Raw genomic sequence first — 576,716 nt, 5'->3', positions numbered from 1 at the left:
AGAAGAGAATTTCTAATAAATAAAGGGATAGTCAGGAACCCATTTAGGAATAGGTTGCACTTATCTGTTCTTTGTTTATGTTTCATTAGGCACCAGTTTCTACAGAAGTCAGAAAGGGCTGCAGATTTGTGCAGCACTTCAACAGTGGAAACGCAAGAACGGTGTTGTCTCTTTTTTTTATTTTATCCACTTCCCCCCTTCCCTTGAGCTTCTGTTCTTAGTGCACTGTTTTAAAAACTAGTGTGCTGGAACAAGCAGTTTCAGGGTGGGGTCGGATTGTCTTCAACCTCCATCAGAACTGAACAAGAACTCAGGTGAGCTGGGCTTTGACACTAAGGGGGTTATTCTAACTTTGGAGGAGTGTCAATCTGTCCCAAAAGTGACGGTAAAGTGACGGATATACCACCAGCCGTATTACGAGTTCCATAGGATATAATGGACTCATAATACGGCTGGTGGTAAATCCGTCACTTTTCCGTCACTTTTGGGACGGATTAACACCTCTTCCAAAGTTAGAATAACCCCCTAAGTCCATGCTTCCTCAGGAGTTTGAAAAGACGTCATTTATTTTGCTGTCCACCACCCTCAGTTTAGCTGGGAAAAGTAGGGCATACTTTAGGCCCAGAAGACGTGGTTATCTTGTCACAGCCATGTGGGAGTTGTGGCATTGTTGAACTTCCACAGTGTAGTGTGGATAAGATGTAAGGGCAGCAACCTTGTAAAACCACGGGCGTTCAGTTCTGAAGATCTGTACGACAGGATGCTGGTTTCTGTAGTTTAGTAATCTGGCAATCTGTGACTGGGGAATATATCTAGGTGGCCTCGGATGTCCTGGATGTGATGTGGCCTTTCAATGGAGAACAACTTAGGAAGGCGACCTTCAAGCACCACTTCCAACATCCTTTTTTCAAGGAACACCTACATGTTGGGACCCTCGGACTGTTCCGGTATACCCAGGAGGCACACTTTGTATTGCCACAAGTGGCCTTCTACGTCCTCTACTCGTGTTTGTAATTGACTCACTTTTGTTTTTCGATAGACAGAGCTGTGATTGCACTTGTTGCAGTGTGGGGCAATTCCTCCTCATCTACTTGTTCCACTAGTTTTTATGATCTGTCTGAAGGAAGTTCACCTCTATGTTGACTGCATCTATCTTGGATTCTAGTTAGGCCCTTGTGTCAAGGACTGCTTGCAGGATCATTTCACATTGTCCAACATTTTTTCAAGTGTGGATTTCAGAGTACACAGCTGACCACATGCTGACAGAGTTGGTGTCACAAAGCAGTTCTTGCTTGTGGTATTGGGCAATTTTCCCTGTTCAGGTTTCACTATTCTCATGGATGGATGTGTAGCACCTGAACAAGTTTCAGTTTAGCTCACAATACTTAACCAATCCTAACATATGGGCATATCCTTTGCAATGACAGGTCCCAAGGTTGCGCCACTTCTGGTAGCGATACAACAGTGTGTGCCCCATTGGGCCCTAGTGGGTGATCAACTGCTTCACTAACGCACGAGTAGCCAAGAACTGATGTGGCTGTCCTCTCCGCCAAGATGAAAGGATTAAGAATCAACATTCACACCTTTGCAGTGCACCTGCATAGCATACGGTACCTCCCACTGTGTGTAGCTACATTAAAGCCTCACAAAAAGCCCATTTCATTCCTGGATGAGAATGCCCCATGGCATGGGCAGCTCTGGAAACATCCATGTATCTTAAACAGTTCCAACCGTCAGTGCCCGGCACCATGCTGCGGTATGGAAAAAAAGATTGGCACCAGCCAGTTATGCTGTGAACAGGCCAAACGTCAGTGCTGCTGTATACGGTGGCATAGGTTGCCATCACGTCCTGGACTCTTAAGTTAGCTTTGTGGTATAGATCCTGTAGCGCAGGAGGTAAGAGAGCAGAGGATCCACAGCCGCAGCACCCCCACCCCACAACGTTCTACTCTTCAAGTTTTTAATTGTGGAGGGGCCACAGTCAAGCTCCTCGGGACTAGTCTGGGGGAGTGCAGGCCACGCCCATTCTAGCTGCTCTGCACTGACCCCAGGTAAATGAATGAATGAACTAATTATATTAAACTTATAACGTGCACAGCTACTCAAAAGAGTGTCCCGGCGCAAAAAGCCAACAGGTCAGGAGACCTCCTCGGGACTAGTCTGGGGGAGTGCAGGCCACGCCCATTCTAGCTGCTCTGCACTGACCCCAGGTAAATGAATGAATGAACTAATTATATTAAACTTATAACGTGCACAGCTACTCAACAGAATGTCCCGGCGCAAAAAGCCAACAGGTCAGGAGATAAGCACCCATCATTCAAATCTGATTTCATGTTTTTTTAAAGGCTAACTGACTGGAAACAGCGTGCAATTCTAGCAGGGGCTTATTTCAGGCACTGGCTCCTAGAAAAGCTACAGTCTGGCACCCATTCTAGTCTTCTGCACTCTGGGGATGACTGCCAATAATTCATTGTTCAATCTCAATTTTTGGGAGGGAGAGTTGAAGCTGAACCTGGCTCTAAGATATGCAGCCCCAAATTGATTTAAGGCCCCATGAGTCAGCACCAATTTCTTGAACAGAAATCTTTTCCTATTCAGAAGACAGCGCAGATTACGCCGGTGTGAGGAAATATGCATTTTTTAAGGCAATCTCTAAAGAAGATGGGCTGTTGTGTTTTGCATCACCTGTAACCTCTCCAGGAGATAATCTGGCAGGCCCAAATAGAGCGCGTTGCCAGTAATCTAATCTCAATGTAATAAGGGCTTTTTTTTAGCTGAAAAAGACAGCAAATGTAACATTGTTTTCACTCAACACAGAACCCTGAAACATGTGCCTACCACAAATTTTATTTGTGGCTTGAATGACAACTGGCCATCAAATTGCAATGCTAGGTTCTTCACAATGCCATCCTGAGGACCAGGAGGAGAGGCATTTTCCAGCCAGAAGACTTTTGGTGGGATATCACCAAAAAAGATACTTTTTGTCTTCTCATCGTTACACTTAAGCTGATGTATTGCCATCCAATTAACAATCGCCGTTAGACAGTTTTTAATCAGGTCCCAGGTGAGCTCTTTGCCTTTATCACAAGAAAACAGTAGCTGGGTTTCATTGTCGTAAGATATAACTTTGATACCCAGAGATTCAGCAAACTGAGCAAGAGGGGTGAGATATACATTAAATAAAGTAGGGCTCAGCGAGGAACCCTGCGGGACACGCGCTGACAACTCATGAGGTTCAGATGAGTAAGGTGGGATCCAGATCCATTGGCTATGTCCCTCTAAGAAAGAGGAAAGCCAGTTCAGGGCCTGCCCCACTATGCCCAGTGCCTGCAGACGCTTTAGGAGGCTAGAATGGGGAACCTATTAAAGGCTGCTGATCCGCCTAACATTATCAGCACCGCCTTTGCCCCACCATCTAATGTACCTTTGATGCATTCTCTGATCTCCAGGAGCGCAGTCTCCATACTATGGTTGGGTCTAAACCCTGACTGGCTAGGATGAAGCAAATTATTGGATTCAAGATATCTGGAGAGTTGAAGATTAACATGCTTCTCCAGTATCTCTGAAAAAATTAGTAGCAGAGATATTGGTCTATATTTTGACAAGGTTAGGATTTCTTTAATAGAGGCAGATTTTTTGGTTGCTTCCATGAGTTTGGGACCTTAGCTAACTCTAAGGAAGAGTTTAACCTTATTTACTAGGGGAATCATTACAGAAGCAACTAGTGCATACATTGGGTGTACAAGGATCAGCTGGGGAACCCAATTTTAGAGTACTTAACAGCATCAGGAAGCCTTCCAACAAGGTTGGATCGAAGCTGGGCAGGGACACCTTGGTAGGTGGTGTCCTAATGCTCTGTATTATGTCAAGAATGTCCTCCTTTGGTGGAAGAAAGGAGGAGAGACGAGCCTGAATTGACAGCATTTTAGACTGACAATAAGATGCAAGCTCTTCACACTAAGTGGTAGAAGGCTGGTGAGAATTAGTGGCCGCAGTGGGTGCAAGAAACTTTTTACCTATGGAAAAACATTCTCTTGGTTTGTTAACCGATACCAAGATCCTGAGATTTACCTCAAGCTTTGCGGTGTTAAAGTCAGTGTGATACCTTTTTTATTGCCAATTAATAATTTTCTTTATCTTTCAGGTCAGAGTCTATCTTACATAGCTTTTCTAGAACTCTGCATTTTTTCTTCTCAGCTGAAAGGCTACTCGAGAAACAAGGACTAGCAGGTTTGGTTTGTTTCAATCTGGAAGTATGGGATGGGGCTAATGTTTCTGTAACAGCCTTCATCCCATTATCTACCACTAGAACATCAGCATCCGCTAGGCCCACCAAAGAAGGGGCACCGTCTTCTAGAATATGGTTAAATTCCTTCCATTGGATTTTATGGAAGGTTCTCCTTGTTGTTAGATGGTTCAAAGGGAGAATAAGGACATTCACAGGGGCTCACGCAAATTTTTATAATCAAACAGAGATCAGACCAGTCTTGGACCAAAAGGTCCTTCAACCTCAAAGGCATGTTTGAAAATACCTGGTCAATCATGTGACACACATTATGAGTGGGACTGAAATACGTATTGAGTGAGATAAAGAGATGTCATCATTGCCTGCCTCCAATCTGGTGCAGGGCATGTGTTCAACCCAAGCCCGCACCTGCCTTATACTCTGTCACAGTCTTTGGTGCCACGTGCAGGCACCCACCCCTCGCCGGCCACATTCCCCATCTGTAAGGCACTGCAGCTCCCAGCTCAGCCCCTCTGGCAGTGCGGCCCAGATACAGCCCATATCAGGTGCCGCCTTAGTGGATGGTGATCCCTCGCTGGTTGTTGCCTGGTTTTCGGAAGCAGTGTTTCAGGTTTTATGTCCTCCACCACCTCTGCATCTGCGGGTATACGTTATACACAGATGGGCAAGGGCGATGCAAGGATCTTGCCGGATAATGTAGCAGGCATTGTGAAGGCCTCAGGAAGTTGTGTCCACTCTAGCTGCCATTTTAGCCATGCACCCCATGTCTGTGGAATAGTTTTGCTTTATTTCCTCTTTTGGTGCTGAGTATTAAGTTGTTTGCTTTTTATTTCAGCTCTTTTAACTCTCTCTGGGTTTTGGGGACAAATTGAAAAAAAACAGTCTCTAGAGTTACTTTGAACTCTGTTGGAGCTGTGTTAATGGTTCAGGACTGACCTTCCTAGGAGGAGAGGCTTTTGAAAAATATGCTGGGTTTTTGGTAGGTTGATCAGATGCAAGATGTTTCTTGTCCTCGCAGTCACTGTTCTGAAGTGAATAAATAATTAAAAGGTGGTCGGTTCAGGCAGTAGCAACATTATTGAATGTGAGGTGAAGAGGCCATGAGGGAAAACCAATTGTAGCATGTGGCCTGTAACATGAGTAGGGCCTTGACAATTTGCAGGAGACCAAATGTATGAAAGGAATGGAGAAAGTTTATTGTTTTTATCAGGCCAATTGTCAATGTGGAGACTGAACTCCCCCGTGCAATCACCTCCATGGTAGGAAGAGCGGATGTCTAATAGAATATCGAGGAAACAAATATCATGTTGCCAGAATATCATGCAATCATGCAATGAGGTAGGTATGGATTATATTTTTTTAATTCCGCATCTACATACCTTGAAAAAAAAAAAAATATATATATATATATATATATAGCCACTAGGTAGTTATAATTAGGACCTAGTTTCTCTAGAAAAAGTGTTTTTTGTTTTGCTAATAACTATGGCGCCGTTTGATGAATTTTCACAAAATTTTCAAAACCTATACTTTTCTAAGTTCAGCTTCTGTCTTGAAAGTTTCAGGGTAATTTGTCAATCGGGGGCTGAGAAAATGGTGGGTCCCAAAAAGCATTTTCCTATTCATTTTTTCATAGGACCTTCAGATACGTCTACAGACCGAACCACTGAATGGAATTACACCAAATTTGGCACAAAGCTAGATTCTATCCTTCATATTACGCTTTTTGTGATTTGGTGCAAATCCGTTCAGTATTTTCAGAGAAATTTAAGGCTAAAAAATATAGATATAGGGCTGATGATCCTCCACGGAGCCACCGCGTATCCTCGTGCCACAGGAAGACTCTGATTGGCTGCCCGCAACCTGAGAGAAATGTTGTGGCCACTATTTTCTTTTCTCTCTAAACGGTGTAAACGTGTTGATGGGGTCAGGGTACAGGTTCCCTGACCTCATGGGGGTGATATAGTTGTGAAGATGGGACAAATAATGCCTTTGCAATGTGGAAAATGATTTTTTGACGCTTTGCGAGATCTGCGGATCCACCCGCAGGGTTTAGCGCAGCCCCCGGTGTGAATCCGCTGGTGGTGCTGTCACACCCACTGTCACACCTACAGAGATGCTAATAAATCCACTTGAACATCTACGCAGACACCCTCACACTACCTCTCATACTCAGAGAGACACTCTCACACCCACCCTTGCATCCAGGCTGACACTGTCAAACTCACTCCGACACCCAGACACAGACTCTCACGCTCAGTCTCACACTAACATAGAGACTCTCACATGTAGTGTCAAACCCAGAAATGCACTCTGACACTCACCCTCACACCCAGACAGCTACTCTCATGCACAGTCAGACATCCAGGCATCCTGGGAAGGGTTAAATATAAAAACCATTGAGAAGTTGTAGAACATTGTATTAGCATGAAAGGTAGATTGTGATTGGTTTACTGACTCTGTAACCTTGAAAGGAGAGTTGAAGAGGTTGCCATTACTGGTTGCCTGCTACGAGAGTGGACTTCCATTCTTGTGGTTAGTTTTCTGAGCTTTGTTCAGTGATGAAACAGTCGAACTGATACTGAAAGAGAAACATAGAGCACAAGAAAGAGAATCATCAGGTATGTGTAGTGAAATGTACTTTATTTTACAAAGTGTTTGTATTTGAATAAATTATTATTAGACTAAAGAAAGTGAGGAGTCTGTTCACAAAATTCTATAAAACATAAATGCTAGGTTTGTGATTTATGTAAAGGGATTAGACAAGTAATACATTATATAAGAAAGGTATTTAACTGAACTTGGATAAGGGGTTTTATGGTTGTTTCCAGTTTCAATCAGTATATTAAGGTGATCCTTCATGTATGCTGAAGCTAGTATGGTTAAAAATGTTATATTGAGTTCTAAAAATGTAATGTGTTTGTCTATACAGAAATGGCTATGTATAAGAGCAATGTTGAATTCATGCAGAGAGTCACACATGTAGAGAGATGATAGAGGGTATTTCACTATGAGATAGACATTGATATGAGGGAAGTATACTACTGAAAAGGTAAGAAAAAGGGCTCGGTGAGAGCAGGTTGAACTGTTTTTCGCTGTAGAAGGTGAAAGGGTCAGATATACTGTGTGTAGGCTGAAGAGGAGGTTGCTGTGTCTATATAAGAGAAAACGTGTTGTTAATTTTTATTGTGTTAAAAGTGCACTTGCTATGTTAAGGTATATGTATACTCTCTAATGTATACTGTTAAGGAGATAGAAAATAAGACAAATATAACGGGACATATACACATTTTGAGACATTAACAACCACTTGTATGTTGATGTACACATAGAGAATTTGATGTACATAGGCTGCAGTAAGAGGTGTATTTAGGATGTAATATACGGAACGCAATATGTAGTTTTGTATATTGATAATATATATTCTCATTTATAAACATTGTGGTTTAAATATGGTTTAGGGTACTAATTGTGAGCATAGGTACACAGTTTTTATTTTTAAGTTCACTTGGCATTAGAAAATGTGTTTAAGTAGGTTTATACTGTGTGTTGTGAGGAAAGTCACCCTTTAAGTGAGATGCATGTAGACAATAGAAGGGAGTGTATTTTTATTAAAGATGAAACATGTTGTTCTGAATTTTAGTGACTGAGATGAAAGGTTGTAGAGGCCTATGCCCAGGTATATATGCACTCTACTAGAACATATGGTACTTATGTAGCTAATAATAAGTAAACAATACAGGCAGTCTCCTATCTAGTGAAATAGTGATAAAGTCACTTGTGTATTCACCAAGGCAGATACTAATATATCAACCATACACCAGGTATCACACTGATAGATTCAATAATACAAATCAGGGACGCACTGATGCATACACTGACACACCTAGGCACACACGTATCTGTCCACTGACACACCTATGCACACTGTAATGTATAGACTAGCATACCCAGGCACGTATTAATGAATTAATGAGTAGAGTGACACACGCCGGCATGCACTGTTGCATGCACTGACACAACCAGGTTGACACTGATGCATTGACTGAGACACCCAGGTGTACTTTAATGCATACACTATAATTCCTAGGTGACATTGATGCATTCTCTGACACATCCAGGGACACACTGACATATACACTGAGACACTTAGGTATGCAATAATGCATGTCGTGGGACACAGAAATACACTTGTATCTATAGACGGACAGAGCCAGGCACAAAGTGCTGAATACAGTGACACATCCAGACACACTCTTTACATATACTGATTCATCTAGGGATGCAATTATGTTTCTACTGACAGATCCAGGCACATATTGGTGCATGCAGTAACACAGCCAAGTGGACACTGATGTATTCAGAGAATCATCCAGATACACTTAGACACCCAGGCAGAGAGAGATGGATAGAGTGACACTCACACACCTGAGAGTACACTGATGTATACACTACCACACACAAGCACACACCAATGCATACACTGATTCTCTAAGGTTAATAGATAGACGTACTGAGACACTGATAAACCGAGGGACGTATTGATACGTACACTGAGACAGGTAGCTACACACAAATGGATAGAATGATACACTCAGGTATACAGCTATGCAGAGGCTGCTCTACCCATTCATATGGTGAGGTATATAGTGATGCACCCAGACCTGAATACTGTCAGACATCTTGAGAGAGATTAATACAAACAGTAAGAGAGTAAGTGAGACACATATTCATAGAGTGACATGAGGGAGGACATTAATCCCTGTAGAACAGCTGTGAAGAAAACAGTGATACATATAGTGGCATGAACAAGGTAACACTTATGAATATTGTGACACAGGTAGACATTCAGTGTTACATTGACTGGTAGATTTAGGAGAAAGTTTAGTGTTTAGTGATGCAGTAATACACAATCCAAGATATAGTTTCACAGATATAGGTAAACAGTGATGTAGTGTATGTTTGCAAATTTAGTATAAAGCAAACTTTGTATTAGAAAATGTTGTTGTTAACTTTTTTCTACATGTGTAAATGTATTATTTATTTGGTTTCCAGGCATTGGTTTAAAAAAAAAAAAAAAAAAAGAAGATTCAGAATGCCCGACAAAAGTGAAGTAAAGGAAAACAAGAAACAACTGTACTATTTGCCCTGGACTGACAGTAAAAAACAAAATAAAGTAAAAAATGTTCAGAAGAAGAAAAGAGATACTGGTAAGAATACTAATATCTGCAGCTAAAGATAGGTAATGATACTAGTAGAGGAATACATTAATGTAAATACAGGTGTATTTATATATCTGTATATAGTAAGACACTCACTGATGTTTAACCTTAATAACTTTGACAATGACTATTACATAGAGTGATATATTGAAGGATACACAGAAATAGACTCACAAACATCTAGTAACACATTGATGCATTCATTTAGACACCCAGGTGCACTTTCATGTATACCCTAAGACACTCTGGGACACTTTTATGCATAGAATGATACACACAGATCTGGGTACTCCTGGATGTGCCTGTGTATGTCATATGAGATGTCATCAGTGATGTCACTGATCATGTCATGAGTGATATAATATGTGAGGTCATAAGCAGTGCATTACGAGAGCACATGTGATAATTAGCTCAAGTAACTGCTGAATTCCCATGGTTTTGTACGTGCAAATTCAGAACCTATCTATAATGTCCATTTAATTCTGCTTCCTAACTGTAAAATACCTTTAACCTTTGTTTTTTCAGTGAATTTCTAAGTTTTCTTTAATTCTATTTCCTAACTATAACATCCCTGTAACCTTTGTTTTTTTCAGTGAAGTTCTAAGGTTTTTTAATTCTATTCTCTAATTATAACGTCCCTGCAACCTTTGTTTTTTTCTGTGAATATATATGTGTGTATATATAAATATATATATATTCCACAAGACTCCTTCGTATTTCACTCCAGAAAGGCACCCGCACTCCAGGAAACTGTTACAAAGTTTATTTAATGCTCACACATCAGCGTATTTCCAAAATAAACATCAAAAAGATGCTTCAATGTTTTAACATTGTTGCTTTGTTGCCCTCAAAACAATTATTACAACCCATCAGCAAATGTATGTAACAATGTATCACCACTCAGACATATTTTTAAAAATAAAGAAAGCCAGATGAAAGAAAATTGACATTTGGTAAGAAATATGATACAGCAGGACAGGAGTTCAGGCATATGGACTCTTTACATAAGCAAGAAGTGATAACTAGTGAGTCGAGTTTGGAAAACCTTTCTGAAATGGATGACGCAAGAGATATTAATGTATCACCTTTCACCACAGCTGAGGAATATAGTTTTTTACAGTTGAACAAAGCCCCCCCATCGCAAGCCTCCAAAAGGAAGAGGAGGAGGCAGTGAAGGAGAAAGAGAACTAGGAGGGGTAGATTCGTCGACAAGAGGAAATATGTCACATGGGAGGAACACTCGGCAAAACAGGAAAAACAAATAATGGATGAGGATACTCTGACTGTCATGAATTTTTCAGACTATGTACTTAGTGAAGATGAACGTTCTTTGTTACAACTAGGACTATCATTTTGTCCCACTGGTAGATTTGACTATCCCAGAACACGTATTGATCTATTTAGTTTTATAAGGAAACTTAAGTTGCTAAAGGTGTTTACCTCACAGAAGGAGAAACAAAAATGCTATGTGTCGTCTTACATTGTGACTGAATATGACCATACTTTTGATAACATATGCATGGGAGACATTGAGGGTTTGGCTTTGTTAAGAGAGTTGAAAGTTGGGGAAAAGGATTGGATATCAGAAAGGGAGTTACTCTTGAGTCTGGTAATAGAAACGAACAGGTCTAGCTCAAATCATTTCAAAGTGAAATCTAAGTGCAACCATGACTTCATTGATTGTTTCCAGGAGGTTGTCACCTCAGAGCTTATAAAACTTTGGTAAAATAGTAAGAATGAATATGCCTGTAATTTAAGCCTTCAGCAGAAAAAATCAATTGATTCCCTTACTAGCAAGACCTAATTTGTTATAAAACCTGCTGACAAAGGAGGTAATGTGGTTTTATGGAATGTGACTAAATATCAGGAAGAAGCTAGAAGACAATTAGATATGTCAGAGTGTTATGAAAAGTCATCCAGGGATGCCTACTGTGATACCATGATCCATTTCCATGCCCTTTTATCATAGTGGCATGATAGGGCGGGAACATTGTAATAATGAATACGTGTGATTATGAGAAATTTATGCGCAACTAGCGGATCAGGTTTGCTATGAAAAAATTACTCATAATCCTATGTCTGTTCTTACTAGTACCATCAATAAATCTCTTAAAAGTTGGTTTGAAAGGGGTTTATTGAATGAAGAAGAATACATGTACTTACAGGTATATCCATGCCTGTATACATTGCCTAAGGTTCATAAACATTTACTGTTTCCACCAGGTAGACCAATAGAATCAGGTATAGGGGGCCCAACTGAGAAATTGTCACAATTTGTGGACATTTTTTTACAACCATTTGTACGTAATTTACCTTCATTCATAAAAGACACAAAACATATTTTAAGCATTTTGACGTATGTTATTTGGGAGCCAGGGATGAGTATGGTCACGCTGGATGTGGTCTCATTATATACTAGTATTCAACATGATTTGGGTATTTTGTCTCTTAAATATTTTCTGAATAAGAGGTCTGCCAATCTATTAGAACATACGGAGATGTTAATTATTATGACAGAAATTATACTTGATAATATTTTCTTTCTTTTCAAGACTGACTGGTATAAGCAAAAACAGGCTGTAGCGATGGGTTTGAGGTTTTTTCCCTCCCATGCCAATTTGTTTATGGGCTACTTGGAACAAGAGCTAATTTGGGGCCCGGGGGGTGTGAAATGGAACAGCCATATCTTATACTGGGGTAGATACATTGATGTTTGCTTTAGGATCTGGACAGGGACGGTTTTGGAATTAAATCAGTTTTGTGACTATTTGAATTCTAATCAGGCTAATATTAGATTTACTTGTGAACATAGTAGTACACAAATTACATTTCTGGATGTGGAACTTTACATAGAAGATAATAAAATTCATAGTCGTTTATATAGAAAGAGTACAGCATGCAGTTCTCTATTACATGCAGCAACTGCACACCCCAAACATCAAATTAATTCAATCCCATATGGGGAACTAATACGTGCAAGACGCAAGTGTAGTAACAATGTACGGAGGAAATTAGTAGATGTTTTGTACAACGAGGTTATGAGATATCAACCATCAATAAGGCTCGCAAGAAGGTTATGCGGTTGGACAGAATGGATACCCTTAAATATATTGTGAAAGCCAATAATGATATGTTAAGGTGTATAATAGATTATACTCAGGCATCTGGTGATCTACTTAAATGTATGTACAAACACTGGCATTTACTACGTTCGGACAAAAGTCTAAACAAATATGTTTCTGACCGTCCGTGTCTTACTTACCGTAGGGGCAGGAGTTTGAAAAATTTACTTTGTCCAAGTTATCCCAAAATTGTGTCATCCAGTGATTGGTTAACAATGAGGAATAAAGGTTTCTTTAGATGTGGGCACTGCGGTTTGTGTAGGTGGGCAAAAAATGGAATTTGCTCATTTAGTAATAGCAGTGGGGAGAATTTTCAGATCCAATCAAATATTACTTGTAATAGTAAATATGTGGTGTATGTGATTGTTTGTAACTGTGATCACATGTATGTCGGGAGTACAATTAGAGCTTTACAATTAAGGATTAGTGAACACTATAGGGCTGTTAGACAAGATGATATTAGGTATCCTATTGCCTTACATATGAAACAATGTCCACCACAAGGTCAGATAAAACATGTTAACTTTTTTGGCTTGGAACAAATACCATTGGACCCTCGTGGGGGCAATAGGGAATTAAGCCTCAGAAAAAGGGAATGTGTCTGGATACTGAGACTCAGAACAGTTCAGGAAGGTTTAAATACTACTCATGAATTGGAGATCTATTTGGGAGAAATAAGATGTATATGGTATTGGTACATATGGAACATTTGGAACAGGGGCTAAAAGTATTTGTATTAAATGAATGTCATTTATTTTTTGTTATGTTATGAGAACTTACTTAATGTTAATATACTGTTACACATTCGGCATTATGTATCTATATAGGATTGTCGCACCTGCTGTTTAGATGTAGGATGGTACCTACCTCTATATTCATTATTGTAGCGTGTACATTATATTTACATATTCAATTCCCATCTTTTCCTGCTTTTCTATAGCTGTAGTTTGTATTTTTGATCAGGTTTAGACTTCTTGTGGGAGATAGTTTGTCTTATGGACTTCTATTTTCATAAATACTGTATGGGGTGCAAATAAATGATCTTAATATGCATGGATATTTAGTGGATGATTCACATTTATGTGTTTTATTGAATTATTTTGGGTTATTCTGTTTGGGAATACAAAGCATTTGGAACAGCAAGTTTTAAACTACAACAATGGCGGACATCATTTTTGGTTAATTAGTTTGCTTTCTATGCTTTTTGCCTCGACGCGTATAAGTCGATGCGTGAGGAAGGGGGCTTGCCGGTTACTACAGCGTACAGGCTGTGTTGTGAGACATGATTAGGTAGCACCATAATCGAGGTAAGCAGGGCTTTTTGCATATTTTTTTATTCGCACATATCGAGCTAATAAATATGTTATACGAGTTTTGGTTGCGTTAGTTGTGTAATGGTTTATGGCATATATTTGTGGACACGCGTGGTGGAATATTCAAAGGTCACCGTACATCTATCAATTGGATGTTTACTGAGGGCTTGGCTAAGGGGGTCATTACAACCCTGGCGGATGGATTTAAAGCGGCAGTAAGACCGCCAACAGGCCGGCGGTAAAAAAATGGGAATTATGGCCGTGTCGGAAACCGCCAACAAAGACAGCCACTTTAACACTCTGACCGCCACGGAGGTACAGACAAACAGCGCGGCGGTCACCGCCAACAGACAGGCGGGAGACAATGTACCGCCCACAGTATCACAACCTACCAATCCGCCACCTTTTCAGGGGCGGATTCACCGCGGATAAAAACACGGCAGAAACAGCCATTTCAAAGGGAAAACGCTCACCTCTACACACTCCACGAGGAAGGAGGGCACCATGGAGCCGGAACTCCATATACTTCCTGCACTAGTCTTCCTGCTCCTATACGACGATCATCAACGCCGGCGGCGAAGACAACGGTGAGTACTGCACCTACGACATAGGGGAGGGGGAGGCAAAAGACAGGGACACACACACGCAACACCCCCACCCCGACCCTCACCCACTACAGCACACACCAATGCATATCCAAACATTACAGTAACAACCCCCAACCACCCCAGAAGAATGCAAAGACAAAAGGAAATGAGTGGAACCATTGTAATATATCAAAATACAGTAACCAAATATATACAGATATATATATACACATTCAACAAAATATACATCACGATTAGTAGTGCAGGTAATGCACCATTCATTGTCCATGGACCACTGGGCCCAAAATGCATGGGCGAGGCCCACACCAGATACCTGATCAAAACGGAGAGGACACTGCAGGGGCATCAGATAGAAATACAACAGGCACCTCAGGGGGAAGGGAAGGGGGGGCACCTCAGCCGGATGAGTGCACCACGCCAGATCAACGAGGGGGCTCCATGGCCATTGATGTATCCTGGGGAGTGCAAAGCCACAGTCTCTCAAGTCTCTACAGTGGGTGGTTTGCCCACTGTTCACTCCTGGGGAGTGCAAAGCCACAGTCTCTCAAGTCTCTACAGTGGGTGGGTTGCCCACTGTACCATCCTGGGGAGTGCAAAGCCCCAGTCTCTCAAGTGGATAACAGTCTCCACTGGTTCTGGAGGGGGCCTGGTGCCCAGAGTGCTTCATCCAGTGAGGGGTACTGGTGCCCAGAGTGCTTCATCCTGTAAAGGACAGATGGAGTGGATGCATGTCTCCACTGGTTCTGGAGGGGGACTGGTGCCCAGAGTGCTTCATCCTGTGAAGGACAGATGGAGTGGATGCATGTCTCCACTGGTTCTGGAGGGGGACTGGTGCCCAGAGTGCAGCACTCACCCCGTGACTGTCCCAGTTGCGTCCCTGCCCCTGCCGCTCACGGGGTTGCGGTGCTTGCGTTGGCGGTCTTTGCCCTGTTCAGCGGTGCTTGCCCTGTTCAGCGGTGCTTGCCATGGCGGTCTTTGTCCTGTTCAGCGGTGCTTGAGTTTGCAGTTTCTGACCTGTTCAGCGGTGCTTGCCCTGTTCAGCGGTGCTTGCCATGGCGGTCTTTGCCCTGTTCAGCGGAGCTTGAGTTTGCAGTTTCTGACCTGTACAGCGGTGCTTGCCCTGTTCAGCGGTGCTTGCCATGGCGGTCCTTCATTGCCCAGCTGGTCTGGGGCTGGCGGTCCTTCATTGGGCAGCCGGGCTGTAGCTGCCAGGGCCCTCCAGGGCAGCTGGCCAGTGACGATCGGGCCGCCCTCCTGGGCACTGACTCTGGCGGTGGTCTCCTGGCCAGTGACGATCGGGCTGCCCTCCTGGGCACAGACTCTGGCGGTGGCCTCCTGGCCAGTGACGATCAGGCTGCCTTCCTGGGAACTGACTCTGGCGGTGGCCTCCTGGCCAGTGACGATTGGGCTGGCGGTGGCCTCCTGGGCAGCGGGGATGATGGCGGTCTTCTCCGCTGTGCTGCTCCTCCCAGACTTTGGAGATTTCTTCTGCCCCTTCCCCACCTTGGGAGGAGTCACAGCTGAGTCAACACTCCCCCCGGAACCCTTGTGAGCGGCTTTGCTGGCTGGAGTCTTCACCCTCTCCCGCCGGGCACTGTCCAACTTCTGGTGCTTCACAGGGGGGGACTGGCTGTGCTGTGGCTCCGTGTCACACTAGCTGTCCTGGTGGCCGGTGCACTCCACATACCTGTAACAACAGGCACCACTGGTCCCAGAGATTTTTTGGCTGAGGTGCTAGTACTGGACCAATGATTTGGAGGGGGGGTGGGAAAGAGGTCAAGCTTGGTCAGGAAAAGTTTCTTAGGAACACTGGAACAGGTAGCTGGAGGGGGGTTGGGAGTGGAGGAAGAGGTAGTGGTTGTAGGAGGTGTACGTTTGGTGACTTTGGATGAAGGAGCATGCGCTGGAGGCTGTCGTGAGGTGGATGGCTGTTGGGTGGGTGTGTGCCTGCGTTTGTGTATCTTGGGAGGGGGCGTCACAGACACACTGGGAGAGGACACAGGGGACGTGTAAATGGTAGTGCGGGTGGTGAGTGCACGTGAGCGTGGTGGTGGGTGTGCTGGTGCGGTAAGTAGTGGCTGTAGTGGTAGTGCATGCAGGTGAGAGTGTAGACGACACTGGGAGGGAGGAGGGAGATGACGAGGAGGGGGACACAGTGGAGGCAGTGGATGTTGTTGTGTCTGTATGTGTGTGATGCTTGCGTGAGTGCCTGTGGGATGTGTATTGCTTATGTTTGCCTGAGCTTCCCTTGTGTGTTGACGTGTGTGCATGCCGGTCTGATGGAGTGCTTGGGATAGGCTGGGGTACAGGGCATTGGGTCAGGGTGGAGGAAGTTGGAGGGGGGAAGCTAGAGACAGGGACAATGGCTGCCATCAGTGCTGAGGCCAGCATTTGCAGGGTTCGATGAAGGGCAGCCTGACCAGAATGAATGCCCTCCAGGAATGCACTTGTGTGTTGCAATTCCCTTTCTACACCCTGGATGGCATTCAAAATGGTAGACTGCCCAACAGTGAGTGACCTGAGGAGGTCAATGGCCTCCTCACTGAGGGCAGCAGAGGTGACAGGGGCAGGGGCTGAGGTGCCTGGGGCGAAGGTGATGCCGACCCTCCTGGGTGAGCGGGCACGAGGCGAAGGCTGAGAGGCTGCTGAGAGGGGGCTGCTGGGAGGGGGGGGTGGCAGCTGTACCTGTAGAAGTGGGGGACACAGATTTTGCCGCCACCACAAGGGAGCTCCCATCGGAGGACGAGTCCGTGTTGGTGGTTGCTGATCCTGTGACCACCGTGAAGCTCCCCTCGCCCTCCGCCACACTGGTGTATTCCGAGTCCGTGCTGTGGCCCTCCATGGCCATGTGGGATGCAGCTCCCTCGTGCTCTGGTGCCACTGTACCTCTCCGTCTGATGAAGCTGATGCACACAGGAACAGGGAGACCACAAAAAGGGGGGGGGACGACAGAAGAAAGACAGGTTGAGTGCATGGCTTACCGCTACCGTTAGAGGACAATACAGACACAGAAGCCCCCTGCACTACGCCGCGCTGTTGGGCTCTACAGATGCAATTCCTGGGATATATCCTACATGGCTATTGTTGACATCTGCACACCTATATGACACAGGGGCATGTATACCTGTACTTGGCACTCTACAGAGGTGGGGCGCCACATGGCCTGACTTACGGAGGGGCCTAGCCTACGGAACTCGCCCTGGCCTAGGGAAACCCACAGCCCTCCTCCCCCACCCAGACGCCTTCACTGTGCGCAAAGTCCACTGAGTGTTGTTGTACTCACCCCCTTGTGTCTGCTGTGATTCCCTCAAGCGCCCATCCAACTCAGGGTAGGCCACCGCCAGGATCTGGAACATCAGGGGGGTCATGGTTCGACGGGCACCCCTCCCACGTTGGGAGGCCATCCCCAGCTGAGCCTCTGCCGTCTTCTTGCTCCAGCTGCGAATGTCCTCCCATCTTTTCCGGCAGTGGGTGCTCCGTCTGTGTTGGACCCCCAGGGTCCGGACGTCCTTGCCGATGGCACGCCAAATATCCTTCTTCTGGTGGGCGCTGACCTAAGTGAAATGTACAGGGGAAGAAGAGAAGCCATTGCCAATTGCACCGTCGAACTGAGTGGCCCACATCCCTAGCCTTGCCATGTGGCACATGCATTCACAGTCCTTCATGCACGCAGAACTGCGCCCCCTTCCTTCTTACAACCAGCCCTCTCCACACAGGCATAGCCCATACAATGTGCTCCCTGTGTACTTACCTGTTGGTCTGGAGGACCGTAGAGTAGCGTGTACTGGGGGAGGACCCCATCCACGAGCTTCTCCAGCTCCTCTGCAGTGAAGGCAGGGGCCCTTTCCCCAGACGCACGAGCCATTGTCTCTTCCAGACCGAGGTCACAGCAGCACTTGCAGTGTAGGTCCTCTCCTGTTAAAGATCAGGTATCGAGTGATTGAACAGCTAGAAAATTGCGGTCGCGTCCGCAGCAGTCACGTCCGCGGCGGTGCGTACCATCACCGCCGGCATACATCGTCATTGGCTCCTGGGACCCATAGGGTCCAATGTTAACCAATGCAGCATTGTGCCGCGGTCTCCGACCGCCTACCGCGACGGTGTACAACGCCAACGCAGTTACCTCACATCCCATTGTCCCACTTTAGAGGTCAGGCAGCCGCCATTTCAGGGGCCCACATGGCCTGATTCACAGCTGCGTCACAGAGACCTAGGCCTTGTCGCACAACACAAATACAGGCCAGATTCTGTGTGTGAATGGTGTTCTATGTAGACTGTGGGTACATACCTCTGAGTTGTTTGACTTTGTGGTCGCTGTTGTCCTTCCTAGGCACCGTCCGCTGGGACATGTGAGGAGATGGCGGAATCCTCCGGTGTACCGACCAGTGGTGGACCTGTTGACAATGGAGGAGCGACATTTGATCATCACCTACAGGTTTGACCGTGCCACAATCCAGGAACTGTGTGCCCAGTTGGAGCGTGACCTGATGTCAGCAATCCGCCATCCCACAGGGATCCCCCCTCAAGTGCAGGTGCTATCAGTGCTCCATTTCCTTGCAAGTGGGTCATTTCAAACAACAGTGGCCATGGCATCAGGGATGTCCCAGCCTATGTTTTCCAACGTGTTGTTCAGAGTGTTGTCTGCCCTTCTGAAACACATGCGGAGCTACATCGTTTTCCCTCAGTTGGAGGATTTGGCTACAGTTAAAGGTGACTTCTATGCCCTTGGACATATCCCCAACATCATAGGTGCCATTGATGGGACCCATGTAGCTCTGGTTCCCCCCCACAGGAGTGAACAGGTGTGCAGGAACCAGAAGAGTTATCATTCGATGAATGTACAGATGGTATGTTTGGCAGACCAGTACATCTCCCAGGTAAATGCTATGTTCCCTGGCTCTGTGCATGACGCCTACATCCTGCGGAATAACAGCATCCCTTATGTGATGGGTCAACTCCAGAGGCACCGTGTGTGGCTATTAGGGGACTCTGGTTACCCCAACCTGTCATGGCTACTCACCCAAGTGAGGAATCCCAGGACCAGGGCAGAGGAACGCTACAATGAGGCCCATGGGCGGACTAGGAGGGTGATCGAACGCATCTTCGGCCTCTTGAAGGCCAGGTTCAGGTGCCTCCATATGACAGGTGGTTCCCTATTCTACTCACCAAGGAAGGTGTGCCAGATCATCGTGGCCTGCTGTAAGCTTCACAATCTGGCTTTGCGATGACAGGTGCCTTTTCTGCAGGAGGATGGTCCAGATGACGGTGTTGTGGCAGCTGTGGAGCCTGTGGACAGTGATGAGGAGGAAGCAGAGGAAGAAGACATTGACAACAGGGACTCAGTTATCCAGCAATATTTCCAGTGACACACAGGTGAGAACACATTCCTGCCTGCTACAAGTACTTTCACACTTCTACCTCTATCCTGTCTGTCGATTTCTACCAGTATATGGTAACTGAGTTGTACATTTCCATTACGGTTTCACAGGTGTGGTTACCAACGTGTGTCATCTGCTTAGATTCCTCATGGACTTGAGATGTGTGACATAGGTATGTTGACATTACATTTGAAAACTGATTTTGTCACTGTCATTGCTAATACACATTTTCAAAATCACAGACTGACTCCAGATTGTTTTGTGCTTCAAGGATGTTTATTGAAGTGCTAAATATTGGAGGGGGGTGGTAAAATGGTGAGGGGTGATGGTGGAAGAATGTCCATGGCAGAGTCCAGTCTATTAGTCTCACAGGTGCACTGCCCATATGGGCATAGGAAGTGAAGCTGGGGCAGTTCCAATATGGACAGGGTTACAAAGTGGGACAGTGGGATGACAATCAGGGTGGTCTCATTTCTTGGCGGGGGTCTTGGCGTCGTGCTCTGTCCTGTTCTTGGATCTCAGGGACCGCTTGCGGGATGGTTCTCCGTCTGCAGGGGGGGGGGTGCTGGTGTGGTGGTCCTGTGGCAGTGCCTCCTGTCGACTGGCACCGGCGGAAGTGGTGGGCAGTTTATCGTCCATGCTAGTGTTAGGGGCCCTTTGTAGTGCCACAGTGTCCCTACTGGTGTTAAGTATCTCCTTCAGCACCCCTACGATGGTGCCCAGGGCGGTGCTGATGGTTCTGAGTTCCTCCCTGAACCCCAAATACTGTTCCTCCTGCAGCCGCTGGGTCTCCTGAAACTTTGCCAGGACCGTTGCCATCGTCTCCTGGGAGTGGTGGTATGCTCCCATGATGGAGGAGAGGGCCTCGTGGAGAGTGGATTCCCTAGGCCTGTCCGCCCCCTGTCGCACAGCATCCCTCCCAGTTCCCCTGTGTTCCTGGGCCTAAATCCCCTGGACCGTGTGCCCACTACCACTGCCCCCAGGTCCCTGTTGTTGTTGGGGTGGTGGGTTATCCTGGGTTCCCTGTAGTGGTGGACACAGAGCTGATTGACGTGTCCTGGGTACGGATGTATGGGCCCACAGGGTGGGTGCTGTGCTGGTGTTACCAGAGGGTCGAGGTCTGTGGTGGTCTGTGACTGGGTGTGGGGAACCGACTGTCCCGAGGCCCACGATGATCCGAGCTGGTCATCTGGATCCAGTTGGACAGAGCTGCTGTCATCACTGTGGGCCTCTTCTGTGGGTGGGGTAGAGATGTCTGGACCCTCCTGTCTGGTGACGTTGGATAGTGGTCCAGCAGGGGTGGGAAAGCATAATTATTGCATCTGTGTGTGTCATGGTGTGCAATGGGTGGGTGACCATGAACCCCAGTGCTAGCATTCCTGTGTGGGGGCTTGTGTGATGATGGTTGAGGGGGGTTTTATGGTATTTGTGCAGTGGGCATGCTTTGGTGATATGTAGTGGTGTGTGGTGTTTTGTGCGTGGAAGTAGTGTGTGTGATGGTGTTGTGTGCCTGTGGATGCTGTTGGTCTTGCTGGTGCTGTCTCTCTCTGGCCTTCTTTCAGAATTTTTGGTCGTAGGGGTTTGTGGGTGATGTGGGTGTTTGTTTTATATAGTATTGATTGTGTGGGAGTGGTGTGTGCATATGTATCAGGTGTGTGTATTTCGAATTGTCCAATGTGGTGGTGTTTTGGAGATGTGTGTGTATTTTGAGCGCGGCGGTCTGTACCACCATTGGAATACCGCTGTTGAAAGACCGCTGCGTGGATTCGTGGGTCGTGATAGCATGGGCTTATTTCTGTTGGCGTGATGGTGGAGGTTTTGTTTTCACCAGTTTATCACTGACCTTTGGTGTGGCGGACTTGTGTGGGTGTCTGAATTTTTGTCGGATTCCGAGATGTGTGTCATAATAGCTGTGGCGGAATTCCGCGGCCGCGGTGGTGTGTTGGTGGTCTTCTGCACGGCGGTAAGCGGCTTTTACCGCCAATGTTGTAATGACCCCCTAAGTTTTTTGTTTCCTTTACATTACGTAGTTCGTTAATTTTCAGATACTACGTTTTGTTAAGTTGATGCGGGATTCCTTTTTCTTTGATAGCAGGTATCTTACTAATTTGGAGGAATCCAATTTTGTTGCCATTACTTAATCATAATAATATCGTTATTACGCTAATATTTTGGATTCCAACATAGCTTATATTTATCAATATTATTATCATTTCTTAAATAGGTAAGAATTTTGGGTGTCAGATTGATTTTTACTGGAAACGCACTACATGGTTTTCAATGAGACTTGTGAAGTGATTCATTAGGAAACTTCGGATACCAATGGTTTCTTTGATTCGTCTCTTAATCAGTGGAGGCAAGTTTACATGGTTTTCTAACACATATGCTTTTATAGCTTCGCATATGGGGGTATATTAGATTGATATAGTGGGTGCCATTTTTTCATGGATGCAGCATGTGGTTAACTATCATTATTTTGGGATTGCATGTGTCTTTTATCTGAACTATTATTGCAATATTTTTATCACCCACCATTTTTCATCACATGGATTTGGTTGTTGTTATATTGGTGGCACATAATATTGGAAAATGTTTCAAAAGGGTTATTGCTTGAGCACTGGGAAGCACTGTTATAAATGTCAATTATATTGGTTATTTATGTGGATATTATTTAGGAATTAATTTTACTGATTTCAGCCTTGATGAAGTCAATGTGAGGATTGGTCACGTGACGAAACACGTGTTGGCTAGTTTTAGATGTGGTTTAAGAAGTAATTCACAATAAATACAGGAGAACTTTTTGTCTATGGATCTGTGAACTTAAAACTCTTTATTGTACACGAGTGCCTTGGACAATTTTTTGCTGGGGTATTATGGGAGTTGAGGAATTTAAATTCTTAAAAGTAGATAAGACTACAGCCCCTACTTTTTTACATACTACCAAAAATACACCAGAATAGCATGGCCCCTCCAGGGAGACCAATTATAGTGGCAAATAATAACTTTTTGAAGAATGCTTCAGTCTATTTGGAATTATTTTTATTTCCTTGCGTAATGAGCCTGCCCTCGCATTGTAGGGCTAGTAGTGACTTCATCACCAAGATCCAACATATCCTGTGGATACCTAAATATATCCTAGTCACAATAGATGTGGTATCTTTATATACTTGTATTGATCATGGGCTAGGTATACAGGCATGCAGGCATTCTTGTCGGGACAAACCATTGTATTGTTATGATAATTTCATGATGTTATTGGAAATGCTTAAGTTCTGTCTAGAAAACAATGTTTTTCTGTTTGGTGAGCAGTGGTACAGGCAACTTATCGCGACTGAAATGGTAAGTTGCTTTGCATCGAGCTAAGCCTGCATTTTTATGGGTTGGTGGGAGTCACAGGTTGTTTGGACAGAACAGAATGAGGACTGGACTAGACATTTAGGGCATATTTATACTTTTTGGTGCAAAATTGCACTAACGCAGTTTTGCATCAAAAAGTTTTGCACTGGCTTGACTCTTCCTGAGCGTCAGCTGGGCACCATATTTATGGAATGGTGCAAGCCGGTGCAAAGGGTGGGCTAGCGTAAAAAAAGATGACGTTAGCCGAGTGGGGGGGGGGGGGGCGGTATGGGAGAAGGGTGTTTTGCATCAATCAATGACATTAAGCAGGTTAGAGTAAATACAAATGAATCTAACCAGCCTAGAGTCATTTTCTGACGCAAAACCATCCATACCACATGACTCCTGTCTTAGGATTCATGCCCACCACCCAATGGCCAGCACAGGTGACCAGTGTCCCCTGGGCATGGCCATTGCACCCAGTGCCATGTAGGGGGGCCCATTTCAGGGCCTCTAATGGCACTTTAAAAAATAAAATAAAATACCTACCTGTACTTACCTATACTTACCTGGGATGGGGTCCCCCACCCTCCGCTGTCCCTCTGGTGTGGGTGGGGGTGTCCCTGGGGCCTGGATGGAGCACATGTGGGCTTATTCCATGGTGTTCCACAATGGAAATAGGCCCACAGGTTCCCTAACGCCTGCCCTGACCCACGTGTTAAATAATGGTGCGAAGCCCTTCTCCCCGTGCACGATTTTAACACAGGGGATAAATATGGCGCTAAGGCCATTGAGTCATTTTTTTGCACAGGAACGCCTGCCTTGCATCTCATTGACACAAGGTAGGTAGGAGTTAGTTTTGCACCGAATTTGTGTAAAAAAATATGCCAATTTGGCGCAAAACTGTTGGAGGCTGGCCTGGTTTGTAGTGGGTACCTTGGGTACTTAGACCTTATACCAGGTTCAATGATGTCTTATTAGTGAAGTAGTAGTGTTCTAGCAGCTTAGGCTGATAGAGGTAGCTATGGCAGAGCAGCTTAGGCTGAACTAGGAGACATGTAAAGCTCCTGCAATACCACTTATAGTTACACCGTACTTATACACAAGTAAAGACAATACTCAGTGTTACCAAAAGTAAAGGTATTTATTTGGGTGACACAGTACTAAAAATAGTCATAGAACAATGCAAATATTAAGAAATGCTATATAATGCAATGGGAGAAAATAGGTCTAGGGGCAACACAAACCATATACTTAGAAAGTGGAATGCGAATCACGAGTTCCCCCTAGACAAGTTTAGTGTGTGCAGAATCACTGGGAGAGTAAAAATACAGTAAAGGTAAGTAAATTACCCCACCCCAGAGCCCAGAAAAGCAGAAGTAAAGTACTGCAAGTTTCCTTAGGACACACTACACCTCGTGATTGGAATTATGCAGCAACCAACCAAGTCTGCAAACAACAACTGCTGGATTCCTAGACCCGAAGACCTGCAAAGGAAGGGGACCAATTCCAGAAGTCGAAAGAAGTTCCAGGAAGGACAGGAGCCCCTGCCAACCCAGAAGAGGGTGCTAAAGAAGAGTCCCGGTTAGTCGAAGACTGCAGGAATGCACCCTAGGAAAATGCCAGTGGGTTCCTGCATGATGCAAAGGATGTCCGACGACGTGAAGATGTGATCTTGTGTTGGAAGTCACCAACAAGCCTTGGCTACGACAAAAGTGCATTTTGCATCAAATTGGCACTGGATGGACCCAGCAGGGACCTGGGGACCTCAACTCTGTGTGAGCAGGAAGAGGGGGCTTTCATCACTTTAGAGAGCACTCAGGATGACAACAAGCACCCCCGGAAGTCTCAGGATCTGAGGACAAAGGAGGTGCAAAATGCATTTGATGCAGCACAACAAAAGAAGGTCCCACACCGCCGGAGAACAGCTCTGTGAGTTGAGCATCACAGGAAGGAGTGCTTTGGACCTGGGCCAGGCTGTGTATGAAGGAATTTCATGGACAGTCTATGTTGATGATGTCCACTCTCTGTGTCCTTAGGAGCATGCTCGTTGCTGTGAGAGGAGTCCAAGGGTACTGCTCGTTATCTAAATGGTACCTGCTGGAGCAGGCTAGTGAATCCATCACTCCACAGGAGATTTCTTCGGCCCTTCTGGTGAAGGACAAAGACAGGGAGTCCCCAGAGTGTGCACATCGAGGAAACTGTTGCAGTTGCTGACTTGGAGCTGAGGTTGCAGAAGAAAAGTATCTCTTGTGGACACTTTGTTGCACTTACAGAGTTGCGGTTGTTCCAAGGTCAGAGGATTCTGGAGTAGTTGCAGAGGATTCCTGAAGGAAACCTGTAAGCAGAATCTGAAGAGAACCCACAGGAGAGACCCTAAATAGCCCTGAGAGGGGGATTGGCTACCTTATCAGGTATGGACCTATTAGGAGGGGTCTCTAACGTCATCTGTTGGCACTGTCCACTCAGAGCCCTCCAGAGTGCCCCCACACCTTGCAAAGCAAGATGGCTGATGTCTGGGACACACTGGAGGAGCTCTGGGCACCACCCCTGGGGTGGTGATGGACAGGGGAGTGGTAATTTCCCTTTCCTTTGTCCACTTTCGTGCCAGAGCAGGGGACAAGGGGGCCCTGAACTGGTGTAGACTGGTTTATGGAAGGAGGCCACCATCCGTGCTCTTGAAAGCATTTCCAAAGGTTGGGGGAGGCTACCCCTCCCCAGCCTGTAACACCTATTTCCAAAGGTAGAGGGTGTAACACCCTGCTCTCAGAAGAAATGCTTTGTTCTGTCTTCCTGGGACCGGGCTGCCCAGACCCCAGGAGGGCAGAACCCTGTCTGTGAGGTGGCAGCAGCTGTAGCTGTAGTGCAAGCCTCAGAGAGCTGGTTTGGCAGCACATGGGGTCCACAGTGGAGCCCCCAGGATGCATGGATTTGGCTCCCCAATACCAGATTTGGAATGGGGACAATTCCATGATCTTAGACATGTTACATAGCCATATTTGGAGTTACCATTGTGAAGCTACATATAGGTATTGACCTATATGTTGTGCACGCGTGTTATGGCGTCCCCGCACTCACAAAGTCCCGGGAAATGGCCCTGAACTATATGGGGGCACTTTTGCTAGTGCAAGGGTGCCCTCACACTTAGTAACTTTGCACCAAACCTTCAGCAAGTGAAGGTTAGACATATAGGTGACTTATAAGTTACTTAAGTGCAGTGAAAATGGCTGTGAAATAACGTGTCTGTGGCAGGCCTGTGTAAGGGTCTGTCTGAGCTCCCTGTGGGTGGCAAAAGAAATGCTGCAGCCCATATGGATCTCCTGGAACTCCAATGCCCTTGGTACCTAGGTACCATATACTAGGGACTTATAAGGGGGGTCCAGTGTGCCAATTGAAATTGGTAAATGAAGTCACTAACTTACAGTGACAAATTTAAAAGCAGAGAGACCATAAGCACTGAGGTTCTGATTAGCAGAGCCTCAGTGACACAGTCAAGCACTATACAGGCACACACATTAGGCCATAAAATATGAGCACTGGGGCCCTGACCAACAGGATCCCAGTGAGGTAGGCAAAAACATACTGACATACAGGTAAAAATGGCGTAACTTGCTAAGGAAGATGGTACTTTCTTACAAAAACAAGCATAAATATGCCCCTTAGTGTTATGGATACGCTATATAGATGACATATTTGTCATCTGGGAGGGTCCATTTGAGAAGCTGCATGCCTTTCTGCATTTCGTTTCCAATAATAATTTGAATTTGAAATGTACCTATATGATACATGATTCCATGGTTGACTTTTTGGACATTTTGATCAGAGTAGAAAATGGGGCAGTAAAAAGTAGTTTTTGCAGGAAGGAAACTGCAGGTAATAGAAGATAAATGCATAGAGCCATCACCCCATGAAACTCAAATGAAGTATCCCCTATGGGGAATTTCTCCGCGACAAATTGCAACACTGTAGCAGCGTATGAGCTGGAACGACCTGCTATGGATAAGAGATTTAGAGCTGGGGGTATCCCAGGAATGTTATTAAAAGGCCAATTCAGAGAGCAACAGCAATTTCTAGAGAGAGCCTTTTAACAATTGAGGCTAAAAAAACAGATGGTGAAGGAAGAGAATAGTAATGTGATCAGGCTGATTACTACTTTCAACAATGAATCAGAGAAAGTCAGAGACATTTTGAATAAATACTGGTATTTGGTGAGATCGGATCATGTAATTGGGAACTTAGTACCACCATGTCCTACTATCACATAAAGGAAGTGCATTTCAATAAAGGATATTTTGGTTCGTAGCCACTTTAGCAAAGAAAGCAACAGCACATGGCTACAGGAACAAAAAGGTTTTTTCAAATGCGGAAAGCGCAAAGTCTGTAGGCACAGCACTGATAAGAAAACATATACACTGCCCACTGGTAGGAATGTAAAAATAAACAAGTTCATTAACTGTAACAGTGACTATGTGATTTATGTTTTAGTTTGCCCATGTGGTTTGAATTATGTAGGAAGTACGATTTTTCCAGTTAAAAAGAGAATTTTGGACCACTATCGAGCTATCTCTCATCATGATCCTATGTACCTGGTGGCGAGACATTGGCATAAAATAAATGGACCGAGCACTGATTTTTTTTTTTTTCTGCATTGACAGGATCCCATTAAATATCAGAGAAGGAGACAGAGAAAGAAGTTTGAGGAGACTTGCATCTGCATATATAATCAAGCTTGGGAGTGTGTTCCCTGGAGGACTGAACCTGGACAAAGAACTTCATGCACATTTGGGATAAAACGGTTACAATACCTCTCCACGGATGTGTCATCTATTGCTATGTTTTCCCCCTTCTTTCCACCCCTTTTCAGCTCATTATTAGTATATAGGTTTTTCAAACACGGGACTTGCATGACTTGCCTCCAATGTGAGTTTACGTGTCGTTTTTGTTTTAGGGTTTGGAATAAGGGCAAATAGGTTTCTATTTTTGAGATAACTGTGGGTTGTTTGTTTGGTAAATAGACGCGCACTCTATTACCATTTAGGGTAAGGACAATTGATATCCAACCACTGGACTCAGTTTGACAAGCTTTGATAAGTGAAGCTGAACAGATAATGTCAATTTGACAGCTTTATGTAAAATGCTGTCTGACAAGACAGAATAGTAAGTTTTCTTTCACTGTTTTTTTCCTTGTTTAAAATATATTTTTGAACTGTGTTGAGATTTAAAATTTAAAAACCAGTGTGCTTGGTCACAGGAATGGAGAAGGTAATGCCGATTGGATAGCTGAAAGCAAAACTACGTATGACAGACGAGAAAGCTATTTTCTTTCATCTGGCTTTCTTTATTTTCAAAACCATATCTGTATGGTGATACATTGTTACATACATTTGCTGATGGGCTGTTATAATTGTTTTGCAAGGGAAACATCCTTTTTTACGACTTTTTTATTACGAAAGTCGTGGTTAACGAAAGCGTAACAACGCTTTTTTTAACCACGACTTCGTATTTTTGTGCCTTAACTACGTATGTTCTGAACAACGAACATGCGTGGTTAAGGTACAAAGAAGGGAGTTGGCGAAGGTAAGTGGTGGGTTTAGGTTTTGGGGTGGGGGGTCAGTGGGTTTTAGGTTTTGGGGTGGGGTTGGGGGGGTGGGGCGTTTTTGGTTTTGGGGAGGGGTTGGGGGTTAGGGGGTTTTAGGTTTTGGGGTGGGGTTGGGGGGGTGGGGCGTTTTTGGTTTTGGGGAGGGGTGGGGGGTCAGGGGTTTTTAGGTTTTGGGGTGGGGTTGGGGGGGTGGGGCGTTTTTGATTTTGGGGAGTGGGTGGGGGGTCAGGGGGTTTTAGGTTTTGGGGTGGGGTTGGGGGGTGGGGCGTTTTTGGTTTTGGGGAGTGGGCGGGTGGTCAGGGGGTTTTAGGTTTTAGGGTGGGGTGTTTTTGGTTTTGGGGAGTGGGTGGGGGGTCAGCGGGTTTTAGGTTTTGGGGTGGGGTTGGGGGGGTGGGGTGAGGGATGTAGGGTGAATGGTGCCTATTGCTAATGATTTTATCAGGAATGCCTTTACAACGAAATATCGTTGTTAAGGCATTTGTGGTAAAATCATTAGTAGTAAGGACGAGGTCGGTGTTCCGACCTCGTTGTTAAGGTTAGTAGTTGTTTTTAATTCAGTGTTCCGTCATATAATCGTTTTCCAACATTGAAATATTGAAGTAATGTTAAAAGATTGAAGTATCTTTTTTATGTTTACTTTGGAAATGCGCTGATGTGTTTTCAAATGTGATGACATCGTTTCCACTGTGTTTGCTCTGATGAAGACTATGTTGGTCCATATGCGTGAGAGCTAAATAAACTATGCAACAGTTTCCTGGAGTGCGGGTACCCTTCTGGAGGGAAATACAAAAGGGTTTTGTGGAATCTTTAGTGGGTCCTGAGCCGGCTTACCCGGCACCGGACCGGCCCGTAGGTGGAAGTAATCGGATTAATGCAGGAGCATTTCAACTACGATACATATATATATATATATATATATATATATATATTCAAGGTACACATAACTTACCTTCACAATATGTTTGCCCTCGACATTCTTGACACAATATTTTGTCAACGTAATTTTTCATCTAATGTTTTATGCAAACTCTGGGAGTGCATCTTAGCCTATTGCGTCAAAGAATCAAGGGTCAGTTCCATGGTTTCAGTACCAACTTAGTGGTATTTATAGAAGATCTTGGCAGTGTAAGACAATTCTGGTGAAGTGCAGCATTGTAGTGTCAGATGTGCCCTTTGAAAAATATCTACTTTCCCCCTCGTGTTTTTAAATGGTCTCTCTGCACAATTCTGTTGCTTTGTGGGTGGAATTAGATAGATCAGGATTTGTGTAATACCATAACCATAATTCTGTGCTAAGAAGTAAATCTCATTTGTGGAGATCGATATGGGTTAAACAAGAAACTTTGTTTACTCAGGCCCTAATCAATGACTGTAAGCCTTTAGACAAAACACAGAATCTCCCTTAGTTATCCTATGTAAAGAAGCAGTTGGCCCTTTTGGGGAGAAAAGACTGTTACTCCAATCCACCCTTAATAGCGACCAACTGAAAAAAGCAGTTCAAACACAATCTGCTTGCTTTATTTACGCAACAAAGGCTGGAGTGTGATTCCAAAAAGACGCGGGTAGCGGAATTTTTACCTCTTATTACCACTCTGTCCATGGAGCCATACCTGATGTTTCCATTTCCCATTCACAAAGTGTAGGAAAGTTCTCCTTTTTGCCCTGGTCATCCCCAAACTTTTTGGACAGATACTGGTGGTTACCAACTCTTGGCTGTGCTACTTACTAGTTCCAGGGCCAGTGCTCTGTGTAAAGTGGATATGCAAATTAGGCAAATTATAATTCGCAATATTAACCTACCTATAAGTCCCTAGTATATGGTAGGGCATGTAGGTTTAGGGACCCCAGCATAGGTAGTGCACCCATAGGTCCACTGCTGAGGTGCCCAGTGTCATTTTAAAGGTAGGCTTGCCTTGCTGGCTGCTTTTAAATTAAAGTTACATGCAAATTCGACTTAAGAATTAAAAGAACTTCCAAAGTCTTAAACTACCTTATTTTTACATGAAAGTCACCTCTAAGGTGAGCCCTATGTGCCCCTAGGGTTGGGTGCATTGTAACAATAAGCAGGGACCTTATAAAAATAGTTTTAGGATCTCTAGTGAGGTGAAACAGCCATATTAGTTTTTCCCTCATTGCAGTGAATGGCCTCCATAGGCTAGAATGGGGAGACTTTATTTTAATTAATAAAGTCCCCTTAAGTGACTGATACTTCAAGTTTGGTATCAAATTAATTGTTATAATACATCCCACAACTTACGATTGTTGGAGTTAATATAACTTGTTCTGGTAAAGAGTTTTAAACTTTACCTAAAATGTTGTCTGATTGGCCAGCCTCTGGCTGCCTGAACAGCCTAATTGATGTGAAGTAGCCTGGGCTAAACACAAAGCGATGTGCCTGGGGCAGGAGATCTTCCCTTAGCAGATGGAGAAGCAGGAAGGGGGGAGGGCTGCAAAACTGGTCTTCAAAGGCAGGGAAGGACATCTTGAGCAACCCAGCACCTCCCTCACATCTTGCAACCCAGACAATTAGGTGCCACCTTGATTAGATTAGGAGAAGGGTGTGTTGAGGATTTTTAGCCACACCAGTGGGTGGGCTCAGCCAGATGTAACCTCCAAAAATAATTTTCAGCCATGATGGATTTTTGAGGAATGTTGCTCCAACTCTAGCCGGCTTGCCTCAACCGCGACCAGGCCTGACTTGCAGAAAATCTCAGAAAAAGTGACAAAGTCCGAACATAGAAAGTTGGCTGGGACCTCCCAGGCAGTGTATCCGAAGAGGGCTCCAAAGATGTTGGGTCAAGATTCAGGTTTGCCCCTATCAAGGGATTTTCATCTAAAGAAATCATCCAAGTCCGAATGTAAAAATCTCCACCGAGGGCTCCCGCGACGCGTATCTGAGGAAGAGTTCCAGGAGGTCGGATTGGACTGGCGACTTGGTCCTGCTGAAGAAAATCCCCAGAAAAACGACTAAGTCCTAAGGTAAAAATTTGACCGAGGCCTCTCACGGGCTGTAGCCGAGCAGGGCTCCATTGCAGTCGGCTTTAAACTTTGACTTTGCCCCAGTCGAGGTGCGATCAGATGGCCAAATTGCCGCCAGTCATTTCTAACGGCTAAAAAGCATTAATTCTTTAAAAATGCATAACTCCTAGTCCCTTTATCCAATTCTATTTGTTTTAGTGTCATTTTAAAGCTAACAATATGTCCTAATTTTATAAATTGGTTTGCATTGTTAAACTGTTTCCTGTGTTTTATTTATTTACTGTTGTGTGATACTAGAATGCTTTACGCTTGTCTCCTAAGTTAAGCCTTGTCGCTCGTTGCCAAGCTACCAAGGGTTGACCTAGGTTAAATTTATTGAGACATAACTGGACCTAAGTGGGGGTTAGTGGCCTATTGATAAGTGTAGGTACTTATCTGCACTTATCAATGACCCAATTTCCAACACAAAGATTTTATTTGACCAGAATTAGATTTGTTATAGCTCATTTATTGGTTTTTTATCCTAGTTCTGCATTCCACAATGCACACAAGGACCTTTGTCCTTGTGATTCAGAATCGGTCCAGTTTCTTTTAAAATTTTTCTTTTTTGTAAATTATATACTGTCCCTTAGAAGCAGTTCCTGACTTCCTTATTGAGGCATCTGAATATTAGAAGTTGTAGGTCTGCATTGTGCCATCTACTGCGTCTCCAGTCGTAGTTCATTTGCCTGATTGTTTAAAAATTGCTATCAATTAATCGGCATTTATTAAGTGCGACTTGTCACCCGGGGGGTCTCAAGGCACTAGGTTGGGGATTTGGGTCAGTCGAAGAGCCAGGTCTTGAGGTCCTTCCTGAACTGAGCCAGCGAGGGGGACTGCCTGAGGTGGAGCGGTATCGTGTTCCAGGCCTGCACGGGGAGGTAGGAGAAGGATTTTTTCCCAGCCGTGTTCTTCCAGATCCTGGCGATGGTGGCGAGGGCCAGTTGAGCAGAGTGGAGTTGCCTGGAGGGTGTGTGGAAGGAGAGGCGGTGGTTGAGGTCAGAAGGCCTGATGTTATGAAGGGCCTTGCATGAGTGTGTCAGGAGCTTGAAATTGATGTATTTGTTGATGGGCAGCCAGTGTAGGTCTCTCAATTGGGCGGAGATGTGGCTCTGGTAGGAGATGTCCAGAATCAGTCTGGCCGCGGTGTTCCATATTCTCTGAAGTCTAGTTTGGAGTTTCTTGTTGATTCCGGCATAGAGTGTGTTGTGTGGATGAGCAGCAAAGGCCTAACTAGGAGACATGCAAAGCTTATGCAGTATCACTACAGTCACACAGTACTTACACACATGAAAAAAAATACTCAATAGTACAAAAATAAAGGTACTTTATTTTGGTGACACACTTGCCAAATATATCTTAGAGACTACTCCATTAGGAGGTAAGTAATATACACAATATATACACTAGTATCTAAAAACAGGTAAGTAGACACTCAGAAAACAGTGCAATTAGTGAAAATCACAATAGTTAAAAATGGGCCAAGGGGAACACAAACCATATACTAAAAAAATGGAATGCGAATGTTAGTTTCCCACTTAGGCAAATGTAGTGTGTAGAGGGGCACTGGGAGCGTTAGAAAACCCCAAAGGTCTGTAAGAGCCCAGGAAAGTAGGAGTAAATCACAGGAACTTTCCTCGAACACACAAGAAAACGAAAAAGAAGATAGTGCAAGAACCAGAAGAGACTGCAAGACACCAGCATTGGAGCTTCGGACGTGCAGACCTGTGGAAGAAGGGGACCAAGTCCATGAACCCCAGAAGAGGGGGGGTCCAGTGTGCCAAGCTGGGATGAAATGTACCAGTATGTAGTGACAAATTTGGGAAAAGAGAGAGCATAAGCACTGGGGTCCTGGTTAGCATGATCCCAGTGACACAGTCAAGCATACTGACAAACAGTCAAACATACTGACAAACAGGCCACAAAAAATAAGCACTGGGGTCCTGGCTAGCAGGATGTGGTGATGGTATCCACCGCCGCGGATGTGACCACCATTTTCTATCTGATTCCTCACTTGTTTCCTGACCTTCCATAGGAGAGGACCTAAACTGCATGTGCTGCTGTGGCCTGTGTCTGGAACCTACCAGGGCCCGTGTGACCGGGGAAAGGGCCCCAGCCTTCACTTCGGAGGAGTTGGAGAGACTGGTGGATGGGACCCTACCCCAGTACAGACTCCTGTATGGGTCTCCAAACCAACAGGTGAGTACACTGTGGGCACGTTGCATGTGGCAGGCATATATGGAGGTATGTGTGAAGGCATTGTGTAAGGGGGAGGGATGTCCTCCTGGCTGGGTACACATTGAGTGCTGGCCTATGTGTGTGCCAATAGTGCTGTAAACGGGTATGGTGGGCCATTCGTGTAACTGGCTGGACTGTTTGTCAAATGGTGTTCTCCTGTCTGTATTGCCTCTGCAGGTCAGCGCCCATCAACAAAAGGGTATATGGTGTGCCATTGTCAAGGAGGTGCGGATCTTGGGGGTCTATGGCAGGCAGAGCACCCACTGTCGCAAACAGTGGGAGAGCCTGAGACGCTGGGCATGGAAGACCACGGAGGCCCAGCTGGGGATGGCCTCCCAACAAGGAAGGGGTGCCCGTCAAACCCTGACCCACCTGATGGCCCACATACTGGAGGTGGCCTATCCAGAGAAAAATGGGCGCTTGAGGGCAACACAGCGGCCACAAAGGGGTGAGTACAGTGGCTATGATTACAACTTACACCTGGTGGGGTGGTATCCGGGTGGTGGTTGTACGTCAGTGGGTCCCCCTAGGCCAGGCCACACATAGCAGCATAGGTCCTCTGGTGGCTAAGGGTCTCAAATGAAAATACTGCCTACCTTGCTTGTTAGTATCTACTACTGGCCAGGGCTGCGTGGGTCCTATGTGTGCTGCAGTTGGCGGTGTGTTCTCCTCTAGCAATATCACTGATAGTGCAATGCATAGTGTGTAGGCCTGTACCCTGTGTGTGAGGGTGCTGTGTACGCCAACTGTGGTGTTGGTGCAGTCACTGACCCAGCGTATCCTTTGTCTCCCTCCCCTCCCTTTCTTGTTTTGTCATCCTGTCCTTTTGTGCATTAGCACCATCTGGGGGAGGAGCCGAGGCACTGGTGATGGAGGGTGCTGCATCCCACAGGACCCTGGAGGCAGAGTCCACCAACGCTGAGGGCACCAGTTGGATGGAGGGCGAGGGGAGCACCACAGCAGAGACTGGAGGGGACAATACAGACTCAGATACCTCCTCCGATGGAAGCACCCTGGTTGTTGCGGACACCTCTGTGATCACCCCAGCTACAGGAACAGCTGCCATCCCTGTCCCAGCACTGCCCTCCCAGCTGCCCCTCAGCGAGTTGCCCATGCCCGCTCACCCAGGAGGGTGGGCATCTCCTTTGCCCCAGGCACCTCAGGCCCTGCCCCAATGAGCCCTGCTGCCCTAAGTGAGGAGGCTATTGACCTCCTGAGATCCATCTCTGTAGGGCAATCAACCATTGTGAATGCCAAGAAGAACACACACCTCACTGGCATAAACCTACATAACATCCATGCACACGTCCCCTGTGTCCTCTCCCACTGTGTCTGTCCCCCGTTCCTAAGGTACACAAGTGCAAGCATGCAGACACCCAACAGCCATCCACCTCACAACAGCATATAAACCATGCACCTGCATCCAAATTAAGCAGACAAACATCTCTAACAACCACTGCCTCATCCTCCACTCCCATTACTCTCTTTCCGCCCCAATGTTCCTAAAAAGCTTTTCCTATCCACTATCGATCTCTTCCCTACCCCTACCCCCCGTCCTGCACGTATGGCCAGGGTATCAAGAACCTAGCCAAGCACCTCTTCCAAACAGTCCAGGGGCCCAGTTCCATCAGCACTATTTGTGGTGGAAAGGATTCCAGGCCACCAATACTGAAGGGGAAGGAGCCTGCACCAGCGAGCAAGAAGGGGAAGGAGCCTGCACCAGCCAGCAGAAAGGGGAAGGAGCCTGCACCAGTAAGCCGAAAGGGGAAGGAGCCTGCACCAGCAAGCAGAAAGGGGAAGGAGCATACCCCAGCAGCTGTCACAGAGCCCCCACTGCAGCCATCAGTGAGTGCAGGGGCTGAGCAGAAGCCTCCCACTGTCTCCGCCACCACAGTGCAGCCATCGCAGGGTGCAGGGGCTGAGCAGGAGCCTTTTACTGCCTCTTCCACCACAGTGCAGCCATCGCAGGGTGCAGGGGCTGAGCAGGAAACTCCCACTACCATCACCACCACAGTGCAGCCATTGCAGAATGCAGGGGTTGAGCAGGAGCCTGCCACTACCACCACCACAGTGCAGCCATTACAGGGTGCAGGGGCTGAGCAGGAGCCTCCCACTACCACCACCACCACAGTTCAGCCTTTGCAGGGAGCAGGGGCTGAGCAGGAGCCTCCCACTACCACCACCACCACAGTGCAGCTGTCACCGCCGGAGGACACCATGTGATCCAGCTTCCATGGGCTGCTGCGCGGCCTGACCCCTCCAGAACCAGTGGGCAAGTCACTGTAAGAAAGTACCATCTTGCCTGGCATGTTACCCCCATTTTCACTGTATGTATGTTTGTTTTTGCCCTTGTGTCACTGGGATCCTGCTAGGCAGGACCCCAGTGCTCATAGTGTATGCCCTGTATGTGTTCCCTGTGTGGTGCCTAACTGTATCACTGAGGCTCTGCTAACCAGAACTTCAGTGTTTATGCTCTCTCTGCTTTCTTAATTTGTCACTGCAGGCTAGTGACTAATTTTACCAATTCTCATTGGCACAATGGTACACCCATATAATTCCCTTGTATATGGTACCTAGGTACCCAGGGTTTTGGGGTTCCAGGAGATCCCTGTGTCTGAGCTCCCTATGGGTGGCAGCATTTCTTTTGCCACCCATAGGGAGCTAAGACAATTCTTACAAAGGCCTGCCACCGCAGCCTGGGTGAAATAACATCCATGTTATTTCACAGCCATTTTTCACTGCACATAAGTTACTTATAAGTCACCTATATGTCTAACCCTCAATTGGTGAAGGTAGGGTGCCAAGTTACTTAGTGTGTGGGAACCCTGGCACTAGCCAAGGTGCCCCCACATCGTTCAGGGCAATTTCCCCGAGCTTTGAGAGTGCGGGGATACCATTCCACGTGTGCACTGCAAATAGGTCACTACCTATGTGTAGCGTCACAATGGTAACTCCGAACATGGCCATGTAACATGTCTAAGATCATGGAATTGTCATCCCAATACCATTCTGGTATTGGGGTGACAATTGATCCCCCGGGTCTCTAGCACAGAACCCGGGTACTGCCAAACTGCCATTCCGGGGTTTCCACTGCAGCTGCTGCTGCTTCTGTCAACCCCTCAGACAGGATTCTGCCCTCCTGGGGTCTGGGCAGCCCTGGCCCAGGAAGGCAGAACAAAGGATTTCCTCTGAGAGAGGGTGTTACACCCTCTCCCTTTGGAAATAGGTGTGAAGGGCTGGGGAGGAGTAGTCTCCCCCAGCCTCTGGAAATGCTTTGAAGGGCCCAGATGGACAAAGGAAAGCGGAGTGACCAATCCCCTGACCAGTACTTCCCTGGGGAGCTGCCCAGAGCTCCTCCAGTGTGTCCCAGACCTTTGCCATCTTGGATTCAGAGGTGTTGGGGGCACACTGGACTGCTCTGAGTGGCCAGTGGCAGCAGGTGACGTCAGAGACCCCTCCAGATAGGTTCGTACCTCTCTTGGTAGCCAATCCTCCTTTCTTGGTAGCCAAACCTCCTTTTCTGGCTATTTAGGGTCTCTCCTCTGGGCTATTCCTCAGATAACGAATGCAAGAGCTCACCAGAGTTCCCCTGCACTTCCCTCTTCGACTTCTGCCAAGGATTCACCGCTGACTGCTCCAGCACACCTGCAAAACTGCAACAAAGTGGCAAGACGACTACCAGCAACATTGTAGCGCCTCATCCTGCCAGCTTTCTCGACTGTTTCCTGTTGGGGCATGCTCTGAGGGCTGTCTGCCTTCACCCTGCACTGGAAGCCAAGAAGAAATCTCTCGTGGGTTGACGGAATCTTCCCCATGCTAACCCAGGCACCAAAAGACTGTATCACCGGTCCTCTGGGTCCCCTCTCATCCTGACGAGCGTGGTCCCTAGAACACCGGAGCTGGGTCCAAGTGTCTCCCACAGTCCAGTGGCCCTTCTGTCCAAATTTGTTGGAGGTAAGTCCTTGCCTCCCCACACCAGACAGCAAACCTGTGTACTGCGTGAATTGCAGCTGCTCCGGCTTCTGTGCACTTCTCCAAGGATTTCTTTGTGCACTGCCTAGCCTGGGTCCCCAGCACTCTGTCCTGAAGTGCTCAACCCTCTGAGTTGGACTCTGACATCATGGGACCCTTCTTTTGTAACTCCATGTTCACAGAACTTCCAAGTGCCTGCTCTGGTACTTCTGCGGGTGCTGCCTGCTTCTGTGGGGGCTCTCTCAGTTGCTGAGCGCCCCCTCTGTCTCCTCCTCCAAGGGGTGACATCCTGGTCCTTCCTGGTCCCCAGCAGCACCCAAAAACCTCTACCGTGACCCTTGCAGCTACAGCAAGGCTTGTTTACAGGATTTCTGCGTTGAAACACTTCTGCAACCTCCAGCATGCCTTGGGACATCTTCCAGCCACAGGAGAAGTTCCTAGCCCTTTTTGTTGTTGCAGAATCTTTGACTTCTTCCACCCGGAGGCAGCCCTTTTGCACCTTCATCCGGGGTTTCCTGGGCTCCTGCCCCCCTGGACACTATTGTGACTCTTGGACTTGGTCCCCTTCCTTTTCAGGTCCTCAGGTCCAGGATTCTGTATTCAGTGCTTTGCTGGTGCTTGTGGTTCTTGCAGAATCCCCCTATCACAACTATTGTGTCTTTCTGGGGTAGTAAGATAACTTTACTCCTACTTTCTAGGGTCTTGGGGTGGGGTATTTTGGACACCCTTACTGTTTTTCTACAGTCCCAGCGACCCTCTACAAGCTCCCATAGGTCTGGGGTCCAATCGTGATTCGCATTCCACTTTTGGAGTATATAGTTTGTGTTGTCCCTCGACCTATGTTTACCTATTACATCCTATTGTGATTCTACATTGTTTGCACTACTTTTCTTACTGTTACTTACCTGTTTTGGGTTTGTGTACATATAACTTGTGTATATTACTTACCTCCTAGTGAGGGTATTCTCTGAGATACTTTTGGCATATTGTCACTAAAATAAAGTACCTTTATTTATAGTAACTCTGAGTATTGTGTTTTCTTATGATATTGTGCTATATGATATAAGTGGTATAGTAGGAGCTTTGCATGTCTCCTAGTTCAGCCTACGCTGCTTTGCCATAGCTACCTTCTATTTCCCTAAGCTGCTAGAAACACCTCTATTCTACTAAAAAGGGATAACTGGACCTGGCACAGGGTGTAGGTACCACAAGGTACCCACTATAAGCCAGGCCAGCCTCCTACATTGGTGGTGCAGCGGTGGGATAAGTACTTGCAACTGCTTTACCACTTTGTCATTTGGTGCTTTTCATAAGAAAAATATATACCAAATAGTTAAGTATATGTACACTTAACCAAACTGTTTACTTTGCTACTCTAAAACATTTAACAAAGTTTCTGAAAAGTTTTGAAAACTTTAAAAAGTTTTCCGAAAGTTTGAAAAAGTTTTTCTCTGTGCTTTCTAAAGTTCTAAAAGTTTTTCTCTCACTATCCTTAAACCTTTACTAGAGCCCACTCCCAAAACTGTTAATGCAACATATGAGAGTTTGAACTATAAAAGTTTGAGGGGTCTCTGCCTGGATAGAGGTTTGAGTATAGGTTAGAATCCTACAAAAGAGTTTCTCTTTAACATGTTCATTGAAGATGACCAGAACCAGTCTGGCCCATCTCAGGAGAGGTTAGAAAAAGGGGAAGCTTCCCAGTCAGACTCAGAGGAGTTCCCTGAAGAAGCTGGGGAGGGTTCTGACAAAGTCCTGACCCCTAGCAGGGCACCTAGTGACAACGGTAGTGTTAGAGCGTCACACGTCAGTAGGACATCATTCCCTCCTAGAGGCCAGGTTACTAGGGTCCAGACAGTTTGGGACAGGTCTCCCTCTGAAACATCCCACACTTCCTCTGTGTCTAAACATTCCCAACCCACCAACCCTGAGGATAACTTAATAGAAAGGGAACTCAGAAAGCTGAGGGTAGAAGAGACCAGACTGAAGCTTAAACAGCAGCAGCTGGCCTTAGATAGGGAATCCCTAGACATAGAGAGGGAAAGACAGAGATTGGGGTTAGTTCCCCATGGTGGCAGCAGCAGTATTTCTGATAGCATTCCTGTTAGAGAGCAAGATTCCAGGAATCTGCACAAGATAGTCCCCCTTTACAAGAAGGGTGGATGACATTAATAAGTGGTTTGCTGCACTTGAGAGGGCCTGTATGGTACAGTTGGTCCCTCAAAGTCAGTGGGCTGCTATCTTGGGGCTATCTTTAACAGGAAAGGGTAGGGATAGGCTCCTTACTGTCAGAGAAAGTGATGCCAATAATTACAAAGTTTTGAAAGATGCACTTTTGGATGAATTAGGCTTAACCACTGAACAATACAGGATTAAGTTCAGAGATACCAGAAAAGAGTCTTCTCAAGACTGGACAGATGTTGTGGTCTGTTCAGTGAAGGCCTTGGAAGGATGGTTGCATAGCAGTAAAGTTTCTGATTATGAAAGCATGTATAATCTTATTCTGAGAGAGCATATTCTTAACAATTGTGTGTCTGACTTGTTGCACCAATACCTAGTGGACTCTTATCTGACCTCTCCCCAAGAATTGGGAAAGAAGGCAGACAAATGGGTCGGAACAAGGGTGAACAGAAAAGTTCATACAGGGGGTGACAAGGATGGCAAGAAGAAGGATGGTAAGTCTTCTGAGAAGGGTGGGAACAAAAGTAAACATTCTGACTCTTCATCAGGCCCACAAAAATCCTCTGGGGTGGTGGGTCCAAATCCTCTTCTAACAATCAGAAAAAGCCTTGGTGTTATTTGTGTAAAGTCAAAGGTCATTGGGCAAGTGATTCCACTTGTCCAAAGAAAAACACCAAACCTCTCACCACCACAACCCCTGATACAACCTCTAGTGCCCCTAGTAATAGCAGTGGTGGTGGGAAATCTACTACAAATAGCCAATCCAAGGGTGTAGCTGGGCTCACTATTGGCAATGTAGTTGGGCTTGGTCTTGTTAGGGAGACCACAGAGGCTGTTTTAGTCTCTGATGGTGGTATTGATTTTGCCACCTTGGTAGCTTGTCCCCTTAATATGGGTAAGTACAAGCAACTTCCCCTAATCAATGGTGTTGAGCTTGAGGCCTACAGGGACACAGGAGCCAGTGTAACTATGGTGATAGAAAAACTGGTCCACCCTGATCAACACCTACTTGGTCAGCAGTACCAAGTGACTGATGCTCATAACAACACTCTTAGCCACCCAATGGCTGTTGTGAATCTCAACTGGGGGCGTTACTGGTCCGAAGAAAGTTGTGATAGCCACTGAATTACCTGTAGATTGCCTACTAGGGAATGATTTGGAAAAATCAGCTTGGCCAGAAGTGGAGTTGGAGGCTCATGCAGCAATGCTGGGCATCCCTGGGCATATTTTTGCTTTGACAAGGGCTCAGGACAAGAAGCAAAAAGGACAGGGAAACTTTGATCCTGGAATAATGGACCAAGTGCTCCCAAAAACTAGGGGTAGACAGGGTAAATCCCTGCACATTATCCCTCCCTCTACAGATGATTCCCCTTTTGAGGAAGAGGAATCCTCTCCCTGTGCAGAACCTGCACCAGAGGAGCTGGCAGCAGACACTGCTGAGCTTTTGGGTGCAGGGGGGCCTGTCAGGGAAGAGCTGAATGTGGCACAGCAGACCTGTCCCACATTAGATGGTTTGAGACAGCAAGCTGTCAAACAGCAGAATGGGGATGTCAGTGACAGTCATAGGGTGTACTGGGAAGACAACCTCTTGTACACAGAGTCAAGGGACCTTAAACCTGGAGCTGCCAGGAGATTGGTCATTCCCTTGCAGTACAGAGAGTTTCTTCTTACCGTAGCACATGACATTCCTTTGGCTGGGCATTTGGGCCATACAAAAACTTGGGAAAGAGTTGTCCCCTTGTTTCAATGGCCTCATATGTCCATGGACACAAAATACTTTTGTAAATCTTCTGTGACCTGCCAAGCCAGTGGCAAGACTGGTGGCACTCCAAAGGCCCCCCTAATTCCACTTCCAGTGGTCGGGGTGCCCTTTGAAAGGGTAGGGGTTGACATAGTTGGCCCCCTTGACTCTCCAACAGCTTCAGGCAATAGATTTATCTTGGTGGTAGTGGACCATGCCACAAGATACCCTGAAGCCATCCCCTTGAGGATCACTACAGCTCCTGCAGTGGGAAAGTTCCTCCTGGGAATCTTTTACAGGGTGGGTTTCCCTAAGGAATTGGTGTCAGACAGAGGTAGCAACTTCATGTCTGTATACCAAAAAGCAATGTGGAAGGAGTGTGGTGTTACCTACAAGGTCACCATCCCTTATCATCCACAAACAAATGGTCAGGTTGAGAGGTCTAATAAAACTCTCAAAGGTATGATAATGAGACTCCCTGAAAAACTCGGAAGGAGATGGGATGTCCTGTTACCTTGCTTCCTTTTTGCTTACAGGGAGGTAACCCAAAAAGGAGTGGGCTTCAACCCCTTTGAACTCCTCTTTGGGCACCCTGTAAGAGATCCACTTGCTCTTGTGAAGGAGGGTTGGGAACAACCTTTAAAAGCTCCTAAACAAGACATAGTAGACTATGTACTTGGCCTAATATCCAGAATGGTTGAGTATATGAAAAAGGCCAGTAAAAACCTTCAGGCCAGCCAAGAGCTGCAAGAACAATGGCATGACCAGAAGGCTGTCCTGACTCAGTACCACCCAGGACAGAAGGTGTGGGTATTGGAGCCTGTGTCCCCAAGAGCACTCCAGGACAAATGGAGTGGACCCCATCTAATTGTTTAAAAGAAGGGTGAGGTTACCTACTTGGTAGACCTGGCCACTGCCAGGAGTCCCCTCAGGGTGATTCATGTCAACCACCTAAAACCCTACTATGACAGGGCTGATCTCACCCTGCTCATGGCAACAGATGACGGACAGGAAAAAGATAGTGACTCTCTCCCTGATCTCTTCTCCACCACTGAAGCTGATGCCTTAGTGGAGGGAGTAGTCTTAGCAGATTGTCTGACTGCAGAACAGAAAGACAACTGCATCAATCTCTTAAGTCAGTTCTCAGACCACTTTTCACTTGTACCAGGTACAACATCCTGGTGTGAACATACAATTGACACTGGAGACAGCCTGCCTGTCAAAAGTAAAATTTATAGGCAACCTGACCATGTCAGAGACTGCATTAAACAAGAGGCGCAGAACATGTTGGACTTAGGGGCGATTGAACCTTCTGAAAGCCCCTGGGCTAGCCCAGTTGTGCTTGTACCAAAACCTCACACCAAAGATGGAAAGAGAGAGATTAGGTTTTGTGTAGATTACAGAGGGCTCAATCAGGTAACCAAAAATGATGCTCACCCTATACCAAAAGACTGCATCACCGGTCCTCTGGGTCCCCTCTCATCCTGACGATTGTGGTCCCTGGAACACAGGAGCTGGGACCAAGTGTCTCCCACAGTCCAGTGGCCCTTCTGTCCAAATTTGATGGAGGTAAGTCCTTGCCTCCCCACACTAGACAGCAAACCTGTGTACTGCGTGATTTGCAGCTGCTCCGGCTTCTGTGCACTTCTCCAAGGATTTCTTTGTGCACAGCCTAGCCTGGGTCTCCAGCACTCCGTCCTGCAGTACTCAGCCCTCTGAGTTGGACTCCGACGTCGTGGGACCCTCCTTTTGTGACTCTGAGTTCACAGAACTTCCAAGTGCCTTCTCTAGTACTTCTGCGGGTGCTGCCTGCTTCTGTGGGGGCTGTCTCAGTTGCTGACCGTCCCCTCTGTCTCCTCCTCCAAGGGGTGACATCCTGGTCCTTCCTGGTCCCCAGCAGCACCCAAAAACCTCTACCGCAATCCTTGCAGCTAGCAAGGCTTGTTCACGGTATTTCTGCGTGGAAACACTTCTGCAACCTCCAGCACGCAGTGGGACATCTTCCATCCAAAGGAGAAGTTCCTAGCCCTTTTCGTTGTTGCAGAATCTTCGGCTTCTTCCACCGAGGCAGCCCTTTTGCACCTTCATCCGGGGTTTCCTGGGCTCCTGCCCCCCCTGGACACTATTGCAACTCTTGGACTTGGTCCCCTTCCTTTTCAGGTCCTCAGGTCCAGGAATCCGTCTTCAGTGTTTTGCTGGTGCTTGTGGTTCTTGCAGAATCCCCCATCACGACTATCGTGTCTTTCTGGGGTAGTAGGGTAAATTTAGTCCTACTTTCTAGGGTCTTGGGGTGGGGTATTTTGGACACCCTTACTGTTTTCCTACAGTCCCAGTGACCCTCTACAAGCTCCCATAGGTCTGGAGTCCAGTCGTGATTCGCATTCCACTTTTGAAGTATATGGTTTGTGTTGCCACTAGACCTATGTTTACCTATTGCATCCTATTATGATTCTACATTGTTTGCACTACTTTTCTTACTGCTACTTACCTGTTTTGTGTTTGTGTACATATAACTTGTGTATATTACTTACCTCCTAGGGAGGGTATTCTCTGAGATACTTTTGGCATATTGTCACTAAAATAAAGTACCTTTTAGTAACTCTGAGCTTTGTGTACCCACTATAAGCCAGGCCAGCCTCCTACAGTCACCCACTCCAGAGACTGTAGCCTTGCACGCCACATGACCAAGGACAGGACACATGTTTCCCCCTCCAGAACCAGTGGGCAAGACACCCACTTGAGAGACTGTGGCCTTACAATCACCAGGACCAAGCACAGGGCATGTTGCCCCCTCCAGAACCAGTGGGGAAGACACCCACTTGAGAGACTGTGGCCTTGCACTCCCAGAACCAGGCACAGGGCATTTTGCCCCCTCCAGAACCAGTGGTCTTGTTCCTGCCTCCGGCTGAGGTGCCCCCCTCCCCCTGAGGTGCCTACCTAGTTTCCAAATGATGCCCCGGCAGTGTTCTCTCCATATTGGTGCAGGCAACAAGTGGGGCCTTGGACCTTGCCCTGTGGCAATGTGGCCCCTGTGAACTGAGGACTGGGCAGTGCCCTTTTTTGTACATTTGTACATATCTGTTGCATTGGCAACTCATATTATCAATTTTGTGTTGATCTTATTACAATCACTTTAGTCAATTCCTGTTGTCCTTGCATTATTCCACTGATTTACTGGGATAAATTGTTTTCTTGGGCAATTGGTTGTGTGTATGGTGTGTGTGTATGCAGTGTGTGTGGTGCGTATTTGTGTCACTCTCATTTTCCTCCCCATCCCTTGTGTGCTAGGGGGCTGTTCTCACCGTCATCGTCTTCACCAGCGTTGGTGTTTGTGGTGTTCGTGGTGGAGCATGACGTAGAAGATCATCGAGAAAACTTCTGGTTCCATGGCGGTGTGGTTCTTCCCTGTGTCTCCAATGGTGAGTCCTTTCACTTCTGTGATGTGCTTCCGGCAGGCTTTTGATGGCATTGGTACCGCCCCTGAAAAGTTGGCGGACTGTGTTGTTATACTATGGTGGGCGGAACTTTGTCTTCCACCTGGCTGTAGACGGCTACCACTGTGGTGGCTGTTGTTTTCGCCCTGGCGGTCGGTGTGGTACATTGGCTGTCTTTCAGAGATCTAACTGCCAGGGTCATAATTTGGCTGTAGTTACCGCCAGTCTGTTGGCAGTATTACTTCCACTTTATCACTGACCACCAGGCTCCTATTGAGGGCCTCTGTTTCTTGAGTAAAGTGCACTCTTTGTACCTGTTCCTTTACAGTTGGGATTCCTCTGATATACTTTTTTATGGTGTTTATTAACAGCAACTGTGTTTACTTTGTCTTTGTATAAAATTATACATTTCGAATATGATTTTTTTAAATGATTTTTATATCTATATATATGCTGTTATGGTTATACTAATATAGTATACAGAATAACAATTATCTGATCTGATCAGCTCAAAAGATGTTCAGTTTTTTTACAATGTATGTTGAGGATACCTAAAAGAAAATCAAAGGTTTGTAGAAGACATGCAAAGACACACTCCTGGACGTGGGTAGGGCTGGTCAATAAGATCTTTGAAATAGTTAATTTGACTAGGTTGATGGTCTCTACAGTGGACCCTGGAGTTCATCAGCAATGATGCAGAGGTCCTTTTACCTCTTGGAAAACATGCACTGCAGATAGTTCATTATGAGTTTTAGAGTAATCTTTTTTGTTAAAAAATATTTTTTATCAAAGCAGCACTCATACTGAAAGCTCAAAATATACGTAGACCATGCAACATCATCTTGATCGGGAAGATCCAGATAGCTTTCAGATACAATTTTTTTACTCTACTCTGCTCAAAACCTGTTGCCCCAAAATGCTGACATTTGCCACATTTCAAATTTCTGTGGTGGCCTAATGTCTGTATCCCTGTGGATTCAAGGACAAGGAGTATGATCATCCACTCTTCAGTGACGTTTACAAGTTCCAGAGTACCAGCTCCGGCTGACTGTCGAATTCAAATCACTTAGCACAACTGCAGATTTTGAAGCCACAGCAATCCTGCATTTGCTGAGAATTGTGGATAGGTCAACCCATCTAGTTAATTTGGGGAGTGTCAAAAAGCCTAGGGTTCACATCTATGAGTTAAGTGTCTTCTTCCAAGCAACACATTGAATTCATTCACGTCTTGCACCCAGAATGGCTGAGGCAGTAGGCATGGCCAGGTGAATTGAAAGGTGGCAGCTCCTTCTAGATAGAACCTACAGCAAATATCAGTTTACAGCACATATATGTTGTGGAGTTGCTGTGGCATTAAGTAGGGGTGCTAATAGATAATTTGTCTCTCTAGCTTTGCTCATCTGTGATGCTCAATCTCATGTTTTTAGGTGATCTAAATTGGGTCAGTGCAATGACGGATATACCTGTTATAAGTGAAAAATCACCCTTCTAACAGTACCGTTGTCTAGCATGGACTGTACTATGGCTTGGGTGACTGGGTCCTGTGTGTTGTGTCATGCAGGCAGCATTTTCCTTCTAAATCATAAATTGACCAGTGGGTACAACAAAGTTATTTCTTACCTATATGAAAACACTCGAAGTGCTTGAATTGTATTTATCACTCATACATACAAATGTTGCATAGTTCTATGTGGAGACATCCGTCCCACATGTGATTTTGCTGAAATCAGTGTTTTGCAACAGTTTCATCATTGTGAATCCTTGATTTGGTTCTTTTCAAGCTCATCATCTAGCAGCAACAGCCTACATTAAACATTTTGTGGCCAGGGAAACCACAATCACGAACATCATGCAGTTCTGCCTAGATTGGTTTTGGGCAAATGTTGTTTAACAGAAGCCTCATTTCAGGAGCCATGTCATTACTTAACCCTGTGGCCACAAAGTTAAGATGCATTGCCACACAATAATACGCCAGGTTCGGAACACCCAGGTCACCCACAGTTACCTAGCACCAGAGCTTGTCAAAAGCCCCTTCAACTCACACCGCCCCAAACATGTTGGAGAGAGAGTCATTCAGTTCCCTAAATAATGGTTGATCAATGGTGGCAGGATGGGTTTGGGAGGAGTACAGGAGGCAGGGAGAGGTCCCTGTTTTTCTGCTGGATACCCTAGGGTGTACTGATAGTTGAACCTTTTTCTAGAATAAAACTGAATTAAGTAAGGAGCCCAACACTCTGGGAATGTTCACGTTTGTGAGTTCCACATCAATGTAATGGATCCTCACCCCTTGTTATTTAAATGTGTATAGAACTGTGGCCAAATGAAATTATGTCATACATTCCAGTTTAATCTCAGTTGCCTGTCCCTTTGGAAACTGGCATGCTTTCTTGCATTAAACCGAAAATGGCAGAGATCAAGACAGTGTTCCCCATTGCCTCAATTAGCAATGAGAATGTAGTTTGTTTGGTTCCTGGCATAAAACAGAATTACATCCACATATAGGCACTTATACTCACCAAGTTCAAGCACTGACCACAGCCTCTCTACCTTACATAGCATGGAATGAGTCCCATTACTAGAACTAATGACAAGTGTGAAATAAAGCAGTCCTGTTTGCTACCTCTGACAATCTGACATTGACCCAATGTCATTCCTGCCATACAATGACAGTCACAAGGTCTGAATTATCATTTCAGGGCCAAAAGTTTATCAACTGAAGAACGATACACAGACACTGCCAATGCAGTTTGCAAAATACTTTCTCCCTGTCCAGCGAAGCAGCACAGATCTGGGATCTGCCAATTGATGGTTCTATCATGAAGTAGGAAAGGCACCTGAGTTGAAAGGATGTGTTGCAGTCTGGATTAAGATTGTTTTGGAAAGGGTGGAAGAGGGATGTTCCCCATAAGCATTGTCCTTTTGGCCAGTAGCTTTCAAAGAATCTTCTAACGAAGACTGAACATTAACATCAGGCAACACTAGGAACCTATCCAGCAACTTGATGATTGAGTATGTCAACTTCAATAACACTTTGTTGCAACAACTTAAATTTCTGATGTTCGCAGACAATGTCCAGCTCCACATATGGCAGGGCAATCCTGATGTACAGAACAACATCATCACCATTTGTCCAAAAGAAGTTCATCACTTAATGACAGAAAGCTGCCAAAGGGGGTCATTTAGAAATTGCAGGGCATAATGTGAAGGGTAGCAAAGCAGCTCATACTATCCCTATAGAGCCAAGAAGTATGGTTCAGCACAAATCTTTCTTTTGAGCACCAAATAACCATGGCACTTAGAAACATGATTTTCTACATCCTGCTGTTCTAGGTAACTCACACTGTTGAAATGACAATTGTTTATACTTGTCAACTGCAATATTACCCACGCCGGATTCCACAAGAAAGAGCTTGCAAAGCTACAAAGTCTACAAAACCAAACAAACAGACTTCTTCAATTTGAATCACATTTCACTGGCCCTCAAAAAACTTCATTGGCTTTCAGTAGCACAGAGAATACAATTCAAATGTCTTTGTACAGTCAGCAAAGTGCAGGTGGGTTGAGGACCCCAACCTACAATCTAAGGTCTAGCACTTCAAAGAAGATTGCATAAGCTAGACACAATTGTATGAAAATTGGAAGGAAATCAATATGTTTGCTGGATGCTGTTAGAAATGGGGTCTCTAGTTGGCAGTGGTTTGTACCCTGTCCATGTAGGGACCCTCACTCTAGTCAGGGTAAGAGAGTCACCCAGGTAAGATAACACCTGCTCTCCCCCTTGATAGCTTGGCACAAGCAGTCAGGCTTATCTCAGAGGCAATGTATAAAATATTTGTACACACACACAGTAACACAGTGAAAACTACACAAACGTACCCCACACCAGTGAAGGCAAATACAAAATATTCATCTGGGTAAACAAGACCAAAACAACAAAAATACAACATACACAAGTGAAAATAAAATTTTTCAAAGATTAAATCTTAGTGCAGTGATTAGAAACACAATCACTCCAACTGAGGTTATCATGGCGCCTTGATCGACTCCACTCGTGAGGTACTGCAGGCCGGTCATGGAGTCGCATGGACCCCAGGTACAGTGTCTCAGAAAACAATGAGGAAACAACGACAGCTGGTCAATACACGAGGCGTTGGCTGCGCAGTGTCGCAATCACACCACAGGACATAGGTGCTGCAGAGGGTCAGAGCAGGGTGCCACGGATGGCGGTGACATGGAGCTCTGGACTCATGCTGCAGGAGGACTTCAGAGGTGCTGCGGCGGCATCTGGCTTGCGGCATCGGCCGCAGTCGTTGCACTCAGTGGGGACCACGGCTCCGGTTCAGGCAGCGCGCTTCATAGTTTATTCTTGCTTGCACCAAAACTCACTCCCAAGGGCCCAGGCACTAGATTTGGCACCACTTGGTCTCAAAGCAAGAGAGCCCAGGTGCTGGCAGATGAAGTTTTGATGTCTTTGAGACTTCTTAACAGGAGACAAGCTCAGTCCAAGCCCTTAGAGAACCATTGGAAGCAGGATATAGAAAGCAAAGTCCAGTCATTTCACTCCCAAGACAGAAGCAACAGGCCATCTCAGCAAAACAACAGGCAGACTGGCAGTCCCTCCTACAGCACCCAGCATTTCTTCCTGGCAGAATGTCTTCAGTCCAGAAGGATTCTAACTACGTGGGGTTAGAAGACTAGTACATAAACCCATTTCTGTCTTTGAGGTAGGCAAACTGCAAAGAGAAGTCTTTATAGTGCACAACACCCTGCCTTTCCCCACCCTGGCCCCAGACACTCCCGGGGTTGTAGACTGCTTTGTGTGTGGACAGGCACAGTCCTATTCAGGTGCAAGTGTCATCTCCAACAACCACTCGAGATCAAGAAGACTCATCAGCCTGGTGATGGGCCATCAGGATATGCAAAGCACACCTCAGCTCCCTTTGTGTGACTGTCTAGAGTGAATGTACAAACAGCCCAACTGTCATTCTGACCTAGACGTGTATTCCACAGACAGGCAGAGGCACAGAATGGTTAAGCAACAAAATGTCCACTTTCTAAAAGTGCCATTTTCATACTTACAATGCAAAAACCAACTTCACCAAAAGACATATTTTTAAATTGTGAGTTCAGAGACCCCAAACTCCCCATCTCTATCTGCTCCCAATGGTAAACTGCACTTAAAAGATATTTAAAGGCAGCCCCCTTGTTAACCTATTAGAGAGATAGGTCTTAAAACAGTGATAACCAAATTTAGCAGTATTTCACTAATAGGACATGTAAAACACACCCGCACATGTCCTACCTTTTTAATACACTGCACCGTGCCCATGGGGCTGCCTTGGGCCTACTTTAGTGGTATCTTGCATGTAGTAAAAGGGAAGGTTTTGGCCTTGCAACTGGGTGCACTTGCCAGGTGAAAATGGCAGTTTAAAACTGAACAGACAGACCATGCAGTGGCATGTCTGAGACATGTTTACAGGGCTACTCATGTGGGTGGCACAATCAGGGCTGAAGGCCCACTAGTAGCATTTGATTTACAGGTCCTGGGCACATGTAGTACACTTTTCTAGGGACTTACTAGTAAACCAAATATGGCAGTTATGGAGAAACCAATCACCAATACATTTTAGACAGAGAGCATATGCACCTTAGCACTGATTAGCAGTGGTAAAGTACCCAGAGTCTTAAAGCCAACAAAAACAGGTCAGAAACAATAGGAGGAAGAAGGCAATAAGTTTGTGAATAACCCTGCAGAAAGGGCCAGGTACAACAGATGCCAAACTACATTTTGTCCAGAACTCAAGGTCCTTTTGACCAAACTGGCTTCTTAGCCAGAAAAAAAGTAAAAAGTTATTTTTAAAGAGGCTTTTGTATCCCTTCACAAATGTCTTGGGTCTTTCCTATCTACCTTTTAAAGGAACAAAGTCTGAACATTACAAAACAATAATTGAGCAAGACAGTAACTAATTACATTCCAGTGACCCAACCCACAACTGTCATCTTTTACCCTTTTCTGATAAATGGGATGGCTTTGCAGAATAACTTGTTAACTGTGGTCAACAGTGCTATGAAGTGGCTTCTGTCACAAGACAGTGGTAAACAAAACACTTAAAATAATAAATAAGTGAATAGTAAACTTTGTAAAAATTCCTTTTATGTACTGACTTGGAATTTACTCCTGACTTCTTGGATCTATACACTGCTGCCCCTCCCTGACCTCTTCCTTCTAGATTCTACCTTTTACCTAAGTTATTGTTGGGACTGGATTTAGGTCACCTCTTCCCTTTTAGTAGGTATGAACCTGACAGTTTAGCAAGGCCACACACTTACTCTCCGGAAACAAGCAGGATTCAGACTGCACCTCAGTGCCATTGATCACTAGGGGCCTGATTTAGAGTTTGGTAGATGGGTTAATCCATCACAAACATTACAGTTATCCCATCCGCCGTATCATAATTCCCATAGGATGTAATAGGATCGTAACGGCAGACTTGATATCAATCACATTTGTGACAGAGTAACCCCATCTACCAAACTAAATCAGGCCCTACGGCTTTAGAGCTGGTAACTAGTCAAATGACAATGGAAGCTAAAAGAGTAGAGGGAGAGGATAAAGTCCTGTTCAACACATGTCCTTGTTGTCCAATCTCAGATGTTGCAGCTAAACATTTCATTGAGCAGCATCCAAGGCTGTTCCTTTAGCTCCACCAGAGGGACAGAATGGGGTTCTCACACTATAATATTTTTATTACCTAACTCCACCTCAAAGTTTTCCGTTGTCCACTCAATTTTCAAACTGTGCAATCATGTGTAGCATTTGCAAAATTCCATTCGTTATCCAGTATGGGATATAGGTAAGACAGCTAAATCTGGTTTAATTGGGATAATTGTAGGAAACCTTTAGTCATAGTTTTAACCCAAGTACCATGGCCTATGTTTTAAAGATGACATGTTAGACCGCTGTTAATAATCTATTTTTCAAACTTTAACCTTTTTATGTGTGACAAATTGGGTTGTTGGTTGAGTGGAGTGTGAACCCTGCCCAAGCAGCAGCCACAATTGCTGTCAGGGTGAAGCACAAAAGTCACTAAATTAAACTGTGCTTAACACTCAGGTAGCTTTGCTCAAAAGCAGTCAGACTTAACTTAGGGGTAATGTATAAAGTATTTACGTAGCACTCAAACAGTAATAAAGTAAAAACACAACACAGGAAAAAGCCCACACCAATGTAGAAAAGTAGAGTACATTTTATTAATTTATTTCACACCAAAATGACAAAAAGCTAGTTAATAGAACCAGAGTTATAAATGTTTAAAGTTTAAGGTAAAAACTAACACCTAGAAGATGAAAGCACCAACTGCAGGCATCTAGTCACGCAAGACCAGGTCAAAGATGAAAAATATAGCTGGCCGTGGTGGAGTGCAAATCGAACACAAGAAGTGGATTGGACCCGGAGGGCGTTTAGGACTTAGAAGACGTTTCAACAAATATGTATGAGAAGGTAGAAGTTCAGCAAAGAACATTTTGGATTTTGGCTTTCTGGGCACCTTTTGCACCATTCACAAGGGTCTAGGTCTGAGGAGCCACTACTTGGATTCACTCAGGCTGGGTCCAGGTGCTGGTTCAAGTTGGTTGGAGCTTTTTCTGTCCCTGGGGCTCATTCTGGTAGTCCTGAGTCCAAGAAGTGGAACAGGGCTAATTTAGTAGGGCAGACCTCTGAGGGTTCAAGGCAGGCTTCAAGAAGCAGATCAGCTAATCCAGATGCAGCAAAGCAGTCTTCTAAAGAAGACAGCAGGCAGCCCTCGGAGGGTCTGTCCGCAGGTCCAGAAAGGGAACTGAAGAGTGGGTCTGAGGGTCCTACTTTTATGCCTGGTGCCTTCTTTGAAGTAGGAGAAGTTTCTAGAGAATTCCCTTTGAAATATCTGGAGGTTCTTGCCTCCCATACCCTTGAACTAGCCTGGTTGCATATGCAATGAAATGGCTCGAAATCCTTTGTGTGAATGTAGAGCACAGCCTATTGATTTGCAAGCTGGTTGTGCCCAGCAACTCCTCTCACCCCTTATCCTACCAGGCACAACTTATACCTCTCTTGTGTTGCTCTCTGAAAGAAATATACAAAGTCCAAATGTCAACTATACCCATGTGACCCACGAACAGGCTGCAGGCACCAAATAGGGCAGGAAAATTACAACTTTCTAAAAGTGTCATTTTCAAAATTGTAATTTAAAATCTGACTTTACCAATAATGAGGATTTTGAATAAAAAAAAATCAGAAACCAAAAAATAAATCCTTACCTACTTATTAAATGTAATAGGGCAACCCAATTTTATCCCACGGGAGAGGTAGGCCTCACATTAGTGAAAAAAGAATTTGTAAGTTTTTAACTACCAGGACATGTGAAAGTACATGCTCAACTTTTTAATTACAATGCACCCTGCCCTAAGGGCAACCGAGGGTCTATCTTAGGGATGACCTCTATGTAATAAAAGTGGAGTTTAAGGCTTAGCAAGGGGGTTATTTTGCCAAGTCAAACTGGCAGTATTAAACTGCATTCAGGCTGCAATGTCATGCCCGGGACATATTTTCAGGGAGTGCTTAAGTGGGTGGCCTAATCAGCGCTGCAGCCGAACTAGTAGCATTTAATCTACAGGCCATGGGTATATGGGATTCCAAGTAAATTAGGCCCATATTTATACTTTTTGACGCAAACCAGCACCGGCGCTGGTTAGCGTCAAAAAGTTTACCACCGACTAACGCCATTCCTATGCACCATGCGGGCGCCTTATTTAAGGAATCCGGCGGACTGGGCTGAGTAAAAAAAAATGACCCAAACCAGGCCGCACTGGCGTAGGGGAAAATGGGGGTTGTGCGTCAAAAAATGGTGCAAGTCAGGTTTGAGGCAAAAATCATGTCTCAAACCGGACTTGCGCCATTTTTTGACGCGCAAACCCCCTTGCCCAAGGCCATGCCCAGGGGACTCCTGTCCCCTGGGCATGGTCATTGGGCACAGTGGCATGTAGGGGGGCCCAAATTAGGCCCCCCTATGTCACTTAAATTTTTTAAAAAAAAATACTTACCTCAACTTACCTGTACTTACCTGGGATGTGTCCCCCCATCCATGGGTGTACTCCAGGGGTGGGCGAGGGTGGCAGGGGGTGTCCCTGGGGGCAGGGAAGGGCACCTCAGGACTCCTTCCATGGTCAGAGACGTCAGAGAAGTGAGCCCACAGGCCCCTTAACGCCTGCCCTGACCCAGGCGTTAAAAAACGGCACACATCAGGCTGTGCGCCATTTTTTAAGGCCTGCCCCCTCCTGTGCATCAAAATGACACTGGAGTATAAATAAGGTGCACAGGCCTTAAAGTAAATTTTTTGGGGGGAACCCCTACCTTGCAGGTCATTAACGCAAGGCAGTTTCCTGCATCCAACAAATGACGCACACGGAGGAATTTTGACGTCCGCGGGCTCTGGGTGTCAAAGTTTAAATATGGTGCACGCTTTGCGCCGAATGTGCGTCAAACATTTTGACGCACATTTAGCGCAAACAGAGTATAAATATGCCCCTAAATATGCCAATCTGGTGTAAGCCAACTTTAGCATTGTTAAGTGCACAAAATACCAAGGGCAACAAAAATGTATTCTGCAAAATAGGAGGGTGAAAGCAAAAACATTGGGGGAAGACCACCCTAAGGCTGACAGGTCTGACATTGTGGAAAAGGAATGGCAGGAAGAAAGGGCTATCTTGTTTTACTATTGAGTAAAAGATGATGTATAAGACACATTGGTCCAGCTATAAACATCGGTTTCAGATCCAATGATTTTTCAGCGATACATGGACTTCAGATATCTTCACTGAACCAATGAATGATGGTGAAGTAAGTAGTCTTTTGATCAATCAAAAAGGAAAAATGCTATCCTGTGTGACATGGGATGTTGACATCATTACTGATTCTTTCGTGCAATTCTATCTCTCTATGCAGAAACGTAATGTTATTCTAAAATTAGATTTTTTATAGGCATTTGTGGAGGGCACTTGTTCTGTAGGGAAAAGGTGGGTTGTACCCTGAAACCATCAGGGTTCAACTTAAGAGTGTCAGAACCATCAGACGAGCGACGGGCCTCATTTTATAGGGCGATCTCCATCTACATCGTCTCCACACATGCAGGATTTGCAATGGTTCATTATGCCCAATTAGAAGTACCCTCTGTTATTGCCAAAACCACTAATTCATATCACTGATATTTCATGTGGCCTTAACTCCTGCCAAATGTAACGCAATATGCAGAGGGATGTGAGAGAGCACCATAAATCACAATGACTTGCAGTGAATTTACCAACCCCGGTAAGCATTAAGGTAACGTCTCCTCTGCTCTAGTTGTGGATCTCCAAGAAAAGCAGACGGTTTTGAACAAATCGTGATTCTATATAGACAAATAATCCACATACAAATAGGTAAGTTTCCTTCCTTTAATTTAAACATTGAATAAATGCATGAAGCATAACTATAGCATACGCCTCATTCTTGGTTGTTCAAAAGATGCGCAGATAGCATTCAGCATTCAGTAATAGCAACATGTTGTTAACAACACAATCATAAATGCTCAGTGTCTTGACTATTTTAGAGGCCTGAACCTTTGTTGTGGTATTGAACAAAGGAGATAATGGGGTTACCAGTAGCAATAAAACCTTATGGGCTGGTTAATATTTGTTAAACCCTCCTCCTGCGACCTTCTCCATGATAGCAGTAACGGGAAGTATACCAAGAATGTGTGGTTGAAGGTTATGGGTGGAGAACAGCTCAGATAGTATTACTTGACTACAATGTACTATTGTTGACAGCACACGCACAATTTGCCTGTCAGACAGTTAAATGAACTCAGCACTTCCTGAGGACATTTGCGTGCAAGCTCAGCTGGTGACCTCTTTGATGTCAATGCATGGTTGAGGCCCCATTGTGCCACACTAATAAATTAGATGGAACATGTCTTCTTTTCTAGAAGATTGGAAGCTTTGTTTTTGGCCTTGGTCCTGTTCTAACTCCATTTGCAGTAATTATTCAATTTACCCAGGAGACTTTTGTTTGTTGAGGACTACGTAGGCTTCTGTTCTTTGATGATTTTGCCTTGTACAAATATGTTAGCGAAATCTAGTCTTGAGGAAGAATTTCACGTCAGATATTCACTGCTCAAACAGTTCGACCATAGCCCTTATGAACCTGAAAACAACCCATCCGATGCCGGTACCAGGTTGATGGTCCTCAGCGACACGCAGCTTGAATCCTAAGGCTCGATGAATTTGACATCAATGTCTGAGCACGCTCCTCCCATCTCCCACACATCTCTAAGATGTTCAGAGTTTTCAAACACATACCTTGAGAAAGAACAAGAGGAGACATGTCAGAACAAATATTATCTGTCATTGCACAACAACTTTTGCATTGGGTACAGAAGATGATGTCAATGCCTCTAAAGCCATAGCATGGCCCACCACCATCCATGACTAGTGACAGTGGCTAGAAAGGAAGATTTTCTGATCTCCAGGTCCCCAGATAACCAGAATGACACCAGAACTATTTTGAAGCCCGACCAAGAAAGCATCTAAAAACAGTGGTATGAAACTTTCAGACGGTAGAGTACTGTAAACAACAAAGCAAAGGGCCCAAGAGATATATTTAATAGAGCATAATGGTATTAATGATAGGAACGTGCTAGAAGTAATGCCCAGAGGGGAAACAAGGCAGGGGGACATGGAACTGAGGCTAACAAAATAATGGACTATTCAGAGACTTCCTAATGAGTACATGCTTTTTCTGTTTATAGAGTACAAAAGTCAGAAAGTTCAACTTTTTGGGTTCAGATTCTACAGTCAATGTCATCAAACTCGAGTTTTATTTCTTTTGGGAACCTGGAAGAGCAGTTGAGAGTTTCCACCAAATTTGACTATTTGTGAAATATTTATTTAATGATAGCTTTTTCTAAGTCATAGAAGAATTTATTTGTAATACATATCTGGGGATTGTCTTGGATACTCAGTTGTCTTCCATGGATCAAATAATAAATAAATAAAAATAATAATAAACGATTGTTGACTTGTTTCTACTTGCTAGAAGTGCTGAGGAAGATTCAACCTTTTAGTCCTACAAGCTTGCAGAATTCAAACTTTGTTTCCCTAATTTTATCTAGGATCGACTAATGTAGTGTGAGAAAGTAGCCTCTTTCTAGCCTTGTTACCCCCACTTTGGGCCTGTTTGTGAGTGTATGTCAGGGTGTTTTCACTGTCTCACTGGTATCCTGCTTGCCAGGGCCCAGTGCTCATAGTGAAAACCCTATGTTTTCAGTATGTTTGTTATGTGTCACTGGGACCCTGCTAGTCAGGACCCCAGGGCTCATAAGTTTGTGACCTATAGGTATGTGTTCCCTGTGTGATGCCTAACTGTCTCACTGAGGCTCTGCTAATCAGAACCTCAGTGGTTATGCTCTCTCATTTCTTTCAAATTGTCACTAACAGGCTAGTGACCAATTTTACCAATTTACATTGGCTTACTGGAACACCCTTATAATTCCCTAGCATATGTTACTGAGGTACCCAGGGTATTGGGGTTCCAGGAGATCCCTATGGGCTGCAGCATTTCTTTTGCCACCCATAGGGAGCTCTGACAATTCTTACGCAGGCCTGCCACTGCAGCCTGAGTGAAATAAGGTCCACGTTATTTCACAGCCATTTTACACTGCACTTAAGTAACTTATAAGTCACCTATATGTCTAACCTTTACCTGGTAAAGGTTGGGTGCTAAGTTACTTAGTGTGAGGGCACCCTGGCACTAGCCAAGGTGCCCACACATTGTTCAGGGCCAATTCCCTGAACTTTGTGAGTGCGGGGACACCATTACACGCGTACACTACATATAGGTCACTACCTATATGTAGCTTCACAATGGTAACTCCGAATATGGCCATGTAATATGTCTATGATCATGGAATTGCCCCCTCTATACCATCCTGGCATAGTTGGCACAATCCCATGATCCCAGTGGTCTATAGCACAGACCCTGGTACTGCCAAACTGCCTTTCCCGGGGTTTCACTGCAGCTGCTGCTGCTGCCAACCCCTCAGACAGGCATCTGCCCTCCTGGGGTCCAGCCAGGCCTGGCCCAGGATGGCAGAACAAAGGACTTCCTCTGAGAGAGGGTGTTACACCCTCTCCCTTTGGAAAATGGTGTGAAGGCAGAGGAGGAGTAGCCTCCCCCAGCCTCTGGAAATGCTTTCATGGGCACACATGGTGCCCATTTCTGCATAAGCCAGTCTACACCGGTTCAGGGACCCCTTAGCCCTGCTCTGGCGTGAAACTGGACAAAGGAAAGGGGAGTGACCACTCCCCTGACCTGCACCTCCCCTGGGAGGTGTCCAGAGCTCCTCCAGTGTGCTCCAGACCTCTGCCATCTTGGAAACAGAGGTGCTGCTGGCACACTGGACTGCTCTGAGTGGCCAGTGCCATCAGGTGATGTCAGAGACTCCTCCTGATAGGCTCCTTCAGGTGTTGCTAGCCTATCCTCTCTCCTAGGTAGCCAAACCCTCTTTTCTGGCTATTTAGGGTCTCTGTCTCTTGAGATTCCTTAGATAACGAATGCAAGAGCTCATCCGAGTTCCTCTGCATCTCTCTCTTCACCTTCTGCCAAGGAATTGACTGCTGACCGCGCTGGAAGCCTGCAAAACTGCAACATAGTAGCAAAGACGACTACGGCAACTCTGTAACGCTGATCCTGCCGCCTTCTCGACTGTTTTCCTGGTGGTGCATGCTGTGGGGGTAGTCTGCCTCCTCTCTGCACTAGAAGCTCCGAAGAAATCTCCTGTGGGTCGACGGAATCGTCCCCCTGCAACCGCAGGCACCAAAGAACTGCATCACCGGTACCTTGGGTCTCCTCTCAGCACGACGAGCGTGGTCCCTTGAATCCAGCAACTCTGTCCAAGTGACTCCCACAGTCCAGTGACTCTTCAGTCCAAGTTTGGTGGAGGTAAGTCCTTGCCTCCCCACGCCAGACTGCATTGTTGGAAACCGCGTCTTTTGCAGCTACTCCGGCCTTCGTGCACTTCCGGCGGAAATCCTTTGTGCACAGTCCAGCCTGGGTCCACGGCACTCTAACCTGCATTGCACGACCTCCTAAGTTGTTCTCCGGCGACGTGGGACTCCTTTGTGCGACTTCGGGTGAGCACCGTTTCACGCATCCTCGTAGTGCCTGTTTCTGGCACTTCTCTGGGTGCTGCCTGCTGCTGAGAGGGCTCCTTGTCTTGCTCGACATCCCCTCTGTCCCCTGACGCAATTTGCGACATCCTGGTCCCTCCTGGGCCACAGCAGCATCCAAAAACCTTTACCGCACGATTTGCAGCTAGCAAGGCTTGTTGGTGGTCTTTCGGCGGGAAAACACTTCTGCACGACTCTCCATGGCGTGAAGGATCCGTCCTCCAAATGGGAAGTCTCTAGCCCTTGTCGTTCTTGCAGAAACCTACGCTTATACTGTCCAGTAGCAGCATCTTTGCACCCACAGCTGGCATTTCCTGGGCATCTGCCCATCTCCGACTTGCTTGTGACTTTTGGACTTGGTCCCCTTGTTCCACAGGTACCCTCGACTGGAAATCCATCGTTGTTGCATTGTTGGTTTGTGTCTTTCCTGCAGAATTCCCCTATCACGACTTCTATGTCCTTTGGGGAACTTTAGTGCACTTTGCACTCACTTTTCAGGGTCTTGGGGTGGGCTATTTTTCTAACCCTTACTATTTTCTAATAGTCCCAGCGACCCTCTACAAGGTCACATAGGTTTGGGGTCCATTCGTGGTTCGCATTCCACTTTTGGAGTATATGGTTTGTGTTGCCCCTATCCCTATGTGTCTCCATTGCATCCTATTGTAACTATACATTGTTTGCACTGTTTTCTAATACTATTACTGCATCTTTTGGTATTGTGTACATATATCTTGTGTATATTTGCTATCCTCATACTGAGGGTACTCACTGAGATACTTTTGGCATATTGTCATAAAAATAAAGTACCTTTATTTTTAGTATATCTGTGTATTGTGTTTTCTTATGATATTGTGCATATGACACTAAGTGGTACTGTAGGAGCTTCACTCGTCTCCTAGTTCAGCCTAAGCTGCTCTGCTAAGCTACCATTATTTATCAGCCTATGCTGCTAGACACCCTATACACTAATAAGGGATAACTGGGCCTGGTGCAAGGTGCAAGTACCCCTAGGTACTCACTACAAGCCAGTCCAGCCTCCTACATGTAGTGCCCGCTGTATGGGCATCAAACAGAGACTTATGAACAAGCTTCTGATGCAGCAAAATGTGGCGTGCTGTTCAGTAAGGAAAATCCCCAAATGGAAGTTGGTATCAGGCTCTTTGGCTGAACTCCATTGGCTGCCCGTAAGAAAGGGAATTGTTTTCAAGGCTTTGTGTTTGGCACACAAATCCTTCCATGGAATCGATCCAGAGTACCTAAAAAACAAATTTAGAGGGTACATTCCGAAGAGAGCTTTATGCTCTGCGACTTCAAGATCGTGATCGTCCCCAGAACTAAGAAAGTGTCATAGGGTGGTTGCAGTTTTGTGTGCACAACTAGCCAACTTTGGAACAAAAAAAATTTGCAGCTCAAAAATCAGACAAACTTACTTCATTTTCACAAACTTTTAAAAACATGGCTGTTTCTTCATCCCTGCAAATTTGTATTTATGGTTGCTTTGAGGTTTCAGTCCAAGGGTAGAGTCAGCACCAAGATGCCTTCGGGTAATCCCAAGCTCTATAAAACTCAAATGAAATTAAATCATGCCCAGCTCCCCCACCGCAGCTGGAGCACAATATTGGAGACCCAGTAGACCAACTCTCTCAATACCTCCATCCCTCACTCCACCACAAACCTTGACCAGGGTGTCAGGATTCTCAACACCTTGATCATTAACAGCACCAACAGCATTACCCCCATCCACAACAGCAAACACAGGAGGTACAGCAAGCAGGCCAACTGGTTTACCGGAGAACTTAGAACAGCAAAATTCCACTTCAAACAACTAGAAAAAAGATGGCGCACAAGCAAAGGCACCTTTGAAGGGACCTATTTCAAGGCACTCAACCTCTATCACGGGATGCTGAAAGAGAAGAAAAGGAATTACTTTGCCTCTTGCATCAATCCCAGCCTCAACCACAGCAAAGAACTCTTCATCATTGTCATGGAATTTGACAACCCCACATCCAGAGGGAACAGCTACCCCCTTACACAGGAAATTCTTGAGAATCTCGCTACTTTCTTCCAGGACAAGATCACTACTTTGTACAAAATCTTCGAACCCCCGTCCAAGCCCACAAACATCCTAATCCTACAATATCTCTCTGCAACCATCACAGACTGTCGACTGACCACATGGAGCCATCTCACTCAGTGGGACAACACTGCCATGATGAACTCTGTTCACTCAGAAGCTCCCACAGACCCATGCCTACATTACATCTTCAACCCCGGAGGCCACAGGATCAGCCAAAACTCACCACTCTGCTCAACACCTCGATAACCACAGCCACATTCCCTGACGACTGGAACTATGCAGAGGTAAATCCTCTTCTCAAGAAGTAATCATCCGATCCTTGTGAACACAAGAACTACTGACACTAGTGCTTGCTTCATTTTCTGGCCAAAGTCCTAGAGGAAGCCATCAATAAACACCTAGAGCAGAACCTTCTTGTTGACACCTCCCAGTCCATATTCTGCAGCAATCAGATTACCATGACTGCCCTGATTGCAGTCACTGATGACATCGAAAGCCCTCCTCGACAGTGGAGAAATGGCAGCACTGATCCTTCTTGAACTCTCAGTGGCATTCAACACGTATCCCACCACACGCTGACCACTTGGCTGCACGACATCAGCATCCAAGGGGACGTTCTCACCTAAATCACCTCCTTTCTTACCAGAAGCACCCAGACGGTCAGCCTACCACCTTTCACCTCTGAGCCCAGGATAATCATCTGTGGTATCCCCCAGGGATCATCCCTCAGTCTCACACTCTTCAACACCCACATGGCCACCTTGGCCAACATCATCAGATCCCATGGACTCAACATCGTATCCTATGCAGACGGCACACAACTAATCCTCTCCAAAGACCTGCCACCACCAGGATCAATTTTCACAAGTGCATGACAAATGTTGCCAGATGGTTGAGGGACAACTACCTGAAGCTCACCACAGACAAAACAGAAGCACTGATAAGATGCACCATCACACAGGCCCTTGTCACCAGCCGAATGGACTACGGCAACGCTCATTACTCAGTGATCACTGCACACCACCTTCAATGACTACAGACCTTACAAAACACCGCAGTCAGACTAATTCTCGATCTTCCAGGATCAACCCACATCACCCACTGGCCCCCATTACAAGTGAGATGCCAATACAAGCTGCTAACCAACACATACAATGCCCTACACTACAAGGAACCACCTACATCAACCACCACCTGAACTTCCACCAACCAGCCAGACAACTATGCTCTGCATCTCTCTCTCGCTCGCTCATACTCAGTTTAGGAAGCAGTCAAGTGATTGACTACACATTTCCTTTTTGTTAATATAGGAGTATTCACACCAGCTTTGCGCAGATCATGGGTGTACCCAGAAGACCTTTTAAAATTGTGTTAAAAAATCTTGGTAGTACGACAACCAATATAGGATGCGAGACATCTGTACTACAATGGAATAAATATCAGCTCATTTTATGCTGGCAAGTTGTTTAGGAATTATGGGCCTGATTCAGATGTCGGCGGATCGGTCACTCTATCACAACGCTCACTGAAATATAAATCCCATAATATCCTATGAGATTTATATTTTGGCAGACGGGCTAACCATCACCGTTGCGAAGCAGTAACCCATCTGCTGAAATTTGAATGAGGCCCTATGTCCTGTGGGATAGGGTTAAAGTTGGACCATTGCCAAAGGGCAGGGGGTGATTGCACCAGTTACTGGCAAATGCTCATAGATTATTGAACTTGTTTGATACTTTGATAGCAAGTTTGCACTTGGGAGGTGAAAAAAGGGAAGTAGTAAGCTGGTGGAAGGAGCTATTGACTTGTCATGATGATACAAAAGTAAAATTCTGATTTGACTTCAGCCAGATTGTGTTTAAATATATTATATATGCAGAGCACCTCCAAGTTCCAAATAATTCCTACCACATTGGGAGTCCCCCAGAGATCCATACAGTTCTCTGTTTTCTTCAACTTCTCCATGGATCTGCTTTCTACTCCACTCACAGATAACATATCAGGATACTCAACTCTCTCCCTTGCTTCAGAAATCCAATGCCTCAAAGACTGCCTGCACATCATCCAGACCTGAATGTCCACCACATACTTGAAACTCACCCCAACCAAGACAGAATTCCTCTCATTAGCAAGAACAACAAAGAAGAAATAGTACAAACCTAGCTCAGTGACATGAAAACATTCTGGCTTCGAACTCCAGCTTTCACTAAATGCCAAGTAGCTTAGATTCTCCCTGGACTTCACCCTAAAAAACCACACTGCCAAAAATACCAAAGTCAGCCTGGCACCAGCTTTCTCTTCTAAAGAAAGTAAAACCATTTCTTCCAGAAAGTGAATTCAGAACTGCTGTTCAAGACCTGGTACTTTCACATCTGGAAGGTAGAAAAGCCCTCATCCATGGCCTCCCAGAAACAAATCTTCCCATCCTGATGGAACTACTGCATCCCCTTGCTGGCATGCACCATCCTCAAAACCAGCTACATCATGTAAGATGCCTCCAGAACCAGCACCTGTTCTTACTTTGCAAACAAGCTCAGTATCTTTGGGGTTTCTCACAACCATAACATGATTAGACTGAAATCTAAGACGAGAAAAAAGAACAAAAAAAAAGCAGCAGGCCTTTAACGTCAACTCACCCAGGATCAGGAAAAGATTCCCATAATGGAAGAAATTAGAAAGAAGTTGGCGAAATTCTAAACTGGCATCAGATAAAATAAACAACAAGATAGCCTTAAATAAATATAAAAATCTTACGTATGCCCGGAAAATGTACCTTATAAATTGTGTTGATAGTGTTGGCAATTCATCAAAGTAACTATTCAAAGTAGTAAATGAATTCCTGAATCCCCTTGCTTGCTCTCCACCTATTTCAGCATCTCAACATCTGTGTGACTCCCTGGCAAACTTTTTTTTAAATAAAGTTGATTTACAACAATGTAGCTCTTTGTCCAGCAATCAGTCAGATTTCTGATAACCTTTCTCCCTGCCTCCTGGATGGGTTCAAACCAATTACTTTGGAAATGGCCTCTAAGGCCATGATCAAAGTTAAATCAGGGTCTCCTCTTGACCTGGCGCCCCCTCCTATTATGACACTACTCACTGACTCTTTTCTTGCAGAGATCATAGCATCATGAAAGTGTTTTTATTGTTTTATCAGGCCAATTGTATCTGTGGAGATTTAAATCCCTCCCTCATACAATCACCAACCTACTAGGTATGAAGAGTAACTTGGCCTACTGCATCAAGGAATCAAGGATGAGTTCTGTAGCTTCAGTACAAATTGGGGGCTTTGTAGCAAATCAGTACAGCACAAAAGAATTCTTGAGAAGTCTAGCATTGTAGCATTAGAAGTTCTGAATACAGACGGCCCCTGCTGTTTACATGACAAACAATGTGCTCTTTGAAAAATAATTTCTACTTTCCCGTTTGTGTTCTTAAATGGCCTCTCTGCACAATGTTGTTGCTGTGTGGGTGGAATTGGATAGATCAGGAAAAGTATGCCATGATAACCATGATTTTGTGATAAAAAATAAATCACAATTGTGATTGAGAATCAAGCCATGTTTTTCCCAACAGCGGGTGGGAAGAAAACATACATTGAGGAGGAGACAAATCAAAAGATTATTGCCTCGCATTGGGTTTTGTCTTAGTGCCAAAACCACTTTGGTTCAGTGTTGATGGGTGTGTAGGTTGTGATCTAGAGAGAAATAATCCTACCTTCTCTATCATCTCTGGCCTGAAACTGACCTAGCCATGCTATGGTAGAGCGATAAGGAGTTTGGCCACATTCACAAAGCTTTAGTAGCTTAAAGGTAGAGTCTAACCCAGCAGATCTCCTTCCAATTGGGCTGATTCAGGTTGGATCGTGGCAGGTGGGCTTGCATAAGGTACTCTATGTGAGAGAAAAAGAATGTTGATATATTAAAAGACAATGTATGATGAGGATAGCCAAAACAAAATCAAAAGGTTGTAGAAGACAGGCAGAGACACACTCTTGGACTTGGGTGGGCTGGTCAATATTATCCTTGAGATGGTTAATTTAGTTAGGTTGATGCTCTGTACAGTGGACCCTTGAATTCATCAGCATTGATGCAGAGGACCTATTATTTCTTGGACAACATGCACTGCCAATAGTACATCAGGAGTTGTAGGGGAGCCTTCATTTTTATGAGAACAGTAAATACAGAAAGTGTACATAGTCTTTCCAACAACACCTTGATCAGGAAGATCCAGATAGCTTTCAAGTACAATGCCCTTTGTCTCCTCTGCTCGAAACCTGAAACTCTAGCCTGAATCTGAAAAGGGATTTGGGCCCTGGGAAACTTGTCAAGTAGTGCTACCAAGTGTAAATCACCCGAGTGTCTGAAATCTCACCAATATATCATTGTATTGGAAGTCACACTGCTACCCCAAAGAGTTGGGATTTGCCATGTTTCCCGTTTTTAATGTCCAGATTTCTGTAGAGTTCAAGGACAAGCAGTCTGGTCAACCACTCTTCAGTGATGTTTGCAGATTCCAGAGTACCAGCTTGTCAAATTCAAAGCACTGTGGACGATTGCAGATTTCCAAGCCATAACAATCTTGCATTTGGCAAGCAGTGTGGCTACGTAAACAAGCTTGCTTATCTGTCTAGTTCATTTTGGGAGTGTCTAAAAAAATATAAAATTCACATAATTTTGTAAGTTAAGACACCTTCTTCTAAGCAATGCAGGGAACGTATTTGTGTGCTGCATCCAGAAGGGCTGAAGTGGTAGGCATGAACAGATGAGGAGAAAGTGGGCAGCACCTTCTAGATCGCACCTGGGGCAAATATCAGTTTAGAGCACATATATATGTTGTGGAGGTGATGTGGCATTAAGTAGGGGCATTGTTAATAGCTAGACTGTCTCTCGACCATCTGTGGTGCTCAATCCCATGTTTATAGATCGGAGCTGTACAGTTCAATCTGGAGACATCTGTCCCACATGATTTTGCTAAAATCAGTAGTGTTTCACAACAGGTTCATCGTTGTTATTGCAGTCAATGGTTTGGTTGTTCTCAAGCTCATCATCTAGTATTAAAAATCTACATAAAAGAGTTTGTGGGTAGGGAAAAACACAATCACAGCCACCAAGCAGTCCTGCCAAGATTGGTTTTGGACAGTTGTTGCTCCTTTTAGGAGCCATTTCATAGGTTAACCATGTGGGCACAAATTTAAGGCTGATTGCTGCACAACAAAACTCCAGCACTGGAGCACCCAGGTCACCCACAGTTATCTGGTGCCAGAACTCCTTCAGCTGGAGATTGGCATTGAGTTCCATAAATAATGGTTGTTCAAAGGTGACAGGAAGTTCTGGAAGAAGTACAGGAGTCAGAGAAAGGTCACACATTTTCTGGTGGATATGCTACGGTGTACTGACAGGGCTAGCTTTTTGCAAGAACTACACTGAATTAAGTAAGGAGCCCAACACTCTGGTAATGTTCACGATTGTGAGTTTCATGCCACTGTGGTAGATCCTCACCCCTAGTTCTGTAAATGAGTATAGACTGAGACCAAATAAGATTGCGTTAGACATTCCAGTTCAATCTCAGTTGTCTGGCAGGTTGGAAACAAACATGCTTTTTGCAGTTAACCCTAAAGGCCATAAATCAATTGAATGTCCTCCATTGTCACATTAGCAGTTAGAATATTGATTTGTTTGATTCCTAGCATAAAGTAAAACTACTTCCGCATGTGGGATTCCAGCCTCTTCTCATCACCAAGTTCAAGTACTGGCCAAAGCCTCTCCACCACACATAGCAAGGAAGGTGTTCAGTTGTTAGAACTAAAAACAAGGATAAAAGCAAGCAGCCTTGCCTGCTACCTCTGGCAGTCTGCCACTGGTGCAATGTCACCCTTGCCATACAAACTTCAGTCACAGTGTATGTATGAAGCCATCATTTTTACAGGATCCTCTCTGGGCTAAAGTTGGACCATGTTAGATAGAACAAATAGTTAAGACTGCACCCATATCACTCACAAGAAATAGAACATCCAGGCTATGTGATTATTTTGTAAACAAGTATGGCTTTTATTACTATTAACCACTTAGTTTCTGGTCTTTTTTTCCCAGTGCAGAGCCCTTTTTAGGCTCTTTAGGGTAGTTCATGCTTAGGGATCCATAACCTTTTTTTCACATAAGGTATCCACACCAAAATTGCATTCTCTTTCTTCAACATCCTGGGGAATCCAAAGTAACCCAGGGTTTGGGAATTCCTTTTGAGGTGACTGAAAAACAATGCAAAATATAGCAAAAGTTTGCGTTTTTTTAGAAAAATAGGAAAAAAGTGTTCAGGATACAAGTGTCTGTTTTATTACTAAAAACGGCATGAACAAACGGTTTGCTATCCTGAAGTCAACATCTTCCCAACTTTCAGGAACATGCAGAGCTGAATCACAAAACCCAATTTTGTACCACTGTTATGGAATTTGTCGAAGAAGAAGTCAATGTTTCCTATTTCTTCCTATTTTTTGTGCTCTCCACCTACTTCCATATTCTAGTGGGAACCAGTGAAACCTATGGGTGATCCAGGAAAGCTATAGATTTCTGGAAAGTAGACAACATTTTTAATTCAGCAAGGGCTCATATGTGTAGACTCCTCAAGGTTCCCCAAGAAGATAACTCTTGAAATAAAGAAATATTGAAAATGAGTAGGAAAAAACTGACTTTTTTGACAACGTTTCACCTGTACTTTTTGTCACAATGGCCAATCTACAAAAGCAATAAACCATGATGTCTGCTAGATTTTTGTGGTCGTGGGGAAACTTAGGGTTTGTTGGTTCTCCAAGAACCCGAGACCTGAGCTGCACAATACAAAAGATTTTCATTTTGTACCACAATGAACCGATTCATGTGGTAACATATTGAGAGTGAAATATGGGTATTGTTAGAAATGGGATCTCTGGTTGGCAGTCAGTTTGCACTCTGTCCAAGCAGGGACCCTCATGCTAGTCAGGGAAAGAGAGTTACATTCCTCAGACAACCCCTTTTCACCGCCTTTGTAGCTTGGCACTAGCAGTCAGGCTAATCTCAGAAGCAATGTGTAAAGCATTTGCACATAACACCCAGTAATACAGTGAAAATACTGCAAAAGGACACCACACCAGTTTTAGGAAAATACCCAATGTTTATCTAAATCAAACAATAAAAGAACAACAAAAATCCAACATACCCAAGCAAATATAGGAATTTTTTAATTTAAAAAGAGTCTTCATTCATAGGAATCAATGGATGCATTGTTTTTACACAAGGTATCTGGTATGTGTCAAAAATAAAGCCACATGGGTGTGCGTGCATCAGAAAATTAAGCGATGCATTGATTCCTGCCTGGCAAGTGAGGCCGTGCGTCGATTCTTCTCCGGTCGGGTAGGCGATGAGTCGTTTCCCTCTCCTGCAGAGGAGCGACGCATTGATTTCTGGATGAGCAGCCTCAGGTCCGTGCAGGTTCACTGTGATTTTGACACCCAGTGGTGATGCATGTGACATCCTGTTGCACGATGGTGAAGAGCTGCGCTGCATGGGTGATGCATCGATTTTTGCAGCCGCAAGCGGGTGCTGCGTCGATTTTTCAGCCGCAAGCCAGGTGCTGCAATAATTTTTCTCCTGCTCATCTCAGATGTGTGGATTTCAGCCTTTGTTCCACCAGCTTCTCCTTTCAAGGGCCCAGGGACTGGATAGGGCACCACTTGGCAGGGTAGGAGTCTCAGCAAGAGAGTCCAGGTGCTGGCAGAGGAAGTCTTTGATGGCACGGAGACTTCAAAACAGGGGGAAAGCTCAGTCCAAGCCCATGGAGACACTTCACAAGCAGGAAAACACAGCAACGTCCAGTCTTTGTCCTTTCTAAAGTAGAAGCAGCAACTGCAGGACAATGCAGCAAAGCACACTCGCAGGCAAAGGGACAGTACTCCTCCTCCAGTTTTTCAGCTCTTCTCCTTGGCAGCGGTTCCTCCTGATCCACAAGAAATTTAAAAGTCTGGGGTTTTGGGTCCACCACTTATACCCATTTCTGCCTTTGAATTAAGCAAAATGCAAGATCCTGCCTTGCCCAGGCCTGGCCCTAGACACACTCCAGGGGGTTGGACACTGCATTGTGTGAGGACAGGCACAGCCCTTTCAGGTATAAGTTTCAGCTCTTCCGTCCTCACTGTAGCCCAGGAGACTTATCAGGATATGCGGGACACTCCTCAACTCCCTTTGTGTCACTGTCTAGAGGGAATTTATAAACAGCCCAACTCTCATTCAGACCCAGACGTGGATTCCACAGGCAAGCAGAGGCACAGAATGGTTAAGCAAGAAAATGCCCACTTTCTAAAAGTGCCATTTACAAACTGACAATCTAAAAATCAACTTTACCAAAATATGTACTTTTTTAAATTGTGAGTTCAGGGACTCCAAACTCCATTTCTCTATCTGTTCCCAATGGGAAGCTGCACTTAAAAGATAATTAAAGGCAGTCCCCATGTTAATCTGTGGGAGATATAGGCCTTGCAATAGTGAAAACTGAATTTGGCTATCAGGACATGTAAAACTCATCAGTACATATCCTACCCCTTACATACACTGTACCCTGGCCATGGGGCTACATAGGGCCTTCCTTATGGGTGACTTATTTGTAGTAAAATGGAAGGTTTGGGCCTGGCAAGTTGGTATACTTCCCAGGTCGAATTGGCAGTGCAAGACTGCGAACACTTACACTGCAGGGGCAGGTCTGAGACATGTTTACAGGGCTAATCATGTGGGTGGCACAATCAGTGCTGCAAGCCCACTAGTAGCATTTGATTTCCAGGCCCTGGGCAACATCAATGCACTTTACTTGGGACTTACTAGTAAACCAAATTTGCCAATCATGGAAAAGCCAATTGGAGTTACCATTTGCATAGAGAGCACTTGCACTTTAGTACTGGGCTGCAGTGGTAAAGTGCCCAGAGTACCAAAACCAGCAAAAACAAAGTCCATCACACAGTAAAAAACACAGGAAGCAGAGGCAAAAAGAAAGGGGAAACCCTGTCAAGGATGCCAGGTCTAACAAGTATGAAGGATACCTATGTATTTCTTAAATGGGCACAGGATGTTTAGACTAGGAGCCGTGGTTATTTGCACATCTCTGAATTTGTGGGTACCCATAGTAGCATATGATTTAGAGGATTTTTCAAAATGTATTCTTTCTCATACACTGGCATACATTTGGGAGCCATAAATTCAGTGAAATCCAATTGATAATAACAAATGTTCTTCCATTATATACTCCCACATGTCTTCTTAAAATAATGGTACCTAACTTGTGTGGGTAGGCCCAGTGCCAGGAACTGGTCAAAACACAACATGGGCGCATCACATTTTTCTACTGAAAACTGATCCTTTTTTCTCCAATGTGGGTTGGTGTGGACTTTGGACCCTAGCTCAACCGGCACCTAGGGAAATATAGCAAACTTGCAAATTTTTGAAAACTAGACTCCTGTAGGAATCTAATGTGGGATGACTTGCATTGATCTAACCTGGTACTTTTCACCCAGAATCCTTTGCAAACATCAAAGTTTGACTAAAAAACATATTTTCCTCAAATTTCTGTGATGGAAACTTCTGAAATCTGCAGGTATCCCCAAACTTCCTTCCAGCATTCCCTCAAGTCTCCCGACAAAAATGGTACCTCACTTGTGTGGTTACACATAAGCCTCATTAAAACATTGGCGGGAAATCCCGCTTACTGCCGTGCAGAAGACCTCCAACACACTGCTGCGGTGGCGGAATTCCACTACAGCTATTACGACCCACGGCCCGGCACCGCCAAAATCTAGACACCCCTACAAGTCCGCCACACCAAAGGTCAGTGATAAACTGGCGATAACAAAACCGACACCGTCACGCCAACAGGAATATGCCCACACTATTACGACCCACGAATCCATGCGGCGGTCTTTCAACGGCAGTATTCCATTGGCGGTACACACCGCTGCGCTCAAAATACACACACATTTACAAAACATAACCACATTGGACAATTCAAAATACACACACCTGATACGCATACACACACCACTCCCACACACTCAATACAATATAAAACACACACCCACATCACCCGGAAACCCCCATGACAAACATTGAGAAAGAAGCACAGAGAGAGACACCACCATCAACAATACTAGCCTCCACAGGCACACAACACCATCACTCACACAACATCCACGCACCTCAGACAACACACACAAACACATCCCCTCACACATCAAAACACACACCACCCCACACCTCACCCACACCACACCAGGTTCTCTAAGGAGGAGCTCAGGGTCATGGTGGAGGAAATCGTCCGGGTAGAGCCAAAGCTATTCGGATCACAGGTGCAGCACACCTCCACAGCTAGGGAGATGGAGCTATGGCGCAGAATCGTAGACTGAGTCAACGCAGTGGGACAGCATCCAAGAACATGGGATGACATCAGGAAGAGGTGGAACGACCTACGGGGGAAGGTGCGTTCCGTGGTCTCAAGACACCAGATTGCAGTTCAGAAGACTGGTGGCGGACCCCCACCTCCTCCACCACAACTAACAACATGGGAGGAGCAGGTCTTTGGCTATACTGCATTCTGAGGGCCTCGCAGAAGTAGCAGGAGGAATGGACTCTGGTAAGTCAAATCTTAACTATTAGATCCCCCACCCTACCTGCATGCTATCACATACCCCACCCTCACCCTCACCCCCATCACTCCAACACCTCACATATGCCTCACTATCACAACCCACACATCCCAATACCAAGCCCTGCATGGAACAACAAAGCATGGACACCCATCACCAAAGCATGTCCACTACCGATACCCACACAGATCCCCAAACCAACTATCACACAAGGTCCTACACAAGAATGCAAGCACTGGAGTACAGGGTCACCCACCCATTGCACACGAGGGCACACACAGATGCATTAATCATGCCTTTACACCCCTGCAGGACCCCTACCCAATGTCACAGGACACTCCCCCCACAGTGATGACAGCAGCTCTGTCCAACTGGATCAAGATGACGAGCCCGGCCCATCTGGGACCTCGGGACAGTCGGTTCCCCTCACACTGGCACATGCCACCACAGAGCCTCCCCCCTCAGGAAACACCAGCACAGCACCCACCCAGCGGGCCCATCCATCTGTCCCCAGGACACGTCAAGCAGCAGTGTGTCCACCACTACAGGGAACCCAGGCAAACCCACCGACCAAAGAAAATCAGGGACCTGGGGGCAGTGGCAGTGGGCACACAGTTCAGGGGACAGAGGAACAGGAAAACAGGGGAACTGGGAGGACTGCTGTGCGACAGGGGGAGGACAGGCCTAGGGAACCCACTCTCCACGAGGCCCTCTCCAACATCATGGGAGCGTACTATATTTCCCAGGAGACTATGGCAACGGTACTGGCCAAGTTTCAGGAGACCCAGCAGCAGCAGGAGGAACAGTATCTGGGGATCAGGGAGGAACCTTGTGAACACCAGGAGGGACACTGTGGCACAACAAGGGGCCCCTGAGACTAGTCTGGATGATGAACAGCCCCCACCTCCTCCGGCGCTAGTGAACAGGAGGCACCGCCACAGGACGACAACACCAGCACCCCACCCCCTGCAGATGGAGAACCACTCCACAAACTGTCCGTGGGATCCAGGACAAAGGCAGAGAACAATGCCAAGACCCCCGCCAGGAAATGAGACCACCCTGAATGTCATCCTTCTCTCCCACTTCCCCACCCTGTCCATCCATCAACTGCCCCATGCCCCTTTGGACAATGCACCTGTGAAACAAATAGACTGGACTCTGCCATGGACAATCCTCCACCATCACCCCTGCCCATTTTACAACCCCCTCCACTAATTTGCACTGAAATAAACACCCTTGAATCACAAAACAAGCTGGAGTCAGTCTGTGCTTTCACAAATGTGTATTTGCAATAACCAAGGAAAATTGCAATGACGATTGTATTGTCAACATACCTATGTCACAAAGCTCTAGTCCATGAGGTAATATAGCAGAGGTCACACAGTGGGGCCCACATCTGTTAAATGGAAAGGCAAAGTGACAAGTCAGGGTCCCTACACTGGGTGAAAGTGACAGACATATGATAGGTCTAACAATGGTATGAGATGTGTGAGCCAGTGACATCTTCTTACCTGTGTCTCACTGGAAGTATTGCTGGATAACGTTGTTTCTGTTGTCGATATCCTCTTCTTCCGCCTCCTCTTCTTCACTGTTCACAGGCTCCACAGCTGCCATAAGACCTCCTTCTGGACCATCCTCCTGCAGAAAAGGCACCTGTTGTCGCAAAGCCAGGTTGTGCAGCATACAGCAGGCCACGATGATCTGGCACACCTTCTTTGGTGTGTAGTAGAGAGAACCACCTGTCATATGGAGGCACAGGAACCTGGCCTTCAGGAGGCCGAAGTTCCTTTCGATCACTCTCCTAGTTCGCCCATGTGCCTCATTGTAGCGTTCCTCTGCCCTTGTCCTGGGATTTCGCACTGGGGTCAGTAGCCATGACAGGTTGGGGTAACCAGAGTCACCTGCAAAGGTCGAGGGACAACTGTTAGACACACACTAACCCTTAGGGACAACCCCAGTCCCAGACAACTATTCACACGGTGTAGGGTCCTTGTCCTCACCCATTAGCCACACACGGTGCCTCTGGAGTTGCCCCATCACATAAGGGATGCTGCTATTCTTCAAAATGTAAGCGTCATGCACTGAGCCTGGAAACTTGGCATTCACATGGGAGATGTACTTGTCGGCCAAACATACCATCTGCACATTCATTGAATCGTAGCTCTTCCAGTTTCTGTATACCTGTTCACTCCTGCAGGGGGGTACCAATGCCACATGTGTCCCATAAGTGGCACTTATGATGTTGGGGATATGTCCCAGGGCATAGAAGTCACCTTTCGCTGTGGGCAAATCCTCCACCTGAGGGAAAACAATGTAGCTGCGCATGTGTTTCAGCAGGGCAGACAACACTCTGGACAACACGTTGGAGAACATAGGCTGGGATATCCCTGATGCAATGGCCACTGTAGTTTGAAAAGACCCACTTGCCAGGAAATGGAGTACTGACAGGACCTGCACTAGAGGGGGGATTCCTGTGGGATGGCAGATAGCTGACATCAGGTCTGGTTCCAACTGGGCACACCGTTCATGGATTGTGGCACGATCAAGTCTGTAGGTAACTATTATGTGTCTCTCTTCCATTGTCGACAGGTCCACCAGCGGTCTGTACACTGGAGGATGCCGCCATCTCCTCACCTGCCCCAGCGGATGTGCCATATGGACGGGAACAGCAAGCAGAGAGTCAGCCAACACTGAGGTATTAAAAAAATTATTATTGCACACATTTGTCAATCCACAATGTGCCTGTTACTGTGTGTATGCAAGGCCTAGATAGGTGTGACACATTTAAAATTAATGCCATGTGGCCCCCTGAAATGGCGGCTGCCTGACCTGTAAGGTGGGACAAGGGGATATGAGGTAACTGCGCTGGCATTGCACACCGTCACGGTAGGCGGTCGAAGACCGTTGCGCAATCCTGCATTGGTTAACATTGGACCCTATGGGTCCCAGGAGCCAATGACGATGTGCGCCGGCGGTGACGGTACGCACCGTTGCGGACGTGACCGGCATTTTCTGTCTGTTCACTCACTTGTTACCTGACCTTCGACAGGAGAGGACCTACACTGCAAGTGCGGCTTTGACCTCAGTCCGGAAGCGACGATGGCTCATGTGTCTGGGGAAAGAGCCCCTGCCTTCACTTCGGAGGAGTTGGAGAAGTTAGTGGATGGGGTCCTCCCCCAGTACAGGCTAGTCTACGGTCCTCCAGACAAACAAGTGAGTACACTGTGAGCATGCTGAATGGGCAATGGCTGTTTGGAGTGGTGTGGATGGAAGATACGGGGGTGGAGGAACTGAGGCCTGCATGAGCAGACGGTGAGTGTATGTGCGTCAGGGCAAGGGTGGGAACATGGGTCAGTGATTGTGACGGTCCAGACGGTTAAAGATTTTCCTTTTCCCCTGTCCTATTCCTCTAGGTCAGCGCCCACCAGAAGAAGAATATTTGGCATGCCATCGCCAAGGACGTCCGGACCCTGGTGGTCCACCACAGACAGAGCACCCACTGCCGAAATAGATGGGAGGACATTCGCCGCTAGAGCAAGAAGACAGGAGAGGCCCAGCTGGGGATGGCCTCCCATCATGGGAGGGGTGCCCGTCGGGCCATGACCCCCCTGATGTTACGGATCCTGGCGGTGGCCTTTCCAGGGTTGGATGGGCGCTTGAGGGCCTCACAGCAGCCACAAGGGGGTGAGTACAGTCACATCCATTTGACTCTGCGCGCATTATGAGGTGTCTGGGTGGGGGAGTTGGGGTGTGGGTTCCCCTAGGCCAGGGTGAGTTTTGCAGGCAAGGTCCCTTCGTGAGGCAGGCTATTTGGCACTCCAACCCCACCAGCGGTAAGAGGCAACTACACCTAGTCAGGCTCCTGTGACTTCCATGTGTGCAGCAATCGGGCATAGGCCTTGTACTCCATGTCCCTGTGATTAATTAGGGAACTCTAAGTCCATGGCGTTATGCAGAGGGCTGCTGTGTCTGTAGTGCCTGCCAACGGTAGTGGTATTGCATGCACTGAACATTTCTTACTTCTGTCTCCCCCCCCTTTTTGTGGTCTCCCTGTTCTTGTGTGCAATAGCATCATCAGGCGGAGGAGCCGTGGCACCGGAGCAGGAGGGAGCTGCATCCCACATGGACCTGGAGGGCGAGACAATGGAGTCTGAAGCCACCAGTGGGACGGAGGGCGAAGGGAGCTCCATGGCGGGGACAGGAGGTGATATCAGCGACAGCGACTTTTCCTCTGATGGGAGCTCCCTTGCGGTGGCGGCCCACCCGCATCAACAGGTACAGCCGCCACCCCCATTTACCAGCACCACCCTCCCAGCAGCCCCTCAGCGTGTGTCCTGTGGCCGCTCACCCAGGAGAGTGGGCATCTCCTTCGCCCCAGGCCCCTCAGGCCCTGCCCCAGTCAGCCCTGCTGCCCTCAGTGAGGAGGCTATTGACCTCCTGAGATCCCTCACTGTTGGGCAGTCTACCATTCTGAATGTCATCCAGGGTGTAGAGAGGTAGTTGCAACAAACAAATGCATACCTGGAGGGCATTCATTCTGGCCAGGCAACCCAACAGAGAGCATTTCAGGCTCTGGCTTTAGCACTGATGGCAGCCATTGTACCTGTGTCCACCCTCCCCCTCCAACTTTCTCCACCCAGACCCAATCCCCTGTACCTCAGCCTATCCCAAGCACACCACCAGACCAGCATGCACACACCTCAACACACAAGGGTGCCTCTGGCAAACATAAGCACCACACATCCCACAGGCACTCACACAAGCATCATACCCATGCACACATACCAACATCCACTGCCTCCACTGTGTCCCCCTCCTCCACGTCTCCCTCCTCCATCCCTGTCTCGTCTCCACTCACACCTGCACGCACTACATCTTCAGCCACTACCTCCATCACCAGCACGCCCATCACCACACACCGCTCATGTGCACTAACTACCCCCACTACCATTCACACATCCCCTGTGTCCTCTCCCAGTGTGTCTGTGAGCCCTCCTCCCAAGGTACACAAACGCAGCCACACACCCACCCAACAGCCATCCACCTCACAACAGCCTCCAGCCCATGCACCTTCACCCAAAGTCAGCAAACATACACCTCCTACGACCACTACCTCTTCCTCTACTCCCAAACACCCTCCATCTACCCGTCCCAGTGTTCCTAAGAAACGTTTCCTGGCCAGCCTTGACCTCTTTCCCTCACCTCCCCCACCCTGACAGTCTCCTAGGGCCCGACTCTCCAGGTCCCATCCTAGCACCTCAGCCACAACATCGGCGGGACCAGTGGTGCCAGTAGTCACCAGATTATGGAGTGCACCAGGCAGCAGGGCAGGCAGTGTGGCAAGGAGCCACAGCACGGACAGTCCCCCACCTGTCAAGCATCAAAAGTTGGCCAGTGCCCGGCGGGAGAGGGGGAAGACACCAGCCACCAAAGCCTCTCCCAGGGGTACAGGTGGGAGTGTGGAGTCAGCTGCGACACCTTCCAAGGTGGGGAAGGGGCACAAGAAAACTGGCAAGTCTGGGAAGATCAGCACGGCGGAGAAGACCGCCATCAGCCCCGCTGCCAAGGAGCCGACCGCCAGCAGCCCCACTGCCCCAGACAGGACCCCAGCAGCAGCCCCGCTGCCCAAGACAGGACCGCCAGCAGCAGCCCCACTGCCCATGACAGGACTGCCAGCATCAGCCCCGCTGCCCAAGACAGGACCGCCAGCAGCAGCCCCGCTCCAAGAATCCGGCCAGCAGAAGCCCGGATGCCCAAGACAGGACCGCTAGCAGCAGCCCCGCTGCCCAAGACAGGACCACCAGCAGCAGCCCTGCTGCCACGGAGCCGACCGCCAGCAGCAGCCCCGCTGCCCAAGACAGTACCGCCAGCAGCAGCCCCGCTGCCAAGGAGCCGGCCAGCAGCAGCCCTGCTGCCCAAGACAGGACCGCCAGCAGCAGCCCCGCTGCCCATGACAGGACTGCCATCAGTCCCGCTGCCAAGGAGCTGACCGCCAGCAGCAGCTCCGCTGCCCAAGACAGGACCGCCAGCAGCAGCCCCACTGCCCATGACAGGACCGCCAGCAGCAGCCCCGCTGCCCAACACAGGACCACCAGCAGCAGCCCCGCTGCCCAAGACAGGATCGCCAGCAGCTGAACCGCTGCCAAAGACACCGCCGCCACAAGCACCGCTGCCAAAGACACCACCGCCACAAGGACACCACTGCCACAAGCACCGCTGCCAAAGACACCGCCGCCACAAGCACCGCTGCCAAGGACACCGCTGCAACAAGCACCGCAGGCCCATGAGCGCCAAAAACTCTGACGCTACTGAAGCCGCACCGAGCAGGATGAAGCACTCTGGGCACAAGGCCCCCTCCAGAACCAGTGGAGAGATACATCCACTACCTCAGTCCTTGGCAGGATGAAGCACTCTGGGCACAAAGCCCCCTCCAGAACCAGTGGAGAAAGACATCCACTACCTCAGTCCTTGGCAGGATGAAGCACTCTGGGCACAAGGCCCCCTCCAGAACCAGTGGAGAGATACATCCACTACCTCATTCCTTGGCTGGATGAAGCCCTCTGGGCACAAGGCCCCCTCCAGAACCAGTTGAGAAAGACATCCACTACCTCAGTCCTTGGCAGGATGAAGCACTCTGGGTACAAGGCCCCCTCCAGAACCAGTGGAGATTTACATTCACTACCTCTGTCCTTGGCAGGATGAAGCACTCTGGGCACAAAGCCCCCTCCAGAACCAGTGGAGTAAGGCATCCACTTGAGAGACTGTGGCTTGGCACTCCCCAGGATGCAGCAGTGGGCAACCCACCCACTGGAAAGACTTGTGAGACGGTGGCTTTGCATTCCCCAGGATGAAGCAGTGGGCAACCCACCCACTGGAAAGACTTGTGAGACTGTGGCTTTGCACTCCCCAGGATGCAGCAGTGGCAACCCACCCACTGTAAACACTTGTGAGACTGTGGCTTTGCACTCCCCAGGATTCAGCAGTGGGCATGGAGCCCCCTCGTGGATCTGGAGTTGTGATACTCTTTTTCTAACACTACGGCGGTTCGCCAGTGATCTAACGGACACCCTATGAATGAATTGACATGGGGTCCATGTGAATCCTTTGGAAATGATTGGTTTTGTGCATGGGCTCCGAATACTGGTATCCTTAACGAGATAAATTTGCAGTGTTATTGATCTGTATCCACAGGACAGTATCAGGAACTTATTGGGAAAGAGACTATTATATAATAAGCCTTGATAAAGTCCGCATTTGGATGAAACACGTGTCGGCTGGTCTGGAGATTTCAACTAGGTTGATTCACATGACCACAAGCAGCATCTTCTTTAAATGGACTATATTAGGAGATGAAAACTTCTGATCTACAAACAGGAACTTGACACGTATTGGATGGACTGATTCTGTTCTTTGTAAATTCTTTGTTTGGAAAATGTATATGGGTTCAGTCTAGATTTGTGAACAATTGGCCTTCATTGTTTTTGTTACCTTTTTCTATGAATGATTTATATATCTACTTATGATTAAACATTTGATACATGTCGTTGCCACATCTAACTCATTGAACATTGTCTATTTAACTCGATGATGGTTTAAATTAATCAAGTATCTTACATGAATCCATTATATTGAGTGATCCACAGGAGGTTCTTACATGTGTGCATTTACTGATGTAAGTTGATTCTTATCTCAGTATACATGTTAGGCAACAAATATGTTTTCCTGTGTATGAGCACCATTCATTACAATTTTGTATTTACAGGGGAGTGTGCGGCCCTAGCTAGGTTTTGTGTTGTCATATGTATAGTATGTGGATGTGATACTCCACTGGTTCTGGAGGGGGCTTTGTGCCCAGAGTGCTTCATCCTGCCAAGGACAGAGGTAATGTATGTAAATCTCCACTGGTTCTGGAGGGGGCCTTGTGCCCAGAGTGATTCATCCTGCTCGTGGCAGCCTCAGTAGTGTCGGAAGCTTTGGTGCTCGTTGGCCTGCGGTGCTGGTGGCGGCGGTGTCCTTGGCAGCGGTGCTTGTGGCGGCGGTGTCCTTGGCAGCGGTGCTTGTGCCAGCGGTGTACTTGGTAGCGGTGCTGGTGGCGGTCTTGTCCACCGTGCAGGTTTTCGCTGACTTGCCTGTTTTTCTGTGCCCCTTCCCCACCTTGGATGGTGGCGCAGCTGTCTTCCCACTCTCAACTGTACCCCTGGGAGAGGCTTTGGTGGTAGATGTTTTGCCTCTCTCTCCCTGGGCACTGGGCAACTTTTTGTGCTTTTGAGGTTGGGGACTGTCCGTGGTCTGGCTCCTTGGCACACTGGCTGCCCTGCTATTTGGCGCACTCCAGAAGCCGGTTACTACTGACACCACTGTTCCCGCAGATGTTGTGGCTGAGGTACTGGGTTGGGACATGGAAAGGCGGGGCCTAGGAGACTGAAGGGGTGGGGGAGGTGAGGGGAAGAGGTCAAGGTTGGACAGGAAAAGTTTTTTGGACACAATGGGACAGGTAGATGGAGGGGGTTTGTCAGTGAAGGAAGAGGTAGTGGTTGTAGGAGGTGTACGTTTGCTGACTTTGGGTGAAGGTGCACGGGCTGGAGGCTGTCGTGAGGTGGATGGCTGTTGGGTGGGTGTGTGGCTGCGTTTGTGTACCTTGGGAGGTGGGCTCACAGACACACTGGGAGAGGACACAGGGGATGTGTGAATGGTAGTGGGTGGTGACTGCACGTGAGCGGGTGTGGTGATGGGTGTGCTGGTGATGGAGGAAGTGGCTGAAGATGTAGTGCATGTAGGTGTGAGTGGAGACGAGACTGGGAGGGAGGAGGGAGACGAGTAGGAGGGGGACACAGTGGAGGCAGTGGATGTTGGTATGTCTGCATGTGTATGATGATTGTGTGAGTGCCTGTGGGATGTGTGGTGCTTATGTTTGCCTGAGCTTCCCTTGTGTGTTGAGGTGTGTGCATGCTGGTCTGATGGTGTGCTTTGGATAGGCTGAGGTACAGGGGTTTGGGTCTGGGTGGAGGAAGTTGGAGGGGGGAGGCTAGAGACAGGGACTATAGCTGCCATCAGTGCTGAGGCCAGAGTCTGAAAAGCTCGCTGAAGGGCTGTCTGACCAGAATTAATGCCCTCCAGGAATGCATTGGTTTGTTGCTTCTGCCTCTCTACAACCTGGATGGCATTCAAAATGGTAGACTGCCCAACAGTGAGGGACCTGAGGAGGTCAATGGCCTCCTCACTGAGGGCAGCAGGGCCGACTGGAGCAGAGCCTGAGGTGCCTGGGGCAAAGGAGATGCCCACCCTCCTGGGTGAGCAGCCATGGGGCACACGCTGAGGGGCTGCTGGGAGGGCGGTGCTGGCAGGGTGGGTGGCAGCTGTACCTGTAGATGCGGTGGGCACAGAGGGGCCCGCCACTTTAAGGGAGCTCCCATCAGAGGAGGAGTCTGTGTCGCTGGTCTCAGCTCCTGTCCCCGCCGCGGAACTCCCCTCGCCCTCTGTCCCACTGGTGGCTTCTGACTCCGTTGTGTCGCCCTCCAGGGCCATGTGGGATGCAGCTCCCTCCTGCTCCACTGGCATTGCTCCTCCGCCTGATGATGCTAATGCACACAAGAACAGGGAAACCACAAAAAGGGGGGGGAAGACAGAAGACAGACATGTTGAGTGCATCCAATACCGCTACCGTTGGCGGACACTACAGACACAGAAGCCCCCTGCACTACGCTGTGCACTTAGAGTTTCCTAATTAATCACAGAGACATGGGTGACAAGGCCTACGGCCGATTGCTGCACACATGGAAGGCACAGGAGCCTGACTAGGTGTAGTTGGCTCTGAACACAGGTGGGGTGGGGTGCCACAGGGCCTGCCTTAAGAAGGGACCTTGCCTACTAAACTCGACCTGGCCTAGGGGAATCCACAGCCCACCTCCCCCACCCAGACACCTACAATGCGCGCTGGAGCAGCAGAATGAGAGTGTACTCACCCGCTTGTGGCTGCTGTGATGCCCTCAAGCGCCCATCCAACTCCGGATACGCCACCGCCAGGATCCGGAACATCAGGAGGGTCATGGTGCGACGGGCACCCATCCCACGTTGGGAGGCCATCCCCAGCTGGGCCTCTGCCGTCTTCTTGCTCCAGCGGCGAATGTCCTCCCATCTTTTACGGCAGTGGGCGCTCCGTCTGTGGTGGACCACCAGGGTTCGGACTTCCTTGGCGATGGCATGCCAAATATCCTTCTTCTGGTGGGTACAGACCTACACAAATAGTACAGGGGAAAAGGAGAAGATATAACCGTCCGCACCATCACGGTCATTGGCCTGCATCCCTACCCTTGCCATGATACACATGCACTCACTGTCGTATCATGCACGCCTCATTCTCCCCCCCTATCTTTCATCAACACCACTCTGCACAGGCATTGCCCATTCGGCATGCTCACAGTGTACTTACCTGTTTGTCTGGAGGACCGTAGAGTAGCGTGTACTGGGGGAGGACCCCATCCACTAGTTTCTCCAACTCCTCTGTGCTGAAGGCAGGGGCCCTTTCCCCAGACACATGAGCCATTGTCTCTTCCAGACTGAGGTCACAGCAGCACTTGCATTGTAGGTCCTGTCCTGTCAAAGATCAGGTATCAAGTGATTGAACAGAGAGAAAATGGCGGTGACGTTCGCGGCAGTGCATACCGTCACCACCGGCGTACATCGTCATTGACTCCTGGGACCCATAGGGTCCAATGTTCACCAATGCAGGATTGTGTTGCGGTCTTCGCCCGCCTACCGCGACGGTGTACAACGCCAGCGTAGTTACCTCATATCCCCTTGTCCCACATTACAGGTCAGGCAGCCGCCATTTCAGGGGGCCACAAGGCATTAATTTTGACTCCGTCACACATATCTAGGCCTTCCTTAAACACTAATACAGCCATATATCGATTTTCAAACATTTTGCTATAAAGTTGTGTTTATGTACCTCAGTGTTGGTTGACTCTCTGCTCGCTGTTCTCCTCCATAGAGCACATCCACAGGGGCAGGTGAGGAGATGGCGGCATCCTCCGGTGTACAGACCGCTGGTGGACCTGTCGACAATGGAGGAGCGACATGTAATTGTCACATATAGACTTGATCGTACCACAATCCTGGAACTGTGTGCCCAGTTGGAGCCAGACCTAATGTCAGCTATCCGCCATCCCACAGGAATCCCCCCTCTAGTGCAGGTCCTGTCAGTACTCCATTTCCTAGCAAGTGGGTCTTTTCTAACAACAGTGGCCATCAGGGATGTCCCAGCCTATGTTCTCCAACGTGTTGTCCAGAGTGTTGTCTTCTCTGCTGAAACACATGCGCAGCTACATCGTTTTCCCTCAGGTGGAGGATTTGCCTTCAGTGAAAGGTGACTTCTATGCCCTGGGACATATCCCCAACATCATAAGTGCCATTGATGGGACACATGTGGCCTTGGTCCCCCCCACAGGAGTGAACAGGTGTACAGAAACCAGAAGAGTTACCATTCTATGAATGTGCAGATGGTGTGTTTGGCCGACCAGTACATCTCCCATGTAAATGCCAAGTTTCCTGGCTCAGTGCATGACGCTTACATTCTGCGGAATAGCAGCATCCCTTATGTGATGGGGCAACTCCAGAGGCACTGTGTGTGGCTATTAGGTGAGGACATGGACCCAATACAGTGTGACTAGGTGTCTCGGTCTGGGGATGTCCCTAAGAGTTAGTTTGTGTCTAACATTTGTCCCTCGCCATTTGCAGGTGAATCTGGTTACCCCAACCTGTCAAGGCTACTGATCCCAGTGAGGAATCCCAGGACAAGGGCAGATGAACGCTACAATGAGGCCCATTGGTGAACTAGGAGGATTATAGAGAGGACCTTCAGCCTCCTGTAGGCCAGGTTCCGGTGCCTGCATATGACTGGTGGTTCCTATTCTACTCACCAAAGAAGGTGTGCCAGATCATCGTGGCCTGCTGTATGCTTCACAACTTGGCTTTGTGACGACATGTGCCTTTTCTGCAGGAGGATGGTCCAGATGGAGGTGTTGTGGCAGCTGTGGAGCCTGTGGACAGTGAAGACGAAGAAGCAGAAGAGGACATAGACAACCAGAACACGGTGATCCAGCAATACTTCCAGTGAGACACAGGTAAGAAGACAACACTGCCTGCTACATCTGATATCATTCTTCTACCTATCATCTGTCTGTCATTTTCACCCAGTGTATGGACACTGAGTTGTCACTTTCCCTTTCGATTTCACAGATGTGTGTCCCACTGTGTGACCTCTGCTTTGTTTCTGCATGGACTAGAGGTGTGTGACATAGGTATGTTGACATTACATTGGATGTAGCATTTTTCTACAGTTATTGCAAATACACATTTTCAAAAGCACAGACTGACTCCAGATTGTTTTGTGATTTAAGGGTGTTTATTTAAGTGCTAAATAGTGGAGGGGATTGTAATATGGTCAGGGGTGATGGTATAGGAATGTCCATGGCAGAGTCCAGTCTATTAGTCTCACAGGTGCATTGTCCAAAGGGGCATAGGAAGTGGAGCTAGGGCAGTTTAAGGATGGACAGGGTGACAAAGTGGGACAGAAGGATGACAATCAGGGTGGTCTCGTTTCTTGGCGGGGTCTTGGCATTGTTCTCTGTCTTTTTCCTGGATCTCAGGGACCGCTTGTGGGGTGGTTCTCCATCTGCAGGGGGTGGGGTGCTGGTGTCGTGGTCCTGTGGCGGTGCCTCCTGTCCTCTAGCAAAGGCGCAGGTGGTGAGCAGTTCATCGTCCAGGCTAGTGTCAGGGCCCCTTTGTTGTGCCACAGTGTCCCTCCTGGTGTTGACGTGTTCCTTCAGCACCCCTACAGTGGTGCCCAGGGTGGAATTGATGGATTTGAGTTCCTCCCTGAACCCCAAATACTGTTCCTCCTGCAGCCGTGGGTCTCCTGAATCTTGGCCAGTACAGTTGCCATCGGCTCCTGGGGATGGTGGTAGGCTCCCATTATGTTGGAGAGGGCATCGTGGAGAGTGGGTTCCCTGGGCCTGTCCTCCCCCTGTCGCACAGCAGCCCTCCCAGTTCCCCTGTGTTCCTGGGCATCTGTCCCCTGAACCGTGTGGCCACTACCACTACCCCCAGGTCCCTGGTGTTGTTGGGGTGGTGGGTTAGCCTGGGTTCCCTGTAGTGGTGGACACACTGATGCTTGACGTGTCCTGGGGACAGAGGTATGGGCCCACTGGGTGGGTGCTGTGCTGGTGTTTACAGAGGGAGGAAGCTCTGTAGTGGCCTGTGCCAGTGTGAGGGGAACCGACTGTTCCGAGGTCCCAGATGGGCCGGGCTGGTCATCTTGATCCAGTTGGACAGAGCTGCTTTCATTACTGTGGGCCTCTTCTGTGGGTGGAGTGGACATGTCTGGACCCTCCTGTCCGGTGACGTTGGGTAGGGGTCCTGCAGGGGTGTAAAGGCATGATTATTGCATCTGTGTGTGCCATCGTGTGCAATGGGTGGGTCATCCTGTACCCCAGTGCTTCCATTCTTGTGTGGGACCTTCGATGATAATGGTTTAGGGGGGTGTATGGGTATGTGCAGTGGACATGCTTTGGTGATGGGTGCCCATGCTTTGGTGTTGCATGCAGGGCTTTGGTTTGGGATGTGTGGTTTGTGATAGTGGGACATGTGTGAGGAATTGGAGTGATGGGGGTGAGGGCGAGGGTGAGGGTATGTGATTGCAGGCAGGTAGGATGGGGGATATGGTAGTTAATGGTTTGACTTACCAGAGTCCATTCCTCCAGCTACTCCTGCAAGGCCCTCAGGATGCTGTATAGCCAAGACCTGCTCCTCCCATGTTGTTAGTTCTGGGGGAGGAGGTGGGGGTCCGCTGCCAGTCTTCTGAACCGCAATCTGGTGTCTTGAGACCATGGAACGCACCTTCACCCGTAGGTCATTCCACCTCTTCCTGATGTCATCCCGTGTTCTTGGGTGGTGTCCCACTGCGTTGACCCTGTCCACGATTCTGCGCCATAGCTCCATCTTCCTAGCTATGGTGGTGTGCTGCACCTGTGATCCGAATAGCTGTGGCTCTACCCGGATGATTTCCTCCACCATGACCCTGAGCTCCTCCTCAGAAAACCTGGGGTGTCTTTGCGGTGCCGTGGGGTGGTGTGGGTGATGTGTGAGGTGGTGTCTGTTGTGATGTGTGGGGTGATGTTTTTGGGTGCGTGGTATTTTGTGAGTGGATGTGTGTGAGTGATGGTGTTGTATGCCTCTGTATGCTGGTGTGGTCTTTGCTTTTCTGTCTCTCTGCTTCTTCCACATTTTTCGTTGTAAGGGTTTGTGGGTAATGTGGGTGTGTGTTTTATATTGTATTGGGTGTGTGGGAGTGGTGTGTGTATGTGTATCGGGTGTGTATTTCTATTTTTTCAATGTGATAGTGTTTTGTAAGAGTGTGTGTATTTTGAGCGCGGCTGTGTGTACTGCTAATGGAATACCGCGGTTGAAAGACCGCCACGTGCATTCGTGGGTCGTGATAGTGTGTGCATATTCTTGTTGGTGTGATGGTGGAGGTTTTGTTATCGCCAGTTTATCACTGACCTTTGGTGTGGCGGACTTGTGTGGGTATCTAGATTTTGGCGGATTCTGAGCTGTGGGTCATAATAGGTGTGGCAGAATTCCGCAGCGGTGTGTTGGCGGTCTTCTGCATGGCGGTAAGCAGCTTTTACCGACAATGTTGTAATGACCCCCTTAGTGTCTCCTAAGCCAATCACTGGGCCTGATTTAGAGTTTGGCAGACAGGTTACTACATTGCAAAACTGATGGATATCCTGTCCTCCATATTATGATTTCCATAGGATATAATGGGATCGTAACTGGGCGGACGGGATATTCGTCATGTTTGTGACGGAGTAACTCCATCCACCAAACTCTAAATCAGACCCGTTATTTTCATATGAGGTAAGATCGGTAACAGTTTTACATGCCATGCTGATGCCTCATGGTTCTTGTTCTATAGCCTAGTGCATTCGATGATGATCCTCTTTGTGTGGGGCTTGGCAACAGTATGGCCCCTCCATCTTGTCTTGACTTAGTAATGCTAAGTACTTCACAGCATTATGAGTGGAACTGAATCTCAGGGACCAGCAGTACAAGAGCGGTTTCCATGACCCATCGTAACCTTCTACACTTGTGTGCAGAGCTTTCTACAAATAAAAGTTGAGTACTGGATATGTTACAGAGGTCAGTTTATATTCAGTCTTGTAGCTATTGGCTGAAATCCAAGTGTGTCATCACATTGAAAGTTGAGGTTAAGGCACACGCTTGGCTGGTGACACAGGCTCTGGAAAGGGTGGTGCACAGAGGAGGTTTGTGCATAGATGTAACATATGCCTCTATAGAAGGTCCTGGGTCGTATTGAGCATGTAAGAGGCAGCCTCATTGTAGGGTTCTGAACCTTATTGGAGTTAAAAAAATGAAAAACTCATCATTTTGTAGCTATTATGGGCTAAAGTCGATCTACTTTGTTATTCCTTAGGTGAGTGTGACAACACAGAGGTGGTCATTCCAACCCTGGCGGTCCATGACCGCCGGGTTGGAGGACCGCAGGAGCACCGCCGACAGGCCGGCGGTGCTCCAATGGGCATTCCGACCGCGGCGGTAAAGCCATGGTCGGACCGGCAACACTGGCGGGCTCCCACCAGTGTACCGCCGCCCATTGGAATCCTCCAAAGCGGCGCAGCTAGCTGCGCCGCCGAGGGGATTCCGACCCCCCCTACCGCCATCCAGTTCCCGGTGGTTCTCCCGCCGGGAACCGGATGGAGGTAGGGGGGGTCGCGGGGCCCCTGGGGGCCCCTGCAGTGCCCATGCCACTGGCATGGGTACTGCAGGGGCCCCCGTAAGAGGGCCCCTAAATGTATTTCACTGTCTGCTGCGCAGACAGTGAAATACGCGACGGGTGCAACTGCACCCGTCGCACAGCTTCCACTCCGCCGGCTCGATTCCGAGCCGGCTTCATCGTGGAAGCCTCTTTCCCGCTGGGCTGGCGGGCGGCCTGAAGGCGGCCGCCCGCCAGCCCAGCGGGAAAGTCAGAATTACCACCGCGGTCTTTCGACCGCGGAACGGTAACCTGACGGTGGGACTTTGGCGGGCGGCCTCCGCCGCCCGCCAAGGTCCGAATGAGGGCCAGAGTGTTTTCCATCCTCCTGTCTCAGCTTCTTGGGGCAACTCTTTAATCAATTAAACTCCTGTACTTGAGCATAGGTAAGAATATGGTGGAGGGATATTGGTGTGATGGTCCGGTGAGTTGGCATCATGACTGTGTTAGCGTCATATATGGTAGCCAGCAAAGATTGGTGTGTAGTGGAAATAGCTGTGGTATGGCCCGGATGGCTTGTTCTGGTGTCTTACTGAAGGCACAAGACACATAGGCCTTCATTACGACCCTGGCGGTTGGTGATAAAGTGGCAGTAATATCTCCAACAGGCTGGCGGTAAGTACCGCCAAATTATGACCATGGCGGTGATATCTCCGATTGACAGCCAATGTACCACACCGACCACCAGGGCGAAAATAACAGTCACCACGGCGGTAGCTGCCTACAGCCAGGCAGAAGACAAAGTTCCACCCACCTTATTATGACCCTGCAATCACCACTTTTCCTGGGGCGGTACCAACGCCATAAAAAGCCTGGCAGAAACACATCACGGAAGTGAAAGGACTCACCATTGGAGACACAGGGAAGAACCACGCCGCCATGGAACCCAAACTGCAAGGCTTTCCGATGATCTTCTACGTTATGCTCCACCTGGAGCACCAACCGCGGCGAAGACGACGATGGTGAGTACAGCTGCCTAGCACACAGGGGAGGGTGAGAGAAAATCGAGAGTGACACACACACACGCACAACACACACCCGACACACACACACGCAATACACACAACAGGATGCATTACAAAAACAATTTGACCACGGAAATCTGCAAAATAATGCAAAGTCAACAGGAATTTACAAAAATGATTGTAATCAGTCCAACAATAAAATCAACAGTCAGATTTGGCCATGAAACAGATCTGTACACTTGTATAAAAAAAGGGACACTGCACAGTTTATAGTTCAATGGGCCCACATGGCCACAGGGCACAGTCCAAGGCCCCAATCGAATCCTGCACCAATCCGAATAGAACACTGCAGGGGCATCAGTTGTCAAATAGGCAGGCACCTCATGGGAAGGGGTGGGCACCTCAGCCAGATGGGGCAACAAGCCACTGATTCTGGATGGGGCTCCATGCCCATTGCACTGTACTGAGGAGTGCAAGGCGACAGTCTCTGGAGTGGATGACTTTCCCACCAGTTCTGGAGGGGGCTCCATGCCCATTGCTCTGTTCTGGGGCGTGCAAGGCCACAGTCTCTGGAGTGGGTAACTTGCCCACTGGTTCTGATGGGGGCTCCATTACCATTTCTCTGTCCTAGGGAGTGCAAGGCCACAGTCTCTGGAGTGGGTGACTTGCCCACTGGTTCTGGAGGGGGCAACATGCCCATTGCTCTGTCCTGGGGAGTGCAAGGCCACAGTCTCTGGAGTGGGTGACTTTCCCACTGGTTCTGGAGGGGGCTCCATGCCCATTGCTCTGTCCTGGGGAGTGCAAGGTCACAGTCTCTAGAATGGGTAACTTTCCCACTGATTTTGGTGGGGGCAGGCTGCACAGCAGCCCTTGGAGAACGGACTACATGGCGTCTGCCGGCGGTGATGGTTGCACTGTGGTGGTGCTTGTGGGAATCTCCTGCTCAGCCCTTGCACCCTCTGATGGCTGCACTGTGGTGGTGGTTGGGGGAGGCTTCTGCTCAGCCCTTGCACCCTCTGATGGCTGCACTGTGGTGGTGGATGTGGGAGTCTCCTGCTCATCCCCTGCACCCTCTGATGGCTGCAGTGTGGTGGTGGTTGGGGAGGCTCCTGCTCAGGCCCTGCACCATCTGATGGCTACACTGTGGTGGTGGATGGAGTAGGCTCCTGCTCAGCCCCTGCAGTCTCTGATGGCTGCACAACTACAGCTGGTGGTGGGGACCCTGTGACAGCCGCTGGTGGTGGTGATGTTTGGCTGGCAGCTTCCACTGGCATAGATTGCCTGCTCTCCTCCTGCTCATGTGTTGGGGATCCCTTGCCCTTCCTGGCACTGGTGTATGGGCTCTTCCCCCCTCTGCCTGCTATTGCAGGTTCATTCCCCTTCTTTGAAGCTGGTGCAGGCTCCTTCCCCTTCTTTCCAGCTGGTGCAGGCTCTCTCCCTTCTTAGCAGCTGGTGCAGGCTCCTTCCCCTTCTTTCCAGCTGGTGCAGGCTCCCTCCCCTTCTTAGCAGCTGGTGCAGGATTCTTCCCCCTTTTAGCAGCTGTTGCAGGCTCCTTCCACCTCTTAGCAGCTGGTGCAGGCTCCTTCCCCTTCAGTGCTGGTGGCCTGGAATCCCTGCCACCACGAGTAGGTGGTGCTACCACTGGGCCAGTATACTGTTTGGCTGAGGTGCTGGGCTGTGTCCTTGCTACCCTGCCTATACATGCAGGACAGGGAGAAGGGGTAGGGAAGAGGTGAATCGTGGAAAGGAAAAGCTTTTTAGGGATGTTGGGGAGGGAGGAGGGAGGAGTAATGGGAGTGGAGGATGAGGGGGTGGTTGTTGGAGGTGTTTGCTGGATTTGGGTGCAGGTGCATGGGCTGTATGCTGTTGTGAGGTGGATGGCTGTTGGGTGTCTGAGTGCTTGCGTTTGTGTACTTTAGGAGGGGGGATAGACATGGTGGGAGAGGACACAGGCGACGCGTGCATGGATGTTTTGGAGGTGTCTGCTAGTGAGATGGGTGTTCTGCTTGGTGTGGTGATAATGCTGGTAGTGGATATTGATGTAGTGCATGCAGGTGTGAGTGTAGACGCAACTGGGTGAGAGGTGGAGGAGGAGGAGGAGGAGGGGGAGACAGTGGAGATAATGAATGTTGTCATGCTGCAAGTGAATGGTGTTTGTGTGAGTGCCTGTGGGATGAAGTGTGGTGCTTGTGTTTGCCTGTGACACTCTTGGGTGTTGTCTTGTGTGCATGCTCATCTGCCTGAGTGCTTGGGATGAGTCTGGGTTGAGGAGAATGAGACTGGGAAGTGGAAGTTGGAGGGGGGACGGTAGGAACAGGGACAATGGCTGCCATCAGAGAGGAGGCCAGAGCCTGAATCGATTGGGCTGCCAATCCACTGTGAATGCCCTCCAGGAATGCATTAGATTGCTGCATCTGGGCTGCCAGACCCTGGATGGCATACACAATGGTTGTTTGCCCTACAGAGATGGATCTCAGGAGGTCAATAGCCTCCTCACTCGGGGCATTAGGGCTCACTGGGGCAGGGCCTGAGGTGCTTGGGGCAAAGGAGATGCCTACCCTCCTGGGTGAGCGGGCAGGGGTAATTCGCTGAGGTGCATCTGGGAGGGTCGTGCTGGTACGGGGGTGGTGGCTGTACCTGTAGCTGGGGTGGTCACAGAGGTGTCCGCCACCACCAGGGAGCTCCCATCCGAGGAAGTATCAGAGTCTGTATTGTCCCCTCCAGTCTCCGCCGTGGTGCTCCCCTCGCCCTCCGTCCCACTAGTGCTCTCAGCGTCAGTGAACTCTGTCTCCAGGGTCCTGTGGGATGCAGCTCCCTCTGTCGCCGGTGCCTCTGCTCCTCCGCCAGATGATGCTAATGTACATAAGGACAGGATGACAGAACAAGAAAGGGGGGGAGAGAGACAGAGTATACACTGGGTCAATGATTGCACCAACACCACCGTTGGCGTACGCAGCACCCTCACAGACAGGGAACAGGCCTATGTACTATGCATGACACTACCAGTGAAATGGCTAGTCACCAAGGAATGCGGAGGGGCACACACCGCCAACTGCAGCACACGTGGGACCCATGCAGCCCTGCCCAGAAGTGAATACTAACAAGGTAGGTAAGCAGTATTTCCCATTCACACCCTTAGCCACCAGGGGAATACGCTGGTATGTCTGGCCTGGCCTAGGGGCACCCAAGGACACACAACCACCACCCGGATACCACCCCACCAGCCATAAGTTGTAATGATAGCCACTGTACTCACCCCTTTGTGGCTGCTGTGATGCCCTCAAGCGCCCATCCAGCTCAGGGTAGGTCACCACCAGTATGCGGGCCATCATAGGGGTCAGGCTCTGACGGGCACTCCTTCCTCATTGGGAGCCATCCCCAGTTAGGTCTCTGCGGTCTTTCGTGCCCAGCGACTCAGGTCCTCCCACCGTTTGCGACAGTGGGTGCTCCGCCTGCCATAGACCCGCAGGGTCCGCACATCCTTGGCGATGGCACGCCATATTCCCTTCTTTTGATGGGCGCTGACCTGCAGAGGCAATACATACAGGCTAACACCATTAGAAAACAGTCCAGCCTGTCACACAAATGGCCCACCATACCCATTTGCATCACCATTGGCACACACATAGCCTAGCCCACAACATGTACACATCGCCAAGAGGACATCCACCCACCCCCTTACACCAGGCCTTCACACACAACTCCATACATTCATGCCACATTCATCGTGCCCAAGGTGTACTCACCTGTTGGTCTGGAGGCCCATACAGCAGTCCGTACTGGGGTAGGACCCCATCCACCAGTCGCTCCAACTCCTCAGAAGTGAGGGCTGGAGCCCTTTCCCCAGTCACACGGGCCATGGTAGGTTCCAGACACAAGTCACAGCAGCACATGCAGTGTAAGTCCTCTCTTATGGAAGGTCAGGAAACAAGTGAGGCATTAGATAGAAAATGGCGGTCATGTCCGTGGGGGTGCATACCGTCACCGGCAGCGTAGATCACCTTTGGCCCCTGTACCCCATATGGCCCAACTTTAACCAATGATGAATTGCACAGCGGTTCACAACCGCCTACCGCCACAGCGCACAACATCAGCGGCATTACCTCACTTCCACCTGTCCCTAGACACATGACAGGCGGTCACCATTTCAGGGGGGGGTGAAGAGGCCTATCGATTATTGCTGCATCACTGGATAAATAGGCACATACTTCACTAATTACACAGTCACATAACATGTTTGCACATTGCGAACTCCTGTTGTGGCTCCATTGTTCAGTTTGTAACAGCCTGCTCACTCTAGTGTCCATTATATATCTACCGCTGCGGATGAATAGGAGATGGAGACATACCCCTGTGTGCAGACCCCTGGTGGACTTGGCTACACTGGAGGACAGGCACATAATACTCACCTATAGACTGGACAGGGCCACAATCTCAGAGCTGTGTGCCCAATTGGAGCCTGACCTGATATCTGCTATCCGTCCCCCCTCTTGTGCAAGTGCTATCATTGCTCCATTTCCTGGCAGCTGGTTCTTTCCAAGTGACAGTGGGTTTGGCAGGAGGAATGTCACAGCCAGTGTTCTCAAACGTGCTAACAAGAGTGCTGTCTGCCCTGACAAAACACATGTGCAGCTACATAGCTTTCCCCCAGGTTGAGGATTTGGCCACTGTGAAAGCCGGATTCTATGCAATGGGACATTGGGACAAAGGTGTGATTGATGAACACATATTGCATTTGTGCCCCCGCCAGAATGAACAGGTGTTCAGGAATCGTAAGAGTTTCCACTCCATGAATGTGCAGATGGTGTGCTTGGCGGACCAGTACATCTCCCACATTAATGCTAAGTATCCTGGGTCAGTGCATGATGCCTTTGTCCTGAGGAATACCAGCATCCCAAATGTGATGTCCCAACTACAGATGTACAGGGTGTGGCTAATAGATGAGCCCTGGTTCCCACCCAATATATGTTGGTGTATGCCTATGGAGATGGCCACATAGGATAGTTTGTGGCTAAATGTTGTCCCTCAATATTTGCAGATGACTCTGGTTACCCAAACCTATCATGGCTGCTGACCGCTGTGAGGATTGCCAGGACAAGGGCAGAAGAATGTTATAATGAGGCACATGGGCGAACCAGAAGGATCATTGAAAGCGACCCTTGACCCTGCAGCAGGCAGGTCGCTCTCCTGCACCTTGTGCCGGTTTTGCCACTGCTCCAGGTTTTTTCTTTTTTTTCTTCTCTCCCTCTTTTGTCCTGGTTATCCCCGCTGCTGCGTCCCTGTGGCCCGACCCCTCCCTCTACTTCATTTTTTCTCTTCCCGCTGCTACGTTCCAGTGGCCCCACCCCCGCTCACTCATTTGCTGCCCCGCTCCCACCTCCCAGCTGCCCCTCCCTCCCACCTCCCCTTATATGGTAGCCGCTGCATGGTGAAGGGAGCAACCCATGACCCTGCTTTAGGCAGGTCGCTCCCCTGCACCTTGTGCCGGTTTTGCCACTGCTCCAGGTTTTTTGTTTTTTTCTTCTCTCCCTCTTTTGTCCTGGTTATCCCCGCCGCTGCATCCCTGTGGCCCGCCCCCCTCCCTCTACTTTGTTTTTTCTCTTCCCGCCGCTGCGTCCCTGCAGCCCCACCCCTCACTCACCCATTCGCTGCCCCACTCCCACCTCCCAGCTGCCTCTCCCTCCCACCTGCCCTTATATGGCAGTCGATGCACGGCCGTGCAGCGGACGCATGCAGCAGGCGTGCCTAAGGCAAGCTCGTCTGTGCCCGTCCACGTCCGGACGGCGCCCAGTGCCTGGACCCCTGGTCCCCAAGACCGCCACGGCAGCCAATGCCAGTACACCGCCAGAACCCTCCTCGCACTCAACTCTGGACGAGCACACGCCTGCTTCCTGGCCTCCCCTAAGCGCACACAGGGACCCTTCACCTGCCGGAACTGCAGCTTCACCATCGTCCAAATCGCCAAACCACCTGCCGAGCCAGACCGCAACTACCTCTGATGCATCCTACTAAACACCCGCTCCGAACGCAAACATGTCGTCGAACTCTGGGACCTGCTTGACACCTCCGCCCTGGACGTCGCCTTCCTGACGGATACCTGGATGAACGCCTCCTTGGCCCCAAACATCACCATAGCCATTCTGGATGGCTACAAGATCACCCGCAGGGATTGCACCAACGGAGTCGGAGGCAAGATCGCCATCATCCACAAGAACACCATTAGGGTCACGACCTGCACCGACGACATCCTCAGCACCGCCGAACACCTGCACTTCCAGATCCACACCAACCCCAACACCACACTCAGAGGAACTCTCATCTACAGACCCCCTGGACCACGGCCTCAGTTCTGCGACTCCATCGCCGACCTCGTCAGCAGGCTCACCCTAGCCTCCGCCGACTACATTCTCCTCGGCGACCTGAACTTTCACCTAGAGAATAACAACGACCCCAGCTCCACCATCCTAATCGACAACCTCGCCACCCTCGGACTCAGACAACACATCACTACTCCAACACACTCCTCCTGCCACACGCTGGACCCCGTCTTCTCCGTTAAACCCCACGTCACCTTCAGCCACACCACCAAACTCCCATGGACCAACCACCGCTGCATCCACTTCATCTTCCAGAAACCCACCACTCACCACCCCACCCAACAGATCCCCTGCCGCAACTGGAGCAAAGTCAGCCAAGACCAGCTGAACACCAGCCTCGCCCAAAAACCACCCACCTAACCCACCAACCCCGACCTCGCAGCCTGCAACCTCTGGCGCTGGATCGACAACTGCGCCAACACTCTCGTCCTGCTCAATAAACCATCCAACAGAGGTGCCAACAAGAGAGCCAGCTGGTTCACCTTGGACCTTCGAGCCTCCAAGCAGACCTGCCTGAAACTGGAGAAAAAGTGGCTCCACGTACAGACACCGGACAATCGTGCTGCCTTCAAGAACGCCATCTGCAATCACCATCACCTCATCAGATCTGCCAGGAAAACCTCCTTTAAAGACCACCTGGACAACAACGCACACAACAGCAAGGAGCTTTTCAAAATCGTGAAGGAACTCTCCAACCCCAGCTCTAGCACAAACGACATCCCACCATCACAAGACCTGTGCAACTCCCTCGCCGCCTTCTTCCACCACAAGATCATAGACATCCATGACAGCTTCAACAGCCAGACCACCCCGCCAACCACCGACACCTCAGACTCTCCACCCACCTTCAACTATGACCCCCTGCTCGTCTGGGCCAACGTGAACGAAGACGACACAATGAAAACTATGAACATTATCCACTCTGGATCTCCATCAGACCCATGCCCACACCACATCTTTAACAAAGCAAGCACCACCATCGCACCCCACCTCCACAAAGTCATCAACATCTCCTTCGAGACCGCAACCTACCCCGAGAGCTGGAAGCATGCTGAGATCAAACCCCTACTCAAGAAACCCCTGGCGGACCCAAGAGACCTCAAGAATTTCCGTCCCATCTCCCTTGCTCTCATTCCCGGCCAAGGTCATCGAGATCGTCAACAGACAACTGACCCACTACCACGAAGAAAACAACGTCCTGGACCCATCCCAGTCAGGGTTCCGCAGCAACCACAGTACCGAAACTGCCCTCATCGCCTCCACCGTCGACATCAGGGCCCTGCTTGACAATGGCAAAACCGCGGCCCTCATCCTCCTGGACCTCTTGGCCGCCTTCAACACCGTTCTTCCACCGCATCCTACGCACATGCCTCCACAATGCAGGGATCCGGGACAAAGCTCTGGAGTGGACCACCTCCTTCCTCTCCAGCAGAACCCAGAGCATCCGCCTCCCCCCTTTCTGATCCGAAGCCTCCAAGATCATCTGGGGCGTCCCACCAGGATTTTCCCCGCAGCCCTACACTATTCAACATCTACATCGCCCCGCTCGCCCACTTCGCCCGGCTACACATTCTCAACATCATCTCCTATGCCGACGACACCCAACTGATCCTCTCCCTCACCAAGGACTCCCTCACCGCCAAATTCAACCTCCATGAAGGAATGAAGGCAGTCGCCGAATGGATGAGGAAGAGAAAACTGAAGTTGAACTCAGATAAGACGGAGGTCCTCATCCTCGGCGCCAACCCCTCAGCCTGGGACAACGCCTGGTGGCCGACCACTCTGGGAGCAGCCCGACACCCACCAACCACGCAGGCAACCTGGGCGTCATACTCGACTCAACACTCTCCATGACCAAGCAAGTCAGCGCCGTCTCCTCATCCTGCTTCAACACCCACTGCATGCTCCTCAAGATCTACAGATGGATCCCCACAGATACAAGAAGAAAAGTCACCCAAGCCCTCGTCAGCAGCAAACTTGACTACGGAATCACCCTCTATGCAGGAGCCCCGGACAAACTCCTCAAACGACTGCAACGCATACAAAACGCCTCCGCACGCCTGATCCTCGATGCCCCCAACCACAGCCACATCACTCCCCATCTGAGAGACCTACACTTGCTCCCCATCAACAAAAGGATAACCTTCAAGCTCCTCACCCACATACACAAGGAGCTCCACAACACCGGTCCAGCCTACCTCAACAGACAAATCACTTTCTACACCCCATCCCGCCAACTCCGCTCAGCCGATCTCACTCTCGCCACCATCCCCCACATCTGAAGACTGACCACCGGAGGCAGATCCTTCTCCCACCTCGCCGCCAAGACCTGGAACACCCTTCATTTGCTCCTATGACAGACCGAAGACCTGCTAACTTTCAGGAAGCACCTCAAAACCTGGCTATTCGAGCAGTAGCAGCACCATCCCTCTCCTCAGCGCCTTGAGACCCTTACGGGTGGGTAGTGCGCTCTACAAATACACTGATTGATTGATTCAAGGCCATATTCAGGTGCCTCCATCTAACAGGGGGATCCCTGTGCTAATCACCCAAGAAGGTCTGCCAGATAGAAGTTCCATGCTGCATGTTGCACCACTTGGACCTCAGACTCAGTACCTTTTCTGCAGGAGGAGGAGACTGGAGATGCCCCTGTGGCAGTAGTGGACCCTGAGGACAGTGAGGATGAGGAGGCAGAGGATGAGGATGTGGTCAACAGAACATCTGTGATACGTCAGTACTTCCAATGACACACAGGTGAGACAGTGCAACTTTACATATCTATGACTATTTTTGTATTCTGTGTATCATTGACATGCTGGCATTACTCACTTCTTTGCCCTACTTACTGTTACCTCTGGATATTCATTTTGCAGATGTTGGTGATATGACACATTCTCCTGGTGTGATCACAACAGACAGCTACAGGTCATTAATTCTATGCTCATTCTATGTACAGTTCATTTGCAATGGTTGTAGCTGTTTCAATCAATACAAATTTACAATCAGTGTAATACTAGTAGTCGAGTATTGTCCAACGGTGTTTATTGCTAATATTGTAGCTGTTTCAATCAATACAAATTTACAATCAGTGTAATACTAGTAGTCGAGTTTTGTCCAACGGTGTTTATTGGTGTGCTAAAATATTGAGGGGAAAGTGCAATGGAGTGGGGTGATGATGGAGGAAAGTCCAAGGTATTTTTCCAGTCTGTTTGTAGCACAGGTGCATTGTCCATGGGGGCATAGGAAGGGGAGCAATGGCAGTTCAAGGTGGACAAGGGGACTGAGTGGGACACAAGGGGGACAATCACTAAAGTCTCATTTCCTTGTGGTGGTCTTGGCAAGTGTCTCTGGCTTCTGTCTGGATCGCAGGGAACGTTTGTGGGGTGGTTCACCTTCTGCAGGGGGAGGGGTGCTGGTGGCCTGTTGGTCCTGTGTCGGGGCCTCCTAACCACTAGCGGCAGCGGAGGTGGAGGGCTGTTCAGGTGACTGTCTAGTGGTAGGGGCACGCTAGTGTGACACTGCCTCCCTCATGCGGTTGGCCATGTCTGCCAGCACCCCTGCTACGGAGACCAGGGTGGTGTTAATGGCCTGCAAATCCACCCTGATCCCCTGATACTGCCCCTCCTGCAGCCGCCTGTTCTCCTGCTCGTTGTCTAGGATCTGGCCCATTGTGTCCTGGGAATGTTGGTAGGCTCCCTGGATCTCAGAGGGTGCCTCCTGGAGAGTCGGTTCCCTGGTCCTGTCCTCCCCCTGGCGCACAGCAGGCCTCTCAGTGTCCCTATTGGCTTGTGCCTCTGTCCCCTGAACGGTGTGCCCACTGCCACTGACCCAGGTCCCTGATTGTCTTGTGTGTGAGGTGTGGCCTGTGTGGTACAGATAGGCAAACTTCTGATTGATGTGTCCTGGGGATAGAGGATTGGGGACACTGGGTGGGTGCTGTGATGTTGGTTCCTGATGGGAGAGGCTCTGTGGTGGTCTGTGACTGGGCTTGAGTGACCGACTGTTGGGCCAGGTGGATCGTCCAGATCCTGAAGTTCAGAGTTACTGTCATCACTGGGGGCCTCTTCTGTTGGGGGACTGGATAGTGGTGGCACCTCCTCTCCAGTGACATTGGCTGAGGTACCTGTGGGGATGTAAACAATGTATTACACTTCAGGTGTCATTTGTACTTCTGTAGCTTCCCCTCTATGGTTGTTCCCTCGCCAACTTTTGCTTGTGTATGTTGGTGTATAGTGGTTATGCTAGTTTTCCTATGCTGTGCATGCTTTGGTGATGAGTGTCCATGTAGGGCTGGGAGGGGTGTCCATGCATTGGTAAAGCATGCAGGATTTGGCATTGGGATTAGTGTGATGTGATGGTGGAGTGTGAGGGATGAGTGGAGTGATGGGAGTCAGGGTGTAGGTGTGTGATAACATGCAGGTATGGGGGTGATAATTGTTATAAGCTGACTTACCAGTGTCCAGTCATTCTCCAACTCCGGCCAGGCCCTCAGGATGCAGTATTGCCAAGACTTGCTCCTCCCAAGCTGTGAGTTGTGGGGAAAAAGGTGGGGGTTTACCGCCAGTCCTCTGTATAGCGAGCTGGGCCTTGCTGAAGTGGAACGTAAATTCCCCCATAGGTCTTTCCACCTCTTCCTGATGTCATCCCTTGTTCTAGGGTGCTGTTCCACGGTGTTGACCCTGTACACAATTGTGCGCCAAAGCTCCACCTTCCTTGCTATTGATATCTGCTACACCTGTGTTCCAAAGAGCTATGGCTCTACTCTGACAATTTCCTCCACCATGACCCTTAAGTCCTCCTCAGTGAAACAGGGGTGCCTTTGTGGTGCCATGGCTGTTATGTGATGTGTGTTGGTGAGGGTGTGTTGGGTAATGTTTTGAGGTGTGTGATGTGGAGTGCTTGAGCGGTGTATGGGTGTGAGTGGTGTGTGTGTACAGTTGTCGCAGTGGTCTTGGTGTCAGTCTTGTGGCAATGAATTGTATTTATAAAGGGTTGTGGGTAATGTGGGTGGGTGTTTTTTAGTGGTGTGGGTGTGGTATGTGTATGGGTGTCAGGTGTGTGTTGTGTGAATTGGCCAATGTGGTGTTGTTTTGTCTATGGGTGTCCATTATGAGTGCGGCGGTATGTACTGCCAATGGTTTACCACTGGTGAATGTCCGCTGTGGTGATTCGTGGGTCATAATGTGATGGGCGTTGTTCTGTTGGCGTAACTGTGTGGGTTTTGGGACCGCCACTTTTGCAGTGACCTTTGGTCTGGCGGATTTGTGTATGTGGCTGTATTCTGTCGGATTGGCGTGTGTGTGTCATAATATGGTGAATGGATATTCACCAGCACAGCGGTAAGTTGGCGGTCGTCAGCACAGCGGTAAGCGTCATTTACCTCCAATGTCATAATGAGGGCCATAGGTAGGTTGTTTGCTGGCATCTTTCTGGAGAAATAGCCGGTGGAAGATTCAGAGGTGCTCTGGGTCTCAGCTGTCCCTGAAGATGTACTGGGTCCACTCTTGTTTATGTTCTTGGTTGAAGGTGGGTGGAGAATTGCATCAGGACGGATTTCTTAACTGTGGACACAAACTCCATCCCTTAGCACATACATTTAACGGTTGAGTTCTACATTTTAAGGGGCCTGGTTTGACAGTGGTCCTCTTACATTCATTGGAAAAGCAATGGTGAACATGCATATTTTAAGGTACTTTCAGAAGCCCTTCAGAATAGGTTGAGGCATATGATCAGGATGCCCTTTGCCACCGCTTCTTTTCACACTAGCAGTGAGCTGCTAGCAGAATGCTGCTGCTCAGGATTATGGGATTAAAACTTTTGAGAAGGAAGGAAAGATTATGTATCACACTTTGGTGACTTCATTGCCTATATTACACCAGATTACACACTGAGCAGATTCTCAATAACCTTGGAGTTTATTCTTGGCTCTGAGTCAACTGGGCCAAGTCTAATGATTTCTTTCTGCGATGGGCCAAGGACATTCAAGTCATTTCAAGTACTGTATAGTGTTTATTCATCAAGGTTGTGGAGTGTGCCTACTGCTTCATCATTCATAATTATTCAAAATAGCTTTATTTATGATGATGGCAAGTTAATTATCCTCTTAGTAACTTGGTTGTCGTAGTGCCCAATGCATTTGAAGCATACATGCCCTTCTTCAGGCGAGGTTCAAGCAAGTTTATAGGAGCTAATGAACCATTAACACATGCCTGGCAAGGCATCTAGGGCCAGATGTATGAAAGCATTTTGCATTCGCAAACGGTGCGAATGCCTGTTTGTGAATGCAAAATACCATTTCAGAATGTATGAAAGACATTCTGAACGCAATTTTAAGGAATCGCTAAAGTAGCGATTCCTTAAAATTGCGACCCTGTTTAGAGAGTTGTAAATTGAAACTCTCTAAATAAGAAATTGCAAATAAGGAATCCTTATTTGCGATTCCTTAGCACATGTATGAAGCAATTCCTAAATGCGATTTGGGCATTTAGGAATCGCTATTTACCACCAAGTTGAACTTTGGCATGTGTGCACCTTACATGGTGAAAAAAATAATTTTTGGGGTGCAGCAGAGGGGGCCTTAGGGCCCCAGCACCCTTGAGTTTTGCATTTCCAAATTTGCGATTTCTAGTTAAGAAATCACAATTTTGGAAATGCAAAAAATTCGCAGATATGGGCCAACAGGCCCATAGGTGCGAATGGGGCAGGTATTGCAATTTGCGATTCTGTAATAGCATTTGCGATTTTTAAGAAATCGCTATTACCGATTCGCAAATGTGATACATGGCATTTTACAAGTCGGAAATAGCGATTTCTTAAAAATCGCTATTTCTGAATCGCAAAAGGCCTTCATGATACATCTGGCCCATAGAGAGGCGGATTAATTCTAATTGGGAGGGCAGCCATTTTAAAGATAGTTGCACAGCTTGGAGGTCTCTATACTATAAAAAAAATTGCCCATTCTTTATTTGCTGTGCTTTTTCTGATATGTGACCACAATGATATGCTAATTTACTTAGTCCGACAGTGACTCTCAGGTGGCTAGGACTAAAGGTCGCAAGTGTATCCTCTTCCCAGTCCTGGAGCATGCAAATAGATTATGCCACACCCAGGAGGTGTGGTTGAGCATGTCTTTATTCTTCAACATCCACTCACCCACTTCTTATTAGGTCATACTTCCAAGAACCACACCCTGACACCTCCCCCTCATATCACGTAGTTCCTGTTCAGAGTCTGCCCAGAACGACAAGTGTTCTAGGGCATATAGCATCAATATGCTACATTGTCCCCATTGTAAATAGGTGGCAGGCATCATTTGAAATCACATCTCCTCAATCAGTCTGAGAAGAGCCTGCACTTGTCTGCTGGCTCGTGTGATTCGAGATGATTGAGGTCCACCTGTATGAGGCAGCAGTGGCATAGACTCAGGCTCTGGAGTCTGACCTGTGGGGGGATCACCTGAACCATAGCTGCAGGAGCTGGTGCGTGTTGAGGTAAGTGTTTAAAATGTGATGTGCCCCGAATGATGGACTTCGGAGGACAATGATCTGTCTCCATGTGTTCCGTGCATACTACCACCTGTAATTGGTCAGTGGCGAAAGGCGTGTCCATCTTTTGTTTTTGTCTCTGCTTTACCAGCACTCAGTCTGCTTTGTCAAAGACTATTTCCTGGGCGTGGCAGCGCTGATCAGCATACTCTTTCATTTTGCTCTTATGATTAGTGTTGGTGTCGCAAAGTTTGTCAGCATTCACTGATCGATCTGATGTCAATTGAGGTAGATTTGTTCTGATGGCTCTCCCAAACAGTAAGGTAGTTGGGCTCTCACACGTTGTAGAGAGAGGAGCTGATCAATAGGCCCAGATGTCCTGGCACATAGCTTGGCTAAAATCAATTCCTTCCATGGACGCTTGTTGAATTACCATCTTGTGGGTGCCCATAAAGCTTTCAACTACACCGTTGGCTTGGGGCTAGAGGATGTACTCTTTTGGTGTTTGACCCTGAGTCATTCAAGAAACTATTTGAACTCCTTGCTGTGGAAGGGAGGGCCATTATTGGATTTGAGGATCTAGGGGATACTCCAAGTTGCAAAAATGCCATCAAGCCTTTCTATGACTTTATCGTCAGTTGTCACGGGCAGTGTTTCCACCAAAGAAAACGGGAATAAACCATGAGATGCTATATATCACCTTATGTTCCGAAGAAGTCAACAGTGACCCTCTCCTATACCTAAAAAACATAAATGATGTTTTCAACAAAACAAATGCGACTCTCTCCCTGGCATGGTTAGGAAGGTGAGACATTGTCACCAGCACTGTGTCACCTTGAGGGACATGCAATTGCAGATGTGTCATGGTTTCAAATATTTTTCTACTCGCTCATGTAGCCGAGGGAACCACACTCTGTCTCTCAAAGCTCTTTTAGTAGGAGAACTTGCACAATTTCCCTCCGGGGCCAACTTGATGACCCCTTGCCTTAGGCTCTCAGGTGTGACAATACTGGAGACTCTCAGTTTTATGGCTTCTTGTGTGATGGCTAACTAATCCTGTACCTTTTTGTACTTTTTAAGTTCAGTATCATCAGCCAAAGGCTGTGTGTATCGTCTTCATGATTGTGTATCAATGGGTTATTTGACAAGAGTCTTGGTCTGTGTTGGTGGCATCAATGATTTGGGCCACAGACAGAGCCCCTGGTGTGCTGGACCTCACAATAAAATTAAGATATTCTTCAGCCAAACTGAATGTTGAACTAGGAGGATGTAGTGGTGCTCGTGAAAAGTAAAATGCTAGGTTCTGATCCTTCTCTGGGTTGTGTACAATCTCATAGTTGTACTCTTGCAGCCTCAATCCCCACCTTTTGAGGCATCTTAGCCTTCAGGTTTTCAAATATAGTGAGGAATGCCAGATGGTCCATGAAGCCAATAAATCATTTCCCATAGAGAAATACATGAAAATGTTCACAGGCCAACCCGACAGCCGGACTTTCCTCTGGCTGAGAGTAGGCACGTTCTGTTTCAGACAGGCTTCAACTGGCATAAGTCAAAATGTGTCTCTGAGCATTCTGATGGCTGTTGTGTTGAACAAGGATTGCCCCCAGCCCCATCCGGACCACATCTACTGTGACCTCAGTATGCATCTTGGTGTTAAAGTAGGACATTTCAGTTGTGTTCTCAATTGCATGTTTTATTTAATTGAAACTCAGATCACATTCAGGAGTACACTGGAAAGGAATATTTCTCTTTGTCAGGCCTTACTGTGGCAAAATTGCAACTGTATCTTGAGCAGTAACTGGCCATGCCTCGGGGGGCATGTGGATGACAGTGCTTGTACCATGTCTGGATCTGGCCCCCATCAGAGAATATGTGCCCAAAAAAAGGTGAGTATGCTTTAGTGAAATTCACATTTCACTGCATTTAAAGTGAGACCTGTATCAGCAAGCAATTGGCACGTTTGAGTTAGGGCTTTGTCGTGTTCTTTCTGGGTTCTCCCAAAGATCAATATGTTGTCACTGTAGTTGAAAGCATATGAAACAGGTTGGATTATGCTGCAGATAACATTCTGAAATATATCAGCAGTCGAAGATACTCTAAAACTCAGTCTCTTGTATCTGAGCAAAGCAACATGAGTGAAAAAGTGAGAATATATGTGCACTTCTTGTCTAACTCGAGTTGGTGGTAACCTTTGTTTGGGTCAAGATGGGAAAAAACTTTAGCTCTGTTTCGTTGCATGATCATGTCCACTATATGGGGACCAGGGTGTCACTCCCTCTAAAATGCTATGTTTGGCCGGCGCATATCAATACAATATGCCACTGCTTCACTACTGGCCTTTTTTGGTGCAACTACTATAGGTGAAGCCCATGGCATGGAGCCTGGGTAAGGTTCAATGATTTCATTTTTCAAAAGTGTTACCAACTCTTTCTCTATAGCTTCTCGCAGATGAAAAGCAACTCTACGGTGCCGCTGGGCAACCAGACAAACATCTTTATTGATATGAAGCTGTACTTTATTTTCCTGAATTTCCCAAACCATGAAACAACTTCTTGAATTGGCTTGTAATCTCAGGCTGAGCACAGAGGATGTAGTTGAGAGATATTAACCCCATATCAACCACTGAGGCAAACCTGAGCAAACATGCTCTAGACAAAGTTCTCTGTAGGACATGAATGGTGGCTCGTACTGACATTGTTTTGTGTTGCATTGCCACTGTGAAAAACCCTTGGCTTTTATAGTGGTTTAGAAGCTGCCCAGGTATATACCTTCGTGTCACTCCATCAACTGCAAGGTTTTTCAAATATGTTATTATTTTCTTGTCATCATCTTCCTCTAGTGCATCTATGAAGTCATCAAATGTTTCAATCCACGCAGGCCACTTGGCACCAATGTTCTGTTTCCTGTATGTGTCAAAGGGCGGTGGTGGCTTCAAGAACACAGCTGCATTGTATTTTGCGGTCCCTTCTGCCGCCATTGTGTTAAGATGTGTTGTTCAAATGATTTTGCTGTGCAGGGTGACTCCAACAACCTCTGCAAGCATTAGCTGCATGCAGAGCCCTACGTCTCAGTGTGCTTCAATCTTCCCTGAATGTGAGTATGCTCTCTGTTTCTCGACATTCAGGGCACAGCTTCTCTGTTGACAACCTCAACAGTAGTATTGCCAGGTGTTTTGAACACGCTCCTCTGCAGGGCCCCAGATTGCTTCTGCGGCCATGTGTAGGTTAGAGCAGGGCTGCCGGCGCAAACTGCTTTGCATTGGTTCTTGGCACACGCAGCCTGTACCTGCAGTTTGCTGAACAGTTCCAACTCTCATGGTGAACAGTCTTGTTTTCTATGGTCACGTAATCCCCTACTCATTGCCATTTGTAGCGCCTTCCCCAGCCCTGAAGCATGAAAATAGATTAGGCCACACACTGGAGCTGCGGTTGAGCATGTCTTTATTCGCCAACGCCCATTCACACGCTGCTCATTACATCGGACTTCTCAGAACCATACCCTGACACCTCCCGCACCGGTCACGTAGTTCCCGTTCAGAATCTGCCCAGAACCACAAGGGTTCTAGTGAGTATAGCATCACTTTTCTACAACAAGTATAACTCTGATGGGGGACTGGGTATGACTGATATCCTTTCTCAACTTATTACTTATTGTAAGCCTCTTTTGGCATTAATTTGCATCTGGCATGCAGACGTAAATTGTGAGCAATGGGCGGGCACACAACCCTTCACTCCTTGGAGGACAGGCAGCCAACTACAAATCCACAGTTGGACGCAAAGGTACTATTCTAAGGCTGGAGAGATTCACTGAAGAATTTGGGATAGGGGGTTAAGGTGACAGGTGAGACCCCCTCTGGATTCAACTCACTATTACCTTAGATACTCATATTGCCAAGCTTTCAATGGTGAGGCGCGTTTTGGAGCAGAAGTCACACACAAGCACATGAAATCTGATGCTAAACTGTAACAGGTGTTTAATCTCTTTTCCTCACAATGTTTTCGTTTCCTACAACTTCGAAGTGATATCCTACCTCAGAGCCGCAGAGACACTGCAGTCCACTAAAGGTCAAACTCTTAAAGGGTAGACTGCCAGACAAAAACATCTCAACAGTATGTAGAACTAGAGTCCTACAAACACCCAAAGGCATAGTGAAACACCTGCCATACCATCTTCAGTGAGGTTGCTACTGGGCCAGATTAAATTGTTCTTTCGGGCCCATAATAACTTTGATCTTTTACTCTTAGGATGCATGACACAACCAAATGCCAATAAATACTGCAGGGAATAAAATACCATGCAGTAGCTTGAGGTGCAGGGCTACGGGTGCCAAAGAAGCCAAACTTTGAGAAATAAAAATCCATAATGATGGTAAAGAAAATAAAGGGCAAATGCATTGAGCAAGCACAAAGGAAAAAAAGTAAGAATGCAAAGGAAGGGAAACATGATGCAAGCACGCGAAAAGAAGTAACAAAGTAACAAAAGAAGAATGGAAGACGAAAAGAAAGATGGAATGGTAAAAAAGAAGAAACGAAATAGAAAGGAATGAGGAGGAAAGGAAAGATGCTTTGAAAGAAGGAAGGACAGAAGGAAGGAAGGCAAGAAAAAAAAGGGTGGGTGAAAGGAACAATAAATCAAAATTTGATGGGGGAAAGGTGAAAATAACTGATGCTGCATTTGGATTCAATTGATACTTGATATTTCTCAGCAGACCCCATGCTCCTCTCCGCAGTGATATCTGGAGGGCTTAGACTTCTTCAATGCCCTGCCGTTATGTCTTCTAGCAACCGTGCACATGGTGTGCAGTGCAGGACTAATGTCCTGATATACGAAGGGGTATTATTTTATCTTTCAAGTCCACAGCTTTTTCCTATATTTTCCTTGAGCTCAAACATATGATGATTGTTTTAAGGTAAAGATTTTTTTTTTAACTTATCATGTCTATATTTGATATACCTAGATTTCTTCTCGTTTTGCAGCACAAATCTAAGTTTAATTATTGTACACTGCAGCCTAATCTGACCTGAAGAAATGATGTCTCAGCCATGAAACACGTGCTTACAAGCAGGCATGCTCAAGTTAACAATAGCACTGATACTAATTTATTCGGAGTAAATAGACATACCCTCAACTTCTCGAAGGAAAAAGACGTCATGCCTTAGAATCCGAAGTAAGTCTAGCTTAATTCACTTGGTCGAGTCGGTAAAAAAAACTTGGCAACGCCAGGCAAGAAGCTAAAAATGCTGATTGAAAATGCTAAATCTAGTAGATTCATAGACAATTATATACAATATTTTGAAACAAGTTTTCAAATTGCTGTCAGCATTAGAACTAAAATCCAGAGGCGTAGGAGACAATACATTTCTGGGGGGGGGGACAGGGACAGGATTAGGGACTTTTCAATTGACCCTATACAAATTGCTCGTTGTTTGCGAAATGCAGGCTCGATAAATGTACACAATAATATATATTGGAAGTGAAATAGGGAGAAAGGAAGGCATGTTGTCACAGTCTGAAAGTATCTTTTATTGCTATTTACCGTCACAAAGTTATTAGCTCAAATGTGAAAATAACATGTTGATTAACTTGCATCTTTGTGAACCAAGCAAATAAAGGTCGGAAGGTAAAAAGGAAGAACATACCCTTTGCTCCCCACACCCATCATGCCCCTCGCCTCATGTCAATTGAAACCGCAGTTGAGTTATCAAAAGCGATTAGGTACAACAGTTGTAAACTTTGCTCAGAAACCAAAGTTCTAATAACACTTCTACTCCTGTGTGTGATCTTGGGCAGCTCAGCTCCACATCAGTCATGACTGGAAGCATTTCAACTGAAGAAGCTCTTGGAGTTACAGGCTATGTAAACATTGGATTCTTTAATCCCTGTATAAACTGCGGTCACTAATTTCTTTAGAATTGGCTATTTGTGATGCACCAAGTCATTGAGTATAAAGAATTAGACATTCAGTGATTATAAAGAAAAGACATCAGAAAATGACTATTATAAGGTTATTACAGTCGAGTTCTGACATCACAATGCCTTCTGACATAGCTAGCAGTCAAGGTGAAAGGCAGATCAGCTCAAAGAGCACAATTAATTCAGCTGTTTAAAGCATCAAATGGAATGTTGCTTTTCTTTCTTTTGCTTTTTTTAATAGCATGCAATGACAGAAGCTATGCACTAAGGTTTTAAGTGGTTTGTGGGAATGTTGATGGCATGACCATGTATTATATGGGGTGAAATACCCCCTGCGTACATAGGAATATTGAAAGTCACCTTGAAGTTCATACTTTATAAACAAGCATTAGCAAAGCCAATATCTCTTGCCTATGCAAGATCTACTGCCTTTGCCAATGTGTTTTAGCCACGCTGTACACTAGTAAGACTACTATTCAGCATGGCTAAATGTTAATGGCATAAAAGAGAAAGATGTGTGGCGTAATGTCATGGAGTAAGTAGAGTGTCCTAGAATGGAGTAGTAAACTAACTCTAAAGGAGGAGGGGTCCCTTGAGTAAAATGCAACATCAGTCCAATAAACAATGATGTTAAAGCAGTATCCAAATGGAAGGTTTCATGCATTTACTTAATCAAAATATAAAAGATTGAATGTAGTGGGAAAACATCAGCAAGGGAAATCGAGAAAGACTTTGGTATTCAGGCATTACGTAAGATATCTGGATGACCCAATGTCACCAATTACAAGAAAAATGTAAAAAGTGACCTATATAGCACGGTGGTTAGCATCCACAATAATGAGTTACAAGCTTTCGTGCACCGGCTTTTACATGAATGACTCAAATAGTGAATCAAGACGTCATTAGCTCATAGTACCTGTGCTTATGCCAACTTATATACAATGTCATAAATTCAGGTCAAGGTAGTTTGGCTGAGAGTGGAGTAACGTAACGTGAAGTGACATAGAGAGAGTTGGTTAGAGTGTTGTTGAGCATAGAACATTGTTGTATAGTGGAGTGGCATAGAGGGTTGTGGAGTGACGTGGAGAAGAGTATCAAAGATTGAAGTGGCATAGAGTAGCGTGGAGTGGCATAGAGTGGAGTAAAGTGGAATGGAGTGGCGTATAGAAAGTTGTGTAGGAAGTTACAGAGTGGAGAAAGTGTTAGAGTTTAGTGAAATAGAGTGTCAGAGTCTAGTATCATGAATTGTAATGTTAGAGTGAAGTGTCAGAGTGGAGCTGAGTGGTCTAGACTGAAGTGGCATAGAGTATAGTGGTTCCCCTTCCTGCACATAAACAATAATTCCTGCAACACAGGCACCCTTGCACCATGGTGCAAGGGAGCCCGCATTGGCGCTAGGCAGCAATTTGTGTGCCGGTGCAGGGAACAAGGACAGAAATGAGCCATATCTTATACATCCGGTGCATTCCTGCCCTTTTGTTTTGATGCAAGGAAGTGAAGCAAAAAGGCTTGCGGCGCTGCCCTGGGCCAAAATGTGATAAATGAGGCCCTAACTCTCTTACAAGTGTATATCCTCCTGGCTTAGTGCGGTGGCCAGTGGCTTAATGAAACTTGAGAGGGCCCCCCTGCTAAGTACATGGAGCCCCCCAACCCAGTCAGGGGCTTTCAGGCCAGGGGTCTGCCGCTTGCGCACAGTGCCTGCTGTACTGAGGGGCCCCCCTGGAGCTCCGCCCCCCCACTGAAGGGGCTAATGTTACACCACTGGCCCATTTTTTGAATATCAATGTGGTAACAGTAGGGATTTTAGTAGTACCAGAATCTTTTGGCTATTTTCGATGTATGCTGATGTCACCCAGAAGCTATTGGGGTTAGAGGTTGGTGTGGATTCATCCATTATGAAATTTTTCTCTTGCAACCTGGCCATTCAAACTAAACAGAACTAAAACTGATATTTTCTTTATGTTCTACTTGTCACCAGTACTGTTTCTGAACAGTGGCCTGGCCTATCTATTGGCCTCAGCCATCTATGTTTGCACCCTCTGGTAGAAGCAATATGTGTTTTGTTTCCATGCCCACAGGAGTGCAGGCAGGGACTAGGATACAAGTCTGTTCCCGGCTGCGGAAACATTTTTAAATCTAGGACCAGACTTGTATGTTTACTCTAGTTTGGTGGGAGATTTGAAAATGCTCCAGCCAGGCAGGAGCAAGCATATGTTTCTCTGCCCACGATAGTGCGGGCAGGGAAACTACTTTGTCCCTGGAGTGGGCTCCCCGGGACTCAGCCACTGAGCCGGTCAAGGTGGGATGGGCTTAGGACATGTATACGCTTAGGGTGGGGGGGGGGCTGTGCAGCCTACCTCTCTTTTACTATGCGTGATGGTACTGGAGGATGGGGTCTCTGGGGCCATTTTAAGGCTTGGGGGGTGAGCGCCCCCCTTCCCTTTTATTTGCATTTTGGCCCCAGGAGATGGGGTCCCTGGGGAACTCACTAGAAGGGGGGGCCCTTGGGATGGGATCCACAGGGTGTTTTTAGGCCTGGGGACGGGGCTGCATGACCCTATCTCCTGTTCAAAGCATTTTGGCCCTGGGGGCATGGACCCCTTGGGCCTAATTATGCTTACTGAGGGACTCTGCACACCCACCTCTCTTTATTAAAGGGGCATCCCTGGATGGGGTCCCCAGGGCTTCATTAGGCATGGAAAGGGGACCACATGCCCCCATCTGCTTAAGTACTTCCTGCAGCACCCCACCAGGCCCTGCCCCACCGGGTGGGGGTTTATTTTTAAATGACCAGAGCCTACAATTTTTTTTAAAAAGTAACATTTTTGGCTCAAGGCGGCTAAGGTGTTTGGGTATTCCTACCTTGCTCACGTATGTCTTTTTTTGCATTTTCTTAGGACTCCGTACTGAGTCCCAAGTCCTAAGATGGCTTCCACCACATCCTGTTTGATGTGGTGGCAGCCAATCAGATCCCAGCAGTAGGATTGTCGGCTCCACTGATCCTCTGCGGTGCGATTTATACAATTTTTTAAACTTTAATTTCTCCAAAACTAATGAAAGGAAATACAATATGCACTCTTTCTGGACCAAGATCTAGCTTCCTGCCAAATTTGGTGTAAATCTGTTCAAAATTTTGGGCTGTAGATGTGTCTAAAGTTCCTAGGGAAAACTGAATGGGAAAAATGTGTTTTGGGATGCAGGTTTTTTCTCGACTCCTGCTTGACAGATCACCTAGAAACTTTCCATGTGCAAACTAGCCAGAGATTATCACTTTTTTGGAAAGGTAAAATGAGATTCGCTAAAGGTTGTACGACGGAACCACAAGTGTAATTACCACGATTGCCTTTACAACATGGTAATTACAACGCATCCGTCATGACAACGAATGCACTTACTATCAAAGTTTTTTACCACGAAAATGCCTTTACCGTGAAACTTTTGTGGTGAAGGCATGGTTTTTAAAGAAATATGCCCTTATAACCCCCAACCTAAACCCATCCTCAAACCTAAAAATGCCCTTATCACTCCAAAACCCATGCCCACCCTAAAATCAAAAAATATCCTTACCATCCTAAATCCCATACCCACCCTAACACCTAAAAATGCTCTTACCTCTCCAAAACCAATTCCCACCCTTAAACCTAAAAATGCCTTTACCCACCCACACCCATACCGACCGTGAAACCAAAAAATTTCCTTACCACCATAATACCCATACCCACTCTAAAAATGAAAAATGTCCTTACCATCCCAAAACCATACCCACCATGAAACCTAAAAATACCCTTACCATCCTAAATTCCATAACCACCCTAAAACCTAAAATTGCCCTTACCACGTCAAAACCCATATACAACCTATTTATATATATATATATATATATATATATATATATATATATATATATATACACCTAAACCACTTAACACTTACCTGTACTTACCTGCAAAATCTTTACTGCGCATACACCTTTACTATTCATGCCTTTGCAAAATAAAAAAATAATACTTACCTTTAAAACCTTTACCACGGATATACATTTATCATTCATGCCTTTAGAACGAAATTCGTTGTAAAGGCAAGCGTGGTGAAGGTATTTCGTAGTAAAGGCATGCATGGTAAAGGCATATTCGTGGTAATGGCATATTTGTGGTAATGGCATCATTCTAAATGCATTTTGTGGTAAATGCATAATTATAAATGATGTTTCCCTTCGTCAAACATTGACAACATTATTAGCAACACAATAAAGGCATTTCTTATGGAAACACAATCCTAACTATACCTACTCAGTGGCAAGCATATATATATATATATATATATATATATATATATATATACACACACACACACACACACATATATGTATGTGTGCGTATATCTATATATTTATTTATATATATATATATATATATAAATATATATATATATATATATATAAATAAATATATATATATATATATATATATATATATATATATATATATATATATATATGTTTATATGGTTATAGAGTAACCAGTAGGTAGTTAAGTAGTTATAGTTAGGACCTAGTTTTCATTGGAAAAGTGTTTTTTGTATTACTAATAATTTTGGTGCTATTTGACAAATCTTTATGTGTTTTCCAGTCACTTCAGCCGCCATCTGAAAAGTTTTGGGGTGATTCTCTAGCAAGGGCTGAGAAAAAAGGGGGGTCCCCATCATATTTTCCCCATGCAATCCCCATAGGGATTTAAACACAATTACAAGCTGAACTACTGAACTAAATTACTCCAGATTTGGCAGAAAGCTAGATCTTGGTCCAGAAGGAGTACTTTTTGTAATTTTATGTAAATCTGTTCAGTAGTTTTGGAGTAATTAAAGAAAAAAGTTTTATGCATATCTAGAGATGCGGAGGGTCCGCGGAGCTGGCAAAAATCAAATTGATATCTGTTGGCTGCCATCAATTCTACCAACAAATGTTGGCAGCCTGAGTCCTACAAAAAATGCAACACAAGACACAAGGGCGCAGGGTAGGAATACCTACCTACCTGGTGGTGGGGTCCCAGAAGAGTCCCACCTGGGCCCCAGAATGTTTATTTTTTAATTTCTCTATCAATTTGTGGGGGCTCCACAAATATGCAGCAACATTTTTTAAGAAAACAAGCTTGGGCTCCCTTGCTTGTTTTTTTAAATGTTTGAAGCCCGCCAGGTGGGTCAGGTCCTGGAGGGGTATACATATTTATATTTAGTGTGGGAGGCATGCAAGGCTGATTTCCATCCCAGGGACCCTATCCCACAGGGGCCGGCTGAATATAGAAAGGGGGCTGCGCCGGTCCCCCTCTGAGGCCAATTTCAACTGCGGGGATCTCATCCCCTGGGGCTTGGCCATCTACACAAAGGGGAGGGGGCAGTGTTGCCCCCCTCCCTGAGCCATTAATGGCCCTGGGGACCCTATCTCTCAGGTTCGGTTCTGGCTATGTGCCATGGTGCCCACCCCTGGGACTAAGTAGTTGCCCTGTCCGCACTGGCACGTATAGGGAACCTGTGCTTGCTCTTGCTTGGCAGGAGCAATTTCAAATCTCCTTCCACGCAGGAGCGAACACGAAGTGCGCTGCCAGCAGGCTGGAGCTTTAAGAATGCTCCTGCCAGCTGGGAAAAGATCAGTGGTGGCTGGCAGCTTTAGGAGGGAGGGGGGCAGGCGGAAGCACACACACATTCATTCTTTCACAAACAGACATGCACGCACGCACATCCATTAACAACGCTCATACCATTTAAACATGCACGCACCAAACATTCATTTAAAAACATCACACACTCATTCTTTCACATTCGCATGCAAGCATATCCATTAACACTCATAACATTCCAACATGCACGCATTCACCAAACATTCATTTTAAAAGATCACACACACTCATTCTTTCACATACAGACATGCACGCATGCACATTCATGAACAACACTCATAACACTCAAACATGCACACGCGCACCAAACATTCAATTTAAAACATCACACACACACACACACACACTTACCTTCAGCCTCCAGGTCCCAGGAGGGTTGAGACTGCTGCCTTCCCTCATTGGCTGACCTTGGGTCAGTCAATGAGGGAAGGCAGCAGTCCCAGCCTCGTACCTTAGGTCAGCCAATGAGTGAAGGCAGCAGTCCCAGCCTCGTCACAGAGTGGGGGGGGGGGGAAAGTGTCACTGATTGACACTCGCCCTGGGAGCTTCAGGTCTTAAACCTGAAGCGCCCAGGTCGAAGTGAGTGGGTGACGCTTTCTGCGTCACCCAGGGGAGGGCCTCGAGGCACCTTTGCTGAGCCGAGGAGGTCACGCCCATAGGAGCTGTGACCTCCTCAGCCCAGCAAAGTTCAGCTCAGGCAGCCAGGAGTTTGTGCAAATCACGCATGTCTCACTCCTGGCTGCCTGAGCTGAAAATGCCTTTGTTGAGCCTGACAGACTCTCTTCATGAGGGGCAAAAGGTGAGGGGGGTGGCCCCTTCGCCCTAAAGGACGGGCCGCCGCTGGAACAGACTTCAGATCTGAATATTGCTCCCGCCCGCAGGGAGCAGCATTTTTAGCTGCTCCCTGCGGGCTAGAGCGATGCCAGCTCCCGTTGGATGAGGTGAGACGGCCTGGGGCCAGGAGGCCTTGGGGCTCTCCCAGCTGCCTCCAACCAGAATATGGTGGGTGCCCTCAGTGGTCCACAGTGCACGCACACTTGGTTGGCTAGCCCCGGGGAATGGGGTCATTGGGGCCAAAATTGGCTTGGGTAGTGACTCCGTGTTTCCCCCTCCCGCTACAATATGTTGCCAAACTTCAGGGGATGAGGTCCCTGGGGCCAAAAGCAGTCCAGGGAGGTGGGCACATGCCCCCCCATAAAAAATGCACCAGGTCACGGGAACAAACACAAGGTGCTTGTGGCAGGAGCTTTAAAAACACTCCCTCCAGCTGGAAGTAGACTTTAGATCTGAATATTGCTTCTGCGCGCAGGAAGCAGCATTTTTAGCTGCTTCCTGCAGGCGGGAGCAATATCGGCTCCCGCTGGATGGGGGGAGCCAGCTGAGGGCTTGGGTGCTTTGTGGCTTCCTTTGCAGCCCCCAACCAGGATATAGTGGGTGCCTTTAGTGGGCACCAGTGCACCCACCCTTTGTTGGCTGGCCCCAGGGGTTGGGGTCCCTGTGGCCAAAATCGGCCCTGGAAGAGGGCATGGGTGTTCCCCACCCACTTAAATGTGGTGGCTGGCCCCAGGGGGTGAGGTCCCTGGGGCTGAAATCATCTTGGAGAGGGGTCCTGAATGACCCATATCCCTCCAATATGCTGCCGAGCCCTGGGGGATGGGGTCCCAGGGGCCAAAAGGAGTTCTGGGAGTGAGAGGACATAACCCCCTAAAAAATGTGCCAGGCCCCAGCGAATTGGGTCCAAGGGCCGAATTTGTTAAGGGGGCAAGTGCCCCCTCCCCCTAATTTTAATTAGTGGCTCTGGAGGATGTGGGTATAAATGTATAGTAGCATATTTTTGCCAGGATATTCTGATAAACAACGGCTAAAGATCACTGAGAGATAGAGGAAATGGGAATGGACATAAATTAGGGATAAATGGATGATGGTGCAAAGTGTACATTAATTGGGTTTAGTGAATGAGAGTGCAAATCGAAACACTCCCAAGAAATTACTGAGCAGTGGTGTGTATCTGATCATACACTTCGACTCCAATTTGGGACTGCCAGAAACAAATTTAAAAACCTTTGGTACAGTTTTAAAATTAATTTCTGTCTCCTACAGTTTGCCCCAGAATTATTGAAAGATGATCTTAGTAGTTAGTTGCTGGTCTTATAACTAAATTAAAAACTTAATTCACGCTCTGCAGGATCCTAAATTAACATGTACTTCTGTACTTTCGTGCGATAATGTAAACTTGACTAAAAACACAAAGAAAGCTGTACTGGAACAGAGCTTTACTGCTGCTCTAAATAAATGTTCCAAAATTATAATAAATTGCCCGGGCGTCCATTAGGTGCATAAAAAAATATTTGTTGCTGTAGAATGATCATAGCATGTGGCAATTATTTTAAGTTAAGCTCTAGAAGTCTCCCACTGTGATGTGTAACTAGTGTAGGTGTTGGCCTGTACGGAACAGGTTTGTTTTTATTTAATTCTAGAACCTAGCAGTTTGATTATGTTTCACTGCTTTCTGCTTACTGTACCAATAGAGAAGTATATTTCATATAATGTTCATTAATTACAGTAAGACAACGGCTAAATAGGTCTTAAAGTTTGTATCTAACACACCAAGTGCAACCGATTATTGATAGAGTTTTTCCATTTTTCGTGAATTTATTTATTTATTGCAGCATGTTCGAATGACTCGTAAATCGTGGGTTGAAATTGGAGGCTGATATCAAAACTAATACAACAGAGTGAGACAATTTTTGCACCATGAAGTACTGACCGACGGTGAAAATATGAACATGTGCTTTGATTTAACAAACAAATCCGAACTCAGACTAATAAATGGTGCAAGGAACACCTAGCTGAGCAATGTCGATGTGCCCACAAACACTCTCCCTTATCTCCCTATTAATCAGTCTGGGTACCTGTGCATGCACTCACACATCCATTCACTCATCTCCCTGAAGATTAGTTCATTCATTTATCAATTCAAGTACTCACTTACTCATTTATCCATGTATCCTCTCTCTTTTTCTAATAATTAATTCATCCAAGTATTCATGCATTACTCGGGCCATTCATAGGATATCGATGAAAATGACTTGCTGGCTCTGTTGAGGTTTATTATTGCATGGGGCCATTGAGGCACAGGGACATTGATGTTAGTTACTGTTTAGGCCAACTGGTGCTCTCTGCTGCCTTGAGTCATTGATGCATGTGCTGCCTGAGCCAGTGATGTTCATTACTGCCTGGGACCATCGAGGTACCTTGCTACCTTGGACCACCGAGGTTCCTGAATGCTTAGAGTCAGCGAAACTCATTCACATACTGTGTGTGACAGAGTACCAGCACATCTGGGAGCATACAGGCTCTTATTGCTCTGTGTCCATATGTGCATAAATGTATAACCTTTGAAAATGTCTGAGGGGATACAAGGCGTTTTCTTGCCTTAGTGCATAGGCCTTACAATGGAAGTCATTGGCTTTACCATTGCTTGTTCACTTATGATTTAGTAATCCGTTGCTTGGAAACAAAACCCATTTTTTCACCGAGCTTCCTCTCCCGGCTTGTGCTCATTGTTTTTTCTGTCTCAAGACCTCACCTGGGAGAGATTTTGTGTGTGTCTCCCCAAGCAACGCACCCCATGTCACTCCCACAAACCTTACACCTGCACTACAAGAGCAGACGAGCACTCTGCTCCATCACTGCACTCTGTCCTCTACCTGAAACTACATCACACCGTTCCAGGACCTTTCTGCATCGCAAGGGGTAGGACAGCGTCTGGTAACGTTAGCTTAAAAAGTCTGAGATTTAAAAAATGTGTGTCGCAACGGAATTCAGTTCTAGAATGTATTTTAATATATTCCATAATTGCCACGCGAGAACAACTTCCGATCGGTTGTCTCTTGTGGTAATGGAGATTCACAAATTACGACGAAATTTTATTGAATAGAAATCAGAGTGCAGACCCTTTCGTTTTGCAAATGTTGTTGCTGTCACGCCATGCATTAGTGAGTGTGTTGTTTGTCACAGATTTTTCCATGAAAAAGCCTGTTGTGAATTTAAAAGAGTGCAATGTTACGTTTGTCCCAAGTTGCAAAACAACTATTACCTCTAGGATATCATGTGCATTTTCCTCCTCACAGAAGCCAAAGAGACGAATTTGTTTTTAAAACAGGAAATGTAAGCACTTTATTACGTAAAATTCCTGCTATAACATATCTCTGCCACCACTGCAATTTTTCAGTCTTTAGGACTCCTTATGCAAATTCCATAAGTGACAATAGTGTCAGGAGGGTTCGCTGACAAGATGAAGGGATACAGAGACAAAGGATGGAAGCTAAAAGAGCCGTTTTCGTCATTGCCTTTTTTCGGTGAGTTCATTCACCCCGACCTATGGTACATCACGAGCTGGACGTCGGTGAAAAATAACTTCATCAAACCTCCACATGGAGACTCTAGTGCGTCACATCTTGTATAAAACTAACAGCACATCTCTGGACAGTGTTATACTATGTTGAGTCATGACGTGATATTAGGTCGTGGTACGGGGGTCATATTTATGTAGAATTGGCTCAGGGCAGCGCCACAAGTCTTCTTGCTGCGCTGCACTACACCAATGTGAAAGGGCAAGAATGCAACGTATTTTACCAATGCAGTGCATTCCTGTCCTTTCCCCCAGTGCTGGTGCACAGTAGGCTGCGTAGCACCAACAAAAGCACGCTTGCACCAAGGTGCAAGGATGTCTGCGTTGCATGCAGGATTGTTTTTGTGGAGGGAGGGGAATCCAGGGAGAAACAGAATGCAGCACACATTGAAAGAGGTAAAAACGTGGAGAAATAAAAACATTTCCCTGTGTTATACCTGCTCTTGGGGGCGTAAGGTTTTGGTGCTGCCACAGGTTTACATGATTAAGTAAATCTGGGTCAGTGTCAAAATCCATGGGTGTTGCGTGGGACAGAGTAAGGCAACGCAGTGACTTGCACTGCTTCGGTTTACTTTATATATATGGGGCCAGGTAAAGTGGCTTTGGGTGGCCTCATAGACATGGTTGGGAGGCTTGCACCGCCAGAGCATCAAAAAAATGATGCTCCTGTGGCACAAGCCTCTCATAAATATGCCCCAGGGTTTTTACACAGTGGTAATAAGACTTACTTCTGCTCTCAGCACTGTAGTGGGAAGATTAAGGGCCTGATTACAACTTTGGAGGAGGTGTTAATCCGTCCCAAAAGTGACGGTAAAGTGACGGATATACCACCAGCCGTATTACGAGTCCATTATATCCTATGGAACTCGTCATACGGCTGGTGGTATATCCGTCACATTTGGGACGGATTAACACCTCCTCCAAAGTTGTAATCAGGCCCTAAGTCTGTGGCTCAGTCATGGATATTCATAGTGGAGGCTCTCCTACAGGTGATTAGAAGTTTTTATAACTTGCCGAGTCCCTTGTGGGGGGTCACTGATGCGGTGTGAAGGGTGTGCATTATTGCAGCAGTGGTACTCCATGGGAGGTTGTAAGTTGTGACATTGTACTTAAACCAAGTTATGTAGATGTGATGTATGTTTTGGGCTGTCTCTGCAAATGGATCTGGAGTGAGGATTTAGAACTTGAATCACTCTGTCCCCCAAGGGTCTAGCTGATGGGTCTCTTATAGGAGGCACAGACGTGTAATACTCAATTCACAGGGGGCCAGAATAATAATTATTTCATGCAGGGCAAAAAGCCACCTTGCTGCACTGGATGAAGGGGAAAGGGTAGGAATGTGCCATATTTATAACCATATGGCATATTCCTGTCCCTTGCTAGTGCTGGCACATTTTTGGCTGCCTAGCACCAATGCAGGCACCCTTGTGTCATGGTGCAAGGGTGCCTGCATTGTAGGCAGAATTGTTGCTTTGCAGGAAGGGACACCTTCCTGCACAAAAAACATCCTGAGAGCCATTTCCCTTTTTGTGTGTGTGCTTCAGAATGCAGCACTCGTAGAAAGAGTTAAAAATAAGGAAGGTTAAAGGCATTTCTCCTTGTTACTCCTCACCTGGGGAGGCATAGCATTTGGATGCATTCCCAGATCTAGCACTAATGGTAAATCTGAGAATTGTGCCAAAATCCATGGATGAATGCTTGGAAACATCTACGCTTCATTCATGTAACACCTCCCTGCCGCAGAGTAACACAAGGCAGCTATTTATGCTGCCTTGAGTTACTCTAGATTTATCAAGCCGTGCAGGGTCATGCAAGGTGACCTCACATGGCTTTATAAATCACAGATAGGATTTGTGTCGCCCTTGCGCCCCCCACCTTGTGTGGCGCATGGGTGACGCAAATGGTAAATCTGGCACAGGGTGTGGCGGTATGGGAGATCGTGGACGGATTAATCTGAGTTGCTCTAGTTTTGGGAGTTGGGCTCCAGTATTTATGTCTGGTGAGTCAAAAGTCTGTAAACAAAATTTTGTGCAAAAGGTCTCTTGCCATCTGGATTGTAAGTGAAGACTGTCATCTTCAAAGAACGTCCCCTGACAAAACCTTACACAGATTATGGCAGACTAATTATAAAATTCAGACTCTACGGTATAAAGCTACGATTAACATATACGCTACAAATGCGACAGTGAAATAATTGAGCAGCACTGTGATTACATGAGCCCAACAAGGTACAATTGTTTGTTCTGGATGGCACTTCCAAGGATCTCTATACCAATTGACTTTGAAACCCAATGGACCTTTCAAGCACCTTGAAAAAGCCCTAGGCCTACGTGCCACCATAGGATGAGACACGTGTTGGCTGAGTTTCTGTAACCAATTGCTAAAAGATCTATATTTACCAACAATCCATATACAACTAAATTAACAATTACTATAAAAACCACCAAACTTTGTCTCAGATTAAACAATTATTATCTTTCTTATATATTGTGCTTTTCGTAGATCTTTCTAGCATATGTTTTAACAACAAAGTTCTTTCGACTTAACTTGTGTCAACCTGCCAAATGCATATTTCCATTATCCACTCAGTTTTGCAGTAGGATGGAAAATAGTTTTAAAGTTTACTAGTAAGAAAATGACATTGTTGGCTGTAACTAGCTTTTGTGAGAAAATCTTGACAGTTTCAAGAAAAAGGTAGGGCCTGATTTTGATATTGGCATACGGGAATACTCCATCACAAACCTGGCGGATATCCCGTCCGTCGTATTACGATCCCATTCTATCATATGGAGATGGTAATACAGCAGGCGGGATATCTGCCACTTTGTGACTGACTATTCCCTCCACCAAGATCTAAATCAGGCCCTTTGATGTTGGAAAAGGAAGAAACCATGAGTGCCATTTAACCTTTCCCGGCTATATGCTTTTGTTTTTAAGCAAGAAGCCCCTCATTAGTGCTTAGTTTCTGGAAGACAAAAAACTTTAAATGTGTGCAACAAATATGGTGCCAACTTTACAAAGTTCATTGGGGCATATTTAAGAACAGTGGTGGAGCACCCAGTGCACCGCCACTTTTCTTGCGCCCCCTTAAAGCCATCATTTGTGCGCCATATTTAAAATACGGCGCACCATGGCAGTGGTTAGGAGACTAGCATCAGAGTTTTTTACGCTAGTCCGAAGCTTTGCAGGATTAGCGTAAAAAATGTTGACTCTAATCCTGCAAAGATCATTGTGGCCCATTGTAATCAATGGTGTGTCTCCTTTTAACGCCTGCTCTGATCAGGGGGTAAAATTGCTGAAAAAAATTAAGTTTGTGGCATTTTTTTAGCCCCCTTTGCATACATCATGCTTGGCACAGGCATAATGTAGTGCAAAGGGTTACAAAGTGGCGCAATGTAATATGGCACAGGGATTTTGGCCTCGTTGGGCCACATTAGCGTAAGAACAAAATTATGCTATTGTGGCTCAGGGAGGTGCTAGGGGCTCTTAAATATGCCCCTTTGTCTTTACTCAAACCGGACAAACCACAGTAAAAGCTTTAGAGATGCCAGGCAGTTGGCTAAACCAGTGGTTTCCAACCTGTGGTCCAGGGATCCCCAGGGTCCGCGAAGCCTCCTCAGCGGGTCCGTGACTGCTTGGAAAATGTAATAATATTAACAGATAAGGTCCCCAGCTTTCAGTCATGACTCACTGGGGGGATCCCCGGATTCCAATAGTGATACAGTTGGGGTTCCCAGGTTCCAATACTGACAAAGTGGGGGTCCTCAGAAGTCAAAAGGTTGGGAACCACTGGGCTAAACGGTAGAGAACATAGAAGGAGTTTTTAAGAATACACATGGTTAACTTCTCATTTTAAGATAAGGCAAAACACAATGCCCTTTAATCAGGAAAAAGATGAGGAAGTGAAACATGGCCGGAACCTCCATCAAAAAGGTTTGAGAATCTCATTGGGTTAAGGCTGTGAGTGCACAAATCACAATAGTGAAACCACACATGGGGGCTTTCATGAGAGCAGGGGCGTGAGTCACTAAGCATCATTGATTCCAAGTGTAGCCTTTTATGATGTCTGGAAGTGAGATATGGAAGTTTAAGGGGCAGATCAGATTGCAAAAAGTCAAGAGTATCGTTTTTGACTCGCGATAGGGATGCCAGGCTAAAGACTGAGATTAAGAACGGGGAGAATGCCAGCATCCCTCTCTTATAGAGATTAATGCTGTCCTGTATTTATTCAGTAGATGATGAAAGATTATATTTTTGAAGTAGAGAGGTGGGTGACGCCAAGCCTTGCATGGGATCTTTGAGCCATGGGGTACCATGGCATACTGTGGTCCGGCTGGGGGTAGCATAGTCTTCTCCCCATGGTGCTGTGGGTTGGTTTCGGGCCAGGCTTTGCCTATGCGTTCTCCACTTGATCTCTGCTCTGCAGCTTTAGCAGGTGCAGACCTCCACCTGCTAAAACCAGGTCTGGTGTTCACGTACCTGATAATCTGGGGTGTAGGAGCACTGTGCCACTTGGAACCAAGTAGACCAGAATCCCCCTGATTATATCACTCCAGCCGACTTGTAATGAGAAAATAAAAGAGAGAGATTTAGAAGGACTAGAGAGGGGTGTAGCGCTGTGAATTGCTGCTGGAGAAAGTTGAATTCGGGCTTTGAACATTACCTGCTGTTTTGCCTTCCCAGGAAGCAAAGTGGGAAGTGTCTTAAACTTTGCTTAGGGCAAGTGAACTGAGAATCTCAAGGACTGGCTATGATTTTAATGTTGGCAGGTGGAAATAGAAGGTTTAACTAGGGCTTAATTTGTGCCAGCGGTTACAGGTGGGGGAAAGCAGGAGGAACTGAGAAACACAAAAATATTAAGAAGAAAGGAGGGATTTAAAATAAAAGAGGGAACAAAGTGTAGAGTGGGGGCTGCAAGAGGCATGAGGTGGATTCAAGACTAGCTTATACATATCAGGGTACCCCCGATTAAAGATTGCTAGTGCGGGAACAGTGTGAGAACAACAATCAGTAACAAATTTCCAGCTCAACCTATCTACATTGATTAAAGGAATTAATCCCACCAGAAGTGACTCAAAACAGATTCCTTTTTTTTACATTTTATTGTATTTTTCATATATTATTTTCTGGATAGGCAGCCTTAGTATTCGTCAACCCTGGCATTCACATGGCTGGCAGTGGGCTTTTGAGAAAAACTCTGGGCCCACCACCTATTCTTTTACAAATTAAGCACTGGGTGCAACAGTCCAATAGCATTTTTACAAACGAATAGGATTTTATTGAGGGAAAGTGTAGAGCTGAAAGAGACACAAGTGTTTCCTGTACTGTGGGAACGCTCCTTTCAGAGCTGCCTCTGCAACCGTTTGTTTTTTCACCAAAATATTTGAAACATATGCTTCCGAGGGCATCTAACCATGAAAGGCCACCGCTGCGAAATCCCCACTGAATATCATTCTATGTAAATTGGTCTAAAATATATTCTTTCTGGGTACCCCTGAAAGCGTCCCTGGGTTTCACTGTTTAGTGGGTTGACAACACTAGAACCACACATTCCATCCCCCCCTCCCTCCGCAACCATTTATGGTGAGATCAAATCACAGAAAAAAAGAGGGCAAAAGTTGGGTACATAATAAACCCCGCAGAGTAACTCACAGTTTCCAGCTTCATTGATCCCAAACAAAAGTTCAGAATAATTTCATGGTCTAAATGCAGTGTTACATGAAGCGTGACTGTGCCAGGCAAAAACAAACTTCACAAAAATATATTTGAGACTTTTGAGAGCCACCAGAGCAAGATTGCAAGATTTGAAGCAAGGGTCCTTATTTTTTCTATCTACTGTTCTCTTAACTTGAAGTGGATCCTAGTTTGGATGATTTCTAGGTAATGTGAAAAACAAGTGAATCAATAAACACTGTGAAGTATAATATTTAAATTGTAAAATAAACATTTTTTTTCGAAACGAAAAGTAGCACAGCTGTAAAACTGTTCTACTCCTCATTAATAATAAAAGGCTGTTAATGTTGCTCACTTTCAACTCTTTCTGTGGATGAACTTGAAATGGGCCCAGTTCCATTGCCATCTTTTTAGGTAGGTACTGCACCGTAATCTTTTGGAGGGACCAAGGGCCTACTTGGAACTTGTGAGGGAAAGACAAATCCTCCAATTTCTGGAAGAACCTCTAAATAGGCAGTAGATTCCACCACAGGCTGTATTTACCGCATTAATATAATTGAGGTGGAGGAATTTCAGCAAGTGTGTGATGTAAAATGAAAGTCAGTTCACAAACGAGTCTCTGTGCAAAAATGCTGCATGCTTTTTGACAAAAGCTTTGATGGATCGGGCCCTAAATTCTAAATAAGGTCTTTTTTCAATAACACGTCCACAAATGTATCCCTCACCACCTTTCTCCCTACAAGTAATGGGCTCGTTTTATATTCTTATTGATTCATGTTTTGTCTGTTCCATATAACCTCCAAACTGCCGCAAGGCTCCGAGTACAGCTGGTGGTTTCACAGCTTTGTTTCACTTCATTCACTAGTTACTACGCCCAAAACTATACTTTTTATTTATTTTGCAGCAACATATTCCAGGCATCTTGTGTTACCCTGGTCTGGCGGCTCAGGGGCGTAGCTACAGGGGGTGTTTGGGGTGTCATACCTATTAAAAATGCATTGTGTAGTTACTAGTTGGGTACAGGTGCTTATAGTTGGGTACGGTGAGGTGCTTGTCGGTTGTCACCGTGGATTTTTACATGCAGGCAGACAAAAAACGCGCATACGAAAACACATTTTCTCTCGTCTCAGTCTTAAAACTTGATTAGTTTGAAAACGATCGTGCTTTAAGTATGCCTAGAAATCGACCCTCCTCTCTCTCTCATTCTACTGCCTCTCAAGCTCCCCTTGTGTCCTGCTTGTCATAATGTATTTTAACCAGAAATGTTTTCCCAGTATGATTGCTGGGAAATCTGAAACTTACACCCCCTCTAATCTTACTGACCAAGTGACGCCCCAGAGGAGCCTTTGCCTGGATTTTTATAGCAGATGAAACTGCATTACTTTACAGACCCTGTGCACATATTCCGCTATTCGACTCTGGTCTTAAGTATTGTTGCTCAATGAACAAGAGCCCGGCTAGTAGTGCCGAATCCACTGACATCCAGGGCCTCATTTACGAGGCCCTAGCTGCACACTGCTCCATCAGAGCGTCCGGTGGCACAGTGTGCCAGTCCATATTTACACAGCCATGCAAAATCACCTTGTGACCTTTCATGGCCTTGTAAATATGGACACCTTTCAGGCATAAACCTGCATGAAAGGGGAGTTCCATGGAACACCCATGGAACTTTGCCTCTCCTGGGAATGAATCAGATTCCTACACCACCTTTATTTCTCCTTGTTGTTTCCAGCACACATAGAATGAGGAAGACACCTCTTCTGATTCTTTTTGTACAAGAAGTGCATTGTGTTGGTGCATAGCAGCAATTTGTGTACCCGAGCAGGGGAAGAGGACAGAAGTGCACCATATCTTGATGATATGGTGCATTTCTACGCTTTACCAGTGGTGCAGGGAAGTGCAATAAGACACTTGCTGCCACACCCTGCATCACTAGCCTTGTAAATAAGGCCTCCGGTATGCCCAGAGTTTCCTTTGTTTTCTCCTACTTCAGTTCCAAAGCTTCATCAGAAGCCATCATAAGGTTCTCTGTCTCCATACCCGGGTTGTTGGCAAACTGGTAACTTAATACTTAAACTCTCCCTGCCAAGTGAGGGCAATAGCAGCAAAATAATCGAGCATCTAGCATTACTTGCCATATACGCGTTCACCCACCTATGTATTTTGTGCTTCATTTAGAGTGCGGGTGGTGAAAGATCTCATAATAACAGACATGCTGCTGGCTCTACCCAGTTGTATTTGCACCATAGTGCAGTGCTGTCTGCATTACAGGCAGGACTGTTTTTTGTGCAGGTAGGAACACCTTAGGAATAATCCTTAGTGGCATATTGTAGGAAAGTACCCTCCTTATCTGCCTGTTACCCCCTTTTCTGTCTGATGTCAGTGTGTTTCACTGTGTTCACTGGGATCCTGCTAACCAGGATCCTAGTGATAATGCTCTCTCTCCCAAAACTCTGTATTTCATCCCACAATTGGTATACTGGTGCCCCCATGTAGGCCTCTAGTATATGGTACCCAGGTACCCAGGGTATTGGGGTTCTAGGGGATCCCTATGGGCTGCAGCAGTTATTCTGCCACCCATAGGGAGCCCATGCAAAGAGTTCTGCAGGACTGCCATTGCAGACTGCGTGAACCGGTTGCATGCACCCGTTTTCACTATAGGTCACTGCACCAGGTCACTATAAGTCACCCAATGGTAGGCCCGCTCAGCCCAGAGGGCAGGGTACAGGTACATGAGTGTGAGGGCACCCCTCCACTAGCAGAGGTACCCCCACAAACTCCAGACCCACTTTCCTGGACTTTGTGAGTGCGGGGATGCCATTTTATGCATGTACTGGACAAAGGTCACTACCTATGTCCCGCTACATAATGGTAACTCTGAACCTAGGCATGTTTGGTATCAAACATGTTGGAATTACACTGCAATACTTTTGCAAGTATTGGTTGTATGATTGCGTGCACTCTGGGGGCTCCTTAGAGGACCCTCCAGCATTGCTCCTACAGCGTTCTGAAGTTTTCCAAGCAGCTCAAGCTGCTGCCACCTCACAGACATAATTCTGCCCTTCTGTTGCTTGAGCAGCTCAAGCCCAGGAAGGCAGAACAATAGATTTCCTTTGGGAGAAGGGTGTTACACCCTCTCTCTTTGGAAATATGGGTAGTCTCCCCAAGTCACTGATATGTTTTAAAGAGCACATTTAGTGCCCTCGGTGCATAAACCAGTCCACACAGGTTCAGGGACCTCTAGTCCCTGCTCTGGCTTAAAACTAGACAATGGAAAGAGGAGTGACCACTCCCCTGTCCGTCACTTCCCCACGGGTGGTGCCTAGTGCTCCTCCAGAGGGCCCCGGGTTCTGCCATCCAATCCAAGGTTGACAGCGAACTCTGCGAGCATCTGAGTGGCCAGGCTAGGCAGGTGATGTCAGAGCCCGCTCCTGATAGGTTGTCACCTAGCGAGGTGACCAATCCCCTTTCGGGGCTATTTAGGTGGTTCCTCAGATTCAGCTTGCAATATTCCAGCAGGATTCCTCTGCACCACTCACTTCGACTTCTGACCAAAGAAACTGCAACAGGACTCTCCAGGACCCAACAATCTGCAGCAAAGATGAAGACTTTGCCTGCAAAAAAATTTCTCTGTCTCCTTCCAGCTTCTGCAACATTTCCCTGGTCGTGCATCCTCTGAGAACAGCCTGTCTTCAATCTGCACAGGAAAAAAGAAGTAACCTCCTTTGGAGTGAAGGAATCACTCCCCTGCATTTGCAGGCACCAACAGCAACGACAACCTGCTGCGTGGATCCCCTTCTCCTGCTAAGATGCATGGATCCTGCATACGGGTGGTGGTTGAAAGTGGTCCAGACTGTCCTCTCTACCAGTTGTCCAACTTGGGTGGAGGTAAGCCCTGGCTGTCCCACGCAGGACAGTACGACTGTACACTGCATCCTTTGCATCTGCCAAGGCTTGTTGGCACTTCTTCAAAGGGCTCTTCAGTCTTTGTGTAGCTCCAGCCCCCAGCAGTCCTTCTTGTGACATACAGCTCTCTGAGTGACTCTCCTGCGTCGTGGGACTCCTTTTCATAGTGCTGCATGGGCTCCATTTGCACCTTTTGTTTCCCCATCCTGTGGGACTCCTGTGTGTGCTGCCTGCGCTTCTGTGGGCTCTCTGCAATGCTGAGGGCCTCCTCTGACTCTGCCTCTTGGGTTGAGTCCTCCTGGGCCTTGTGGGTCCCCCGCAGCACCACTTTCCTACAACCCAGAGTTTTGCCTATGTCAAGGCTTGTTGGTGGAATCCGGACACGCAAACCGAACTACAATCTTCCTTCCGGCGTGGGACATCACCTGCATCCTCCAAGAACTCGACTCCAACTCCAGGACTGCAGTGCTGACTTTCCGTCTTCACCGTCGACCAACTCCTGCAATCCTCAGCTTGGTGGGTGGGGGCTCCTGCCCCCACTGGACTCTGCTGTGTCTTCTGGACTTGGTTCCCTCTTTCCACAGGTCTTCCTCTTCAGGAATCCACCGTTGGTTTCTTGCAGTCATCTATGAGTTTTGAAATTCTCTTCTTTTCTTCTTAAGTGGGTGTTCTGGGGAAATTATAGTAATTTACTCCTGCTTTCCTGGCTGCTGGGGGGTGTTGTGGTACTTACCTTTGTGCGCTCCTGGTACCCCCAGCAACCCTCTACACACTCCACTTACCTGGGTGGGGGTGATGCTCTTGCATTACATTTTTTTAGTATATGGTTTGTGATCCCCCTAGGTCCACCATTCTCCATTGTGTTTTTCACTATTTGCACTGTTTTCGAACTATTCTTATGCCTATTTCTGACACCTAGTGTATATAACTTGTGTATTACTTACATCCTAAAGGAGAATTGCCTCTGTAGTAATTTTGGTGTTGTGTTACCATAGTAAAGTACCTTTATTTTTGTAACACCAAGTGTATTCCTTCATGAGTGTAAGTGCTGTGTGACTACAGTGGTATAACATGAGCTTTGCATGACTCCTAGATAAGCCTTTGCTGCTCATCCACAGCTACCTCTAGAGAGCCTGGCTTCAAAACACTGCCTACAGTACACTAATAGGCGATACCTGGACCTGGTATGAGGTGTAAGTTTAGATACCCACCACACACCAGGCCAGCTTCCTACACATATTCCTCCTTCTTTGTGTGCTGAAGAATGCAGCACACATGGAAAGAGGAAGTGATTAGGAGAAATATAGATAATTTGCCTCAATACGCCTCTATCATGTAGCCGGACCATTTTGGTGCAAACCCAGGTTTGCAAGTCTTTGTAAATCTGGATTTGCTTCAAAATACATGGGTGATGCATACAACTCTCATGCTACACCAATTTAATTCCTTGTTGATGGTAAGTAATGCAAGAAAGCTCTTTGTGCTGCATCATGTTACTTCGGGTTTACTAAACTATGCAAAGGGGCTTTGCCAGGCTTAGTAAATGCCAACATTTAGTTTGTGTCGGGCTGCCCCACAAATGTGATACAATTCCAATGTAAACTCATAGTAAATCTGATCCAAAAGGGCCAATTGCATGAAGGGCTTTCAGAAATACTTCTATGGACTGATCCAGCATGTTACTGAGACTGTCTAGAAATAATGGCTATAGAGGGTGAGACAAACAGCTAATGAAGTAAGGAGGTGTCCTGAAGCCCACTCTGTGTATTGTATGCAAAAAGGTGGCTTCACCAGACTTGAACATGAAATAGAGGCGATTTCAGTGGGGCACTTCTTACTCATTGATTTGCTGTTGTCTGTTTGGTGTATCATTCCTTTTCTTACGGAGTGCTTCCATTGCAATGCTTGAGATACATCGTTTTCCAGATCATCAGCATGCTTATTTGTTGAATGCAGAAAGCACTTTAGATGGAAAAAATATCACTCGCGGTGCCCTACATTTACTTTGCTGTTCCACTTCATCAAGCTTTAACTTCACTGCAAAAAACTCACCTTTGAATTTTGATAGGAAGTTTTTGGATTTTCAGCACAACACTTCAGTAGTATGGCTTTTTAATGTTCAGAGTTCATTTTACATACGATTTGGGGAAAAATGAACTATTATGTTGAACGGAAATGAGCGACTGACTTTTTAAGGATGTCACTTTCTAAGAATGCATATTTATATTCAAAAACAATTCTCTGATAATTTGGAACTATAATGACGGCAGTATATTTTTGTACGTATTTTGAATTAATTATAAAATAATTAAGGCTGAAGTTTGTTTCTTATTTTAGGTCACGTTGTAAGGTAGGAAAATGTCTGAATTTCACTATAACAGATTCATATTATTTGTTGCACAGTGACAATAGCAGTGTGCGTGCGTTTGTTTTTAATTTAAGACCATTATATTTTCTGATCGTTTAGGCTTCTGCCATCCATTAGCATGTGATCAGCAGAGCATGACAAAAGCCTGTCATTAACGAGTTTTTCAATGTCAATGGAAGCCTCTCTGCTTTGTTCCAGGTAATAATTATGGGCTTAAAGAAACGAAACGTTCAGCAACAAAAAATAGATAAGGACATGTTCAGTTCAAGGAGATTAAACGAAAACTCTGAACAAGTTAGAACAGGAAAATACACTTGAAGTAATGTGTTACAGTGAATGAATTTTAATAATAACTAACTACAAGACAAAGTGAAGGCAAAGAAAGTAAAGGTGTTAGGTGAAGTGTTGCAACGGAAAAGTCCCTAGCATGGCGACGGACGTGCATCCCTACCCTGAATGCCCTAGCAGCAGATGTCTGGATCCCTGGTGCTGATTTCTGTTGTCATGGGTGTTGGAGCACACATTTTCGTTATGCTTTTAGTGACCCAGAGATCAGCAGAAGGTGATGATTTCTGTCTCATGTTTGCCTAAGGGATGCCAATGTTTTCATTTTTCAGGTAGTCACAATAGTGCCTCCCTGATTGACATGTTAGTGAAATAAAATTTATGTTAAAATGTTATTTAGACCCTAAACTAACTCAATTTACTAAAACAAATTTGGTATTCTAATTCTTAATGTGTGATTTAGGAGTTTAAAAATACCTGCAGAAATTAAATAAATGCACTTTTCTGCCACATTTATTAAATGTCTTGACAAAGTTATTGTTTAAAGTAAAATGCATTGCTCATACTAAGGAAATATTAATATTGATGAGTTTGTACTTTTATGCACTAAATTGCAGTGATTAACTGTAATACAACTGATTTTCTTCTTAGCTTAAATGATGCCTGCAGAACTTATATTTTGCAGTCATGTAAAAGTGATGAATCAATTGTTCCTTCTTACGTGAGTTTTTCTTTAGGTTCTGTTCCCATGGGAATCTTTGCAAGTAGCAATAGGTTATTTGTTCAATTGCACAGAGACTTTTAGGGCCTGATTTCTGAAAAGTGAGCGCCTCCTTTGCGTCACTTTTTGACGCAAAAGGAGCGCAAATTTACAAAATGAAATTATATTTTGTAAGTTTCATCGCTTTTGTGAGAAAAAAAAATGACACAAAGGCAGTGCTAACTTTTCATAAATCAGGCCCTTAGTGTCCTTGAGGATGGAACATCGAGGTCTGTGGGCTTAACATGGAATAAATTGTGGCAATCATTGTAATAAGTCTCACCAATGGAAGATGGTTCTCAGAGAAAGTCTGAGAATTTGATGGACTGTTGCAACTTTGAGATAACCTGTGCTGATGATTGGATGATGCCCCTTGTGCCTGATCGCTTCCCATCAATTCAGTGAATGAACATAATTTATGTGATTTATATTAGGGAAGGACTTTGAAAGTTTTGATAAGACTCTGTTAAGACCTTCTTGAGCCTTCTTCACTCTCTCTGCATCCTTTCTGAAAATGTTGCTGCTGATCCAGATGCTTTGCTGATGAAGATTCCTTGATTGCTCTTCCCTTGGAGAGGTATACCCATCTATCATGCTGACATTCATCTTTTTATTTTTCTTAGCTAGCGTTCTGTAGCCGGAGTTATATTTTTCTAAATTTGTTTGACTCTTTTTGCGTTTTGCCCGCATGTGTCTGTCCTCACACATGCTTTTGCTAAGTTGGTTAGCTATAGGGTCACCAAGGTGCCCAGCCAAAGAAGTTGGACTCTGCTGAATTTACTTGACAACTGCCTTTGAATTCAAATTTGAGATGTGTTTCTGTGTCTCAGATACTTCCATTCATTATATTCTTGATTCTTCTTGAATGCTTCGTTGTGTTAATGCTAATTTGTTTGACCTTATTTCAACGTTTGGCCAGCCTAATGTGATTATACATCTATACAATTTGATCATTACACACTGTCTTTATGACAACAACTTTGTGGGTGTAAAATAAAGCTTTGAACTTCATTCCTGATTTGAGTTTTCCTTCAGTGGCCACATTGGTAATGGTGTTAAAATTGTTTGTGGTGTGGATGTAAAATTGTGTATGGGTCCCCATACTTCCTTTTGGGTCGAAAGGTCCATCGACCTCAATGACGCATTAGCCAAGGATGAAAATGCGCTTACATTGAGAAATACAGATCATGCGTTCGCTACATGACATAGGCCTCTATCACAGATTTTGGTCTTGTTGGACTGGGAGGGTTGCCCAAAATTCTTCCCCTATGGTGTTGAAAGGCTGACAGCATTGCCTTAGCCAGGAGTTTAGTAGCACAGTGGTGGCAGCATGCCATGTAGTGATCAGAAGAAGTGAATTATTTTTTACCTGTGCCACTGTAGTGAGGCCTACAGGCCCATTCCTGTAAAGTTGGGCTTAAATCATCCTTGGCGTACATCAAGATAGCGACTGACATAAAGGTGTGAACATCTAGAAACTTCCATGGGCTGTGGTGTGGGGCTATGAGATTTGGAGTTGCTTCTACTGTGACAGACAGCTTTGTGGAGGAAGGGAAAGGCAGGAGTGGGCACTTCAAAAGGAAGCAGACCACCAACACAAACTTCAAAGACTCATACCCTAAATCAAATTTAGTGTCTGAAATTGGATTATAAGAATGGGAGGTCAAGGCCCCAAAAATTGTCAACTGGCAAGTAGCCAGTTGGGCTGTGCAAGGAGGAGAAGCTCTGCAAGCTTTTTGCCTGCGACCAAGACCGGGGACTAAGGCCTTTTACAGTTTCTCAACTGGATGAGGGGCATCACCCAGGGAAATACAAGGCCACCTACCCCTGGGTCATGGAGTACCAGTGCTCACCTGCTTGTAAAGCCCAGTGTGCACTGTGAGGAAGAGAAGAGCACTGAAGGGACTGAGGTCCAGTGGGGGGATCCTGGCGAGGGGTGAGGCGAAAGGTGCTGCACTGTATGCCAGAGGGGGCTGCTGTTAAGAGTACTGCCAAGCTGACATGTCAGTAGCCCTTGTGGGGAGTGATGTCGGCAACCCTGTATGCCAGAGGGGGTCGCTGAAAGGATTCCTGCCTTGATGATCAAACCACAGCCCTGCGTGGAGTGAAGTCAGCAATCCCGTGTTCCAGAGGGGGCTACAGTGAGGAGAAAATTACTGCAGTGCAAACCTGGCAAAGTAATAACATAGAGGCAGGTACTAGACCTACACTTATTGTATTCAAAATGTAAAGGGACAACTTTTAAATGCACAGAGTGGGGGCATTTTGAGTGCCTCTATGTATAGAAATTGAATATGAACTACATTCAAGTAAGAGAAGTCTAAATGGAATTTCTTTCAACTTTAGAATATTAAAAGAGACATTTAGATATGCAATGGAAAAACTACTGTAAAGCAGCAGTTCTGCCGCATTAAACTTATGGCTTTCCTCCCCATTTAGAGCTGGGGTACTGCTGATTTACTGCCAGTGGAACCACTATTCAAAAGTCAGCTCAACATCTTGTGAATCTGGGCAAGTCACTCAATCCCCCCATGCCTAAAAAAAAATGTTCTGTAATGTAGCTGGTGCTCATATAAAGTGCTCCAAGAAGTTTGGTTCTCTTTTGTGCTTTATAAAACAGCCAAAGAAAACACCATTACAACTCACAGCCATTGGTTGCATTATATCGCATGTGGGCCATGTATGCGTCAGGGAACGATCCCTCAGCATTTACTATGAAATAGAACTCATTTAATTTTTGTTATTTGTAACTGGATGACCATTACTGTGCCTTGCAACTCTCCCAATTTAGAAGGGAGAGTTTTGCAGTTTAAAATTATGGGCCTAATTTAGCTTTTGAATGATGGAATAATCCATCACAAACGATATCCCATGTGCCTTATTACAAGTGCACTTTGAAAATCCTGTCACAAATGATATCCCATCTTCCAAATTACAAGTCCATTAAGTCCTATGGTGATTCTAATACAGCAGAGGGATACGCGTCATTTTGTGATGGAGTGTCCCATTCACCAAACTCTAAATCAGATGCTGATTTGTTTAGCTTTTTAAAAATGTCCTCATGTCCAGTGCAACATAATGGGTAAATTAATTTCCTCAGACTTTTTTTTATCTACATTCACCTCTTACATGTTCCCAAATGCTGGTATTTATATCCAGGCATTACAATGTTCCCCACTGAAGAAGGCCTGCTTTGCTGGTGTCAGCTTGTCGTTTTTTTCAAACAAGAAGATATGGATCTGTGTTATCCAGCCCTGCAGGTGCACGGTATAGCCTACAGCATTCCCATTTGAAGATGGCCATTTCAGTGCTGTTTGCTTGTGTCCGAAATCCAGCTTGTGCTTCCTTGCAGCAATTTCCCCAAATGCAATTTGGATATTTTGTGGGTGTTCACACATTACTACAAAGGAGTCCGTAGTGTTCCTGGTGGTGCATTGCAAGCACATTACAACAGAAATATGCAGTAATCCAATTTATAAAATGCAATTTTGCATTTCTTAAATAGTGACTTCATAGAAATCTCTATATAAGAAATGTAAAATGCAATGTACAAAGATACTGATTTCCTAATAGCGGTTCCTACTAAGTAGGAATCACTATTAGGAAATCACTTTTAGGAAATCCCATCGCATTTGAGTCAATGGGCCGTTTTTGCATTTCCTAAATAGCGATTTCTTAATAGGAAATTGCTATTTAGGAAATTCAAAACTAAGGATGGCAATGGGCAAAAGACCCCCCTTGGTATACCCTAAAATAGGGGTGCACCTGTAGAGCACACACATGCCCAAGGGGCATGTGTGTGCTCTATTGCAATTAAAGAAAGCACTTTAGGGTGCTTTTTTAAATTGCACCTGGTTATCATCAACTTCAAGTCGATGGTAGTAGCATCTCCTAAATGCCCAAGTCGCATTTAGGAAATGCATGGTACATCAGAATAGGAATCGAAAATAGGAAATCGATATTTGTGATTTCCTATTCTGGGAATAGAGGATAGAAATTGCAATTTGCGATTCCTTTAAGTACATTAGAAAAGCCCATTTTGCATTTCTTAATGGCCCGAAATTCCAATTAAGACCATTAAGAAATGCATACTGGCTTCGTACATCTGGCCCAAAATGGGACATGCACTTGGGAATTTAAGAATGGTGAGCTATGATGTAATTCTGAACTTGCACCACAGTTTATGATGCTGGACTTTTTTGACCTACTATTCCCATGAAGTTCTTCTGTCTGTCTAATCTTTGCACAGCTATATTCCAGACATAGATCCTCATTATGAGTTTGGCTGGCGGACCACCGGACCTCCATGGCAGCGGTCAGGTTTACGAGTTCCCAACGGGATTGGTGCGACTGAGGGTGGAGGTGGGGGGCAGTAGCATGGAGCCACTGACAGTGGTCCCCGGCATACTGACTATGTTGGTGCCGGGGGAATTATGGCCGTCTCTTGGCGATCCAACCGCCAAACTTGTATTTCAGCCGTCAGACTGCCACCATGGCGGTCCACGGACCACCAAACTCGTAATGAGGCCCATAGTATTGACACTCTTGGCACCATGATGCCCACCTCAGGTGTTCTGCCTGCAATGCACATAATGGGTAAATTATTTATCTACTGAGGCATTCGTAATACAATGGTGAAAATCCATAGTGTGTTTCTGGAAATTGCAGAATATTGGTAATGTCAGCTATTTTATAACATTATCATTATTCTATTTCTGTCTGATAGTAATTAGTGTAATCTGTCTCCACCAAACCACACACTCCTTCTTCCTTTGGTCCATTCATGCATTCATTTATTCAAATGTTTATCCTTCCTCTCACCTGCTCATAGAAGCCTCCATGCACTGCCTCGCAGCTTCTATAGTTAAAGATGTTAAGGTTGACACAAACCACCTCAGAAATAACATTTTTGCATTTTTAATAACTGTACCCACCACTTGACCAGTTTGATTGGTACCATAGAGAAACACAGTTTATCATGTCATCATTCATCACATCAAATGCGTTGCAAACAGTTCAAATGGGTAAAAGGTCATAAGGGGTTATGAGGTGGTTTTGGATTTAGCATGTGCATTCCTGTTGGAAATTTTACTCACAAAAAAATAAACATTGACTGAATGAAACACCAAACTTTATGAACACCTTTTGAACAGGTACAGACTGCTCCACCGCACTACTAGTAAATCCCCATTGTATTCTTATTAGCATGTTGCCCACCTCCCTGAGACAGCTGCCCAGTACTCCTAACCTTGAAATACTACAACAAATGGAGAGCTAAAGTCCTGCAATCCGTTCAACATTTCACAAGTAATCCAATGAATTAAAAATTACATTTTGAGAAGATGTTGCTAAAATTAAATTCTTCATTATTCTTCCAACTCCCTTCATAGAATACGACACAGCCAACCTGCTTCGCTCAAACACCACAAGCTTCACCAGGGCTGCAATTTACAAACTTACAAACCATTACAAACACAAAATAATTATGCACTAAAACCAAAGTAGGAAAGTCTACTATAACAACTCTACAAAACCATATCTAACAGGTCTTAAGACAGACTGCTAACAGAACGGAAACACCAAACTTGAAAGTCACGTATAGTACAAGGTCAATGGGGTATCTTTAGTGTGTTTTTGTATTTTTCATTCAGCTGTTTGTGAGTTATAGACAAGAGGACAAGGGCCCATTTTGCATGCTCTGGGTATGAATATTTTCCTCATTATTTACCAAAATTGGGAAATTTATGAAAACCAGAAACAAGCATTCTGATTTTCTTATGTTTTCCTTGTGTGCTTGAGCATTAAAAGGTTTAGTGTTCTAGATTCCCTCTGAAACAGTTTGTCATGAGCTGCAGACAATCATATTTGTTCAGCCGCATAAGTGGATAGGCATTCTGTCAGCCCCCTGTGCACATCTTGCTCCAACCTACATGATAGGCTTAATCTCGCCCCCCTGATATACCTCTGTAAAAAAATTGTTGTCCAGAAGTTTTCATTTTTATTTTGTGTTTTTGGATCATTAGAAAAGTAATGTAGCTTGGGTAGACATTGCTGATCCAGGCCAAATTTTTCCGGACAACATTTCTAAAATGCTGCATGTGTTGGAGTGATGATGTAATACTTCAGGAAACATGAGACCTATTTGCTTCATTTTGGTGTCAAAACATAGGTTTTGGGGGTCAAATTGTTTTGTGGAGACAGAAAATACCTCCTCAGAGCAACCCTTCTGCCATTTTCCAAAACAGCAGATATAATAGAGGAAGAAGAGACATCTATAGAAATGAAACAAATAATAATGTTTTTTAATCCTTTATGTATGCACCAAACAATGTTTATGATCTGAATATGAAAAAATATTGTTTATCACATTTTCATAGTTCACTTTAATTCTGTGTTTCAGCAATTAACTGTCGTAAATATTAGAATGTTGACCATTTGAGAAGAGCATATCGACAGAGACATCTTTTTGTAGTACAGGTTTTGGAAGTACGTGTAAGTTCTGTAGGTAAAGGCTTTAGAAATATTGGAGATTTTAGCACCCCATCAATATCTTCCCAACCAAATTCACATGGATCTTTCTTTACATATGCATGATCCAAAACATTTACAAATCTTCTGATCAAGTAGAACGGTCTTTTGATGTGTCCACGCACAGAATATGATGTCAGTGGGAGGTCACTTAGCAGGACTGATCTCTTGAACTCACTGTACCAAAGATCGTCAAATGTGTGACAGTAAGAACTAATTTTCCACACACACACAAGGTATTTTTCTACGTCTTTAAAGTCGCATTCTTCTTCTGTCTCAGAAAATCCTTTTAGAAACTTCACAGGTTCAGCAGTTAAAGCTCCCAACTTTGGCCCTCATTATGAACATGGCGGTCCTTTCCGCTCTGCCGGGGGTGGCGGTAGAAACGGCCAACAGAGGAGTAGGCAGGACTGCCAAATAATGAACCAACCGAAAGTCAGGCATCCCGCGAACCACCCACCGCCAGTAGAGGAGTGCTGACGATGATGGCAAAGTCCACCCACAGGCCGTCGTAAAGGCCCAACCCTCCCAATAAATCATGAACCACCATTCTGCCGCCAGTTCCGGGGCGGGAACCACCGCCACACAAAGCCAGGCGGAAAGGAACCAAATATAAGGAAACACTCACCGGAGTCCTGCAGAACGCGCCTCGGCAGACATGGATAGAGAGCTGCAGATCATGCCAGCCCTGCTCCTTGCCATATACCTCCACGACGAGACCACAGACGAAGACGACGACAGTAAGTACCGCAACCTACGAAACAAGTGAAGAAAGGGCACAGTTACATACCCACCCACTCCACACCCTACAACGCCCCCAACCCTTCACAGCAGCACAACCCATACCCCCGACAGCAATAGGTACTTACCCGACACAAGGCAAATCCAACCTGACCATAGTACATACAAATGCCCCACACCCATACAAATGAAACAAAAGACCAGGGTTCAACGGCATGCAGCCCAAACACAGGCTACACGGAAGCTTTATTATGAAGCTCACTGAGCCAAACAGTCTAAGCAGGGCCAATGGCCAGTCCGTATGCCGACAATTGCCATGGGCCCCAATGGGCCCAACCTGACTCCCACAAGTGCATGGTACTCGACGTTATGGGGCACCATATGGGCATCCAGACACCTCATGGAAGGGGGTGGTGGGGGTGGGGATTTATGACGGGGTGGACCTTTGACTTTCGTTTGGAAGGTGGAGGGGGGTGGGCTTGTCCTTTGAAGGGGGTGGGGCCTGTTTGGATCGGGTGAAGCTAGATGGCCTAGGTTCAGTCCGGGCATTTTTCTTATCTGGGGAAGGGGCACGGGAATGTGAAGGGCGGACAGGGGTGGAGTTGTGATGTGGAAGGAGCGGAAAGGGCAAGGAGGTGATCACATTTGGGGACAAGACGGGGTGGGCTAGTGGGTCGGAAGAGGTCAGCACGGGAGAGGAACAGTTTCTTTGGAGCAATTGGGGTGGGCGTGGATGAGGGCGTGGGAGTGGAGGCAGAGGGTGTAGATGTATGTGGTGTAGGGGTGCGTGTAGTGGGTGCAGGTGATTGCTCAGTATGCTGTGGTGGATGTCTGATGGGTGGGTATCTTGGTGCGTTTGTGTGTTTTGGGAGGAGGGGGGTGAACACAGTGGAAGAAGACAGACAGCTAGTGTGGATGTATGTTGTGTGGGTGTCTGCAAGTCTGGTGAGTGTGCTGCATGTGTCAACTACAGTAGTGGTGGTGAGTTCAGGTGTGGTGTATGGGGAGCATGTATGGCTGTCTGCTATTGTGGTGAGTGCTGGAAGAGGAGCGGCAACAATGAGTGAAGGTGCAGTGCATGAGGGTGTGGATGTAGAGGCGACAGACAGGGAGGCGGAAGAGGGGGGCACACTGGGGGAAGTGGACGTTGTTGTGTGTGCAGGTGTCTGTTGGCTGTGTGAATGCTTGTGGTGGGAGGAGTGGTGCTTGTGTTTTGAAGTGTGGTTCTTGTGTGTTGATGTGCTTGACTGGGTATCTGAATGTGTGCCTTGTACAGGTGAAGGGGGTGGGGTGCTGGAAGGGGTAGAGGAGATAGGAGGGGTGATGGAATGGCCAGGGAAACTGGCTGCCATCCAAGAGGAGGCCAGAGCCTGAAAAGATCTCTGTAGGGCAGACACAGCACTGTGAATGCCATCCAGATAGGCATTAGTCTGCTGCACCTCTGATGCTAGCCCCTGGATGGCATTGACGATGGTTGTCTGCCCTACAGAGATGGTTCTCAGGAGGTCAATAGCCTCCTCTGTGAGGGCAACAGGGCTGACTGGAGCAGGGGAGGAGGTGCCTGGGGCGTAGGAGACGCCCACCTTTCTGGGTGGGCAGGCACGGGCAACTCGGTGGAGAGAAGAAGGGAGTGCGGTGATGGAATGGGGGGTGGCGGAAGATGTCACAGTAGTGGTGTGTTCACTAGGGTCCGCTACTGCCGGAGAGCCCCCATCGGAGGAGGTCTCGGAGTCACTACCTCCTGTGGTAGTAGCCTCCCCTGTGGAACTCCCCTCGCCCTCCCACCCACTGGTCCCCTGGGCGTTGGTTGCCTCTGCCTCGGACGATCCGTGGGCCGCTGCCTCCCCACTTGCCAGTGCCTCAGCTCCCTCGCCTGATGTTGCTGCTGTACCTAACCAACACAAGAGAACAGGGATGGGGAGACAAAACAGGAGAGACAATTGTAAATAGCTGAATGCAGGTACATGATGGCCAGACTTACAGCCACCCAGAAGACACACCCAACAGGCAGCACTGTTTACTATGCCCATGGCCATGACTACTGACCAGAATGGTGCTCTACACCCATCCCCTGGACTACCTAATACGTATGGGAGACCTGACAAAGACACCCCTACACCCTTTGGGGACCATAAAGTAGATGGACACCAGTCAAAGTTCCTGCCTATAAGCAGCATGAACCCTAATGCACACCAAGACATCCTTCCAGACTGAAGTATGTGAAATGAGTACTCACCCCCTTGTGACTGCTGTGCCGCCTTCAAGCGCCCATCCAGGTCTGGGTACACCACCACCCGGATCCGTCGCATGAGGGGGGTCAGTGCCTGATGGGCACCCCTTTCACGTTGGGAGAACTTCCCCAGCTGACAAGATTTCTGAATGTATTTGTCCGACATCTGCAGTCCTATGTGAGGTTTCCCCAAAGTACTGACCTACCTGCAATCAAGTCAGAATTCTATACCTTTGCCAACATACCCCATGTCATAGGTGCCATAGATGGTACCCACATAGCTATCATCCCCCCAAGAGTGAGTAAACAGGTGTACAGGAACAGAAAGAACTTTCACTCCATGAACATCCAATTGGTATGTACTGCAGACCAGAACATTTCACATGTGAATGACATGTTTCCAGGTTCAGTCCATGATTCCTTTGAGTTGAGGAACAGTAGTGTGACACAGAAGGTGGAACAACTACAAGAGGACAGAGGGTAGATCATAGGTAAGTGTGCCTGTCAGTAACTGACACATTGCAGAAAACCAGCCTGTCTGACTAAGGATCATACCAATGACAAGTCTGTATTGCACCATTTTCTAGGTGATTCTGGCTATCCAAACTTGCGTTGGCTCCTGACACCAGTGAGGAATCCTAGGACAGATGCAGAGAGGAATTACAATGAGGCCCATGGACGTGCTAGGAGGGTAATAGAGCGAACTATAGGTCTCCTGAAGGCTAGATTCTGGTATCCACATATCTCTGGGGGTTCCTTGGCCTATGGGCCTGATAAGGTGTGTAGAATAGTGGTGGCCTGCTGCATGCTGCACAACGTGGCAGTGAGACATTCTATCCCCCTCTTGGAGGTGGAGGGTGCTATAGGTCCTGATCAGCTACCTCAGAGAGGTGAGGAGAGTGATGGTGATGATGAGGAAGGGGAAGATGTCAATTCCAGGAACCAACTGATACAACTCTACTTCCAGTAACTGTGTGGGACTTAGGCCTGTCATTGGGGTTAGTGAATAATACTGTCAGTGTGCTCTGTCATGTGGGGGGGGGTTGGTAATGATAGGGAAAACATTGGCCACTTCTGCATGGTACTGACTGAAAATATACGCATTTCCTCCTTGCCACCATTTGGGCACACAGGACTTCCATCATGCATAGATACAACAATAAAGTTGTTATCTGCCAGTTGCATCCATATTCCAGTTTGTTCACAATTTAACACAGGGGACAGTGCTATAGGTGTGAAAAGTGTTTTATTGGCTGAAGTGAGTGAATTGTGAAATTTACAGTGATGGGAAGTCATAAGGGTGGGGGGTCCTCAAGACCAACATGGTGGCAGCCTTGTTGGTAGTATTGAAGGATCCATCTTGTCTAACAGTACTTCATATTGCCTGTTAGCAATGTGTGGTTGGTGACTGGAGGGATGGTTGCTTAGCATTTGTTGCAGAGTTACTTTTTGGAGGAGGCCTTGTTCTTTGTTTGGGTTCCAGTGCCATATCTTGGCCTGAGGGTCTGTTTGGGCGCCTGATGTTGAGCTTCATGGGATGACATGGTAGGCCCTTGTATTTCCTGTGAGGGTAGTTCCTGGGATGTTTCTGCTGCTGGGGTCATCTGATGCTGGTTATCCGGTGCTGTTGTGGTGGCCTCTTGTCCGGAGTGAGTGTCAGACTGGTTTTTAACCAGCAGCAGCAGTTCTCTTGCTATGGTGGACATTGTGGCATTGTGCTCTTTCCACTGCCCCATGGCCTGTTGGTGGTGTTCCTGCTGCATCCTCTGACTGTGCTCCAGGGTGGACACAATCTGTGCCAACCTGACATGGGTATGTTGGTAGGCCCCAATACCTCTGATATCATGCCGTGGGCTGCTGCATTCATCCTGTGGCCTCTCCCCGGCCCACTGCGACCCTTGCACTTTCCCTAGCCCCCTGTGCCTGTATCCCCTGCACAGGTCTGGCAGTGCCACTTGTACTGGGACCGTCGCCTTCCTGCATGTTGGGAGTGAGAGACTGTGGCCTCTGTACCTGTGTTCCACTAGTCTGTGTCCTGGGTACACTGGTGTAGGAATGCCTGCCCTGGGCTGCTGGTCTTGACTTGGGTGGTAGGGGTGCCAGTGGTTTCCTGGGTGGGGCTGCTGCATGGTGAGAGTCCAGGACTGATTGAGGGACCTGCCTGCTCATCTGTGTCCAGGGATCCTTCACCAGTGTCCTGTGAGGTGCCTCTGTCTCCCTGTGGGGCACTGGCACTCCTTGTCCTCTCTATTAGGGTTGCATGGGTGGTGGTGCCTGTTGGGGGACATAGACATGTCTGTTACATCTGCATGAACTAATGAGGTGAACAGGACTGGGCTATTTAGTGCTGGTGTTACTTTCAGTGGCCTTCCAGGGTGCCTATTGAGGTTGACATTGCATTTTGCGCCAGTGTGGTGTTGCATTGTGGTGGGGGGTGTCGATCGCTGTGCGCAGCGGGAGGGATGTGGGCCTGTTAGTGGGTTTGTGGTCATGCAGAGAGGTGGATGTAGCGGCTGATGCCTGTGTGGGGTTGTAGGTCCTGGTGGGTGTGGGTGAGGTGGGGTGGTGCATGCATTACAGGTGTGGTGTATATGGGGTAGTTGTAAATCACTTTCCCGAGTCCATTCCTCCAGTGAGTCCAGTGAGTCCCTCTGGGTGCAGGATGGCCAGTACCTTTTCCTCCCAGTCAGTGTAGTCGGGTGGTGCTGGTGGTGGTCCTCCCCCAGTCTTCTGCACTGATGTGGTGCCTTGATGCCATGCCCCGGACCTTCCCCCGCAGGTCGTTCCATCTCTTCCGGATGTCGTCCCTGGTGCGTGGATGGTGTCCCACTGCATTGACCCTGTTCACAATGGTCTGCCACAGCTCCATTTTCCTTGCAATGGGTGTGTGCTGCATCTCCGCCCCAAATATTAGTGGCTATACCTTCAAGATCTCGTCCACCATGGTCCTTAACTCCCTCTCGGTGAAGCGTGGATGTTTGGGGGGGCATTGTGAGTGTGGGGAATGGTGTCAGGGCTGGGAACGAGGTAAGGGTGCTCTTCTGTGGGTCGGTGTGCGTGTCCTGTATGGTGGTGTTCGCTGTCTGCCTCTGGTGACTCCGTCTTCTTGTCCTGCTTTCGTTGCAAGGGATTGTGGGGTGTGTCTGGGGGTGTTTTATGCGGTTCTGGATGTGTGTCAGGTGTGTGTGTCATACGCCTATCCAATGTGTGCACTTGTTTCTGTTCAGTCCACTTGCCGCCCGAGGCGGTCGCAGCCGCCAATGGTCGCCCGGCCTCCACTGTCCGCCGAGGTGATTTGTGCGTCATTATTTGGAGGGTGGGATGTGGGTGTGCTTGGCGGTGGCGGGGTGGGGTAGGGAGGTCTGGGATTCCCACCGACAGAGTCATGGCAGGGAGTGGTGGTCTGGTGATTTTTGGCAGGGTTGCGATTTTCGTTCATTGTATGGCGGTTCTTTTATAAGAACACTGGGCATCTCTGGGTCAAGTTTCTTGTACAGAATATGAAGTAGGATTAAGGCCCTCATTACAACCCTGGCGTCGGTGTTAAAGCAGCGGTAATACCGCCAACAGGCCGGCGGTAAAAATAAATGGAATCACGACCATGGTGGAAAACGCCAACATAGATAGCCACTTTAACACTCCGACCACCACGGCGGTACAAACAAACACTGCGGAGGTAACCACCAACAGACAGGCAGAAGACAATGTACCGCCCTCAGTATTACAAGGCACCAATCCGCCAGCTTTTCCAGGGTGGTACCAACGCCATCAAAAGCACAGCAGAAACAGGACTTGGAAGGGAAACCACTCACCTCTCAGCACCAAAGAAGGCGGCGACGACCAGGAGAATGACACACACACACAACACCTCTACCCCCACCCTCACCCACAACACCATACACACAAATAAATGCAGCATCAATACATATACACCCCGTAACCCCCCGGAAGAACAGAAGGACAAAATGAAATGATTGTAACAAGTGTAATCATAGAAATATAAGATAGGCCAAATTCAAATGTCAATATATACAAATATGTACACCAAGTACACAAGTCTGGATAGGAATGAAAGCAATGTCCGTGGATCAGTGTCCTAAAATGCATGCAGGGGCATCAGATGGAAAATAAACAGGCACCTCAGGGGGAGGGGGGCACCTCAGCCGGATGAATGGACGACGGCACTGCTCCACAAGGGGGCTCCTTGCCCACTGCTTGGTCCTGGGGAGTGCAAAGCCACAGTCTCACAAGCCTCTCCAGTGGGTGCGTTGCCCACTGCTGTATCATAGGGAGTGCAAAGCCACAGTCTCACAAGTCTCTCCAGTGGGTGGGTTGCCCATTGATTGGTCATGGGGAGTGCAAGGCCACAGTCTCACATGTCTCTCAAGTGGGTGGGTTGCACACTGATTGTTCCTGGGGAGTGCAAGGCCACAGTCTTTCTAGTGGATGGTTTTCTCCACTGGTTCTGGAGGGGGCTTTGTGCCCAGAGTGCTTCATCCTGCCAAGGACTGGGGTAGTGGATGCGATTCTCCACTTGTTCTGGAGGGGACTTGGTGCCCAGAGTGCTTCATCCTGCCAAGCACTGGGGTAGTGGATGCGATTCTTCAGTGGTTCTGGAGGGGGCTTGGGGCCCAGAGTGCTTCATCCTGCCAAGGACTGGGGTAGTGGATGTGATTTTCCACTGGTTCTGGAGGGCGCTTGGTGCCCAGAGTGCTTCATCCTGCCAAGGACTGGGGTAGTGGATGTGATTAACCACTGGTTCTGGAGGGGGCTTGGTGCCCAGAGTGCTTCATCCTTCCAAGGACTGGGGTAGTGGATGTGATTCTCCACTGGTTCTGGAGGGGGCTTGGGGCCCATAGTGCTTCATCCTGCCAAGGACTGGGATAGTGGATGTGATTCTCCACGGGTTCTGGAGGGGGCTCGGTGCCCAGAGTGCTTCACATGCAGTGTGACAGGTCCCATTCCCTCACCTGGGTGTGTGTGCCACAAGATTGCCTGGGAACAGGTAGCATGATACTCCATGGAGCCAGAGACACAATCCACCCTGCTGCAACTTCGCCTGCCACATGCTGGTACAAACAGTGCTGGGAGTCATGCCTCATGTATGCTGGGCAGGGTCCTGGACGTCCACGGACAGCTGCCCACTGGGGATGATTGCCATGGCAGCTGTGGTGGCACTGTCTGTGCACATCGTGGGGCTGCTGGCGGTGGTTGGGGCGGTGTCTGTGATGGAGGTGCTGGCAGTGGTGCATTTGTCTGCACCTGTTGAGGGACACAGCAGGATGTCCTCTGCAGCCTCGGACGGCTGTCCTCTGGGGATGATTGCCATGGCAGCTTTCGTGGAACTGTCTGCACACTTCGCAGGGCTGGTGGCGGTGTTTGCAGCGGTATCTGTGGCAGAGGTGCTGGCGGTGGTGCATGTGTCTGCACCTGTTGAGGGACACAGCAGGACGTCTCCTGCAGCCTCTGACGGCTGCCCACTGGGGATGATGCTGGGGATTGTTGCTGAGGCAGCAGACGTGCAGGTAGCGGTGAAGGTGGTGGTGTCCACCGCCGTACAGGTTGATATCCTTGTTGACAGAAGGGGTGACTCTGGTCCCTCAGCCGGAGCCTCAGTGCCCTGTCCTGACCTGTTTTTAGGCTTGTGTCCCTTCCCCACCTTTTATGTTGCTGCTGGTGCCTTGGCACTGTCCCCTTTTGGCTTGGAGGAGCCCTTGCTTGGTGGTAAGTGCGGCTTCTCCCTCCGGCATGTGGGCACCTTCTTCACCTTGGGAGGTGGCGGAATGGCTTGCTCCTTGGACTCACTGGGTGGCACACTGGCAGCCCTGATGGCTGCTGCACCCAATGTGACCGGACTTGCTGAGGCCACTGTGCTGGATGATTTGGTGGCTGAGGTGCTGGGCTGGGACCTGGACAGCCTAGCCCTAGGGGAAGGACGGGGGGTTGTTAGGGAAGAGGTCAATATTAGCGAGGAAATGTTTTTTAGACACACTGGGACGAAAAGATGGAGGGGGTTTGAGAGTGGAGGAAGAGGTAGTGGTTGTAGGAGGTGTACATCTGCTGAGTTTGGGTGAAGGTGCATGTACTGGAGGCTGTTGTGAGGTGGATGGCTGTTGAGTGGGTGTGTGCCGGCATTTGTGTACTTTGGGAGGAGGGCTCACAGACACACAGGGAGAGGACACAGGGGACGTGTGAATGGTAGTGGGGGTGGTGATTGCACGTGAGTGGTATGTGGTGATGGGAGTGCTGGTGATGAAGGTAGTGGCTGAGGATGTAGTGCATGCAGGTGTGAGTGGAGATGAGCCTGGGAGGGAGGAGGAGGACGTGGAGGAGTGGGATACAGTGGAGGCAGTGGATGTTGGTGTGTCTGAATGGGGATGGTGCTTGTGTGAATGCTTGTGGGATGTGTGGTGCTTTTGTTTGCCATGTCCACTCTTGTGTGCATGCATGTCTGATGGTGTGCTTGGGATAGGCAAATGTACAGGGGATTGGGTCTGGGTAGTGGAAGTTGGAGGGGGGAGGCTGGACACAGGGACATTGGCTGCCATCCGTGCTGAGGCCAGAGCCTGAAAGGCTCTCTGTTGGGCTGCCACGCCAGAATGAATGCCCTCCAGATATGCATTTGTTTGCTGCAAATGCCTCTCGACACCCTGGATGGCATTCAAAATGGTTGATTGACCAACAGTGAGGGATCTCAGGAGGTCAATAGCCTCTTCACTGAGGGCAGCAGAACTGACTGTGGCAGGGCCTGAGGTGCCTGGGGCGAAGGAGATGCCCACCCTCCTGGGTGAACAGGCACAGGAACCACGCTGAGGGGCTGCTAGGAGGGCGGTGCTGGTAGAGGGGGTGGCGGCTTTACCTGTTGTTGTGGTGGGCACAGAGGTGCCCGCCACCGCAAGGGAGGTCCCATCAGAGGAGGAGTCGCTGTCGCTGGTGTCTGCTCCTGTCCCCGTCGTGGAGCTCTCCTCGCCCTCCGTCCCACTGGTGCCTTCGGACTACCTTACTTCACCCTCCAGGGCCATGTGGGATGCAGCTCCCTCCTGCTCCGGTGCCACTGCTCCTCCGCCAGATGATGCTAATGCACTCAAGGGCAGGGTGACAAAACAAAAAGGGGGGAAAGACAGAAGAGACACTTGGTCAATGCCTGCAATACCACTTCTGTTGGAGGACACAACACACAGGGAGCAGCCCTATGCACTAAGCCATGCACTGACAGGGCAGGAGAAGAGCACATACCCATAGGGGACTCTGTAGAGAACCATTTTATGCACAGCTGGAAGCCATAGGAACCTGACCAGGTGTAGAGGGCAAATACTACCTTGGGGTCGGACTGAGAATGAGGCTGAAAAACAATGGATCGACCTTTGTGCGTCTGCCCTGGACTAGGGGAACCCACAGCCCACCTCCCCAACCCAGACACCTCTTCAAGCACGCAGAGTCAGCTGAATGAGAATGTACTCACACCCTTGTGGCTGCTGTGATGCCCTCAAGCGCCCATCCAACTCAGGATATGCCACCGCCAGGATCCGGTACATCAGGGGGGTCATGGTGGGACGGGCACACCTTCCACATTGGGAGGCCATGCCCAGCTGGGCCTCTGCCGTCTTCTTGGTCCAGAAGCGCAGGTCCTTCCATCTTTTCTGACAGTGGGTGCTCCGTCTATGGTGGACCCCCAGGGTCCGCACTTCCTTGGGGATGGCACGCCAAATACCCTTCTTCTGGTGGGCGCTGACCTAGACGAAAAGTGAAGTAAGAATGGATGTTACTCTCCCATACATTGTATCCCACACATTGGCCACATACCTCCCACCCTGGCCCAGAAATACTTATACACACCATCCTCACATGCTGGCCTGTCCCACCCCCCTGTCTCTTCCATCCACGACACCCCATACAATCATGTGCCAACTCCCAATGCACACAGTTTACTTACCTGTTTGTCTGGAGGACCGTACAGTTGCGTGTACTGGGGGAGGACCCCATCCACCAGTTTCTCCAACTCCTCCACTGTGAAGGCAGGGGCCCTTTCCCCAGACACTCGAGCCATTGTCGCTTCCAGACGCAGGTCACAGCAGCATTTGCAGTGTAGGTTCTCTCCTGTTGAAGGTCAGGTATCAAGTGAGGGAACTGATAGAAAATAGCAGTCACGTCCGCGGCGCTGCATACCGTCACTGCTGGTGTACATCATCATTGGCTCCTGGAACCCATAGGGCCCAATGATGACCAATGCTGAATTGCGCCGCGGTCTTCGACCGCCTACCGCGACGGTGTACAACGCCAGCGCAGTCACCTCAATTCCCCCTTGTCCCACCTTACAGGTCATGCAGCTGCCATTTCAGGGGCCCAGAAGACAGACCAACTAACTGCGTCACACCTATTTAGGCCAGGAATACGGACAGACAAAGGCACATAGAGAAAAAACAACGATTGTGCTAAACAGCCTGGTGAAACCTATGTGGTATATGACCCTCAGCTCACCGTTCTCCTCCATAGGGCACGTCCGCTGGGGCAGGTGATGAGATGGCATCATGCTTCGGTGTACACACCCCTGGTGGACCTGTCGACAATGGAAGACAGACACATCATAATCACTTACAGACATGATTGTGCAACAATCCAGGAACTGTGTGCCCAGTTGGAGCAAGACCTGATGTCAGCTATCCCCCAACCCACAGGAATCCCCCATCTAGTGCAGGTCCTGTCAGTACTCCATTTCTTGCCCAGTGGGTCTTTTCAAACAACAGTAGCCATGGCATCAGGGATGTCACAGCCAATGTTCTCTAACGTGTTGTCCAGAGTGTTATCTGCCCTGCTGAAACACATGCGCAGCTACATCGTTTTCCCTCAGGTGGAGGATCTGCCCACAGTGAAAGGTGACTTCTATGCCCTGGGACATATCCCCAACATCATTGGTGACATTGATGGGACACAAGTGGCATTTGTTCCCCCCTCCAGGAATGAACAGGTGTACAGAAACCGCAAAAGCTACCATTCCATGAATGTGCAGATGGTGTGTTTGGCAGACCAGTACATCTCCCATGTGAATCCCAAATATCCTGGCTCAGTGCATGACACTTACATTATGAGGAATAGCAGCATCCCTTATGTGATGGGGCAACTCCAGAGGCACCGTGTGTGGCTAATAGGTGAGTCTAAAGTCCCCACACAGTTACATTTGCTGTCTGGGTATGGGAGATTCCCTAATGTTTGGAGGATGTCTAACAGTTGCCCCTCTATATTTGCAGGTGACTCTGGTTACCCCAACCTGTCATTGCTACTGACCCCAGTGAGGAATCCCAGGACAAGGGCAGAGGAACGCTACAATGGACGAACTAGGAGGATAATAGAACGCACCTTCGGCCTCCTTCTGACAGGTGGATCTCTATACTACTCACCGAAGAAGGTGTGCCAGATCATCATGGCCTGCTGTATATTGCACAACCTGTCTTTGCGACGCCAGGTGCAGGAGGATGGGCCTGATGGTGGTCTTTTGGCTGATGTAGAGCATGTGGACAGTGAAGAAGAGGAGGTAGAAGAAGAAGATGTAGACAACCGAAACAACATCATCATGCAAGACTTCCAGTGAGACACAGGTAAGAGGGTGGAACTGCTTCATACATCTCATACTATTGTAGGACCTAGCATAAATCAGCCTACTTACCTCTGTGTATGGACCCTGACTTGTCACTTTGGCTTTCCATTTCACAGATTTCGGTCTCACTTTGTGCCCTCTGCTATGTTTACTGCTGGCCTACAACTGTGTAACATTGGTATGTGAACATGAACATTGACATTGCTATATTTGAGAGATGTTGCAATTACACATTTGTGAAAGCACAGACTGACTCCAGATTGTTTGGTGAATCAAGGGTGTTTATTTCTGTGCCAATAAGTGGAGGGGGGTGTGCAATGGGCTGGGGTGATTGTGGAGGAATGTCCATGGTAGAGTCCAGTCTCTTGGTCTCACAGGTGCATTGTCCAATGGGGCATAGGAAGGTGAGCAATGGCAGTTTAAGGTGGACAGGCTGACAAAGTGGGAAAGAAGGGTGATATTCAGGAGGATCTTATTTCCTGATGGGGGTCTTGGCAATGCACTCTGTCTTATTCCTGGATCTCAGGGACCTTTTGAGGGGTGGTTCTCCTTCTGCAGGGGGTGGGGTGCTTGTGTCCTGTTGGTCCTGTGGCGGTGCCTCCTGTTCACTAAAGTGACTTGGAAGTGATGTACTGTTGCATTCACAAGATTTTACAGCACGAGCTACTAGCAAGTTCCTGTTCCGTACTGTGTCATTATAACTTGTTGATACACCAATCCTATACATTGAAGTGATTAGCTCTCTACTTTTGAACTTGTCTTAGATTGCGTGGGCAGTCATCATGTGTAGTGAAGTTTTCTTTTTGCTGTGATGTAATTCATAAAACAACATGATTGGGAAAATACAGTACATTTGCACAGCATAAGCCTGTCTGTTCATGGGACTGTCTTCCAGTTCGCTTATATCTTCAAAGCAATCATCAATGTTGTCAGCTTCTGTTCTCAAATCAAGAACTTTAGTTTGTTACAGTTTTGCTTTGATGATATTAAACAATGATGTAAACAATGTTAAGACAACATCAGGCATTCTTGTTGACTCACATGATGTGCGGAGCTCTGGGGCACAACAAAGTTTGCCATTAAGTCCAAAATCTAAATCCTTCAGGACATTTCTTAAAATGATTGCTGATGATTTTACTGCATCCTGTGATCTTATTTTAGCAGCAAAAACTCCAGGAGTCAAATCAGCCAGGAACACCATAAGTGGCTCAATCTTTTTGGTAAACTGACAAAAACGAATTCTGTCATTGTACATTCTCACCAGAAAAATCTTAATTTTATTATTATGGATCAATACAGTTTCATCAATGTTTGTCCTTTGAGACTCACATACTCTATACTTTGTTCTTTTATCAATCCCTTTGGCCCTTGTTCTGGCTAAAAAATAGATGGCACATTGAAGATCCTCTGCTTTCTGATCTGTTGTTGAAGGGGTAGCCATCAATCTTCTAAGTGGATGGGCATCAGGTTTGGTTGTCGTCACTTTCTCAGAAGACTCAGATTCTTGTTGTGATTCACTGGTTTCTGCTACTTTTTGCCAATTTCTTTCCATGATTTTTTTCATTGTATACGACTTGTAGCACTTGTTGTTACAGTGATAAAATATTTGATCCTCTTCACCCGTCAGTTTCAGTCTTTTGTGAACTTCGACTTGCTGTATTTCTGCATCACCCCGAACTCTCTTCTGACCAGCCGCAGTTGATGCTAGCTATTCTTTTCAATTAGTTTGGCATGACAATTTTTTTCTTTGTTGAAGGGGTCCTCAGATTTTGCAATTAGCAACACTCTGTCAAGAGGTAAAGATCCTCTGCTACCGCTTGCTTCACTCATGTTTATGAATTTGAATCAACGGAAAACCTGAAACAAAAACAATCGTAAAATAAATTACCAATATGATGGCTAAAACACACCATTAGAGAGCCACCCTTTTCGAAAATGGTGGAAGGGTTGCTCTGAGGAGTTATTTTCATTCTCTATAAGACTACTTGATCCCCAAAACTATATTTTGACACCAAAATGAAGTATATAGGTCTCATGGCTCCTGATTTATTACATCATCATTTCAACACAACCTCAATTTTTCAAAATGCAGTCTGGAAACAATCTGCCCAGATTAGATTAGTAAAGTATACCCATGCTAAATTACTTCTCTAATGATACATAAACCAAAAATGAAAATCTCTTGGACAACATTTTTTTATAGTGGTATATCAAGGGGGCAGGACTAGCTGAGAAGCGATCGGATGTGGCAAGGCTCCTAAACTTTACCACCACCCAGGGTCTTGTCAGGTTTAATGGGGTTTAGAAACACACCCAGACCTTGCCAAACTAGTGTGAAAAATAGTCCTTCTTTGCCTTGCAGAACATTTGAATATCTTAGCCCCATCCCTCTTTTCAATCATCAATCCCTCTTTCCATCATCAGTCCCACCTCACTGGAAGGTTTATGTACAAGCCCTCCCACATTGGCCAAGTGGGGGTTTCAGATAACTCTATGCCATTCCAAAGAGATGGATGGGTTTTTTGTAAGAAACTGCCCTACATTGCCATGGTCAGAGGATACTTGGTAGCCTTTCAACCTTGATCACTCAATCAATCAATCAAAAAAATGTATAAAGTGCGCTACTCACACGTGAGGGTCTCAAGGCGCTTGGTGGGGGGGCAGGAGGGTCACTGTTCGAACAGCCATGTTTTGAGGTTCTTTCCGAAGAGCAGGAGGTCTTTGGTTTTGCAGAGGTTGGTGGGGTCACTGGGATTATTTGTTATTTTCTATCTTGCCTAAATTTGGGGGAGCATTTCTTCACCTCCACACCTTGTGCAAGGGTGGTAGAGATGTGTTTCCCCCTCCCCAAAGCTCACTGGAAGGGAGTATTTGTTCCCCAACTTACCTGATTCAGGGAGGAAACTGTTTGTACTTCCATTTTACCTACCATTCCCAAGAGCAGGAAGAATATGCAAAGAAAAAACATGCTGGTGAAACTGACAGCTGACCAGAGTAATGTTCTTAATTGTAAAAACAGCACTTGGGCAGCTCTGAGCTGCTAAGGTTCTCGTTGGCTGATGGAGGCTGAAGGCCTCCTTCACCCACAACAAAAGTAGGGTGTAGGTGAACTGGGAGAGATGACAGCTGCAAAGGTTTCTTGTTTACAGTTCCAAAAGAGCACCTGCCAGCTGTCACCTATCCTGACTGCTTTCATCTTAAAGAATGAGGATAAAGGAGGATCGGGACAGCTGACATCTGCTCTGGTGTCCTGGACATAGTTGCGAAAAAAATGATTTGTACAGTTTAATGTTAAATTTGAGGCGATTAATAAGAAGAAAATGTATATTTTAATTTGAAAGCCAATATATAAAATACATTAAAAACGATTACACATTTTTTATGTTTTAGGTACAGCCAACATCCAAGGTAATTTCTACAAAGATGACTGCAGTACACCCCGGTCAATATCTGCCAGGTCAGTTCACATCATTGTGATCATTGTGATGTCTATTGCCTATGTTTACTTAAACTTGCGTTGTCAGGAAGGGCAACAAAACAACTTTCAAGTAATCAGTTATTAGTAGGTTTGTAGTCCTGGTCTATTCAGGAGCACTATACAAATATCAATAATACATAGGCATGCTAATGGAAGCTGTAAATTATGTCAGTTAAGGGGAAATGCTAGCCAATTGAGATAAGGTGAGGAGTAGTGGAAGCAATAACCATCTATAACAAATGTACCCCAAGTCCACATGCCATATTGAGGTGCCACTAACATGATGCTAATATGAAATTATATAAAGCAAATTACCCTTAATAATATATTTCATTACGTAAAATGCATTTCAGGTTTCCTATGTTTTAAATGTTATGAATTCCTGTGTTTTTCCAGCACTTTTTGAATTTTGAAAATCTGCTTTTTTCAATGTTTATACATTTCACACACAAAAAAATCAAGGAAGGGAGAGATTTTCTAGTTCATAAGAAAAGCATTGTTGGTGTAAAATTGTTTATCCAACATTTTAATGTTCTTCTGTTTTCATTGTCCATCGCAAACATACCACTCTGCATGCATTTGAAATAGAGTCCTGCTCCCTTTCCCAATAAAAGCATCACAGTCATACAGCAAAATGGTGGCACTGCTATTTCAAAGTGTGGAAGGGCTTCTGAGGCATCCTGGTGATGTCCAAATAATATATTAAATCATCCAGGTGTTTACAATGGCAGTTATGATACCTGTATTTCTATGACAAGAGCATGGAATGAGAAATGTTAGAAATTGGTTTCTGGTTGAAAGAGTAATACACCCTGTCCAAGCCGGGTAAGTCAAAAACACACCATAAATTAACTTGTGCTCACCCTCTGGTAGCTTGGCACACAGCAGACAACCTTAACCTAAGAGGAAATTTGTAAGGTATTTGTGCAATACTTCAAACAGAAACACAGTGAAAACACCACAAAAAAGATTCCACACCAAGTTAGAAAAATAGATTATATTTTTATGAACAAACAAAGACAAAACAGACAAAAATCCAATAGTAGAAGTCGAGATATTAATTTTTTAATAATAAACTTAATTGTAGTCCTTAAAATCAAAAAGGGCCACCTGGGCTATCTGATCTTGCTAGACGAGGTCAAATCTGAAAAGTCAGGCCAACCACAATAGAGCACGGATTGAATACAGGAACCAGCCTTAGTCTTCTGAAACAGTACCTTGGTTCAGAAATTTGTCAACATTGAGAACAAGATGCGAGGAGCAAGTGAGGTGTCAATCCCAATGATGTAGGCGATGCATTGGCTCTGACAAACCTCTGACAGTGCAGCCCCGCACATCGGATCAAGAGGGGCCTCTGCCCCAGGATCATGCTGCGGTAGGCCCAGAGCAGTTGGGTAGGACTCCAGGTTCCCAGGATCGACAAGCACCCATCGCATTGCAGCCCCAAGCACCCATTCAGGCTAAGCTACGTCCCACCCCCGCGGAGGTAAAAACCAAAGCTGAAGCAGCCAACGCAATAATAAGGAACCATCACCTAAGGGCAGATTTGGCGGAGACCGGACTAGTACAGTCAAATCTGGCAGACAGTTCAAACCAGGCTACACCTGACCGAGGCTTGCAGCTGCTATGGATTCCAGAGTATAAATCTAGAGGTCCATAAGACGTGCTTAACCGCTCCACGATTCTCAAATTAATAAAAGCCCTGCCAGACCTGGCATTAGTGAGCTCGGATGACATGGAGAAGGATAATAGTTGGACAATCCCCAAGAGATGGCCATCCACAAGATAATTGGGCCTGGCTCCCAACAGTTCTAGCTCCCAGATTTCCACAAAAAGACTGAATGACAATCCATCAAACATCTTTGACACAAGGATCATTAAGCGTCTGCTCATGGAACATAGGGGGTTTGCAATCAAAATAGGAAGATGCAGAGGTCTCCAAATTCCTGGGTTCCTTCGATATCATAATGCTGCAGGAAACATGGGCACTCGCGAATCTTCACTTAATTAGCTAAAAGGAGTATAACATACCTGCGGTTAAACATAACACGTTTGGGAGAGCAACAGGAAGTCTGTCAATTTATATCAATTCTAAGCTTGAGGCAAAATCTTCTGATGGTCAGACGGGAGATCAACCGTTTTTGTGGGTTCGCTTGGACAATTGGGCAAAAAACATACAGGACCCTCTAATCCTGGTCAATGAGTACATTAATCCTAAAAAGAAAAACTTGGAAACTAGCATTCTGTTAAAACATCTGCTTTACATAATAAACACATACAACTTGGCCTACTGGCTAGTCTCCGGAGATTTCAATCTTAACCTATTTCATGATCCAAGTGAGGACCATGTACAACTGGCGGTTCCATTGCCCATTCAAATCCTACCACTCCGGAGAAAGCAGGACAAAGTTGGTTCCAAGTTAATTAAGAGCTGTGAGCTAGCAGGCCTCTTTGCACTAAATGGGAGGCTACCGGCTGACACATCCCCGGTCTGGACAAGAGCTACAGAAAGGGTTGTTTCATATCTGGACTACACCTTGCTAAATGCCCCCCTTTTCAAATTTGCGAGAGATTTTAGAATTCAAGATCACACAGAAAGCGATCACAACCCACAAATAATTACGATCTGGAGCCAGGTGCATATCCAGGAAGAAACAAACCTCCTCAATGGGAAATGGGAATCTAAAATGATTAAAATGGAGTTCATCCACGATCGTAGCCCAAGCTGAGGATGCAGTAGGAAAATTGGAAAAGATGGCTATCAATCCACTAAGGGTATTTGCCATTTGGGAGTCATTCACTAAAAGCCTTGCAAAGCAATCCCCTGAGAGGGGTAGGGCAAGGGGGGCACTCTTGGGGCATAGAAAGGCCATACTCATGCCACAAGCAATACGAAGGAGGAAAGTGGGAGTAAAAAGGCTCCTGAGACAGCTACAGAAACATCCGACCGATTAACCATTTTTAGAAACTCTACGGCAAGAAAGGAAACTGCTAAAGAGGGCTATTTAGCTTTTTAGATGAGTAAAACAGGAGACATTATGGGCAAAACTACACTATGCATCAACATTAGCAAATTCAAGCCGGTTCTGGAGCCTGATCAATAACATTGACAAGGTCTCAGAGCGGTGAACAATGCAAACGTGATGGAGGAGGCAGGGGTGGAATATTTTAAATCCCACTTTAAAGAAACACCCGCAACAGTACCAACATAATCTCATGGGAGACACCCGAGGATAACAGGGAGCCAGAGGAGCCCATTACATTCAGTCCTCTCAAAATAATTAAGATAATAGAAAAAACATGCAGAGACTGTGCTCCTGGTCCCAGTGGCCTCCCTCGGGCCCTTTTTAAGGTGCATGCATCAAAATGGGTGGCTTTTTTTGCCGTAATGTTCAATTATTTTCTAACAACAGGTTCTACCCCAGGTAGTTGGAAGGTCTCAATAATTCACCCTATTTACAAGGGATGGAAGGCCTCCCTACCTTCCAACTACCGTCTAATCACACTTTTATATGTAGACCTAAAATATTTCCCAATAGGCATTTGCAGCATTTAGAACGGTGGACCATGGACAAAGGGAGGCTCCCTAATAATCAAACAGGTTTTACAAAAAAACAGGGCACGCTGACAAACCTTATGGCTTTATGCCTGGTAAGAAATAGAGCAGGGGTGCCAGGGGCACTCTTTTTTATGTCCTTTGTGGATTTTAAGGCTGCATTTGATTGTGTCCCCAGAGAGAAATTATGGACAAAATTACAGCAGTGGGGGCTGCCGATGAATCTATTAAATGCTATTATTATGCTCTATTCTAATACATGGGTTAAAGTCAAACTGGGAGATGGCTCTTTTCTATCCAGGTCCATTAAAACCACTGTCGGCCTGAAACAGGGTTGTGTATTAGCACCACTTCTCTTCAATCTGTATATATCGGATCTATCCCCAGCACTGGTAGAGCAATCAGCCGAACCACCAAGTTTAGTGGGTTGTCATGTATCCAACCTACTCTAAGCAGATGACCTGCTGCTGCTCAATAACTCCAGAGTAGGCTTACAGAAACTCTTGAACCATCTAGGAGGTTATGTGCTAGCTAATGACCTAGAAATTAACTATGGGAAGTCCAAAATAATCCCCTTTAACCACAAACCGACCTGCTGTCGCAAGTGGGTTTTAAATGGCAGCACATTGAGGAGGTAGCAGCATGCACATATCTAGGGGTTAGGTTTGACTCTAAGGGCACATTTACAGCGCACAAAGAAGCAATAAGAGAGAAGGCTCAAGCTCTGAACCGGGCATTTGGTAACTTGCCAAAATCCAACCTCGGGCGGCCCCTGAAACCAATGACCATGATCATGCAAAACTATTGCGAACCCTTGCATATGGGACAGAAATAATGAGGGGGCGGAGGTAGCTATACTGGATAAGCTATTAGTGAAATCCTAAAAACAAGTCTTCCAGCTGCCTAGATCGGCCTCCCCGGCTCAGGTCAGACTAGAGTTTTCCTTAAGAAAGCAATCATTGGCAAGGTCAGCAGCTTTTGTTAATGGCTGCTACAAACTTTATTCAGCTCCCATGGGGACTTTAACAAACCTAGTCTGGCAAGAAATCAATCTTGGTAGGGGTAACAACAACTTCAAGGATTACTGGGAAAAAAGTATAGCCCGGCTTAAACTGGATGATTTGTGGGAAAGCACATTACCAGAGCTAGCCTTCAAAAAGGAGCCAATAAACCGGCTAGAAGACATGGAGATTCTATCGAACCGATCCCATGGATGGCTAGTCCTAAATTCATATGTGCGGGATAAGGAACCTTGTATCCTATCTGGCACGAAAAAGGAAGTTGGCCCTCCTACGGATGAGGCTGGGAGATCTACCAACTCTGGATTTCCTCCCAAAATGGAAAAGAGAGGCAGGATGGCAAACACAAGTTTATAGATTATGGTGGTCATTCTGACCCTGGCGGTCTTTGACCGCCAGGGCGGAGGACCGCGGGAGCACCGCCGACAGGCCGGCGGTGCTCCAATGGGGATTCCGACCGCGGCGGTAAAGCCGCGGTCGGACCGGCACCACTGGCGGGGTCCCGCCAGTGTACCGCGGCCCCATTGAATCCTCCGCGGCGGCGCAGCTTGCTGCACCGCCGCGGGGATTCCGACCCCCCCTACCGCCATCCAGATCCCGGCGGTCGGACCGCCAAGATCCGGATGGCGGTAGGGGGGGTCGCGGGGCCCCTGGGGGCCCCTGCAGTGCCCATGCCACTGGCATGGGCATTGCAGGGGCCCCCGTAAGAGGGCCCCTACATGTATTTCACTGTCTGCTGCTTGGAGACACACTGCCTGCACACAGGACTAAGAGCAAGAAAATGCCAAGTTTTTAAAAGTGGCATTTTCAAAATTGTAACACTAAATTCGACTTTGCTATTAAAGAGGATTTATTATTACAATTCTATAGGTACTAAATAGGTCTGCTCCTTCTCAATCAGGGATTACAATGCATTAAATGTAGTAAGGACTCCCCAATGTTACACTAGGAGGGGGGTGAGCCTCACAGTAGTGAAAAACTAATTTGATAATTTTTCATTTCCAGGACACAATTTTATTTTAATTATATGTCCTGTCTTTTAATTACATTATACCTGCCCTTTGGGCTACCTAGGGCCTATTTTAGGGGTGACGTACCTGTAATTTAAGGGGAGTTTAAAGCTTGGCAAGGGGTTTTTACATGCCAAGTTGCCATGGGAGTGCAATACTGCATTCAGGCTGCAACGACATGTCTTTAAAGGCTGCTTAAGAGGGTGGCACACTCACTAATGCAGGCATACTAGGAGCACTTAATTTACATGTCCTTGTCACATGTAGTGCACTTTACTAGTGTAGGAAAATGGCTCCCTGTTGCAGTTACCCCCCACTTTTTGCCTGGTATTGATGCTGACTTGACTGAGAAGTGTGCTGGGACCCTGCTAACCAGGCCCCAGCACCAGTGTTCTTTCACTAAAAATGTACCATTGTTTCCACAATTGGCACAACCCTGGCACACAGATAGGTCCCTTGTAAAAGGTAGCAGCGGTACCAAGGGCCCTGTGACCAGGGAATGTCCTAAGGACTGCAGCATATGTTGTGCCACCCTAAGGGACCCCTCACCTAACACATACACACTGCCATTGCAGATTGTGTGTGTTGGTGGGGGGAAAAAGGCAAAGTCGACATGACATCCCCCTTAGGATGCCATGCACACAAACTGCTGTCTATGGCATAGCTACGTCACCCCTCTAGCAGGCCTTACAGCCCTAAGGCAGGGTGCACTATACCACAAGTGAGGGCATAGCTGCATGAGCAATCTGCATCCTACAGTGTCTGAGTCTATTCTTAGACATTGTAAGTACTGTGTGGCCATATTAAGTACATGGTCTGGGAGTTTGTCAAAAGCGAACTCCACAGCTCCACAATGGCTACACTGAATATTGGGAAGTTTGATATCATACTTGTCAGAATAATAAACCCACACTGATGCCAGTGTAGGATTTATTACAAAATGCACACAGACGGCATCTTAGAAGATGCCCCCTGTAATTTACCCAATCCTTCAGTTCAGGACTGACTGGTCAGTGCCAGCCTGTCACTGAGACGAGTTTCTGCCCCGCTGGGGTGAGAGCTTTTGTGCTCTCTGAGGACAGAAACAAAGCCTGTACTAGTTGGAGGTGCTTAACACCTCCCCCTTGCAGGAACTGTAACACCTAGCAGTGAGCCTCAAAGGCTCAGGCTTCATGTTATAATGCCCCAGGGCACTCAAGCTAGTGGAAATGCCCGCCCCTCTGGACACAGCACCCACTTTTGGCGGCAAGTCCAGAGGAGATAATGAGAAAAACAAGGAGGAGTCACCCACCAGTCAGGACAGCCCCGAAGGTGTCCTGAGCTGAGGTGACCCCTGCCTTTAGAAATCCTCCATCTTAAGTTTGGAGAATTCCCCCAATAGGATTAGGGATGTGCCCCCCTCCCCTCAGGGAGGAGGCACAAAGAGGGTGTACCCACCCTCCAGGACAGTAGCCATTGGCTACTGCCCTCCCACACCTAAACACACCTGTAAATTCAGTATTTAGGGGCATCCCAGATCCAAGGAAATGAGATTCCTGCAACCTGACGAAACAAGATGGACTGCTGACCTACATGCCTGCAGAGAAGACGGACAACAACAACTGCCTTGTCCCCAGCCTACCGGCCTGTCTCCAACTTCGAAAACCTGCTCCAGTGACGCATCCAACAGGGACCAGCAACCTCTGAAACCTCAGAGGACTGCCCTGGACTAAAGGACCTGTTCAAAACCAGCTACTTCTTTGCAACAAAGTAGCAACTTTTCAAGACTGCACATTTCCCGCCAGAAGCGTGAGACTCTACACACTGCACTCGACGCCCCCGGCTCGAGATCCAGAGAACCAACACCACAGGGAGGACTCCCTGGCCACTGCGAGCCCGTGAGTAACCAGAGACAACCCCCCTGAGCCCCCATAGCGACGCCTGCAGAGAGAATTCAGAGGCTCCCCCTGACCGCGACTGCCTGTAACAAGGGACCCAATGCCTGGAACCAGCACTGCACCCGCAGCCCCCAGGACCTGAAGGAACCGAACCTCAGTGCAGGAGTGAACTCCAGGTAACCCTCTGCCTAGCCCAGGTGGTGGCTGTTCCGAGAAGCCCCCCCTGTGCCTGCCTGCAACACTAGAGGGACCCCCCGGGTACCTGCATTGTTTTCTACATAAAACCTGATGCCTGCTTTGCACGCTGCACCCAGCTGACCCTGTGCCGCTGAGTTTTGTGTGCCTACTTGTGTCCCCCCAGTGCTCTACAAACCCCCCCGGTCTGCCCCCCGAGGACGCCGGTACTTACCTGCCGGTAGACTGGAACCGGAGCACCACTGTTCCCCATAGGCGCCTATGTGTTTTGGGCACCTCTTTGACCTCTGCACCTGACCGGCCCTAAACTGCGGCTGTAGTAACTTTGGGCTTGCCTTGAACCCCCAGCGGTGGGCTGCCTATGCCCCGAACGTGAGACTTTTAAGTGTTTTACTTACCTCCAAAACTGACCTTTACTTACCTCCCCAGGAACTGTTGATTTTTGCAGTGTCCACTTTTGAAATAGCTTATTGGCATTTTTACAAAGACTGTATATGATATTGCTTTTATTTAAAGTTCCTAAGGTACCTATGTGAAGTACCTTGCATTTAAAGTATTTACTGTCAATCTTGCACCTGTGGTTCATAAAATAAACTAAGAAAATATATTTTTCAATATAAAAACCTATTAGCCTGGAGTCAGTCTTTGAGTGTGTGTTCCTCATTTATTGCCTGTGTGTGTACAACAAATGCTTAACACTACCCTATGATAAGCCTACTGCTCAACCACACTACCACAAATAGAGCATTAGTATTATCTAATTTTGCCACTATCTTACCTCTAAGGAGAATTCTTGGACTCTGTGCACACTATTTCTTACTTTGAAATAGTATATACAGAGCCAACTTCCTACATTGGTGGATCAGCGGTTGGGTCTAAGACTTTGCTTTTGCTGGACTACTCATCCAATACCTGGTCACACAACTAAATTCCAAAAATTGTCATTAGAAACAGATTTTTGCAATTTGAGCTATTTTTCAAATTTTTTAAAAGTCCTGCTAGGGCCTTGGGTAAGTCCCTGTTAGCATTTCTTTTAGAGTTTAAAAGTTTGTAAAAGTTTGGATTTAAGTTCTAGAAGTAGTTTTCAGATTCTTAAAAAGTAATCCCAATTTTTAGAGTGATAATGTCTAGCACAGATGAGATGGTGGTGGAAGTCAACCTCACCCCTTACCTGCATCTAAGCATGTCAGAGTTAAGGACTCTCTGTAAGCTAAAAAAGATAAAAACTGGGTCCAACCCTACCAAAGTACAGCTCCAGGAGCTTTTGGCAGAGTTCAAAAGGGACCACCCTCTGAGGATAATCCTTCCGATGGGGAAATTAGCGACCAGGAGGATGAATTCGCCCCTCCTGTCCTAAATAGGGAGAACAGGGTCCCTCAAACCCTTGCTCCTCAAATCATAGTCAGAGAGACTGGGTCTTCCACAGGGGAGACCAGTACCTCTGAAAGCATTGAGGGCAGCCTCAATGACGAGGACCTCCTGTTAGCCAGGATGGCCAAAAGATTGGCTGTGGAGAAGCAGCTCCTAGCCATTGAAAGGGAAAGAAAAGAGATGGGTTTAGCTCCCATCAATGGTGGCAGCAACACAAATAGGGTCAAAGAGAATACTGACATCCTAAAAATCCCCAAAGGGACTGTAACAAAATATGAAGATGGTGATGATATCACCAAGTGGTTCACAGCTTTTGAGAGGGCTTGTGCAACCAGAAAAATAAACAGATCTCACTGGGGAGCTCTCCTTTGGGAAATGTTCACTGGAAAGTGTAGGGATAGACTCCTCACACTCTCTGGTAAAGATGTAGAATCTTATGACCTCATGAAGGCTACCCTGATTGAGGGCTTTGGATTCTCCACTGAGGAGTATAGAATTAGGTTCAGGGGGGCTCAAAAATCCTCGAGCCAGACATGGGTTGATTTTGTAGACTACTCAGTGAAAATACTAGATGGTTGGGTAACTAGAAATGAATTGCATGACTATGTTGGGCTTTATAATTTGTTTATGAAAGAAAACATTTTAAGTAACTGCTTCAATGAAAAGTTGCATCAGTATCTGGTAGACCTAGGTAAAATTTCTCCCCAAGAGATGGGGAAGAAGGCCGACCACTCGGTCAAGACTAGGGCAACCAAAACTTCCCCTGGGGGTGACCAGATGTAAGGGGTTACAAAGCCTCCCCAAGAGAAAGTGGGTGACACTAGAAACAAAGAAAAAGAGTCCTCTGTAGGCCCCCAAAAAACAGACCTGGTGGGTGGGCCCCAAGACACAACCCGAAACAAAGGTGGGTACCAGGGTAAGAACTGGGATGCCACTAGGCATGGTGCCAAAACTGTAGACAGACAGGGAACCACACCAAGGACACTTCTTGTCCCAAAAACAAACCCCTAGCACAATCCCAGGGGTGACCAGTGTAGGCATTGGGGATGACTCCTCAGATGAGGAGGTCTTCATAGCCCTCAACTGGAAAAAGGGCCCAACAGGTGAGTTGGAGATTCCAGAGGGAAGTAGACACTTCCACCACCTACTGGTGAATGGAATCCCAGCCACTACCCTGAGAGACACTTGTGCCAGTCACACTATTGTGCATGACAGGCTAGTGTTCTCAAACCAGTACATCCCAGATGAGACTGCCAGAGTAAGAGTTAGCCCAGACAGGGTCACTGATAGGCCTGTGGCTTTTGTGCCCATAGAAGTGGGTGGGACTTTTAGCTGGAGAAGGGTGGTAGTCAGTACAGACCTCCCCCTTGATTGTCTCCTTGGAAATGACTACCCAGAGGTTAGTCAGAGCCCAAGAGAGGAACTGGTTCAGTGCCAGTCCTCTCCCAAGGATTCTGGAGGTGCTGCCCCTGTAGTTACTTCAAGTAGGCCCCAGAAGAAAAAGAAAAGAGAACAGTGTAGGAAAGATGGACAACCTTTAGCCAAGGTTCCAGCAAGCCCAGAAGATTCTGCTCCAGTAGGGGAGAATTCCAAAAGTGGCACTAGTACAGTCCAACCTGACCCACAAGAAGTCCTGGCTAGTCAGGCAACTGTTAAGTCTGAGAGGGTGGCTCCTCAGCTAACAGACGAAGGAATAGAAGAAGGGTGTTTACTAGAAGATGCAGTAACCCCCCACTCTAATACAGCAGACAGGCATCCTGAACCTAAAGAAGCCTGTAACTTAGCCCCTTTTCTTGTAGGTGAAGAGCTAAAGGTGTGGTTCTGGGCACTGACAGCTGACAGTGGCCTCTGCTTGGTGTTAGCCTTTATGGCTGCATTGTCCTTGGCATGGTGGTCTGACCCCATTCCAAATAGCAAGTTAGGCCCCCTGACCCTGTTGGTCATGGTGGGGTTACTCCAGCTCTGGGTAACCTCTTTAGGTAAGCTAGGGGTGACCCTGGCTAAAATGAGATTAGCAGAGGTGGATACCTCTAACCCCAAAATAGAGAGAATGGGTGAAGACATTAAAAACTCAGACAAGAGGCAATTCAGACTAGGTCCTATCACTGTGGAAGTAGGTCAGTTCCCAAGAGGGAATGACCTTAACAGGATGATGTAAGGCAGAGTAGGCCCTGCAACAAACCAGCCTATTTTCCCTACTCTTCCTCGCCTGACAGACTAGGAAGACTCTCCCAGCTATGGCTGAGTCTCCTGGCCTGTAGGGGGGGTGCTTGTGTAGGAAAATGGCTCCATGTTGCAGTTACCCCCCACCTTTTGCCTGGTATTGATGCTGACTTGACTGAGAAGTGTGCTAGTACCCTGCTAACCAGGCCCCAGCACCAGTGTTCTTTCACTACAAATGTACCATTGTTTCCACAATTGGCACACCCCTGGGACACAAATAAGTCCCTTGTAAAAAGGTACCAGCGGTACCAAGGACCATGTGACAAGGGAAGGTCCCTAAGGGCTGCAGCATATGTTGTGCCAACCTAAGGGACCCCTCACCTAACACAAGCACACTGCCATTGCAGATTGTGTGTGTTGGTGGGGAGAAAAGGGCAAAGTCGACATGGCATCCCCCTCAGGATGCCATGCACACAAAATGCTGCCTGTGGCATAGGTAAGTCACCCCTCTTGCAGGCCTTACAGCCCTAAGGCAGGGTGCACTATACCAGAGGTGAGGGCATAGCTGCATTAGCAATATGCCCCTACAGTATCTAAGTCTATTCTTAGACATTGTAAGTACTGTGTGGCCATATTAAGTATATGGTCTGGGAGTTTGTCAAAAAAGAACTCCACAGCTCCATAATGGCTACAATGAATATTGGGAAGTTTGGTATCAAACTTCTCAGAATAACAAACCCACACTGATGCCAGTGTTGGATTTATTACAAAATGCACACAGAGGGCATCTTAGAAGATGCCCCCTGTAATTTACCCAATCCTTCAGTGCAGGAGTGACTGGTCAGTGCCAGCCTGCCACTGAGACTAGTTTCTGCCCCGCTGGGGTGAGAGCTTTTGGGCTCTCTGAGGACAGAAACAAAGCCTGTACTGGGCGGAGGTGCTTAACACCTCCCCCCTGCAGGAACTGTAACACCTAGCAGTGATCCTCAAAGGCTCAGGCTTTGTGTTACAATGCCCCAGGGCACTCCAGCTAGTGGAGATGCCCACCCCTCTGGACACAGGCCCCACTTTTGGCGGCAAGTCCAGAGGAGATAATGAGAAAAACAAGGAGGAGTCACCCACCAGTCAGGACAGCCCCTAAAGTGTCCTGAGCTGAGGTGACCCCTGCCTTTAGAAATCCTCCATCTTAAGTTTGGCGAATTCCCCCAATAGGATTAGGGATGTGCCCCCCTCCCCTCAGGGAGGAGGCACAAAGAGGGTGTAGCCACCCTCCAGGACAGTAGCCATTGGCTACTGCCCTCCCAGACCTAAACACACCTCTAAATTCAGTATTTAGGGGCATCCCAGATACCAAGAAATGGGATTCCTGAAACCTGAAGAAACAAGACGGACTGCTGACCTACAAGCCTGCAGAGAAGACGGACGACGACAATTCCCGTGGCCCCAGCCCTACCGGCCTGTCTCCAACTTCTAAAACCTGCTCCAGCGAAGCATCTGACGGGGACCAGCGACCTCTGAAGCCTCAGAGGACTGCCCTGGCCTAAAGGACCAAGAAACTCCTGTGAACAGCGGCCCTGTTCGAAATCAGCTACTTCTTTGCAACAATGAAGCAACTTTCCAAGACTGCATGTTTCCTGCCGGAAGTGTGAAACTCTACACTCTGCACCCAACGCCCCCGGCTCGAGATCCAGAGAACCAACACCACAGGGAGGACTTCCCGGCGACTGCAAGCCCGTGAGTAACCGTAGACGACCCCCCTGACCCCACCAGCGACGCCTGCAGAGAGAATCCAGAGGCTCCCCCTGACCGCGACTGCCTGTAACAAGGGACCCGACGCCTGGAACCAGCACTGCACCCGCAGCCCCCAGGACCGGAAGGAACCGAACCTCAGTGCAGGAGCGACCCGAGGGCAACCCTCTGCCTAGCCCAGGTGGTGGCTGTCCCGAGAAGCCCCCCCATGCCTGCCTGCAATGCTAGAGTGAACCCCGGGTCCCTCCATTGTTTTGTACCTAAAACCTGAAGCCTGCTTTGCACACTGCACCCGGCCACCCCTGTGCCGCTGAGGGTGAGCTTTGTGTGCCTACTTGTGTCCCCCCCAGTGCTCTAGAAAACCACTCTGGTCTGCCCACAAGGACGCGGGTACTTACCTGGTGGCAGACTGGAACCGGAGCACCCCTGTTCCCCATAGGCGCCTATGTGTTTTGGGCACCTCTTTGACCTCTGCACCTGACCGGTCCTGTGCTGCTGGTGTGGTAACTTTGGGGCTGCCTATGCCCCAAACTTGAGAATTGTAAGTGTTTTACTTACATCCAAAACTAACCTTTACTTACCTCCCCAGGAACTGTTGATTTTTGAACTGTGTCCACTATTGAAATAGCTTATTGCCATTTTTACAAAGACTGTATATGATATTGCTTTTATTCAAAGTTCCTAAAATATCTCAGTGAAGTACCTTGCATTTAAAGTATTTACTGTAAATCTTGAACCTGTAGTTCATAAAATAAACTAAGAAAAGATATCTCTCACGACAATCTGCTGCACCGTCTGACTAGTATTGGACTTGGGGGAATGGCCTTGAAATGTCTACTTCTTTTTTAACAGCCAGAGAACATCCAGTATGGACAAAGCCACATTTTCAGAGGCTAAGACTTTCAAAAGCAGATTCCCCCAGGAACCTGTACTGAGTCCCACATTGTTCAATATCTATATGCCCCTGCTTGCTGCCCTGGTGGAATTATTTGGCATTAACATCATCCCTTATGCTTATGATACACAGCTAGTGTTCTCCTATGGTGGTCCGATAGATATTGAAACAGAATCTTTTCCTGCATATATGAGGGTGGATCTATACTAGCTCAGGGGCAATCCTTTGCAATGCAACCTGGACAAGATTGAAATTCTCCTCCTTGGGCTCAATCCTAGTCCGGGTTGGTATGGATCCCGGCCTATAGATGGTCCAGCTTCCTCCCCACAAATACATAAGCGGCATGGGAGTAATCTTTGATGATAAATTCTCCTTCAAGGCCCAGATTCTTTCAGTAGTCAAAAACTGTTTTTGCATTTTAAGGTCAGTTAAAAAAATTGGTAGGGCAAGCTGCTATTTTATCTAGACTAGCCTATGCAAATGTCTTATATCTCGGCTTACCTACTTTGTTGATCCATCAACTACAGTTAATCTAGAACATGACACCTCATCTGCTGCTCAATCTTCATAAGGGCACTCAACGATCACCTTATCTTAATCAATTGCATTGGCTACCAGTCAACAAGCTGATCATGTTTAAAGTGAAAATGCTTGCTCCCTGTGATTTTCATAACTCTGGCCCTCACTATTTAAACAAAAGAATTCAGGAGTTCAAGCCAAATAGGGACTTGTGGCCTAGAAAAGCTCATTTGATAATGGTCCCTGGTTCAAACAACACAAGGTATGATGGCATGCCTTTCTTGGTCTCTGTGGCCAAATTTGGAATCTCCTTCCCATGCAACTCAGGGGCCTAGCAAATGAGATTGCTTTCCAAAATGCATTAAAAATACATCTGTACAGTCAGTAATTTCTTTAGCATCTTATCCTAGTCACATGTTATAGCTCCTGGACACTTTGTGAGTAGCTGTGCGCTCTACAATTCATGTCATTCATTCATACAATGTAAGCCTGGTGTACCATAGGATGAGACCTTAGATCCTAAGGAGAAAGGGGTGCTACCTCTTGTCATAGGACAGGGAAAGATATATATGTTGTTAAAATCTAGGTGGACATTGGGAGGTAGAAACTTAATTGGACAGTACATTTGGGGGTTCTCAAAGCCCTGTATGATTTTACAATTGATTACACTAACACAATCACATAAGATAATGAACACAGTACAGGATTACTGCTGGCTGCTTACTATGATATTTAATGCACTTTATCATGTTTTTTCCTGTTCATACACAATTGACATAAAAAGGAGGTAAAGATTGAAATCAAAATGTGCGGAGTAGAGCTTTTTCATGTTAACAGTAGCAACAAATGGTGCAATCACCACCAGATTCAGCTGTAGATAGTGTTAGCGTGTTGGACCTTATTTGGCTTTTCTTCATTAATTTAAAAGGGGATGCATTAGAGGTTTGATTGACCTTTTGGCTATGCGTTGAGTAATTCCCACCATAAGACTCAGTTTCAATCCCAATCAATAACAATATCAATCAATAGAATCAATATTCTTGGGAGTAATTAATTTCCATGCACCATGACCCCTTTGGGCATGAATAACCACACCTTTATGTAAAAGTTAGAATGATTATGGGCCAGATGTAGCAAAACGGCAATTTGCGACTTACAAATTGCGAGTCCCTGCGACTCGCAATTTGCAAGTCGCAAATTGGTATGCAGTACGGTGTCTCAGACACCGATTGCGACTCGCTATGGGGTCGCAATGACCCACCTCATGAATATTCATGAGGTGGGTCGCAAATTGCGGCCCCATAGCGAGTATAGGCACTCGCTAACATGGAGGCCTGCTGTCGTCAGCAGACCTCCATGTTCGTGACTGCTTTAAATAAAGCAGTTTTTTTTTTTTTAAGTGTAGCCCGTTTTCCTTAAAGGAAAACGAGCTGCACTTAAAAAAAAAACGAAACCTTTAGTTTCGGTTTTTTTTCAGGGCAGGCAGTGGTCCCTTGGACCACTACCTGCCCTGAAAAAAATGTTTGGGGTCCATTCACAAACTGGAAGGGGTCCCATAGGGACCCCTTCCAATTTGCGAGTGGGTTACCATCCACTTGAAGTGGATGGTAACTGCGATACGATTTGCGACCGCGTACGCAGTTACAAATGGTATTGTATACCACTCAGACTCGCAAATAGGAAGGGAACACCCCTTCCTATTTGCGAGTCGGAAATGTATTTTGCGAGTCGGTCCCGACTCGCAAAATGCATTTCTGAATAGGAAACTGCGATTTGCGACTCGCAAACTGCAAATTTTGCCATTTGCGGGTCGCAAACAGTTTCCTACATCTGGCCCTATATCCCTATAATAACAATGCTAATATCACGTAACTTAATCTCAAAATCAAATGATACACCATCAGAAACAATACTGGTTGAGCGAATCTTCTAAAGAATCTCAATTTAATCAAGGCGTGGATTACTACACTTTCCAGAGTTACAATACAAATCAATAGCAAGAATAACTGTGCAATAGAAATAGCATACATTTAGATTCAGCAAAGAAAAGACATCAACTGTTGTTAATATTTAGCGGTTCTGATTAGAACAACATGTTTGGGCTTCACGCAAAGCAATTTAGTCAACATAAATTTGGAAAAACATCTAACTATGGCTCTATCAAAATTAGCGGTTGGTACCTAAAGACAAATGCAAATAGACATGGCAATCAGTAATATACTCTTATATCTTGCCTCAGTATGGTTCAGCAAACTGCGACAGTCTTCATCAATTGAACATCTGTACAGTCAGCAAGACATCAGGACTCAGCAATAAAGTTCAAGACAGAAATGTCTCAGGAACGGATATAATAGGAAAGGTACATCTCAGTAAAGATTAGAAAAAGTGGACGCGTCTCCTCTTGGGACAGTTAGGAAAAATGGGGCTGTCTGGCTAAGTTAGATTCCCTAAAACTTCTTCCCACTTTGCTATTGGTCAAAGAATCGTAAGTTTACATTTAGCCCAATGAAAGTAGAACCTCAAATCTAAGATATAACTAAACTGTCTTTCACATGTCGATGATTGGCTCCTTTTCTCCTGTTCCCTTTGTTGGGCTTGTCAGGTAACAAATTAGCTTGTACTCCAGTCAGTGTATCCATTGTTAGTTCTTGGGAACATCGCCTTTACACAGACTAAATTCTACAAAGTATCACTAGCTAGTACAACATATTCTAGCAAGCAGTTCTCATGGGAAAGAAAATTAGCTCCCAGCATCCTGGTCAACACGATGGAAAAGTACAAATCTAATTCTCTAAGGAGCCATTTTATGATTTATCTAAGCAGTGCAACTTGGCATGAGGCCGTGCAACTAAGCCCAATACCTCACTAATTTAAGCCTGTGAACAATAAAGCAAATCTATAATACATGACTTTTAATATGACATAATACTACATTAATCCAAACATGAGCACAATCTTTTACATTAATAAGCAATTACTAAGGACACATCAGCCAAAGATGTGGAGCGATAGGACGTAAGGCTTGCACTGCAATAAGCCCCCCTCTGACACTTATCTCAGAAATTTACAAAGCCCAAATCCGTGCCGCGGCCCTATATGGAGCGGAACTTTGGGGATCTCACAGACAACTGGACACTCTTCAAATCAAAGAAAATAATTTCCTTAGACACATATCCAGACTAGGGAAGAGCTCGCCGATGCTCCCCCTAAGACTGGACCTGGGTCTAAATAGCATTAAAGATACAGCATGCTTAAGACCACTTCTGTACTGGGTCAGACTATGGAAAACGGAAGAACTCGAACCCTTCAGGTCAGCAGTTAAAGAACTATTGCCACTTTGCTACGGATGGGAAAAAGTAAGGTGGCTAAGGGAGATGAAAGCGGCTTGGATCAAACTGAATTTATCCCATTATTAGGAGAATCCCGAGATGATTCCTGGTAACGCTAGACGCCTGATCAAAGATCGATATTGTGAAAAAATTCATGAGGAATCTCTCGGCTCAACTGGGTTAGGTCGGCTGACAGCAGAGTTTCTGCTGGTCAAACACGAACCTCTGCCTGAAAGCTTCCTGGATCTCCCTATACCAGCCCGTGCCCGCTCTTTACTACTTCAGTTCAGATATGGAACATTGGCAGTCAACAGCTGTACGGCTTGCTGGTCGACCAATAGTCCTTTATCTGACAAGTGCATAAACTGCCATCTATGCAAGGAAACTTCTGAGCATGTCCTATTTTTCTGTCCTTTGTACAAATGCCCTCGAGGGAAGTGGATTATTCCTCTGTGCAAAACACTGTCAACACAAAACCGAAACAGTGTATATAGAATGTGTAAATATGACACTTCCACGCTGGTAGTGAGCTCTGTTTCTAAATATTTGGCAGCAGCATGGAAAATCTGCAGTAGAATCATTACAAATCTTAAATCCACTGGTTGAAGAACGGTCTAGAAGTTAGCGAATTAGCATCCTGTCATAATAGTCTGGGCGAAATCATTAGTGCGATCTATCAAGGACATAAGACTGTATCTCCGAGCATGTTGTCTAGTGGGTTACCCCAATTGAAGTGACTCATAAGCCCCTTGGCGCATATAATTTTATAAATGGCAAGATGCAATTTATCTGATCAACTTATTTAAGAGAACTGACTAACTTAGGGCTCCATTTTCCACTGATTGACTTCTAACTTTTGTAAACAGGACCTATTGTATGTAGTTTCTATGTCTTATCTTATGTACAAATCCGTCTTAGAATAGTTTATATGTTTTTAACAATTGATTCGTATTATTTTAGCATTTAGCTTCTTGTATAGGGCAAGATCCAGACACTAATTTAAGAGTCTTGTCTTAATTATTTATGAAACTTTTTATGTAGTTTTATGAACCCTTTTTTTTAATAAGCAGTGTACTAATTGCTAATGTCTCTTTTTACCTGATGGTCTATGGTTTTTATCCTTCTGTATGTATGATTATTTTTTAATTTCTTAAATGGTCCAAACCTGGACCAAATAAACTATTGATTGATTGAAGGACACTTCGGGGGTCATTCTGACCCTGGCGGCCGGTGGCCGACAGGGCCACCGACCACGGGAGCACCGCCAACAGGCTGGCGGTGCTCCCACGAGCATTCTGACCGTGGCGGTTCAGCCGCGGTCAGAAGCGGAAAGTCGTCGGTCTCCCGCCGACTTCCCGCTGCTCGGGGGAATCCTCCATGGCGGCGGAGCGCGCTCCGCCGCCATTGGGATTCTGACACCCCCTACCGCCATCCTGTTGGAACAGGTTAGCGGTAGGGGGTGCCGCGGGGCCCCTGGGGGCCCCTGCAGTGCCCATGGCATGGGCACTGCAGGGGCCCCTGTAAGAGGGCCCCACTGTGTATTTCAGTGTCTGCAATGCAGACACTGAAATACGCGACGGGTGCAAACTGCACCCGTCGCACCCCTGCAACTACGCCGGCTCAATTCTGAGCCGGCGTCCTCGTTGCAGGGGCATTTCCTCTGGGCCGGCGGGCGCTCTTTTGGAGAGCGCCCGCCGGCCCAGAGGAAATGTCTGAATGGCCGCCGAAAAGACCGCGGTGCGGTCATTTGGCGGCTCCCTCCAGGCGGGCGGCTCCCACCGCCCGCCGGGCTCAGAATGAGCCCCTTCGTGTTTATTGGTGGTCACTCAGGTAGGCACATTTTCAAAGTCAATTTAGTTTTATGTTGGGAGTCCTTCAATAGCCCTAAATTCTCATTGAAAAGCTCTAAAAATCCCTTATAAATGTGTTCACCAGAGCTGGGTTGATTGATAACCATCACTTGCTCTGGGTTGTTAGGATCCAATTTCATTCCTAGCTCTTTCTTTGCTGCCAAACCAACAAATTGGATCCTTCTTCTACTACATAAATGCTTCCTACTGTAGTACGATTTTTGAATGTTACAAGGTATTTAAACATCCTTTTTTCAGCTCTTTCAAATCAGCACTGTCATTAGTCAGATTAGTAAGTTATTTTTTATTTACTTCCTTTCTTTTCTCTTGTGACTCCAGCCACTTATCTCCTTTCAGTGGACCCATTAATGATCTTTTCAGTGTTGAACTTGTAACTTCTTCTTGCTCTGCAGGACTTTCTTTTGACGGACCTGCAACTGGTTCAGGTTTAGTAAGACCACAGTGGCTTTGATCCGCCTCAAATCCTTCCCCTTCAGGATCTGTCATTTGCTCTGTTTTTCTCTCAAGACCATCTGCTTCTGGGAGAGCCCTCCTCTGACTAGACTCTCCTGCTGCCTCAATTGAGATTGGTTCACTTCCACCTTCCTATAGGTCTTCTCCTTCGTCTCTCACATGAGTGGCTGAACCGCTTTCGAATTACTCAACTCCGGTCTTGGCTCCTCTTTCTCCCCTTTCTTGCTCTGAGGTAGGTCTGATTGTTGTTGGTACTCTCAACAACTCCTCTTCAATGTCTAAAGGACATGCCACTTTCCTCGTATGGCTTGCATGGATCTAGTTCGGAACTCCAGTGCACTTCACAGCTGTGGCAGTGGTCAACACTACTTGGTAAGGACCTTTCCATCAAGGCTCCAAACACGTCTTCCTCACGTGCTTTCTGATCACAACCCAGTCACCTGATCTCAGGTTATGTCCTTGAGCTTGAGACGGTTGTAGTGTGATGGCTTCCTCCGGATGAGAGAAAGAGTGAACCACATCAGCCAGACGTTTGCAGTAGCCCAACACCATATCATCTGTTAAGTTCACAAGAGCATTTGCAGGAACCTCTGGCAACCTCATTGCTCTGCCCATGAGGATCTCATGCGGTGACAGTCCTGTCTTCCTGTCGGGTGAGTTTCTCATTGTCATCAGAATAAACAGTAATGCGTCGGGCCATTTCAGAGTTGTGGACGCACATTTTTGCCATTCTTGATTTCAAGGTACCATTCACCTATTTCACAAGTCCTGATGATCCAGAGCGGTAGCTACAATGCAACTTCTACTCAATGTTTAAGGCTGAACATAGTAACTTAATTACTTCATTGTTGAAGTTACTTCCTCTATATGATTCTAAAGAGATCGGAATCCCAAAACGTGGTATCAGTTCCCTAAGCAGTAATTTTGCAACTGTGAGGCTGTCATTTCTTTGTGTAGGTTAAGCTTCAATCCAATGACTAAATATGCAGACAATCACCAGCACATATCTCAATCCTCCACACACAGGCATTTCAATAAAATCCATCTGCATTCTGCTTAATGGACCTCCTGCTCTTCCAATGTGGCTCAAACTGACCACTGTCCCTTTAACCGCGTTCATTTGTTGACAAGTGACACAACAATAGCAAACTGCTTCAGCAACTTGTCTAAACTTTGGATTGAACCAATTCTGCTTGAACAATTGAATTAATGCATCCCTCCCAACATGTGCTTGACCATGATAACATCTAGCCATTTGTGTCAACAAACTGTTCGGCAATACCAATTGACCTTCTTCTGAAATCCATAGTTCATCTTGACGCTGCACACATTTCATTTTGACCCATGACCCTTTTTCCTCCCTCTCAACATTATTCTGCAATGTTTTCAGCTCTTCCAAGGTATCTATAACATGTAATGCATAACTTGGACATGTTTCATCTTCCTCAGGTAACAATTCCCACTTATCTCTGAACGATATACAGTTCAATGCGCAAAACCTTGCATCTTGATCCGCATATCCATTTCCCATTTACACAAAATCTTGTGATTTCAGATGTGCACTGCATTTCACCACGGCAATCTCTTCCGGCATTTGAATAGCTTGTAACAGTTCATGAATTCTCTCACCATTTCGGACTGGTGAACCAGAAGTGGTCAGGAAACCTCTTTGTGACCACAACTAGCCAAAATCATGCACTAATCCAAATCCATAGCGGCCGTCCACATAGATGGTAACTTTAAGCTGTGGAGAGACATGGCATGCTCTAGTAAGGGCTACCAGTTCTGCCACTTGTGCAGAGTATACTCCTCGAAGCCAGGATGCTTCAAGTATACCAGAAATTATGCATACACCATATCCTGCTCTCAGTGTTCCCGTATTGTCCCTTAGAGAGGAACCATCAACAAGGATAATTTGGACATTTTCTTCCAATCAGGTGTTTCTAATATTGAATCTCGGTTTTGTGCATAGGTCAGTTACTTCAAGACAATCATGTTCAATATCTTCAAATTTTTCAATTTCAACATTTTCATTTGGGAGTAAGATTGCCGGGTTAAGCACTGTACACTTTTTCAATGACACATTTGAGGACCCCAAGATGCTCGTATCATAGTGAGTTAGCCAGGTGCCTGTTAGGTATTGCGTCTTGGTTCGGGTAAGCAAAACTTCAATGGGGTGAGGGCCCAATATAGTTAGGGATTGTCCCATCACAATGCCCTCACACTGAGCGAGGCTCTGTCCAACAGCAGTGACTGAACGCAAACAGCCTGGTAAAGCTTCTGCAACTGGGTCCAAACTAGCTGAAAAATCAAATATGCTACTGGGCGGTTTATACCAATATCAACTTGAGTCAAGACAGACAAAGAACCTGCATTGCGCTCGTGACAGAACAACGTAAAGGGTTTTGTGTAGTCAGGCATTCCCAAAGCTGGTTCTTTGCACAAACGTTCTCCCAATTCAGAAAAAGCTTTCATACAGGCCTGATCTAACACTAAGGGATCAGTAACTTCCTTGTGAGTCAGCTTCTGCAAAGGCTTTGAAATGACAGAAAAGTTGGGAATCCACTGGCGACAATAGCCTACCAACCCCAAAAACATCCTGACGTCTCTTTGTGTGGCTGGGGGACTCATCTGCAATATGGCTGTGACCCTTTCTCTGGATATTTTCCTACTTCACTTCTCAATCTGGTGACTCAAATATTTCACTTCTTTCTGACAGTATTGTAATTTAGTTGGGGACACTTTATGGCCATTTTTTCCTAAATGGTTCAGTAAGGCAATCGTATCATATTTGCACTCTTCCTTTGTTTTGGATGCAATCAACAAATCATCAATGTACTGTACCAATGTTGACTGGAAAGGCATTTCCAATGACTCCAGGTTTGTTTTCAAGATCTGGTTGAAAATGCAAGGTGGCTCTGAAAACCCTTGAGGAATTCTACACCAACAGTTGACTTGATCTAAAAAATTGAAATAGAAGAGAAATTGACTATCCTCGTGAAGAAACACAGAAAAGAATGCTTGTGATAAGTCTATAACTGTGAACCATTCAGCATCGCATGGAGTCTGAAACAAAATCACTGCTGGATTTGGCACTACGGGACAACATTTAATCACAATGTCATTATGTTTCTCAAATCTTGAACAATTTAAACTTTCCCACAGGGCAATCCCATTATCAGTGAATTACATGGGCCACTCAACACTTCTTTCAAAAACCCCTTGGTTCACAAATTCTGCAATTACGTGAACAACCTTCTCAATGATGTCCTGTGTCATGTGGTACTGGGGAATCTGGGGAAAAATTGTGTTTGGTTTTACTGAGACCTTAACTGGCTCAACTCCTTTCATCAGGCCAATGTTCTTCCCTGTCAAATCCTACACTTTCTCTTTAACTGTTCCTTGTAAATCCAAAGGAAGATCCTTTACTGTGAATACTGGAAAGAAGCTAATCAGAGGGCACTCCTCATTTATGGTCTCGCAATCTGTCTCTGGTGCTGGGTCATCTTCATCATCGCTGTTCACCTGAATTTCAGTTCCCTCATTTGAGCAAGTAATCGAACACCTTGTTTTACAGAAGTCCCTTCCCAGGAAGGATACCAGACTTGTGTCACAAACTACAAATTTGTGTAATCCCTTAAGGTTGCCAGTTTTAACCTGAACTGTTTCTGTAATTGGGTTGGTCAAATACTGATTCGCTACTCCCACAATCTAGACTGTTTTTCCTGAAAGGGGCAAGTTTGGAACTTCTGCAGTTCTCACTGTAGAGCGTGTAGCTCCTGTGTCAACCAAGAATGAAACTTTATGACCCATTACTTTTCCCTTCACATATGGACCTTTCTGATCTACTTCTAAGGAAGCTGCAAGCACACATTCCTCTTCATCCGAACTCTCACTCACCCAATCATCGTTTATTCCATTCTCACTGTGTAATGGGAATTGGTGTACCTTGACCGGTGACCTGTTGAGGAAGCATCACCTGCTGTTGCTCCATTGGTATTTGGATTTGCAGTCTAGGTACCATTTGAACCAGCTGTTGCATTAGCTGTGACTGAGCCATCTGCATGCGTGGCATTTTCACCTGTTGCATGGGTTGAAAATTTTGCATCTGATTCACATTTCTTTGAAAATTTGGATTATGACCTCTCATTCTTGATTGCCTCATGTTTTGGAATGAACACCTTCCTGCACCCACATCGGACAGTCCCGCTTCCAATGTCCAATTCCTCCGCAAGTGTGACATGGCAACAATTTCTTCATTCCTTGCACATCATTTGGAAACACTACTGTACCCAAATCGGGACTACGGCGTAAGTTTCCAATTCCTCTGCAACCTCTATCTCCTGCCTGATTTGGAAATATCACATTTCCCTGCTGCTGCGGAAAATTTCTCTGCATCCCTGTTCGTGCCACTTTCATCTGCATTACCATTGCCTTTTCTTTCAACTTTCTCTGCTTCAACTCAATCTCATCACTACAGTACTTTGTATACTGCAATACCTTATCAATCGACTTAGTTTGTCAGCAAATCAAATGACTCTTAATGATCTGGCTAATTTCAGGTCTCAGTCCTTCCACAAATCTGAACACAAAATGAATCATGTCTTTCGCCTCAAAGTCTGTGAAGTGGTTTCTGTACCACTGTAATGTTTAAACGCCTGCAACAATCTTTCATAGTACGCATGTATTGACTCTTTCGCTTCTTGGGCTGTCCTGTCTATCCTCTGCCAATCAATGCTCTTGGGCGAAATTCTCATTTTCAAATAATCACTTTATAGTAATATTTCATCACTTCGGGAGATGGTGTATGTCATTTTATAACTGGTGGTGGATGCTCAAGTAACCTAGTATCAGGTTATTTGGACACTCAAATTGTGAAGCACCCACAATGAAATATGATTGCATCTTTCTTCTGGTACAATCCATTTTCCATGGTAACCACTACCCCACAATGATTAAAGTCACTCAGCTTAATTAACATTGGCAGGTATTCCATGATACTAGGAGGGGAACCGTCAGCCAGTCAGTGCTTTTTCTTTGAGATTCATCTGAAGCTGGCCACGGGATGAGTATGGATAGCCAGCACAGTTTTGCTAAAGCCGTGACTGTACCCCTGGTTCTCTTTATTAAAATGTGATTTTCTTCATCCACATGCTAAACTGGATGCACTGTTTGGTTACAGTAAGGTGAACACAAAATGTCTGCTTCCTCCATTGATGGTTTCATTGAACTGAACAGACACACAATAACCTAACTACAGTGGCCCTGCAAGGAGGGAGAACATGATGATCAGCACTATGAATGAAATGGGGGGGTTCAAGTAGCTGCCTGGAAGGACTACTGCTGACTTACCACGTTAACTCAGAAAACTGGGGATACATACTGACAAGGTGACCCCAAGCCTGGGGATTACTCCAATCATGTATGGACACACATATCATTTCTACCCATACATCTTACATGAAGAAAGAATGAGGGGTGACCAGTTATGACACACTACTGAATTTGCTTTGGATGAGCAGTAGACAACTCCCCCGACTGGATCCCATGAATATCAACCAGTCACCTCCAACAATTAGTTATATTGTGGCCTGGACTTGGGATTGCAGACAACCCTTTTGAATGGGGGTTCACTTTAGGTGAATACCACCCCCAATACAGTTAGGTAGTTAAGGGGGGAACAACTAGCCTGCCAGTGGACGTGTGGCACAAATCTCCTGAACAGCAAAATGTACAGGGTCATACAGAAATCATGACATGTGGAGCATGGTGCACCAGCCCTGTCTTGTCAGGATATGTTACCTACACACATTCAGCAACATCACATCTGCTTTGTTTTGTTTTGAGGACACCTATGGAGCCCCTGAAATTCCACTCTGATAGAAGAATGAAGATTCACAGCAGTTACTGACATCACATGGTTTTGGCTGGCCACTGGTCTATAAAAGTGAAAACATTTGTCCAGAACTAAGAAAACCTATCTATGTGAGCATGCATGCATGCAGACGGTTTTGCTGTGGAGTATCATACATCATTGCCCACTGCACATCTTTATGTCATTTTTTCTAGAATTTAACTTTTTACAATGTATGTTTAATACACTTTACTAGCCCTTTCATATCTCAGCAATGCATCAATTGTTCTTTAATTTCTTATAGTATTGTATTATTTTATATTATTTATCTTTTTTCATGGCTGTCAAACCATAGACCCACCATGAAGAATTTCATTTTATAATTGTGTGATCAAGCTTTGGCTTGATTTCAGAATTATCGTTTAGCAAACCAGTCATCAAACCTTGAATGACCACTTGCAGACATAACCAACATTACAGTAAAAACCTTTACATAGAATCCTGTGAAGTTGACTTGGTCTGTCAATTTCTGATCAGCTTATCATTTTTCAGCCTGGATCACACCACCAACATTTCTGTGGTAATGAACTGGTCACCAGGGAAAAGAGTGGGGAATTAAACGCTCATTTACAACCCTATATCAATGTACAAACAATTAATAGGGTTCATCTTAACAAAACCATAATCAAATATTGAACCTCTATTGTCTCATACATATGACATATTAGAGATGTTTAATAGGACACTCAAATCAGATTTTTTTTGGCAACAGGACCACATTCCAGAAATTCTAATCATTCCTTCTAATGCATCGATCTAGACAGTTGCATTAAAGTTACATAAATAGTTCCTCTCAAGCACACCAGCATATTTGTGATCAGCTACAAATCTTCTGAAAAGTATGAAAGCACATAAATGTGAGCAATTACTTAAAGGCCTCATTCCGACTTTGGTAGTACTAAAAGAGGACCGTGAAAGTCGTGGGGAGGATGCCACAGTCATACCGGTGGCTCCCCAAGTATAATACAATGTTCCCGCCGGGCTGACTGGCGGGAACATTGCAATACATGATCCCGATGGGCTGACCGGTGGGAACAGTGCTACGATATTGGCCTTGGCTCTTTTAAAGGAGCCGAGACCAATATCGTAGCACCCAGCACCCTTGCAATGTGCACTGTCTTCAAAGCAGACAGTGTGCATTCTGAGGGTGCTATGCAGGGAGGGGCCCTGCACTGCTGGCCATGGACATGGGGAGTGCAAGGGCCCTCCTGTGGCCCCCTGCACACCCTTACCACCATGGAAGGGCTGGGGGTAAGGTGAGTTGTAATCAGCCAGGCGGCGCTGAGTTCAGTGCCACGCTGGCTGAGTACAACTCAGGAACTATGTTCCCGGCAGAGATTACGGTGTCCTGGCAGGTTCGCCTGCAAGGGTTCTAATGAGGTCGTGGGGCCGCCACATTTGTGGCGGTCAGCCTCGTAATGAGGCCTTAAATCTTTATGATGCTTATAAGGCTGACTAAATTCGACACCAAGAAATCTGGTATCCAAACTTTGTGCTGTATCATTTATGCCAAAGGAAATTTCACCACCTGCACTGCATCGCTTAATTAAACAACACTTGGGGGAGGTACCCCCATCAAATTAAATAAGAAGGAAATCGCTGTGGGGCACACACTGGCGTGCAGAGCGTATCAGTGTTTTCCCCATAGTGAAAAGTCAGCAAATCAAGAAATCTAGACCTGTTACTATATGAATACATTCTATTTCAGTATTTTGAGTGTTATTAAATGATTGGCGGTATTGCCTTTGCATGACTGTTCTTCAATTTCATCCCAAGAAAACAACCAACTTCAAGCTATCCCTTACCTAATTAGTAACCATTCATGGTATCTGCATCCATACCATTTTCAAGCCAGAAGTATCTAATCAGTAAAATCAATACACGCAATTAGTTAATGAATAAAGAGAAAATAGTGGCTTCTATGCTTAGGTTGGCTGAGGCTAATTTTGTCCCACACGAATAAAGGATAAGGGCAGTACTAATGGCTAAAAGAAGACACAATATATTTAAGCATACAACTGCTACTCAAAGCAATGGTGGAAAGAGGAGTAGTCCAGCAGGTAGGTCTATACTGAGACTGATTTTGGACAATAGTTAGTTTAACTCACTGTCTCCAAATAAATGGTGGTATACCCTCAGCTAAAACAAATACTTGCACAACCCAATATGTTGTGCTTTTCTTTAACAGGTATGGATTTTTGTTACAGAAGGTGTTTGGCAATAGTTGGGCAACCACAAAAGCCATAAACTCCAGAAGACAGCAAATTAAAACAGATGAACTTGCAAGTATGATCAATGAATAGTTTAGCTGCCATAAAGACAGAGGAAGTGCTTCCTAAAACAGCTTCATGTTACTAACGTGCAAAAATAAAAAAAACACACACTGTATGAATTACATGTTGCTTTTAATGCTGAACAAACATAATCACCAATGACAAAACCTATGGAACAATTCAACCATCTTCTAAATGCAAGGGCTTTGATGAACGGCTGATGCAAGCAATGATAAACTATAAAAAAACCACAAAAGCAAATGGCTGAAGTTGGGTGACCGAAAACCTGCTCTCACTAAACTACTTCTCACGTGTATTTTTTACAAATATTGGTAACAGTATGTTTCCCAGTTAGCTAAAACTATCTGTAGTAATACCTAAAAATAAAGAAACCTGGATAATAAATCAAATGTAATAAATGTTGTCAAGATAATTTCACAATTAGAGAAAATAAAAGAGTGAACATCATGTCAGAGCAATTTCAGATGGATGAAAAATTAAGGGAATTTTTTTGAAGAGGAGAGACAGATTCATGTCTGTTAAGCAACCTAGACAACGTGAGAAGCTGAGCATGAATGTAGGAAGCAAAAAAAGAAGGCTTGTTTAATTGTTCCTGAACCTATTGAGATGTCATAGGAAAATAATGGTGAGGGACAGAAATGGTTGATAGTTTCAATGTCAGATAACATCCCATTTGTTCAGACTAACACCTAAAGTAGCCAGCCTTGGTTGGAAAGTGATCACAATCTGATTTAGATATGGTCGCTGAAAGATAATCGGGTAAGTACTCAATGCAACCAACCCGCTGCAGCTGGCAATAAAGTAGTTTAGAGAGACTTCAAAGCAGTGATCCATAAGAGCACAAATTCATTTGACCCTAACAATGAATTTGACTATTTTTCATGATGCCTTGATGGGGAGATACATTTGTTATGCTTTGTTGTCATTGATTCTTATAGTGCTTGTACTGCAAGGGAAGGCCTATAAATTAGGCTTGAGCAGAATTTACAGAGTCTGACTTCGCAGAATTCCACAGAGTTGAAAAAAACTCAGTGAAATTCCACTGAGGTGGAGTTCCGTGACCCCCTGAGTCCTGAATTCACCCAATCCTGGAAGCGATAAGCAGGGTCATGCCTGGTCAGCCATTCCCGACCCTGCTTAGCACTTCCGAGATCTGGCACATTGTGGAGAGGGCCGTAGGCAGTGGAAGCTGCTGTTTCAGGCCTCTTCTGCACACAGGACAGGCCGGTGCACAAAAAGCCTGAAACTGCAGCTTTCTTTCGCTGCCTACAGCTCTGGCTTGAATTCAGACCAGAGCCATAGGCAGTGAAAGCTGCCAGGCCTGTTGTGCACCGGCCTGCCCCGTGTGCAGTGCACATGGGACAGGCCTGTGCACAAGGGTCCTGAAACAACAGCTTTCACTGCCTACAGCCCTGTCCTGAATTCAGGCCAGGGCCGTAGACAATGAAAGCTACAGTTTCAGTCCTTGTTTGTGAAAGGTACTTTATTTTGGTGACACAAAAACCAAAAATACCACAGAGACTATGCTCCCTTAGGGGTAAGTAATACACTAATATGCAGAAATAGGCATAAAAACAGTTCAAAAATAGTTAGTGAAAATCACAATAGTTAGAAATGGGCCTGGGGGAACACAAACCATATACTAAGAAAGTAGAATGCGGATGTCGGTTTCCCACCTAGGCAACTGTAGTGTATACATGACACAGCTGTAAAACTGCCTAAACAAATCAAAGTTACTCTGTTCACCTATAAATCCCTGAAGCTCTTCAGTGCATTCAAACCAGTTAACATGTCTAAACATTTTATGTGTAGCAATTGTTCTTCATTGGACCATTTATCCCGTTTCAAACTTGTTCAAACTTCTTTCCCAGCCAGAATTGCTGGCATCTGACTGTAAGATAAACTCTGGAACATTTACAAAGATGGCTTTGCCTTTCCAAACCTCCATTCTGTAACCTCACAAGCATCCACTGATAATGACATTTGATCTGCACACCACAAACCTTTACTCACCCCTAAAGCCTTCAGTCTCTGAAGAGTTCTCTAATGCAATAGAACTGGGGAAATGGCTTGAATGGACAATGATAGAAGTCCAAGCACGTTCAGTAGGTCTCTCAAGGTAACCAGTTTCCTTTCTAAAACAACTTCTCCTTCCTTATCTTTTTCTATAGAAGAATTACCTGAAATAATTGAGTATCCACCTGGAAGACCAGAAAGTATAGGCTCTGTGAAGGGACCATTACAGACTTTTCCACATTTATTATAAACTAATCTCTCTAAAACATCCCCTGTCCATTCAAGGTGTTTCAGCAAAACTATCCAAGACATTAGCAGTATGTCATTCAAAAAGATTATCAGTCGAATGCCTCTTGTCCCCCAGGAAGGCAACTACTGGGTGCATCACCATCGGGAAGCACCAAGGAGCTGAGTACAACCTGAAAGGCAGGCAAAGAAATTGATATGGAACTCCTCTCCACCTGAACTGTAAATATTTCTGAGTCTTTTTCCATAGGTACTGTTAAATATGCACGGGGTCCTTTAAATCTTTTTAATCCAATTTTACTAACTAGTCTTTTCCCTGCAATATGTCCCACAATAGATGGATCCCTTCTATCTTGAAATGTCTGTATATATTAGGAATTTGTTTAATTCTTTCAAATGTATTACGACACCAAGTGTCTGTCTTTTTTACAAGAAAAACTGTACTTACAAAACCTTTTACTCGTTCTAGTTCTTCTACTCGTATTTATGTTCCTTTCTCTAGCATTTGGGCAACTTCCGCATCTATCAGTTCCATATTTTCAAAATACAAGACTAACACTTTTGGTTGACTCTTTTGCACAAGTGTTCCCCAAAACTCTATTTTAAAACCACCTACAGTCTCCAACACTCAATTGTCTCCTGTGATCGTTTCCCAGATATGAATGAAAAAACTCAATCTTCTCTAAACCCTTAAATGGGAAGAAACATCTGAGATGTTCAGACTCACCTTGAGTTCTTGAACCTTGTGGTCTTGACCTTCGTCCACAATAGCTTGAACTCCTTCCTATTTAGGGATAGAAACCTGAGTTGGAACAATAACTCCTTCCATAGTTTTAATAGTTTCTGGGCTCTCGGAAACAGTAGTGGGACCTTTGTGATTCACAGTCGCCAGCCAGTCCACTCTTGTCAGCCTTCCAAAAACACTTGTACCGGAAACATGCCTCATATTACCCTGTGCCTTGCTAAAGACGGTGAATGTGGAGACATGTTTTCCCAATGATTTTACAAAACCTTCTCCAAAGAGAAGCCCATTTGGGCACCCCATTTCCTCTCTGCTAGGCAAGTCTGCCAACTTGGGGTTTATCCTCATAAGGATAACTTTCCTTCTGACCATTATTAAGCCTGCATTTGCATTTCATTACATGCATACAGTAAGTTGGGCCCATCCTCTCAGGAGCTCCACATTGACCCTTGCGTTATTGCATCTGGCTTCTTCAGCAATATCAAGGAAGCAAGATAAGGGCCCCAACATGTCCAGAACTTTATTCTGACATTGCTTCAGGCATTTTTCTATGTTTTTCTTGGGATCTTTTCAAACCTTAAATAAACATGTAATATGTGTTGGGTTGAATTAGGTGTTGTGCAGATCTTATCCCCAGTCTGCCCCCTAGAAATTGTAAATGCATTGTCAAAGGATTTTCATGATCCACCACTCTGATCTTTGAGGATACTTAATCGTATTAGAGTCAAACATATCACCCCCAAAGGATCTTTTCACCCCTTTGATATCAATGCATGCTCCAAATCCTAAATAAGGCTTTCAAAGAGATTTGAGCTTTCTTGTGGATGAAGCACATATTCATCAAACTCCAAGTCCTCAGACTCATATGCTTACTCTTCAATAGCAGAGCCTTAACCATCTCTTGTATCCTTTGTACCATCAAGGTCACTCCTTCTTATTATGCCACTATAAGCAACCTTTCCAAATGCCCCAAAAATTTATTATTAATATGTAATAGAATGTTTGAATAAACATATAGCCATATAAAATATGGTATCTTTTATCTCCTTTTTAACATACCCTCTTCACAAGGGATAAAATCTACCTTAAAAAGTCGGTAGGGGGCGCTTAAGCACTGCAGTTTACTCATTGAATGGAAGAAGGTTGTTACTCTGCCTTAGACTATCTTGTCGATAGGAAAACTGCAGGGATTGTTAATTGCTATGGTAATGCTTTGTCTAGTTCTCACTTTACCAAGCAACTAGTTTCCAAGAGATAACAGAGGATGTTTTTTTAGTCCCCTTTCTATTGCTGTTCTACCCAAGCGCATGCAATATTAAATAATAACAAATGAGTTGTAATGGGAGAGCAGTCCGCTCACATGATCACACTTCTCCAGTGAAAGGGATTCACGACAACGTCTCTATGCACCTTTCTTTCTTTACAAAATGCAGTCATTATGGAACAGACTGCTCATGTGACTGTGTCGATGCTGTGTTCCCACTGCCAGAAAGGAGCAGAACTAAACAACCCCCAGAGTTTTTCTAAATGTGGCCCTCTTCACAGCGGCCCCGCTCTGAAATGCAGGACTCCAGCTAAAAGTCAGAATAATGCTGATTTGTTTGAAAAAAGGACACTGGAACCCATACTCACCAGAGAGTAGTTTATAATTGTGCACACGTTAGCAACCAAAGAGATGTGGTCAGCATGATGAAGGACATGGAATTTGTCTTCTGTCCCTTGAATGGTGTTTCGAATTTGGAGGAAATTACATTACCAAAATTGTAACTGCACAAATCATATACAAACTGTGACCATATATAAGATTGTATCAATATTTACAAGATGGTAAAAGATGTTGTTTGGTATTGTGCCCAGGTGTCTCCCTATACACAGTGGCAGCTGAGAGGTTATCTCTAGTGATCAGCTTGTTTGCTATCTTCCAAAGCCCTCTGTCCCCAATGTCCATCTTATCCACTCTCTATGCTGATCTCAGCCTACAACAAGATGATTTCCTGAAAACCACCTGACAGTCTAGTTACAATAATGCAATAATGTCCTGTCCCATAAGAGATATGTTTCATCATGATATTCTTCAAAAATATTTTTCTTGATATTGTGCTTAGGAAGACCTGAAACATAATTCAATTTCACATATGTCTGTCAAATCAATGTTTAAAGGAATTCACGGGAAGAATTAATTATTATCATTATGATTCTAGAATATTTTATTCCTTGGACATGCCACTGTATTAAGTGGGTGTTGCCACCCATAAAGCAGGTAAAAAAAAAGGTTTCCAGCTTGCCTGCCTCAACAGAGGTAACAGACCGAATGTAAAGCAGGCAGTCTCAATTCCTTCTGGAATCAATAGTTTTGTCTAGTCCCTCCATGTGAAAGGCCAGACCCTTTGGCTTTGCCAGTGCTTGTTAATTCAAGAAGTAGCAATCTTTTAGTTATTGTGACCTTAATTCTATTTAATGTCAAAAGTCATTATGTGATAATCATATATATTTATGACATGAGAGTTGCAAAATTCCGCTCACTCCTCTCACACTAAGCTTGGTGTTTTTTTCCTACAGGATATATACCTGCGGCAGGACCACCACCACCTGGTTCATACTACTATCCACCGCCAGGAGGTACCTTCCAGAATCTAACTGTACTGTTCAAAACTCTGGATGTTTTTGTTGTTTAAAACTATCATGAAATGTAGATTGTCTTGCTGATGTGACTCTTTACCGCAGAGTAATGTGTGTACTGGATTACATAAAAACACAAAAACTGGATTACATAAACATACTTAGTTAACAGACAATTTTCACCGACATATGCACTGATAAAACAGTACAAAAATTATCGTTTGTCAGTAGGTGTATCAAAAAATTGACCAACTGACTGAGGCTAAAAAGCATCTCAACAATTAGCTTTTTTGCATTCATGGGCCAGAGGTTTGTAAAGCAGTTGTATCTTCAAACACAAAAGCATTGCAAAAACAGTAGATGAAAGGCTATGTTTAGTATGGAACTCTCAAAAAAGAAAACAAATGTATTTCCGAGATGAATGTCATGCACAAAAGAGTACCTGCGGGAATTCCTAATTTCTGAAAAGAGATATTATTTTGATCTTCGATTGAAATGTTAGTAAAATAGTGAAATGTTTTTAGGACACAAAGGCGGTCATTCTGACCCTGGCGGTCATGGACCGCCAGGGCCGGGGACCGTGGGAGCACCGCCAACAGGCTGGCGGTGCTCCCAAGGGCATTCTGACCGCGGCGGTATGGCCGCGGTCAGAAACGGAAAACCGGCGGTCTCCCGCCGGTTTTCCGCTGCCCTGAGGAATCCTCCATGGCGGCGCAGCTTGCTGCGCCGCCATGGGGATTCCGACCCCCTCACCGCCATCCTGTTCCTAGCGGTTCCGACCGCCAGGAACAGGATGGCGGTGAGGGGTGTCGTGGGGCTCCTGGGGGCCCCTGCAGGGCCCATGCCAATGGCATGGGCACTGCAGGGGCCCCCGTAAGAGGGCCCCTAAAAGATTTTCAGTGTCTGCCATGCAGACACTGAAAATCGCGACGGGTGTTACTGCACCCGTCGCACCCTTCCCACTCCGCCGGCTCCATTCTGAGCCAGCTTCCTCGTGGGAAGGGGTTTCCCGCTGGGCTGCGGGGCGGCCTTCTGGCGGTCGCCCGCCAGCCCAGCGGGAAACACAGAATGACCGCAGCGGTCTTTTGACCGCACAGCGGTATTCTGGCGGCTCCCGCCGGCACCGCGGTTGCCGCGGCCGGCGGGAGTCAGAATGACCCCCAAAATCTTTGTGAGAAATATAGAATCAAATTTAGGCAAGCTAATTCTGGTCGCCTGAATTATTGAGGACAACATAGTGAATTCCCATTAGAAATGGATAGCAGTGGTGACACAGGAAAGTGATCAACCGAATTTTGTTCAATTGTGAGCTATTTAGGACCCTCCTCAGATCAGTATCTGGAAACCACAGAGCAACAGTAGCTTTTATTATAGAATCGTGAAAGCTATACAGGTCTGGTAATGCTGATCCCAATAAATTTTTGTGTTTCTAAGATTGTTTTAAAAGATTCTGGATTTTTTTATTATTCCAAATACATTTCAAAATCATTTAAATAAGCTTTCAAAAGAAACCAGTAGTAATGTGAACAGGAAACATTTTTAAAAATGTAGCTTCTTTGGCAAAACAATAAATTTCACAGCTTTAGTTCTGCCCGTTGTTTGAAATTGAGTTTCTGGTTGGAAGAGGTGTGCACCCTCTCCAAGCAGGAAGCACAATACCGGTCAGGATAAGTCAGATACACACTACAAGTTAACCTGTGGTCACCCCCCTGGTAACTTGGCACAGAGCAGTCAGGCCTAACTTTAGAGGCACTGTGCAAAGTATTTGTACACCACCTTAAGCACCTTAAACAGTAAAACACTGAAAATACCACATAAAAAGTTACCACACCTGGTTAGAAAATAGAGCTTAATTTTATAAGTAAAACAGGAGGACCAAGACAAGAAAATCCAATAAGTAGAGGTCGTGATATGAATTTTTAATCATTAAAACGCATAATGGAGCTTGAAAGCATAAAGCGCCAACCAGGGCTATCTGGTGGGCTAGACAGGTGAAATGGAAAGGTTGAGGCCGACCACAATGGAGCGTGGTTCGGAAACAGTCCCAGACAGCAGAGCAGAGCAGGAGTCCAGCAGAGTGACAGTTCTTCCATCAGCATAGCAGTCCTTCTTCCTGGCAGAGCATCCACAGGTTCAGAAGTGTGTTGAGTTGGTGGTTTCAGAATTACAATTTAAAATTGTGATTCCAGAGACACAAAACTTGGGGGTTCCATCTCTTTCCAATTGGAAATTCCACTTATAAAATGTAATGAGGCAATCCCAACTGTTCCTACGGGAGAGGTAGGACCTGCAGAAGTGAAAAACGAATTTAAGAGTTTTTCACTAATAGTACATGTAAAACTTAAAAGTATATGTCCTCCTTTTTAAATACAATGCACCCTCCCATTGGGCTGCCTTGGGCCTACCTTAGGGGTGAAGTATGTGTACTAAAAAGGAAGATTTGGGCTTGACAACAGGGTTAACTTGCCAGGTCAACATGACAGTTTAAAACTGCACACATAGGCTCTGCAATGGCAGGTCTGAGGCATGTTTAGAGGGATACTTAGGTGAGTGGCACAATCAGTGCTGCTGCAGATCCACTATTTGCATTTAATTTACAGGCCCTGGGCACACGTAGTGCACTTTACTAGGGATGTATAGGTAAATTACATATGCCAATTGTGGATAAGCCAATGTTACTGCTAGCACGCCTGGTCCTTCGTAAGTAAACTTACAAGGGGACACGTATAGGTCAATGAACCTTTTGATTCGCATGAAGTATCCTAGCTATGTAGTAATCGATGACCATCAATAATCAATACACAAATCGATAACCTTTAAGGAAAAGCATTAAGCATCAGTGAATAGTGTCAACATTTCATGAATAACCACAACTCAATTATACATTTGATCAATTTTATTTCCCTATTAGTTACAATACTAAGGGGGTCATTACGACCTTGAGCGGTAACCGCCGTGCGGCCGCCAATGCGTCCGCACTCCCGCGGCCCCCATTACGGGCCTCCGTACCGCCAGCCTGTTGGCGGTACGAACGCTACATTACCCCTGGCGGTCTGCGACCGCCAGGATCATAATGACCCCCTTAATCTTGAGGTTAATTCAAACTTTATTCAATCAACTTCAAGATTAATTCATTATTGACCACCAATCAGAACTTGAGAAAACATACGTTCTAATAGCTCAACATAAGCCAATAACATTGAATATGTTAACATGAGTAGCAGAGTTCAGCAAATCAGTCCATCAATCATTTGTCACTGTATATGTCAACGTCTCAGTATCAGAACCCTACCTAACTCAGATTACCATTGGCATGTGGGACTTCATCCGAAAACAGTTTAGAACATAAATTTGGAAAAAAACATCTAGCTAGGAGAAAAACTATATCACAGCGAAGTTGGTACCTAGAAAGAAAAGGCACAATAGTTAATCCGTCATATTGTCATAGCTACCTATCCACGGTATGGATCAGCAACAAAGTCAGTCGTTATCTTCAGGTCATCAATCGATCAGCAACTCATCAGGCTCTCAAGAGCATGAGCCCAATGGCAGAATCTTGCATCAGTTTCAGCAAAAGGTCTCTCCTGATCATCTGCCATTAACATCTCCCCATCAGTTCTGAAGTTTTCCCCTTTGTCACAACATTATATTAAAGTTGCCCAGTCCATCCCCCATTTCCTAATTGGTCAGTTGATCACCAGTTATTCCCTTACCCAATAATTTTTATTTAACAAATCTATGAATTCTAATATTACGCCGTTCTCAGGGTGTCAATTGGTTCACTGTACGATGTACTCATCATCTGGCTCATCAGGTATAGAAAATGTTGCATCTTCCTCTCCAGTCAGTGTCTCTATTGTTCAAGTCCTGGAAAAGTACATCTTGCCTGCTTTACACTGAATTGGATACATACGCTAGTCCTCATCTCCTGTCCGTTGGTTCATTGCAGAAAATTCTAGCTAAGCAGATGTAGGAAAGTACCATCTTGCCTGGCATGATACCCCCATTTTTACTTGTATGTATGTTTGTTTTTGCCTGTGTCACTGGGATTCTGCTGGCCAGGACCCCAGTGCTCATAAAGTGTGCCCTGTATGTGTTCCCTGTGTGGTGCCTAACTGTATCACTGAGGCGCTCCTAACCAGAACCTCAGTGTTTATGCTCTCTCTGCTTTTAAAATTGTCACTGCAGGCTAGTGACTAATTTCACCAATTCTGATTGGCACACTGGAACACCCTTATAATTCCCTAATATATGGTACTTAGGTACCCAGGGTATTGGGGTTCCAAGAGATCCCTATGGGCTGCAGGATTTATTTTGCCACACATAGGGAGCTCAGACAATTCTTAAACAGGACTGCCACTGCAGCCTGAGTGAAATAACGTCCACATTATTCACAACCATTTTACACTGCACTTAAGTAACTTATAAGTCACCTATGTGTCTGACCCTCACTTAGTGAAGGTTAGGTTAAAAGTTACTAAGTGTGAGTTCACCCTGGCACTAGCCAAGGTGCCCCCACATCGTTCAGGGCAATTTCCCCGGACTTTGTGGTGCGGGCACAACATTACACACGTGAACTACATATAGGTCAATACCTATGTGTAGCGTCACAATGGTAACTCCGAACATGGTCAGGTAACATGTCTAGGATCATGGAATTGTCCCCCCAATACCATTCTGGTATTGGGGGGTTAATCCCATGCATCCCCAGGGCTCCAGCATAGACCCCGGTTACTGTCAAACTAACTCTCTGGGGGTTTCTCTGCAGCTACCGCTGCTGCCAACCCTCAGACAGGTTTCTGCCCCCGTGGCCTGGGCATCCCACACCCAGGAAGGCAGAACAAAGGATTTCCTCTGAGAGAGGGTGTTACACCCTCTCCCTTTGGAAATAGGTGTTAAGGGCCTGAGAGGAGTAGCTCTCCTGTTCTCTGGAAATGCTTTGAAGGGCACAGATGTTGCCCTCCTTTCATACACCAGTCTACACCGGTTCAGGGATCCCCCCAGCCCTGCTCTGGCGCGAAACTGGACAAAGGAAAGGGAAGTGACCACTCCCCTGTCCAGCACCTCCCCAAAGGAGGTGCCCAGAGCTCCTCCAGTGTGTCCCAGACCTCTGCCATCTCGAATGCAGAGGTGTGAGGGCACAATGGAGACCTCTGACTGGCCAGTGCCAGCAGGTGACGTCAGAGACCCTTCCTGATAGGTGCTTACCTCTCTCTGTAGCCAATCCTCCTCTGAGGGCTATTTAGGGTCTCTCCTGTGGGTGTCTCTTCAGATAATGAATGCAAGAGCTCACACGAGTTCCTCTGCATCCCCCTCTTCAGCTTCTGCCAAGTATCGACCACTGACTGCTCCAGGATGCCTGCAAAACTGCAACAAAGTAGCCAGAAGACTACCAGCGACACTGTAGCACCTACTCTTGCCGACTTTCTCGACTGTTTCCTGGTGATGCATGAACTGAGGGCCGTCTGCCTTCACCCTACACTAGAAGCCAAGAAGAAATCTCCCGTGGGTTGACGGAGTCTTCCCCCTGCTAACGCAGGCACCAAACATCTGCTTCACTGGTCCTCTGGGTCTCCTCTAATCTCGACGAGTGTGGTCACTGGAACACAGGAGCTGGATCTAAGGGACCCCCACAGTCCAGTGGTCCTTCTGTCCAAATTTGGTGGAGGTAAGTCATTACCTCCCCACGTCAGACAGTAATCTTGTGTACTGCGTGAACTGCAGCTGCTAGAGCTTCTGTGCACTCTTGCAAGGATTCCTTCATGCACAGCACAGCCCAGGTCCCCAGAACTCCATCCTGCATTGCTCAAATTGTTGAGTTGACATCCGGCTTCGTGGGACCCTCTTTTGTGTTGCTGAGTCGATCGCTGTGCTCAGATTTCTTGAATGCCTTTTTAAGTGCTTCTGCAGTTGCTACCTGCTTCTGCATGGGCTTCCTGTGTTGCTGGGTGCCTCCTCTGTCCCCTCCTCCAAGTGGCGACCTCCTGGTCCTTCCTGGGCCCGGGCAGCACCCTTTATTTTCAACAGTGTCTCTTGCAGCTAGTATGGCTTGTTTGTGGTCTTTCTGCGTGGAAACAACTCTGCATCCTCCAGCACGGTGTGGGACATCTTCTGACCAACGGAAAAGTTCCTGGCACCTTCCATTGTTACAGAATCTTCAGCTTCTTCCACCCGGAGGCAGCCCTTTTGCACCTTCATCCGGGGTTTAGTGGGCTCCTGCCCCCCCTGGACACTTGCGTGGCTCTTGGACTTGGTCCCCTTCCTTTGCAGGTCCTCAGGTCCAGGAACCCATCGTCAGTGCTTTGCAGTCACTTGTTGTCTTTGCAGAATCCTCTATCTCAACTTTACTGTCTTTCTGGGGTAGTAGGGTAACTTTACTCCTACTTTTCAGGGTCCTGGGGTGGGGTATCCTGGACACCCTTAGTGTTTTCTTACACTCCCAGCGACCCTCTACACACTACACTAGGCCTGGGGTCTCTTCGTGGTTCGCATTCCACTTTCAGAGTATGTGGTTTGTGTTGCCCCTAGGCCTATTGCATTCTATTGTGTTCTATAGTGTTTGCACTACTTTTCTAACTGTTTACTTACCTGATTTTTGGTCTGTGTGTACATTTCGTGTATTTTACTTACCTCCTAAGGGAGTATATCCTCTGAGATACTTTTGGCATACTGTCACTAAAATAAAGTACCTTTATTTTTAGTAACTCTGAGTATTGTGTTTCTTATGATATAGTGCTATATGATATAAGTGGTATAGTAAGAGCTTTGCATGTCTCCTAGTTCAGCCTAAGCTGCTCTGCTATAGCTACCTCTTTCAGCCTAAGCTGCTAGAACACTTCTAATTTACTAATAAGAGACAACTGGACCTGGCACAAGGTGAAAGTACCACTAGGTACCCACAATAAGCCAGGCCAGCCTCCTACAGCAGACTTTATTAACACGAGTAGTTCAGGGTCAGTTCAGCACGTTAGCTTCTCTACATTGCATGATTATTCAGCTTCTGCATGAGGCCTGGCAACTAAGCCACAACTGCGGCTAAGTTAACTCCACAATATAATGTAAAACATAAGTTATATATCTCAATATGAAATATTACTACATTATTATTACGCGATTTCAACATTTCTCATATTTTTTGTCATTTTTAGTACAATTCGTTAATCTTGGTAGCCACTCTCCGTGGGAAGATTTTCAAATGTGCACATTAATTTTCTACATTATATTTCTCTACATTTTATTATTATTATTCAAAATGCATAAACACTCATTAATAATTTTTAATTAACCTATCTGCTTCAGCATTACCATGTTTTAAGCAGAGATCACATGCACTTTAGCACTGGTTAGCAGTGCTCAAGTGCCCAGAGTCCCAAAGCCAACAAAACAACGGTCAGAAAAAGAGGTGGAAGAAGGCAAAAAGTTTGGAGAGGACCCTGCAGAAAGTGCCAGGTCTAACACCCGTCATGCAAGCAAAAGGGGAGGCCATTTTTCAAATTTATATTTAACTTTCAGCTCAGTCATCACATTTATGGTTTACTGTTTTTTTAACAGTTCTTGAAAAAAAGAAATTCCCAAAGAGTTTAATGAATTATAACATCAAACCATAAGAAGGGATGAGAGGTACAACTGTCCAGCACACAACCTCCCAATCATATATCATCACAGTTTGGCAGTTTCTAGGGGAGGGAGAAAAATGTTTTTCACTCCACCAAAGATAGCCCTTAGATAACTTGTCTCACTCAAAATATTACAATCATAGGCAACGCGGTTGCGAAGTACAAGCCATCACCCACCAAAAGGTGGCATGCTTCATCATTCAGCTGTGCTGCAATGCCCAACTGACCCCAAAAGACGGCTCTTTGCCACAGATCTTTTTTCCAAGAAGCCAACAGAAGCCAAATCTAGCTAGCCTCAAGATTGTCAAGTAGCTTGGCCAAATTCCTTCACATTTTCTGCAATACAGATCACTGTGATTGGGGAGGAGCACTGGCAATTCAGTACAGTGCAAGACTCCTTTGTTATATTGTGTAGAAAAAACACTTCCCGTCCTGCACCACCACCTAACCCCGCCCCTTTTAAATTTTGTAAGGGTTCTGACTCATAATTTCTGCAAATTACAGAGACCAGATGTTTTTTAGAGGTGTTCCTCTGCTGAATTCTAATTGACCATGATGTGAAGATCTCTCAATTTTTACAAGTTTTTTGGGTAAAATAACAGTTTTTAACAAATGTGTTCAAGCATCATACTAGCAATAGGCACCGCGCTTTAGAGTGGTTTCAAGTCTAGATTTTTCCCCTTCAATGATGTATCACATGTGTACACAATTAAGTTGTGGGCCCTGTGCTGAGTCTTCCGGGTAAAACCAATGCATTGTATGGAGTTCAATGTATTCTGGACCATGGTGTATGAGAACCCTAACACGCTAGAGCCCTCAATACTTCAAGTAAGTGAGATTTGGGCTATGATGATGGCAATGCATTTGCACTGCAATAAAATGCTAACTTCTTTATTCTCGCTTGTGCTTCTGATAGGATAGCAACCCTGGTTTGACCGCCCATTGGTTCCTACGGGGCATTGTCTGAAAACTGATTTGAGTGAGACTTTTTTCAGAAACATCGGGAGTGCAATGGAGGGGAAGCATTGTTGTACCTTGTAAACATATAACTCATTTGGCACAATGTTTCACAACAACAAACTTCACACCAACAGAAAATGGAATATGTTTGTGTGCCCCTAAAATGATTAGCACAACTTGATCTGTGCATGAATTGTAGCATGTTCTGTGTCACAATGTATGAACTTTTATATATTATTGTCACTGACATTTTCTATTGATAAGTTTTTGTTCTCTTATAGGTTTTACATGGCAGTATAGATAGTCTCCTGAATAGGGGTGACAACCAACTGGAATCTTGTATGATTATACTTAAAACACATTACTCACCTATTTCTCCTCACATATCTGGTAAAGGGAACCTTTATGTAGATTAGGCAGTTTTTACTCGGTTTTGATGAATTACCAGTAATCCCTTTTGGGATAGTTTAAGGCACGATTCATGTCAACCATTTTTAGACCTTTAGGAACATTGACAATCACAAAGGCCACACTGAGGGCTCTATTCTGAGTTTGGCGAATGGGAACACCCGTCCACCAAAATCCAGATGGGGGGCCACCACTCTGCTGACCTCATTAAGATCTTCCAGCTGGGCTGACTGGTGAAAACCAAGGTTTCCGCCAGTCAGCCCAGCGGGAAAGTGGTGGCAGTTTTGTCGCCAGCTCGTAATCAAGGGGACACCAGCACCCTACTCAGCAGGCAGTGCACATTACGAGGGTGCTGGGCAGGGGGACCCCTGCACTGCCCTTCCAACAGCATGGGCAATGTAGGGGTCCCCCTGTGCACCTGTTATCTGCCAGCCTTTTCATCATGGTAAGTGTAGCGTTGCCCTGGCTGATTCCAACCTCCAAAACAGTCAGCCTCTATCACCCAGAATCCTTTGCAAACCTAAAAATGTGGCAAGAAAACCCCACTTTTCCCTTAAATTTCGGTGATGGAAAGTTCTGGAATCTGAGGGGAGCCACAAACTTCCTTCTACCCAGCGTTCCCACAAGTCTCTCAATAAAAATGTTACCTCACTTGTGTGGGTAGGCCTAGTGTCCGCAACAGGCTGATTCCAACCTCCACCACAGTCAGCCAGTTGAGATCTCCAATCCCGGCAGGGACAGTGGTAGGTTGGCGGGACCTACCAAACCCAGACATTTTTTTAAACTAGACACCTGGAGGAGTCCAGGGAGGTGTGGCTTGTGTGGAACCCCCAATATTTTCTTACCCACACTCCTCTGCAAACCTCAAATATATCGATAAAAATCTAATTTTCCACACTTTTCTTTGTAGGATGACTGTGGCAGTACAGATTTCCTACCACCCAATGTTTCCCTCGGTCTGCCGATAAAAATGATACCTCACTTGTGTGGGTGGCCCAGGTGCCTGCAACAGGAAAAGGCCAAAAATGTGTAGAGATTGAGGGGATAGTACAGCGAGTTGATAAGCACATTTTTTAAATACATTTTTAGGCTGGCTCTGCTTAGGGGACCCACACAAGTGAGGTATCATTTTGTTTGGGAGACTGAGAGGAATGCTGGGTGGTAGGAAATTTGTGCAGTTGCGGTGATCCTACAAAGAAAAGTGAGGAAAATATGTTTTTTTAAGCAAATTTTGAGGTTTGGAGAGATTATGGGCAAAAGAAGGTTTGGGGATCCATGCAAGCCTCATCTCCCTGGACTCCTCTGGGTGTCTAGTTTTGAAAAATGTCTGGGTTCTGTAGGTTTCCGTAAATGACCGCTGCACCCGGGACCAAAAACACAGGTACCCCACCCAAGAAAAACAGGTAGTTTTGTAATAAATCATTTTAATGTGTTCACGTCCTTCTGTGATGTTCCAAACACAAAAATTGTGAAAAGAAATGCACTTAGGTTATGTTAAAAAGACCCCTCACCCACCAACCAAATTGGTGGCATGCTTCATCATCGGGGTCTCACCCGAGACACATAGCATAGTACGAGTGTGCTTCGATGCCTGATTACAGCGGAGCAGGTTTTTTCATTTTTACCACACATACTGGTTGGATTTGGCATGAGGGTGAGTGATGGTTCAAGAGATCAAATTTTATCAACAAGAGATTTCACAAAAATGAAATGCACTGTTAGTAACTGAAAGGCTAAAAAACGGAACCAATGACTCACAGCTCGTGAGCTGTAAAGATGCGACAAGGCACCAACAGCTTTACAGTCAAGTCACACACCTTTCATACATGACATGTACAAGACCGTTCACGCCCTCAGCCACGGGCCCAGCACACTACAACACTCACATCAGCAGGCAGCGCCATTCAAGGGCCCCTCAGTTTCATGCCTCCACATGCCTGACACAGCAATCACACCAACTGATAGGAGTCTGTGGACTGGCATTTGGCTAGCAGTGTGTTGCAGTGGCCAACGGCAAGTCAGTACACCGCCAGCCAAGCACCACTCCACACACACCGCCATCACTTTTCTTTTTTAACAACAAAGAAACCATTGACCAATTATAAATAAGTGCAAAACTACAAACACAAAAGCTCTAACTAAATACATGACATTAATTCCAATTGTATAAATGAACATATGAAAATATAAAAGACAGTTTACGTTCACAGAATTTCCCAAAAATTATTTTTGGTGTGGTAACTCCTGAAACAGCCGTCCACACACAGCCCAGGCTTTGAAGGACAATTGGGTCAGTACATCCGAGTCTCCCTCCGGATACCTCTCCGGGCACAGACTCTACATTTCTTTTCGGGAAAGTCTTTTTTGGGAGCGGGAGGAATCTGAAAAGGAAAGTGGTGATCTTTAAATCTAGCCACATCCTCCACCACTGCTACTCTAGGAACTCTTGCATGTTCCACCACAACAAGACTCTCTATCACTGACTCCTGATAGTGAATTGCATCCTTGACTCAGGGAATAATCCTTGTACACAATAAAAGCATTAAAAGTTGCTAAATTAAACAAATGGATCACCAACTTTTCATACCGAACGTAAGGCTTAAGAACAGCAGTTGTGATTCACATAGGTAATTTACGAGTAGTATCTTTACGACTGTGGAGTCTTTGCACATAAAAAGATGAGACTTTCCTATCTTTTTATGCATAGAGGATCCATAGTAGTAAAACTACTATTCATAAAACACCTTTATGAATAGCAAACTGTTGTAATCTTGCACAAAAGTGAACGCTTACCTTTCCGAAGCAGGCCCTCAGTGTCCATCTCCACTGGGAGCCACTTTAGCATGTGGTTCTGAGCTGAAAGTCACGAAATGAAACTGACATTTAGGCACCAGGCAAATAGGACTGGTGAAGAATCCTTGCTCTCAATCATTGATAAGGTATATGCGTGAGGAATCCTTGATTTGTTGCTGCCCTAGCTGGTCTGTGTACGAGGGAAGCTTGCACTACTAGCACCCGGACTGATACCTGTTCTGTTTGAAGAACGTTTTACTTTGTTGTTGCCAGGTTTATGTGTGTGAGTTAGACTAGCACTCATACTCTACAGCTAGGCCTGTTCCGTCTACAAGAGGCAAATTTGCGCTGCTTCTACCCAGTTTATTCCATTCATTTGAAGGAATCATACATTCCTTCCTTATGTACTTGTCCACCATTGAAGCATGCTCGCATTACTGCTGCTCGTCCTCTATCTGTGTGTGAGTGGAACAATGCTTACTCTGACTTATTACAACCCATCCAGAAGACGTTTTCTTGCCTCCCCTTTAACTAAGCAAATGATCCATGGTTTCTTTTCAACTCAAATCTCTGCATTTACTTCCGATACACAAACGGTGTATCTTCAAAGCATGCCCCATCCTTTTTGTACTTCCGGCATGAACTCATACTTTTCCTAGAAGCAGGCAACCAGGGCTTTTCGTTTCAGTTCTTCCTCTCCTTCTGAATGTCCTGAGGTTTGGGAGATCTCCTCTGAATGGCTGTTCCTTTTAGGTCGCCACGCTAAATCCTGGAGCACTCTTCCTTTCAGTCTTTAGACCATTAGCTTTCCCACTTAATTTCACAAACTTCTGAAAACCGATCTTTTCTCATCCTGAGCTGCATCTCATAGCCGTCAGTGTCAGCACTTCCTGGGTATTAGCACGCTTTGTACGTTTCAATCAGAAATACTTATTCAACCATTCATCCATACGCCTACTCATTTATTCATGAACATAGCCTCTCATCGATCCACTGCTTGACTCTTTTTCACATTCCACCACCACTCAACCATCCCCACAGTAACATGCAAAATCATTCCAATAAGTAATTTAGCTCCTTGACTTATAAAATAGCTTTTTGCTTTGCCAATGTTTGTATTTTCTTGCTTTTTGTATCTGACATGCAGAGAATTTCAGGTACGTTTGGTCAGCACCTCTTCCTTCCTTGAGCTGTTCAATGGCATTCTAATTTTGCTTCTGCCCCCTACAGCATAAAATGAGGGATAATCAGTCGGTCCACTTCAGACATTAGCACTCCTCATTCTGACCAAAGACTTTTTGCCTGTGCTTATCCTCCTATGAAGTCTTTTACATCAGTGGCAGGGCTGGTGGGCCAATCTCTGCCTTCATTTCTGATTTCCTTACATGTATTTTTGTTTTCTGCAGGGGTAATTGTTTTACTGTTTTCGGAAATATGAACACAAATTTCTAAACAGCATCATTTTTACATTTTATAACTTTTCATTTTTAATACTTAATGATATTATTGCAAAAAAAAATGAAAAAGCAGGCTTCCCAAGGCCAGACTATTAGTTTTACCTATGCTTGCTTAAACATCGGAATGGGGTGGTGAGGTTTGGAGGAACATGGGTATCACCATGCATTTGAGCAGAAAAAGGAGGATATCGCAGGGTGGGTGGTATGATCTAAGTTTTTTTTAAATATTTGGATGAGGGAAGAAAGAGGAGGCCAAATGCCAGAACACCAGCTATATAGATTTTAGAATGCACAGGACAAGAGAGGGCGCTGAAGGCAGTGAGATCATGCTGTGCATGCCTCCCATGTCTACCCCGACTCTCAACAATCTTCATAATGCAGCTGAATAGTGGAAAATGATATGATGGGGCATATCCAACACAAAAATGTAGTTATGTCGCTATCAATAACATTGAGTTTTCCGCCTTGGGGGTTCCAACTGATATTATGGACGACTGTAGCCTTCATTTTTTCTATTATTGTCTATTTGATGTAATTTGGCACTCTCTTGGTGGCAAACAACCCCATTAACGATTGCTTCCAATCAATAAGTTTATATAACTACTTCCTGAAATAAGTTGGTAAAGCTGAGTGGTGGTATCACAATGCCACCCAGCAAGGTCGTCAACAGTCTGAAAGGCAAGACAACGTGCAGATTTACAATTGCTGTTTAGGTATAACTAATTTTTAATCTCTTAGTCAATTTGTTTCCCCAAACATCTATAGTTATTAATTGATCAGATGCATTTGCAGTATTATGTTTACTTATTGCATTGCTGTTTATCATTAAACGAAAGCATGAATCTATTTCAATGGTGCTACAAATTGTGAACGATATTTGATTTTGAAAGTTACTTCCATGAAAATCATTAGCATACATTTTGGGAATAATTCGCACCTGAATACAGGCACTGTTGCACAGTACATATTTCTTATTTATTTCAAAATGTGCAATAGGGGCATGTTTATTCAGAAGAAGAACCAAAAGACCAATGTTGTAAATGTAAATAAGGGTTTGGTGATGCTATGATTATGTTCAATGATAAAGAAAATACTCACGCTTATGTGTTATAAGAATATTGCTGGTCACCTTGAAGTTCCATGCGCTTTTAAAGGAATTCGGCCTACTGCCTTGTTTTTTGTCTATATGGTGACGTAACCCCTTAGTGAACTGCAAATTCCTCATATGCTGCAGAAGTGCTCTATTAAATTTACACAGGAACCAATACTTTTTCTTAATGTTTTGTAAATGTCACGTATTCCTCTTCAATTTATGTTTCTGCTTCTTACTTTATGTTACAGGATATGCTCCACAATACCAGGGTCCAATGCAAAGTACTTTAAAAAAAATCTTATTCGCTTTTGCTCCTCACTAATGTAATTGTTGAGTATCACCAATTTACCTTCTTAACCATCCCAAATGCTACTACTTATGTGTGCTGCTCCATGATATTTATAGGATATAAAGATATCAATTTCCTCAACAAGTTCAAATGTCAGTTGAAACCAGCTGGCAATACTGAGTGCCCTAGTAATGTGAAGGGATCTTTAGTAGCATACATTTCTAAATATTCTTTAAACAAATGTTTTTTTTATATCTTTTTTTATTCACTTCTTGTTAACGTTGGTTCTGTCTAGAATGGTATCGTATAGATACATAACTATACAGTAAGACTTTCAAAGTGTTTTAAAATAGAATATAACTATTGTAAGGTATCATTTTTAATCTCATACTATATCTGCTGTCTAACAGGAGAACAGATGGAAATAAGGATTGACATTGGCAAAAACAATAGGTCTCATCTCTTAAAGAGTCACTTATTGCCCCAAAGTGGTCAAGGGTATGTCCAGACAATTGTGCCACTGGAAGTGACTGTAGGTTGTGTTCCGGTTCAGGGAGGACCAGGCCTGGCATTTCCGCCTGGACTGTTCCTCAAATACCTGATACTTCTCCCTTCTAGAGCCATTGTACTAATTTATGGGTATCATGTGTGCAAACCGATGTAATTAATTAATTCATTCAAGTTGTCTCCTTGGATATTGGGGCATGTTACACAATTCATGGATTAATATCACAAGGTCATCAGTTTTGAGTAAACCAATTATTATCATTAATAATATGTTTTAAAGGGTTCATTAAACCAAGTGATGCTACCAAAATTATTCAAGCCATGTGCGCCAATTGCCAATTCTCCGTTTTATATTAAACCGCAGTTTTCATTCATATATTTATTTAATTCCTTAAACCTGCACACTGTGAGCATTTGCATTTTTTTTTAGATCCATAAGCATTATTATTCTTTGAATGAGTGTCTGACTGACTTACTGCATCTACATGGAAGTGGATGAGAGGAACTTTCAAGGACTTACTGTCAGTCAGTCAAGAGCTGGTCTTCGAGAGGAGCCGAGCAGCACTTATTCGTGCAATATATGTTATGGGGCAGCCTCGTGGGTGCTATGCCCTGCTATGCTCAGCATGGGAACCAGAGATGCCTGATATCAAATCTGAAGGAACAGACACTGATATGCCCTGAGATTATCAAATGAATTTATGGCAAACAACAAATATGCCATCAAAGACCAACTGTTGTTTACTGTCCCTCTTCTGCATTTTACTGGCTAACAGGTCCTTGCAGCAAAACATATTTTGTGAACAAATAGTTAAGAAACTATATTTTGTTATTGGGAGTGGAGTTGGGAACAAAAACAAACTGCCCAATTGTTTAAAATTCGGCTTCAATGCCTTTTCACGATTCATAACAATAACTTTCTAAGTGCGTGTCCGGCATGTGTGTGTTTATGTATTTAGTGATAAATGCGTATTGTTAGTGATTGAGCCAGGGTAATATATCAAAGTGGGATTCATTTTGGATAACACAGACATACACACACACACATATATATATATATATATATATATATATATATATATATATATACACATTTTGGGGGGGTCGCCACTAGGTAGTTACAGTTAGGATCTTGTTTCTATAAAAAAATTGTTATTTGTTTTGCTATTAACTTTCGCACAGTTTAATGAATCTTCATGAAAATTTCCCAAAAAACATACGAGCTCACCTCAGTGTCTGTCTGGAAAGTTTTGGGGTGATCCAACAAGTGGTAGCCGAGAAAAAGGGAGGGTCCCAAAATGCTTATTCCCCAATGCATTTTGCCATAGGGATTTTGAACAGGAATATCACCTGAACCACTGGTCAGAATTACACCAAATTAGGAAGCAAGGTAGCAAAGCAACCTTTTTATTATTTGGTATAAATTCGTTCAGTAGTTTTTGAGAAATGAAAGAAAGACCAAATTTGTATATTTAGGGATGCGAAGGCTCTTCGAACCCTCCCGATCTCGTGCTGAGATATGATTGGCTGCCAACACTTCCACAAGGAAGTATTGGCCCCCTCGCAGACTCCTGCCAAAAATTAAAAAGAAAACTAGCGCGGGGTCCCACAAATGGGGCAAGTCTCAGGGGCATGTTAAAAATAAGGATGGGGCTCACGTGGCCCCTCTCCTGTGCTTACTGAAGCCCTGGAGGCCACCAACTCACTGGGATGATTAGAACATAGAATGCAGGGGGCATTACAAAGAAATGTGGGGAGCTGCCCACCCCTCTCTGTAGCCCCGGGGCCTCCAAATCCTGATGCCAAAGATAGTATTAAATATGGGGGCACCCGGCCCCTCCCGCAGGCCTGGGTACCGCACCTCCCCAGGGCCAAAGATAGTATTAAATGCAGGGGGCCACCTGTCCCACCATAACCCCGTGGACTTTAAGATATGGGGTCCATTGCTGACCCTCTGCCCTAGGGAACACCACCTCCACGGGGCAAATTGTAATGTTGGTGGGGGGCGGTGTGGCCTCCCTCATGAAGCAAATAATCGCCCTGGGGACTGCCACCACGCCCAAAGCGGCTCCTGCTATATCTCAGGGTGCTGTAAAACAGCTCTCACTTGCTGGAGGCAAAGGTTTTCTCTGTTCCCTGCCTGTACAGTTGAAGTCAGGGAAACAGAGGAAACTATTGCTCTCACATAGAGGGAGCAGCATCTTTAGCAGCATCTTGTCTGTGATGCTGAGTCCCACAGGAGGTGGGGAGCTGCCTGAGACCTCAGGGGCCATTTAGGCTCCACTGTGGTTCCCAACCATTTTGCTGGGTGCACTTTGGGGCACCCAGGTGACAAGGCCAGGCCCCGGGGGACAGAGTTCCCAGGGTGATATTGGCCTTGGGAAGGGTGCCACATAGTTCCCCTCCCCCCAAAAAATTCAATGTTTAGGCCGGGCCTTGCGGGATGGGGTCCCCGAGGCTGAGGTCGGCCAAGGGAGGGGGAGCCACATGTTCCTTTTCCCCAAGCTATTTTTTTAGAAGGCCATGCCCCAGGGGATGAGGTCCCCGGGGCCAAGATCGGCCCAGGGGATGGGGCCACATGGACCTGCAGCCTACTCCTGCTGCACATGGCCAAACTCTGTGCGCAGCGTGGGGTTGGGTGGTTAGGGGGGTTGGCTGCTGGGACTGGCCAGTCCCTGTTGCCAACCTCAACGTGCACTGCCAAAGGCTGTGCACTGCGGTGGTTGGATTAATGTATAGTAATGAAAATTACTTTACATTAAAAAAAACATAGAAATTCACACAAAAAAGGCAAAGGTTACATGGGCGTTATAGCTAGTTAATAAAATTTAAAAATCTTGGATATTCACTTAAAAAAAACAAAGGTTACAGGGACGTTATAGTTAGCTTGCATTTTAAACATACAAAGCCATTGAAATTCACCTGTCATAGTTACAGTTATCTCAAGTAACTATAACTCTTGCCCTAAGGTAACTATAATTTACATCCTCATCATGCACAGCTAATTACCCCACAATTTACAGCACTCATGACATCTTTGATAACATCATTGATAATATCAATGTAATATTTGTAGTAACATTTTTGACGAAACAACTGTGCAGGGCAGGGCACAAATTATGGTAACTTTAGGGCACAAGTTATAGTTACCTGAAATAACTCTAACAGGTGCATTTCTATGGTTTTGTACATTTAAAATGTGAGCCTAACTATAACGTCCCTGTAACCTTTAGTTTTTTAAGTTTTTGCGTGAATTTCCAGGTTTAAAAAAAATCTATTTCCTAACTATAATGTTCCTGTAACCTTTGTTTTTTTCAGTAAGTAACCTGTAAGAGCCATTGTCTAGAGATTAGGGACTCTAAATTGGCTTTACGATATCTTTATGTTTTTTCAGGCTCTCTTAGCGCTCATTATTCCTTTTACGCTAAGGCATGAGATCATTCACACCTCCGCACACATAGCAAAATCACATCTAATCTTACCTGGTAATGTCTGCATTCTATAAACCTGTCAATGTCAACAGTTATTGATACTGTATTTCAGTAGATCCTGGAGCTTACCCTATCTCTAAAGAGTGGTCAATAGTCTCTCACAGGATTTCACTTACTATAAAGGAACAGCAGCATTATTCATGGTCAACTGATGTTATGTGCCAATGGGTTCTCTCCCTCAGTAATTGAGTAAGGACCACCCAGGAGGTCTTACAAATTGAGATCAACTGGGAGGTCAGTATTAGCACAGTAGTGGTGGATTCTGGATCCCCAGAGCCTCTCTCCTCACTCTTTACTGACTGCTACCCTCTTCACAGAAAGCAGAATTTCAGTCAGCCTCTAGATTCTGAGATGTCCCTCTCTGACCATCAAGTTACAGGCATGGAAACAACAGGGGAACAGGGCTCTGCAAGACATACCTGCTGTATATATGGCGAACAGTAGCAGCATACACACCTCCATGAATAAAACAGCATGAAAACCACTTTTACCTAAGGGTTTTCAGATAAAGATACTACATTATTAATGAGAAAGCTTTGATCAATGGATGCTCTTAAGAAAGCATGCTGCAATTGAAACATATCAATACTGTAAGGAAAAAGCGTCACCTGTTACAAGTAATGTGGTGGGAAGAAATAGTAAAAAACAAATCAGATAGATTAGCAAATTATTATCAAAATTCATGCACAAAAGCCCACATCTAACTTTGTTATTATACTCTAGTTGTGACATCTCTGGCAACCTTCAATAAGAAAATTGCTGTTCTGCTCAACTGTAAGATAATGAGTGCATCTGCATTGTAAGTGCTATTAGAATAGGGGATGATGTTTTGTAAATCATATTTAGAATGCAGTAGTTATGTCACACAATATTTCTATGAATTATATTCTGACATCCAGCGAGGGCAAAGGAGTACTGAAATGTGAATTTAAATTTGGTGCCATCCGTAGATTGCTCAATATTATTAGCAGGCTGGATTGAGGACTATAATTTGTTTGAAGCAGTGGCATATACATTTTTCATTTCCACAAACACATCTTTAAATGTGGTGGCCTGGTACAGACCTCTGAAGGACTATAGGGGTTTTATAAAGATCTTACTGGCCAAGCCCATTTCCTAACAGACTATGATGGAAAACTATGACATCTGCAGATTTTAATATCTGCACTTGGCAGCATACCTATACTTTTGTTCACTTACTCATAAAACAACTTATAGCAGTAGAATTCAAATAAAAGTCCTTAGGTTGTAGGTATAATCAAGTTGTTGCAAGACAGAATACCAGGAATAACAATATTGTGACACCAAAACATTGTGTTAGAAATATTGTCTACAACAATATTGGGTTTACATACTTTGAATGTAAACTACCAGAATACTGTGTCAACAATATAGTACATGGGAAAGAATATAGCCACAAAATGGTAAGTATTTCGACTTTAAAAGTAAATGTCATTATAAGTAAAAAAAAAGAATTTAAATTCAAAATAATAATGTAATTAAAAATAGTTTTGATGAGTAACAATAATAACGTATGCAGTATATATATGTTCTTTAAAAATATAAAAATAATAATTGCACAATTTCTAAAAATGTGTTATATTGCATATATTAATAACATAATTAAAAATTAACAAACATTTACATAACTAAAAGAATGTGACTAATTTTAATAGTACCATAAATTAAAAATAGTTGTAATTAATGCTATGAACTAAATATGTATAAAAATATATCTACATATATCAAAACATCAACTCCCATCCACCAGTAAAGCATGACATGGACAACCCCTGTATTGCAGAGAGTTTATTCACCAATATACCTCCACCTACGTGATTTTGCCGCAGCCTTGTTCACGATAAAGAAAGTAGAACTGACATGTGCTACATACACAAAAGTTAATTAAATCACCTACGGGCACCTAGTGACGGAAACCAGTTTAAAATACAAAAACATAGCTTCCATATTGGCACATACCCCAATCCATCACAATATGATATAAATCAAAATGTTAAATAGGTAATCCCATGAAAAATACAATCCGCATCCCTTCACAATACCTTGTTTTAATGTTTGAATATGTGTTCTACAATTCTGCAGCTGCCAAATCATGAGCTAGTCCCAAAAATTCAGTGTGCTCATTGTGATAATGGTAAACAGAAAAAAGAAGAATAATGACAAACAAACAGTTTTACAACCTATAAAGCCCCAGTAAGTATGCAATCAAATGTTCAAATATGACAAAACCTAAAGTCATAAGAGTTAACAGTTGCTATGTATTACACAAAGCAGACTCTTTACATGATGTGATCAGTGTTTCATCTATGCAGATCGTGGTGTGGTACAGACAAATTGTGGAATATGAAGTCTCTTCATTTGAGGCAAGAGCATCTCCCTAACAGGCAAAACCTCTGCAAAGTGTCTAATGACTAACAGTTATCAAAGACACATTGAGAAAAAGCAACCCGATGATGAAAATTGGTTACTGATAAACTATATCCATGCAATAAATAACCAATAGTGCCCATTCAATGCTGCTTATGTGAGCTCAAAATTGCAAAGATTGCAAAAATGCGTCCATGATGTCAATGCCCAATTACTTGTGAAGATGAATATTCATCATGCAACAAAGAAAGGAATCCTAAGCAAGTGCACAAGTGACAATGCATGCACAATCCAATGAGGAGATGTCAGTGCATATAGGATTATTGTTATGTACATGACTATTATATTGGACTCTACCTTTGAAGTATTTCGGTATGTTGAACTGTTTTTAAGCAGTGTGACATTTTGTTTGTTCTTATCTTTCTCACTAGGTGATCGCCACTTCTGAGCCACTGAACTCTGGCATGTGATACAGATATTTGTGTCTGTGTTTGTATATATAAATATATATATGTGTGTGTGTGTGTGTGTATATATATAGATTTATATATATATATAGATATATATTACATAGATATTTTAAAATCACAAAAATTAAACAATGTTAGAAATCACATTAACAATATGAAAGATGACTTAAAAATGTAAATAAACAACCTAACCACTTACAAAAATAAACAAAATATAACAAAGTAAAACCTAAATAAAAATACATATTTGTTTTGTAAAAATAATAGCAAAGTTTAAGAAAATTTAAATAATAAGATCAATTACAAATAAACAACACTAGCAAATGAGTCAGATTCACTAATCTACCTACATTTTAAGGTAAAGTAGAAAAAGTATTGGGCTTTGGAGTAGTCAAACTTATTGTTAAATTTATTATTCCCACTCCAATGTAAGCAAAAGCAGGAAAGTGTTGGACTGTGGAAGGGTTAATTTTCCTATTCCAGTTCCAATCTAAATAAAAGTAGAGAATGTGATGGTCTTATGAATGTCCATTTACTATCCCCACTCCAATGTAAGCAAGAGTAGGAAATGTGTTGGACTTTGGAGGGGTTACGTTTACTTTTCCTAGTCCAATGTAAGCAAAATCAGGGAAAGTGTTGGACTTTGGAGGTGTCAGATTTACTATCACACTCTATTCAGAGCAACATTAGGGGAAGTGTGGACTTTTGAGTTGATAAATATATTATTCCTACTCCAATCTAAGTAACAACAGGGAAAGTGTTGGACTTTGGAGGCACTTCCTTTACTGTTCCCATCAAAACTTGAAAGTGAAAACCTGTATTGGACTTGGAAATGGTTAAATATACCATACCAATTCCTAATCATTTGTAAACAAATATTTAAATACCTAAAAACATAAAATTGCTAAAAATTATCAAAAAACAAATACAAATAAATACAAAAATAAACAGTTGCCAAATATAAAAACAATATAAGTACATTTAAAATAAATACACTTCCATCCCTGCCATCAAACAAATCCACAACACTCCCAAAAAATAATAATTTATACATACATCAATAATATAACTAACACATATTAAATAATTGTTTTATTAAACCCAATAATAAATATAATATGTATTTTTCAAATGCTATTATTAATCTCACTTATCAGTTAATTAATTTAAATACAACAAATAATCTACATAACAACTAACCAATTAAACATTTTATTTTGTTAATTAAAAATCAAATATTTAATTAACAGAAACAATTACTTACTGAAAAACAATTATAATTTCAACAACATTCCACCCTATTCCCCTATTAACCCAAACAATCTACAACAAAATTATAAATTAATGAAATCTATAATAATAAAATAGACTAAAAGTCATATAACACACTTAAATGATAAAAATAACAAATAGTCAATTGAACAATTTACATCTTTAATCACCAATTAAATATGGAATTAATTTTAAATAGTGTTTAAAAAAAAACATATATTTTAATTGTACATTCATAATGATAAAGTATACTTTAAACCGAATAAACCAATTACATTATTAATATTAACACCCACGATTAATATAGTCCCTAATATATTAAATTATATGAAAAGTAATTTCTGTTACAACCATATTAAAGTAAGCAATATTACAAACAACAATATTTACACCATGATGTTAAATATACAAAAACAAGATTCTTACCTTCTATATTCTGTTCCTCGATATTTTTGTAGTTATAATATTTTAGGGGTAATAATAGAAGAATATTTTGATTTATATTTGTGTCATTCAACGACCAAGTCATACACTCAATCTGGAAAATAATGCTAACAGTCCAGGTAGGTCTGATCTGAGTTCTGCAATCAGAACACAAGGATGGCGGGAAACAACAGTGTGCCACAGTAGGAAATCTTTTACCTAGTTCAAATTCTACCCCAGACTGGACAGTTGAGGAACTTGCAGAATCCTATGCTAATTCCCCATTAAATATAATGAACACAGAGGGACCTGCAAAGGAATGCTTGAGGAAAGACAACGCCTGATCCTTGCACAAGTGATATTTTGACAAACTTTGCCAGAGTAACAGCCAATTGAGTTGGGTCACATTTAAGTGGTGAAGCTTGTGCTAGACAAGAAAAAGATGATGATAAACGTGTTAAAAATACAACGGAGGCCGATATTAAATGCAGCAAAGAAAGAATATTAGAATACTGAAATGAATTATTTAAGCAGGGTTTGCATCCCGAGAAAGGTTAGGCATGTGAACATATGCCAGGGTTGCTAATGTGATGCCAGGGTTGCTAATGTGATCACTAAAGAGACCCCTTTCATGATCCAAATTGTCTTCCACAATACGGTTATTTGTTTAATAAATCTGACTCGGCATATACTAAAGCACCCTAAACATTACATTGCAAGGTAAACCTTGGTGCCTAGTTGTGATGATCAAAATAAATCCATGTTATTCAAGTTGAAGTAATTTCCCAGGAATTATTCACAAGGTTGATAACCTCGGTGTAGTAAAGTCCTCTTTTTGGATGGCCACCCCCGCCCCACTTTTTGCTGCTTGAGGCTGTCGTTTCTGATCTGAAAGTGTGCTGAGGCCTGCTAATCAGACCTCTGTGCCAGTGCTTTCTCCATTGAATTGTACTGTGATTTAATAAACCCAATTGGTAAGGACTTTACCACCCCTGTAAGGCCCTAGTAAATGTTACCAGTGATACCAAGGGCAGGTATGCTAAAGGGGTCACCAGGGCTGCAGACCTGATTGTGCCACCCTGCGTGACCCAAGTAAAAGCAAAGCCTGCAGAGCTGCCATGTCAGCCCTGCACAAGCAGCTTGCCTGCTCGGGTTCGACTCTACCCACACCAGGTGCAGGCAAAGTCCCTTCACAGCACAGGTCTTTCACCTCTAAGGCAGGTCTCCGATAGCCCAGAAGGTAAGGTTCACTGTGTTTTGACTGTGGACATATATTTGCAAGCATATATGGCCCTGTGATAGCATTTAAAAATGAATGCTACTACAAGTGACTGGCAGTCCATAAGATAACATGGGCTGGCAGCCGGGCAGATCCCTGATGTCCAGCTCCATGATGGCTTTGCCATATTCCCCCGTGTTTGGTGTCAAACACTGTGCTTTTTAAACCTGAACATGATTCTGTTGCCCATGATTACCTATCATGTGCCCAGGGGGCGTCCTCAGAGGATGCCCACTGAGATACCAGCTTTCTCCTGCCTTGGCTCGTTTCCTCAAGCATTTGCACCAAAACAAGAGTCCGCCCTCCTGCGGTCATGCTAGCACATTCACAGAATGGAGACAAAGACCCTGGGCAGGAAGGAGGTAACACATCCTCCCTTCCAGGATGGATAGTATTTACAGTAATCAAGGTGGTTAGCCCCAAAGGCTTTCACCGCCCTTTATACATGATCTATTGCCTCTCACTTGAGGACAAAATCCTTCCTGCCCTGTCCAGGCTGACAGGCAGAAAAATGAGATATTCAGGAGGCATTCACCACCAAAAGGCTAGCCACACCTCTAGGGTGGACTACGAGGTCTATACAGCCAAGGAAGGGTTTTACTATTTTGAAAGACCCTAAAATAGAATGTTCTGGGTAGCATAGTGATGTACAGCCACAGGATGTTGTCACTACAGGGGCGGGTAAGTCGCAGGGACACAGCCCATTGGCCACTGTCCCCTTAACGCTCGCTAAACTAGGATTTAAGGGGCTCCCCTGGCACCAGAACCTCAGTTCTGACTTGGAATCCTAGTAGTGACACAACGAAGGCACCATCACAGACAACAGGAATTTGGACTCCACCGCAGCGAAAGGATATGACATCTAAGTGCCCTGAAGAGACCATCTGTCTACTAAACTATAAATCCTCCAATAAATTTACATTTGATACTTCAAAGGTATTTTAACTCTGAAAAATCACTGATCATTTGTCTAGATTTGATGAACCTTTGTTGACATAAATTGGTTTCTAAAATTATTTTCTAATGGAAATTATCATTAGTGGTCTAGAAGACAAATAAGGACACATTTTCTGTAAATTCACAACTGATCCAAGTTTGTTTTAACTTAGATCCATCCTCATCCAAGTTTAAACAAAAATTGGGACATGCTGAGCAAATCATGTGCTTTCAACAACAGCTGAAGTCTGCCAATTGATTTTCTAGGATCCTAGAAGCAGTTGATTTCCCCCTGCACTAGTGCAAAACACAAGGCAGGTAGGAGGGCAGAGGGGCAAAGTTGCTGATGAGGTGTTGCAAAACGATACACAATGGCAGTCCCTGTAAATGATATGCCCTTTAGAGTTAAGAGCCTCAACAGTGAAAAGAAGAAGAGCCCTGCTCAACAGAAATTCCCCGTTGAGCATCTGGACATATGGTGTCATCTCCTTTAAATTTACTAAGTTCCTCACTCAGGTAGGTGTGTAAGTATCTTTCCCAATCCACAATCCATCTCATCCCAAGGGGGACGATTATCATAGATAATAAGCAATTGATGTCATGGAACTAAAACTGATAGGGTGATAGGTAATGTTTACTCTTAACTCACCTGCAGGGCCCACCGGTATATGTGCTTTGGCCTAATGTCATCAATGTTCACTTACTCAAGGAACTTCATCAACAAAGCAAAATCCGTTACTATGCTTTTACCATTGAGGGTGGAACCTCATGACCATGAATAGGGTCATCCAGCCTTCTTTCCATGATACATGTGCCAGAGTTATAGGATATTCGAGCACAGTAAAGGAATAGGGATAGGCAATACATTTTAATCTCCCCTACACATACAATGTACTTGCATTGATCTATTTTTATATTTCGAGGTGCTGCAAAGGCATAGTCTACCAAGTATGGTTTCTCATTGTTTACCTCTCATACTGCATCTGAAAGATGTTTTGCCATTCACTTGATCTGGTTTACTAATTAAATAATAACCAGTAGGTTAATTTACAGTTAAGTTTATTAGCAGAGTGCCCACACAACAACATCAAGCAGTCTCAGCTACAGTAAGAAAATTGATAATACCGGAAATTAGAAAATGAAAAGCAACTTAATAACATACCAAGAAAACAACTGCGAATTGCCTTCAAGGCACAAACCCTCCTAGAAAACCTTGCTCATAACAGTGAGTGATCCTGCAGTTCTTTGGAACAATCACAGTCACAGCAAAATTTTGCACATTTGACACACATCAGACCTCAATTCCAGGGCCAGCACCAGGATCTGGGCCCTCAACAACACATTTCAACATCTCTATGATACCTAATCAAGCAAGTAGGAGTAATCAATCAAGCGTAGGTTCTAAATTATGTGGCAAGGGATGTGGACACACCAGGCAACATTTCTTCACAGTTTCTTTAGAATATTACTGTAGTCTCTTTTCAGAAGGTACTGAGCCCATTTTACAATCATAAGATATGGTATGCAAAGGTTTTTTGCTGCTGCAAAGCCTGAGGTTTGCTAAACGAAATTCCTTTTATGAGTTAAATTTTTTTTTCCAACCTATTAAAAGAGTTTTTAGACCCTTTCTGCATCGCAAATATAAGGAAGTGTAAAAAGCTCACCCTCCTCCTATCTGTAGTTTGGAGAGAGTAGTGTTGGCCCATGTTTGGGTCAGCCCACCCTGCGAGGCTTCATAGGTGTTTTTTTGAGGCCCCCCCAATCCCGGATGGTCATTGTGGCTGCGCACTGAGATGACGTGGCTGAGTATATATATATAACACGAGCCAGGGCGGGAAAGGGATTCAAGCCTGTACAGCTGTCACAATAAACGTATTGTTAGAAATTACCCCACGTCCGTGTGGTTCATCCAGCTGTCAATTTTCCAATTGCCAACGAGGAGGACCAAGCCGCCTGCCGCACCATCCCCATGCTGAAGACCCCGCAGGTAGCGACACAGTGTGTCTGCACATGCATATTGTCCCGGCGTTCCTCAGACTGTGTGCACGGCGGCACACTTCTTAGCTGCTGGCTGCCCCGCCCAAGCACCTCTGCACAGCCTGACACACCCTCGCTTTGCTCTTTGGCCACGCTCGGTGCAGGTGCAAGCTTTGAAGCTGCCTGAGGCCCCACACGAGCGGCCCCACCTTCCCAGCACCTACTGCGGCTCTCCTGTAGGCCACGGTTTGTAGGGCTGCAGCCCCGCCCGAGTGGCCCTGCCTCTTCTGCACCTCCTACGGCTTTCCAGCATGCTGCATTTTGGAGCTACCTCAACACCTGCTATTGTGGTCTGCATTGTGGAGCGGAGCACCTGCCATGCAAGCATCAGCTCCTGCTCTTTTTGGCCCCAGTGGGAGACCTGACCTGCAAGGTGGCTGCCTCTGAAGAACGTAGAGGTGGCGAGCAGGCTGAAGGTGAACCAGCTGCACCTACTGAGGTGAGGAAACAGACAGCCCACTGCACAAGCCCATGCCTCTGGGGCACAGAGTCTGAATCCTGCTGGCAGCCAAGCGCACCCCTCGACATGGCTGGTATCCCTGCCCTTGAGCCTTTTACCATCAATGAAGCACCCCCACCCAAGCTGCAAGGTGGAAAGCATGGGTCGAAAGCCTAGAAACGTACTTCAAGGCTTTTGAGGTGAAAGATGAGCGCAAAATACCTATACTCCTTCATTTGGAACGGGCAGATATCCACAAAGTATCCAAGTCCGTGGCAGATGCAACACCTCACACGTACGACACGTTGAAAGGTGCGATCACCGCACATTTTGAACCTTACACAAATCCGGACTATGAGTGTTTCCTACTGTGCCAAGCGTACCAAAAGGCCGACGAGTCAGTGAATATTTTTTATGTGTGCCTAAGGGAACTGCCCAGCACGTGCACGTTGCTCGATGAACACGAGGTCAGGGCGCAGTTCATCCAGGGGTGGCCCTCCTCAAAACTCTGGCAATGCATCCTGCAGGAGCCGAACATGCAGATGAGAGACATCCTCACCCTAGGACTTTCGCAAGAAATGTTGAAGGCGCAGGCCGCGCATATGGAACAGGCACCGACTGTCCAAATAAAAATGGAGCCAGTTAACGCACAGACTCATCAAAGGTGAGAGCTGAAGGCCATAAAGGGAAACGCAAGGCCAAACTCTGCAGATGCTGTGGGAGCCCTTTGCCACATCCCAGGGCTTGCCCAGCCCGAGGGAAGACCTGCAGCACATGAGGCAAACTAAATCATTTCACAAAGGTTTGCTGTTCCTCACCAAAGGTGGCGGTGCCCACTCCCAAGAAGGCCATCAGGCTGTAGCTGCGCTTCCTACCACCTCGTCAGACAGTGACACGGGCGACGACCATCAAGTAGTGCATGTTGTGCAGGCAATCTGCAACCGGCAGCTACCTACGTGCCAGGTGCTACTGGGACATCAGCCCATCTCAGCTCTGAGTGACACAGGGGCCTCAATAAATCTCATGGCCACCGAGGTGTACCATGGACTTCCAAACCCACTGCCACTCAAAACCACAAGGGTGCAAGTCTACGCCTTTCGAAACACATGTCCACAGGAGATAGCCGGAGTCTTCACAGCGGACGTTACTCATGAGAGCACAAAGGTAAAAACCAAAGTTTCTGTGTCACGTGAAGGGTCAGGTTATCTGCTCAGCTACTAAACCGCCCAAAGCCTCAACCTGGTGCATTTTGTACTCACTGTCCACGCTAGCAGTTTGGGAGACCTCGTGAAAGAGTTTTACTCGCTCTTAAAAGGCATTGGATGCCTGAAGGAGCCGCCTCTCAGACTCCATATAGATGACTCCATAGCCCCCATCGACCTCTGACACAGGCAGGTGGCTTTCCATCCACGTCCAAAAGTGGAACGTGAACTACAACGTTTGGAGCAAGCAGGCAGAATGGAAAATGTGTTGGGCCCTACCCCTTGGGTGTCCCCGATAGTCATTGCAAGGAAACCCAAACAACCTGATGCTGTCCTGATCTGTGTGGGCATGCGCCTCCCCAATCAGGCCATCAAGAGGGGGAGACACCTAACCCTAACCATGGACAATATCATTGGGGAGCTCTCAGGATCCAAGTGGTTTTCAAAATGGACCTCCGGTCTGGGTACTGCCAGATTGTGCTACACCCAACCTCCCACCCTGTAACTAACTTCTCCACGGACACAGGCCTCTGGAGGTTCACCCAGTTAAATTTTGGCATCTCCAGCACTGCCAAAGTGTTTCAGCACACCATCAAGGGGGTCCTGCAAAGACTCTCGGGGTCCTCAACGTGAGCAACAATATTCTGGTGCACGCCCTCACTTTGGAAGATCACGTGGTAAGGCTGAGATCAGTGTTCACAAAGCTGCAGGAGCATGGGCTGATGCCACACCAAGAGAAGTGTGAGTTCCTCAAAAGAGACATTTGCTTCTTCGGGTACCAGTTCTCAGAGAACAGGATTGGCCCAGACCCGCACAAAGTGAGAGATATCCAGGAGGCCCTGGCTCCGACCTCTGTCTCGGGGGTCAGGAGTTTTCTTGGTGTGGTCACATCCTGTGACCAGTTCATGAAAAACCTATCCAACATCACCGGCCCCATGCGAGTGCTCACCCAAGCTGATTACCCCTGGGGTAAATTGCCATTACGCGCCTTTTAAAAGTACGAAGAACGCCCTCTCTGCTGACACCACGCTAGCATTCTTTGATCCCACAGGCCTGGGTGTGGTTCTGACCCAGAAACAAGACTGTGGGGAGTGGGACTCCATCGCTCTTGCCAGCCGCACCCTTGGGCCTACAGAGCAGTGGTACTCCCAGATAGAGCGGGAGACCATCACCACTCACTGGGGGTGTCAGCACTTCCACCTCTATCTCTACGGCAAAGGCTTTACTGTGGGAACTGACCACAAGCCACTACTTCCCCTCTTCAAGGGGTCCTCATCAAAGCGCCACCATGGATCGGAAAGTGGATACTGCAGCTGCAGGAATGCAACTTCACCGTAGAATACCAACTGGGCAGTCAAAACATTGCACATTTCTTATCGCGCCACGCACGCCCAGCTACCCCCAGGAGGCTGCGGAAGCTTTGGAAACGGAAGAATATGTTCAGGTGGTGGTTGATAGGGCCAGGCCACTGCCCATACCGCTCATGAAGTAGTGGAAGCCACAAATCAAGACAACGGCCTACAGATTGCCGTAGAACCTACCCGATCTGGTGACTGGTGCCCAATGTAACGTCCTGCGGCCTTTCGCACTGCAGATGCCAGAGCCAGACTTCAGGCTCTCTTCAATGTTCGCCACGAGCTCTCAGTGAGCGACGATGGGTGTCTGCTGGGAGAACTCCGCCTTCAAATACATACTTGCCTCATGTCCAGAGCTGTGTTGCTACCACACGGAGCCCACCAGGGTATCATCAAGACAAAGAAACGACTCGGCCCAAGGTCTTGTTCTCCAGTCTAGACCAGCAAGTGGAGGATGTGGTGAAAGGGTGCCTTGTCTGCCAAAGCTAGTGGAATGCCAGACCCCCGATGCCAGTCATCTCCAAGGAGGGCCCCACTGGCCCATGACAGATGGTCAGCGCAGACTTCGGGAGCCTGCCCAACAGGTCTTAGATGTTAGTTGCGGTGGATGACTACTCGTGATACCCAGAGGTGGGGTTTGTGCAACCCACCTCAGCGTCCACAGTCATCCCAAAGATGGAAAAACTGATGGCTACCCATGGTCTTTTTGGGGAGGTCCGCACGGTCAACAGGCCCTCATTTAACAGTCGGAGTGGGCAGATTTTCTGAAATCAAGAAACACAAAGCATCGCCAGATCACGCCCAGGTGGCCACAGGCAAATGGAGAGGTAGAGCTGTTTGTCAAGACACTAAACAAGATAATCTGCGTAGTCACAGCAGAATCGCCGAACGTCTAAGCACCATTTACACATTCCGGGGGTACCGAGTCACGCCCCATGCCACCACTGGTGCGATCCCGAACCAGCCCTGTTTTGGCAGGGTGGTGACAAACGCCATCCCCCACCACCCTTTATGGACGACTCAGTCGCTGCCCAAGAGCCAATCAACGAGGCAGAGGTCTTGCACCAATGACTATGCCTCTCGGGAGTGGAGAGCCCGAGCAATTTCTGTCCAAGTTGGGGACACCGTCCTGGTGAAGAAGCGCCTCCCAGGAGGGAAGTTCAGGCTGCCTTTTGAGACAGAGCCATGAACTGTGACCGCTGTTAGGGGAACAACGGTAACAGTGGAAAAGGGCCCGAGAGTGTGACCCAGAATATTTCTCCTTCGTCATCCCTTCAGCTTGCGACAATGATAACTCCGCAATGCCTGGGGGTCACAGTAAACAGGAGGATGCCCTACCTCTGCCCGATGCCACTACTGGACGAAGACTCTTGGCTGCCAAAGGTGCAGCGGTGAGCCAACAGGTGCTGATGCACTATATCTACTAGCTCCAGCAAGAGGTCCCATCCTGGGGGGAAAAGCGCCCAGCACCATGAGGAGTCAGAGGTCGATGTCAGGAAGATCCGGAGACGGGCAGTACCATCTGAGGTACAACCCCAAACCTTCCCAGCGATACGCAGACTTTGTGGCTGACTGAAGAAGATACGTAAGGAATGCCTTGGCGTTGGCCACCACCGTTTGTGCCCACTTCACTATGACTGGGTTCTTTTAGATGAACTGTTCTAGGTGTTTTTTTTTTTTTTTTCCAGTTGGGGTGGAATGTAGTGTTGGCCCGTGTTTGGGTCAGCCCACCCTGCTAGGCTTCGTAGGTGTTTGGTTGAGGCTCCCCCCCTCTCTGGATGGTCATTGTGGCCACGTCCTGAGATGACGTGGCCAAGTATATATATGACATGAGCCAGGGCGGGAAAGGGATTCAGGCCTGTACAGTTGTCACAATAAACGTACTGTTAGAAATTACTCCACGTCGGTGTGGTTCATCCAGCTGGCAACTTTACAGAGAGGAATGCGTCAGTGGTTTGTGTCCACAATATTTGCTGTAAACCTTTGGTCAGACACCAACATCTTAAAATGGATGGTATCTGATTCACAAAGGAGAACATACTGCCATTTAGAAATCGTGACTGTGACATCAAGGAAAGAATGCAGTGCTGCCTGCTAACCACAATGTCTTTTAAAAACCTAACTTTGCTTTAAATCAGCACTGGCTTCTTTAATGTACAACGCCGACTTTTAAAAACAAAACTTCCATTTGGAAATGCAAATTAAAAGATAGTGGTCTGATGCGCCTCGCAGACTCCCATTCCTGCATTTGCAGCCAATCGCATGGCATCACAAATGTTGACCTGCCTAACTAATAATGATTTGACAGGTAATTTTGTGACTCCCTGCAAATGTACAACTTGGAAAGTGACCTTTTTATACAAATAATGCATCATAAATATCATTACTAATTTGCAAAGCAGTCTGTAAAATGCACATCCCTAGTTTGTGAAAGGTGTCTCCCCACCAGACCCATTATGAGTTTTCCACTGGGCTGACCGGCTGAAACCAAGGTTTCTGTCGGTCAGCCCAGAGAAAAATGTGTGGCGGTATTGGTTCAGCTCCATGTTGCACAGGCGAGCCGAGTAGCACCCTTGGAATGCTGCCTACTGGCTACAGTGGCTCCCTGGTTCCTCAGCATCTGTGACGATCTCCAGGCAGTCCTGCAGTGTGCTGTAGCTAACGAGCTGCTTGCAGGCAAGGGAAGCGAATTAGTAATCCAGGCAAGCATGCAGAGCCGCTGGGAAGAACTGCTTACTGACCAAAGAGCGGGAAAGCAAACCATCCGGCGTCACAAGAGAGTCCAGGCGGACACAGATGGGCAAGCATAAGGCAGCTAGACTCCACACTCCGTCCAAACCACCAGTGAGGTATGGTCCAGCATGGACTGTGGGAGATGAACTCTCAGGAGAGCTACAGCACACTGATCAGCATGCCGGCCAGCATATTGACAAATCAAGACTCTTAAACGTAAATGTGAGGACCTTGAAAATTGTTCTCGCAGATCAAACCTACTTATTGTAGGCATTACAGAGGGCTCAGAGACATCATGTGGTGTTGATGGCTTTGAGCTGACTGTGATTAAGTGGATTGCAAACCTTATTTCTTCTCAAGTTCTGGCTAATTCTCCAGGTTCAGAGAAAAATTTACCTGACTTAATCTCAATTGCTCAGGCACATAGGGTTCTGCTTTGGCCATATAAGGCAGAGAGCAGACCATGCGCTATCATTGATAAGTTTCAGAACTTCACTGTTATGGAAAACATTCTCTCAATAGCTAGGAACCATATAAGAGTTTCTGCACCTGATGGGTATCAGTTCTCTATTTTTCATGATTTGGCTTGGAAAATGGCATCTAGGATGGGAGAAATTCAGGTGGTCATTACAACCCTGGCGGACGGTGTTAAAGGTGCGGTAATACCGCAAACAGGCCGGCGGACAAAAAAAGGGAATTATGACCGTGGCGGAAACCGCCAACATAGACAGCCACTTTAACACTCCGCCCACCACGGCGGTACAGACAAGCATTGCGGCGGTCACAGCCAACAGACAGGCGGAAGACAATGTACTGCCCACAGTATCACAACCCGCCAATCTGCCACCTTTTCCGGGGCAGATTCACCGTGGATAAAAACACGGCAGAAAAAGCTTTTGCAATGGGAAAACGCTCATCTTAACACACTCCACGAGGAAGGAGGACACCATGGAGCCCGAACTACAAATACTCCCTGCGCTTGTCTTTCTGCTCCTCTACGATCACCATCTACGTAGGCGCCGAAGACAACAGTGAGTACTGCACCTACGACATAAGGGAGGCAAAAGGGGGACACAGGGGGACACACACGCAACACCCCCACCCCCAACCCGACCCTCACCCACTACAACACACACACCAATGCATGTCCAAACAGCACAGTAACAACCCCCCCCACCCGGAGGAATGCAAAGACAAAAGGAAATCAGTTCAAACATTGTAATGTATCAAACCACAGTAACCAAATATACTGTATACAGATATAAACACAGTCCAGATTTTATACATTACGATAAGTAGTGCAGGTATGCACATATCAATGTCCGTGCACCACTGGGCCCAAAATGCATGGGCGAGGCCCACACTAGATACCTGTCCACAAACGGAGAGAACACTGCAGGGGTATCAGATAGAAATACAACAGGCACCTCAGGGGAAGGGAAGGGGGGGGCACCTCAGCCGGATTACAGCACCACGCCAGATCCACGACGGGGCTCTATGCCCATTGATGTATTCTGGGGAGTGCAAAGCCACAGTTTCTCAAGTCTCTACATTGGGTGGCTTGCCCACTGTACCATCCTGGGGAGTGCAATGCCACAGTCTCTCAAGTCTCTACAGTGGGTGGCTTGCCCACTGTACCATCCTGGGGAGTGCAAAGCCACAGTCTCTCAAGTCTCTACAGTGGGTGGTTTGCCCACTGTTACATCCTGGGGAGTGCAAAGCCACAGTCTCTCAAGTCTCTACAGTGGGTGGTTTGCCCACTGTTACATCCTGGGGAGTGCAAAGCCACAGTCTCTCAAGTTTCTACAGTTGGTGGCTTACCCACTGTTACATCCTGGGGAGTAAAGCCACAGTCTCTCAAGTCTCTACAGTGGGTGGCTTGCCCACTGTTACATCCTGGGGAGTGCAAACCCACAGTCTCTCAAGTCTCTACAGTGGGTAGCTTGCCCACTGTTCAATCCTGGGGAGTGCAAACCCACAGTCTCTCAAGTGGATAACAGTCTCCACTGGTTCTGGAGGGGGACTGGTGCCCAGACTGCATCAGGCTCCCCGTGACGGTTCCTGTTCCATCACTGTCCCAGATGCACATGGGCTAACGATGCTTGATTTGGCGTTTTTTTCCCTGTCCAGTGGTGCTTTGCCATGGCGGTCTGTGCCCTGTTCAGCGGTGCTTTGCCCTTTTCAGCGGTGCTTTGCCGTGTCGGTCTTTTCCCTGTTCAGCGGTGCTTTGCCCTGTTCAGCGGTCTTCACCATGGCGGTCTTTTCCCTGTTCATCGGTGCTTTGTCATGTCGGTCTTTTCCCTGTTCAGCGGTGCTTTGACATGTCGGTCTGTGCCCTGTTCAGCGGTGCTTTGCCCTGTTCAGCGGTCTTCACCATGGCGGTCTTTTCCCTGTTCAGCGTTGCTTTGCCCTGTTCAGCGGTCTTCACCATGGCGGTCTTTTCCCTGTTCAGCGGTGTTTGCCATGGCGGTCTTTTCCCTGTTCAGCTGTGCTTTGCCATGTCGGTCTGTGCCCTGGTCAGGGGTGCTTTGCCCTGTTCAGTGGTCTTCATCATGGCGGTCTTTTCCCTGTTCAGCAGTGCTTTGCCATGGCGGTCTGTGCCCTGTTCAGTGGTGCTTTGCCCTGTTCAGCGGTGCTTTGCCTTGACCGTCTGTGCCCTGTTCAGCGGTGCTTTGCCCTGTTCAGCGGTGCTTTGCCATGGCGGTCTCTGACCTGTTCAGCGGTGCTTGCCTTTGCTGTCTGACCTGTGCATTGGTGTGTGGCATGACGGTGCCTCATTGCCCAGCAGGGCTGTGGCTGCCGGGGCCCTCCTGGGCCCTGACTCTGGCGGTGGTCTCCTGACCAGTGACGATTGTGCTGCCCTCCTGGGCACTGACTCTGGCACTCTGGCGGTGGTCTCCTGACCAGTGACGATTGTGCTGCCCTCCTGGGCACTGACTCTGGCGGTGGTCTCCGGACCAGTGACGACTGTGCTGCCCTCCTGGGCACTGATTCTGGCGGTGGTCTCCTGACCAGTGACGATTGTGCTGCCCTCCTGGGCACTGACTCTGGCGGTGGTCTCCTGACCAGTGACGATTGTGCTGCCCTCCTGGGCGATGACTCTGGCGGTGGTCTCCTGACCAGTGACGAGTGTGCTGCCCTCCTGGGCACTGACTCTGGCGGTGGTCTCTGGAACAGTGACGACAGTGCTGGCGGTGACGTCCCGGCCGCCGGGGAGGATGGCGCCCTTCTCCGCTGTGCTGCTCTTCCCAGACTGTGCAGACTTCCTCTGGCCCTTCACCACCTTTGGAGGAGTCACAGCTGACTCGGCACTCCCCCTGGGACCCTTGTGAGCAGTTTTGCCACCAGGAGTCTTCACCCTGTCCCGTCGGCCACTTTCCAACTTAAGGTGCTTTACAGGGGGTGGACTGGCAGTGCTTTGGCTCTGTGTCACACTGGCTGCCCTAGTGGCCGGTGCACTCCACACACCTTTAACATGCACCACTGGTACTGCACTTTATTTGGCTGAGGTGCTACTATGGGACCTATCAATTGGAGGGGTGGGGGTGGGGGCAAAGAGGTCAACTTTGCTGAGGAAGAGTTGCTGACGAAGACTGGGATGGGTAGCTGGAGGGGGTCTAGGAGTGTAGGAAGAGGAGGTGGTTGTAGGAGGTGTAACTTTAGGTGATTTGGGTGCAGGTGCAGGTACTGGAGGCTGTCGTGAGGTGGATGGATGTTGGGGGTGTGGGTGCCCGCGTTTCTGTACTTTGGGAGGGGGCGTCACAGACACACTGGGAGTGGACACAGGGGATGTGTAAATGTTAGTGGGGGTGGTGAGTGCAGGTGAGCGGTGTGTTGTGCTGGGTGTTCTGGTGCGAGTCCTAGTGCCTGTAGATGTAGTGCATGCAGGTGAGAGTGTAGACGACACTGGGAGGGAGGATGGAAACGACGAGGAGGGGGACACAGTGGAGGCAGTGGATGTTGTTGTGTCTGTATGTGGATGATGCTTGTTTGAGTGCCTGTGGGTGGTGTGGTGCTTATGTTTGCCTGAGCTACTTTTGTGTGTTGAAGTGTATGCATGCTTGTCTGATGGTGTGCTTGGGATAGGCTGGGGTACAGGGGATTGGGTCTGTGTGGAGGAAGTTGGAGGGGGGAGGCTAGACACAGGGACAATGGCTACCATCAGTGCTGAGGCCAGAGATTGCAGGGTTCAATGAAGGGCAGCCTGACCATAATGAATGCCCTCCAGGAATGCATTACCGTGTTGCAACTCCCTTTCTACACCCTGGATGCCATTCACAATAGTAGACTGCCCAACAGTGAGTGACCTGAGGAGGTCAATGGCCTCCTCACTGAGGGCAACAGGGGTGACTGGGGCAGGGCCTGAGGTGCCTGGGTCGAAGGTGATGCCCACCCTCCTGGGTGAGCGGGCACGGGGCGAAGGCTGAGGGGCTGCTGGGAGGGCGGTGCTGGTAGGGGAGGTGGCGGCTGTACCTGTAGAAGTGGGGGGCACAGATGGTGCCGCCACCACAAGGGAGCTCCCATCGGCAGACGAGTCCGTGTCGCTGTTTGGTGATCCGGTGACCGTTGTGAAGCTCCCCTCACCCTCCGTCCCACTGGTGTATTCAGAGTCTGTGGTGTGGCCCTCCATGGCCATGTGGGATGCAGCTCCCTCGTGCTCCGGTGCCACTGTACCTCCGCCTAATGATGCTGATGCACAAAAGAACAAGGTGAGCACAAAAAGGGGGGGGGGGACGGCAGAAGAAAGACAGGTTGAGTGCAAGGCTTACCACTACCGTTGGCGGACAATACAGACACAGCTGCCCCCTGCACTACGCCGTGCTCTTTGCCTCTTCAGATGCAATTCCTGGGATCTGGCCTACATGGCTATGGTGGACATCAGCACATATAGATGCCACAGGGGCATGCATACCTGCACTTGGCACTCTACTGAGGTGGGGTGGGGGGCCACAGGGCCATGCCTTACGAAGGGGCCTAGCCTACGGAACTCGCCCTGGCCTAGGGAAACCCAGAGCCCTCCTCCACCACCCAGACCCCTCCACTGCGCGCAAAGTCCGCAGAATGAGAGTGTACTCACCCCCTTGTGTCTGCTGTGATGCCCTCAAGCGCCCATCCAACTCCGGGTACGCCACCGCCAGGATCCAGAACATCAGGGGCGTCATGGTGCGACGGGCACCCCTCCCACGTTGGGAGGCCATCCCCAGCTGAGCCTCCGCCGTCTTCTTGCTCCAGCGGCAAATGTCCTCCCGTCTTTTCCGGCAGTGGGTGCCCCGTCTCTGGTGGACCCCCAGGGTCCGGACATCCTTGGCGATGGCACGCCAAATGCCCTTCTTCTGGTGGGCGCTGACCTACATGACATGTACAGGGGAAGAAGAGAAGTCATTACCAACTGCACCGTCGATGTGACTGGCCCCCATGCCTACCATTGCCATGTGGCACATGCATTCACAGTCCTTCATGTTCCCTGAACTCTGCCCCCTTCCAACTAACATCCAGCCCTCTCCACCCAGGCATAGCCCATACAATGTGCTCCGTGTGTACTTACCTGTTGGTCTGGAGGACCGTAGAGTAGCGTGTACGGGGCGAGGACCCCGTCCACAAGCTTCTCCAACTCCTGAGCAGTGAAGGCAGGGGCCCTTTCCCCAGACGCAGCAGCCATTGTCTCTTCCAGACCGAGGTCACAGCAGCACTTGCAATGTAGGTCCTCTCCTGTCGAAGATCAGGTATCGAGTGATTGAACAGATAGAAAATGGTGGTCACGTCCGCGGCGGTGACGTCCGCGGCGGTGACGTCCGCGGCGGGGCGTATCATCACCGCTGGCGCACTTCATCATTGGCTCCTGGGACCCATAGGGTCCAATGTTAACCAATGCAGCATTGCACCGCGGTCTGCGACCGCCTACCGCGACGGTGTACAAAGCCAGCGCAGCTACCTCACATCCCATTGTCCCAGTTTAGAGGTCAGGAAGCCGCCATTTCAGGGGCCCACATGGCTTCATTTACTACTGCGTCACACATACCTAGGCCTACACTCAACACACATACAGGAAGAGCTTTGTGTTTGGTGTCTTGTTCTGTGTATCTGTGGGTACATACCTGGGAATTTGTTGACTCTGTGCTCGCTTTTGTCCTTCCTAGCCACCGTCAGCTGGGACATTTGAGAAGATGGCGGAATCCTCCAGTGTACCGACCGCTGGTGGACCTGTTGACAATGGAGGAGCGACATTTAATCATCACCTACAGGTTTGACATTGCCACAATCCAGGAACTATGTACCCAGTTGGAGCCAGACCTGATGTCACCAATCCGCCATCCCACAGGAATCCCCCCTGACATGCAGGTGCTGTCAGTGCTCCATTTCCTTGCAAGTGGGTCTTTTCAGACAACAGTGGCCATGGCATCAGGGATGTCCCAGCCTATGTTTTCCAACATGTTGTCCAGAGTGTTGTCTGCCCTGCTGAAACACGTAAGGAGCTACATCGTTTTCCCTCAGGTGGAGGATTTGGCTACAGTGAAAGGTGACTTCTATGCCCTTGGACATATCCCCAACATCATAGGTGCTATTGATGGCACCCATGTAGCTCTGGTCCCCCCCGCAGGAGTGAACAGGTGTACAGGAACCGGAAGAGTTATCATTCTATGAATGTACAGATGGTATGTTTGGCAGACCAGTACATCTCCCAGGTAAATACTTTGTTCCCTGGCTCTGTGCATGACGCCTACATCCTGCGGAATAGCAGTATCCCGTATGTGATGGGTCAACTCCAGAGGCACCGTGTGTCGCTATTAGGGGACTCTGGTTACCCTAACCTGTCATGGCTATTGACCCCAGTGAGGAATCCCAGGACCAGGGCAGAGGAACGCTACAATGAGGCCCATGGGCGGACTAGGAGGGTGATTGAACACACCTTCGGCCTCCTGAAGGCCAGGTTCAGGTGCCTCCATATGACAGGTGGTTCCCTATTCTACTCACCAAAGAAGGTGTGCCAGATCATCATCGCCTGCTCGATGCTTCACAATCTTGCTTTGCGACGCCAGGTGCCTTTTCTGCAGGAGGATGGTCCAGATGGCTTTGTTGTGGCAGCTGTGGAGCCTGTGGAGCCTGTGGACAGTGATGAGGAGAAAGCTGAGGAAGAAGACATAGACAACAGGGAGTCAGTCATACAGCAATATTTCCAGTGACACACAGGTGAGAACATTTTTTTTTTACTATTACATTCGCTTTCACACTTCTACCTCTATCCTGTCTGTCATTTAGTAGCAGTATTTGCTGACTGAGTTGTACCTTTCCATTACAGTTTCACAGGTGTGGTTACCAACGTGTGTCATCTGCTTGCATCCTTTATGGACTTGTGATGTGTGACATAGGTATGTTGGCATTACAATTGAAAACGCATTTTGACACTGTCATTGATAATACAAATTTACCAAATCACAGACTGACTCCAGATTGTTTTGTGCTTCAAGGGTGTTTATTTAAGTGCTCAAAAATGGAGGGGGGTTGTTAAATGGTGATGGGGGATGGTGGAGGAATGTCCATGGCAGAGTCCAGTCTATTGGTCACACAGGTGCACTGCCCATATGGGCATAGAAAGTGGAGCTGGGGCAGTTTAAGTATGGACAGGGTAACAAAGTGGGACAGTGGGAGGACAATCAGGGCGGTCTCATTTCCTGGCGGGGGTCTTGCCATCTTGCTCTGTCCTGTTCCTGGATCTCAGGGACCTCTTGCGGGGTGGTCCTCCGTCTGCAGGGAGGGGGTGCCAGTGTGGTGGTCCTGTGGCGGGGCGTCCTGTCTTCTAGCGCCGGCGGAGGTGGTGGGCAGTTCATCATCCAGGCTAGTGTCAGGGGCCCCTTGGAGGGCCATGCTGTCTCTCATGGTCTTCTGTATGTCCTTCAGCACCCCTACGATGGTGCCCAGGGTGGAGCTGATGGTTCTGAGCTCCTCCCTGAACCCCAAATACTGCTCCTCCTGCAGGGGCTGGGTCTCCTGAAACTTGGCCAGGACCGTCGCCATCGTCTCTTGGGAGTGGTGGTATGCTCCCATGATGGAGGAGAGGGCCTCGTGGAGAGTGGGTTCCCTTGGCCTGTCTGCCCCCTGTCGCACAGCAGCCCTCCCAGTTCCCCTGTGTTCCTGTGCCTCCGTCCCCTGGACCGTGTGCCCACTACCACTGACTCCAGGTCCCTGTTGTTGTTGGGATGGTGGGTTATCCTGGGTTCCCTGTAGTGGTGGACACACCGCTGATTGACGTGTCCTGGGTACGGAGGTATGGGCCCACTGGGTGGGTGCTGTGCTGGTGTTACCAGAGGGTGGAAGGTCAGTGTTGGGCTGTGCCTGTGCAAGGGGAGCCCACGATGGTCCGGGCTGGTCATCAGGATCCAGTTGGCCAGAGCTGCTGTCATCACTGTGGGCCTCTTCTGTGGGTGGAGTGGAGATGTCTGGACCCTCCTGTGTGGTGACGTTCCGTAGTGGTCCTGCAGGGATATAAGAGTATGATTATTGTATCTGTGTGTAATGGTGTGCAATGGGTGGGTGTGCGTGTACCCCAGTGCAAGCATTCCTGTGTGTGGGTTTGTGTGATGATGGTTAGGGGGTTGTTATGGGTATGTGCAGTGAGCATGCTTTAGTGAGGGGTGACCATGCTTAGTTGTGTCATGCAGGGCTTGGTGTTGGGATGTGTGGTTTGTGTTATTAGTACATTAGTGAGTATTTGGAGTGATAGGGGAGGGGGCGAGGGTGGGGGTGTGTGATAGCATGCAGGTAGGGTGGGGGATATGATAGTTAAGATTTGACTTACCAGAGTCCATTCCTCTACCAACTCCTGCGAGGCCCTCTGGATGCTTGATAGTCAAGACTTGCTCCTCCCATGTTGTTAGTTGTGGGGGAGGAGGTGGGGGTCCGCCGCCAGTCCGCTGTACCGCGATGTTGTGCGTGGATACCACAGAACGCACCTTCCCCCGTAGGTAGTTCCACCTCTTCCTGATGTCCTCACGATTTCTTGGATGCTGTCCCACAGTGTTGACCCTGTCCACGATTCTGCGCCATAGCGCCATCTTCCTGGCTATAGAGGTGTGCTGCACCTGTGAGCCAAATAGCTGTGGCTCTACCCGTAGGATTTCCTCCACCATGACCCTGAGCTCCTCCTCGGAAAACCTGGGGTGTCTTTGGCGTTACATGGGGTGGTGTGGGTGATGTGTGGGGTGGTGTATGTGTTGATGTGTATGGTGATGTGTAGTGGTGTGTGGTGTTTTGTGCGTGGAATGTTGTATGGGTGATGGTGTTGTGTGCCTCTGTGTGGTGGGGTTCTCAATTGCTGTGCTCTCTGTCTCTCGGCTTCCTCAAGATTTCTGGTCGTAGGGGTTTGTGGGTGATGTGGGTGTGTGTTTTATATTTTGTTGGGTGTGTGGGAGTGGTGTTTGTATGTGTATCAGGTGTGTGTATTTCAAATTGTCCAATGTGGTGGTGTTTTGGAGATGAGTGTGTATTTTGAGCGCCGCGGTGTGTACCGCCAATGGAATACCACGGTTGAAAGACCGCCGTGTGGATTCGTGGGTCGTGATAGCATGGGCGTGTTTCTGTTGGCGTGACGGTGGAGGATTTGTTTTCGCCAGTTTATCACTGACCTTTGGTGAGGCGGACTTGTGTGGGTGTCTGAATTTCGGCGGATTCCGAGATGTGGGTCATAATAGCTGTGGCGGAATTCCGCGGCCGCAGCGGTGTATTGGCCGTCTTCTGCACGGCGGTAAGCGGCTTTTACCGCCAATGTTGTAATGACCCCTCAGTCCCTTATTCCCAAATTCAAAGCTGCAGCTATCCCTGCTTTGTCTAAAAAATAAGTGGAAAGTCTCTTTTCTTATATTTTCTGAACCTGAACAAGCCAGGTGTTTCTTGGAAGTGGAATGCACTTCACTGTGAATATGACTATGATGTGACTATGATGCTATGGCATCTTGCTAGAGATAGGGATAGGTGGGGTCAAGTGTTCTAGTGTTATTTGATGATGGGTTGGAGTTGATACTCTAGTGTTGCCCTGATGTCAGTGCTGCCGCCTGTAGGAGGCTGGACTGGCTTGTAGTGAGTACCAAGGGGTACTTACACCTTGCACCAGGCCCAGGTATCCCTTATTAGTGTAGAGGGGTGTCTAGCAGCTTAGGCTGATAGAAAAGGTAGCTTAGCAGATCAGTTTAGGCTGAACTAGGAGACGAGTGAAGCTCCTACAGTACCACTAGTGTCACTTGCACAATATCATAAGAAAACACAATACACAGATATACTAAAAATAAAGGTACTTTATTTTTATGACAATATGCCAAAGTATCTCAGTGAGTACCCTCAGTATGAGGATAGCAAATATACACAAGATATATGTACACGATACCAAAATATGCAGTAATAGCAATAGAAAACAGTGCAAACAATGTATAGTCACAATAGAATGCAATGGGGGCACATAGGGATAGGGGCAACACAAACCATATACTCTAGAAGTGGAATGCAAACCACGAATGGACCCCAAACCTATGTGACCTTGTAGAGGGTGGCTGGGACTGTAAGGAAACAGTGAAGGTTAGAAAAATAGCCCACCCCAAGACCCAGAAAAGTGGGTGCAAAGTGCACATAAGTTCCCCAAAGAGCACAGAAGTCGTGATAGGGGAATTCTGCAGGAAAGACCAACACCAGCAATGCAACAACAATGGATTTCCAGACAAAAGTACCTGTGGAACAAGGGGACCAAGTCCAAAAGTCACTATCAAGTCGGGAGTGGGCAGATGTCCAGGAAATGCCAGCTGTGGGTGCAAAGGAGCTGTGGATTCTGCAAGAACAACAAGGGCTAGAAACTTCCCCTTTGGAGGATGGATGTCCCACGTCGTGAAGAGTCGTGCAGAGGTGTTTTCATGCAGAAAGACCGCAAACAAGCCTTGCTAACTGCAAGGGTCGTGGTTAGGGTTTTTGGATGCTGCTGTGGCCCAGGAGGGACCAGGATGTCGCAAATTGTGTGAGGAGACAGAGGGGGCATCCAGCAAGACAAAGAGCCCACTGAGAAGCAAGCAGCACCCGCAGAAGTGCTGGAACAGGCACTACGAAGTGGAGTGAACCAGAGCTCACCCGAAGTTGCACAAGAGGGTTCCACGAAGCCGGAGGACAACTCAGGAGGTCGTGCAATGCAGGTTAGAGTGCCGGTGACCCAGGTTTGGCAGTGCACAATGGAAATCTTGGAAGAGTGGACAGGAGCCGGAGTAGCTGCAAAACACGCGGTTCCCAGCAATGCAGTCTAGCGTGGGGAGGCAAGGACTTACCTCCACCAAACTTGGACTGAAGAGTCACTGGACTGTGGGAGTCACTTGGACAGAGTTGCTGAGTTCAAGGGACCTCGCTCGTCGTGCTGATAGGAGACCCAGAGGACCGGTGATGCAGTTCTTTGGTGCCTGCGGTTGCAGGGGGAAGATTCCGTCGACCCACGGGAGATTTCTTTGAAGCTTCTAGTTCAGAGAGGAGGCAGACTACCCCCACAGCATGCACCACCAGAAAAACAGTCGAGAAGGCGGCAGGAGCAGCGTTACAAGGTCGCAGTAGACGTCTTTGCTACTTTGTTGCAGTTTTGCAGGCTTCCAGCACGGTCAGCAGTCAATTCCTTGGAAGAAGGTGAAAAGAGAGATGCAGAGGAACTCTGATGAGCTCTTGCATTCGTTATCTAAGGAATTCCCCAAAGCAGAGACCCTAAATAGCCAGAAAAGGAGGTTTGGCTATTTAGGAGAGAGGATAGGCTAGCAACACCTGAAGGAGCCTATCAGAAGGAGTCTCTGACGTCACCCGCTGGCACTGGCCACTCAGAGCAGTCCAGTGTGCCAGCAGCACCTCTGTCTCCAAGACGGCAGAGGTCTGGAGCACACTGGAGGAGCTCTGGGCACCTCCCAGGGGAGGTGCAGGTCAGGGGAGTGGTCACTCCCCTTTACTTTGTCCAGTTTCGTGCCAGAGCAGGGCTGAGGGATCCCTGAACCGGTGCAGACTGGCTTATGCAGAGATGGGCACCAACTGTGCCCATGAAAGCATTTCCAGAGGCTGGGGGAGGCTACTCCTCCCCAGCCTTGACACCTTTTTCCAAAGGGAGAGGGTGTAACACCCTCTCTATGAGGAAGTCCTTTGTTCTGCCTTCCTGGGCCAGGCCTGGCTGGACCCCAGGAGGGCAGAAACCTGTCTGAGGGGTTGGCAGCAGCAGCAACTGCAGTGAAACCCCGGGAAAGGTAGTTTTTCAGTACCCGGGTCTGAGCTAGAGACTCGGGGGATCATGGAATTGTCTCCCCAATGACAGAATGGCATTGGGGTGACAATTCCATGATCTTAGACATGTTACATGGCCATGTTCGGAGTTACCATTGTGACGCTATACATATGTTGTGACATATGTATAGTGCACGCGTGTAATGGTGTCCCCGCACTCACAAAGTCCGGGGAATTTGCCCTGAACAATGTGGGAGCACCTTGGCTAGAGCCAGGGTGCCCACACACTAAGTAACTTAGCACCCAACCTTTACCAGGTAAAGGTTAGACATATAGGTGACTTATAAGTTACTTAAATGCAGTGGTAAATGGCTGTGAAATAACGTGGATGTTATTTCACTCAGGCTGCACTGGCAGGCCTGTGTAAGAATTGTCAGATCTCCCTATGGGTGGCACAAGAAATGCTGCAGCCCATAGGGATCTCCTGGAACCCCAATACCCTGAGTACCTCAGTACCATATACTAGGGAATTATAAGGGTGTTCCAGTATGCCAATGTAAATTGATGAAATTGGTCACTAGCCTGTTAGTGAAAATTTGGAAAGAAATGAGAGAGCATAACCACTGAGGTTCTGGATAGCAGAGCCTCAGTGAGACAGTTAGTCATAACACAGGTAACACATACAGGGCACACTTATGAGCACTGGGGCCCTGGCTGGCAGGGTCCCAGTGACACATACAACTAAAACAACATATATACAGTGAAATATGGGGGGTAACATGCCAGGCAAGATGGTACTTTCCTACAGAACCCCCCCCCAAACGAAGGACAATAAGACTAGCCATGACCTGATGAGTCTTCATTGTCTAAGTGGAAATATCTGGAGAGTCCATCTGCATTGGAGTGGGTACTCCCAGGTCAATGTTCCACTGTATAGTCCATTCCCTGTAGGGATATAGACCACCTCAACAATTTAGGGTTTTCACCTTTCATTTGTTTTAGCCAAAGTAGAGGTTTGTGGTCTGTCTGAACAATGAAGTGAGTGCCAAACAGGTATGGCCTCAACTTCTTCAGTGCCCAGACCACAGCAAAGGCCTCCCTCTCTATGGCAGACCAACGCTTTTCTCTAGGGGTCAACCTCCTGCTGATAAAAGCAACAGGTTGATCCTGGCCCTCAGAAATAAGTTGTGATAAGACTGCCCCTACCCCTAATTCAGATGCATCAGTTTGGACAATGAATTTTTTGGAGTAACAGGGGCTTTTCAGGACAGGTGCAGAGCACATGGCCTGCTTCAGCTCCTCAAAAGCTTTCTGACAGTTTGCTGTCCTTAATACCTTTTTAGGCATTTTTTTTTAGATGTGAGGTCATTAAGAGGGGCTGCAATGGAGGCATAGTTCTTTATGAACCTCCTGTAATACCCAGTGAGGCCTAAAAAGGCTCTCACCTGAGTCTGAGTTGTAGGGGGAACCCAATCTATAATAGTTTGGATTTTCCCCTGAAGTGGTGCAATCTGTTCTCAACCTACCAGGTGTCCCAGATAAACCACTTTCCCCTGCCCTATCTGGCACTTTGAAGCCTTGATAGTGAGGCCTGCCTTTTGCAGGGCCTCCAAAACTTTCCATAGGTGGAACAGGTGATCATCCCAGCTGGAGCTAAAGACAGCTATATCATCTAGATATGCTGCACTAAAAGCTTCCAGCCGTTGCAGGACTGTGTTCACCAACCTTTGAAAAGTGGCAGGTGCATTTTTCAATCCAAAAGGCATTACTGTGAATTGGTAATGGCCTCCATTGGTTGAAAATGCAGTTTTTGCTTTTGCATCCTCTGATAACTTGATCTGCCAATACCCTGCAGTCAAATCAAAGGTGCTTAGATACTTGGCAGATGCCAGTGTATCTATTAGCTCATCTGCCCTGGGTATAGGGTGAGCATCAGTTTTGGTTACCTGGTTGAGACCTCTGTAGTCAACACAAAATCTCATTTCCCTTTTACCATCTTTGGAATGAGGTTTTGGTACAAGTACCACAGGAGAGGCCCATGGACTTTCAGAGTGCTCAACCACTCCCAGTTCAAGCATTTTCTGCACCTCTTGTTTTATGCAGTCTCTGACATGGTCAGGCTGCCTATAGATCTTACTTTTGACAGGCAAGCTGTCTCCAGTATCTATAGTGTGCTCACACCAAGAAGTGGTGCCTGGCACAGTAGAGAAGAGTTCAGAAAACTGACCCAGGAGATTTATGCAGTGGTCTTTCTGCTCAGCAGTAAGACAATCTGCCAAAACTACACCTTCCACTAGAGCATCTTGTTCTGTGGAAGAGAAGAGATCAGGGAGAGGGTCACTCTCTTCTTCCTGTCCCTCATCTGTTGCCATGAGCAGGGTGAGATCAGCCCTGTCATAGTAAGGTTTCAGGCGATTGACATGGAGCACCCTAAGGGGACTCCTGGCAGTGCCTAAGTCAACTAAGTAGGTGACTTCACCCTTTTTCTCAACAATTATGTGGGGTCCACTCCATTTGTCTTGGAGTGCTCTTGGGCCACAGGCTCCAAGACCCACACTTTCTGCCCTGGTTGGAACTAAACCAAAACAGCCTTCTGGTCATGCCATTGCTTTTGGAGCTCTTGGCTGGCCTGAAGGTTTTTACTGGCCTTTTTCATGTACTCAGCCATTCTAGATCTTAGGCCAAGTACATAGTCCACTATGTCTTGCTTTGGAGCTTTTCAAGGTTGTTCCCAACCCTCCTTCACAAGTGTTAGAGGACCTCTTACAGGGTGTCCAAATAGGAGTTCAAAGGGGCTGAAGCCCACTCCTTTTTGGGGTACCTCCCTGTAAGCAAAAAGGAGGCAAGGTAACAGGACATCCCATCTCCTGCGGAGTTTGTCAGGGAGTCCCATTATCATTCCTTTAAGAGTTTTATTAAACCTCTCAACCAGTCCATTTGTTTGTGGATGATAGGGTGTAGTGAACTTGTATGTCACACCACATTCCTTCCACATGGCCTTTAAGTAAGCAGACATGAAATTGCTTCCCCTGTCTGATACCACCTCTTTTGGGAAGCCCACCCTGGAAAAGATTCCCAGGAGGGCCTTTGCCACTGCAGGAGCTGTAGTGGTCCTTGGAGGAATTGCTTCAGGGTATCTGGTGGCATGGTCCACTACCACCAAGATAAACCTATTGCCTGAAGCAGTAGGAGGGTCAAGGGGCCAACTATGTCAACCCCTACACTTTCAAAGGGAACCCCAACCACAGGCAGTGGAACAAGGGGTGCCTTTGGGGTGCCACCTGTCTTGCCACTGGCTTGACAGGTTTCACAGGACTTACAAAATTCCTTTGTGTCCTCTGACATTCTAGGCCAATGAAACAAGGGGACAAGCCTGTCCCAAGTTTTCATTTGCCCCAAATGTCCAGCTAAGGGAATGTCGTGGGCTAGAGTTAGGAGGAACTTTCTGTATTCCTGAGGAATCACCAATCTCCTGTCAGCTCCAGGGTTTGGATCCCTTGCTTCAGTATACAAAAGGTTATCCTCCCAGTAAACTCTGTGAGAGTCACTGACATCCCCATTTGCTTGTTTGACAGCTTGCTGCCTTAGACCCTCTAGTGTGGGACAGGTATGCTGTGCCACACTCAGCTCCTCCCTGGCAGGCCCCCCTTCACCCAAAAGCTCAGCAGTGTCTGCTTCCAGCTCCTCTGGTGTAGGTTCTGCACAGGGTGGAAATTCTTCTTCCTCAGAAGTTGAATCCACTGTAGAGGGAGGGATAGTAGGTAGTGTTTTACCTTTGCTAACCCTAGCTTTAGGGAGCTCTTGGTCCATTCTTCCAGGATCCAAGTCACCCTGTCCTTTTTGCTTCTTGGCCTGAGCCCTGGTTAAAGCAAAAATATGCCCTGGAATGCCCAGCATTGCTGCATGAGCCTCCAACTCCACTTCTGCCCAAGCTGATGTCTCTAAATCGTTCCCTAGTAGACAGTCTACAGGTAAATCTGAGGCAACCACAACTTTCTTTGGACCAGTAACCCCCCCCCAGTTGAGATTCACAACAGCCATGGGGTGGCTAAGAGTGTTGATATGAGCATCAGTCACTTGGTACTGGTGACCAAGTAGGTGTTGTTCAGGGTGGACCAGTTTCTCTATTACCATTGTAACACTGGCCCCTGTGTCCCTGTAGGCCTGAACCACAACACCATTTATTAGGGGTAGTTGCTTGTACTTATCCGTATTAAGGGGACAAGCAACCAAGGTGGCTAAATCAATAGCCCCCTCAGAGACTAACACAGCCTCTGTGGTCTCCCTAACAAGACCAACCCCAACTAAATTACCAAAAGTGAGTCCAGCTACTCCCTTGGATTGGCTATTAGTAGGTTTGCTCCCACCACCACTGCTGTTACTAGGGGCACTAGGTGTAGCAGCAGGGGTTGTAGTGGTAGGAGGCTTGGTGCTTTTCTTTGGGCAACTGGGATCAGTTGTCCAATGGCCTTTTATTTTACATAAATAGCACCATGGTTTCTTTTCTTTGTTTTGATTTGAAGAGGATTTGGGCCCACCACCCCACCAGAGTGTTTTTGTGGGTCTGATGAAGACTCATTTTTAGATTTGTCCCCACCCTTGTCAGAAGACTTACCATCCTTCTTCTTGCCATCCTTGTCACCCCCTGTTTGAACTTTTCTGTTCACCCTTGTTCTGACCCATTTCTCTGCCTACTTTCCCAATTCTTGGGGAGAGGTCAGATCAGAGTCTACCAGGTACTGGTGTAACAAATCAGACAAACAATTATTAAGAATATGCTCTCTCAGGATTAAGTTATACAGGCTTTCATAGTCAGAAACTTTACTGCCATGTAACCACCCCTCCAAGGCCTTCACTGAATGGTCAACAAAGTCTACCCAGTCTTGTGAAGACTCCTTTTTGGTTTCTCTGGACTTCATCCTGTACTGTTCAGTGGTTAAGCCATAACCATCTAGGAGTGCATTCTTAAGAACTGTAAAATTATTGGCATCACTTTCTTTAACAGTAAGGAGCCTATCCCTACCCTTTCCACTGAAAGATAGCCATAGGATAGCAGCCCACTGCCTTTGAGGGACCTCCTGTACAACACAGGCCCTCTCAAGTGCAGCAAACCACTTGTTAATGTCATCCCCCTCCTTGTAAGGGGGAACTATCTTGTGCAGATTCCTAGAATCATGCTCTTTTGTAGGATGACTATTTGGAATACTGCTGCTGCCACCATGGGGTCCTAACCCCAACCTTTGTCTTTCTCTTTCTAAATCAAAGAACTGCCTATCTAAATCCAGCTGTTGCTTCTTGAGCTTCAGCCTGGATTCTTCCACTCTCAATCTATTGAGATCCCTTTCTAACACTCTGTCATCAGGGTGGGTGGGAGGGGCATGTCTTGACACAGAAGTATGGTGAGAATGAACAGAGGGAGACCTGGCCCTAACAGATGGCACTCTAACAACCTGGCTAACAGAAGTAATACTCCTACTGTGATGAGAACTCACATTAGTACCAGCCTTGCTAGATGGCCTGCTAATGGGCAGGTTGGGAAAGTTTCCTTCTACATCTTTTGCTAGGGGTGCCCCAGAATCACATTGGGAACCATCAGCTAATCTCTCAACAGAAGTGCCACTTAAGGTCTTATCTTGTTCAATGAGCATATTAACCAACAGTTCTCTAGAGGGATTCTTCCCTACCCCTAAACCTCTATCAACACAGAGACTCCTTGCTGCCTTCCAGCTAAGGTGGTCATATGCAGTCTTGGACAGATCCAGAGTTTGATCTGTACCAGACATAATAGAAATGGTTTAAGGGACAGAAAAAGTGAGAAAAAAGTTTTCAGAACTTTTTAAAGGACAGAAAAAAAAACTTTTAAAACTTCTTAAGAACTTTTTGAAAGTTTAGAGGTACTTTTCAGCACTTAGAAAAGAAGTGAGAGAAGAAAAGCAAAACTTTTTGGTTAGGTGTACATACACTGAACTTGTTTTGTATATTTTTCTCTTATGAAAAGTACAATATGACAAAGTGGTAACTAGTTGCAAAGTACTTATCCCACCGCTGCCTCCAATGTAGGAGGCTGGACTGGCTTGTAGTGAGTACCAAGGGGTACTTACACCTTGCACCAGGCCCAGGTATCCCTTATTAGTGTAGAGGGGTGTCTAGCAGCTTAGGCTGATAGAAAAGGTAGCTTAGCAGAGCAGCTTAGGCTGAACTAGGAGACGAGTGAAGCTCCTACAGTACCACTAGTGTCACTTGCACAATATCATAAGAAAACACAATACACAGATATACTAAAAATAAAGGTACTTTATTTTTATGACAATATGCCAAAGTATCTCAGTGAGTACCCTCAGTATGAGGATAGCAAATATACACAAGATATATATACACAATACCAAAATATGCAGTAATAGCAATAGAAAACAGTGCAAACAATATATAGTCACAATAGAATGCAATGGGGGCACATAGGGATAGGGGCAACAGAAACCATATACTCTAGAAGTGGAATGCGAACCACGAATGGACCCCAAACCTATGTGACCTTGTAGAGGGTCGCTGGGACTGTAAGGAAACAGTGAGGGTTAGAAAAATAGCCCACCCCAAGACCCTGAAAAGTGGGTGCAAAGTTCCCCAAAGAGCACAGAAGTCGTGATAGGGGCATTCTGCAGGAAAGACAAACACCAGCAATGCAAAAACGATGGATTTCCAGACAAGAGTACCTGTGGAACAAGGGGACCAAGTCCAAAAGTCACGATCAAGTCAGGAGTGGGCAGATGTCCAGGAAATGCCAGCTGTGGGTGCAAAGGAGCTGCCACTGGATGGTAGAAGCTGTGTATTCTGCAAGAACGACAAGGGCTAGAAACTTCCCCTTTGGAGGATGGATGTCCCACATCGTGAAGAGTTGTGCAGATGTGTTTTTGTGCAGAAAGACTGCAAACAAGCCTTGCTACCTGCAAGGGTCACGGTTAGGGTTTTTGGATGCTGCTGTGGCCCAGGAGGGACCAGGATGTCGCAAATTGCGTGAGGAGACAGAGGGGGCATCCAGCAAGACAAAGAGCCCACTCAGAAGCAAGCAGCACCCGAAGAAGTGCCGGAATAGGCACTACAAAGTGGAGTGAACCGGAGCTCACCTGAAGTTGCACAAGAAGGTCCCACGAAGCCGGAGAACAACTCAGGAGGTCGTGCAATGCAGGTTAGAGTGCTGGGGACCAAGGCTTGGCTGTGCACAAAGGAAATCCTGGAAGAGTGCACAGGAGCCGGAGTAGCTGCAAAACACGCGGTTCCCAGCAATGCAGTCTAGCGTGGGGAGGCAAGGACTTACCTCCACCAAACTTGGACTGAAGAGTCACTGGACTGTGGGAGTCACTTGGACAGAGTTGCTGAGTTCAAGGGACCTCGCTCGTCGTGCTGATAGGAGACCCAGAGGACCGGTGATGCAGTTCTTTGGTGCCTGCGGTTGCAGGGGGAAGATTCCGTCGACCCACTGGAGATTTCTTCGAAGCTTCTAGTGCAGAGAGGAGGCAGACTACCCCCACAGCATACACCACCAGGAAAACAGTCGAGAAGGCGGCAGGATCAGCGTTACAAGGTTGCAGTAGTCGTCTTTGCTACTTTGTTGCAGTTTTGCAGGCTTCCAGCGCGGTCAGCAGTCGATTCCTTGGCAGAAGGTGAAGAGAGAGATGCAGGGGAACTCTGATGAGCTCTTGCATTCGTTATCTAAGGAATTCCCCAAAGCAGAGACCCTAAATAGCCAGAAAAGGAGGTTTGGCTACTTAGGAGAGAGGATAGGCTAGCAACACCTGAAGGAGCCTATCAGAAGGAGTCTCTGACGTCACCCGCTGGCACTGGCCACTCAGAGCAGTCCAGTGTGCCAGCAGCACCTCTGTCTCCAAGACGGCAGAGGTCTGGAGCACACTGGAGGAGCTCTGGGCACCTCCCAGGGGATGTGCAGGTCAGGGGAGTGGTCACTCCCCTTTCCTTTGTCCAGTTTCTCCCCAGAGCAGGGCTGAGGGATCCCTGAACCGGTGCAGACTGGCGTATGCAGAGATGGGCACCATCTGTGCCCATCAAAGCATTTCCAGAGGCTGGGGGAGGCTACTCCTCCCCAGCCTTGACACCTTTTTCCAAAGGGAGAGGGTGTAACACCCTCTCTCTGAGGAAGTCCTTTGTTCTGCCTTCCTGGGCCAGGCCTGGCTGGACCCCAGGAGGGCAGAAACCTGTCTGAGGGGTTGGCAGCAGCAGCAGCTGCAGTGAAACCCCGGGAAAGGTAGTTTGGCAGTACCCGGGTCTGAGCTAGAGACTCGGGGATCATGGAATTGTCTCCCCAATGCCAGAATGGCATTGGGGTGACAATTCCATGATCTTAGATATGTTACCTGGCCATGTTCGGAGTTACCATTGTGACGCTATACATATGTCGTGACATATGTATAGTGCACGCGTGTAATGGTGTCCCTGCACTCACAAAGTCTGGGGAATTTGCCCTGAACAATGTGGGAGCACCTTGGCTAGTGCCAGGGTGCCCACACACTAAGTAACTTAGCACCCAACCTTTACCAGGTAAAGGTCAGACATATAGGTGACTTTTAAGTTACTTAAGTGCAGTGGTAAATGGCTGTGAAATAACGTGGACGTTATTTCACTCAGGCTGCACTGGCAGGCCTGTGTACGAATTGTCAGATCTCCCTATGGGTGGCACAAGAAATGCTGCAGCCCATAGGGATCTCCTGGAACCCCAATACCCTGGGTACCTCAGTACCATATACTAGGGAATTATAAGGGTTTTCCAGTATGCCAATGTAAATTGGTGAAATTGGCCACTAGCCTGTTAGTGACAATTTGGAAAGAAATGAGAGAGCATAACCACTGAGGTTCTGTATAGCTGAGCCTCAGTGAGACAGTTAGTCATAACACAGGTAACACATACAGGGCACACTTATGAGCACTGGGGCCCTGGCTGGCAGGGTCCCAGTGACACATACAACTAAAACAACATATATACAGTGAAATATGGGGGTAACATGCCAGGCAAGATGGTACTTTCCTACACCGCCCCTAAAGGTTGAGGGGACTCCTTCCCCTAGTGGTGCCCACTAGGGGCATCAGGGAGGCCTAGTGTGGTGGAGGGGGCTCGGGAAGGTAGGGAGAGAAAGGTAGGGAGGGGGAGTTAAAGGGGGAAGAATGGGAAGAGGGGGGCTGGGTGTAAAGGAAAAAGCAAAAACAGAGTGCATACTTGCCTTGTCCTTAAGGTTCTAGTTAGACGCAACAGTCGGTCTAAAAAGCAGGACGGTTAATATTGTTTCATGTAATATAAGTGGTCTGAACGGAGGCAGGAAGAAGCCAAAAATATTTTCAGAAGTTGGCTGTATGATGCTGGATATCTTATCCCTGCAGGAAACACATCTTACTAAAAAAGAAAATGCATATCTAAATGTTGTCAAGGCTATATCGCTCCCAATAGATATATGACTTAGTTGACACCACTTGCTGCTCAGGCCAAGGAGGGATCTCCATTATTATTCCTAATAAGTCTTGTAGGGCTCTGCAAGCTGAAGTAGATCAGAAGGGCAGGTGGGTAAGAGCTGAAATATCAGACGAACAAAGGAAACTTAGTTTTGTTCTGGCTAACATACACGCTCAGAATAATCAGAACCCATGCATTTTCACTAACATGATGATTGAACTAAGCAATTATTATAATTGGTGACTTTAATTGTATTGTGAACCTAGCGCTTGATACAACTAATTGCAGTTGAGCAAGACTAGAGCTAATATTTTAGAAATGATGGATTTTATTTAATCCATATATTGGGAGACCAAATCCTGATCTTCGTAATTATACTTTCTTCTCTAGGCCTCATAACCAATATTCATGCATTGACCTCTGCCTAAACCTTGTTTCAATCTTATTGAACAATCAATAACATTAGTAATCAATAGGAGTCAGTAATTGTCACACACCATGACCTTTCAGTCATGAATAACCACATCGTTATGTAAAAGTTAGAATATTTATTTCCCTATATAAACAATGCTAATGTAATATAAGTCATTTGCAAAGTCAATTGATAAGCATACAGGAACAACACTGGTTGACCGAAACGACGAAATAACCACAATCCAATTAAAGCTTGAGCTACTACACATTCTAAAATTACAGTACAAATTAATAGCAAGAATAACTGCGTAAACAATATTACATACATTTAGTTTCAGCAAGGAAAAGACATCAGTTATTATTTCATTTAGCGAACTTCATCAGTGAGATCCCTAACTAGCACCAATTTAGAATAGCATGTTTGGGCTTCATGCAAAACAATTTAGTCAACACAAATTTGGAAAAACATCTAACTATAGCGCTATCAAAATAGCGGTTGGTACCTAGAAACAGAAGCAAATAGACATAGCAAACAACATCATAGTCAATATACCTATCCTCAGTATGAATCAGCAAGCGGTGACAGTCTTTGTCATCAGGACATCAGTCTGGTCAGCAAGGTTTCTGGATTCAGCATCAAAGTTAAGAAAAAGCAAAGACTTTGAAGCAGTAAAGTTAAGCTTGTCTCTTCTCAAGACGGTCAAGAAAATAATAGCCTTATGGCAAGTTAGAAAATGAGCAAATGGTGGTTTCTTCTCAGTGCAGTCCGGCTAAGTTAGATTTCCTAAAACTACTTCCCACATCCTAATTGGTTCACAAATCTCATATTCACACTTTGTCCAATAAAATTAAAACTTCAAATCTACATTTCTACTAGTACGTGGTTCACATGTCGATGATTGGATCCTCTTGTCCCGCTCCAGTCATTCAGCTTGTCAGGCAACAATATTGTTGCAGCTTATACTCCAGTCAGTATGGTCTTTGTCTTCTCCTGGGAAAGTCAGTCTCACACATATTACATTGAACATTGTTGCATTAGCAAGTACATCATCTTCTAGCAAGCAGTTCTCAGGAGAAAGATTTCGGCTACGAGCACATGGACAGTACAGTGGAAAATCACAATTTAATTCTCTAGACAGCCATTTTATAAACACCTAAGAAATGCAGCTTGACATGAGGCCGTGCAACTAGGCCAAGACCTCACTATATTAAGGCCTTCAATTAATAAAGCTAATAAAAAAGGCACACCGCTTAATATGACATATTACTACATTAATCAAACATAAGCTCATCATTTCATATTACTAAGCCATTAATAAATACACTTCGTGAACATTGGTGGCCGCACTGGTAGTCTCACCTTCAAATGCGTGCATTATTTTCTTCTAAGTTATTACATTTTCTACACAAATTCAACACTCAAAATACATGAACATTCATTAGTTATTTCATTAAAAACTCAGCATTAACAATCCCTCCTCTGATGACTAACTGTGTCATTGCATTAAACCCTTCACACAAATTTATGCATCTGCTAAAATTCTGTCATCTCTATCCCCTCATATTTTTGTTCCCTTTTCAAATTTTCCCTAAACATATTTTCCCTTTTCTTTTCCTCCCTCATCTGATTATTTTTCGTCTTCTTTAATTTGATCCTTTTACACAATCTGCATATTCTCCATATTCCAATTAGGCAAATCACAATAATCAATATTCCTTGATTATTTTCAATAATATCTCTTTCCCAATGTTGCTGAGTCAATTTCCCACTGGAGCAAATTCTTTGTCAACTTTCTCCCAAACACCTGGTTCTTTCAATTCTTTCAAATTAGCAATCTCATTAGTCAGATTAGTAAGTAAGATTCTAATTTCTTTACTATTATCAGGAATGAACGAACAACAATGCCTAGAATTGAGCATTTTGCAAACTCCGCCATCCTTTGCTAAAAAGAATGTCTTACGCAAGGCGGTTCTGAAGAGTCATGGCTCTTTCCACAGCCTCTTGAAAAATTTGCCAGCATGTTATCCACAATAGTAGACAACTTTTCAGATCTTTATCGAATTCAGAACAACACCTACTGAAGGTATTATTGCTAAAAATATATCTCCCACTAAACTAAAAGCAGACTCTCTCCTTTGTCTAATGTGATGTAACTCAGTGAATTTTGGAAATTTCTTTAAGTCGTCTAGTTGAAAAATCTTTGGGAAGACTATCCCCAAGTAACATGTGCCATACCATCCTCTTGGAAGACGGTAATAAGCATTAGGCCCACAGATGTAATATATCCCACGAACCGCTGGATCCTGTCCATTCAACATAAATGTCTATTTACTCTGAAACAAAAACAGATGTCTACATTCTCTCGTTCCTACAATAAAGTGTCAGTGCGAGATTTAAGCCTATATACACAAAGCTTCCCTACGTGTTGTGCATCTAAAGCTAATTTCCCTTTCTGTTTTGATTGCACTAAAATCATAATCATTTCTAAAAGTCCTTTTCTCTAAGCCTTTTTCTAATTTCTCCTTCAATGCTTTTCTCCTGTCATCTGTGTGAGCTAGAAAGCTCTTTTCTAAAGGTGCAAGCAAGCATGTCAAATTACTTCTGTGAACATAAGCTATGCCAAAAGATAATGGTTCTCATTAGAACACTGGCGGATGTTGGAATTTTGGAGAAAAGTACTGCCAACAGGCTGGCGGTACCTTTACCCAAAATATGACATTGGCGGTTTGGCTCAAGCCAAACTGCCATGTACCAATCCATCCGCCAGGGCGGTAACAGCCGCTGGGCTGGAGACTTCAGTCTCCAGCCAAGTGGCCGTCACTGTCCCACCCGCAGGTTTATGACCCCACCTACTGCCATGGTTTTTGTGGCTTCCTTACCGCCACGAAAACCATGGCGGCAGGCACTATCGGTGACAGGGAATCCCTTCTCTGTCACTGATAGGGGTCTTCCCTGCCCCACCTCCTCCCCTGGTTTCCTCCCACCCCCCTCCCATTCCAGACTGCCCCCCCACGACATACATGCACATACAATCGAACACACGCATTCACATACATACCCACATTCACCCATGCAGGCATACACCCATTCACACACACACTGACATACATACAGGCACACACGCATTCACACAACACAACATACACACACACTCACAACCACACATGCACACACGCATTCCACATGCCACACACCCACAGACACACACGCACCAACATACACACACACCCCCACACACAAAACACTCCCCTCCCCTGTCAGAGCACCCGACTTACCTTTTGTGAGGGGCTCCTCTGGCAGTGTTATGATACGGTCTGCGGCGGACTACTGGAGTGGCGCTGCTGCTGGCAGCAGCGCCACCTTACCTCCAACCGCAGCTGGAATTCCACCATCCTTCTTGTGGAATTCCAGCTATGGTCATAATATGGCGGATGGCTGGGAGCTGCCATTGTTATGAGGGCCAATGTAGGCTGAAAGAAACTCCTCACTAATAGTATGTCATTATCCGTATTGACTCTACTCAGGTATCTTCTTATTGGGACAAACGAAAACACCACATCATGATGAGTAGAAATATTGAATGTACTACTGGTTAAAGAATCTTGTTAGTAACAGACTACAACTTATTCCGTAAGTAAGAGGCAAACTATGATAGGTAACTCCTTTCCCGACTGATGAAGAAATCTGTGTACACACAAAACAATTCTTTGCATCCATCGTCTTAACATACTCACTCAATAAATGATAGAAGACATTAGAAGAAAATTCCCCTTGGGCAGTATCTACATGCAGATACTTCTCAATGAACCTAAACTTCTCTATTGCTGTTAATGTAGTGGTGGTCTCTAAAGCTGAACAACTCGTCTTCAGTGTCCAAAGGACATGCCACCTTTTTCTTGTGGCTAGCGTGGATCCAGTTCGGAACTCCAGCGCAGTTCACAGCTGTGGTAGTAACAAGAACTACCTGGAATGGGCCTTTCCAGCGAGGCTCCAAACACGTCTTCCGCACGTGTTTCCAGACCACAACCCAGTCCCCGGCTCTCAGGTTGTGTCATGGGTCATGGATTGGTGGCAGTGTGGTGGCCTCCACCTGCCGAGAGAAAGAGCGAACCACATTAGCCAGACCTTTTCAGGAGTCCAACACCATATCATCTGTGATGCTCACAAGCGCATTTGCAGGCACTGCTGGCAACTTCATTGCTCTGCCCATGAGGATTCTGTGCAGTGACAATCCTGTCTTCCTGTTGGGTGTGATTCTCATTGTCATCAAAACTAATGGCAGTGCGTCAGGCCATTTCAGATTCGTGGACGCACACATCTTTGCCATTCTTGACTTCAAGATAGCATTGATCTGTTCCACTAGTCCTGATGCTTCAGGGTGGTAACTACAATGCAACTTCTGCTCAATGTTCAAAGCTGCACACCGTAATTTAATTACTTCATTGTTGAAGTGACTTTACCTCTCTGATTCTAAAGAGATCGGAAACCCAAAACGTGGTATCAGTTCCCTAAGCAGTAATTTTGCTGCTGTGAGGCTGTCATTTGTTCATGTAGGTCACACTTCAATCCAATGACAAAAAATTTATACAATCACCAACACATATCTCAAACCTACACACACAGGCATCTCAATAAAATCCATTTGCATCCTACTTAATGGACCTCCTGCTCTTCCAATGTGGCTCAAATTAACCACTGTTCCTTTTCCCGTGTTCATTTGCTGGCAAATTACGCAACTATGGCAAACTGCTTCAGCAACTTGTCTAAACTTTGGATTGAACCAATTATGCTTGAACAAACAAATCGTGGCATCCCTCCAAATATGTGATTGCCCATGATCATATCTATCCATTTGGGATAACAGACTGTTAGGTAAAACAAATTGACCCTCTTCTGAAACCCACAGTTCATCATGTCTCTGTATACATTTCATTTTGCTCCATGTTCATTTTTCTTCCCTGTCAACATTGTTCTGCAATGTTTTCAATTCTTCCAATGTATCTATTAAGTGCAGTGCAAAACTTGGACATGTTTCATCTTCTTCAGGTAGCAATTCCCACTTATCTTTGCACAATATACAGCTCAATTAGCATAACCTTGTTACTTGATCCGCATATCCATTTCCCATTGACACAAAATCTTGTGATTTCAGATGTGCACTGCATTTCACCACAACAATCTTTTCAGGCATTTGGATAGCATGTAACAATTCTTTAATTTTCTCACCATTTCTCAATGGTGAACGAGAAGAGGTCAAGAAACCTCTCTGTGACCACAACTGGCCAAAATTATGGACTATTCCACATCCATACTGGCTATCTGTTCAGATGGTAACTTTTAACTGAGCAGATACATGACACTTTCCAGTAAGGGCTACCATCTCTGCTACTTGTGGAGAATATACTCCCTGAAGCCAAGAAGCTTCTAGTATACCAGAAATTGTGCACACTACATATCCTGCTCTCAGTGTCCCCGAATTGTCTCTTAGACAGGAACCATCAACAAAGATAATTTGGTCATTTTCTTCCAATTGGGTGTCTCTAATGTCAGGTCTCGGTTTTGTGCACAGATCAGTTACTTCAAGACAATCATGCTAAATGTCTTCCAACTTCAATTTCAACAATTTCATTTGGAAGTGAAGTTGCCGGGTTAAACACTGTACATCTTTTCAATGACACATTTGGTGACCCCAAAATACTTGTCTCGTAACGGGTCAGTCTGGCACCTGTCAGGTATTGGGTTTTCGTCTTTGTAAGTAAGATCTTAATGGAGTGAGGGACCATGATAGTTAAGGGGTGTCCCATCGCAATGCCTTCAAACTGTGTGAGGCTCTGTCCAACCACTGCAACTGCACGCAAACAACCTGGAAAGGCTGCTGTGACTGGGTCCAAAGTAACTGAAAAATATGCTACTGGGCTGTTTACACCTCCATGGGCCTGCATCAAGACAGACAAAGAAGATGCCTCACGCTCATGACAAAACAATGTGAAAGCCTTCGTGTAATCAGGCATACCCAAAGCTGGAGCTTTGCACAGACTTTCTCTCAATTCAGAAAACGCTTTCATACCAGACTGGTCTAACACTATAGGATCGGGTACCTCTTTGTGGGTCAGCTTTTTCAATGGCTTGAAAATGACTGAAAAATTGGGAATCCATTGGTGACAGTAGCCCACCATCCCTAAGAACATCCTGACATCTGTCTGGGTGTTTGGGGTATTCATCTGCAATATGGTTCTGACCCTTTCTCTGGTTATTTTCCTTGATCCCTTCTCAATCTAGTGACCCAAGTATTTCACTTCTTTCTGAAGTTGAGACACTTTCTGGCCATTCTTTCCCAAATGGTTCAGCAAGGAAAATTGTGTCATACTTGCACTCGTCCCTCGTTTTCGATGCAATCAATAAATGGTCAGTATACTTTCCCAATGTCGATTAGAAAGGTAATTCCAATGACTCCAAATTATTTTTCACGATCTGATTGAATATGGAAGGTGACTCTGAAAACCGTTGAGGAATTCAACACCAACAGTAAACTTGGTCTAAAATTTTGAAACAAAAGAGAAATTGGCTGTCCTCGTGAAGAGGCACAGAAAAGAAGGCTTGGGACAAGTCTACGATAGTGAACCATTCAGCATCACATGGAATCTGAAACATTATTACAGCTGGAGTTGGCACCATGGAGCTACATTTGTTTGCAAAGTCATTTATTTTGATCTAATCCTGGACAATTCAAACTTTCCCACAGGGCTTTTTCAATCCCATTATCGATGAATTACATGGGCTGCTCAACACTTCTTTCAGGATTCCTTGTTTCACAAATTCTGCATTTATCTGGGCAAACTTTATAAGAACATGGCTCAACTCCCCTTATCAGACCTATCTACTTCTCTGTCAGATCCCACACCTTCTCTTTACCCAATCCCTGTAAATCAGGAGGAAGCTCCTTCACAGTGAATACTGGAAATAAATTAATCAGGGGGTATTCCTCATTTATCGTCTCACACTCTATCTCTGGAGCGGAGTAATCTTTATCATCACTATTCGTCTGTATCTCGATTCCATAATTTGAGCAAGTATTCAAACTCCTGGTTTTACACAGCAAGTCTCTTCCCAGTAGGGATACCGGACTTGAATCCCAGACTACAAATTTGTGCAATCCCTGAAAGTTGCCAATCTTAACCTGAACTGGGTTGGTCAAATACTGATGTGCTACTCCTTCAGTCTGGACTGACTTTCCGGAAAGGGGCAAATTTGGAACCTCTGCAGATCTTACTGTAGAGCGTGTAGCCCCTGTGTCAACCAAGAATGAAACTCTGTGACCCATGACTTTTCCCTTCACATAGTGACCTCTCTGATCTACTTCCAAAGAAGCTGCAAGCACACATTCCACCTTCATCTGAACTCTCTCTCACCCAATCATCGTTTTTTCCAGTTTCACTGTGTAACAGGAATTGGTGTACTGTGTTATTACTTTTGTTGAACCTCTGACCTGTGACCTGTTGAGGAATCATCACCTGCTGCTATTCCATTGGGACTTGAAGTATTTGAATTTGCTGTCTAGGTACCATCTTAACCTGCTGTTGCATTGTCTTCAACTGTGTCATTTGTACACGTGGCATTTGCACCTGCTGCATGGGTTGAAAATTTTGAATTTGATTCACATTGTTATGAAAAATCGGATTATGACCTTTCATTCTAAGTCCTCTCATGTTTTTAAATGAATTGATGTAATTAGTTTGCTGAACAATACCTTCCTGCACCATCATCAGACACTCCCGTTTCCAATGTCCGATTCCATCTGTTCTTCTGGTGCAGGGTGAAGACAGGTAGTCCTGAGGGCGTGCACACCTTGGAAACTGTTGCAAATTCTGGCTGGAGCTGAAGTTGCAGGTCACAGGAGTCGTCCTGGATAGGTTGTTGCAGTTACAGCAGTTTCTGGAGCAGTCTGCGGTCGATCCTACACTCAGAAGCTGAAGCAGAGGATGCAGAGGAGTTCTGGAGGAATCTTGCAAACCGAATCTGAGAAAACACCCAGAGGAGAGACCCTAAATAGCCCTGACAGGGGGATTGGCTACCTACCTAGGTATGCACCTATTAGGAGGGGTCTCTGCTGGCACTGGCTACTCAGGTCTCCAGAGGGTCCCCACACCTTGGAATCCAAGATGGCTAATGCCAGGGATACTCTGGAGGAGCTCTGGGCACCGCCCCTGGGATGGTGATGGACAGGGGAGTGGTCACTCCCCTTTCCTTTGGCCAGTTTCGTGCCAGAGCAGGGACTGGGGGGTCCCTGGACTGGTGTAGACTGGATTATGCAAGGAGGGCACTGTTTGTGCCCTTCAAAGCATTTCCAGAGGTTCCGGGAGGATACCCCTCCCATGCCTGGAACACCTATTTCCAATGGGAGAGGGTGTAACAGCCCTCTCCTGAAGGAAATGCTTTGTTCTGCCTTTCTGGGACTGAGCTGCTCAATCCCTAGGAGGGCAGAAACCTGTCTTTGAGGGGGCAGCAGCTGGGGCTGCAGTGGAAACCTCAGAGAGCTGGGTTGGCAGTAGTGGGAGTCCATGGTGGAGCCCCCAGGGTGCATGGTATGGGCCCCCCAATGCCAGATTTGGATCAGGGGGGTCAATTCCATGATCTTAGACACCTCACATGGCCATATTTGGAGTTACCATTATGAAGCTACATATATGTATTGACATATATATATAGTTCACGCTTATAATGGGGTCCCCACCCTGGACAATGTGGGGACACCTTTTCTAGTGCAAGGGTGCCCTCACACGCAGTAACTGTGCACCTAGCCTTCAGTAAATGAAGGTTAGCCATATAGTTCACTTATAAGTTACTTAGCGCAGTGGAAAATGGCTTTGAAATGGTATTTGCACTATTTCACTCAGGCTGCAGTGGCAGTCCTGAAGAAAGGTTTATATGAGCTCCTTATGGATGGCAAAAAGAAATGCTGCAGCGCATAAGGATCTCCTGGAACCCCAATGCCCTGGGTACCATATACTAGGGACTTATAAGGGGGGGTCCAGTGTGCCAATCAGGTTTGGAATCTGGAGTCACTAAACTGTAGTGACAAATTTGGTAAGCAGAGAGAGCATAAGCACTGGAGTTCTTATTAGCAGAACTTCAGTGACACAGTCAAGCATACTGACAACAAATAATGGCCACAAACTATGAGCAGTGGGGTCCTGGATAGCAGGATCCCAGTGAGGCAGTAGACACACACTGACAGACAGGCAGAAACTGGGGGTAACATGCCAAAAAAGATGGTACTTTCCTACATGTCTGAAGCAACATCGGTCTCGGGAAAGCCTGCCCTGTTGGCACTATTAGATTTGTGGCAGTTTCCACAATAGGTACATCAGGATAAATTCTCTAGACATTTGGCTGTGGCACCTGATTTTGGACTACTGGAGTAGTAGGTGCGTTAAGACTGCTCTGCATTGGGCTCTGTGTTGGCTATGATTAAACTGCACCGGACTCGTTGTCACATTAACCTGTGTCAGCGCTGAAGGATCAGCACTGGTACTCGGACCACTCTCATGTGCTGCATAGGGTTGCGGAAGATTTCTCAATAACTGCAGAATAAACTCATTGTCGCCTCACTCTTCCTCATATGTCATTGATTCTCTAGACTCCTTTGGTCTCTTCTCCCTACTCTCAGAACGGCTTCTATTTGTTTTTCTGGTAGCTTTCCTTCCTTTCTCTCTCGCTGTCTTGTGTAATCGCAGGAAACAACTTAATCCCATGCAAAATCTTGGTTCTCCAAAACCTTTGGTAGTTATCGCACCTAGCCTCTGCTAGTGTCTTTTCTGCCTTTCTCATTCTCCTCTCAAATTTCTGTTGCTGTTGGTGTCTGGCTACTAATTCCCAGATTGTCAATGCCTCGAACTTTGCTGGTCTCGGAAGAGGTTTCAAATCATACAGCACTCTCCTCAAATGCTCTAAACTCATCAAATTAAATGTTCAGTTTGCCGGAAGCGCTAGGCTCCCATCCTTCTTTGTCAGTTTGCACCACTGTTTCAACCAAAGCCACAGCACAGCACCCTTTTCTTCGATTACAATGAAAGCTGGTGTTTCTGGTGGTGCAATAACCCCTATACTCGTTGTAATGTACGTATCTCCCCTTAAAGCACTCTTTAAAGCTTTGAAAAAGTTCATTTTTGTGACCTTTATGTATTTAGAATCAAATCAGGAAGTGTCTTTTAATCCCAGAATCTTCACCCACCTTCTCAACCAATTGCGCTTCACAGACGGCTGCCAATCCGTGCACAACCCTTCTCACTAACCAACCTATCCCAGCACCGCTCCAGTGATGTCCTACTCACACGTACTGAGGCTGACAAAGTCTTGCGGCTTGTCCTCTAAAATTCAGATTCACACTAAACTAATGCAAAATTATTGCGGCCAACAAACAAAATCAAAAACCAATTTGTGCATTTACTACAGGTAAGGTAACACAATCGCTTCAGAAACTTTACGGATTTTTCACTGACGGCTTTCGCTCTAAAAGCTATTCCGCCTTTTCTCAGTTTCCCCTATTGTCAAGCAAAATTTGACCCACAAATTTTACTCTCAACTGATGAGTCGGTCTGTCCTAGTGCACATAGGACTCACCAGATCTCAGTCAAAAATTTATTTCTCTCACTTTGACTCACACTCTGAATTTTCTACCACACCCGATCGACCTATTAAACCAGGCAAATTACAACAAAAACCAAGTGCCTCATGCACTTTTCAATATACTCCGGAGTCTTAGACCACGCAGGGTCCGTCCATCAACAACCACGTGGACAATTTTTTAGCACAAAGCGGCACACACATGTGAAGTTCAAAGACTTCCCTACTCTCACACTTTGGAGTACGCACGCTCCTTCTACAACTTCATTTGGAGTACGCAAGCTCCCTCAACCCTCACAAACATCTCAATTCACTTGCAATTTGCATAAGATGTAAAATCGCAAAACCTACTCCATTTACGCTATCACTAGAATGCCGAGGACATCCTTAAACAATCATTGGCAAGCTCCAAGATTCTGGGAAAGTCATCTTAAGGACTTTGGGACACATTCTCTCTCCAATTTGTATCATTAAAAAAATGAATCCAAATCTCAGTGATGATAAGCTCTTGAAAGACAAACCTGTACTGTGCATCTATGATGGGCTTTTAAGGGGACAAAACCATCAGTCTGCTACCAGTCTGCTAGCACGTCAGACCTTAATAAGTAAACTTACAAGGGAGATGCGAATAGGTTGATGAACCTTTTGACTTGCTTTGAGGTCTTGCCATCATATCCCGTACATGCAGATCAATAATCAATAACAATCAATAACATTAGTAATCAATATGAGTCAGTAATTGTCACACACCATGACTTTTCAGTCATGAATAACCACACCTTTATTTAAAAGTTATTTCCCCATCTTAACAATGCTACTGTAATGTAAGTCAATCGCAAAATCAATTGATAAACATACAGAGACAACAATGGCTGACCTAAACGTTGAAAGAACCGCAATCTAATTAAAGCTTGAGCTACTAAGCATTCTAAAATTACAGTGCAAATTAATAGCAAGCATAACTCCGCACACAACATACATTTAGTTCCAGCAAGGAAAAGACATCAGTTATTATTTAATTTAGCGAACTTCATCAGTGAGTTCCATAACTAGCACCAATTTAGAATAGCATGTTTGGGCTTCATGCAAAACAATTTAGTCAACACAAATTTAGAAAGACATTTAACTATGGCTCTATCAAAATAGCGGTACCTAAAAACAAAAGGAAATAGACATAGCTAACAATATCATAGTCAGTACACCTATCCTCAGTTTGGATCAGCAAGCGGTGACAGCCTTCGTCATCAGGACATCAGTCTGGTCAGCAAGGCTTCAGGATTCAGCATAAAAGTTCAGAAAAAGCAAAGTCTTTTAAGCAGTAAAGTTAAGCACATCTTTTCACAAGATGGTCAAGAAAATAATAGCCTTAGGGCAAGGTAAGAAATGAGCACATGGTGGTTTCTTCTCAGTTCAGTCCGGCTAAGTTAGTTTTCCTAAAACTACTTCCAGCATCCTAATTGGTTCACGAATCGCATGTTCACACTTTGTCCAATAAAATTAAAACTTAAAATCTACATTTCTACTAGTACATGGTTCACATGTCGACGATTGGCTCCTCTTGACCCGCTCCCATCATTCGGCTCATCAGGCAACAATATTGTTGCAGCTTATACTCCAGTCAGTATGGTCTTTGTCTTCTCCTGGGAAAGTCAGTCTCACACACATTCCATTAAACATTGTTGCATTAGCAAGAAAGCAGTACCCATGAGAAAGAGTTCAGCTATGAGCACATGGACAGTACAGTGGAAAATCACAATTAAATTCTCTAGACAGCCATTTTATTAAACGCCTAAAAAAAGCTACTTGACATGAGGCCGTGCAACTAGGCCGAGACCCCACTAAGTTAGGGCCTACAATTAATAAAGCTAATACAAAAGGCATACCGGTTAATACGACATATTACTATATTAAACATAAGCTCATGGTTTCATATTAATAAACCATTAATAAGTGCACTTAGTGAACATTTGTGGCCACACTGGTAGTCTCACCTTCAAATGCGTGCATTATTTTCCTTTAAGTTATTACATTTTCTACACAAATTCAACACTCAAAATACATGAATATTCACAAATAATTTCGTTAAAAACTCAGCGTTAACACCAATCCATGCTGATCTTTCAAGTATATGTTAGATCTCTTAGATTATATTGTGCATCTATGCCTCTCGAAGCAGGAATTCCTTGCGATTAATCATGGATTTGCTCATCCATTTGTGGTCTGGAACACCCTGAAAGCTTATTTTAGGGGAATCTCTCAATCATTCATTTTCCAGATGTCCAGAGCAAATACTGAAGAGGAAGAAAGCTCTTAGGGCTCAGGTGAACAACTTAATCCAACATCATATAGCACAATCCTTGGTCCGGTCAACAGCCACTCACAGCCACTCATGCATTATCTGCGAATTGGGAGAGAAATCTGGGAAATTGTTGGCTGGCTTATGTTGGGAAAACACGCCTAGAACTGTGGTCAAACAAATTCAAGATTATGTAGGTGTAGGAAGTTGGCTCTGTATGCACTATTTCAAAGTAAGGAATAGAATGCACAGAGTCCAAGGGTTCCCCTTAGAGGTAAGATAGTGGCAAAAAGAGATAATTCTAATGCTCTATTTTGTGGTAGTGTGGTCGAGCAGTAGGCTTATCAAAGGAGTAGTGTTAAGCATTTGTTGTACATACACAAGATGAGGAACACACACTCAAAGACAATTCCAGGCCAATAGGTTTTTGTAGAGAAAAATATATTTTCTTAGTTTATTTTAAGAACCACAGGTTCAAGATTTACATGTAATACTTCAAATGAAAGGTATTACAGGTAGGTACTTTAGGAACTTTGAATTAGCAAAATAGCATATACAGTTTTCACATAAATGACATATAGCTATTTTAAAACTAGACACAGTGCAATTTTCAACAGTTCCTGGGGGGAGTAAGAGTTTGTTAGTTTTTGAGGGTAAGTAAACCACCTACGGGGTTCAAATTTGGGTCAAAGGTAGCCCACCGTTGGGGGTTCAGGGCAACCCCAAAGTTACCACACCAGCAGCTCAGGGCCGGTCAGGTGCAGAGGTCAAAGTGGTGCCCAAAACGCATAGGCTTCAATGGAGAAGGGGATGCCCCGGTTCCAGTCTGCCAGCAGGTAAGGAGGGCAGACCAGGGGGGTTTTGTAGGGCACCGGGGGGGACACAAGTCTGCACAGAAAGTACACCCTCAGGAGCGCGGGGGCGGCCGGGTGCAGTGTGCAAACAAGCGTCGGGGTTTGTAATTGAAATCAATGGGAGATCAAGGGGTCTCTTCAGCGATGCAGGCAGGCAAGGGGGGGCTCCTCGGGGTAGCCACCACCTGGGCAAGGGAGAGGGTCTCCTGGGGGTCACTCCTGCACTGGAGTTCGGATCCTTCAGGTCCTGGGGGCTGCGGGTGCAGAGTCTTTACCAGGCGTTGGGATCTGAGAGCAGGCAGTCGCGGTCAGGGGGAGCCTCGGGATTCCCTCTGCAGGCATCGCTGTGGGGGCTCAGGGGGGTCAACTCTGGCTACTCACGGTCTCGCAGTCGCCGGGGAGTCCTCCCTGAAGTGTTTGTTCTCCACAAGTCGAGCCGGGGGCGTCGGGTGCAGCGTGGCAAGTCTCACGCTTCCGGCGGGAAACGCAAGTTGTTTTAAAGTTGCTCCTTTGTTACAAAGTTGCAGTCTTGGTTGAACAGAGCCGCTGTCCTCGGGCGATCTTGGTCCTTCTAGATGCAGGGCAGTCCTCTGGGGATTCAGAGGTCGCTGGTCCCTGGGGAGAACGTCGCTGGAGCAGTGTCTTTAGAAGGGGGGAGACAGGCCGGTAGAGCTGGGGACAAAGCAGTTGGTGTCTCCGTCTTCTCTGCAGGGTTTTTCAGCTTAGCAGTCCTCTTCTTCTTAGGTTGCAGGAATCTAGTTTCCTAGGTTCTGGGAGCCCCTAAATACTCGATTTAGGGGTGTGTTTAGGTCTGGGGGGTTAGTAGCCAATGGCTACTAGCCCTGAGGGTGGCTACATCCTCTTTGTGCCTCCTCCTTGAGGGGAGGGGGGCACATCCCTAATCCTATTGGGGGAATCCTCCATCTGCAAGATGGAGGATTTCTAAAAGTCAGAGTCACCTCAGCTCAGGACACCTTAGGGCCTGTCCTGACTGGCCAGTGACTCCTCCTTGTTTTTCTCATTATCTCTCCTGGACTTGCCGTCAAAAGTGGGGGCTGTGTCCAGGGGGTGGGCATCTCCACTAGCTGGAGTGCCTGAGGCAATGTAACACGAAGCCTGAGCCTTTGAGGCTCACTGCTAGGTGTTACAGTTTCCTGCAGGGGGGAGGTGTGAAGCACCTCCAACCAGAGCAGGGTTTGTTTCTGTCCCCAGAGAGCACAAAGGCTCTCACCACATGGGGTCAGAAACTCCTCTCTCAGCAGCAGGCTGGCACAGACCAGTCAGTCCTGCACTGAACAATTGGGTAAAATACAGGGGGCATCTCTAAGTGCCCTCTGTGTGCATTTATTAATAAATCCAACACTGGCATCAGTGTGGGTTTATTATTCTGAGGAGTTTGATACCAAACTTCCCAGTATTCAGTGTAGCCATTATGGAGCTGTGGAGTTCGTTTTTGACAGACTCCCAGACCATATACTCTTATGGCTACCCTGCACTTACAATGTCTAAGGTTTTGCTTAGACACTGTAGGGGCATAGTGCTCATGCACCTATGCTCTCACCTGTGGTATAGTGCACCCTGCCTTAGGGCTGTAAGGCCTGCTAGAGGGGTGACTTGTCTATGCCACAGGCAGTGTGAGGTTGGCATGACACCCTGAGGGGAGTGCCATGTCGACTTAGTCATTTTCTCCCCACCAGCATACACAAGCTGGCAAGCAGTGTGTCTGTGCTGAGTGAGGGGCCCCTAGATTGGCATAAGACATGCTGCAGCCCTTAGAGACCTTCCCTGGCATCAGGGCCCTTGGTACCAGGGGTACCAGTTACAAGGGACTTACCTGGCTGCCAGGGTTGTGCCAATTGTGGAGACAATGGTACATTTTAGGTGAAAGAGCACTGGTGCTGGGGCCGGGTTAGCAGGGTCCCAGCACACTTCTCAGTCAAGTCAGCATCAGTATGAGGCAAAAAGTGGGAGGTAACTGCAACAGGGAGCCATTTCTTTACAGTAGGCAGCGTCTATGCTCATCTCTGAGGAGTGCCAGTGTGCACAAAAAATGAAAAAGAAGAGACAAGGACTTACCTGGGTCTTCCAGGGATCCTTGCTCCTCGTTGTCCTAGGCTACGATGAGTCTGCAGCGGCTGCCTCCGTTTGGCCTCTGCTCCCGGGCTCCGGTGCACACTTCATTCCAGTCAATGGCTGCACAGCGCAAGCACAGACTGTCTGTGCTTGTGCTGGGAAGCCCATAATTGGGCTCCAGTGTGCACCGGGTGAGCTCCACTGCTGTGGCTAGGCTAGTGGAGTTTTTGGACGACTCAATGCTCCAAGCGGAGAACAAGTTCTAAAAAGTATGTTCGCTCCACCAGGGGAACAGAGCTCCCTGAACACCCCTAAATATAACTAAGATTAGCAAGTACCCATCCCCTTTAGATCTACCGAACGTGAACACAGGTGACAAGGACATGCAGGAGGTCAGGCAGGTCATCACTAGCTTACCATAAGGGAATGTGCCAGTGGATTGTATTCCAGCCGAAGTACATAAAATCCTAGCACCTATCAATGCTCCACTTTTTTTGGAAGTGCTGAGGGGGAATACCGGTGGGGTCTCATCATAGGGAACGAAGCTGTTATTCCAATATTTTATAAAAAAGATAAGGATCCGCAGAGTGTAGCTGTTTCGGGTTAATTTCAATCATTTATGCTGACTCGAATATATTTACCAAGCTTGTGGGCAATCAAGTTAATAAGATTATTTCTCAGCTTGTCTCGTCCGAGCAGCATGGCTTCATCCCAGGGAAGGACACAACCTCTCACACTAATTTAATCTCTGTATTAATAGAACGTGCTTAGACACTCCAGGAACCACTGCATATTTTATCACTTGATGCTGAGAAAGCATTTGATTGTGTTTCCTGGGCGTTTCTTTGGATTACTTGCCCAATTTAATTTAAGCCCCAGATTTATTAGTATGGTTAAAGCTATCTACAAGGCTCCGAAAGCTCGGATCAGTATAAACCAGGAATGAACACCTTTTATTTGCATCTCACATGGCACTCAACAAGGCTGCCCACTCTCACCTGCTTTATATGCCTTACATATTGAGCCATATATTAGGTTTCTGCATAGCAGTATCCCATTGAACCCCTATCTACAACTTGCCTCCCCCCTGGCTGTTTATGCAGAGGATGTATTAATATTTTCACATTGCTTGGAACCTACGATTCAATGTGTGGAACATCTAGCATTATTTTTTGGCCAAGTTTCAGGGTATAGATTAAACGTCCCTAAAACATAACTTGTTTTAGCTGTTGGGGCAAGCAGCTGTGAGCCAAGGGTGACACCTCAAGCTACATATCCAATAACATGCTGGCACCTACCGCTCAACAATGTTATGACTGTAACTATACCACGCAGTTGCCGCAATTTAGGTGTCTGTTGTATAGGTCTACTGATCTCTTTAATTGGGAGAATTAATTTAATTAAAATGAACATTCTTCCCAAAATTATGTTTCTTTTTCATTCACTAACTTTTATATGTTTCCCATAGGTATTTTAAGATGCTAGATTTCGTATTGACCAAATTTATTTGGAAGGGAAAGAAAGGGTGGAGAGTAACATATCCAATACTGGGAAGGGGTGGACTCTTCCTGATTGGTGCTTCTATTACTGGGTCAGTATGACGAATCGCATTTGTATGAAGTATGAACCTTGTCTTGAGAACCGACTCCTTGCTATTTCATTTGTGCAGGACCCTAAGCCTAGTCACACTATGGACCTCATTTACAAGAATCTGGTGCATCGGCTCCGATGTGTCAGATTTATTGCACTGCCCCCCTAACGAAGCCATGGATGCACCATATTAACAACTCAGATCTCCATGGCACAGGTTTTCAAAGAAATGTCAGAATTTCTGGCGAATCTGTGTTGCTAAAGTCACACATTGCTGGACAAGTGTGAAAAAAAATGACACTACTCCAGCAATGCAAGGAGGCCCTCATACTCAAAAGTCCTGTGTCACTTTTACCGCCTGCTTTGAAGGGGCCCTAAAATTCTGATGCAGTGAAAGCACAGAATGACGCTGTTAAATGTAAATTTTACTGCATCACTTCTACTTGGCTTTTTGCCTGGGGACACCTATCTTGCATATCATTGCCGGTAGCTGGTGCTCAGGAGTGAAAAGTTATACTAGAGGCCTTTAGCATCACTTTGTAGATTTGGAGTTGTTTTAACATGTCCGCAGCGTAAAAAAATGGTCCTAAGATACTATTTAGTGTCAAACTAGAGATTGCTGTTTATTTCCACCATGCTGATTTTTTTTAATGATTATCCTGAACATTTCTAATGGTTATGGTGTTAGTAATGAACTTGTACTCCTCATGTTTATTTATTAATATTTACTGTACAAGGTTTTCTTTATATTCAATAATGTATAGAATCAGTAGTTAATTTCTGTTTATTTTTTGTTCTTTGCATTATTAGCTTGCTCTCTCAATAAAAATGAAGGGACTGTCTGCATAAATGTCCTTCAAACAACAATATACCCTCTCTTGGCTCCAGTGATTGCATTTAAAGTGCTTTTAATCATTGTTAACGTGCTGCAGCTGCTGCTTTTTAGCCATCTACTTTGGCCCTCCGATCTACCACTCAAACCCTGCTGCCACACATCAACACCCCTTCCTGAACAAACAACTTCGGGCTAAGTAGTGAGTGATTCAGGGGAGGTGCGGAGACGTGTGTTCAGAGGCAAGCTGCTGCCTTGATGTACCCAGCCAGGGACTGACCTGTGAGAAACCGGCTGCTGCTTTACGTTATTTACTAGCAGTAGTGAGGGCAGTGCATATCATTTCTCCCAGCGAGAGATTGAGGCAAGGGGCAGATCTGGGGTTGAGGATGAGGTGACCTTTCAAGATTTATTGCAAACTTAAAGTCACGCTTACATAAATGAGTCTCAAGATCATGCTTTAAAGACACAAAGGGGCTCATTCCGACCCCGGCGGTCAAGGACCGCCGGGGCCGGGGATGCGGGAGCACCGCCAACAGGCTGGCGGTGCCCCGCAGGGCATTCTGACCGCGGCGGTTTGGCCGCGGTCAGACCAGGAAAACCGGCGGTCTCCCGCCGGTTTTCCGCTGCCCTGGGAATCCCCCATGGCGGCGCAGCATGGGGGATTCCGACCCCCTCACCGCCATCCTGTTCCTGGCGGTTCCGACTGCCAGGAACAGGATGGCGGTGAGGGGTGTCGTGGGGCCCCTGGGGGCCCCTGCAGTGCCCATGCCAATGGCATGGGCACTGCAGGGGCCCCCGTAAGAGGGCCCCACTTTGAATTCCAGTGTCTGCTCAGCAGACACTGGAATTCGCGACGGGTGCAACTGCAACCGTCGCACCTTCCCACTCCGCCGGCTCCATTCGGAGCCGGCTTCCTCGTGGGAAGGGGTTTCCCGCTGGGCTGGCGGGCGGCCTGCTGGCGGTCGCCCGCCAGCCCAGCGGGAAAGCCAGAATGGCCTCCGCGGTCTTTTGACCGCGGAGCGGCCATATGGCGGTTCCCTCCAGGCGGGCGGCTCCCGCCGCCCACCGGGGTCTGAATGACCCCCAAAATCACCAAATGAGAATCAAAACGTCTTACAAAATTAAACTTCAGAATCATGTAAAAGACCAAGCTTTCTGCAGCAACTATGCAAAAGAGAAGAAAGAGAACCTGATGATTTGAACCCAGGCCTTGATCTTCCTGTCTAACCATTTAATCTAAATAGCCTAACTATTCTAGAAACGCTAAAGAGATTCAATTAAAAAATATTAGCATCACAGAAATTCCAGTGTGAGTTCTGCACAATTGATGTGTGTAGCATAAAGCCACTTCAGCAAAAGCAATAAGAAGAGGTCTATTCCTCATTTAGGATCCACTCTAGTCAAAGGCTAAAAGGCATCTGAATCACAAATTAATTGAAGTACACTTTAATCTCCTGGTAAGATTCTTCAGTATCTGACATCACAGGCAAAATCTTCTATCTGACATAGCATGGTCATAAATTGCAACCTTTAATTAGCTTCTACCACATCTGCACAACCTTGGATCTCTCTCATGCACAGGATTCCAGAGGGGAGTCTTTTTCACAGCATTTCCATACTCCTTTTGCACTTGGAAATTCATCATCTCATACCATCCTATCTAAACTAACAATGTGCTCTTCATTAGTTGGAGACTGGGACCATCACACGTGCAAGTGGGAAAACTATGAGCAAGAACAAACTTCACATTGATATTAAACACAGAAAATCATGTATGCCTTAACTCCAGCCTTGGTAACATACATTTAACTTACATGTGCAGGTTCAATAATGATAGTAAATGAAGAGTGATTATAAAATACATAGGGGGTCATTACAACCCTGGCGGATGGTGTTAAAGCGGCGGTAATACCGCCAACAGGCTGGCGGTCTTTTTTTTAGTATTATGACCATGGCGGTTACCGCCATGGTCATCCGCCGCTTCCCCGTTCCGCCCGCCAGGGCGGAGACGACCGCTGGGCTGGAGACCTTGGTCTCCAGCCCGGCGGCCGTGACAATACCGCCGCCGGTATTGTGACCCAGCTTACCGCCGTGGATTACCAGCGTTAGGACCCGCCATGAAATCCATGGCGGTAAGCACTATCAGTGCCAAGGAAGTTCTTCCCTGGCACTGATAGGGGTCTCCCCCACACCCCACCCCGACTACCGCCCCTACACCCCCCACCACACCTGCCACCCCCAAAGGTGGCAGGGCCCCCCCTCCCATCCCGACCCCCAACATAACATTACTGACACACACCCGACACGCACGCAGGCCCCACCGACACACATACACGCACACACACCGACATACATGCCAACATCCACACACACACTCAGACACGTACACCCACATTCACACATTCATGCACACATCCGTACAGACATACATACAGACAGACACGCACACATTTCCGAAACACGCAACACCCCTGCAAGCATACACGCACTCACACACCCCCCTACATACACAGACGCATACCCCCATGCACCCAATCAGCACACAACACCCCCCACCCACTCCCCTAACGGACGATCGACTTACCTGTTCCGTCGATCCTCCGGGAGGGGACGGGAGCCATGGGGGCAGCTCCGCCAACACCACACCGCCAACAGAACACTGCCGTGCAGAATCACAGGACGTGATTAGCTCAGCGGTGTTCTGTTGGCGTGGCGGTGGAGGTGGAGCAACCTCCACTTCCCCGCCGCCCGCAAGTATGGCTGTTGGCGGCTCTCCGTCAGAAAAACGACAGAGGGCAGCCAACGGTCATAATACGCCGAGCGGCAAACCGCCACTACTGGCGGTCTTCCGCACGGCGGTCCCTCTGCGGTCTTCTTAAAAGACCGCCAAGGTTGTAATGACTATCATAATGTTCTAAAGTTCTGAAACATTAATACATTTGGTTAATATTGCATGAATATGGTTTGCATGTAGCATTTCTATGTGTTCACTTATAAATATACCAAAATGTTGAGGTCTTTTAAAGCACCACATTTACATGCCCATAATTTGCACACATTATATATGCAGCTGAATGCTTCATTTCTCTTCTTTCTGTAAATCTGAAACCCCCCTCTTTAAACCCACTCTCTGATGATGCATTAAGTCATCATGAACTTCTTTCTTTCTTGATTGAGACTCTCCAGAACCTTGTAGTTTTCATCAGCACTCGTCTAAATTTTTCCTGACGCTTCATGTTACTATAATATTTACATTAACTAATTTCCAACTTAACATCTGATCTCTTTCTCTTCTCAACCTTAATTTGTCCTTTAGAAAATATTATATCCTACCACCAAAACTATTGCACATATGGCAATAACCAACAATGGCTTAAGAATAAAACCTTCAACTCCACCTCCTAGGTTTTCAAGTCATCTGTCTATAGCAGAAAATCCATCCTGAATGGCTTCTCATGCAACTGTCACTTCCCATTCCTTCAAATCCTTTGTCAACCCAGACATGTTCTGAATATACTTTTCCAAGTCTTTACTCGTATCTGGAATGAAGGTACAATATTGTTGAACCTTTAACATTCAACAGAATCTGCCCTATTTTGCCCCCTTTTGCCATCAATCGGTCTAACGAAGTATATTTTGCAAAACAATAGATCTTATCGCTACCATCTGTTTGTTCACTAGCAAGAAGGAATTTGCTGTATTGGTAATAAATTTATCCACTATTGTAGATAACTTTCTAATCTTCCCGTTATTAAGATTTAACCCTACAGATGGAATCAATGCATCAATGATGTCTCCCACAATTTCTGTAGCAGTAGCTCTTCGTCTAGTTAAAGGTTTCACATCCACTCAGGATTCTCAAAATGCTCAACATGACAGATTTTTGGGAACACTATTCCAAGATAACATGTACCACACCATTCCTTCAGCTTGAACTTGAAAAAGGCATACTGTCCACAAATAAAGTACACTCCAGAAATTACTGGATCCTTTCCATCTAGAAATAATTCACTCTTGCTGCTAACTTCAAAAACATGTTCACAATCACTTTTCCCTATGAACAGCGGGTCTATATAGCTACAATCAATATGTATACACAGCTTTCCTTTGGGTTGCAAATCTAAAGTTAAAGCTGGTAAGTTTCCTTGCACATTATGTTCAATCTCCTCTTTTTTCCACTTGGGCTGTGCTTCAGGATCCTTATCTGTCTTAGATTTGGATTCTAATTCCCTTCATCTATCCTCTACTAAATTTAGGAATTTCTTATCTACATCTGTCATCAAAAAGGTCAAGTTGTGTCTGTGTGCATCTGCACTGTCTAAAGATTTTGTGATAGAAAATAGTTTCCTACTATTTCTGCACCTTTGACATAAGGATTCTTATTCAGATGTTGAAACAAAGGAAGTTTTGGTAACATCAAATCATAGTTTGAAAAATAATATTGAAAACTTCTCTCGTAAAATATGCTAATAAAAGACTGCAAAGGAATAAGATGGTATGCAATGCTTTCTGACACGGAAGCAGGTAATTGTGTACAAACATAAAAATCTGTGGCATTCATCATGGTAATGTATTTGTAAAATATCTGCATTATTTACAGAATAATCTCCTCTTGATTCATCTAAATGTAAAGCATTTCCATCTAAGCTATAAAGATTATTGTCCCTAGGTCTTAATGTTTGTGGGGAAAAACTAGGCGATAATCTATTCTCTACAGTGGATGTAGTGAAAAATGCACCTATCAACAGCAGTATTATTATAAGAAAAATAAGCAATACTGAGCCTATTAGGTAGTTGCATCTATTTTTCTGAATTGGCTCCATTATTTCTCTGGAATCAGATCTAAATTGGGTGAAATGCAGCAGCAACAGAAATTTTCTCTGTAAATTCCACCCGCGCAAACTGGAAACAAAGCGGTAACCGCCAACAGACAGGCGGAGGACAATGTACCGTCCACACCATTACAACCCACCAATCCGCCACCTTTTCCGGGGCGGATTCATCGCGAACAAAAACACAGCGGAAACAGGACTTCAAAGGGAAAACACTCACCTCTACACACCCAACGAGGAACCAGGACGCCATGGAGCCGGAACTCCAAATTCTACCTGCCATTCTCTTCCTGCTCCTCTACGAGGAGCACGAACGCAGGCGGTGAAGACCACGGTGAGTACTGCACCTACGACACAGGGGAGGGTGGAGGAAAAAAACAGTGACACACACACACTCAACAAGCAACAACCCCACCCTCACCCACTACAACACACACACACTAATACATGTTGATACATTACAGTTACACCCCCCAAACCCCCCCTGGAAGAATGCAAGGACAAAAGGAAATGAGTCGAATAATTGTTATGTATTCAATTACATAAATCAAAAAATTTGCAAATATATACATTTATACTATATACAATTATATACACCAAGAACACAAGTCCAAGGGATTCCACCATCACAGTCCGTGGATCACTGGGCCCAAAAGTCATGGGTGAGGCCCACACACGATACCCGAACAAGACGCACAGAACACTGCAGGGGCATCAGATAGAAATAAAACAGGCACCTCCGGGGGAAGGGAAGGGGGGGGCACCTCAGCCGGTTGAGTGCACGACGCCAGATCCACAAGGGGGCTCCATGCCCATTGATGTATCCTGGGGAGTGCAAAGCCACAATCTCTCAAGTCTTTTCAGTGGGTGGGTTGCCCACTATTCAATCCTGGGGAGTGCAAAGCCACAGTCTCTCAAGTATCTACAGTGGGTGGTTTGCCCACTGTTCAATCCTGGGGAGAGCAAAGCCACAGTCGCTCAAGTCTCTACAGTGGGTGGTTTGCCCACTGTTCAATCCTGGGGAGTGCAAAGCCACAGTCTCTCAAGTCTTTTCAGTGGGTGGGTTGCCCACTGTTCAATCCTGGGAAGTGCAAAGCCACAGTCTCTCAAGTCTCTACAGTGGGTGGTTTGCCCACTGTTCAATCCTGGGGAGTGCAAAGCCACAGTATCTCAAGTCTCTACAGTGGGTGGTTTGCCCATTGTTCAATCCTGGGGAGTACAAAGCCACAGTCTCTCAAGTCTCTACAGTGGGTGGTTTGCCCACCGTTCAATCCTGGGGAGTGCAAAGCCACAGTCTCTCAAGAAGATGCCTTTCTCCACTGGTTCTGGAGGGGGTTTGGTGCCCAGAGTGCTTCATCCTGCCAAGGACTGAGGTAGTGGATGTGAATCTCCACTGGTTCTGGAGGGGGCTTGGTGCCCAGAGTGCTTCATCCTGCCAAGGACTGAGGTAGTGGATGTGAATTTCCACTGGTACTGGAGGGGGCTTGGTGCCCAGAGTGCTTTATCCTGCCAAGGACAGAGGTAGTGGATGTGAATCTCCACTGGTTCTGGAGGGGGCTTGGTGCCCAGAGTGCTTCATCCTGCCAAGAACTGAGGTAGTGGATGTGAATCTCCACTAGTTCTGGAGGGGGCTTGGTGCCCAGAGTGCTTCATCCTGCCTGTGGCGGCCTCAGTAGCATGGGCATCATTGGCACTCACAGGCCTGCGGTGCTGCTGGCGGCGGTGTCCTGGGCAGCGGTTCTGCTGGTGGCGGTCTTTTCCTGGCCTGCGGTGCTGCTGGCGGCGGTGTCCTGGGCAGCGGTTCAGCTGGTGGCGGTCTTTTCCTGGGCAGAGGGGCTGCTTCTGCGGTTCTGTCTTGGGAGGCGGGGCTGCTGCTGGCGGTTCTGTCTTGGGCAGCGGGGCTGCTGCTGGCAGTTCTGTCTTGGGCAGTGGGGCTGCTGCTGGCGGTTCTGTCTTGGGCAGCGGGGCTGCTGCCGGCGGTCTTCTCCAGGGCAGTGGGGCTGCTGGCGGTCTTGTCCGACGTGCTTGCCGGTTTTAATGTGCCCCTTCCCCACCTTGAATGGTGTCGCAGCTGTCTCCACACTCCCAACTGTACCCCTGGGAGCGGCTTTGGTGGCTGATTTCTTTCCCCTCTCTCGCTGGGCACTGTCCAACTTTTTATGCTTGACAGGGGGGGGGACTGTCCGTGCTCTGGCTCCTTGCCACACTGGCTGCCCTGCTGCCTGGTGCACTCCATAATCCGATGACTACTGGCACAATCTGGTCCCGCCAATGTTGTGGCTGAGGTGCTAGGTTGGGACCTGGAGAGTCTGGTCCTAGGCGACTGAAGGGGTGGGGGTGGTGTGGGAAAGAGGTCAAGGCTGGCCAGGAAAAGTTTCTTAGGAACACTGGGACGGGTAGCTGGAGGGGGTTTGGGAGTGGAGGAAGAGGTAGTGGTTGTAGGAGGTGTACGTTTGGTGACTTTGGGTGAAGGTGCATGGGCTGGAGGCTGTTGTGAGGTGGATGGCTGTTGGGTGGGTGTGTGGCTGCGTTTGTGTACCTTGGGAGGTGGCCTCACAGACACACTGGGAGAGGACACATGGGATGTGTTAATGGTAGTGGGGGTGGTGACTGCACGTGAGCGGGGTGTGGTGGTGGGTGTGCTGGTGATAAAGGTAGTGGCTGACGATGTAGTTCATGCAGGTGTGAGTGGAGACGAGACTGGGAAGGAGGAGGGAGACAAGGAGGAGGGGGACACAGTGGAGGCAGTGGATGTTGGTGTGTCTGCATGTGTGTGATGCTTGCGTGAGTGCCTGTGGGATGTGTGGTGCTTATGTTTGCCAGAGCTTCCCTTGTTTGTTGAGGTGTGTGTATGCTGGTCTGATGGTGTGCTTGGGATATGATGAGTTACAGGGGTGTGGGTCTGGGTGGAGGAAGTTGGAGGGGGGAGGCTAGAGACAGCGACAATGGCTGCTATCAGTGCTGAGGCCAGAGTCTGAAAAGCTCGCTGAAGGACTGCCTGACCCGAGTAAATGCCCTCCAGGTATGTATTGGTCTGTTGCAACTGCCTCTCTGCACCCTGGATGGCATTCAAAATGGTAGACTGCCCAACAGTGAGGGACCTGAGGAGGTCAATGGCCTCCTCACTGAGGGCAGCAGGGGTGACTGGGGCAGGGGCTGAGGTGCCTGGTTCGAAGGTGATGCCCACCCTCCTGGGTGAGCGGGCACGGGGCAAATGCTGAGGGGCTGCTGGGAGGGCAGTGCTGGTAGGGGGGGTGGCGGCCATGCCTGTAGATGCGGGGGCACAGATGGGGCCGCCACCGCAAGGGAGCTCCCATCAGAGGAGGAGTCCTTATCGCTGGTGTCAGCTCCTGCCCCCGACGTGGAGCTCCCCTCACCCTCCGTCCCACTGGTGACTTTTGACTCCGTAGTGCCGCCCTCCAGGGCCATGTGGGATGCAGCTCCCTCCTGCTTGCTCCGGTGCCACTGCTCCTCCGCCTGATGATGCTAATGCACACAAGAACAGGGAAACCACAAAAAGGGGGGGGGAGACAGAAGAAAGACATGTTGAGTGCATGCAATACCGCTACCGTTGGCGGACATGACAGACACAGAAGCCCACTGCACTACGCCGCGCACTTGGAGTCCACTATTCAATCCCTGGGACATGGCTTACAAGGCTATGGCCGATCTCTGCACACTTGGATGTCACAGGAGCCTGACTAGGTGTAGTTGGCACTGTACACAGGTGGGGTGCCACAGGGCCTGCCTGAAGAAGGGACCTTAACTACTAAACTCGCCCTGGCCTAGGGGAACCCACAGCCCACCTCCCCCACCGAGACACCTCCAATGTGTGCTGAATCAGCAGAATGAGAGTGTACTCACCCCTTTGTTGCTGCTGTGATGCCCTTAAGCGCCCATCCAACTCCGGATACGCCACCGCCAGGATTCTGAACATCAGGGGGTTCATGGTGCGACGAGCACCCCTCCCACGTTGGGAGGCCATCCCCAGCTGGGCCTCCGCTGTCTTCTTGCTTCATCGCCGAATGTCCTCCCATCTTTTCTGGCAGTGGGTGCTCCGTCTGTGGTAGACCCCCAGTGTCAGGACTTCCTTGGCAATGGCATGCCAACTGTCCTTCTTCTGGTGGGTGCTGACCTACAGGAATTGTACAGGGGAAAAAGAGAAGTAATTACCAACTGTACCGTCACAGTCATTGGCCCGCATCCCTACCCTTGCCATGACGCACATGCTCTCACCGTCGTTTCATGCATGCATCATTCTCACCCCCCCTATCTTTCATCCACCCCACTCCACACAGGCTTTTGCCCATACAGTACGCTCACAGTGTACTTGCCTGGTTGTCTGGAGGACCGTAGAGTAGGGTGTACTGGGGGAGAACCCCATCCACAAGTTTCTCCAACTCCTCCGTGCTGAAGGCAGGGGCCCTTCCCCAGGCACACGAGTCATTGCCTCTTCCAGACTGAGGTCACAGCAGCACTTGTAGTGTAGGCCCTCTCCTGTTGAAGATCAGGTACTGAGTGATTGAACAGATAGAAAATGGCGGTCACGTCCGCGGTGGTGCGTACTGTCACCGCCGGCGTACATCGTCATTGGCTGCTGGGACCCATAGGGTCCAATGTTAACCAATGCAGAATTGCGCCGCTGTGTACAACCCCAGCGCAGTTACCTCATATCCCATTGTCCCACCTTACAGGTCAGGGAGCCACCATTTCATCGGCCCACATGGCATTATTTTTTACTGCTCACACATACCTAGGCCTTGCCTAAACACTCATTCAGGCAAATGTTGAATTGCTAATATTTTCTGAGTAAGCTGTGTTTACGTACCCCAGAGTTGGTTGACTCTCTGCTCGATGTTCTCCTCCATAGGCACCATCTGCTGGGGCATGTGAGGAGATGGCGCCATCCTCCGGTGTACAGACCGCTGGTGGACCTGTCGACAATGGAGGAGCGACATGTGATCATCACCTACAGGCTTGATCGTGCCACAATCCTAGAACTGTGTGCCCAGTTGGAGCCAGACCTGATGTCAGCTATCTGCCATCCCACAGGAATACCCCCTCAAGTGCAGGTGCTGTCGGTACTCCATTTCCTAGCAAGTGGGTCTTTTCAAACTACAGCATAGCATCAAGGATGTCCCAGCTTATGTTCTCCAACGTGTTGTCCAGAGTGTTGCCTGCCCTGCTGAAACACATGTGGAGCTACATCGTTTTCCCTCAGGTGGAGGATTTGCCTACAGTGAAAGGTGATTTCTATGCCATGGGACATATCCCCAACATCATAGGTGCCATTGATGGGACACATGTGGCCTTGGTACCCCCCGCAGGAGTGAACAGGTGTACAGAAACCGGAAGAATTACCATTCGATGAATGTGCAGATGGTATGTTTGGCAGACCAGTACATCTCCCATCTTAATGCCAAATTCCCTGGCTCAGTGCATGACACTTACATCCTGCAGAATAGCAGCATCCCTTATGTGATGGGGCAACTCCAGAGGCACCGTGTGTGGCTATTAGGTGAGCACATGGACCCAATACAGTGGGAATAGTTGTCTGGGTCTGTGGATGTCCCTATGAGTTAGTGTGTATCTAACAGTTGTCCATTGCCATTTGCAGGTGACTCTGGTTACCCCAACCTGTCATGGCTACTGACCCCAGTGAGGAATCCCAGGACAAGGGCAGAGGAGCGCTGCAATGAGGCCCTTGGGTGAACTAGGAGGATTATAGAGCGGACCTTCGGCCTCCTGAAGGCCAGGTTCCGGTGCCTGCATATGACTGGTGGTTCCCTATTCTACTCACCAAAGAAGGTATGCCATATCATTGTGGCCTGCTCTATGCTTCACAACTTGGCTTTGCAACAACAGATGCCTTTTCTGCAGGAGGATGGTCCAAATGGAGGTGTGGGGGCAGCTGTGGAGCCTGTGGACAGTGAAGAAGAGGAAGCAGAAGAATAGGACATCGACAACAGGAACACAGTGATCCTGCAATACTTCCAGTGAGACACAGGTAAGAAGACAACACTGCCTGCTACATCTAATTTAAATCTACTACCTCTCTACTGTCTGTCATGTTCACCCAGTGTTTGGTCAATGAGTTGTCACTTTCCCTTACGATTTCACAGATTTGGGTCCCACTGTGTGACATCTGCTTTGTTTCCTCATGGACTTGAGCTGTGTGACATAGGTATGTTGACATTACATTTGAAAGAGCATTTGGCCAATGTAATTGCTAATACACTATTTCGAAATCACAGACAGACTCCTGATTGTTTTGTGCTTTAAGGGTGTTTATTTCAGTGCTCAATATTGGAGGGGGTTGTAAAATTGGTCAGGGGTGATGGTGGAGGAATGTCCATGGCAGAGTCCAGTCTATTAGTCTCACAGGGGCATTGTCCAAAGGGGCATAGGAAGTGGAGCTAGGGCAGTTTAAGGATGGACAGGGTGGCAAAGTAGGACAAATGGATGACAATCAGGGCGGTCTCATTTCTTTGCGGGGGTCTTGGCATCGTTCTCTGCCTTTGTCCTGGATCTCAGGGACCGTTTTCAGGGTGGTCCTCCCTCTGCAGGGGGTGGGGTGCTGGTGTGGTGGTTCTGTGGCAGTGCCTCCTGTCCACTAGCGCCGGCGGAGGTGGTGGGCAGTTCATCGTCCAGGCTAGTGTCAGGGGCCACTTGTGTGCCACAGTGTCCCTCCTGGTGTTGAGTTCCTTCAGCGCCCCTACAATGGTGCCCAGGGTGGAATTGATGGATTTGAGTTCCTCCCTGAACCCCAAATACTGTTCCTCCTGCAGCCGCTGGGTCTCCTGAAACTTGCCCAGTACCGTTGCCATCGTCTCCTGGGAATGGTGGTAGGCTCCCATGATGTTGGAGAGGGCTTCATGGAGAGTGGGTTCCCTGGGTCTGTCCTCCCCCTGTCGCACAGCGGCCCTCCCAGTTCCCCTGTGTTCCTGTGCCTCTGTCCCCTGACCCGTGTGCCCACTGCCACTGCCCCCAGGTACCTTTTGTTGTTGGGGTGGTGGGTTAGCCTGGGTTCCCTGTAGTGGTGGACACACTGCTGATTGATGTGTCCTGGGGACAGAGGTATGGGCCCGCTGGGTGGGTGCTGTGCTGGTGTTTCCAGAGGGGGGAGGCTCTGTAGTGGCTTGAGCCAGTGTGAGGGGAACCGACTGTCCCAAGGTCCCAGATGGGCCGGCTGGTCATCTAGATCCAGTTGGACAGAGCTGCTGTCATCACTGTCGGTGGAGTGGACATGTCTGGACCCTCCTGTCCGGTGACATTGGGTAGGGGTCCTGCAGGGGTGTAAAGGCATGATTATTACATCTGTGTGTGCCATTGTGTGCAATGGGTGGGAGACCCTGTACCCCAGTGCTTGCATTCCTGTGTGGGACCTTGTGTGATGATGGTTTAGGGGGGTGTATGGGTATGTGCAGTGGTCATGCATTGGTGATGGGTGTCCATGCTTTGGTGCTGCATGCAGGGCTTGGGTTTGGGATGTGTGGTTTGTGAGATTGTGACATGTGTGAGGAGTTAGAGTGATGGGGTGAGGGTGAGGGTGGGGGTATGTGATGGCATGCAGGTAGGGTGGGGGATGTAATAGTTAAGATTTGACTTACCAGAGTACATTCCTCCAGCTACTCCTGCGAGGCCCTCAGGATGCAGTATAGCCAAGACCAGCTCCTTCTGTGTTGTTAGTTGTGGGGGAGGAGGTGGGGGTCTGCCGCCAGTCCTCTGTACCGTGATGTGGTGTCTTGAGACCATGGAACACACCTTTCCCCGTAGGTCGTTCCACCTCTTCCTGATATCATCCCGTGTTCTTGGGTGCTGTCCCACTGCGTTGACCCTGTCTACGATTCTTCGCCATAGCTCCATCTTCCTAGCTATGGAGGTGTGCTGCACCTGTGATCTGAATAGCTGTTGCTCTACCCGGATGATTTCCCCCACCATGACCCTGAGCTCCTCCTCCGAGAACCTGGGGTGTCTTTGCGGGGCCATGGGGTGGTGTGGGTGATGTGTGGGATGGTGTGTGTTGTGATGTGTGAGGTGATATTTAGAGGTGTGTTGTATGAGGTGCGTGGATGTTATGTGAGTGATAATATTGAGTGCCTGTGGATGCTAGTGTTGTTGATGGTGGTGTCTCTCTCTGGCCTTCTTTCTCGATTTTTTTCGTAGGGGTTTGTGGGTGTGTGTTTTATATTGTATTGAGTGTGTGGGAGTGGTGTGTGTATCAGGTGTGTGTATTTCGAATTGTCCAATGTGGTAGTGTTTTGTAAATGTGTGTGTATTTTGAGCGCAGCGGTGTGTACCGCCAATGGAATACCGCAGTTGAAAGACCGCCGCGTGGATTCGTGGGTCGTGATAGTGTGGGCATATTCATTTTGGCGTGACGGTGTCGGTTTTGTTATCGCCAGTTTATCACTGACCTTTGGTGTGGCAGACTTGTGTGGGTGTCTAAATTTTGGCGGATTCCGGCCTTTGGGTCATAATGACCGTGGCGGAATTCCGCGGCCGCGGTGACGTGTTGGCGGTCTTCTGCACGGCGGTAAGTGGCTTTTACCGCCAATGTTGTAATGACCCCCAAAGTCTCTCAGAAAGTCAAGGGATGGCAAAGTAATGGTTCTGTAATGGCTAGGAAGAAAAATGGCTAAGAACGGCAGAGTAATGGCTCAGTAATGGCTGGCTTCTTCTTGTGTCACGTTGTTATATCAAAGTTTTCGGACAAGTCCCTAATTTCCCATTGGGCAATATTTGGTGCATCGTTATCTCTGTCCAATAATCCTTCGAACACCTTACTAGAATTTTCACCTAAGACAGTTCTCATGCAGTTTATTGGCTCCTGTGATTGACGTCTTCAACGGGTAGAATGTCAGGTGAGAAAAGTTCCACTTGTCACTCCAGTCAGTAGTTCCATTGTCTTTTACCAGTTTAGGCGACCTTGCACCTGCTGCGAATTAGACTGTTGGATTCGGCAAGAATGTCTCGTTGAGCAAGTCGGGTCCCATGAGAAAGAATTTACTACGGTTACACACATATATCTAGCTTCTGGAAAAGTACAGCGTCGTGCCCTTCAGGGAAGCAGCACATTGCACGTTACAAAACACAGTTAGTATGAGACCAGGCAGCTAGGCCCAGACTCTTGCTAACTAAGGCCTAGTGAGTAGTTTAGCAAAACCTTAATACATAACTCTTAGTGCTAATACAAAATCATACATGAATACATCATTAATTCATTATTAGTCAGTTCCATTAGTCATCCTATACATTGGTGGCAACTCCCCGTGGGTACATTTCAAATTCGTGCATTAGTATTACATTTATGCGGTTTCATTAGACATTACATTGCAAGCTTTTCATGTTAATATTGATTATAAAAGTCACACTCCAACAAGAGTGAGTGTATTTTATACAAAAGTGTCCGACTGAATAGAAAAGGAAGGCGAGACACCACACCTGAAATCAGTATAAACTAAATGAAAATTAATAAATATTTGAGTGTCAAACAGTAATAGCTATGGTCACTTACTATTAAGTTCATCTGAAGCGCTTGCTTTCTCTTTATAGCTATCTCATCCTGAAACATGGATGGATATCTGTCACACACAAATAGGGTAGATCAATGAGGAGGAGATACAATGAGAGACAAGAGAAAGTGCAGATTTGGGTAGTGGAGAACTAGAGGGAAATGTGAGAAATAACAGTTTGAGGAAAGGAAAGGTAAGAGCAAAGGGGTATGGGAGATTAAGGTGAACCAAGGCGGACCTAAAAAGAGAAGACATAACAGCCCAGCAAATTGAATGCTGAGATTTTTAAACATTACTTATTCTGGAAAAAACATCCTTATGCACAAAATGCAGTTAGAAAAAGCTGACTGAAGGTGTCAAACAAGGGATGGGGGCACCAAGTAGCACAGTGGTTTCCATTTTATTTTAGATTTAAAACAGACAGTTACTGTGTTTGAAGTTGATTACACCAGTTTGTGTCATTTAAAATGCAGAGGACTTTTCAGTTTGTCATATTTTACTATATGTCTTGGGTATATTAAAGGTTATTCAGACAATTTGGGAGAATGCAGAGATTGCCTTTAGAGGGAAGCTTCATGTTAGCTCCCAGGGCAAAAAGGGGAAACGTTCACAAACATCTCTCAACAAATGGATATATTCATAGTCTTCTTGCTGAGGAAAATAAAAAATACTGCTGTGGTTGAGAAGAAAAATGTAGTCAAGGAACACAACTACTCGCTAAGGAGGTTCAATGGTGAAAGAAAGTAAACTCCCTGCAATCCCACTAATTATTGCGATCACTTCTGCAGCACAGGCAATGCTCATTAAAACAACAGAAACTGCTGCTGGTGCCTCGTTCCTGCCTGTTTTTGGATTTCACATGCATTTGTTCCTAGTTCACTTGGACCTATTTTTCATCATCAGACTGGCCAAGGCGAAAAAGGCAGCAAAGGTGGGAGGAAGGAGAAGGAGAACAACAGAAAAACAATGACAAAAGGAGCTAGTGGGAGGCAGGAGTGTGGGGTAGTGCATAAAAGAGGCATATAGTGGAAATAATACTAGGCATCCTTAGAATTCAGAAACCCCAACATTCTGCAGCACTAACATCTGAGAAAAACTTTGGGTCCTAGAACTTATTATTTTGCAAATTAAGCGCTGGTCCAAACCAACAGTAAGGTCTCACTCTTAATCTATTTAAACAGAGCAGATAAGGATTGATTCAAACTCACTAGTCTTAGTTTTCAATAGAGGACCAAAATAAGAGTAGAAACACGCATTGGCAAAGACAATAGGGATGGCTTTAGCTGCCATCCGTTTGGCTTTGGAAATCCTTGTTTTGACTGTCATGGTTTTGCAACAGTTTATTGTTGGGTGAGTTGTTGGGTCTTCATCAATCCAAATAAAAAGTATTGTCTAAAGTCAAAAATAGTTTTTGGTCTCAAAAAGCACACGTTGGTGTAGTAGTCCCTGGCACTGAATGAAACTACTTTGTGTGTGGATGTGCTCCTTGTAAAGGGCAGCCTGCTGTAACTCACAAAGAAGTCAGCCAGTGTCTGAACTGGGTTGATAATCGCCCCATGATCCTTGCTGGAGTGTGTGGAGGAAAAATATGAATGATAAAACAACAGACTAATGACTGATGTCTGACTGGATATCCCCATAGCTTCCAGGTTATACACAAAACTTTAGCAAAACCGAAGGGTCTTGGTACTAGACTAAAAAAGCCATTCGGGTTGGCGCTGGTTGCCAGCCTCTTACCTGTGCTAATGCTTTTTTGTAATGCATTTGTTAAATCTTTATTACAAATTGAGTGGATTGAAAAGATCAATAATTAGAGAGACTCACAAACAGATAAGGAGGGTTGTACAGATAGATGAGCAGTCTTGCTTGGTTCTTGATAGATTGTTAGCTAGAGAAGGATGAATACATAGAGAAGGTTGCACAGATAAATAGAGTTGCCTAAATAAATAGTGTATAAAAATGGATTATTGATTGAGGAGAAAGGAAGCCGCACTCCAGCAACAATGACAATTCTTGTCAGGGTGTACCTCAAAAGTCCCTAAATTAACCTGCACTTAACTCTCTGGTAGCCTGGCACAGAAGCAGTAAGGCTTAACTTAAAGTGTAAAATAGTTATGCAGCACACAAACAGTAATAAAGAGAAAACACAACACAAAGAAAATCCCAAACCAATTTAGAAAAATAGAGTACATTTTAATCAATATAATTAGACCAAAATGACAAAAATCTATTTTTCATGTAGAGATAGTGCCTTTAAAGACAAAGCGCCACTCAGAGTCATCTGGTATTACTAGAATGAGGGAAAATTACAAGTTTAGGTCAACCATGATGGCGCACGAGCCAGATACAGGGAACAGATTAGTCCGGCTAAAAAAGTTACTTTCTAAAATTTCAATGTAAGACGCCATTTTGCAGTGGAGGGGGCCGTTGCGGATGTTTAATGCTGTAGAGTGAGGAGCAGGCCGGTGGCACGGGCTTTCATCGATGTAGCTCAAAGAGCCAGTCTGGCGTCAAGGATGGTAATTTCTGGAGCTTTGCAATAGCAGCCACTGGGGGCTGTTGTTGCTGAAGCGCAAAGTACAGGTCTCACGTTGATGATCATCACTGGAGGGTGCTGTAGTGTGAAGAGTCGGGTTCACTGAAGGTTTAAGTTGGCAGTCATCATGGGCGGCAGAGGTTTGGTGCATATGGGTCCATTTAAAGTCGTGAAAAGCCCAAAATCTCAGGTTTTATCCTATTCTTGAAGAGCAGTGCGCCCTGATGCCAGTCAATGATCCAGGACCCAAGGAGGCACTTCTTAGGGATCAGGGATTCACTCTAGCAGAGGTCAGCAGGGCTCAAGCAAGTCCAGTTGCAGGAGTAGGCCTTTCCAGATGTAGCAGGTCCACTGGGTAGTTGCAGGGAGAACTCTAGAGCTTGTTGCTTCCCTATAGCTCAGACAGGAGGCCAGCCAATTGACCCTTGGAGTCCCTCAGGTTACAGTGGGATTAAGGAAGCAGGTCTAGTCTTCCTTCTCAGACAGCAGGACAGTCCTGAGCAGCTGGGCATTACTCCGGGGGTCAAGGCGGTCCTCAAGTACTAGGGGTGTCTTCTGGCAGCAACAGGGCAGTCCTCTGGGGGGGCGAGGCAGTAGTGTGGTCCTGTGGGGGTCAAGGTAGTTCTTTATTTGTAATAGCCACAGGTTCAGGAATATACAGAAGAGTTATTCAGAGGGTCCAATATTTATACCAGGTGCCAGCCTTTGTATGTGGGGAAACACCCTGTCTTACCCCCACATCTGGTTCTGGAACGTTTTTCCCTTCCCTTGTCAAGGCTCCAAGACATCTGGGGTGGCAAAAGGCTTGTGTCAGGGTCGATTGTATGTGTGGGGGCAAGCCCTTTGAAGTTTAAGTGGGGCACCACTAGCCATCATGGCAGATTGGTCCATCTTGCCAACACCCAGTCCCCTTTGTCTCACTGTCTGGCAGAAACAGACAAACACCAACAACTGAACCACTCACAGTACTGTGGCCCAGGATACTGGCAGAAGGCACAAATGGTAAGGACAAGAAAATGCCTACTTTCTAAAAGTGACATTTTCAGTTTTGTAACTTTAAATACTGACTTTACCATTAATTAGGATTTTAAATTACAATTCATTTGAGCCAAACCAGAATATTCATAACTGCTCCCAACCCAAGATTATCACTTTTTAAATTTAATAAGGTAACCCAGTGTTAATCAATGAATACATTTTCACTTAGAATGGTGAAAATCAAATTTCGGAGTTTTCACTACTAAAAACACGTAAAGCTTAAACCCACATGTCCTACTTTTTACATGCAATGCACTCAGCTGTGTGATCCTTTAGTGCCTACCAAAGGGGTGACATATATGTATTAAAAATAAATATTTAGGCCTAGAAAAGCAAAAGGTTCATTTTGCAAGGTAGAAATGGCAGTTTAACACTGCATGACAGGCTTCATTGGCAGGCCTGAGACATATTTAAAAAGACTACTTTAGTGGGTGGCACAATGAGTGCTGCAGGCCCACTTGTAGCATTTAATTTATAGGCCCTGAATACATGTAGTACCATATACTAAAGACTTACAAGTAAATTAAATATGGCAATTAGTTTTAAGCACTTGTACCTTGTATTAAGGAAAGATAACTTTAGCACTGATTATCAGTGGTAAAGTGCACACAGTACTAAAAGCCAACCAAAAGAGGTTTGACAAAGGAAGGGAGTGAAGGCAAAATGTTTGGGGTGACCATGCAAAGTGGACCATGTCTAACAGATAGATAGATAGATAGATAGATAGATAGATAGATAGATAGATAGATAGATAGATAGATAGAGTTAAGGACAGACTGGTAGGTAGAAAGGTTGATAGAGTTCAAGGATAGAGAGAGAGAGACAGATGACTAGACAGACATATAGGTAGATATAGGACACCAAATAGGGTAAATGCATACATAGATAGCAGTGCATTGTTAAATAAACAAACAGGTACACAGATACTCTTGAGAAGATAGATAGACACATACATTTTCAAAGAGAGATAGATAGATAGATAGATAGATAGATAGATAGACAGAGAAGGACAGACTGGTAGGTGAACAGGTAGATAGGCAGAAAGGTAGATAGAGAGACAGGCTGATAGACAGCTAGACTGCTAGATAGACAGATAGATAGACAGCCCGACAGCCAGATAGATAGAAAGATCCATAGATAGATAGCTAGATAATGAGGGTTGCATTCATAGACATGGTTGCATAGGTAGAGAGGTTTGGCTAGATAGAGAGACCGATAGATAGAGAGACCGATAGACAGACAGACAGACAGACAAACAGATAGATAGATAGATAGATAGATAGATAGATAGATAGATAGATAGATAGATAGATAGATAGATAAACAAGGTTGATAGAGAGAAAGGTAGATAGGTTAACAGGTAGGCAGACAGACACACCGGTAAATAGAAAGGTAGATAGACAGGTAGACAAACCGAAAGACTGGTAGATAGACAGACCAAAAGAGCTGTAAAGATAGATAGATAGATAGATAGATAGATAGATAGATAGATAGATAGATAGATAGATAGATAGATAGATAGATAGTTAGAGAGCAACACTGAAATAAATGACACAGCTTCAATTAGTAGTATGATGTTCAGGACATACAATAGTATAGAAAGCAAACCAGAAAGACACTCAAGCAGGGTATACAGACTAAATTTGTTTACAAGTATAACTGTAGTTCTCTACTAATTTACATACCAGCAAAGACATACAAGAGTGCAGTTACGAATGCACTTCATTGTGTGCATACTAGGAAGAGGATAACTTCATATAGAACAGTTTCAAAGGACACAATCTGGATGCTGTAAAATACAAGCAATCAGATAAACAAAGTCCTTTTCGAATGATCAAAACAGCATTAGCAAGAGGCAGGAACTGATGAAGCTAGAATGTGCCCGATACCCACATTACAATTAGCTGAAGAAAGCATCCTGCTATCACCTCAGGATCTAAACACAAAGGTAGTACTAGAGTTAGAATCAAGTAAAACAAAAACACTGGCGGGAAAAGGAACTATCCTGTGTGTCAATATGCTCATTGTGAAAGAGCAAAATGCAGACACTCAAAGTGAAGATACTCAGTGGCTGAACTAGGCTGACCTACTGCCACATGTTGTATGCGGTAGTTAGGAAGACCGGGCCAAGGGCGGGCTGGTCCTGTGCCCGTCAGCGCCAGGAAAAGGCAGGACAGGGCCACCCCCCTTGGCCCTGTGGCATGGGGAACCCTGGCCAACAAGTGGTAAGAGTACTCTATGCCCCCACCTTAAGCGGGCAAAGCTGATTATAATGCCAGGTGTTTGAGTTGCCCACCTGATGTGGGCTGCCAGCAGAGCACCCACCATCAACTTAACTGTTCCGCTTTTCCAGTATAGTGTGTTTTTCTCTCAAGTGGCCAGAACTTGAGATATTATCAAGCCTGAGATTGTAACACCACACTTCGAAGATCACTAGCGCCAATTGGAACTCTGTGAGGGCGGCTTCTGTTTGGGTGCCTGATATTGGGCCACACTGTGACATTGCTCTTTCCGTATGTATACTTAATGATCATAACTGTGACTGTCTATCTCGCTTAAAACTGCTGAACCCCTTATTGTGTGCCCATCCAACTCAGCACTCATTTCAACACAACTCTTCAACACAAATCTTTCTCAGGCATGGGAAAACGGAAATGTGCAGATATTCTAATTGGGAAGAAAAACAAATACTGTAACTTCATGTCATTCATGACCCCGGTCAAGCCACAGCCGGCTCTATCTTTGGTGACATTGACACCTTAATCGCAGAGGTTGAGTCACTTTTGGGTTGAGAGAGACCAGGGTGGAAGCCTTTCCAAAGCACACAATAAAGTTGTTCCTATATTTGCTAGGAATAAGAGGGCAAAATCCCTGGCAACTAATCCCCCCAAGCAAGTCCTTGGTGTACAAGGGGGCACTTCTACCACCTCCCCCCATCTGTGGACTCTAACACTGCATCCACACAAGAAACAGGACGATTGATCACCCTACATGAGTGCCCTAATAGGTTTGCTATCCTTGATACCCTATCTCCCTTGCAAAAAGAGGAGGCAGCCCTAGTGGGAGCACCTGCTGGCTCTACTACGTGTAACTTACCCACATCAGACAATGAAGAGGCACCTGTAGGCCCCTCTGGGATGATCTGTCGCCATCATCCGTAAAAGGGGAATATCCTAAGATCACTCGTATGGACACTACTGGAACTTTAATTTTAATTAGGCAGCTCCAAGAAGAGATTATGGCCCAGGTTTAAGAGGGCCTAGTGCCTCCTTGCACTACATTAGCATGTTTTTTTACGCTAATTTAGCCCAACAAGGCCAAAATCGCAGTACCACATTTACAAAGTAGTGCAATGCATGCATTGCGCAACTTTGTAACCCATTGCACCACATTATGCCTGCACCAGGCGTAATGTATGAAAGGGGGATGTTCACTCATTAGGGGGACTATGAAAATGCCATTTTTTCCCTTCATTTTTAACACCTAAAAGGGGGCACACCATTGGTTACAATGGGCTTCTTTGTAGTGTTCAGGGTTAGAGTCAAAATGTTGGTGCTAATCCTGAACAGTACATTAATAGTGTCAAAAATGTTGATGCTATTTCCTCCTACTCTGTGCCATGGTGCACAGTATTTTAAATATGGCGCACCCATGGTGGTGGCGCCACTTTTTTTTAAATCTGCCCCCACATCTCTTAGGACCCAGAGGACCTCCCTAACAGCAGAGGTAGGGATTTTAAAATTATGAGTTCTAATAAGCCCCTTGTTAGGCCTCTACTTTTGACCCCTCCTCCTGTGCTTGCTCTTTTGACATTTGGCAAAGCTTTAGGCAAGCCAAGGAATTGTGCAGCCCCAATAATAATCCTTTTAAGGACTCATTCTCCAGGTGAAGAAGAGAATTGTGTTAGAGAACGTCTCAGGAACCTGCTATGTGGTAGGAGTACCAACCTAACTCCCAGGCACATATGAGGATGAGGCTTCCTTGAGTAACAAATGTATCCATTACATAAGGGCAGTCCGCCAAAGATTCCCCCCCTCTGGCACCAACATCCAATTTAAGTTATTTTTACACCAGGGTGGCCCCCCCCACAGCAAAATCTCCACCCTGCTCTTAACTCGGACACCTCTATGGTGGATTGAGTGGGAACCGGGACCCTATCAGCCCCTGTTGGTGAACTGGGTTATTTAGCTCGAAGGGAGGGAGCAACCCAAGACCTTATGTCTAAGATGGTTGGATAAAATGACCGCAATAGGAATCTAGTATTCATGATTCATCCCATGGATGCCTACATCAAGAATATGTTGCTAAACAACTGCCTATCTCAAAACGTGGCCAGGGTCAGTTCTAAGTTGGATGATCCCAAGTGGGGAGCGTTTATTGATCAATTTGATATATGCCTCCTATGGGAAATGCACTTATCCCATTCACAGGCCCGGGTATGTCAACTTCTTTAGACCAACAAGCTATAGTGCGAAGGGCTGCCCATCATGGGAGAACACTTCATCTGGCTTTGTATATCACTGCACACAAAAATTTGCCTTCTTGATATTGTGTCCCAGGAAATACTAGGCATCACGGTTACAGGGACTGATTCCAGCTTATGTCTATAACGTTTATAACCCAGGGACCAGAGGCGGTGGCAAATCTCAGACTATACACCAGCTTGTTACTCGCAAGAGCTCATACGCTTCACATGATGGCCTAATAATCACAGGGGACTTCAATATGACATATGAACCCCTGGACAATAGTAGCCCTGCCATCTTTGATGCTGAAGATGAGACATTGGGGGTTACTTCTATTGATGTTTCCCAGGTTAGGCGCTGGACAGATGTATCCTACAAGCTCCTATCTTTTTCAGTGATGTTGAGGGCATGTAATGGCCATACTCTATCTGACCGAAATGTGTTACATACCATTAACACCCAGACTCTTCTATTATGATAGACTATGTACTGATAACCCTTCCACCCTGGTGTGATGTAGCGGACATGAGGATAATACCTAGATCTGATACCAACCACACCGCCTCACACAGCTCTATGAACATTCTCTTTAGCCAGCCTGAACTCATCTCTTATACTTGCTGGGATGGAAATTCCACAAAGCTGGACTGCGGACAAAATTGTCCCTGTATAAGAAAGACCAATGCAACTCCCCTGAGAATTATAAACCTATTAGTCTCATTGACGTAATCCAAAAGATTTTTAGCAGGCAGTTTCAGTTACAGCTGGATCAATGGAAAGAGGAACATGGAGCTTTCTCTTATGTACAAGCAGGGTTTAGAAGTCAGATGAGTACCATTGACCAGGTCGATTTATTGGAAGACCATTCTAATTGAAAAATCCCATTTCTAAATGGTCTTCAAGGACTTGAAAGCAGCATGTGAACTGGTTCCCCCTTCTCAATTGTTGGAAGCTCTAAAAACGAATGAGATTTTCCAGTCCTTCTGAATATCATCAGGCGCCTATACCCGGATATCTATGCACAGGTCCACTGGGGCCCCAGGGGTGAACTGACAGTTTACAAGGGCGCCCGCCAGGGGCTTTCTCTTGCTCCTACCCTGTTATCTTTATATTTAAAGACTCTACGAGTGATGCATCTAAATTGGCAGGTAGAAAGATTCCCTTGCTTTTATTTGCAGATGACACACTCCTAATCTCCAAAAGCCTGAGGACTTCAATTCCTGTTTAATAGATTTGGGGAGTTCTGAAATAAAAGAGGTTTGGTAATCAACCATGCCAATAGTACATTTATGACCATTAGCCCACACAGGTCCTTTACTGGCTTTCTTACTGTTGATGGTGTGCCATTAGAAAAAGTTACTGATTTTAACTACCTGGGAATCACGCTATCCAAGAATGCGTCTTGGTGTGCTCAGGTTAAAAGAGTGCTCTAAACCTTACAGACCAGGCAGAAGTTATCCTTGGGCCCCACAAGTCATCTAAAATCAACCATGTTTCACATTAGTTAAATTTGTATAGGCCCATGGCAGAGGCCAAAGTGCTTTATACGGCACAGATATGGAGTTGTTCAAATGTAATGGAACTAAGTAGAGCAGAAAACAACTTTCTGTGAGCACTAGCTTATCTTCCCAAAAGTACGCACACGTTACCTTTGGTGCATGACCTGGGCCTCAAAAATGAAATACCAGAGGGTCCCTGAAACTCTATGGTAGCCCCTTCAGGGAAGAATACACTTAAACATAAACAAAAGGCTACTCACAATTTAACCCATAGATAGATTAATGTATTACTTTCTTGAAACTTCAATAAATGCCTCTCGAGTCCGTTTATATCATTCCTCTTTTACAAACAATATTCTTCTTTATTATTCCTCAAATATGCATGATTGCTTTCTATATTTTATACATTTCAACAATTTCAACAAATCTAAATACAAAGTAGAAACATATTCAAAAATGAAAGATACAGGCAGTCACCCCACACCCCTCTAGAGAAGAAATATACTAATCATATCAAGTAAAAAAATCATACACATCCAATCATACCAAGACTCACACATACTGCCATTAAAACCAATTATACAGGTATGTAAAAGTTAATTGCCTAATACATTGCAGTTCTACATATTCCTTCGAGAATTTCAATCAAGATTAGTACATTTAGTGCAAGTGATCATATGCCCCTTACATTCACTTAATAATCCATTATTTACAATTTGTGTACCAATACAAATGTTTTGCCCAAGGATTCAATGGTGATGACTAGAAGAGGCTTAGATATGCCATGCCATGCTAACGCACATTTCGGTGTTACTCCCGTTATAGATCCACCTTCATCAGGGCAACTCTGATTTTCCAAGTTTTAGTGGGGACAGTAGCAATTGCCACTCCTTGTGTATAGAACAAATAGTGTGCAATTTTCTAAAAACAAACAAACATTTCTTATATGTTTATATATAAGGCTTGTGAGGCCTGTACCCAAAGTCAAGCTTATGTGGTATTGATAAATCACAGAGGAGCAGACCCCTAGTCAAAATCAAAAAGAAACCACCACCATGTGAGGTGCATGCACTTACAGTGTAACAAAGGAGAGCATCCTTTCACTGAATACAAACCAATAGCCCAATTTATGTGTGACCAAATTATAACCTACCAAAGTATTCATATACTAGATATCTAATCTATATTTCTTTGTAGAACCACTTCATATAACCCTCTCACATTGCCACATACCTCCGTAGGTACACTTGCGGCCAGATGTAGCAAACTAAAAATTTGCGACTCGCATTTTGCGAGTCGCAAATTGGAATGCAGGGAAAAAAAACGTGCCGAAATAGCGACTCGTACCCGGACTCGCAACGCAGTGTGCGAGTCCGCCGATTGCGAGGTCGCTTTTTGCGAGTGTGCAAAAAACGAACTCGCAATTAGCGAGTACATGTCGCAAATTGTGATTAAATTGTAAATTGATTACAGGTGCAGCAGAACACTCCAGAAACCACTCCAGAACACTCTGGAAACACTTCCTGGCACATGATGATGACATCACAGCCAGGAAGTTTACTAATACACCTGGGAGGAGGGAGGACCACACCCTTTTATAACTGCCGAACTACACACAGGACAAACAGCAGCTGCCATGGAGGGAACACCAAGGAAGAGGAAGCTGAAATTCTCTGAGAGGGACAGGAGGTGTTGACAGAGGAATGCTGTCAGCACTATGATGACTTGTTTGGTAGATCAGCCCTCAATGTTCCTGAAGCTACCAAGAAACAGCTGTGGCAGGACATACAGGACAAGATAAATTCCCTGGGGGTGAGCCATAGGACCATAGACGACATAAAGAAAAGGTGGTATGACCTCCGCTCCCGGACCAAGGAGAGGGTGGCTGAAAGGCTCCGGGAGATGAGAGGCACAGGAGGGGGACCATCGTCTGTGCCACCACCCTCACCCCTGGAAGAAAGGGTGGAGGAAACCTTGGAGCAGGAGGCTGTGTCTGGATTTGGGGACCTGGACACCTCAGAGCCCACCACATCAACCGGTGAGTACCATGTGATATGCCTGTACCCCTATCAATGCCAAACCCCCACCCATCATGTACACAGGGGCATGCACAACCAAGATAGCTCCATTTCAGGGTAGCAAACACAGGAATGATGCATTATGGGAAATGTAGTCAAGTAGGCAGTTCATAGGCAAATGTTTATTATGAAGTGTGCAATAGATAGTAGACACTGACAGTCTGTTCCCCATGTCCCACAGGTCTCCAACAAGACACCACCACTACTACAAGTAGCCAGCCCCATGAGGACACCTCAGGACCCACCAGCACCCCCACCTGCACGGTCAACAGCATCCCTGCAGTAGCCACACCTGCTGCAACAATATCACAAGAGGCTGCCCCAGCAACAGGCAGGGATGAGACAGGTGAAAGCACAGGGCAGCCACCGCTGCGCAGGCGTCGCAGGTCCATTACATCAGGGCTGCAGTCTGCATCCGGGCTACTTCCTCCCAGCACCAGTGAGGCACATCTGCTGCATGGTTAGCGCCTACAAAATCGGATTTGAGGGAGGATTAGTGGTGTGCTGCACCGCTTTGTGCGCAATAACCATGCCAGCATGCAGCACCTGAACTCAAGGATGGACATGATCTGCAATAACACTGGGGACCTTGCCCTTGCCATGAGGGAACTGGCGGGAGGACTACTGGCCCAGGCCGAGGGTGGGCGGCGCAGGGACCGTCAGCTCCTGCACAGACTGGACAGGATGGCCACATCCATCGGCAGGCTCGCCATGAACACCACAGGCCTGTCGAGGAGGACAGTTGGGCTGCAGGTGGAAATGGGCCATTTTGCTGGGGATGTGGCTAGGGGCCTGGGACGTCTGACCCACATCATAGACATGATGGAGACACGGAATATGTCGAGGGGCACAGGGGAAACACCCCAGGACAGTGAGGAGGGCTCGACACTGAGCAGTGTCTCTGTCACTGACAGGAGGGTGCTCAGGAGTAGCAGGCAGAGCACCACTGAAGCACCAGGGAGCAGCCAGTCTGGCAGGAGGGGCAGAAGGTCTTAGACATCACCCTGGACCATAAGATGTGGCACATGACGTGAATGTGCCACATGCCTGGTTTGCATTTTCATGCCCATGGACAATCAGTACTTGTAAATAGTTTCATTAATGCACTAATAAAACAGTTATTTTTGTTCCACTTAACAAATGGAGTTTTTGGTCAATAGGTGAGTATGGTTGGAGTTGACACGTACCTTCCAAAATATTGTGCTGCGATGTGTTCCCGTCTCAGTCTGCCTTGATTAGCTATACTCCTATCCCCATTATGGCGATGTGGTTGTTCTTGCTCTTAATCATCAGGATCTGGGTTTGCAGGGGTGAGAGGTAGCCCACGTCGGTGGCTATGTTGTGGAGGATGGCACATGCGACCACAATTTTGAATGCGGTAATGGGGGTATATTGGAGGGCACCTTCACTGCGGTGGAGGCATCTGAATCTTGCTTTCAGGAGTCCAAAGGTGCGCTCAGTGAGGTTCCTGGTCCTCTTATGTGCATTGTTGTATTGCCTCTCTGAATCATTGCTGGGTGTTAAAAACGGAGTCATGATCCAAGGCCTAAGAGCATATGCACTGTCACCTGTTGGTCACAAAAAGTACACTGTTAGGAAGTCCAGATTGTCGTGCACAGTGACCTGTGTGTATGTCTGCAAGTGTCTGTAGCTCTACCTAGGAGGTAACCGTCTCCGAATTCCCCACTTTCCAGGCGTTGATGTATCCCACTATGCCTAAACATGTATGAGTCATGGGTACTGCCTGGAAACTTAGCTACAATGTCCGTGATGACATAATGGGCGTCACAAACAACCTGAATATTGAGTGAGTGGGTACACTTTCTGTTGCGGAAAAGGTTTTCCAGATTTGCAGGGGGGCATATTTGAATGTGTGTCCCATCAACACACCCTATGACATGGGGAAAGTGGGCAATGCGGTAAAAGTCCAGCTTGGTGCTGTTCATTTCTGCCTCATTCCTTGGTAGGTATATGAAGTGAGAAATGTGCGTGACTAAGGCATCTAGGAAGGCCCTGAGGAACCTTGACACTGCACTTTGGGATACCCCACCTGCCACAGCAATGACCCCCTGATAGCTCCCTGAGGCCAAGAGGTGCAGTGAGCATAGCACTTGCACATGCGTAGGGATGGCGCAGCCACGCAGAGTCTGGTGTTCTAGCTGTGGTTTAAGTAAATCAATTAATTCTAGGATGGCTGCGCTGCTAAGGCGGTATTTATCGTATATCTCATCCTCAGTTTGCTGAAAAAGAGTCTGCCTTGTTCTATATATCTTCTCCTGTCTGTGGCCCCTCCTCCTCCTCTGCTGGGCTGCGTGGACTCTCCTTCTCACTGCTATCAGGTATATCTCCGCCATCATGGTGAACCCAGATGCCTTCTGGGTCTCCTTTTTTATACTTTGGTAATGGTTACCACCTGCTCTGAGTTAGTGGTAAATGAGACGTGCAAAATGGGCTTTTTGCGACTAGTCGCAATTTGCGAGTTGCACTTGCATAAGGTTTGCGACTCGCAAATTGCGACTTGCTATTTGCGGGTCGCAAAATGGGGTCGCAACTGATGCGACTCGCAAACGGGTCCCATCGCTTTTTGCAAGTCGGAAATGGGCTTTTTGCATCCCATTTCCGATTTTGCACTGTCGCAAATAGCGAATCGGCCCGTTTGCGACTCGCAAAACTTTGCTACATCTGGCCCTTAGTACTCCCACATGGAATTTTATAGCTCAAAGACAAAGGAAGACAATGAGGCTACTGAGTGCATATGTAGAAAGGATAATCATAATCTAGGAAGTAATAATCAAAACATGAATACAGTGATTACTTCTGGCCAATAGTTTTTCAAAATCACATGGAATACAATCAAGATATATGTAACTACCTAAGGTTTCCAAGAGCCCCCAGGGTACTAAATCCTTAGTGTACATAGATCTTCCAGGTCTGGCTCATAGCAGTGGATACCATTCGCTCTGTGGATTTTGACAACAAAGGATTATGAGATTCTATGTCAGGTCCGGAGGCGAGGATTATGCATCATCTTTCTTCACAGCAGGTTCAAAGTTCAACAATAGAAAAAAGAACTACAACACCCAGGGGACCCATCACCATGGCAACCAATGTCCAATCACTGTACTATCCGACAGACCGTATATATATCCGTCCGTGCCGATGTCCTTCCTCTTTCTTCACTGCTCATTCATCAGTTAAGTGCTTTTCCCTTACTGTCTCTGAGTTGAGAAAAGTGACTTTATTCTGTGTTTATTGAAGCCTTTACTATTCTGAGTGATCTTATAAGTGCTTTCGCTGTGCCACTGTTTGTTTTGTTGAGCTGCTTGGCAACAACGCTGCGCGATTGGCAATTTGTTCGCCTGAGGGCAGATTTCATTTTAATATACGTCCGGTCCACCAGAGGGCGCTCTTTCACGCGCTCCAGTGCCCGAAGCGTTCTCTTGCCGATCTGAACCGCGTTAAGCGCTCGATCGCCTCAGAGTAGCGCGCTAGGGTTCTTAGTGAGTTTCCAGCTCACCGTGAACCTTCCAACCCCTGCATTGACACTGCTTTGCGGTTGATTTATTACCTCTCTCGGAGTGATGCAGCGATTGCGGATCGCGCGTTGAGACGTTCGTCTCTAGATATACTGACAGGAGTGCGGGGGGCTTCCCTCAGTATTTTTAAGGGAGTCTTTTCTCCTGTCTTGAACCTCTCTGTGTTCCCCCATGCAGTCCTCGCAGGACCACAATATCTACCCCACACTGTCCCCAGGGGAGGGCACCTCTCAGCGGAGTCTTCCCCCTGAGGTGGATGTCCTCCTTACACAGGCCATCACTAGGGCCTTGGCCCCCTTAAAGGATAGTGTGGCCAAACTATCTGACCACGTCTTTAAGGGGACGGGCATGTTGGGGGTGACGAGGGCTGACCTTAAGAGTGAGGCGGACCCTAAGAAAATCTGCAAGAGTGACACGCGGCACCTGGAGGGCTTCGACATCCTTACCGAGGCTTTCCATAAGAGTGCGCGCATGCTGAAGCGACCACCCTGCTGGGAGGGTTCTGACCCCAGAGAGACCGAGCGGGACACAGAAGGTGACTCATCCTCGGAAGAGGAACAGGATTCAGGGCATCCGTGGTGTCTGACCTCTAACTTAACCGACCCGCAGGAGGCTGAGGACTCCGATTCTGATATATTTCAGCCGGAGAATATTTAGCACCCTAGGTCCTTGGAATGGCGCCCAGAGAAGAGAGTGATGGACTTTGTCGCCAGTAAAATCAGGCAGCCTCTCGATAAAGAGGTCAGAGCCCGGCTGAGGTCTGAATGCCCTCGCCCTACTCTGCCAGACAGGGTAGCGGCAACACCGGAGATCGACCAAAACATGTGCACGTTTTTGCAAAATATGTGAAAGACCCCAAAAAGGGCATCGACCGCTCCTGGAGAGGTTGCCAGGACAAGCTGGTGGACGTTCTGGGACCTCTCACACAGATTATACAACTCGCTGAGCACACGAAATGCACCAATTCTCCCCTGCCTACGGATATTGTAGCAGGATGGGCCCAAAGGGCAGTATGTCTATTGGGCAACGCTAATTGTGCCTTCTCCGCGGAGAGGCGAAGATCCCTTCTCATTAAGATAGACATTAAGTTAGGAGAACTCTCCAACTAAGAGGCAGGGGCTATTGCCCAAGGGAACTTGTTTGGCGACCCCTTGGTGATGGAGTTGGGCAAATTTGTTGCCACCTTCTCAGCGCTGGATAAGGCGCAACCCTCCATTAAAAAGATCTTCCCGGGAAAGGTTTTTGGAGGGGCCAGAAGAGGAAGGGGTCGATCCCCCGGCCGCTCGTACCAGCAAGGCCCCAGTTCCTATCCCTCAAGGAACAATGGGTGGAGGGATGGCAGACAAGGCGCCTTCTTCCCCAATAGGGGTAGAGGGAAAGGCAGAAGAGGTGACCGGGGTGGAGCGAATGCCCCGGAGGTGCCAACGGTGAGTATTACCCTTTTTTCCCCTCAGATTCTTGGGGGAGGCTGCGGTTATTCACACACAAGTGGGCCCAGTTAACATCGGACGCCTGGGTACGCCAGATGGTGTCAGGGTTCCACATAGAGTTCTGGGGGACTCCGGTTCAGGGGGTACCGCCACGGCCTCTGGTCTTTTCAAAGTCAGACACCGCACTGATAGAGTCGGAGGGGCAGGACCTACTGCGCAAGGAAGCCATTCACGCGTCAGTCCGTCACCCCAGAGGTTTTGTGTGCAATCTCTTTCTTGTCGAGAAAAAAGACAAAGGTTTTCGGCCAGTCATCAATCTCAGAGCCTTCAACGAGTGGGCCGTCTACCGGCAGTTCAAAATGGAAGGCATTCACATGCTCAGGGACCTCCTGTTGCACGGATATTGGTGATTCTACTAGATCTCAAGGATGCCTACCTGACGGTCCCAGATTTTTCCCCCTCATCGCCGATTTCTGCAATTCCTCTGGAGGGATCATGTGTTTGAGTTCACGTCCCTGCCTTTTGGTCTTTCATCGGCACCTTGGTACTTCACAAACCTGCTCAAACCAGTGGTGGAGTACCTACGGTCTCGGGGGATCCGTTTGATCATCTGCCTCAACGACATCCTCCTGATGGACCAGTCTTGCGAACACAACTATCCAGCTCCTCCAAGACTTGGGGTTTGTGATAAACGCCCAGAAGTCGGACCTTCTTCCTTCTCAGTCCATGACCTTCCTGGGTTTCCTCATAGACTCCCAGGCAGCTTCCCTCAGTCTCCCGGGCTCGAAGATAGCCAGAATCAAGAAGGAGTTGTCGAAGGTCTTGAGGCGCGACAGGATCTCACTCCGGCAATTGGCCAGAGTAGTGGGACTCCTCTCATCCTCGATTCAGGCCATCTTCCCGGGCCCGCTTCACTACAGGGCCCTTCAACGCCTGAAGGCTCATCACCTGCAACGCCTCCTCACGAATTCCAAGCTGATAACTCTCTCCCAGGAGGCGCGGACAGAGATCCAGTGGTGGTTGGACCACATGGAGGCATGGATTGGCAGGGCGATCTTCGGAACCTCGCTGGACCTCGTGATAGAGTCAGATGCCAGCCGTTACGGCTGTGGGGCTCGATGTGGGAATATCTTGTTTGGGGGACATTGGACCCAACGGGAACTCAATCTTCACATTAACTGCCTGGAGCTCCTAGTGGGACCCTTCGCGATCAAGTCTCTGATGCGGGACAAGGTCTCCTGTTGCATTCTCTTGAGAATGGACAACATATCGGCGGTGCAGTATGTGAACCATTTGGGGGCACCAGCTCGAAGGCTCTTGCGGAACTGGCGAAGGACTTCTGGCACTTCTGCCTCCAACAACAGATATCGGTGACGGCGGAGTACCTTCCCAGCTCCCAGAACACCCTAGCGGATTGGAACTCCAGATACCTGGAGGATTCCAGCGACTGGCGATATTCCTCTCACTCATGAAGTGCTGGGGTCCCTCTTTGCGTCCAGGTGGAATGCCCACCTACTGCAGTACTTCAGCTGGTGTCCAGACCCCGGTGCAACGGTGGTAGACGCATTCCTTCAGGATTGGGGATGGGATCAGAGTTATGCGTTTCCCCCCTTCCTCTTGATCTCGAGAGTGACAGCGCAGATACGTCGCCAAGGGGCGACAGTGATCGTCATTACTCCATTGTGGAGGTCTCAAGGGGGGTTTCCTTTCCTTCTGGAACTCTCTTATGACCTTCCGATTCAGCTTCCGGGCTTTCCGACCATTCTATTGAATCCAGAAGGACAGTTACACCTGCTCGCCCTTCAGGGCCGACTCCCTCTGGTGGCTTAGAGGATTTCTGGTCTCGCTGGACAGACCACAGATTTTCACAGGAGGTTGAAAAGTTTATCAGACAAGCCTGGGCCCGAGCACTTGTAAAAGATACAGATCGGCCTGGAATCGCTGGGCCCGTTGGTGTGTGGGAAGGCACGTCAATCCCATGGGGCCCAAATCACAGATGTCATAAACTTCTTGGCTGAGCTGTCGGGGTCTGGTCAGTCTTACTGCTCGATTCATTCGGTTTGGTCTGCGATTTCGGCGGGACACCCCCCTGTTGGCTATTGCCCGGTTGGGGAGCTCCCTTGGGTGTGCAAGCTGCTGAAAGGCATCAGGTTGACCCGTCCTCCTGAACCCAGATACTCTGAGCTGTGGGACGTCAACCAAGTGCTACGTCTTTTGACCTCTTGGCAGAACAACCAGTATCTTTCATGAAAGCCGTTGTCAGGAAAGCTAGCTATTTTGCTATGCCTCATCTCGGGCAAGCGAGTCTCGGATGTGAGAGCTTTGGATGTATCTGCTAGGGTGTTCTCTCCAGAGGTTGTGACCTTCACAATGTCCAGACGGACAAAGTGTAATACCAGGTCGGTAACTTATCCAGCTTTTGAACATACACCCAAACTGTGTGTGGTAAGATGTCTGAAGACATATGAGGATGTGATGGCTGACCTCCGGCCGCCGGGGACAATTGTTGATCTCAATAAAGAAACGCTTGAGGGCAGTTTCCTCCCCCTCCATTGCTAGATGGGAAAGATGGGTTTTGATGGAAGCCGGCATCAATGTACAAGTCTTCGGAGCACACTCGACTTGGGGGGCCATGGCCTCCAAAGCCATTCAGGTAGATGGAAGGCTGGAAGATCTCATGAATGCGGCCGACTGGTCGTCAGAGTCTACGTTTAAAGGATTCTATTTTAAACCCATTCACGAGGCAGCCTCACTAGTGGTAAGTAAGCGTTAAACATGCATAATCCTCGCCTCTGGTCCTGACATAGAATGAGAAATTTCCTAGCTATCGAGAAGGAAAGTTTCAATTCTATTAAGGACACGGAGGGGAGGATTATCCCGCCTGACATTATGGGCATGTCGCCCACCCAGGAGCGGATTCACTGGATCTGGAGGTGGTATTAATTTTTGCCTGATTTGAGAATGAGGTTATTTAAGGTTGAACTTGTTCAAACCGGTTAATGATGTTTGCAAACATTATCGCTCCTTGTCATGAGGGGAGTGGGATCTCTGGTCTGTTTGTTTACCTCCCCTGTTTATACATTCCAGGAAATGGGTCCCAATCTCATTGTTCACTTTTCTTCCTTGGAACAGAAACCCCACCGACCTAATGACACCTTACTTCCTATTGCAGTGAAGTCGAGGAAGGACATCGGCACGGACAGATATATATACGGACTGTCGGATAGTACAGTGATTGGACATTGGTTGCCATGGTGATGTGTCCCATGGGTGTTGTGGTTCTTTTTTCTATTGTTGAAATTTGAACCTGCTGTTAATAAAAAGTGAAGAAAGATGATACATAATCCTCGCCTCCGTGTCCTTAACAGAATTGAAACTTTCCTTCTCAATAGCTAGGAAATTTCTCATTCAACCGTCCCATAACACGTAGCGTGGGAGACCTAATAGGATTATAACTTGAAATATATGCTGGCTCCAGTGGTCTGGGACAACCCGCCTCTAATGTGATTTAAAAGGGCTTGTCGAAATGTAACGTTGCAGTTGCTACATGTCAATCAAGATCTTACCTCTTGAATCTCAATCAGGAACTAGTGTCATAGGCCAAAGCGATATACAACTCGGTTGCCATCTGGTCCTATTTTAAATATTGGAGTCTCACCACTCCCGCGCATTAGGATGTGATGTCCGACGTGGCAGGAGTTAGTCGGGAAAAGTTATGGGAAACAAGAGTAGCCATCTTGGAAAGAAAATAAAATCCTAGCGATGGATCATGGTCATAAAGGGATCCTGTATTGATGTCTAACTAGCGTGACCAAATAATAACGCTGAATTAGCTGGATAGTTTAAGACGAGCGTTACATCCAGCGTGCACAGTACTCATCAAGGGAGATACCAGAAATGATAATCGCTAATCTAAAAGGGAAAAAGAAAAAAGAAAAATACACATATACATCATAGCCATCATAGTATCACATATTGATGTCTAAATAGTGTAACCAAATACAAATGTGGAATTAACTAAGAGATTAACAAAAAACATTACATCCAACGTGATGAGAACTCATCAGGGGGATACAGAAGGTAATAGTCGCCATATTGGAACAGGAAGGACACAGGACCCTATGAAATGAACGGAATCATGGCCCGGTCTCGTTATGTAGTCAAAATAACGTGACCAGATAAAAAATAAACAATTACCTAAATGATTAAGCAAAACAGAATATCACCTGTAGAAGCACTTACAGGTCAATGTGTGACTAGAATTTAAAAATAACCATGGCCACACTAGTGCCCCAGGTTAACATATCTAGGTCACATCAACAAACTACAGTACAATATTACCTAATTAATTGGGGAAAAACAATATTTACCAAGAAGGGGACACTAGCAGATCAGGCCTAACCCAACCTAAATGGGGGGGTTTACACACCCTCAAACAACACCAAAATGGAACCGGGCCTCAAGCCACTTGCTTCTAAGGCTCAGATACTACCTCTCCTCTTTTAAATAAACTCAAGCATACTCCTGTTCTTTTTTAATATTATCATGTTTTTGAAGGCATGGTGGTCTAAGGCAAGTCCTTCTAAATTAAATGGCTATGCTATGTGAAAAAAACCTTGTCAGAATTGGGCCTATCGAATATTTTTTGACGGCTCCCCATAGCTCTCTAGAGCAGCACTGAAGGACTCTTTCTGGAAATGGAAGTGGGAGAAAGAATTCCATAGGAAGAATAGGGGTTTACTCACAGAAACTTTTATACAAATTAATCCCCATGCACAATTCAAACCCCTTCTTTGACTTTCTGGTTGATTCAGGAGCCAGAAACTATGGTACACTCCCTTTTTAATTTTCGCTGCAAAATTTATCTTGAACAGTGGTGTAAACTCTATGTGCCCGGTATGCCTTCAGACAGAAGAGACTATCGCACATTCTCTTTTTTGCCCAGGTTATAGTCGTCCTAGGTACAACTGGGTTATCGCATTATGTAGGCAACTGGGATGATGACAGTACTGCCCAAAAGGAGCTGCTCGTGGTGCTTTGTAGGAGTGGGGGGTGCATGCAGGCGGAAAGGGGGATTAATTAAAAAACAAAAAAAACACTTACCTGTATTGCTGCAGCTGCCACCACCACCGTCTGCTCCTCTGATGCACCTGCAGGCACAGGCTCTCAGCCTGTCCAGCAGCCAATCCGAACGCTGCTGGCCAGATTGACTGGAGCGCCTAGCCAGTGTGCTTCCAGGTAGACTGGGAGCCTGTGCCTGCTCTCTCCAGCACGGCAACACAGTGCCGGGCAAGAGAGAACACAGGCGCCAGACAGCCGGCCAAACATACATGCGCACTGAGTGTGAGTCCCCGTCATTGCCAGTGGTCCACCCCTTTTACTACAAAACGATAATAAAAGATTTGCAGCTGCTGCTGCTGGCAACACTCCTCCACCATAGCGGAGGAGCTGCGCCTGCTGCCCAACGTTTAGGCTACTATACACTGAAACTAGGAAATCTGTTGTATGTGCCATTGCCAAATATCTCTGGGTCATTAGGGCCAAACCCATGAAACAGCGCAAGTTTGCACTCTTTCCCATTTCATCTTTTATCCTGCTTGTGTCTGTTTTTTAGGTTTTTAGTATGGCGGTTGCAAATCTTAATCATGACACCCTATTGCAGGTGTTCTGGGGTCAGGACACTTGTAAATATTATATTTTAATCTGCATTTTGATAATATGTATGTTAACTGTGTGCCTTGGTTTGTATTGTCTCTGTCTACACATGTGCTTTTATGTTTTCTACAACCGAATAAAATATTTTGACTTGACTTGACTTGTATGCTGTAGTGGGCAGAATGCACAACAACAGAACAATGGATACAGTGAGTTATCTGAAAGGCCCTTGAAGTAAATGTATTATATACATAATCTTAGTAAAATCAAAAGGTCTTGGCTAACCCAAGATTTAAAAATCAAGATGCTTGGGATTTCACTTGAGGCAGAACCATTGTAGAAGCCTCAAAAAAATTAAATGCATCACACAGCTGAAGCTGCAATGTGACAAATGAATATACCCTTAGAGGTTCCCACTTAGGCCCTCATTACAAGTTGCCTGGTAATTGGTGTGATATTTATTGCATGTGATAAAATCCAATCCCACTGAGGCAGAATTTACCAGGTGCAATAATTACCATCTAGTTGCAGCCGTTTCGGAAATAAACTGTTTTTGGCTCTTCAAGCACCAAAATCTGCACTGTCTAATAAATACTGGGTGCTAAGCCCGCCGATATTTATCACAAAACCTGTAATTCCTATATGTTACCTCACGTATCTCAATTAATTGGTCATCGCGTAGTGAGGGCCTATACGTAATGACCATACTTTTCTCTTTTTCACCAACATGATAAAATAAAAGGGTGGGTCTAGTTAGATTGTGACGATAAAACATTACAATTTCACAATATAACAAATATAAAACCATGACCATTGCTCCACAATAGCAGTTAGCTTGTGATCCTTCAGTGTTAAGATAGAATAGTTTTTGTGATTTCTAAACACAGTTTTGTCAATGATTCTAATTCGCCTTAACGTCAATTATCTTTAGGCTAATGATATCATTATTCGAAAGTGTTTCTCATTTGACCAATTATATTTCATAAAAGACTTTCGTTCGTTTAAACTGTTTTTTTGTTTCTAACCTTCACTTGCAGCTTTTGCTCCACCGCCACCAGTTGTGGGATATCAGCCTCCTCCAGGTAGCTATAAAATTACTAATCTAGGTTTAGAATATTACCAGTGTGTCTTGATATGATGATGGCACCTTCTTTATAATATTGTGAGAATGTTTCTAAATGTTTTCTAAAACAAATGGCTCTATTTTAAGTATCAATTAACTAGTTCTTTGTAATTCATTTGTATTTGCAAACAAATTCATTATGGATCTGTGATGGAATATTATGCTTAGGTACTTAGGGTCTCATTTACAAGGAGCTTGCATCGCCGTTGAGATTTTTTTTTGATGCAGCAGCGATGCTGTGCTAGCTCCATATTTACAAAGTGACGTATTCGGCCAAATGTGTCACATTTCCTGGCCCTACATAAAAAAAATCCTGCGTGGGATCCGGCTGTGCCGCGTCAATTTAAATGTGTGCAGAGTGGGTGTTCCATCGGAAAAAAGTCACTTACATCTAATGCATTGGTATTTACAACATTTTCCACGTTTGATGCTTCTTCAAGATGCGTAATGCATAGCCTGCAATACAGCAGAATCCCTACACCACCAAAACCCAAGCGTAAGTACTGATGCATTGGCTTTAAAACAGCAACATGGCCTTTGAAAGTCACTTCACATCCTGGAAGATGTCTGTTTTGCACCTCCTCACTGTTTGTAGTAGGTCTGCACATGTGCCAATCATGTTGTAGAACCCCTTGACTAAACTGGGACCATGGCATCTATGATTCCATCATCCACTGCAGCAAGGCAACGTGACGCGGTGTACTTTTTGCAAGGGACAAGCCAGGATTGTCATTTCTCCAAGGAGGAATGGGTCCCCAAGTCCAGGTCTGCGTACTCCAAAGGACAACAGGGAAGTAGACACACAAGGTAGGTAACACTTTTATTTTCACTTCACATTCCAACATATATTTATATTCACTTATATTACACAGTCGCTCACTATGTCACACATACTGTACACAGGTCTCTACATACACATCAGTAGACAATGCCCACTGTAATGTGACACATACCTGTATTTTGTACATTGCCTGTTACATCCAGGACCAATGTAAAAAGCTTACATGGTGATATTCCACCATTTTACAGTCTTTTACCTTGATTTGTGACACATGGCTGAAGATGCCTCACTTCTGATGCCCACTTCAGCAAATCGTCGTTTTTTTGGGTGGATGCTGTATTTCTGATGCATCCTAGGACCCTATGCCATGGAGCCCTGTATTGTAAATACGACGCATCCATTGTGTTGTAAACTTTTTTAACGTGGCACAAGTATTTCCGACACATTGCTGTCGCAAAGCAGCCATGCATTAATTCTTGTAAATGAGGCCCTTAATTGATGTATTTACCTTATGTGGATCTTGACTTTCCAAAGTTTTTAATTTACAATTCAAACATTATATTCTTGGTATTTTTTTTACATTGATTGTCTGTATCTGTTTTCAACTCTTTCTATATCTGTAGCTGTAATAAAAGAAGGCATGAGTAGTCATTGGGCCTAATTACAAGAGCAATGTTATCAGTGGTTACTGGTAAAATAAAGTTAGCACCCCTGTTAAGTTTCACCATATCATACCTTCCAGAATGTAATGGGGAAAATGATTGGTATTTACAGGGACATGCAGATTTTGGTGCAGTAGGAATCAAAATCTGCATGTTTCCCCATTACTGAGACATTCTCACAAAGGTGCTTTTTTTGCAACTAATAAATTCTAAGCACATAGACACTGCTAGCACAATTGGCAGACATTAATATACATTAGACAGGGATGACATCCTTTTTCCATATTTTTAGTAAATATGTTCTGTAAACAACGAGTTAATGAATTCCCAGAGGCATACCTCTATCCTGTGACTTGCCAATCTTGTTTTTGATAGACTTTGTATATTCCGATAGAAGCGACGATTGTCCTCTGGTATGCACTTTCCCAAGGAGCCCCATCCCCAATAGAGGAGGGTAAGCAGCTGTTACATTGAGTTTGAGTTTGCATCAACACGAACCATGGCAGCATGTCATCACTGAGTGCCACAACACTTTCTTACGTGTCTAATTTGAGATGTACTTTTGATTTTAATATATGTTCATAGATTCTGTTCTTTCCACAGGCCTCATCTAATTAGACTGTTAGATGTGTAGCATTTTGAGTAAGTTACACTCATGATTTCATTCATATACCCTCTTACACATTTTGTATGTAGTGTAGCTTAGGAGACTTTGTTTTTGGTCCTGATGAAATGTTGTTTGATCCATAGGGACTTTGTTGGCGTGAAACATGTTGACCTTGATTAGTGGCTGAAGGAAGATTTGTCCTTCATCCCTCTGTATATTGTTAGAGTGGTGGAACATTATCTCCATTCCACTCCTTGATGTTTTTAACCTTGATCGTGACCCTTTACGATCAATAAAACATGGAGTTTTGAAAATTCTTGAGCCAATTTTAGTTTCTTTTTCTCCAGCTCCTCTCTGACTGTAGGTTCAAGTGTGTTCCTGCAACCTCTCACCATGGCACGCTCAACTATTCAAGATCTCTGGCAAAGAGTCCCACTGTAGGGCCCGTCAAATATTGCAGTGCCAGTCTGACAAGGAGCAAGCCCTATGATGAAGCATGACATCCAATGGATGTGTGAGGGCTTTTGCTTCTACTTTTGAAGTGCCTAGTGGATTGTTGCCATTCCTTGGGGAACAGTGTACCTTTTTGATTGATACTATGAGTAGGGAGGCTGTACACTGGACCATATAATCTCCCTGTCCCCCTTATGGTTAGTCAGATGCAAATGAACATACCCATTCAGCCTCCCATTTGAACTGAGCGACAAGTGCCACATGATGATGGAGTTCTCAAGGGCAGCCATCTGCTAGGCCTGTTAGTCCTGGCTACTGCAAAAGAATCATCGCACCAAGAACAGGGGGTCCAAACCAAATTTGGAGAAGACAGACTGGGTGGGCTCATGGAATCAAGAATAGCTAAGGCCTTGACCAAAAAGGACCTACAAGGAGAACTTGAGCAGCTGGACATTATTAAATTAATCACTTTTCCCTGATCTTGGCTCCCTTCTGATCTCGAGAAAAAGCTTTCTCATTGCATGGCTGGGTCTCCATGAGTGGGGTCTGGGCCTCTGCGGTCTGAGACTGACTCCAGTAGCCAAGAGCTGACAAGGGCATGGGGAACAGGTGAAAGAGATTTCTTCCTGGTTGGGAGGAAGGAGGCCCAGTCTTATATCGCTTGACACACAGGCTACCTAGGATGGAACATATCTCGCCCAGGCGCTGTTGCAGGGGAAGGGTTAGGGTTTTCTCCCACCCAAAGTGGCAGGGACAGAGGCAGATCCTTGTCTGAATATGCTTCACTTTTGAGAGGTTTTTCATTCCCTCACTGTTGGATGCCTGGATGAGGCTGTTTATCAATATGTTGATTATGATGTTTGGGTAAGGGTTTACACCACAGTACATGCACCCATTACTCAATTGTTCCCTCAACATTAGCTCCCTTTCTGATAGTTCAGGATAGTTAACATTGTCACTCTTTATACCAAGGACCTAAACCTCCCGAAAAAAAGAGGGGTCAAATGGAAAAAACCTCAGAGATATGCACTCAGATATAATATATATTCCAGAAACTCAAACTCCGGACAGACCAGGGCGATCTGAAACACAGGGTGTACCCCACAACCTTTCACTCTTCATATCTGCTAAGCAAAGGGAAATTACAATCTTTCTTAAACACAACCACCTCTTTATGGTCTCAGACACTAAGACAGATAATGATGGTAGCAACCATATGCTGTTTGGGACCCTACAGGGTCACTCCATCACTTTGACCACAGTCTATGTCCCAATTGCTGCTCAGGACACTTAGGGTCATATTTACAAGAAAGTGATGCATCATCTTTGATGCACCATTTTTCTTGCAACCTATGGTCTCCCCTAACAGCACCATGCCACACAATACCACAATAACATCAACATTATTTGGCACTATTGTAGCGCTTTGCTGCACTAGCTCCGTAAACGTTGACGCTAGTCCAGCAAAGGACAGGGTGGACCATAGGAGATTATGAGTGCGTAATTTTAATGTCTGCCCTGAGCCAAAAATCACATATATTTTACTGCACCATTTTTTTGGGCCTCTCTGCGTTGGAACGCCCCCCTTGTGCCACATTATGCCTGGCACAGCAATCCAATAATGGCTAAGACAGAGTCTGTGGAGGTCGAAGCAGCATCCATTCTCGTCTATGTGGATTGGGAGTTTAGAGAACAACCCTGTGGATGTGGCCTTCATCCCTCCTTACTGAGAGCAGGTGGAAGGCTTAAAGATGTTGATTCAATTGACAAATTCAGTTGCTTCTATTGTGGCCTATATTCCAGAGAATCCTGCTCCATGATGCAACAAAAGAGCTTTCTTGAGAGAATAAGGCTCCCCTAAATTACAGACCGACAGAAGGAGACCATAGTCCATCCAGCTGGAGGAGATTAGGCAGGCGGTTAAATCTCTGAGGAAGTTTTCATTGAGATTCTCCCGTAAATGGACAAAGATGTCAAGTTGTGCACTTCCGACTGCCCTATAGCCCTACTGAATATGCATCTTAAGCTTCATACCAAAATCTTGGCCTCTCACCTAAATGATGTGCTCCCATCTCTGGTCCATCCCTCCAGGGACACCAGACATATGATAATATGTAACCCAGTTGGTGGAGAAAGCCTCCAATAAAGAAGATATCTGCTATTATTTTGTCTTTGGATGTAAAGGAGAAAGCCTTTGACCGGGAGGATTGATCCTTCTTGCGTCTCACTTTACAAAGCCCTGAATCCATGGGAATAGTTTTCTCAAACTACAAACAGCTGACCACGATTGCTACTTTAAAAGGCTTCACCTCTGCATCTTTTGGGCTCCCAAAAACGCCAGGCATGAGAAACCACTTTTCCTCATCCTATTTGCCCGCTTTATGGAACACTCAGCATAAGTGATCTCAGAGACCAAAACTGTGGCTAGAATTAAGTTTGAATCACAGGAATACAAGATCTCTTTGTACTCAGATGATGTGTTCCTTTCATCAGGCTCCCCATGCGCTGCCCTACTGACAGTGATGAACTTTCTTGAATCAGTTGAAACTGTTTCTGGTTACCAAATCAACTACAAAAAATCTGAGGCTTGAAATCGACTTTCCCAGATAAGGAAGCGGTTTTGCTAAGTCTCTCAATTTATTTCAGTCAGCCTGGGAGATCCATCAAGTACCTTAGAGTAAGGATTCCTAAAACTCCAGGAGAAGTATTTCTTGCCAAATACCTTTCTTTGGTGGCAGTAATTAAAAGTGACCTGGAATCTTGGAGAAATTTAATAATTTCTTAGATCAGCAGAATCAATACTATACAAATGAATATCCTTTCACAACTTCTATATTTGTTTCAGGCACTCCTGGTGATAGTAGATTGGTAGTATTTAAAATAAATCCAGTCCTAACTGCAGTGATTTGTTTGAAGAGAAAAGGTGCCATGGACCCCCAGAAATGTCTGGTTCAGTCCAGGGAGGCCAGAGGACTGGCCTTACTGACTATACCCCTCTATTATGTGGCCTCTCAACTATGAGTGGCAGCAGAATGGTATGTGCTAGAGTCCGAAAAGAATTGGCTTCTGATGAACCATGCTCTAGTTCGCAGACCTCTTTGGGACTTAATCTGAGTGGATAAGCAACACAGACCACCTAATTCTTATCTCAGCACTACGTTTAACACTACATTGAACACATGGAACATCTATGTAACGTCCAAGGGACTGCTGACGCACTTTCCAATCTTATTCACCATAATGCTGGCTTAAGGTTTGCTTAGGAGAAACAGGCTTTCTGAACCTGGAGTGAAGGAAAGTGTAGAACGATTTCCATGTTCACCGCTTCATTCCTCGTGACCTTAATACAGTGCAAGGCGGACTTTGACCTTCCAGAGATGGAGCATCTCCTATATATGCACAAATTCAGCACTGGATAACATTCCTACTGTTCATCTGGTGGCCACAAAACCCCATCTCCAATCATCAGATGTTACTGGCACAGGAAGTGGCACCTACATGGAAACACAATGGGGATCTGGAGTTATCCCTGTGGAATCAGATTGGGAATGGCTGAGGAAAACTTGCACTCGTCCTCCACATCGATTCTGGGCAGGGAAATTCAATATAAATTATGGTCTGGTGGGCATTATAACCCTCCACTATTCCCAGTTACACTGCATGTATCACAATGTGGCCCTCATTCTGACCTTGGCGGGCGGCGGAGGCCGCCCGCCAAAGTCCCGCCGTCAGGTTACCGTTCCGCGGTCGAAAGACCGCGGCGGTAATTCTGACTTTCCCGCTGGGCTGGCGGGCGGTCTCCTTCAGACCGCCAGCCAGCCCAGCGGGAAAGAGGCTTCCACGATGAAGCCGGCTCGGAATCGAGCCGGCGGAGTGGAAGCTGTGCGACGGGTGCAGTTGCACCCGTCGCGTATTTCACTGTCTGCGCAGCAGACAGTGAAATACATTTAGGGGCCCTCTTACGGGGGCCCCTGCAATGCCCATGCCAGTGGCATGGGCACTGCAGGGGCCCCCAGGGGCCCCGCGACCCCCCCTACCGCCATCCGGATCTCGGCGGTCCGACCGCCGGGATCTGGATGGCGGTAGGGGGGGTCAGAATCCCCGCGGCGGTGCAGCAAGCTGCGCCGCCGCGGAGGATTCAATGGGGCCGCGGTACACTGGCGGGACCCCGCCAGTGGTGCCGGTCCGACCGCGGCTTTACCGCCGCGGTCGGAATCCCCATTGAAGCACCGCCGGCTTGTCGGCGGTGCTCCCGCGGTCCTCCGCCCTGGCGGTCAAAGACCGCCAGGGTCAGAATGAGGGCCTGTGTCTCCTAGATGCTGGAGGGGTTGTGAGCCAGAGAGGTAATTTCTTCTGGGAGGTGGTGGCAGGCATGCTTAAAGGAGTATTGGGATCTTCTACTCCTTTTACCCCTGAAGTGATGCCCTTGGGTTCAGTGCTTAATTTGTGAATAAAAGCGTGTCGATTTCCAAAGCTCACCTGTGAAACACATGCTGCTGCAATTAAATGTGTGAACACGGAATACTGAGGCAGCATAATCCCAAAGCCTTCTCAGGCCTCTTTAATCAATTTACAACCACTCCCTGCCTCTTCAGCTCACTCTTGAAGCTTCCTGCTCTCTCCCTTTGAAAGCTTTTTCGTTTATCTCTTCCTCCGTCTTTCCCATATGTGTCTTTTGCTAGTAATAAATGTCTGATGCAGAAAACTGAGCGATGGCCCTCAAAAATAAGTACCGGTGCTCCACACTGGAAACAACAAGCTCAAATTAAGCTCTGCTTGGGTTTAAATCACACTGAATTGAAGACAATGTAGAAAGATAGAAAGGCATGGTACTGCAATGCCTAGCACCTGCTAAATTGGCTATTGCTTGCAACTAGAAAAAGTCTGCAAAGTCCTCCACTCACCCAAAGGTACCACAGACTAAGGTCCATTGTCGCTATGTAACAGCTAACAAGCAACATGAATGGTATCCACTTAAGATATGAGGCTAAACGGAAACCTGTGTACACAGTGTTATGTGGTGGCCCACCAACTTCTGCACTGCATCCTCAATGGCTTAGGGTTTATATGACTGCAGGGGAAGTTGACTCCTATTGTGCTGGAGAAGCATTAAAATAAATGTTAGATAGCTTCTTGGAGAGTGTCTTAAATTTTGGAGGATGCCAGTCATGGTGTGCGAGAGAGGGGTTTCTCCTTCCAAGTTGGGGTTTTCATTGGCTACAGTGAGCCTTATTTGCTGTAAAGAACAGGATGGGAATTGGTTGCGATATAAATGTTTTGAATGGTTGTTCTGATGGGATTTTTGTCCATTTAGAATTATAGAAGCCTGGTATATCACAATGTAATGTTTTGACTGCATACGTTTTGGTCGTGCTGTGGTCTAGTGGTAATCCAGAGAACAACACTTAATCAATGAAAGGAATTATGCAAAAGAGAAAGCTGCATTTCTTAAATGAAACATGCAGGTTCAGAGTATCTAAAGCCACACACATACTTCATCCACTGGGATTTTGGTTCATTGATTGTATCATGGACAAAATCCAATGTTGGAATTAAAGAAAGTAAAGCGCCATGGAATCTAAACCCAACGGGTTGGTTATTTAGATTCTACACATTGGACATTAAACATTTTTTCTCCTAAAAACAAAACCAAAGACCATAGCATGCTGAATAAATAGAGAATATTAACCCTCACTTAAGAACAATCACAATAGTGCAAAAAATTGAATTATTGTGTCACAAAACTTAGGGTAGGCTTGCATGGAGATGTGAGAAAATACAGATTAGTAAAAAGAGAAGTAAAAGTTAGAAAACACTTCCTGAGTATTGAAGTGGAAGCGAGTGGATGGTAAAATATTCAAGGGCAATAGTAAACTGGCTGCACATAGTGAGGTGCAAGAACCATTTAATCAAATCTGGGCTCTCACATTTGCCCCAATTCAACATAGAGAGAGTCAAGACAATTCTACACGACTCCACAGAAACCACAGAGAGTGATAAAAACGTAGAGGTCTGACAGCAAAAGGTCACCCAACTGTTCATTCTCCTTCTCTGTGTCAGTCTGACTACCCTTGGGGTAACAGTGACATGAAGAAGGAGATTGAACAATAGTGTATCAGATGTATACTAGGAACAACATAGCAGATCTCATGTCCCACAACAGCTTAATAATATTTAATAACAAGACACCTATGGTCTTCTGGATGTCAAGAGTGTTTCAGCTCCTCTGTGATAATATATAACAGAGTCAGAGTCATGAATGCAAATGTGTGTGTAGTGTTTGCATGTGTGTGCATGTGTGAGAATGCGTGTATGAATGGAAATGTGAATGCGTGTCTGTGTGTCAGTATGAATGTGTGTACGGATGCGTGCATGAATGAAGGGATGCATGCGTGTATGAATGCGTGTATGCCTGTGTGAGTGTGTGAATGTGTGGTGTGTGCCTGCGAGTGTGCGTGTGTGGTGGGTGGATTGGAAAGGGGGAGCATGGATGGAGGAGGGTGGTAGGTGTCTGGGGAGTGTAAGGGGGTGGTTGAGCCTCCTACCAGTGATAGGGAAGGAATTCTCTGTCACTGGTAGGGCCTACCGCCATGGTTTTTGAGGCATTGTGAACACCACAAAAAACATGGCGGTAGGCAGTGTCAAAATGCCGCCGCCGGTACAGTAGCGGCCGGAGGGTTGGAGATTGTTATCTCTGGCCCGGCGGCTCCTATTGCCATGGCGGTCTGTGTGGTATATTGGCGGGTTGGCTTAAGCAAACACGCCAATGTCATAATGTGGCGGTATGTACCGCCAGCCTGTTGGCGGTACTGCTGCCACATTTACACCGACCGCCGGGGTCATAATGACCCCCTTTAGCTTCACTGCCTCGTATGTATAGCTTTGTGTAATTGCAGGTTGCTCTTATGATGATGAACGTGGTTTAGCCCAGTCCTGTGAAATGAATTGTTAACTAGTGCGTGTATTCATAAAATCACTGTGCTGTTCTGTATTTTTACAGAGGAGGGTCTGGGAGTGAGGAATTGTTTTAGCTCTTGTGGCTTTTGTCATAAAATCACAACCTTCTGTGTAATCTTAATAGGGTGATGATGCAGCTGGTGGTTACATAACTGTATCCCTTGTGGCAAGAAATCACAGTTTTTATTGCACTCGGGCCAAAGCAGCTGTGCACTGACTATGTTGAATCTGTGGCCTAAACTGTGAAATTTTGCAATCGATTTTGTAAATTATCTGGGAAAGTGCTTGCTGCTTTTTCTCTATTACTGTATTTGGCGTTGACCTCTGAAAAACTATTACGCTTTGCACTGATTTATAACTTTTAATATTTTAGTTTTATTTGCATGGTGCTAGAGTCTTCTGCACACTAACCTCATGTCTTAGGACTTATTCCCAGTGGTATTTATTATTGTATGGATTTTATTTTTGTTTTAATCTATTTTTATGCAAATGAAATGTGGTGTTTTTATGTCTATGCTCTGTGCTTTTATTGTACTAGTTACCGAAAAAAAGCTTATTTTGAATTAGATTTTTTGTTAAGTTGTGAGTTCTGTTTTTTTGCGGAAGTGGAAAGCATGAGTAATTTGTTTCCCAACTCACTGGCAAGTGACAAAGAACTTTGCGCACCCCATCAGCACAAAAGAGAATCTTACTTCAGAGCTTGTTGGATTAATAGAAAGATGAGAAGGGTACACTTTCTTTTGAAACATCTCATACAGTCTGTATACTAGTTTAATTTCCAGAAAATGTGTCGTTCCTTAATTAATATCATCCTATCCAATGCCTACTAGGTCTTTTAAGTTAAAGTGTATTTTAAAATACTGGTACACATGTATCCACCAGTGGATCTGACTTACCCTGACTAGAGTGGTAGGTTCTGCCTGGCTTAGGTGTATACCCTACCTAACCAGAAACCCCATTTCTAACATTGGTGACCAGCTGTCTACGACTTGTGTTTGTGCAATACCACACAGTGATCCACTACAACTCATTACTTAAACCTACTCTTTCTATTTTTGCCTGACCTGTACCAATTGGCATTTTCAGTTTTTTTAAATTTTCCCTGATTAGCTTTTCAGATTTTCTGCAAAATTATGTCTTGCTCTGGAGAAGCAACACCTGTTTCTTCACCTACAGCAATTGACTTTGAGCTGGCCAGGTTGTAGTCCTACAATGTGCAACAACTGAAAGACTTCTGCAAGGGCTTTCAAGTGTCTACAAAGGGTTTCACCAGGAATGTGGAACCAAAGAAAGTGTTGAGAGTCTGGGTAGAGGTTCAGGTTGCAGGGGAAGACATTCCAGAGGAGAGGAGGGGCAGATATTCTGGAGGAGAATGACCTGAGCCTAGATTCAAATGGGGAAATGGAACCGCCTGTGGAAAGGGCCAACAGTTTGGTAGAAGTAAGAGTGGTTTCCAGACAAGAGAGCAGCGTCTCTTCTAGACACCTGTCATCAGAGAAGCTGGCAGAAAGGAAGGAGGGAGGAAAGAAAACTCAGACTGGAGCTTGCTAGATTCAAGCAGGCCCAGGAGGAAAGAAAACCGGCTCTTGAGGAGAAGAAGTTGGCCCATGAGCTCAATATGAGAGAGCTGGACATAAGAGTCCTGGAAGTGGGGTCCGACAATGGAAATGGTGGCAGCATACCAAGAGTGTCTACACGTGAGTCCACAGCCCACTTCTCCAAATATGTGGTGGCCAGTTTCAGTGTGAGGGATGACATAGATAAATGGTTATCAGCCTTTCGAAGTGGCTGTAAGAGCACACAGGGTCCAAGAGGAGTCCTGGGGAGATAATCTGTACATGTACATGCGCCCAATAGGGAGGGACACCCTTCTTACTTTGGAGGTGCAGGACCAGACTAAGTACCCTGACATGAAGGTCTGATACCTGAGAGATACAGACAAAAGTTCAGGGCCAGTCGCAAACTCAACACACAAACCTGGGTGGATTTTCTGGATTATGCTGGTAAAGCACTGACGGGGTGGGTCAACAGGAAAGGTGTTGAGGCCCTGAGGGACACAGGTGGCAGTATAACTATGGTAAAGAGTCAACTGGTGTCCACAGAGCAGGTAATTCCCAATGCATTCCACCAAAATATGGGGACTGACAACAGGGAGGTCACTATCCAGTGGCCCTGGTTCCATTTGAATGGGGAGGGCTTCCAGGCCATTGGAGAGTTGTTATGAGCCCTGCCATGCCTATGGAGTACTTTTCAGCTAATGACCTCGAGTCTTCTGCCTGGAAGAAGATAGAACTCAAGGCTCATTTTGAGATGTGGAGGTTACCTGACTGGATCTGTGCCCAGGAGAGGAGTCAAGAAGAACTGGAGACTGGAACAATGGCCCAACCAGGAGCTAAACAGGGGAGACGCAGAGGGTGTGGTAAACCAGCCCATGAGTGTAACCCTAGTGAGAATAATGGGGCACCCTCAAGAGTCCACTGAGGAGGGCACTGCTTCCCTAGGTGACCTACCTACCCCGGTAGACTGGTAGGTGAAAGGAGGACCTGCCAGAAAAAGGAGTTCTGTAGGCCACAGATGTCCTTGAGGACATCAAGTGACAGGCTGAAGCCCAAGCAGCAGGTGATATCTCTGGGAGCTATCATACTTACAGGGAAGATTGCCTCCTACATAGTGAGCCTAAGACTCCTCTGCATGGGACAACAAGGGCCTTGGTGGTTCCCCAGTTATACAGGGCCTTGCTACTGGAGCTGGCTCATGAGATACCCCTGGCAGGACACTTGGGCCAAGACAAGACCTTTGCAAGGCTTGTCCACCTCTTCTTTTGGATATCCTGAGGACCTCCTCAGTCATGTTAAGTAGGACCTGCGTGATCTGCCAGGCCAGTGGGAAGACAAGGCAGAAGCTGAAAGCTCCTCTGGTCAAAGCAGCAAACAACGTGGAAGCCAGCCAGGCTGTGATGAAGGAGTGGTATGACCCAAACTCTACCACTGTGGATTTTCAGCCTGGACAAAAAGTGTGGGTGATGGAACTTGTGGAGTCTAGGGCCTTCCAGGACCGCTGGTCTGGCCTCTACAAGCTAGCTGAAACAAAGGGTAAGGTCACCTATGTGGTGAACCTTAAGACCCCTAGGTAAACTCATAGGGTGCTTTATCTTATTTGTCTCAGACCCCACTTTGAGAGGTCAGAGGTCACCATGCTACTGGTGACTGATGGGGCTGATGAGGAAGAGCTCTGTTTGGCCTCTTAGCCTCCAAGGAAGATGGGTTTGTGTAGGAAAGCACCATCTTGCCTGGCATGTTACTCCCATTTTCTACTTGTATGTATGTTTGTTTTTTCCTGTGTTACTGGGATCCTTCTAGCCAGGACCCCAGTGCTCATAAAGTGTGCCCCGTATGTGTTACCTGTGTGGTGCCTAACTGTATCACTGAGGCTCTGCTAACCAGAACCTCAGTGTTTATGCTCTCTCTGCTTTTAAAATTGTCACTGCAGGCTAGTGACTAATTTTACCAATTCTGATTAGCACACTGGAACACCCTTATAATTCCCTAGTATATGGTACCTAGGTACCCAGGGTATTGGGGTTCCAGGAGATCCCTATGGGCTGCAGCATTTTCTTTGCAACCCATAGGGAGCTCAGACAATTCTTACACAGGACTGCCACTGCAGCCTGAGTGAAATAACATCCATGTTATTTAACAGCCATTTTATACTGCACTTAAGCAACTTATAAGTCACCTATACGTCTAACCCTCACTTAGTGAAGGTTAGGTGCAAAGTTACTTAGTGTGAGGGCACCCTGGCACTAGCCAAGTTTCCCCCACATTGTTGAGAGCAAATTCCCCTGACTTTGTGAGTGCGGGGACACCATTACACGTGTGAACTACATGTAGGTTAATACTATATGTAGCGTCACAATGGTAACTCCGAACATGGCCATGTAACATGTCTAGGATCATGGAATTGTCACCCCAATACCATTCTGATATTGGGGGGACAATTCCATGCATCCTCAGGGCTCCAGCATAGAGCCCGGGTACTGCCAAACGAACTCTCCGGGGTTTTCTCTGCAGCTATGGCTGCTGCCAACCCTCAGACAGGCTTCCAGTCCCAGGAAGGCAGAACAAAGGATTTCATCTGAGAGAGGGTGTTACACCCTCTCCCTTTGGAAATAGGTGTTAAGGGCCTGAGTGGAGTAGCATCTCCTGGCCTCTGGAAATGCTTTGAAGGGCACAGATGGTGCCCTCCTTGCATAAGCCAGTCTACACCGGTTCAGGGATCCCCCCAGCCCTGCTCTGGTGTGAAACTGGACAAAGGAAAGGGGAGTGACCACTCCCCTGACCAGCACCTCCCAACGGGAGGTGCCCAGAGCTCCTCCAGTGTGTCCCAGACCTCTGCCATCTTGGATGCAGAGGTCTGAGGGCACAATGGAGACCTCTGAGTGGCCAGTGCCATCGGGTAACGTCAGAGACCCCTCCTGATAGGTGCTTACCTCTCTCTGTAGCCAATCCTCCTCTGAGGGCTATTTAAGGTCTCTGCTGTGGGTTTCCAATCGGATAATGAATACAAGAGCTCACCAGAGTTCCTCTGCACTTCCCTCTTCGACTTCTGCCAAGGATCGACCGCTGACTGCTCCAGGACGCCTGCAAAACTGCAACAAAGCAGCAAGAAGACTACCAGCAACATTGTAGCGCCTCATCCAGCCGGCTTTCTTGACTGTTTCCCGGTGGTGCATGCTCTGAGGGCTGTCTGCCTTCACCCTGCACTGGAAGCCAAGAAGAAATCTCCAGTGGGTCGACGGAATCTTACCCCTGCCAACGCAGGCACCCAACTTCTGCATCATGGGTCCTCTGGGTCCCTTCTCATCTTGACGAGCGTGGTCCCTGGAACACAGGAGCTGGATCCAAGTGTCCCTGACAGTCCAGTGGCCCTTCTGTCCAAATTTGCCTCCCCACGCCAGACAGTGATCCTGTTTACTGCGTGAACTGCAGCTGCTAGGGCTTCTGTGCACTTTTGCAAGACTTCTTTTGTGCACAGCCTAGCCCAGGTCCCTAGCACTCCGTCCTGCATTGCCCAACTCGCTGAGTTTGACTCTGACTTCGTGGGACTGTCTTTTGTTGTGCTGAGACGACCGCTGTGCTCAGATCTTCTGAATGCCTGTTCAGGTGCTTCTGCAGGTGCTGACTGCTGCTGTATGGGCTCTCTGTGTTGCTGAGCGCCCCCTCTGTCTCCTCCTCCAAAGGGAGACCTCCTGGTCCTTCCTAGGACCTGGCAGCACCCAAAATCCTCAAATGCGACTCTTGCAGCTAGTAAGGCTTATTTGCGGTCTTTCTGCGTGGAAACAACTCTGCATCCTCCAGCTCGCCGTGGGACATCTTCTGACCAAAGGAGAAGTTCCTGGTACCTTCCGTTGTTGCAGAATCTTCAGCTTCTTCCACCCGAAGGCAGCCCTTTTGCACCTTCATCCGGGGTTTAGTGGGCTCTTGGCCCCCCTGGACACTTGCGTGACTCTTGGACTTTGTCCCCTTCCTTTGCAGGTCCTCAGGTCCAGGAATCCGTCTTCAGTGCATTGCAGTCAGTTGTTGTCTTTGCAGAATCCCCTATCTCGACTTTATTGTCTTTGTGGGGTAGTAGGGTAACTTTACTCTTACTTTTCAGGGTCTCGGGTGGGGTATCTTGGACACCCTTATTGTTTTCTTACACTCCCAGTGACCCTCTACACACTACGTTAGGCCTGGGGTCCATTTGTGGTTCGCATTCCACTTTTTCGAGTATATGGTTTGTGTTGCCCCTAGGCCCATTGTCTCCTATTGCATTCTATCTATTGTGTTCTACAGTGTTTGCACTACTTTTCTAACTGTTTACTTACCTGATTTTGGTTTGTGTGTATATTTTGTGTATTTTACTTACCTCCTAAGGGAGTATATCCTCTGAGATACTTTTGGCATATTGTCACTAAAATAAAGTATCTTTATTTTTAGTAACTCTAAGTATTGTGTTTCTTATGATATAGTGCTATATGATATAAGTGGTATGGTAGGAGCTTTGCATGTCTCCTAGTTCAGCCTAAGCCGCTCTGCTATAGCTACCTCTATCAGCCTAAGCTGCTAGAACACTACTAATCTACTAATAAGGGATAACTGGACCTGGCACAAGGTGTAAATACCATCAGGTACCCACTGTAAGCCAGGCCAGCCTCCTACAGTTTGTGGAAGGAGTGATCCTTTCCCCCACCTTGACTCCTGAACAGCAGAGGAGCTGTCACCAAGTGCTGGACCAGTTTGCCTCTCTTTTCTCCCTTACACCTGGGATTACCCACCTATGTACCCATGATGTGGACACTGAAGACAACCTCCCTGTCAATCACAAGTCTTACAGATTGTCAGACAAGGTGAGGGCCAGCATCAAGAGCGAGGTCACTAAGCTGTATTTGAGGGTGATAGAACCCTCCAGAAGCCCCTGGTGCAGTCCTTTGGTTCTGGTACCAAAAGCTGTCCCACCAGGAACCACACCTGAACTAAGGTTCTATGGGGACTACAGAGGGCTCAATTAAGACTGATGCTCATCCCATCCCAAGGGTGGATGAGCTGATTGATCGGTTAGGGGCTGCCAAGTAGTTGAGTACCTTTGATCTCACCTCTGGGTACTGGCAGATCACCTTAGCTGATGCAGCCAAGGAGAGGTAAGCCTTCTCCACCCCAGAGGGCCCGTACCCATTCAGAGTGATGCCCTTGGACTAAAGAACTCTCCTGCCACTTTCCAGAGGCTGGTTTGAAGGCCTTTGCTGCTACCTCCCTGGATGACATAGCTGTCTTCAGTAGCAGCTGTGAAGACCACCTCCACCACCTCAGGGAGGTGCTTCAAGCCTTGAAACAGGCAGGCCTGACTATCAAGGCCAGTATGCACCAGATAGGGCAGGGGTCAGTGGTGTACTTGGGACACTTGGTGGGCGGAGGAAAAGTGCAGCCCTTCCAGGCCAAGATTGAGACTATCAGGCCTGGGTGCCCCCAAAACCCAGACTGATGTCAGAGCCTTCTTAGGCCTCACTGGGTACTATAGGAGGGTTATTAAGGGATACAGCACCAATGTTGCACCCTTGACTTAGCTGACCTCTGGAAGCAGTCCAGGAATGGGATTTGGACAGAGGCATACCAAAAAGCGTTTGACTCCCTATAACAGGCCATGTGCACAGCCCCTGTGCTCAAGGCCCCTGACTTCACCAAAAAAGTTATTGTATAAAGTGATGCCTTAGAGCATGGCATAGGGGCAGTATTGTCACAACTCAATGAAGAAGGCCTAGATCAGCTAGCAGCCTTCATCACTAGGAGGTTACTCTCCTGGGAACAGAGGTGAGTGCTATAAAAGAAAAGTTTTGCTGTGGTTTGGGCCCTGACGAAGTTGAGGCCATACCTGTTTGGCACTCACTTCCTGATTGACCACACACCCCTCAGGTGGCTAATGCAAATGAGGAGTGAACATCCAAAATGTTTGAGGTGGTCTATTTCCCCACAGGATATGGACTTTAGGGTGGAACACAGACCTGGATAGACCATGCTAATGGTGATGGTCTATCTAGGTTCTTCCACCTTTGTGAGGAAAACTCTCTGGGGGGGTAGGTCTCCCCACTTTCACCTGGGGGGACACGAATTAAACCTGGCATCCTCAGAGTGGTCTTACCCTAGACTTTTTGCCGTTACCTCTGTGTTTTATTGCTGTATATTTTTGGTGGTCTTAGGACTCTGAGCCCTTTGCCACTTCTAACCAGTGCGAAAGTGCATTTGCTTCTCTTCTAAAACATGGAAAAATTGGTGTATCCACAGTTGGCATATTCAGTTTACCTGTAGGTCCCTTGTGCATTGGTGCACCAGGGCCTGTAAAGTGAATGCTACTAGTGGGCCTTCAGCACTGATTGTGCCACCCATTTAAGTAGCCCTATAAACCTGTCTCAGGCCTGCCACTGCAAAGCCTATATGTGCAGTTTCACTGCCACCCCTACTTGGCATTTAAAACCTTTTGCCAAACTGAGCAACTCCCCTTTTCTCACATGTAAGTCACCCCTAAAATAGAACTGAGGTAGCCCACAGGACAGGGGGCCATGTAGGCAGAAGACAACACACGTACCTATGGCCTTCTCATTTCCTAGTAATTAAAAATTCCTAAAAGCACCTTTCATTATTGTGAGTCCTGCCCCTCTCATAGGCTGGCATTGGGAATTCCTAATAATATCCTTAAGCTGTAATTTCTGATCAGAGAGGAGTAGCGGCCTCATGTTTAGTACCATTGGAATGGTAATAATAAATCCTCTTTACCGATAAAGTCAGATTTATAGTTACTATTTTAAAAATGCCACTTTTAGAAAGTGAACATTTCTCTGCACTCTTTGCCCTGTGTGCCTGCAGCCTATTTCTAATACACATCTGGCTTGGGCTAGGTGGCAGTTCCACTTGTGTATTCCCTTTAGACAATCACAACACAGGATACTCAGATACATCTGCATACTGGTGGGTCTTCGTGGGGAGGAGGTTGGGAAGAGCTCCCACTGACATTTTAAAGGGTAGTGACCAGAGCCCACACAAAGAGGCTAATTACCTCCCATTGGCCGTCTGGAGTAGCGGCACACCTGAAAGGGGGACCTGTGCACTTCACAAGAATTCTTTTGTAGTCATCCTGCACATGAAATACGCTTTCTTGTATAAGTACTGGGTCTCTTGACCTACAAAGACAGTACACTACTGGATCCAGAAGAATTTCTGCTAGAGTATAGGTTGCTGCGCCTGGAGGATTGCTACTTTACTTTGCCTGACTGTTCCTAGGAACTGCTATCCTGCTTTGTGAGCTACCCTGCCGCTTGCTGACCTCTGTCCTGCACAAGGAACCCTCAAGCAAACTCCAGAGTGACTCCAGGGGATTGACCCTTAACCCCTGCCCGTGTCTGAGGTCTCAGAACCACCACTGACCTAAGAACCAGGAGACATTCCTCTCTGCCTCTGCCCACAGCGCTGGGCGAGCGCCGAGGACTGAGGGCTGTGAGAGTGTGGTAGCAGACAAATCAGGGGTTGCAGCCCATGCCCTGGTTAAGCCACAACAGTGCTTGGGGACTTCCTATATCCACTCCACGGAGTGTTGCGACAGATGGGCACTTCAGCAGGTGAGCCGTGCCGGCCTGAGCTTGCAGTCTAAGGCTCTGCGTGATGTTCAATTCCCCAGACCCTCCTGCCGCTGTGTAGCATGGCTCCCCAGCCAGACCCTGTGTGAGGAGTCGCCGACATCCCAGGGACTCAAAACACCATCCTGTTGGCAGTCTGCTTGTGCCTGTGGAAGTGGGGCGGATCCATGTGGTCCCAGCTGTTCATCCAGTTCTCTTTGCTGGTGAGAAAGCATTACCACATTCCGTCTAATGCACCCATCCTGCAAAGCCCAACCTGAACACCAGACATGATCTCGCTTGCATAACCATTAGTCTCTGTGCATCTCCTGACATTACTGTAAAGGACCTAATATGAACCCTACACAAGAGGATGCTGGGTCACTTGTTTTCATACATCTATCTTTTAACCCTTGCATAAATTCCTCACAGACTTTTATTTGTGACCTGGGCCTGATACTGTTCCAACCAAATCTATCCTACAGTTTAATCCCTAAACTATTGTATTCTTGTCATTTTGGTCTCACATTTACAATATCAAGAGTTACTATATTTTCTTTAATTTTATGTGATGTCTTTTTGGTGGTGTTCTACTGTTTTGCTGTGAGTTGCACAAATACTTTACACATTGCCTCTTAAGGTCAGCCTGACTGTTCTGTGCCAAGCTACTAGAGGGTAAGCACAGGTTAATTTAGGGTGTGTATCTGACTTATCCTGACTAGAGTGGTGGGTTCTGTCTGGCTTAAGTGTACACTCTGGCCAACCATAAAACTCACTTCTAATATCTATGATTGCTATTAAATAAATCAATATATTTTTTTTTTTAAAGACTGCCTGTTTTTTTTTTAAAGAAAATGGAAAGTGATCAGAAAAAAGTAAAAGTTTTCACAAACTTTTTATAGGTGTAAACTGTTGTCCCATGGACCACTGCATAATCCTAAAAAATGGGTTTCTCAACATTCACAAAGAGGAAGAGGTTCCTTGGAGATACCTGTCCGTTTACAAAAGAGTTACCACCTCCTTTGGGGTGTTGGTAACTTATCAATGGTTTGCAACTATGAATGCAATTGTAAACCATTGATAAAGACCTTAAGAAATCGAAGACTGGAAGGGACACCTGAAACAAGCTCCTTCTAATTTACGATTTGGTATGTACTCGGAAATGTATTTTGCAGTTTCGTGACATTTTACTGAATCACAGTTTGAGTTCTGTAGGTATCCGAAGGCTATGTTTTGGTCAGAAAGACACCGGTTTTGCTAATTGGAGCTTTTGCGACTGTAACATAGATTTGTACTTAACGCCCTTGATTTTCAAAGTAATTTCATTTTGGGGTTCAATTTCAGCGGCAGGCACCACGAATCTCAAGGGAACGGGTGGGAGAAATAATAAAATAATATATATATATATATTTTTTTTAAACGTACCTGTCCTGCCACCACGCTTGTCTACTCTCCTGATGGTGTCATCGCAGTCCTTGGGACATCAGCACAGGCTCCCCACGCAATCCTGTCACTGCTCTGTTAGCATGAGAGCAGCACCAGGATTGGTCTGAGAAGCTTGCTCTGCCGCTTAGTGCATTGAAGACTGCTGTTTCTCCAACCCGGCTGTGTAACACAGCCGGGATGGAGAAACCTGTGTGCATATCAGTTTGGCTGGCCTAAGACAGATGGCTAAACTGACTTGCAAACTAGGTGCACCCAGTGACTCCACATCACTCCTTATCCCCCCCTCCAATGGCCCAGCCACCACCCCTCCATGCACATGCTGGCTCAGCCAGCTGCTGAAAAATAAAATGATAATAAAATATTGTTTTATTTTTCAGCTGCTGGCTCATAGTCAGTGGGGTGATGCCCCTTCGCCATTGTGGAAAAGCCGCCCATGCTCAATTTAGGAGAACCTCGACAGATAGACAATGGCTTGCACACAAGAATCTTTTGGAAGTTAACTGTGGGTGGTGTCTGCACTTCATGGCCTTTGAGCACAAAGAATTTGAAAGCGTAAATGTTCTATATAGCAGCTTACTTGTATACATAAAGCATTTATTAAGCTACATTTATCCAGCTATAGAAATATTAGTTATGTTCCTTATTACTATGACCCTATATTATTTTTTTCATCGTAGTAATATGGAACCTTCAGAATCTTCATCCCTGTTCATTCCAAGTGACCGTTGGGGTGCTTGTGAGGGGATGTCGATATAGCTAGACCCATGGTGTGGTGCAGCTTCAATTAAAGGTTAATTTATTCATTTATAGGTACAAGAGAAGCTCAGAAAACATTTTAACAGAAAGTAATATTTAATTGAATATTTGCTTCCAAAGCATCTATCAAACCTAGAAGAATGACGGTGATGTTACCTATGCAGAGTTCTGCAGCTAGTGATCCACAGAGATCATTCACACAGGTATCTTTGACACATTGAAACTACTTTGTATTGAACAGCAAAGTGCTACTCAGCTCTGACAGTTACCAGTGATCTTTAGCAATACTGGTTAAGGTACTGTTTCCCAGGAATGTGCAAAGTATTAAAATCTTCATTGGTGCACCCATAAGCCGACGCTGAGGCCCAATGCCTGTTCCCTCCGTCTGCTAGTCATTTTCCAAAGAACCGCAACTATGGCACTTCACATTTAGCTCAGAAAGTGTAATCGTCAATGCACACTATAATCGCAGTAAACCACCAATGCCCAGCAAAGATAGCCATAGTGTACCAAGCCTCGATTTTGCCTGCCATAATTTTTCATCCTATACATACATTGACATCTTGTTGTCCCAATCTTTACATACTGAGCATTCGCTCCTTTGGGCAGATATTTGACCTAAAACAGGTTAAAAAATTACTATCCCTCTAATATGCCTTCTCACTATTAAGCCACACCTTTTTCTGTGTAAGTAATACAGAAAGATAGTGGTAGAAATGGGGTCTCTAGTTGGCAGAGGTATACACCCTCTGGTAGCTTGGCACAGAGCAGTCAGGATTAACTTAAAAGGCAATGTGTAAGGTATTTGTGCAATAAAACATAATAAAACACCACACAAAATACACCACACATGATTAGATAAATAGATTATATTTATCTGAATAAAATAAGGTCAAAACAATGAAGATTCAATAAGCACAAGTTGAAATATCACTTTTGTAAGAGTAAAAAGAGTCTTACAACTTAGAATATCAACAGATGTCTCTTGACTACACAAAGTACCTGGTTTGCATAAAGAATTACATGCGCGGAGACTGCAGAGGAGGAGATGCGTGGAAAAATATGAAGTGCGTCAGATTTTCCGATGCAGCACAGCCTGTGCGTTGTTTCTTTCCATGCTACAAGGGGCTTGCGTTGTTTTTTAGCATGCATTCCTGGTTCCTCACTGAGATGTGGTAATCTTTTGATGCCCAGGGACGATACGGGGAAATGCTGGGCATGCTGGAAGTAGTTTCAAGTTTTGCATTGATCCGATAGGGTGATGCATTCAATTTTCAGTCGCAAGGCAGGCACTGCGTCGAATTTCCACTCGGGAAGTTGGGCTGCATCATTACAGTTCGGCTGTGCGGCAATTTATCGGTCATAATCCAGGCTGTGTGTCATTTCCGGTAGGCTGTGCGTTGATTGTCGGCATTCAAGGAGTTTCCCGAAGAGATGAAGTCTTTTTGGCCCTGAGACCTCAGAAAACTGGGGCTTACGTCGTTTTTCAGGACGCAGTCCTGGTTCCTCACTGAGATGTGGTGATCTTTTTGATGCCCAGGGACAATGGGGGGGGAAATGCTAGGCCCGCTGGAAGAAGTCACATGTGTTGCATTGATCCAATAGGGTGATGCATTGAATTTTCAGTTGCAAGGCAGGCGCTGCGTCGAATTTCCATCGGGAAGTCGGGCTCGGTCATTCCAGTTCGGCTGTGCGGCAATTTGTCGGTCGCAATCCAGGCTGTGCATCATTTCCGGTAGGCTGCGGGTTGATTGTCAGCACACAAGGAGTTTCTGGAAGAGCTGAAGTCTTTTTGGCCCTGAGACTTCAGAAAACAGGAAGCAAGTTCAATCCAAGCTCTTGGAGAGCACTTCTCAGCAAAGTCAGAGGCCAGAAGGGCAGCAGGGCAACAGCAGGGCAGCAGTCATTCTCAGCAAAGCAGTCCAGATGAGCCCTTTGGGCAGCCAGGCAGCTCCTCTTGACAGGTTGCAGTTTCAGCTCCAGAAGTGTCTGAGTTGGTGGGGTCAGGCACCCAGTTTATATACTCAAAAATCCCTTTGAAGTGGGGAAGACTTCAAAGAGTGGTTTTGAAGTGCACAAGTTCCCCCTTCAGTACAGGTCTGTCAGCCAGGGTCCCAATATTGCCAGGTTTGGCAGTTCATTGTGTGAGGGGAGGGTACTAACCTTTGAAATGTAAGTGTCAGGCCTTCCAGCGTAGGAAGACCCATTCAGAATGCAGATGAGTACAGATGTGACTGAGTGTCCCGTGCTTGTGGTTGTCTGGGTGAAATGCATAAGGAAGCTGTCAACCAGCACAGCCCAGACGTTGATTGGAGACACGCTGTGAGGCACTGATGGTTTTTAAGTGCAGAGAAATGCTCACATTAACAAGAAGGATTTTCTATTTCCATTCTGGCCGTACTAAATATGACCTGGTTACCCCTTTCTGATTAGAATCTACCACTCAAACAGTATATGAGGGTAGTCTTAATGCTATCCTATGAAAGGAGCAGGCCTCGCAGTTGTGGAAAACAAATTTAGGAGTTTTCCAATACCAGGACATGTAAAACACACATGTACAGGTCCTGCCTTTTACCTACATAGCACCTTGCCCTATGGGTTACCTAGGGTCTACCTTAGGGGTGACTTATATGTAGAAAAGATGGAGTTTATGACTTGGCAAGTAATTTTAAATACCACGTCGAAGTGGCAGTGAAGCTGCACACCCAGGCCTTCCAATGGCAGGCCTGAGACATGGTTAAGGGGCTACGTATATGGGTGGCACAACGAGTGCTGCAGACCCACTAGTAGCATTTAATTTACAGGCCCTGGGCACATGTAGTGCCCTTTACTAGGGTCTTCCAAGTAAATCAAATATGCTGATTCGGAAGGAACCAATGTTACCACGTTTAAGGGAGAAAGCATATGCTCTTTATCACTGGCTAGCAGTGGTAAAGTGCACAGAGTCGAACAAACCAGAAAAGTGGAGGGAGGCAGGCAAAAAGTTGGGGGATGACCACCCAAGGCTGTCAGGTCTAACAGTTAAATAAGACTTTTTAGTTGTATTAAGAAAGTATAAATGTTGTGGCATTGCATAAGTAGAATCTACTTTAGCTTTCCTCTCCCTTGATTTGAATTTGCTGGTAGTGAATCATCTGAATGTAGGTCTTGTTTGAGCAGACTCGACGGGCAGCATTCCTCCCAGTTCAAAAATAATTTCACACATTTAACACCTGCTTCTGTGGTGCAGATGAGCCTAAAAGCAGCCCGGAATAGATGTCAGTTAGGGGTTGCAACTGTGAACCATAAGCCATATGTTGCAACCCCTGCCATTTCGGTGTGCGACCTCTGGCTGTTTGTCAGCCTTGACAAGCGCTCTGGTGGCATAAAATCAGCACTTGATTGCACAGCTGTGCTGAAATACTGCCTGCAGAGACATTATGATAGCAAGGTGGGCCTGGGTGGGGAAAGAACTCAGCTCACTCGTTGCTATGTTGACCCCACGCTGGGCATGCATGCACAGACTGTGATTTGAATCATTGTAAGTATCTGCTGCAAGCCTGGGCCAAGAAGCTGAGTGAAAGTGTACTCACAGTGACTAACTACATGTGCTGCAGCACATGTGTGCAAGTGCACACCTGCTGCTCCTACCCTAGCTGAGGATGTGGTGCCTGGCGTGGTATGTGTGCCACGTGTTTGGGACTGACAACCGGGTTCCAGGGCTGTCAATCTGCTAGGGTTTGAAAGTGCTACCGGTGATGATGGCCCTAGTTAAAATTATTGGCCGACACCTGCGCGGTAGTAAAAGCTGTGCTGGTGTAGTGCGGCTTCGGAGCTCAGTCACATTTGTGCCTGTTGCGTGGGTGCTGGGTGTCAAGATTCCGGACTGTCTGACTAGACTCAACGCAAGTTCGGGGCTGGGCTATGAATTATTTGCTTCACTTAATTGTCACTCTCTGACTGAGGCGGACAGCCAGACCTCTGACGGGCCACAGGGGCAGGTGAGGGCATGTGAGAGTGAGACTGACTGAGTCGTCACATTGACTCAGCTAGAGTCTCAACTCTCCGACTCCTCTTGTGGTGGTACTGCCGGTCACTGTGACGTGATTTGTGGGCCATGGGAAAACCTCTAACAGAAGCAGCAAGTAAGGTAGGATAAGATTATCTGTTTCTGGAGTGAAACAAGATTTTCAAATTAACTGTAAAACTTTAGAAATTATTGTTAAAAAGCACAGATTTCAGGATCAACACTTCTAGCGCTCTAGCCATTATTAAGATAATGTAACCATGGGCGTAGGAAGTGTGGGGGACGCGGGGGATATGTCCCCCCCAGATTTTGGAGTGGGGGGACACGGGGGACAAGGGTGGGGGGGACGAGGGGACAGAATAATTTTCCCTTCTGTTCTGTAATTTGCAGGGCCATTAGCGCCTCCTATACTGGCCCTGCACTTGACCTGTGACCTGCCTCCAGGACACTTGCCCTCTGCCCTTTTGTTGTGCTGCAGCACACAAGGGATTCCTTCTCACCTTGCCGCCACAGCTGCCTGCAGTCTGCACTTCTGAGAACAAAGGGAGATGGGAGAGGCCCTTTGTTGATTGCTGTCTGCATCCCGTCCCTCCTGAGCCCAACCCTTCGTGTCCCTTGAAGATCAAACCCTGAAGACAGCAGCAAGATTTGAGAAGGTAAAGAGGTTTGGGCAATTAAATAAAGCATTGCCAAGTAACTCCCTTTCTTTTTAAATCCAGTGCTGTGTTGCAGAGTATCTCCCTTTCTAAGTACAGTATTGTTGAGTTACTGTGAGATGTGAGCAGGGCAGGCTTTAGCGCGCTGGTGGCACCCTGTGCAGCAATGTTTGTTAGGGCACCCGTTTCTGTCACCTCTCTCTCACTCTCTTCTCTCCTCTGTCTCCAGCTTGCCTGCCCCAGAGCTAATTATTGTCCCCTAAGTTGACATCCTGCCTCCCCAACATTTCGGTCCCCTGTCTCTCCCTCAGCCTTCCTGGTATTTGTGAAAGCCCACTCTAAAGGCCAAGGGCTGTCTGTAAATCTCATTTCCTGCCAATGGGCTGTGGATGGAAGCCAGCACTGGGGCAGCTCACAGGCTTTGCAGGACTTCACAGGCTGTGGTGGTACAGAGCCTGGCACTGCTGGATAGACGGCAGAGAGACTAGCACACAGCACGGGTCCCTGGAAGAACCAGATAGCCTGAGAGATGGACAGGGCTAGGTAAGGCAGCAGGGCCGGCTCTAGGGCGATGCAACCGGTGCCGCTGCACCGGGTGCTGACTTAGGATGGGGGTGCTGTGATTGCAAGTATATTCTGACTTTAAAAGCACCTGCTGGGTGTTCCTTGCCATCAACAGTTTTCAGGCAACAATAAAAATCTCAAGATAATTCCAGTGATTAATGGTCTTCCTGAAGAGAGATTGAAGTTTTGTCTAGTCGGAGTTTTGACTCATCATAACGTACAGGGTTACTATGCTTGCTACAAAGAACGTCTACATGCAGATCACAAAGTCTATATAATGTGAATAGGTCAGTGGGTTACTGCTTTTGTCAGATGCAGTAAAGTACCCTCTTTTTGGCATGGTTACCCCACTTTTGACTGTGTTCACTGGGATCCTGCTAACCAGGACCCCAGTGCTCTCTCCCATTAAATTTGGTTGTTTGGACCACACACACCCCACATTTGGCGTACCGGTGCCCCTTATAAGTCCCTAGTATATGGTACCCAGGGCATTGGGGGATCAGGGGTTCCCCATGGGCTGCAGCATGTATTATGCCACCCATAGGAGCCCATGTAAACCATGTCTGCAGGACTGCCATTGCAGCCTGCGTGAAAAGGTGCATGCACCCTTTCACTTCAGGTCACTGCACCAGGTCACTCTAAGTCACCTCTATGGCAGGCCCTCCTAGCCAGAGGGCAGGGTGCAAGTACCTGTGTGTGAGGGCACCTCTGGAGGATCAGAGGTGCCCTCACGAACTCCAGCTACATTTTCCTGGACCTCGTGAGTGCGGGGACGCCATTTTACGAGTGTACTGAACATAGGTCACTCCCTCTGTCCAGCTACATAATGGCAACTCAGAACCTGGGCATGTTTGGTAACAAACATGTCAGAATCATACCCCAATCCTATTGTCAGTATTGTTTGTATGATTCCATGCACTTTGGGGGCTCCTTAGAGGATCCCCAGCATTGCTCCTATCAGCTTTCTAGGGTTTTCCGGGCAGCCCATGCTGCTGCCACCCCTCAGACAGATTTCTGCCCTCCTTCTGCTGCTTGAGCAGCTCATGCCCAGGAAGGCAGAACAAAGGATTTCCTTTGGAAGAGGGAGGCAACACCCTCTCCATTTGGAAATATGTGTTACAAGGGTTGGGAGGGGTACCCTCGCCAAGCTAATGGTATGCTCTGAAGGGCCCTCCTTGCATAAACCAGTCTGTACCAGTTCAGGGACCTCAGCCCCTACTCTGGTGCGAAACTGGACAATGGAAATGGGTGTAACCACTCCCCTGTCCATCACCACCCCAGGGGTGGTGCCTGGAGCTCCTCCAGGTGGCCACTTGATTCTGCCATCTTGAATCCAAGGTGGGCAGAGGCCTCTGTGAGCATCTGAGTGGCCAGGTCAGGCAGGTAACGTCACAGCCCCCTCCTAGGTGGTCACCTTGCTAGGTGACCAATCCCCCTTTCTGGGCTATTTAGGGTTTGCCTCTTGGGTGGGTCCTCAGATTCAATGTGCAAGATTCCAGCAGGACTCCTCTGCAACGTTTACTTTGACTTCTGGCCACTGGAACCGCAACTGGACTTCACAGGAACCTACAATCTGCAGCTCCAGCAGCGACTTCACCCTGCAGCATTGTTTCTCCGGCTCCTTCCAGCAACTGCAACATTAGCCCGGCTGTGCTTCCTCTGAGGGCAGCAAGTCTTCGGTCTGCATGAGAAGAAAGAAGGATAATTCCTTGGAGTAAAGGAGTCACTTACCTGCATCTGCAGGCACCAACTGCAACAACGACCGGCTGCGTGGATCTCCTCTGCTCCTGAGCTGCGTGGATCCTGCATCAGGGGGTGATAGTCTGGAGTGGTCTCCTTGGTCCTCTCTACCAGCTGTCCAACTTTGGAGTAGTTAGGTCCTTGCCTTCCCATGCAGGACAGTACCCCCATGCACCGCGTCTCTTGCAGCTACCAAGGCCTGTTGTTATCTCCTCCAAGGGTTCTTCAGGCTCCATGTAGCCCCAGTCCCCAGCACTCTTCTCTGTGAAGCACAGCCCTCAACGTGCTTCGCCTGCGACATGGGACCTCTCTTCAAGTGTGCTGCGTGGGCCTCTCTGCAGCTCCTGGGCTCCTTGCCTGTAGGTCTTCTGTGGGGGCTGCCTCTCCTTCTCCAGGCTCTCTGCCTTGCTGAGGGTCACCTGGGACTCCCCTCCATGGGTTAAGTCCCCCTGGACCTTGCTGGTCCCCGGCAGCTCCACTTTTGTCCTACTGCGACATTTGCCTTTGCCAAGGCTTGCTGGTTGGCTTTCCACACCACAGACTGACTGCAATTCTTCATCCCGCATTGGACGTCGACTGCATCACCTAGGAACGCTTCATCTGCTCCAGTGCTGCACTGCTGACTGTCTTCATCTCCCGGCCGAGCAACTCCTGTATCCACAGATGGGTGGGTAGTGGCTCCTGCCACGACCGGACACTCCTACGTAAACTGGACTTGGTCCCCTTCTTTTCCAAGTCTTCCTCTTCCAGGATCCACCTCTAGCTTCTTGCAGTCTTGCCTGCGTTTTGCAATATCCTTCTCTGAAGTCCTTTTGGTGGGTTGGGGAAAAACCAGTAACTTACCTCTTTTCTCCTGGTCACTGGAGGGCACTCTGGTACTTACCTTTGGGGTTTCCTAGTTCCTGCAGCTCCCCTCTACAGATTCCACTTCCTTGCGTGGGGACCCAGCTTTCGCATTCCACTTTTTTAGTATATGGTCTGGTCCCCCCTAGGCCTTCAGTATTGCCTATTGCTTTTCACTATTTTCTATTGCTTTTTATGCCAACTTCTGATTGCTGCTGTACATATGATAGTGTGCTACTTACATCCTATTGGAGTATTGCCTATCTAGTGTTTTCGTGTTTGTGTTACTGTAATAAGGAACCTTTATTTTCATAAAACGTGTTTCTTTCATGTGTGTAAGTGCTGTGTGACTACAGTGGTATTGCATGAGCTTTGCATGTCTCCTAGGTAAGTCTTGGCTGCTCATCCGCAGCTACCTCTAGAGAGCCCTGGCTTCTAGACACTGCCTACACCCCACTAATAGGGGATACCTGGACCTGGTATAAGGTGATAATACCATAGGTACTCACCACATACCAGGCCAGCTTCCTACATCAGAGAGCTCCTTTTTTGTCCCCTGCAATTTATAAATTAAAACTGAATATGGAACAGTGAGCAATGAACTTATCAAAGAGCTGCATGCAAACATCAAGGTATAGATTAGAGCGTTATGATTTCCCCCCACTTTTTCATTAACTTAATTTTGCAAAACAAGTTAATTTGAGCGCAAATCAATTCTTATTATTAAAGAAAGCCCCCAACCATGGTGTTATGTTTTAAATTCTGAGTTTGCGCTTCTCCAGATAAACCACTCTTAAACTATACCTGCTACCAGTATGGATGACCTATGACACCTACAACTTGTCGTCCTCTGTCTTATGTAACATTTCATATACACTGATTTACACATATATGATGATTGTCTCTGCGTAATATCTGTGTGATGTAAAGTGCTTTGACACCCTAGACTGGTGTGAGGGCTGAATGATGGAACAACACATGAGTATATCATGCATGCCTTAACATCGCGGTCTCAACAACGGCCGTGTCTTTACTACTCATGTCTTTACAACGAATTTCGCTGTAAAAGAATGTTTGGTAAAGAAACATGCGTGGTAAATTCTCCCCGCCCTGCCCCCTTACACCTGATACCATACTCCACCCTGCCCAATCAGTTAAAACTGCCCCTGCCCTGAGCCCTAACCCCCCGCCCTGAGCCCTAAAAGTAACCCTGCCCTGTCCTAAAAACTACCCGCCCCCACTCTGAACCCTAAAACCTACCCTGAACTGCGCTAAAAATTACCTTGATGCCCCTGCCCCCAGAACCCTAAAACCTACCCCACCATGTCCTAAAAACTACCCCGACCCTACCCTGTCCTAAAAATGAACCCGACCTCCCACCCTAAACCCGGCCACAGCCCTACTTACCTCTCTCTCCTCTGCTTCTTCCTGTTCCACCCGGACAGCTAGACCGCTCTCTATGCTGTAACCACGCATATGCGTGGTAAAGATATGTGTGGTAAAGGCATGTGTGCTAGCCCCATATTTGTGGTAGTGTCAGCATGGTCAATGCATTGCATTGATTGCGTTGTAAGGGATATTTCCCAGTATGAGTGGTGCTATAAAACTAATGAAATGCATCTGAGAGAGAGTGGTGATGGATAGTAGTGAGGGAATCCGTGGCAGAGGTGGTCACTGGGGGGCACCAACAAACAATGTCGCACAGGGCGCCACCAGCACTAAGGCCGGTCCTATCAGACAGCACAGCAGTTCACAAGAAGGCGGCAGCACAGAGACTGCCACTTGACAGTCAGACAAGGACCTAGCAGCAATCATAGGCCTTACTGGCCTTCACAGGCAGGCGGGGGGGCAGAGACTGACACAGCCTGACTAGAAAGAAAGCTCCCAACAGGCAGCACAGTGCATGGGAGGCAGCACAGGAATCGGCAGGAAGCACTGCGCCCAGCAGGCAGTACAGGCCTCTTAGGACTTTACACAGACGAACTGCAGCACAGAGCTTGTCGCTGCCTAATAGGCAGCCAAGGGCCCAGCAGACAGGGAATTGCCGGTCTCACAGGACTCGACTGGAAGCGACCGCCTACCCCCCCATTAACCCCCCCACGGCAACCCTTCTGGGTGCAAGCTTTGTGCAGGAGGCCCACCTCAAGGTTGTCCCTGTCCCCCCCAGAAATTTTGTGTCTCCTACGCCCCTGTAAATAACACAATAATTGCCATTGTGTTATGTCGAACACTGCATCCGTGCAGGCACAGCATGCGCACGCCGGTCAGTGACTTCTGGTGGACTAGCCAACAAGATACTGTCTGTTTTGAATGCCACTAAGGCTGAGATGGCCGCACCGGTCTCTGGGCGGTGGCTGGTGTTTCCCCAGAGACTGGAAGGGTGGGGGCAGTTATGTTAGCAGCAGTGCAGCAGTTTTAAAAGGACTGCAAAGTTCATTGTCTACTCAGCAGCTTTTTGGGCAACAATAAAAGTGGCAAGCTAACTGGTGATTTATTAATGTACCTACTGTAGAGCGATGGGAGTTTTGTCTAGTGGCAGTTTTCACTTATGAAAGGTAGCAGAGAGGGTTATTATGCCTGATGCAAAGAATGTGTACCATTCAAATCAAAGAACAATAGTTTGTGTGGATAGTTCAGTGGGTTACTGCTTTTGTCACAGAAATTCTGTTGTTCCTGTGCAGTTCATAAGTTAAATTCTAATCTTGGACAGTGAGCTATGAAATGCCATCAAAGAGCTGCATGCAAGCTGCATGGTACAGGTTCGAAAGTTATGCTTTTCTTCCAGTCTTTCTATGTTGATGTTGCTAAGAAAGGTTTGTTTTGTTAGAAATTAATTCTTATTATTAAAGTCAACCTTAATCACTGAGTTATGTTATGAATCCTGGGTTTGTGCTTCTCCAGACTAAGCACTTCCATGCTTAGTCTGGAATGACATGTAAATACTACACCTTGTAGTCTCTTTTGCCACATGTAACATTTTCTATATACTGGTTTATCCATGTATGATTCATTGTCTCAGTATGTGTGTGTGATAGCGTGAGAAAGTAGCCTCTTTCTAACATAGTTACCCCCATTTTTGGCCTGTTTGTCAGTGCGTTTTGACTGTGTCATTGGGATCCTGCTAGTCAGGACCCCAGTGATCATGGTTTGTGGCCTATTTGTCAGTCTGTTTCACTGGTTTTGTCAGTATGCTTGACTGTGTCCCTGGGATCAGGCTAACCAGGAACCCAGTGCTTATGCTCTCTCTGGTTCCAGATGTGTACTTACATACTGCTAACTCAGTATTTCACTCCAAATTGGTATACTGGACGCCCCTTATGAGTTCCTAGTATATGGTACCTAGGTACCCAGGGCATTGGGGTTCCAGGGGATCCCTATGGGCTGCAGCCTTATGTTTGCCACCCCTATGGAGCCCATGCAAAGGCTTCACAGGACTGCCATTGCAGCCTGTGTGAAATAGTGCATGCACTATTTCACAGCCATTTTCACTGCACCAGGTCACTTATAAGTCACCTATATGTCAGGCCTTCAGACCCTGAAGACTGGGTGCAAAGTACCTGTGTGCGAGGGCACCCCTGCACTAGGAGAAGGGCCCCCACATCGCCCAGGCCCACTTTCCTGGAGTTCGTGAGTGTGGGAACGCCATGTTCAGTGTGCACTGGACATAGATCAATACCTATGTACAGTTTAACAATGGTAACTCCGAATGTGGCCATACACGGTGTCTCACAACTGAGAATTGTACCCCAATACTGATTCCAGTATTGGTTGCACAATCCTATGCACTCTGAGGGCTCCACAATGGAGCCCCAGTACCGCCATACCAACCATCTGAGGTTTGCCAGGCAGCCTCAACTGCTGCCACCTCTCTGACAGGCTTCTGCTCTCTGAGGGCTTGAATCCCAGGAAGGCAAAACAATGCATTTCCTTTAAGAGAGGGGTGTTACATCCTCTCCCTTTGGAAATAGGTGTTGCAGGCATGGGAGGGTTATCCTTCCAGAGCCTCTGGAGGTGCTTTGAAGGGCACAGATGGTGGCCTCCTTGCATAATCCAATCTACACTGGTTCAGGGACTCCCCGTCCCTGCTCTGGCGTGAACCTGGACAAAGGAAAGGGGAGTGACCACTCCCCTGTCCATTACCAGCCCGGAGGTGGTGCCCAGATCTCCTCCAGAGTGTCCCTGGGTTTTGCTATCTTGGATATAAATGCGGTGGGGCACTCAGGGAGCATCTGAGTGGCCAGTGCCAGCATGTGACGTCAGAGACCCCTCTTGATAGGTGCTTACCTGAGTAGGTGACCAATCCCCCTCTCAGGACTCATTAGGGTCTCTCTTCTGGGTGTTTCCTCAGATTCGGATTGCAAGACTCCAGCAGGACTCCTCTGTATCCTTTACTTCATCTTCTACCATTGGATCAGCCGCTGACTGCTCCAGGAACTCTACAACTTGCAAACAAAGAAGCAGAGACAACTTCTGCAACATTGTAACTCCAGCTCCTGCCAGCAACTGCAACCGTTTCCAGGTTGTGCTTTCTCAGAGGACTGTCTGTCTTCAGTCTGCAACAGAAAAACTGAAGGAATCTCCAGGGGAGTGACAGAGTCATTTCACTGCTTCAGCAGACACCTCTCTGCAGACACGACCAGTGCTGTGGGTCCCCTCTCCAGACGGCGAGCATGGATCCAGAAATACAGGAAGTAGACTAGAGTGACCCCGACAGTTCCAAGGTCCAGCTGTCCAATTTTGGTGGAGGTAAGAGCTTGCCTACCCATACAAGACAATACCCCTGTGCACCGCGTGATTTGCAGTTGTCAAAGCTTGCATGCAACCTTCCAAGAAGTTCTTCATGCACACCACAGCTTAGGCCTCCAGCACTTTATCCTGTGATGCACAGATCACTGAGCAGTTCTCGGGCGGTGTGGTATCCCTTTGTGTCATGCTGCATGGTCCTCCCTTTGCACATCCTTTGTCCTGTGGGACTCCTGTGCATGCTGCCTAGTATTCTGTGGTCTCTCTGAGTTGCTGAGAGCCCCCTCTGTCTCTCCATCCTGGGTAGAGGCCATCAGGTCCCTCCTGTCCTGGGCAGTTTCATTTTCTGCCAACTGCATGTTTTGCATGTGCTAAGGCTTGTTGGTGGAATCCAGCGACGCAAACCAGTCTGCAATCTTCCATCCGGCGTGGGACATCTCCTGCACCAACCAGGACCCCACGTCTGTCTTTGGTGCATTACTGACTTTGTCTTGTCACCGGTGGTTCTTCTTTTGCACCTTCATCCGGGTTACCAGGGGCTCCTGTTCTCCTTGGACTCTTCACCGGTTCTTGGACTTGGTCCCCTTCTTCCACATGTCTTCAGGTTCAGGAATCCATTGTTGGTCTCTTGTAGTCTCTTCTGGTTTCTGCATAATCTTCTATCACGACTTTTAGTGTCTTTCAGGAAACTTGCTGTACTTTACTCCTACTTTCCTGGGCTCTGGGCTGGGGTACTTTACTTACCTTTGGTGTTTTCTTACACTCCCAGCGCCCCTCTACACACTACACTTGCCTAGGTGGGAAACTGACTTTCGCATTCAACTATTTTAGTATATGGTCTGTGTTCCTTCTAGGGGCATTGCAACCTTTGTAATTTTCACTGCACTATTTTCTGACTATTCATTACCTGTTTGTAGTTACTAGTGCATATGTTGTGTATAATACTTACCTCCTAATGGAGTATAGACTCTAAGGTATTTTTGGCATTGTGTCACTAAAAATAAAGTACCTTTATTTTCATAACCCTGGGTATTGTTTTTCATGTGTGTAAGTACTGTGTGACTTCAGTGGTATTGCAAAAGCTTTACATGTCTCCAAGTTCAGCCTTGGCTGCTCTGCCTATAGTTACCTCTATGCAGCCTGGTTTCTAGACACTGACTACGTTTCATCACTAAGGGATAACTGGACCTAGTATAAGGTGTAAGTATCTGTGGTACCCAGTACAAACCAGGCCAGCCTCCTACAGATAGATTTTGAAAATGTGGAAAGTTTTGCTTTAGTAGCAGTGATTAATGCAGTCATTTTTTATTTTTTTATATATGACAGTGAAAATCACGACGGCTGCAACTGCACCCGTCGCACCCCTGCAACACCGCCGGCTCCATTGGGAGCCGGCTTCTGTGTTGCAGGGCCTTTCCCGCTGGGCCGGCGGGCGCTCCCTTGGCGGGCGCCCGCCGGCCCAGCGGGAAAGTCAGAATGGCCTCGCGGAGCGGCCATTTGGCGGTTCCCAGCAGGCGGGCGGCTACCGCCACCCGCCAGGGTCAGAATGACCCTCTATGTTTCTTAGGTCAGCAAGGACTTGCTTTCCGTGCCGTGGATGAAACTGAGGATTCTCACAATAGGGGACATTTCATTGAATTGTTAGAGATGATTTCTTCTAAAGATGAGCGGTTAAAAGCAATCCAGGATGTATGGGCTCTGTACCTCACCTGATTACTAAAATTACCTGATATCTGTCGTGGCAGCACTTGTCCATGAGTGCATTGTAAAAAAAAGTGACAAATTATCTTGCAGTGCTAGATGAAGAAACCAAAGATGTTTCACGTAAAGAGCAGCTGAGTTTTATTATCTGCTTTGTCAGTGGTGACGGAAATGTTCAGAAGAATGCATTAGGGTGTTACCATATGGAGAAATTAGATGCCTCCAGACTTGCTGGAGCCATTGTTAAGTCAGTACAGAAAGCTGGATTTGACAGGAAGAAATGTGTTACACAGTGCTACAATGGAGAATATGTTACGAGTGGCTGTTATTGGCCATTAATGGTGTAGTGAGATAGAATCACAAACAATTTATATACACTGGCATGCCTATCGCTTAACCTTGTGTTAGTGTAAACAGCAACTAACATACAACCAGTAAAACATTTTTGTTTCAACATTGCAAGCAGTTTATGCTTTTCTTTCATAAAGTTCACCAAGGTATGTGCTCTTTGTAAAAGCTCAAGAGAGTAATCTGTATGTAATGGAGCTAGAAAGGGTCTCAGGTATGAGGTGGTTTTACTGGTACTCCTGTGTTATAAAAGTACAAATGCAATTTGAGTCTATTATCGTTGTTCTCTGTGTAATAGAAACCCAACAATGTGACAAAGATGCTAGTTCAGAAGCAAAAGGAATTCTTCAGAACATTGAAAACTTGGGTTTCTTAGTTACATTGCAGTATGGAACTCATTCGCCAAAAGATTCACAGTCTATCCAAAGCACTACAGAGAAAACACCTTGATTTGCTGAGAGAATGTGAACTAATTAAGTCAATGAGAAGTGGTTTAGTGAAACTCAGTGAAGACATTCAGTGGACCGAACTGTTAAGTCAGACTAAGGACCTAGCAGAGCAGTGTGGAATTGAGATTCATGAAAAATCCATTTCAATGGCTCTACCTGTAAGACACCATAAATTGAGTGCTCTGTAGGTAAAGATCCAGCCATTTTGATGTCTCAGAAAGTCGAACTCCACAGTCTGAATGTAGGACCTGGCCTGGTGTGTGGTGAGTACCTATGGTTTATCACCTTATTTGAGGTTCAAGTATCCCCTAATTGTGAGATGTAATCAGTGTCTAGGAAGCCAGGCTCTCTAGAGGCAGCTGTGGATGAGCAGCCAGGAGTTACCCATGAGACATGCAAAGCTTATGCAATACCAGTGTAGTCACACAGCCCTTACACACGTGAAAGAACCACACAGTGTTACAAAAATCAAGTTACCTTATTTTAGTGACACAAATATAAAAATACTATATAGGCAATACCCAACTGGAGGTAAGTAAAACAAACTATTATATATGTACAGCAACAGTCAGGAGTTAACATAGAAAGCAATAGAAAAGAGTGAAAGCAATAGACAATACTGAAGGCCTGGAGAGAATCAAAACATATACTAAGAAAGTGGAATGCAAAAGTCAGGCTCCCACCCAAGGAAGTGGAATCGGTAGAGGGGAGCTGGAACAACTAAGAAAGCCACAAGATAATTACCAGACTGCCCCCAGCGACCAGGAGAAAAGAGGTAAGTAACTGGTTCTCTCCAAACCCACCAAAAGGACCCTAGAGAAGGATATTGCAAGACCCAGACAAGACTGCAAGAAACCAAAGGTGGATCCTGGAAGAGGAAGACCTGAAAAAGAAGAGGACCATGTCCAGTTCTCATTGAAGTGTCCGGTGGTGGCAGGAGCCATTATTCACCCGTCTGTGAATGCATGATCTGATCGACCGTTAGACAAAGATGGTCAGTAATGCCGCCCTGGAGCAGCTGAAGAGTTCCTGAGTGATGCAGTCGACGTCCCACTCTGGATGAAGAGTTGCAGTCTGAACACCACCAACAATCCGTGGCAAAGGCAAATGTTTCAAGAAAAGAAAAGTGGAGCCGCCCGGGACCAGCAAGATCCAGGGGGACTCATCCCATGAAAGGGAGTCTTGGGTGACCCTCAGCAACCAGAAGAGTCTGATTAAGAGGAGGCAGCCCCCACAGATGACCCAAGGCAGCAAGCACAGGAGGTGTGGTGAGGCCCATGCAGCACACCTTGGAATAAGTCCCACGTTGTAAGAGAAGCATGCAGAGGGCTGTGCGTCCCAGGGAAGAGTGCTGGGGATATGACTACACGGAGCCTGAAGATCCCTTGGCGGAGATGCCAACAAACCTTGGTAGCTGCAAAAGACGCTGTGCATTGGGATACTGTCCTGCGTGGAGAGGCAAGGACCTACCGTCTCCAATATGGCAAAATCAAGTGGCTCTCCAGAGGAGCTCTGGGCACCACCCCTGGGGTGGTGATGGACAAGGGATTGGTTACTCCCTTTTCAATTGTCCAATTTCGTGCCAGAGGCTACCCCTCCCAAACCAGGTAACACCTATTTCCAAAGTGAGAGGGTGTTGCCTCTGTCTCCCAAAAGAAATCCTTTGTTCTGCTTTCCTGCGCTTGAGCTGTTCAAGCAGCAGGAAGGCATAAAGCCGTCTGAGGGGTGGCAGCAGCGTGGGCTGCCTGGAAAACCCTATAAAGGTGGTAGGAGTAATCCTGGGGGTCCTCTAAGGAGCCCCCTGAGTGCATGGACTAGTACAACCAATACTGGCAACAGTATTGGGGTATGATTCCGACATGTTTGATACCAAACATGCCCAGGTTCGGAGTTACCATTTGTTGGGCATGGCCCTTTTTGCAGGGCATCCCCAAACATTTTGCCTCCTCCCTCCTATTTTTTCTGACCAGTTTTTGTTGGCTTTAGTACTCTGGGCACTTTACCACTGCTAGCAAGTGCTAAAGTGCAGAAGCTCTCTGCTTAAATTGCATTGTTGATTGGTTTATCCATGATTGGCATATTTGATTTACTAGTAAGTCCCTAGTAAAGTGCACTAGAGGTGCCCATGGTCTGTAAATCAAATGCTACTAGTGGGCCTGCAGTACTGGTTGTGCCACACACGAGTATCCCTGTAAACATGGCTCAGAACTGCCCCTGCAGTGTCTGTAGGTGCAGTTTTAAACTGTTAATTCGACTTTGCAAGTGTACCCACTTGCCAGGCCTAATCCTTTCCTTTCTATACATGGAAGGTACCCCTAAGGTAGTCCCTGGGTAGCCCCAGGAGAAGGGTGCCGTGTATGTTAAAGGTAGGACATGTACCGATGTGTTTTACATGTCCTAGCAGTGAAATACTGCCAAATTTGGTTTTCACAGTTGCAATGCCTATCTCTCTCATAGGTTAACACGGGGGCTGCTTTTAAGTAACATTTAAGTACAGATTCCCTTTGGAAGAAGTTAGAAATGTGGAGTTTGGTGTCTTCAAACTCACAATTTATAAATATATCTTTTGGTAAAGTTGGTTTTTAAATTGTTAGTTTGAAAATGCCACTTTTAGAAAGTGTGTGTTTTCCTCCTTAAACCATTCTGTGATTCTGCCTGTTTGTGGATTCCCTGTCTGGGTTAGACTGACAGTTGGGCTGTTTGTGAATCCCCTCTGGACAGTGAGACAAAAGGAGCTGTGGAGCAACCTGCATAACCTGATGGGCCATCTGTGGTATAGAGGAGGAAAGAGTGATCACTTACACCTGAATGGGTTATGCCTGCCCTCACACAATGCAGTCTCCAGCCTCCTGTTGTGTGTCTGGGGCCTGGCCTGAGCGGATCTTGGGAACAACAAAGACTTTCCTTTGAAGTTCGCCTCCTTTAAAGGCAGAAAGGAGTATAAGTAGTGATCACAAAACCCCATACTTTAGATTTCATCAAGATTACTTCTTGGATCAAGAGGAACCTCTGCCAAGGAGAAGAGCTGAGGAGAAGTGCTGCCCCTGCCTTTGACTGTCCTTTGTTGGGCTATCCTGCAGTTGCTGCTTCTGCCTGTGAAAGGGGACAAAGACTGGACTTTGTTGTGCACTCCTGCTTGAGAAGAATCTCCAAGGGCTTGAACTGGGCTTGTCTCCTGTTTTGAAGTTTCAGGGCCATCAAAGACTTCCTCTGCCAGCACCTGGACTCTCTGGTGAGCCTCCTGCCCTGCCAAGTGGTGACCTATCCAGTCCCTGGACCCTTGAGAGGTGAAGTTGGCAGAACAAGGACTGAAATTCCTGTCCAGAACACGGTATGGGGAAATCGCGGCTGGAGAAATGACGAGCAACGCCTGCTTGTGGCTGCTGATAGTGATGCACACCCCATACAGTGCAGTTTTCCAACACCTTGCGGCCTGGTTTCTCACGCATCGTCCCTGGGTGTCAAAGCCATCCTGACCCTGAGCGGATCCAAGCTGCCCTGTCCAGAAAGCAACGCTTTGCTATCTTGTGAGGAAGAAAAATGACGCATTGCCGATCTGACCAGAGAAGAAACAACGCACAGCCTCACTTGTGAGTAAGGAATCAATACATCGCTGACTTTTCCAACACACCCTCGCCCGTGCGACTTTATTTCTGACCCAATCTAGGTTCTTTGTGTAAAAGCAACGTTTCCATTGTTTCGATGGAGTAAAACTCTGATTCTTTTCAAAAATAAATATCTTGACTTGTGTATGTTGGATTTTTGTCATTTTGGTCTTTTTTAATTCAGATAAATATTACCTAATGTTAAGCCTACCTCCTTGTGCCAAGCTACCAAGGGGATGAGTGGGGGTTAACCAGGTGTGTTTCTCCTTTGTCCTGACTAGAGTGAGGGTCCTTGCTTGGACAGGGGGTAACCTGAATGTCAACCAAATACCCCATTTCCGACATCATTATGTAGCTGGACATAGGTAGAGACCTTTAATTAGCTTGAGTTTGTGAGGGCCCCTCTGCTCATGCTGAGGTGACCTCACACACAGGTACCTGCACCCTGCCCTCTGGGTAATGAGGGCCTACCCTAGGGGTGACTTACAGTGACGTAGTGCAGTGACCTGAAGTGAAAGGGTGCATGCACCTTTTCACGCAGGCTGCAATGGCAGGACTGTAGACACATTTTACATGGGCTCCCATGGGTGGCATAATACATGCTGCAGCCCATGGGGAACCCATGGGTACCGTGTACTAGGGACTTATAAGGGGGCACCAGTATGTCAAATGTGGGGTGTTTGGGGTCCAAGCAGCTAAGTTTAAAAGGAGAGAGCACAGTCACTGGGGTCCTGGTTAGAAGGATCCCAGTGCAAACGATCAAAACATACTGATAGCAGGCAAAACGTTGGGGAAACCATGCCAGTACTTTCCTACATTGAGCACTTAAAACAGGAAGTGATTTGTAAATTGTTTTGATGCTCGATTTACAGACAACATGAGTTTCATGTCAGCTGTTGGAATGTCCAATCTAAAAACTGAACATGTTTTGAACGTTTCCTCTGCACTTGGTATTGTTGACAAGTATAGAGTGCCTGCAGTAGACTGAAGTCTTCTACAATCTGAATTGGAAACTGCAAAATTGTGTCCTTTAGACAAGAATGTACTGGGTATACACTCTGTCACGCAGCATCTCATATATTTATCAAGAGCATTTCATCAGGTTCTGGTTCCTTAAAATCTAGTTCTTACATTACCTATAACTACTACTACAAATGAGAGACTCTTCTCCTTGATGAAAAGGGTAAAAAAGTATTTCTGCATTAAATGTCGAGACAAGAGACTCAGTGATTCAATGATAAAGCAACTAAATTTGAATGAAGCCACTGGAGGTGTCCTCTTAAAAAAATAGCTGGTTCTTTCCCTCATTCAGAGAAGCAGCCTCACACTTTGGATTCTATTTAATCTTCTCATGAAGGCAGTCAAGCCGCATCATTATTATTGCAACCAGTGTGGACCCAAATGAAATTTTAAATCACATGTAATACTCTGCCAGTTACTATTATCTTCCTTGATTTCCAGATCTTCACCAGTTGCTTTTGAGTCTGTTTCTTCTCACATTGAGGCATATGCCACTTGAAGACATTGCCAGTGATCACAGAAGCCAGTACCTTATGCAGGAGCACAAATACAGCAACTGCCACACTGCCATGCAATACTTGCCTTCTCCTCATGGCAAGGCAAATAGCAGTTACTCCTAATCAGTCTCTGCTTCCCTTGAGGTCTATGCTACCTGAAGAAATCTGAAAGTAAAATCTCAGAAGCCAGCACCCTATGTAGGGTCAAGAAGGCGGAAGTTATCACACTGATAAACAGTATCAGACTCATCCTGATAGTTAGGCAAGCCACAGCTATTGCCCAGCCAGTCTCTTCTTACTTCGAGGCATATGCCACCTTCATACATCCACCAGTGATAGCAGAAGTCAGTAACCTATTCAGGGGCACACATATATCAGTTACCATGCTGTTAAGCATTTACACCTCCTCAATATGGCCAGACAAGAAACGGCAGCTCTCCAGTCATTCAGTTTTCACCTTGAATTATTTGCTGTCCAAAAACATTAGCCAGTGATCACTGAAGAAAATATCCTCTGCAGGGGCAATAAGACCTCATCTACCATGCTGCTATGCTGTATCGGCCTTCTCCTGATGGCCAGGCTAACAACAGTCACTCCTCAATCAGTCTCCCTTCCCTTGAGGCCTATGCCACCTGAAGATACCCACCAGTGATCACAGAAGCCAGTACCCTATTCAGGGGCAAGAAGGGAGCAAGCACCGTGCTTCTAAGAATTATTGCAAAGCACCAACTTCCTGCCCATTTTATTTCTTTCAGTCACAGTGTATATGCAGCCTCATAACATCAGCTTGTCATTTGTAGATATCTGGAAACTTTATTATAAAGCACAGTTAGACACCTTGATTTCCTGCAGCCAAGCACTTTCTGTACACCTATTTGTTCTCTCATCAAGACTGACAATTATCACTACTGCAACTATTCTTAGTACCAGCCAGTAACATATTCAGAGATCTGTGAATCATATCTGAGGCACTATCAGCCTATTCTGGGTTTCTAATTAGCTAAGCATCGACTTACCCTCAAGTAAATCTATACATAGGAGGGTGCCACAATCATCACTAGAACAAGCTGCTGCTCATACCAGCAGATAGATGGGGACATGTAAACAGTTGGCCTCTTTCTATCTGCTCAGTCAGTGCTTTCTTCTTTCTCTCTTCTTATCAGTAATGTTAGATCAACATAGCAGACAGTCTCTTCATCCATGTGAGTAAAATCTGCCCAATTATTTTAACTCTCTCTAAACATCCTAATGCAGAAAAAGTATATTATTGATCAACTCAAGTACTGGATTAGTGATGTGCATGTTTTCTGTAGAAGAAATTAATGATGGTAAACCTGGAAAGGTTCAATGACTCCACAGCTTTAGAAGTATGTATACCATGTCATGGAAAGGAAGAATGCTGGGAGGACTTGACCTGCATTAAACAGCACTGATATCTACATTCCAAGACAGATTTAATAGCTTGGTACTCTTAGTTTCTAAAACAAATGATAAAGTGAACCTGTTTTGAACATTATAGACCCATCATGTAGGAAAGTACTCTCTTTTTGGCATGTTACCCCCAATTTCTGCCTGATGTCAGTGTGTTTGACTGTGTCACTGGAGTCCTGCTAACCAAGTCCCCAGTGCTTATGCTCTCTCTCTCCTGTCAAATTTGCCACTACATACTGGTAACCCAGTATCTTATCCCAAATTGGCATACTGGTGCCCCCTTATAAGTCCCTAGTATATGGTACCTAGGTACTCAGGGTATTGGGGCTCCAGGGGATCCCTATGGGCTGCAGCATTACTTTTGCCACCCATAGGGAGCCCATGCAAAGGCTTCTGCAGGACTGCCATTGCAGCCTGCGTGAAATTGTGCATGCACCCTTTCACGGCCATTTTCACTGCACAAGGTCACTTATAAGTCACCTATGTGTCAGGCCTTCCAACCCTGAAGGCTAGGTGCAAAGTACCTGTGTATGAAGGCACCCCTGCACTAGTAGAGGAGCCCCACATCGTCCAGGACCATTTTCCCAGACTTCGTGAGTGTGGGGACGCCATTTTACACGTGAATTCGACATAGGTCAATATCTACGTCCAGCTTCACAATAGTAACTCAGAATCTGGCTATGTAAGGAGTCTAACACCAGGGAATTTGTACCCCAATACTGATTCCAGTATTGGTTTTACAATTCCATGCACTCTGGGGGCTCCACAGTGGACCACCAGTCCTGCCATAGCAGCCTTCTGAGGTTTTCCAGGCAGCCCCAGCTGCTGCCAACTCACAGACAGGTTTCTGCCCCCCCTGTCGCTCAAGCAGCTTGAGCCCAGGAAGGCAGAACAAAGCATTTCCTTTGGGAGAGGGGTGTTACACCCTCTCCCTTTGGAAATAGGTGTTATAGGCATGGGGGGGGGGTAGCCTCCCAGAACCTCTGGAAATGCTTTGAAGGGCACAGATGGTGCCGTCCTTGCATACTCCAGTCTACACCGGTTCAGGGACCTCCAGTCCCTGCTCTGGTGCGAAACTGGACAAAGGAAAGGGGAGCGACCACTCCCCTGTCCATCACCACTCCAGAGGGGGGATGCCCAGAGCTCCTCCAGAGTGTCCCCTGGTTTTGCCATCTTGGATTCCAAGGTGGTAGGGCACTCTGGGACCATCTGAGTGGCCAGTGCCAGCAGGTGATGTCAGAGCCCTCCCCTCATAGGTGCTTACCTGTGTAGCTAGCCAATCCCCCTTTCAGGGATATTAAAGGGTCTCTCTTCTGGGTGTTTCCTCAGATTCGGATTGCAAGACTCCTGCATCCTTTATTTTATCTTCTACTGACAGAAACTGCATCTGTGCCCTCCAGGAACTCTACAAACTGCAACAAAGAAGCAAAGACGACTTCTGCAACATTGTATCTTCAGCTCTTGCCAGCAACTGCAACTGTTTCCAGGTTGTGCATCCTCCGAGGACTGCCTGTCTTCAGCCTGCACCAGAAGAAGCAAAGGGATCTCCCTGGAAGTGAAGGAATCACTTCCCTGCTTCAGCAGGCACCCCTCTGCAGCGATGACCGATGGTGTGAGTCCCCTCTCCTGATGACGAGCATGGATCCAGCAACACGGGCAGTGGACTAAAGTGACCCCGACAGACCCAAGGTCTAGCTGTCCACCTTTGGTGGAGGTAATAGCTTGCCTCCCCATGCAAGACAGTACCCCTGTGCACTATGTGACTTGCAGTTGCCAAGGTTAGTGTGCGACCTTCCATGAAGTTCTTTGTGCACATCACAGCTCTGGCCCCCAGCACTCCATCCTGCGACGCACAGGTTCCTGAGTGGTTCTCCTGCGGCATCGGTCACCTTTGTGTTGTGCTTTGTGGGCCTCCATTTGCACTTTCTTTGTCCCTGTGCTGTGAGACTCCTGTGCACGCAGCCTGCTATTCTGAGGACTCTCTGAGTTGCTGGGAGCCCCCTCTGCCTCCCCTTCCTGGGTAGAGGCCACCAGGTCCCTCCTGGTCCCGGGCAATGCCATTTTCCGCTAACCGCGAGCTTTGCATGTGCCAAGGCTTGTTGACAGAATCCAGCAACGCAAACCCAACTGCAATCATCCATTCAGCATGGGGCATCTTCTGCCCTAACCAGGAACCCGCATCTGTCTTCCTGGGTGCATAACTGAGTTTGTCTTCTTACCGGTGGTTCAACTTTTGCACCTTCATCCGGGTTAGCAGGGGATTCTGTTCTCCCTGGACTCTTCAGTGCTTCTTGGACTTGGTCTCTTTCTTCCACAGGTCTTCAGGTCCAGGAATCCATTGTTGGTGTCTTGCAATTTCTTCTGGTTCTTGCATAATCTTCTATCACAACTTCATGTGTGTTTTAGTAAACTTACTGGGATTTACTCCTGTTTTCCTGGGCTTTGAGGTAGGTTCTATTACTTACCTTTTGTGTTTTCTTACACTCCCAGCACCCCTCTACACATTACACTTGCCTAGGTGGGAAACCGACTTTTGCATTCCACTATTTTAGTATATGGTTTGTGTTCCCACTTTGCAACCTTTTGTGATTTTCACCATTTGCACTGTTTTCTAACTGTTTTTACAGATATTTCTGCATTCTAGTGTATATACTGTGTATATTACTTACCTCCTAAGGGAGTATAGTATCTAAGGTATTTTTGGCATTGTGTCACTAAAAATAAGGTATCTTTATTTTTGTAAAACTGAGTATTTTCTTTCATGAGTGTGAGTACTGTGTGACTACAGTGGTATTACAAGAGCTTTGCATATCTCATAGATAAGCCTTGGTTGCTCTGCTACAGCTACCCCTAGACACCCTGGCTCATAGACACTGACTACATTTCACTAATGAGGGATAACTGGACCTGGTATACGGTGTAAGTACCTTAGATACCCACAACAAACCAGGCCAGCCTTGTACACATCAACTCTCCCATTTTACAAGTTATTTGATATTGATAGTGGCTGATTTCAACTTGACTAGCATATTTTCCTTTGTACACTATTTGATACGTTCTTAATAAATGCTACAATACCTTAATTGCATACTTGAACATACAACCTGAAATTATGTATGTAGCTGCATTTTCAATAGGATTTGAAGTATGTCTGTCTATAGGGTACTTTTTTGTATGTGCAGGGATTTTTCATCCTCTGTGTGTGATGTAAGTAACCAAAAGTGAGATGTGATAGCACCAAGCCAAAGGTCATGCAATGTTGCTTCTGTTGATTTCATGGGGTCCAAAGGCCATGTGATGTCACTTCCTGTGATGTCGTCTGGTCAAATGTCTTGTGATGTCACTTCCTGTGACCTCATGGGGGATCACTCACAGGGCAGGTGATGTCACTCCCTGTGATGTCACCAGGTCAAAGTTCATGTGATGTCACTTCCTGTGACATCGGAGTGGTGAAGGTCACATGACATGCAATATCACTTCTGCTACCCCTGACATTTTGATGAATCAACCTCCATGATTTTAAGACCTTTTTTTGTCAAGAAGAGAGGGTCCGAAAATAAATTTAAAAAACACCTGCTCAGCTCAAGAATACCCTCATGAGTAATTGTGCAGAAGTGTGCCTTACAAATACACAAAACATAGCAACAACATAATAGTAATGTCCACCTGACTCTAGGAGATAGGGGTCTTGCAAGAAGCACGAGTAGCATGCTGATATATCTTTCAAGGCAACAATACGAAATGGGCTGGATAACCTTGGAAGACTGCATTTCTTGGTGTTGGTATTTGGAGTTAGGAGACAATGTTGAGGGCAGGCTCTCAATCTAAGACCGCATTTAAGACCATTTGTTATGAACTAAGGGGCAGATTTATACTTTTTCACTCAAAACTGCGTTAGAGCAGTTTGCGTGAAAAAGTATAGCGCCGGCTAGTGCATTCCAACCAAGACACCGGCCGGGATCCATATTTATGGAATAGTGCTAGCCGGCGCTAATGCCCTGTCAGCGTCCTTGGAAAGGACGCCAACAGGCCTGCGGATGCGTTGGGGAAACCAGGGCTTGTGCGCCAAATTATGGTGCTATACTGTTCAGAGGCAGAAAAATTGCCTCTAAGCAGTGTAGCACCATTTTCTGGTGCACAACCCCCATGGACATGGCTCCTGTCTTAGTAAAGACAGGAGCCATGCCCACCACTCCAATGGCCATGCCCAGTGGACGCGCCATGCAGGGGGCCCCAAGTCAGGGCCCCCGAGCGAGGTGAGTTAAAAAAAATATACACTTACCAGCACTTATCTGGGATGGGTCCCCCATCCTTGAGTGTCCTCCTGGTGTGGGTGGAGGTGGGTGGGGGTGTCCTTGGGGTCGAGAAGGGCACCTGTGGGCACTTTCCATGGTCTATGACCATGGAAATATGCCTACAGGTCCCCTTATGCCTGCCCATACCCAGGCGTTAAATAATGGCACTAAGCAAGATTAGCACCATTATTTAAGGGCCCCATACCCCTTGCTGGATTTAGGACGGGGGATAAATAAGACACAAAGGCCATATCGTCCTTTTCTGGACAGGAACGCCTACCTAGCATCTCATTGCCACAAGGTAGGTGTTTACGTCCAGAAAACGGCGTTAACTCCATAACTTTGGCGCTAGACTTGTCTAGCACCAAAGTATAAATATGGAGTTAGGTTTGCGCTGAAATAGCGTAAAAACAATGATGCTAATTCAGCGCAAACCGAGGATAAATATGGGCCTTAGGGTGACAAATGATTTTGGTACAGTTTGTGGTCCTGGGATCCTCCAATAAAAAAAGGGTGCCAGCAAAACCTGGCAGACTGACGAAGAGGATAACTCCTCAGTAATAGTGTACGAAGTATAGTACTCTGCACAAGGATGATGAGGCAGACAGTTTATGATGCTTTTAAAGTCAGAGTCTCTATATTCTTCCTAGCATCCCCAGTTGAAGTTTACAGATTCAGTGGATCAGGATACTGATGAAGAAGAGGTAACAGATAGATTAATTCACAGATCCGAATTAAAGGAAATTCTTCATCACTTTAGAAAGAATATTGGTTTTCTGGATGGAGGAAGATGATTTTTTCTTGTGAACCTGACAACAAAACTGGAGAATTTACCTCCTCACTGGCCTCTAAGGAAGATGCAGATGGCTTAATAGAACAAGGTAGAATACATTTTCTCATTTCCCGACCAAACAGTATGGGCTTTTAGGATTTTTTGATGACTATGACCCTCATTATGACATTGGCGGTCAGCTGACCGCCACGTCGGTGATGACGGTAGTACCGTTGTCAGGCTTGCGGTGAAGACCGTCAAGTTATGACCATGGTGGTGATCCCTCCCCTAGACAGCCAATGTACCACCCCAACCGCCAGTGCGGTCGGTCCACTAACCACAGAGATAACCATCTTCAAGAATGCGGAAGGCAACGACCCGCCCACCACATTATCACGTAGCACACCACCAGAATTTCCGGGGTGGGACCACCATCACCAAAAGCCTGGCGGAAACACATCATATAAAAGGAGACATTCACCTCCAGGGACACAGAGGAGTCCACGGCCACCATGGAACCCGAACTGGAAGTTCTGCCGATGCTGTACCACACGATGGCAGTCAAGGCGCAGCAACGCCAACGAAGACGACGATGGTGAGTACAGCCGTCTAACACACAAGGGAGGGAGGGGAGGGTAACACACCCACACACACAACAAACACCAAACACACATACCACACACCGAGAACAATCTGCAGAGTAAATCAACAGCAACAGAACGCTAGGACACATACCTCTGGTCCAACCACTGTAAACAGAGACCTCAATTGAATACATATATATATATATATATATATATATATATATATATATATATATATATATATATATATATATATATATATATATATATATATAAATAAATATATATATATATATACATGTCTATATTTAAAAATATACAGCAAGGGCCATTGTCCGGTCCATAATCAACAAGTGGCCACAGGGCAACGTGAAAGGCCCAACTTGACTCCTAACAGCCCACTTACTCCACTGGCCAGTGGCATCATGATGATGTTAGGCATGCACCTAAGGGGGTGTTTTGTTTGGGAGGGGGGTCCTTGGGCTTGGCTTTGGGAGGGGGTGGGTCTTTACCCTTGTGTTTAGGGTCAGAGGAGTGGGCTTGGGGCGGGGCCGGAATGCCACACTTGTCTCCCTTAGTGGCAGGTGTAGTTTTAGGGGGAGGAAAAGGAGTCAACTGGGAGCTGGAGGTACTGGGCTGGGGGAGGGATCTTTCTCTTACAGGCAGGATGGGGGGAGAGGTCGAGGTGGGAAAGGAATAGCTTCTTAGGACCAATGGGGAGGGTTGTGGGAGGAGGATTGGGAGTGGAGTTAGAGGGAGTGGTTATAGGAGAAGTAGGTGTGCTGGACTTGGGTGCAGGTGCATGGACAGTGTGCGTGTGTGACGTGGATGGCTGTTGGGTGTCAGAGTGGGAGCTTTATGTGTTATTAGAGGGGGAGAAGACAGGGTGGGCAAGGACAAACAGGACGTGTGTATGTATGTTGTTGTGGTGCCTGCAAGTGTGGTGGGTGGGCTGCATGAGGTTGTGATGGTTGTGGTGGTGACTGCCCATGTGGAGTGTGGGGGGAATGTCTGCATGTCTGCTGTTATGGTGATTGTGGACAAGGCTGTACACGTTGCAGGATCTGGGACTGATGATGCAGTGCATGCAGGTGTGTGTGTTGATGTGACTGTGAGGAAGGAGGAGGAGGGGGAGACAGTGGAGGCAGTGACTCTTGTAGTATGTGCATCTGTGTGTTGGCTTTGTGTGTGCTTGTGGAGTAAAGTGTGGTGCCTGCGCTTGTCTGTGCGAGTCCTGTCTTGTTTTGGGTACAAGCTCGTCAGATTGTGTGCATGGGATGAGTGGGGGAGAGGGTGTTGGGACAGGGAATAGGTGGTTGGAGGGGGTACAGAAGCACCAGGGACACTGGCTGCCATCAGAGAGGAGGCCAGAGCCTGTAACGATCTCTGTAGGGCGTCAAGCCAGCGTGAATGCCCTCCAGGTAGGCATTGCATTGCTGCATCTGGGATGCCAGCCCCTGGATGGCATTCACTATGGTTAACTGACCTACAGAGATGGATCTCAGGAGGTCAATGGCCTCCTCACTGAGGGCAGCAGGGCTGACTTGGGCAAGGCCTGAGGTGCCTGGGGCACAGGGGACACCGACCCTCCTGGGTGAGCTGGCATGAGCCACTGGATGGGAGGCCACTGGCAGGGTGGTGCTGGTACGGGGGTGGCGGAAGTTCTTGTAGCTGGGGTGGTCCCAGATGGGTCCACCACCACCAGGGAGCTTCCATCAGTTGAGGAATCTGATTCTGTAGTTGTAGCTCCTGTTTCCCTCATGGTGCTCCCCTCACCCTCCAACCCACTGGTCCTTTCGGCACCTGTGCTATCCGCCTCCAGGATCCCGTGGGCTGCAGCTCCCCACTCACCGGTGCCCATGCTCCTGCGCCAGATGATGCTAAAGCACACAAGGACAAAGTGGCTAAAGGAGAGAGGTTGGGGGAGAAAGAAAGGAAGCACAAGGTCAATCACAGCACCAACAGCACATATGGAATACACATCACAATCACTCACTGGGACTAACACTGTGCAGTATGGACCATAATGACAAACCATTACCTGGGTACAAAAGGAATAAAGAGCCCAAACACTACCATCTGCACACCTACTGGGACACACTAAGCCCTGTCTGCCATGGTATGCTGGCTACTTACCAATACCAAATATACATACCACCCTACATAGCTAAGCAGGACCACACAGGAAAAGCTACACCGGCACATTTGGGCATCCACTGACTAGAACCTTGCACCCAAACCCCATGCCAGGCAACAAACAAAAAATACCACACAGTCTGTACTCATCCACTTGTGGCTGCTGTGCTGCCCTCAAGCACCCATCCAACATAGGATTGGCCACCCCCATTATGCGGGTCATTTGGGGGGTCTGGCTCCGACGAGCACCCCTCCCTCGTTGGGAGGCCGTCCCCAGCTGGGCCTCTGCAGTCTTCTGGGCCCAGCGTCTCAGGTCCTCCCACCGTTTCCTACAGTGGGTGTTCTGCCAGCTATGGACCCCCAGGGTCCACACGTCCTGGGCAATAGCACGCCACAACCCTTTCTTTTGATAGGCACTGACCTACACATGAACTCAACAATCCATTCTGTCATACAAATGCTTAAATACTGCATATGACCCACATTAAGCACCCACATGACCCGTACCTATGCATACACATTGCATGCAGCCAACTTCCCCCAAAGGACACACTGCCAACATACACATACATCTTCATGCAGCCATGTCGCATCCAACGTCCCCATGATGTACTCACCTGTTGGTCTGGAGGCCCATACAACTGCCCATATAGAGGTAGGACCCCATGCACAAGCTTCTCCAATTCCTCGGATATGAAGGCTGGGGCCCTTTCCCCTGTAGCACAGGCCATCACAGGTTCCAGACACAGGAAACAGCAGCACATGCAGTGAAGATGTTCAACCGTAAAGAGTCAGGAATCAAGTGAAGTGGTACAGAGAAAATGGCGGTCACGTCTGCGGCGGTGAGCACCGTCACCTCCGGCGTTGAGCAAATTCGGTTCCTGTACTCCATAGAGCTCCATGTTAGCCAATGAGGAGTTGCACGGAGGTGGAGACTGTCTTCCGCCAGGATGCAAAAACGCCAGCGAAGTGAGGTCACTTCCACCTGTCCCTGCCTATAGGACAGGTGGTTGCCCTTTCCTACTGCTAGTACTCATGTTGGACAAATGTATGTGCGTCATTGGTATCGACTGTAAACACCTAGACAATTCCAGTCTTCTACATTCATACATGCCGTGTGTACTGTGATTTTGTGTCTCCATAGTTCCAGTAGTTACACACATTTTAATTTTGGCTCACTTAGATACCAACCACTGCAAAGGATGAGAAGGAGGAGGCAAGCACCAGTATACAGACTCCTAGTGGACTTGGCTACACTGGAGGACCGGCACATCATACTCACCTATCGTCTGGACAGGTCCACAATCACTGATCTGTGTCAACAATTGGAGCCAGATCTAATTCCTGCTATCCGTAGCACCATAGCTATTCCCCTTGTAGTACAGGTACTCTCAGTGCTCCACTTCCTGGCAAGTGGTTCATTCCAGGTGACAGTGGGCTTAGCTGAAGGAAATTCACAGCCAATGTTTTTGACAGTGCTTGGAAGGGTTTTGCCTGCCTTGCTCAAACACATGAGCAGCTACATCTCATTCCCCCAGAGTGAAGATTTGCCCACTGTGAAGGCTGGATTCTATACCATGGGACGCATACAACATGTGATTGGGGCCATTGACGGGACCCATATTGCCTTGGTCCCTCCCAGAACAAATGAGCAGGTCTACAGGAATAATAATAATTTTGTTTCAATTAATGTCCAGGTGGTCTGCCTTGCTGATCAATACATCTCCCATGTCACTGCCAAGTATCCTGGATCTGTGCATGATGCCTATGTATTGAGGAATAGCAGCATCCCACAGGTGATGGCATGACTAATGTCCAAGAGAAGTAGTGCAGCAACTCCATTTCGGTCGACTGTGTTTTTAAGATCGTCCCAGATTGCCATGAGTGCTGATTCAGTGCTTCTTCCTGGGCGGAATCCAGTTTGGAAGTCTGAAAGTATAGAATTGTCTTCAATGAATTGTGACATCTGGTCGAATGCTGCTCTTTCTATCAATTTGACCAGGAAAGGTCCATTTGTGATTGGTCTGTAGTTGTTGGGGTCTTGCGGGTCTAGGTTTGTTTTCTTTAATAAAGGTCGTATGTATGCCTTTTTCAGGTCTACAGGAAAAGTTCCTGAAGTAAAAGAGTTGTTGATGATTCTTCTTACAGGTGGGGCAGCAGAAGTAGATAGAAGAATGTTCTTGAAGATTTGTGGTGGGCAAGGGTCAGAAGGGCAACCAGAAGGTCTGCTTGCTTTGACCAAATCCATAAATTCATCCTGGGATATTTGTTTGAAGGAGTGTACAGGTTGGGTTGGTTTATTCTTAAAGGGTATTTTAGGAAAGGGGTTGGTGCTGATGGTTTTCTTCTGTTTTAAATAGGAATCCAATATGTTTGCCTTGGTTGTGTAGTGAGTTGCCAATTTGTTTTTGAAATCTTGAGTAGTGGGATGACTTCCTTCCATGCACGTTGAGAATTTTATAAAATTCCTTGGTTGTAGATTGAGCATTTTGAATTCTGTATGAGTAGTATCTTTTTTTAGCTTTTTTGATTGATGATTTGTATATCCTGTTAAGTTTGTGTAGCTGCAGTTTGTCTTGACTGTTGTTTGTTTTGAGCCAGGTCCGCTGCAAATTTCTGATTTGTTGCTTTATCTTTTTAAGTTCTGTGTTTCTCCAAGGAGTCGGTTTTCTTTTGTCGTGTTTAGTTTTTCTGAGTGGTATTAGAACATCAAAAGCTTCCTGTAGCCACTCATAAAGTTTTGGCACAGAATTAATTGTATCTAGATCTGTGTTTGCTGTTAGTTGTGTTTCTAAGTGATCCAAATTGAGTTTGCTCCATGGTCGATAGGTGTATGTATGTAAGTAGTTGTGGGGTGTGTTCATTTGTGGAGTTGTATGTCGGAAAGTTATCATATGGTGGTCTGACCAGGTGATTGGCATGATGCTATGAATAGTAACTAGTTCAGGCTTAGCAAAAATGACATCTAGGATGTGACCAGCGATGTGTGTGGGATTGTGTACTATCTGATGTTGGTTCAATGCGACTAGGCCAGTGGTAATAGCTTTTGGATGGGTCATATTGGGTTTGTCAAACCAAATGTTTAGATCCCCAAGAATGCATAGATTGGAGTATAGTGTAATAAGGTATGAGACTGTGTCTAGAAAAGCATCTGGGAAAGTGGAGTTTGTTAGGTGGAGGTCTGTAAAGGAGGAGAAAGTTACAGGAGGAAGTTGGAGTAGGGTGGCATCTGGTGAGGAGGGCTTCACAACCTTGTATGGAGATGTTGTCTGTTTTACTGAGGTTCATTGCCCGTTTGAATATAATAGCTAGTCCACCTCCTCTCTTGCCTATACGATTTTGAGTGATGGTTTGATAGCCCGGAGGAACGGCTTCGTGCAACACTGGTGCCATGTCATCTCCCAACCAGGATTCAGTTATGAATAGTAAGTCAGGTTGTGTGTCTGTGAGCAGGTCGTAGATGTGGAGCTTGTTTTTTGAGAGTGATCGAGCATTTATGAGCTGGCAGTTTAGAAAAGGTGTGTTAGTGGTAGTGTTGTTTTGTTTAGGAGAATGGTAAGTAGTGTAATGTGAGTTCGAAGCAGGAGTGTTGCTAGTTGTGATAACTGTTTGAGGCTCACAATAGTCTTGCTTTTCAACATAGTGTTAATCTTCCAGCAGGTTAAGGAGGCATTTTGTTGGGTCTGTGTGTGTGGGTGGTGGACTTGGTGGCTGAGAGAGCCATGAGGAGTGTACTGTTTTTTGTAGGGTAGTTTTATTATGTAACAGACAAGGGGATCTGAGGTTGCTATGAGTGGCATGTTTTTTATTTTGTTTGTGTTTGTTTAGTGTGGATGGAGTATGGGTTAGGGGTGGTGGGGGAGCATGTGGATCATGATGTAAGGCTCTAAATTGTGCAATGGAGGAGAGGCGAGTGACTGAAAGTTGCTGGGTTGGGGTGCTTGTGGTAGGTGTTTGTGAAGAGTGAGAAAGTAGGGGTGGAGATAGGATGGAATTTGTATTCTTTGTGTAGTCCTGGGGGTGGGAGTGGGTATGATGATAAGTGTAATGTAAGTTTGTGTTGCTTTGATGTGCTGATGTTTGTGGTCGGTATTGTTTTTGTGGAATAGTGAGAGGGGATATTGATGTAGTTGTTTTTGGTGAGGGATTTGTATGTGAGTTAGTGCTGGTGAGTGGAATTTTTGTGTTAGATGGGGAGTTGTTGTGTTTTGGAGATGAATGTATGAGGTGTGTATGAGGTGGTGGATGTGTGTCAGGGGAGTTAGTATTATTTGTGATGACTGGAAGAGGTAATATGTGTGGTGGACTGAAAAGTGGGGATTGTATGGTTGTGTGTACTTGGTGAAGAGAGGGGAAGAGTGTTTGTAGATGATGTGTTTGAAGGCAGGGTTTGGGCATTGTTATGATGACAGGTGGTCTGTGTGGAGCAGACAGCGGATAGTGTTGGTTAGTATGAGCAGAGAGTGTGCATCTGGGTGACTGAGACTGAGAGAAATGTATGCTGTAGTTTTGTATTGTGTGGGTGATGGGAGGTTGTGTTAGTGGGAGAGGACAGAGTAGTGTTGGCTGTGAGAATGCAGGTGTTTGGTGTATGCTACTATTAAAAAGAAAGTGCCACTTTCTGACTTTCCTGGAAGAACTATAATAGCAGTATACTAGTGAATTACTTTAGATTGAGGCAATACTTGTTTAGATCTGGCTATAGTCATCTTTAGCGATTAACCAGAGCACATGTAAGCACAAAAAGCATCACAAAAATGATTACAGAGACCCTATTGGCTCCAGCCTTTTTTGATCAGCCTTTTCATAACAACACACCATTTAGTTGAACAGTGGCTGCATAACTCATTCAGCAAACGATGGGCTCTTTCCTACCAGCTTTCATGTTACAAACGTTTTGATGACCCCCCTTGATCCACTGCTTTGTTGATTATCATTCACATTGTAGATCAACCCATGCACAGTGTGCATTGTTTGGTGAATATGCAAAAAAGTGAGTATTAACAGCAAAGCTTTTTAGTCCAGAAGAACGGGAAAGCAAGCATCACAAAAAACAGTCACCACTAAAACAGCCTGTCCTGAAACTCATTGAATTGTCAGGGAAATTTCCTAACCTAGAGATGGCAGCATCAGTAGTATGTCATGAGGAGCTCGTAGTCAGTTACATGGAGGACTGCAGTAAATCCAGTCCAACTTCTCTTATTTGGCGGAACGAGAAAGCAGCTCTGATCCAACTCATTACTAAACAATCGCTAGAATGCAATAAGGATTTCAGTATCCCTTGCCTTGCACATGTCAAGGAAACTCTATGAGCTGGGTAAGCCTCACATATTTGATGATCCTAGTTCTTGTGGTGGGATGGATAAAAAAGATATTGAGCGGCGAGCTACTAAATTGTGCAAGTAAGAAACCATCTGTTTTATCCTCCCTATGTTTGAGGTCTTCATATGCCTTGGAGGATTATTTGATCATTAAATATGGACAGTGGGAGTGGCCACTGCCTGTCCTTACTCATTTGATGGCATGTCCAACCAGTCCTTGTTACATTTTTTTCCCTAAGTTCTACTTGCAATATACGAGACAACTATTAAATGAATTTATCCAAAAATGAAACATACAACACTGTAGAACAGTGATTACCATCCTTTTGACTCCTGTGGACCCACACTTTATCAATAATGGAACCCGGGGATCACCACGGCATCATTATTGGAATTTGGGGTCTCCCCACTGTGTCATTACTGAATGCTGGGGACCTAATCTGTTAAAATTATTACATTTTCCATGCAGTTGCCAACCTTTTGACTCCTGTGGACCCACACTTTATCAATAATGGAACCCGGGGATCACAACGGAATCATTATTGGAATTTGGGGACTCCCCACTGTGTCATTACTGAATGCTGGGGACCTAATCTGTTAACATGATAACATTTTCTATGCAGTTGCAGACCCACTGAGGAGACTTTGCGGACCTCACGGGGTCCCTGGACCACAGGCTGGGAACCACTGGCGTAGAATATCTTTGTGTTACCTCCAAAAGTTGGCAAACAGTGAATGTTGTTTTATTTACGGTCCTTTTTAAAATGCAACGTTCGTTCTTGAATCACTATGCACTTTGATTGATTATTCAATTATGATATAGGAGTTGTAATGCTAGATAACATTTTAATTTTTATACCTATATATTTTCTCATGTTTGTTTTCAATAGTGTTCTATGGACTTTTATAGATGTTTTATGCTTCATTTATTAATTGATTGATCCTATTGGACAGATAGGCCTCACAGTAGTGAAAAACGAATTTAGGAGTTTTTCACTAAAAAGTACATGTACAATTTGAGATTACATGTGCAACCTTTTGATTACAAGGCACCCTGCCCTATGGGCTATCTAGGAGCTACCCGCGAGGTGGCTTATATGTAATAAAAGGAGAGTTTAAGGCTTGGCAAGGGGCTTATAGGGTCAAGTTGAACTAGCAGTCTAAAACTGTATTCAGGCTGCAATGGCAGCTCTTGGGTATGTTACAAGGGGCTACTTTAGTGGTTGGCATAATAAGCGCTGCAGGCCCATTAGGAGAAGGTAATTTACAGTTGCTGGTTATATGGTATACCACTCTACAAGGGACTTATAGGTACATTAAATATGCCAATCTGGTGTAAACCAATTTAACCATGGTTCTTTCCTTTGATCACACAGTTGCTGAACGTCCTGCTCAGAATCAAACAATAGTGGTGAATAATAACAACAACAACAACAACGACAACGGGAATCAGCAGGCAAGACCAAGAACTCCTCCTATCATCATAGGAAGCTCAGGTGACACACCAATGAGAATAACATGCCCAGCATGTCAACAGCGAATAGTCACCAGCCTCAAACACCATCCTGGAAGTTGTACCTGGCTCGTATTTGGAATATTGTTTGTTTTGGGGTAAGATCAGTTCAACCGAGGTTTGTTTAAAAGTTTATAATTTTGCAAAAGCTTACACCTATGCAGCTGATGGAAAAACAATATTGTGTTATTTTCAAAAGAGCTTCAACTTTTTTAAATGGGAATGAACCTACTCCGGCCTACTGTGGACTTCTTACACTGCGTATTTTGGAATATTGAGTTATCTCATTGTGCGCTTCATCTTTGAACGTATGCCCCAGCATGGAAATGATGTGGCAAATCATAATTTCAGAACTTGTGCATTTCTTAAATTATTTTGAATTTGGTGATGTGTTTGGGCGGCATGTATGCATGTATATATGCATGCATGTACTGGTGTGTATGGGATGGGTTTTACTCCTGAAATCCAAAAACCTTATGCAGCACGGACAAGAACAATAGAATGTGAAGCTCTCGTTCCCACAGTCACTGTCAATACTGTCAATAGAGGGTAGCAGGTTAAGGGTAGAGATTGGATTTTAATTCCCTTATTATTTCCAGATTATTCTTCATTACTTTGCTTCTTCTCCCAGTTCGTACTAACGGAGGAGATCTTAATGTCACCTCTATGGACACAAATCTTTTTTGCTTCTGAAAACTTTAAAAAAAAAAAACCTCCTTCTCTTCTCACATTCACTTCTCTCATAAGGGCCATAAACGCTGATCGTGCCAATTTCTTTTCGTTGAAAAAGAATCAGAGCTCAAAATAATGACATTAACTTCAATATTTTTAGCTTGTTCTCAAAGAAAACCCAAGTAACTTAATAGTACTTCAAAACCACTGATGGTTTGGAACACAAGCATACATGATTCAGGGTATGGAGAATATTTGCTGATGGCAAGAGGCATGACACCAGTTTAAACATGGGTGGGCCAGTATGCATGTGTGATCTTCTATGTGTTGCCATCACTCTTAAGACTGCAACGCTCTGCCACTGAAATTGTTTTGTTTATTTCACAAATTCTCAAGTGAAATGATCTCTCTCACACCCTTACCTCATTGTGAAATTTAACATCAACTATAGGTGGTGTCTAGTTGTTTGCTATCTTACACATGTGAAGGACTGGAATGTAGTCCTGAGTAACTGTGGTTAACTCAAGCATTCGACTCATCAATAGTGCAACGGGTATGCCCTGACGCCGGTCACGCATTTACTGTGCCACTGCAGCTGCAGCTTACTGAAGAGGGCCAATAAGGCCAACACCCATCTTGGGAGCTTGTTTTGCAGTTCAGAGGGGGTCTGCCATTTTGTGCTGGACTGTTCCAATTGGAGCAGCACCAACAGTGATTTGCACATGACTGGTTGCTGCCTGAGGTGGCAGGGTGGTGAGCAAACAAAACATAGAAGGGGATGTGTACAAGAATAATACCCAGTGGTTGGGTTTATTTCAGCCATTCCACCCATCACTTTTTTGTATTCCTTGTCTTATTGAAGCTAACAGGCTGGCCGCCTAGGCCAGTCCACACTGCAATGGGAATGTGACAGAATCTATCCACCTCTCAGAATGGTCTGTCCATCAAAATCCAACATATTTACCCACTGAAAGACCTGGCCACTTTGTGGAAAATGATCACTTTCACAGCTCACCCTTTTACAACACCACTCCAACTCTGGGCTCTACTGATAAAGGTATTAAACAGAGGGAGCATGAAGGCTTACCTGTCTGGGTAGTCTTCTCTGGGGAGAGAGGTCTGAGAGCAAACCAGGACTCTGACAGGTATTAGATCACCACATAGCAAGAAACTGTTGCAAATGTTCAAACACCCACTTGTTGGACAGCTGAGTGATCCTTTTTTGTGCCGTTTTAACAGCTGAGCATTGCAGGCAACAATGCTACCCTGCCTCTTGCACACACAGCCAGATCTACACCTCACTTAGTGTAGACAATGATATATTGCCTTGGTCAAATGACCTTTCCCCAACTAGGTGAGTACTGGTCTATCTTTAGCTGTCTGTCTATTCTTCTGTCTAGTCTGTCTACATCATTAAATCATGCAAGGTAGCCCTGCAACAGAGTATCCTAAGGACACAGATTATTGAGTGAGAGAGAACCAGAGAAAAGGCAACTTGAGGAATTGGAGCTCTGGAGTCCATTGACTCTTGTGGGAAAGGGAAACAATGGAGACAAGGAGACATTTAAGGAACTTGGGGACAGGGGAACTCTCAGACAGTGATATTTGTGCTGGGCACTGGGAAAGTGGGGCGCAGAACTCCCTAGAACTCAAAAAGTAGAGTTACAAATATGACAGTTTGTAGTAGGGAAAACATCCAGTTCCCATAGCATACAATATTAGCTAGCAGATAAGAGTTAGTTGGGGACCATAAGTCCACGTTTCCTGCCAATTACCTAAGAGGTACAACCCACTGTATCATTTTTGTTCAGATAAAGTTGATAAAGTTGAAAAATGTGTGTACTTATGGGAAACTCAAATAGAAGGAAAAGCATCAGGCTGTATACACGCACACAAACCCCACCCCGCACACACACACTTTCTTAGAGAAAGGGTACGTGTCCCCATCCCCAATACAAATAATATATCACAACCTATTTTATTGACAACACATACTGAATAAAAATGAACAGAATGCTAATTGTGAAGGTTAGGGACAGTAGCGATCTACCAATGTCCAAAGACCCTGGTCTCCTAGGTCAGACCCAGTGCAAACCAGATTTAAAGTTGGTAGCCTAGTAGCAGCCCTACAAATCCCTGGGAGCAAAGCATCCATTGCTGCTCCCCCAGCTTGTAATCACGCCCTTCTGAAGGTTGTGAGCAGGCAAGACCTTTCTTGTTGATAAGTCAGAAATATGACAGAGATTACGACCTATTTAGACGAGAGGCCGAGGCTGCTCTAGGAAGGTCCAAAGTGTCACTTTTTGAAAAGTAAGCATAACAAGAAGGTAAATAACTAGTGTCCCAGAAACATCTATGTCCTGGAGAGGATGTAGGCTCGAAAAAAAGTGAAGGAAAGAAAACTTGAACGATGTGCAGAGTACTCTCGCCTTGGTGGGAGTAAAGTACTGCGCCATGGTGATGGTAATTACTCCATCTGCCTACATTTAAATTAGCCCCTAAATTTTAACCATTAGTTAAAAAAAATTATAAATAACAATGAATCACTAAGAGGTACAGTAAGCTCAGGGATGTGTGTAAGAACAATGGAAAGGGTTAGTGTTGCCGAAAGTTTAGGGCAAAGAACAGGGGCAAGCTTAGGGTAGGTTTAGGGTGATGAATAGGCCTTAGGCTGGGTTTGTGTTAGATCAAGCATGAGGAATACATTTGGGCAAAGACTGTTAGTGAAAGTGAAGGTTTGGTTAAGGTTTAGTGTAAGCCTTACTATTGCAGTAAGGTTTGAGTTTGGAACGTGGGGTGGCTAGGAGTTGAGGATCAGGGTACTTCCTAGAATGGTTGTGCCAATATAGTTTGGGCTCAGAGGTTTGGAATTATAATTGGGGAAAGAGTCACCGTTATGGTTGAGAGTTAGAGTTACAGTAAGAGTTAGGGTCATGGTTAATGGACGTGAGTGAGGGTTAGAGTTAGAGTTCAGGTTTGAGTAAGAGCGATTGTTAGGGCACTTAACTGAGAATGCTGTAAAATAAGTGATTTTTTGACTTTTTGTTTTTATAATGAATGCCAAATCTACGGGTTACATTCTAAAAATCCACCGAAGATCTCAAAATCTTAGTTTTTAACTTTTTACATTTCAAATGTATAAATTTAAACTTTGACTCAGATTTGATAAAGACTAGTGAGTATTAAATGCACATCCCCTGACAGTGTAAGGGGTTTCACTTCAAGCTAGAGATGGGAAAACAACTTAATGAGCTTGTTACCTGAAGACTCAAAGACTGTCTCCAGGCTAAGAGATGAAGCTGGAGGCCTGTTAGCAATGGTAGTATGGTGCTCTGTAAAAGGGTAGAGGGTAACAAGACTATAAACCACTGTCAGCTGGCGAAGAAGGGGAAACCAACCCATCCTTCCGTAAGTGAAGTAACTGGACAAGCCTCACTTTCTCCTTTTTGAAAGTGAGCGTGAGACACCTGGAAAGAAGGCAAAAGGATTAGCAGGTGCACAGAAGGCGTAGCACCAACTTTTAATTTTCCATCTTTTCTAAATCCGGTTATAAAGCTGCACAGATGGATGTACTCTTAATTTGCAAACAGATCTATCTCTGCCGACCTAAAGCTGCTGTACCACAATATTGCAGTCAAAATGTCTTCCTCTATATCATGCTCCCAATAGCAACTCCCAAAATATTGTCACAACAGAGTCAATAGTATGGCTGTGTTATATCGGAAGCTCGACATTATGATGTACAACCAAGTCAAACCTTACACAGATTGAACAAAAGATTTTAAGATCCTGGCATGAGTCTTTTGTGGATAAAGTGCCCTTATTAGGGCCATCTACCTCCTCATTGTCTGCAAGCTATACGTGTATCACCATCAACTAACTGAGGGGAGTTTCCACCCGGGTTCTTATCTGAGTAGTGTAGGAGGAAAAAAGGAAAGCTGGATCCCACTCCGCAGATTAATAGAGGCTTTTCAACGGTGTTTTCTGTCCTGTCCACCCCTGCGTGACCCAAAAATCGGGAGGCAAACAGCTGAGAAGCATTCTGAATTGCTGCTTTGTCATTTAAGTTGGAAAAGGCAGCTGCTTCTGACCATGTCCTGAGCCTTGCCCCAGAATGTATCCCAAACCAGTCCTGTTAGTATCAGTAAAGTGTTCCAAGGGCAATGGAGGGCAAGTAAGAACTGCTCTAGTGAGGTTTTTGGACTGCAGCCAACACAGAAGCAGCCAACACTGAATTATGTTAGCTGGATCTATGAACCTGAATTAGACTTTTAAAGATGTCTGATATGGGTTTTCAGTGCTTCAGGTGTTGCTTAAATACTGCATACCTCCCTGTAATCTCTGCCAATGTGTCCACCTTTTATTGCCAGAGTGAGAATACAATGAACAGAGAAGTGATGCATTAAAGCCACGCTCTGAAAGCCCTCTTTTTAAGCAGTTGTTTAATCAATTGAATACGTTCTGCAACCAGGAATGTAGAGATAGGCATTCTCTCATCCATCAACAATTGTTCCTTACCAAGTGCACATGAACCATCATAACATTTTAGACTTTGCTACGATTCTTATGCATCCTCGGTTATAGTTGTTCAGCTTGAGTCACCATGTAGATTGTATTCACAGCGGTTGGAGTTCTGTGTAGTCTTCCATTTTAAAGCATATTGTATCTCATGCCAAAGCCATTTAAGGGCTTCCCAATTTCCAACGCATGTTTCTAAATACAGAGATTCAGCTCCAAACCTGCCCTTACAGTGTGGTTTTTATGCTTTGGTAAACAAGCCCAACAGGCATGTTGACGGGACAAATAAACCTCCAATAACTGAAGTGTGAGTGGACCTTTATACTTGACATAGAATTCAGCAGGCCCGCAACAAGAGCCACGGGTCTTGCTCTTGGTCATCATCAGTTGTTTCTTTTCTGGGGCATATTATGTCACAACCATGTTCTGGCGAGAGTTACAGTTGAACAGCATACTGCACAGGTTCCCAAATTTCAAGGTCAATACCATGAGGTTTACCTGCTCAAAAATGTATCTAATCTGGTATGGAAATCTCATGCCACTAAATAAAATGGGACTTCCCCCGTCATATGGTGTAGACCACACCAGGAATCATAGTTTCAAATTCAACCTCCACGCCCTAATGTCGAGTAGCAGTCTCCACTAGCCTTTGCGGAGAGGGGTGTATATGATAAACCATTCTCACAATCAGGGCCGACTTCAGCGGTGGTGGCGCCCGGTGCAGCAATCTTTTTTGGCACCCCCATCCCATGACCAACTCCAACATTAATCACAAGAGTTATCTTGAAATTGTAATTATTTCCTGAAGTCTGGACGCACAAGGATCTTTTCAGCAGGTGCTTTTAAATCGCAGTTTTCATAAGTTATTGTTAAACACAGCGCCCCACTGAGGTCAGCGCCCCCACATTCAGGTCAGCACCCAGTGCGGCCACACAGGTCGCACCACCCTAAAGCTGGCCCTGCTCACAATCACACACACAATTAAAATCACCTAGTCATAAGGTTGGGAGAAAATCATCAAGCAACAAATGTTAGACCACTTTTCCAAGGAAAGCAATCAGGAAAACATTCAGGGCCTATGAGCACACTAACCTTAGGGTATTCAATTTAGGCATTCAGTAGAATTATAAGGTCACTTAGGGCCTGATTTATGAACAGTTTGTGCTGCTTTTGCGTCAAAAAATGACACAAAGGTGGCTCCAACTTTTCATAAAACAGGCTCTTAGCATAAACTTGCACCTTACCATCCATGAAAGTGAGATTGTGCAGGGAAGTATACCTTAACCTCTTAGTACAGTTGCCAAAGATCTTTACCCATTGGTTTAATGGACCTTTGTTGGTTGATGTGGAGTGCTGAAAGAGAATAGTCATCAATAATATAATTTAGAGTTGTGACTCCGCAATGAGGACCAGAAATCAATATATTTGGTTAAAATGGTTTATTAAAAGATGCAAACTGATCCAGTATACAAGCAAATTAGCATTAAGTTCAAAAGATACAGCAATACAGCTGGTAAGCTGAAATATCTCACTAGTTTTACGCGTAATAAGATGAAATGCAGAATATTAACAGCCACTGCAATACAGAAACTGAGTATAAGAAATAGGTGTCCCATAAAGAAACTTCTCTTCTCTCCCCTAAACATATGGCAACTACAGGGTCATCTATTCAGGGCTTCTAATTAGGGAGCTTGAAAGCTGTCAGCATGACAAAGACTCCGGTAGAAGTCTTAGAAAAAGGGAATGAGTGTTTAGCATAAAGCTTCACACTCACAGGAAGGGTAAGCAGAGATATATGTCCCTTTCCGAGTCTAGAAAGAATCTTCTTGCACAAACTGTGTGAACACTAATTTAAAAATAACATGAGATTTAGAACATTCCTTATCTCCTTTCCACCACCAGGAACCAATCAAATAATTACTTAAGTGCCTCTGCAACATCCCTTGAGTTTCCCATCGCATCTAACTGGGACTGTAGTTCTCAACCTTGAACATCTCGTGGTCACGGAGATGGCCTCTTTCAACCATTAATTCCCCACGTTCACTGCCAGGTTTTTTTCTCCATGCCTCACTATCAACGTTCTAATACAAACAAAAAGCCTTTCTCTTACTAATGAAAATCATGACAGTAACCTGCAAAGAAAGAGAGAACATGCTAACAAGGAAAAAAGCATTTCAATTGAGGCCTGTAGCCTGGCTAATTTACCTGAGCATTTGATATGCACTTCAAATTCATGATTTACATGAGCACATCTAAGTTGAAGAATGAATGCAAAACGTGAAGAAAAGAGTACATGTTTACATATGCAAATATAACTTGAAGTGTAAATGTAAGAACATGAATAAAGAATACATGTAAGCATGTTTCAACAGAACATTAGTGCACGTGTATGAATCTCTTGTCTATACAATGATTACATTTTATTAATGCATTTAAATGCTTCACTCATGTTAAGGCACATATGAATATAATGTCAAATATGAGTATATGGTTGCATATCCATGAAGTATGGGGGTGGAGCCTAAATTTTGCAGCTCCAAAAGGAATGCCTGGCCTAAGCCAATTCAGTTCACCCATTTTATATGCTGAGTAAATCATTTCACATATCTGATCCCTCCACTACGCTTCTGGATGTGTCAGTTTCCTGCAGGAGTGTAAAATAAACTTCCCTATGTCTGAAAGAAACATGACCCCACCATTGCACTCACATTTCAGTTAATGAACATATATTTTAGAACTGTTCAGCAATAGAATATGTCTGTAGATGACTATTCCATCCTTACTGTCTAACCAAATAGCAAATAAAGGGGCAGAATGCAAGTCCCAGTTTAATAATCTTAATATTCGAGGGCATCTGAATCATCCCACGACCACTCCAAAACTAAGTAAAATATTTTCCACCTAAAGCCATGTAAGAATCAAAAATGCATTATTCGCTCGGAATAACACGGGCTGCTACATCACTACTGAATCACTGAAATGCACTGGTATTACCACTCATTGACTAACCTCCATGATTACACTGCAGTCCGCAATTATCGATTCAGGCAGTTTAGCGCCAGGAACCATGGCTCACAATAATAATAAACATCTATAATTAATTAACATGAGAACATCAACTATGCAAATTCAAAGTAGCTCATCAGCAGTCATGGAACTGATCTCGGGACCTGGATGTTTGAACCTCAAAGAGTCCATAGGGGTCTACCCAAGCCTAGTCACAGTGATCCTTGAGTCACCTACCATTTATCCTGCCATGGCCTCCTCATGTCTTGTTCAAGTTGCGACCACTATGTTAACTTCAACACATGCATCAATGTCTCGCAGGCCATGGTTGAGTTTCAGCAAGCACAAAGCCAGTCTGGCCTTTATTCGAGTCCCCGGCATGTTTAAGTTCAGTAAAGAAGGACTTTTTATCATCAGGTCCCATCTTCAATCTTGTGGAAAACAGGAGCATGTATTTGCCACCTAAAACTTAGAGTTTCGTGTTGCCCTCTCTGAAGAAGTTACTCTGGTACTGCGCTGCCTGTCTGCAGTCAGGGAAAATGAACATCCCGATTTTTCAAATTTGTCGAGGAGGGGACTATGGCAGAGTATGATCTCTATCCCTGCAGTTTGAAAATTTTGCAGTTATCGGGAAAGGTCTGTGCACTTAAGGGAGGCAGCAGCATCATGCATCCCTGAACTCTTTCTTCAGTGCAAAGTGGTGCCAGTTCTCATTGGTAACTGCTTTTACAACCAATCATCAGGGAAAGCTGAGGGTTTAAACTCTCTGTAGCCTCTGACAAGCCTATGTAGTGTAGTATCCTGTTCGGCATGGTCACCACAGATTTTAAAAAACTTTTTTGAAACGTGTTTTACTGGCATTCTGACTTTGTGCCCTGTGACACTGCTATCAAGTGCCACTGTGCATGTGTTCTGGCCCTAAAATGGTACTGTCAGAATTGGTTTCCCCCAATGAGTCTACAGCGCAGCCATAATAAGTGATGCAGAAAATGCACCGATGGAATTGAAGTTAAATGACATCTGTAGCTGCATTGTCACTGTGTATTTCCACCACACACATGTATGACAAAAATGTATTGCTACAAGAATCACCACAGTGCTCTTGCTGGGTTACAGTTTAAAATCACTGCATTGACACATGAAAATATAAGTTCCTTTTGCCAGGCAGGGCAACCAGTTTTTATATTTATATATCAGTATATCACTCCTAAAGTATGCCTTGTACGCCTACAGAACAAGGTGGCAGATATATTAAAAGTGGCAAACTACATACTAGACATGTATCCCCTTACAAAGGCATACATGTCAAAAGCAGTTTTCACTGTGCAGTTTTAGACCCCTTCCTCCAGGAAAAGGCCTATCAATAATTAACATGTTTAATGTGTGACTGTGATTGGGTACATGTTAGCATAATGAATTGAAGTTATTATTCAATCAGTTTTCAGATCAGATTTGATAGTGCAGTCATATTTTAGTAACTTTTACTTAAAAGTAGCTTTATAAAAATTAATTTTTGCTGCCTGAGTTAAAGCTGACTTAGATCTAGTTTTGTAACTCATCTTATTTCCAGAGGTGAAATACACATTGCTGGCTGGAGTTAACAACTCTGTTGTCTAGTGGACAATAGCCTGGCCTCTGGACCAAGGACAACTGCTGCGTTATTAATAACAGGGCACTTTGTATGGATTAGCCATTGGGAGAGATAGGAACAGTAGGAAGAACAAAGGACAAACTTAAGACTACCTGTTTTGACTTGGGGAGCTTCAGGCTCCAAAGGATGAAGAATCACTATTGACCCAGAAAGAGGAGAGGAGACATCAGCAAAATAGGGGTGTGGTTTAAGTACAGCAGAGTCCCTCCTGATGGAAGATGGTTTCAGCCATCTTACATTTGAGGCTTCAGAGATTTTTTTACAGTAAACAAAAATATATTTTTTTAAAAGGAAGTGAGGATAGGCTGAGACAGTAGACGGGATTGGGTGGGAAAAATGCTATCCCTGGCAAATTGTTCCAGGACTCCCTACTATTGCTGCAATCAAGGGACTGGAACTGCTCTCTAGGCATCAAGTGGCCGAACTCTTTGTTTGTCTGTTTCAGGGAGACAAGAAGCAGAAAAACTCCTGACTCCAAAAAGGTACAACTGAGCACTGAGGATAGCACCTTACAGGAGCCCTGAATGAAATGAGACCTGGAGCCTGGAAGCCTGAGGGCTGTAGGAGTGATCAGAAGGAACTTTATCAGCAGTTGGAGAAAATTAGGATTTAGTTATTTTTTTGACCTCCAGAGGACCCAGATAAAGTGTGCCCAGGGAAGTTTCACTCCAGGTGGGCAATAAAACCTGGTTTGTTCTAGTCAGAAACCACTGCCGCACTGAAAAAAGTCTCACTGAGCCCTACCAACTAGAATTTGCAGCATTGTCCCATAGGATGATTTTGAGAAACAAAAAATTGATTAAGGGCTTATTTAGATTTCAGTGGATGGAATACTCTGTCACAAATGTGAAAGACATCCCCTGAATACTCCGTCACAAATTTGACGGATATCCCCTCTACTGTGTTACAATCTCCATACATAAAAATGGGATCATAATTTGGTGGACAGGATATCTGTGTTGTGACAGAGTATTCCCATGTGCCAAGATCTAAATCAGGCCCTAATCCCGAAGTCAAAACTTTGTACGGGGTGAGGCAATAAATCCACTCCAACAGCAAAGCAACCTCAGAGGCTGTAAATCCAGTATTGTTTCACTCTGAGCTTTGATACCAAGATTAATCACTTCATTAGAAGCTTTCCTTGGAGGGACTATTGCCATCTTCATTCTTGGACCCTGCCCTTACACCAACTTTTGCATTATAACTTAAAAAATTCATTTATTTGGGTCCCCTTATCCAATTTTGAGAGCGTTGCCATGTTTTGGCTCATTACATTTTCCTCTCATTTTCTAGATGCGTTTGATGATGGTATTTTGTGGTTCGCTTGACATAATGCTTTTTTTGGTAGTACTTAAAAATAACATGCAATTCTCTGGGAATGCCTGCTTCATGTGCAATAGCCACCAGCAGTTGAGCAGAGACTCTCCAAGAACTGTTTTTTGGCTGAACCAGTTTGTGTGTATTAATTGAATTGCCTATTAAATTATTGGGCTTATTAAATTAATAACCCAATTTCTGACAGCCTACTAAATGTATATTGATACATGACTACATCTGCCATTGGCCTCTGCAGCTCCACACTCACAAAATCTGACACTTTCAGTAAGATCTTCAAATCAACTATACTGTCTCATAGGGTTTTAGCACGGCCACAGCTGTCCCAGCCTCATGATCCTCTAAACAACTATCCCTTGGTCTGCTCAGCAACCCAATCCAGCACTGCAATGTTTACTTTGTCTTCCAGAACCATATGACTACCATGGTTAGCTTGGAGAACTCTGTCAAATGTATGGTTCAGCAACCTTATTCACATGCTAATAAGAGTGAACACATGCAGGTGTGTAGCAGCTAGGCAATGTGGTTGCCTTAGAATTTCTCATAATGTTCATGTACTTAGTTGCACATAGACATACAGTACAACTGATAATCGATGCCTGACAACATTTGTGAAGATGTAATAGTAAACATCCTGCCTAATTCTACTGCTCTCTATTCTTCCTGACAATAGGCTTTATGTTCCATAGCATTCGTAGAGCTGCATCTGCAAGTGTGTCTAACCACAGCAACTCAATAGCAGTATCCAGCAAACCAGGGTGCAACCACCCATTTATAAATATACTTAAGGAAGATAGTATGGCAGAGGGCCAGTCACCTAGTTAGCTTACTAGCAAGCACCCAGAAGATGTTTCCTGAGTCGAGCATATTGCCAGTCAAAGGGAGTCAGGGCTCTTCAGCAGGTCATTCCAGCATGATTCTACTTACCATCATCAGCTGCCTTCTAATGGGACCACAGTGTCCAGCGTGGTCACACTTGAAGCTCAACTACAGCCCCAGCAATGGCCATTTCTTAACTCCACCAGAATGAAAAGATGCAGCACTGTCTCCCCGCACTCAGTAGGTGGGGTGCTCCTCCGCATGCACCCACTGAAGGAGAGGTCCAATAGCATTTCATAGGGCATTATTTATTACAGCAAACAAGCATGGCTCAGAAGATGCCTTTGTTCAAAAGGAGGATGCAGAACTCCTACTTCACCCCAAACACTGCACACTCTTGCCAGACAAACGCAGTGTTCCTCAGTCCTTGCGGGCACAGTCCTCAGGCCTAAAGGCATTCCTCATGCCTCATGTCATTATAAAGGTCTAAGCAATACGGGACTAAGAAAAAGTAATTCTTCCTCTGCATTGGGAAACAAGCCCCTCTGCTATTGTTTACAGCATGGATATTAGAAAATGAATCCCTTTGCACAATGACAAACCCTGCTGCCCCATCTCCTGTCTTCCTGCACACACCTGTTGCCACCCTTCCTCCCACCTAAGTTAACCAAGCTGGCCCTCACCCCAGCTATTCTAGGCACTTATGTTGGAACCCTCCAGTCAGCTGCCTGAGGCTCTTCAAATCTGACCTTGAGGCTACACCATGCGTGCCCCTAGTCTGTGACCCCTCCACAATGCCTGCCTCCACCATCCCAGAGGCTATTCCAGGCTGTCCCTTGCATTTATCTTCTTCCAGGCACACATGTAAACCACTACCCTAGGACATTCTGAGGTATTCCCATCTGACCCTCCCTTTTCCGCAAGAGAGATGATGGAACAGTTTGCCCAACCATATATGTGAAAGGAAAGGAAGAGTCGGGACACCTGTAGCTGAGAAATATAAGAATGTACATGTGTGATATATGGTTGAGCGTGACTATCGGTGAGGATACGTGTGAGTGAGCACGCATGTGTGAGTCTGTAAGACCTTTATGCACACTATCCACCCTGGTAAATGGAGGTGAGAGCGCGGAGGAACGTGATTTACAATCATCTGATAGATCTTTTTATTTTGACTGAGATATTAAGGGAATAAACAATAATAAACAATATACATTTTTGTGCAGCTCATTTGGCCACATATTAGGACCAAGAATCAATAATTGAAGTTAAATAGTTTATTTCCAATCAATAGTGAATCCAATATATATGCATGCCATGAAAATGCTAAAACAATACAGAATTACAGCCGGCAAACTGAAATATCGCAATCAATTCAGTCTCATCAAATTAAATTACAAGGCAAAAACAATCATAGCAATACAGAAACTGAGAATTAGAAATAGGTGTTCCATAAAGAAGCCCCTGCTCTCTCCCCTAAACATGAAACAATTCTAAAAATCATCTAGTCAGAGTTCTAAATCAGGAATGAGGATGGTTGTAATTAAATCTAAGGGAAATTCAGATATGCGAGGAGGTGTCATCATAGTGAATGCGTCAGTAGAAGTCTTGCAGAATGAAGCATGAAGCTTCACTCTTGGAAGTGTAGTAAATCCATTTTAGTTGTGTTTTGTGAACGCTAGGCCTGCTGCTTTGTACTGATTAGCCTAGTTACATTTCATTTTATGCTTTTAGAAGCAATCACATTTGTGGTGATGTTTTATTTTCATCTATCTTGCTTTCTTTCACCTAGGAATGCATTTACATTTCTTAGCACATTCACTCGGTGCTTTGTTCAAGGCTGTGACAAGATAGAGTTGCCAGCACAAAGTGGTACATCAGATCTCTAACATTTCACAGAAACATATGTATTTTTAAAAGGGGACACTTTCCCAGAACACTAGCTGTTTTATTATAAAACATCTCTCTGCCTCCTGTATGTTAGAGGGAGGTCCCAGCCAGATGACTGCCACCACATGCTGTTTGACTTTACTACAGCTGTTTGCGGAGATAGCTAGTTTTCTGGCCTATATGGGAAAGATGTCTCAATAGACAACAGGCTTCTTCACTAATGCCATACTCAGGTATGGGGATGATGTCTTCTCTGGGGGGCCCTGAAGGGTGGAGTAGGGCTTATCCTTCTATGGACAATCATAGACCATTAGAGGTGTTGGTAGGAATCATATATCTTGCATAGTGACAGCATGATGGGGCTTTTCTTGTGTTTCACTTTTCTTGTCACCTTTCTGTTTTAAGTTTGTTGTATCATCCTAATTATTGCAGTCCATGTCTTTTTATCTAGAACGCAGCTGATTCAATAAAACTTATTGAACCCCTTTTCTGCTTATGTTTGTCTTTGCATGTGTGAGACTAATGTAACTGGGAGGAAGAGATAAGATCTGATCCACCACGATTTCCCTGAGAGGTCACAATGTCATGTGACCGCTTGCCACAAATCACCCCGCTCTTGGGCATATGTGAGGCACTTCTAGCTGGCCAGAAACCGATTAGGCCCACAGTTGTCACATGGTGTGGGATCGAACTTAGTTCCCCACAATTCAGGTGATGCTACTTCCTAAATCCAGCAGCCTCATTGGTACAATGAGAGCCAAAGTAACTGAAGCATAGAGGTCTGTACCCCTCTAAGGGAATCTTCTGTAATGTCCAACGATATAAGGATTAATTAAATCCAACAAAATCTTCAACATCAATGGTATCTCTTTCCTCCTCTCTTCTCAGGCCTTACTATCAACAAACAAATATATATATATATATATATATATATATATATATATATATATATATACATATATATATACATATACATATATATATATATATATATATACACATATATATATATATATATATATATATATAACAAAACGTCTTTTCTCTAGCCAACGAAGCCTTGAAACGCACCTGTAAAAGAAAGAACACACTATCCAAGCAAAATGCAAGTTAAAATTTAAGCATTTAGTCAGTCTAACCTTAACCAACATTAAATGTGCCTTTCTAATATACAGCTATATATGCACGCAATATACTTGTCAAAATAAATGCTGAAAATGAATAAAGAATCCATGTTTACTTCTACAAATACAATTTAAATGTTTAGAAGTAAAATGTAAATAATAAACACATGTAAGCATTTTTAATGAACTCTAGGGTGTATGTTTATAAAGCTTCAGTCTTTCAGTTATTATATTTCAGTAATGCATTAAGTATGCACACATGTTAATTTCATTAAGGCACGCAGTTAATATACTTTCAAACGTAAATGTGTATTTGTGCAATTGTGACGTGTAAAGGATAGAGTCTAAATCGGCTTGCTCCAATGCCCCCTCTCATGGCGATGTTAGCCATCATAATAACACACATATGAATCTATATCAGGTGAGATCAAGTCAGGGCCTTGAAATTTTCAACATGTTCCATTTAGAATTTGCCAGGTTTTCAGGTCATCATAAAATCTATGTGAGTGAAGTAAAACAGTAAAACAATGAAAACTTCACACAAAATGATTCCACACCATGTTAGTAAAATAGAACTGAATGTGTAAAATAAAAGAAGGCCAAAACGACAAAAATCCAATAAGCAGAACTGGAGATATTGAATTTCAAAGTTTTAAGTAAACAAAAGTGCCAAGAAGCAAAAGTGCTACTGGGTATATCTGGTCATGACGGACTCAGACAAAGTCAAAAGTTTAGGCCAACTGTGATGGCGCACGGACCAGCAACAGGGACCCATTTCGGCCTGCTAAATCAAAGTACTGTAATCCTGGCTGTAGTGCATTGTGTGGATCCACATCAAAGATTTGTCTCCCAGCTGATCTATGCTTTGATTCCGAGATGCGGTGAGGCTGTGTGTGAGGTCCTGTTGTGTTGACAACAGTGCTTGTGATGGGAAAGCCAGTGATGAGGATACGTTGCACAATCGAGGTGATGCATCGGTTCTGATGAGTGGTGAAGCTGCAAGATGGTTTGTTGTCATCATCGTTAAGGCTGCTGTTGATGGGAGACGCGAGGAGCTGGTGCCAGACTGCTGCGAAGTGGCGGTTCCAAAAGTGATGTGTTAAACCAAGGATGCAGGATGTGGCACCGATGCAAGTCTTTTACGAAGGGTTCCAAACTACGCAACAGCTGCAATGCACTGGTTCTGCTTGAGAATACATCGGTTAGCCGAGGAGATGCCTTCATTCGGCTCGGGATGCATCACTGAGCAGAACATGTGTTAGTTCTGCTGGGAAAACACATTAGGTCCACTTCCAAGGGTCCAGGACTGGGGTGGCACCACTTGACATGGTAGACCAGGTGAAGAAGCAGGGTTATTGGAAGTCTTATGTATCCCTGGGACTTCACATCAGGAGATCCGCCAGCTAGCCCCTGAAGTCACTCTGGGTCAAGTGATGCTGGTCCAGTTCTTCTCACCCAGGCAGTGGAACAGCAGGCAGCAGGGCAGCCAGCAAGGCAGGAGTCCAGCAAAGCAGCAGTCCAGCAGAGTGTCAGTCTTTAGCAGCACAGTATTCCTTCTGCTTGGCAGAGTACTCACAGGTATAGAAGTGTACTGAAGTGGTGGTATCTGAGCTCCAGTTTTTATACAGTGGTGCCTTTGAAATGGAGGATACTTCAAAGACAGGCCTTGGGAGTGAACAGAGCCCTTACCATTCCTGCCCCGGCTCCTGACTCACTACATGGGGGTATGCAGCCCTTTGTGTGGGCACAGGACACAGCCCATTTTTGAGTAAGTGAGGCTGGGTCCAGCCCCTCCCTCCCATCCTGCAAGGATAGTCCATCAAGTCACCCCTAAGCTCCCATTGTTTGTGGCTGCCTATATATTTGTGATATTTGATCTTATTGTTTCAGTTTATTAAAACCATAACAATTGTGCATCTTACTTATCAGTTAACTACATTTGACTACAATTAAAATTCCTTTACAAATAACCATCTTGAAAATTAAAAGGTTTCTTGACATTAACATCTCTCCAATGCTTTTAAAGCAGAGTTTGTATATCGAATTCCCTTTTAACTATCCACAGCCCTCCTAGGCCGTATAAGCAAAAAGTGACTATGTCCCATTCATTAATACCCTAAAGCTTTAAAACAGTTCGAAAAGAGCTCTTAAAACTTCTAAAATTTAAACCAAGCTCACATGCTTAAAATATGCCCTAACACATCACATTTTTTAAACTATTGAACGTTAAATCAGACTAAAGTGCTTTTGGGGCGCTTGTGCACCTGACATCAGTAATAGTTCCCTAATACAGATGCCCACAGTGCAAGTTCTGTATCATTAGCAAATACTAACAAAAATAGCAGCTATTAGTTCAAAGGGATTAAGTATTGAACTGTTTTAGTAACCATTCCAATGAGCTAAGAACATGTGCCCCACTTTTACCGCAGCGCTAGAGCCATAAACATAACAAACATGCACTTTAACTGTGGATCATGTGAATTGAAGCAGGCTACAATGGCTGCTCTACAAGTCTGGACACCTCTTTCATTAAACATTCTCTTAAGAAGCCTCCTCCGGAGGTCATACAAACATGGACAAACACGGATTATATGAATGAGGTCTTCCTTGTGGCGTTTGCAATGCCTGCATTGCTCCGGACTTGGATTCCTCCATACTGGAATGTTTTCTGTAGTTGGTAAATTGCCTAATCGCATTATCATTAGCTGGTGTTTCATTAGCGGCGAGTATGGTATGGAAAGGTATGTAGCCTGATCTAGTTTGACATAGTACCTTATGACCATCCACGCGTGGGAGCGGGCGCTGGATTAATTTTTTTCTTGCATGAAAGACAAAGATTTGCTGGCCTTATTGGCACCTCTTTTGAATGAGTTGTATAAAGGTGCTACCTCCAACAGCTCCTGCAGATGTAGTTGACTAATGGATGACTGTAGATATTTGTTATAGTCTGACTGCTGGTCGGTTTCCAAAGCTAACCAAAGGGCGCTGTTTAATTTATCAACTCAGCAACTAATTTTATACCAGATCTTTACCGCCTCAGCTTTTGCTGCCAGATGTTGCCGAACTAACCCAAATTCCAAATGAAGCTGTGCTGGTGAGGCTGATTGTGGTAGTTTGAAAATTCGCCTGTAGACCTTAAGCTGGATTTTGTCTATAAGTGTTGCTTCCAAGCTGTGCATCGCCACTCTGGGGTAAATACGTTTAGGGGGCAACCTAAAAGAGATAACAGTTAACAAGGGATGGAATGAGGGGCCCTCTAGCTTTTTGCCAAAAGGGAAAAGGCATAAATTAAGGCTTTTGCTTTTTGAATCATATATTTTTCTGTTCAATAAAGGTGCCTCTAGAGACTAGATGTACTCCCAGGTCTTTGTAATATGGCACTGATTCCAACAAAACATTATTTAAAGCCAATCTAACTGAGGGAATCTGCCAACAACTTACCAGCATTATTTTAGATTTTAACACATTGATTTCTGTTGGTTGGAGTTGACGTAGCTGGCCAAAATATTTAAAAATCTTTGAAGGCCCACCTTCATACAATTTAACAGGACCAGGTCATCTGCATATGGTAGATGTGTTAACAAAATCACTTCCAGGTGGAAAGGATGTACATTTGTAGCATCCAAAATCAGGGAGAGAGCTGTCATAAATAAATGAAATAGGTGTGGAGCAAGCACAGACCCTTGTTTCAAACCAGAGGATGTAAACATTTTCCTCGAAAGCCTTGTGCCATCTCTGTTTTTAATCCTTATCCACATATCAGAGTATAATTAATTTATTGCATTCAAAAGAGGATTCTGCAGATCCCATTGCTTTAATTTACACCAGAGGAGCTGTCTATTAACTCAGTCAAAGGTGGCCTTGAAGTCAATAAAACTGAGGTATAACCTTCTATGTTGTCGTCAACTTTGCTCTGTGAGGAAAGTAGTTATTAATATATTTGTCATGGTGACCACCCCTTTTCTAAAGCCTGTTTGATTGGGGGGAATAATATTATGTCGATTAGACCAGGCTATTAATTCAGCAAGAAGAGAAGAGGTGGTGTTTTTTGCTTCTTTGTCAAGAATGGTGATTAACCTGTAATTGGCTGGGCTATCCCTGTCCCCACTCTTGTAAATCGGGTTGATTATGGAGCTTCGCCAGCTCTCGGGGATTACCCCTCCCAGTCTGACTTCCTGATACAGGGAATTTAGCACCTTGGACCAAAAGATTGCTTCTTCCTTGAAAATGGCTTGAGGTAGGCTGCTTAGCCCGGGAGCCCCTTCTCGATGGACCTTAAGGAGGACTTTATATCTGCTGTCAGAAGACATAGTTAGATCAACAGCCTCTTCATTGGTCACCGGGAATTGGAGATTATGTCCCAAGGTTGCTGACCACAATGTTGCTGGAATGCTGTTTTCACTAGTGTGGTGATTTATTGAAAAAATTGTCTTAAGATAATTCATCCAGACATTCTCAGAAATATTTGATAAATTTTATCCGGTGTTCAAATGATTGATGATCTCCCATAATTTCCTGGGATTTTTCTCTTTTGCAGCATATATTATCTTTGCCCAGAAGGGTCTCCTACCTTAAGCTTTTTCTTTCCATATTTGCCTTTTGCATTTCTTTTTAGCACTCTTCAGTTGTTCCCAAAGATGTTGATTTCCTGGGCATGCCTCCAGACATCTTTCCAGCTTCCCTTGGACTTTCTTGAAAAAATCGCTTAGTTTCGATTGATGGGCTCGGGCAGTTTGACTGGAATGACTGAAAGGCCAAGATTGAATAGGGGTGAATACTGGTCGAACATTTTCTTCCCAAAGTTTTCCCAGTCTTCCAGTATATGAACATGAATGTTTAGGCTTTCCTGCATAATCAACATGGCAGATGATGCTAAGGCTACTGTATCCGATGACCAATGTAGTCTCTTTAAATTTGTTGTTTCTAGTGAACAGGTTGAGAGGACCCTAAACTGAGTATTTGACACGAATGACCACTGCATGTACTATAGTTCATTTCGAATTGCCGTGCTAACGGGATCAAAGGTAATGTGACTAAGGTATAGTCCATGATAGACCGCGATTTTGAGCCGTAATATGTGTAGCTTGGTAGAGAATCACTTAGAAATCTTCCTTTTAGGGCCCCCAGTTTAAGATAGTACAAAGAAGTTAGTAGGTGTTCTCCCTGCTGGTCACGCTGCTGGTCACGCCGTTTAACATTCAGTGTCATCTGTGTCGGAACATTTCAGCATGACTTGTCAGCCGTTAATATTTCATGATCCTCTTGGGCCTGAATTAGGTTTGAATTAAAATCACCAGTCAAGATAATATCCCAGTCTGGGTGGAGTTGGCGGTAATTTGTATTAATTGCCAGTAACCTTTTTATTGCATCTTGCTTAGGAAGAGAACTAGGATGAATGTATGAGCTAACCATCAATAATCGTGGTCTCTCATTTGAGGCCCAATTACTACGTTTTACTATTTGGCAGTCCAAGTCTCTTGCGGGAGCTCCTCTTTGTCCATCTTTAGATCTAGCAAAAAATAATCTGCTAGTCCCCCACTATGCCTGCCATATAGCTTGTGTTTGACTACCTTTATTTGATGTCACATAAAGCCTGACAACAGAAGATTCTGTTGTTACCAGGTTTCCTGGAGGGCAATTATGTCCATATGGTGCCAGGCTTTAGGTGAGAGACCATTTTCCAACAATGATTTTGTGCCTGCTATATTCCAAGATAAAAGCCTCAACAATTTCTGTTCGGGACATACTTCAGGTGGAAACACTGCTTTTGCAAAATGTGGAGCATTCAAGGCCTGAGGAAGCTAATCCCATTGATAATCAGCAGATGATTTGTGTGATTGGTTAGTACTTTGAGTTCCTGGCTGGACAAAAAAGGTGCTTTGTGCACCCCTAAGGATCAATATGGTCTGCTTGACTAATGATGGGGAGGCATTATGACTCGAAAGCGGAAGTGGATATCTAACCGGCTAAGCTATCCCTCAATTCTCAAAGAGTAAGATAAAGGAAAGAATAAGGTCTACTATTTCTGTTGATTTCCAAAATTGTTAAAGTGGCTTCTAATTAGTTGTTACCCATGGCTGGAAGGAATTCTTCTACAGTTAATTCAGCTGAAGTAAGTGTGCTAAGCTCTGGAATTTCTTTTAATAATCTCAAAATATTTCCTCTGTTAAGAACGTTGTGACTCCCCTGTGAAACGTATTATGGTTGAGGCAATAATTTGAAATGAGAGCCTTCACAACCTGGGGGCTGGAATTGCCGCTTCTTGAGGGGATTCTGTGTGATGGTGAGTGTTGCTGAAGTGTTGGTGTGCTGATGTGGTGGTGCTACACTGGTGCTGAGGTGGTGGTGCTGAAGTGGTACTGAACAGGTGCTGGGGTAGTGCTTCACTGGTGCTAAGGTGGTGCTGCACTGGTGCTGAGGGGGGCCTTGCATTTTCCTTTGCTGGTGCTGAGACGGTGCTGCACTGATGCTGAGGTGGTGATGTGATGGTACTGCATTGGTGTTGACTGATGCTAGGATGGTTCTGTGATGGTGCTGAGATTGTCTTCTGTTGGTGCAGAGGTTGTGTACTAGTGTTGTGCTGGTGCTAAGGTGATGGTGTGTTGGTGCTGAAGTGGTGCTGCAGTAATGCTGGGTTGATGCAGAGGTAGTGCAGCGCTGATGCTGAGGTGCTGCTGCGCTGATACTGAGGTGGTACTGCACAGGTGCTGAGGTAGTGCTGGTGTGGTGCTCAGGTGTTGCACTGGTTTTGAGTTGGCCCTGAGATGGTGGTCCACTAATGCTGAGGATGTTCTGCACTAATGCTGCACTGGTGCTGAGGTGGTCCTGAAATGGTGCTGCGCTGTTGCCGAGGTGGTGCTGAAGTGGTGGTGCATTATTGCTGAGTTGGTGCTGTGATGGTGCTGAGGTGGTGGTGCTGACTGATGCTGAGATGATGTGGCTCTGGTGCTGAGGTGGTGATGTGGTGGTACTGAGTGATTCTGAGGTGGTGCACCAGTGCTGGGTTGGTGCTGAAGTGGTGCTGGGTGATGCTGACATGGTGCAGCACTGGTGTTTAGGTAGTGGTACTGCACTAATGCTGAGATGGCACTGAATTGGTGCTAAGATGTTGCTGTACTGGTGCTGAAGTGGTGGTGCACTGGTGCTGAGGTGGTTCTGAGTGATAATGAGATAGTGGTGCAATGGTACAGAGGTGGTGGTTCACTGGTGATAAGGTGGTGATGAGTGATGCTGAGGGTGTGCTGAGGTGGTAGTGTTCTGGTGCGTAGGTGGTGGTGAGGTTTGCTCAGGTAGCACTGAGGAATGCAGAGGTGGTGCTGAGTGATGCTGATTGATGCTGATGTGGTGCTGCACTGATGTTGAGGTGGTGGTGTTAAGGTGGTCCAAAGGTGGTGTTGCGCTGGGGCTGAGTTTGTGCTGAGGTGGTGGTGCGTTGATGCTGATCTGGTGCTGAATGATGCTGAGGTGGTGCTGCACAGGTGGTGGGTGATGATGAGTTGGTGCTGAGCTAGTGATGAGTTAGTGCTGACCTGGGGATACACTGATGCTGTGCTACATAATGGTGCAGCAATGCTGAGGTGATGCTGTGCTCGTGCAGAGGTGGTGCTGTGTTGGTGCAATAGTGGTGCGGGGTGACGTTGAGTGATGCTGAAGTGGTGGAGTGCTGGTTCAAAGTGATGCTTGCTTGCTGAGGTGGTGCTGAGTGATGCTGTTGTGGTGTTGAGCGGTTCTGGGGCAGTACTGAGTAATGCTGATGTGATGCTGAAGTGCTACTGCTCTGATGCTGAGGTGGTGCTGAGTGATGCCCAGGCAATGCTGAAGTGGTGCTGCGCTGATGCTGTGGTGGTGGTGCTGAGATGGTGCTGCGCTGATGCAGAGGTGAGGCTGTGCTAGTGCTGAGTGATGCTGAGGTTTTGCTCTTAACCCCTAAATATGTGTAAAACTCATCTACGATGTTATTTTGCAAAGCGCTCATAAACATGTCCCTTTTGACGAGGAAGTGCCTGTGAGTCTCAGTGCATTACTGTAGGAGGCTGGCCTGGCTTGTAGTGGGTACCAAGGGGTACTTACACTCTGTACCAGGTCCAGGTATCCCTTATTAGTGTAGAAGAGGTGTTTCTAGCAGCTTAGGCTGATAGAAGGTAGCTATAGCAGAGCAGCTTAGGCTGAACTAGGAGACATGCAAAGCTCCCAATATACCACTGGTGTCATATGCACAATATCATAAAAAACACAATACACAGATATACTAAAAATAAAGGTACTTTATTTTTATGACAATATGCCAAAAGTATCTCAGTGAGTACCCTCAGTATGAGGATGCCAAATATACACAAGATATATGTACACAATACCAAAAATATGCAGTAATAGCAAAAGGAAGTAATGCAAGCAATGTAAATTTACAGTAGATTGCAATAGGAACACATAGGTATAGGGGCAACACAAACCATATACTCCAAAAGTGGAATGCGAACCACGAATGGACCCCAAACCTATGTGAGCTTGTAGAGGGTCGCTGGGACTGTAAGAAAACAGTGAGGGTTAGAAAAATAGCCCACCCCAAGACCCTGAAAAGTAGGTGTAAAGTGCACCTATAACCCCCAGAGAGCACAGAAGTCGTGATAGGGGTTTCTGCAAGGAAGACCAACACCAGCAAAGCAACCAAAGTGGATTTCCGGACCTGAGTACCTGTGAAACAAGGGGACCAAGTCCAAGAGTTGCGACAATGTCGAGAGTGGGCAGATGCCCAGGAAATACCAGTTGAGGGTGCAAAGAAACTGCCACCGGATGGTAGAAGCTGTGGATTCCGCAAGAACGAAGAGAGCTAGAAACTTCCCCTTTGGAGGATGGATGTCCCACGTCGTGAAGAAGCTTGCAGAGGTGTTCCCACGCAGAAGGACAGCAAACAAACCTTGCTAGCTGCAAGAGTTGAGGTTAGGGTTTTTGGATGCTGCTGTGGCCCAGGAGGGACCAGGATGTCGCCACTTGGATGAGGAGACAGAGGGGGCGTCCAGCAAGTCAGGGAGCCCTCACAGAAGCAGGCAGCACCCGCAGAAGTACCGTAACAGGCACTTGGAAGAGGAGTGAATCGGAGTCCACCCGAAGTCAAAAAAGGGAGTCCCACGACGCCGGAGGACAACTCAGAAGGTTGTGCACTGCAGGTTAGAGTGTCGGGGACCCAGGCTTGGCTGTGCATGAAGGAAATCCTGGAAGAGTGCACAGGAGCCGGAGCAGCTGCAAATCACGCAGTACCCAGCAATGCAGTCTAGCGTGGGGAGGCAAGGACTTACCTCCACCAAACTTGGACTGAAGAGTCACTGGACTGTGGGAGTCACTTGGACAGAGTTGCTGAGTTCCAGGGACCACGCTCGTCGTGCTGAGAGGGGACCCAGAGGACCGGTGATGCAGTCTTTTGTTGCCTGCGGTTGCAGGGGGAAGATTCCATTGACCCACGGGAGATTTCTTCAGAGCTCCAGGTGCAAGAAGGAGGCAGGCTACCCCCAGAGCATGCACCACCAGGAAACAGGTGAGAAAGCCAGCAGGATGAATCGATACAAGGTTGCAGAAGTTGTCTTTGCTACTTTGTTGTGGTTTTGCAGGTGTTCTGAGCAGTCAGCGGTCGATCCTTTGGTAGAAGGTGAAGAGAGAGATGCAGAGGAACTCGGATGAGCACTTGCATTTGTTATCTGAAGAATTCCCCAAAGCAGAGACCCTAAATAGCCAGAAAAGGAGGTTTGGCTACCTAGGAAGGAGGATAGGCTAGTAACACCAGTAAGAGCCTATCAGGAGTCTCTGACGTCACCTGATGGCACTGGCCACCCAGAGCAGTCCAGGATGGCAGAGGTCTGTAGCACACTGGAGGAGCTCTGGGCACCTCCACTGGGTGGTGCAGGTCAGGGGAGTGGTCACTCCCCTTTCCTTTGTCCAGTTTCGCGCCAGAGCAGGGCTGGGGGACAAGGCTAGAAAGAGGCTACTTTCTCAAAGTTACCTCAGCTTGGATGGTCCCGGGTGCACAGACTTCCTGGGAAAGAAACATAAATTATGTTGAACCCCTTACGTCTCACCTGTGGCAAGCACTGCAGTGGGCTCCAGACGTGGGCAGTGTTGTCAACATGCACACTGCACTCGAATCATCTGAATGCATAGCATACAGATGTTAGTTGGGCGCCCTGAGGCATTATAGCCAGCTCAACAAAGGCAACACTAGTCAACCGTAACCTTGCTCGAGTTAAACTTAGAGTAAGAACTTTACAGTTTTTGTTTTCTGAGGACAGCAGACACTGGGTGACGGCAGACATGCTAACATTGAATAAACAGACTGGTTGTTGTGAAAAAGAAGTTCGAACATGATCAGAGTAGCAGAGATGGAATACTAAGTGCAATTAAATAACCAGCAGCCTGGCAAAAGGGGGCCTGCACCTCCCTCCATGCCTGAGACAGGAGGATGGAAAGATTGGTGAGAGAGGACGGGCAAGTAACAAGAATGGAAACCAGAAAAACACTATGGAGTGAGCAGCATGCACGGCGAGTGGGAGGGAGGAGAAATAATACCTCAGTCACATTGGGTGCAGCAGACAGGCACAGTTTGAGTTGAATTAATCTTTGCTTTGTCCATGCTGAACTGTATGGAACGGAAGTGAGGTTTGCCCTGAGCTGGTCATTCAGAAGGCTGCAAAGAAGAAGGCCACTGATGCCAACAAATGGTAAAAAACGGGTGAGCTCCAAGCCCTTTTTATTAACAATAGTGTCTTGCAAGCAAGATGCATGTGCTAACGCATGCAGGCTCAACTTTAAAAAAGAAGACTATGGGCCTGATTCTAACTTTGGAGGACGGTGTTAAACCGTCCCAAAAGTGGTGGATATACCACCTACCGTATTACGAGTTCCATAGGATATAATGGACTCGTAATACGGTAGGTGGTATATCCGCCACTTTTGGGACGGTTTAACACCGTCCTCCAAAGTTAGAATCAGGCCCTATGTTTCACAGAACGTAAAGATAGGTGGGATGGCACAAGTGAAAAGAGAAGTCTGAATAAGTTTGGGTGTAATTCTAAAACAATGTTTATGTTATTAGAAGACAGAACTATGTTATTATAGTTCACTTTGTAAGCTTTTCTTAATGCAGATATGTGCCTGGAGAGAATTATACATGTTTTGCTAGGCTTGATACAGGCACCTAGAACCATACAGTTATCACAGTGAAAAGAAAATAAGTGACAAGGTTGTATCATCATGGATTATACAAATCCATGTCAGGTCGAAAGACTGTATTTAATGCTTTCTGCCCCATCCTTTCTAAATGATTTAAATCAAAGGAATCACCACATCTCTGTAAAATTATAAGGTGAGTATATGGTGAGTTTCTAATGCATCCAGTGCCAAAAAGGTGCCTAGGCTCCGTTTTACATTCCACTTGTGTCCCACTTCACTTAAAATCCATCAATGCAATTTTCTTGCAATATTTAGTGCCCAAACTAGAGCTTGACAGTCAGGATACTCTGTTGAAAACACAGCACAATACCCCACCTGCTTCATTTAGAGATGGGCACATCTTAAGTTTTCCCCACTACAAAGATGGATTTAGCTCAGTTTATGCAAAACTTCCTCCATCAGCCTGAAGGAAAATGAGCTGTCAGAATTAAGATACTACGCTGCCTGCCCTATTTAGGGTGGAAGATCTAATGCCCTTTTCTTGTCCATCATTGCCAAGAAAAGCCTGGCAATGAGTGCCAGAAAAAAGTAATGTTTCTCCATACCCTGGGAGAAAGCTCCCAGGGTGTGCAGGGTGTTAGGCCAATAGTTTTTGTTTTCAGAAACAAATTCCCGCTTTTGGAGCTTGTTTTTTAAAAAAAGAAAAAATGCTAAACGTTTGGTGGGCAGTTGTTAAAACTGAAGGCAGCAGGACATCAAACGTTTTGTACATTGAAAGAAACCACCTAAATCAGGCCCTGAGTGATTTTACTGCCTCTGTACTCACATTGTGATGGAGCCACTGTAGCTATCAAATTGAAGTAGGTGAAAGAAAGTAAAACTGTTTTTTTTTAAAGTGTAAATAATTTCCTTTATTTTTAAAGTTTCCCTGACTCCACTTGAATGTGTATTAAACATAACCTTCACTTTTGACTTTTTCATCTCCGTTTTCCTCCACTTTTGCTCCAAATTTGCTTCACTTTTTTGCACTGTTTCCTACACTCCTTAAGTTTTCCATCATTTACTGGAAATTCCCTGTATTTGGAAGATGATTTTACAGATATGTACATAGCCACACCTTATATGTATGTAAAAAGAGCACATTGTGCATTGATTCCTGAGCAGTTAAGAAGTTCTGTGTCTGCACTATGTGTTAAGGAGAAGGCACAACAATAGTAAATGATGCAGTAAAATAGCAAGCTTTATACTGTAGCCAGTTTGTGGGATGTCATTAGAAGGCTCTGCACTCAAGGGACACATGGAGCCTTATTACTTGAATCATCCAAAGGGCATTCTCTAATAGGGTGTGAAGGGGGCCCAATGGACCGCACCGTCACTCCCCTGTAGGCAGGTGCAGTTACTGACAGAGCTGCTGCTTTAAACAGCCTCTCTGCCTTTCACTAATGCAGGCAGCAAATTTAGTGTGGGCAGTATCTGTAGTAGGGTGTGTTATACAGTTCCTACAAGGTTAGTAGGACCATGTATATAACAACAAGAACTTTGAATATAGAGACTTAGGCCCTCATTACAAGTTTGATGTTCGGATGAGCTGATCACCAAACTTGCGGGGATGAGACTGTTGTCAACCCGGCAGCCTGACCTCTCGTCATATAATAATGTTCCCATCGGGGTCACCAGCAAGAACATCGTATTATGATGTTTCCACCAGTCTGACTGGTGGGAACAGTGCTACAGTATTGGTCTCAGCTCCCTTAAAGGAGCTGAGGCCAATGCCATAGCACAAGAGGACCCTCAGAATGTGCACTGTCTGCAAAGCAGACAGTGTACATTCCAAATTTGCTGGGTACTGCCCACAACAGTGTAGTGGGCAGTGCAGGGGACGCCCTGTGGCCCCCGTACTTCCTTTCTGCCAGCCTTTTCATCGTGGTTGAACTGCCCAGAAAAGGCTGTTGGAAAGGGGACTCGTAATCAGTATGGTGGCGCCAAAATCTTCGCCGCCTTGGGTGACCATGAGCCAGACTGCGGTCTGCCTGTTGGAAACCATGTTCCTGGTGGGGACAGCGGTTCCCCTGGCAGTCCAATCGCCAGGGTCGTAGTGTGGCAGTCAGACCACCTGCAGTGCGGCGGTCTGACTGCCACATGAGGCTGGCAGTCTCAAGATCGCCAGCCTCCTATTGAAGCCCTTAGTCTGCATATATAATCAGTAATTGTTGGTTTGTTTTAGCCAGCTCACAATACCACATTGAAACCCCTAATGTGAACAGGGTCATAGATGTTATTGGTAACTTCACACATGGCACTCTGATTCTGAAGGAATGAGTGGAAACAGATCTACTGTTTCATTTGGTCTCTCTTGCATGCCCAAGGTAAATGCAAGAAAGATACACTGTGCAGAGGTGCATAATAGCCACTTTGGTTTGTCTAGCAAAAATGCGTTGCCTTCTAACAAGCACAGAAGAGGAAAACAAAGGCATTGCATTCTCATTGTGCATCCCTTGACTGAATATGCAGACTGCAGGGTGACAGTGCCTGCCAGGAATAAATACATGACCAGCACATTCGCGGGTTAGTAGGAAACCATGTGAAAAGTAACTTTTAGAAAAAGATATCAAGCTAAAAATGTGAATCTAAAATGGAGACCTAGACGGACCATACTACAGCCAAACTGTCCCTACTTATACCGGTACACACAATTAAAGTTGCACCCATTTAAAGGCCGTGGTGCAAACGAGACAGTCCTCTCTCTATAAATGGTGGTTCCTGATGAAATCACTTTTGTAAACTATATCGGAAATTGGGGAGTTTAGGAATAATGTAGAAGAATACCGTGTCTGTGCGTCCAGCATCACTGCTACTGACAGCAATGACCTGGAGGACTTTTTTCAATTAATCTCTAAATTAACCTGCTATCCTTATTGCTTTTATCGATAGGAGCACAGCCCTTTCCCCAAGAAATGAAACCACCTCAAAATCAATAAGAAGTAAAAGGAGGAACCACACCAATTTCATTTACAATAAATACCTTCACTTTTGCATTTCCATCAACTTTGGCATTACACGCAAGTAGCTGAACAAAGATGTGGTTGACAAGTCAGCCTTGATTTACTTAATGTAAAGCACGGAGCTTCTAAAATAGCTTAACTTTTAAGCCCTGTGTAGATATTTGTACGCAACTTGCAATTTACACTTTTGGATCCCGAATTTCATGGTTCTCAGTTCTGTAAAATAAATACAACAGTAATAGTATTCAGCGCATAGCATTAGCATGTGCCTTATAAAAATGCATGTTATTATCGAACAGATGTATTAAGCGTTTTTATGGTCTCGAACTGCTGTTTGCAACCACACAAACGTTTTTAGCCATCTATTAATGGCATTTTAGGAGCCTGTAAACTTTTACTAACTGCTAAATTTGGTTTATGTCTCTATTCGGAATTGTTGTTTTGAAGGTGCATGTTGTAGGCATCACTTAAACATTGTGATTTGGTATGTAGTGTAATCTGGAGGCAAACACTGAAAAGTTACCACCTCCCAAGTTAGGGCGGTAAGCCTTTCGCAAAAGGGAAGTGTCAATGCCGGTGCACTGGAGGAGGGCTAAAAGCCGGTTTTAAAAGGCAAGCAAACAAACCAATGAAAGCGACAGCCGTGACACCAGTGTGGTTAAAAGCCCAAAGCGAGATTATAACAGGGGCAGAGCGCTTGTGCGCTCAACCCTAAAAAGTAAACTTTTTAAAATTGAGTTCAGTTTCCTTTAAGGAAACCTTCTGCATTGAAAAGAAACGCTTACTTTCTTAAAAGGTGATCACAGACATGGTGGTTTGCTGACCTTAGCAGGCCACTTTTCTAGGGGTAGCTGCTAATTGAAGTGAGTCACAATGTGTGTCCTACCCCATTATTGTCCATGTTAGGTCAGATTACGACCCACTCTGAATAGGAATTTTATGACCCAACCTATTAGTATAGAGGTCGCTTCATAAAATTAAAATTTTGTACTGGTTACAAAAATAGTGGTGGAAAATTGGGATTCGTTTTTTGCAACCCGTTTTTAGTACATCGAGCCCTATCTTCTCTCCCTTAAATTAAATCATACTACTATGATCAAGATCATGTCATTAATGTTGCGAAGTAGGCAAGGCGATGGGAGAAATACATTGAGTTGCTTTAGGCTTTTCTGGAAGGATTTGTGGCTTTCTAAATCATGCTCTAAAACTCTTTTTGGATAGTTCCGGGAATGATTTGCATATGATTGACCTGGCTTCATGTATCACACCTACAATCTTAAAAACGATGGAATGATTGTGTTATAGGTTTTTCACTCAGGATTTCCTTTCCATTTCAGGATCTGGCCTTGCTGCCTCATACCCTTTTGCTCTCACTCCTGCCAGGATGTAGATCATCGGTGTCCTAATTGCAACCACCTGGTCTCCAAATACAAACGTTTGTGTAATTGAAATGATAAACATCATACTTTTAAGGTAAGCAATAAAATCCACTGTTGCATTGGGCAGTGATGACTGAAGTGCTATGTAATGTTTCTTTCAAATTACTGAACAAATCATTCATTTGAATGCTGCCTCCCTACACTTTTCAAATGCATTTTTGTTCAGTGGATGGTTCTCAACAAGATCAAACCAGGAATATGTAATCCACAAATTGTGCTCGATTTCTTTGAATTGTATGTGGGTATGTATTTGTTGGCTGTATTTCCTGCCACTCACTTGGTGCTTGTTCGTTGAGTTATGTTGTGTTACTTGTATGTGTGATCCAGTGGTCTGACCCTGTGATATCGGTGGTTGTCTGGAAAGTGCATCTTATGCAAGGCTCCGGGTTTTCGTGTAGATCGGTGAATATGTTCCAGGTATTCCTTGTGTCTTGTGTGAGTCTGAGCAGTTTATGACGGGCTGGTGATGCTGCCAACGTATAGTCCGAAGTTTGAGGTATTTGCTTGTGGTGTGTGTATTATATTTCAGTTCGCTTTGCAATAAAGGGAGCTTGGGAAGCGATATTTGTATGCATGGTCTGTAACAAGGTGTTAGATTGATGGGAGTGCCCAAAAACTGCACCGGTAGAATGGTAGGATATTACTACCTTTCATATTGGTAAAATGTTGCTATTTACTTCAAATCTAATGAAGTGTGCAGCTGTCGAATGCCTTGGAAAATAATGTTTGGCCAGAGCCCATCCCTCTGTCCTGGACCATTGCCACAAAGGCAGCTAGACTACACACTTCTTATTACTACCATGAACCTCCAATGCTGTTCTGTGGCACTGGCCCAACTGAGTCTAAAGGATACTCCACAAATTCCCACCAGTCTGCAGTTCTCCCTTGCTTGCTGCATTTCCAAGGGAACTGCAACTGAAAACCTGTTGATTCCAGATCCCATATCTATTACCCCACTCACTCTATAGTTTCCAACTAACTTTTACTGACCTTGAATGACCCCACCATAGTTCCTGGTACTCTAACGCCAAGTAGTTCCTGTAGGAAGCAGGCCTGGTGTGTGGTGGACACCTATGGTGTTATCACCCTATACCAGGTCCAGGTATCCTCTAATAGTGAAGTGTAGGCAGTGTCTAGGAAGCCAGGGCTCTCTAGAGGTAGCCGTGGATGAGCAGCCAATACTTATTTAGGAGACATGCAAAGCTTATGCAATACCACTATAGCCACACAGCACTATCACACATGAAAGAACCACACAGTGTTACAAGAATAAAGGCACTTTATTAGGGTAACGCAAATACTAAAATACTAATAGACAATCTCCCAACTGAAGGTAAGTAAACACACTATTATATACACATTATCAATCAGTAAAGAGCATAAAAAGCAGTGAGTATTTTCGAAAGGAATAGAAAATAGTAAGGGCCCTAGGGGAGGGCCAAACCATACACAGAGAAGGTGGAATGTGAGATACAGTCCCCCATCCAAGGATGTGGAATTGTTAGAGGGGAGCTGGAGGAACTAGTAACCCAAAGAGGTGAGTACCAGAGTGACCCTCCAGCAACCAGGAGGCCATAGGTAAGTACCATGTTTTCCCCAAAACTAACAGGAGGACTTAGGAAAATGATTGTGCAAGACCCAAACAAGACTGGGAGAAGCCAGAGGTGAGTTCTGACAGACGAGGACCTGTAAAGGAAGGGGACCAAGTCCAGTTCGTGATGAAGTGTCTGGTTGTGGCAGGAGTCACTACCCACCCTTCTGTGGATGCAGGACCAGTTCGATGAGGTACGAAGAAGACCAGCTGTGTAGCACAGGAGATAAAGAGGTGTCCCTGAAGTGATCAGATGGTATCCCATGTCGGCTGTCGGGTTACAGTGGGACAGTCTTGCAAGAAGACCACGAACAAGCCATACCAAATGCAGAAGACAGAAAAGAAGTGTTGCACGGCTGTAGAGGACCAGCGAGGCCCAGGGGACTTGACCCTTGGAGATGAGACCGGGATGACCCTCAGCAGTCAGCAGAGTCACCGGAAGAGGAAGCATCCCTCACAGGTAACCCACTGGCAGCAGGCACAGCAGTCGCAGTGAAGCCCACTCAGCACACCTGAAGAGGAGTCCCACGTTGTTAGAGCAGCAGAGAGGAGGCTGTGCTTGGCAGAAAGAAGTGCTGGGGGCCGGGGCTACAGGAAGCCTGAAGATCACTTGGAGGAGCAGCAAACAGGCTTTGGTAGCTGCAGGAGTCAAAGTGCACAGGGGTACTGTCCTGCAAAGAGAGACAAGGGCTTACCATCTCCCAAGTTGGACAGCTGGCATAGAGGATCAAGGGGACCACTCCACACTACCACCTGTGATGCAGGATCCACGCAGATCTGTGGGAGAGCAGATCCACGCAGCTGGTCATCATTGCAGTTGGTTCCTGCAGATTGTAGGAGGCTGGCCCTCTATGTAGTGTGCAAAACCAACACACTGTGCAAGGGTCCAGGCAACCGCACGTTGGTTTCCAGAGGTAAAAATTAGAACACCTAATGCTCCAATTTTTAAGGTAGCTGGTCGAGCAGTTAGGCTAATCCAGGAGATGTGCTAAGCATTTGTTGTACTCACAAATCCAATCATGCACCATACACTCAATACATCCGACTGTTATATAATTTTTAAGACCAAAATGGTCAAGATACCTTAAATACTTTTTGAATTATGATTTTTCAAAGTTTTAATAAAGTTAGTCTTTTTGTGCATAATTATGCACCATAACAATCAATGGAAGGCCACCTAGAAAAATGCATTTAAAATCACACGGGAGAGTTACCAGTCTCTTCTTTTGCAGGATGGTTGATGAGGTTGGTGGACGCTCCGTGCCAGCTGTAGAGTCTCGGGCGGCTCCCGGTTCCAGCGGAAGCAGTGCTGGAAAGTCTCTTGGCACAGGCACCGGGCCACTTGGAGGGGCCACCTGGAAATGGAGCTGGTTTGCAGATTTAAAGGTGGGGCCTTTGGGTCACCTTGGGCAGTCGAGGTCACAAAAGGTTAGATACCCGTGGCACACAGCAGGTTCTGTGATGTAGGGCTCAGGGTAGCTGGGTGCAGGGCGAGTTGGAGGTCTCGGAAGCTGTGCGCATTGAAACCCTTTGGATCTGGAGGTAAGTCTTTTTCCTGGGGCCTTGCAGGATGACGAAGGTGCTCTAGTGGGAGGTCCAGGGTGTTCCTGAAGTCCCTTGACTGGGGCTTCTTCCTTGTCCAGTTGCAGCTCTGGGTGAGCTGTTATTGCTGGTGTCCGACGTGCACTGACCAGTACCTGAGGTATTGCTACAACTCAGCCACGGGAGGGTGCAGTGCCACAAAAGTTGGCACACTTGTAGGAATTGTCTGAGCTGTTGTTGGTGTATCCTCAGGTCTGGCTGCAATTTCCAGTTGCAGAGATATCGGCCAGTCAGTGAAGTGACCCTCACAGGTTTGCTGGTCATTTGTAGGTTTCTTTTAATTCTTGAGTGGTGCTTCCACTCAGGAGGGAGATCTCGGGCTATTTGCGAAGCCTGGAGGTCCTTTGCATCTTTTGAGGTCGGTCCATTGGTCAGCTCCTCCTCAGTAACGATTGTCAGGACTCTGGTGCAGCAAGTAGGGATCTTGGAGCCTCTTCTAGTGCAGCAGGTCCTCTGCTCTCGCCCTGTTGAGTTCTTTGGTGCTGTTTTCTTTTCTTCCTGATGAATCTAACTTCTTGATCTAGGGGAGCCCACTCAATACTGAATTTAGTGGGTGTTTTAGGGGGAACCTGGTAGTGTCCAATGGGACACTTACCCTTGGGTGGCTACTCCCACTACAGTGACCACTTCCTGTGGGAAGGGTCACTACCCTAAACCTCATTGGCTATTTTCCTGCCATCCAACATGGAGGAAAATTAAATAGAGGATCCACTGTGCCTGCAAGCCTCTAGGGGTGGTGCATGCTAGGTGAGGCCACTCCTCCTACCCTTTGTGTGGTTTTCCGCCTTTGCTCCCTCCAAAAGTGGGGGTTCGCAAAGGGGGAAGCCATCTGCTTCTAGCAACAGGCCTGGGGGTCAAGTTTCAAGGGTGGTAGCCCTTTGAAGCTCACTGCCAGGGAAGTGCACAGTCCTGAGGGAGAGGGTGTTAGCCCCTCCACCCAGGAAGGGAATTGTTTTACAAACCAGAGAGACAGGGCTCTACCCCAAGGTTTGTGAATTTGCTGTTAGAGTGTGGTAGGCTGGCTGGAACTAGTCAGTAATCATGCCAGGATAGTTTTGCAGGGGGCACCTCTAAGGTGACTGCTGGGTACATTTTTTAATAAATCTAATACTGGTACCAGTTTGGATTTATCTCCCTGAGCTGTTTGATACCAAACAACCCGGGGCACAGAGTGGCCAACATGTAGCTGGGTAACTCATGTTAGACCAGTGTCCAGTACATATATTTAAAATGTCTGCTCTGTTCACTCGCTATTTCCTAGGTTTGGCAAGGGCATAGTGGGGGCATATTGCTCATGCAGCTATGCCCTCACATATAGTATGGTGCACCCTCTCTTCGGGCTGTAAGACCTGCTAGAGGGGTGACTAACCCATACCACATGCAGTGTAGGGTGGACAGGGCACACAGGGAGTGTGCCATGTCAAATGCATATTTGTAGGTTTGCCCCAGAACACACAGCCTGCACTGGCAGTGCTGGGTGCATCTGGGTGCAGGGCCCTAGAGGGTGGCACAATCAGTGCTGATGCCCTCAGGAGCCTACCCCTAACACCCCATGCCCTGGGTACTGGTGTACCCATTTACTAGGGGCTTACAGTGATATTTAAGAGTGTCTCCAATTGTGCCAAGCACCACAACAGATTTAGGGAAAGAGCTCTGGCCCAGGGAACCTGGTTAGCCGTAGCCCTGGGCACTACAACTTCTAGGACACATCAACATCAGGCAAAAAGTGGAGACTAACCATACAAATAGAGGCCCACTCTCACACAGATGCAGGGGAGTGACTCCTTCATTCCAAGGTAGATTTCTTCCTACTTTGTGCAGACTGGAGTCTTGTTGACCTTAGGAGATGTAAGGAAATGTTGCAGTTGCTAGAAGGAGCCGAAGAAACAGTTTTGCAAAGTGGAGTCGTCGCTGGAGTTGCAGACTGTTGGTTCCTGAAGACTCCAGTTGCAATTCCATTTACCAGATGATGAGTTTAAGGATGAGTTTAAGGATGCAGAGGAGTCCTGCTGGAATCTTGCATGTCGAACCTGAGGAGCTACCCAAGACAAAGACTCTAAATAGCCCAGGAAGTGGGATTGGTCACCTATAAGGGTGACTACCTATCAGGAGGGGGCTGTGGCGTCACCTACCTGACCTAGCCACTCAGATGTTCCCAGGGGCCTCTGCACATCTTGGATTCAAGATGGCAGAACCAAGTGGCCACTTAGAGGAACTCTGGGCACCACCCAATGGGATGGTGATGGACAGGGGAGTGGTCACTCCCCTTTCCTTTGTCCAGTTTTGCACTAGAGCATTGACCAGGAATCCCTGGACTTGTGCAAACTGGTTGATACAAGGAGGACACCAAATGTGCCCTCAGAGAGTACCAGTGGCTTAGGGAGGCTGCCCCTCATAAGCCAAGTCACACCTATTACCAAGGGGAGAGGGTGTTGCCTCCCTCTCCCAAAGGAAATCCTTTGTTCTGCCTTCTCCTGCTTAAGCTAGTCAAGCAGCAAGAGGGTACAAACCCGTCTGGAGGGTGGCAGCAGCGCGGGCTGCTTGCAAATCCCTTTAAGACTGGTAGGAGCAATACTGGTGGGGGTCCTCTGACGAGCCCCCCAGAGTGCATGGAATAAAAAAAACAATACTGACAACAGTATTGGGGTATAATTCTGACATGTTTGATACCAAACATGACCAGGTTCAGAATTACCATGAATGTAGCTGGGAATAGGTAGTGAGTGACCTGTGTCCAGTACGCAGGTAAAATGACTTCCCCGCACTTACGAAGTCCAGTGCAATGGAACTGGAGCTTGTAGGGGCATCTCTGCTCATGCATGAGTGCCCTCAAAAACAGATACCTGCACCATGCCCTCTGGGCTAGGAGGGTCAACCATAGGGGTGACCTACATTGACTTGGTAAAGTGACTTGTAGGGAAAAGGTGCATGCCTCTTTTCATGCAGGCTGCAGTGACAGGACTGCAGACACATTTTGCGTGGGCTCCCAAGGGTGGCACAATACATGCTGCAGCCCTAGTGCCCCAATGCCCTGGGTACCTAAGTACCATATAGTAGGGACTTACATGGGGGCACCTGTATGCTGATTGTGGGTGTGCAAAGTCATAGGCAACCAGATTTAGAGGGAGAAATAGAAAGCAATGCAAGCAATGTACAGTCACAATAGATTGTAATGAGAGCACATAGGTATAGGGGCAACACAAACCATACACTCTAGAAGTGGAATGCGAACCACGAATGGACCCCAAGCCTATGTGAGCTTGTAGAGGGTCGCTGGGACTGTAAGAAAACAGTGAGGGTTAGAAAAATAGCCCACCCCAAGACCCTGAAATGTAGGTGTAAAGTGCACCTAAGTTCCCCAGAGAGCACAGAAGTCGTGATAGGGGAATTCTGCAAGGAAGACCAACACCAGCAATGCAACAAAGGTGGATTTCCGGACGAGAGTACCTGTGGAACAAGGGGACCAAGTCCAAGTGTCGCGACAAAGTCGAGATTGGGCAGATGCCAAGGAAATGCCAGCTGAGGATGCAAAGAAGCTGCCACTGGATTCTGCAAGAACGAAGAGGACTAGGAACTTCCCCTTTGGAGGATGGATGTCCCACGTCGTGAAGAAGCTTGCACAGGTGTTCCCACGCAGAAAGACCGCAAACAAGCCTTGCTAGCTGCAAGGGTCGCGGTTCGGGTTTTTTGGATGCTGCTGTGGCCCAGGAGGGACCAGATGTCGCCAATTGCGTTAGGAGACAGAGGAGGCGCCCAGCAAGACAAGGAGCCCTCTCAGAAGCAAGCAGCACCCACAGAATTGCCGGAACAGGCACTACGAAGAAGAGTGAACCGGAGCTCACCCAAAGTCACAAAAGAAGGTCCCACGACGCCGGAGGACAACTCAGGAGGTTGGGCACTGCAGGTTAGAGTGTCGGGTCCCAGGCTTGGCTGTGTACAAAGGAAATCCTGGAAGAGTGCACAGGAGCCGGAACAGCTGCAAATCACGCGGTACCCAGCAATGTAGTCTAGCGTGGTGAGGCAAGGACTTACCTCCACCATACTTGGACTGAAGAGTCACTGGACTGTGGGAGTCACTTGGACAGAGTTGCTGAGTTCCAGGGACCACGCTCGTCGTGCTGAGAGGGGACCCAGAGGACCGGTGATGCAGTTTTTTGGTGCCTGCGGTTGCAGGGGGAAGATTCCGTTGACCCACGGGAGATTTCTTCGGTGCTTCTAGTGCAGAGAGGAGGCAGACTACCCCCACAGCATGCACCACCAGGAAAACAGTCGAGAAGGCGGCCGGATCAGCGATACAAGGTTGCAGTAGTCGTCTTTGCTACTTTGTTGCGGTTTTGCGGGCGTCCAGAGCAGTCAGCGGTCGATTCCTTGGCAGAAGGTGAAGAGAGAGATACAGAGGAACTCTGATGAGCTCTTGCATTCGTTATCTAAAGAATTCCCCAAAGCAGAAACCCTAAATAGCCAGAAAAGGAGGTTTGGCTACTTAGGAAGGAGGATATGCTACCAACCCAGGTAAGAGCCTATCAGAATGAGTCTCTGACGTCACCTGCTGGCACTGGCCACTCAGAGCAGTCCAGTGTGCCAGCAGCACCTCTGTTTCCAAGATGGCAGAGGTCTGGAGCACACTAGAGGAGCTCTGGGCACCTCCCAGGGGAGGTGCAGGTCAGAGGAGTGGTCACTCCCCTTTCCTTTGTCCAGTTTCGCACCAGAGCAGGGCTGGGGGAATCCCTGAACCGGTGTAGACTGGCTTATGCAGAGATGGGCACCATCTGTGCCCATCAAAGCATTTCCAGAGGCTGGGGGAGGCTACTCCTCCCCAGCCCTGACACCTTTTTCCAAAGGGAGTGGGTGTAACACCCTCTCTCTGAGGAAGTCCTTTGTTCTGCCTTCCTGGGCCAAGCCTGGCTGGACCCCAGGAGGGCAGAAACCTGTCTGAGGGGTTGGCAGCAGCAGCAGCTGCAGTGAAACCCCGGGAAAGGTAGTTTGGCAGTACCCGGGTCTGTGCTAGAGACTCGGGGGATCATGGAATTGTCTCCCCAAAGCCAGAATGGCATTGGGGTGACAATTCCATGATCTTTGACATGTTACATGGCCATGTTCGGAGTTACCATTGTGACGCTATACATAGGTAGTGACCTATGTATAGTGCACACGTGTAACGGTGTCCCCGCACTCACAAAGTCTGGGGAATTTGCCCTGAACAATGTGGGGGCACCTTGGCTAGTGCCAGGGTGCCCACACACTAAGTAACTTAGCACCCAACCTTTACCAGGTAAAGGTTAGACATATAGGTGACTTATAAGTTACTTAAGTGCAGTGGTAAATGGCTGTGAAATAACGTGGACGTTATTTCACTCAGGCTGCAGTGGCAGGCGTGTGTAAGAATTGTCAGAGCTCCCTATGGGTGGCAAAAGAAATGCTGCAGCCCATAGGGAGCTCATGGAACCCCAATACCCTGGGTACCTCAGTACCATATACTAGGGAATGATAAGGGTGTTCCAGTATGCCAATGTGAATTGGTGAAATTGGTCACTAGCCTGTTAGTGACAATTTGGAAAGCAAAGAGAGAGCATAACCACTGCGGTTCTGGTTAGCAGAGCCTCAGTGAGACAGTTAGTCAACACACAGGGAACACATACAGGGCACACTTATGAGCACTGGGGCCCTGGCTGGCAGGGTCCCAGTGACACATACAACTAAACCAAAATATATACAGTGAAATATGGGGGTAATATGCCAGGCAAGATGGTACTTTCCTACAACGTAGTTCACAGTTTGTTTGATTACTGTGCACATGAAAACTTTCACTTGGCCGCCATTCTACTACTTTAGAAGAGGTCTCTCGGTGACAAAGATATCAGTGAGGACAGGCAGGATAACTGGACTCCTCCTCGGAGACAGTGACACTTGTGTAAATAAGGACAGCAATGACAAGTGATCTCAATGGAAAGACAGGACTATTTCCCTCAAGCGTACACAGCTAATTACCCAGTTCTAGCTGGACACAGTCCATCATGAAGAACGACACATTATGTGGGTGAGGATTCAACGTTCATTGTGACTATTTCAATAAAGGTAAGAGTACAAACGGAAATTATTTGTGTACATATGATTCCTAATGCACAGATGACTGTTTTAATACAGGTTAGAGTACAAACGGAACATATGTGTGTACATATGATTCCTGACGCACAGATGGTCAGTTATTGATCAATGCTCAGATCGAATATTGTTTCACAGGACCGGTGCTGGGATGACTAATGTTTTGTCCCCTGTGCTTTTGCTAACATCAGACACGAGAGGAGCATGATTTAGAGTGCATTTAGAGGTGTTGGAGACACAGATGGCAACCAATAGGTTAGAAGGGGCAAACCAGTTTATCATCTAGTGAGTGAGAAGAAAGCTTTGACTGAAATGCTCCTCACCACAAACAAACCAAAGTTTGGTAAACACTGCTTGGGTGATATGTACTATGTACACTATGGGCCTGATTATGAAGAGTTGCTCGTTTTATTCCGACCCGTGGTTAAACCCCCGGTCGGGATAACGAGAATAAAGTTGTTTAACGCTTCCGATAATTATCAGATGCGTTAAATACCTCAAGCTCCTTCCGGCATGTAAAAGCTTCCGAAATTTAATAGGGGAATGGATTTGTGTGTATGGTATCTATCATACCATGAGGATTTTGGTGTTCTAAACACAAAAATCCCCATGTCATTCTCCAGTAGCTCGTGATATGTGCTGTCTATTCCACCCAATAAATAACCAACCCCAAGGTATTGTTATTTACCAGGTGAGTTAAATAACATCTTTACTGGTAATCAGGCCCCAGTATGGTATTTTGAAAGGATATGAGCTACACATAATTTTCAGTTTCTATCGAGGCTTGATCAGAAAATGTGGTGCGAAGGTACCCAGTGGGAGAGCAAAATACCCACTGTTTAGTGTGATCTGTTCTTGTCGTCGTTAGAGCCCGGAGTTCCCGAGTCTCGCGAGAGAACATCATGCATGGGAAATGTTCTAAAGCTACAAAATATTTCCTTATAGTGGGGAGGGCCAATCTGAGAAGGGCAACATATTTTATGGCTGAGGGTGGTTGGGAGCAAACTGTTAGCACCTCATTCTTGCCTGGGTTGAGTTTTCGCCAAATAAGGTCAATGGCTTTGTTGCTGCATACCATGATTTTAGGCAAAGATCTTTTATATTTATGTTTATTTGCCTGAAAACTTTAGCAGCACTTCGGGTTCTCTGTATCAACGATCACTAGAAGGTCGACCTTATTTTTTTGGATTATATAACGAAGCGACAAGATTGAACTCAATTCAACACCGCATGTGAAAATCGAGCTAATGTTTTTTCAGCAGATCACGAGGACCACCATTGACCCAGATTCAGCTGCCTGCTCAATTGTTAATTTTTATTTTATGGTCATTTTTCAATTGACATCCATGCTGCCTCACATGACGTTATGAGTGCCACAGTGCTGCAAAAGAGATGAGAAGGCAGCTGACCATTGGCAGCGCCCCCTCAAATCCGTATATGCGGTCGAGATCATAGGTCAACAGTAGAAGGTGGTAATCAGCCAGTGGCAGAACCATAAACATTTCATTACAATTGAAGTCGACAGGGAGGAAGCTGGTCAGGAGCATGGCTAAGTAGCAAAATAAAAGTTACATTGATTTGTATTACATTCTGTACGACACTCATCTATACGCTATTCCACTCTACTTCACTCCACTCTACAACACTCCACTGTACGCTATTGTACTGTATGCCACTACACTGCACCTCATCCCACTGCACCCTACTCTACTCCACTGTACGCTTTTAAACTCTACCACTCTACGCTCAATGCCAATCCACTCTTGGCCACTCCACTGTACACTATTCTACTAAATGCCTCTCGACTTCAAGCCACTCAACTCAAAAACACTTCACTCTATGATATCCTACATTATGCCACTCTACTATACGCCAGTCCACTGTACCCCACTCTACAACATTCCACTCTGTGCCACTCCACACTACACCACTCCACTATATGCCATTCCACTGTACGCCATTCCAATGTACCACATTCCACTCTACAGTGATATCATCAATGATTTATTTTTAGATGTCATCGGTGATGTCAAAAATGATGTCATAGAACATGTCACCAGTGATATAATATGTGAGGTCATGAGCAATGCGTGGCAGGGGCACAAGCTATACTTTGCTCTGCTAAATATAACCAGTAAATTTCTGAGTTTTTCTTTTACTTCAAACTGTTAATGTTGTCACTGATATATTCACCTAACTATAACATTACTTTAAACTTTGTTTTTTTTTCAGCTAATTCCTGAGGCTTTCTCTCCACGGAGCTGTTTTGGCTCCAGGAACCCCATCCCTATACCTGGCGTGGTAAAGGGGACAAAAGCCACATTCGATTTTGGCCCCAGAGACCCCATCCCCTATGGCTTGGATGGTGCAGTAAAGGGGGAGGTGGCCATACAGCCCTCCTACCTGAGCCATTAATGTCCCTGGGGACCCATCCCCCAGAACCGGCTAATGTGCTATGTCCCATCGTACCCCTACCCAGGACACAGCAGTTTCCCTACCTGCATGGGCAGGGAAATCTGTGTTTGCTCTCACTTGGCGGGAGAGACCATGAAAAATGCTCCCGCACCCTGGAAGTGGACTACAGATCTTTTTTCCATGACTGCAGTGATGTGGACAGGAAAACAGGTCTAAAGTTTGCTCCCGCTTGCAGGCCATGTGCCCCTCCCCCCCAGGAAATGCACCGGACCATGGGGGCTGAGGTCCTCATGGGCAAAATCGGCCCTGAGAAGGGAACTGCATACGCTTTCACCTTATTTTTATTCAGTGGCGCCAGGGGATGTAGTCTCCAGGACCCATCAAGGCTTGGGAAAGGGGGTCCCCTCTCTATTTCTCTTTATTTTTAAAAACATCCCTGGGGATGGGGTCCGCAGGGCAGGCTTTATGACCAACCCCCAACCGCACATGACCAAAGGCTGCCTTTGGTGGAGGTGGCCACATGGCACAAGTTATAGTTACTTGAGACAACTCTAACTAAAACTGGTGAATTTAAGTGGTTTTTAGAGCTTAAAACTGAACGTCCCCTACCTGTAACTTTTTCAGTGAGCATATATATATATATATATATATATATATATATATATATATATATATATATATATATATGTATATACATATATAATAAAAGTAAAATAATATAATTTAATCATCATTATTTCCTCTTGAGTCTTATTTGAACTCCATCAGTGAGTTGTGATACCTGTGAGTTGTCATGTGTGGTTCTAGACTCACTTCAAGGTTTGAATGGAGTACACTACAATTATTTTGTGGCCTGTTGAGCTATTTTGTAGTGAGTATTCCCCATTTTCCAGCCCCTAACCCCTCCCACATTAACTACTCAGAAGAAAAATTACACTTGTGGCATTCACCCTTTAGAAACGATAGGAGAGGTGGAGGTGGAGATTTACACCTGTGGTTTTTGCATTTTATATTTGTATTAAGTAGTACTACTGTAGTACTATTTTACATGCTACAAAGTGAAGTTTGTGAATTGGTACCAAGGTTGTTCAACTTTAGTTTCATACTTTTTTGTTAACATTACAAATCTCCCTTTTCCATTTCAATAATTTTCCTGTCATAGTCTTACTGCCAACACATTATTATTTGCACTAAAATTTGATCATTTGGGCCCAGATTTATGTTAAAGTGGCGCAGCGTGGTGCTGTGCCAAAAATAACAGCGCAGTGCTGTGCCACTTTAGAAATGCAGAAGTGCACCGTATTTAGAGGAATACAGTGCACCCATGCGTTTCCCCCTGCGCTAGCGCTGAATTAAGCTAAGCTGCCTAGCGTCAGCGCAGGCATTCTTGCACCATAGTGCAAGGGTGTCTGTGTTGAGGGGACAGATTGTTTATGTGCAGGAAGGTGTGCCTTCCTGCACTTAAACAATCTATAATGGCAATTTGGCACATCTATGTGTGCTGCAAAATTCAGCACACATAGAAGTACCAAAGCGTCATTTTGAATGATTGTTTATGTGCAGGAGGACACACCACGTGCTCCCCACCCCTTGACTCAATATCTCTCCTGCTTCTGTTTTTTTCCCCGGATGATGCACCCACACTTTCTTTCCTGTGCTTCCAAGTCCTCCCTCACCTCCCTTGGTACTATCGGGGAGGCAGATCTCTCTTCTATATGGGGAGTGTACGCTTGATCACAAATCAATTGTGCAAGTCTGTCATGTACTTGGTAGGATAAAGCAGCATTTCCTTGGTTCAACAATACTAGTTTGACTTCTCTATAATCTGGGTCAATGACTCCCCCAAGTACTGACACTCCCTTGATGGCTAGGCTAGATCGAGGGGCAATTCTACCATAGGTTCCTAGTGGTACTCTCACTCCTATTCCTAGGGGTATGGTTTTTACCTGTCCTACAGGTACTTCTCCATCTTCTGGAGCAAACAGAGCCAGTCCTATACTGCCAGGAGTAGCCTGCAAAGGTAATCGCGCTCGAGGGTCTGTTTTCCAGACAATTATTGTATGTGTAGGTTCTTTATCATGCCCTGTTATTCGAATGAAAGGAGTCTGCTGTCCAAATGGTCTGTTGTTCAATTCAAATAAGGCTTTGTCTAAATTACTACTCCACCCTTTTAGAGTCTGATGTGCTGATAACTCTTTTAGCTGTTCTTTCAACAATCCATTATATCTCTCAATCGTGCCTGCAGCTTGTGGATAATAGCTAAGGTGTAATATCCACTGAATCCCCTGTTCTTGGGCCCAATCCTGTACTGCTTTCCCTGAAATGTGTGTGCCTCTATCTGTTTGGATTTCATCAGGTACCCCATAATGTTTTATCAGGTAGTTTAGCCCTCGCAAAGTGGACTTCTGGTCTGCAGACTTACAAGGAATATCCAACATAAGGCCAGAGTAGGTGTCCACCATGGTCAACACGTAGCTTTTTACCCCCTTCCTTTGGTAGTGGCCCGATATAGTCCAATTGCCACACCGTGGCAGCTGCAGTTCCTCTTTTGATATGTCCACTAGGCTTCTTTTGCAGAGGCATTGATCTAATTTGGTTGCATGTAGGGCACTCCTTTACTGCTTGTTGCACTTGTTCTTTAGTAACTAGAATTTCTCGTTGTGCCCATGCATAAGTGCCATTTTCTCCTAGATGTCCTGATGTTGCATGGGCCCAGTTTGCTAAAGCAGCTTCAGCGTACTCATTGATGACCACTGTTCGTGTGTTGGCCATATGATCTGGAGTATTGTTGAATAGAGATGCAAGAGAGGTGTCCGATGGGCAATGAGCATCCACATGCCCCACATAGATTTGACACCTTTGCCCTTTCTTCCACATCTCTTCCCGCAGCTGCCCGCCTCCCCAGATGGGGTGCCTTTGATTTTCCATCCATCTTTGCGCTTAGTTGGGGCCCAGCTTACTAGTCCTTGGTAAGTGGCCCAACTGTCAGTGTACACAAATGTTTTCTCTCCAATAGGGGCCTGTTCTATTACTGCTGCTACCCCCTGCAGTTCCGCAAGCTGGCTTGATCCATTATCTCCTCTTCTCAACAACAGTGTTTCTGCAGCAGGCTGGAATGCAACTGTTTGCCATTGTCTTTTTCCTTGATGGTACCGGGCCGTGCCATCTGTGAACCATGCATTTTGTCATTCTTCTTCAGTAAGTTGCTCAAAAGGTGGGGCTGTTTTAAACGGTGAAGGTTCCATTTCAGTAAGTTCTGGCAAGGGGGCCATTGCCTGCAAGTCCACTGCCCCTAACATATCTTCTTGTAAGTTCGACACTCCTGCTGGCCCCGGCTTTGCCCTCTGCTGCAGGTACCATTTCCACTTTACAATGGTAGACTCCTGTGCCCTGCCTACTTTGGCGCCAGCCCCTCCTTCTCTTATCCAGCCTAGTAAAGGGACCCATGTTCTTAAGGTAACCGGCCGGTCACCAGTTATGCGTTCCATTTCAACTAATGCCCAGTATGCTCCTGCTAGTTCTTTCTCTAACGGGATGTAATTACTCATGGATGGTGTTAATCTCTTTGACCAAAATTCTTGTGGCACCCTCTTTTTCCCTTGCCTCTGCCATAGACTCCACACAACTACATCATCCTGTACTACAATTTCCAACTCAAACAGGTCTCCTTTTCTGATAGGACCTAACGACAAATAGTTCCATAATGCATCTTTTGCCCCCGTAAGGGCCACTTGCTGTTCAGGTCCCCATTGAAAAGCGTGCTTCTTTTGTGTGACTTGATATAATGGTCTTAGTATTAATCCTAAGTGAGGGATATGCTGTCTCCAGAATCCCATCAAACCAATGAATCATTGTGCTTCTGCTTTCGTTGTAGGAACCTTTAGCTGCTGTACCGTATCAATCACCTTGTGTGGTATTCTTTTTACTGGCCCTCACCAAATAGTGCCCAGGAATTTGACATCTTGTAAAGGGCCTTGGACCTTTTTTGGGTTTATAGTCCATTCCCTCTGCTGTAAGCACTCAATTAACCTCTCCAGTGTGTCTGAAACCTGTTCTGTGGTCTCATGATGTCATCAATGTAATGCGCAAGTCGGGTGTTCCCTGCCTAGAAGTTGGCTAAATCTCTGGATATTAGTCCATGGCACAAGGTGGGGCTATGTACATACCCGAGGAGAAACTTTCTGAATGTGAACGGTCTGTTCTGCCAGCTTATTGCAAATTGGTCTTCACTTGCTTCATCAATGTCAATCGAGAAAAAGGCATTTGCCAAATCAATTACAGCATGCCATTCCCCCACATCTTCGCTCAACTGTTCAACTAGCGTGATGATGTCTTGGACTGTGGCTGCCAAGGGCGGGGCCACTTTATTCAGTAGTCGATAGTCAACAGTCATTCGATATGTATCATCTGGTTTCTTTACAGGCCATATAGGGGAATTAAATGGGCTCACGGCCGGACTAAGCACACCTGCATCTAGTAGCCCTTGAATGGTTTCTGAAATTTCCTTGTGACCTCCAGGTACTCGGTACTGTCTGATACACACTGGCTCCTTTGGAGGAGGCACATGTAATGGGCTCCACTTTGCACGCCCAATCAAGATAGTCATAGATTTCTTTATATGTACACTCCTCACACCAAAAGTGAATGTTCCCCATTGCGTTTCAATAGTTTTGCCTAGTAACAAATACATGCCAATAATGTATTCTGGTACTTCAGCCATTAATACTTCTGCCGTGAACAGGGTCCGTTACTAATTGACAATTTGAGTTTAACGGGTTTAACCTCTGTCTCAGCACCCCCATAATTATTATTGATCACGCTTTTTCCTGGCAGCCTCTTAGGGTTCCCATTTATCAGAGTTACTTCCGCACCTGTATCAAGCAGTGCCATAACATGTTGTGTTCCTTTTTGCCAATAAATAATAATAGGTACATATGGCCGTCTGTCTCCGGGGCTTACCTCTTGCACTGCTCTGATTACCGGGGTTTGGCCTGACCATCATAATAAGGGGTCTGGGACTTCCCAGCCATCGCTGGACAAGTCGGGATATAGAGTTGAGACAGGCACCTTCCTATTTTTCACTGACTCTGCTTTTTCCTTCTCAGCCTCCTCCATTGGTGGTGCTGGAGGCTGCTTTTCATCTAATGCCTCCTTTTCTTTCTGTCTATGCTGCAATGCTTCCCATTTATTAAGCAGATAAGGGTAGGCTTTCCGTCTCTTTCATCACCCCAGCATTCAATAGATCTATCCACATCTGTCGTCTGGTCACTTTTATCGTAGACTCTCCTCCCTTATATTTATTGTCTTGCCACACAGCTCTTGCTGATTTTTGCCTGTCAAGCCCTTCCAATTGTGCCATTAATAATACCACTGTCTTTCCTGAGCGGGTCCTAGAAGAGCTGGGGTGCATTCCTAATCAGTCGTGCTCTGATCCCTGCTGTCACAGTTTCGACATCAGGCCCTGCAAATTGTTGGGAATACACTGCGTTCTGCATCCCCATTTCTCGTAATTGCTCATTTGCCTCTGAAATTGTGTGCCAAGGACCCCAACTCTCTTCCACATCTATTGCAGTTGGATGCAATTGTTTCACTCCTTCCATCAGCCAACCCATCAGAGAAAAAGCGTATTGCCCCTGTGCACCTCGCAACCGTTGCCCTAACATGGCATGTTACTGGCCCCATTTTCAAAAGTTCAGTTGGTGATAAAAATGTACTATCTGCTCCAGTGTCCCACAATCTCACTAACCATTTAAACAAAGGCTCCAGAGGCATTTGTCTAAACATGCAGTTTATTTCCAACAGCTCACTTTGTGTGTAATCTCTTACTAAATGAGAATTCTGTATTTGCCCACCATTTACTCCCTTTGATTTGTTTTGCACAAGTGGACGAGCCTCCACTACACTTTACTTCTCACTTTCAACTTCACCTAGTTCTCCTACACGTACTTCCACTTCATCCTCCCAATTCCAATCATCATCATTATCAGACACTGTCCCATCCCAAGTATGAGGATCCCGGTTTCCTTCACGTACCAATCACCTCACTTGCACAGCTGAGGGTATTTTAGGCTTCTGCTTACTCTTCTGTTTTGCTACTCGTACTGCTAATACGGTGCACCTTGCCTCCATTTGATCGCCACGAGTCACTGCACTTTCTACAGTCTCTTTCATGAGTAACTGCTTTTCCTGTAAGGCTGCAACCTCATCCCGCAGTTTCCTTATTTCTACATCTTGAGTTAATGTTTTCCTGTACACCGTATGGAGCATGGACAGAAAAGCCATCCCACTTGCCCTACTAATTTCAGCTCCAGCTTTGCCCCTCTTAGTTTCACACTCTCAACTGCATTTTCCACTAAAAGAGGAGTCACTTTTTCCATCTAGTGCTTCCCATAAAACTGGCGCTGCCCACCGGTTCAGGAGTCCCGCTACGCCAGAGAATGGGTCAGTTGCTAACCACCCGGGAATGGACCTGGCTTTTGCCCCATGCTGCCTTTTGCCCTCTGCCCCACTCTTCTTACATCCCCAAAGAGGCATTATTGACTTATACACCACTTCTGGTACCAAGATGTCTTATCCAGGTGATTGATTGACACCTGATCTGATCGATATAAGTCAATAAGGACGCTCAATGAAAGATCACACACTAATAATGCACACAACTTAGCTTTTAATAGAATTTTCAGTGAAATATATATACGTTTGGCACATCAACAAAGTAGAATGAAAATTAGCAATAAAGAGTATCTATTTATATGTGAGCAAAGAGTTCATCAATATGAATACTGCATTAATTGACTGCCTACGAAATTCACATGTCAGCTACTGCATCATATTCACGTTAAGAAGTTCAAAGAAAAGTCAAATATAAACGAGCAGAATAGATCAGATTATAAACATAGCGCTAGTATGTCCATCAATCAGAAATAAAGCACAGAAACAAAGGCCTTTCATCCCTGGGTGGAACTTAACTTTATCCACAATGCTGGGAAACCCTCTCCTGCTTTCTCGAACCTTTCTCCCCCTCGAGCATCACTGTCTAAGAACAGTACAGCCACGGAGGCAGCAATGTGGGCGATGGCAGCTTGCACAACTCCATCTGCGAGCTTCAATCCCCTCACCCGCGCTTCGGTGCTTAAATAACCTGAAGCTTGAATTCTATTCCTTTCTCGCATTTTCTAACTATGTTATCAGCACACGTCCCTTGGCTGCCCTGTTGTTCACTAGCCATTATTTTCTTGGTCTTTTCCTGGACACCCTTTCTCAGGGTCAGAGCGACCTTCGCGTCCCTCTCCCACACCTCCTGCTTCTTGCACATGCAGCCTGTGGATAATTTGATCTATGGAATGTTAGAAAACAAGCTTGAAAATGACATTGTGGACTTTTCCACATACTGTTGGGGTTTCTGCATGCATCTCGTTCATCTACACTGCTCAGACTAATTAACCCATCGCGTCACAATGTCTTCCGCACCTTTCCCTAAACTGATCACTATCCTACACTCTTTGTCAAGCCACCCATGTTTACAAGCCACAAGACTCTAAAAGGTCCCACATAATATTCCTGGTAGATTGGTTTGGAGTTTGCAAACATCTAAAAGATTAATAGGCAAAGGTCAGTAATTAGGAGACAGTCGACAAGCAGGTTCAAATCCACCCTAACTAATAAATACATCAGAGTGGCAACATGGATAGCTTTCCGTTTTATTCCATTGATCTGCTGAGACAACACAGTGATACCTGGGGAAACAGCAGAGCGGGGACAGTAACACAAAATAAGGGTAAACTCAATGGAGTCATGGTCACTATATCGATTGTCAGTCATGCCCCCCAAAACCATTCCATGTTTTTAGAATAAATAAAAGTCATAAAAACATAATCTATTGGTAAACCTTGGACACAATGAAGAAAGGTGGGAGGCTGATTGTTAGGATCCCCCACAATGTCCACCATGCTGGAAAGAACCTGAATTACATAGGGTTGTATTAGCCTTGAACACCTGTAATAAGACTATTTAGTACATATTAGCAAATCATTCAGCAAGAAAATGTCAGACACAGTAGAATTGGAACCCAATCTCATATTAAAAAAAGACTTTGGGCCAAATGTATTATTTTACCAAATAGCGATTACCTAATTGCGATTATCTGCGAATCACAATTACGAAATCGCTATTTGTATGTATGAAACTCCAGGAGTTTCATTTAGTGTGAGAAAGTAGCCTATTTCTCGCATAGTTACCCCTACATTTGGCCTGTTTGTGAGTGTGTGTCAGTGTGTTTTTACTGTGCCACTGGGATCCTGCTAGCCAGGATTTCAGTGCTCATAGATAAAATCCTATTTGTCAGTGTGTTTTGCCTGTCTCACTGGGATCCTGCTAGCCAGGACCCCAGTGCTCATAGTGTGTGGCCTATGTGTGTTTTGTGAATAGTGCTTTACTGTGTCACTGAAGCTCTGCTAATCAGAACCTTAGCGCTTATGCTTTTAAATTTGTCTCTATAGGCTAGTGACTCCCCCCCGCTTATAAGTCCCTAGTATATGGTACCTAGGTACCCAGAGGATTGGGGTTTCAGGAGATCCTTATGGGCTGCAGCATTTCTTTTGCCACCCATAAGGAGCTCAGGCAAACCCTTTCACAGGCCTGCCATTGCAGCCTGCGTGAAATAGTGCACACACTATTTCACAGCCATTTTCACTGCACTTAAGTAACTTATAAGTCACCTATATGTCTAACCTTCATTTACTGAAGGCTAGGTGCCAATTCCCCAGACTTTGCCATTACCCGCATGCATTACATATAAGTCAATACCTATATGTAGCTTCACAATAGTAACCCCGAATATGGCCATGTAAGGTGTCTAAGATCATGGAATTGTCCCCCAATTCCAAATCTGGTATTGGGGAGCCAATTCTATGCATCCTGGGCGCTCCACCATGGACCCCCAGTACTGCCAAACCAGCTCTCTGGGGCGTGAACTGTAGCTACAGCTGCTGCCACCTCACAGACAGGGTTCTGCCCTCCTGGGGTCTGAGGAGCTCAGTCCCAGGAAGGCAGAACAAAGCATTTCCTTTGGGAGCAGGGTTTTACACCCTCTCCTTTTAGAAATAGGTGTTACAGACTGGGGAAGGGTAGCCTCCACCAGCCTCTGGAAAATGCTTTGAAGGGCACAGATGGTGCCATCCCTGCATAAGCCAGCCTTCACCAGTTCAGGGACCCCCACTCACTGCTCATGTGTGAAACTGGGCAAAGGAAAGGGGAGTGGCCACTACCCTGTCCATCACCACCCCAGGGGTGGTGCCCAGAGCTCCTCCAGTGTGTCCCAGACCTTAGCCATATTGTTTTCCAAGGTGTGGGGCCACTCTGGAGGCCTCTGAGTGGCCAATGCCAGCAGGTGACATCAGAGACCCCTCCTGATAGGTTCATACCTGATACGGTAGCCAATCCCCTCTCAGGGCTATTTAGGGTCTCTCCTGTGGGTTTCTCATCAGATTCTACTTGCAGGTTTCCAGCAGGAATCCTCTGCAACTTCTACTTCATCCTCTGACCTCAGATTGACCACAGACTGCTCTAGGAACCGCTGTAACAGCAACAAAGTATCCAGAAGGGCTACTTTTCCTCTGCAGCTTCAGCTCCAGCCAGCAACTGCAACAGTTTCCATGGTGTGCATGCTCTGGGGACTCCCTGTCTTCACCCTGCACCAGAAGGACTGAAGAAATCTCCCAAGGAGTGACGGAGTCACTTCCCTGCTATTGCAGGCACCCTCTAAGATGACAACTGGTTCTCTGGGCCTCCTCTCCTGGTGACGAGCGTGCTCCTTGGAACACAGGGAAAGTGCCGCTCCCCAGGGGGGTAAATCATTTTTAGGCCATTTCTGCCCCCGGGGGCAGATAACCCCCTAGACACCACAGATTTTTTTTCTTCTTTCTATTATGTTTAGGGAGCGACCCCTTCAGCAAGGGTCGCTCCCTGGGGGGCCAAATTGTTTCTAGGCCATTTCTGCCCCACCGGGAGCAGATCGGCCTAATATAATTAGGCTGATCGAACCACTAGCCACCAGGGAAATGTTTTTTCTCTTATACTTATGTATAAGGGGAGTGGCCCCTTGGGTAGGGGCCGCTCCCAGGGGCGGCAAATAATTCTTAGGCCATTTCTGTCCTCCCTGGGGGCAGAAACCACTAGACAACAGGGTTTGGTGCGTCTGTATGTGTGTGTTTAGTTTGGGGGGCTGCCCATTGGCCAAGGGTCATTCCCCATGGGGGCACATTACTGTTGGCCATATCTACCCCCCTTGGGGGCAGATCGGCCTATTTTTCAAAGGCCCATCTGCCCCCAAGGGGGGGCAGAAAGCCCACCAGAGACCAGGGAAGATTTTTTTAAAAAAATAAGAGGGTGGGGGTATGGCCATATCCCCCACCACAAATAAATGGGGCCAAAGTTGTTCTGCCCACCAGTGGGCAGATGGGGCAATTACCCCCGATCCACACCCCGGGTGGGGCAGAAAGTCTACTAGATGGCATTAAAAAACAAACAAAAAATAGTGGGGTGGTGGCTACCAACAGGGTAACAGTCTTTCAGCTCTCCCCTCCAACAATAAAACATTTTAGCCCATGGCAAGCAAGAAGATATTTGATTATTTTGGGTTTTGTTTTTATATTTGGGCCATGAGAGCTTGGTAACTCTCAAAATCGTCCAACTTGGAATGGTGAGGGCTGCACTTTTTTGACTTTGGGACGCTGCCATGCAGAAAAATCCACAAGACCCTGACACATCTGAAAACTAAACATCTGGTTGATTCCATGGTGGTGTGCTTCACATGCACCCCACACCATTTTCTTACCCACAATGCCCTGCAAACCTCCAACTTTGCTGAAAATCACACATTTTTCCCACATTTTTGTGATGGAACCTTCCGGAATCTGCAAGAATCCACAAAATTCCTACCACCAAACATTGTCCCATCTATACTGATAAAAATTCTGCTGCACTTGTCAGCCTAAAAATGATTTTTTTCTAAACTGCCCTCTTGGACCCAGTTTGGTTCCCCCACAATTTTGACATGTTTTTGGCTCTTCCCTGTCACAGGCACTTGACCCACCTACACAAGTGAGGTATCATTATTACTGGGAGACTGAGGGGAACGTTGGGTGGTAGGAACTCTGTCCCTGTGCAGTGATCCCACACAGAAATGTGGGAAAAAGTGATTTTTTAGCTAAATTTGAGGTTTGCTGAGGATTAAGAAATCATAGGGGGATCCACGCAAGTCACACCTCCATGGACTCCCTCAGGTGTCTAGTTTTCAGAAATGTCTGGGTTTGGTAGGTTTCCCTTGATTGCTGCCGAGCCCAGGACCAAAAACGGAGGTTGTCCATGCCCCCAAAAACAGTTAGTTTTGTATTTGATAATTTTGATGTGCCCAGATAGTGTTTTGGGGCACTTCCTGTCGCAGGCACTAGGCCTACCCACACAAGTGAGGTATCATTTTTATCGGGAGACTTCGGGGAACGCTGGGTGGAAGGAAATTTGTGGCTCCTCTCAGATTCCAGCACTTTCTGTCACCGAAATGTGAGGAGAAGGTATTTTTTGGGCCACATTTTGAGGTTTGCAAAGGATTCTGGGTAACAAAACCTGGTGAGAGCCCCATCATAGATTCCCCTAGGTGTCTAGTTTTCAGAAATGAACAGATTTGGTAGGTTTTCCTAGGTGCCAGCTGAGCTAGAGGCCAAAATCCACAGGTAGGCACATTGCAAAAAACACCTGTTTTCTTTGGGAAAATGTGATACGTCCACTTTGTGTTTTGAGGCATTTCCTGTTGCGGGCGCTAGGCCTACCCACACAAGTGAGGTACCATTTTTATCGGGAGACTTGAGGGAACACAGAATAGCAAAACAAGTGTTATTGCCCCTTGTCTTTCTCTTCATTTTTCCCTCCAAATGTAAGACAGTGTGTAAAAAAGACGTGTAATTGAGAAATGCCCTGTGATTCACATGCTAGTATGGGCACCCCGGAATTCAGAGCTGTGCAAATAACCACTGCGTCTCGACATCTTATTTTGTGCCCATTTAGGAAATCCAAAGGTTTTCTTGATACCTATTTTTCACTCTTTATATTTCAGCAAATGAATTGCTGTATACTCAGTATAGAATGAAAACCCATTGCAAGATGCAGCTCATTTATTGGCTCTGGGTACCTAGGGTTCTTGATGAACCTACAAGGCCTATATATCCCCACAACCAGAAGAGTCCAGCAGACGTAACTGTATATTGCTGTCAAAAATCTGACATTGCAGGAAAAAGTTACAGAGTAAAACATGGAGAAAAATGGCTGCTTTTTTCACCTCAATTTCAATATTTTTTCATTTCAGTTGTTATTTTCTGTAGGAAACCCTTGTAGGATCTACACAATTTACCCACTGCTGAATTTTGAATTTGGTCTACTTTTCAGAAATGTTTAGGTTTCTGGGATCCAGCATTGGTTTCACACCCATTTCTGTCATTGACTGGAAGGAGGATGAAAGCACAAAAAAACGTAAAAATGGGTTATGTCCCAGTAAAATGCCAAAATTGTGTTGAAAAAATGGGTTTTCTGAATTAAGTCTGCCTGTTCCTGAAAGCTGAGAAGCTGGTGATTTTAGTACCACAAACCCTTTGTTGATGCCATTTTCAGGGAAGAAACCACAAGCCTTCTTCTGCAGCCGCTTTTCCCTTTTTTTTTTTTTTAAATGAACTTTTCACTGTATTTTGGCTAATTTCTTAATCTCCTTCAGAGGAACCCACAAAGTCTAGGTACCTCTAGAATCCCTATGATGTTGGAAAAAAAGGATGCAAATTTGGTGTGGGTATCTTATGTGGACAAAACGTTATGAGGGCCTAAGCTTGAACTGCCCCAAGTAGCTGAACAAAAGGCTTGGAACCTGAGGGGGAAAAGGCCTGGCAGTGAAGGGGTTAAGGGGATAGCTTCTCGTTATCTTGTGGCATGGTCCACTACCACCAAGATGAATCTGTTTCCAGAAGCAGTTGGAGGGTCAAGGGGGCCAACAATATCAACCTCTACCCTTTTGAAGGGCACCCCAACCACAGCAAGTGGGATTAAGGGGGCCTTTGGTGTGCCACCAGTTTTGCCACTAGCCTGGCAATTGACACAAGAGCGACAGAACTCTTTTGTGTCCTCTGACATCTGAGGCCAGTGAAAGTGAGGGACAAATCTGTCCCAAGTCTTACTTTGCCCCAGATATCCAGCCAAGTGAATATCATGTGCAAGAGTTAGGAGGAATTCCGTATTCTGCAAGGGAGTGACCAGTCTCCTGGTAGCACCAGGCTTAGGGTCGCATGCCTCAGTATAAAGGAGATTGTAAGTCACTTATATCCCCATTTTGCTGTTTTACAGCTTGCTGTCTCAGACTCTCTAGTGTGGGACAGGGCTGCTGCACCACACTCAGGTCCTCCATGGCAGTCCCCCCCTGCACCCAAGAGCTCAGCTGTATCAGCTTGAAGCTCCTCTGGTGTAGGTTCTGCACAAGGGGTTGACTCCTCCTCATCAAAAGGGGAATCTTCTAGAGAGGGAGGGACAGTAGACAAGGGTTTGCCCTTTCTTTCCCTAGTTTTTGTGAGCTCTTGCTCGATTATTCCAGGATCCACGTTTCCCTGTCCTCTTTGCTTCTTGGACTGAACCCTGGTGATAGCAAAGATGTGCCCAGGAATGCCAAGCATGGCAGCATGGGCCTCCAACTTCACTTCAGCCCAAGCTGAAGCCTCCAAGTCATTCCCTAATAGATATTCTACAGGTAGGTCTGTGGATACCACAACTTTCTTTGGACCAGTAACCCCCACCCCCAAGGATGAGATCAACAACAGCCATGGAGTGGCTTACAGTGTTGTTATGGGCATCTGCAACTTGGTACTGATGACCAGGGGTTGTTGCTTGTACTTATCTATATTAAGGGGACAAGCAACAAGGGTGGCAAGGTCAATGCCACTATCAGAGACTAAAATAGCCCGAGTGGTTTCCCTAACTAAACCAAACCCCACTACACTTCCCAGAGTGAGCCCTGCTACACCCTTGGATTGACTATTGGTAGTGTTATTTTTCCCACAACCACTGCTATTGCTAGGGGCACTAGTTGAAGCAGTAGGAGTTGTGGTGGTGGGAGGTTTGGTGCTTTTCTTTGGACAAGGACTATCTCCTGCCCAATGGCCTTTGTTCCTACAAATACAATACCAAGGGTTTTTATTCTGATGGTGTGAAGAGGATTTAGACCCACCCCCAGAAGGTTTTTGTGGGCTTGATGAAGACTCTTTGTTTTTATCTTTGTCTCCACCCTTGTCATGAGACTTACCATCCTTCTTCTTGTCCTTATCACCCCCTGTATGAGCTTTTCTGCTCACTCTTATTCTGACCCATTTGTCTGCCTTTTTTCCCAGTTCTGGGGTAGAGGACAGATCTGAGTCTACCAAGTACTGGTTCAACAAGTCAGACACACAGTCATTCAAAATATGCTCTCGGTAGAAAGCGATAAGGCAATTGCAAGTACTTATTCCACCGCTGCCACCAATGTAGGAGGGTGGCCTGGTTTGTAGTGGGTACCTATGGTACTTACACCTTGTACCAGGTCCAGTTATCCCTTATTAGTGAAATGTAGGCAGTGTCTAGAAGCCATTCTGTCTAGGGGTAGCTGTAGCTGAGCAGCCAAGGCTTATCTAGGAGACATGCAAAGTTCATGCAATACCACTGTAGTCATACAGTACTCACACCTAAAAGAAAATACTCAGTGTTACAAAAACAAAGGTAGTCTATTTTCGTGACACAAATGCCAATAATATCATAGAGACTATACTCCCTTAGGAGGTAAGTAATACACATATTATATACACTAGTATGTAAAAACTGTTGTAAAAACAGTTAGAAAACAGTGCAATTAATGAAAATCACAATAGTTAGAAATGGGCCTGGGGAGCACAAACCATATACTAAGAAAGTGGAATGAGAATGTTGGTTTCCCACCTAGGCAAGTGTGGTGTAGAGGGGTGATGGGAGTATTAGAAAACCCCAAAGGTAATAGAACCCACCCCAGCGCCCAGGAAAGTAGGAGTTAATCACAATAATTTTCCTAGAACACAAGAAAAAAGAATATGCAAGAACCAGAAGAGACTGCAAGACACCATTGATGGATTCCTGGACCAAACGAATTATGGAAGAAGTTGGACAGTTGGACGTCAGGACAGTCGGGACCCCTTCAGTCCACCACCTGTGATGCAGGAGCCATGCAACTCATCAGGAGAGGGGACCCATGCACCGGTCGTTAATGCAGAGAGGTGCCTTCTGAAGCAGAAGAGTGACTCCTTAACTCCAAGGGAGAATCTTCATTCTTCTGGTGCAGGCTGAAGACAGGCTGTCCTCTGAGGATGCACAACTGGGAAACAGTCGCAGGTGCTGGAAACAGTGAAGTCGTCTTTGCTTCTTTGTTGCAGTTTGTAGAGTTCCTAGAGGTACCAGATGCAGTTTCTTCTGTAAGAAGGTGAAGTAAAGGATGCAGAGGATTCCTGCTGGAGTCTTGCAATCCGAATCTGAAGAACCACCCAGGATGGAGACCCTAAATTGCCCTGAAAGGGGGATTGGTCAGCTAAACAGGTAAGCACCTATCAGAGGAGGGCTCTGAAGTCACCTTCTGGCACTGGCCATTCAGATGCTCCCAGAGAGCCCTGCCAAATCGGAATCCAAGATGGCAAAACCCAGGGACCCTCTGGAGGAGCTCTGAGCACCACCCCTTTTTTTCAGTTTTGCACCTGAGCAGGGACTTGGGGTCCTTGAAACGGTGTAGACTGGATTATGTAAGGAAGGCACCATCTGTGCCCTTCAAAGCGTTTCCAGTGGCTTGGGGAGGCTACCCCTCCCAAGCCTGTAACACCTATTTCCAAAAGGAGAGGGTGTAGGACCCATCTCCCAAAATAATTCCTTTGTTCTGCCTCCTGGGCTTGAGCTGCTCAATCAATAGGAGGGCAGAAACCTGTCTGAGAGGTGGCAGCAGCTGGGGATGCCTGGGAAACCGCAGAAGGCTGGAATGGCAATACTGGGGGTCCTCTACGGAGTCCCTAGAGTGCATGGAATCAACAACCAAAGCTTGCAAAAGCATTGGGGTATGATTCCAACATGTTTGATACCAAACATGCCTGTTTTCGAAGTTACTTTTATGAAGCTGGTCATAGGTAGTGGCCTACGTCCAGTACACGCGTAAAATGGCGTCCGCGCTCTCACGAAGTCCAGGAAAATAGTTCTGGAGGTCATGGGAGCACCTCTGTTAGTGAAGGGTGCCCTCACACACAGGTACTCTACACCCTGCCCTCAGGGCTGGAGGGCCTGCTATAGGGGTGACTTATAAGTGACCTGGTGCAGTGTAAATGGCAGTGAAAGGGTGCATGCACCTTTTCACGCAGGCTGCAATGGCAGTCCTGCAGAAGCCTTGGCACGGGTTCCATATTGGTGGAAAAAGAAATGCTGCAGCCTGTAGCGATCCCCTGAAACCCTAATGCCCTGGATACCTAGGTACCATATACTAGGGACCTATAAGGGGGCACCAGTATGCCAATTTTGGGTGAAATACTGGGTTACCATTATGCAGTGACAACATTTAGAGGAGAGAGAGCATAATCACTGGGGTCCTGGTTAGTAGGATCCCAGTGAACACAGTCAAGCACACTGATATCAGGCAGAAAATATGGTAACCATGGCAAAACAGGGTACTTTCCTACAAAAATGTCCTAAATATCTCCAAATAAAAAACAAAGTAAGGTCTCAGACTGGATTATTTAGGGGAAGCCAGGTGGGGGGCGTTGAGTACTGCACTTGAGCTCATCAGTCTTGGCAGAAGGGACTCCATGTATCCACTCACACATAAAAGGACTACAATTTTTCATCGTTCATGGGACAGAAAATGACAACATGCATCAAACTAGAAAAACAGACAAGGACTAGAGGAAATGAAATGCAATTTATATACCCACTATCGCACCTGTTAATTAAATTACCTTCTGAGAATAGCTGCTAACTCGTCCTGCTTTGGAATACATAAAAACTTGCCTCCCTCTGAAAACCAGGGCAGGAGCCAAATTTGCTGAATTCTACCAGGACAGCTGCTGAAAAACTGGAAGTGTCCCAGCAAATCCTGGATGCCTGGTCACCCTAGTCCTGCAGGCTATCAATGGCAACGGCGATAGGGTCTATGGCTAAAGGAGGCTGACTCTGTGTTTGATAAGTGTGTGGTGACCTAAAATGTGACCGATGATGTAACAAAGAATTGGCGTAGGCATCCTGGATGGTGATTGGTCCAAACTCTGTGGACCTGATTCACAAAAGTAAACTTACACTATTGTGTAAGTTTATCAATTAGTTGCTATGGTATTTTACAAGTGGTATCTTTATGACTGAGGAGTCTCTGCACATCCAAATATAGGACTGTAATATCTTCTAATGTGCCGAAACTTCACAACCATAAAGATACTACTGGTGAAATACTTTGTCACTAGCAAGTAATCTTAAACTTGTATAAAAGTGTAAGTTTACCTTTGTATATTCGGCCCTCAATGTATGTATTTTTTATGTATCACTTACAATATGTTTTCCATGAATGTTGCAAGCGGCGTTATAAGTCAAACCTATAAAAGAGACCAAGATGTAAGACAAATACTTAACAGTTCCCTCTAACTTTTGTTCACTTGAATCCCCTCTCAGAATTCTAAATCACACATCTTCACAGACATTGGGGGTCATTCTGACCCTGGCGGCCGGTGACCGCCAGGGTCACCGACCACGGGAGCACCGCCAACAGGCTGGCGGTGCTCCCGAGGGCATTCTGACCGCGGCGGTTCAGCCGCGGTCAGAAAGGGTAAACCGGCGGTCTCCCGCCGGTTTACCACTGCCCTACAGAATCCTCCATGGCTGCGGAGCGCGCTCCGCAGCCATGGGGATTCTGACACCCCCTACAGCCATCCTGTTCCTGGCGGGTCTCCCGCCAGGAACAGGATGGCGGTAGGGGGTGCCGCGGGGCCCCTGGGGGCCCCTGCAGTGCCCATGCCCATGGCATGGGCACTGCAGGGGCCCCCGTAAGAGGGCCCCGCAAAGTATTTCAGTGTCTGCAAAGCAGACACTGAAATACGCGACGGGTGCAACTGCACCCGTCGCACCCCTGCAACTACGCCGGCTCAATTCTGAGCCGGCGTCCTCGTTGCAGGGGCATTTCCGCTGGGCCGGCGGGCTCTTTCGGAGAGCGCCCGCCAGCCCAGTGGAAATGTCTAAATGGCCGCCGCGGTCTTTTGACCGCGGTGCGGTCATTTCACGGCGGTACCTTGGCGGACGGCGGAGGTTAAAATCACCCCCATTATCCCTTTGTCAGTACCATTTTTTGCTCAACTCGTGAGCAATGCAAGTAAACTTCATAATAAATTAACTAAATGTTGACAAAACCAATTAACATATTATAGTTTTTTTATATAAATTCTGTTTTAAAAACTTTTATGAGTTCCTCTTTCTTTGGATACCTATTAATACTAGAATATCTCAACTAATCATATAATAATAATTGGTTTTACATAGCACATAATACCACTGTTTTTGTTGGGCCCTGAGAAACAGTGAGTTTATAAAGTTGGACATGAGTTACAATTCCAGTTGCAGCTAAAATGTATATTTTGAGTAGTGCAATAATTACTGCCCCTCCTGCAATTTTCCATTGATGATTTTCAATTGGTAAGATCTGTCGAAATTTACTGGATGAAAGTGTGCAGCAAATAATCACACTAGAGAAAAGTGATGCACTAAGCATGCCTTATTTCAAGGAAGAAACTCAGAATGGGTGTTATTTACCCAATCTTGTGATGTCGGTGTTTACCCTGTGCAGTAAATACTACATACAATTCAGCCGAACCCATGATCAGGGCATAAGCACTGTAAACATCAGGTGATACTGTTAGCCACCTTAATCGTACTTAGGCCCTGTTTAAGAAGAGTGGCGCTGCAGCCAGCTTTCTTGCACCCCTTAGCGCCCCCCTGACGCCACGTGTGTGCATCATATCTAAGTTACGGCGCTCTATGGTGGAAGTTAGGGAAACTAGCGTCAACATTTTTGACGCTAGTTCAGAGCTTTGCAGGACTAGCGCAAAAAATGTTGATGCTAATCCTGCAAAGCCCATTGAGGCTCATTGCAAGCAATGGTGTGCCTCTTTTTAACGGCTGTTCTAAGCAGGAGTTCAACATGCCAAAAAAATAATGCAAAGAAATCTCTTAGATTTCTTTGCGTCATTTTTTCAGCCCCCCTAACCAAGGAACGCCCCACTTTACATACATTATGCCTGCCGCAGGCATAAAGTAGTGCAAAGGGTTAGAAAGTGGCGCAATGCATAAAATGAGGTGGGCCGATGTGGCCCACCTCGTTAGGCCACATTAGCGTTTAAAAATGGCATTGATGTAGCGCAAGGAGCCGCTAGGGGTTCTTAAATCAGCCCCTTAATTTAGTAACAACCGAAGGATGAAACAATCTGTTGGCCTTGATAGGATTCATTGTAGTGTCGGTCAGAATAATACAGATGTTAGCTGCATGAACTAAACTTTCTCGGCACTCTAAGGAATTAGGAAGAGTTTTGCCCGCAGTCAGTACAGTAGTTTAATACAGTGCGACCCAAAGTCGAAGGCAAATACAACTACAAATTATTCTTTGGAAATGTACTGATACATTTAATTCAAAATCACAAAAGGCAGGTTAGGAACATGTTGCGGTGGCACGCTGCCATATAACAGCACTACTACTTTTTCTCACGGTTTTCACCTCTACAAGATTAAGTACTTAAACGTTATCATAAAAATATTGAAACAGCATACTGTGTATCAATGGCAAATGACATTTTTTTTTCTTTTCTTTAGACGTCCGTTTGACCTTCACATGAAAACAGATGGTGACCGACGACTTGTCCAAATTTAGTTATAAAGTAACCGATCGAATAAACACTTCTATGTGGCTGTGATTTTCTGTGTGATTGTATGCAATGTTTCAATAATATTTTATATATGTTGCACCGTACTGTTACAGGAAATAGGTTTTTGCCAAAATTTGAAAAGAGTAATGAGAGTTCAAATGGTTTGGAAAATAAAGAAAGGATCTATGGACAATAAAAATGTTTTACATATATTGACACATTTGAAAACGGATAGGCATCACTCAACTGGCCAAACTTAAGGGTCCAATCAGGCAAACATTAAATCAAAAAGATAGAGGATTATGAATTCGGAAAGTGCATAACTCTCTAAATGTGCTTGGGTATCATTACCTACAGAAAGTTTCAGCGGGGGATCTGCAAAAAAAGAGGCAATGCTTGACTGCAGGTGGCAGCCACTGGGTGGTTCAGCATGCTAAGTCTAGAATACAATTGTGATTTATTAACACGTATCGCAAACGTTTCTAAACATATTTGGACCTGGTTTGAAGGTTGACACACTTTTAAATTGACACAAATGACCAAACTAGCAGGGTTATGAGTGGCCAATTCAGGCTTGAAGGGGGACCAACCGAACATCCAAATATCTGTGTTTATGTATCCCACACATTAGTACACAAAAGTCGTGTGATGCCTGGCAAAAAATGATCATTTTCACTAGAATTCTTTGGCAACCCTGCAAAAAATAAATGAAAACAAAAGTTCAAGGCAAGCTTAAACAACTGCGTCAAGGAGTAGAGCCGTGATTGACAACGATATTATCCTGATTTCAGAGTCTCTTCAGCCCTATGTGATTGCTCACAGTAGAGACACTATAGAAATGTGTCTTCAGGGGTAACTAAAGCCAGGGTCTGACAAACACGCATACCCATCTGCACATAGACATCAATTAGGGGTAGCTCGGGTTATCAGAAGCTTCTGCAGTCTTGCCCATTGGTACCCCTGGCACTGCCCTATGTTCTCTGGTCTCTGTGTAGTTCAGGCAGCATTAGGAGTAAAATAGGGTTCTATATACCATATTTAAGGAATAACGCAAGCCGGCAGTAAGGCCCAGTTAGAGTAAAAATAAATGACGCTAACCGGGTGTGGGAGGTGTAGGGGAAACAGGAGATTGTGAGTCGAAGAACGGTGGTAGACAGGTTGGAGTTGGAAAAAGGACTCTAACCTGACTAGCGTAATTTTTTGACGCACACCCCCCATGGACATAAGTCCTGTCTTAGTAAAGACAGGAGTAATGACCCCCTGCCCAATGGTCATGCCCAGGGGACTTATGTCCCCTGGGCATGGCCATTGGGCACAGTGCCATGTAGGGGGGCCCAAGTGAGCCCCCCCGCCATGGCACATTAAAGAAAAAAAAAAAACTTACCTGGCCTTACCTGGGATGGGTCCCCCTATCCATCGGTGTCCTCCAAGTGTGGGTAGGGGTGGGTCAGGGTGTTCCTGGGGGCAAGGATGGGCATATGGAAATGAGCCCACAGGTCCCCTTACACCTGCCCTGACCCAGGCGTTAAATAATGGCGCTGGGCAAGCTTAGCGCCATTATTTAAGGCTCTCCTCCTCCCGTGCGTGATTTTTGCATGGGAGGATAAATAAGGCGCTGAGGCCTTAGAGTCATTTTTTGCCCGGGAATGCCTACCTTGCATCTCATTGACGCAAGGTAGGTTTTCACAGTAAAAAAATGATGTTAACTCCAATATTTTGACGGTAGACGGGTCTAGCGTCAAAATATAAATAAGTTTGCGCCGGATTTGCGTTAAAAACATGCAAATCCGGCACAAACAGAGTATAAATATGCCCCTAGGTTTTCTTAATTTCTTCACTCACTTGACCTCACTTTTCCCTCAGAACCACAAGCTTTAGAATTTTGCTCCCTCTTTCCCCCTTATGTTACCTCTCATGTGTTGATTGGACCTCTTCCCTCTCTTTGTACTACTATCCCTTTCTCTAGCCACTATCATGGCTTTTGATGGTTGACTTCCTCGACCCACTTACCCTCCCTCATTTTTTGCACTGTCCTCTTGCACAAACTATCCTTATGCTTCTTACCTATTGAATACTATATTATTCCTTCTCACTTTGTGCTGACTACTTGTTTACTCATGAACTCTTCACCCCTGAGCCTTTTCATTTTTTACCTCCTTCTGTGTTTCTCTGCTATTTATTTTTTTCAAATTTCCCTCACTTTATAGTGACGTTCTCCTATTCAATTTCCTCCTACATTTAGGGGCATATTTATGGGAGGTTTGCACACTTTTGCACCACACAACATTGCACATATGTGACACAAACCTCTAAGTCAGAGTTTTTGAAGCCACGCAAAGCCACTTTTTGTGGTTTGAGAGGCTCTAAAAATCTGAAGTAAGGCAATGCAGTGGAAATCATTTGATTGCCTTACTCTTCCCTGGGTAGCATTCCATGGGCATTGTGGTCGGTGTTCCCACGCAACTCCCATGGGTTTTGATGCATTCCCAGATTTACAAGGACTTGTAAACCTGGGAAAGTGCCAAAATCGTATTCCTCCTCAAGAAAGGCGTAATGAGGAGACATTTCTTTATTTCTCCTCGTTGCCTCCTCTTTCTAGGTTTGCTGCATTCTGCAGCACACAGAGATGGAGGAATATGCCTCAAAGAATTGTTAATGTACAGGAAGGTGCCCCTTCCTGAACAAAAACAGTCCTGCATGCAGCGCAGGCACCCTTGCACCATGCTGCAAGGGTACTTGCGTTGGCACTACACAGCCCATTGTGCGCCAGCGACGGGGAAAGGACAGGAATGTACCATATGTCTTAAATATGGCACTTTCCTGCCCTTTCACAAGAGTGAGACAATGCAGCTCTTCAGGGCGACTTGCTCCGTTGCACTGCGCCACTTTGCCATAAAGATAGCCCTTAAATTCGATCCGTTTCGGAACCACCGCACCTGGTAGCGCCTGCTGTTTTTCAAATTCTGTCCTGTTATGTTTCTTTAGTATCACTAAAATGTGTTTGTTCAGTTGGTCAGATTTATATAGCGTTCATTGTAAGAGGCATCTTCCTCAAGTGTTTACTGTCCATGTATTACACTGATGCCTTCTTGGTTAGCCTGCACAACATAAAAATAAATAAATATAATCCCCACTCGTTTGGACCCGAAATGCATCAACAACAAAGCAAAAACCGTTTCAGTCGAGTCGAATTTCTGAACCTGCAAAAGTTACGATTTTTCTGTGACGGTGTCAACTTGTCGACTGATTGTTTCTTCTCCACTGTTCTCTGTTGATCATCTGACAATTCTCTAACAATTGTATTCTTCAAAACATCTACAAAACGCAACTGCTAGTTTTTAAGTTATATTTTGTGCCCTGATGGATAGTGGTTGCAACAAATGACGATTCAGCTTACAATAAACATATTGCACGGGCATTTTTGTTTCGCTATGCTGTATTGTGTGCGTTTCTGCACTACATTATCAGTTTGTACAGGTTGTGAATTTAATTTGGAATGCACAGTCATATAATGCTGTGTACTATAGAAGCGCTTATGATTTTCAGATATCTTCTTTCTATAGAGTTATGGCTTGCAAACGGGACACAGTTTTGGTTTGAGTGGTATTGGAAGTTGTCAGCCGCATTGGCAAGATCAGCTAAAACAGATTTTTGAAAATATTTGGGTGTGTCAGTAGTAAAGTCTGTCGCAGTATTTTTATTTGTAATCAGGAATTTGTTTGATTTCCGCATCACAATTCACTATATAATGTAATTGTATTGCTGCTACTCACATTTCAATAAATATAATTTTACAAAACAAATTAAAATACTTCTTTCAACATTTGATGAGAATGAATTGAAATGACGCTAATCAAATCTCGTTACGTGTCTCAGCCAATCCCACCAGCTAAATTATTATGATCAACAAAAACAGTTTTCCCACTGGCAACACTCCACATTTTGCACCGATGCGCCACCGAAGCTGGGATTGCACAGAGCCTAATGAACTCGCATTCAAAACCTTTTCTAAGAGGTTGACATTTGTGTTCCGAACTACAGAGCATTGTTACATAGGCTGTAGAGAGGCTGTTACAAAAAGCAATAACTACTTAGCCACTGGATTATCTCAATGCATGGAAAAACAAAGAATCAATAAAAGCAGGTATCATAGTGACAGCAGCAGGATTTTCAGAACCCTTATGTGGAATATCACCTACGTGAGAATGGTGTCATACATGGCATAGTCACTCACTTATCTACCTATAGCTCCTCTTAACCACTCATGCCTTAACTGTTCATGTCCTGTCAGAGATGAAAGTTTGTACAATGATGTGATGGTGGATCTTTTTTTGAAGACATTAAAGATTCCACTTACTGCCTTCTGTGATAGAGCTTGCTTTGCTAGACCCATGCGGGAAAGATCCGGAACAACGCGTCTGGAACCATGCCTGCATTGGTCACGCAAGCGAAACAATGCTTGCCTGAAGAATGCAGGCCTTTTTCTCTGCCTTAACCACGCATGTGCTGAACAACGCACATGCGTGGTTAAGGCAGAGAAAAAGGAAGATCCATTGGGAGAGGATGCGGTCAGGTAAGTGGGGCAGGGCAAGGTTGGGGGTAGTTTTTAGGGGTGGGGCGGGGATGACGGGGTTGGGTTGGTTAGGTTATTTTATTTTTTTAAGGGGTGGGGGGTCGGTACTATGGTTTTTAGGGTAGGCATCAGGTTATTTAGTTTTTAGGGATGAGGTGGGGGTCGGGGTAGTTTTGTGTTTTTTAGGGGCAGGTAGTTTTGTTTTTAGGGGTGGGGTCGGTTGTTTTAGGGTGTGTGGGAGGGTCGGGAAGGTTTTAAGGCTCAGGGTGTGTGGTGGTTGTTGCAGTACTTTTGTTTTTAGGGGTGGGGGTCGGGGTAGTTTTAGTATTAGGGGTTGGATACTTTTGGGCCTTAGGGCAGGTTGGGTTTGGCATGCTAGAACCACGCATGTCATTCCGACACATGCTTTTTCTAGGCATGCTTTTACAACAAAAAATCGTTGTAAAGGCATGCGTGGTAAAGGCATTTTTGGTAACAATACGGTCGTTGTTCTGACCGCGTGGTTCAGGCATGTGTGGTTCTTGCATTACTTGTTCCATCAAACATTCCCCCCAGCCATCTCCCTGCAGTAGCATACTGCACCCACCTGCTTCCCTCCAAAATTAGTGAAAGACTAAGTTGCACTTTCACTAATGCGTTCTTACATATTTTGCACCTGCACTGCGGACGGTGCATTTTTTTGTGTCACTGGGCACCCTACTCTGATCTGTGCCGGGCTTACCAAGAGTGCACTAAGGTACAAACAGGGACATTGTGTCCAAAGAGTCATTTGGGCCCTGATATTCTCTTGGAATCGAGAGAAGTGTGAAAACCCACAAATTTGAGTTACTTGCAACTTCTTGACGTGGGTAGGTTGTATTGTTAAATGAAAGTGAGCCTTAGCTGCAGTGAAAAAATGCATGCCCTGCTAGTCAGAGTCATGAGTGGCAGCAAGTCAACATGCTGCACTCAGCTGCTGTCCCTTACTTCAATTACTTCTCGCCCGGCACACCATTAACCTGAAGGTGGGTGAGATACAGCTCACCCAGGCAAAGTTGGAATGGTTTTGAAAAGCTCAAGTTTAGAACTTTGCTGGTGTCAGTAAACATTTTCCTATCCATTTATGTATATTTCACATCAATATTCAGATATCTTGTTCACAAGGGTGATGTCGCTAGACATAACATGGGTCATTATTATGTTCAGCATGATAGGGGAGGGCCCAGGTTCAATGCTGAGTGACTGGGAAAGATGCAGATTCAAAAGAGCAAGAGAGGGACCGAGAGCAGGCCTTAGGTCCAGCATACATGCTCCATGAGCAGATGCTTAAACAATAGGTATGCAGTTCCCTTAGTATCAAAAGGAATAAGTAACCAGGTCGGAGGGGACTGATTGATCAGGTCATAGGAATCTGATTAATCAGAAGCAAGGGCCCTCACGCAACCAATAGAATGCTATGCTTCATCATTGGGCAGCTCCTCATTGAGTGGGCGCTGCATTGCCCAGTGGCCACCTCAAGTGGGCTCTTTGCCAGAGAACTTTTAAACATGATGTTAGCCATGATGAAATGTGTGGAGGTAGATTGGTGATAGAGTGAGATAAAAATGACTAGAGAGACCTATAAATTGTTTAGTAAGCTGGTGTCTTTTGTCATGAGTAAAACGGTACAGGAGTTAATGACCCTTCACAGCTCAAATAAAGTGTTTCAAAGCAAAAAAGGATCAACATGTTTCTTGCCATACACACACATATACATATAATCTAGTGGGAGTCGCCATTGGCACCGTTTGATCAGTCTCCACAAACCTTTCTAAAAAGGTGATACTTTTTTACTAGTTTGTGCATGGAAACTCTCGGGTGATTTTTTTAAATTAAGGTTGAACGATAACTATATATCTGGATGGTTAAAAAGTCTTGTGAGATTCTCATGGGAGTGTCAGTTTAAAAACAGAGCATTTCTGATTCACCCAGGAAGCTTTTTTTCCCGTGGGGCATCCTATTTCCGCAGGAGTCAGACTCCTGCGAAAGCAAGTGCTCTGATTGGCTGCCAGCAACATGAGAAAAATGTTGCTGGCGGAGATTACAGGACTCTGGGACTCAGGGCCTGATTTAGAACTCGGTGGATGGGTTGCTCCGTCACAACAGTGTGAATATCCCATCCGCCAAAATCTAAATCCCATAGAAGTTAATTGGACTTAGATTTTGGCAGATGGGATATCCATCACCATTGTGTCAAAGTAACGCGTCCACTGAGTTCTAAATCTGGCACTTAGTCCTCAGTACTGAAGTAAAAACAACAAATAATATAAGGGGCAGGGTAGGGGTACCCCCACCCTCTAGGCTTCATGAGGGGGAAACTACAGGGACTCCCCAGGGCCAAAAAGAAAAAAAAAATGCAAAAATGGATGCAATTCTGCAAGACTCTTGTGAGACTGAAGAAAATAAAATGGTGCCAGGGCCGCATTTATTAACTATTAGTCCTGGGGAGCCTGTTCCCAGGCCTGTATTCATATAGGGGGGGTTGTTTGCCCCCCCTCAATGAGCCCATAGAGGCGTTGTGGAGCTTAACCTGGGGCTGAAAACATTGTTTATGGAGAGGGGGGATGTGTGCGCCCCTACCCAGCCATCAGAGGCCCCAGGAAGCCCACCCCCGGGGCTGAAAATATTGTGGATAGGGAGGGGGGACATGTGGCCCTTCTCCTCAAGCCATTAGAAGCCTTGGGCACCCCACCTCCAGGGCTGAAATCATTAAACAAGAGGTGGGGCCACATGTCCTCCATTCCCAAGCTATGACAGGCCATAGGGAGCCTACCCTGGGGCTGAAAGTTTGCAAAATGCAGCCCCCCTCCCTGAGCTGAGTTGCTATGCCCCAGAGAGCATACCTGTAATATAGAGGTTTCCCTGTCCGCACAGGTGCAGGCAGGGAAACCTGTGTTTGCTGTCGCTTGGTGGGAGCATTTTTAAACCTCACACCAAACAGGAGCAAAATCCCAGCTTTGAAAATGCTCCCACAAACTGTGAGCAAATGTTTGATCTGTTTCCTTGCCTGCACTGAAGCAGGCATGGAAACAGATCAAAATATTGCTCCTGTCAACAGGGAGCAGCATTAGTAGCTACTGCTTGTGGGTGGAGCATTGCCGCTGCATGGAGGGAGCTGGCTGGGCATTGAGGGCCTTGGGGTTCTCATGCAGCCACCAGCGAGAGTATGGTGGGTGCCCTGGATTGGCACCAGGGCATCCACCTTTAAAAGTACAGGTCCACGGGAATGGGGTCTCCAGGACCTAAATCAGCCCAGGGAGAGGGTCCTTTAATTTAAAAAAAATGATCAGCCCTGTGGATGGGATCGCTAGGTCCTAAAGAGACATGGCCCTCTCCCATTTAATACAAAAAAGGCCCTGGGTAATGGGGTTCCCAGGCTAGGCCCTATAGCCAGCCACTAACATGCAAAGCCAAAGGCTGGGGTTGGCTGCCTATGGCGTATTGGCGGCAGAGCCTGGTGGCAGGCCGATTGCATTTATGTAGCTAATTAAATATTACGGTAAATTAAAAAAAATTGAAATTCACTAAAAAACAAAGGTTAAACTTGCATTATAGTTAGGTTGATAAAAAGATCTGTCTTTTGTTGAAAAAAAATCATAAATTCACTGTAAAAAAACAAACATTAAAGTAACATTATCATTAGTTGAATATGTTAGTGACAACATTAACGTTCTGAATTTTTGAAAAACACAAAAATTGATCCAGCTATAGCTAGCAATGCTAGGTATAAATTGCGGCCGCCATCCATTTCAGTGACATAATATTGATCACAAAAATATTGTTACAAACAAATATCGTGTCAAATATATCAGTCACGAAAATTTTGTTTCCCTATACTTTTAAAGGTAAATACAAAAATGTTGAAAAAATATTAATACTAATATTGTTAAAAACAGACAAAATTTCGAATTTAAATATAACTATATAGCTTAAAATAGTAAATCCTAAATATTTTAACGTATAACACTAATATAATGTAAACTAAATACATTAAAGTAACATTTAATAATATATATATATACATACTTACATAAACATACACACATATCAAGGAAGCAAGATGGCGGCCGTGTAAGGATGGTTGTTTTTTGCCCTCCTCCCTTACCAAGCCTACCAGATGTTTACTCACTCCTCGGCAGCTGGCTATGGGAGATGATTGCGGGGAATGGCTTTGCTAGCGTTCCGCTAGCTGTCTGGCTGTTTGCTGCCAAAGCCGCTGTATCATATTTGGAGGCAGCTGGCTTTCCTTGCGGTTTGTAGGGTGTCAGCAAGATCAGGTCACCGAGCTGCACAATAGATGGCAATGCCTCCGAAGGCTACAAGAGGTTCAATGACCCGCAGAGGAGCAGTGACTTATACAGAGCCAGGCCTGGGGGTGCCCAAATCAGCACTCTGTGAAGAAGTGTTACGTACTGTGCTGGACTTCTCACCTCTGGATACCGGGTTGGCGAATACACCAAGTCTTCTACAGATTCTGGATACTCCCAGATAAGGGCGACCCCTTCTTGTAGCCAAGGTGCCGCTTGACAGGCTACGCCAAAGCAGACCGTACCCTTCAGAAGGAGTCCCAGAGGGAAAAAAAAACAACACTGGGGAAAAAACCTCAAACAGGAACTCCTGAAGAAAAACAAGAAAAAAAAGGACTAAACAACAGGAAACAAAAATAGGCAAACATCTCCCAAGGCAAAAAGCAGGAACAAAGAACAGGCAAAAATCTCCCAAGGCAAAAAGCAGGAACAAAGAACAGGCAAAAATCTCCCAAGGCAAAAAGCAGGAACAAAGAACAGGAGCGAACAGCACAACCAGAAGGAAGTGTTTGCAATGCAAGATGGAACAAGACTGACTGACTTATATACTGAGAAAAGGGAAGTGACACCACAGGAAAAGGAAAGAACACCATCTTGAATTGGGAAGAGCCCATAGACCAGTATAGGAAAAAAGAAAGTAGTATAAAAGAAAAAACAGAGCATGCTGGGACAAAAACACAAAGAAGACAAGATGGACACAACATGGACAGAGGCAGGTAAAAAGACCAGACAAACCCACCAACAACAAAAAGAAGAAGAAAAAAAAATAGCTGCAGGTAAGTGTAGCGCGACCGGGAGCGAAATATATGCTTCCCAGAATGTGTATTCAAAAAACGCGGGGAACGGCGCTCCGAGTATCGGTAGCACGTTCCATCCGCAAGGACAGAAAGAGACGCCGCGTCTGAGCATGGCGTTACAGGAGGTCCCCTCCCCAAGGCACCAGGTTTGTCAGGATGAGTGTCAAAAAACAGGCGGACCAAACGGGAAGCATGGACGGAGGAAGCATCCTCCCAAGTACAGTCACTGAGAGGGTATCCTTTCCAATGGACCAAAAACTGTAGTTTGCGTCAAAAACTTCTGGAGTCACAGATTTCCTGGACTTCATACTCAGGCTGTCCGTTAATAGAAAGAGGAGGTGGACCCTGGAACTGGCGATGTCATGGATCAGGAACAAAGAGTTTCAACTGGGACACATGGAAAACAGGATGAACCCTCCAGGTATGAGGTAAGCGGAGACGCACAACTACAGGATTCAGAACTTGCGAAATCCGAAAAGGTCCATAAAAACGTGGCTTGAACTTATTAGTGGAAAACCGGGAAGGTAGGAATCTGGAAGAAAGCCACACCTTTTGGCCCACTTGATACAAAGGTGCGGCTTGTCGATAACGATCCGCCTTTCGTTTCATTGCTTGTTTCGAAGCTAGGAGAGTTGTGTGAAGTAGGCCCTGGATTTGACGGATTTGTAGTGACAAAGAAGTGACAGCAGGCACAGAAGAGGATGTTCGGGAAACAGTAGTGAAAGTCCTTGGATGAAATCCATAGGTACAATAAAAGGGTGGGGTCTTGGCCGCACTATGTATTGTGTTGTTATAGGAGAACTAGGCAAGAGCAAGATACTCCAACCAATTGCTTTGTATGGCATTGCAGTAACATCTCAGAAACTGCTAATGTTCTTGATTCACTCTTTCAGTTTGCCCACTAGTTTGTGGATGAAAACCAAAGGATAAAGAAATCTCAATGTTAAATAAGGCACAAAAGGCCCTCCAGAAACGTGATACATATTGAGGCCCTCTGTCTGAAATGACCTCTTGCGGAAGACCATGGAGGCGAAAAATATCCGGCAGAAAAATGCGACTCATTTCTTGGGCCATCGGTAGTTTCTTCAAGGCTGAGAAATGGGCCATCTTGGTGAATGAATCTATGGTCACCATGATTACTTGGGTACCAGAGGAGGTAGGAAGAGAGCATATGAAATCTGTGGATAGAGTACACCAAGGAGCGGAAGGAACCGGTAAAGCCACCTTAGTTCGGGGTGTCTTAGTCTGAGCACAGACTGGGCATGCAGACACATAGGTTTCAGTGTCTGTCTTAAGTGAAGGCCACCAAAAAGATCGCTGAAGCAGCTCCTGGGTCTTCCTGATACCTTGATGACCGGCTATAGGAGAATCATGGCACATTTGTAGAGCTTCTGTCTGCACTTTATTGGTAGGTAGAAAAAGAGCATGTTGATGATAGAAGTAGTTATCCTTCTTCTGCAAAAAAGGAGTGACTCTATCCCATTCTGAAGCAGACAGAAACTGGTACTCGGATTGAACGCATTCTTGAAAAGATTTAGTAGCTCCGATGATTCTGCTAGACTCAATAAGAGGTGGAGAGGAGTTCTGGGCTATGTCAGGATATCTGCGGGATAAGGTATCTGCCACTGAATTCTGTGAACCAGGTATGTACGTGATCATGAAATCGTACTGGCTAAAGAAGAAAGCCCATCGAGCCTGACGACCATTGCGACACTGAAAACTCCGAAGACATTGGAGATTACGATGATCAGTCCTGGATTCAAAAGGCTCTCTGGAACCCATCAAGAAATGCCTCCATTCTTTACAAGCTACTTTGAGCGCGAGTAGTTCTTGTTCCAGTACAGAATAATTGCATTCAGCCTCTGAGAGGATATGAGACAGATAAAAGATAGGATGTTCCAGTCCATCGTTGCCTTGTTTTTGTAGAAGAACTGCCCCAATAGCTCTGTCTGAGGCATCAGTCACAACAATAAATTTCTTGGTATTGTCAGGATGACGCAACACGGGTGCTTGTGTAAAGGCTGTCTTCAATTCTTGAAACGCGCGTTCAGCACCCTTGGTCCAAACGAAAACCTTCTTCAGGTTCTCTTTCTTAATTGTTTGTGTTATGCAACTTTATAGGTGGGCAAAGTTCTGAATAAACTGAGGATAAAAGTTTGATAAACCAAGGAAACATTGGGGATCATTCTGACCCCGGCGGGCGCCATTTGGCCGCTCCGCGGTCAAAAGACCGCTGCAGCCATTCCAACCTTCCCGCTGGGCCGTCGGGCGCTAACAATGTTAGCGCCCGCCGGCCCAGCGGGAAGGGGGCCTGCAACACTGAAGCCGGCTCCGAATGGAGCCGGCAGTGTTGCAGGTGTGCGATGGGTGCAGTTGTACCCGTCGCGCTTTTCACTGTCTGCTAGGCAGACAGTGAAAAGCAGACTGGGGCCCTGTTAGGGGACCCCTGCCCTGCCCATGCCAGTGGCATGGGCAGTGCAGGGGCCCCAAGGGACCCCTAGACACCCGTTACCGCCAGCCTCTTCCTGGCGGTGACAAACGCCAGAAACAGGCTGGCAGTAAGGGGGTCAGAATCCCCATGCCATGGCGGATTCGCCCAGCCGGGGGAAAACCGTCGGGAAACCGCCGGCCCTGGTTTTCTGACCGCGGCCTGTTGGCGGTGCTTCCGTCATTCGCGGCCGCCAGGGTCGGAATGACCCCCATTGTGTTTTCTTAATGGACTTTGGAGAAGGCCAATCTAATATGGCACTGACCTTGTCAGGATCCATGGATATTCCGTGTTGATTTATACAGAACCCCAAGTACTTAACTTCAGATTTATGGAACTCACACTTCTCGGGTTTACAAATCAATTGTTTTTTCTTGAGTCTTTCCAGGACTTGAAGGACATGATTTATATGTTGCTCAGGATCACGGGAATATATCAAGATATCATCCAAATAAATGACTACATATTGGTTGAGTACATTAGAGAACACCGAAACCATAAATCATTGAAAAACAGAAGGGGCGTTGGTCAGTCCTAAAGGATAACACGGTACTCATAGTGCCCAAAAGGGGTGCGGAAAGCTGTCTTCCATTCATCTCCTTCCTTGATCCGAAGGAGATGATAGGCACCCCGTAAGTCTAATTTGGTAAACACCTTGGCTCCTTGAATGGCATCCAATATATCTCTGATTAAAGGCAGCGGATATCGATCCTTAATCGTTATTCTGTTGAGTTCACGAAAGTCAACACAAGGACGCAGATCCTTGGTCTTCTTTGGGACTAAGAAGAGAGGAGCCCCAGCCGGGGACGTGGAAGGAGCAATCAAACCGTTGGGCAAGTTATCGTCTAAATATTCCTTTAGCACCTTCTTTTCTTGGTCTGTCAGAGAATACATTTGACCAAAGGGGACGACTTCATCAGGAATTAAAGGAATAGCACAGTCATAACTGCGATGAGGCGGCAAAAAAGGATTACTAGGTTTCTGAAAAATCCTGATATTCCTGATAACAAACTGGAACTCCCTGGATCATATTGATAGAGTTAGTGTTATCCACAGTTGACTGACAGGTCCTTTTGGGAGTCCAATAAGAAGTAGTGGAATAACAATTCTGTTGACAAAATGAAGACATTAGGGATATAGTTCTTGTTTCCCAATTGATATAGGGGTTGTGTCGGGCTAACCAGGGTATTCCCAAAATCATGATGTGATTTGGTGAGGCTATGAGATCAAAGGCAACATGTTCTTGATGTCCCCCAAATGTCAAACAAAGAGTAGGAGTTGAGGCCACCACAGGTCCTGAGGTTAACGGAGAGCCATCCACTGTGGGAACCTTCTCAGGAGTCTCTTTAAGAATGCGGGGAATTCCTCTACTCGTAGCCTAGGTCTCATCCAGATAGAGTCCACTGGCTCCACAATCAAGGAGAGCCAGAAGGTGTTCTTCTTGATCTTGTGAACTTTGTAACTTGACCGAGAGGATAAACAGGGTGGACATGCTTTCTTGGAGGAACATATTGATGGTACTTCAGCTGCTCCCTTCTCCTTCCTCCTTACAGGGGATGGGAGCTGGCGTTGCCCGCAGGTCTTGAGGGACGTACCGGACAACTACGGATCAGGTGGCCAGCCTTACCACAGTACAGACAAAGTCCCTTCGTCGTTGTTCCTCCCTTTCTGACTCCGTCAATGGCCCACGAACCAGATCTATCTGCATGGGTTTTTCAGGGGGAGTTGTAGGGGCTTTGGATGGAATATCTTCCGTTCACCGACTGCTAGCACCAAAGGTACCAGACTGGTATGGAGCTTGCGTTCCACGTCTCTCCTTCTTGCACTCCCAAAGTCTGTATTCATTGTTCATAGATTGATCCATTAATTCCTTCAAAGAACAAGCTGGAGAAGAATGTACAAGCTCATCTTTAATTTCTTCACGCAGGCCTCGGCGGAAAAGGGTTATGAAGGTGCGTTCCACCCAGGAGGTTTCAGCTGCCAGCTGTTTGAAGCGGGTGCTATACTGCAGAACATCCTGATTACCCTGCTGAATGTCACATAAGGCTTCTTCAGCTGCTGCTTCTACCCCAGGTCTCTCAAACATTTGTTTGAAAAGAGTCAGGAAAGTGGAATAGTTAGCCAGGACTGGGTCTTCTGCAGAAACCAGAGGAGTCGCCCAAGCAAGCGCCGGACCAGACAAGGCGCTGATCAGATAGCCCAATTTAGCTTTATCGGAAGAAAACTGAAGTGGACGAAAGGCAAAGAAAACCGTCAGGGCGTCCAAAAATTCCTTCATCTTTAGAGGATCTCAAGAATATCGAGGAATAGTGGTAGATACGGGTGGTATGTCCATTGATCGAGAAGACAAGACCTGTCGTAGCGCAGTGTTCTCTGCCCGTAACTGTTGTAACTCTTGGGCTTGTTGTTGGACAGTCTACAACATGGCTTGAGCATTTTCTGACGCCTCTCCCTGTGGATCTTCCATGGCGATCTCGCAACGCGGAGTCTTTTGGCATTGCAATCTGTTACGTACTGCGCTGGACTTCTCACCTCTGGATACCGGGTTGGTGAATACACCAAGTCTTCTACGGGTTCTGGATACTCCCAGATAAGGGCGACCCCTTCTAGTGGCCGCGGTGCCGCTTGACAGGCTACGCCAAAGCAGACCGTACCCTTCAGAAGTAGTCCCTGGGGGAAAAAAAAACAACACTTGGGAAAAAAAACTCAAACAGGAACTCCTGAAGAAAAACAAGAAAAAAACAGGACTAAACAACAGGAAACAAAAATAGGCAAAAATCTCCCAAGGCAAAAAGCAGGAACAAAGAACAGGCAAAAATCTCCCAAGGCAAAAAGCAGGAACAAAGAACAGGAGCGAACAGCACAACCAGAAGGAAGTGTTTGCAACGCAAGGTGGAACAAGACTGACTGACTTATATATTGAGAAAAGGGAAGTGACATCACAGGAAAAGGAAAGAACACCATCTTGAATTGGGAAGAGCCCATAGACCAGTATAGGAAAAAGAAAGTAGTATAAAAGAAAAACAGAGCATGCTGGGACAAAAACACGAAGAAGACAAGATGGACACAACATGGACAGAGACATGTAAAAAGACCAGACAAACCCATCAACAACAAAAAGAAGGAAAAAAAAAGGCTACAGGTAAGTGTAGCGCGACCGGGAGCGAAATATATGCTTCCCAGAATGTGTATTCAAAAAACGCGTGGAACGGCGCTCCGAGTATCGGTAGCGCATTCCATCCGTGAGGAAAGAAAGAGACGCCGCGTCTGAGCGCGGAGATACAAGAAGTCGATGACAGACAGAGCCAGGAGACAGGGGCCCGTGGCCCCATGAGACTGACAGCTTCTGCGGGCTCTGCAGGTTCCATGGTGGATTTTTTCAGGAGGCCCACTCAGCCTTCAGGATCAGATACAGGCCTGTGGTCAGATAGCCCGGCTCCTGTTCCAGTTCTACTGTTGTATCCTGCACCTGCCCCTTAGAGTTCTGAAGTCAATGTGGCTGCTCAAATCTTCCCAAGAGAGGGCACGGAGTCTCTGCTCAAGAAAAGACTCAGGCACCCCCAGAGTTGCATCAGCAACTGGGGAGGATTCCTCTATGCAGTGCCCGAGGTGGCTGGTTCTGTCGAATATTAGGTTGGAATAGGTTGGATGGATGTGGGGCTGCACCGCAGAGTCCTGTAACAAAACTAGATGCACATGGTAAATCAATGGTGGGCGCTCTACAACTTCAACAAATATCCTCCAGTGTTCTTATTAAGGCATGAATGGATGGGGATGCAGGCGATCATTTCTTCTCACTTTCAGATCACTCGAATTGGTCTGATGGGGAGAATCAGGAGTTAGTTGGAGGTCGCTCTAGGAAGGACTCATTAGGGCAGTGTGCTGAGTGATATAAGTAGTCTGGATGAGAGACGGGGATCCCCACCTCTTGAGGCAGGCACCGATTTTACTGGCACAGTCAGGAAGAATAAGGCATCACAGAAGGAGAAGTCCAAGGCAGAGGCAAAATGACTTTTTTTGGATTACTCTGTCCTGCCAACCTTGGAGGGGAATGCCTTGAGAGGAGAACACTGCTCAGGGGGCCTCAAAAGGTGGTGTCACTTAAGGCAATCTACCAGAGCATGATGGCACACCATGAGGAAACAGGGACAAAAAGTCACAAAACTAAGTCTGGCTGCCGTAAACTACAAGGCGCCACTCGACGGGTTGGCAAAAACCAGCTACGAATTTTCTGAATGGATGGGGGAAGCCGAGGACAGGATTTCGACACTAGAGGCTAAGTCAGAGATGCATAAGAAAGCAGCAGAAACCTTGGAGGCTCAACTGGTGGATACCAAGTGGAAATTGGAAGATTTTGAGAGTAGAATCAGATTGAACAATCTTAGAGTTCTGGGTATCCCCGAAGGACTGGAAGGAGAAGACGACTGGAAATATATTGTGGGGCTATTCAGGGAAGCCTTCCTATAACTTCCTGACTGGGATTGGGACCTGGAGGTCCAGTGGGTCAATAGGTTTCCCTTTAGGCAATGTTCCCAGGCCATGCTTGAAGGTTAGAAGTGCAGGGCAGCATTAGTTTACCTTGGTAATTATCTGTGGTGCAAGGCAGTCTGAGACCTGCCTCCCAGATCGGAAATGGGCAGCTGAGGGGATTACCCTTATTACTATGCCGGTCCTTTGCTATTTCACTGTGAAGAGAAGATGGCATCTTTGACAACGGAAGCAACCCTTTTAAGATAAGGGAGCGCAGTCTATGTCAGACTACTGCTGTTACGTCAGAACCTAAAGACACTGGCTGTGGAGTTCCCCAAGGATCTTCACTCAGCCCAACACTTTTCAACGTCTACATGGCCCCACTTGCCAAGATCACCAAACAACACGAGCTAACCATAGTCTCCCATGCTGATGACACCCAACTGATCCTCTCCGTGTCCGAGGACTCTGTTCAAGCCAAGAGGAAATTCCGCAACTGGATGAGAGCAGTCGCTGCCTATATGTAAGCCAGCTTCCTCAAGTTCAACTTGGACAAGACAGAGATCCTCATGATCGGCTCCACCCCTTCTGCCTGGAATGACTTCTGGTGGCCCACTGCTCTGGGTAACGCTCTGCCCCCACTGACCATGCGCACAACCTGGGCATCTTCCTGGACTCCTCTATATTGATAACCAGCCAAGTCAACACCGTCTGTTCGTCATGCTTCCGCCCCCTCCAACTCCTGCAGAAGATTGTCAAATGGATTCCCCCCAAAACGAGGAAGACAGTCATCCACACACTCATCACCAGTAAAATGGACTACGGTAACGCACTCTATGCCGCCATCACCAAGAAACTTCAATCAAGACTACAAAGAGTCAAGAATGCAGCAGCCAGACTCATCCTGGACATTCCCCGACAGAGCTGCATCTCTTACCACCTCAGAGACCTACACTGGCTCCCAATCAACAAGCGCCTCACATACAAACTCCTGATCCACACCTACAAAACACTGCACAACATAAGACCGGCATACCTCAACCACCGCCTCACCTTCTACATACCCAACAAACATCTCCATTCCTCCCAGCTCGCCCTTGCAGCCATCCCCAATGTCAGGAGGAAGATCCTTCTCCTACCTAGCAACCCTAACATGGAATGCACTACCTCTCAAGCTCAGGCAGACTGCATCACTGAAGCAGTTCAGAAAGGACCTCAAGACCTGGCTCTTCGACCGAGAAGCACGCCCACACAGAGCACTTTGAGACCCTATGGGTGATTAGCTGCTCTCTGCAATTCCTTGATAGATTGATTGATTGATTGATGTAATGAATCCGGCCAAGCTTAAAGTGGTGTGGCAGGATACATTTCATTGTTTGTTCATCTGATGTTAAGGCAAAGGAATTTCTGCAGAGCCTAAGCTCAGGTTAAGATACTCTAGCATACTAGCTACACTGTACTTTGATGGTTTCTCAGGTTGCTCTTATATATTCTCTTGAATGATTATTTATATTCCTCTTTTTGGTCATGTGTTCATATGGAAGGATTCCTTTTTTGGGTGTTAGACTTGCTTTAAAAGACATCAGGGGGTTCCTTGGTTTATTGACATTAGGGCTTGTAATTTGGTGGGCATTTCTGTCCTGGAGGGCGATTTGATAATTGTTCGAAGAGTTATAATTAGGGTTTGGTTGTGGGGGAAGGGGGTAAATCACCATCAATAGACCTGGATGGTCAAACTGGTTTCAGGAGGTGGCAGCAGAGGGGTGGGGCAGGTAGGAAGGGAGGGGAAGGTAAGTAGGTTCTCAGGGGGAAGGGGGTGGGCGTAACCAGGGTATTCCCAAAATCTTGATGTGATTTGGTGAGGCTATGAGATCAAAGGCAACATGTTCTTGATGTCCCCCAAATGTCAAACAAAGAGTAGGAGTTGAGGCCACCACAGGTCCTGAGGTTAACGGAGAGCCATCCACTGTGGGAACCTTCTCAGGAGTCTCTTTAAGAATGCGGGGAATTCCTCTACTCGTAGCCTAGGTCTCATCCAGATAGAGTCCACTGGCTCCACAATCAAGGAGAGCAGAAGGTGTTCTTCTTGATCTTGTGAACTTTGTAACTTGACCGAGAGGATAAACAGGGTGGACATGCTTTCTTGGAGGAACATATTGATGGTACTTTAGCTGCTCCCTTCTCCTTCCTCCTTACAGGGGATGGGAGCTGGCGTTGCCCGCAGGTCTTGAGGGACGTACCGGACAACTACGGATCAGGTGGCCAGCCTTACCACAGTACAGACAAAGTCCCTTTCGTCGTTGTTCCTCCCTTTCTGACTCCGTCAATGGCCCACAAACCAGATCTATCTGCATGGGTTTTTCAGGGAGAGTTGTAGGGGCTTCGGATGGAATATCTTCCGTTCGCCGACTGCTAGCACCAAAGGTACCAGACTGGTATGGAGCTTGCGTTCCACGTCTCTCCTTCTTGCACTCTCAAAGTCTGTATTTGTTGTTCATAGATTGATCCATTAATTCCTTCAAAGAACAAGCTGGAGAAGAATGTACAAGCTCATCTTTAATTTCTTCACGCAGGCCTCGGCGGAAAAGGGTTATGAAGGTGCGTTCCACCCAGGAGGTTTCAGCTGCCAGCTGTTTGAAGCGGGTGCTATACTGCAGAACATCCTGATTACCCTGCTGAATGTCACATAAGGCTTCTTCAGCTGCTGCCTCTACCCCAGGTCTCTCAAACATTTGTTTGAAAAGAGTCAGGAAAGTGGAATAGTTAGCCAGGACTGGGTCTTCTGCAGAAACCAGAGGAGTCGCCCAAGCAAGCGCCGGACCAGACAAGGCGCTGATCAGATAGCCCAATTTAGCTTTATCGGAAGAAAACTGAAGTGGACGAAAGGCAAAGAAAACCGTCAGGGCGTCCAAAAATTCCTTCATCTTTAGAGGATCTCAAGAATATCAAGGAATAGTGGTAGATACGGGTGGTATGTCCATTGATCGAGAAGACAAGACCTGTCGTAGCGCAGTGTTCTCTGCCTGTAACTGTTGTAACTCTTGGGCTTGTTGTTGGACAGTCTGCAACATGGCTTGAGCATTTTCTGACGCCTCTCCCTGTGGATCTTCCATGGCGATCTCGCAACGCGGAGTCTTTTGGCGTTGCAATCTGTTACGTACTGCGCTGCACTTCTCACCTCTGGATACCGGGTTGGTGAATACACCAAGTCTTCTACGGGTTCTGGATACTCCCAGATAAGGGCGACCCCTTCTAGTGGCCGCGGTGCCGCTTGACAGGCTACGCCAAAGCAGACCGTACCCTTCAGAAGGAGTCCCTGGGGAAAAAAAAACCAACACTTGGGAAAAAAAACTCAAACAGGAACTCCTGAAGAAAAACAAGAAAAAAACAGGACTAAACAACAGGAAACAAAAATAGGCAAAAATCTCCCAAGGCAAAAAGCAGGAACAAAGAACAGGCAAAAATCTCCCTAGGCAAAAAGCAGGAACAAAGAACAGGAGCGAACAGCACAACCAGAAGGAAGTGTTTGCAACGCAAGGTGAAACAAGACTGACTGACTTATATATTGAGAAAAGGGAAGTGACATCACAGGAAAAGGAAAGAACACCATCTTGAATTGGGAAGAGCCCATAGACCAGTATAGGAAAAAGAAAGTAGTATAAAAGAAAAACAGAGCATGCTGGGACAAAAACACGAAGAAGACAAGATGGACACAACATGGACAGAGACACGTAAAAAGACCAGACAAACCCATCAACAACAAAAAGAAGGAAAAAAAAAAGGCTACAGGTAAGTGTAGCGCGACCGGGAGCGAAATATATGCTTCCCCGAATGTGTATTCAAAAAACGCGTGGAACGGCGCTCCGAGTATCGGTAGCGCATTCCATCCGTGAGGAAAGAAAGAGACGCCGCGTCTGAGCGCGGAGTTACAAAAAGTCGATAACAGACAGAGCCAGGAGACAGGGACCTGTGGCCCCATGAGACTGACAGCTTCTGCGGGCTCTGCAGGTTCCATGGTGGATTTTTTCAGGAGGCCCACGCAGCCTTCAGGATCAGATACAGGCCTGTGGTCAGATAGCCCGGCTCCTGTTCCAGTTCTACTGTTGTATCCTGCACCTGCCCCTTAGAGTTCTGAAGTCAATGTGCCTGCTCAAATCTTCCCAAGAGAGGGCACGGAGTCTCTGCTCAAGAAAAGACTCAGGCACCCCCAGAGTTGCATCAGCACCTGGGGAGGATTCCTCTATGCAGTGCCTGAGGTGGCTGGTTCTGTCGAATATTAGGTTGGAATAGGTTGGATGGATATGGGGCTGCACCGCAGAGTCCTGTAACAAAACTAGATGCACATGGTAAATCAATGGTGGGCGCTCTACAACTTCAACAAATATCCTCCAGTGTTCATATTAAGGCATGAATGGATGGGGATACAGGCGATCATTTCTTCTCACTTTCAGATCACTCGAATTGGTCTGATGGGGAGAATCAGGAGTTAGTTGGAGGTCGCTCTAGGAAGGACTCATTAGGGCAGTGTGCTGAGTGATATAAGTAGTCTGGATGAGAGACGGGGATCCCCACCTCTTGAGGCAGGCACCGATTTTACTGGCACAGTCAGGAAGAATAAGGCATCACAGAAGGAGAAGTCCAAGGCAGAGGCAAAATGACTTTTTTTGGATTACTCTGTCCTGCCAACCTTGGAGGGGAATGCCTTGAGAGGAGAACACTGCTCAGGGGGCCTCAAAAGGTGGTGTTACTTAAGGCAATCTACCAGAGCATGATGGCACACCATGAGGAAACAGGGACAAAAAGTCACAAAACTAAGTCTGGCTGCCGTAAACTACAAGGCGCCACTCGACGGGTTGGCAAAAACCAGCTACGAATTTTCTGAATGGATGGGGGAAGCCGAGGACAGGATTTCGACACTAGAGGCTAAGTCAGAGATGCATAAGAAAGCAGCAGAAACCTTGGAGGCTCAACTGGTGGATACCAAGTGGAAATTGGAAGATTTTGAGAGTAGAATCAGATTGAACAATCTTAGAGTTCTGGGTATCCCCGAAGGACTGGAAGGAGAAGACGACCGTAAATATTTTGTGGGGCTATTCAGGGAAGCCTTCCTATAACTTCCTGACTGGGATTGGGACCTGGAGGTCCAGTGGGTCAATAGGTTTTCCTTTAGGCAATGTTCCCAGGCCATGCTTGAAGGTTAGAAGTGCAGGGCAGCATTAGTTTACCTTGGTAATTATCCGTGGTGCAAGGCAGTCTGAGACCTGCCTCCCAGATCGGAAATGGGCAGCTGAGGGGATTACCCTTATTATTAGGCCGGTCCTTTGCTATTTCACTGTGAAGAGAAGATGGCATCTTTGACAACGGAAGCAACCCTTTTAAGATAAGGGAGCGCAGTCTATGTCAGACTACTGCTGTTACGTCAGAACCTAAAGACACTGGCTGTGGAGTTCCCCAAGGATCTTCACTCAGCCCAACACTTTTCAACGTCTACATGGCCCCACTTGCCAAGATCACCAAACAACACGAGCTAACCATAGTCTCCCATGCTGATGACACCCAACTGATCCTCTCCGTGTCCGAGGACTCTGTTCAAGCCAAGAGGAAATTCCGCAACTGGATGAGAGCAGTCGCTGCCTATATGTAAGCCAGCTTCCTCAAGTTCAACTTGGACAAGACAGAGATCCTCATGATCGGCTCCACCCCTTCTGCCTGGAATGACTTCTGGTGGCCCACTGCTCTGGGTAACGCTCTGCCCCCACTGACCATGCGCACAACCTGGGCATCATCCTGGACTCCTCTATATTGATAACCAGCCAAGTTAACACCGTCTGTTCGTCATGCTTCCGCACCCTCCAACTCCTGCAGAAGATTGTCAAATGGATTCCCCCCAAAACGAGGAAGACAGTCATCCACACACTCATCACCAGTAAAATGGACTACGGTAACGCACTCTATGCCGCCATCACCAAGAAACTTCAATCAAGACTACAAAGAGTCAAGAATGCAGCAGCCAGACTCATCCTGGACATTCCCCGACAGAGCTGCATCTCTTACCACCTCAGAGACCTACACTGGCTCCCAATCAACAAGCGCCTCACATACAAACTCCTGATCCACACCTACAAAACACTGCACAACATAAGACCGGCATACCTCAACCACCGCCTCACCTTCTACATACCCAACAAACATCTCCATTCCTCCCAGCTCGCCCTTGCAGCCATCCCCAATGTCAGGAGGAAGATCCTTCTCCTACCTAGCAACCCTAACATGGAATGCACTACCTCTCAAGCTCAGGCAGACTGCATCACTGAAGCAGTTCAGAAAGGACCTCAAGACCTGGCTCTTCGACCGAGAAGCACGCCCACACAGAGCACTTTGAGACCCTATGGGTGATTAGCTGCTCTCTGCAATTCCTTGATAGATTGATTGATTGATTGATTGATTGATGTAATGAATCCGGCCAAGCTTAAAGTGGTGTGGCAGGATGCATTTCATTTTTTTTAATCTGATGTTAAGGCAAAGGAATTTCTGCAGGGCCTAAGCTCAGGTTAAGATACTCTAGCATACTAGCTACACTGTACTTTGATGGTTTCTCAGGTTGCTCTTATATATTCTCTTGAATGATTATTTATATTCCTCTTTTTGGTCATGTGTTCATATGGAAGGATTCCTTTTTTGGGTGTTAGACTTGCTTTAAAAGACATCAGGGGGTTCCTTGGTTTATTGACATTAGGGCTTGTAATTTGGTGGGCATTTCTGTCCTGGAGGGCGATTTGATAATTGTTCGAAGAGTTATAATTAGGGTTTGGTTGTGGGGGAAGGGGGTAAATCACCATCAATAGACCTGGATGGTCAAACTGGTTTCAGGAGGTGGCAGCAGAGGGGTGGGGCAGGTAGGAAGGGAGGGGAAGGTAAGTAGGTTCTCAGGGGGAAGGGGGTGGGCGTAACCAGGGTATTCCCAAAATCATGATGTGATTTGGTGAGGCTATGAGATCAAAGGCAACATGTTCTTGATGTCCCCCAAATGTCAAACAAAGAGTAGGAGTTGAGGCCACCACAGGTCCTGAAGTTAACGGAGAGCCATCCACTGTGGGAACCTTCTCAGGAGTCTCTTTAAGAATGCGGGGAATTCCTCTACTCGTAGCCTAGGTCTCATCCAGATAGAGTCCACTGGCTCCACAATCAAGGAGAGCCAGAAGGTGTTCTTCTTGATCTTGTGAACTTTGTAACTTGACCGAGAGGATAAACAGGGTGGACATGCTTTCTTGGAGGAACATATTGATGGTACTTCAGCTGCTCCCTTCTCCTTCCTCCTTACAGGGGATGGGAGCTGGCGTTGCCCGCAGGTCTTGAGGGACGTACCGGACAACTACTGATCAGGTGGCCAGCCTTACCACAGTACAGACAAAGTCCCTTTCGTCGTTGTTCCTCCCTTTCTGACTCCGTCAATGGCCCACGAACCAGATCTATCTGCATGGGTTTTTCAGGGGGAGTTGTAGGGGCTTCGGATGGAATATCTTCCGTTCGCCGACTGCTAGCACCAAAGGTACCAGACTGGTATGGAGCTTGCGTTCCACGTCTCTCCTTCTTGCACTCTCAAAGTCTGTATTCGTTGTTCATAGATTGATCCATTAATTCCTTCAAAGAACAAGCTAGAGAAGAATGTACAAGCTCATCTTTAATTTCTTCACGCAGGCCTCGGCGGAAAAGGGTTATGAAGGTGTGTTCCACCCAGGAGGTTTCAGCTGCCAGCTGTTTGAAGCGGGTGCTATACTGCAGAACATCCTGATTACCCTGCTGAATGTCACATAAGGCTTCTTCAGCTGCTGCTTCTACCCCAGGTCTCTCAAACATTTGTTTGAAAAGAGTCAGGAAAGTGGAATAGTTAGCCAGGACTGGGTCTTCTGCAGAAACCAGAGGAGTCGCCCAAGCAAGCGCCGGACCAGACAAGGCGCTGATCAGATAGCCCAATTTAGCTTTATCGGAAGAAAACTGAAGTGGACGAAAGGCAAAGAAAACCGTCAGGGCGTCCAAAAATTCCTTCATCTTTAGAGGATCTCAAGAATATCGAGGAATAGTGGTAGATACGAGTGGTATGTCCATTGATCGAGAAGACAAGACCTGTCGTAGCGCAGTGTTCTCTGCCCGTAACTGTTGTGACTCTTGGGCTTGTTGTTGGACAGTCTGCAACATGGCTTGAGCATTTTCTGACGCCTCTCCCTGTGGATCTTCCATGGCGATCTCGCAACGCGGAGTCTTTTGGCGTTGCAATCTGTTACGTACTGCGCTGCACTTCTCACCTCTGGATACCGGGTTGGTGAATACACCAAGTCTTCTACGGGTTGTGGATACTCCTAGATAAGGGCGACCCCTTCTAGTGGCCGCGGTGCCGCTTGACAGGCTACGCCAAAGCAGACCGTACCCTTCAGAAGGAGTCCCTGGGGGAAAAAAAACCAACACTTGGGAAAAAAAACTCAAACAGGAACTCCTGAAGAAAAACAAGAAAAAAACAGGACTAAACAACAGGAAACAAAAATAGGCAAAAATCTCCCAAGGCAAAAAGCAGGAGCAAAGAACAGGCAAAAATCTCCCAAGGCAAAAAGCAGGAACAAAGAACAGGAGCGAACAGCACAACCAGAAGGAAGTGTTTGCAACGCAAGGTGGAACAAGACTGACTGACTTATATATTGAGAAAAGGGAAGTGACATCACAGGAAAAGGAAAGAACACCATCTTGAATTGGGAAGAGCCCATAGACCAGTATAGGAAAAAGAAAGTAGTATAAAAGAAAAACAGAGCATGCTGGGACAAAAATACGAAGAAGACAAGATGGACACAACATGGACAGAGACACGTAAAAAGACCAGACAAACCCATCAACAACAAAAAGAAGGAAAAAAAAAAGGCTACAGGTAAGTGTAGCGCGACCGGGAGCGAAATATATGCTTCCCAGAATGTGTATTCAAAAAACGCGTGGAACGGCGCTCCGAGTATCGGTAGCGCATTCCATCCGTGAGGAAAGAAAGAGACGCTGCGTCTGAGCGCGGAGTTACAAGAAGTCGATGACAGACAGAGCCAGGAGACAGGGGCCCGTGGCCCGTGGCCCCATGAGACTGACAGCTTCTGCGGGCTCTGCAGGTTCCATGGTGGATTTTTTCAGGAGGCCCACGCAGCCTTCAGGATCAGATACAGGCCTGTGGTCAGATAGCCCGGCTCCTGTTCCAGTTCTACTGTTGTATCCTGCACCTGCCCCTTAGAGTTCTGAAGTCAATGTGGCTGCTCAAATCTTCCCAAGAGAGGGCACGGAGTCTCTGCTCAAGAAAAGACTCAGGCACCCCCAGAGTTGCATCAGCACCTGGGGAGGATTCCTCTGTGCAGTGCCCGAGGTGGCTGGTTCTGTCGAATATTAGGTTGGAATAGGTTGGATGGATGTGGGGCTGCACCGCAGAGTCCTGTAACAAAACTAGATGCACATGGTAAATCAATGGTGGGCGCTCTACAACTTCAACAAATATCCTCCAGTGTTCATATTAAGGCATGAATGGATGGGGATGCAGGCGATCATTTCTTCTCACTTTCAGATCACTCGAATTGGTCTGATGGGGAGAATCAGGAGTTAGTTGGAGGTCGCTCTAGGAAGGACTCATTAGGGCAGTGTGCTGAGTGATATAAGTAGTCTGGATGAGAGACGGGGATCCCCACCTCTTGAGGCAGGCACCGATTTTACTGGCACAGTCAGGAAGAATAAGGCATCACAGAAGGAGAAGTCCAAGGCAGAGGCAAAATGACTTTTTTTGGATTACTCTGTCCTGCCAACCTTGGAGGGGAATGCCTTGAGAGGAGAACACTGCTCAGGGGGCCTCAAAAGGTGGTGTCACTTAAGGCAATCTACCAGAGCATGATGGCACACCATGAGGAAACAGGGACAAAAAGTCACAAAACTAAGTCTGGCTGCCGTAAACTACAAGGCGCCACTCGACGGGTTGGCAAAAACCAGCTACGAATTTTCTGAATGGATGGGGGAAGCCGAGGACAGGATTTCGACACTAGAGGCTAAGTCAGAGATGCATAAGAAAGCAGCAGAAACCTTGGAGGCTCAACTGGTGGATACCAAGTGGAAATTGGAAGATTTTGAGAGTAGAATCAGATTGAACAATCTTAGAGTTCTGGGTATCCCCGAAGGACTGGAAGGAGAAGACGACTGTAAATATTTTGTGGGGCTATTCAGGGAAGCCTTCCTATAACTTCCTGACTGGGATTGGGACCTGGAGGTCCAGTGGGTCAATAGGTTTGCCTTTAGGCAATGTTCCCAGGCCATGCTTGAAGGTTAGAAGTGCAGGGCAGCATTAGTTTACCTTGGTAATTATCTGTGGTGCAAGGCAGTCTGAGACCTGCCTCCCAGATCGGAAATGGGCAGCTGAGGGGATTACCCTTATTACTAGGCCGGTCCTTTGCTATTTCACTGTGAAGAGAAGATGGCATCTTTGACAACGGAAGCAACCCTTTTAAGATAAGGGAGCGCAGTCTATGTCAGACTACTGCTGTTACGTCAGAACCTAATGACACTGGCTGTGGAGTTCCCCAAGGATCTTCACTCAGCCCAACACTTTTCAACGTCTACATGGCCCCACTTGCCAAGATCACCAAACAACACGAGCTAACCATAGTCTCCCATGCTGATGACACCCAACTGATCCTCTCCGTGTCCGAGGACTCTGTTCAAGCCAAGAGGAAATTCCGCAACTGGATGAGAGCAGTCGCTGCCTATATGTAAGCCAGCTTCGTCAAGTTCAACTTGGACAAGACAGAGATCCTCATGATCAGCTCCACCCCTTCTGCCTGGAATGACTTCTGGTGGCCCACTGCTCTGGGTAACGCTCTGCCCCCACTGACCATGCGCACAACCTGGGCATCATCCTGGACTCCTCTATATTGATAACCAGCCAAGTCAACACCGTCTGTTCGTCATGCTTCCGCACCCTCCAACTCCTGCAGAAGATTGTCAAATGGATTCCCCCCAAAACGAGGAAGACAGTCATCCACACACTCATCACCAGTAAAATGGACTACGGTAACGCACTCTATGCCGCCATCACCAAGAAACTTCAATCAAGACTACAAAGAGTCAAGAATGCAGCAGCCAGACTCATCCTGGACATTCCCCGACAGAGCTGCATCTCTTACCACCTCAGAGACCTACACTGGCTCCCAATCAACAAGCGCCTCACATACAAACTCCTGATCCACACCTACAAAACACTGCACAACATAAGACCGGCATACCTCAACCACCGCCTCACCTTCTACATACCCAACAAACATCTCCATTCCTCCCAGCTCGCCCTTGCAGCCATCCCCAATGTCAGGAGGAAGATCCTTCTCCTACCTAGCAACCCTAACATGGAATGCACTACCTCTCAAGCTCAGGCAGACTGCATCACTGAAGCAGTTCAGAAAGGACCTCAAGACCTGGCTCTTCGACCGAGAAGCACGCCCACACAGAGCACTTTGAGACCCTATGGGTGATTAGCTGCTCTCTGCAATTCCTTGATAGATTGATTGATTGATTGATTGATGTAATGAATCCGGCCAAGCTTAAAGTGGTGTGGCAGGATGCATTTCATTTTTTTTAATCTGATGTTAAGGCAAAGGAATTTCTGCAGGGCCTAAGCTCAGGTTAAGATACTCTAGCATACTAGCTACACTGTACTTTGATGGTTTCTCAGGTTGCTCTTATATATTCTCTTGAATGATTATTTATATTCCTCTTTTTGGTCATGTGTTCATATGGAAGGATTCCTTTTTTTGGTGTTAGACTTGCTTTAAAAGACATCATGGGGTTCCTTGGTTTATTGACATTAGGGCTTGTAATTTGGTGGGCATTTCTGTCCTGGAGGGTGATTTGATAATTGTTCGAAGAGTTATAATTAGGGTTTGGTTGTGGGGGAAGGGGGTAAATCACCATCAATAGACCTGGATGGTCAAACTGGTTTCAGGAGGTGGCAGCAGAGGGGTGGGGCAGGTAGGAAGGGAGGGGAAGGTAAGTAGGTTCTCAGGGGGAAGGGGGTGGGCGTGATGGTAGAAAGAGGGAGTTTCATGGTTGAGTATCATAGCAGAGAGGGTTGATCAAAAAGCAAGGATCTGGGCGGTAGTGATAAAGATATTGTTTTCTTAGAGCAGCAGCAGGAAACAGATGTTTTGGCGCATTCCTATTTTTTCTCTGGTATCTCATGGCCCGGGCAAGGTGGAGTCCTCTATATGGTTATAAGTGGGCTGATGGTGGCTTGTCGTTTTGGGGGGAAAAGATGGCTCTTGTAGGAGACTTAACAGTAGGCTATAAGCTTCATATTTGCACTATTAATATCTGTGGGCTGAGAGAGTCAAGGTCACTCTGGGCTTGAGGGTTATGAAGCCAGATTTGGTTTGCATACAGGAGACACACATTCCATGGGATAAGCAGGAGTGTTTGAAGAATCAAGGTCTTTCACTTTTTGCGTGTGCACGGCAAGGGTTAACATCTAGGGGGGTGGTAGTTCTTGCAAATACATCTATCTGTTCTAGTAATCATGTAGAGGTGGGTAAATTAGGTTGTTGGGCCGTTGCTGAGTGGGGTGTTGGCAACAGCCAATTTACAGTGTGCTCAGTATATAGTTCTAATACTGATGAGGCTGCTATTTTTGATTTTTTGAATAACGAACTGGCTTCATGGCCACTTCCTTTTATTTATTTTTGTGGAGATTTAAACATCATTTTGGATGTGCACGATGATTTAAGTGGGAGCCAATTGTATTTAAGGAGGAAACCCAGGGTTTACAGGGCTGTGCAGTGTTTGGTGAAGGATCATGGCCTTATAGATGTGTGGGCTATGTGTAAGATCCCGAATCCAGGCTTTACATTTTATTTACCCCCCCATAAAAAATTATTCCGGGTGGACTATTTTTTTGTGTTTATCACTTTGGCTGGTCAGGCCAGGATACAGATGTTCCCCAGGTCCCTCTTGGATCATAGCCCACTGGTTCTTGAAATACAGGTAGGAGGAATCACTAGACCACTGAGGTCTCAAACGTTTGATAGAAAACTTCTGGTTGATGTAGCTTATCAGGATCACATGTGTAAATGGATCAGGCAGTTTTTGGAAGCTAATAGCGAGAAAAGCCTGGTTGGTCTGGTGTGGGATGCTCTTAAGGCAGGGGTCGGGGGAGGCCCTCAGTTTTAGTTGCACCAACAAAAGCTAAGATGAAGTGAGACTCAGGGCCTTTACAACCAGTTGTCCCTAGTGGTGGAGGTACTTGCCTAGAGCTGTCTAAGGGGTTGGATGCTCAGGAATCCCAGCAAGAGATACCTATCTTAAAATCAAAAATTAACCAGCATTATGGTATCAAGGTGGCCACTAAATTTCATCGGTACAGGTCAGAATGTTATGAATATGGAGAGAATTCTGGCTGGCTATTAGCCAAGTGGATTAGACTGAAGGAGGTTGAAAACAGGATACCTGCAATGATGGATTCTGGAAGGGCGGGCCTTTAAGTCACAGTTTGACATCCTCAGGGTTTTTAGGGCCTTCTATAAAGCTTTCTATACGGATGACCTTTAGTGTCCTGCAGACTGGTGTGAACACTTTTTTACGAACCTAGACAGGGTGAAACTAAAGAAGGAGGACCAGGCCATTTTAAATGCTCCAATAACTCTGAAAGAGATATATGAGGCAATAAAGTCCTTAGCCACTAGGAAAGCTTTGGGTCCCGATAAGCTTCAGCTGGATTTCTTTACAGCCTTTTTGGGAGAGCTTCTGCATGATATGCTACAGACTTTTCTGCAAGCATGAGCAGGGACAATTTCACCATCCTAGGAGATTGCTAATATAATTGTGTTAAAAAAAGGCAGGCAGGTGCTGCTTCCTGGGTGTTATAGGCTGATCTCCTTAATAAACGGTGATGGGAAGAAATATGCCAAAGTATTGGCAAATAGGCTAGGGAGTTTTGTCTCAGCAACACAGCTTTATTCCTGGACGCAGCACAGCTAACCATGTTAGAAGGGTCATCACCCTTCTCTAAGTCACCGCTGGGCTTAGCTTTATTAGATGCTTAGAAGGCTTTGACTGTGTGTCATGGGGGTTTTTGTGGGCGGTGTTAGAGTGGAAGGGTTTTGTCAACAGCTTTATCCAGGCCATTTAGGTCCTGTACAAGTCTCTGAGGACTGTTGTGCGAATAGTGGGGCAAGAGTCTGATGCTATACGAATTTAGAGAGGCTCTAGGCAGGGTGGTCCATGCTCACCTTTATTTTTAACATTATATATTGACCCCTTTATAGGAAAGCAAGAGAGAAGACCTAGCTAAGCAGTTTGAAGAATGCTCAGGGTATAAATTAAACGAGGGCAAAACCCAAGTATTATGCACTGAAGGAATATGATTGAATTATCTGCGGGCTGTGGCCAATGTAGTGTATCTTGGCGTCAGACTTACAGCTGCTCTGGATAAACTGGTGGAATTGAATATGGCACCATTATTAGGTAATATTGAGCAACATCTTGATAGAATGAACTATTTACACTTGTCAGTATTTGGGAGGTGCAATGTGTTGATAATAACCATCTTGCCTAAGGTGCTATACATTTTTTGGACTATCCAATTGAAAATTAGTAAACTCTGGCTGTCCAACTTGGAGGGTGTGTGCTTTAGCTTTCTGTGGGGATATCAAAGGTGAAAGCAGCTAAATATATGATCTTGCCAAGGAAGAGTGGTGGATGGTGGGTCTCCAATTTTACTTTTTAATACAGGGCTTCAATGTTGCAACATAAGGGGGTATTACATTCAGGTGGCTCGGGCGGGGCTAACATGGTACAAACTCCAACAATATATGAGTTAGCTTTGGGGGGGAAGCTAAAGGTTGACTTGTTAAAAAAGTAAGCTACTGCAAGAAAACTTGGTTCAACATTTTAAAAGCAGGATATAAGATCCGCGTTCAATTTATGCAGGGAATGGATATCCCCAAGATTAATTTGTATACACCTGTGATAGCTTCATCAGTTTTCCCATTTGTATTTCATGATGTAATTATGGTCAGATGGGCACAGAAGGGCCTCGTAGCCTTGGGGGTTCTCTATTCTCATGGCCAACTCTGTTCTTTTAATGAACTGCGAGAGGCCTTCGGATTGGCCAGGGCTGACTTTCTACATTTCTTCAGCTGCAAGCATTTCTTTTTGTTAACATAAAGGATATCAAGGCAGTGGTAAGGATACCCGTAGTTGAGGCGTTGAGGCAGAAGGATAGGATTGGTTCAATTTCCGATCTATTGGTACAAGGTTTACCAGATGATGTAGAATTGCAAAATTCTAAGTGGGAGGCTAGGCTCAGTGTGGAGGGGCTCTATATCGAGGAGTCATTGAATTTAGGCAGTAGAATGCTGTTAATGGCCAGTTTGAGAAGCCAGGACTGCAAGATGATTTTTAATCTTTATCACACCCCGGCAAAGGTAGCAAAGTGGGGTGCTAGGTTTGGTGGCAAATGTGATAGGCGTGGCTATGAGCATGCTGAAATCATAGATATGTTTTTTTCCTGCCACAAATTAGATTTATTTTTGCATGAGATTGGGAGTTTTATGGGGTTAATTATTGATGGGAGGCTCAAATCACCCCTACATTGATGATTTTAGGGGTGAGAAGCCAGCACTGCAAGATACATTTTCATCTATATCACACCCTGGCAAAGGTAGCAAAGTGGGGTGGTAGGTTTGGTGGCAAATGCACTAGGCGTGGCTCTGAGCATGCTGAAATCATCCATATGTTTTTTTCCTGCCACAAATTAGATTTATTTTTGCATGAGATTGGGAGTTTTATGGGGTTAATTATTGATGGGAGGCTCAAATCACCCCTGCATTGATGATTTTAGGGGTGACGAGGACAATTATTTTTTTAAGGTGAGAGGAATAGTTATGATTTATTGCTATGGCGGTTGCTCACCTTGGCATTGTGTCTGAATGAATAAGTCCCGACCCCCCAGCATTTTCAATGTGGAGGTCAAGATTGTCAGCATTCTACCATATGGAAATATGCCTGTATAAATGCAAAAAACCTACGAAACAGCGTTGGGGTCCCAGGATATGGTCATCGGTTCCTAATTGGATGGAAGAATCAGCAGGGCAGTAGTGAAGGGGGGGAGTAAACAAGGTTAGGCCCTGATTTAAGAAAAGTGGTGCTGCACCCAGGGCAGCGCCTCTTTTCTTGCGCTCCCTAGCGTCCCCTTAACACATATCTAAGATATGGCGCAGCATGGCAGTAGTTAGGGAAACTAGCATCAAAAGTGCTGAAATAAATGATGCAAGGAAATCTTTTAGATATCTTTGCGGCATTTTTTTTCCCGTCCTTTGCATACATTATGCGTGGCACAGGCATGATGTAGCTCAAAGTATTACAAAGTTGCGCAATGCATACATTGTGCCACTTTGTAAATTTGTGTGGCGACTTGTGTGGTATTGAAAATGACATTAGCAATGCAGATATTACTGAAAACAATTACTTATCCCAAAAATCTATATTTTGTTAAATAAATTTCTGCTTTGTGATGTTTATGTCACAAAATTACAAAAATCGATATTTATGTTGCTCGATATTTAAAATACAATATTTTGGGGAAACACCGCGATGCCCTGCTTATGACCCCACATATGACATCCCTCATGACATCATTGATGACATCACTCTATAACATCTCAAATGAAGTCATTGATGACTTCAGTGATGGGTGGTTACCTCTGCATCATTAAAGATTTGGCATAATTAAAGAACGGAAGTGCGCTCATCCTTGGAATCATTCTTGTATTTCTCTCTCTCTCTCTCTCTCTATATATATATATATATATATATTTATATATTTATAACTATATATATATATATATATATATATATATATATATATATATATATATACACATATATATATATTTATTTAGATAGTGACTGAAATAAACAAAGGTTACAGAGACATCATAGTTAGGCTAAAATTTTACTCGCACAAAACCATAGAAATTCACCTGTTATAGTTAGAGTTATTTCAAGTAACTATAAATAGCACCCTAAGGCAACTATAATTTGTGCCCGCCAACATGCACAGTTATCTCCTCAATAACTATACTGGTAATGTGTCATTGATATTATTAATTATGTTATAAAACTTGTCATGAGTGCTGTAAAATCTGCGGTAGTTAGCAGTGAATGCTGGGGGTGCAAGTTATATTTACCTTAGGGCACGAGATATAGTTTAGTATTAACAATTAAAGTAAAAATTTAAAGTAACTTAACATTACAAACTATACTTAAAAATATTAACACCAATTATACAATCAATACATAACATATACAATTAAAAAATGAACTAAAACCAATAAAGATAATCAAAAAATGATATTTTTTACATTTTTTACTGAAAATGACATTAGCAATGCAGATATTACTGAAAACAATTACTTATCCAAAACATCGATATTTTTGTTGAAGATATTTCTGCCTTGCAATGTTTATGTCACAAAGTTTTAAAAATCTATATTTATGTAGCTGGATATTTAAAATACAATGGGCCAGATGTATCAAAGTGGTTTACCCATTCTGTGTCTAAGGGAAAATGTGCTCGTACATATGGCCCAATATTTTGTCAAAACCCTGCCTTGATCTGAGCAGGCATTAAAAGTGCCTAAATAAATGACGCAAGGAAATCTTTTAGATGTCTTTGCAAATGTAGCGCAAAGTGTTACAAAGTGGAACAATGCATGCCTTGTGCCACTTTGTAAATTTGTCGTGGCGATTTTGGCCCCGTTGTGACACATTAGAGTAAAAAACATATTTACGCTAATGTGGCACAAGGAGGTGCTGGGGCTCTTAAATCAGCCCCTTAGTGATTTATGGGTTGTCCCCGGCCTTTAACTGCTGTATCTACTTTTTTAGGGATGAGCGCGCAAAGCACTCTGTCCCTGGTGTAATCTCTCTGTGGGATTTTGACAACCACCATGTCATGCCCATCAGTTTGGTTGGTTTGTGGGCTTGCCTTTTTAAAAATTTGCTGGATTTAATTAGTGAAATGCATGCATATGTCATGCCTTTTCTGGTGTTTAGCCTGCCTCGAGAGCACCGCCCAGCTACTGAAAACGTACAAGTCTTCATGTTTTCAGGATGGTTTCTGGACTAGCTTTTCTCTTTATTTCATGGGCAGCATGATCTCGCTGGGCAATAGTCAATCGCTTTGCATGACATCAACCCTGTTACATGGATATTGACACTTTTGCTGGTTACATGGATAATTGCACTTTTGTCGGTGCGTTTCACTGCAAGCGAACTTCTGTTTCCTTTTGTGAGCCATCGGCTAGCTTATGTGAAACCTTTTTACTTTTCATTTTCAGTTTATGTGGCAAGAAAAGTCTGGTTAGGAGCTTACAACGCTAATAGCTTTAACTCGAAAAAACGCGAGACCCATTGCATTGTAAATGCTTCTTTATACAGCCCTGTCTTGTCCAATTTGTGCCATCTCTGTTGGTTTTTGGCACCATGTGGCATATACACTTTTTAATTGTGCTAATCTTGTGCTTCAGCAGACAGCTGAACACCTCCACTTCCGGATCCACACGGACCCCAACACCACCCTCAGAGGAACACTCATCTACCGACCACCAGGACCAAGAGCCCCCTTCAGTGACACCATTGCCGACATCGCAAGCACCCACGCCCTCACCTCGACGGACTACATCCTCCTTGGAGACCTCAACTTCCACCTGGAGAACAACAATGACGCCAACACCGCATCACTGACCATCAACGTCTCCAACCTCGGACTCAGACAACTGGTCAACACACCCATCCACATCGCCGGCCACACGCTCGATCCAGTCTTCTCCGCAAGCAACCACGTCACCTTCAGCCACACCACCGAACTCCACTGGACTGATCACCACTGCGTCCACTTCACATTCAAGAAACACACCGAGCACCACCGCACCCCACTACCTCCCCACTGCCGCTGGAGCAAAGTCACTGAAGACCAACTAACCAGCACCCTCACCCAGAACCCACCTACCGACCCTACCGACCCGGACACCGCCGCCATCAACCTCCAACAGTGGATCCTCAACTGCGCAAACACCGTCGCACCACTCAAGAGGCCCACCGTCAACCAAGAAAAGAAAAAAGCAGCCTGGTTCACAGACAATCTCATCACCTCCAAACACACCTGCCAGAAACTTAAGAAGAAATGGCTTCTCAAACGCACACCCGACAGCCTGACAACCCACAAGGAAGCCACCCGCAAGCACCACCAACTAATCCGATTCGCCAAATGTTCCCACTTCACAGAACGCCTAAACAACAACGCACATGACAGCAAGGAGCTCTTCTGCATCGTGAAGGAGCTCTCTAACCCCAGCGCCAACGTCAACAACATCCCACCATCCCAGAAACTCTGCGACGCACTCTCCACCTTCTTCTATCAAAAGATCGCCATCATCCACGACAGCCTTACCACCACGCCTCCGCCAGGCCCCACCCCGACAACTCATCCTACGCCAACCGCCTCACCACCTGGACCCACGTAGACGACGCCGAGACTCGCAAGACCATGAACTCCATCCATTCAGGATCCCCTTCAGACCCTTGCCCACACCACGTCTACAACAAAGCCAACACCACCATCGCCCCCCAACTTCGAAAGATCATTAACCTATCCTTCGAAACCGCAACTTTCCCAGACAGCTGGAAGCACGCCGATATCCAAGCCCTCCTCAAGAAACCCAAGGCTGACCCCAACGACCTCAAAAACGTCCGCCCGATCTCCCTCCTCCCCTTCCCAGCGAAGGTCATCGAGAAGATCGTCAACGCCCAGCTCACCCGCTACCTCGAAGACAACTCCATCCTGGACCCCTCCCAGTCCGGCTTCAGACGCAATCACAGCACCGAGATTGCGCTCCTAGCCACCACAGATGACATCAGACAGCAAATGGACAACGGCGAAACTTCAGCCCTCATCCTCCTGGACCTTTCCGCTGCCTTCGACGTGGTCTGCCACCGCACCCTACTAACACGCCTCCACGAAGCCGGAATACAAGACAAAGCCCTCAACTGGATCTCCTAATTGCTCTCCGGCAGAACCCAGAGAGTCCGACTCTCACCCTTCCGCTCCGAAGCCATAACTTCATCTGCGGCGTCCCCCAAGGCTCCTCGCTAAGCCCGACGCTGTTCAACGTCTACATGGCACCCCTCGCACAACTGGCCCGTCAGCACAATCTCAGCATTCTCTCCTATGCCAACGACACCCAGCTCATCCTCTCCCTCACTAAAGATCCACACACTGCCAAAGCCAACCTCCATGAGGGATTGAAATCCGTCGCCGAGTGGATGAGAAACAGCCGCCTGAAACTGAACTCCGATAAGACGGAGGTCCTCATCCTCGGACACACCCCCTCGGCCTGGGACGACTCCTGGTGGGCCACCGCGCTGGGACCCCCCCCAACACTAGGTCCAGGTATCCCTTATTACTGTAGAAGAAGTGTTCTAGCTGCTTAGGCTGATAGAAAAGGTAGCTTAGCAGAGCAGCTTAGGCTGAACTAGGAGACATGCAAAGCTCCCACTATGCCACTGGTGTCATTTGCACAATATCATAAGAAAACACAATACACAGATATACTAAAAATAAAGGAACTTTATTTTTATGGCAATATGCCAAAAGTATCTCATTGAGTACCCTCAGTATGAGGATAGCAAATATACACAAGATATATGTACACAATACCAAAAATATGCAGTGATAGCAATAGAAAGCAATGCAAGCAATGTATAGTCACAATAGATTGCAATGAGAGCACATAGGTATAGGGGCAACACAAACCATGTACTCTAGAAGTGGAATGCGAACCACGAATGGACTCCAAACCTATGTGAGCTTGTAGAGGGTTGCTGGGACTGTAAGAAAACAGTGAGGGTTAGAAAAATAGCCCACCCCAAGACCCTGAAAAGTAGATGTAAAGTGCACCTAAGTTCCCCAGAGAGCACAGAAGTCGTGATAGGGGAATTCTGCAAGGAAGACCAACACCAGCAATGCAACAACAATGGATTTCCGGACAAGAGTACCTGTGGAACAAGGGGACCAAGTCCAAGAGTCACATCAAAGTCGAGAGTGGGCAGATGCCCAGGAAATGCCAACTGAGGATGCAAAGAAGCTGCCACCGGATGGTAGAAGCTGTGGATTCTGCAAGAACGAAGAGGACTAGGACCTTCCCCTTTGGGGGATGGATGTCCCACGTCGTGAAAAAGCTTGCAGAGGTGTTCCCACGCAGAAAGACCACAAACAAGCCTTGCTAGCTGCAAGGGTTGCGGTTAGGGTTTTTGGATGCTGCTGTGGCCCAGGAGGGACCAGGATGTCGCCAATTGCGTGAGGAGACAGAGGGGGCACCCAGCAAGACAAGGAGCCCTCTCAAAAGCAGGCAGCACCCGCAAAAGTGCCAGAACAGGCTCTACAAAGAAGAGTGAACCGGAGCTCACCCGAAGTCACAAAAGAAGATCCCACGACGCCGGAGGACAACTCAGGAGGTTGTGCACTACAGGTTAGAGTGTCGGGGACCCAGGCTTGGCTGTGCAGAAATAAAATCCTGGAAGAGTGCACAGGAGCCGGAGCAGCTGCAAATCACACGGTACCCAGCAATGCAGTCTAGCGTGGTGAGGCAAGGACTTACCTCCACCAAACTTGGACTGAAGAGTCACTGGACTGTGGGAGTCACTTGGACAGAGTTGTTGAGTTCCAGGGACCACGCTCGTCGTGCTGAGAGGGGACCCAGAGGACCGGTGATGCAGTCTTTTGGTGCCTGCGGTTGCAGGGGGAAGATTCTGTCGACCCACGGGAGATTTCTTCGGAGCTTCTAGTGCAGAGAGGAGGCAGACTACCCCCACAGCATGCACCACCAGCAAAACAGTCGAGAAGGCGGCCGGATCAGCAATACAAGGTTGCAGTAGTCATCTTTGCTACTTTGTTGCGGTTTTGCAGGCATCCAGAGCAGTCAGCGGTCGATTCCTTGGCAGAAGGTGAAGAGAGAGATGCAGAGGAACTCTGATGAGCTCTTGCATTCGTTATCTAAAGAAATCCCCAAAGCAGAGACCCTAAATAGCCAGAAAAGGAGGTTTGGCTACCTAGGAAGGAGGATAGGCTAGCAACACAGTTAAGAGCCTAACAGAAGGGGTCTCTGACGTACCTGCTGGCACTGGCCACTCAGAGCAGTCCAGTATGCCAGCAGCACCTCTGTTTCCAAGATGGCAGAGGTCTGGAGCACACTGGAGGAGCTCTGGGCATCTCCCAGGGGAGGTGCAGGTCAGGGGAGTGGTCACTCCCCTTTCCTTTGTCCAGTTTCGTGCCAGAGCAGGGCTGGGGGATCCCTGAACAGGTGTAGACTGGCTTATGCAGAGATGGGCACCATCTGTGCCCATCAAAGCATTTCCAGAAGCTGGGGGAGGCTACTCCTCCCCAGCCCTGACACCTTTTTCCAAAGGGAGAGGGTGTAACACCCTCTCTCTGAGGAAGTCCTTTGTTCTGCCTTCCTGGGCCACGCCTGGCTGGACCCCAGGAGGGCAGAAACCTGTCTGAGGGGTTGGCAGCGGCAGCAGCTGCAGTGAAACCCCGGGAAAGGTAGTTTGGCAGTACCCGGGTCTGTGCTAGAGACTCGGGGGATCATGGAATTGTCTCCCCAATGCCAGAATGGCATTGGGGTGACAATTCCATGATCTTAGATATGTTACATGGCCATGTTCGGAGTTACCATTGTGACGCTATACATAGGTAGTGACATATGTATAGTGCACGCGTGTAATGGTGTCCCCGCACTCACAAAGTCCAGGGAATTTGCCCTGAACAATGTGGGGGCACCTTGGCTAGTGCCAGGGTGCCCACACACTAAGTAACTTAGCACCCAACCTTTACCAGGTAAAGGTTAGACATATAGGTGACTTATAAGTTACTTAAGTGCAGTGGTAAATGGCTGTGAAATAACGTGGACGTTATTTCACTCAGGCTGCAATGGCAGGCCTGTGTAAGAATTGTCAGAGCTCCCTATGGGTAGCAAAAGAAATGCTGCAGCCCATAGGGATCTCCTGGAACCCCAATAACCTGGGTACCTCAGTACCATATACTAGGGAATTATAAGGGTGTTCCAGTATGCCAATGTGAATTGGTGAAATTGGTCACTAGCCTGTTAGTGACAATTTGGAAAGCAAAGAGAGAGCATAACCACTGAGGTTCTGGTTAACAGAGCCTCAGTGAGACAGTTAGTCATCACACAGGGAACACATACAGGGCACACTTATGAGCACTGGGGCCCTGGCTGGCAGGGTCCCAGTGACACATACAACTCAAACAACATATATACAGTGAAATATGGGGGTAACATGCCAGGCAAGATGGTACTTTCCTACACAACCCCCCCCCCCCACAAACGAAGGACAATAAGACTAGCCATGACCTGATGAGTCTTCATTGTCTAAGTGGAAATATCTGGAGAGTCCATCTGCATTGGAGTGGCTACTCCCAGGTCTATGTTCCACTGTATAGTCCATTCCCTGTAGAGATATGGACCACCTCAACAATTTAGGGTTTTCACCGGTCATTTGTTTTATCCAAAGTAGAGGTTTGTGGTCTGTCTGAACAATGAAGTGAGTGCCAAACAGGTAAGTCCTCAACTTCTTCAGTGCCTAGACCACAGCAAAGGCCTCCCTCTCTATGGCAGACCAACGCTTTTCTCTAGGGGTCAACCTCCTGCTGATAAAAGCAACAGGTTGATCCTGGCACTCAGAATTGAGTTGTGATAAGACTGCCCCTACCCCTAATTCAGATGCATCAGTTTGAACAATGAATTTCTTGGAGTAACATGGGCTTTTTAGGATAGGTGCAGAGCACATGGCCTGTTTCAGCTCCCCAAAAGCTTTCTGACAGCTAGCTGTCCATAATACCTTTTTAGGCATTTTCTTTGAAGTGAGGTCATTAAGAGGGGCGGCAATGGAGCCATAGTTCTTTATGAGCCTCCTGTAACCAGTGAGGCCAGAAAAAACGGTCACCTGAGTCTGAGTTGTAGGGGGAACCCAATCTATAATAGTTTGGATTTTCCCCTGAAGTGGTGCAATCTGTTCTCCACCTACAAGGTGTTCCAGATAAAACACTTTCCCCTGCCCTATCTGGCACTTTGAAGCCTTGATAGTGAGGCCTGCCTTTGCAGGGCCTCCAAAACTTTCCACAGGTAGACCAGGTGATCATCCCAGGTGGAGCTAAAGACAGCTATATCATCTAGATATGCTGCACTAAAAGCCTCCAACCCTTGCAGGACTGTATTCACCAACCTCTGAAAAGTGGCAGGTGCATTTTTCAAACCAAAAGGCATTACTGTGAATTGGCAGTGCCCTCCAATGGCTGAAAATGCAGTTTTTGCTTTAGCATCCTCTGATATCTTGATCTGCCAATACCCTGCATTCAAATCAAAGGTGCTTAGATACTTGGCAGATGCCAGTGTATCTATGAGCTCATCTGCCCTGGGTATAGGGTGAGCATCAGTTTTAGTTACCTGGTTGAGACCTCTGTAATCTACACAAAATCTCATTTCCTTTTTCCCATCTTTGGAATGAGGTTTTGGTACAAGTACCACAGGAGAGGCCAATGGACTTTCAGAGTGCTCAACCACTCCCAGTTCAAACATTTTCTGAACCTCTTGTTTTATGCAGTCCCTGACATGGTCAGGCTGCCTATAGATCTTACTTTTGACAGGCAAGCTGTCTCCAGTATCTATAGTGTGCTCACACCAAGAAGTGGTGCCTGGCACAATAAAAAAGAGTTCAGAAAACTGACCCAGGAGATTTATGCAGTGGTCTTTCTGCTCAGCAGTAAGACAATCTGCCAGAACTACACCTTCCACTAGAGCGTCTTGTTCTGTGGAAGAGAAGAGATCAGGGAGAGGGTCACTCTCTTCTTCCTGTCCTTCATCTGTTGCCATGAGCAGGGTGAGATCAGCCCTGTCATAGTAGGGTTTTAGGCGATTGACATGGAACACCCTAAGGGGACTCCTGGCAGTGCCCAAGTCAACCAAGTCGGTGACTTCTCCCTTCTTTTCAACAATAATGTGGGTCCACTCCATTTGTCTTGGAGTGCTCTTGGGGCCACAGGCTCCAAGACCCACACCTTCTGTCCTGGTTGGTACTGAATCAGAACAGCCTTCTGGTCATGCCATTGCTTTTGGAGCTCTTGGCTGGCCTGAAGGTTTTTGCTGGCCTTTTTCATATGCTCAGCCATTCTGGATCTTAGGCCAAGTACATAGTCCACTATGTCTTGCTTAGGAGCTTTTAAAGGTTTTCTCAACCCTCCTTTACAAGTGTTAGAGGATCTGTGTGGGTAAATTACATATCCTAAGCGATAGGATAACGCTGCAGGAATAAAACACTTTTAGCCATGAAGTGTCTTTCTCTTAGTACAGTACTTGTGTGTGATATTATATGAAGAATGGAATTGGGCTTGGATTCCACTGTGTCCCTGACCCATTTTTAAAGGACTGTTAGTAACCCAGAAAGCACGGATACTACACTAACTATGTACTGAATTGGGTTGGGTGCAGCTACAACAACCAGTACTGTCGAGCTTAAGAGTTGATGCACTGAACTAAGTTTAGGCATCCTGGATGGGAAATACAACTGTTATAGAGATAAGCCTAGTTTACAAAGCACAGCGCCTCCTCCTCTTTTTAAATCTTGATTGCCAATTCTTAAGACCTATTTTAACAAAACACCGATCACTGCTCTTTTAGAGAATGAAATTAATAAGGAGCACTGGCACTGCTGTTAAAACTTTGACCTTAGCTACGGTAATAGCAGATGTTCATTTAGCTTTAGATTAAAAGATTGCAGGTTATTTCCAAGGCCGGACTGGCCGGACTGGGCATCGGGCATTTCCCCGGGAAGCTGGGGTGGGGGATGCTTTTGTTCCTGGGGGGCCATTTTTGTAGCAGTGCACAAGTTTTAAAAGCACTACAGACTTCCTTGTATATCCAACAGCTTTCAGGCAACAATAATAGTTTTGTTTAGTGGCAGTTTTGACTCATTTAAGGTAGGGAAGAGGGTTAATATGCCTGCTGCAACTAATGTGTTCTATGCAGATCACATAAGAGTGTTTTATGTGCAATGCTCAGTGGCATACAGCTTTTGTCATAGAAATCAATTTCTTACTGTGCAGTTCATAAGTTACAATCATAATCTACCACAAGGAGCAATGAATTGTCATCAAAGAGCTGCAAGCAAACTTCACGGTACAGGCTAGAAGGTTATGCTTTTTTCTCAGTCTTTGATTATCCTAATTTTGCTAAAAAGAGTTTGCTGTGGGTAGAAATAATTTGTTATTAGTAAAGTCAACCCTAACCACTGTGTCATTTCTGATTCCTGAGTTTATGCTTCCCCAGACCAAGCACCCTTGAAAAATGTCTACCAGGATGGATGACATGTGAATTCTACATTTTGTAGAACCCCTGGTCTTATGTAACATTTTCTATACACTGATTTACACACGTATGAGTCATTGTCTCCGTATGTGTGTATGAAATAAAGTGTCCAACACCCTACACTGGTAGGAGAGATGCTATTGCACAAATGAAATACATGTGAGAGAGTGGCTGTAGAGAGGAGAGGCACTGTTAGAGGGTGATGGTGAGGAAATCATTGAAGAGTTCCAGTAAATATTGCGGTATTCTGGTGCACTGTAAGGTTATCATTTATTATGCCTTGAAAAGGAATACAATTAAATATATAATAAAAATGTGTTATAGAATGCACCGTTTTTGTTTTGTTTTCCCAAATTTTATTGGAGAGTAGAGCCCCCCCCCGAGCCCCATTGTAGTGGTCATGCTTGCTCTCTATGCTCCCTATGGGAGCTGTTCTTACAAAATCTGCAAGGGCTGCTTTGGATTCCCAGTTCGGCACTTGTTTTCCTGCTGGAAGGAAGGCTAGAGATTTTAGGGTTTCAGCCAACTCAGTAGTACAAAGAGCAGCAGGTCTGGTCAAAACAACAGAGGCCTTAAGCAGATACCTTCAATTTCAGGCGGTGTTCGCTGGAGACTTTAAAGGCTCCTGTAACCAAAACAGTAAGGGCCTAATTTAAAAGTGACCTGCACTGCCAGTGCGTCACTTATTTTGATGCAACAGCGGCACAGGCCGCAGGGCCATATTTACAAGGCAACACAAAGCCAACTTGCATGGCTTCTTATGCCCATGTAAATATGGCCCGCTTTCATGCATTACTCTGTGTGAAAGGGGCATTCTGTAGTTGTTGCTGTGTGTGTTCCTACGAAACGCCCCTGGAATCTGCCACATCCCCAGATTTACAAGAATTTGTCAACCTTGGAATGCGTCAGTTTCCTATACCACCCCAAGAGACGGCATAAGCGTGACGCAACAGGAGAAATAACATTACTTCTCCCCATTTTTTCCTCTTTCTGCATTTGCAGCACACATACAAGAAGGAAAACACCTCTCATGATTGTTTTTGTGCTGGAAAATGTCTCTTGCTGCACAAAAACAATCATCCCCAATCAATCAATCGGGGAATTTGTGAAGAGCACTACTCACCAGAACAGACATGTCTTGAGGTGTCTCCTGAAGTTAAGGAGGTCCTTAGTCTGGCGCAGGTGGGTGGGAAGAATGTTCCACGTCTTGGCGGCGAGGTGCGAGAACGATCTGCCACCGGTGGTTGTTCTGCGTATGCTTGGGATGGTGGTGAGGGCAAGGTCGGCGGAGCGAAGCTGTCGGGTCGGGGTGTAGAAGGAGAGCCATCTGTTGAGGTATTCTGGTCCGGTGTTGTGCAGGGCCTTGTGAGTGTGGGTGAGGAGTTTGAACGTGATTCTCTTGTTGATGGGGGAGCCAATGTAGGTCTCTCAGGTGGGTTGTGATGTGGCATTAGCAGGGGATGTCCAGGATGAGGCGTGTGGAGGTGTTCTGGATGTGTTGCAGTCTTTTCTGGAGTTTGGCCGTGGTTCCTGCGGAGAGGGCATTGCTGTAGTCCAGTTTGCTGCTTATGAGGGCTTGGGTGATTGTTCTTCTGGTTTCAGTGGGGATCCATTTGTAGATCTTCCGAAGCATGTTGAGGGTGTTGAAGCAGGAGGAGGAGATGGCGTTGACTTGCTGGGTCATAGATAGTGAAATGTCCAGGATGAATCCCAGGTTGCATGCGTGGTTGGTGGGTGTCAGTGCGCTTCCCAGTGTGGCAGGCCACCAGGAGTTGTCCCATGCGGACGGGGTGGAGCCAAAGAAGAGGACCTCAGTCTTGTCCGAATTCAGTTTCAGGCAGCTGTTCTTCATCCATTCGGCGATAGCCTTCATTCCTTCGTGTAGGTTGGTCTTGGCGGTGTCCTTGGTGAGGGAGAGGATCAGCTAGGTGTCATCGGCATATGAGATGATGTTGAGGAGGTTGTGGGATTGGGCGATGTTAGCAAGCAGAGCCATGTGGACGTTGAGGAGGGTCGGGCTGAGGTGCCGAACTGTGGGTTACGCCGCATATGATTTTGGTAACTTCAGAGTGGAATGGAGGGAGGCGGACTCTCTGAGTTCTGCTGGTGAGAAAGGATGTGATCCAGTCCAGGGCTCTGTCGCGGATTCGCCATGGGCCAAGGATGCCTACATTGGAGCATGGTAGCAATTTGTGCGCCAGCGTAGGGGACAAGGACAGGAATGTGCTGTATCTTGTGGATACTGTGTATTTGTGTCCTATTGTTTTGCCACAGGGCAGCACAGCAAACATGCTTGTGATGCTGCCCTGTGCTAAACTTTGTAAATGAGGCTGCAAGACACACTGCAGAGGAAGACTGGCACCAAAATAAGGTTTGACATATGGTTTATTCTCTCCAGCCATCGTTAATAAAAACGAGGACGTTTTGAAAAGGTACTTACAGAATAGCTTTCTTAACAGTAACATAATCTTCACATATAAGGATTTTCTAGTTCCACACCAGAATTTCAAGCAGCCCTTACCTATCCATCGTTTGTTGCATTCGTCTAGTTCTCCCTATCTGTACTGTTTTTAGAGAGCATTGTGCAATTATGTTTCATACTTTCCATTCGGCTCTCTTCGGTTTTTCTAAAAAAAAGTTATGTTTAGTGTGTGTTACTTGTTTGTGGAAGGATGGAAGTAAGTTGTGTTTTGTACGTCTGTTTGTGGAGCTTTGCATTAAGTGATTTGTAATATAATGCAGAAAGTTTTTTACAAATGGCATAAGTAGTTCGTGACTAATTACAATATGCAAAATATATTATCTGTGTATAAGTTCCTCTAGCTGGGGGCGGTCTAAATAACCAGGAGTGAAACTATAATGTAAATGTATACCCTGTGTGCATCACGAAAGTTGTGTTACAACAATCTTCTTTAATATATAACCAGGACATTCCGCTACAGTGATGTTTTTCATTATTGCATTTTTCTACTTTATTCATTGGAATTTACAGCAGTGTTTCAAACTTCTATTCCACTTTCAGCAGAGCAAAACTATTTCCTTTTAATTCCGTATTCAGTAAGTAGTCATCTGATGTAAAATGCTCCAAAAAACATACTTATGCTTATTTGCCAACTTTTGTTTCATGTTTCATGTGACCTTCACCTGACACACGTAAATAAGAATGTTATGTTGGAGCAGGTAACATTAATGATCGTATTACGAAAAGGGCCCCGGGGTGCAAGGGGTGTACGAGCCAATTTTGTGCACCTTAAGGGCACTTGAGATGATGTTTGTGTGACCGCGTCCCTTCCGCAATACAATTATAGTTGTGCAAATTATGTGCCAGCACAATCTCTAAAGAGCATTCCCTCCCTTGCTTAGGGGTGTGAGACCTTGCAACTGGGTGGTCTTCGCCTTTGCAAATGCTCTATTCCAGAAGCCGGGACAGAGGCAGAGACAGACAGGGGGTTGAATGTGCACCACATGGGGGTGGCAAGCAGTCCCCGGCATCCCACACGGGTAAGGAGGACACCAGAGACCCTTCAGGCACCCGCGCTGAGAACAGTGCAGTGATACTACACACTTTTCCTCTCCGTGAAGCACGTCTGAGATGAAGTAGCTTAGTCGGCATTTTGGATGCACTGCTGGCCGTCATTTGTGATATGAGGCTTTGCTTTTTGAATGGAAGTCAAAGGGGCAAGAACTATATGTAGGTTAAAATATGAGGACCCAAAATATTAACCTCCCAAAATATTGAAGTTAAAGTTTCAACTACCACTATGTCATGAAGATAAATATATATATGTAAGTATAGATCTACTATTTTTGAGCACCCTATTCTTGTACCTCGAAGATGTGTATATTTAAAGTACATGTATATTGAGTTAATTATAATAAACATTTATACTCAACTTCGTGAAATTGTAGTGGTCAATATTTTAGTCAAAATAATTTGGCAGCTTTAAAATATTCCTGTGACAATATATTATTTTTCCTGTGTCCCATTACTCCTACATGATTTCATTCTACATAATAGGTTTTAATCATCCGAACCACTATCTCCCATTTGTGTTCTAATTTTCTTGTAAAAATGTATACAATGTATAAAGCTTGCTTAGGTATTCTGACTTTTTATTTCTCGTTGAATTGATAGTTTTTACATTCCACAGGCACACCTTTTCTCTGAGGGTCGCCTTTCTCTCAGGCAAGTACTTGCAAAATTGAGCTAAGATTATCCTCACTGAAACTGGTTTAGCTCTGCAGGGATGCCCTCTGAAGGGAGTGGGGCAGTGCACACACTAGCGTCCAGATTTTAGCTGCATCCTCCAAAATCAGCTAGGACATTTCTTGATAAGTGATTGCACTACTTATCTTTCACATAAATCCAGAATAACCTTCCATATTGAAGATCTCAGGCAGGTCCAGTTGGTGCTGGTTAACTGGGCAGTTGAAGGGATGCCCCTGGAAGTTTGTCTTGTTCCTGACGTGACTTGTCTTTGAAGTCACATCTGGAGATCCTGGGTTCCAGGCAAGCAAGTCTAATAGTTCTTCTTCAGTCAGCAGAGCTGTCCTTCTTCCGCATTTTCCACAGGCCCATGAGTATTGTGAGGAGAGGTACTGAAGGTACCACTTTTATCCCCAATGCCAGCCCATGGGTGGTGGATGCTCCCTTTGGCATGGTGAAGTTGGATTTTAATGTGTCATTTCTGAACATGCCACTTTTAGAAAGCTGACATTTTCTTGTCCCAACCATATGTGCCTTCTGCCAGTGTCCTGGGTCACATGACTGTATGTGTGTGGTGGTCCACAGAAGATACCATGGCAAAGGTAAGTGTTTAATCCACCTTTAATGTAGGTAGCTCCAACAAATGGACCCTTTCCCTCCCAGTTCCCTCAATTTCTCATACATTTGAACAGCAACATTCCAACCCACACCACATTATTCTAGAAGAGTGAACCCACAGTCCATCAGTGCCTCTCAGTCATAAGACCCTGAGAAATGCCATTATCTTTTTTCCTCTAAAAACAAATAAGAAAAAAGAAAACAATACCAAGATGGGAAGGACATCAAAAATAACACATCTTCTTTGCAATACTTTTACAAAAACAACTATACTAAAAACCTATGCTTACGCAGCTGAATGAAGCAATACAAACGTACATGTACATTTTAAACGTTCATACATAAGAAATTAATGAAACAATAACACAGAAGGTCTATAGTGCAAGGTTATCAATATGTAACAAGGAGCCTAAGGACACACTTAACTAATGTGTAATGGCACACCTTGTCAATTATATGAGATCTTCCTTCTTTTACTTCAGTTCCTTTGCCATTTTCTTTATCTTCCCTCTCCATCACTCCCCTTCATGCTCTGACCCCTATGCTCACATTCCATCCCTGAGCTCCTTCAAACCATATTGCACTCCCATACAACTTTTCAACACCTACAGAAGCTCCAGATTTCAATTCATCCTTCTTTACATACTGTGGTTTTCTGACACGAGTAACATCACCAACTCATGCTTTGCATTCTTTAACAGCTTTTTTTTGTCAAATTAAACCTTCACCTTCTCTTGTGACACACCCACAAGCCCACGGACAATGTTTTGTAAATTCCTCAAAGACTTCTCTGTCTTAACCCACTGGAAATCCATGCAGGTACCAGTTTCGAAGCTAGTCTACAGCCACACCATAACTCAAATGGTGAAACCATGGCAACCGATTGAGGCATGACGTTGTAGAGCTATAGTATGGACCTCACGGCATCCATCACACTGGAACAATTGACTACAGACAACTGGATAGACTCTGTCAGCACATGATTCAAGTGCTCGACTAGGCAATTAGTCTGGGGGTGATACAAAGAACTCTTAAAGTGTTTCACCCCTCCTGAACTCTGAAAATCTTTAACCACTGAGCTTAACTAATTGAATTCTACTATCAGAAATTTGAATTCTAGACAACCTTCTCTGCAAAAGTCTCCTTAAAGAAACTAACTACATTATTGAAATTAGATTCCTAGACAAACATTACTTTAGCCCACTTTCAATGATAGTCCATGATGAAGATAGTATACTGAAACCATGAAGTGAGACACTGAAAAGGGCCTACCAAATCAATGGCTACCTTTGCCCAAGACCTATCAGACTATTTAATAGGATGTAAAGAAAGAACAGCAGTTTTAATGCTCATCTGACAAATGGCACATTTGACACATTCTCCAGTTATCTCATCTACCTCTCTGTCCATAGCTTGCCACCAGAACATGCTCATCAGCCTTCTTTCAGTCAGTGTCTGACCTAAGTGGTCTTTATGAGCACTTTGAATAAGTCCACTCTTTACCAATAATGGGTGGAATGACCTGTTCACACCTGAGTAAAATTAATCCTCTATTGACAAGTCATCATTAACCTTGCTGTAAGGCTGAAGGCCTGGATGCGGCATCTTTTTCTTGGGCGACCCTCCCTTAACTTACTCTGTCACCTTCATGAGTTCCTTATCATGCCTCAGAGCATCTTGCTATTGACCCTCAGAGCAAGCATTAGCTAATTCTAAGTCTATTACTGCTACAAGACAATCTTCCATTTAATTTTCATCCATATGTTCATCCCTTTCAATAGGAAATCTATTGAAATTTATGCTATAGTTCTACGACGCCATGCCTCAATCAGTTGCCATGGTTTCACCATTTGAGTTATGGTGTGGCTGTAGACTAGCTTCGAAACTGGTACCTGCATGGATTTCCAGTGGGTTAAGACAGAGAAGTCTTTGAGGAATTTACAAAACATTGTCCGTGGGCTTGTGGGTGTGTCACAAGAGAAGGTGAAGGTTTAATTTGACAAAAAAAAGCTGTTAAAGAATGCAAAGCATGAGTTGGTGATGTTACTCGTGTCAGAAAACCACAGTATGTAAAGAAGGATGAATTGAAATCTGGAGCTTCTGTAGGTGTTGAAAAGTTGTATGGGAGTGCAATGTGGTTTGAAGGAGCTCAGGGATGGAATGTGAGCATAGTGGTCAGAGCATGAGGGGGAGTGATGGAGAGGGAAGATAAAGAAATAAGTCCACTCTTTACCAATAATGGGTGGAATGACCTGTTCACACCTGAGTAAAATTAATCCTCTATTGACAAGTCATCATTAACCTTGCTGTAAGGCTGAAGGCCTGGATGCAGCATCTTTTTCTTGGGCGACCCTCCCTTAACTTACTCTGTCACCTTCATGAGTTCCTTATCATGCCTCAGAGCATCTTGCCATTGACCCTCAGAGCAGGCATTAGCTAATTCTAAGTCAATTACTGCTACAAGACAATCTTCCATTTAATTTTCATCCATATGTTCATCCCTTTCAATAGGAAATCTAGACAGAAAATCCGCTCTTTTGCTTTTCATTCCTGAAATATGTTAATTCTCATACTGATATTGTAACAACTTGGTGGCCAAACTGGCTATTCTAGGTGTAGCTTATTTTATTTTACCTCCTTCTAATATATATACCAATGGCTTATGGTACAAACTTCCTGTTCCACAAAAATGGACAACATTTTCCAACCGTCCAACAACAGGCAAGCAAATCCTTTGCTGTGACAGAATAATAGAGTTCAGGCTCCCTGAGAACTCTGGAAGCAAAACATACTGCTACTTTTTCACTCTTGTCATTATTGGAATATACTGCTCCCAACTCATACTTTGAATCATCAGCAGTGACTTTGCAAGGCAGTGCTAGGTAAAGGGGTCTGAACTCTTTGGCAATGGTCATTTACCTTTTGACCCACTCAAAAGTTTTTTTACATTGTATTGCTCATGAGAAATTCACTTTTTTTTAGCATAGTGGATAATTTTCTCATACAGTTGGAATAATTTTGGCTAAACTTAGAGTAACATTCACATAATCCTTATAATTATCTCAGTTGTTTCTTATCCTTGTCTGCCTGGGCATCAACAATAGCCTTGACCAAACCTGGGATGTGGTTAGTCTTGTCTGCCTGGGCACCAACGATAGCCTTGACCAAACCTGGGACGTGGATTAACATCATCTGTAGACACAATGTGCCCCAGATTTTCCTCCTCTTTTTTAAAAAATTCAAACTTGTAGCTCTTGATTATAACACAATATTCCTGGACAATCTTCAATATCCCATTGAGGATGAAATCATGATTATTCCTTTCCTTGGCAAATATGAGGACATCAGCTTGAAACACAACTGTGCCTTTAACCATTTGTTAGAAATTGGGTCTGTAGTTGGCAGAGGTATGCACCCTTTCCAAGTAGGGACCACAATCCTAGACAGGGTTTGTCACATTGTAACCTAAATTATCCTGTGCTTACCCTCAGGTAGCTTGGCACAGAGCAGACACCCTTAACTCAGAAGGCAATCTGTAAAGTATTTGTGCAAAATCTCACACAGTGGATACACCACATAAAATACCCCACACAGTTTAGGAAATAGATCATAGATATCTGAATAAAGTAAGACTGAAATGACAAAAATCCAATATGCACAAGTCAAGATATCATTTTTTAAAGGTTTAAATAAGTTTTAATCCTTAAGAATCAGTGGGTCTAGTCTTTTAACACACATTATCTGGGATGTGTAAAAAATAACAGCATAGAGGGCTACAGAGGAGGAGATGTGTCGAAAAGGAAAGTGATGCATCAATTTATTCAGCGCAGCAAAGGTGATGCACTGTTTCTTTCCACACTGCAAGGTGATGTGTCAGTTTCCGAAAGTGCATCCTTGGTTCCTCACAGTGCTGCATGGATATTTTGATGCCCAGGGATGATGAGTTGAAAATCCAGAATGCATTGAGATGAGACAACAGGCACTGCATCGATCCAGCAGGCAATGAAGTGATTTTTCAGCCATGAGGCAGGTGCTGAACCGATCTGGCAGGTGTTGTGTCAAATTTTGCAGGAATTTGCATAAATTTTATGATGCACTGGATTTTCTTCTTTTTGGTGAAACACCTGAGACCTCACAACAGGAGGCAAGGTCAATCCAAGTCTTTGGAGAGCACATGTGGAGAAAGGCAGAGTCCTTTCAGCAGAGTCAGCAGGGCAACAAGCTGGCTCACAGTCCTTCCAGCAAAGCAGTCCAGATGAGTCCTCTGGGCTGCCAGGCAGTCCCTCTGACAGAGTCCAGTTGTAGGTCCAGAAGTATCTGATTTGCTGGGGTTACAGACCCGGTATATATACCCAAAAGTGCCTTTGAAGTCAAGGAAACTTCAAAGAGTGGTTTTGAAGTGCACAAGTCACCCTTTAAACCCAGTCCTGCCTGCCAGGATCCCTGTGGGGAGTTATCAGTATTTTTTGTGACGACAGGCCACCAGCCCTTGAAGTGTAAGAGAGATCCCCTCAACAGTTCCTGCTCAGGGAAGCCCACCTACATGCAGATGAATGCAGATGCAGCTGAGTGTCCTGTGTTTATGGCTGTCTGGGTGGAATGCACAAGGGGAGCTGTCAACCAGCACAGACAAGACGTGGATTGGAGACAGGCTGTAAAGCACAGATGGCAGTAAGTGCAGAGAAATGCCTACTTTCTAAAAGGGCATTTCTGAAATAGTAATGTAGAATCCAACTTCATCAGTAAGTAGGATTTCTTACTACCATCTCAACCATACCAAATATGACAAGTCTATTCCTCTCAGATCAGAAAAAAACAACTGTAGGAGTTTTTCCAATACCAGGACATGTAAAACTTATAAGTACATGTTCTGCCTTTTACTTACATAGCACCCTGCCCTATGGTTATCTGGGGCCTACCTTAGGCGTGACCTATAAGGAAGAAAAGGGGAATTTAATGCTTGGCAAGTAGTTTTCAATGCCAAGTCAAAGAGGAAGTGAAATTACACACACAGGCCTCTCAATGGTAGACCTGAGACATGGTTACTGGGCTACTTTTGTTGGTGGCACAATGAGTGTTGCAGGCCCACTAGTAGCATGTAATTTACAGGCCCTGGGCACATCTAGTGTACTTTACTAAGGATTTATAGTTAATATTAAATATGCCACATGGGTATGAGCCAATGTTACCATGCTTAGGGGAGAGCACACAAGCACTTTAGCACTGGTCCGCAGTGGTAACGTATGCAGAGTCCTAAAACCAGCAAAGAGGAGATCAGAAAAATGGATGGGGCTAGGCAAAAAGTTGGGGGAAGACCACCCTAGGGTTGTAAAGTCTAACACATGTCCCCCACAGCTGAAACTGGGGAGAGCTACCCAACCCCGTGGGAGCTCTCTTCACTAAACTGAAAGAATCTGAAGAGACTATCAGCCTTGGCGTGGTCAGTCCCCAGCCGATACTCAACTGTAAAGTCCATTCACTGTAGGGAGAGGGATCACTGCAAGAGTTTACAATTTTCACACCTCATCTGCATTAGTCATCTGAGAGGTCTGAACCCGGAAGTGAGTCCCAAAAAGGTATGGTCTCAGCTTCTTCAGTGCCCAGATCACAGCAAATGTTTCTCTTTTCATGGCACTCCACCTCTGTTCCCATGGAAGTTACCTTCAGTTGATGAAGACTACTGGTTGGTCTAGGCCATTCTCATTCAGCTGTGCTAAGACCGCCTCATGCCATGCTCTGAAGCATCTGTCTGCACAATGAATTCCTTGGAGTAATCAGGATCCCTGAGCACAGGTGCTGAGCACCTGGCTTTCTTGAGAGAATCAAAGGCTTTCTGACAAGCCTCTGTCCAGATCATCAACCTAGGCTGCTTCTTCAGAGTCACCTCAATCAAGGGGGCAACAATGGTGCCATATCCCTTAACAAATCTCTGTAATAGCCAGTGAGGCCTAAGAATGTGCTTACTTCCGTTTGGGTTTTAATTGGTTGCCAGGCCATGATGGTTTCAATCTTGGCCCGGAGGAGCTGCACCTTGCAACCACCTATATGGTGTCTCAAATAAACCATGGACACCTACGCAATCTGGCACTTGCTGGCCTTGATCATCAGGCCTGCCTGTTTCAGGGCCTGCAGCGCCTTTTAGAGGTGATGCACGTGTTCCTCCCAGCTGGCACTGTAGACAGCAATGTCATCTAAGTAGGTGGCACAGAAAGCCATCTTGCCAACCATGACCTTGTTAACCAACTGTTGGAAGTTAGCAGGGACATTCTTCAAGCCATAAGGCATCACCCGGAATTGGTGATGGCCCTTAATGGTTGAGAATGCTGACCTCTCTTTTGCTCCCTCAGTCAAGGCGATCTGCCAGTACCCTGATTTCAAATCAAGCATAGTAAGAAATTTGCCAGTGCCTAAACTGTGAATGAGCTCATCACCTCTGGGAATGGGGTGTGTGTCAGTCTTGGTGATGGAATTTAGTCCCCTGTAGTCCATGCAGAACCTAAGTTCTCGTTTGGTCTCCGGTAGGGCAGGCTTTGGTATCAACACCACAGGCCTGGACCTGAGACTGTTGGAGTTGCTCAATCACCCCTAAAGCTAACATATAGGAGACCTCTACCTGGATGTTGGCTCTCACCTGTCTGGCAACCTAAAAATGTTGTTCTTTACAAGGGAACTGTCTCCTGTGTCAATATCATGGACGCACAGGAGTGTGAATCCAGGGAAGAGGGAGAACAGTGAGGCAAACTGTCCCAGTAACTGGTAAAGTCTTCTTACTGGTCTGGGGTCATGGTGGCAAAGAAGTTGACACTCTCCACTGGCCCATTGTGTTCCTGTGCAGAGATGAGGTCAAGGAGAGGTTGACTCTCCTTCTCCCCACCCTCATTTGTCACAAGGAGCATGCTCACTTCAGACCTCTCAAAACAAGACTTTAATCTGTTGATATGTAGCGCCCTCAGGGGTTCCCAAGGGCCTGGAAGACCTCTAAGTGCCCCCCATTATGCTCCTTAACCTTGTGTGGGTCAGTCCAGTGGTCATGGAGAGCTCTAGGCTCTACTGGCACCATGACCCATACTTTGTCACTAGGTTGAAACTCCACCAGAGTGGCCTTCTGGTCATTCCAGTGTTTCATTACCTCTTGGCTGGCCTCAAGGTTGCTCTTGGCCTTCTTCTTGAAGCAGTGCATCTGGTTCCAGAGGGCCAACATGTAGCTAGCCACATCATGAGTTTTTTTTGTAGCTTTCTCCCACTCCTCCTTGACAATACTTTGAGGTCCCCTAACAGGATAGCCATAGATGAGTTTGAAGGGACTGAACCCTACTCCTTTCTGTGGCACCTCCATTTAGGAGAAGAGAAGGCATGGCAAGAGGACATCTCCCTTATGCCTCATGGTATCAGGGAGGTCAGCAATCATGCCCTTCAAGGTCTTGTTGAACCTTTCAACTAGACCATCGGATTAAGTGTGCTAGGGTGTGGTGAACTTACAAGTTACATCACACGCATCCTACATGGATTTCATGTATGCAGACATGAAGTTAGTGCCTCTGTCAGACACTTTCGCTTTGTGGAACCCCACATGGGTAAAGATCCCCATCAGAGTTCTGGTCACCACAGGTGCAATCACCGCCTTAAGAGGGATTGCCTCTGGGTAGCATGTGGCATGGTCCACCAACACCAGGATGTATCTGTTGCCTAGGGCTGTCTTGGGGTTCAATGGACCAATGACGTCTATGCCCATCTTTTCAAAGAGGGTACCAATGAAGGAAAGTGGGATCAGGGGAGCTTTCAGCTTTTCCTTGACTTCCCACTGGCCTAGCAGGTGGGACAGGGCCTGCAGAATGTATCTGAGCCTTCATTCAGTGCCAATAGAAGTGTGCGGCAAGCGTGGCAAAGGTCTTGTCTTTCCCTAAATGTTCTGCCAGGGTATGCCATGGGCCAGACCCAGTAGGAAGGCCCAGTATCACTGGGGGACCACCAGGACATGTGCTGTCCCAATACCCGGAGCCTCAGGATTGCTGTATATAAGATAATTCTCCCAGTAGATTAGGTGATCTCGAAAGGTTTCACCTGCTGCATGGGCTGAGGCCTATTAATGTATTCCTCCCCAGTGGGCCCACCCTCAACTTGCCAGCCAGCAACTCCGGTAGGTCACCAACGGTGGAAATGTCCTCCCTGATTGGCTCAGGGACCTCCTCTTCAGGAACCCCATCAACCTCCACTGCAGGAACTTCAGGGACCGGTTTCCACATCCCCTGCCCCTCTCCTTGGCAGCTGTCTGGGCCTTTCTTCCAGGGTCCAGAAGCCTTTGACTCCTTTCCTGGGCACCCATGGACCGTGTGGTCATACAGAACCACTCAGGTGAACCCATCATCCTCAAGTGAGACCTCAGCTCCACCTCCCTCCAGGTAGTGTGCTCCAGGTCATTGCCTAACATGCAATCTACAGGCATGGCAGGGCTCACAGCTATTTTCAAAGTCCCAGAGACCCATCCCACTCAAAGGGAACCAGAGCCACTGGTAAATGGCTCTCACGATTGCCGGCGACTGTGACTTGATGGAATGTATTTGATAGGACCTGCTCTGCAGACACCAGCTGATACTTGCCAGTTGTCATTCTGGCTCAAGTGTCATTCAGAGCCTCTACCCATTTATCATTAATGGTGACCCATTACCTATACTTGGAAGTATTTACAGGTATGTGAACTTTTGGCACCATATCCCCATCCCACAGGGACACTAGGCTTACCTCTGTCGTATCCCCAAACCTACCTGGGACTTTGTCCTCCCCCAATAAAACACTAGCCAACTCAGGTGTCTGCCCACCAGTTGGGGGCTGTGTCCCCTTGAGACATTTAGAGTCGCCCTCTGAGTTATTCTTATGCTAAGAAACTATGACCCATGGCGTAAAGCTACTTTACGACATGAGTTATAGTTTCTTCAGATAAGTATAACTATAAGTATAACTATAACTGCTGAATTTCTATGGTTTTGCATGAGTAAAATGTCAACCTAACTATAACGTACCTGTAACCTTTGTATTTTCAGTGATTTTCCAAGGTTTTTTTATCACACATGTTAATATTTGTGTCAGGTTGTGGCAAGCCATTCAGGGCTTTGCTTTTCCCCAGGATCCGATCAGGATCTGAGGAGGATCTGCTGAGGATCCTCGAATCCTTGGATCGCCCGAAAGAATAGGACATTTTTTTTACCATATGTGGTCCCTAAGAGACCCCTTCATGTGTCCTATGGGGTCAGCATACCTCTATCCTGGCACCCTATATGTTTTTACACTGTTTCCAGACGCCCCCCCCGGCAATGCGAGAAACAAAAAGGTGCCGCAACTTTTCTATCGGGTTGCGGCCAACCAATCAGAGCCTTGCTTTTTCTTCAAATCTGCAGAGGATATGAGGAGGATCCATGTAGGATCCACATCCCTATATACACAAATCTGATTTTCATTTAGTAGCTAGAAAACTACTGAACTGATTTACACCAAAAACAGAAGGGGCTCTTTCTGGACCAAGATCTACCTATCTGCAAAAGTTGGTGTAATTTGGTCCAGTGGTTTTGAAGATATCGTTATTTAAAATCCCTATTGAAATATTAATGCCTTTTCTCAGACCCCGTTTGACGGATCACCCCAAAACTTTCTAGACAGCGCTGACATGAGTGTGAATGTTTTTGGGAAAATTTTGTGAAGATTCATCAAACGGAGGCAAAGTTTTTAGCAAAACAAAAAGCTCCTTTTCTATAGAAACTAGGTCCTAGGTCCTAACCATAACTACCTAGTGGCGACTAGCACTTGGTAATATATATATATATATATATATATATATATATATATATATTATTATTTTTTTGTCCCTTTATAACTTTGCACCCATTTGACAAATGTGTGAGAATCTTTGGAGACTTGCTGCCCCATTTCATTTTGGGAGGACTGAAAGTTTTGCAGTGCTTGGTCAAGGGGGTGCAAAGAAAAAAGGAGGGTCCTAAAACAGGCGTCAAATCCAGTGAATTTTACATAGACTTTTGTATTTCACAAAGCACAAAAATCGTCAGCTGGACTTTTATGAAATTAGGTAGCTTTACATATTAGGGAGCACAGATGATTCTGTGGGGTACAACAGGTAAGTAGAGTAAATAAGTGTTAAGTTACAAGGTTTTTCTTACTCTGTCCCCTATTTACAGCACCGGGTGGCGCAAAACAGCTGACCAAGGACCAGTTTTAGGTAAGTGAGTTCTTATTATTCTTTCTATTCTGTTCAGCTCTCTCTCTCACACCACTCATTTTCACAAATTCTAAACCCTACCTCCTGGGATCACGAATGTTTTACGTTTTAGTAATCAGAACGTCGTTTTAACATGCCTGTCTACCAGAATCCTTTAACCTCTTAAGTGCGGGCGTCGGCCACTGGCCGACGCCCACACACCCTCCCTGGTGCGGGTCACGACCAGTGGCCGACACCAGGAAGGGCATTAATAAATCCTCGGGTGCGTCGCACCCGAGGATTTTATTTTTTATTTTTCCCCCCCCCGGGAGACACGGAAGCTACCGTGTCTCCCCCCACCCGCCCCTTTGTGAAGTCAGCGCGCCGCGAGGCGCGCTGACTTTGCAAAGGTGTTTTCCCCATGAAAGCAGGAAGCAGCCTTGCGGCCGCTTCCTGCTTTCATGGGGAAAGCGGCCTTTTACACGTTCGGGAAGGCCTCGTAAGAAAGGGGAGAGTCTCCCCTTTCTTACGATGTCTTCCTGAAAGTGTTTCCTGGCCCCCGGTCGCAGCTGTGCTGCGATCGGGGGCCAGGAAACACTTTCAAGTTTCCTGGCTCCCCCGATCGCAGCACAGCTGCGATCGGGGGGGTCAGGAAACATTTTGAAAAGGCCTCGTAAGAAAGGGGAGACTCTCCCCTTTCTTACGAGGCCTTCTGAAACTGTTTCTGGCCCCCGATCGCAGCTGTGCTGCGATCGGGGGCCAGAAACAGTTTCAGAAGGCCTCGTAAGAAAGGGGAGAGTCTCCCCTTTCTTATGAGGCCTTCTGAAACCCCACTAGACACCAGGGATTTCACTTTTGGGGGGCGGCCCCCGCACCGGAAAACGGGCCGCCCCCCCCCCCGGCATAATTTTCTTAAAAAAAAAAAAGGTAGGTGCCCCCTGGGGGGGTGATCGCGCCCTCCCCCAGGGGATTTTTTTTTTTTTCAACAAAAAAAAATGAAATGACAGGGGGTCGCCCGTGGGCAGGGTGACCCCCTGTGGGGGCAATTTTTTTTTTAGATGTTGTAGGGTTTCCCTGGGGGCCATTTTGGCCCCCAAGGAAACCATACAACAACTAAAAAAAAATATATGTATATATCTATATATATATATCTATGTAGATAGATATATCTAGGTACATGGATATATCTATAGATATATCTATGTAGATATATATTTATATATATATATATATATATATATAGGTAGATCTGTATCAAAGAGATTTATAAAGCGCGCTACTCACCTGTGAGGGTCTCAAGGCGCTGGGGGGGGACGGAGGGGAGGGAAAGGGGCTAGGAGGTTCACTGTTCAAAAAGCCAGGTTTTGAGGCCCTTCCTGAAAAGAAGTAGATTTTGGGTCTTGCGAATGTGGGTTGTGAGTGCGTTCCATGTTTTGGGTGCAGTGTAGGAGAAGGATCTGCCCCCGGTGGTGGTGTGTTTGATGCGGGGGTCAGAGGCGAGAGAGAGGTCAGCTGAACGGACGTTTCGTGTGGGGGTGTGGAAGGTGACTCTCGTTGAGGTAGGCAGGGCCTGTGTTGTGGAGTGATTTGTGTGTGAGGATGAGGATCTTGAAGGTGATCCTTTTGTCAATGGGGAGCCAGTGGAGGGATTTGAGGTGTGGAGAGATGTGTTCGTGTCGGTGGAGGTCGAGGATGAGTCGTGCTGCTGAGTTCTGGATGCGTGTAGTTTGCACTTGAGTTTTAGAGTGGTGCCGGCGTAGAGGGCGTTTCTGTAATCAAGCCTGCTGCTGATGAGTGCGTGAGTGACAGTTTTTCTGGTCTCTGTGGGGATCCATTTGAATGTTTTTCAGTATACGGAGTTTGTTGAAGCATGAGGAGGTAAGAGCGTTGATTTGTTGGGTCATAGAGAGGGAGGAGTCTAGGATGATGCTGAGGTTGCATGCGTAGTTGGCGGGGGTGGGTGCAGGGCCTAGCGTGGTGGGCCACCATGGGGGGTCCCAGGTTTTTTTGGTGAGGGCCAAAGAGGATTATTTCGGTTTTGCTTGAGTTGAGTTTCAGGTGGTTGGCTGTCATATATACATCACTTTTGTCAATATGTGTGTGGTTTCCCTGGGGGGAAAAGGGTCCGACTTGTCTAGTGGCAGTTTTAGTGCCATAAAGAAGCGCAGAAGGTTTATATGCCTACTGCAAAGAGCACATCTGTTTTTTATGTAAATAGCTGAGTACATTAGTAAAGTCTATGGAGAGATGAAGGGCACTTTTGCTGGGTGGTAATGAGGGAATCCGAGGAGGAGGGAGTGGGAGCACCAATAATGATTGTTGGACTGGGCGCAGGAGGTGCTAAAGACTGTGACGAATGGTATGTGACAAGGTGTTTTTTGAGTGTCTTGAAAGTACGTGCTGATTGAGGGAAGAAGCGCAGGTAAGGTGGCCTCTACTGTTGCACGTATCTCACACACACCATCGATTTTGTGACTGTCTACGTAGGCTAGTGTTTTAGAGCAACAGTTTAGCCAATAGCAGAGATGGCATCTTGATGGATGACTGCTGCCTGCACTCGGGTTATAGAGGACCGCTCTGACATAGGATCAGAGACTGAGACATCAGATACTGAGACAGCATCTGAGGGATAGGACAATGGCGCAGACTCTGGGAGTGATTTTTCAGTCAGAGGAGTCCCATTCAAAAACTCCTCTTCCAGTACATTATGAGGGAGGTGATGAGGACAGTCCTGCTGTCCCTTCGCAAGCTGTTCGTGCAACTGGGTAATAGTGGGTTAGGCCAACCCAGAGAGCAGGTGAATGCGGCGGCAAGCAGAGAGAGAGTGCTCTCTTGGGAGCTCACCAATTTAGTTCAGCCCCAAATTCCACCACCCAAATCATATTGTGGAGACATCAAAATTGTCTATGGCAAAACAAACTGGTTTTGTAAGGCAGGCACCTGTGTTTTTGGTCCTGGATTCGGCAGCCATATAGAGAAACACACTAAACCCAAACATGTCTGGAAACTAGACATTCGGGGGAGTCCACAGAGGTGTGACTTGTGTGGGTTCCCCAAAGTTTTCTTACCCAGAATACCCTGCAAAGCTGAAATGTTGAAAAAAAACTCGATTTTTCTCGCATTTCTGTCACACAAACTACAGGAATATGCTGGGATCCACAACATTCCTACCACCCAGTGACTCCTCACCTGTCCTGATAAAAACACTACCCCATTTAAGTGCCTACACCTAGTGCCTGTGTCAGGAATGGATCACCCCAGGGTCAACAGCTGCCTCACGTAAGGACCAACATTGACCGTTGTGTGATCTATTCCTGTCGCAGGCACCAGGCCTAACCACACAAGTGAGGTATCATATTTATCGGGAGACTTGGGGGAACGCTGGGTGGAAGGAAATTTGTGGCTCCCCTCAGATTCCAGAACTTTCTGTCACCGAAATGTGTGGAAAACGTGGTATTTTAGCCACATTTTGAGGTTTGCAAAGGATTCTGGGTAACAGAACCTGGTCCGAGCCCCACAAGTCACCTCATCTTGGATTCCCCTGGGTTTCTAGTTTTCAAAAATGTGCTGGTTTGCTAGGTTTCCCCAGGTGCCGGCTGAGCTAGAGGCCAAAATCCACAGGTAGGCACTGTTTTCAATGAAAAAATGTGAGGTGTCCACGTTCTGTTTTGGGGCATTTCCTGTCGCGGGCGCTAGGCCTACCCACACAAGTGAGGTATCATTTTTATCGGGAGACTTAGGGGAACGCCGGGTGGAAGGAAATTTGTGGCTCCTCTCAGATTCCAGAACTTTCTGTCACCGAAATGTGAGGAAAACTTGTTTTTTTGGCCACTTTTTGAGGTTTGCAAAGGATTCTGGGTAACAGAACCTGGTCCGAGCCCCGCAAGTCACCCCTCCTTGGATTCCCCTAGGTCTCTAGTTTTCAGAAATGCACAGGTTTGGTAGGTTTCCCTATGTGCCGGCAGAGCTAGAGGCCAAAATCTACAGGTAGGCACTTCTCAAAAAACACCTCTGTTTTCTTCCAAAAATTTGGATGTGTCCACGTTGCGCTTTGGGGCGTTTCCTGTCGCGGGCGCTAGGCCTACCCACACAAGTGAGGTATCATTTTTATCGGGAGACTTGGGGGAACGCCGGGTGGAAGAAAATTTGTGGCTCCTCTCAGATTCCAGAACTTTCTGTCACCGAAATGTGAGGAAAACTTGTTTTTTTAGCCACTTTTTGAGGTTTGCAAAGGATTCTGGGTAACAGAACCTGGTCCGAGCCCCGCGAGTCACCCCTCCTTGGATTGCCCTAGGTCTCTAGTTTTCAGAAATGCACAGGTTTGGTAGGTTTCCCTAGGTGCCGGCTGAGCTAGAGGCCAAAATCTACAGGTAGGCACTTCTCAAAAAACACCTCTGTTTTCTTCCAAAAATGTTGATGTGTCCACGTTGCGCTTTGGGGCGTTTCCTGTCGCGGGCGCTAGGCCTACCCACACAAGTGAGGTATCATTTTTATCGGGAGACTTGGGGGAACGCCGGGTGGAAGGAAATTTGTGGCTCCTCTCAGATTCCAGAACTTTCTGTCACCGAAATGTGAGGAAAACTTGTTTTTTTAGCCACTTTTTGAGGTTTGCAAAGGATTCTGGGTAACAGAACCTGGTCCGAGCCCCGCGAGTCACCCCTCCTTGGATTGCCCTAGGTCTCTAGTTTTCAGAAATGCACAGGTTTGGTAGGTTTCCCTAGGTGCCGGCTGAGCTAGAGGCCAAAATCTACAGGTAGGCACTTCTCAAAAAACACCTCTGTTTTCTTCCAAAAATGTTGATGTGTCCACGTTGCGCTTTGGGGCGTTTCCTGTCGCGGGCGCTAGGCCTACCCACACAAGTGAGGTATCATTTTTATCGGGAGACTTGGGGGAACGCCGGGTGGAAGGAAATTTGTGGCTCCTCTCAGATTCCAGAACTTTCTGTCACCGAAATGTGAGGAAAACTTGTTTTTTTAGCCACTTTTTGAGGTTTGCAAAGGATTCTGGGTAACAGAACCTGGTCCGAGCCCCGCGAGTCACCCCTCCTTGGATTGCCCTAGGTCTCTAGTTTTCAGAAATGCACAGGTTTGGTAGGTTTCCCTAGGTGCCGGCTGAGCTAGAGGCCAAAATCTACAGGTAGGCACTTCTCAAAAAACACCTCTGTTTTCTTCCCAAAATTTTGATGTGTCCACGTTGCGCTTTGGGGCGTTTCCTGTCGCGGGCGCTAGGCCTACCCACACAAGTGAGGTATCATTTTTATCGGGAGACTTGGGGGAACGCCGGGTGGAAGGAAATTTGTGGCTCCTCTCAGATTCCAGAACTTTCTGTCACCGAAATGTGAGGAAAACTTGTTTTTTTAGCCACTTTTTGAGGTTTGCAAAGGATTCTGGGTAACAGAACCTGGTCCGAGCCCCGCGAGTCACCCCTCCTTGGATTGCCCTAGGTCTCTAGTTTTCAGAAATGCACAGGTTTGGTAGGTTTCCCTAGGTGCCGGCTGAGCTAGAGGCCAAAATCTACAGGTAGGCACTTCTCAAAAAACACCTCTGTTTTTTTCCAAAAATTTTGATGTGTCCATGTTGCGCTTTGGGGCGTTTCCTGTCGCGGGCGCAAGGCCTACCCACACAAGTGAGGTATCATTTTTATCGGGAGACTTGGGGGAACGCCGGGTGGAAGGAAATTTGTGGCTCCTCTCAGATTCCAGAACTTTCTGTCACCGAAATGTGAGGAAAACTTGTTTTTTTAGCCACTTGTTGAGGTTTGCAAAGGATTCTGGGTAACAGAACCTGGTCCGAGCCCCGCGAGTCACCCCTCCTTGGATTGCCCTAGGTCTCTAGTTTTCAGAAATGCACAGGTTTGGTAGGTTTCCCTAGGTGCCGGCTGAGCTAGAGGCCAAAATCTACAGGTAGGCACTTCTCAAAAAACACCTCTGTTTTCTTCCAAAAATTTGGATGTGTCCACGTTGCGCTTTGGGGCGTTTCCTGTCGCGGGCGCTAGGCCTACCCACACACGTGAGGTATCATTTTTATCGGGTGACTTGGGGGAACGCCAGGTGGAAGGAAATTTGTGGCTCCTCTCAGATTCCAGAACTTTCTGTCACCGAAATGTGAGGAAAACTTGTTTTTTTAGCCACTTTTTGAGGTTTGCAAAGGATTCTGGGTAACAGAACCTGGTCCGAGCCCCGCGAGTCACCCCTCCTTGGATTGCCCTAGGTCTCTAGTTTTCAGAAATGCACAGGTTTGGTAGGTTTCCCTAGGTGCCGGCTGAGCTAGAGGCCAAAATCTACAGGTAGGCACTTCTCAAAAAACACCTCTGTTTTCTTCCAAAAATTTTGATGTGTCCACGTTGCGCTTTGGGGCGTTTCCTGTCGCGGGCGCAAGGCCTACCCACACAAGTGAGGTATCATTTTTATCGGGAGACTTGGGGGAACGCCGGGTGGAAGGAAATTTGTGGCTCCTCTCAGATTCCAGAACTTTCTGTCACCGAAATGTGAGGAAAACTTGTTTTTTTAGCCACTTTTTGAGGTTTGCAAAGGATTCTGGGTAACAGAACCTGGTCCGAGCCCCGCGAGTCACCCCTCCTTGGATTGCCCTAGGTCTCTAGTTTTCAGAAATGCACAGGTTTGGTAGGTTTCCCTAGGTGCCGGCTGAGCTAGAGGCCAAAATCTACAGGTAGGCACTTCTCAAAAAATACCTCTGTTTTCTTCCAAAAATTTGGATATGTCCACGTTGCGCTTTGGGGCGTTTCCTGTCGCGGGCGCTAGGCCTACCCACACAAGTGAGGTATCATTTTTATCGGGAGACTTGGGGGAACGCCGGGTGGAAGGAAATTGGTGGCTCCTCTCAGATTCCAGAACTTTCTGTCACCGAAATGTGAGGAAAACTTGTTTTTTTAGCCACTTTTTGAGGTTTGCAAAGGATTCTGGGTAACAGAACCTGGTCCGAGCCCCGCGAGTCACCCCTCCTTGGATTGCCCTAGGTCTCTAGTTTTCAGAAATGCACAGGTTTGGTAGGTTTCCCTAGGTGCCGGCTGAGCTAGAGGCCAAAATCTACAGGTAGGCACTTCTCAAAAAATACCTCTGTTTTCTTCCAAAAATTTGGATATGTCCACGTTGCGCTTTGGGGCGTTTCCTGTCGCGGGCGCAAGGCCTACCCACACAAGTGAGGTATCATTTTTATCGGGAGACTTGGGGGAACGCCGGGTGGAAGGAAATTTGTGGCTCCTCTCAGATTCCAGAACTTTCTGTCACCGAAATGTGAGGAAAACTTGTTTTTTTGGCCACTTTTTGAGGTTTGCAAAGGATTCTGGGTAACAGAACCTGTTCCGAGCCCCGCAAGTCACCCCTCCTTGGATTCCCCTAGGTCTCTAGTTTTCAGAAATGCACAGGTTTGGTAGGTTTCCCTATGTGCCGGCAGAGCTAGAGGCCAAAATCTACAGGTAGGCACTTCTCAAAAACACCTCTGTTTTCTTCCAAAAATTTGGATGTGTCCACGTTGCGCTTTGGGGCGTTTCCTGTCGCGGGCGCTAGGCCTACCCACACAAGTGAGGTATCATTTTTAACTGGAGACTTGGGGGAACGCCGGGTGGAAGGAAATTTGTGGCTCCTCTCAGATTCCAGAACTTTCTGTCACCGAAATGTGAGGAAAACTTGTTTTTTTAGCCACTTTTTGAGGTTTGCAAAGGATTCTGGGTAACAGAACCTGGTCCGAGCCCCGCGAGTCACCCCTCCTTGGATTGCCCTAGGTCTCTAGTTTTCAGAAATGCACAGGTTTGGTAGGTTTCCCTAGGTGCCGGCTGAGCTAGAGGCCAAAATCTACAGGTAGGCACTTCTCAAAAAACACCTCTGTTTTCTTCCAAAAATGTTGATGTGTCCACGTTGCGCTTTGGGGCGTTTCCTGTCGCGGGCGCTAGGCCTACCCACACAAGTGAGGTATCATTTTTATCGGGAGACTTGGGGGAACGCCGGGTGGAAGGAAATTTGTGGCTCCTCTCAGATTCCAGAACTTTCTGTCACCGAAATGTGAGGAAAACTTGTTTTTTTAGCCACTTTTTGAGGTTTGCAAAGGATTCTGGGTAACAGAACCTGGTCCGAGCCCCGCGAGTCACCCCTCCTTGGATTGCCCTAGGTCTCTAGTTTTCAGAAATGCACAGGTTTGGTAGGTTTCCCTAGGTGCCGGCTGAGCTAGAGGCCAAAATCTACAGGTAGGCACTTCTCAAAAAACACCTCTGTTTTCTTCCAAAAATTTGGATGTGTCCACGTTGCGCTTTGGGGCGTTTCCTGTCGCGGGCGCTAGGCCTACCCACACAAGTGAGGTATCATTTTTATCGGGTGACTTGGGGGAACGCCAGGTGGAAGGAAATTTGTGGCTCCTCTCAGATTCCAGAACTTTCTGTCACCGAAATGTGAGGAAAACTTGTTTTTTTAGCCACTTTTTGAGGTTTGCAAAGGATTCTGGGTAACAGAACCTGGTCCGAGCCCCGCAAGTCACCCCTCCTTGGATTCCCCTAGGTCTCTAGTTTTCAGAAATGCACAGGTTTGGTAGGTTTCCCTATGTGCCGGCTGAGCTAGAGGCCAAAATCTACAGGTAGGCACTTTGGAAAAAACAGCTGTGTTTTCTATAAAAAAAATAGGATGTGTCCATGTTGTGTTTTGGGGCATTTCCTGTCGCGGGCACTAGGCCTACCCACACAAGTGAGGTATCATTTTTATCGGGAGACTTGGGGGAACACAGAATAGCAAAACAAGTGTTATTGCCCCTTATCTTTCTCTACATTTTTTCCTTCCAAATATAAGAGAGTGTGTAAAAAAGACGTCTATTTGAGAAATGCCCTGCAATTCACATGCTAGTATGGGCACCTCGGAATTCAGCGATGTGCAAATAACCACTGCTCCTCAAAACCTTATCTTGATCCCATTTTGGAAATGCAAAGGTTTTCTTGATACCTCTTTTTCACTCTTCATATTTCAGCAAATGAATTGCTGTATACCCAGTATAGAATGAAAACCAACTGCAGGGTGCAGCTCATTTATTGGCTCTGGGTACCTAGGGTTCTTGATGAACCTACAAGCCCTTTATATCCCCGCAACCAGAAGAGTCCAGCAGACAAAACGGTATATTGCTTTCAGAAATCTGACATCGCAGGAAAAAGTTACAGAGTAAAACATAAAGAAAAATGGCTGTTGTTTTCAGCTCAATTTCAATATTTTTTTATTTCAGCTGTTATTTTCTGTAGGAAAACCTTGTAGGATCTACACAAATGACCCCTTGCTGAATTCAGAATTTTGTCTAGTTTTCAGAAATGTTTAGCATTCCGGGATCCAGCATTGGTTTCACACCCATTCCTGTCACTAACTGGAAGGAGGCTGAAAGCACCAAATATAATAGAAATGGGGTATGTCCCAGTAAAATGCCAAATTTGTGTTGAAAAATTTGGTTTTCTGATTCAAGTCTGCCCGTTCCTGAAAGGTGGGAAGATAGTGATTTCAGCACCAGAAATGTTTCAGGGAAAAAACCACAAGCCTTCTTCGGCAGCCCTTTTTTCCCATTTTTTTGGAAAAAACTAAATTTTCACTGTATTTTGGCTATTTTCTTGGTCTCCTCCAGGGGAAACCACCAACTCTGGGTACCATGAGAATCCCTAGGATGTTGGAAAAAAAGGACGCAAATTTGGCGTGGTTAGCTTATGTGGACAAAAAGTTATGAAGCCCTAAGCGCGAACTACCCCAAATAGCCAAAAAAGGGCTCAGCACTGGGGGGGGGAAAGGCCCAGCAGCTAAGGGGTTAAGGAGATGGTGGCAGAGTGATTTCTTGCAAGCCAAGAACGGGGAGATACACTGTTTCGGGACACCCCCAACACCACACCGATCGTGTTACTCTTCTGTTGCCATTTTGCTTCATCTAAGCTCTGTTATGCAACTTCACAACAAAGACGGTGTTGCAACTGCACGGTCCTGCACAGATTGTCTTCTCTGCCTGCCAAGCTCTCAAAAAACAGTCCCCTCAGCCTGTAAGTGTTAATAGCCGGTTGAAAACAAAAATAAGTCCAGTGGTGGACCTTCGACTGTATAAACTTGCAAATGGGCAAGTCTTAGGAAACTGTTCCACGGTGTAATATTTAATTTAAATGAACGGATAGTTTGTTTAATGTGTTTCTGTATGAGATATTCTACTGCACATTCACTCATCTTTGTGCAGTCAAGCTTTTCATATACTTTGTTCCTTCATTACCATACAATTCAGGATCTATTTGTGACTCAGGCAAATTAGCTTTTCTCTGATTTAAAAGACTTTAAAAGGCACCTCACACATTCCACAACACACCCGATGCAGAATATTTCTGAATGTATGTTTTCTACCCTTCTCCTACATGGCCAGATTGTCATGTGAAACTCTGGTCGAGGTAAAACATATAGGTTAGTGATTTGCGTTCCAAGACAGCAGATGCCATCAGATCTGGTTTTGTTTTGTCTTAAACATACCAGCCTTCACCAGCATTGTTTCAATTCTGTTGCCCTTTCCAGATGAGAAGTGTCGTTTCACTCATATCACATTACGCTTAGCATTTTATTTTCAGAGCTCCAGCTTGAAAAGTTTGTTTCTAGTGTATTTTTTTGTTATTCCCTCTTAACATACCTATCAGTCTAACTAACAATTCTCTGCTGGAAAGCTTTGCTTTTTGTGTTCCCCAAATGTCCTTGCACTCTTTAATTTGCTTTAAAAATGTTTCATATTAAATTTTTCTTCCCAGTGCCATGCTCTAGTACACTCTTTCTGTCTTTATGTCCTTCGCATTTATTGCTGGATCTTTCATTACCTTTAATACACTATAACATTTCAGAATTACCTTCACATGCCCAGACTGAGACTTTCAGACATATGCGAAGTCTCATTTGCCTTTGTTTTTCCTTATATACTTTGCTAGCTACACTTGATGAACGAAGCACATATTGCCAGTCGTTTCCGCATTTACACGCTCGTTTCATATTGCCCCATGAATTCATGAATCTATGTGGGCTATTTTGGTTTTGTAATGTACAATTGTCTGCTTTTAAGTGAGAGGATGAAGTTATGAGTTAGGCCTGGGAATTAAGCAATGCTGGAATATAACATTTGATGCAAAGATGATGGGTACAGCATTGGTAGCTTTTTGCATTGAGCTTATCCACTCAAGTAGCTTTTGCGATATTAGTTGTATATGGATATAGTAAAATGATCTTGTCTTTTGGGAACCTCTCTGTGATGTGGGTGTAGACTTTTACATCCATATTTTTTATAGCAGAACTCATAACAAACACTGAAATAACTGGGCATATTTTTCTTTTTGCATATTGCAATTTGTGTCTCTGCATCTGCATCTCATCCCTGTCTATTCACCATGCCACATAATTCTACTACACAAATACACTCCACACCACACAATTACACCACACACAATTTACAACTAACAATTTTAATACAACTCACATATTTCCATTACACACATTGATACATCCACTACACGCCAAATGAAAACACATAAGTAAAAGACATTGGTGGTCATTACAACCCTGGCGGTCGGTGTTAAAGCGGCGGTAAGACCGCCAACAGGCCGGCGGTAAAAATTTTGCATTTACGACCGTGGCTGAAACCACCAACAAAGACAGCCACTTTAACACTCCGACTGCAACGGCGGTACAAACAAACAGCGCGGCGGTCACCGCCAACAGACAGGAGGAGGATAAAGTACCGCCCACAGTATCACAACAGGCCAATCCGCCACCTTTTCTGGGACAGATTCACCGCGGATAAAAACACGGCGGAAACAGCATTTTGAAGGGAAAACGCTCACCTCTACACACCCCATGAGGAACTAGGACACCATAGACCCGGAACTCCAAATTCTCCCTGCAATAGTCTTCCTGCTCCTCTACCAGGAGCACGAATGCCGGCGGCGAAGACCATGGTGAGTGCTGCACCTCCAACACAGAGGAGGGGGGGAGGGAAAAAACAGGGACACACACACGCAACCCCCACCCCCTCCCTCACCCACTACAACACACACACTAATACATATTGATACATCACAGTTACGCCCCCCAACCCCTCAGGAAGAATGCAAAGACAATAGAAAATGAGTGTAACAATTGTAATATATTAAAATCAAGTAGACAAAAATATATATATACACCATGTACAAAATATATATCAAGCATAGTAGTCCAGGTAGTGCTCCAATTAAGTCCGTGGAACACTGGGCCCACAGGGTATGGGCGAGGCCCACACAAGATCCCCGACCATGACGGAGAGAACACTGCAGGGGCATCAGAGAGCAACCAAACAGGCACCTCAGGGGGAGAGAAAGGGGGGGGCACCTCAGCCGGTTGAGTGCACGATGCCAAATCCACGAGAGGGCCACATGCCCACTGTTCCATCCTGGGGAGTGAAAAGCCACAGTCTCTCAAGTCTCTACAGTGGGTGGGTTGCCCACTGTTCCATCCTGGGGAGTGCAAAGCCACAGTCTCTCAAGTCTCTACAGTCGGTGGGTTGCCCACTGTTCCATCCTGGGGAGTGCAAAGCCACAGTCTCTCAAGTCTCTACAGTGGGTGGGTTGCCCACTGTTCCATCCTGGGAAGTGCAAAGCCACAGTCTCTCAACTGGATAACAGTCTCCACTGGTTCTGGAGGGGGCATGGTGCCCAGAGTGCTTCATCCTGCTAAGGGCAGAGGTAGTGGATGGATCTCTCCACTGGTTCTGGAGGGGGCATGGTGTCCAGAGTGCTTCATCCTGCTAAGGACAGAGGTAGTGGATGGATCTCTCCACTGGTTCTGGAGGGGGCTTTGTGCCCAGAGTGCTTCATCCTGCTAAGGACAGAGTTAGTGGATGGATCTCTCCACTGGTTCTTGAGGGGGTATGGTGCCCAGAGTGCTTAATTCTGCCCGTGACGGACTCAGAAGCGTCAGTGCCCTTGGCGCTCATGGGCCAGCATTGCTTGAGATGGCAGTGCCCTGTTCAGCGGTGCTTGAGACGGTGGTGCCCTTTTCAGCGGTGCTTGAGACGGCGGTGCCCTGTTCAGCGGTGCTTGAGATGACGGTGCCCTGCTCAGTTGTGCTTGAGAGGGTGGTGCCCTGTTCAGCGGTGCTTGGAGCGGCGGTCTCCTTTCCAGTGACTCAGCTGCTGGCGGTCCTTCATGGCCCAGCGGGGCTTGTGCTGGCGGTCCTCTCTGTCCCAGGGGGGCTTGTGCTGGCGGTCCTCTCTGTCCCAGCGGGGCTTGTGCTGGCGGTCCTCTCTAGCTCAGTGGGGCTGGTGCTGGCGGTCCTCTCTGTCCCAGCAGGGCTTTTGCTGGCGGTCCTCTCTGTCCCAGCGGGGCTCGTGCTGGCGGTCCTCTCTGTGCCAGAGGGGCTGGTGCTGGCGGTCGTCTCTAGCCCAGCGGGGCTGGTGCTGGCGGTGGCCTCCTGGGCATCTGGGCTTGTGCTGGCGGTGGCCTCTGGGCAGCTGGGCTGGTGGCGGTGGCCTCCTGGGCAGCAGGGCTGGTGGCAGTGACCTCCTGGGCAGCTGGGCTGGTGGCAGTGGCCTCCTTGGCAGCGGGGATGATGGCGGTCTTCTCCGCCATGCTGCTCTTCCCAGACTTGCTGAGTTTCTTGTGCCCCTTCCCCACCTTGGAAGGTGTTGCAGCTGACTCCACACTCCCACCTGTATCCCTGGGAGCGGCTTTGGTGGCTGGAGTCTTCCCCCTCTCCCGCCACGCACTGGCCAACTTCTGATGCTTCACAGGTGGGGGGCCATCTGTGCTGTGGCTCCGTGCCACACTGGCTGCCCTGGTGGCCGGTGCACTCCAGATTCCGGACACTACAGGCACCACTGGTCCCGGAGATGTTGTGGCTGAGGTGCTAGTTCGGGACCTAGGAGACGGACGGGGGGGAGGTGTAGCAAAGAGGTCAAGGTTGGACAGGAAAAGTTTTTTGGGAACACTGGGACGGGTAGCTGGAGGGGGTTTGGGAGTGGAGGAAGAGGTTGTGGTTGTAGGAGGTGTTCGTTTGCTGACTTTGGGTGAAGGTGCATGTGCTGGAGGCTGTCGTGAGGTGGATGGCTGTTGGGTGGGTGTGTGCCTGCGTTTGTGTATCTTGGGAGGGGACATCACAGACACACTGGGAGAGGACACAGGGGACGTGTGAATGGTAGTGGGGGTGGTACCTACACGTGAGCGGGGTGTGGTGGTGGGTGTGCTGGTGAAGGTAGTAGTGGCTGTAGAGGTAGTGCATGCAGGTGTGAGTGTAGATGAGACTGGGAGGGAGGAGGGTGACGAGGAGGAGGGGGACACAGTGGAGGCAGTGGATGTTGGTGTGTCTGCATGTGTGTGATGCTTGCGTGAGTGCCTGTGGGATGTGTGGTGCTTATGTTTGCCTGAGCTTCCCTTGTGTGTTGACGTGTGTGCATGGTGGTCTGATGGTGTGCTTGTGATAGGCTGGGGTACAGGGGATTGGGTCAGGGTGGAGGAAGTTGGTGGGGGGAGGCTGGACACAGGGACAATGGCTGCCATCAGTGCTGAGGCCAGAGTCTGAAAAGCTCCCTGAAGGGCCGCCTGACCAGAATGAATGCCCTCCAGGAATGCATTTGTTTGTTGCACTGCCTTTCTACACCCTGGATGGCATTCAAAATGGTAGACTGCCCAACAGTGAGGGATCTGAGGAGGTCAATGGCCTCCTCACTGAGGGCAGCAGGGGAGACTTGTCCAGGGCCTTAGATGCCTGGGGGCGAAGGTGATGCCCACACTCCCGGGTGAGCGGGCACGGGGCAAAGGCTGAGGGGCTGCTGGGAGGGCGGTGCTGGAAGGGGGGTTGGCGGCTGTACATGTAGATGGGGGGGCACAGATGTTGCCACCACCACAAGGGAGCTCCCATCAGAGGACAAGTCCATGTCACTGGTCTCAGCTCCTGTCCCCGCCGTGGAGCTCCCCTCGCCCTCCGTCCCACTGGTGAAGTCCGATTCCGTAGTGTGGCCCTCCAAAGCCATGTGGGATGCAGCCCACTCGTGCTCTGGTGCCACTGCTCCTCCGCCTAATGATGCTAATGCACACAAGAACAGGGAGACCACAAAAAGGGGGGGGGCAACAGAACAAAGACATGTTGAGTGCATGCATTTCCGCTACAGTTGGCGGACACAACAGACACAGAAGCCCCCTGCACTATGCATCGCTCTTGGGCTCCACTGTTCAATCCCTGGGACATGGCCTACAAGGCTATGGATGACATCTGCACACATGGATGACACAGGCATTACTAGGTGTACTTGGCACTCTACAGAGGTGGGGTGGGGTGCCCCATGGCCTACCTTTCGGAGGGACCTTGCCTACTAATCTCGCCCTGGCCTAGGGAAACCCACAGCCCACCTCCCCCACCCAGACACCTCCACTGTGCGCAAAATCAGCAGGATGAGAGTGTACACACCCCCTAGTGGCTGCTGTGATGCCCTCAAGCACCCATCCAACTCCGGGTACGCCACCGCCAGGATCCTGAACATCAGGGGGGTCATGGTGCGACGGGCACCCCTCCCACGTTGGGAGGCCATCCCCAGCTGAGCCTCCGCCGTCTTCCTGCTCCAGCGACAAATGTCCTCCCATCTTTTCCGGCAGTGGGTGCTCTGTCTGTGGTAGACCCCCAGGGTCCGGACGTCCTTGGCGATGGCACGGCAAATATATTTTTTCTGGTGGGCGCTGACCTACATGATTTGTACAGGGGGAAGAGAAAGTTATTACCAACTGCACCATCAAAGTGATTGGCCCCCATCCCTACCCTTGCCATGTGACAAATTGTTGTTTCATGCACACCACACTCTCCCCCCTTCCTTCTTACATCCACCCCTCTCCACACAGACATAGCCCATACAGCATGCTCCCAGTGTACTTACCTGTTTGTCTGGAGTACCGTAGAGTAACGTGTACTGGGGGAGGACCCCATCCACGAGTTTCTCCAACTCCTCCGATGTGAAGGGAGGGGCCCTTTCCCCAGACACTCGAGCCATTGTCTCTTCTGGACCAAGGTCACAGCAGCACTTGCAGTGTAGGTCCTCTCCTGTCGAAGATCAGGTATAGATTGATAGAACAGATAGAAAATGGCGGTCATGTCCGCAGCAGTGCGTACCGTCACCGCCGGCGTACATCGTCATTGGCTCCTGGGACCCATAGGGTCCAATGTTAACCAATGCAGCATTTCGCCGCCGTCTTCGACCGCCTACCGCGACGGTGTACAAAGCTAGCGCAGTTACCTCACATCCCATTGTCCCAGTTTACAGGTCAGGCAGCCGCCATTTCAGGGGCACACATGGTTTCATTTTCGACTGCATCGCACATACCTAGGCCTAGACTCAACACACATACAGGCCACTTTTTAGATTATAAAGGGTGTTCTGTGTAAGCTGTGGGTACGTACCTCTGAGTTATTTGACTCTGTGCTCGCTGTTGTCCTTCATAGGCACCGTCCGCTGGGACATGTGAGGAGATGGCGGCATCCTCCGTTGTACCGACCGTTGGTGGACCTGTCGACAATGGAGGAAAGACATGTGGTCATCACATACAGGGTTGACTGTGCCACAAACCAGGAACTGTGTACCCAGTTGGAGCCAGACCTGATGTCAGCTATCCGTCATCCCACAGGAATCCCCCCTCAAGTGCAGGTGCTGTCAGTGCTCCATTTCCTTGCAAGTGGATCATTTCAAACTACAGTGGCCATAGCATCAGGGATGTCCCTGCCTATGTTTTCCAACGTGTTGTCCAGAGTGTTGTCTGCCCTGCTGAAACACATCCAGAGCTACATTGTTTTCCCTCAGGTGGAGGATTTGCCTACAGTGAAAGGTGATTTCTATGCCCTGGGACATATCCTAAACATCATAGGTGCCATTGATGGGACACATGTGGCTTTTGTCTCCCCCCCACAGTTGTGAACAGGTGTACAGAAACCGGAAGAGTTATCATTCCATGAATGTACAGATGGTATGTTTGGCAGACCAGTACATCTCCCATGTGAATGCCATGTTCCCTGGCTCAGTGCATGACGCCTACATCCTGCGTAATAGCAGCATCCCTTATGTGATGGGTCAACTCCAGAGGCACCGTATGTGGCTATTAGGTGAGCATCTGGAAGCTAGTCAGTGGGAATGGTTATCTGGGTCTGGGGATATCCCTCCAGGTTAGTGAGTGTCTAACAGTTGCCCCGCGCCATTTGCAGGTGACTCTGGGTACCCCAACCTGTCATGGCTACTGACCCCAGTGAGGAATCCCAGGACAAGGGCAGAGGAACGCTACACTGAGGCCCATGAGCTAACTAGGAGGGTGATCGAGCAGACCTTCGGCCTCCTGAAGGCCAGGATCTGGTGCCTCCATATGACAGGTGGATCCCTATTCTACTCACCAAAGAAGGTGTGCCAGATCATCGTGGCCTGCTGTATGCTTCACAACTTGGCTTTGCGATGACAGGTGCCTATTCTGCAGGAGGATGGTCCAGATTGCAGTGTTGTTGCAGCTGTGGAGCCTGTGGACAGTGAAGACGAGGAAGCAGAGGAAGAAGACATGGACAACAGGGACTCAGTAATCCAGCAATATTTCCAGTGAAACACAGGTAAGAATACAAACCTGCCTACTACATGTACTTAAACACTACTGCCTCTCTACTGTCTGTTGTTTACACCCAGTGTATGGTCACTGAGTTGTCACTTTCCCTTACGATTTCACAGATCTGGGTCCCACAGTGTGACATCTGTTCTGATTCTTCATGGACTAGAGCTGTGTGACATAGGTATGTTGACATTACAAATGAAAGAGTTTTTGCCACAGTTACTGCTAATACAGTATTCCGACATCACAGACTGACTCCAGATAGTTTTGTGCTTTAAGAGTGTTCAAAATTGGAGGGGGTAGCAAAATGGTGAGGGGTGATGTCGGAGGAATGTCCATGGCAGAGTCCAGTCTATTAGTCTCACAGGTGCATGGCCCAAATGGGCATAGGAAGTGGAGCTAGGGCAGGTTAAGGATGGACAGGGTGACAAAGTGGGACAGAAGGATGACAATCAGGGTGGTCTCATTTCCTGGCGGGGGTCCTGGCATCATTCTCTGTCTTTGTCCTGATTCTCAGGGACCGTTTGTGAGGTGGTTCTCCCTCTGCAGGTGGTGGGGTGCTGGTGTGGTGGTCATGTGGCGGTGCCTCCTGTCCACTACCGCCGGCGGAGGTGGTGGGCAGTTCATCGTCCAGGCTAGTGTCAGGGGCCCCTTGTAGTGCCACAGTGTCCCTCCTGTTGTTGAGTACTTCCTTCAGCACCCCTACGATGGTGCCCAGAGTGGAATTGATGGTTCTGAGTTCCTCCCTGAAGCCCATATACTGTTCATCCTGCAGGCGCTGGGTCTCCTGAAACTTGGCCAGTACTGTTGCCATCGTCTCCTGGGAGTGGTGGTAGGCTCCCATGATGGAGGAGAGGGCCTCATGGAGAGTGGGTTCCCTGGGCCTGTCCACCCCCTGTCGCACAGCAGCCCTCCCAGTTCCCCTGTGTTCCTGGGCCTCCGTCCCCTGGACCGTGTGGCCACTACCACTGCCCCCAGGTCCCTGTTGCTGTTGGGGTGGTGGGTTATCCTGGGTTCCCTGTAGTGGTGGACACACTGCTGATTGACGTGTCCTGGGGACGGAGGTATGGGCCCGCTGGGTGGGTGCTGTGCTGGTATTTCCAGAGGGGGGAAGCTCTGTGGGGGCCTGTGACCGGGTGTGGGGAACCGACTGTCCCGAGGTCCCCGATGGGCCGGGCTGGTCATCTAGATCCAGTTGGACAGAGGTGCTGTCATCACTGTGGGCCTCTTCAGTTGGTGGTGTTGACATGTGTGGACCCTCCTGTCCGGTGACGTTAGGTAGGGGTCCTGCAGGGGTATAAAAAGATGTTTATTACATCTCTGTGTGGCATGGTGTGCAATGGGTGGGTGACCGTGTTCCCCAGTGCTTGCATTCCTGTGTGGGACCTTGTGTGATGATGGTTTAGGGGGGTGTATGGTTATGTGCAGTGGGCATGCTTTAGTGATGGGTGTCCATGCTTTGTTGTTGCATGCAGGGCTTGGGGTTAGGATGTGTGGTTTGTGATGTTGGGACATTTGTGAGGAGTTAGAGTAATGGAGATGAGGGTGGGGGTATGTGCTGGCATGCAGGTAGGGTGGGGGATGTAATAGTTAAGATTTGACTTACCAGAGTCCATTCCTCCACCTACTCCTGCGAGGCCCTCAGGATGCAGAATCGCCAAGACCTTCTCCTCCCATGTTGTTAGTTGTGGGGGAGGAGGTGGGGGTCCGCCGCCAGTCCGCTGAACCGCCAGGTGGTGTCTTGAGACCATGGAACGCACCTTCCCCCGTAGGTCGTTCCACCTCTTCCTGATGTCCTCCATATTTCTTGGGTGCTGTCCCACTGCATTGACCCTGTCTACTATTCTTCGCCATAGCTCCATCTTCCTTGCAACTGAGGTGTGCTGCACCTGTGATCCGAATAGCTGTGGCTCTACTCAGACAATTTCCTCCACCATGACCCTGAGCTCCTCCTCCAAGAACTTGGGGTGTCTTTGCCGTGCCATGGGGTGGTGTAAGTGATGTGTGGGGTGATAAGTGTGCTGATATGTAGTGGTGTGTAGTGTCTAGTGTGTGGTGCGTGGAAGTTATGTGGGTGATGGTGTTGTGTGCCTGTAGATGCTTGTATTGTTGATGGTGGTGTCTCTCTCTGGCCTTTGTTTGTGATTTGTGGTCATAAGGGTTTGTGGGTGATGTGGGTGTGTGTTTTATATTGTAATGGGTGTGTGGGAGTGGTGTGTGTATGTGTATCAGGTGTGTGTATTTCGAATTGTCCAATGTGGCTGTGTTTTGTATATGTGTGTGCATTTTGAGCGCAGCGGTGTGTCCCGCCAATGGAATACCGCGGTTGAAAGACCGCTGTGTGGACTTGTGTGTCGTGATAGTGTGGGCGTATTTCTGTTGGCGTGACGGTGGAGGTTTTGTTTTCGCCAGTTTATCACTGACCTTTGGTGTGGCGGACTTGTGTGGGTGTCTGAATTTTGGCGGATTCCGTGCTGTGGGTCATAATAGCTGTGGTGATTTCCACCAGCCGCAGCAGTGTGTTGGCGGTCTTCTGCACGGCGGTAAGCGGCTTTTACCGCCAATGTTGTAATGAACGCCATTGTCATTTACAACACCAATAGCTCCAACTCTTGCAAATGCGAGCTCTATTACATTGCAAATGCTTGTTACTTGTGCTGTAGCACAAGCAACTAGGTTGGAACAGGTCTGACAAAATAGTTGTACTCGTCTGAGGCTTGGACTGGACTGGAGCCTAGTTATTTTTTTTAAAATGTGTGAAGCTGGATCCCCAATGCTGTGAGTGCCACCTAGGTGCCACAGCTAAAATAGTCAACCGAAGGCACAAGTAAACTTATACGGGGGCTGATGTCATCACCTAGCAATGAATCACCACTCCTGGACCTTATCCCAGAGCTCATAATTGCCTTTGGCAGCAGTGCACAGCAATAGCACTGACTGCTGCTTTGAAAAGTATACCCCTACAAAGTCAGCTGCCTTTGGTGTCTAGTGAGCCTTCTGGGAGCTAGCTTATTATGCATGGCTAAGCATTTTTAATGCAGAGATGCGAACACCAGCACTAAAATGAGTTAATCTGACTCCTTATGCATGGTACTTAGCAGGGCTGGATGCAAAGATAATAGGGGCTCTCAAAATGTGTTTTTCCACCAATAGATTTTCCATAGACTATTGTATTTGACGTAGTGTGAAAATGTCTGAATTAATTTAATTGAAATTTGGCAGGATTATACATTACTATGCAGAGACTATGCCTTTTGGGTACTGTAGGTGAGAAAGATAGGTATTTTTTAAGTTATAAGGCATTTAAACTGAGTGACCTCTATCACTGCAGTACTTGTCTTGAATTCACAAAGGTTTGTGAAACTATCGTGGTACATGGCCGTAAATATATAAAAGAATAATAAATTTCCCTACCTCTTACACTTGAATAAAGTGGTAATAGGTAGGGACCTGCCACTTACCTATATATAAGTTTTTAACACTGAACACAGCCAAAGTGTAATAAAGACAATATGGCTGCCTTTTCATTCTAAAAAAAACTGCATTTACCCAATTATATATTGGGTTGTCATCACCATATACCACAGTATACTGCAAAGTTATCACGGTATACCATGGCTTAAAATATAACTAAGGTCTAGCTGTATTATTGGATTGCGGTAACCATGAGTCACTCATGGTGTTGCATGGACAATGAAATACTTAAATCAGAAATACAAAATAACACAAGGCCGCATGAGTGGCCCTGTGCAGATTGGTAAATCTGGAGAAACACAAAGGTGTGCAATTCACAGTTTTGTGTTACTCTGCACACCATAATTTACATTGCAGCTACATTTCTCATACATCAGTTTGCCATGCCACTGTAGTAACGCCACTATATGCTATGCGACTCCATGCCACTCCATTCTATGCCTCTCCACTGGATGAGACTTCACTCACGCCACTCCACTCTATCCTATTACACTGTATGCATTGCTACTGAATGCCACTCCAGTCCATGTCACTCCACTGTACGCTACTCGATTAGGGCTTCTCCACTATACGCTATTCCACTCTATGTTTTTCTACTATATGCCTCTCCACTCTACTTCATACCACTGTATGCCACTCCACTCTACAACACTTCACTGTACGCTATTCCACTGTATGCCACTCCACTGTGTGCCACTCCACTCTATGCCACTCCAGTGTATGACACTCGACTCTAAGCCACTTCATCCTACACTATTCGATTGGACTTCACTCCATTGTATGGTACTCCACTGTTTGCTATTACACTCTACTCCACACCACTGGATGCCACTCCAGTCTACACCACTCCATTATACACCCCTCCACTGTACACTACTCCACTACTCACTATTACACTCTGCACCACACCACTGTACAACACTGCTGTGCGCCACTCCCCTCTACACTATTACACTGTACGCAATTCCCCTTTATGCTAGTCCACTCTAAGGTGGTCATTTTGAACATGGCGGTGTGGCCTGCCATGCCGGTGGTGGCGGGAAAACCCGCCAGCTGGCATGGCGGGCCACACCGACACAAAATGTACCCCTGAAGGGCCGCCACAGGTGGCCATCACTCACCACCAGACTGTCTCTGTCAGGCAGCCTGGCTGCGGTCGGTATCATTATCCGACAGAACAGCGGTACTGCCCATCGGATAATGATACCTTAGCCACCAGCCTTTCCCTGGCGGGTTTCCCCACCAGTGAAAGGCTGGCGGAAGGGGTGTACTGGGGCTCCCCTGGGGGCCCCTGCACTGCCCTTGCACTTGGCATGGGCAATGCAGGAGCCCCTGTGCAGTGAAAAATTGCACAACGAGGGTCCCCTCTTGTAAATAAGAAGAAAGAATTTAAATAAACAATTCACATGAAAAATTCATTCGAAATATCAGTCCATATCACACCAAACTGGTCCTGGAGAAAATCAATAGAATCAATCGATGAGTCCAAAGTTTATTCAAAATCTGATTAACATTCGGCAGTCTGAAATCCACAGGAATTTATGCTTCCAGCCAACACGTGTTTCGTCTTGGGAAATAATTATATCCCTTACGACTTCTTCAGGGCTAGAAATCATGGAATGAAATAAAAAATATAAATAAAAAATAATTGAGTTAAGACCAATATGCTCAATCGTCAAATCAAATAAGTGTATATTAAAGCCCAAGGGAGGTGAAAAACTAATGGAAAATGCACCTGGAAAAAAGTGAGAGGAAAGTAAATTAAGGCCCACAATTGTAAATGTCTTGATAAAAAAGTCTTGACCAATTCGTCAATAATAACCTATAGCAAACTCTTGTGAAAGTGATAAACCAACCTCGGTGAGCATCTAATACTTAATGACAGACCACCCAAAGTGCAACCAAGTGTCAACAATCTTAAGATTTTAATATCAAGATACTTTAATTGTTCATCACTATTCCAAAACAATAATCGATAATCCAGGTTCCTCAAAACCACATGTGCTTCACAAACCAAACAATGATTCAATGGGAAATCCAATCCACTGTCGGAAATAATAATAAGTAATAAATGCATCTCGAAAAACCAACACTATGAAAAGTCTAATAATTAGTCAAATATCACCCAAGGTGCAACCAAGTGTCAACAAACCAAATATTAAAATATCAAAATACCTTAATTGTTCATCACTATTCAAAAACAAAAATCGGTAATCCAAGTTCTTCAAATCCAAACGTGCTTCACAACCCAAATAATACTTCAATGGGCAATCCAATCCACTGTCGGAAACATAATAATAAAAAATACATATATTTCAGCCAACTAATATTATGAAAGGTCAATGCATAATGCGTGGGCATCGTGTGCCATAACACGAATAAGATAAAGAATGAAACCAGTACGGGATTGTACCGAGGTACTATTAATATATTGCTAAGCAATAATTCATATCCTAATCACAATAGAAAAAATAATTAACAACATCTATCACTCAGAGTGACCGCTTCGTGCAACCCAACAGTATCATCACAGTCACAACTCCAATATAAACAATTCTACTGCAAAACTCACCCCGTTGTTTAGATACTTCTAATATTAAGGCAAGCCGCGACTCCAAGTACGGACGCATAGCGAGTGCGCTAACAAAATGTGCCCGGACCCGGAAGTATAAATACTTCCGGGTTCACCGATCCCGTTCGCAAGTAACGAACACAAAGGACGGACTGCGAAAAACACTATACAATGTGAATGAATATAACATAATACGCCCGTTTACAGAGAAATACGAGTTAGGTCTATGAAGTCAATGCTGCAACCGAAGTTAGACAATTACCAGTTTAGAAGTGTACTACAATAACAGGCCCATACCCATAAATAGAGAGAGACAAAAACCTCTACAATTAAAGAAACACAAGTGCACCAACTGATAACATGCCAAATCCGAGCACCTGCCTATACTTATATTAGCACAACAATTGCTATTAGGTAAAAACAAACTCAACAACAACCCCAATCTAAATATATACACCCTGAAGGGAGAATAGAAATGATAGTAACAAATAAGAATAAAAGCTCCCATATTCAGTTTAAGAATAAAGACGTTCGAGAATCTTGGTTGTTAACTCTAAAAAAACAAAGATAACATCACACATTACACAGTAGTAGGCTACCATTCATCATTTACATACATATTTGCAATGTACAACATCATTGGCGTAAATGTGTTCTAAATTTAAAAGAGCCATGGTTTAATCTCCCAGAAAACATTCCAATTCTCTATCGGAATTCAATCCTACCTCAACAGCTCTTAATCTCATAATCCATACTGCTTCCTGTCTGCGCAAACGTAGTTCTCTGTTACCCCCTCTAGGATCCCGGGGGATATGTTCAAGTCCAAAAAATTCAAAACTTTTACGAGTTGGTTGTGCCTCACAAGATACCATATGTGCCACTAAAGGATATCTCATGTCCACATTCTTAAGTGCCCGAACATGTTCTCCTATTCTGATTCTGAGTGGTCGTATAGTACTCCCAACATACATTCTAGTACATTTACAGCGTATTATGTATACCACAAAATTGGAGTTACAATCCATAGTGGAATAGATTGAAAATGACTTGCCATCATGAGAAAATTTCAGCAATTTATGACATGCCCAACGGCAGACACCACAAAAACCACATTTGAAAAAACCCGCCCCTCTTTGTGATAGCCAAGTTTTATTGGGGGAAATAGTGGTGAAGCTGGGACTCAAAATACTTCTAAGAGTTCTGCCTTTTCGAAAAGATGTGACAACTCCTCCAGCCACCACATCTTTTAATGATTCATCCTGCATTAATGTATACCAGTGTTTATTCATATATTTCTTCAAGATCAAGGAAGCATCATTGAAATCTGTTATGAACCTAACTAAGTTAGAAGGCTCCTTAGTCTCATTATGCACTTTGAGTATCAAGGTTTCATTTCTATCCAGGTGCCTAGCTCTGTGTCGGGCTTTTTTCAAGATCTTATTAGAGTAACCGCGTGCTGAAAACTTCCTTTCCATATCATTTATTTGGGCAACAAATTAATCATCTATGCTACAATTACGTTGTGCCCTCATAAATTCTCCAAAGGGAATTGATGCCACCTGATGTCTGGGGTGAGCACTTTTAGCATGCAGAATAGAATTGCAGGCAGTTGCCTTCCGAAAAAGTCTACTATGAATTTTATCATTGGAAATAAAGAGTTCTACATCCAAAAATTCAATCTTGACAGCACTAAATTGAAAGGTAAATCTGACGTTCATATCATTAGAGTTTATAAAACTACAAAATTCAATAAGTTTCTCCTCACCTCCTGTCCAGATCATTAAACAGTCATCTATATAGTGACCCCAAAACAATATAAATGTTTGCCAGACAGCGGCCTCTGGGCCCCAAATCCACGTGTGTTCAAACCATCCCATGAACAGGTTCGCATAGGATGGAGAGAATTTGGAGCCCATTGCTACACCTTGTTTTTGTCGAAACCACAAATTGTTAAACATGAAAAAATAGTTGGTAGTAATCAAATCAATCATATCCAATAGCATCTTGGTATGATCCCACAAGTTTGCTGATCTCTTATGTAAAAAGAATTTCAAGGCCTCTGAGCCCAAGTTATGTTTAATACAGGTGTACAGTGATACCACGTCTAAAGTTACCAAAAGCATGTTGCTGTCCCACTCTACGTCGCTAAGAATACTGAGGATATGCGTGGTGTCTCTGATAAAGGAAGGAAGATTATGAACCAGTGGTTGCAAGAAACAGTCAACAAATTCTGAAAGCCTTTCCGTGGGACCAAAAATACCCGAAACAATGGGTCTCCCCGGTGGGAAAGGCAAACCTTTATGTATTTTAGGTAAGGTATATAAACATGGATGTCGAGGATGGTGCACCTTCAAATACAGATATTCGTCTTTGTTAAGTAACCCCTGTTGATGCCAAACTGTTAAACAGTTATTAATCACTAGTGCAAGATTTGGGATGGGATTTTGTGAAATCTTCTCATAACAAGACAAATCATTAAGTTGTGACAAAATCTCATTGTCATAGTCCACCTTATCCATGATAACCACATTACCACCCTTATCAGCTTGTCTGATAATAATGTCTTTATTGAGTTTAAGTTCTTGTAATGCAGCTACTTCCTCTGTATTCAAATTAACTGAAGAATAACGACATTTGTTCTTGGCTAAATGATTGTCAAAATCTTTACATACCAAATCAAAAAACTTGTCTAAAGAGTTGGAGCCAAAAGATCTTGGAGTCCAACTCGATTTCCTTTTTAAATCACTAGATACACTTCTGTTAGAGATTATATCTAGATAATTTAGAATTTTGGCAGTGATGTCAGGATCTACGTCTCTATCAGCTAGAGATAATAAAATTGCTGTGTCATGAACATCCTCAATAGACAATGTACTTAAGACAGAACCAGTTGCCTCAGAATTTGTACCAACAAAGGAATTATATTGAAAATAGTTTTTAAGTTTGAGTTTACGTAAAAACTTAAACAAATCAATTTTAGATCTGCACGGATCACCAAACTGGCTGGGACAAAAACTAAGACCTTTGGATAAAAGACTTTTGATCCCTGACGTTAAAACCAAACTTGACAAATTAACTATATTAATAGATGGTACATCCACAGAGTTCACACTTTCCTGTCTCGTGATCTCGTTTTGACACCCTCCACTTCTCTTGTTGTATTTACCCGTTCCTCTCCTGCCCCTCCCAGTTTTTTTGAAGAAGCCATCCCTCTGTTTTGGGCACTTCTGCCCCGTCTCATCCTCATTAGTTCTAATAAAAACTTATTGCCACTAGAAGTCTCTTGAGCAGAAGTGCTAGCTCCCTCTTCCACCTCACTGTCACTTGTTAATGAGGTACTAACAGATGTTGAGTCTGAGAATTTTGACAAATTAGAACCACCAGGGGGGACACCAGTATGAAAAAGGTGATCATACTTATTGGCAAAAGTAAAAATTCTACCAGTCATGTAATCTTTCTCGTCCCGCTTGAGTTTGCGTGCTTTCCTCTGCATGATATCCTCTTGATATTTCAACAATACTTCATCCAAGATTTTATAATTTTTCTCAGTGGCTTCTCTCAGATTTAAACCTTCAATTTCCTTTTCTAGACAACTAATATCAGTTTGAAATTGACTAACTTTTCTCTCAGAATTAATGATCAAAATGTCCATAAGTTTCATAGAACTAGCAGTTAGCTCTTTGTCCCATAGTGCTAGTAGATCCTCATCCAAGTCATCGTAAGTAGGAAAGATCTGGGATCTCAAGCCTCGGGGATACGGTTGAGTTTTTTATATTGTTTTAACGTCGTCCCATCCCACCATTTGGATAATTAATTTTTCTTTAGCCTCTCAAGTCTTATGAATTTATTCCTCAGGCCTTCCTTCTGTACATTACCACCAGTAAGACTGTGTAAAGTACCTCCCTTTGCTAAATTCTCAAATAGTTCTTCTGCTATTTGTTTCTATCCATAGTGAAGTAAAATTATGTTCTGGGGTCCCACCTAAGCAGCCACCTCACAAACAACAAATTGCCCCTGTGCAGTGTCCTATCGCGCAGGTCACTGCCCGATTTACGCAGTGATCTGCGCAATCGGTGCAGCTGCACCCGCTGCACAGAGGCATTGGCGGCAGCTCCATGTGGAGCCGCCGTCAATGTCCCGGCCAGGCGGGAAACAATGTTTCTGCCCGCCAACCCAGAGGAATGTTCACAATACGGCCGGCGGGGTTCAGGGGGAGCTGGCAGTCGCTAGAAAGACCGCCAGCATGAACACAACGGTTTTGACCGCTGTGTTCCTTATGAGGGCCTAAGATACTAAGCTGTATGCAACTCTACTCTACACCTCTTCAGTGTGTGCCACTTCAATGTATGCCACTCCGCTATATGCTGCTCCAATATATGCTATTCCATTCTACACCATTCCACTGTATGCACTCCTCTCTATGATATTCCACTGTATGTCACTCCACTGTTTGCTACTTCACTCTGTGCCACTCCAGGATTTGCCGTTCTACTCTACTCCACTCCATTCTGCCCTATTCATTTGAATACCACTCCACTCCACTTATGCTATTACACTGTACCCCATTCCAGTGTATGCCACTCTAGTCTACACCACTTCACTGTACGTCACTGTACTTGATGTTACTGCATTATACGCTATTCCAGTCTACACCACTCTACTGCACGCCACTCCACTGTATGGCATTCCACTGTATGCCACTCCACAATACGCTACTCCATCCTATGCCACTCCAGCGTACACTACTCCACTCCATTCTATGCTGGTCTTTGGAAACAACTCCACTCAACATCACTCCACTATATGCTATTTCACTTAAGCCGACTTCATTCCGCATTATTACCCAACTTCAAACTTTGCCTCTCTAGTGTATGGTATTCCACTCTGCCCACTGCACTGTATGCCACTCCATTCTGTACTATTATACTTTACCCTACCCCACAATGAACCACTGTGGTCTAAACTGTAAACCATTCTACTGTATGCCTCTGCACTATACGCTATTACACCTTAGGCCACTCCACTACAGGCTACTACACTATATGCTATTACACTCTACGCAACTCCATTGTACTCTCCTCCACTCTATATAACTCCACTCTACAAAACTCTTCTACACTCCATGCCACTCTACTTGACTCAATGCCACTCTATCTCATACACTCCACTGTCTAAATTTGCACATATCTCTATGTCTGTACACTCTATAGTACAACACTCTACTCCACTCTACCAAGGACATTGCATGCCACTTTAATTTATAAGTTTCCTCGACTCTACGCTATGCCACCTTAGTTACTGCCACCCCACTCTTCCTAATCCCCTGTACCCTACTCCACTCTATACCACTTCACTGTACAGCACTCTATGCTATTCCACTATATGCCACTCCACTCTTCAACACTCCAGTGTATGGTATTCCACTGAATGCTGTTTCATTGTATGCTACTACACTTTATGGCAATCCACTCTACGTGATTACAGAGTACGCAACTCCAATCTAAACTGCTCCTTTGTTTGACACTCTCCTCCACTTAATATAAATAGGGGTGGGTGATAAACTCTGCTCTGCTGGCAGAGTTTACAGAGTTTTGCCATTCTGTGCCCCGCTTGGAGTGCAGAGTTCTACAAAACCTCCGCCTACCGCCTCATAGCAAAGTTTACCACACACCCTAGCTGTAGACACAATCTGTTGGGGAACAACAACGAGTGACAGCAGGGGTAGAGTGAAGCCCTTCTCTGTAGCAGCAGGTGTAGGAGGCTGGACTGGCTTGTAGTGAGTACCAAGGGATACTTAAACCTTGCACCAGGCCCAGGTATCCCTTATTAGTGTAGAGGGGTGTCTAGCACCTTAGGCTGATAGAAAAGGTAGCTTAGCAGAGCAGCTTAGGCTGAACTAGGAGACGAGTGAAGCTCCTACAGTACCACTAGTGTCATATGCACAATATCATAAGAAAACACAATACACAGATATACTAAAAATAAAGGTACTTTATTTTTATGACAATATGCCAAACGTATCTCAGTGAGTACCCTCAGTATGAGGATAGCAAATATACACAAGATATATGTACACAATACCAAAATATGCAGTAAAGGGCAATAGAAAACAGTGCAAACAATGTATAGTCACAATAGAATGCAATGGGGGCACATAGGGATAGGGGCAACACAAACCATATACTCTAGAAGTGGAATGCGAACCACGAATGGACCCCAAACCTATGTGACCTTGTAGAGGGTCGCTGGGACTGTAAGGAAACAGTGAGGGTTAGAAAAATAGCCCACCCCAAGACCCTGAAAAGTGGGTGCAAAGTGCACCTAAGTTCCCCAAAGAGCACAGAAGTCGTGATAGGGGAATTCTGCAGGAAAGACCAACACCAGCAATGCAACAACAATGGATTTCCAGACGAGAGTACCTGTGGAACAAGGGGACCAAGTCCAAGAGTCACGATCAAGTCGGGAGTGGGCAGATGCCCAGGAAATGCCAGCTGTGGGTAAAAGAAGCTGCCACCGGATGGTAGAAGCTGAGGATTCTGCACGAACGACGAGGGCTAGAAACCCTTTGGAGGATGGATGTCCCACTTCGTGAAGAGTCGTGCAGAAGTGTTTTCCCGCAGAAAGACCGCAAACAAGCCTTGCTAGCTGCAAAGCTTGCGGTTAGGGTTTTTGGATGCTGCTGTGGCCCAGGAGGGACCAGGATGTCACCAATTGCGTGAGGAGACAGAGGGGGCGTCCAGCCAGACAAAGAGCCCACTCAGAAGCAAGCAGCACCCGCAGAAGTGCCGGAACAGGCACTACGAAGTGGAGTGAATCAGTGCTCACCCGAAGTTGCACAAGAGAGTCCCACGCCGCCGGAGGACAACTCAGGACGTTGTACAATGCAGGTTAGAGTGCCGGGGACCCAGGCTTGGCTGTGCACAAAGGAAATCCTCAGAAAGTGCACAGTAGCCAGAGAAGCTGCAAACCACGTGGTTCCCAGCAATGCAGTCTAGTGTGGGGAGGCAAGGACTTACCTCCACCAAACTTGGACTGAAGAGTCACTGGACTGGGGGAGTCACTTGGACAGAGTTGCTGAGTTCAAGGGACCTCGCTCGTCGTGCTGAGAGGAGACCCAGAGGACCGGTGATGCAGTTCTTTGGTGCCTGCGGTTGCAGGGGGAAGATTCCGTCGACCCACGGGAGATTTCTTCTGAGCTTCTAGTGCAGAGAGGAGGCAGACTACCCCCACAGCATGCACCACCAGGAAAACAGTCGAGAAGGCGGCAGGATCAGCGTTACTAGGTTGCAGTAGTCGTCTTTGCTACTTTGTTGCAGTTTTACAGGCTTCCAGCGCGGTCAGCAGTCGATTCCTTGGCAGAAGGTGAAGAGAGAGATGCAGAGGAACTCTGATGAGCTCTTGCATTCGTTATCTAAGGAATTCCCCAAAGCAGAGACCCTAAATAGCCAGAAAAGAGGGTTTGGCTACTTAGGAGAGAGGATAGGCTAGCAACACCTGAAGGAGCCTATCAGAAGGAGTCTCTGACGTCACCTGCTGGCACTGGCCACTCAGAGCAGTCCAGTGTGCCAGCAGCACCTCTGTTTCCAAGATGGCAGAGGTCTGGAGCACACTGGAGGAGCTCTGGGCACCTCCCAGGGGAGGTGCAGGTCAGGGGAGTGGTCACTCCCCTTTCCTTTGTCCAGTTTCGCGCCAGAGCAGGGCTGAGGGATCCCTGAACTGGTGCAGACTGGCTTATGCAGAAATGGGCACCATCTGTGCCCATCAAAGCATTTCCAGAGGCTGGGGGAGGCTACTCCTCCCCAGCCCTGCCACCTTTTTCCAAAGGGAGAGGGTGTAACCCCCTCTCTCTGAGGAAGTCCTTTGTTCTGCCTTCCTGGGCCATGCCTGGCTGGACCCCAGGAGGGCAGAAACCTGTCTGAGGGGTTGGCAGCAGCAGCAGCTGCAGTGAAACCCCGGGAAAGGTAGTTTGGCAGTACCCGGGTCTGAGCTAGAGACTCGGGGGATCATGGAATTGTCTCCCCAATGCCAGAATGGCATGATCCTAGACATGTTACATGGCCATGTTCGGAGTTACCATTGTGACGCTATACATATGTCGTGACATATGTATAGTGCACGCGTGTAATGGTGTCCCCGCACTCACAAAGTCCAGGGAATTTGCCCTGAACAATGTGGGAGCACCTTGGCTAGTGCCAGGGTGCCCACACACTAAGTAACTTAGCACCCAACCTTTACCAGGTAAAGGTTAGACATATAGGTGACTTATAAGTTACTTAAGTGCAGTGGTAAATGGCTGTGAAATAACCTGGACGTTATTTCACTCAGGCTGCACTGGCAGGCCTGTGTAAGAATTGCCAGATCTCCCTATAGGTGGCACAAGAAATGCTGCAGCCCATAGGGATCTCCTGCAACCCCAATACCCTGGGTACCTCAGTACCATATACTAGGGAATTATAAGGGTGTTCCAGTATGCCAATGTAAATTGGTGAAATTGGTCACTAGCCTGTTAGTGACAATTTGGAAAGAAATGAGAGAGCATAACCACTGAGGTTCTGAATAGCAGAGCCTCAGTGAGACAGTAAGTCATAACACAGGTAACACATACAGGGCACACTTATGAGCACTGGGGCCCTGGCTGGCAGGGTCCCAGTGACACATACAACTAAAACAACATATATACAGTGAAATATGGGGGTAACATGCCAGGCAAGATGGTACTTTCCTACAGTAGGCTACAAACTTTGGGACCACCAACACCAACCCTCCCCAACCTCATTCCATAAATAGGGAAATGGGGGTTAAAGGAGTCTACAAGTGAAGCTGGAAAACTGCATGCAAATTCCAGTGGGGAGTGACAAATGCAGCTGCCCAGTGCCTGCCCGCTCTTTCGGCAGCAATCCAAAAAGAAAACCATGAGCCAGGCTCCCATCTGATGACATGCCCTCTCCAGCCGGACTTCCTTCCCGGTGCAGAGGGGGCTGGAGCTGAGACAACAGGCTAACTGCTTCCTCCTGACTTCTGTTGGGGTTGCAGATGAGTACTCCCTGGGGTAGAGGCCGGAGAGAAAGGGTCCGGCACTTTTCAGAACTTTCATAAAGTTCCTCCTCAAGAGCGGCATGTTCACCTAGTCCCATCAGATTTAAACTAGGTTCAAGGCACCCAGGAACTGACCATGGTGGCGGTCCAAAGAATAGCCATTTACAGCATGGCCCCTGGTCTGGACTTCAACTCCTGAGGCTCAGGAGAAGGAGCTCTGAAAGCTGCCAGTTAGGCATGCCACATTTGTGATATTAACTGAGTAGCCCAGGCAAAAATGAGATTTTTGGTCAAGCAAAAAATGTATGTAATCAGACCTTTCCACACTGAAATTACTAACGTGCAATACTCTTTTAAAGGGGCACCACATGTCATGTCCATCTTTTGCACTTACCATGATATATCATGTTACATGTGGACAACATTGAAACTTTGCAAAATAACTGCAGTTCTATTAGGAGAGACACATTGGGGTCTTCACCATTCCAAAAGCGCACTGAGTGGCCGCACTTAAGACCTACTTGCAAGTGTCTGACACACATAGGCTGCCGGGTGCAGGGACGCAGTGGAACACATCTACCACATTATGCTTCACGGTTAATTATTTTTTCTGCTTAGATGTAATATGGCAGTTTTTATTCATTTCATGATCATGTCACAGGTTGTAATTGTACCTGGATTTACAAGTCATTTAAAATATGCCTGGGAATGTACTGGCGTGTCGGTGACAGCCTGACCTCTGTACCCATGCGCACCCAGTATCGCATGCTAACACTGTAGTACCTGAGGACGCACCATGATGAACTGGACTATTCTAAACAAAGCTGATTAAAAGCGCTGAGTGCAGATCGGTAAAAAAGGTTTCTGTTACAAGTCCCTCAATTTTGATATAGAGCCAAACCAGCAAACTCTTAGCCTGCACCTACTTGACCTAGGAGACAGTTAGAGCAAGTCCTGGTCAGGTCCCTCATAATGTGTCTGTCCTGCCTGCTGAACTAAAGCATAGTGAAACAAAGAGTATAAGTCCATATCAAATTCTACTCTACAACAGTCTATTCCACTCTATCTCCTTACACCCCACTGTCTAACTCTATACTACATTCTATGACCGATACTCCAATACTCCTATGTACAGCACTTCATTCCACTATACAACACGTTTCTATACAACACAGCACTCCACTCTCCTTTACAAGACCCCATTCCTATTTTCAATAGTTTACTACCTACGCTACGCAAGTACGCTCCACTCCACTCCATGCCATGCTACTCTAGAACACTCTAATACACTCTTTTGTTCTTTACTCTGCACTACCTTACACCACGCCACTTGCCTCTACTTCCCTGTAGGAGACTTTCCATCACTCTATGCTACTATACAGCAATCCATTCTACACACTCCACTGTTTCACACTCTACTGTACTCTTTGCAACTCCACTCTGCAACACTCTAGTACACTGTAAGTTACTCTCTGACACTTTACTCCTGTCTATACCCCTTCACTCCACTCTACGGCATTATAATACTGTGTGTCACTGTACAAGACTCTACTCCAATCTGCTCTATGATACTCTGGTCCACTATACAAGACTGTATGCAACTCTTTATATGTCACTGCTCCCTACTTTACTCCACTCTACTCTGACACAGTTCACCACTCCACTACTCCGCTGTATGCCACTCCACTCTACACCACTCAATGCCACTGTACTCTACAACACTATATGCCAATCATCTGTATCACACTCTACATTACTGTATACCGTGCACTACTCCACTCTACAAAATCAACTAAATTGTATGCCCCACTACTCTACTGTGGTCTACATCAATTTCCAATACTGTACAACACCCCACCACACCCTACTGTACAACTCTACTGCACTCCATGCCACTATAGACTATAACAACCCCACTCCAGTATACTCCACTCGACTACAGTCAACTCTACTACACTTTATGCCACTCTATGCCACTGTACTATACACTGCTCTACACCACTCCACTGTCTGACACTCTACTCCACTATATGCAACTCCACTCTACAATACTGTACTGCACTCTATGACACTCTATGCCACTTTACCCCACTCTATGCCCAACCACTCTACGCCACTGTACTACATTGTATGGCACACAAAGACATGCCACTCAACTTCTCTCTACGATGTGCCACTCCACTACATGACATGGCACTTCACTCTACGACACTCTAATCTACTGTACTCTATGACTCCACTTGATGACAATCCTGTCAATGATGCTCTACTTCACCTTACTCGACTCTAAAACACTTTTTTCCACTCTACGACACCCTACTCTCCTGTTCAGCACACCATTCCACTGTACAACTCGCTGCTCCAGTCTACAATGCTTGCCCCACTACATGAGACACCATGCCATTACACTATGTAACACTTTATTAAAACTGTACAATACCTACTACACTCTCCTCTACTCAACTTAATTGCAATCTACAGTACTCCAGTCCATGAAAATACACTTTACAACACCCTCCTCCACTGTACTGTACAACACTTCACATAACTCTCCATGTCTGACACTGGACTATATGATTTCAAACATATATTTATAAAAATAATAAAAAACATTGAAATTCAATTAAAAAAAAAAAAAATGAAGGCATAGTTATAATTAGGAAAACGTATTTACCCTATATAATCCAAGTTTAAACTGAACAAACTTAAAACATTCTAAAGTTATAGTTCTAACTTTCATTTACAATTTATCCGCCATCTTAAAAATATTATAAGTAGGGGACCACCTTAAACACACTTTTCAGCCCGCCAACCAGACAACACTAACTATAACTTGCCACACTACCATTTGCTGCGTTGTAACAAATAATATAATTTGAGAAGTTATAAGTGTTGTTATGAGAGCACTAGATGGCATATTGTCAGTATAAAATAAGTTACAGTGTACACATCAAACTGAGAAGTCTTAAATGCATCACTGTGAAAGAACATTGAGAAAGAATACACTTTTTCCAAATAGACCTGTTAGGAAATAGACTTTCAACACCAGATGAGTGGACAGCATTTTATAGAAACCTTCAGTGTGAACACTCAATAAGCATTCATGCTGGAGTTGAATGACAAATTAGATAACTTAAAGGAATAGTGGCAATAAACGTTGATATTCCATCACGTTATTAAGGTTTAAAAAGCATTTCCTTTTGTGTCTACTGAGAACATAAATGAACAGATCTGTGTGGAACACATGTGACTTGCTACTGCATTCCAGTGGTGCATTAACATGCTCCATAAAGGTAACACTTACAAGCTCCATAGAGGCAGTAGTCATGAGATCCTTGGAACGGCAACCAGAAAATAAAATGAAAAAAGAAGCACCTCTTCGATGACTTTGCTTTGAGGTTGTCAAAAAAGAGCGCAGTAGTCCACAGAAGACACCAAGAGGCAGTTAGGTGCCAGGTTTATTGTCGGTAGCACTAACAAAAGGACACTTTCTTTCCCAACTCCTTCAAATCCTTATAAATTTGAATAGCAAAATTACATAATGCCAAAATATGAAAAGCAGAAAATAAGAAATTTAAAACAATAATCAGGTAACTTTGTTTCCCTCATTAACTTCTATACAAGCTGAGGCAATTTCAGAACAGGGACAGTCAAAATAAAGTCATTTTTGTCTTAAAACTTTGGGATTCTTCCTCTTGAATCAGATCTATTAGCATGTATGACATTCCACCCACACCACATAATTCTAGAAGACTGAACCCCAAGTCTTCTAGTGTTTCCCTGTCATGAAACCCTGAGGCATAACAGAATGGCTCCGCTGTCAGTTGGCATTTTCTTGTCCCAACCAACTGTAATTTCTGGCAGTGTCCTGGGTCACATGACTGTGAATGTCTCTGCTGTTGTGCTTTGTATATTACTTCCAGACATTAACACAAAGGAAGCTTAGGTGTGGACAGGATGATTGATAACTGGCAGAATAACTGGGAGGGGCTATACCCAGCCCCATTTACATTTCAAAGGGGTTTGCCTCCTGCACACAACGGAATCTGACACCATGCCTGCCCTGTCTTTTAACACTCCAGATAGTGGAATGGGAAGAACTTTCCAGAACCAGATGTATGGTGGTAGGATAGGGTGTCCCATCAGACAAAAAGATTGGCACCAGGTATAAATGTTGGACCTCCAGAGCCACCCTTCAGAACACACCTGGACCTGTGAATGTTACAGGACTGCCTTGCTGCCAATTAACTGTCCTGCTGCTGAGGACTGCCTTGCTGTCTGTGAAGAAAGACTGGACCTGCTTACCTTCATCCCAGGCTAACCTGATTGACTCCAACAATCAGTTGGCTGGCCTCCTGTTTGAGCTACAGGGACATAAGAAGCTCCAAAGGCCTCCTGCAACTGTCCAGCTAACCTGCTGCAACTGGACCTGTCTGGACCTACAACTGTGTCTTCCTGAGCCTTTCTGACCACTTTTTGAGTGAGTTCCTGATCCCCAAGATGTGTCCCCAGGCCATGGACCCTTGACTGGCATCATTCTAAGCTCCTCACAAAATGAAAAGTGAAATTTTGAAGTTTGTGCTCTTCATATCTACAGAAAGGTCTCTTTGCCCTCAGACTCTGCTGCTCGCAACTATGGCCAATGCGAAACTCAGGTGAAGACTGGCTCCTCGTGCTATTGTTACCACCAGTGTTGACCAGCAGTATGAAATCTGCACTTTGCGCTACATTAATGACAACCCACAATGACTGCCAATGGGAAACTCCATCAACGACCATCCGCAACACCTGACTGGCTCTTCATGCTACAGCAAAGGCCATCTGCGATGCTTTCCCTGCTTCTCGTGGCCTCCTCCACTGTGAAAGGAACTCTTTGACCAGACTTTAAGAAGGTAGCTGTTTTAGCTTAAATAACCTGGTCCTGGAGTCTGATCCATGCTCTAGCACGACCGGTCTGAGCTTGTAACTTTCTTTCAATGTATCATGACCAGGTGAACGTGAGTGGCACTTTGTGGTTTTAATAGCGGTAGTTACTTCGAACTTCAAATTTGAATAACTCCGGTTCTACTGTTTGGATTTTTGTCATTCTGGTATCATTTTATTTATTAAAACATATTCTATTTCTCTAAATAGGTTTGTGAGTTTTTCTTGTGTTGTGTTTTCATGTTGTTATTGTTTGTGTGCTAGATAAATCCTTTACACTTTGCCTCCAAGTTCAGCATGACTGCTTTGTGCCAAGTTATCAAAGGGCTAAACATGGGTTAATTTAGTGACTTTTGTGGTTCATCCTGACACAGGTTGTTGCCTAAGTAGTACAAAAACTTTATTTGACTTTCAACAAGTCATAAAAGTATCAAATATTTTACATTTCAATATACAATAAATACAATAAATAAGCTAAAATATTAATGATTTACAATAATAAAAATATCCATACATCAAAAAAATGTTTACAATTCTTTAAGAAAAATTTCTTAGATACGAACCATTGGGTAAACTAGTTAAAATTACATTGCTACCCCCATGCGCTTTCTTGTATTTAATACGGAGCATAAAAAATTGGCCAAGGTTCCGCACATCTCAATGGAGGATAGCACCTGGAGGCTGGCATACGCGGTGCGACACTGGGGCAGATTAATTAACCTTAGAAGAGGGGCTACTAAGCGCTTTCTTTGCTTGGCATAGAATTTACAAAATAAAACCACATGAATTGTGGTTTGAGGTGCCTTTGCATCACATGGACAAGCCTTCAGGGTGGTGCTCCAATCATTCATAGTTGGAAAGTTCACTAAACGGTGGAATATATCTAGCCTCAGTCTGGTGAGAACAAAACGGTGGCGGGGATTTATCACATTCGTCAAATAAGGCTGAATGGCCTCCGTCGACAGAATTATTTGATTGTGAGTGACGGTGGGCTTTTTTGATTCAACCTCCCATCGTAAATCTTCTAGATATTTTAATACCAGAGCACTCAGGTCCTTCCTAGAGATTTTTACCAGCAAAGCTGGGTTTGTGTAATAAGCTTTATTGCCCATGTTTTCAAGAAAGGTCATAATGTATCTTAGCCAGGGCACCCTTGCTGCATATATAGACTCCATGCAGTCAGTCAAAATGGCCTTATTTAGTTCAGTATGTTCCGAGGTCCAGACTTTGTGCCATAGCAATAAGGGTTGAATCTTTATCAAGTCAGTAATAAAGGGGAGGCCCAGTTCTGACTGGATAATGTATGATGATGTACCATTTGGTACCATCAATAGATGTCTTATAAAATCATTTTCGACCGTCTGCACCAGGTTACAATTGGTGTATCCCCAAATTCCAGTCCTAAGTAGGGCTTTCACACCTCTCAACCAATAAAATCATTTCTGCCACACTCACTCTGTGCTCCAGGACTCCGTCACTAGGGCTAGGGATATGAGAATCTGCTCAATGGCATAACTGGTGCTTGCACGTACTGTGGTGGGTCAGTGATATGTGTGTTTGAGGCAGAGATGGGATGTGTGAACAGTCTGTCAGCAGTCACTCATCAATGGTTCTCAAAATAAAAAAAAAGACTGTCTGGGACATTAATGTAACCCTAATATTTAGGCAGCCTTACTAGGAAAAGAAGACCTTCATTGGCTTGAGGAGGGAGAAGACTCTGCCTGGGAATCATGGATGCAGATTTATTTCAACTGAAAGACTCTTCCATTATAAGTACACAGTAGGTCTTAAGCCTTAGTCTCAATGAAAACAGTAAGAAGAGCTGCTGAACCCCAAATTCCTCCAGGCTGCCACACTGTTATCCTGGTGTGTACTGTGTGGAACAATTCACCTGTTGAGCTGTGTATGGGAGCCTTTTGAAGAGTTGTCATACTCTAAAAGTCATTACCACTTATGTCATGCAATTAAATTACATTTGGTCATATGCGCAAAGCAATGCAGCCACTTGGCAGGCTTCAACGTGGATACAGAGAGTGTATAATATACCGCACAAGTTGCAATGGTAGGAGATCTAGGCATAGCCCCTTGCACAGCTCATGTGAGTTATGATGTTGAGCCTAAGGCGTTCTCGTCTGTGCCATAGCTATACTGGAGGCCATATTTGGCATTTTGCCTGAACGTCAGTGGGGAAGTTTGCAAACACCAATCCTGCATTGCTTGTTGCCTCGAACCAAATAGTATATTCACTGATACCAATTATTTTTATTTGGACGAAAAAAAATCAGGGACTCATGCCTTCATCCTGAATAAAAGGGATTCTGCTGCTGCCTTTGTAAATAGAAGTTTCTTCATGCTTAGCGGCGTAGTTATTAGACTTTTGTTTTTTGTTTTGTTTTGGAAAACGTCACCGTTTTTTAACTTATAAGGACATTAAATTTGTTTGGCGCAATACTAATCAATTCTGTTAGTCAACGTTCACCAGAAGATATTATACAACATTAGATTCCGATGGTTGTTCAAGTAGGTAAAAATATGAACTCTTCAGGTTTATGATGCAATGAACACAATGACGACATTGAACTATTCTTATATTGTAGAGAGAAACATAGGGTCTGATGTAAAGTTTAGCAGACATGGTGTAGGAGGCTGGCCTGGCTTGTAGTGGGTACCAAGGGGTACTTACACTCTGTACCAGGTCCAGTTGTCCCTTATTAGTGTAGAAGAGGTGTTTCTAGCAGCTTAGGCTGATAGAAGGTAGCTATAGCAGAGCAGCTTAGGCTGAACTAGGAGACATGCAAAGCTCCTACTGTACCACTGGTGTCATATGCACAATATCATAAGAAAACACAATACACAGATATACTAAAAATAAAGGTACTTTATTTTTATGACAATATGCCAAAAGTATCTCAGTGAGTACCCTCAGTATGAGGATGACAACTATACACAAGATATATGTACACAATACCAAAAATATGCAGTAATAGCAAAAAGGAAGTAATGCAAGCAATGTAAAGTTACAGCAGATTGCAATAGGAGCACATAGGTATAGGGGCAACACAAACCATATACTCCAAAAGTGGAATGTGAACCACGGATGGACCCCAAACCTATGGGAGCTTGTAGAGGGTCACTGGGACTTTAAGAAAACAGTGAGGGGTAGAAAAATAGCCCAGCTCAAGACCCTAAAAAGTAGGTATAAAGTGCTCCTATATTCCCCAGAGAGCACAGAAGTCGTGATAGGGGAATTCTGCAAGGAAGACCAACACCAGCAATGCAACCAAAGTGGATTTCCAGATGAGAGTACCTGTGGAACAAGGGGACCAAGTCCAAGAATCACGACAAAGTCGAGATTGGGCAGATGCCCAGGAAATGCCAGCTGAGGGTGCAAAGAAGCTGCCACCGGATGGTAGAAGCTGTGGATTCTACAAGAATGAAGAGGACTAGGAACTTCCCCTTTGGAGGATGGATGTCACACGTCGTGAAGAAGCTTGCAGAGGTGTTCCCAAGCAGAAAGACCGCAACAAGCCTTGCTAGCTGCAAGGGTCGCGGTTAAGGTTTTTGGATGCTGCTGTGACCCAGGAGAGACCAGGATGTCGCCACTTGGATGAGGAGACAGAGGGGGCGCCCAGCAAGTCAGGGAGCCCTCACAGAAGCAGGCAGCACCCGCAGAAGTGCCGGAACAGGCACTACGAAGAGAAGTGAACCAGAGCTCACCCGAAGACACAAAAGGGAGTCCCATGAGGACAAGTCAGGAGGTTGTGCACTGCAGGTTAGAGTGTCGGGGACCCAGGCTTGGCTGTGCATGAAGGAAATCCTGGAAGAGTGCACAGGAGCCGGAGCAGCTGCAAATCACGCAGTACCCAGCAATGCAGTCTAGTGTGGGGAGGCAAGGACTTACCTCCACCAAACTTGGACTGAAGAGTCACTGGACTGTGGGAGTCATTTGGACAGAGTTGCTGAGTTCCAGGGACCACGCTCGTCGTGCTGAGAGGGGACCCAGAGGACCGGTGATGCAGTCTTTTGTTGCCTGCGGTTGCAGGGGTAAGATTCCGTTGACCCACGGGAGATTTCTTCAGAGCTCTTGGTGCAAGAAGAAGGCAGGCTACCCCCAGAGCATGCACCACCAGGAAAACAGTCGAGAAGGCGGCAGGATCAGCGATACAAGGTTGCAGTAGTCGTCTTTGCTACTTTGTTGCGGTTTTGCAGGCGTCCTGAGCAGTCAGCGGTCGATCCTTTGGCAGACGGTGAAGAGAGAGATGCAGAGGAACTCTGATGAGCTCTTGCATTCGTTATCTAAAGAACTCCCCAAAGCAGAGACCCTAAATAGCCAGAAAAGGAGGTTTGGCTACTTAGGAAAGAGGATAGGCTAGCAACACAGGTAAGAGCCTATCGGAAGGAGTCTCTGACTTCACCTGCTGGCACTGGCCACTCAGAGCAGTCCAGTGTGCCAGCAGCACCTCTGTTTACAAGATTGCAGAGGTCTGGAGCACACTGGAGGAGCTCTGGGCACCTCCCCTGGGAGGTGCAGGTCAGGGGAGTGGTCACTCCCCTTTCCTTTGTCCAGTTTCGCGCCAGAGCAGGGCTGGGGGATCCCTGAACCAGTGTAGACTGGCTTATGCAGAGATGGGCACCATCTGTGCCCATCAAAGCATTTCCAGAGGCTGGGGGAGGCTACTCCTCCCCAGCCCTGACACCTTTTTCCAAAGGGAGAGGGTGTAACACCCTCTCTCTGAGGAAGTCCTTTGTTCTGCCTTCCTGGGTCATGCCTGGCTGGACCCCAGGAGGGCAGAAACCTGTCTGAGGGGTTGGCAGCAGCTGCAGTGAAACCCCGTGAAAGGTAGTTTGGCAGTACCTGGGTCTGTGCTAGAGACTCAGGGGATCATGGAATTGGGTGACAATTCCATGATCTTAGACATGTTACATGGCCATGTTCGGAGTTACCATTGTGATGCTGTACATAGGTAGTGACCTATGTACAGTGCACACGTGTAATGGTGTCCCCGCACTCACAAAGTCTGGTGAATTTGCCCTGAACGATGTGGGGGCACCTTGGCTAGGGGAATTCTGCAAGGAAGACCAACACCAGCAATGCAACCAAAGACCACACACTAAGTAACTTAGCACCCAACCTTTACCAGGTAAAGGTTAGACTTATAGGTGACTTATAAGTTACTTAAGTGCAGTGGTAAATGGCTGTGAAATAATGTGGACGTTATTTCACTCAGGCTGCAGTGGCAGGCCTGTGTAAGAATTGTCAGAGTTCCCTATGGGTGGCAAAAGAAATGCTGCAGCCCATAGGGATCTCCTGAAACCCCAATACCCTGGGTACCTCAGTACCATATACTAGGGAATTATAAGGGTGTTCCAGTATGCCAATGTGAATTGGTGAAATTGGTCACTAGCCTGTTAGTGACAATTTGGAAAGCAGAGAGAGCATAACCACTGAGGTTCTGGTTAGCAGAGCCTCAGTGAGACAGTTAGTCATCACACAGGGAACACATACAGGGCACACTTATGAGCACTGGGGCCCTGGCTGGCAGGGTCCCAGTGACACATACACTAAAACAACATATATACAGTGAAATATGGGGGTAACATGCCTGTCAAGATGGTACTTTCCTACACATGGTGCACTCACACGAACATGAGGGATATCCCGTATGCCCGATTACAAGTGTTCATTCGCATGACTCTAAATGAGGCCCTTAATGTGTTACAGATCATGCAGAGGGCTAAAATTCAATTAAATAGAGTCAGAAATATCGACAAGGTATATCTATTAGGATGTTTATCCATAGTAGAATCCATTTACAAAGTAGTGTTCATGTTAAAAGATGTGATTTCCATTTAAGCTGAACCTAAGCGAAGTTAATTGTAGCAGATGCTAATTGGGTTGGAAGAACCTTAAGTGGGTGTTGATCCACTGACTTCATCTCTGTCTCTCATGCCATTCTGCTTTTCACTGTGTTTGCTGCTTGAACATCAAAAGTGTTTGTAATTGGATGTGGAAGCTCTTGTTGGATTTGGACTAAAGGTTAATGAATTACTGACTAGTAACCGCTGAGTACTGAAATCACTCAATGCCAAAAACAATCTACCCAAATCATTCTCACCCTACTTAAATAACAACAGTATTGTAAAACTGACGAATGTAATTCAGGTAAGTCCATCATGAGTTATTAAGTCTTGGCTGTTACATCAAATTTAAGCACATTGGGAGTTCATTTACATTGCAACTGAGTAGGTACATTATTAATTGTTTGTTTTAAAATATATATTAGCAATTCTGTAGTTATAGTTAGGGTACCTAGGCATAGAAATTCTTTAGATGTTTTCCCTTAAAAACTATTAATACTTTATTTCGGAAATACAAAAGAGCCAAAAAATACATAAATAAATAAATCGTTGTGTACAATCCCAATCAAATTCATACTATTGGCTTTCATAAAAATTAAAACAATTAAAACAAAACCGGGCACATACAGTATCCAGACTGCACTGAATATAAAAAGAGAGGCTTTTTTCAGATAAATAGCTTTTAAAATGGATAGGGCCACCTTGTAACACAAGTGTGGATTATTTAGGTCTAATAAAAATGTCAATGCGGCCAGATGGGTTCTGGGCAATAAAACAATGTTTAAGACAAAAACTCCTGAGTTGTGCATAAAATCTATAAAATAGCTTAAAGTGCAAGGTGCTCTTCTGGCTAACCCCATCACAAGGTCAGCCGACCGTTTCATTGGGGCAAGTCCTCATTTTAGGGAATGCTACTAAGTGATGTACCATTCCCAGTCTTAGGGGGTCATTATGACATCGGCGGTACTCTTTGAATACCGCCGATGCCACTGGCCCCAACATACCACTGCGGTGACCATCCGTCTGCCAGATTATGGACACTGCCAGACTTCCGCCACACTTAGGGCTGAAATCTGGCAATAGCCATACTGGTGGACGGTGGTGTCCCGGTGGTGCTAACACCTGCACTGCCCTGCTAGTAGGATGCCGCCAAAGACCTTTAATATGGCCTGGCTATGTCCTGGTGGCGGGATGCTGCTGGCGGTAGCAGCGCCCCTTCCCGTCCCCTGCTGGACGACCTTCTCCCTGGAACAGGTAAGGTGATTGTCCGACAGGGGAGGGGTGTGGGAGGATCTGTGGTGTGGTCTGTGAGTGTGTGGTGTCTGCGTGTGTGTATGAATGTGTGTGTGTGTGTGTGTGTGTGTGTGTGTCTGAATGTGGTGTTGTGGTGTATGCATGGTTGTATGCGTGTGAGTCAATGCATGTATGGATGTTGAAGTGAGTGTCTGCATGTCAGTGTGTATGCGTGTGAGTGTTTGGATGTCTGTGTGTATGCATGCCTGAATGCGTGTGAGTATGTATGAGTGAATGTGTGTATGGATGAGTGTGAGTATATGCGTGTCTTCGAGTGCGTGCATGAATGGGGGTGTGGTGGTGTGGTGGTGTATGTGAATGGATCAGAGGGGGTGGGTGTGTGTGTGAATGGATCGGAGGGGTGGGGTGTGTGTTTGCATCGCGGAGGGTGAGTTTGGATGGGGGTGGGTGGTGGGGGTTAGGTGCTTGCTGGGGGTGGCCGTCTACCAGTGACAGGGAAGGAATTCCTTGTCACCAGTAGCCCTACCGCCATGGTTTTCGTAGCATTGCTACTGCTGCGAAAACCATGGCGGCAGGCCAGCACATAATACCGCCGGCAGTACTCTGTGGGGCATCGGGTCGGAGATTAACATCTTCGGCCTGGCGGTTCATACCGCCATGTGTGGTATGAGTGGTGATGCGGGGGTTGGCAGCGGCCAACCCGCCACACTCATAATGTGGTGGTATACACTGCCAGCCTGTTGGCGGTGATACCGCCACATTAACCTCAAAATGAGGGCCAAAGTCTTATCAGGATGAAACGATGATGCATGTTAGTAATGCTGGATAAATATCCTTTACTACTGTCCTCAAGGGAAAAGGAACTATATATACACCAACTGTAGATTTCATAATTTCGATGGCTCTCCTGCCGTCCAACCTATATTGCAGGAACGTATCCTCGATGAGTTTCTTTGAAAGTGTCATCACTTGTTCTGGGTCTGAACATAGATTTAAGAGGGGAATAAATGTAAGCAAGCCAGGAGATACATGAGGCATTGTCCAATTTTAAACAATCCAAGATAAGTTGTTTGGTAAAAACAGTTTCATATTTGGCCCAAATATTTTACCTTAAAAGCAATGGGCTCATCTGCAACACATCCTCCAGATACTGGAGACCCACCTCCTGATGTACAATCCAATTAGATGCTGAGGTAGGTAAGCATAGCAACCGTTTTAGGAAACAATTTTCCTCTGTTTGCAGGGGAGTGTTCTTAGTATAACCCCACACCCTTTACCCATAGACTGCCAAAGATAAAATTCTACTCCACCATAGCTGTTATAGGACAACTTCCCAGTTTGCTAGCAAATCTAAAGATTGCCATGTGAGTACCTACACATTTTATTTCTACAGCCATTCATTAGTTTCTGACATCCCAGTGGAGTCCTAGAGATCAAGACAGCATCATCTGTATATAATAACACAGGGATAGGATGCCATGCCACACAAGGTGGATCTGCCTGAGTGGTCTGCAGGAAGTTATCCACCCCATTAATAATAAAGAAAATAGACCAAAGCAGACTTTACATGTTGGGTTTTTATATATGCAGGCCAAAGAGTCAATGATTTCCCTCAGTGCACCCAGTTCCAATAGGGTAGGCCACAAGTGGGCATGCTCTACTAAATCAAAGGCACTACTGAGATCCACAAAACAGAGGTCTAAGGCCCCAGGTTTAGCCCTCATGTATTTCCCTACAAACAGATCTATATTTACACATTGCTCAATGGTTCTCAATCCTTTTCTAAAACCAAATTGAACAGGGGAAAGAATGTTATTGTCTGATACCCACTCATCTAGTTTTGCCAATAAGTTCCTACTTAGGACCTTCATAGATGAGTCCAGCAATAATATTGTCTGGTAGTTTTTGGGGCTGATTTATCTCCTTTTTTGTATATGGGTACAAGGATGGGAGAAGTCCAGGTTAACGGGATATCTCCAGCCATTTCCACGTTAAACACCCTAGGGAGGATTGGGGCCCAGAGGTTAATATTGGATTTGAAAACATCCACCGGTACCGCATCAGGACCGTGGGCCCTACCAACAGCACTAGCTGAAGTGCCCAGAAGAACCTCTTCAATGGTGAAATTTAGATAAGTGGAATTCCTACACCATGGCTCCTCATGTCTAGCTATATCTGTCTCCTCTTTCTTTTCTTTGAAATCCTCAGAGAAATGGGCCACCCAAACTGAGAAGGCACACTGGAGCCTCATTTAGAAGACACCTCATTAGACAAAAAGGGTTCATTTACTGTTTCCCAGAACGATTTGTTGTTTCTTTTGTACCCAAGATACATCTTGGCCATGCCTCTTTCCTCAGCAACTTCTTCCTTCACTCCAGGGCTTCCCTATATTTGCCACGTAATGTCCTGATTGTCCCAGGGTCTCTAGGAGAGATGTGGAGAGCTGATTTAAGTTCCCCTTTGGCTTTCTTACATGCGTGGTCACACCATCCTCTTTTCCCCTCAGGCTGCCTGACTTTTGGTTGGCGTGTCAAAAGGACCTTGATACAGGAAGTAACCTGATTGAAACAACTAAGCAACCTTATAGGGTCAATTTCATCTTGCAAACAATAGTTAAGCTCATGCAGATACCCGTCTACAATGCTCTGTAGTAAGCCATCTGAGTCAATATCTCTCCATTCTAATATCACACCATTATTCCTATGTGCAACAACCAGTTCATGATAGTATGAGATGCACGCCTAGGGCCCCAAAGTAGGGTTAGAAGGATAATCAAGTCATGGTCACTCAATGAGGATTGGGCAATGTAGGGGTGTTGCATACATTATTGGCAGTCGAAGACACTAAGATGTGATCAATAATGGATGCGGAGTTATTACCTCTAAAGGATGCAGTCACTTCCCCGTTGTCTCCATGTTTGCATCTTAATGGCATCAGGTGATATATATGGATAGGATTAACTTTAGAGCTTCCCCATGTTGTGTAGCCATTTTAGTCATAGCTCCATGCACGTTAGTTTAGCACACTAGGCCTGCCGCTGTGCACTTTAACCTAGATATATTTTATTCAGGTTCGTTTATTATTTTAACAATAGCCACTTTTACGGTCTTGTTTTATTTCCATTTATCTAGCTGTTCCTGCTTAGGCCAGCACTACGTTCTCAAACAAGACATTCTTGTTCACTCTGTGAATCTTTAAAGACTGCAGTAAGATAGGTTGCCGGTGAACGTGGTAAACGTTTTGTCTCTGGTATTCATAGGAAAACACACATTCTTATGTAGAGACATTTTCTTAGAACATCAGCTGTTTTATTATATAAACACTTTTCTGTCCCGTACACGTTAGAGGGAGATTCCACCCAGAGGACAACAATTGTATGCTGATTGCTGAACGCTTCGCTACAGCTGCTTATGCAGACTTCAGGCCTTTGCTCAGGTATGGGGGATGATGTCTTCCCAGGGGAACCTGAAGGGCAGAACTAGAGCTTAATATGCTGTGCTCTATTATAGCCTAGGTAGGAGTTAGTCTATTGACTCTAGTGACAGTATGGTAGCGTTATTTCTATGCTTCACTCTCCTTGTCACAATTCTAATTCTTTCATGATGTATCATCCTGGTTATTGCAGTACATGCTTTGTTATCTAAGATGCAGTCACTTCATTAAAATCTTATTGAAACATATACTGCCTCTGTCATTGTGTATGTGAGACTAATGTAACTGAGAGAAACGGATGCAACCTGAGTCACCATGATTTCCTTGAGAAGTCAATTGTGTCATGTGCTCGGCTGCCCCATCATCACTGCTCTTGAGTAGAGATAAGGCACTGCTAGTTTGCAGGAGCAAAACCCGGATTAGGTTGACAGGGGTCACCTGTAGTGGGTAAGACTCAGTTTCCCATACCACAGGCGATTCTGCTGCTCACAATTCAGTAGTGTAATTAGAATAATGAGAGCCTACGCGATACCCAAAGTCATTGTGGCATAAATGGTCATAGACTACCCCCTCCTGGCTATTGAGCCTACAGGCCTGGGACACAAGGTTGAATGTTAAAATCTCCGGCCCATATTATAATAAAAGTTGAGTGGATTGGGTGCAAAAATATATGCAAAACGTGATCCAGTGCATGGGCTACTCTGTAACGAGTGGAATCAAAGAAATTGTTATAAAAGTTGATTAGCACCACATCTACCATGCTCCTAGAAGTTAGCCAAACCAGTTGAAAACTAGGGGTCTCCCAAGAGGTTTTTTTAACTTCTACAGGGAGTTTGTTTGAGATAAGTACCTGGAGCCCGCCCTTAGCCCTCCCTGATTGAGAAGCGGTGGCGCACAAGAAATTAGAGATAAGTCCTTGTACGTGAGTAGGGGCAACACACCACGTTTCTTGGATACAGATGATATCAAGGTCATTAACAATATTACACCAGTCCTCTGCCCCTACCTTGTTGCGTAGACCTTGCACGTTCCACGTGGCAAATTTATAGCACTCATCATTGCTCTTAATAGACTCAATGCCCCCAGGTGCCACCTCAGTCAGACTAGTTGTTTGTAGATCTCCCCCCATTGTTTCCCCATCAAAACTATTAATACATGTCATACTAGCAGTCCCAGCTGATCCCTGAGGCATTGTGGGGCCACTACTACACCCGCTGGACTTTGAGTCCATTTGATGAATCTCCACTAAACTTACAGAACTATTACTCAGTGTACATTTTACATTGGCAGATGATGGAAAGTTTCATGGAGATTTGTCAAGGAAGAGCAACATTAAAAGGGAGGTCCCAAAACAGATTCAGACCTTAAAGCATCTTACATAGACTTTTTGCTGCGCATGTAGTGCAAAACCAGTCAGTTGGTTTTACTTAAAATTTTGCAGGATTGAAGATTATAGTGTGTAGATGATTCTTTTTGTGGTGGCGTCAAAAATGGGTACTTTTTTCTGAGTTATTAGCATTTTAAACTTAGTGATATCTGTTGTCACTGCAGTTTTGAGGTAATTTTGAGGCGACATCACAGTACATAGAGATGACAAGTCATTATCTGATTGAATAATGACTGTCTTAACCAAAATGGGAGACAGCTGTGTTGTTTTAAGGCAACTTTGCCAGTGCTCTGGCTTAAAACTAGGTAAGTATTAGGTTTCAAATGCTTTCCCTACCTATTACCACTTAATTTAAATGGTAACAGGTAGGGAAATCTAATTATGCGTTTCTATACATTTTTAAAAATATCACAGAGTACCGCAGTACTACCTAGGTTCTACCTAGGTATATTCTCATTATCCCCAAAAAATTGGAAAAATAAAACTGTAAACAAATAAAAAAACAAAAAACACTGGAGTACAAGATGGACCTCATTATGACATTGGTGGTAAATCCCGTTTACCGCCGCACTGGCAGCCGCCAACTTACCGCAGCATCAACGAATATCCGTTCACCATATTATGACACACACACCAATCCAACAGAATACAGTCACATACACAAATCCGCCAGACCAAAAGTTAGTGATAAACTATCGGTCCCAAAACCCACACTGTTATCCCAACAGATCAACGCCCATCACATTATGACCCACGAATCACCACGGCAGACATTAAACGGCGGTAAACCATTGGCGGTACACACTGCTGCGCTCAGAATGGAAACCCACACACAAAACAACACTACATTGGACAATACCAAAAACACACACCTGACACACATACACACACCACACCCACACACCCAGACCACTATAAAAACCACACCCACATTGCCCACAACACCTTAGGCACAACAATTGCCACAAGGAGACCGAGAAGGAGAGCACAGAGACAACTGGGCACATACACCAGATACACCCATGTACCCCTCACGCACTCAACATCACACACCCCACCACATTACCCAAAACACCCTCACCAATAAACCTCACACAACACCCATGGCACTACAAAGGCAACCCCATTTTTACTGAAGAGGAGCTAAGGGTCATGGTGGAGGAAGTTGTCAGGGTAGAGGCACAGCTCTTTGGAGCACAGGTGCAGCAAATATCTATAACAAGGAAGATGGAGCTATGGCGGAGAATCACAGACAGGATCAACACCGTGGGACTGCACCCAAGAACAAGGAACGACATCAGGAAGAGGTGGACGACCTACGGGGGAAGGTACGTTCCATAGCAGCAAGACACCAGCTCGCCATACAGAGGACTGGCGGTGGACCCCCACCTTCTCCCCCCCAGCTCACAGCATGGGAGGAGCAGGTACTGGCAGTACTGCATTCTGAGGGACTCCCCAGAGTTGGCGGAGGACTGGACACTGTCAACTTTCAACAATTATCTCCCCCATAGCTACATGCCATGACACGCCCTCACCCTCACTCCCATCACTCCACCACATCCTGCACACTCCACCAACACATCTCACTAATCCCAATGCCAGGCCCTGCATGCTGTACCAATGCATGGACACCCCTCCCAGCCCTGCATGGACACTCATCACTAAAGCATGCACAGCATAAGAAAACTAACAATCCCACAATACACCACCATACACAAGCAAAAGCTGGCAGGTTAACAACAACCATAGAAGGGAAGCTACAGAAGTACAAAAGTCATATACTTGAAGCATAATACATCATTTACATGCCAACAGGTACCCCAGCCAATTTCACTGGAGAGGAGGTGCCACCACTATCCATTCCCCCAACAGAAGAGGCCACCAGTGATGACAGTAACTCTGGACTTCTGGATCTGGATGACCTACCTGGCCCATCAGGGACCACTGGACAGCCGGTCACCCACGCCCACTCACAGACCACCACAGAGCCTCTCCCATCAGGAACCAACACCACAGCACCCACCCACCATACCCACTGCTCTGTCCTCAGGTGACGTCAATCAGCAGTGTGCCCACCTGTACAGGGACCCCAGGCCGCACCTTGCAAACAAGACAATCAGGGACCTGGGGTCAGTGCAGTGGGCACACCGTTCAGGGGACAGAAGCACAGGTCAACAGGGACACTGGGATGACTGCTCTGCGCTTCAGGGGGAGGACAGCAGCATTGAACTGACTCTCCAAGAGACACTCTCCGAGATCCTGGGAGCCTACCAACATTCCCAGGACACGATGGACCAGATCTTAGACAACGTGCTTGAGAACAGGCGGCTGCAGAAAGGACAGTATCAGGGAGGACTTGCAGGCCATTAACAACACCCTGATCTCCCTAGCAGGCTTGCTGGCAGACATGGCCAACATCATAAGGGAGGCAACAGCACATCAGTGGGCCCCTACCACTAGCCAGTTCTCTGAACAGCCCTCTACTTCCGCTGCCGCTAGTGGCCAGGAAGCCCCGCTACAGGACCCACAGGCCACCAGCACCCCTCCCCCTGCAGAAGGTGAACCACCCCGCAAACGTTCCCTGCGAACTAGTCGGAATCCAGAGACACTTGCCAAGACAACCACCAGGAAATTAGACTCTCCTGATTGTCCCACTTGTGTTCCACTCTGTCACCTTGTCCACCTTGAACTGCCATTGCTTCCCTTCCTATGTCCCCATGGACACTGCACCTGTGCTACAAACAGCCTGGAACAATACCCTGGACTTCCTCAATAATCACCCCATTCCATTGCAGTTTCCCCTTTATATTTTAGCACAACAATAAACACACTTGGATAAAAATTGACTACTAGTATTTCATGTTTTGCAAATTTGTATTGATTGAAGCAGCTACAACCATTGCAAATGAACTGTACATAGTATGAGCATAGAACTAATGACGTGTTGCTGGCTGTTGTGATCACATCAGGACAATGTTGTCATATCACCAACATATGTAAAATGAATATCTATAGGTAACAGTAAGTAGGTGAAATAAGTGGGTAATGCCAGCATGCCAATGCCACACAGAATAAACCAATAGTCATAGAAATGTGAAGTTGCACTCTCACCTGTGTGTCAATGGAAGTACTGACGTATCACCAATGTTCTGTTTTCCACATCCACATCCTCATCCTCTACCACCTCATCCTAAGCCTCCTCATCCTCACTGTCCTCGGGGTCAACTGCTACCACAGGGGCATCTCCAGTCTCCTCCTCCTGCAGAAAAGGTACATGGCATCTGAGGGCCAGGTTGTGCAACATGCAGCATGCCACTACAATCTGGCTGATCTTCTTGGGTGAGTAGCACAGGGATCCACCTGTCAGATGGAGGCACCTCAACCTGGCCTTCAGGAGGCCAAAGGTCCTTTCAATGATCCTTCTGGTTCACCCATGTGCCTCATTATAACGTTCTTCTGCCCTTGTCATGGCATTCCTCACAAGGTTCAGCAGCCATGATAGGTTTGGGTAACTAGAGTCACCTGCAAATATTGAGAGACAACATTTAGCCACACACTATTCTACATGGCCAACAGCATAGGCATACAACAACATATATTGGGTGGGAAAGAAGGCTCACCTATTAGCCACACCCTGTGACTCTGTAGTTGGGACATCACATTTGGGATGCTGCTATTCCTTAGGACAAAGGCATCATGCACTGACCCAGGATACTTAGCATTGACGTGTGAGATATACAGGTGCGCCAGACACACCATCTGCACATTCATGGAGTAGAAACTCTTATGATTCCTGAACACCTTTTCATTTGCTGGGGGGAGGGGACAAATACAATATGTGTTCCGTCAATCTGCCCAATTATAGTGGGGACATGTCCCATTGCATACAACTCTGCCTTCACATTTGCCAAATCCTCCATCTGGGGGAAAGCAATGTAGCAGCACATGTGTTTTATCAGGGCAGACAATACTCTTACCAGCACTATTGAGAACATTGGCTGTGACATTCCTGCTGCCAAGCTCACTGTCACTTGGAAAGAACCAGTTGCCAAGAAATGAGCACTGGTAGAATTTTCACAAGAGGGGGGATCCCAGTGGGTTGTTGGATAGCTGAGATCAGGTCAGGTTCCAACTGGGCACACAGCTTTGTGATTGTGGCCCTGTCCAGTCTATAGGTGAGTATAATATGCCTGTCCTCTAGTGTAGCCAAGTCCACCAGGGGTCTGTACAAGGTGGTGTCTCCATTTCCTATTCATCCGCAGCAGTAGGTATCTAAGGGACACAAGAGTGAGTAGGCTGTCACATTTTGAACATCTGTTTCACAACAGCAATCCACATTGTGCAATCATGTTTTGGGACAGTGTAATTTACAAGTATGTGCCTATATATCCTGTGACGCAGGAATAATCAATAGGCCTGTCCCCACCCCCTGAAATGACGACCGCCTGTCCTGTGTGGAGGGACAGGTGGAAGTGAGTTAATGCCGCCGACGTTGGGCGCCATGAACGTGAACTGCCGTGTAATTCCTCATTGGCTTATATTGGGCCCTAATGGGTACAGTGACCAATGGGCATTTACGCGGGTGGCGACGTTATGCACTGCCACGGATGTGACCACCAGTTTATTTCACATTCCTCACTTGTTACCTAACCTTTCATAGGACCTACACTGCATGTGCTGCTGTGACTTGTGTCTGGAACCTACCGTGGCCCGTGTGACCGTGGAAAGAGCCCCAGCCTTCACTTCGGAGGAGTTGGAGTGACTGGTGGATGGGGTTTTAGCCCAGTACGGACTGCTGTATGGACCTCTAGACCAACAGGTGAGTACACTGTGGGCACAAAGCATGAGTGGTGTGTGAAGGTTTTGTGTAAGGAGGGTGGGTGGATGTCCTCTTGGCAGTGTACATGTTGTGCGCAGGGCTATGGGTGTGCCAATGGTGATGCAAACAGGTATGGTGGGCCATTTGTGTGACAAGCTGGACTGTTTGTCTAATGGTGTTTTCCCGTCTGTATTGCCTCTGCAGGTCAGCGCCCATCAAAAGAAGGGAATATGGCATGCCATCACCAAGGACGTGCGTACCATGGGGGTCTACGGCAGGCGGAGCACCCACTGTCGGAAACAGTGGGATGACCTGAGACGCTGGGCACGAAAGACTGCGGAGGCCCAGCTGGGGATGGCCTCCCAATGAGGAAGGGGTGCCCATCGGACCCTGACCCCCCTGATGGCCCGCATACTGGTGGTCGCCTACCCCGAGCTGGATGGGCACTTGAGGGCACCACAGCAGCCACAAGGGAGTGAGTACAGTGGCTATCATTACAACTTACGGCTGGTGGGGTGGTATCCAGGTGGTGGTTGTGTGTCCTTGGGTGTCCCTAGGCCAGGCCACACATAGCAGAGTAGGTCCTCTGAAGGCTAAGGGTTTGAATGGAAAATACTGCTTACCTAGCTTGTTAGTATTCACTTCTGGGCAGGGCTGTGTGGGTCCCAAGTGTGTTGCAGTTGACTGTGTGTGTCCCTCCTCATGCCTTGGTGACTAGCCATTTCACTGGTAGTGCAATGCATAGTGCATAGGCCTGTTCCCTGTGTGTGAGGGTGCTGTGTACACCAACGGGGGTGTTGGTGCAATCATTGACCCAGTGTATCCTTTGTCTCCACCCCCTTTCTTGTTGTGTCATCCTGTCCTTATGTGCATTAGCATCATCTAGCAGAGGAGCAGAGGCACTGGTAACAGAGGGAGCTGCATCCCACAGGACCCAGGAGGCAGAGTACACCGACGCCAAGGGAACCAGTGGAATGGAGGGTGAGGGGAGCACAACGGCAGAGACTGGAGGGAACAGCACTGATACCTCCTCCGATGGGAGCTCCCTGGTGGTGGTGGATACCTCTGTGACCACCCCTGCTGCAGGTACAGCTGCCACCCCCATACCAGCACCACCCTCTCAGCAGCCCCTCATTGAGTTGCCTGTGCCCGCTCACCCAGGAGGGTGGGCATCTCCTTGGCCCCAGGCACCTCATGCCCTACCCCAGTGAGCCCTGCTGCCCTGAGTGAGGAGGCTATTGACCTCCTGAGATACATCTCTGTAGGGCAATCAACCATTGTGAATGCCATCCAAGGGCTGGCATCCAATATGCAGCAATGCATTCCTGGAGGACATTCATGGTAGATTGGCAGCCCAACAGAGATCGATTCAGGCTCTGGCCTCCTCTCTGATTGCAGCCATTGTCCCTGTTTCTACCGTCCCCCCCTCCAACTTACACTTCCCAGTCCCATTCTCCTTAACCCCAACCCATCCCAAGCACACAGGCAGACTAGCATGCACACAAGACAACACACAAGTGTGGCACAGGCAAACACAAGCACCACACTTCATCCCACAGGCACTCACACAAACACCATTTAGTTGCAGACACAAAACATCCACTGTCTCCACTGTCTCCCCCTCCTCCTCCACCTCCCACCACTTACCTCCACACTCACACCTGCATGCACTACATCAATATCCACTACCAGCATCATCACCACACCAAGCAGAACACACACCTCACTGGCAGACACCTCCACAACATCCATGCACACATCCCCTGTGTCCTCTCCCACCGTGTCGTTCCCCCCACCTAAAGGATACAAACATGAGCACTCAGACACCCAACAGCCTTCCACCTCACAACAGCATACAGCCAGTGCTTAATTTGTGCTTGTTGTGTCCGGTGCTGAGCACCAGCACTTATTTTTGAGGGCCGGTGCTTATTCTTCTGCCTCAAGCATTTGCTGCGAGCAAAAGACACGTTTGGGAAAGATGGATGAAGGGAAAAACGAAAAAGGGAGAAAGCAGAAAGCTGCAAGAGTGAGCTGAAGAGGCGTGGAGGGGCTTTGTATGGATTGAAAAGGCCCAGATGGCTTCAGGATTACGCCGCCTAAGTATTCTATGTTCACACATTTAATTGCAGCAGCTGCGTGTTTAAGAGGAGGGCCTTGAACTCTGGCAACTTTTTATTTACAAATTAAGCACTGCATACAGCCCATGCACCTGCACCCAAATCCAGCAGATATACACCTCAGACGACCTCTCCCCCATCCTCCACTCCCATAACTCCTCCCTCCTCCCGCCCCAACATCCCTAAAAAGCTTTTCCTTTCCCAGATTGACCGCTTCCCTATCCCTCCCCCCGTCCTGCACATATGGGCAGGTTACCAAGGACACAGCCTAGCACCTCAGCCAAACAGTCCATGGGGACAGTGGTAGCACCACCTACTCGTGGTGGTAGGGATACCAGACCAACAACACTGAAGGGGAAGGAGGCAGCACAACCTGGGATAAAAGGGAAGAGTCCGGCACCAGCTGTGAGGAAGGTGAAGGAGCTTGCATGAGCTGTGAGGAAGGGGAAGGAGCCTGCACCACAAGGCAGAGAGTGAAGAGCCCATCCACCCCTGCCAGGAAGGGAGAGGGATTCCCAACCCATGACCAGGAGGACAAGAGATACTCTACACCAGCGGAAGCTGTCATGCAAACACTGCCACCACTACCAGCTATCACTGGGCCCCCACCGCCAGCCGTGGATGTGCTGCCATCACAGAGTGCAGGGGCTGCCCAGGAGCCTCCCACAACCACCACCAGCATGCAGCCATCACAGAGTGCAGGGGCTGCCCAGGAGCCTCCCCCAACCACCACCAGCATGCAGCCATCACCGCCGGCGGAGACCATATAGTCCACCCTCCAGGGGCTACTATGTGGGCTGCCCCCTCCAGAACCATTGGAGTATTCACCCACTCAAGATACTTTGGCCTTGCATTCCCCAGGACAAAGAGCAATGGGCGTATTACCCCCTCCAGGACCAGTGGGCAAGACACCCACTCGAGAGACTGTGGCCTTGCACTGCCCATGACAAAGCAATGGGCATGTTGCTCCCTCCAGAACCAGTGGGCAAGACACCCACTTGAGAGACTGTGGCTTTGCATTCCCCAGGACAAAGCACTGGGCATGTTGCCCCCTCCAGAACCAGTGGGCTTGTTCCCACATCCGGCTCAGGTGCCCCCCATCCCCCTGAGGTGCCTGCCTATTTGCAAACTGATGCCCCTGCAGTATTCTATCTGTATGTGCTCAGTATTCGAGTTGGGCCTTCGACTGTGTCCTGACGCTATGTGTGCCCTTTGAACTTTGGACTGGGCAGTGTCCCTTTTTTATACAACTTAACATATCTGTTTCATGGCCAAATCGACCTATTAATTTTGATGTTGAACTGATTACAATAACTTTCATCAATTCCTGTTGTATCTGCATTATTCTGCAGATTTTTGGGGTCAAATTGTTTTTGTAGTGCAGCTGGTTGTGTGAATGGTGTGTGTTGTGCGTGTGTGTGTAACTCTCTTTTTCCTCCCACCCTCCCTTGTGTGCCAGGCGGCTGTACTCATTGTCGTCATCTTCATCGGCATTGGTGTTCCAGGTGGAGCATAACATAGAAGATCATCGGGAAAACTTGCAGTTCTGGTTCCATGGTGGCATGGTTCTTCTCTGGGTCTCCAATGGTGAGTCCTTTCACTTTTGTGCTCTGTTTCTGCCAGGCTTTTGTTGGCGTGGGTATCGCCCCAGAAAAGGTGACGTTTTGCAGGGTTTTAACATGGTGGGCGGAACTTTGACTTCTGCCTGGCTGTAGGCGGCTACTCCCATGGTTGCTTTTGTTTCCGCCCTGGCAGTTGGTGTGGTACATTGGCTGTCTATCGGAGATATCACCGCCATGGTCATAATTTGATGATACTTACTGCCAGCCTGTTGGGTATCATCGCAAGTTTATCACCGACCGCCAGGGTCATAATGAGGGCCAATATTTCTTTAACATAATGCACTATAGTGTCTTTGTCGTTTTTGCCATATTTTATTGTGCAAAACAAAATCTACGAGGTACTGTGGTAATACTTATGAATAAGTGCATTACATATAATGATTAAAAACAAAAATTTGAAACTTTTGTTAAAAACACCGTACATGCTAGGTAGTACTTCAGCACTGTGTAAGTTGTTAAAAGAATATATAAAAGCTAAAATATAATCCATACTTATTACCACTTTAAAAAATGGTAATATAAAGGGATGAAATCAAAAAGGTAAAAATGACCGCCATTTAAGGCCCTAAACCAAAACACACCAGCAGTGTATAAAAAAATCATGCTTGCCTTTTAAATTTGGAAAGGCAGACATCAACCGATTATACACTGGTTTGTCATCCCCAAGTACCACATTATACACCGCTAACTTACAGGCTCAACAGAACACTAGGGTAAAGATTTGAGCTGCTATTCTGTTACTCTTGTGGACAAATACTAACGCAAGGCATTACTTATTTAAGATTTTCCAACCACTACATGGCCACCATGTGTCGTCCTGCTTTGCCTGGTACATTTCTAGCAACACAATGCAGCGCAAGTCACTGCCTTGCTGTAATCTGCACACCATAATGAACATTTCTCTAAAAATTTAACTTAAACCGTACCCCTCTACACTGTACTGCACTACACTATACACCACTCCAATCTACACCACTCTATTGTATGCTACTCCACTGTACACTACTAAACTGTAAGCTATTCCACTCTACGCAACTTCACTCCGGGCTATTCCACTTTATGCCATTCCACTTATGACACTCCAGTGTATGCTATTCCACTTTATGGCACTCCACTGTACGCTACTCTATGCTACTCCACTGTGCACTTCTCGACTCTGTATAACTGCACTCTACAAAATACTACTAGACTCTATCTCACTGTTCTAGAATGTACTTAACGTATGCTCCACTCTTTAAATTTGCATTCAAGTCTATGGCCATACACTCTATTTTCCAAAACTTTTCTCCTCTCTTCAACACTTTAAATACTACACGACACAGCACTTTACTCTTCTGTATGAGAAGGCATTCCACTTTATAGGTTTACTTGAGTCTAAGCTGCTCCACTTCAATGTACTCTATTCCACTGAAGGCTAATCTTAAATATCCTTCTTCATTCTAGATCTCTTCACTCTACTCCACTCCACTGTATGCTATTCTAATTTATGCCGAACCACTCTTAAAAGCTCCACCGTATGATATTACACTATATGGTATTACACTGTATGCAATTCGACTATGTGTAACTCCACTATACAATATTCCACTACATGCCACTATAGTGTATGCCAATACACTGTACGCTATTTACCTGTACCCCACTCTCCTCCACTCTCTATAACTCCACTCCTTAAAGCTGTACTATACTTTATGGCACTCTACGAGATTCTGCTTCACTCTGTCCCTGTACACTCAACAGTCTAACTGTAGAGTCCAGACTATGCATGCACTCTCCAATGTACAACACTGTATTCCACTATGCAACAAATTTCAGTACTCTGCAACATAAGACTCTACTTTATGAGGTTACACTCCCATTTATAAGATTTTAGTCTACTGTAGGCTATGACCCTACACTATAATCCACTCCATGCCATGCTACTTCTGACGTGATAATACACTGTATTATGTTTAAGTTCACAGTATGGTATGCCACTCAACTGTACTTCACCATGCAAGACTTTACCACTCTCTATGCCACTGTCCAACAATCCACTCTATACAGCTTCACTGTACAACACAGTACCGTACTGTATACAACCTCACTCTACAAACCTCTATTGCACTTTAGCAGTGTGCCCCACTCCACTCTAGTTCACAGCACTGTATTCCACTTTACAATGGCCCACTGTAAGACACTCTCCTCAATTTCATTGTTTGACATTGCAATTAATGACACCTTAACAAATACTGATATACACTATGGCCCTCATTATGACATTGGCAATAAATCCCACTTACCGCCACGCTGACTGCTACCAACTTACCGCCGTGGATATCCGTTCACCATATTATGACACACATACACCAATCCGTCAGTATTCAGCCACATACACAATTCTGCCACACCAAAGGTCAGTGAAAACTGGTGGTATCAAAACCCATACTGTTAAGCCAACAGAACCTCGCCCATCATATTATGACCCATGAATCACCATGGCGGACATTCAACGGCGGTAAACCATTGGGGGTTCATACATCCGTGCTCACAATGGACATCCACAGACAAAACAACACCACATCGGACAAATTCAAACAACACACACCTCATACCCATACACGCACCACACCCACACCACTATAAAACACACACCCACATTACCCACAACCCTTTACGAATAGAAACCATTGGTACGAGACAGACACCAAGACCACAGACAAATCAGAGCCACACACCACTTACACCTATACACCACCCACACACCCCACATCACACACCCTAACACATTACCCTACACACCCTCACCTACACACCTCACACAACACCCATGGCACCACAAACACACCCCTGATTCACAGAGGAGGAGCTAAGGGTCATGGTGGAGGAAATCATCAGGGTAGAGCCTCAGCTATTTGGAGCACAGGTGCAGCAGATATCAATAGCCAGGAAGATTGAGCTATGGCAGAGAATCATGGACAGGGTCAACGCCGTGGGACAGCACCCAAGAACTAGGGATGACATCAGGAAGAGGTGGAATTACCTATCCACCACCAGCATCACCACCACACCAAGCAGAACACACAGCTCACTGGCAGACACCTCCACAACAGCCATGCACACACCCCCTGTGTTCTCTCCCACTGTGTCTGCCCCCTCTCCTAAGGTCCACAAACACAAGCACTCAGATAGCCAACAGCCATCCACCTCACAAAAGCATCCAGCCCATGCACCTGTACCCAATATCAACAGACAGACACCTCAAACAACCACTCCCTCTTCCTCCACTCCCAAACCTTCTCCCTCTCCCCCATGTCCCTAAAAAACTGTTCCTATCCACCATTGACCTCTTCCCCACCCCTCCCCCCGTCCTGCACGTCGGGCCAGGGTGGGAAGAACCCAGCCAAGCACCTCAGCCACCTAGTCCACGGGGCCCAATCGTCACCACTCCCACTCGTGGTGGAAAAGGATCCAGGGCACATGTCCTGAGGGTGAAGGAGCCTGCACCAGGCAGCCTCAAGGGAAAGTAGCCTGCCCCAGCTACCAGAAAGAGCAAGGAGCCTGCCCAAGCTGCTGCCAGGAAGACAAAGGAGCCTGCCTCAGCTGCTGCCAGGAAGACAAAGGAGCCTTCCCCAGCTGCTGCCAGGAAGACAAAGGAGCCTGTCCCAGCTGCTCTTAAAAGGGAATGAAGCCTGCCCCAGATGCCAGGAAGACAAAGGAGCCTGCACCAGCTGCCAGGAAGACTAAGGAGCCTGCTCCAGCTGCCAGGAAGAGCAAGGAGCCAGCACCAGCAGGCAAGAAGAGCAAGGGGCCTGGGGCAGGAACTGTGACAGAGCCCCCACCACCAACCATGGTTGTGCAGCCATCTGAGGTTGCAGGGAATGGACAGAAGCCTCCCCCCAGCAGCAGAACCACCACCTCCAGAGAGCAGCCATCCAAGGTTGCAGGGGATGGGCAGGAGCCTCCTCCCAGCAGCAACACCACCACCTCCAGTGAGCAGCCGTCTGAGGCTGCATGGGATGGGCAGGAGCCTCCCTCCCCAGCAGCACCACCACCTCCAGTGAGCAGCTGTCGAGTTTGCAGGGGATGGGCAGGAGCCTCCCCCAGCAGTAGCACCACCACATCCAGTGAGCAGCTGTCTGAGGTTGCAGGGGATGGGCAGGATCCTCCCCCCTCCAGCAGCACCACCACCTCCAGTGAGCAGCCATCACCACCGGCAGACAGTATGTAATCCTGACTCCATGGGCTGCTGTGCGACCTTCCCCCTGCAAATCCAGTGGGTATGACACCCACCTGATAGACTGTGGCCTTGCACTACCCAGGATCAAGAGCACAGGGCACAATGCCCCCTCCAGAACCAGTGGGTAAGACACCTACCTACCCCAGACTCCCCAGGATCACGTGCACAGGGCACAATGCCCCCTCCAGAACCAGTGGGTAAGACACCCACTCAAGAGACTGTGGCCTTGCACTGCCCAGGACCAAGCACAGGGCATGTTGCCCCCTCCAGAGCAAGTGGGCAAATCACCCACTCCAGGGACTGTGGCCTTGCACTCCCCAGGACCAAACACAGGGCATGTTGCCCCCTCCAGAACCAGTGGTCTTGTTATATCTGCCGGCTGAGGTGCCCCCTATCCCCCGTCCCCCTGAGGTGCCTGCCTATTTCCCAACTGATGCCCTTGCAGTGTTCTCTCCGTTTTGAGGATGGTGCCATGTGTGGCCTAGGACCTTGGCCTGTGGCCATTTGGAGTACGTACATTGTGGACCGGTCTGTGTCCCTTTTTTTGTACATATGTATCTATCTATTAACTTGCCTCACTTATTTATCTTGATGTGTTGCTCTCATTACAATCACTTTTTCAAAATTGTTTTGTCTTTTCATTATTCATCCGAGGTACGGGGTAAATATGTTTTAGTAATGCAGCTGATTGTGTGTATGGTGTTGAGGGTGCTAGGGTGCGTGTGTGTGTCACTCGTTTTCCTCCCTCCTTCCCCTGTGTGCTAGGCTGTTGTACTCACCATCGTCGTCTTGGTCAGCATTGGTGTTTGTGGTGGAGCAGCACGTAGAAAATCATGGGGAAGACATGCAGCTTGGGCTCCATGGAGGCGCCGTTGTTCCCTGTGTCTCCAATGGTGAGTCCTTTCCCTTCTGAGGTCTGTTTGCGCCAGGCTTTTGATGTCATTGGTGCCGCCCGAGAAAAGGTGGCCGATGGTCTTGTCATAATATGGTGGGTGGAACATTAACTTCCGCCTGGCTGTAGGCGGCTACCACTGTGGTGCCTGTTGTTTATGCCCTGGCAGTCGGTGTGGGACATTGGCTGTCTATCAGAGATCTTTGCGCCATGGTCATAGTTTGGCAGTAATTACCACCTGCCTGTTGGCAGTATTTCCGCCACTTTAACACCAACCGTCAGGGTTGTAATGAGGGCCTATGATTTGAAACACATTTTTATTAAAAAATTAAAACCCTTAAATTTCATTAAAAAAAAAAAAGATTAGAGATTATTTATAGTTCGCAAACCTTTGTTTAATCTTTCCATACAAACCCAACTTAAACAACACAAATGTTAAAAATTTGGAAGTTGGAGTTATAATTTAAATTTATAATTTATGCAGAACATTTACAGTACAGTAAGTCACACACATCCCGGCACTGTGTTTCTTACAACTTAAATTTTCAATTTGCGCACCTCCTTCAAATTACGATAAATTGCTCACCTCTGTACACAGTGTTGTCACTTCACTTGTCACACTATATTAACTGCAACTCACACCTTGTCCACGCACTGCATATACCTTGCGTATTAAAGCTCTTATAGCATGTGAAATCATAGCTTTCATAACCAGACTTATGACATTTCAAATGAGAAGCTTTTGTCAGAATGCAGTGCATGGTAGAGTGGCAAGGTATAGTGATGCTATAAGTGATGTGAGTGTGATTCTTGACTCAGAGGTGTGCACAAATCACGCTCCTCATTGTAGCAGTGGATGACCATCCCTGTAACAGGCTGTAGCCTACAGTGAGATGGTGGCAGCATTCTGTGTTTTAGTGATTCTGAAGTTGTGACCAGACCCTTTTAAATGTGTCATGGTAGTGGGGGCCTACTGTACTACTTGTGTACAGCTCCACTGCTGAACGCAAAAACAGATCCTTATGTTAACATCCCAGCACTAGTTGCCCATATGTATGAGTGTAGTACGTTTGAAACATGGATCCCTTGAGTCTCTGTCTGAAGTCTCGTTTGAAGGAAGAACAGTCTCCCTGCCCTGGAATGCACAGAAGCACCTTGCCTAAAGGAAAGGAGCAATCCAATCATGCAAAAGGAGCTCACTACTGGCATGGGCAAGAGTGGTCCACTAGGGACTTCTGTGAGTATTACCATTGTGCTTATGACTGAAAGCCTGCCACCCTTGCTGAAATGGAGGATCTGCAGCACTTGCCAAATCGTGCCCAATGTGTGCTTCCAGTACCTCCAAAAGGAGCCTTGCAGTTTTAGCATGGGGTTTTCCCTAAGTATGCCAAGCATTCTTTAATGCTGAAGAATTGACTGTGCTGAGCCTTTGGCTCTTGCCCAAATGTAACTGATCAGTGGTTAACCTAAGTCATTAAACAATGTGTGCCAAGCAGATTACATAATTGTAAATGTTTTTGTGTCTTTGAGGCACTCACACACCTTGTGTGCCAGACTAAAATGCATTATCACAGCCCTGAAAATGGCTGTCCAAGACGCCGACCAGAAGTGCACCGGCTCATATTGTCACTGCAGCAGAGACAGGAAGGCACCTAGAAGCAGTTCAACTGCTCCAAAAGGTACCTCCCACCCAAAGTAGACTGTATCATGCCTCAACCACCGAGAGGCCAGCCAGCTGAGCCACTGACTCATCAAACTGCATGACTGAAAGATGGATCCTCCCAAAACCTGTGGACTCTGACCCCTAGCTCCCTCACTGTGTGCCCAGAAGAGGACCAACACTCAGAAGACATGCTGCATACCTGTGTGTAGCTACCTTCTTACTTCTCTAGGCAGCCCAGCATCTGCTCCAGGGATCACAGCTGAGGGGCATGGCACCTGAGGCTGGTAGGTATTTCCTGAGCAGACAGACGACTCAGACTGATGTATGCTGAGGCCTAACCAAGGCGTACTCTGAGAACTTGCAATTGGTGAAAGACCTAAGTGAATCAAAGGTTGTGCTCTTGCTTTGTAGGCTTCCGCAGTTTTGATACAGTGAAAAAAGGACAGCTATGAAAGAAACTTAGAGACTGGAACGTTCCCTGAGATCTTTTATTTCTCATACAGTCATTGCATACCGCAAATTGGGCACAGGTACAATTGGACTCCTTGGACATTTATCAAGCAGAATAAAATGTAGTGAATTGTTTGCATCAAGGTTGCATTTTGTCACCTTCTCTTTTTAGCCTCAGTGTGTCAGACCTACCAGCTATTTTAAAAACAACCCAAAAGATAGGGTCTCAACATATTCCTTATCTCCTTTATGTGAATGATTTTATTTTATATAAATACACAGCAATTGGTCTGCTGAGGAAACTAGGGGCCAGATGTACAAAGGTTGTTTGTGGTCGCCAACGGTCTGTTTTGCAGAATCAGGTCCTTTGCAGCCACAAAAAACATTTTGGGATGTACAAATGCCATTTTGTGATTCACAATCTATTACCAAGTCACACAATAGGTTTGCAATTTGGTATTTGGAATGAGGTGTGTTAAGGGTGTCCCTTTCTAATAGAGACTTGCAGGGAGCTGTATGAATGTTTTGTGACTGGAATACAGTCGCAAAACATTTGCAGATTACAACCAACTTCAAGTTGGTGGTAATCCATTCCCTAAGGGACCTCTTCCCTTTGTGAATGTGGATACAAACATGGACCACTGCCTACTCTTAAAAAATGAAAAGAAAACTTTTCCGTTTTCTTTTTGAAGCGCAGCCCCTTTTCCTTTAAGGAAAACAAGCTGTATTTTAAAAAATTGCTTTATTTAAAAAGCAATCACAGACATAGTGGTCTGCTGACCCCAGCAGGCCACCATTCCTGTGGTTTTGGTCATTCCCAAAGGGTCGCAATTTGCGATCTACCTCATGAATATTGATGAGGTAAGTCCATATGTGACCCCCTGGGAATCACTAAGGGCCTCATCACAAGTTTGGCGGTCCGAGAACCGCCATTTTGCTGGTGGAGGTCAGACCGCCAAAAGGCTGGTGCAGAGGACCACCCAATTATGAGTTTAGCAGTGATGCCAACAGAATACAGCCAAAGCACCGCCACACCCTCATGCTACTTAGCAATCGACACATGCATCACACACACAGCACATCGCATTCTATGATAACATGCACAATACATGCCGACTCACACAAAGCACACAAAGACACAAACTACAACAAAAAACACATGACAACACAAACAGGACACAACGCCATGACAATATCATGTCAGCAACATGCACATGCACATCACACAACACACACCCTATGCATGGGGAGGCAAAAACACTGCACACACTCTCACATACTGCTTAAACAACACAGGAAGCACAAGCACCACACATACACAAACACTGGGATACAACCAATGTTAGCAAGGAACAACTCAAACCTAGGAAAGGAAATGCAGGACAAGGATGTAACCAGAAAATTAACAACTGGTTGCTCAGAATATATTTCTGATTTTTTTTAAACAGATAAAAGTGCATGGTTATTGGTCAGTCCATTCAAACAAATGTCTATTGCACCAAAGGTACAAAGTGGTGCTCCCACTTGACTCCTGACAGCCATGTAATTTCCACAGGTAGGGGCATCAGGGGGCAGGCACCTCAGGGGCTTTTGGGGGTTGTGGGAGGGTTTGGGCTTATGCTGGGAAGGGGGTTAGGCTTAGGCTTGGGGGTTGGTTTTGGCTTTTGGAGGGTTGGTTCTTCTTGGGGTGATCGACTTATTGGCGGGAGAGGGGCATGGGTACTGGCAGGAGGGGTAGGGAGGCTTTGGAGGTGGAAGGGATGTCCATGGGGGGAAACAGATCTTTTAGGGGTGTCACAGAAGGGAGAACAGTAGGGAAAAGGTCAAACTTCGAGAGGAAAGCTTTCTTACACACACAGGGATGGTCATAACAAAAGGTTTGGGTGTGGAGGTAGAGGAGGGTAGTTATAAGAGGTGTTGGTGTGTATGTCTTGGGTGCATGTTTGTGGGAGGTATGCTTGTAGGAGGCTGGACTGGCTTGTAGTGAGTACCAAGGGGTACTTGCACCTTGCACCAGGCCCAGTTATCCCTTATTAGTGTATAGGGTGTCTAGCAGCTTAGGCTGATAGATAATGGTAGCTTAGCAGAGCAGCTTAGGCTGAACTAGGAGACGTGTGAAGCTACTACAGTACCACTTAGTGTCATATGCACAATATCATAAGAAAACACAATACACAGTTATACTAAAAATAAAGGTACTTTATTTTTATGACAATATGCCAAAGTATCTTAGAGTGTACCCTCAGTGAGAGGATAGGAAATATACTCAAGATATATATACACAATAGCAAAAATATGCAGTATAGTCTTAGAAAACAGTGCAAACAATGTATAGTTACAATAGGATGCAATGGGGAAACATAGGGATAGGGGCAACACAAACCATATACTCCAAAAGTGGAATGCAAACCACGAATGGACCCCAAACCTATGTGACCTTGTAGAGGGTCGCTGGGACTATTAGAAAATAGTGAGAGTTAGAAAAATAACCCTCCCCAAGACCCTGAAAAGTGAGTGCAAAGTGCACTATAGTTCCCCTAAGGACAAAGTAGTCGTGTTAGAGGAATAATGCAGGAAAGACACAAACCAGCAATGCAACAACTGTGGATTTCCAATCTAGGGTACCTGTGGAACAAGGGGACCAAGTCCAAAAGTCACAAGCAAGTCGGAGATGGGCAGATGCCCAGGAAATGCCAGCTGCGGGTGCAAAGAAGCTTCGACTGGACAGAAGAAGCTGAGGTTTCTGCAGGAACGAAAAGGGCTAGATACTTCCCCTTTGGTGGACGGATCCCTCTCGCCGTGGAGAGTCGTGCAGAAGTGTTTTCCCGCCAAAAGGACGCCAACAAGCCTTGATAGGCGCAAATCGTGCGTTTGGCGTTTTTGGACGCTGCTGGGGCCGAGGAGGGACCAGGAGGTCGCAAATTGGACCTGAAGAGAGAGGAGACGTCGAGCAAGACAAAGAGCCCTCACTGAAGCAGGTAGCACCCGGAGAAGTGCCAGAAACAGGCACTACAAGGATGCGTGAAACAGTGCTCGCCGAAGTTGCACAAAGGAGTCCCACGTCGCCGGAGACCAACTTAGAAAGTCGTGCAATGCAGGTTAGAGTGCCGTGGATCCAGGCTTGGCTGTGCACAAAGGATTTCCGCCGGAAGTGCACAGGGGCCGGAGTAGCTGCAAAGTCGCGGTTCCCAGCAATGCAGCCCAGCGAGGTGAGGCAAGGACTTACCTCCACCAAACTTGGGCTGAAGAGTCACTGGACTGTGGGGGTCACTTGGACAGAGTCGCTGGATTCGAGGGACCTCGCTCGTCGTGCTGAGAGGAGACCCAAGGGACCGGTGATGCAGCTTTTTGGTGCCTGCGGTTGCAGGGGGAAGATTCCGTCGACCCACGGGAGATTTCTTCTGAGCTTCTGGTGCAGAGAGGAGGCAGGCTACCCCCACAGCATGCACAAGCAGGAAAACAGTCGAGAAGGCGGCAGGATCAGCGTTACAGAGTTGCAGTAGTCGTCTTTGCTACTATGTTGCAGGTTTGCAGGCTTCCAGCGCGGTCAGCGGTCGTTTCCTTATCAGAAGGTGAACAGAGAGATGCAGAGGAACTCGGCTTAGCTCATGCATTCGTTATCTAAAGTTTCCCCAGAGACAGAGACCCTAAATAGCCAGAAAAGAGGGTTTGGCTACCTAGGAGAGAGGAAAGGCTACTAACACCTGAAGGAGCCTATCAGCAGGAGTCTCTGACGTCACCTGGTGGCACTGGCCACTCAGAGCAGCCCAGTGTGCCAGCAGCACCTCTGTTTCCAAGATGGCAGAGGTCTGGAGCACACTGGAGGAGCTCTGGACACCTCCCAGGGGAGGTGCAGGTCAGGGGAGTGGTCACTCCCCTTTCCTTTGTCCAGTTTCGCGCCAGAGCAGGGGCTAAGGGGTCCCTGAACCGGTGTAGACTGGCTTATGCAGAATTGGGCACATCTGTGCCCAACAAAGCATTTCCAGAGGCTGGGGGAGGCTACTCCTCCCCTGCCTTCACACCATTTTCCAAAGGGAGAGGGTGTCACACCCTCTCTCAGAGGAAGTTCTTTGTTCTGCCATCCTGGGCCAGGCCTGGCTGGACCCCAGGAGGGCAGCTGCCTGTCTGAGGGGTTGGCAGCAGCAGCAGCTGCAGTGAAACCCCAGGAAGGGCAGTCTGGCAGTACCAGGGTCTGTGCTACAGACCACTGGGATCATGGAATTGTACCAACAATGCCAGGATGGCATAGAGGGGGCAATTCCATGATCATAGACATGTTACATGGCCATATTCGGAGTTACCATGGTGAAGCTACATATAGGTAGTGACCTATATGTAGTGCACGCGTGTAATGGTGTCCCCGCACTCACAAAGTTCAGGGAATTGGCTCTGAACAATGTGGGGGCACCTTGGCTAGTGCCAGGGTGCCCTCACACTAAGTAACTTTGCACCTAACCTTTACCAGGTAAAGGTTAGACATATAGGTGACTTATAAGTTACTTAAGTGTAGTGTAAAATGGCTGTGAAATAACGTGGACGTTATTTCACTCAGGCTGCAGTGGCAGGCCTGTGTAAGAATTGTCAGAGCTCCCTATGGGTGGCAAAAGAAATGCTGCAGCCCATAGGGATCTCCTGGAACCCCAATACCCTGGGTACCTCAGTACCATATACTAGTGAATTATAAGGGTGTTCCAGTAAGCCAATGTAAATTGGTAAAATTGGTCACTAGCCTGTTAGTGACAATTTGAAATAAATGAGAGAGCATAACCACTGAGGTTCTGGTTAGCAGAGCCTCAGTGAGACAGTTAGGCACCACACAGGGAACATATACATGCACACCTATGAGCACTGGGGCCCTGTGTGACAGGGTCCCAGTGACACATACATATAGGCCACAAACCTATGAGCACTGGGGTCCTGACCAGCAGGATCCCAGTGACACATAACAAACATACTGAAAACATAGTGTTTTCACTATGAGCACTGGGGCCCAGCCATCAGGATCCCAGTGAGACAGTGAAAACAGTGACAAACATCCTGACATACACTCACAAACAGGCCAAAAGTGGGGGTAACAAGGCTAGAAAGAGGCTACCTTCTCACACAACCCCCCCCCAAACGAAGGACAATAAGGCTAACCTTGGCCAGTTGAGACTTTATTGTCTAAGTGGTGATAAGTAGAGAGTAGCTCTGCAATAGACTGGTTACTCCCTTTATCATCCACCATATGGTTACTTCCCTGTGGGGATGTAAACCACCCTGTTTGAAGTTTTTTAGCTAAGCAACAATGTGAAGATGTATTTTCAGAGTTTCTATCAGTAAGTTTTAGTTTAGAGCAGTGGGAATTGTCCACTGAACCTATTTGTAGTGATGGAAATGCCAGACAGGGATGCTGTCTCAGTAAAGCCATAGCTGGGCAAAAACTTTGTCCATATGGCTGGAAGAGAGAACAGGGATGCTGTTTCTCTTGAGTTGGAGCAGGGCAGGGATGCTGTCCTATCAGCTCCACACTAGGGCAGGGATGCTGTCCTAAGTGTTGTGAGGCAGTGCAGAGTTTCTGCACTAAAGTTTCTCTGGGCGGGTTGGAGGGATGCTCCATGTTAACTAAAATGGTGCTCTTTTTCTCACCAATGTTAGTTATCCCACAGAGAGGTACTTCCACCTCAGGGAGTACAGTTTTGCAAACTGATGATTCCCTTGGAACAGGTGCCACCGCAGGAGAGGTTTCTCCCACCACAGGAATGGTATCCTGAATGGTAGGGTGGTTAGGGGATACTGTGATACCCTTTTTACCTGTTGATGGAGAGGGTTCCTGAGTTTTCAGGCCTTCTCTCCTTTGCTTTTTCATTTCACTTGAAATGAGAGGGAACAATTCCTCAGGGATGCCCAGCATGGCTGCATGGGCATAAAACTCTACATCAGCCCAACCTGAGGCCTCTAGGTCATTACCTAAGAGACAGTCTACAGGTAAGCTAGGTGATACCACCACGTGCTTAGGGCCAGTAACTCCACCCCAACTAAACTGAATTATAGCTAAGGGAAGAAACTTAGTGGAGTTATGGACATCAATAATCTTATACTGTTGTCCAATGATGTGTTGTTCAGGAGGCACTAGGTTTTCAGTCACCAAAGTGAAACTGGCACCTGTGTCCCTGTAGGCCAAGGCCTCAACACCATTTATTGAAACTGTCTGCCTGTACTTATCCATTGTAAGGGGACAAGCAGCCAGTGTGGCAAGGCCAGTGCCACTAGGTGTGACAGAAACTGTCTTGGGACTGATTACATCAGTTTCCACTATGGACCCATAAGTGAACCCAACTACACCCTTTGCTTGACTGTTGCCAGCAGTCCCACCACTAGTACCACTACTGCTAGAGGCCCTAGAGCTTGATGTATTAGTGGTGGTAGGCTCATGGGGTTTACCTGGACAGGACTTATCCCCTGGCCTATGGCCTCTATTTTTACACACAAAGCACCAAGGCTTTTTAATGTGTGCCGGTTGGGAAGAAGAGGAAGAATTTGTTTTATCCCCACCCTCTGAAGAGTGTTTAAGATTTGAAGTGGGATCTTTGGTTTTACCCTTATCCCCATGCTTATCTTGAGATTTTTCACCATCTTTCTTCTCATTGCCATCTTTGTCACCCCCTGTATGAACTTTTCTGTTCACCCTTGTTCTGACCCATTTGTCTGCCTTCTTTCCCAATTCTTGGGGAGAGGTCAGATCAGAGTCTACCAGGTACTGGTGCAACAAATCAGACACACAATTATTAAGTATATGCTCTCTCAGGATTGTGTTATACAGGCTTTCATAATCAGTAACTTTACTGCCATGTAACCACCCCTCCAAGGCCTTCACTGAATGGTCAATGAAATCAACCCAGTCTTGTGAAGACTCCTTTTTGGTCTCTCTGAACTTTATCCTGTACTGTTCAGTGGTTAAGCCATAACCATCCAGGAGTGCATTCTTAAGAACTGTAAAATTATTGGCATCATTTTCTTTCACAGTAAGGAGCCTATCCCTACCTTTTCCACTAAATGATAGCCATAGGATAGCAGCCCACTGCCTTTGAGGGACATCCTGTACAACACAGGACCTCTCAAGTGCAGCAAACCACTTGTTAATGTCATCCCCCTCCTTATAAGGGGGAACTATCTTGTGCAGATTCCTGGAATCATGCTCTTTTGCAGGATGACTATGGGGAATACTGCTGCTGCCACCATGGGTATCTAAACCCAACTTCTGTCTTTCCTTCTCTAATTCAAAAGACTGTCTATCCAAATCCAGCTGTTGCTTTTTAAGCTTCAGTCTGGTTTGTTCCACCCTCAACTTATTGAGTTCCCTCTCTAACATTCTGTCATCAGGGTTGGTGGGAGGGACATTTCTAGAAACAGAGCTATGATGGGAATGAACAGAAGGAGACCTGTCCCTTACAGAAGCCACCCTAACAGCTTGGTTTACAGAAACATTACTACCAGTATGGTGAGAATAAATGCTTTTGCTATGATGTGAGACAACACTATTTATATGGTGTGGCTCATCATCATTACCATCTATGCTAGATTGTCTAGTAATGGGCAGGCTAGGAAGTTTCTTTCCTGAATCTTTTCCTGGGGGAGTCCCTGAATCAGATTGGGAACTATTAGGTACTTTTTCAACAGATGGGGCACCTATGGCCTTATCCTGTTCTCTAAGCATGTTAAGTAACAGTTCCAAGGAAGGATTCTTCCCTACACTCAAACCTCTCTCTATACAGAGACTCCTTGCTCTTTTCCAGCTAAGGTTGTCATATGCAAGTTGGACAGATCAACACTTTGGCCTGTGCCAGACATTTTTTAGAGAGAGTTAAAGTGATAGAGAAAGAGAAAAAAGTTTTCAGAACTTTTTGGAAAGACAGAAAAAAAACTTTTAAAACTTTTAAGAACTTTTTGAAAGTTTAGGAGTACTTTTCAGCACTTAGAAAAGAGTGAAAAGAGGAAATGCAAAACTTTTTGGCTATGTGTATATACACTGACCTTGTTTTGTATATTTTTCTCTCATGAAAAGTACAATGACAAGAGTGGTAAGTAGTCTCAAGCACTTATCCCACCACTGCACAACCAATGTAGGAGGCTGGACTGGCTTGTAGTGAGTACCAAGGGGTACTTGCACCTTGCACCAGGCCCAGTTATCCCTTATTAGTGTATAGGGTGTCTAGCAGCTTAGGCTGATAGATAATGGTAGCTTAGCAGAGCAGCTTAGGCTGAACTAGGAGACGTGTGAAGCTACTACAGTACCACTTAGTGTCATATGCACAATATCATAAGAAAACACAATACACAGTTATACTAAAAATAAAGGTACTTTATTTTTAGGACAATATGCCAAAGTATCTTAGAGTGTACCCTCAGTGAGAGGATAGGAAATATACACAAGATATATATACACAATAGCAAAAATATGCAGTATAGTCTTAGAAAACAGTGCAAACAATGTATAGTTACAATAGGATGCAATGGGGAAACATAGGGATAGGGGCAACACAAACCATATACTCCAAAAGTGGAATGCGAACCACGAATGGACCCCAAACCTATGTGACCTTGTAGAGGGTCGCTGGGACTATTAGAAAATAGTGAGAGTTAGAAAAATAACCCTCCCCAAGACCCTGAAAAGTGAGTGCAAAGTGCACTAAAGTTCCCCTAAGGACAAAGTAGTCGTGTTAGAGGAATAATGCAGGAAAGACACAAACCAGCAATGCAACAACTGTGGATTTCCAATCTAGGGTACCTGTGGAACAAGGGGACCAAGTCCAAAAGTCACAAGCAAGTCGGAGATGGGCAGATGCCCAGGAAATGCCAGCTGCGGGTGCAAAGAAGCTTCGACTGGACAGAAGAAGCTGAGGTTTCTGCAGGAACGAAAAGGGCTAGATACTTCCCCTTTGGTGGACGGATCCCTCTCGCCGTGGAAAGTCGTGCAGAAGTGTTTTCCCGCCGAAAGGACACCAACAAGCCTTGCTAGGCACAAATCGTGCGTTTGGCGTTTTTGGACGCTGCTGGGGCCCAGGAGGGACCAGGAGGTCGCAAATTGGACCTGAAGAGAGAGGAGACGTCGAGCAAGACAAAGAGCCCTCACTGAAGCAGGTAGCACCCGGAGAAGTGCCAGGAACAGGCACTACGAGGATGCGTGAAACGGTGCTCGCCGAAGTTGCACAAAGGAGTCCCACGTCGCCGGAGACCAACTTAGAAAGTCGTGCAATGCAGGTTAGAGTGCCGTGGATCCAGGCTTGGCTGTGCACAAAGGATTTCCGCCGGAAGTGCACAGGGGCCGGAGTAGCTGCAAAGTCTCGGTTCCCAGCAATGCAGCCCAGCGAGGTGAGGCAAGGACTTACCTCCACCAAACTTGGGCTGAAGAGTCACTGGACTGTGCGGGTCACTTGGACAGAGTCACTGGATTCGAGGGACCTCGCTCGTCGTGCTGAGAGGAGACCCAAGGGACCGGTGATGCAGCTTTTTGGTGCCTGCGGTTGCAGGGGGAAGATTCCGTCGACCCACGGGAGATTTCTTCGGAGCTTCTGGTGCAGAGAGGAGGCAGGCTACCCCCAGAGCATGCACAAGCAGGAAAACAGTCGAGAAGGTGGCAGGATCAGCGTTACAGAGTTGCAGTAGTCGTCTTTGCTACTATGTTGCAGGTTTGCAGGCTTCCAGCGCGGTCAGCGGTCGTTTCCTTATCAGAAGGTGAAGAGAGAGATGCAGAGGAACTCGGCTTAGCTCATGCATTCGTTATCTAAAGTTTCCCCAGAGACAGAGACCCTAAATAGCCAGAAAAGAGGGTTTGGCTACCTAGGAGAGAGGAAAGGCTACTAACACCTGAAGGAGCCTATCAGCAGGAGTCTCTGACGTCACCTGGTGGCACTGGCCACTCAGAGCAATCCAGTGTGCCAGCAGCACCTCTGTTTCCAAGATGGCAGAGGTCTGGAGCACACTGGAGGAGCTCTAGACACCTCCCAGGGGAGGTGCAGGTCAGGGGAGTGGTCACTCCCCTTTCCTTTGTCCAGTTTCGCGCCAGAGCAGGGGCTAAGGGGTCCCTGAACCGGTGTAGACTGGCTTATGCAGAATTGGGCACATCTGTGCCCAACAAAGCATTTCCAGAGGCTGGGGGAGACTACTCCTCCCCTGCCTTCACACCATTTTCCAAAGGGAGAGGGTGTCACACCCTCTCTCAGAGGAAGTTCTTTGTTCTGCCATCCTGGGCCAGGCCTGGCTGGACCCCAGGAGGGCAGCTGCCTGTCTGAGGGGTTGGCAGCAGCAGCAGCTGCAGTGAAACCCCAGGAAGGGCAGTCTGGCAGTACCAGGGTCTGTGCTACAGACCACTGGGATCATGGAATTGTACCAACAATGCCAGGATGGCATAGAGGGGGCAATTCCATGATCATAGACATGTTACATGGCCATATTCGGAGTTACCATGGTGAAGCTACATATAGGTAGTGACCTATATGTAGTGCACGCGTGTAATGGTGTCCCCGCACTCACAAAGTTCAGGGAATTGGCTCTGAACAATGTGGGGGCACCTTGGCTAGTGCCAGGGTGCCCTCACACTAAGTAACTTTGCACCTAACCTTTACCAGGTAAAGGTTAGACATATAGGTGACTTATAAGTTACTTAAGTGTAGTGTAAAATGGCTGTGAAATAACGTGGACGTTATTTCACTCAGGCTGCAGTGGCAGGCCTGTGTAAGAATTGTCAGAGCTCCCTATGGGTGGCAAAAGAAATGCTGCAGCCCATAGGGATCTCCTGGAACCCCAATACCCTGGGTACCTCAGTACCATATACTAGGGAATTATAAGGGTGTTCCAGTAAGCCAATGTAAATTGGTAAAATTGGTCACTAGCCTGTTAGTGACAATTTGAAATAAATGAGAGAGCATAACCACTGAGGTTCTGGTTAGCAGAGCCTCAGTGAGACAGTTAGGCACCACACAGGGAACATATACATGCACACCTATGAGCACTGGGGCCCTGTGTGACAGGGTCCCAGTGACACATACATATAGGCCACAAACCTATGAGCACTGGGGTCCTGACCAGCAGGATCCCAGTGACACATAACAAACATACTGAAAACATAGTGTTTTCACTATGAGCACTGGGGCCCAGCCATCAGGATCCCAGTGAGACAGTGAAAACAGTGACAAACATCCTGACATACACTCACAAACAGGCCAAAAGTGGGGGTAACAAGGCTAGAAAGAGGCTACCTTCTCACAATGCTTGTGGGTCGTTGGTGTATGTTGGGTTGGTGAGAAAGGGTGTTCATGTGTCCTGGGCTAAGGGGTGGTATAGGTGCTGGATGATGCCGTGGTGTGTTTGTGCCTCTCTGTTGTGGTGGTGACTGCAGGTATGGTGGATGTGCTGCATGTAGTCATGTCTATGGTTGTGGTGTCTGCAGGTGTGGTGACTGGGGTGGATGCCTGAGTGTCTGCTGGGGTGGTGTCTGTGTGTAGGACAGGTGTGGTGGCTGTAGCACTGAATGTTAGTGTGATGTCTGCAGGTGTGTCATGTGTTGTGTCTCTGAAGCTGGGGGTGGTTGGGTTGTCAGGGCAGGTAGTTACTGTTGCTCTGCATGCAGGTGGTTGTTGCTTGTGTATGCTGGTGGTATGTCTAGTGGTGCTTATGTTTGTCTGGATACTTTTGGATGTTGAGGTGGATGCATGCTTGTCTGTCTCTGTGCTTTGGCTGGAAAGAGGAAGAGGGGCTTGGGATTGGGAAGAAGAAATTAGAGGAGGGGCGGCAGACAAAGGGTGACTGGCTACCATCAGTTTGGAGGCCAGAGCCTGAATAGATCTCTGTAGGCCAGCCAGAGTACAGTGAATGCCCTCCAGTAAAGCTTTACTCTGTTGTATCTCAGTTCCTGATGGTCGACTGACTCACAGAGATCGATCTGAGGATGTCAATAGCCTCCTCACTGAGGGCAGCAGGGTTACCAGGCGTGGGGCAGATGTGCCTGTGGTGAAGGACATGCCCACCCTCTTGGATGGATGGGCACTGCCAACTGGGTGGGGAGCTAGAGGGAGGGCAGTAATAGAAAGGGGGATGGTGGACAGATGGTCCTGGGGGAGATGGTGCTGGGGTGTCCCAGATGGGTCCACCAGGGAGTGGCCACTTGTGGAGGATTCAGAGGATTATGTACAGGATCTGGTCTCCCTCATGTTGCTCCCCTCGCCCTCCGGGCCACTGGGTCCCTTGGTGTCGGTGTTTTCATGGCTGGCGGCCCCATGGCCATAAGCTTGCCCACTCGGCAGTGCCCCATCTCCTTCGCCTACTGATGCTGCAAAACAGAAAGTAAGGTCTGGTCATCATATTCTCTACATACAACTTCTATCATACTTTACACATCAGTAACATTACATCCAGTTGACCAACACCCCAGGTAGTAACAGTTAAGTGCCAACATCATGTCACACCAAGATACAATGTATGTCCATCAATAAAAACATTTTTACACTCACGGCTAAGCTAGCTACCTCACACCTACAATACCATGATATCAGTAGACCTATCACACCGACCATTCAATGACAAGGTGCCTTTGCCACATGATACAGGGTCCCTATCCATAGCATAATAGCCAAGCAACAATCCAGCTATAGTTCAGAAATGTGACATTGATTTCCACAACGTGTAGATTTGGCCCATGTGAAGACAAATTTTTATGCTTTGGCACACATCCCAAAAGTGTTGGGTGCCATTAATGGCATCCATGTAGCCTTTTTTCCCCCAAAAGACAATGAACAGGTGTATAGGAAAAGGAAAACCTTTCACTCCATTAATGTCCAAGTTATCTGTTTGGCTGACCTCTACATTTCACAAGTTTGTGCAAGGTATGTGGGGTCAGTGCATGATGCCATCATCATGCGGAACAGCAATATCCCACTAATGACACAACAGTACACAGAGAGGGCCTGGCTGGTTGGTAAGTCACATATCATCATCATCATCCAAGCTTTATTTTGGCAAAAAATACCATAAAAGCACTATATATACACACATAAAACCATAATTCATCATAGAGCATATAAAGATACAATAAAAAGCTTAAAATAAAATGATCCACATAACCAAAGCCAAAAGCATAAAAATCGCATACTAGGTGCCCTATCAACATATAGATGTGGCTTAATTGATCTTACAAATTTGTGGACCTATACCATAAAATAATTAAACAAAAATGTGCTCTAAGTTATACAAAAAAAAAAACAAATGTTTCCAGGAAGGATTAAATTCCTGAGGTCTTTACTTCTCCTACCATAAATAAAATAATAAGGGCTGATATAATACAAATGTACAAAATAAAAGTAGAGACAAACAATATACATTTTTTGTTAAAAACACGGACTGAGTCGTTTGATAAGAGGAGTGTGATAACATTTAATAAACTTGCTCTAATGTGCCATATTGCTGTTAAGAACTTTGCCATCCCACACACCACAGGCCTTGGGTGCTAGTTCTGCAAGGGCCAAGTGACGATCCCTGATGCCTAGGGTATTGCGGAGATCTCTTATCCAAAGCATTCTTTGCTTTTTATATGTAGAACAATGGAATGACTAATTGATTCCCTAGTGTTACACCCCATTGGGCAAATATCTATTGCACTATCTGTTTTCTTCCACCTGGAAGTAAGATCACATACTGGTAAGGATCCTATTCTAAATCTTATGTAAAGTGCACATGCCACAGGATGTAAAATAATATTAAAAAGTGCTCAAACTCATAATGACACTTGAATGATACTGTCCATCATACTACCCGACGGAACAGCTGCTAATAATAATGTTTGCCCACTCCCCCAGTAAGCATCCTTCAAAATCTGTTAAGCATTTTTCGGAAGATGCAAAGGATCCAACCAATAAGAACCCAACCCGAGTTTGAAGAAACCTTTTTTTACGTGGTAGCACCATGGGATTTTTCCAACCTGGGGGTCTTTCAAGAGCACTCCTAACCTTGACCTATAGGGATCTAAGGCTGCTGTGGACCAAATCCGAATTCAGTATTGCAACGGCCTCAAGGCAGCAATATCTGCAATAGAGTACAGATTCAAATTCATCCGGATAGGCAAGGTGAGAGAACTCAAGGAAACCTTCAACAGGGCCTTAATAAAGGCTATGTCTGCTCTCTCTAGATCATAAAGATTACCGTGGCCCTACAACTCAGCGCCATACACAGCACCCGCTCTAGCTTGTATTTTGTAAATATCTACCGCTGGTGTGATGGAAAAGGTAAGCGTTCTAGCAGCAAATCTCAGAATGCCCCCTGCCTTTTGTTTGAGGGATATAGTACATTTTGTCAAATGTGCTGACCATTTATGGGCATTTTCTAATCTGACACCCAGATAGTCAAAATCAGTTACACGTTCAAGGGCCTTACCATCCAGCACTATACTTTTCTTTACTATAAATTTTAGGTCACCAAATACCATACATTTGTTTTCTGTGCTCTTTATTTGAAGTCTGTAACCCTGCAAAATCCCGAAAATTTCTCCAGAAGCCTTGATAATCCAGAGGCAGTTTGGGATAAAAGCAAGGTATCAAGGCAAACAACAAACACAGGGGGTCATTCTGACCCTGGCGGCCGGTGGCCGCCAGGGCCACCGACCACGGGAGCACCGCCAACAGGCTGGCGGTGCTCCCACGAGCATTCTGACCGCGGCGGTTCAGCCGCGGTCAGAAGCGGCAAGTCGGCGGGCTCCCGCCGACTTACCGCTGCTCGGGGGAATCCTTCATGGCGGCGGAGCGCGCTCCGCCGCCATGAGGATTCTGACAGCCCCTACCGCCATCCTGTTCATGGCGGGAAACCCGCCATGAACAGGATGGCGGTAGGGGGTGCCGCGGGGCCCCTGGGGGCCCCTGCCGTGCCCATGCCAATGGCATGGGCACGGCAGGGGCCCCCGTAAGAGGGCCCCGCAAAGTATTTCAGTGTCTGCCATGCAGACACTGAAATACGCGACGGGTGCAAACTGCACCCGTCGCACCCCTGCAACTACGCCGGCTCAATTCTGAGCCGGCGTCCTCGTTGCAGGGGCATTTCCTCTGGGCCGGCGGGCGCTCTTTTGGAGAGCGCCCGCCGGCCCAGAGGAAATGTTAGAATGGCCGCCGCGGTCTTGTGACCGCGGTGCGGTCATTTGGCGGCGGAACCTTGGCGGACGGCCTCCGCCGTCCGCCAAGGTTAAAATCAGGGCCACAGTGTCTTTGTCCCACCCAATTTAGGAGCATTGTTTAAGCTGTCAAATAAATACGGAACACAAGCATTTATAAAAAGTAAGAAAAGAGTAGGAGCCAAGACACAACCCTGTCTAACACCTTTCTGTGTGGGGAACTCATCAGAAAGTTCCCTCTCCTTCCCCCACCTTACTCTAGCAAAACTCTCTGAGTACAGTTCCCTAATAAAGTTTAACAGAGGGCCCGGGACTCCAATTTTGTCCAAAGTCTCCCATAGTTTGGACCTGGGGACCAACTCAAAGGCAGATCTAAGATCTACTAAGGCGACAAACAACCTACCGCCATCCAGATCCACCACTTTCCACTTAATTGTGAGAAAGCGTAAGATCTGGTCTACCGTGGCCGTCTTCTGCCTAAAGCCCCCTGCAAATGACTTAGAACCCCATTCTCTTCTATCCAGCCTTTGAGCCTACCCAGAACCTGAAAGGAAAAGATCTTCTGGAGGTTATCTAAAAGCCTAATCGGCCTATAATTGCCGGGGGCCGATTTGTAAATAGGGACAATTATTGCACCCCTCCAAGAGCGGAGAAGGATGTTACTCTCCAAATTATCATTTGAAACTTGGTTAATGTAAGGGCTCCATAGTTTCAAGTCAGACTTGTACAGGTCGGATGGTATCCTGTCTAGCCCAAGAGCCTTCCCCGTTTTTTGGGCCACAATGGCTGACTCAATTTCTTTTATAGTAAACGGGATAATAGCACCTGCCCCATCAATCCTATCCATATGTGCTCTCTCTATATCCAATAAAGGGATGAACTCCTGGCTATAAAAATTAATACAAATAAATCCAGATTTTTGGAGGGATATGACAGTCGGGCCTAGAGCTCAAATTGCATCCATTTTGGGAGACCAGGGACCAAAACTGCTTCAGATTGGAACTCTTGTCTGCTTTCAACAAATCGTGCCATATGTCTTCCGCCCACTTCGCCTTACTGGACTTGATTACAGCAGCAGAGTCACGCCTTGCCAGCATTATAGCTGGCATATCCTGTTGTCTGACCCTCCTACAAGCGTTATTGAACAATAGATTTTGTTTGTACACTCTGGGCTCTCCACTTCCTCTGCTCTCCCGAATAAAAAGGGCCTTCAGGGAAACCAAAAAGGTCAGCATGTTTTGCCATAATCTGGTCTGGAGAGGGGGGACTAGAGGCAAGGGCAACTGTATAACTAGAGACTAGGTCGTACATTCGGGTGACTAGTGCACCTTTGTTCATGAAAGCTTCCCATCTTAGCAGATGCTGATTACTTGCCACCTCTAGAGGAAGCATAACCTCCTGTACATGTTGGTTTGTCCCAGGAGCAGAGAACCACCTCTCCCGCTCTAATAAGGGGAAAATGGTTGCTGTAACATTGATCTCCCACTTTAAGGTCCTTAATTTCCTACCAAATCCTAACATCAATGAGCAAATAATCAATCAGTCTTCTGTTAGACCCTCTTGAAAAAGTCGGGCCTGCTGGAGCATCTGAGGGAAAATGCCCAATTCCTGACCATAGGCCATACGACAGCATTAAGTCAATAACCTGCAACACCCTTAGACTATACTTAGGCTGATTCCCCAACTTGGAGAAGGATGGAATTCCCTTTACTGCATCCTCTTCCTGAGTTAACTCAGCAAAGAGTGAATTAGGCTCTAGAAAAGCATTAAAGTTGCCATCTATGATGACAAAATGTGAGGAAATGAAGTCTGCCAGAAGGGTATTTAGAAAGGAGATAATTCCTGAGATTTTACTAGGGGTACCCGGTCTATTGTAGAGGTTGACCCACAAAAGCAGGGGACCCAGTTTTGGCTTGATTGAAACTGCCAATATGTCAGGTGAGTTCACATGAATTTCTTTCACTTCTCCTACCTGTGAGATCTTAACCCATGTGATAAGTCACCCTCCTGTCCTTCCCGCAGGTGAGGGGATAGCCTCCTTGCAGAATTAAATATACCCCTGTCTATGCACATTCGTAGTGGCCCATGTTTCCTGAAAAAGACAAATGCTACAGGTATCGATGAGGGAGCCCCAATCAGGATCATCAGTCTTATTCCGTAAGCCCGCTATGTTCCATGTAATTAATGATGGATAAAAGGGCTTTGATCTCAAACAGATATTATTGGCAACCTTGGAACAAGGTGCTGAGCTCAAGCTTACAGAATCTTCAACTACCCTTGGATTCTCATACTGTGTATCACACCCCATGATAGGCTACTGGGAGCGCCCATTCAGATCCCTATGTGAATTGCCACCCTTATACAATGAGATGGTATCTAAGGGGCTACTGTTTTTTTTTAGTCAATCAATGTCTGAGAGATCAGAACTTTGCTTTTCTTATGGTGATCTCAGCTGCTTGCCCAAGATCTCACAGCCCCTCCAAATAGTAGCCACAGGAACAAACCTTGAAGGAGAAGTTGGCTTGACGGAGTCAATGGTGGGGACCCCACTGTCGGGGTGACAGACAGATCCTTAATTGGGGTACCCCAGTCAGGCCAGTTCATTTTAAGGACATTATTTGAACCATTATGTAGTGGGTTTTGGGCCTCCAGGGATATTAGGCCTCTAACCAAATCAGGGCTGGCTAGAACTAGCTCAATGGTATCCAAATGAGCTGGCTTGCCTCTGTGGCACCTAGCAAAAATAAATCTGAGTGAACGATGGAGCAGCATTTTCTGACATATTTTATCCAATGGGTAGCTTTGTGTTTTAGCGACTGACTGTCTTCCTGAGTATTTGTAAATCATTTTGGGACCTTACACATATATATTGGGTGGCTGCTTTTGTGGTTGGTTTCTATGGATTGCCTAGCAGAGGCGTTCCATAGCTCACCCATGCTGAAGCAAGGCTGTGAAGAATAACTTCTGGGGCAAGACTCTCTGCGGGCAGTTTTACTGCTTCCCGGTGGTGGTCCTAGCCTGGTCGGTGACTTATTGAGCCCCACCCCAGATACATTCCTCTTCTCTTTATCGGTAAGCATGGTGGATTTTGAGGCTTTTTCCAGGGGGGTCACCACAGCCCTCTTCTTTGCCTCCGGGTGAAGTAAGGTAAGGACCTCTGACAACATTTGTTTTAGGTCCTTTACCTTTTGTTTTAGATCTATAATTAGGTTAACCACTTCTGTCTGAAAGTTTCCACCTCCAGCCTGTGTGCTGGATATTTCAAAATGGGATCCCCACTGGATTATGGTCAGGATCTCCTAATAAGGGAAATGATTAGAACAAGGTATATCATGCACTATAGTGGTTCTGTTAGCAATCCTGTTTTCAGCCTCTGGATCAACTGCATCGTCAAGCCCCACTGATGTTAACAGGTTTAGGGCAAGATCTGTCCAACTGGCTGAAATTTCCCTTTTGGGCATTTTAGGCCTGAGGAAGAATGAAATAGAGACGCTAGTAGGCCTCTTAGTTACTCAACTCTCCTTCCCCTTCAAAATAGACTGAAGCTCTTCAATTAAGGTATCAATTCAATTTGTAGCACAGTTAGAAAATGTCTTTGAAGTTCTAAGAGATTTAGGGATTTTAGATGATGTGGCTGCCACCACAGGACTACCTTGTGCTTTACGCTACCCCATCCTCTGGTTACTATTGTGTGCACCACAGGATGTGCACAAGAACGGATGGAGATACAAACCGAAAAATCTTTACCTTAAATTCAGGAGGTATGGCCCGACCCGGACTCTTCCGTCCATTGATGGGCACGGACTGCCCACCCTTGGCCTGGGCGCGTCCCGCACAGCGGGATCTTCAATGCACAATATGCGCTCCGCTGCTTGGCTCTGCCGCCAAATGGGGCCCACTGGGACAGGGAGTCCCTCCGTGGAAGTGCTGCCGCTCGACTAACACAGTGGAATCTCCAACGCGCTATATGCGCTCTTCTGCTTGGCTCCGCCTCCACCTGGGGCCGACTGGGACAGGGAGTCACTCCGTGGAAGTGCTGCCGCTCGTCCAAGGCAGTAGGATCTCCAACGCGCTATATGCGCTCTGCTGCATGGTTCCGTCCCCACCTGGGACCTACTGGGACAGGGAGTTTCTCTGTGGAAGTGCTGCCACTCGACCAACCAAGTCATATATGACATGTGTGTCTGCAACTTTTATCTGCTACCAAATGTGTGGATGCCCAAGATTTAAGTTTGCCTCTTTGTAACTATTTTTTACAGGGGAATCTGGCTACTCAAACCATCCTTGGCTCTTGATACCCGACCACGCCAAGGGAAGTCCGCTTCAATGAGGCCCATGGAAGGACAAGGCTTGTCTTGTAGCCTACTTCTGGGCTCCTGAGGGGAAGATTCCATAGAATTGATAAGTCTGGTGGAGCCATCCTCTGCTTATCCACCAAAGTATGTCAAATTATTGTTGCCTGATGCACGCTCCAGAACCTCGCCCTGAGATGTCAAATCCCATTTATACCAGATGAGGGGGAGCCACCAGTTCCTGCGGGCGAGAATGCAGATGTGCCAAGTGAGCATGACTATGATGAGGATGAAGCTAGAGACACCTGGGAAAATCTCATTAATCAGTACTTCACCTGACTGTAGGTATGTGATGTCCTTTAATTTTATTAACTCAGTGGGGTATTGTGGGTTAGGGATGCTTGATAAGGGTTTAAGTATGACCATCAGACAGGTCATAAGTAGCTTCAAAGCACATTACTCAGATGTGCACACAGAATACTACATTGAGTAGTGTGCAGCTTTTTGATTGTCACAACGCACAATCAGAGTTACCATTGTATACAGGACAAAGCTGTATGATGTTTTACAATCCATTCCTGCCTATAACTAATGTATTACATGTTTAATTTAAAGATTACTTCACAAGGTCATCCTCATTTGGTAATATCTGACAGTGTCACAGGCAGGTGGGATTTGCAGACTGACATATGAAGTGAAAACGGATTAAACCAGGTACTGTAAGGCATCGGATTTGTGGTGTGTGAGTTCTATGCCCAGGCTGTCAGGACAGTGGGATGGTAGTGTCCTATTCCACACTATAGTCCTGTTTACTATAGTAGGTGAGCCCAATGGTGCCATGAGTTTAGTCTTGTGTCTCTGAAACATGCCATCCTGTGCAATCCATACCCTCAACCATCTTAGATTTTAGTAATACCTTATTTGTATGTATTTGTTACTGTGTTTCCTCATTTCATGCCACTGCGCATGTGTATTAAGGCCGACATAGGTGAGTAGCATGCCTACTGATACCTGTCCATGTTCAGTAGAAGGTTCCTTGGCTGGGGGTATTTGTACAGTCCACTGCCTGTGTTATGGGGTATGGTAATTGGGTAGGCATTGTATGGGTATTTGATAAGGTTTTAGCTGATGATACAGTGAACCAATCTGTTTCCCCATTCGGATAGTAAAAGACTGACATGTCTCAAACTACTGTGGTCTGTGGGGTGCTGGCTATTCACACCTATGCTGTCATTAAAGTGAACAGCAGCACTTTACTGTGTGATCATTTGCATTTTCCCAACCTAAATGTGGGAAAGTGCAATGAAAGTGATAAGTTTGTTTATCAGTATCATCAAATACAAAATGTACCCTGATTAAACAGTACATGTGAGATGGGATTCTAAAAAGTTGGTAAATTTGTACATATCTTATTTGTGCAAAAGGTATTACAGTTAACAGAATAGCTGAAAAATGACTCTCACACATGATGTGTTTTAGTAGTGTTTAATAAGAAGAACACATTCAGATGTGGGAATTGGATCAAATCTAATGCTTGTAAACAGTGAAGGGTTCTGTCATGGTGGATGAAATCATCAGGGTAGCTGCAACAACATTTGGAGTCTCAAGTCCAGTATGCTTGGACCATTGGGTAAATGGAGATTGGTTATAAGATAGTCAATAGGGTCTATCAGTGACAAACAAGGGAAACGATCAGTAGAGGGTCACTTCTTGGCACTGCTTGAAGTCTTGGCACCCGCTCCCACTGAATGTTTAGGTGGATGTCCACATTTGCATGGGGTTCGTCAGCTACAGAGGCAGGAGTGTCTGAGGCATGTCCTTCCCCTGGCAGGGCCTCCATTCCACTAGCTGCCACATATGTTGAAGTTCAAATGTCACACTGCAATGGAAGGGGCCAATTGTTGTGGAATTACCCTGCTCAAGGTGTCTCTCAGCACCCCTGCAATGGCAGCCAAATGGGCATTTTGGGACTCCCACTAATTCAGCACTTCCTCAGGGTTGTCCACTGCAGCCGCTTGATCTCCCCCATCATGGTAAGTACCTGGCCCATCACGTCTTGGGATTGTTGGTAAGCTCCCAAGACTTGGGAGATGGTGTCCTGGCCAGTTGTATCCCTAGAAGCCTCGATCCTTGGGCACACACCATCCATCCCACGCATTCTACCCCTATGTGTCTCTGCCCCTGGTACTGTTTGCCCACTCCCACTGGTGGCAGGTCCATCATTGTCTGCGTTTACAACTGGTGACTCAGGTACCTGTACTGGGGGGCACATGATGGTTGACATTGTCCTTGGAACACAGGATTGGGGGTGAATGGTTGTCTGAGATGTTGTAGCAACAGGGCTGGGAGGAGTCGATGTAGGCAGGGTGAAACTGACAGGTGTTGACTGACTAGGTGTCCCAGGTGGGCAGGAGTCGTCTTCAATGTCCACACTTTCAGGGGTGATTTCCTCATTGAGGGCTTCATCCAGAGGGGAACTGGCTGTCTCTGGTGTTCTTTCGATTGTCAAAGTGGCTAGGTTATCTGAGGGAGAAGTGGAACACACAGTTACTGAAAATTATGCAACAAATGACATCAAACTTTGACTGGTAGACATGCTATGTGACATGCACACAAAACGTTTACTTGATCTCCTAATATGACATTGACACCCGCTTCAAATTCTGGGTTAGAGCTATATGGGAAACAGAGGTTTCCTATATCATACACCTTGCTACGAGATGTTGAAGTATCTTGATGGTTAGATGTCTTTTCCTCGACTCATATCTTGTCTGCAAAATGAATTTACATTTTAAAGTTATCTCCTAGTTAGGTGTATTGCATCACTGAGCCAGCTATCAGCTCTACATTGTACTATGGAAACAGAGCTGGACAACAGTCTTGGAGTAAGCATTATACCTGGGCCTCTGTATGGGTGTACTCCAAGTACATACAGCTTCCTATATGTGTGTGCCCCACAGGTAAGTACATTGCATTGTTTGAATGGAGATTTAAAGACCAGTTTAGCAGGAAACACAGCTGTAGTTGTGTTCTGGATGGTATTGTACTGGCAGATGCCCATAGCATTGCTGCCATTGCCATAGACTGTACCATTGTGGAGCATTCTGAATTGTTTGTTAGTTTAACATACAAGGCAATTTTATTTGTAGTATACTCTTCTGATTTTCTTTAAGGTGGAACAGTGCCTGCTGGGAGTTGTAGTGCTATTAGCCCCTGTACTACCCATACCATACACAGACACTGTGGACCTAGGTGAGTTTAATTGACATATAGGATGGCAGGGAGGGGTATTTGGACAGTTGGACACAGAGGTGGTAAGTGGTTTAGCAGTTAAGATGTCAAAAGGTGATCAGTGATCATGCAAGACAAAAGTTTAGGGTGACATCATTAGTGTTGTGACTTACCTGACTCCACTGCCCCAGGTATCCCTGTGAAGCCCTCAGGATGTAGGATGTCCAAGACCTTCTCCTCCCATGATGTGAACTGTGGGGGAGGAGGTCAGGGCCCACCGCCAGTCTTGCTGACCACCGGCTGATGTCTGGCGGTCATCAAACGCCCCTTCCCCCTGAGGTTGTTTCACCTCTTCCTGAGGTCCTCCCCTGTGTGTGGATAGTTGCCTACAGAATCGACTCTGTCAACCATTCTTTGCCGCATCTCCATTTTCCTGATGATGGATGTTTTCTGGACTTGTGTTCCAAATAGCAGTGGCTCTGCACTGATGATTTCATCCACCATGACCCTCAATTCATTATCTGTGAAACGGGGATGTTTTTGTGTTTACATAGTAGTGGTGGACGAGACGGTAAGGATGTAAAAAAACAGTGAAATAGAACTGGTGATGAAGTGTGGGTGCCATGATGTGAGTGGATGACCGATGGTGTCTAATGCATGGGGTACTTATTTTTGTGTTGGGCGTGTTGTGCAGGTGTGTGATGTGCGCAATGTGAAGTGTGTAGGGGTGCTTAATCTATGCTGATATTTGAGTTTGCCCTTTTTTGAGCTGTGTATGGTGTTCTGGTTGCAAAGGATTGTGGAGTGTGTTTTATAGTGCAAAGTGTAGGTGGGTCAGATGTGTGGTTGTGTGGGGTTTTCAAATTATCCAATGTGGTGTGGTGCATTACTGTGGCGACCGGCGACAGCTGCGGTTCACATCGCCATTGGTCTTCTGTCATGGAAGAACCACTATCATGATTTTTGGGTCATAATAGTTTAGGTGATTTTTTAGTGGGCTGGCGGTGCTGGTGGTGGGAACGCCTCTGTTCTGCTCTCCAGAGTCCTGGCGGTGTCAGGATTCTGTCTGTCTTTTGGCAGACTTGGCTGTGTAACTCTGTATGACCGCCAACATTGCGGTCTTTTGGCGGCCGCCACCACAATGGTAATACCACCAGACCGGCAGACTCATAATGAAGACTTAAATGTGTCTGAAACCCATTGGTGCCTTGCAGTTTGCGATTTCCTCATTGTGAATCTTTAGAATTGCAAACACATTTCTACGTATATCTGGCCATTGATGCTTTATCAACATATTGTAGGGATTTTTTAAAATAAATTTAGAAAAAACAAAGATTATAATTGTTGGAAAATGGGTTATTGGTAAGGGCAGGTCGGTACCTACACTTAGCAATAGGCCACTAACCTCCACTAAGGTCCAGTTAGGTCTCAGTAAATTAAACCCAGCTCAACCCTTGGAAGCTTGGCAACGAGCGTCAAGGCTTAACTTAGGAGACAGAGTGTAAAGCATTCAAATATCACAAAACAGCAATTAAATAAAACACAGGAAACAGTTTAAAAATCCAAAACCAATTTATAAAAATAGATCATATTTTTATCTGTAAAATTACACCAAAACGAATAAAATCGGATAAGGGGAACCGGAGATATGAATTTTTAAAGAATTCTTATTTTTTAGCGCCTAGAAACAAAAAGCGGCAATCGGGTCATCTGGTTGCACCTCTACCGGAGCAAAGTCAAAGTTTAAGGCCGACCGCGATGGAGCCCTGCTCGGCTACAGGCCGCGGGAGGCCTCGGTTAAAAGTTTACCTTCACACTTAGGCCCTCATTCGGACCTTGGCGGGCGGCGGAGGCCGTCCGCCAAAGTCCCGCCGTCAAAATACCGTACGGCGGTCGCAAGACCGCGGCGGGTATTTTGACTTTTCCCCTGGGCTGGCGGGCGGCCGCCGAAAGGCCGCCCGCCAGCCCAGGGGAAAACGACCTTCCCACCATGAAGCCGGCTCGTAATCGAGCCGGCGGAGTGGGAAGGTGCGACGGGTGCTACTGCACCCGTCGCGTATTTCACTGTCTGCTATGCAGACAGTGAAATACTAGCAGGGCCCTCTTACGGGGGCCCCTGCAGTGCCCATGCCGTTGGCATGGGCACTGCAGGGGCCCCCAGGGGCCCCGCGACACCCCCTACCGCCATCCTGTTCCTGGCGGGCGAACCGCCAGGAACAGGATGGCGGTAGGGGGTGTCAGAATCCCCCATGGCGGCGCAGCGAGCTGCGCCGCCATGGGGGATTCAAATGGGCAACGAAAAACCGGCGGGAGACCGCCGGTTTTCCATTTCTGACCGCGGCCAAAGCGCCGCGGTCAGAATGCCCAAGGGAGCACCGCCGGCCTGTCGGCGGTGCTCCCGCCCCCGTTGGCCCTGGCGGTGCAACACCGCCAGGGTCATAATGAGGGCCTTAGTCTTTTTTTCGAAGATTTTCTTCACCGGGACGAAACTGCCAGTCCAATCCGACCTCCTGGAGCCCTTCTCCGGATACGCGATGCTGGAATCCTCGGTGGAGATTTTTACCTTCGGACTTAGTCGTTTTTTCGAGGTGAAAATCCTTTGACCGGGGTAAACCTGGATCTTGATCCGACGTCCATGGAGCCCTTCTCGGATACGCTGGCTGGGAGGTCCCGGTCAACTTTTTACCTTCGGACTTAGTCTCTTTTTCGGAGATTTTCTTTACCGGGACGAACCAGCAAATCAGGCCGGGTCGCGGTTGAGGCAAGCCGGCTAGAGTTGCCGCGGCGGGTCGGTCCCTCTATGGAGCTTTTTTACAAAAGTTGTCCAAACTACTCCAAACTTCTGGGGCTTCTTCCAGATGTCCTTTTAAGGTTCTTTTGGGGTCCACAGCTCACCCCAAGGGTCCAGAAGTTCTGAGATGGTCCTTGGGGGGGGTGCGGACTACAACTCCCAGAATGCACCTGACGCAAACTCCTTTTTGGCCACTGGACAGTGGTCAGCTGGTCGCTTTCTTCAGGAGTTGGTGCAGGGGACTCTGGATAGCAATTTTTCACCTGTAGCAAACAGGGAGTCCCTCCTTGAACCAGTTGAAGCCAGGCAAAGTCCTTCTTGTGGTGAAGCCCAAGTGTGCAGCTGGTGCAGTCCTTCTGAGTGCAGGTTCCAGGTGCAGGCCTGGGGTCCAGCAGGGCAGTCCTTCTTCTTCTGTTGTTCTTCCTTGTTGGATGTGGTAGGGAACTGAGGTGTGGGTGCAGGTCTGCCACTTTTATCCTTGCTCCTGGGTGAAAAGCAGTCGTGTCCTGGTTCTCCAATCAGGTGCAGGGTCCTTCCCCCTGTGATGACCACTTCCTGGGAAGTGTGGCAAAAATCAATCCCAGGAGGCAACATTCTCTAAAAATCCATCATGGCTGAAGCTGATTTTTGGAGGTTACATCTGGCTGAGCCCACCCACTGGTGTGGCTAAAAATCATAAACACACCCCTCTCCTGCCCTCTCCTAATCTAATCAAGGGGGCACCTAGTTGTCTGGGGTTGCAGGATGTGGGGGTGTTGCTGGTTGCTCCAAATGTCCTTCTCTGCCTTTGAAGACCAGTTTGGCAGCCCTCTCCCTTCCTGCCTCACCATCTGCTGAGGGGAGATTCCTTCCCACAGGCACATTCCTTTGTGTGAAGCCAGGCCACTTCACACCTCATCAAGGCAGCTTGGCTAAGCTGCTCAAGGCTGGCCAATCAGAGCACAGCAGCAAAAACAATGCAGGGCTGAAATTGGCAACTTTTCAGGTAAAGTTTAAAACTCTTTACCTGAACAAGTTATATTAAATCCAACAACTGGAAGTTGTGGGATTTATTACAACAATTAATTTGATACCAAACTCTTGGTATGCATCATTTAAGGAGACTTTAAAAATTAAAATAAAGTCTCCCCATTCTAGCCTATGAAGGCCATTTACTACAATGAGGGAAAAACGAATTTGGCTGTTTTTACCTCACCAGGGCTTATAAAACTATTTTTATAAGGTCCCTGCTTATAGTTACATGGCACCCAGCCCTATGGGCACATAGGGCACACCTTAGGGGTGACGTATATGTAAAAATAAGGTAGTTTAAAACTTTAGAACTACTTTTAATTCCAAAGTCGAATTTGCATATAACTTTAATTTAAAAGCAGCCAGCAAGGCAGGCCTGCCATTAAAATGACACTGGGCACCTCAGCAGTGCACCTATGGGTGCACTACCTATGCTGTGGTCCCTAAACCTACATGCCCTACCATATACTAGGGACTTATAGGCAGGTTAACTTAGCCAATTATAATTAGCCTAATTTGCATATCCATTTTACACAGAGCACAGGCCCTGGGACTGGTTAGCAGTACCCAGGGCACCATCAGAGTCAGGAAAACACCAGCAAAAAGTGGAAAATGGGGGCAAAAAGTTAGGGGGCCTCTGCAATCAGCCCTGTTTTCTCACACAAGCCCCTCCCCCAGCCCACATGCCCAGGAGACTCAGCCCAACCCTGGGAGAGTCTTCCTGTCTTGTTAGGCGAGGAAGACAGTGAAGAAAACTGTCTGCCCCTTTGCAGGGCCTACTCTGCCTTACATCCTCCTGTCCTGGTCACTCCCTCTGGGTAGTGAACCCACCCCAACAGTGAAAGGACCCATCTCAAACTGAAACTTCCCTCTAAAGGGGTCTCCCTCCTCTCTCTCTGCCAACTTGGGTAGTGAGGTGCCCACCTCCCCTACTAACTTTGCTAGGGCAACACCTAGCTTACCCAAAGAGGTCACCCAACACTTGAACAACCCCACCATGACCAACAGGGTCAGGGGGCCTACTTTGCTATTGGCCCTGGGGTCTGCCTCCCAGGCCAAGTACAGTGCTGCCAGGAAGGCTAGCACCCAGCAGAGGCTACTGACAGCTGTCAGTACCCAGAACCACACCCTAAGCTCTCCACTGACAGGTGGCTGAGCTGCTTTAGGGGCAACTGTGGGGTCCTGGCACCCCTCTTGCTGTCTAGAGTGGGGGGCTACCACCTCCTGTGGCAGATACCCTCCTTCCTCTCTCCCTTCTGTCAGTGCAGGGGCAACACCTTGCATCTGGACAGCTGCCTGACTACTCAGGACTTCCTTGGGGTCAGGTGAGGCCTCACCAGTGCCAATTCTGGGCTCCCCGCCTACTGGGGAAGAAGGCCTTTGGCTCCCAGGAACTCTCTTTAAGAGTGGCCTACCCTTCCTTTTCTTCTTTCCTTTTCTTGGGGACCCCTGTCTCCTAACTGTAGGGACTGGCTCCCCAGGACTTTGGGTTGGGGGTGCGCCCTGGGCGACCGCCCCATCTGGGACCGGACTCACCTCTGGGAGGTCATTGCCTAGGATACAATCTAGGGGGAGGTCAGCACTGACTACCACCCTAAACCAGTCAAGGATACCCTCCCTCTCTAGGGGCACCATGGCTACAGGTTTGGAGGTGACCTCCCCTGTGGCTATCCTGACTTTCCTAGTCTCTCCTGGGACATACATGTCTGGGGTCACTAACCGGTCACTCACCATAGTGTGACTGGCACAGGTGTCTCTCAGGCCAGTGGTAGGGATCCCATTCACCTGAATGGGGTGGAAGTGCCTACTCCCACCCTCAGGGATCACCAGCTTACCATCTGGTCCTGTCTCCCAGCTCAATGCTAGGAGGACTTCATCATCTGAGGAGTCCTCCTCTATGGCTACACTGGACAGCCCAGTGCTAACCACCTTCTTTGGACAGGCTGCATCTCCTCTGAAGTGACCTGTCTGCTGACAGTCAAAGCACGCCTTACTGTCCCAGAGCTTTTTTAACCCTGGGTCTCCCTGTCTCTGCTTGTCAGAGTGGGAGTGGGATTTACTCTCCTCCTTCTTAGGGTTCTGGGGTACAGAGGGAGTTTCTGTGGTGGGCTTACCACCTCCCTCCTTAGGTTTTTGGGGACCTGACCCCCCCTTCTTGGAGTCTCCTCCCTGGGATTTGACAACCACCCTGGTTCTCAACCACTCATCAGCTGCCTCCCCTAGCTCTCTAGGGTTGGTCAGCTTAGAGTCCACTAGATGCTGGCGTAACCTTTCTTGGGTACAATTGGTCAAGATGTGCTCTCTCATGATCAGATTGTATAACCCCTAATAAGTATTTACTTTGTTACCAATAATCCAGACCTCTAGTGCCTTAAGTGAGGTGTCTACAAAGTCAACCCAAGACTGGGTACTGACCTTCTGGGTGTCCCTGAACTTCATTCTATACTGCTCTGGGGTTAGACCAAACTTCTTGGTTAAGCACCTCTTCATACTAGGGTATGAATCTGTCTCCTGCCCCCTTAAGGTCAGAAGCCTATCCCTCCCTGAGTTGGGGACCAACTCCCACAAAAGGGAACCCCAGTACTGAGGCCTAACCCTTCTCATTTGGAGTGCCCTCGTTTTTTCGAGGTGAAAATCCTTCGACCGGGGTAAACCTGGATCTTGATCCGACGTCCATGGAGCCCTTCTTGGATACGCTGGCTGGGAGGTCCCGGTCAACTTTTTACCTTCGGACTTAGTCTCTTTTTCGGAGATTTTCTTTACCGGGACGAACCAGCAAATCAGGCCGGGTTGCGGTTGAGGCAAGCCGGCTAGAGTTGCTGCGGCGGGTCGGTCCCTCTATGGAGCTTTTTTACAAAAGTTGTCCAAACTTCTCCAAACTTCTGGGGCTTCTCCCAGATGTCCTTTTAAGGTTCTTTTGGGGTCCACAGCTCACCCCAAGGGTCCAGAAGTTCTGAGATGGTCCTTGGGGGTGCGGACTACAACTCCCAGAATGCACCTGGCGCAAACTCCTTTTTGGCCACTGGACAGTGGTCAGCTGGTCGCTTTCTTCAGGAGTTGGTGCAGGGGACTCTGGATAGCAATTTTTCACCTGTAGCAAACAGGGAGTCCCTCCTTGAACCAGTTGAAGCCAGGCAAAGTCCTTCTTGTGGTGAAGCCCAAGTGTGCAGCTGGTGCAGTCCTTCTGAGTGCAGGTTCCAGGTGCAGGCCTGGGGTCCAGCAGGGCAGTCCTTCTTCTTCTGTTGTTCTTCCTTGTTGGATGTGGTAGGGAACTGAGGTGTGGGTGCAGGTCTGCCAGTTTTATCCTTGCTCCTGGGTGAAAAGCAGGGGGGTCCTGGTTCTCCAATCAGGTGCAGGGTCCTTCCCCCTGTGATGACCACTTCCTGGGAAGTGTGGCAAAAATCAATCCCAGGAGGCAACATTCTCTAAAAATCCATCATGGCTGAATCTGATTTTTGGAGGTTACATCTGGCTGAGCCCACCCACTGGTGTGGCTAAAAATCATAAACACACCCCTCTCCTGCCCTCTCCTAATCTAATCAAGGGGGCACCTAGTTGTCTGGGGTTGCACAATGTGGGGGAGTTGCTGGTTGCTCCAAATGTCCTTCTCTGCCTTTGAAGACCAGTTTGGCAGCCCTCCCCCTTCCTGCCCCACCATCTGCTGAGGGGAGATTCCTTCCCACAGGCACATTCCTTTGTGTGAAGCCAGGCCACTTCACACCTCATCAAGGCAGCTTGGCTAAGCTGCTCAAGGCTGGCCAATCAGAGCACAGCAGCAAAAACAATGCAGGGCTGAAATTGGAAACTTTTCAGGTAAAGTTTAAAACTCTTTACCTGAACAAGTTATATTAAATCCAACAACTGGAAGTTGTGGGATTTATTACAACAATTAATTTGATACCAAACTCTTGGTATGCATCATTTAAGGAGACTTTAAAAATTAAAATAAAGTCTCCCCATTTTAGCCTATGAAGGCCATTTACTACAATGAGGGAAAAACGAATTTGGCTATTTTTACCTCACCAGGGCTTATACAACTATTTTTATAAGGTCCCTGCTTATAGTTACATGGCACCCAGCCCTATGGGCACATAGGGCACACCTTAGGGGTGACGTATATGTAAAAATAAGGTAGTTTAAAACTTTAGAACTACTTTTAATTCCAAAGTCGAATTTGCATATAACTTTAATTTAAAAGCAGCCAGCAAGGCAGGCCTGCCATTAAAACGACACTGGGCACCTCAGCAGTGCACCTATGGGTGCACTACCTATGCTGTGGTCCCTAAACCTACATGCCCTACCATATACTAGGGACTTATAGGCAGGTTAACTTAGCCAATTATAATTAGCCTAATTTGCATATCCATTTTACACAGAGCACAGGCCCTGGGACAGGTTAGCAGTACCCAGGGCACCATCAGAGTCAGGAAAACACCAGCAAAAAGTGGAAAATGGGGGCAAAAAGTTAGGGGGCCTCTGCAATCAGCCCTGTTTTCTCACAATAATCTTTTGGAAAAAAGTAACTAAGCCTAAACGGTCATTGGATAAAAAGCAAATTGAAGTGGTCAATTCGTATAAATAACTGTGGCTGATGTGCTGATGTTGAAAAAAAAACTTGAAGTGGGTTGACTATAAAAAAAAATGTGGGCAAGAGGCATGTACAAACAGGGTGTTTAGTGAAAGTTAATCACACATACAGGGTGTTTTCATTCGCCCATCTATTGAAAGCCTCTGAAGGTAAAATCCCTCCATTGGTCCTGGTTGCAGCAGAGGTCTTTCTAGTAGAAGTTGGGGACATCTGGGAGACTGCTGAAAGTGAAGTGGTCTGAGGGCACCATCGTTGAAAGTCCAATATTATCATATTGTACTTGTATGCATGTTAGGCAGATGGTCCTTGTTAATTTATATGTTTTTAATGATATAGTGATATATATGTTTTATGGACATATGTCTTTATAAACTCATTATTTTACTACCAAACTGAGAAACTGAGCACACAACTGTGTCTGAGATGGGGCATTGCATCTGTGCCAAAGACATACACCAGAGTTGCCCCATCACACTCAGAGAAAGAAGAAGTCAAGTGTGAGCGTCAGAAGTGCCCCTGCCCATAGCATAGTGGTCCTGCACAATAATCTCTGAGTACCTGCATATTGTAAAGTGCAGTATTTCATTTTCAGGTTTATGAAAGTTCTTCTCTTTTACAAAAGCAAGCATTGGGCTGGACAAACAGTAATTATACTGTTGAGTGATCGGTGACTGCTGAGCTTGTTTACCCCACACTAACCTGAGAGAACTGTGACTGCTAGCTACCACTGACAGTTAAGTGCTGAAGGGATGTACTTAATCCAGCAACCCCAGCCCCTACTGCTGAAGCCCAGTAGCCCCTGTGTGCTCTCTGGCCCCTTTATAGGGTCTGAAACCTCACAACAAGGAGTAGCAAGGCCGACACCACTCTTGTGTTACTTATGTTTCCTTCTGGACGGGGCATCACATGGCAGTTTGGGATTGATTGTTTTAAAAAGGAGCAGAGTCAGTACTGATTTGCATAAATTGTGGATCTCTGTATAGTGGCACAGTGGGTGATAAAAGATGGGATGGAATGGTACTGGTGTGCCTAAACATGTGTCCTTGCTAGCTGTGCCAAGCTGTTCCTCAGTGACGAGGTCTAAGAAGGCTGAAAGCAGAATATGCCTGCATGTGTTTCCTTTATGGAAGGTGGCCTCACCAGGTAGCACATTTGAGTTTCTTTTTCTGAGCTGCACACTTAGGGCAGCAGTAAGGGAGACAAACAATGGGAGGGGAAATGTACTATTCTAACATCAATCCTAGATTATTTGGTGAAAGTTCATTGTTTCCTAAACTATTCCAGGGGGGCTAGTCACTAATCTATCTTCAGTCCTGAATATTTTGGGGAAAGATAACAATTCCCAACATTTTATTTAACAAAACAGTCCTGAAAGTGGAACTCAAGGCAAACACTAGAATTACCCACCTTGTAGCTATGGATGGATGTCTCCTTGAAAGGAAATGCCACTTCTAATTTCCATACGGTGGACCTCTGCTTAGTGTGACACAGTGTATGAAAAACATGAAAAACAATGTGTTTGAATGCCACCCAGAGTAATTGCGAGTGGTTTAGACTATTTGTTAGCTTTCCTCCCATAATCTCTTGAGGATTGATGTAAACCTTTGAGAGGGCAGGGCTTTGCCAAGATGTAGATGCCATGCTCATTGTGCAAAAAGATCCAAGCTGTACCCCAATGACAAGGCCTGAAAGGGCTGGAACCCATCTGGGGTTGTTTGGGTTTACTTCTGTTTAGGGCCCCACCTGCCAGTTCGGGATGGCTTGTTCGCATGAGGAGCAGTGTCAATACTGTCAATACTGATTGCCATAAGGTGAACCACTGTCTAGAGTGGCACAGTGGGAAACTAAAAATGGGTTGGAATGCTACTCAGAGTGAATGTCAGTGGTGCAGGCTATTTGCAAGCATTCCTCCCATCGCCTTCTGTGTGTCTTCAGTGATTGGTGACATTAGTAATGAGTGGGTGAATGAGTAAACAGATCTGATGAGATACATCAATGCAAGCAAGAGTGATAGAGTGCAAGGATAATAATTTAGCACGTGGACAGAGATATGACTGACTACATGGATGAAAGCATTCAGGCACTTTCATTTATAAGCCTTACCTATTAACTCAGTCAACTTTACCAATGCTTGCTCTTAATATTAATTTTCACACTTTTTAAATTGGCTTTTCAGAAGAGGCTCATTTTCTTTGAGTTCTGGGCTATTCTGGAAGGTTTTTTTTTTAATCGGGGACAGTGTTACTGCTGTTTTCCAATAAACACGAGTACTATTGCTGCCCAATTGGATTGATCACACACTACTTCAATACTTTGGGCTCCCCAAATAAGCTTGTGCTAGCTGTCCAGAAGATGGAGTAGGTTTAGAACTCGGAACCACTAGATACAGCTAATAGACAAAGTATAGAGTGGGTCAAGTCAGTGCTAATGGTTCAGGAAACTAGGACTTTATTTACAGTTGCGAAAAGCAGGTAAATTAAAATAGGGTGCACAAAAGCTCCCAGAATGATCTAGAACATTCTTAATTTGTGTTCTCTGTTCTCTCACCAGACATTATCATAATGCGAATGTAGCTCTTTGCTGTATGTGTGACATATCCTATCCGCCAGAGGTCCTAAAGCCTATTGGATGCATTGAATCCCTTAGGATCTCTCCATTTTACTCTAGGGCCCCTATATATATGTGCTTTGTGCCGAATTTGCATCATTTTTTTAATGCAAATTCGGCGCAAAACTAACTCCATATTTATATTTTGATGTTAGACCCGTCTAACGTCAAAATATTGGAGTTTGCACCATTTTTTAGAGGCGTGAACCTACCTTGCGTCAATGAGATGCAAGTTAGGTGTTCCCATCTAAAAAATTGTGCTAACCTCATAGCCCTATATTTATCCCACCCGTGCTAAAATGATTCACGGGTGGGAGGAGAGGCTAAATAATGGTGCACAGCTTGCTTTGCACCATTATTTGACGCCTGGGTCAAACTAGGCATTAGGGGACCAGTGGACCCATTTCCAGGGTTAAACACCATGGAATGGGTCCACAGGTACTCTCCAGAAGCCCCAGGAACAGCCCCACCCACACCAGAGGGATCCCATCCTAGGTAAGTAGGGTAAGTAGAGGAAAGTATTTTTTTTCTTTTTTTTAAATCAAAGTGCCATTGGGGGCCCAACTTAGGGACCCCTGCATGGCACAGGGTGCAATGGCCGTGCCTAGGGGACACTGGTCTCCTGTGCTGGCCATTGGG

At 46.2% G+C, this 576,716-nt stretch overlaps 1 protein-coding gene across 1 annotated transcript; it reads left to right on the top strand.

Moving 5' to 3' along the window:
• The first annotated feature begins 118,235 nt into the window (after positions 1-118,235).
• LOC138261522 (lipopolysaccharide-induced tumor necrosis factor-alpha factor homolog) lies at positions 118,236-419,002 on the top strand. Its single transcript, XM_069210532.1, has 7 exons — positions 118,236-118,379; positions 154,511-154,577; positions 188,377-188,436; positions 299,563-299,607; positions 356,540-356,774; positions 387,188-387,323; positions 418,902-419,002. The coding sequence occupies exons 2-6, from the start codon at positions 154,544-154,546 to the stop codon at positions 387,297-387,299; spliced, it is 486 nt and encodes a 161-aa protein (XP_069066633.1). The 5' UTR covers positions 118,236-118,379; positions 154,511-154,543; the 3' UTR covers positions 387,300-387,323; positions 418,902-419,002.
• The last annotated feature ends 157,714 nt before the right edge of the window (positions 419,003-576,716 follow it).

This window comes from Pleurodeles waltl, chromosome 10, assembly GCF_031143425.1.
Source record: "Pleurodeles waltl isolate 20211129_DDA chromosome 10, aPleWal1.hap1.20221129, whole genome shotgun sequence".
Classification (NCBI taxonomy): domain Eukaryota; kingdom Metazoa; phylum Chordata; class Amphibia; order Caudata; family Salamandridae; genus Pleurodeles; species Pleurodeles waltl.
This window is presented reverse-complemented; position numbering and strand designations above follow the sequence as displayed.

Coding starts and splice junctions, on each gene's coding strand:
- LOC138261522 (XM_069210532.1), top strand. CDS start 154,544: ATGACTGCAGTACACCCCGGTCAATATCTGCCAG. Junction 154,578..188,376: donor CCCCGGTCAATATCTGCCAG/GTCAGTTCACAT, acceptor TTTTTCCTACAG/GATATATACCTGCGGCAGGA. Junction 299,608..356,539: donor GGGATATCAGCCTCCTCCAG/GTAGCTATAAAA, acceptor TTGATCACACAG/TTGCTGAACGTCCTGCTCAG.